The sequence below is a fragment of the Bombus huntii genome, chromosome 14, assembly GCF_024542735.1.
Source record: "Bombus huntii isolate Logan2020A chromosome 14, iyBomHunt1.1, whole genome shotgun sequence".
Classification (NCBI taxonomy): domain Eukaryota; kingdom Metazoa; phylum Arthropoda; class Insecta; order Hymenoptera; family Apidae; genus Bombus; species Bombus huntii.
The window spans coordinates 4,859,538-5,331,992 of NC_066251.1; the positions used below are offsets into that span (position 1 = coordinate 4,859,538).

Below are 472,455 nucleotides of genomic sequence, written 5' to 3' on the forward strand. Positions count from 1 at the left end.
TGTAACGCGCCTGCCCTGTGTTATATGATACTACTTGCGAGTTTCTACCACGTGTGGTTGGAAAGATGGCTAGCAAACGATTTTTCTTGTGGAAGTTTCCTATCCATTCGCCGCGTTTATCGTGTTTCTAATTCGTTTTAGGAAGGTAGATTTGCTTAGTACTGTGTCTGGCCCGAATAATCTGTTACTACTTACTAGTTTCCATCATGAATGGTTGGAAACATAACTAGTAAATACAAATAATTCTTCTATTCATGCTACTAATAGTTTTTTCTTCGTATCAGGATTTATGGCGCGTCTGACTAATGCCGCCTGTTACTACATACGCGTTTCTAGCATACGAAGCAGAAAATATGACTAATGAGACGATACAGGGACCAATGACTTACTTTGCTCGTTTCTTCCGTGATCTTTTATTTTAATTATCTTAGTCAATAACGACAATACGCGTGTCCCATTTCGAAAATTGTCGCACTATCATTACACTACATATATTTTATAAATTTTATATTCCACTACTATTATGTATTCTAGCTAATTCTCGAATAGTGAAGTATTTCTCCGTTATATTTCCAATACTTCAACTGTGGAATCTATATAAACAATTGAATTCTATATAATTGCTAGTCTAAAATATTATTCTCTTCGCTCGTCAAAATTCCCCAAGTGATTTTTCAAGTATTACAAATCGAGAGACGAAGGTTACTGAAGTTTCTTCGACAAGTTTCATCGACAATTGTTCAGGAAGGCACAGGAGCCTTTTTCGAAAGGGATTAATCCGTACGCAGGAATAACTATAAGAGAGAAGGTTTGTTTCACGCATAGCCCGAAGCGTTCGTTATATTATGTTTGCTACTGGTGTTTACAGCTGCTCGTAACCCGGATGACAATCTCGGATGAAGGGTGGCTCGACGATAAGACAGACGTGCACGCATATTTGTTTCCAGCCCGAGTGCTGGAAACGCTTCACGGAAATGGAGGATCGGATGACGGTTCTGTCGTGCTTTTTCGAGGCTTCGCATCGTTTTGACTAGCTAGCTGACAACATATCGAAATAGTAGGGTTTCGATCAATTGCTAACGTCAGAAACACGATGAAATAGGAAAATATAGAATATAAAAAACATAAAGAAAGCATTATAGTCGAATCGAAAATCGGAGATTTTGTTTAAAAATCAAATACGTTCCCCGCTTTCAAAATTATTACTTCAGGTAATAATTCTAAACGAATTAAGCTTAATTTGGTATGATAACTTTTCTTACCTGTGTTTCTCACTGTATAAATCTCGAACAGTGAATTAATTCTTTATTTATTATTGAAAGATGATTCAGTTTAAAAATGTAGTAGAAAATAAGTATCAAGCTCACTTTCGAACTTAAGAGAACTATCACAGAAATTTCTCAAGTATTGAAAAGCGTGTACAGAGTTAAAACTGTAATCGGTTATCGTGCAACTCCACCGCGATACTCGAGAAATGATCTAACGTCCATTGTGCAAAAACACAGAATGCTTCAACCCTTGGCGTACATATTCCAGCAAAGTTCCATAGTGTTCAAATTTTTTTCCATCCACAAAGTGTGACTACTTTCACGTCATAGTCTGACACAGCTCTCGAATCGTGAAGCAGCACGAAGTCGGACAAAGAGGGATCGAAGCCCGAAGACGAATCGATGAACGAGAGGAATGGGGGGATGGACCGAGGCAACAGCGTCGAAACTTCGCCAAAGACAATATAAAAGTTGGGAGGGTCGCGCGGGATTGGAAGTCGTAAATATCATCTGCTAAATAAAGCTTCATCCTCGAGTAGGATTCAAGCGGTGGTGAAAACCCCTTTGCACCGGCGGCGGGGGAGTTGGAGACAAAAGCTCGTAACGTTCGCTGACATTAAGGTATTGAAAGAAAGGGAGAAGCCCGTTGTGAACGGTGTCTCCGTTCACCCTTCTCAAACGATCAACGTCTCCGATCGTTTTGCTACCCAAGACGTTCCAGGCTGACGTCTTAACTATCCAACGAATAGGCAAATTTCAGTCTTTCGTTTGTTAATCGTTGCTACTACAAAACTTCATTCTTGAATTCGCGGCTATTCTGGATGCAACTAAACGACCTGAAAGTGACAATTTTATATAAAAATACTTTTAAAGATTTACTACCAACTGTTTCGTAGTTTCTCATTTGTAAACATATATTTATAGTAGATGTACTGGAATAGTAGTAGAAGAAATCAATTTTTTTTTCAATCTTCAAAAAGGGTTTTCTCAAACATTGAAAAGTACGGTCAGTGTATGTTGACTTATTAACTCTGTTGTTCTCAGAGTGCTGCGAATCGATACATAAATCCTCTGTCAAGATTGAGAGAGTAGATTGAAGAAATAACTTGTAGATCACCAAAATAAAAAAGATTCGCTGGAAGTTTAATTGTAATCCGTATGTTACAAAAATCCCTTTTCCCTGAAAAATTCAGGTTTTATTGGAAACGCACATAGAAGAGATTTGAAGAAAAATTTCTAACGGTAAGAAAAGAAGACCAAAAATTTGTTCAATGAAAAGTCACGTTTCTCTCTGAAAATCTCACGTCTCATCTGCAACACACGAGTGCTCCGTCAAAAATTAGAAACACGAACGTAAGGGGGTGGCATCGAAGAATCCATAGGCTGGTATCTCCCTCTTGGAAAGCTTTGCGCGAACCATTAAGCAGAATCGTTTGGCTAACCGAGACAAAAATCCGGCGGCGATATTTTTTTATTCTCCGCCCCCTCCGGCGAAGGCACGGTTGGATTCCGTGCGTGCCAGCACGGACAAAAGACAAACGCCGTCGCCGTCTTTCGTTTGTTTCAAGCGTCATTTGTTTGGCGGACCGGTGGAGATGGGCTGCTGTTGCTGGTCGACGTGCCCCTGCTTTCCCCGAAACGTTTTCCACCGAGAGAAGGGAAAGGATGCGGGAGATATGGGGTTGCATGGTTAGAAAGGCCACATTTGAATGCCACCGGAAAGGGGCTGAGCGCTCTTTCATCTCTGCTTTGTCGTGCCACCTACGCACGACCCGCGAACACTCCAGAGCCACGATGGGACCTCAAACTTTCGATCCAAAGGCCGGATCCGGGAAATGTTGCGCCGAGAAATTTTTATCGCCGAGAGAAAGTCAACGTTGTTCTACTATCGCGTTGACGGATGTATGACTTAGAGGAGCTTCTGTGGTGGATTTGTGGAAGGAATCGTTTTTGAAACAGCGTTTGTAAGGAAGAAAAAGAATTTTAAAAATATCTTGTATAGTAATGCAGCGATTGATAATATTGGTTAATTGATGAGTTACGCGGTTTAAGGTGCAGACTTGTCTTTTACAATTTTCAAATTTCATAATTCTACCCTTTAACAATCTTATAATTTCCTTCGATATTTCTCAGTAGTTTATAAATCAATTCAATAATGGAATTATTTTCTATAGGGAAACGATTTTTTTAGGAGGTAAGAAAATAACTACACGAAAGATATATTTACTGTTAACAGAAAAATACTTTTAGAGCAATTGGTGGATCAGTTCGAATAATAAGGCTGATTTTTCAAAAGTGCAGGAGATCTTAGAAAAGACGAATTAGATTCTCTATGGCGGTCAGAGAGGCAATTGCAAGAATTTTCAACCGAAGAGACGTCTGCAGAGGAATACAAGGTGAAATAATATTATAAACAATTCATGACTTTTTCGATACTTCAACGGAGAGATTCCAAGTTCAAGATGAACGAAAAAAGGAAGAGGGAAGGGCGGAGGAGAAGAAGAAGGCAAAAGAGCAATCGAAGCAGAGAGAGGGTTTCTTTCATCAGAAAATAATTAAGGTTTTCTATGGAGATGATGGATTCTGTGGACCTGCCGTTCGCTCAGTCAACGTCAGAGGTTGACAATAGGTTCAATGGATGGAGCGTTCCTTTATTTAAAGTAGCTTTGTGTCCTCGCCGACCTCTTCTTCCCCTCCGTCCAGCCGCCGTGCAGTCGAATCTGGATCGTCCATTCTGTCCCTTTCCCTCGAAGAATCGAATTTCTTTAAGGGGAAGTTAATGAAAAAACGGTGATGCGGCAGGGATGGATCTACTGAAAAATCCTCTCTATCTCGATCACAGCTCAGAAATCCTCCAACGTCTCAGAATATCTTCAAAATACAACTCTCTGCTTGGAAAACTCTGCTAATTAAGTAAATATGATATTTTATTTACCTCTCCTATTTTTTAAATTCTTTTTACTGTTGGATTTAATTTTTAATTAATTAGCAAATTGGTGTATAGGCAGTGAGTGGTAATTGCACATGCTTAGAGGGCGAAATCAATTTCTAGTTATTTTCCCCAATTTCATATTTACAAATCGTTGAAATTTATAATCGTCACGGCGATACATAAATTATTATGGCATTCCCTATTTCTCATACGAGAAGCATATATTGACAATAGGTAAATAATTATATCCAAGATGAAATAACTTTTCTAAAATCTTGCAACATATTTATCACAGCCCACCATCGTTTTCAATCCACAGCGAAAAAGAGTTAATGTACCATCCTTTCACATACCAAACATCCGCAAAGTTCGCCAACCTCTATTTATCGTCAAAGACTGAAATCAATTTCCAAAAGACAAGAAAAGTTCATCAGCATTCAACACGGTTATAGATCGATGGCGGGGTGTAGGGTGTCGGTGAAACGGAACGAAAACAAAGAAGATCGTTTAACGATATTGTCAGAGTAAGCCCCGGAGGGCCAGCCACGGTTCCTCCGAGACGAGCTTGAGGGGAACCAGCGCGGCGGATGTTGGGCGTTGGGTGCCGACTCGTTCGGGCTGGCTGGTATTATTCCGAGCCATTTGTCACTCGGCCAAGCCGACAACCCCTTTCGTTTCGCCGACACCCTCTCGCGAGACCCTCTCGCGCGTTTTTATAGCCGCGAATCGTCGCAATATGCCGACAAGGGGCTTAGCTCGCTTCGAGAGAACTCGAGGGCAGATTAAGGGGATGCAAACGCCTCTTTTTCCTGCTTTCTTTTCTCTTCTTCTCGCTCCTCTTCCTCGTCTAGTGTCTTACAGCGGATAGTCGAACGGATTAAGGTCGACTAAGACAGATCTCGCGACTGCGGGACAACGATTCCACAACTCCTCTTCGAGATTTGGTTCCTCCTTCAAATGGCCCCTTCTTCCAGGCAGTGGTAATTAATTCTATGGGGTAGAGAACGGAGGATGGAACATTCTACACGTCTTGAAACCCGTCGAAGAGACGGTGGAATTATTGGGCGATTTTTGGGGAATTTTTAAGAAGGTTATGGTAGGGTTTAACATATGAGAACTATATCGTTGCTTGGCATCGATAGCGTAGAACTTTCTTCTCGTTGTGCCAGTATCAATTCGAAGCAGCGATACGGGAAAGATATGAAGTTCATCTTCGCTGATTTCTATACTTCTCGATAGCTGAGAAGAAGTATTTTAATATTAAATAATTGAAGAAGACTTAGACAATGTTTAATCCGGTAGATTCGAAAAATTGTTCAAAATATTGCTCGTTCTAAAAAGAGTTTCCAGCTTTTGAGAAACTCCCGAAATAATAAAATTTTTATTTACGAACGAAAATCGCCAAATTCTTTAACAAAAGAATGTGCTAAATTGCTTGAAAAAAATACCTTAATTTTTCAACAAAAAAATGTAAAAAATCTCCAAATTCCTTAATGAGGAAAGTTCATGGTTCGAAGGAAATAGATAACAAGAAAAATCACGTCAGAAACTGGCACGAAGATGATAGAAGAAGATGAACGAATATCATGCGATGGTATTTCGTCGAGATTGAAAAAGAATCCGCGGCTCTCGTCGTGACAACTTACGGAACGGCCAGCGAGGCGTGCGCGAAATCGCGGATCTAATCTGCTAAAAGTCTGCTTAATTATGAACGGTAGAAACGGGGTGGAGGGCGACAAGGGGCGGCGGCCGAGAAAAGGGGCAAAGCGAGGGGGTGGGTGGTACGCTTCTGTTTTCGGACTTTTCCATTAGCCGAATGAATCGTTAGTCTTTTGTTGACTTTTATTGGGGAACGCTGGTCTGGCACGGTCGTGTCTGCGCGCGAGTCGCCTTGGTTTATCCGGACGATCCGCTTGATTCGCACTGTCTGCCTCCGATTAACCCGTGTCTGCTTTTCCTTCGGTTTTCGGTAGTAATCGTTCTGTTCTTCCTTTTGTCTGAATGAATTCTGTTTTGCCTTATATACGCTGTTCCGCGACTAGTTCGATTTTCTGCGCGATAGTTGCCGCTTGTTCATGTTTTTTTCTATCATAAAGATCTTTATTTTAATCAAGCTGTGCCTTGAAGCTATATTAAGGCGGTATTAGGTTGTAATCTGAAACCACCGAGTTCTAGGAAGATGCATTGTGTTTGAAAATTAGAAATTTCGAAAATTAGGAAATTAGAAAAAATTAGAAAATTTATTTCAAACGATCTACGAAGGAATATCAAGATTCGATAGGAAAAAGGGTCTGGAACAGGGACAAAAAGAAATTGGATATTTCGTATGTTACATCCTAATACTTTTACTAAAATGGTATCATCAGTCGCGAATATATTTATAATACTGTAAGCACAAATATATAAGAATTAAATAATCCAAGGTGTAAAGAGTTGAATAAAATGTGTACAGTAAAACTTTGTTCATATGAATTCTATGTACTTGAAATTTTAGTTAATACTCTAAAACTTGTGCTCGTTCGATTCATTTGTCTGGACACGAGCCTGATAAATATTGCGGAGAATCAGTGAATTCTATCGTATCAACTGCTTGTTGAAACCCTAAACCTGACAGGTACATGGAAATATTTTGAAACGTACCATACAACATTGGTGATCTAAATCTTGCTTTTTACTAAAATCTAACAGTATCGATCAGCAAGATGATTAAACGAACGCGATAAATGCAGTAGTACCAACAACTTGATCGAAAAACGATTTATCTTCTCAACAAGAACAATTCGTATAACCAACAGAAACTTCCGACAAATCCATCCTCCCAAAACTCTGCTGCATCTTGAACTCCTCGAAACTCATCTCTCTCTCTCTCTCTCGCTCTATAAAATCGTACAGCGAAAGCCACAAGCGCCGTTTCCACGTTTCGACGAGCGCGCCAACCCCAACAGCCTATCAAGAAATCAGTAGAATCGAAGGAGTCCCCATGGTAGCAAGGGGGACACGATAGCATTTTGCTGGACAAACGATGGCCTGATAGCGGAACCAGAAGGAAGGCTGCCGCCATCCAAAAGGGGGGTTTGGTCGATAATTCAAAGGGACCACGAGGTTTCGCGTGGAAAGTGGAAAAAGTCGAAGGCTTGACGCGAGATAGTCAAGGCATCGGCCTGTTCCGCTGGTTCGACTCCATCCGATCGACTGGAGGGTTAATTTTCTGGTCAGTTGGTCGCTTCTGGCTCTCCAGGGTTATAGCGGCGATCTCGAGGCCCGTAACAACCCCTACTTTACCCCCTACATAAATATCCGGAATTAGCCATTTCTCCTGACCTCTCTCTCTCTTTCTGCCTCCGTTTCGCCGGCGTTCACCCAGTCCAGGGTGCACACCCCTTGCCTCTGCTCGTTCTGTCTTCGTCTAACCGTCGGTCAGCCAGCCGAGCAGCCGGTTGTCGGGCGGAGTCTACGATCACTTGACCGATTAAGGACCGAACCGGAGGGCTTCGATTCGAGTAGTCGCTCCGTTACGCGGGGGTCGTGAGTGGATTGACGTAATTGAGGAGAAAACACGACGCGAGCCGTCATGTCACGGAATATTCGACCGAGCCACCCTTTCCACCGCGATTAATCAGACCAACCCGCCGACCGCCAAGTGTCTTTCACGATTTTTAAGGTAATCGCGGACTTTTTTGTTGCTTGAGAGCTTTGGCTCGTTGAGCTAGCAATAGGCTATGGAATTTTGGAAGCTGCGCCGATTACGAATACAATTAGGATGCCGCAATAAATAGAGATATTACGATGGACACGGTCTAATCTATCGCTTCGTCGATTTTCTCCCTTGCTGTCAATCTTCGTTATCACGATAGGAGGTAAATATTAACTCCTCCTGCACAACAATTTATCGACTAATAATGTTAATTATAATTGACAAGTTATAAGTTACAGGCCACGGATCCTGTTTGATAATGCTATCATTTCTTGAGCTCGATACTTTTAATCTTTATTATCGTTTCGCTTTAACTTGCATAACTATCCCTCAAATTTTTCATCATCCATTCGATACTATTACACAGAACATTTCATATTTGTAACATATGTATAGCGTATACGTGATATACAGGTAAAAAAAAATGTTGACGACGTTCCGTAGAAGACAGAACAGGTGATGGAACAGATGATAGAGCAAGTTTATTAATAGAAAAGTTTATTAATCAGCAAGCTGAGTAAAATTGGCATATCACGTAGCCATGGGGATTGTAGCTGTGAGTATTAAATAGATGTAAGTAAAGTTGGCTGGCGTAGATGCCGAATACATTTAAATACCAACTGCACCGCTCCATTACATGAAACAAAATTTCCATTCAAAACGAAAAAATATTTTATATAAATGTGACTTACGTAACTATAAAAAAATAATCTATATCAATCAATAATCTACGATTATTTATATTATTCATTTGTATTATATATCGTTAATCTATTATTTATGAAAATCTATAAAAGCTCGAGTCTGATTTATTCCTGGATTACAGAAGAAAGAAGAAAAGATGAGGAAAACGGATCTTTGAATGGAGAGGTGCTGTCAACTTCCGGTTCTTGATCCTTAAACCGGCGGCGTCGTTCAATGAGAGGGATTTCGCCGCGAATCAAGGACCAGAAGTGACTGGAGGGCCGTTGGATCTCCTCATCTCGTTTTTACTCACTCCGGATTAAACAAAAGCCAAAGCTCCTTAAACTGCGGTCTCGGCTAAGCTGGATACATGCGAGGGTCCTGTGGACTGGCGTTGCTCTTTTATCTGGATCGCGTGATCCTCTTTGCTCCTCATGAACTCCCCGACGTAACAACAACTCGATACGACTGAAAGCCCCGGGGACATTTATGTTTCGTTTATTTCACGAGCCGTGTGCCTCGAGCCACCCTCTACCTGCGTTTCCGCCTTCCAGTTATTCCAATTCCGTGTTCTAAGGTGTCTTTCCTTCGTTTGATTTCTCTGTCTTTGGTCCTTGTTACTCAGCAGCAGAATAGGTCAGGAAAGACTATAGAGGTAGATTTTATTTGAAAGTTCGAGTGACGTTTGAAACGAAGTAAAAATAAGCGATTTCTATGAACGAAGTTCGGACGAACTATTTGGAATTTTCGGAGGCAAAGATCAGTGTGTTTTAAATAGTTCGGCGCGTTGAAAAAATGTTTGAGTCTCGGTTATTTTGTTGAGATTCAGAATTCTCTAATTCTCAATCTTTTTTTTTTTGTCGTGAGGTATGAGAGTAAATGTGCGAAACTCTAACGAAGAATAGAATCTTAGAAACTGTAGAGATGAATTATATTCGAGACCGGAAAGAATATTTCGTGTTAAGTAGAGGCAAAAAAATCACATTGGTCAAGTTTAACCAAAGCATCTCGAGCATGTACCTCGAGTATTTTTGCTTCCTTGCAGGAATTTTGAAATTCCAGTTATTTTCCGAGTTTCGTGATTCTCCAATCTCCGGCCTTCCTTCGAAAAAGTCCTGTAAATAGAATCCTATAAAAAACTGTCCATAGGAATTCTAAAAAGAGGCGCATTCCAGCGACCATTTCCTTCTATTAAGAGCCAATTCTCGCACAAAGGAGCCAGCGAATCCCAACATCGGACCATTTCCATCGAGCCGCGTAACTGACTGGTCGCGAGCAACCGCTACATGGATTCTATTTATTATTTTACCGTCGCTGGGGGAAGGGGTGGAGGAACAATCGATACACCGGCTTGTATCGCGGATATCTCGATGCGGCGTAGGACAAGCGAAACGATGTCCACCGCGGTGGCCATCTAGCTGGTTAGTTCCGGAGGGTGGCGAAACGGCACCAGAAAGAAGGGTGACATTTTTCTCCTAATATGAATTCCACCGGTTCCGCGCTCGTGAATCACCCCGATATCTCTGTCTCTTAACGCCGCCTATGAATACAATATCGAATGGTAAGGAGAGGGTGACCCGACCGGATGGGATGAAGTCGGGAATCGACGATAAAAACGGGCAGCGACGAAACAGCTCTCGCTGCTTTCCTTCGTCCCCTTCGCCCGCTATTTCGATCGTGTCCAGTCACTGTCTTTCGCATACGTCTCTTTTTTTATTTTCCTTTTACGGATTTACGTGCTGGTCGGATAGGGATACGGTGATGATTCCAGTTGTTCAGAAAGTAAAAACGCTGGACGTGAGAGAAATTCGATTGTAAGGGTTCGTTTCTGATGTCATCGCGAGGATATCGAGGTCTTCATTTATTTAATTTATCGAGGATCAAGCATGTAAGTAAAAAAATAAAGCGACATTCTGTCCCGTGAGATATACAGTGGCTATAAAAAGTATTAACACGCCATTGTATCTATTGACGAGACCACTTACATGTTAATTAAGTTCAAGTAGATTAAATTTCGTATCATTCGATAGCACTCATATATTACAAAAATTTGACGCTAATGAAATATGGAATTCGATATGAAAAAAGAAACGGCTTATTGGAAAATAAGGGTGCCTGCCAATACTTTTTGGAGTCGCTGTATATATTCGACACTTGTATTATGGTTTCGCTAGAATTCTAATCAATTTTGAACTGTGACATATATACTATTGATCATAAATCGCAAGGCAAAATGAAATTGACACTTGTTAACCGCAATATTAAATTATACTGTGTTCTAAAGATTTTGTTACAGACTTACACGCTTTAGTAAGACTTACGTTTAAAATCAGCAAGTCAAATCCCACAATATATGGACAGGAGTGTCTACATACATTTTCGATTATCGCTATAAAGTATTTATTAAAGAATTTTAGTTAACTTGTTCTTTGATGGACAATGGAAAACTATAATTCTACTATATGAAAGGTACTAGCTTCATTGGTATAAGATTGATTTCATCGACGATCATCTTCAGTAAACGGATTCAATAATTCACGTACTTTACTTCTTCCAAGCCTTTGTCCTTTTATAAACAAATTCCGATATATACGTAATAAATTGTAAAAGTGACATTTAGAATAGATACTAATTTCGAGGGTCGTTGTTTTACAGGTCGAGATTGATTTTTTACGAGCGATGCACAAAGACCAAAGAAAGCGAAGGGACGGGTTACGCCGGACCCGTGTGGGAAAATCCAAGTCGAGGCAGCGGATCCTGGAACCCTCCCAACAAGACGAAAAGTTCTTCTTCTCCTGAGGCACACGGGATCGAGATCGGGATCGGGATCAGTTACGGAGAGGTCGAAGAAGGACTGATCCTGTATTTGAATACGAGACTCTCGGAGGACTACATGCATTTTAACTACCGTCCAGATGCCGCGGCTCTCACGCTGCCCCGTCGCCCAGCCATCGTCAAGTTTCTAAACTATCGTTACTTGGACCAAGGGTGGAGGGCTCGTAAATTCTAAAGACATTCGTCAGCTTCTCTACCTCTTTTCTCTTTCCATCGCTTCGAGATACCTTTGGAACGTAGTAATTGTTTAGTTTCAAAAACTTTATCACGTTGTGAGGCGATTAGGATGCATTGTGTCTGCATCCGATGTCACATGTAGGTAACAATCTTAAGGAGGTTTGGCCTCGTAACAGAGGAGAGAACGTGGAATATTACACGTGCTTTAAATCATCCTCGAGCTAAACATCTTTTCCTCTCATTCATTTTCTTAAATTTCAAAGTAACTGGCAGGATATCTTGAGTTTCAGAAAAACATGAAAAAATTCTTCTTTATATGTGCAATCTCTCGTTACAATCTTATCCTAGTCTTTCTTAAAGCGTTCGAACAATTTCTGTTTATTCAAAGAAGAGCGAGATCGATGCATAGAAATTCGAAGACCTGTCACGGAGAAAATCCTTCATCGGCGAGAGACATCCAATCTACGTGACTAATAATTTCAATTCTCTTTCCCGTCGCTCCCCAGCTAGTCTCAAAAATCCAAGTAAATTTCCACCCCGAATCCTTCTCCTTATATCTTAGTAACTTGAATAAACAAGTATAAGAAGCGTGACGAGCGCTTCACACTCTTTAAGCTTATCTATCAATATAATTATGAACACAAAGCATCGTAATAATATAACGAGAAAAAATCATTGTGATTTATTCCATTGTGATTGATACTTGACATGCGCCGTGATAACCGAAGAATGTATCCGATGAGAGCCGTGCCAAGCTACCACGAGTAGTAGATACTTTTCTCCAAGAGCAGTATAAAAGTGGTACCTAAAGAAAGGACACCTTTCTGATCGCTTGCGTCGCTACCTTTTCGCCATTCACCGCAGGTACTGTTCCACGAAGACAGTCAGCCAGGCGACCAAGCTCGCATCTTACATCCAGCATCTAGTTGGAACACGGAAGAGACAGACGTACACGTACATACGTAGTCGACGCGGAGTCGTAGGCGAGCCCTGTCGAGAGACAGCTCGGAGGAGGGTGAGACAGAGTCGTCGGAGGGTGGCTCGAAGGAGAAGGAATACGAGAGAGAGAGAGAGAGAGAGAGAAGGGAGGGAGAGAGAGAGAAAGAGTGAGAGAGAGAGAGAGAGGAAGAAAGAGAGGGAGAGAGAGAAAGAGAGAGAGTAGTCGGGGGTGGAATGTGGGGTGGGGATTGGTGTTGTAGCCGAGTGGGTACCACCAGAGGTGGGTCTGGTTGGCCGCGGCGTCGGCGGCGGCGGCGTCGGCTGTCTTGGACAAAATCAATACTGTGGCCACCCATCCCTCGCCACCCCTTCGCCTCATCCCTCCAGTCACCCCCCTCGACGCCTCTCCGGCCAAATCCACCCGGCAGCCCACCTAAGGTTGCGGAGTAAGTCGGAGGCGGAGGTGGAGGAGGCGGTGGAGGTGGAGGCAGAACTGGCGGACGGCAGGCTGGTGTGGGCTGGCTGCAGATGCCGCGTAATTACCACCCTCAAGACACGTGTGGCGCTCGCTCGCGCATCCCCCACCCCCGCAAGCACCGAGCCAGGGATCGCTGATGCCGAGAGGCTGCTGATGTCGGTGAATGCTGTTCTCGGATGCGAGGATCGCTCTTTATTAAAAGTATAACTTCCGATATCCTGCCCATCACCATTGATTGTGGCTTACTTTCTTTTCTTCCGTATTTCTTTCTTGCTTTTTCTTTGTTTGATTTTTCTTTCGGCAAGTTGGCTATCATCGGCGTTGATGCGAGCTGAACTTCGCTGACTGGAAACTCTTAGTTATCAAGGGGATTCTTGAGCGTTTGTGGGTTTACCGGGTTCTAGGCTCAACGAAATCGATCCTGTCTTATTGTTAGTTTCTTTTACTTCTTTTTGCCTCCTGCTTTTCCTTCACTTTTTTTTTTAGGGAGCCTGGAATATTGTTAGGGTCGAGAGGAGCTGACGCGAGGCGGCTTATTAAACGTGGGAAACTTGGATATTCGGTTATTAGTAGGTTTCTTAAGTTCAGGTTTAGTGCACTTTGGACCCATCAACATCGATCGTGGCTTAAGTTTCTGTTACTCGACTTTGCTTTTTGGTTTTTCTTCGTTCTTCTTTTAGAGCTTGAGTATCGTGGGGATCGACAAGAGTTGAAGTGATGTGTTGGGTATAAAAGGCTGTTATTAGTAGAATTCTGATGTTAGAATTTAATACGTTTATTCTTCTATGTTTTATGTTATGAGTATGGTACTGTTTGTCGCAACGCTGTATGAATTTTACCAAAATATGCAAACGAAATCTTCGAAATATTCTTATGAAATATTCTTATACCCTAATCTTAATTCTTATAAAGGTAGCAGATTACAGTCTACTGGTGGATCAATTTAGAATCATCTTGTATCCTACATTATTTAACGACAGTGTAGCTTGTTATATCACGTTGAGCATTTACTTAAATCATCATAAGATCGACATTATTGTTATTCCACTAATTAACATTTTAAATTACTCCATTGTATTCGAAGCAAGTGCACACATATTTTTCTTTAATTTTCATTTATTTAACATCCCTCGCGGGACACCTATTTTGTTCAACAATCGAAATTCAATTTTTTAACTAATCATGTGGTATCATACGTAGTTCCAAGTTTCAATGAGGCGAGATTTATCGAATGTGCTTGTTGCTCTCGTCCGTGGGTGAGAATCGTTTGATTTTCTTTCGAAGAAGCATGTGAAAATCGCCGGCACCAAGCATTCCCCGTTCTCCAGGCGCGCCCTAATAAATTAGCATTCTCGTTCTAACAAGGTCCAGACTTCATCCCTTAGGGGGCTACGCGGACGACTATCTACAACATACCACCCTTGCCGGACATAGCGAGCATAGCTCTTACCAGGCCCCTTCCACGATTCCGCAGCACGCCAGTCCGGAAACTACCCTTATTAATATTATAAGACAAACCAAAGGAGAGGGGAGAACTGGTCCGGGAACCTATCCGTTTGTAAATAACCGAAATGTTTGCACGTCGATCCATTTTCCTTGTGTACGTTCCGTGGAAAACGCGCTTTCCATAGAACATTTGCGAATTCCTTTCGAAAATTACCTGGGAACTATCATTGAGAAAATTAGGTAGACCAATTCCATTTTTTTGCAAGCTTTTTAATTTTGAAGCAATGTGATCATCGAATTACGATTATACGGGAAAATTGTATCTACTTCTCCAATGATTGCACCGTGCTATAATTATTCAAGTTATTATTAAATACGTAGACTGTGGACAATTACGTATGCATAGCAATTATTCAATTTGCATAATATACTATGTGACAGAGTCAAATTACAGAGTTACTTTTATCAAAAAGTAACCTAATACTTTCATAAACGCGTAATTCGCTTGATTTGAATGCTAATAAAAATATCAAAAGCCTGCTCGAACCATACGTATCGAATTCACTCTCGGCTCTTGTATTACCCAATTTGACGATACAAATTTAAGATTATTGCAACATACAAGATTAAGCATACGAACTATAACCAATACAGGTTAAGAAGTTAATAAATGCTACGAAAGAGACGGAAAATTTTGGAATATTTTAATGATCCTAATTCGATGACCAGGTGTCTGTCTGTAGGGTCTATATTGCCTAAATAAGAAATTAGTATTTTTCTTTAGAAAAAATCTAATTTCCACGAATATTTATTTATTGAAGCAGATGACACAAATGAGTATAAATTCCAAATCATTATTTTTTCTATACCTTCAATTATAATATACTCTGTTACACACTGCAACTTTTTCAAGTTACAACCCTTCCAGAGAACAACCCTTAGAGCGAAAAAACATCGTTGGTTCGGGGTGTTTTATTTGGTAGCTGGTCGTAAGAGGAAATTTATCGTTAGGCTGGACATTTTTAGTAGATATCGAGAATGGTATTTTCGTTCGAAGCGCAGTTACCGCTGACGAGCAGGAAGAAAGGCTTGTTCCTCGGTCGAGTCGAGTTACGTTCAAGCCTCTAAATCAAGCAAACAACCCTCTGAAAATGGGAGAGGCCGAGCAGTTACACAGCCGGCTGGTCATTTGCGGTCCCGGCAATGCCCAGGATTACGATGTCGCGATTCTTCCGACTCTCTGTCGCCTAACTTTTCATATTTATCCCCTCCAAATAAATTTTACGTCCAGCGTTCCGATAATCGCCATTATAAACATCCTAGCGTTGAGATATAAGAAAAGTTGCTGAAAGTAGCAGCTGATTTTTATAAAAGTCAAGTACCGAACTCAAACTATAACACAGCGATGAGATTTTAAGTAACAAGTTCCTTCGCTTCTCGATAGTGTATGCGTATTAAAGAATGTTATAAAGATCGTTTAAAGAATATAAATATAATATGCAGCTATAACAGTAAGATACCATCATGAAGATAACATCATTAATTCCTTAATTTCATTACATAAGTACACGATTAAGGTTCAAGTCTCAGGAAACAAATATTTTATTTCCATCGTCATTTTCCTGTATTTTACGATTTATCAGGTTGATTGATGTAACTTTCGGACGATTCGTATAAAGATATAACAATAATATATAAAATATAATATACTCGTATGTAGCAAGAATATAAATGTACATACGACTGAATTTTTTAATGACAGATATATTATATTTATACGGTGATCAGTTAAACGAATTGCTACTTCGTTGTATATACATTTCATATGATAGTAGTAACGCTTGACGCATTTTTTTAAAGAAACGCGAATGGATTTATTATTCAACCTAACAAATGCATTTACAAATTGTCTATTTCTGAATACATTCATCTACGAAAGATTTGTTGCGACAAATATGACGCAAGAGTTATTTACGTAATTGCCTGGAGGTGACGTACAGATACGCCATGCGAGAAATATGTATATGTATAGCAGATTCATGCGATCAATGTTTTAACTAGGATCGAGGCACCCGATTCGTGTTCGTTATATCGACTGAATTTAATCGAATGAATTTTAGATTCTCCGACCATTGCGTTTGACTAAAATTGCGCTAGGGTAAATTGTTTGACAGTCAGGCCTGAATTTCTAGCCATCGAATTTTAAAGCGTCGAGGTGGGTGGCTAGTTCGATTCACGAGTACTCGACCGCCGCGTGACGAAACTTTTAATCGAGCATACACACGAATATGTCTCCCTCGCTCCGTTGACTAGCGAGAGCTTCCTCTTTTCGTTCGCGTGTCCCGTTAAATCAGAAGCGGATTTCATAGTGACGATTTGTTATTTTCAAACTTGGGAAATCCTTCAGACTTGCATAAGTATCTAAACACTTTTTTCGATTTCTAGCAACAGCATATGGATATCAGACAGATATGTGAATTAGCGAGAAACTAATGGCTAAAAGCGATACTCATTGTCAGACTGCCGATATTCGTGCGAATTCAACTTTTTGTAATCACAGGTGAAAATATGGAAACCAAATAGAAATTTTTTTGATATTTTATATATCGTTCGATGTTACATGCATTCTGTGTATTTTTACACTTTCATATTCCTATAGAATCAACGAATATAAATTTTCACTGTACGATGAAAAATTAGCCGGTAGTCTAAGCTTGAATACGCTATTTATAAATATAATTCACTGATTTTTATTCAAATATTTTAAATGTTACTACTCCTATAACGTAACTTTTTATGAGTTTCAAAAATCCTTCTTATCTGGTCTGTATCTTCCATTCTGTATAGATGTGACAAAAACAGAAATTATCGTGACTTTTTACTATCAGCCAAAGATATTAGGCTGTCTTAATTTGTTTGTAGCAGAAGTTAGAATGTGTAGATCAGGATGTATCTCTCGTAGTTGGAGAATTAGAAGGTTTCGTGGAATAGGGAAAATTATATCGAAGAGGTTACACGGTGTTTCCTTAAAACGAAACCAGCGCACGTATTCGACTAATCATACCGCCATTTCCTTTAATATCCGCAGATGGCCACCCTACCGAACCGTACTGCGGCACTCTTGCGAGTCTTAGGGACTTCCGGTGAGATTATACCGTCGACGAGAGCCTCGCATCCGGCGTCTAAATGTTTCAACTCCCACGCTTTCAGAGTTTGAGACCTGGTCGACCAAACAAATTCGAAATGACGATCTAAAGTATTCTGGATCATTAATCATTGTAAATAAATTGTCTCTATTTATGAAACTTAAACTATTCTTGGCCTTTGAATTTCGTGCAACATTTGATGATTTTAGAAGTATTTTAACATTCACTTGTATGTTAAAGCATCGTCTATCTTCTTAAGTAAGCTCCTTGCAAACGAAGAAACTTTTTCGTTATGGAAAATTTAGAAATAAACGTTATTATTAGATAGTAGATTATACAAATTCATATTTCTCTAAATACAAGCAAACGATGGTACTTAAGCAAGTATGGGAATGTAATAATACAAAATGCAAGCATTCATTATTGATGGAAAGTAAAAAATATAGATAAGAAGAATATTTAATTCTATTAATTGTGATTCACGAGATTCTTAAACTATGGGAATACATAAATTCTTATATCTCAAATTTCCAAATGAAATCAATGAAATCAATAAATTCCTCGTCTTCGGGAAAATGTCCTGATGTATACATTTTCATATTTTATTATTCACAATTCACGAGACTTTTGTACGACGATATACAACATGTAACTCCTTTATATTCCAAGATTCGAGACGAAATAACAATCTCGAAGATTTTAATAAATTCCTCACTTCAGATTTTTCGTAAATACATAAGCATCCGCAGTCCAGCGATATTTTTTCTTCGATCCAAGGAGACCTCGTGTCATAAAAAAGAAATATCCCGGAACAATTACTCGAATATCGTCAACGTCAATTTTAGATCCGTCCCGTCGAAGGAACGCACAATTTTGTAACGAGAATAAAGCGTCCCTGCCGGATGCGGAATGAAACCATTTCGTCACGGACATTACTTCCTCCATTACCAGGCGGACTATTTCAGAGCAATAGGCTTTTTATTCGCTTAACACGATCCACGCACTAGAGTCCGGCATAGATATCGATAGTCCGAGCGCGGTTTAATGACGTGCGTGTGCTGCCAGAGATTTGGCCAATAAACGCCAGGATCGAAAGGGTGCTGCCTGGATTAAAATGAAAATGTCCACAAGGAAGATTCACCTTTTCGAAATAACTTCGTCCTTGTTTCGTTGTTAACACTTTTGTCGACCAATCGGGGAGATCTAACCCTTTTGAAATGTATGTTGCTACACGACCGATCGAGAGACTTCGCAACGAAAGGTTACATTTATCAAGTTCAAATGTACTAGAATTCATTTTTGGACAAAATATAATTTAATCTTAGGGTTACAGGTAAATATTATCCATCGATAAATAATAATTATACAGTGCATTATTATTGTATGGCTATAGTATTGAAAAATTGGTATATTTAAATATTGGACAACAAGAATGAAATGAGTTGTGACATAACTTTCTATTCCAGTCTTTTCTTTTAAAACCGAAAAATCTTCTCAAACTATTCAAAGCCAAAATGCTTTCTTGCCTTGGAACCTCCAAAAATCTACCTATCACGCGTAGATCCATAGTAATTCCGCTAGAGATCACTTTAGAACCGAGGCTGTTACTCTCCGACAAAAAAATCTTTCCAAATCGTCCAAAATAAAAAATCTTCTAACATAAAAGACTTAAAGGCGTTATCCATTGTGCACGAATCCACCGGTGAACACGCAAGAGTACCGCGACACAGAGGATAACTTTGCTGGTCGAGCGTGTGGGGTGGTCCGGGTCCGCGTAGCGGGATAAGGATTTATAGTTTAATATCTCGGCCGGCTGGGTCGTCGTCACATTTTCAAGCCCCGAGAGAAACTATACACGAAGCCACCCTCTCTCTCTCTCTCTTTGTTTCTCTGTCCTTTTGCCTCTTCGTCGCTCTGTCTCTCTGTCTCTCGGCAAGCCACCCCTTTTACGGATTCGCGCTCGTAGGCCCAGAGAGAAGACTCGCACACAATCGTGGCTCGCGTTTGTCCCTCTGCCCTTTCTAGTCGTGGCGAGGATTACCGAGTCAGGATTCCAAGGAAGATTTGTTTCGGTTTGATGGGGCCGTTTAGACGTGTAAACGCGCTCGTTAGATTGGAAAACGTGTGCACGAGGCATGACAGAGGAAAAAGAAACGGTTTCTTTCCTGAAGGGAGGAGGAAAGAAAAAAAGGAGAAACGAGCGGGAAAACGCGGTTTATTGGAAGCTCGCGGATATAAAGTGCCGTGGGCAGAATTCATGGACACTGGAGAAGCCGTGTCCTGGAACCGACAAATAAAACAGAAATCTAGCTGTTTAGCTTCCAGGAATCGAAGTTATTGGCGGGGGTGTAAGTTCTTGAAGATTTAGACGATCCGGGGGTAGAATATTTGGAGGAGTTTATTCGTTCATCGAGAAATTGTTTTCTCTGTTTTCTTATTTCTTAGTGAATTTTTCATACTCGACATGGAATTCTTTTATTGATATTAGTCCTGCAATGGCATTTTGTAGAGATATTTGTATAAATTGTGTTTGGGAATTATTTACCAATCTTATTTTTTTTTCTTTTATCTTTTTTTTCTAGTAGAAAGGAAAACTTCTTTCTTTCCAAACGAAAATGATTTCTCGATACCGAAACCTACAATTTAATCTTAGGACAAGAACTGGAATAAAACTGAACAGCCCTCAAATTTTTAGTCTTCGCGGTATAAGAAATATCAAATTACAAAGTTGGAAGATACCAAAGCATAAGACTCAATCGACAAAAGGTAAAAGATCGATCGACAAACGATCGGTAATCTGAATTCAGGAACGATGATTTCCAACACGTATGATCCTCGTGCTTGATTCTATCTTCGTCTAGGTCGCTCCTCAGGGACCTGGTGGCACCCTCGAGCAATTATTAATTAACGCTCCCCTCTCAAGGCATTAACGCGGCTAAGAGCAACCCCCTTTGCATCTCTGCCGCCTGTGTCGACCTCCTCCAACCCCTTGCTACTGGTTCAAAGCGTCGCCAAGTAACGATACACCTTGCCTATGGAACGACACGCTTCGAGGAGGTCAAACCTCCACCTCTTCGACGACTTTGTTCCACAAAGAGATGAACCGCGTTACCTAAGACGCGTGAACTTATTACCTGTCATCCGGGAAACCCTCGTCTTTCACCTGTTTTCAGCTTCTATCGATGGAAAAAGTAGCCAGGCTTTTTGAGACCCGGAAACGATTGACTCGCACTACTTCATTTTTTTTAAAAACTTCTTTAATTCGTATTCGATGCAGGTAAACATATCATTATACTCGATGCCGTTACACATAAAAGTGGATTTTTGTTTGTGGCAGAGGTATGATTGATTCATACTACTAAATTTTCTTCAAGGTGCTTCAGTTTCAATTTGATTGAAATCTAATATAATTATTTTTACTAATGCTAAGAGTTAGTTAGTTCGTGAATCAGATATAATTGATTCATATTATTGGATTATCTTCTAGTTCTTTCTGTAATTTAACCAAGATTGATTATTATTTGTGCCGGTTATTATTTTGCTCATCAAATGCATGTAACTCAGAAGATTGATTATTATTTATGTCAGCTGATATTTTGCTCTTGGATCAAGCAAGATTGATTAGTATTACCAATATTCTTTCCAACACTCTTCAGTAGCTTAATGAAGATTCCAATGAACTCGAACATAATTTTGAAGATTAATTTTCATTCGTGTCATTTGTTATTCTACTCATGGATCAGGCGTGACTGATTTGTACTACTGATTTCTCTTTAAATACCTTCAGTAACTTGCTGATCTTAATTCGCATCACGCTGTTAGTTTCCTCCTGAAATAGACACGACTGATTCATACTATTAAGTAAATCCAATATAAATAATTGTAAATACAACTTGCAAAAACTCACGTTTCATTCCTATCAAATGTTACTTTCCTAGATTAGACATTATTGATCTATAATACTGAATCATTTCCCAGGCTCATCACTTTTATATAACTATATAATTGTAAGATTCTAATTCGATAAAACGTAACTTTCAATGCGAATTTTCATTCCTGGTAGGTACTTCACTCGTGTAGCGAAAGCTATTGGACTCGTACTACCGAATTCTTCCAAAGAAAATCGCAACAGCACACTACCACCTTGATTTAACCAAACGTCACGTAAAGAATTTAGTTTCTGTTCGTACTATCTTCATTTTAATCCCTTTGGCTTCTCTTTAATCTCGTAATCAGGGATCAAGCTCACGCATGGTAGAAACTAAACGTCGTTTAAACGCAGTACACAGGCGGACGTTTGTCGAGAGAAAAGAGTAGCTTGGTTCCATAAGGATCACGAGTGCTGGTCAGGTAGTACTCGCGATGTACTTGGGGAATACGCGTGCTCCTAAATCAGGGTTGATATCCTCGAAACAATTGGACCCTCCGAGGATGGTGTCCGGCAGCAGGCACTGGCTTGGCCGGGTAGCACGGAAGAAGATTTAATTAAGCCGGGACCGATTTATCTCCCTGACAGCTAACCCCGTCCTTTCCACCCTGTCTTCCTCCTCTTTCGAATCCTCGGCCCCTGAAAGCCCACGACACGCTCTAGGTGGCTGGACCTAGCCGAAGGGCGAAACCCTTTCGCTCCACGTACTCGCTTAGGTGTTGCTTATATCGATACCATTCTACGTGCATTCGCCTTTGTCGATGGCTTCTAACTACATTTAGACGACAATCCAGCAATCTATAAATCGATATTTAATTCTTTTGGTGGAAGTCGGTGGTTGATTATGGGATTTTAGCAATGACGGCGTGAATCTGTTTCAGGAAACGGTGCTCGCTTACATTCTTTGTATCAAAGGTGTATTTAAATTCGAAATATTCTTAGAAGATAGCTCGAAGATATACAATTTAGTTCTTGTATTAGATATTGGTAGTTTCAAAGTAATGAAAGCGTAATTCTTTTTTCTAAGTTCTAACTATGCTTATTGTTAAACGACAATGAAAAGATCTGTAAATTGATATTTAAATGTCCTGTTAGCAATTGATAGTTTAGAGGGACGATTATGATTATAATAATCAGGGTGTCAGCCTTTCTTAAGACGCGGTGGTGATTTTCGAACTGAGAACACGTTTGTTTCGTCGTCAAAAATTAATTGCCAAGATCGCTCGTCCAAGATTTCTATTTTTACATTAATATGCAACAAGGTAGGCTATGGCAAATAGTTCTCATCAGTGAAATTAGAATCGTGTGACGAAAGCTTTTACAAGGGTTATAGTCCACCCTTTTTGCAAGTGCTCATACTACTAATTAGGGAGAATTTGTTCACGGCTTAAAGTACACGGCGCATAAAAGTTAAATAAGTTAATTTCACACGACTTTTATTATTTTTATAACGAATGAGGTTCGAGATACAATTACGTTCTCTTCAATATACCATTGTAATCAGATAATTAAGAAATAAAATTCTTTAAACTACTTTTTCTCTAAAAATAAAGAAAAAGAATAAAATGGGATTATCCAATACTATAATTCCTAAACATTTATCAAAATATTTTCTAATTAGCGTACTTAGCACTGAAGTTGGACTCGTAACACCTCTATCCCCTAATTAATTAATTATATAGAAGATACGAAGCGATGGATAATAGACTCGTCGGAGATATAACGTAGCCTAATCGTAGATTGGTAGGTGCAACAGTCTTCCTTGGTTCCCACATTCCGCGATACCTATTTTCCGTCGTGTCAAACTAACCGACAGGAAATCCCCGATGTTCGGGAATGTATACAGACGTTGCTCCGTGCATCGCAAACTATCGAGGGAGGCTAATTCACCCACAGAGATCTCAATAACGCGATTTCATGATAATACATCTCATCTCGCCACATTTCCATTCACCAATTCAACCGGCAATCTCTCTTTCTCTCTCCCTTTCTGTCTCTCTTTCTCTTCATCTACCGTTGATCTTGCTCTCGTGACTTCCGTTTATCGCCGTTCATCCTCGCTCGTACTTCATCTTTATTATTGTTCAATCACTTCGATACATGGAGTGAACAAAATTTTCGTTTGTCACTTTGATATTCATTTACATTATTAGCCAAAAGTTTACGGTCACAGTTTATGGGAGAAAAACTTACAAGCAATGTACAATAGTTAAGTGCTTTTTACCTTTAGTAGACTTGTTAAAGGTTTTAGAAAATCCATTTTGTAGATTTGGAACCTACACGGAGATTTGTTCCAAGTATTACAGCGGGATTTTACATTTTTAAATTTCCCACACACCAGTAAACACCTGTATCATACACCATTTTCTCTATTTCTTCCGCATGCATCTCTCAACAACCTCAAACCACCAAAATAGGAAAATCCCTTAACGTCCAATTGTCGCGTCTTAAAAACGTAATAAACCTACTTTGTTTTTCCATTATCAAAAACCTATGATACTTAAAAACATACATTCTTATAGCGGTACTATCATAAAACCTCCCTTAAGATCCACACTTGAGAACAGGTCAACGACTTACTTATATACCGTTTCTCCTTAAAAATTCTTAACATCCATTCATTTGCTATTCGTTTGAACCTATTTACTTTCTCGATTGCAGAAAGTCATATTTCTTATACCACTGCTATTACAACGTCTCTCAACATGCACATTTGAAAAGACTCAACAACGCACGTAAAGAATCACTAACTCATCGTGTCCCACAAAAATCAATTAAAAATCCTGTAGGATATGTATATCCATATATGCTGATAATCCTCGCAAGAAACTTGCAAGGTCCAGGGACCCTAGAGTTGTTTTCTATCTCGATCGCGGGTTGCACACAAGGTGCAGGCAAGGGTGGTAGAAAGGTGGCTAGATAGCGAGGAGTCGGGTCGGGGGGAGGGTTGGAAGACAAGGAGAGAGAGGCGAAGAGGAAGCGAGTCGAGGGTGGCTGTACGTCGATAGAGCGGCGCGCCACGGAGGCCAAGATACGACACCGCCGCCACCGCCGGCAGACCCGTAAAGGGGCGGGGGTTTTCACCCTTCTCCGTCTCGCCGATAGAAAGCTTCTCTTTCCGTTTGGTCGCCGAGTGGCGAGGCTTTCCACGAGGGGGTGAGTGAAGGAACGTTCCCGGGGGGTGAGAAACTCGGTCCTCTTTCCTTTCGAGGAAGCGCATCAGAGAAAGACGCTTCGCTCTCCCTTTCTTCTTCTCTCGTTCAAAGGGTGGTTGCTTCTTCTATTTGTAACTCGGCAGATGTTACACACCGGCAGAAAAACGCGTTGCCTAGGGAGGGCAAACGGAATTTTTAATCGGTGTCTAGGCTCTCCATTTTTCTCCCTCGTTTCTCGTCCTCGTTCCTGCTTCGAGAAGGTGCAATTGGGACTTTGTGTTTGGACTTTGCCAGCGATTAGGGTGGATGAGGGTGAATAACGAGGATTAGGGCGGTTTTAAGATTAGCAATCGCAGATTGATTTGCGAGGGTAAAAGCAGGGGTATATTCGGTATTTTAAAGATTCGAGGTTTTTTGACGCGTGTTTTATTGTAGTAACATTCTTGAAAATGCCATAGACAAAGAAAGAACTAAGATCGATACACTGAGACGACTGTTATAATCCTATATATAATTTTAAAATTAGTAATACAGTGACTACAGAACACATTGACTCGCCGTTGTACCTATTATATCATTTACGTACTAATTAATTAGCTCCAAGTATATTAATATATTATCACCTACCAATACTTTCATATTGCCACAAAAATTTGATACGATGAAAATAAAATACGTAGAATCCAATAAAAAAAAAAAAAAAAAGAAAGACACTTTATTGGATACCGTTTATAGCCATCGTATATAATCCTAAACTATTATATAAATTATTTAAAGTGATCGAAATAATTCGATATAGGTACAGTAAGCTGTGGTAGTGATCGAGTGGCTATAGGCTCGGCACTTTTCCAGCGGTGGCGCGCGTTCAGGTGCATAGTTGGCGCGCGCGAACAGGTGCACGCAGAATTACGCGTCCGGCCGCATATGTATATAGATGCACGCACGAGTCTATATGTATATATAGGTGTGTGTATATATATATATATAGGCGGCGTATGTCGCAGATGGAGTCGGGTAAGCTGGTGAGTATCGGTATTCGGTTAATTATGGTCCCCCATCGGAGCTGCATGAATTCTTGACGCGGGGGGTGTTGCAACACTCCGTGCCATGCGCGCCTGTCATATCGCCAGCAACATTGCTACCGACGTCACGCGTCCATAGGTACGACAGGATTGTATCGTAACACGATCAGCTTAATTTGCCCATCACACCTTCCGTTATGGAAAAACTCCCTTCCTATATCGGTATGTTACTGTTTGCCTCGTTGACTTGGTATAGGTTCCATTATAGGGTAGCTTTATCGTATCGGTGGTCGTGGAAAGCTATAGTCGATGTTCATGTATTAAAATTTTCGAAAAATGTCACTTTCGAGTTACTTTTCAACGTCGTTTGAGAAACAGTCTACTTTCTTAATGACACATATATGTAACTGGTCGCGGAAAAGTAAATTGGACATTCTGAGAAATATATTTTTAAGCAATGTCTTAATTCTTAAGCAATGTTTCAGATACATGCATGTATATCTTTAAATAGCACAAATATCTCATGCAGTATTTTATGCAAAATTTTAAATAATTTATTTGGGATTAAAGGATTTATATTTAACACCCCATGGAATAAATTATTCGTTATTTTCAAATGGAAATAAGAGATTTGCCAATATGCAGTATGAAACGTTTTTCACTAATACTATTACACAGCTACTACGATTATTATTGCTTCTCTTTCGAATAATGTTCAATAATAGTGCAAATAAAGCAAAGTGCAAATAAATCGAGGATGTCATAGTTCATATGAGAAGGTGAGAATTATTATACACGATGGAAACACACGCAGAAAGACGAAAGTTCGATCATGAGTTTATCAGCAATACTCAGAATATTCAGAAAAACATCCTCCGAAATTTGTCTTATTTTTTATGCGTTCTTCTTTACAATTTACATTTTTATCGACATTACGAATCTGCAGAAATAAAGCAGCAGAATAAAGCTTCCTTTTCACCAACGAATTTCAAAGTACACAAAGTAACTACGAAATGGAGGAATATCCAGACGAAAAGACTTAATAATTCGATCGAGTCTGGACGTCTGACTCGTGATATCCGAGGCTAGATACGAGATCGTCTGGCGAGGTGGTTTTCGTGAAAAATATCGCTCGTTTTACACGCGCTACACAGCGAGGCTACGTTAGAGTCGAGGGGGTGGGGGTTGTATTTAATTAAACCTCCAGGGGCTGAGCTGATCGAGCATCAATACCCAGTGGTTCTCTGACTTATTGAATCACCGGCGGATGTTGATTGTATAATCAGTTTGTTAAATTCTTCCCCTTCTGTTTACCCTTCCGATCCTTCATTTCGCGGCTTTTTCCTGCGAAAAATTTCTCATTCTCTTCTCCGATTGCAATTTCGAACTTCGCTTTCAATCCTTGTTCCTTTATTTTTTAGGAAAATCAAGTATCGAATACTTTTGATATCTGGATTTTGCACAAAATTGTAGGAAACATTTGATTTGTTTATATTGGAAAATCAGTCTAATGTAATTTGTATATTTCTCAAAGAATTTTGTTCAACTTCTGCACATTGTTTTGTATGTTTAATATATTCAATATTGAAATTGAAATGGATACTCCACGTATCTCGCTTTATGCTATTTATTATATGATGTATTTAAACAAATTATTTGCCAATACTCGCGTCGTGAAATACATTTACATAGTACGAGTTAATATCGATAAGAGATATAACTCATCTTACGAACAGTAGTTGGAATATTAATAACTGAATATTTCATTATAAAATATGTTCCATGTAGTGTTCCATGAAAAGATCAGAAACCACGTCAGATACGAAGATTACAGAGGAAGAACACAATAATTGATATTTTCTATATCTTAAAAATTATGTTAAAATTTAATATGTTGTTAATCATCCCCCTGTTCCCAAAATTATATTTATATTTGGTTATGGTGCTACATGCCTTTTCCTTCTTTTCAAAATGTTTAAAATATTGCACGTCAAAATACAAGAATATCAAATGTATTAAAACATTGCTTATATTAATAAGTACATCTTTGACCTTCACGAAACTTCGTCCATTCATTAGCAATTTTTAAGACCAAATTCTTAAACTTAACAGTTGTTTTGGTTTTTAATCGCGTTATGTTAAATTCCTCCTGTTTAATCGTAAAACAACATCAATACCAACGAACGAATAAAAACGGACTCATCGTGTGTTCACTTATGATCTTCATGGTTGTAACTCCATTCTCTGTGTTTGAAAAAATCGCGATTCGTGAAATATCGTATATGCAACTGCAGATGCTTTTGAACGGGATGAACAAATCTTGTTGCATCAACGTGTGCCGGAAACGGATACACATCGGTCGTAATTCGTGGCCGCACAAGTGCAGCGCAATTAATTTTCTCGCTGCAACTGCATCCGCAGTCTTTCCGCGTTTCGGTGGTTGCTCGGCGCAGGCCAACCTTTAATCTCAAAGCGTCGGTGCTGCCTCGTAGAATGAAACGTTCCTTCTTCCTAGAAATATTCCGCGAAACCGCCGAAATCTCCGCCTCGAAGCGGTCAGCCATTCTCCATCAGTGGAACAACCGAAGAATCACCTCGACGACCGGAATAATTTTGTTTCCCCGTCGTGAAATATTTTTCCATATTTGACATGAGATGCAAACAAAATTGGAAGCGAACAAAATTTTCGACGCACGAAGGAACATTGTGATTTCTCTTAAATTTTTGGAGGATTTTCGAAAATTAAATTTTATAGATTATACATTACGAAGTTCAGTAAGAGATATTGCAGGCTTTCAAATATACATAATAGAATGCATTGGAAAGAAATGTGCAGTAAATGATCTTTTAGAATTTTCTTTATAATACGCAGTATCGTAGGTTCGAAATTCGATAAGGGATCTTTTAGAATTTTATTTTTCAAGATATAGGCTAGCATGATGGAACGTTGAAAATAGTTACACGTATATTTTTTATTGAGCATAATTGAGAGAGTTGAAAATTATTGCATAGCAGTTAAAAATTTGTTATCGCTTCCTCCATCGTACCTATATCGAACATCTTATTAATTTTGTTACTATTGTAATACAAAATTAATGTTACAGCTATATCAGTAGAAATGTTCTCTAATTCCATAAATATTCGATAAACCTGGCAATCTTCTAAACCAGAAACTGGCATTCTTTAAATTGATTTCTGTATTTCTAACATTTAATTTAATACAACGACGAATAGATCAAAGACTTAAACTGCATTTGCAGCAAAAAAAATCCCGTCTTGCTCCTGGAGTAACTCTGAATAAGAAAAAAATCTGGAAAATCGGTTGGGGAGAATGTTGTTCACAGGGATTCCGATCAGACGAGAGGATTAGCATCGGGAATGAGAACCGAGAATCCCTGTCGGCGGGATGTACGGAGGTTTGCGAAGCCTTATTAGCGATTTAGGGTGATTCCAGCCCCTTGTAGTATCGGCTGCAGGAAGGCCAAGCCCCGCTACGCCACACCGGCGGGAATTAAAAATCGCTAAATTCGGTTACGCAGCCTTCGCTCTGGCTGTTTCGTTTCATCTTCGGTAGCTCCCCTGTGTTTCGGTCCGATCGCTCGGTGAATTTGATCGAATTAAAAGTTACCACTGGAAGGAGAAAGTACGAAAGCGACGCCTCCACCGGAATTCGAGGTGTCGAGAACGAGGCGTTTAACGAGTTTCAGGTGTCTTTTGTTAAAGACGATTTGAATTATATTTAGTAGTTATTTAGGACTAAAAATTTATTCTATCGAACGATTTACAGTTTGAAGCGCTTTTTGTGTATTTATTTTCTCAATAGGTTACTTTATTTGATTTTTATAAGTTGGCAGAAGGTGAAAATTCTCCTGTATTTTTCATACGAAATGTCCGACTTTTAACAACTAATATTTTATCAATTCCTAAACGTGTTATTACAAAGCTAAATATTGAAAGATATTGTAAATATCATAAAGATATACGAGAGAGAAAATTCTCAGCTCTAAAACGATACTTCTATAATGATACACGTATAAAGATAAATATATTTATTGGAAAGGAAGAAGATTTAGAAGGTTGATATAAAATCACGTTAGTATTTAATTATTTTCAATCATGATATCTCATACGAGATAGACTACAACGAAACTTTCTCACAGCCTTTTGTTGTTTTTTATAACGCCCAGCTCTTTTTAATTCTAATTTCGAACGCATGCCTGATACATCATCGACTTGTACTACTACTTTTCGGCGAAAATACTTCTTACCCAGATTATCATAATCATATTTTTTACTTTAACGAAACCGATTCAATTTTGTCTGTTCTTGTTATTCAATAGCTTCTAACGACAAGCCATGTCTGACATATTACTCACTTATACTACTACTAATCGCTATAAATTATTTTTTACCAAGATCATCGCAATTCTCTAAAAAGAAGGGATACAAGGAAGGGAAGGAAACTAGTAGAAGATTATAGAAATAGCGAGGATAGCCTTAATAACTTCAACTCCTAATCAATCTTGCAATCGCCTCCCCTCTCCGAGATATCAAAAAGTAATTCCAACTCTTGCTACGTAAATCAGCATATTCAAACAAATTAACGTTTAAAAAATGAGAAATATTTAAAAATTATTAACAAAAGTCACAGTAAAGAGTCGAGTAGCTCTTCAATCAACTTCGCGACTCTCAATCCCCAAGTTATTAAAAAATAATTCCAATTCTCCCTAAAATAAACTCGTCCCGTTCTTTCGCCCGGAAAATTCTCTCGTAACAAACGTTCGCACATCGATGGTCGATCCAGGACCGGAAAAAATCCGTGTCGGTGTCGATTCGAGATTATTTTTTGTCGGTGAACCGTCGCGGTCGGTCGGCGGGGCAGGTTTCTAGTTAGTCGAATCGACGCGCGTCCCGTAGGGGATGAAACGATATTATTTGGCTGTCGCGTGACCGCCGCGGGCGCGCCTCCCGCCTCGGCCACGTTAATTCCATGCATTTAAATTGTCATTAGCCGGCTTGCAGCCCGGGACGATAGCGCTTATGCAACCGTGACGCCCCCTGACCCTTCTTTCGAAATTCTTCAGGAACTTCAACGAAGATTCATCGGATAAGAGATGGACAATCCGTTTGTAGTTTGATTACGACACTAGCTGCTGATATTTTTTAAACTTTCGTGACGAATACTTTGCATGCTTTGATGCTATTTCTTACACTTACTATGGACGAAAGTTTGAAGTTATTGTACGTGTGTTCTACAGAATAGTCTAAGAATTTGGAAAGATGTTAACTTGGAATTTTGCTACTTCAGGAGAGTATTTTTTGCTACAGTTGGAAGATATTATTATTGTTATTTGCAACATTGATTTCGAATTATATAATTGTGATAAAATTAAGTAGCAATTCTTCTTAATTTCCTATAGTGATGTATTGTATTTGGTAAATCATTTTTGGAAAGACTGTGTGACGAGAGAAATATAACAGGCGAAAGATTATAAATTTTAGAAATTAGGAATCACGAGCGTTCGGTTTGCAAATTTTTTGGAAGCGATAGTGAATAAATTCTCAATTACCATTTTTCCTTTGATGCTACATGGAGGGACGTTTACAGGTACTGGATTGAGATTTTTGCAAATATAGAATCATTTCCAAATCTCTTCAATTTTTCTCTTTCCCATCTTATTCTTTCCCTTTGAACCGTATTTTTTCTGATCGATCTTTCTCAACCAAATTTCTTTCCGACGCTTCCGACCTTCCACGACCAGAAAGCTCGCAGGAATCGTCGCAAAGGCTCGTATAGAATCGCATGTAGAACCAAAACAGAGGAGACGCGGAGACACTGAACCACGGTCGCGTCACTGTAGTTGGAAATTTCGCGTGGCAGAATTATGGCCCTCCGAGGTGTCGCTCTCTAGAATCTGTCTCCACTCTCTCTCTCTCTCACTCTCTCTCTCTTCCTCTTTCCCCGGTCCACCGTTCCATTACGACAACGAAACAAAAAGAAATGGACACTCGCGTACACACGCTAACAAAGGCGCTGTAGGAAGCTTCGAAAAAAGAAAGAAAGAAAAAAAAGGGGGGAAGGAAAGAGAGGCAAAATGGGAGAGAAAGAAGGGGAAAGGAGAATCGGAGGATCGGTTTTAAAGAAGAGGAAGAGAGTCGAAGCTCGTAACTTCTTTTCCCAAGCTCGTTTAAAAGTGATAAATGCGCAGCTGGGAATATGACTGAGAAAAATAACACGGAGGAGTGCGTGCTGAAAACGCGGGGACGGAAAGTGGGTGTGAGGAGGATCGGAGTCGTCGATTGGGGCTCGAGGAATCGAAAAACTAATATCCGCCCCCGGAGGCCGTTTGTTTCGTATTGTTTCGGACGCTCGCCTCCCAGGCGGTTGTCTTCCAGTCGTGATTGAGTGTCGCCATTCTTCATGGGTTTCGCGCCCGAGCTTTCTATTCCTTTTTCTCCGTCGCATCGCGTAACGATGAGACCAGGCAAGGGTAAACATCGAGCAGGGCGCGAAAGGGCTCGGGAAAGGGTGCATCGACGATCCGCTTGGTTTTCGCTCGTGAGGTATAGGAGGTATAGGGAATGGTAGATGAGTAAAAAATGTACCTTAGATTTTGGAATCTGCAGAGTAGTTCAAACAGATTGAAGTTTAAACGTCTTTTTCGCGATTGGATACAAGGAAGTATAGGATTTTGTGCTCTAGAATGGAGATAAAAGTTGTCTTTGTAATTCAGGATTCAAATATTATTGTTGTCCGAAGAAATATAATCTAGGGTGGCCGGGATTAAATACTTTGAAATGTGGGCGAGCTGGAAAGTTTTGTCTCATAAATAAAATTTATAATAAGTATATGTATTATACTCTTATACTTTACATATATATACGCTATATACTATACGTATAATAATTATACATAAATAAAACTTACAAATAAGAAATGAACATGATCGATGCAATACTACAAACTAGCCAATCAGAATATCCAGAATATCTTGAACCACTATTAACCACTCTATCAAAAATTTGCAGACATCCATCTTGCGCGCGATTCAACAAATCTCCAAGTGGCGAAGTTGAGACGTATCCTGATACATGCATCCAGTGCAAACGTTAGATTCGGGGTCGCGTAATTCATTCCGCGGAGGGTAGTGATGAACGACGGTTGTGGGACAGCCGAGAGGACGAGGTTTATCGGTAGAGGGCGGCAAGGGTGAATCAGCCCTTAATAAGCCAAAGTGCACGCGAGTTGCGAGCAAAAGAGAAGCTTCTTCTGTCCTGCTTCTTGGTCATACATGGGGAGAAAGAAGATCGTATGGGAAGCTGCTCGCCTGACAGATTTATGATCGAGGCAGCTATTGTTTCAGAGTTTATCTTTTTGATACCCGAAGGAATTATGGGCCCTTTGGTGAGTTTGTCTTATGTGGAAGATTTTATTAGGTTGATTTATTAGATTAATACTAGAGTTAACAATATACTATATTTATTCCCAACTACGATACACTTTGTAGTTAAAAATTATTCCCAAACCGTTCTACATCAAAACTGTTGAGGTTATTCGATGTGTAAACAGAGGAAACTCGTGGATAAATTGTAAGACAGAAAATATATTTAAATAGAAGTGTAATTATAAGTAAGAATACAATTTGAGCTGGTCCAGATCCGCACGTTAGCTGTGTTACCCAATAACTGAAAACCCCGAAGCCAACGTAGCCTGTCTACTGTTTATGGTCTGACCTCGTCGCAGTCTTTTGTCTACACGCTGTCGATGGCTTCAGTGCTTGAAAAAATTAAAAAGATCAGATGTAGAGTTTTCTTAGAAGTGGTAACCACTTCAACAAAAACCACTAAAATAAAAGCCATCGCTAAACCACGTAACACGTTCTATTTAACATACCTAACTCTGGACTTCTTTATTTTTCGCAGAAACAATTCATCGCTCAGTCAATCGACAAAATATCGGCAAAATATTGCAACAATTATAAAGCTCCGCCAGAAACGATCGGGAAGACACTTGAGCTAAAATGTAACTGATGAGCAAACGTTAGAATCATCGATAGACAGGTGTACACAGGCGATAAGACGAGAATCGAGATAGAAGATGGCTATTTCTCTGATGAAGCGTTACGCTTAATCCAAGATTAAAAGCAGACCGTGATGCGCAGTAAAGTTTAATGCTAACGCCGGCCAGATCCTGGACTCTGGTAGTCTTGAAATCAAGGGATCAGCCTGTTTGTCGGGGACGGTCACTTATTAATGCGGGCGCAGGGCCAAAGTAATTCCCCGGCCAGGGTGTAGCTTACCGAGGACTTAGCCAATATTTCAATCCTCTCGCTAATACCTATCACATACTAAGAAACCTGTCTGCTGAACCTGCAGGAAGACGCGGCGACCAAACTTCGCTCTCCAAACGGGATCCTTGGTTTTCCAATGTCTTTCGAACCGATCTGTTGAATTTGATATCGATAAGCTTTATATCATAGCAATTGGAAGCATATATAAGCGTTTTAGGATTGCGATTAGTAGGATCGTTGCGCAAGTATTCATATGCAAAGTTTGAAGATACAAAAATGCATAGAGTACACGCAGTATATGGAAAGACGTGTAAGATACGCGAAGTAGAATATTGCAAATTTTATCTTTCGATTAATTATTCAATTGTAGACAAATCTGTATGTACTCAATTATATCGTTAACGTAAGCTTGACAAAAATATCTTCTACCTAAATTCTATTTTTTTATTTGTGCTCATAAAAACAAGAATTTGCATAAATATTCACGGTGATTAGATTACGATAGGAAATACACAACCGCGAAATCCAAAATCATCCCTCTGATTACAATTATTATCTCTCAACGTGCGTAAGCATCGATTGACTTGTCACACCATTAAAGATCTAATCTTCTCTACCTCCCCCATCTCCGCCACCCCCCTAAAAAAAAGAACAAGAAAAAGAAAGAAAGAAGGGAAAAGCAAGTTTACCATGAAGGCGATTCCTCGAAGATCTCCCTCGGCTAACATAATCGGCGATAATAGTCGGTCCGCTTCTAAAAACGGGAAAACTTTCCTACGCCATCATCCCCCGTCGGTTTCCAAGACGTCGGCCGGCTTCCCCCCGGGCGGAGAAGTTGGTTTACCACCCCCGGGGGTGGTTAGCGGGTCTAGTTAAGGGGCGTCTTAATTACCCACCGTAATGAACACCTTGTCGTAAAAACTTGCGCCGGTTTAATTATTTCAGAGCAGCCGCCTAGCTGGCTTGCCTTCCTGCCTGACTGCTTGCCCGATCTCCTTCCTCGTTTACCCTCGTTTTCGGTTAAACCCGCCCCCCATAACAGGCTAAACGGAACTGACAACGCCAGTCGAACGTTTCTTTCCCAATTACCAGGGGACGGCTTGCTACAGCCCCCTACTATTTTACTGATTTTTAGGAAGAGAGAAGTCTAGCGTGGAAATATTCGAATAGGGAGATTATTCTTGGACTGTTAATGTTCTGAGTTTGAATTATTAATAAATCGAGAGTTAATGCGAATAACGAGGGTGCAATTACACTTCATTCTGCGTTTAGTAATCTTTTGATAAAAAAAAATATGTTAAAGATAAACCGCCTTTTCCTACAGTTTGGACCATCTTTGAAAATGTTTGTAGAAAATATTTAAATCAGTGTCTTGAGTTTTAAGTATTAGCGAAATGGAAGTTAATTAGTGTTATCTTATTTTTGATTTATAAATCACTTGAAGAAGTGATTACGCTAAAAGTTAAAAATTAACGTCTTCTTTGGTGCTTTTCTACAATATAAAATTAGGAATAGAATCGAAAGAATGAGAGTAGAATTAATTATGGCACACGTTGTTTGAATAATCAATAAGATAAATAACTTTATATTCATATTAAATGAAAACGTAGAGTTTCCTAATAATAAAAGGTTAACAATTTCCTTTAATTTCTGTTATAAATTCTCAATTTTTCTTATGCAAAGATTCGTTTGTCAAATTTTCCACTAATCGGTATTTCGATAATGAATCGTTCTCGTAATCGATGTTCTGATAATCAAGATCCTGCTGCGCCTAACCCTTAACCCACGCAAATTTAGAGCGTCTTGCTCTGGACGCCAAGATTTTATTTTAAAGTAAACATGGAATTTCATAAAATCTATATATCATTATACAAATATATATAATTACGAGATATCTTGTAGTTGGTAATGAATGGATTAACCATTCTGATCACATTTTCCGCACGTTCCACTTTTCCCATTTCCAATTCTATCTATCTCATCCCTCCAACATAAAAGAGAAAAAGAAGGAAACTCGTGATACTTCCTCTAGAAATTTCTGTTATCCACAACAAAAAGAACTATAAGAGAAGAACAAGAAGAAAAAATCAGTGGAACCAACGGGAATCGAGCGGCAAGCTAACGTTTCGAATCTCCTGCACCTTGTTTCCTGCTTACGTGAAAGTCATCGAGCTCTGGTGCAGGCGAGGAGAACGCAATAAAGGCGCGTGCCCATCTACGACGCGGCGTCGAATCCAATTACACCCCCGCTGGATGGCAATACTTTTTAAGGGTGCGTCTGCAACGGGAGAACACGGAAAGGGCCCCGGGTACAGCCAGCTATTGCGGCGCACGGTTTGTCGTCTCTCGCTTCTATAAATTCGCGGGAATTAAACGAAAGAATGCGGTCTGCCTCGACGTACGAGCACACCCCCGTCCCACCGACGTTTAAACCCCCAACCCCTTAACCCTATCCTATCTTTCTCTATCTCGTTCACCGTTTCACGGTTACATTTTTCTCCCCCTTTCACCGCCCCTTTCCGCTTCGCGAAACCAAGCGGCTCATTTTTGGGGGCTCGTTGGATTTTTAATTAAGGCCGCGGCGGTGACTCCCACGCCAAGAATGCACGGTATCGTGCGAGGTATTTTTGGCCGAAAAACCACCCCTATTCCTACCTCCCTTTTCTCTGGTACGTCCGTGCTCGGAGAGAAGCCGTTAGGCCAACGTTATTTAATAACCACCCGTTCGATCGTTTCCGTAAGAGTCTTCTTTGCTTTCTTTTAACTGTACCGGGGGTGAATGATGGCTTCTGATGGTCAAATGGGGTGTCGGATGGTTTGGCAAGTTATTTCGAGAGGTTTCGTAAGAGTGGTTATAGAGATTGGGGAATATCAGAAATGTCGGGGGGTGTGTTTGAGAATAAAATGTTGAGACGATGTTGACTGTTAGTGGTCGACAAAGTGTATTTTCAAATGATTAACTTCAAATTTAATCGCTAACAAATCTACATTGACATACTTCTATGAATTCTGACACAAATGAATATACCTTACACGTTCTTCATCCTTCGAAGAATCGAACGAAATCGATTCATAGCACGCATTTATACTGTATACTTTATTTATAAATTTGTAATTTATAATTGCGACTGTACAGTGGCTATGTTATTGTATTCATCGTGACATTTACATATTAATTGATTCGATCCAAGCATATTTATTAAGTACTTCTATATGATTATAAAAATTGGAATTACAAATTACAAATTACAAATTACAATTACAAATAAAAATTGGAATTGGAAGTACAAAAACTTGAAATATAAAATCTGATAAAAAATGTTTCATTGGAAGATGAAGGTACGGGCAGATACTTTTCATATCCACTTCAAAAACATCTTCGTCGAAAGCAATCTAATCTATTCTCGAACAAAACGAAGTTTCGAGAAGAAACATTTGAATTTGGATAAAACGAAGCCTGAGTAGGCCAAAGAAAGGTAAAGGAAAAATGACAGATTAAGTACAATAGATAAAGAGAAATATACATGGCATAAAAGATTCTCGTTGGTCGCGTTCACTCGTAGAAAGACACGTGATTCTTAGAGTTCCAAGAAGCCTCTTGCGCGACCCAACCCCAACAGGAAACGCGGCCAAGAAGAATGCAAATTCCGACGACGGTAAACCTCGCAGGTCAGGAAGTAACGCGACGAATAAATCATCCAGGACACTCCAGCGTCCCTAAGAGGGAACCAGGTCCTCCGACACCCCGTGTTTATGTGCCAGAATCGACATATTTCAGATGCGACTTTAAATATTAAAGCGCAGGGGCCGCGAATATGCTTCTGCTCCTACTCCCGCCTTCTTCTTATATACGTTGGGATTCTTCTGGGGAAAGAGTCGCACAATTTCTCCGAAATTATCCTTCGTGTTTCGTCTACTTTCACGAGCCGCTGCTCTGTCAACTTTGTAAAATGTAAGGGAACATCCGAGTAATCGTTACTTTTCGAAATAAAGATTTTAAAAATAATTCTTAGGGAAAATCTCTCCATTAAATAGAGCGTGTGGAAGTTGTAGCAAAAGAAGGGAAGAAGTTGATAGAAAAATAGCTTGTGCAATGTATAAAACGGTAATCCTGATGATGCAGAAATAATTGCACAATTTACAATAATTGCAGAGATACCAGGGAAAGACAATAACACGGAAACAACGAAGCATGAAATGCACATGGAAGACAGGAAATTAGAATACGTTAACCCTTTGGAATTTTACATCGAATGTCGACAAACGATACGTGTAAGCTACTTTATTTGTGTCTGTCGATATCATCCTTCGCTGTTAACCTCTTGATAAGTTAAAAACCAAGAGACTTAAACATTGTCAAACTAATCAAATTCCCAAGGAAACATCAATCTGCCAATTTCGTTATTAACTCCTTAATAAAATAAAAGCCAAAAGTCTCTCGCATCTCCCTCTGGGCAATCAAATTCCTAAAGAAACATCAATCTAGTGATTCCGAGATTGTCCAAAATTCATCACGGAATCTATCAGAACCTCTTCTTCGGTTAATTAATCTCTGTTCTCGTCGCGTAACCTGGATCGATCCGGAAACGCAGCGAACGAAGCCGCCACTCTCTCGTTCTCTAATAAAGACAGAACAAGGAACTACCGAAACTTCTCCTCCGACGAATACACGCACGAATATACGCACGCACACGTTCGACGTTCTCTGTGTCTCTAATTAGAAAAGCTAGGGTTCGAGAGCAACGTCAAACAAAAGCTGGAAATTTCTCGGCACGAGAAAAAATAGAGAAGGAATATAGCTTCTTGAAGAATTAGGCTGTAAATCCACTCGGTAATGTACACACATGAGAGCGAGGGGTGGCTGAGAGCCACCCTCGCCGCGGCATCGACCCTCTTAAACGCGAATTTGATATTCGTAAATCTGCCGGCCGGTTTCCATAAATCAAAACCACCCTCTCACTGCGCGGCTATGGACTATGGATGAAAGCAAGGCCGTGAAACGGCGGAGAGAGGACGAACGAGGGGGTGCAGTCAACCCCCGGTTGAGCGGCAGACTCGAGAACATCCGGTCGACATCTTCTTTCTTAAAAATTGATTCCACGCTGCCGCTTTGATCCTCCTTGGGACACGCAGCCACTTCGAGCCGCACACGAGTGTTTCTCACCCTCCGCTAGAGAGAATATAGCTGTCGTTGTTGCTGTTGTTTGCATGTCGATCAGTTTACCGTGGTTGGATTGTTTCGATTTAAAGAAGTGGCCAGTTTGCAGGAGTTTGAACGTCGGCGGTGAAAGTTATTTTATTCAGATATTTAAGATTGATTTCTGTGGAACACATCTAGTTAGAAATCAATCCTTGAGGTAGAATATAATTGTCATTGTTGCTCGTGTATGGACGTCGATAAGTTTATTGTGGTTTGATTGCTTCGATTTATAGAAATTGTAATTTTGAAGGAATTTTGATGCCGATGGTAGAAGTTAATTTATATCTATATTCGAGATCAACGTCCAAGTAAAAGATAAATATAAACAGAATTGGCATTAGAGCGGCTGAATTATTGACTGTATAAATTTATGAAGTATTATTTTATTTTTATTGCATATTTAAGATAAACTTGAGAGAAATACGAAGAAAAAGATATTTGAATATTCCTAGTATTGTCCTTTTATTTCAAATAAATCTTGATTTCTCGTTATTGTTGTACATGTAAAAAAATGATATAATCAACATATGCTTGATTTTTTATATCAGCCAAATTTTTATCTCTCGATTTCATTTTATATAAAGCAAATTTCGAAACTTCTCGTACGAAAGTACAACGATTCCGTGAGAGTAATCGCACCCATAAGAGTAACAAATTCGCAGGAAACATAATCAACATACACGCGTCCCGTCGCTTTGGGGGTAGAGATACCCGTATTTCTCCGGGCAGACCGTCCAAGATAATTTTCGCTCTCCTCAGATGTTCACTTCAATCTTTCGGCGAATATTTGAAGAGGCCAGATCAAAGCTTGTCTGGTCAATTTCATCAACATTTGAATACGACCTCTTTCCGCTTCCTCTTGCTTCCTCTTGCATTCGCGTTTCTTCCTTTCTATCTTTTGCTGCCTGGCAAGGGAGGCAACGAAACAAGCCCCAGTCCTTTGCGTCTCTTTGCACGGGCTGCGAAAAGAGCCGAGAAACGAGGAACGAGAGAAAACGAGCCCAGCCAAGGCCAACAGACAGACGAAAGAAGAGAAACATATATATATTTCTCTATCTATCTATCTATCTATGTATATATATATACATATATATGTAGAAGAAGGATGAGAAGTTTTGAAAAGTGTTGAGTAAAATGAGAAGCGTTAGACGAACGCGCCCCGATAACGTGGAACTCGAACGTTCCCGAAAGACATCACCCGACTGATGCAATGCTCTTTTCGCCAGGCTTTCGCGGACTTCCAAACGGAGGATTCCCGTTGAACGAATTCTATTTTACGTATTGACGATCCTCTTCGCCCCGATTTTAGCAAGAGGAACGTCTTTCGTTTCGTTTCTTAGCCTTCTCCGATACGATTAGCGAATTGATTCGACACGATGGATTATTAATTTTCTATTGGCAAGTTGTTTTTTTTTCTTTCTTTGGAAATTTATATGTTTGGGGTGTACGATTTGTTTCGTGAAAAATATAGCGTTGATATAACAGATTAATAGAATTAAAGGAGATACATGGAATTCCGTATATTCGTTTTACAATGTATACTTAAATCACACTTCCAACTCTTATAGAGATAAGATTTTAGAAATAAGCAATTTTTGGAAACGTAAAAACGTGGAGTGTAATCTTCGTTGATTAATGTAACGTTGGTACGACAAATCAGTAGAACTGAGATGCATGCACTGTACATAGTTCTTTTAAAATAGGACGAAAATTTTTTTATTATACCATTACTGAATATTTTATGATTCTTCTGCGTCTACTAAAAAATTAAAAAAAAGACCCGAAATAGTGCAAACGCACGAAGATTAGGGTTACAGGATAGTCGTGGATGTAAATTACAACGCGTCTCGAAATACCTCCGAGATGAGCGGAAGAAAGAGGGTTAGCTAGGCGCGGCGCGATCAAAGCGTAATTTTAATTAGGCAGATTATACGGAAAGATAAAAATTATTAAAATTATTGCCTTAATGAAAGGGAACCTTCGGCTGGTTTACGGAGGGACGCGTAATTAAACGTCGGGGGTAGCTTCCCCCCTGGGCGAGGGTTGCTTTCGCTGCCAGCAGCACCACCAGCCGACTAATATAGCACGACCGCCGGTTAAAAAGCTTCGATATTTATGCGCGAGCTACTGTTTTGATTTCTCTATTCGTTCGATTGATCTTTTTCCATGCCCATTTGTTCATACTAATGCATAATAATGATTTCATTACGTAAGGATTATGTAAAGATGACTTCCGCATACCGCGCTTTTACCAATAAAAATTCTAAATCATGAAAATATTGTTATATATTTAGAATTTATTAATACTAATTACGAGATCAAATACGAAAAGACATTCATATAACCTTATAGATGAATTTTGTGCATTGTACGTTGACTAATAAAAGTTCTAGACCGTGAATATAATCTCGTATCTTTGTAATTAATTTTTCCAATTGTCCTAATTAATTGTGTATCGAGGAGACGATACTTATTAAAGACGTAAAAATTCAATTTTTCAAGTCAGCGTAAATGGAATGAATTCTAACATTAAAAAGAGTAAAACACGCAAGACCATTTCCTATCTCATTCTGTATCTCGCAATCCCTCTAACATCTTCCACAGATCCTCAACACTTATTCACGAAGGCTATTAACACGTTGGTTACGGTGGACACCAGTGACCCACATTTTACTAACCTTTTAGAATAATTAGAATGACACAAATTTCACGAACCAAACAACTTTTAACGACGTGAATAACCTACATAATTTTGTCAAAGAAAAATATATTTTTTGTAAAATTAACACTAACCATACCAGGCCCGGTCAAATGACCGGCTTCGAAATTTAATTCAAAATTGTCCATTCATTGTTATTTCTTTTCATCTAACTTTATATAAATCCTTACATTGTCTGATTAATCAATTTCTCAATTTTTGCTAATATAAGAATTTACATAAAGTTACATGTACAATGGATGTACAATTTTAAATTAAAGTTTCAAACCGGCCATTTGACCGGGCCTGGTAAACTTAGTGTTAAATATTTCGGCGCAGCAAACTATATTTCAATCCATTATGACTCCCAGAGGAAAACGTATAAAATTCGCGCCTATCAGCCACCATACCAACAAACAACATCTTGTCCCGTTTGAGTAACACTCTGATCAAGATTCTACAGGGATACGAATCAACGTGAAGCGAATTGACATCTTCGTCGACTTCTTGGTCTCGGATACCGCGGTCGAGGGGAGCCAATGGAAGGTCGATAAGAGAGCCGCCCTCTGCTGATGGCAGATCAGCCCTCAAACCGCAAGGTGCCACCACACCCCCAAAAACCAGCCCCGGCACCCCCGCGGCCAATGATCGGGCCTAGCCACCCCCAGGACCACAAACCAACCGCAAGACGATGCGCAGAACCGCCTCGTTCACGCACGTACCGCGCATTCCAACCGCAAAACAAAATGGTGCCTCGAAGGGTGTTAAGATTTTGCAGACGCGACCAACCTCGGCGAACCGAGATCCCATCCTTGGTTCTCCTTTGGGGGTGAGAGTTTCACCTGGGAATGTCGTGAAACCGTGCGAGTAGTTCCAGGAATTCTCCTCCAGGAATAGGGTGTTGAGAGTCTCGGATGAAGGGGTAGCACCGTGCTGTGAGAGAGCAAAGAAAAAGAAAGCTTGCTCGCTCGATAGAAAAGTAGAAGTTTGAAAAGTTACTGGATGATGGTCGAGGATCGTCGATGTTAAGGACGAAGTTTGGAGAAGGTCGTTGATATTGCGCGCGTAAAGGGATTAAGCAGATTTTTGGGATATAGTGCAAATGTCATTTTTAAAAAATGTCGTTCGAGGTTCGAGGTACGTAAGAGGTAAAAGTAGGGATTAGGGGTGGTTTTGTAAAAATGCAAATTTGGCGAAGGTAGATATTTGGCGATAGATTATCTGCAGAACAAATTTGCTTTAGCAAGGTTCTTACGCTGATTAAAAATGTATTAGCGGACGTGTGGTATCTACACGCGAGAGGTAAGTAGAAAAGGTAAATAAGTAGTCGGGCAAAGAGATTCCTTAAAGGGTTCTGTTAACTCTTCTGTATCTTGAATTCTCTAAAGTTTCCAATATTCACGATAATTCATGTAAAGTTGATAAAAATTGACAGGGTTCGTTCGTAAAATTACAAGCTCCAAAATTAGGCGATTTAAACTCAAACTATTACAACTTAACGTTACCACTAATCCAAAAAATACGCCGTAACTCCAAACTCGTACAGACTTGCAACGCCAAATCCACCTTTTATCAACCAGCAAACTATAAAATTCCCACGCAACAATCGAAGGTATCGCGAAGACACGGTAAAAGAACCAAGATCAGAAAGATGTACGCAGAAAGATTATAAAATACAAAACGAAATTAAAACCCAAGCTTCCTCTAATAATATAAAATGCAACCAAAAATTGCCCGAAGGAGCGATTTGTTTCAATCCAACGATATCGATATAACTAACCAAGAAAATTAAAAACAAGCAACCGAAAAATATCCTCTAACCCAAAACGACTCCGAAGCCATCCGTCTACACCTGCAACCTAAAATCCCACCTTTATCACCCAGCAGACTATAAAATTCCCGGTTACATACAACAGTAGTACCGGTGAGACACGTCGAAAGTGGTACGGAAGGGATAGAAAGAGGAAACGAGGAGAGCGAGGAGGCGTCGTCGGTTCTCGGATCGACTAGAATTTTTCTGGGTGAGTTCTCATGAGTCTTGGCACCTCGAAGAGGTGGGCGAACAAGAGAGAGAGAGAGAGAGAGTGAGAGAGTGAGAGAGTGAAAGAGTGAGAGAGAGAGGTGGTGGGTAGCAAGGCTGGGGTTCTGAGGTACCCCAGCGTGGCCGTTGCGGCAGCGGCTGGGGGATCCCGCGCACCCGCGGTGAGAGAACAGCCGAAAGGGGTGGCGGATGGGCTGGATGGCGAACCATGGGGGATGAGTGCCTCCAAGGAACCGGTGGGAGGGGGGATTTTGAAAGAGGGTCGCTGTGCTCTCGTCGACGGCTCCGAGAGAGCGAGCTGGAGACGACGAAGCCTCGCACGGCGGAGAAGAGCGGAGAGAGCATCGTGGAGGAGCTAGGGGCGCTAGGGGTGAACGGGAGTGGGTGAAAGTGAGGAGAAACCAGGCGGCGGATCAAGCAGCGGGGTGGGTTGCCTAGCTACCGGCGAGACCCGGCCAAGATACTCGCCGAGATCTCTCTCTGTACTGTTTTAGGTCCGTTCCGCCGCGTATTCCGTCCGTTGTCGTCTCTCTCTCTTTCTCTCTCCCTTTCTCTGTCTCTCCCTGACCCATGTTCTTCGTCAACTTTCACTCGGCCACGATGGCGGAACCGACCGAATATTCGATATCTATTCTGTTTCTTTTATTTTATTTGGCTTCGATGTCGTTCTTTTTTCTTTAGAACGAAGGAGGGGATGTTTGTGACTGGTGGAGACTGCACGGTGGCGATGGAGGAATTAATAGGATTTGTAAGGGTTAATGCATGGGAAGGGTAAAGAGGTGACTGAACATTGGATGACGTTTAAGGGGAAATATCGCGTCTATCGTTCGTTATTACGTACAGAGGATTTCGAAGTATATTTGTGCGATTTAAGATAATAATTTCGAAGTATATTTGTGGCATTTAAGATAACGAGTCCTTACATATTTCTATCGTCTTTCCGAAACAATTAATGAACTTCGTAAAGCTTAATGGATGGAAAGGTAAAGAGCTGATTGAACATTGTGGATGTTGTTTAAGAGAAAATGCAGCGTCCATCGTTTATTATTAGGGAAGTAAGATTTTTTGGAGCCGTTTGTGACACGAAGAATTTCGAATTTTATTCACGGGATTTAAAATGAGGAATTTTTGTTTCATATATCTGTAACCCTTCCAAAAAAATTAAATTACAGGTTTCCGTAGAATTTTTTAGAATATTTCGGCTCTTAGAACTTCGTTCATTTGACATGATAAGTCTCAGATATGTCTATCATATTTACGAAAAAAGTAATGCGATTAGTAAGGGTTAATACATGAGGTAACGACAGGTCGAAGCTGACGAGGGAAATTAATTTCTTTGCAGAGTAAGCAGGAAGTCTTTATACGGGCAAGGAGTCGCCGGTGTATTTGCATAGGCAATGGGAGATAAAAAATTGAACATCAATTCGAGAAGAGGGCGAAGAAATCACGACGGATGGGAGGAAAATAATTGGGAGCACTTTTGAAGCCGGTCAGGAGGGGAGCTCTTGAGTGTCTGGCCCTTCGCGAGATCTCGGGTACTTTACCTGCTCGTTTCGAATGCAAATTTCACGGGAAAATGCTGCTCTTATATTTCTTAACAACGGATCTTTCTTCCCTCGCACAATACTCCGATATCGATACATTCTAGCTTATAATTAGAATTATAGAAATAACTCAGAATTTATCTTCAACTTCATCAAAACTAAATATTGTAACCAGTCAATTATTTTCAGAGAAAAATCTAATAAATATTGAAAATTTATGCTACACATTTAAGAAGCTGGATCGTATAGGATGAAGACCTTCGATGACGTCGTTATTTTTATCGTTTTTTTTTCAATTTTTTTATAAAAACTTATTACTGAAAAAAATAAAAGAATTCAATTAGGAGAAATACTTTCTTGGTTCTTTTTCAAAACGCGATACCAGTGTCGCCCTCAAGCGAGTAAGATCGTAAAGACATTTAAGAAGACTCACCCTCTTTCTTCTGGCCACCCTTAAGAAAGTAGTCTCCACCCTCGTGGTAAGGCAGCTCGCGAAGGAGTCGGTAAAGAACAGCTTCGAACGACGCAAGAAGCACCTGAAAACGAATTTCTTTCGTTAGTAAAAACGTCTTTACACTTTCGTTTCAATTTTTCTACTGACACTACAGAAACTCTTTATTCAGTTTTAAGAAATACGAAACGGAACTATAAACATCTTAAAAGTGCATTTTATCCATCACGGTATTAATTAAAAAATGGTCAATGGAAAAGAGAAGCAAGGATAACTAGAAATTCTCGGGACAATATCCAAAGGAAGATACAAAAATTCTATATTTCAAATGGATTGGAAAGAAACTCGAAAGAATTGAAGAGCGCGAGTCGGTAAGAAAGGAAAAGAATAAGGCGACTTTCTTAAAGAAGTGGCGCCTCCTTTTAAGAAACCTGTAGTACCCTGTCGCACCACTAAGAACGATGGCGCGCTGTCCGAAGAAAACCCTTTTTTCTTGCTCACTAACCACCCTTTAACTCGCAAAAAATTTCTATCAAATAAAAAAAAGAAAGAAGAAGAACACCAGCTCAGAAAAGAAGAAATAGAACCGAACCAACATACTATAACATATAACGCTACGATAATCTAATTCGTATCTATTCTGAAAATAAAATTACAACGATTTAAAATACAACGCGGAGGCAAGCATTTTCCCTCAGGAGCAGCTCCCATTTTTTTCTCTCTCGGTTCACCCTCTTTCACAGGCAACTGGCAGGGGACGGAGGGGGTGGGCCGACAGTACGAAGAACAAAAGATGAGTTCACGGTCGGTTAATTTAATCTAAGCAAACATCATATAGATGGTACGTGAATGTGTTTCGCAGGCAGCGAGCGAAGGAGGGTGAAACTCGCCGGAGGAAGACAGAGGGTGAACAGGGGGCGGACGAAGCCAGACTCTCTGAATCTAGATACATACGTAAGTACAAGAGTATTCAAGACGGCACTGAGGAACGATGTTTAGCATGTAGATGAAGATCTCGGTAATCAAGGGTTGCAGCCCCGCGGGCGCACTTCGTCAAGTCTTACTTATTTCTGGCCGATCCGCGATCCGTCAGCTCGTTCCATCCCCTTCTGCCGACTCTTTGAGATATGTACGCGTTCGTGAGATTCAGTTTTGGAGCCACGTTCTACTAAAATTGATTACGTATAGTGACGAGTGCACAAGTTGGGGGATGTTTAACATTCGGGAATATCATTACATATATTCAGAAATATTCATTGTATTGCTTTGCTTCCAATGATATGTATATAGGTTGTATAGTAAAAAGAATCGTTGCTCTTGTGCTTCTATCAACCCTTTAAGATAGATAGGTGTTCGTGAAGAATATTTTTAGGGGACTGTTTCGATAAAATTGAAAATGTTTAGTCGTTAATTTAAACGACTGTGTTATAAGGAAAGCTTTGAAGTTTGAATCCAATGATTTTATCGAGGCAATTAATAAAAAGAAATTTTCCAACAAAATTTCTGATTATTTTTATTCTCTATTTGTTAAAATAAGAAGCATGTTAGAAATTTAATATCAGATAAATAAGTATTTCCATGTTTTATATTTTTAAAACATTATTCATTTCGGTCGACTTACTTTCCATCGAGAAAATGAATCATCTTTCTCTATGTGTAAATGTAAATCTAAAAAATCTTACGTTCGTGGTATTATCGTTTTGCTATGCTCCTTGATCTACGATATCAATTCATTGCTTCTGAGCTGTTCGTTTGTCTAATACAAAAGCTGTGGAATCAAATTCTCACCGGACGCACAAAACTAGAAATAATAAAAACAAAAGGAAATGTAGTAAAAGGGGCTGGTAGAAAATTCAAAGCGGTCCATTATCGAGTTACCGTTACTTGACCTCGCGATTTATCCAACGAGAAATAGAAGCAGAAAGAGGGAACGAGCGGTGGTGGTAACGAAGCCGGGACACCCCTTCTCGCGAATATCTCGGACCAAAGCCGTATCTCGTTCGAAATGATCGGGTCTCGTTGTCCGAAAATTCACCCCGTAATCGACGGACAAAAAGTAATTTCCCATCGAGACCGGGACAAAGGGTGATTTTGCATGGGGGGTTTCGGCTGGCGATAGCCACGGGGGTGGCAGTGACCGGTGCGTGTAACGACCACCCCCTTCCTCTGCAACCACCCCCAACCCCTTCGTTTCCCGCTTGCCAAGCCGAACGAACGCTTACGGTGAACGCCACGTGCACTCTATGCGTAGGAAAGGTGAGACAGAGAGGAACATGGACGAAAGGAGGATAAGAGTAATGCTTGCACTATGTACGAGTACACTGCGTTCGATCCACATTGTATGTGGGGCTCTGGGGCATTTTTCGTTCGTGTTTTTTCCCCTTCTGCGGTGGAGATTATAGATGGTTGCTGATTGGAAGCTGTTTCGTGATGTGATGGAAAAATTTTGAGGAGGAGATTGTAATTTCTGAACAACTTTTCACATTATCGTATATGATCCATGCAAGATATTGACCCCACGAGCGAGAGGTTAATTAAATGGTTCTAGCGCGGGGGAAGGTTTATTAGAATCTGTTGGTTTTTAGAAGAGTGATATGGAATTTTGTGGAGAAAATTATAATTTCCGAACAAGTATTTCCTGTTATACACGATTCATATAGGACGCTGTTAATGAATTTTGGCGGGGAGAGACGAAGGTTTACCAAAAGTTGTATTTTATGAAGTTGGATAGAGATATTCTTATAAATCTCTAGAAATTCATATATACATAAAACTTCGGGGAAATAGTACTTCTAAATAACGTAAAGAGTCTTCATGGATATTTATCTTGCAACGCTTTAACGAACGAAAAGCGAATTAAACGAGCGTTTCATATTATCATGCACGATCTATACAAGATACTGATCCCAACGTCAAGGTATTAATAAACGATCGACAGTACAAAGGAAATCCTCCGGTCGAGGATTTACAGTCTTCTTCCTCGACAAGAAAACAAAATCTCACATCCCAATATCGAGAACAGGAAGCAACCCTTCTCCAACCCCCTTTCGAAACAATAACCCCATCCAAAGATATACGTTGCTCCGATCGAACGTTTCTTTGTTTCATATATCGATTTACGACACCACGCGCGTTCTCCAAGAAGACAGAGAGGGTCCAAGAAAAATCACGGGTCACGGTGCGATGACACGCGTGAATTTACCGGGAATTGGTAATGCGGCTCGGCTGCAGCGCGATAAATCGGCATGGCCAACTGGTCGAGCCAACGAGCCGTGTCTCTCGCGCGACCAATCCTCTCTCTCTGTTTCTCTTTTTGCAAATGACAGAGAGAGAGAGAGAGAGAGAGAGAGAGAGGAGGATAGTGTAGAGTATAGAACAGTGGTTCTTAACACGTTGACTGCCAGGTGAATTTTTCATATTTTTTGTCGTGGGAGCCGCAATAAATTGAAATACGCTACGCTAGAACATTGAATTTTTGCAAAATATTATATTGTATATGCGCACCTTTTCCTGACAACGTTATCTATATCATTCAGATTGTGTTGTTAACAAATTGAAAATTTGTCAATTAACGTAAAATCTATCCTATTTTTATCAATCTAAAAAATTTAGTAACGTGTGTCATCGATGACTGGCGTGGCGGTTAATGCGCTATATTTTTCGTAGTCGCGGAACAGTTAAAAATTGTAAGGAAAATTTTCACTGCGCCAGAATCATTCAAGTCGTAAATGGACTGCAGATGCCTATGCAATTTTATATTTTTATGAACGAGACTAAAGAGATAGAAGATCGACAGAAATTTCTTTCATCCGCTAAATATCATAATAAATACTCTGCGCTCGATATTTTTATTATATACACGTACTGCGTACATTTAGATCTTTGCAACTTGAAATTTCCCGAAAATGCATAAGCACTCGCATAGTTGTAAAAACTAACGATACGAATATGCATAAACGTACTTGTTAATACGTATAGATTATAAATTACGTAAGAGCGAATTTGAGAGGAAGTAAAAAAGGATATTATATTCGTAAAGACTGTAAACTAGAACGATTCTTTTAGAGAATACTTTGTTTCGCGGTACACTTGTAACAAGTCTCTAAGGGACGCTATGTATTCTATGCAACACCGGTTAAGAACCACTGCAGCACTGGTATAGCTAGAAGAATGGATAGCGAGAGGGAAAAAGAGAGGAGAAGAGAAGGATGAAAAACGAGAGGATGAAGAGGGCTGTTGTAGACTATCCTCGACGTTCACCACACGCTATTCTTCATACTCCATTATCCGTGGTCCGCTCTACGCTGCTCCATTATGCCGGCACCGCGTATAAACGACGAGTTGTGCGTGCGACGACCAGCCACCCTACTGTCTGTCCAGGGGCTACCTTCGCGAAACACCGATAAACACCGCTCTTCTGTGGCTGGTTTGCGCGCGACACGCGGCAAAATCGCGCTCTTTTTAGCGGAATAAATTAGAGAGCGTTTCATGGGGCGGATAGAAGATGGGAAGATGACGGTAGAGGCGCGAAAGGTACTTTACTTGCTATTAATATTTCGTATACTACTTACAAAGTCTCCACTGGTGAATTTTCGATGGTATACTTTCACATAGTGTAATAGCATCGTACAATGAGTTACTAGGTTTAATAATAATGGATTATTAGATTAATTATTATCAACATTGTGAAGAGTGTATTACAGTGTGAAGATGAGAAGATAGAAGGATGATATAGGCGTAAGAGGAGATGATACTTTGGTCGCTTCGAATGACTCTATTTCTGATACTTTCAATGTCTCCACTGATTAGCTTCTGGCAGAAAGGTTTGCTTTTATGCCGGAATCACGTCGTTACGGCGCTTTATACTGTTATGTGCACAACAATGTAAATGTGCATAATGTTGTTATTTAACAGCATGATACTTTATCTAACGTAATATATGCATCGTGTATTCGAGTATACGAAGTATCAGTGTGAGCTACTCTTGTTTCACAAACGCATCAGTTTTATTATTCATACATCGTTTCATATTTATAATTTAATTACTATCTTTTTGTTTGAGTCGTTAGTACTTTAGAAATCGTACTATGAGACCATCGAAGTAGTCGATTTATTGCATTTTCACGGTAATTAGTTTGCCATTCCTCTATATATTCTACACATAGAGAAATTTCATAATGCCTTCCGACACAAAACGTACAAATAAAATTATGCCGAGCAATGAGACAGATCTGAGCAAATTTCAAAGGGTTAAAAAGTGGAGAAACTTTTTAAAGGTTAAGACTGTGAAAAATAATGAAAGGTAGGATACGAAGAATTAAATAAAATCCTCTGTTTCAAATTTTCTCTGAAAAATCAGTCAGCTGAGAGAGATGGTTTATAATCCGCGAACGAGTTAATTACAGGGATCGTTGATGCGAGGCAACCGAACCTCTGAAATACTAAATTCAAAACGCGTGTTCGTTAGCAGAGAGCCGCTCGGAGGCAGAAGGCAAAACCAACGGAGAATCTTCCTCCCGGGGACTACGTTTAATTAAATCTTTTGCCAATTTACATACACGCACAGCATCGTCCTGGTAGAGGATCCTTTGGAACTGTCGGCTTTAGGGAAGCTTTGTAGAGATTCGTATCGTTACCTGCGCCACCCTTTACCTGACACAACCACCATTACGAGCACCGATCTTATGTACTTTTTACCGTACCAACATCGTTGACCCTTGTTGCTCTGGCCACCACGGATCCCAGCTAAGCTTGTTTCATAATAATGGACAACAAAATTAGAAAGAGAAGGAAACTTTCTGATGTGATCCTTTAATAGATGAATTTTTTAATTAGTTCTTCTCTCTATCATTGATATTGTCGATTTATGTTAATAATAAAAGAAGATTGGGAATTGAAGACAATATATTAAACGTTGAATATACTTTTAGATAAGTTTATCATTTATTTAACAGATTTTCCTTTGGAACAACCTTAGCCTTCTTAATTTTTTACTTTTAATTGGAAAGCTAAGAGACGTTTATGATGTATTTTAGAAATGGTAAAACTGGTACTCTGAGATTCCAAGCTAATAAGGAAATGTTTAAATCTAGAATGGAACCTAATTAATTTTTATGCCAATAAAGGAAGTTCTACGTTTATAACAGGGGTAGGTTAATTTTTTCTCAAAATACTGCTGTGGAAAAGTTGATGAAATAAAAAGTTTTTCTCACTGGAACATTCATACCACTGATCCGAAAGACTCGAAATAATAATCCAGATCGTGTATTAGAAAATGTATAACATTGGTGCAAGAAATATTAATAAAAGGCACAAGTAAAATTATCACTTTAATTCTTATTAGAACACTTTATTAATAATTTTAGATTTCTGAATTCGTCGTTTGAATTTGGTGCAATAATTAACAGGAGAATTTTATTGGGTATTAGTAGACAATCCAAGTAAAATTAATTGCTATTGGTAAGCTGGTACTTTTACTTCGACAAACTCCAAACGACTGCTTTAAAATTTTAACACAGAAACATGTCAAGAATGCTAGAGAAAAATCTAAAAAAAGATTAACGTTAAATCTAAAGAAACTTCTGCAAACAAGAAACTACTATTAAAAGTTGTGTTAAATATTATCAGATCTAAATGTAAAAATTGTGTAAAGAAAATTTGGAAAAATTTTTTAAAGTATTAAAATAAAGCCATCCAGAAAATATCTTCAAAAGAACGAACAAAAAGTTTTGGAAGAGAACCAATATAAGTGGACCGGAAAAAACACCCACGTGGTCTATCGTATTTTGAAATACACTTTTATTTCGACTCGGTCAAAAACTACGATAACAATAGGTCAGTAGATATGTATATCTGAAATCATCGTTTTTTTTTCTTTTTTTCTTTTTTTTTTTTTGAGGGGATGGGGCAGAATGTAGACGTCGTCGGTTTTCAGAGAAAAAAAAACGAATAAATCGTTACCGACGTTTAATCGATTAATCGCGTCATAACATTTATCCAAACATTATAACGCGAGCTTTCGTTTACCTTTTCTTTTGCGTTCCATTTCATGGAGGGGAATTTCGATGTGAAAGCGAGGAGCTTCTTTCTCTTTCGTTGAATCGCGAGATTTTTCTCCTTCGTTCGCGTGATACAAATCGATATATTCTTATCCTCTTGACTCTCCGTCGATACTCGATTCTCGTTCGACATATCGCAATGAAATTTCTACGAGAATCGCGAATCGACGATATTGCACACGAGCCCGCAGTCAAATCGATCAAATCGCGTTATACTATGAAAACATAATCGAAAGGAATAAAAGTTACACTGGGTGTATTTGATAACTGGTCGAGTTATAGAAAATCTGCTTATCTTGAAGATGAAAGAAGATTTTAATCTTTGCACTGAGAATCTTATCTACGGTCAAACATCGACTTTAATCCGCTTGGTGTTAAAATTTTCACTGTAGAGATCGATAATGATATGTGTATATTAAGAATTTAAAGAAAATTAAAAAAATATTTTTTTCTTTGAAATACTGTCGGATTCATAGATAACACTTTTTACATTAATTATGCTATCAGCCCAAAATTATTCCAAAATCCGTGTCCTAATATTGTAACAAAAAAAAAAAAAAAAAAGAGGAGACAGTTATAAAAGAGGAAACAATTATAAAACCACGAAAACTCAGAAATTATTCGATTCAAAATTCGTAGACGTTACATTGCATATACTATTAATTAAAAATTCGTATCCCAATATCGCTGGAAAAAAAATAAAAAAACAATATGAACACTCTTACACAAAAATCGCATAATCTAAGATGGACCTAACCAAGCTAAAAAATTTGAAAAGTCATAGGCGAGATATCCAATTTCTCATCTGCGAGACAAGCAGAGTGCAGTATAATCCGGAGCTCGACCAAGCATCCGGCAGACACCCGGTACAAGTCGTCACACGTCGCGCAGTCCGTCGACAGTGATGAATGACTCGATGAAACGACAATGCTCTATCTATGTACAATGTTTCTATATACATCATCATCATCGTCACCATCACCGTGGGCCAACAGTAGCACGTTCACTCATCACACACTCGGTAAATTACAAATCAGCCCCTCTCTACAGATTTTCAATTCGTCGAGACATAACCAGCCAAACGAAAAAAGATAGCAAAACAGAACCAATCGAAAAATCAAAGAAGAAAAACCAAATTTCCTGACAATCGCTGCCAGGCAAATTTCTTCGTCATCCTCGAACATGCACCGGATTGTTCTCTCTTGTTTGATTTCCTTTTTTTTTTTTAATGCCCACTAATAGCTAGTTTCGTTCGCTTGTTCGAGACCAACACCTCGTCCATCTTCACCGATCACAGTTTGCTCATCTCAACGTTATCGTCCACGACAGTCGACGAGAGAAAAGTTCTAAAATCAGAATTATCACGGGAACGATTCGTCTGGCACTCAGTAAGGCCTCCAGACGTTGTTGTCCGGTCTGACTTCTTCCTGTCTGACGCTGCAACTGTCCGCCACTGCTCTCTGCTCGGGGCTCTCCGAATTCTGAAACTGATTCCCGTATAATTGGGAATAGAGGATGCTGGGCAGGACGCCGGGCGTTGGGAAGTAGTTGCCGTAATTTTGACCGAAGCCTTGTTCTTCGTGCACAGGACTCTCCGTGGTACTCGAGTCCGTCGATAAGGACCTGGGAGACACGTAGTCCTGGTACCTCTGACTCGGTGTCCCCGACATTAAGCTGCTCAGAGGGTCCAAGGGATCCGATTGACCCGTCGTCGTCGAATCTGGCACCACTGTTTTCGGGGGAAAAGAGAAATTCGCTTTTGTGGTTTAATTTTTAACGAGAGTGATGGTGAGAATAGAGAATCACAATGGGAATTTTCGAAGCAGACAGTTTAAAATAATTGGTGGATTTATTGTTGATGAAAGACTATGACGGTAATAATGAATTATTAATTAAGTATGAGATTTTAAAGCCTGGGACCGTTATCTTTGCAGGGAAAGAGAGATTGTCCTTTGTAGTTTAATTTTTTAGTTTGACGAGGATGATGGTGAGAACAGGTATAATTATTCATAAATAGAAAACACATAAATATATTATTAACACGAGATATTACTCCAAACTAGCTCGTACTAACTCCCGTAAGCCCTCAAACATCTCAATAATTCGTATTGCAATTACTAAAAATTAAATCAATCGTTATAACGAAATTAATAAAAATCTCTTAACAAAACCATCGTGATGAAACGCGTGTAACATTTTTCTTTAACTAAAAGACGTAAAATATAACTAATATTACTCCAAAGTATCCCATATATATCATAATAAACCCTAAAGGATCCCGAAAGACCCTACTGAAATTACCAGAAATTCAGTCAATTATGGGAACAGAAATAATACAAATTTCTTAACAAATTCAACATGATGATATACTTAGGACGTTCCCCTGTAAATGCATTTTTGTTTCACGCCGATCGAATGTTCGGTTCCCGAGATATCGTTGTTGGAAGCGCAAGATAATTTTTAATATCTCGCTACGTCTGTCCTTGTCGCACGCTCGGACCTCTCGCTCGCACCTCGTCACTGACCTATCACAAGCTCGCGTCACGTGCGCTGGTCAGTGCAGACACCGAGTCAGCAGCTTTTTTACTATTTACTATCGCGCGTACGCATTTCGAGGAAAAAATGTAGGTCATGGCAATGACTGGCCCATTCATCTTCCCCGCGTGTATTGCTTAAGCGGCTTTCGGGCCCTGTATCTCGGCAACCGATCGAAATATCGACTCAAAACAAAGTGCGTTCTATAGAGCATGGTTTTCACTGTCTCGGGGATGATAGTAGGTTTAATTTTTTGTGATACAGTTAGGCATATTAATCTTTATTTTGGGTTTAGAATCTACCACCTAATCGTTTTTCCATTTTCTTGCGACGAATGAATGTACGAAGATAAATCATTTGTTTTTTAAGAATTGAACGTCAATCATGTATATTAGCGTAATTGAGTTAACAAATTAATAAAAAGACATGTAGATCAGTTTCGTTTCCCACAGTCTCAATGATAACGATGACGTAATTCGACTATTTAAACCGATAGTCCATCTCTTTCTGATTTATCCTATAGGTATTTTGATTTTCAACTTGCGGAGACGCACGTTTGAGTTCTTTCAGACTGAATTTCGTCTATTCTGTTTGCAGTTGTTGGAAACGTTGATGACGTTATGGTGAAACTAATTCCATTGATTGTCGCTGATTGCGTAACGCTACAATATCGATTACAAATGCACTGTAGTGCGTACTGTAAACATCGGACGATCAACTATTAATACGATAGTTTGACAGGAAGTAAGCGTGCGTTTGGTTCACGTATGTTTGGACAACTATCCGTTGTAAATGAAATAAACCTATCAAATGCAAAGTATAACATATAACTAAAACGAGCTATGAAGATTTTCTCATTAATTTGTTGCAAAATATCCTTTGAAAAGTACCTGCTAGAATTCTTACTTTATACCTTGAATTACTAACTTCAATAGAAAGTCTTAATCAACCAGTTTAATTAGTACAGAATAACTCATCAAATAAATAATAGTTTGATCAGTATATCGTGCTATTGCTTCTAAAGAATCTTTAGCTGCAAGACAAATTGTATTGGCAGCTAGTCTCTTAGCTTCTTTCTATTCTCCAAGATCGAAAATCATTTAAAAGGTCTCATCGTACAATTAAAAAGATTCGAAAAATCACGATCAGTCAAATGAAATTATTTCGGAATGAAGACCTCTGGCAATGACTCGGGAAATGATACAAAGACTGAGAATATCATTTGTCCAAAGAATCTACTTTAAAAACACTGACTGTGATTCGTAAAAATTTAATCCAAAAATTACATTTATAAATAGAACCTCGTTTCTTCTAAAACGAACCGCCATGCTAATGCCTCTTAAACCTCCTAAAATCAAATTCAAAAATCGATTTAACGCGACGTTCCACGTTTTCCAAAGAAGCTATACTACAGTAATATCAATGAATTGAAAGGAATTCCCGTGCTGATAAAACGACGCATCAATGATGAATCAATTACGCGAGAGGAGGACGCAAAACATCTTCTGATGAGAGGGAGAGAGGGGGAGAAAGAGAGAACTGAAGACTTACGGGATGATACCGCTGAGAACGCATCCTGCTGTGCCGTGGATCCTGCACCGGTACCGGAAGTAACAGTGGATCCCGCTGTCGAATCGGGCGCCGTTGGCGTGTTCATAGACGCGGCGCCCGCGAAAGACGCCAACGACGAGGACGACGGGGGTGGTGGTGGAGGTGGCGGTGGCGGGGGTGGGAACGACGCTTGTGCCGCGCACGACGACAAAGGGCCGGGAAGATAACCAGCGTAGCCAGCCGTGCTTCCGTATCCCCATGAATTGCTTGCAGTCAGACCGAACTGGGACATGTCTGAGGAGATCATGCTCGTTCGTGTATCACAATTGCGATTTTTGATCCTTTTCGGCCATCTCGACTAACGCGTCCTTCGTTTATGATCGAGGCAAATCAAATGATTAGTTAATCCTTTCAACGCTAACGAAACCATCTAGGGCGACGAATATGCAAATAGGGACAAGTTCTTTTGACAATTTAATTCGAGCTATATCTTCGTTTAAATTTTTGTACGTTTTTGAACGTTCAACTCGAATGAAAAATGAAAACACCACGTATTTCTTGAGTGTCTATTACAGGTTTGTGAACGAACCGATAGTGTAATAATATTTATCTATAGAGAATATGTGTTTCACAGGAGAGATGGTGACAAAATGTTTGTGTTTATTGTGATTTAGTATTTTGTGTGTATATATAAAGAACATAATCTATTATTTCTAACGTATGTGATTAACGATGGATATACAAATTATATATGATAAATAATTTTAAGGACTTTGCATTTTTGTTTTTGTGTAATTTCAACATTGATGTAAGCAATATTCATAAACGACGTCGGACATCTGAGCAGTGAAAGGATTAACAATTATACTTTATGAAACATATTTCTTTTTACCAGAAATGAAATCGAGAGATAAAGTGAGAATAATTTTCCTTATGAGCATATTGAATTTTATGATCATGACGATTTTACGATAATATGATTTTACCAAGAATTCGACGAGTTTTATGTTAAAACACTTATTCTTATTGAATGTTTGTTGTTCAAAGTTTGAAGTTCTCAAAGGTCCAAGTTAAATGATCAAGAAACAAGCCGTAGTACTTTATACTAACACAAATAGAACTTGAATTGAAAAGGGGGGTACTTAGCACAGCAGGAAAACACATTGAAAGCAGCCAGCAAACGAGGAGCGCAAGCCAACAGAGGAGCATTTACGAACTTGTAAGAAGCGGTGCCATAATATAGTACACTTTCTCCAACTAGTCGTCCAAGCCCCGTTTCTCTCGAAAACATAACGCAAAGCTGATAAAAGAGCGAAGCACAAAGGCGAGCGAGGCTAAACTTAAATATCTTCCAAGCAAATCCATTTGCAGCGAATCAGGCAACAGGAAGCCAAAGAATCGCATCGATATAACGACGAAAAACGTAAAGCCAAATATCAATCGGACGATTCCGCGAGCTATTACTTTTGAAAAAATATTCATTTCCAACATCTTAACTTTGAAAATTCATTTTGGATATCTAAGCGTGCACATAATTATACCTGGACTTAATTAACTTCGCTGTAAATTAATATCTGTACTTACGCATACGTATTGGATGTTAGAGGACACAAAGAAACAGGAAATTTCATAAAGATAAATGTTATTACTTCAGAAATTGTGCAAAATATTTTACATTCTGTTGAATACACGATTCTGTTCTTTGTAGTAAATTTCCATGAAATTAAATTCCTTTTATTACAAAGCAATGAAAGTTACCGTGTGTGAATATTCTGTTTTATTGTATGTTCTCAATTACACGGTAAAATAAGCATAATAAGTAGTAAATAGAGATATTAATTTGTCCAGTTCCGATATAACAGTTAAGTGCAGGTACACCAAGCAAATATTTACAGTGAACAAGTTTAATGATTTTATTTTATTTATTGAAACTTTATGGAAGACGTTTAACCAGGGAATTATCTATCAGAATTAGCATAATTACTAAGAATCATACGCTTTATGTATAACGGAAAAAGCATCATAAAATCACTGGTATTGATGATGCACGAAAACCAAACTTATTTTTTAAACGTCTTAAAATATACACCTTTCAAATTCAAAAATTCTTGAAAATACTTCACATTTTATCAAATCCTCCTCAAACTCCTATTCTCTACATTAAATCTCCCAATTAAGAAACTAAATTTCCATTATTAGAAATTAATTTTCGACTTACTTTTTCCTTTCGTTAGAAATTAGTCTTCCACTCACTTTTTTCTTCTATCAGAAATAAATCCTCGACGTCAATTTTTACGCAACCATATCGGTGACACGGTATCATACTCTTCCCAGTTGTACCCCATTTACAAGACACCTTGTATAGGTAAATATCATAGTCTGAAAATTGACAAAGGCCGTGTAGCAAAGGTAAAAAATATAGAGGAAACGAAAGAGTGAAAACGCTCGAACGAGAGAAGATTATTCGTCGATCCGAATTAGTTTGCCGGGGAATATACACGGGGGATCGAAGCTTCTTTTGCGCCCCCTCGGGGTTGGATTTATTTTTGCGGCATATAGGCAGCATACCCGATAGATTTTCCAATGAGTTACGGGGTTGAAGGCGGAAAGCTCTGGAAGCGCGAGGGGTGCAGCCGGACAGAAAACGGTGGGATGGAGGGCGCGTTCGAGATCAAAGGGTTGGTCATCCCCCGCGCGTACCTCCGGCCAACTCAAATAACCGAGAGCTCGACCAGCGCCACTGGGCCGTCGTTGACGAGAGGCTAACCCTAAATAGCGCGAGCCAGCATGCTTTCACATCGTTCGTTCAATTTTCACCGGGCCAGGGGAGAAAGGAAGCTTCCTTTGGGGCTGATATCGCGACGTAAGGAGAAACCTTTGATTAACGCGACGCTAATTTCACAGTTTCGATTTAGCAGCAATTTTCTATCTCCTATCTTCATTTTCTTCGATTAGATCAAGATATTTAGGGATGGTGTCTTACGGTAATATTAGATTGATCAGAAAGTTGTTCATATATTTTGGAAGCAAAAGATTAATTATCGTTTCGATCGATATTTTTATTAACTAGTCATCGTCGTTGAATATATCAAATTTCATTTTATTGTAAATATAGGAAGATTTATTATTTGGCTTTTTGTAGGATTATTATTTAGTTAGAAAAGAAAAACTCTTGCAAATTTTCCTATCCATCAATTGTATATTCTGTAACACATCTAAGGTGCAGCCTATAATAGAACAATTTATCAATTGAATTCTTTATTGTTTATACTTTGACGATTAAAATGTGCATACGTTTCACATCAATTTATAAGTCGTAAATATACGAGCAAAATTTGTGGGCGGAATGATCAACCTACTTTATAATATACCTATTAATTACAAATTAACATTTCCTCTTAGAACAATGTTCTTTGAGCGATGATTATTGTCCTAACGTGTATTATAAAATGTTAGTGCACGATTGAGAAACATCAAAATCTTATTTCACCATCCTAAGATTGTGAATATTATAAACATGTATAGTAAATATTTGAAGAGCTCATAACAAAAACTACAGTTATTAATTTCAAAGACATGACTTATATTATCGTCAAATCAATAATATGATAAATGTACCATATCCTTCATTTATTGCTGAATGAAAATCTAGGTTCCATGTAACTTCATGATTTAATTAAACGCAACCCTTGAATCATATAATTACAAATATTGTTACAGCAATTTTGCAATACGAATATATGTCTGAAAAAAGACACTGAGATCTGATGTACTGAAATTAATAACACTGGAATATCCATGCTCTTTCTTGGACAAAGACAAACATAGTTAAGAGTAGTCTTTACAATTGACATAATGAAACATCAAGTTATATAGAAGATATGCTATGAGCTAGCAAAAAGTCTACGGAGCACTGAACGGCGTTAATCGACGAAAGTTACCAGCCAGCGGATGTCACAAAATTCGCGGCAAAGATGGAGGAGCAACGGGTGGATCGAGAAACGCCGACGCGAATTATCGATGTCCGATGTGGGGAAAAAAGTTAATAAAGGAAATACCCGGCATGCTTGATACTTTATCGAGGAATTTTGCCGCGTTATCGCTTTTGGATCCGAAGGCGACTCATTAAATCGACTCTCTATCTCTACCTTCGCCGAATATTTTCCACACGGGTTTCTTCCCGCGAGAAGATAATAAATTGCGCGGATAAATCCGCGAACATATGAAAATCTCTCGAACTTTGGTTGAAAAATTTCGCTTTATTTCCGCGAGACCATACCTGGTGGAACATGAGATTTTCTGAGAGAAAAGAAGGCAAGGGCGGAAAGGGGATGAAACTGTAAGCGCGATGTTTCACATAGAAATTCGCGAATCCGGTTGCAAACGTAGAGAGAACGCGGGGGTTACCAGGCCAAAACGACGAACCATCCTCGACGAGGCAGCCGCCGCTCCCGTGGCAACCCCTTTAATATAATATTTAATCTAGCTTTGAACAGGCTTGTGGTTTCCGCCTCTAGAGTCGAGAAGCTAGTTCTCGCAAGCCTAAACCTCTCTCTCTCTCTCTCTCTCTCTCTCTCTCTCTTTCTCCCTTCCTGTATTCGAGACCAGGAGGGCAGCGTCTGCTTGGAAATATTCCCAGCTTCCAGACAGTCGCTTCTTACGATATTGTCGATGAAATTTCATTTTTTAGATCTAATTTATGTTATGGAAGATCGAGAGAAGGGTTTTGTATTTTCTTAAAGATCTTTCGATTATTCTTAGAACGATTCAACTATTCTCACGATGACCATCCAATTACGACTATGCATTCTTTAATGAAGGATATTGCGAAGTCATAAATTAAAGTATTTACACACCCCTTTATCAATCAGAAGGGATGGAAAGTTAAATTTAGTTTGCAATCGTCATTCGTGAAACGATATGAAACTGCATCTGGGAAATTATTAATTTGGTTACTTAATTGTTAATTTAATAGCAAGAGAAATTTTAACAAAAATCTGAGAAACGGCGAAGGGCTACATTTACATAATAGCTTTTATGTAAAGCGATTTGCGAAATAGAAATACTGAAACGCGATGAAAGCTTCATATCGCAAGCGTCCTTCTATCAATCAAGTCTGCTCAATACCTAAATGAAAATACGCCTAGCGAAGCGATAATTAGTACCACAAATATCATGAGCATTAAATTCAAAGAAAATAGAACTGGAAGGTTAAGATCAAAGTTAGAATTAGATGACGCGACAGGGACGAAGGAGCAACATTCATCATGCAGATAAGCAGATCGAATACTTACTTTGACAGTTGGCTGGCATCGCGTGCCTGAAGGAGGACAACGGATCCCGTGGCTGCAATGGATTCGGCAGCGGCTGCAGGGGATTCGGCAAGGGTTGCAGAGGATCCACCAGTGGCGAGGCGAAAAACGGGCCGCCTCTTTGCGAGGCGAACGCGAACGCGTGGAACTGCTGCTGCTGCCCTAAAAGAGACAACACTGCGATCAACCGTGCGCCTGTCCACTGGACTTCCGGTAACCGCATCAATCCTTCTTCTCTTTCATGTTTTTTATTTAAAAGATATGAATCCCTCGTTAAAAACTGAACAAAATACCATTGAAACATTTATGAACCATAATGAATCTTCATCCTGAATAACTTTGACGAGGAACTAAAATTTCTGTTTCAATTACAATCTTTATTATATCGCTTCTATATTATTTACTCTTTACTACAGTTACTTATGAAGCTCTATGTGTCAGTGGAAGCAATTCGTTACATAGATATTTTGTTAGGGATAATGAACTAGACTTTATTTAATATTCAGATTCGGAAGTTATATTTTATAAAAGGATCTAATAAGGAATATTTCATTTATTTGATTTAAGGAATACTATTCATCATTGTTCAGATATGAAAGAAACTATTATACGTTTCTTCGTCGTTATGCGTATGCAAAAGATATGCAAGACAGTTAAAATAGAATAAAGCCTACGCTTCATAAATTCGTCGCCAAAGAACGCTTCACCTATCCTACGCACTCTTCAGAGGAAAGAAACCTCCTCCCTCCATCCTCAACTAAATTCATCAAATTTCACCGAACAGAACTACGCCTCAACTCGGAAATTTCTTCAGATCGCGCTTCAAAATTCTACCTTCGATCTGACCACCCCAAAATTCTCCCTCTCTCTCTCTCTCTCTCTCTCTCTCTCTCTCTCTCTCTTTCCTTCTCTGGGGAAACAGAGAGAACAGCTCTTCACTAATGCGTGCCCACTGTCCATACTCTCAAAAGTACCTCAATTCTCATTTATCGGCTTTTATTTCCCTAGGCAACCGGTGTTCTCTCTCCGATCATCTTGCACGAGCTAGGTACACGAGCTCACAGTTTCGAACGAGTAAAACCGAATACAGAGAAGAGGTGAACAGGTCGAGGAGACAGGTCGAGGCAGCGATTCATTTTATTTCCCGGGGACGGTGTCGCCAACCCAATTAAAGACGTCCCAACAGGCGAGAGAGTGTGCTATCTGACGAGGCTGCTGCTACTATGGTCAGGTTAGGTTAGGCCAGTCTGGCACCACACGTGGACCTGGCTTTCCTACGTGAACCGTCGAAATCTACGAACCAACACCGGCGCCACGGGAGAAGGCACCGGAGACCAAAGCCAGGAGGGAGCACAGAGTGAGAGAGGGAGAGAGATGGAACGAGGGACAGAGATCCCCACGTCGTCCTGATAATCCAATCGAAGCCCTAATTCTAACTCGGCAACCCGAAATTCCCGCCGGTTTGCTGAATAGGGTACGTTGCACGATCCCGGGGACACAATGGGGGCGCGACGGTGGAACAGGGGCCAGGGCTAACGAGATCTATCGTTAAACGACCGACACCATCCTTCGTACGCAGTGAAACTTCCAACACGAAGAAATTTGCCGACGACTTCCTTACGTCAAACGTTGGGCAGAATTGCAAGGATTTCGTAAATTGCAGAAGGTTCGAAGAATATGTGGGAATCAGATATACGCGAATTTTCATGCATTTATGGGAAATTTGAAGATGTAATGGTGCATAGAAATCAGGGAAACATAGTACATATAAAATGCTATAAAAACGGTCTTTTTTAATATTGTCATAGTATGACATTCTTCTAAATAACATTCTTGTCTATCTACCTCCATGGACACTGTCAAACCTGACCAAATTTTCTCGTGCCTTCTCGCATCATCCCCAAAGTGCATCATTATGAATTTAAGCAGAAACAAAGGACTGCAATCTCCAAGAAGCTCGACAAACCTCCTTTCATCATCCAACATCGAGCAGACCCGATCCAAAGACCCATTTCCAAGTGATTAATGATCGCAACAGATCTTTCCACGAGGACATCTCGTAAGCGAATTTTGCCAATTTACTTTCACAGACCTTGTCAAACCGGACTAAATTTTCTTACACCGTGTCCAAGATATCAGTATCGATTTAACCAGAAACAAAAGACCTCGACCTCCGTGAAGATCAACAAAGCTCGCTTCATCGGAGAATCAAGCAGACCTGATCCAAAGAGCCACTTCAAAGCATTCAGCGGCCGCAACAGATTTTTCCACGAGGATTTCGCAAGTGACTCGGACCTTCTCCAGACTCGTTACTATCGATTTCATCGGACACCCCTTTACGCGTTGCGACCGGCGACTGCCAGGGAATTTCTCGAGAGTTAGCAGCTGGCTGCGACAGCTTCTCATTTCGTTCCGTCGCCCCCGATCGACCCTCTCGACACGTCGGAGACGACACGGGGGCCGGCCATTTCGTGCTATTTTCTAACAAAAGCGGATCGCTCCGATGAAAGGTGTGTGCGCAACTCGGGATTTCGGGTTTCCAACTTCCGCCAGAGGCGACCTTCGCGCCACTGACAGACTCTATCTCCCTCGTTCTCGTACTCTCGATCAATTTCCTTGGCCCTGCATCCTCTTTCTGTGGCGGCCACCTTTGGCTATGGGACGAGGGTAGAATGTGTAATGAATTGCTTGTTTAATTAATTACGACCCTCGAGCGGCGCCCGCCTCGAGTTCGAACGAGCCGCCGCGTTCGTTCCGCCATCGGATCTGCCTCTTCCTTCTAGGACCCCGGATAGAATTCATAGGGCTGATATATTGCTGGTCGAGCGAAAGAAGGGTTCAATGATTCACGGCGAGGATACGAAATTTGTTTATAGCCCTTTCGAGGAGGGGGATGGAGAGTGAATCTTGTGTGGATATCGTACGAGTTTATCAGAAGACCGATCAACTTCAATTTTTATCGATTGCTTAATTTCGTTATACAGATAGGTGTTTAATATTCAATTTTGAAGAAAGAAATGATTTACTTTCATCGGTTCATCGATAATAAGAGGATGATACAAACATGATGATAACAAATTCTAAGGTAAATTTAAAATAGTGATTTTAAGTGAGATAAATTTTGACTTTTCTAGCATTTGCTTTTCTTGTTAAAAACCCGAATCTAATGTCGGAAACTGTTCATTGTAGCATTCATTCGTTGTAGGAATAGAATATCTTACTATTACGAGTCGATCAAATTAAATATTCTTAACTCTACAACTTCTTGGAAAAATCATTATCGAGGTTGGTACTATATATATTTCCGGTGTAGTAATGGTAATACTTCAGCTTTCAAAATCTGTTCATAGTTCCTATGAATTTTTACATTTTCATAACCAATAACATATCTACGGAGAAATATATCTTCTACATTCATTTACAACACAAAAGTTTCGATTTATTAGAACTGAGGAGAATCGAATGAGAGAAAGCGTCGAGTCTGCTTCTCCATGAAACTACAAAGAACTAATAATTCTTAATTTAGGGAACGAAACCAAAAAGAGTTAATACTCGTGTCTCTGAATTCGTTTCACCGGTGTCGGAGGATGTAGACGTAATAAAATTAGGGAGCGTGTCAAAGACGAGGAAGCGGTCGGTTTAAAGAAACGCCGATCGACCACCCACAACACGTAACCCTTTTATCTCGAGCCGCGTCCCTTCGACTAGATCCCTTTATTTCGGGGAAAACATTTTGTTTCTAGCAGATGCAACGCGCCGCTCATTTTATAGTATTCTCCATTACGGCCATCTACATTGCCATAAAGTTTCTAATAATCCAAATAAGATTTATGTATTTAAGTCGATGAACTACGAACCTTTGATAATCTTCGCGTGCACTTTGCGATACACGAATTTAAGGTATTTTATGACGATTTCGTGGGTGGTCCGAACAGGCAGACGGATGTGCATGATAAATATAAAACAATGTTACATCAGCTATTTTCGACGTGTAAAGAGTGCAAATGCTTGCAAGAATTGGCTTGGAGTATGATTTCTGAATTCGCTTTGTAGATACAAGAGAAATTTAGCACTTAATAGCGCTAGGAATCCTCTATACTCTATATACTGTCCATATTCTGTAGGAATGCTTCATTAGAAATGTTACTGTAAAATAGTTTCCACATAAAAGGAAAAGTACATGTAGATACATTGAAATAATCCTAACTATTGTTGTAATTGTAGCTGTGAAATAGAATTCCAAGGTTTTCCATAATATTCTTTTCATTAGGTACCGTGTTTCTTCCATCTAAAATCTACAATTTGATGAAATTAAAAAAAAATTGAAGTATTTACGACATTTCCATAAACTGTTGTTTGGCTCTTCGTGGGTTAAAGTAAAGACACGTTTCACAAGAAACAGCCAAAATAGTTTTATATTCTCCAACGAATGCGATGTACAATCGTACGGAACTAACGTCCCACTAAAAATCCTAAAAGAAAACAGAAAAGAAAGTTAGAAGGAAAAGAACAAAAAAAAAAAAGAAAAAAAGAAAAAATGCAAACACACAGGAAGAAGTTCCAAAAGCTCGTAAATCCTAATGAAACATCCATCGATAACCGACGATCCCCTCTCCTTTCACATCCCTTGCAACTTCGATAGCTCAATCTCGGTGGCTTGCGTCTGGGCGTAGATTTACAAACAGCGAAGGGGTCGGTAAATTTCGATTCTCTGACATAATACCGGTTCCATTCGGCGTATAAGGTTGGGCAAACGTTCCGAAGGAACGAGGAAGCTGACACACGTCGCCACGAAATAACCGACGGCTAGGGGTGGTAATTGTGCGTCTGGAAGGCAGCAAGCGCGTTGTATTCGAAGGAGGATGCGGCTGGTCGGCAGTTCCTCTTTCAACGAGACGGCAAACTTCGCAGGCGACGCACAATATCTCCGCGGCTAAACGCCGCAGCCCTTTATCAATGTTATGGCGGCCGGCCGCGGTTATAAATAATGGCAATTGCGCGAAACTTAGCCCGACGAGCGAACCGCACCGCCGCCTCCGGGCCATTTTCAACTTGCGGCTTTCGACGCCTCCCGTCGGAGCGAGTTACGCGACCTGCACCAAGTCTCAATTTTTTTTTCACGAGCTATAGCATGTCGCAACATTGCGAAGAGTTGAAAAAATTGTACAAAGTTTCGAGATAGCTGGTGGTAATAGGTTGAAAGTTTACGAGATCAGGAGAAATTTAGATTTGCACGAGACTGTGGATTTTGAAGATTAACACTGAAATTAAGAAAAATTTAGATGTTAACAAAACTGACACCCGTAAATGGTTAAACTTTGAAGAATCAGGCGAAGAGATTATTAAATTGTTGACTGATAGGTTTGAAAATGGCTGAATAAATTGCTAATAGCGAAAGTACGATTTGCTTTTGAATTAAAAATTATTTTAAGGATCGCGGATAGCTCGAAGTATCAAGAAATAATTTCCAATAAATCGATACAACTATTTCTCGTAAAAAAAAATCGATAGAACACCTCAATGTCCGATGTTAACACTAGTGGAGTGTAATTTAAATAATAAATAAGAACAGCAATGCTTACAGTGATACTCACTGGTCTTGGATCGCGGTTCTCGCGGCCCATCCACAGTTACTTTAATGGCCTTCGTGTACGTGGCAACTTGCGGTGGCGTCGTGGACACGGTGATGGTCAACGTGAAGCTCTTCCCTGAAACCACGAGATACAAAAATATTAGTTTTCGTCGCGTTATATTTTGTCGTCTTTTTTTTTATCGTTATAGATTGAAACAGAAGTTCGCAAACGTGGCTGGCCGACCGAAACTCTGGTAGTAACCAAATTAACCGTCGGTAATGTATCGAGGGCGTCGTCGACGGTGATGGTGACCAGCCAACACGATCGTCCTATTGGGGTGGTTGAGTCCAGTTATGTTAAAAAGCCTATTAGGGACCTAACGACGAAAAACAACCCTCTTTACTCTGCATAACTCGTGAAAGTTTAAGGGCAGCTGATGAATTTTTGCTCTGTATCTCTTTCACTTTCTCTTTGATTCAAGACATCGTTATCGCCAGATATGCACAAATTATTTTGTCGTATTTTACAAAGTAATGTTATTTAAAATTCATAATAACATTTATAACAATCTAACCTCTTCCGAATCTCTCATAATCTACCACAACACAATTCTCAAAAAGCTACAAACTTTCCAAACAATTCCATATTGAAGTTCTTTACTAAAAAAAGAAAAAAAAACAAATAGTATACAGAGTTGTTTTCTAATTTCTAAACAGAAACATGATAGTTTATCCCTGTTCCAAATAACTTGTTCTCTAAATTACAACGAGAGAATAGTAAATGAACCGGTTTGAAAATCGAACTTGGGTGGCGGGGAATTGCTCATCGAGAATCGTAGGACGTGGAAAGAAAGAAGGGGCGAAGTTATTGGGGGTGACCTTTAATGGTTCCACGGCGACTGGCACCAAGGGTGATACCTACGTGTGCAGGGTTGCCCGTGGAACCACTAACTTCAGTTGGGTGAAAAGGTTTGCCAGGGCTCGGCCATGGAGGATGCCGTGACTTGCAACAAACTGACGGGATTCCCCGCTCGAAAACGAGAAGCTCGCGTGGTGAACCACCGTGTGGCCACGCTCGACACTCGCCATTATTCCCCCGATACTTTCTCCCTTTCTTTCCTGCTTTCACCACGAGTAATAATCTTACAGTCGTCTAAAGAAAGAAGTTTCAACTAGTTGCAAAACGTTTCCTCGAATTCGCAGAACAAAAATTTTATGACTTAGAGTATGTAGTAGTCTGTTTGAAACATAATAAGTCTATATCTCTGTAAGTTGTTACGTGAGTTCTATCTACTGCATCTATTCTATCTAATTGTTACTGCCATTTTCAAGTTATGACTACGAATTAATATTATCGGTGAAATTTTACAAGTCACGAATCTGTCTTCATAAGTTACGAGTCAGAATTTATAAAATTTTATTCTTTTCTGGTTTAATTCGACGAGTTTCGAATCAGGTAATTGACGTAAAATCGTAAATTCATAGGAAAGAACTATGTAATCTCCACTCTCTAATCTAATTTCTAATTTGTAACTTGCCAAAAATATTGCCAATATTAATATTGTTAATAATCAATGAAATCATTGGTGACTGTTGTAAAGTCTTTTCATAGAAACTCCACTATTTTTCCAGACCTCTGTGAATCCTTTGCGATCTTCCCTAAAACCGCAGTTGTATGAAACAATAGCAAAGCAATTGCAGAATAATATAAAATTGAATTATTTCGTATCAAAATTTAATTTAATAGAAATACATGTAACAAGGAGATAATCACGTTATTGATTAGAAAAATTTACAATAATATGACTAAATTATGGATATCCTTTGAATGTAACTTACTAACGATAAGTATGAAATAATCACGACGAGAGATTGAATGTAATTCGAACCATAATTCTTCTCTATTTCTTTGTCGCCTCTCACTTCTCTTTGGAGGAATGTTTGTCATTTATAAAGGAATTAGATGCGATAGCGTGATAGGAGTTGTGTGAACTCGTATGGCGGATAACAGTGATTCACTTTTAGAATCGTGTAGAAGCGTCAGGAAGGGTGGGATAGAAAAAGCCACGCGATCAGCGATCCACTCGGGGTGAGAAACGATGAGGGCGAGAGAAAGAGTGAAAGAGGGTGCACGTGGAATTGCGGTGAACCTCTGCGTGTGCAACCACCGTGTTCTGCGTGGCACCACTTTTTTTTAACGCAACATTGTCCCCTCTTTAACGAGCGTTTTATCGAAACATCCCTTGCCTGATTCCAAAGATATCCCCTGTCATTTGCGATCTCATGTTCAATCAACGAATATCCCTTTCGAGCTCAACCTCTACATTGTAAAAGATTCTACATTCTAATTTCCCGAAGACTTCGTCTTTGGTTTCGGTAATGTATAATCCAATTAATCACCTAACACATAGAGGTGGGTGAAAGAGAATTTATAAAATAAGAAGCATAGAAAGACATGGTTTTACAAAATGAATTTATATTTAATAAGCACAACGAAAAAATATAATATATACTTCAGAATAGATGATTGTAATGTGTGATAGAAGTTTGTAGTACGATAAAAAATATTTAACACAAATATTATTATTAAATTTGTAGTATATCTGTAGAGAAAGGGATGAGGTATACATGACATTTAATCACCAATATGTTGAACATTTTACTTAATTGTTCTGTAATTCCATTAAACGTGATGACACCTGTAAGGTAACACCTGCATAGGTTAGCCAATGAAACCTCACTGGCGGGTAGAGGCAGTAATTAAAGGATAAATGTAGTGACTGGACTTTACAAACGAGACGATCGTCCTTTCAAACAAATTCTCGACCGATCCCTTGGAGAGCGCAAACGATTCTAATCGCCACCAAGTCCGTTGTGCCAATCGTTGGCCGAAAAGCGTCGTCTTTATCAAAAATCAAATCGCAACAGTGTTCGCGGTTTCTTCGCGATTCCTAAACAGTATCAATTTTGAACTTTCTTTTATTCGCTACTATATTTATTGATAGATACTCGTTTCTAGGAATCTGGCTAACTACAATAGAGAAATTGAGTTAACAGATTCAATTTAAACGAATTCTCTTGCTGGGCTTAAAATACACGATATTTTCTCAATCTCTCGTTGTTATATCAGGAGCTAACGGTGTCTCATAATATACAACAATTTTAGTCATTCTGTGCAAGCTTCAAGATTGAAGTTTTAAATATTGAAACTTGGATCACTCAAATAATTCTACCTTCTACTGTATGCTCAAATTATATATAGAAACTGGACTTTTTCTGAAATTTACGTATCAATTGCTAATGTGATGGAATGGAAGAAATTGCTCTAAACGAGTAAAGGATTGAATGTGATAAACATTAAAGAGTTAAACTGAACTGTTGCCGAGTGTGGATGAAGGTAAGTGAAAAAAAGGAGAATAGGCAGAAGTGTGTAGAGATCGATTTCCTGATAACGCTCGTTAACATACGATTCTCAGGGAAAATGTGAACCGTGCGTGTACACGGCTAGCAGAACGATGTAGATTGTTGCGGGTCCGTTGTCGAGCTAACTAATTAATTTCAATTTTCCCAAACGAATCGCAAATGTGCTATTGTACGCTGATAACGAATTGATTATGGTCAGGATGAACTGCCGTCAGCGAAAACCGGTCCACCTTTCCTTCAAAATCACCGTTTTGCTTCAAATACGACGAAATTACGAAATATATAAATATGCGAACATTGTATGCAAACTTTTGCGGAATATTATGTAATTGCATATAATTATTGGAATCGTATCATTTAAAACTTCTAACAGATGTTATTCTTTTGGTGAAACCGAGACACGTGAGCGAGCACTAACAGCGAAGTTTATTGAGTATCAAGCGTTCATTACACGTAATGATTCATACGTACTAGAATACCTCACAGTCAGATTATTAAGAAAATTATTAGCAATCAGAATTCTCTATTCGTATAAGATAATGATTAAAAGCGTACCGAAAAGTTACGTTAATAAAACTGTTTGTAATACGAGCTACATTTCATACGTATTACAGATGACAGTTCTACTATTCTCTTCCTAATTTTCCATTTTCTTAAAATAGTCTAGATTCGAAGAAACCAGAACACGTCGTGCCAGAATCTTGTAATATCGATGATAAGCTATAGCCCTGTTTCCGCACGTTCGTCTACAATGCCAGCTGTATCGCGGCAAGGTCTGGATCGTTTCCACCCCCTTCAACCCTAAGCTCTGTAACGAGATAGATCATTTGGGCGCTTATAGTTTCAGCCCTACGAGCAGACGGATACCCTTCAACTTTCTATTCCCGAATAAACCTATGTATCTAGCGACGGGGTCTCGTCAGATCTTGTACAAATTTACTTAATTTTAAACACCATAGAGTACGTGTCGTAATTTTTTGGACGATTTCTTCCAAGAAATTTATCCTCAGCGTTTTCACTTCATAATAATTTTCAATTCTTCTCGAAAGAGAACGAAACCTAAAATTTCTATCACACAGGCATACAAAGGAATATTCATGATTGTTAGAGGAAAGAATTCTGTTGACGTTTCCATTGCAAAATAGTTTTCGAACCTTCCGGAAACAGAATGAAAGCTAACCTTTCCGTCACATGCATACAGAGGAATGTTTTCGAGTTCGACAAACGGTAGGATCATTAGGGATTCGCTGGAGAGTTTGGCGCGCATCGGTTCTCCCAGGGAATATTCAAGGAGCCAGGGAGTCGCAGGAATCCTGACGAGAGACACTTCTCTTACATTCTTCATCCTAGCTTATGTTAATTCCGCGCTCGACGAAAACAATTGAGAGCTAATCCCAGACAAATGACTGGCGCGCTTCTGTGAGCTCGAGGGTGGATTCAACCCCCTCGTTGTCGGATAGAAAATTCGGGTATTTCATGGTTTCGAACGTCCTCCCTCTCCCCTATTTTCAACCCTAATTCAGCCTTTAAATCTATTCTACCATTCGTCTTGCGATTTCAATACAAAATAAACTATCTTAACTGCGACTGACAATAAGAGTATATTAGTCATTGACAGTTGAGACGTTGGAAAAGAATCATAGCAGTTAACTCTATCATTCATTCGTGAGAAAAATGTCTGCATATGAGAAGATGTCATCTGTTTTTATAATAATCGAACAACCCGTGGCTCTCAGCATTTACATGAAGGGAACGTTTTTAATAAAGCAAAGAAGAAGAATAAAAGATATTTTGCAACCTCAAACGTCCATGTAATCCGTGTAACACGTGTGCTAATTGAAAAGAATAAAATCTTTCGATAGAAAGAATCTGTCTCAATATCCAATATACCGCACAACCAAAAAGCAAAACACGAAAGATTTTCACAGAGATGTTCGAAGTAGGTCAAAGGAGTTACCTAATCAGCAGGCACGAAACAACCCTAATAACGTTAATTAAAATAAAGTGAAACCTCAATTAATATCGGCCGTCCCTGTTTCCAGGGGTGTCGGCTCTTTTCAAGCCCCTTCTCATCGTTTCCGCGCGAAACGAGCCTGTTCTCAGGGGGCGAGACTTCGACGAAGGAAAGTAAAGAGGAGGTTGCTCGGCGGTGGTGCGGACAAATAAAACCCATTACCCACCCCAAGACGACGTCGTCGTCTCCTCGAGTTCGGTTGGCACACCAATCAACGACTCGGCAACCCCTGCGAAACGTCCAATTTTCGAGGTCGTCGCGGCCGCTTACGAGAGGACTCTTTTCCTCGAGGAAAAACGAGGGTCGTCGCGAAGGCGTCCGCGACCTACCCTTACTACGCGGCCGAATTCTTTGAGCTTCCTTCCCGCCAAACCCCTCCTCCACAGTTTTCTTCCCGTAACGCAGCGTGTCAACGCGAAGATCAACAACTCCGTAGTTTAGTGAATGAAGAAGAAAGGGGCGGATTCGTTGCGAACTAATTTCACGAGTTACGTGGCTCTTCTTGCGAAGTCTGTTTGACTGTTGCAGAATATTCTCGCGAGAAGGGAAGTAAACTTTGAATTTGAATTTTAGAGGGAGGCTATATAGTGTTTGCAAGAGTATTTTATGCCTTTTTCTCGAAGATGTTGTTCGATTGGTGCATCAAATTCTCGTGGATGAATTCGTAGAAATATCTGGATTCAAATTTTCCACGGACAATCGCTAGGACTTATAGTTCTCGGTGTTTATTTTTGCAAAGACTGTTAATATTTATCGAATGATTTTGCTGCTTTTTTTAGAACACTTTGGCTATTGCATAGCGTTACCACGAACAACTATGGAAATATATTTTGGAAAAGGAAGATAGTGTGACTTGTAGTCTGGTACTTTTCTTTTAACGAGACTGTCGCATGAAAAGATTGTTTTCTTGATCGTTTGATGTATGACCTTTTAGTAGATAAATTTGTGAAAATATCTTCTGTATTCAAATTTTATGAGGAGGAAAAAGGTCGTTTGCATTTGACGCTTTGTCAAAGGTACAGATTTTTAAAAATTAGTTGGATAAAAGACTCACCTCTGCCGCTTCTCCCGACGAACCTAAGATCATTGAACTTGGCCACCTGGTTCTTCATCAGAGCGGTCGAGTTTCTCAGCTCAGCACAGCAGTTCTCGTCGTTACCAGCACGAACAGTGACCAAAGTGCCATCGCCGACCTCGCCTAGAGCCACCACCTTGAAGGCTACTGGAAGGGTCTTGTTGGACCTCCAGTGAGCTGGCAATACGCTGCAGACCAAGTGAGGGGACCCTGTAATGAAATTAAATATACCTAACCTCACAACTAAACCAGGAACATAACAATTTCAGACATCTATCGCCTCCCGTATATCAATATTAATTAATTTTCTGACTATGGTTAAACGACATGGACGAAGATATTTTTCGATTGAAAAGTTTCTCTATTATCTGTCTACTTGATAATTAACTTTATATGTAGTTATACATGCAGACTGTGATATATAACATTTCTTAACTTTTTGAATCTTGCCTTTCTGTCTCTTTTTCCTGAAAGCTTGAAACTCTGTCTTTCACACATAATTTGAATCTTTCTAACATTCACATAAACGTTTATTTTGTATCCTTTTTAGGATTAAGTGATACGAATCGTTAAGCATCAAACATTTTACATGTTACAATCTGTTAATAAGAGCACAGATACGGGCGAATTCTAACAAAATACTGCGGATGTTTATGTATTTATGGGAAATCTAAAGATGCAAAACCTACTAGTGTTCTATTATCTGTGCGACAGAACATTTATCTGGATCGTTAACGATCCGAATCATAAACAAGTCGATCATATAACAGAAAATTCCATAGCTATAATTTTTCGTTCACATGAGACTTTACACGTTCAACTAATTGTAAGTAGATCCAACCGATCGCAATCAGACACCAACTACAATTTCGGCTCAGTATGTAGACTCCATCTATATTTACACATTTTCCTAATGAATAACTTGTCTCTCTATCCACCTACATTTCTACTAAACTCAATTTTTATACAAAAGGGAGCCTGTTTTATATACTAAAACTAGAGTAAACAAAATAAGATACAGTGTAGGTTTCACTTTTCAAAAAAAAAAAAAAAATCATTCAACGCGTTTGATATATAGTAAAAGATTCTTGTGCAGAAAAATTTAGTTCGATAAAAATGCACGTAAATGAAGATACGGTGTGTGGTAAAGATTCCCATAAACCCGTAAAAATCCACAGTATACCGATCGTTTCTCGCGTATACCTGTCCGAACGAGTTCTCCAGGGTGCTCGCTGACGAAGTCACCGAGGGTTCTCTCGGCCAGGATGTCGCTGGTCATCTTGGTGTAAGCATCGGTCAAAGGAGAAACACCCGACTCCGGCGAGGCGGCAGCGCCAGGAGCCGAGGCTCCTGTCAACTGCATCCTGTCGCTGGTTCCGCCGCTCTCGCTGGGAGCACTCGCTGTTCCACAGCTGGACTCGTTGCTGGACCCCCTCACCGAGCCAGCGCCGCTTCCGGATACCGTGCTTCCGCCACCGCCGCCGTTGCAACGGCCGAATATATCCATAGGCAGTCAGAACGCCGGATGATACATCCTTCCATTCGGTTCACTGCTGGAACTTCTCGGCTCTTACGAGAATCCTCACCCGGTACACCTCTTCCTGGGTCAGGCTTCGCGACCTGACATGGCGCTGCCCGACGCTCGACGATTCTTTCTCCGATTACTTTGATACACCCTCTTCTCTCGAAGATTTTACTTTAACGGCGAGCTCAGAATAGCATTTGGCAATCTTGAAGAATTCTTTGTATATGTACTCGTGTTATTCTTTTTTCGAGTACTTCTGTACTTCTTTCGGAAATTTTGCTTCGATAATGACGTTGAAGAGTTTGTGGAAGATTATGGGAGATTTTGGGAGATTTTGGTAGTTTTTAGAAAGTTCGATGATCCTTGCGGATGAAAGCTTTTAAGTTAATTTTTAATGGCGTGAATCGAGGATCTTCTAAGTTGATTTCTTTGGATCTTGAGATTACTTGATTTGTTGGATCTTTGGAGCTTGTTAAATTTTGTTTCCAGCGGCCCACTCTTCAAGAAACACTATTTACAGGAAATTTTATCTTGCGGTAATGAAGACTCGCGCGTTGATTAATGCAAACATCAGAAGCATCTAAGAAAAATTTCGATCTCCTGGTTTCACCTGTAACCAAGAAAATTCAGGTCAAAGGTAGATAATGGAGATTTTTAGGGAAGAAAGACAATTGTCCCGTAGTCACTACATTCACGGGCTCGATTATTTTAAACAGAATAATTTATCTATGATGTGAATTTTGCCAGTTACTATTTTCACAGATTCTATAATGTTGAACGCAACAATTTACATATTTTAATAATCGCTACGAAGAATAACGTGAAAAGAATATTGAAAGGACATTAATTAATTTAAATACCAACTGACTAATATTTTTACATCGCAATATACTGCTCAAAGATCAAAGAGGATTTCCATAAAATTCTAGACGAGGATATAGAGAGAAGGAGATGTTAGAAAAGTTTTTAAGCGTTGGTCCATGTAATAAAATGAATTCAAAACAAACGGTTTAGAAATGTAGCAAAAAATACAGAAAAGAAGGTGCTTAGAGATTTCCTGCATTCCTAATGCCAAACACGAGAGACACATATTTTCAACTTTTTATAATTTAGTGAAGTTCTCCCCGCTATCTATGATCGTAATTAAGTAGCCCTAAAATTTAGAGTTTGTATAAACGAAATTCTACTGTATTAAAAATTGAGTTACGTGTGATAACATTTAAGTTCGGTTGTAGTATTATATTTAAGATATGAAACTTATAATACTATACTTGGCAACTCGTTCAAGTCTCTACCTCTACACCGTTCAAGAATAAAACATTTCCAAACCTCCCCAATCATTTTATTTGCATCCTCCAACATCCAAACCAAATTTCGTACAACATTTTACCATGGTCAAAGCCAAATGGCAGAGACTCGGAAAATAGCATAGCTTCGAAAAGGGCAAGATCGAGACCAGTTAGCGTGATCAAAAAAGCGTGGGAGAAAGGGTTGGTCCCAGGAGAGTCTCGAGGCAGAGGGTGTAGTGCCGTCGCCGGTGCGACCAACCCTTCCGCTTCTAATCCATTTAACGACGGCTAGCAAGGGCCTTTATCTCGCCTGGAGCCCTTCAATCGACTCGATCGAGCTTCGAATCGACGCGATACACCCTGAACCGATCGCGTCGCCGCTGATAAAACGCGAAACGAGAAGCTGGTACGGAAAAATGGTGAATAACAGACGCGGAACGAAGAGAGGGAAGAGAGGGAAGATAGGGTGGCGAGCGTGCCACGTACGAGAAAAAGAGACGAAACGAGTGGTTGACACGGACAGGAACGACTCGCACACTTTTCACGCGGGTCGGCCGGTGACGTCACCGTTCATTCAGTAATTTTTGCGCACGTCACCGGGGCTGACACACCGGATCCAGGTGGTTCCAGGAGGGGTTGGAGCGGGCTGGTGGTGGGGACGGAAAAAATAGGGGAAAAAGAACGCCCGCCGGTAGGCAACCCCCACACGCCACATGGATATCCAACCCCTACGCACGTAACAACCGCGTGTCAAAGTGCACGTGGCACGTTACCACGTTGTTCTGTCAGTGGCAGGCCAGGATAGCGCCGTCAGATACCGAGCAGGATTCGGTAATCGTTCAGACACTCCGGCGCCGCTCCTAATCAGCCACTTGTCATCGGAACGTGTCGCGGATCACCAGGCCATCGGGCACGATAACGAGCGATCGGCGCCTGATTATTCGCGGATTTCCACTCCTTAGCTGAACACACGAAGGCAACGCGTCTTCGCTTCGTACGTCGTAGGTAATTAGCTTAATTCGCTTTATCAATGCGGATTTTTTGGAGAAACTCGTATGCAAAATCTTTCGGTCGGACTAGAAATACGAAGTTGTTTCACAAACGTTTGAGACAAAAGTCTTCAGATCCAGTCTGATTAAAGCATTCGGTTTGAAGCAATTGAAGCAATCGGTTAGAGTTGTTAATGTGAATTCTCGAGAGAGACTTTCGTCGAAGATTCTCGGTGTTTGAGAGGATGGTGATTAGATCAATAAAGTATGGAGCTGTTTGACGAAAGTTTGAGACGGAGTCTTCTGTTTTAGGAGTCTACGGATGTAGATTAGAATAATTGTCATTGTCAAAGTTGATTTTTGAGGGGAACTGTTGTCGAAGAATACCAATGTTTGATAAGATGGCAATTAGATTAGAGGTATGCAATTGTTTGATAAGAGTTTGAAGGCTGAGGAATTCCGTGTGTAAATAATCAGACCAATGTACTTTGTTGATGTAGATCTTTGAAAGAAACGTTTGTACTTGTTCGAAGACTTCTTCAAAGAGTCTTTTGACTCGAAGATGACGATTAGAGATTATGATAGCACGATGCTAATGAAGATAGAGGGGAGAAGAATCTTACGACCCTCCTGAAAGAACGACACGGCGACGGATAAGATTCTCGCTTAACTTCGCATTCAAATCTCTTGCTGGGCTACTCTCGTGTTTCCACTTCCGGAGAAAATATTTCCATCGACTCTTGAAAGTATCACGGTAATATCATTCGCACTAATTGCGAAGCTTGTTATATTGCTAAGACGATTTTTGACGTTTCTTCTTAAATCCATGACACATCCGAGCATCGAGGAAGAAGAATCTTCCTTCGTGGAGAATTCGAAAGATGCTTCGAAAAAGCGAGAAGAAATTCTTGATTAAATTCTTCGGCATATTCATGGACCTAATCACCAAGTAATACAAGTTCCATTGAAAGAATCGCACTCACTGTCTGGCCGTGTTCACCGCAGCAACCGACGGACTATCACAATCTTCACCGCAACAAAACCTCACTCTCATGGACCCTTCGATTTCCACAGCAAAGCTTCCATCCACCACAATCTTCTCTACTGTCATCGGTCCAGCATAAACGAGATACAAGTTCACGACGTGTTATTGTCAACCTGCAATCTCTCTATCCACCAAACGATGTACACCAAACTCCCACCAAAGAAACCGATGTAATTCAGCACACTTCAACTCTAAACAATTTTCATCTTCAGAGCGTCTGAAAATCCGCAAAGTTTCCGAATGTTCGAAGAATATCTTGGAATGTTCCAGTGACACGAGGGATTCCGAGATAGCTGGCGGAGAATCCGAGAAGGCTGGCGTGTTTTGGTAGTCACAGTCGTCTCTGAAAATACCCGTCGGGGCCACTAACTATAATTTCGGCGGTTCGTGTGAGGCAACAGCCGTTGACGCACTGGTCCATGCCAACACACGCAGCATCCCTTTCCCCTTTCCTGGTTCCTCTCACACCCCGTGAGCAACCCCACTCCTTCCGCGAGCGTTCGTCTCCGTTCGTCGCACAAGCGTATCCTCTCTTTCTCTTCCACTGGCTCTTTTCGTCTCACATTCTCTGGCTGGCTTGGCCCTCTTTCTCTTTCTCCTCCGTTGCTCTTTATCGCTTTATCTCCCACCGGACCCCTAACCCTCTCTCTAACCTCTATCCTTCTCTTTCTCATACTCACGGCCCTCTCTTTCCCACCCCTTTCGTTTCGACCCTTTTGCGGTGTGGCTCGCGTGCGTCTGACGGACCGACGGACCGACGGCTCGCGGGGCGGAGCGGAGCTAAACCGAAGCGGGGACGACTTCGATCGATCGATCGATTCACCGGGTGAATCGGTCGGCGACTTTTTTCTTTCGCGTCGTGGCGTGCGCCAAAATTCGCGCCGACCGTCGTCTCGCCTCGTAACGAGCGTCGTTGCGTTTAATTAGTCGAAAGTTAATGAGGAGACGGACCGAGCGTCATCATCATTGTTCTCGGGTGTTTGCCAGAGAGTTTCCACCCTCTCCCTCCCCGCCGCTGTTTCTCCCTCGTCTCTCGTTTACCCGCCGATATGAGGTTGAGGGCCCCGCGATTTAATATCGAGAACACCCGCGTAACTGGACTCTCCAACCGGATTAGCGGGATCGTTGGTGTTTTTCAACGGCAACTCGAAACCCAAAGCCCAGTGGTTTCCCGGTTTCGCGGTTTTCGACGCTGCTAACTCAAATTTCTGACGTTCGGTGCACTCGCGCTCTGATCGCTCTGCATTTCAGACGTTAGGAGGTGTCCAGGATTGTTTTATTAGAAAAATAGATATCGTATGTCGATAGTAGGATGACGAGTTAAATCGTCAATCGTAAAGCAGAGAAGCAAATGCTTGAAATTTTTTAACGCTTTTCGTAAAACGTAAAAATTACTGTTTATCTGTAGTAAGATGAATTAAACAGTTAGTTAGAAAGTCGAAAAGCAAATAAAATTTTCCGACGCTTTTCGTAAATTATATAGAACCGAATGTACGTACTCTTGGTGGTAACTAACCGTAGGATAAAATCCAATAATCAACCGCAAAGAGGAAAGCGATCTAACAATTTTTGTAAAATACGAAATTGAGGGTGGAAATACTTGCTGTATTCCAAATAATCATAATGACTACTGTGATAAACTGTGAACATGCAGCATCCACACGAATAAAAGATTCTTCTTAATCCATTAATTTAGAAAACAAAAGTTTCACTATGGAAACTCGGGGGAATAAGAATTTACAGCGTAAGAAAGTCCCACTTGATAATATGATATAGGTATCGAAACTTAAAAAATAGAAGATATAAATATAGAATTGAGTAGTTTCAGTACCTAATCGAAAATTATACAGTGACTAGTAGATTAATTGAGTGCAAGTAAATTAAATTATGTATCATTTAGTAGTATAGGACTATAAAAATTCGATACTGTGAAGATGAAATATAAAACCTGATAAAAACAATGCTTCGTTGAAAAATAAGATAACCTGCAAATACTTTTTGTAGCCACTACATTATAAATTGTATTTTGCAATTTTTAATTATAAAAATTAAAGAACATTGGATGATGAGTATTCCAAGAATATAGAACACACGGTATCTGAAAATTTTTGATTTAGAATTTCTCGCAAAGTCACAGATGATTGGTTCTGTCTTGGCTCGTTATTATCAGAAGCTTCGTGGAAAATCGGCACGTCATCGAAATGTTGACACGTCACAGACGTTTCCTTGGAAGTGTTCTCTCGATTCTTTAGCTTGGTCGATCGAAAACAGCAGACACGACGGTATACACTGCACCGACATACGCTACAATGAAGCTTCACTTTCGAAAATCAAACAGAGAGAACCGCTGGGTCGGCGCATCCTCGCAGCTGCACTGTTTGTACGAACGTGCAAACAATGGAACTACCCATTTCCTGTGCGAATATATCCTGACGATAGCCAGCCGGTCGCGGACTTGCCGCCAGGCAAACACGTACGATTGACGCGCGCGGATCTCCGCTCGAAAGATCGATACTTCCCTCCTCGATCTTCGATGCTTCTTCCCCCACATCGTATCAATCGATGCCCCGCTACCCATCAGTTTTTCTCATTTGCTCGAACAATCGTCTATCTCTTCAAAAATAAACAGATATTCTGCATTTTGTGAAGAATAAGAAAAAATTTGGAACTACGCGTTTGCTCATGAAATCTCACTGAATGTTAAGATCTAGAGCCTCTTTCAAATATCTTTCAAATATCGTTCAAATATCTTAGAGCCTTTGCTCCTCAAATCTCAGTATCCAACTTCAATTCTCGCATTTTTTAAATTAAAGATTTTCTTGCTCTGCAAGTTCATACTCTTCAGAAGAGTTTTTGTATAAAAATTTTTGTTTTCCAAATTAGGAAATCAAGCGAAATCCTACTTCCTGCGCTTAGACTAAGAACCGAAGCTGCTGGATGAGTAATTAATAATTAGATAATTATAGAACCTTGCTATAAGGTAAGCTGGCTGTCAATTGTTTTATATCTTCTGTTTTTCAAATCCCAATATTCAATATTTCTAAATTAAAACATTTTATTTCTCAGAATGTCTACTGCAATAAAAATTATACCCTTAAAACACAGAACGAACTCTCCTACATTCGGAATTTTCATATCTCTGAATTTCTATAGCGAGGTGTATGTTTTCTATAATGTCAACGTATCGAAATATAATATCATTGATCTGAAACCGTGAAATGGGAGGAGAACGAATATAACCACCGTGGAGCATCGAAGCGCATTAGGCTGACGGAATCAGAACGAAAACGACGGAACGTTGCAGCCTGGCGCCATGGTAGCCCAACAGTCTGTCGCTTATTTGAATAACAGCAACGAGATTCGCGGAATGAATCGCGCGAACTGGCAGAGAAGTAGCGGTATTCAGCGGCGAACGATCGTCGACGAGACGGTGACAAACAGCGATACGGTGGAAACGTGGAAACCGGACGGCCGTCGTCGTATTGACAAACGACCTAACGCCCGTGTGGACCGTTGCGTTCGACGAGATTCGAATTATCTCTGTTGGAGCTTGTCAATGCAAATGCCATACCTACATTCAATTACCGCTCGTCACGCTTCGATCAGCGCGCGACCGGCCAACCACGGAATATTCCTGCTCGACTTCTTTTTACCATCGTCGATTTTCCCCTCGTTACTGTTTTCACGGGTCGTGATTCGATTATTTTGAACAAAACAATTTGTCTATGGCATTAATTCCAGTGGTGTATAATGTGGAACGAACGGTGAAAGATACCAAAGAAGAATATCGAATTGTTAGCGTGTCGAAGCAGCAAGGAGCGTTCGGTATTTTATTTTAGGAAAATTGAAATTCATCCACGGTGAAAGTAAGATCAAGATCTGTCTACTGTTCTTACTCTTGTTGGCGTTTTTATGGAGCTTGTTTATTTCGTTTGTTTACTTTAAATACAATAATTTTCGTATGGTGGTCAATTTTCAATAATGTACATGTGTAATTTGATGGTTGGAAAATATAAGAGGAGAATATTGAATTGTTAGTACACTGATGTGTTGGAAGTTTATTAAAATTTGGGAGAACTGAAATTTTTTCTTAATTTGGATGTCAAGTAACTATTATATATTTCCAGGATGTTAAAGAGGTGACTTATTTTAGAAGAATTAAAATTTCTCGAGAATTTAGATGCCATCTGACTAATATTTTGTCACATGTTACAATGATTAAGTATTGTGATTTAGTAGTTCAGTATTCAAGTTACTGAAATATGGCTACTTCATTCTCCTCTCTTTTTTTTTTTCTTTTAGATAATGTTGATCATGTTTTTCTTTTAATTAATAGTGTCTGTTTGTCATACTAAATGTTTTGCTTCTTTTCCTATATCTTTTTGTCAAAACACACGAACTTCAAAAGTGTCAGTCGTGTATAATCTAACAGCAACTAAACTAATTGAAAGATTTTCATGAAATTCTATAATGTATAATAATACGAGGAAGAAAGAATATTAGAAAGAGTTTTAGACGTCTGTTATAGCTTTCGAGACAAATGTGGAGATCTGTCAGTCAATTCAGATCGCTAGATTAGCGCAGCAGACCATGTGACAATAATGACAATAATTAATAGCTCCATTATCGATTAATGATAGTTTCTAGGGTTCGAATGAAGCACGTGCTCCATGTACTATTAACGAGGTACATATACTTCAAATCTCAAAAGTAGCAATATCCGAAAGGCGGCTTTCTTTCGCAAGTAATATCCAGAAATTTACATTCGAAAAGATATTTTGAAACTATTTCGATCTCGAACTTTGATCGATCTTTACGTGGAATTTACTGTTTCGTCAAAAGGAAAGATAGTTTTACAGTGTATGGATAGTTGGAAATATTGAGACAGAACGGTAGGAATCGAGAGTATGATAACGAGACTAATGGAAACGCAATCCGGAGCACGTGTCGTTAAAGGAAGCGAACGTGATCACGCAACGCGGCGGGATTCATCGAAAAACCGTGTTACGCGGAAATCGATGCTCGTAAAACGAGCACACGGTCGAACGACACATGGAAAACGAGCGGGTGAAACGCGACAAAAAGATCGAGCCCATTCGCGTGATCGCCGCGTCCGACCACCGACGCCCTATTCCCCTTGCAGTCAAGATTCTACACGCGGTAACTTTCCCACTTTTCCTACCGCAAATTCTTACATATTTCCATTAATTTACTTATTATTCTATTTTGAAAAATTATATATTTCAGAACATTTTTAATGTGATTTATAAATGTGATAAATATCTTTATAAAAATCAGAGTTCAAGTAAATAGTAAAAGACTTTTCATTAAAATTAAAGCATACCAATGTCATATTTTTACTCTATCAATTGTACTTGATTTCTGGACCGCTACAGCTTTCTACAGTATCTAAAAGACACTCGTTCTATGAATCACTAGTTCGATGAAAAATCAAAGAAATTCTTAAGATAAAGTAATTCTTACACGGTGACTACTGAACAGTGTTTCTATGTAGCAATTCAAAATTCGAATCACGAGCCACCTTTTATAAAAATTACAATTTATTTATGTCGTATTAGGTGGTTCATCCCATAACAAAGAATCCTATCTACTATCCTATAGTGATCAGAAGACGCTCGTTCCTTAAATCAATGAATCGACAGGAAAGAACGATTAACAACAAATTTTGAATATACGATATCTCCTCCCCAGGACAATTTCCAAAGAGTGTCTTTGAAAAATATCTCGCAAAACTTAATATTCATCGTAACAACAGCACATTCTACCTATAATACTACTGTTCAGAAGCCAAGCATTCTTAAGATCATTGCGTCAGAAGGAATCTACTGGTAGCAACACTTAATTAATTATTAATAATCCTTCCACTTATTAAATAGAGTGTTTCTGCATAACAATTAAAAATCCAAATAGCAATGCACGTTTCGCTAAAATTGACATACATGAACCAACATCCTAATACACGACTCACCCCATTCAACCAACAAATTCAACCTACAGAATCCTATAGCGATCAGAAGACACTGGTTCCTTAAATCACATCCACCATAATCTACATCTTCTTCTACCTTCTCACCAAGCCGGCCGTAGTCGAAATACGCACATCGGTCGAACAACAACAACAACAACGGCACGTGTCACGAGGCGGCGTAGTGCGTAGCGCGATCGGAAAAAGGAAAAAGTTACGGCGTACCATGCGTGGAGAGCGGCGCGCGTGCTTCGAAACCGGTTCGTCGGTACGCTCGATTGGACAACAATACACGAAGAACGGTACCGGGGCACGAGCAGAAGGAGCAACAACAGCACAGCACCAACAGCAACCGTGCCGCGTGAATACTACGCCGCCCCCTCCCTCGTTCGTCGCCTCTCTCGCCCCCAAAGAGGGGTTAGCCGCCTCGTCTCTATCCCGTAGAGGGTAGTTTCGCTCTAACGAGCACGACCGCCCCACTGGAACTGGAACTCTCTCCCCTCCGTCGACCGTGCGCGCCCCCTTCCCGCGAACAACCGCCCCTACCACGTGCCACGACCACCCCTACAACGACAAAGACGGGGGACGTACGCGGTGCGAGTAGGGGCAGCCACCGACGGAACATGTGTAACACGCAGCCTTGATTACACGCGGGCTTGTAAAAATTATTATTATGGCCGTGAGCGCGCGGCCGCGCATGCAAACCAACCCTATACACCCCCGCGCACGCCAAATTTTGTTGTTTCCTTTACCGACGCGGGGGTAGACGCACCGACGAGCTGACCTCGGATACTTTCACGCTAATGGGTTCAATGTCAGGCCGAATGAGCTGCAAACGTTTTTTCCATTTTGCCAGTTGTTAATGGTTTTTGTTTAGGCACGGTTTGGGAGGGGAGGGGGTAGATAGTTTTTTGACGAAGAGCGGCGCAGATCCGATTGTTTATTTGATTTAGAAAACGATACATAAGATTTTGAATATGAGGGATTTTGAAAACTGGAGATTTTGAGAAGAGGCTAGTAGAGCAGTTTGGATTGTTTGAATTGTTATTATTTTGGGAGGCGGAGATTTTAAGGAGATAACGTAGGTGGTGTGGTTTTCTTCGGTCTTTTCAGAATATGAATAGTTTTAGAGAATCATGCAATCGAAATCATTTTTTCGATTTTCAGGGTGCGAATAATATTAGAAATGGCTGAGGTTTTGAACGAGATATATCTTTCGAGGTGGAGATTTTGAAAAAAGAGTGGTGCAGTCTTTTCGACCTTGACATATGAATGATTTTGGGGAAAGTTTAGTGAAGTTTCAAATAAGATGTAGGGCGTAATTAGAACTTTTTTGATCGTGACACATGAATGATTTTAGGAAAAGATGAAGTATGATATATTTTTAGTGTTTACACATAGAGATTTTGAGAAGAGAATCGTGTAAGTGAACCCGTCTTTACGGTTCTGAAACATGAATAATTTCATGCTTGAAACAGGAGATATTTTTAAAAATGATGACGTGGAGATTTTAAAAAAGAAGGATGATATGCTTGTTCGTTGTTCAGAAAATAACATTTCAGACAGCACAACGGTAAGAGAAGTATTTTAACATGCTTACTCACCGTCACATGATGCTATACGATTTTATCTTCTGTCATGAAAAAAGAGTTCTATTAAGATCAGAATATGAATAAGGCGAGGTAAATTCTGGATGAATATTCAACACATTTTTTATATATCCTTTATCGATATATAAATTCTTCTTTCCTTGTCGAAAAAGGATGAACTCTTCCTCCTTGTCAATTACCATATCCTTCTCTTTACTCGATGCATTTCGTGTCAAATCAGAGTCAGTATCTTGCAACAATATATCATTGTCTGAAAATCACAAATAATGAAGAATGAAATTTGGATCTTTGTTTGAAATTTGAAGATGTTCTTAGCGCGTAGAACCGAAGATTCGCATAAGAGGATGGATTTTTGAAGAAATTTAGAAAATGTGTTTGTCACACGGTAAAACTGAATATTGATCGATTTTTATTTCTCATGCAAAAAAAGAAATGCTGATGGAAACAATGTATTTCGAAAGTGACACTAAAGGCAATCAACGTGGATCTGTGATTCGTTTGGCGAATACCGCGTTCCATGGAGACACAGAAACAGAAAGAGGGAGAAGGGGGAAACCGCGTTAATTCCTGCGCATTCAATGAAAGAAAAAATACCAGAATACCGTTCCGTGCCAGTAGCTCGATGCGGCTGGCGTTTGTCTGCTTCAGCAGCTCATCAGCCAACCCATTATCCGGATTATATTCCATACCAGAGAAATAAATAACGCGTGAACCGAATAATCGTTGCCATTCGAAAACCGAGATCTGTTACCCAACACGCTCTCGCCAATTTTTATCGTTGCTCTCATCAATTTCTCAGACATATCCCAGTAGCGAAAGCCAACTTTCATTTATAAGAAACGATCTATATCTTGAAATGCTATCGAATGAAAATTAAATAGTTGCTTTTCACGACTTTAGGACTTTATGACTTAATTAAATACAGTTCTTGTACGATACAAGTGCAGATACGCTAGAAGGTGACTGTACTTCCTAGTACTTTGAGTAAACAAAAACCAACATAAAATCAATCAAAATCAAGTCACTTTTTCACAAATGTGTTAATAAATTAATAGTCAGTGGAGTACACTTCTAGTAATAAATTTTGCATTTTTTAAATACAAAATCTATCTCTTTCTCTCTTTTCCAAAAAGTGTTAAAGCTGCCTCCTTACTGCTGCAAACTCTACAATTGCATAATACGATAATAAAACTCATTATCCAAAAACGTATTGGTAAAAGACTAAAGTCTTCGGAGAATTTTTTTGAATTTGAATTTCTGAAGAAGGCTAAACATGGACAAGGGTCGTTTTATCGTCGAATGACAACTAACTGACTCTATGAGAAAAACATTTGTCATGAGATCCACGACTTCATGATTTACTTAAATACGCTAATAGCCACCGCATAATATGATAAGTATTTTATTGAAAAGTATCGAAACGTATCGGTGAAGAATTAAAGGCGTTAAACGCAAACGTGGAGAAGGGTCGCCAAAGTTTCAGCAAAGAGAAACATTCACAGCGAGGAAGACAAATTTTTTGAGTTTATAGCGACAATTTGATTGGAGATGGAAAAAATGGTCTCTCCGGGACACGCGATCGTGGACGGTCGATTCACGGAGCCAGTTTGCGAGCGAAGAGTACAAGCGGCTTGCCTGGTTTCTGGTCGAAGTGGGGCTAACCGCAGAATCGGAGGCAAGATGGCAAAAGTAAGTCGAGAGTCGAGGGGCGGCGCTGTGGCCTGGCCAGCCCACCGGCGCATCCTCGTTCTTCTCACTCCGATTCCAACCTAAGATCTACCAAGAACCAACGTTTGCGAAAACATGAACCCGTATTTTTCCCGCCGTTACTAATTTTTTCCCTCCGTAATTCCTGGAAATGGAAAATTCACATCGACGTACCGAGAGGAATGAATAAATTAACGAAGAAGCCTTTGGAACGAGAATCAGCCAGCTAAGCAAACTTTCACAGGCATAGCCACCACTATTCTGGAATTAATTAAATCATGTTCTATCCACGGAAATTAAATTCAGTCTTCTTATGGAAAAAAATGTTGAAATATTAAATTCAAATACTTGGTCCATAATTTGGTCCTCTTTGTTTCTTGAAACAGCTTATTATTAATTTTTATGTGAGTTTTCCACACGCCTGATTATTTTCTCCGATTCATTTAATGGAAATTAATCAAATAAAACATTACGTTTATATACTTAAAAACCAGCAACCACTATTATTTCTATTATCGAATAAAATCTTCAATCTTTCAATAAATTTATAAAACGTCCAATTCATTTGAAAGAAAACTTCAATTCTCGAATAAATTTCAAAACTTCTGATTATTCCTTTTAATACACTTAGGAGAATCAATCGAGATGCAAGTTGATTTTAAGTTAAACCCGAATAATTAAAAATCTGCAATCTAATTTTCTTTAAAACCGGTTCAATTCTATAATTTTAAAAAGATTGTCAAAACTTCCAACTATTTTCTACGGTCCGCTTAAAAGAAAAAACAAACTAGGATAACTAAATATTTAACTAAATAATCGTTCAGATCCCAAATATTAAAACCCTATTTTAGATAACTGAAAATTCTAAGAACTAGTTTCGCCTTTTTATCCAAGCAACATTCGACAATTAAAATGAATTTCCAAAATCCCCAGTTCTTCCTCTCTCTGATCCTTCCTAACCCAATCCTCTACCTAAGTCAATCGACCAAAAATGAATGGAGCGCAACAGAACCCTCAGCATCGAAGAAAGTTTCGAAAGAGGGTAGCGTAAGGGATGGTCGTTGACTTCCAAATTGCGGCTGGCAACGAAATCCAAAAATCCTTTGGAACTACCGGTAAAAGGGCAGAATAAACATTTCCTGAACGGTTAGTAGCGACGTGGCGGGTGAGGGTGTACAGGCCGAGCGGGAGCTGCGGTTTTGGTGGGCGGAGGTTGCCTCCAGACTGTGAGGGTGCGACGAAAACGAACCATAGCCGTGTACCAGAAAGAGAAAACGAAAGAGACACGGATCTTCCCTGAACGACTAAAAGTAAACGCGAGATGGTCGTACGCAGGCACCGAGAATGGCGGTTGCTTCAAAGAAAATTCGAATCGTTAAAGACGTCTGGCTGTGTTTTTTACATCGCGTAAAGAGATCGCCCTTTGACGAATTATCGACCATGAAAAATTGATTCTGCGAAGAAGTTCCGTTACATAATTGTGTCCAGATTCGTTGTTAAACGTTAATCCGTCAATAACGAGATAGTTTAACTATCGAAGGTTGTGTCAATTCTGAAAAATGCGAACGTTTCACATTTACTAATTTTTGCATTAAGATAACTACAGTGGTTAGAAAGAGTATTGACGATGTCCTTAATTTATCTGAACGAAGCGTTTTTCATTTATCAAGTTCTATGTCTCATTTTTATTGTATCAAATTTTTGTATTTGTTTTAAAGTACTACTAAGTGAAACGAAATTTAATATATTTAGATTTAATTAGTATGTAAATTCAATTCTTGCCAACCACTGTAGCCACTGTAGGTATATCAACGATTGTATTTTTGTTTCCATTTTAATTATAACACAAGCCTAGAAAACATTTTCAGACGACTATCATTTTTATCATTACGAAATGAAATATTCGATGCTCGTGATCCAGTCTCAGTTACGCAAAGTTGTATAGCAAATAGCAACTATCAATAGCAAGTGGCTCGTGAATTTACATGAACCTAATCGAACTGCAAATCCGCAATCATCTACAATGCGATATGTTTTTGGCCGTATGATATATATGAACGTGCACATCCAAAATGTTCAATAGTAAAAATACGAAATTACAGAGAGAAACGCAGAAAACTATATCACTGGACACTTTACAATAGCTTAAGCAGATGTATACTTTTATAAAATACAGGAAAACAAAAAAGATGATTATTTAATGATAAAAGAATTTACCATTATCTATGTCAGCCCTTTCGCGATGAATGAATTTGTGGAACAAAATATTTGTTCCTCGAGAGATGAATATTAAACGCGTATTTATATACAATGAAATCCGCAAACGAATAAAAAGTGGAGTTGATCAATTTCGCTTCTGACAGATTCACTCGTTAATTGTCGAATAGGAAGATGTATATTTTCATAGTTGCTAGTAAATGTCAACTATGAACAACTTTTATAGCAATTTTTATGACCAGACTTACAACCGATATTCGAGAAGAATTAGTAACACACGATAAGTGGATTGGTGACGGGTAATTTTGCATAAATCGCACGCTTCTTTCCAACTCAGTTTTTCAAGCCATTGAAATTTTTAAGCACAGATGGCATAAATAAAACTATTTATATTTGAGCGCTCTTTCGTTCTGGCTTTTCACAGACAAAACGACAGGTATGTTCGCCGTTCTACTCAGAGATGGCGACACGGATGTACTTTTATAGCCCTTCGCGCGACCAGGGGCTGCGCAACCCCCTTTTTCGTCACGCGCCATTACGAGCCGGCGCGCGCGTATCCTCATAATAAACGAACAACGGCTTGATAATTACGCATCGACAACGGTCCCGTCGATGCAATTTTTAAACGTCGATCGTTAACCGATATTCTCCCGAGGATCAGCCAGTGGAACGTCAATTTGCGAGCGTCTTTTTTTCTCCGAAAAAAAATAAAAAATAAAAAAAAATATATATATATATCGACGAGCAATTTCGAGTTTCAATCCGGTATTTTATTTATCGCGCGACGAAACGTAAACGCGTATCTGCTGATTTAATTGCAATTCATTTATCAGTTGCCCCTGGTTCAATGATTTTTCGAGGCCAAAGGAATTTTCAATAAAATTCTGTCCGGCCAGTGGGAACACGACAAGAGAGGGGGGAGAACGAGACGACACACGCTGGCCATCGATATTAAAATGAAATGTTAATTAATTTTTTTAAAGTACGAGCTCCAGTTGCAATTATTGCGCGGAAATGAGGCCAAAATGAAATTGCTCCGTTCGTAAACATCACCCTGGAGACGGAGCCCGGTCCCGACACACCGCAGAGGGTGGAATTCTCCCAACGCATCGAGCAGCGAGAGTGTAAAAAAAAAAGGTGGCGTATTTTTAAACGTCGACGAATGACGGTTCGTCGTGGGCCACGGTGAACCGCGGACGTTAATCAGCCTCGAAAAATCCGTGAGCCCCGGACAAGGGGACGGCAAACATCCCGCAAAACCTTAACCACCCGAATGGTATTGTTTTAATGTAATTCCAGGGCCGGTTTGTCGCTCGGCTCATGCACGCATGTAACAGCGCGAACGACAAACCCGTCGACCAGCTAGCGCGTATCAGTTCAACGAAACGCAGAGGAAGGGAGGGAGGGAGGGAGGGAGGGAGGAAGGGCGGGAGAAAGAGAGTCGATCTAACCGATGTACAAGGGAAAGAGAGAAGGGGGTGAATAGTTGCGAAGGGATTGGAGGTGTACAGAGAGGTAAAGACAGAAAGAGAAGAATAGCGTGTATATACGCGAGAAGAGCGAAGGGGGTGGGTGGTGGATAAAGGTGGCCAGTAGCCGAATGGATCAGAGAAAGAAGCACATTTCAGGTGGAAAGAGAGAGTGTTGGAGGGTGAAAAGAGAGAAAACCGGGCGACCAGGCTGACGGGGGGAGGGGGTGAGAGTGACAGAGAGAGGGTGCAGTGTTTTGTTCGCGCGCGATGGACGCGTCGCCATAGCGACCGGCGGTTGTTTATTATTGCGTCCAGCGGTCGTGTGGGTGGAATGGAGGAGAGCGCGGGGTAGTTTACGCGACGAAGGGTCGCGGGGGGCAGGCTGAGGGGTAAAAAGGGTTAGCGGCGGGCGATGAGGGGAGGGGGAGCGAATGGGGAGGGATGGATAAGGGGTGACGAGAGGGATGGGTGAGGCCAGAAGGGAGGAAGGATGCGAGAGGAAAGGGGGGATGGCAACGTTGGTGTGCAACGAGGGAGTGGCGGCCGACCACACGAGGCCGAAAAACACACTCTCCGCCAAACCTACCCCCTATAACACCCCCGTACACCACCGCCTCCTCCCTGCCGGCGGTAATGAGAGTTCGATAAAGCGCCGTTACCAGTGCGTGACGTCAAGCGAATTCTCTCTTTTCCTCTCTCTTTCTTACCCCGTGTCTCTCCCGTTTCTTTTTTATATACTTCCGTTTCACTCGTACATACAGGTATTTTTTTGATTTTCACCTCGTTCTATCTCCCTCTTTCTCTCGTCATACTTTTCCCCTTTTTCTATTTTTCTTTTCGCTCTTTCTCCGTTTCCCGCGTTTCTGCTTCTCCGACTCTCTCTCTCTCTCTCTCTCTCCCCAGACTCTCTATCTTTCTCTCTCTCTCTCTCTTTGTTTTTCTTTTTTTTTGTGACTTGTCCGTTGCCTTTTTTCGGTCGCCGTTAGCAGCGGCGAAGTCGCGGTGTGTGACAAAAAACGAAGCCTCGGAAATTTCGTTGGCATGGACTAGTACGAGCCAGAGCAGCACGCTCGCGGCCAGAACATTTTTTCCCTGGCGATAAAAACGTCGCGGTGGCTTGATGGGTATCATATTTTTTTCGGGACGGGGCTACAATTTGCGCCGCCGGTAGTGTTGACGCGGCTCGAGCACTCTTCGCTACCATGATCGCGTTGGACGCTCTAATTGCTTTCTGATCTCCACCGTCCGTCGACTCCGCGCACGCCACCCACCCCTCGTTTCCTACACCAGTTTTCCATCCCTCCCTTGTTCCTCTCTTCCTCCTTCCCTCTCTCTCTCTCTCTCTCTCTCTCTCTTCGTCTCTCCCTCTCTCTCTTTTTTTCGTGAATTGTGAATTTGACCGAAGATCGAAGTAGCAACGAGGTCGATTGGAATTTACTGCTTCCTGTTCGATTAACTTTTCGCGGTTTCGTTCGACATCGTTCTTGTATAGCTTTTTCCTCTTTTTATGAACCGGTATACGGTTTTTTTTTTTAAACGCACCGGATTCTGCGAATTTATGCAAGGACTTGACAGATCGTGTAGTTTATCGAATAAAAGGGTTGAAGAGCGCGAACCAAATGATTACAAGGTACGTAGTTTGGTTCAAAAGTAACGAGATCACTGGACATATGTTATTGGACATACGAGCCTGTTATTAGACATATGAAAGCGTATATAGACATGTGAAAGCATTTACAAGGGATTTTATCGTATCGTCGGATGTTTAACTATCAAAAGTAATTATCCTACAACTAGTTTTCTTGAGAAACGTTTAAAGGTAGAAGTTTCTCCAATTGTTCGAAGCCACGATGGAAATCATGATCATTTGAAATGCAAATCATTCGCTTGGTCGTAGATTTTTAAAGATCTATAATTATGCGAAAATAACGATGAGTTTAAGATAATTTTTAATTTCGGTGGATAAGAAGAAGACCGACGAATAACAGGGAGTTTGCAATACTATTACAACGCTCTTTTCTACTAAAAATTCATTGATTGATAATGCAGTAATAATGCGCCAAACACCCAATTACTTATCTGGTGATCACTTTATATCAACAAAAGCAATTAAGTTGAACGTAATTTGATTATTTTAATGAGAATCATAGAACGTAGTAATTTATTTGTTCCCCGTCAAAGTTACTAATTTGAGTTATCCATGAAATAGCCTCATCACTTCCGGATCAGACTACGTATTTGCGCTTAAATTAGAAAACTCCATAAATTTCTTTTAACGCTAGAAAAACCACTCTCTAATATAAATGTGAATATATGCTCTATAAGAATAAATGTAATTAAAGCGATGTAATAAAAATAAAATAAATACAAATAATTATGTTTCGATATCAATAAAAATCTATATTAATTTCGTCAAAAGCTGCGTGATACTTTTAATTACTGAAATTAAAAGAAGGAAAGAAATCTGTCCCTTTGACAGATTTGATGTTTCTACCGCTAACCACAACAAAGCTTCGTTTTTTAGTTAATCTCGACAAAAACGTATTTATTCGATGGAGTCCCGGGATCGATCAAGAGTCTGGATTTCGAAGAGTGTTTAGAGACAGTGATCCACAAAGGGAGAATCAAACCGTGAATTAATCCCGAAGTTTGGCAACGCACCTGTTCGAATTACCGCGACCCCGACACTCGGCACTTCTGGGAAACTTCAGCGCCCTTTGTACGAGACAGACGTTTAAGACGTGCGCTAATTAAGAACGGCATCTCACTACGCAGCTGCCAGCCAACGCTGCCATTGCAGGGAATTATTAAACGGCCGCGAAGAAGCGACATAAGGTCGACGGCTAACCAGAAATATCCCGAACACCATCCCTGAAAAGTTATCAGTGTCGAGAGAAATATAGATTTATGTGAAAACGATACCAATTTGTAATAAACGGACTATAGATTTTTACGCTTTTATGGGAAGTCTGAAGATGCAAAAGTGTACAGAATGCGAAAAGTGTAAAGTACGATATTCGCTATAACATTTGTATGTAAAATAATTCTTCTACCTAGATTCCACTTTTTTAATTATCCCTATAAGAATATGGATTTGTATAAATAAACACACGATCTGGTGCTGAATTCTTCAGTGAATCGTCTTCTGGATTACGCCTAAATACATAGATTTTTCATTACCAAAGTTTGCCACTGTTTTTAGTTGTAATATTATTAAATCCAATAGAAACAGCCTCTATTTCTCTATTTTTACAGTTGTGGCACCCTTGGGCAACAGCTGCTGCGTCAATTCTAATATATGCAGATATCTCGTATTTATTTCTTCGTAAACGACATTTGTCGGCTCTACGTTGGTTACATTTACAATGGTCAACAATAAAGATATCAGAATAAAGGTCTTATCCGAATATCCGCAGAGATCCAGACACGGAGGACACGTCTGAGAAACCGGAAGCCTATCAGTACCTCGGAATCTGTACCGTCAGCTCCGCCTGAGTCGAAATCTTAGAAAACTCCTGAGAATCGATAGGATCTGATCACGTTAACGATAATAAATTATATCTACGTACTTCTTCAAGAACAATATAAATAAAAACTAACAATGAAATTAATACCAAAAACCGTTCGCAAATAATTTCCTGGACACGACACGGCAAACTATATTTTAGTAACGTCAGAGTAATTATTGATAAGATAAACAAAATCTACAAACATCTTCAAATCTAACGACATACAACAATGAAATTAATATCTAACAAAAATCAACGCGTTTACGAATAACCTGCTGCAAAAGTGTAGAAAACGATATTTTTCAGGATAACAGACAGAATCTAACCACTTCGAAGACGATAAATTATTTCTCCAAAGCTCTTCAAACTTCAACATACGTAACAACGAAACCAGTACCAAAAACCAAAACGTTTACGAATAATTTCCTGGACACGGTAGAGTGATCTAAATTGCTCGTCGACGAAACGGTATTTTAGAAGCGTCAGGATAATCGTTCATGTGGCCGTCCGCCGGGGTAAAAGGCCGGTTCCTCGCTACGTGTTAGGGGCATCCGCTCAGCTGCCGCGATAATTTACTCTTTTTTCGGCCACCGATTCGGCCCACCGGCGCTAATTTACATTTACGAGCGAGATCGGCTAATTGCCGGTTAACCGGTCGGTGGAGCGCGATACGACATACCTCGCCTGCAGTTTGTTGCTGCCTTCCGATACAACTGTCGCTGCCCGTGAGAACTGGCAGGAGGTTTCGTTGCGCCCGTACGCAACCCATCGCCGTCAATTACAGCCATTTTCTTTAAACGTCGCTCAATCGTTCCGTATCGTTCACGTTTCTGCCCTCTTTCTGGATATCTGAAAAAATAAAAAACAAAATTAGAAAATTTGACGAGAAAGTCGCTTAACTGTTGGTGTGCTGAATATTATGAATCGAGAATGAAGAGTACATTTTGTGAAATAAAAAATGTACAGTGAGGTAGTTTAGAAAGTTTCCTAGACATTAACGTCAAATTTTTTAAATCGTAAGTAACTTTAATTGACGAAGAAAATACCTTGCCGAGTGATTATCGATAGTTTCTCGCAAAAATTATTAGCGATTGATTTGAGGATTTGAAAATCCTAAAAATACAAAGAAATTTTAACTTTACTTTATATTCTCTGCCATTCACCAACGACGTGAATATCAGAAGCAACGCCAAACATTCTAGCGTCGGTATATCTTCATAAACACGCAGTACGACAAAAGATAAAGGCGGAGATGATCGAACCGTGAGAATAGTTCTTTTCTGAACAAGAATTTTCCGGCGGCGCGGCACGGTGTGGCTGTGCGATACTGTTAGATACGAGAAGACAAACAACCGTGTGATATGGAACCCGTAAAGACCACCAAAACGTAAACCGTGATACAGGCGCCAACGAACCAACTCGTCGCCGCAATGTGTTATCGTTGGTGAACGAGTCGCCCTGTCACAGCTATTCATCTCTAATTCCGTCGCGGCCTTCCCTCTCTGCCCGGCTGTACGGTTTGCCGCTTTAGCAAAATGAAACTTTAATTTCGGCCGAACTAGAACGAAAACAAAAAACCAATTATCCGCCTACGAATGATCCGCCGCTCGCGTATCCTATATTTATGGCCGTTGCCGCGGCTTGCTGGCGATTAATCGGTCGAACCGCATCATTTTTATTCATGTTTCATGCGACGCGTTGATTGCGGAGGCCGGAATTTAGTATTAATGGCCTCGATAGACAGTGCAGTGCGGATGATCGATAAAATTCATCCTTCGACACCCTAATTTAACCACATATCTTGTCACCTTTATAATTTTGTCGAATTTTTACACACGTACAACACGGACAGTTATAAAAGTTCAAAAATTGTATCGAAATTGAAATTTATACAGCGAAATGGTGAATCGAGTAAATTGAATAAATTAGAAATTTTGCTTACAGTCTTCTGGCGTTAGTTTGAATTGATAATTATTACTCTGTTTAAAGGATTTCTTTCATAATCACGAAATAAGCAGAAACTTAATAATAATTTAATTATCTGATGGGAGTATACATTTGGTACTTAAATATTTATCTATAGATCTATGAATCATTTTTCTAAATTGTTCGTCGATATTTATTTCTGGGAAAACAATTAAATAATTGAACATCAGGTATGCACCATTAGAGAAGAGGAAATTGTTTTTCATTATACTCTCTGTAGTGTGAATTTAAATACAAAAGCCAATAAATATCACACGAGTATTACTAAGTATTATATACGTATAATATAATACATATAATATATACAACTATATATTAAGTACACTTAAGTACTATTAGTACTACAAAATACAGGTATACTACCAAGCGACAACATTATGGACCGAAGGATTAAAAGTAAAAATTCTTCACGTTGTGCTCTTTTGCTCTACGCTTCTATAGAAGCTCCAAAGCTTTAATCCGAGCGAAATTGTAATTTTCCATTCGCGAAATTAATTACCATCGAGGCGCAAGAAACGCTGAAGTGACAAATGTAATTAAGGGCTCTTTCTCCGGCTGCGAAATTATGGCAGACTATCATTGATGGCTGCTGCGAGGGGATGATGAACGTGGATCGGCATTTTCCAGCGTCGAACAGCGTGCGCTCGGTCTCGTGTACACGTACACACCGTGCTCGGTTTGTACATTAAAGCGAGGTCCAACGCAGTACCTGTCACGGTCCTCTAGTATCCTTGTCTCACCGCTGGCCGCCATACCTCGTCCATCGTTTCCATCGTGGGTTCGCCGAGCGAACCACTCGGTTCGGTTTTTAGTTAATGCTCGCGCTCGTCACGTAGCCAACCACGTCGATGGACTTTAACCCATTATGGTCGCGTCTACATCGCGAGATATACTATTCGGATATTTAAGGGACGACTTGACGTGTTTTCGCGCCTGAAAAATTTGTTTGTCTTTTCCAGCATGAATCTCAATTCCATAAAATTTATTTTGTGAATTGTTCAACGAGAATTCGATGAAGGATTGCGATTGTTTTCGAAATTGGATCATGTGATTCACTGAGATTTCGACTACTTACGAGTAGATCGTAATTTTTCCGTATAAAGAAGCAGAGGAGGCGCGAGGTCTTTAAATGGATGAAATATTACAATTGATTTGAAAATTGGATAATATACGGAGTTAACAGAGGTTTACGTATTCTTACACTTTCCTCGAGTAAACTGTATCCCTCACGTATCTACGAAAGGATCTTTCAAACCGATAAGATGCAAGCAACGGTCGTGCAACTCAAGGCAATAAAATTTATGACTCAGGTCAACTAATTCATAGTTTTAGAATTTCCTTGGCCAATCTGTACAAATACTCGAGCACAAAGAAACAGAGGGAAAACGACGTTTTTAAATTAATACCAGGCCAACGTTACAAAACGTAAATTCCCACCAAGCCCCAAAATTGCTCAAACGCTCAAAATACCAAAGAAATGGAACACCGACATCTCCACAACGAACTGATCGTCAGTCATTACCGATAAACCACTCCCCTTCTCATCCCCGATTCATAACCGGCTAGGTCGAAAAATGGAAGAGAACCAATCTCGAAACGGGAGGAGAGACAGTTCGGGGGCGGGTAGAGCAAAAGAACAGGAAAAAACAGCAAACAGCGTGCACGACGTCGAACAAACAACGTCAGACAGGCTACGACGAAAATCGTGTCCCGCTGGCTGGCTATCGTGTGCGAGAGGGGTTGGTTCCTGGCTGGATGCAGAGGCCATCGAATACCAGGGGGACAGGGGGAAAGGAAGACAGAGAGAGAAAAAGAGAGATGGAGAGAGATAGAGTGAGAGGGGGGGGGGGGCAGAGAGAGAAAGAGAGTGGGTTAGGTTGATCGTCGGATCGCGGGATCCCGGTCGATCTAGCGGCGCTGGCCTTCTCTGGAGAGGCGGAAGTAGCCGTGAAAAATTTTCCCGTCGACGTGTGGTGGCCCGTGTACGAGGCCAACGGCGCGCATTTCGCGGTGTTCGGGGTGTCGGGGGTGGTTCACCAGAGAGTGTACCGCGGGTTGGGTCACGGATGGGATGAGTCGCGTCCACGATGTGTGCAAGCCGAGAGTGGAGTGTGTAGAGCCAGCAGCAGCGGCAGAGAGAGAGAGGGGTATGGGTGGTCGAGGCATGGGAGTTCGCGGGGGTTGAAGCGAGAGGGTTGGTCAGCTAGCTAGCAAGAGCGGGAAGGGGGTAGCCAGCGCACGAAAGGGGGTGAGGCAGTAGTGGTGGCAGTGGGTGGCCGAAGGTGAGGGTATTTGTTGGCGCGAGTGGCTAGCCAGTCGGATTACCACCGGGAGGGTGATTCGAGGGGGGCCCTTTGGATGGGTGAGGGGTGTGCGCGCGGCTCGCCGAGGGGTAGGAGGTTGCTATGGGTCCGCAATACACACAGTGGCACTCGACGAAAAATGTAGCCAGAGAGCGACCACCGCTGGAAAATTTACACGCATCACGAGGGCGAGACTGAATGGCGAGGGTTAAAAGAGCATCGCTAATGGCCACCGCGTCGGTTATTTTGTGGATTTTTATAATACGACCGACCAAGCCCGTGTCCTTTCTATCCGTCTTCGTTCGGCTAATTCCTGCTCTCTCGCTCCCTTTCGCCTCTGCGTCCCAGACCAACGCACCACCAGCCGATGGACACCAGTCGATTCCATCAGTTTTTCAATCCGGCTGATTTTCCTTCGCCGCCCTCTTTCTCGTCCTTCTCGTTCGTCCAACCGCGCGCGTCTCGTTCCACCGCCGCATTTGCGTGGATGAAATTGAGGGATAATGAAGGGGCGATTCGATTTTCTTCGCGAGTCGAGACCCGCACCCCCCCGATCGTGGAACGCTCTTTAACGACGAATAACGCGTTCATTGTTAAACACCGATACGGGAAATTAAACGCGAATAACTTTTGATATACGAGGAGGAGGTACTGGATATTTGCTGGAAATTTTTCATGTACGACTCAGGGGGCTAGAGGAATTTTTTGACGAGCCATTAAAAATTTACACGCGTTCCTTTTGTGAGCTGCTCGTTGCGCGAAATACTCCCATAACGAGTGAAAATTAATATTTCATTTTACAGCGAGCGAGATACGAGAATTACGAGACTTAATCGAAAGAAGGTGATAACCATTGGTGCAGCCTGGAACGCGAGAGAGAACAAAAATTTAGAAACTCGCTCCATTTTAGAATTCCCCTGTGTCACTCTCGTCGCGAGTTTTCCTGTTTATCAGTGGCTGAAATATTCCGCTCATTTCGCGCATCCTTTCGGAAGCATCAGCAATAAACGCTATTTCTCTTTCTCGTTGGAATTATTATTACTTCCTTAGCAACAAGTGTCTGAAATCTTCTACTATGGAAAGCTCGTATACGCGAATATAAAAGAACGTAAAATAAAATCAAAACGATATAAAGAAGAGGGCAAGAACGACAAACAAAATCACTCTTGAATTTATTTCAAATTCTAATCTAACGCTACAATTTTAACGCTATGACAAGGCAAAGTTCCGATCTTGTATAATGAGTGTAAGCTCGTGTGCAAGGTAAGGTAAAGCAATTAAACTTTGTCCTGTCTCGTCCACCTCAACTTTCCCCTAGATTCCAGGAGCATCCACAATGTACACCGATCCAAATTCTTCCTGCCTTTCAATAGTGCCGGGACTGGCTGAAATTCGGCGTGATCAAAGTTCGCCGAACGATCGAGAATCCATTTAACGGGTGGTCGAAGCGACCATGAATCCGCACACCTCCCGACATTTAGCAGGTGAAGCAGCAACACACGAGATCGCGTCTGTTCATCCTCTCGGAGATGACCAAAGAGAGAGTGAGAAGGTGCATACACTCCCGTAGAGCGTAACGCTAACCCAGTGAAATAGATAGTCTCTCCAGGCTGATATCGTGGCGGACACGAGCGAAGAGAGAAGAGACAGAGCGGACGAGGGTGCGCTGCCGCGTGTGTGGGAAGAGAGCAAGAGAGTACAAGTACAGGCTGGCAGAATCCATCCATATATCGCGGGGCCAACAAACCGACCGAATCTCGACAGGACGAATGGGTAGGCCGCGTTTTCACCGTTGCCACTCCGCACCAGTTTCCACCAGGCTGCAGTCGGCCTGTGCTACGTACGCTTCCCCCCAAAAGCGACGTGTGTGAGCGTGCACACGGGGTCTGTGTATGCGTAAAGAGAGAGAAAGAGAAAGTATGAGGGAGAGAGAGGGGCAGAGAGAGAGAGAGTAGTAGATGGGTATAGTTACCCGTAACGCGGCACACTGATCCGCCACACTGGCTACGACCAACGAAAGCTTCGCGTCCAAAGAGTGAAACGGGCAGCGAGCGTGGCAGCCAGGGAAGAAGAGAGAGACGGTGAGACGTGGCCAGATATAAAGAGATAAAGAGGAACGAGAGGGTACCCGGTCTGCTGGTCCGACCAAGAGAGAGGGAGAGAGAGATAGAGAAACGAGGGATGAAGAGGGCTAGAAAGAGAAGAGGTTACTCTGGCAGTGCAGCTCGGCACTCCGCAAATTTTCAACCGCCACCCACTCTCGACCACCCCGTCCTCATCCCTTGGTACTGACCACCTCCCACCAGCACACCCACACGGTTCGCCAACCCCCAACCCTTCCTCTATTCGAGCTCGTTTTTGCCGCGTCCACCGCCAGATCAATGGGGTTGCTAACACGGGTAGGTATATGTGTCCGTCCCCACCGCCCCTGGTCAGACCAGTACACCCCCCCCTCCCCCTGCTATCGCCGGTCCGCTCCCTCGCGCTGAAACCGTCGACCAACCCTCCGGGCACCAACTACCCTCTCGCGATGCCTCTCCGCGACTCTGTACAGGGTGATTATAAAGTTTCCACGGACCGATACTAAATGAATTGTCGAGGCGCTCGCGTGTTTCCGCGCTGTGTTTCCCACCTGCCAACTAGGGTGGCTTTCTTTCGGGTTACACGGGGATGCTGAGGGAAGACTGAGTGACGAAGAAGGAGGGACCCGTTTCAGGTAATTTCCAAGTCCCTAAGTCTCCAAGTTTCTAAGGTGATTTAAGGGATGATACCATAGTTGAATTTCTGATCTGATTTGTTACACTTTCAACCTTGTTGCGAACTCCTACGTCTAATTGGCAGTCTTATTTCAAACGGACAAATTTGGAATGTTTTAACGTGCAGTTGAGACAGAGAATCGTGCATAGATAGCTCTAAGAAATCTTAAGAAATCTGTTAGTAGTTACTACCAGATTTGAAAGGATGCAAAGAACGCAGCAGGCTGAGGAAATAACGCATATGATTAACTTTGATGTATAATTAATTTTGTGTGTAATATAATGATGAAGAATTTCCAATAACCGATTTAAATTTCCAATTTTCAGTACCTGATATAAGGAAGATACTTCCAGTAATAGGTGCCATTATCGATAATTGAAATTATTTCTCATAGGAAATAGACATTAATAATTGTCTTAAATGTTCCATAACGCCAAGAGTTTTCCGCGACTTTTTCTTTCGTTTATTTTTGAAGCTTGTCTACTGAAACTTTTCCACGGAATCACTAAAGAATAAAAATAACATTTCATAGTAATCCTCTATCACTCTTTTACACTATTTTAAAGAACAAAAGATTGACATCCACTCCACTAAATTACGTTATACCCCAGATTTTAACTCATTTCGCGTAAAAATACGTCTTTTTTTATATATAAAATTCGTATATTTTAAACTGCGGCTATTCATGCAAATTTATATTTTTACAAACAGGACTAAAAAATGCAACTTGTACAGATATTTGTTTCACTAATAAATTTGTTTCACTTACTGTACATTAGACTACGTGTAGTTTATGCATTTCTACGCCTTCAAATTTCCCATAAGCGCATGAAACCCACAATTCAAGAATTACACTGTAGAGAAATGACATCAATATCGCATAAACACAGAAAACTGATAACATGAAAACAACGTATTTTTACATAACCAGACCGAAATGTGTAACTTTGTCTATGTATTTTTTCATATTATATGCAATGCATTCTATGCATTTCTGTGTCTTTAAATACCCTATAAAGTGACTACAAAACATATTGGCTTATTGGCTTGTTTTCCAATTAAGCGTTCAGCATTTTTTCACAGATTCAACGTTTGATTTTTATAGTATCAAATTTTTACAGCCATACGAACATACTACTAAATGATACAAAGTGTAATACACTCGGACCTAATTAATTAGCGTGTAAATGCTACAGTAAACACGATGGTTTACCTATACTTTTTCTAACCACTGTAATTATATAAATATCTGTAATCAATATATATATGACTATAATATTAACACATCAATAAGAGTATAAAAAGGTGATCTATAGATGCATAAAAATCTACAGTCTAGAAACAATAATTTACAAAAATTATTAGAATATCAATATACTTGTATCCTATCGACGCAAAGATATAAAAGACGTATGTTTCTGTAACCAGTACGAAATGTGTTAACTAGTGTTTGAGAGAGGCGAGGAAAAACTGGATGGCCAGAGGACGCGTATATTTTCCGGTATAATTGCGGCAAGGATTTAATGACTTTTTTATCAGCCAACACCGCAGGGACGCGCGACTTGCAGGAAGCGTTTGCGGGGGCGGTTCGGGGTCGAAAGGGAGACCGATCGATAATTCTGTTTCGGTTACAGACAATTACGACTGATTCGACCGCTAATCAACGGCGAGACGGACCGCTGTCTGGCCAACGATCCGACAAATATCCTCAAAGTGATCCGACGACTCGACACGACGCGCGTTTTACCAAGCAACGCGCGCGTGCACTGTACACGCTACTGGCTACGATTTCTCGCGTAAATATCGATGCGAGTCGCGGCCAATAAACAAACGATGGCCGCAAAGTAAAATGAAATAAAATAATCCACTGCCTGGTGACTATTATTGCAACGTACGAACCGTCACGATTTACCACGCTGGAACCTGGTGATCAATGAAAACACTAATTACCGAGAACCAACTTCTTTTTTTGCTTTTTACTTTCGATTCTTCAATTATTGAAGAAGAATTGTTCGAATTTTAAAGAGGTAGAGAAACTGTTATTACTTCAATATTTTACATTCTAATATTTTACACCCACCTTTTTATCAATACCTTTTTTCTATTATACTATTTAAGGCGATTAGAGAATGCTTATTACGAGCGGGTCTATTACATTAAGCAAGGAAACAAAAGCAAAAGAGTCCGATAGGTTTAATGGGCTGATATGTTGTTCATACGATGCCATAATAAAAATTAATTTCGAGACAACCATTAAGAAAAATATACAAACGCAAATAATAGAAATAAAAATCGAAATGGCCTCTAATGGTTATGAGTATATTTTTTAAGTTGTTTGTTTGGGATTATGATAATATTTTCAGCATGATCCCTTCGTGATCGTATTTCCAGCGTCTGAAATTTTATCATATCTATTGGCTAAGTAGCTCCTTCCATGTTACTCTCAACATGTAAATTATATGCAAATTCATATCTCTTTGAACGTAAAATAAACATAGTTGGAAATGAATCATTTCTTTCCCTCTTTAAATATCGTAACAAGTACTTAGTTTGAATATTTCTTATACATCTGCGCGTTATATGCATTCCACAATATGTATCTCTATACATTTCAACTTCACACAATCACACGAACAACAATCTAATTGTCACTCAGAGGCTTGAATCGTGATAATGTATTCCACCTCGCCTTCAACCAAGCTCGGAGATCACCAACTTTCCAGTCAATATAACCTTAAAGCCCTCCCCGTCGTGGATCCAAGGACCAACTAAAATCCAGGAAGCAAAAAGAGGAGAGACAAACGCAGGCGAGGAACGTGAATCGGCTGGGGGTCGGCTTATTAAATTCCAGAAACTTAAACACCACCTGTTGAAGGGTGTTCAGGCTGGCTCGTCGTCGGTCCGAAAAAGTCACCCGGCAAGAGGGGGGGGGGCTGAACTCTCTCTCTTTCTCTCTCTTCAATCCCTTTTCCGCGATGAAACATTTTTCAAACAGGGCAGAATTTTCGAGAGGCGGAAAAAAGTTTCGCCGATTTGGCCGGTGGCCAGCCACTTGGAGGCCGGTGGTCGTAGCTCGGGAAAAAAAACCTCTCCAAACCAGACCGATTTCTCTATGGCCGACAGATTAGTCCGGTTGACCATTGCGCGTCGTGATCGCCGTTTCAATCGTCGTTCCGATTCACCGGCTCGTAAAACAATGCGCCGCTGATTACTCGATATAACTTCCGACGAGAAGGGGGCCCACCACGGGCTTTGCGAGAGAAAGGACGATGCAGCTGCAACACGCGCACCGTGGAGGCCAGGTCCAGGCATTCGCGATTCATACGCAATAGAATTACCGGTTTACGCGGCGGTGCTGTTGTACGAGAATGCCGATAGCTAGGGACGAGCCGTGACTACCAATTAGGACCCGCGACCCCTTGCCTGCGACTCTCTGTCTTTGCATGGAGCCAATGGATGCTGATAAATGAGATTTCGTATCTGGGAATTTTGTATAGAAATCAACGACTTTGTCATTTTCTGCACATATGGCAGATTGTGTATGTAGAAGATAACTTTACAAGCGAACTAAAATTGTAACGATAAAGTTACAAGCTACCGTTCTGTTATCGCTATAACCTCGCCTACGGCTCTCTGTCTTTGTACTGAGCCAATGGAAGCTAGTAAATGAGATTTCCTGTCTGGAAATTTTATGTAGATATCCAGAACTTTTTCACTTCTTCGATATAATAAGGGATATTTTCACGAGAAAGTTAAAACTATAACAGTTATTGCAAATAATAAGATTGGAAGAATTTCTTCGATTAGGGTAGCAAACTTAGGATGATCAAATATTGTCGACAGCAAAGGTGATTAATAATAGCGTCAAAGTATCTAAAATCATGAATTTATTTTAATACCTAAAGATGATGATATGTTTTCGGATATCTATTTTTCTTTAAAATCCAGTGTCATGCACGACCCAAAAATATTTGAAAAACTTTCCATTCCATGCATTCTAAAAATAATAATCAATAAAACCTCGCACGGTGCAACTTTCTCTATCGCAAACGCACATTCTCATATTACCTATCATATCCCAAAAAGTAATTTTTTACCCTCATCGTAGGTACGAGACTCATGGAAAAACGACACGTGAACGTATAGAACGGAAGAAAAGCCAGGACGCCAGGGGTCGAAAAGAAAGAAAAAGAAAAAGAGAAAAATGTGGAAAAAGACTTCCGCGGTGTTGCACTTGGACGATGATGTCCTCGAGAGGAGGTACGGATCGTTCTTTGTGTGATTCGTTCACCTGATTTAACGCGGACACTGGCTCACTAGGGGGAGTGATACCTGACAGATGTTTAGGGATTTCGAGTGCTCTCACTTCCGCGAGAACGAGCGCGACTTTGAAGTAGCCGTCGTATCGTTATTCCGAATTTCTAGATGCCTGTCAGATACTTCATCGTGAATTAAGAAAACACTGTACCACGTGGTTTTCTATCCTCAACAAATTTTCGCAATTTTTCCTACTTGCCTGCTTTTTCCTTTTTTTCCTTTTTTCTAGTCCCGTTATTCTCAAATTCCAGACGCCTGTCAGTACTTAGCCCGTAAATCAAAAAAACACTGTACCATGCGGTTTACGATCCCCAAAAAATTTTCTCGATTTTCCTGTTCGCTTGTCTGTTTGTTCATCTCTCTAGTGCTGTTATTCCTAATTTTTAAGTGCCTGCCAGTGACCATTGATCAATAAAACATCGTACCATGTGGTTCTCTATCCCCTAAAAATTTTCCCAAGTTTTCCTATTAGGTTGCTTTTCCGTTACTTTTTTTTTTTTTTTTTTGGTTGAAAAGAGGTTGATAAGTGTAACGTATTTTTGCAACGTACGAGTGCTGGATCTGCGGTCTCGCAGTCAGCTATTCTGTCTACAGTTTATGGTGAACATTACGGTCTTGTAGTCAGCTATTCTGCTTTCGGTTTCGTTCGAGTGAGACTGAGGTTGATTTAGAAATGCGAACTATATGGTTAATATTGACTCATATTGGATTTATACTTTGGTTATGTTTATGAGTTTGCAGCAGTTAAATGAAGGCGGAAGGAAAAATATTACCAGGTCGGGGTAGAGGTTTATGTCCTTTTCTATTTTATGTCTCTGGTTCGTAGTGAATTGTATCTATAAAAGTTTGTAGAATATCGGTAGTTAGAATAACGAGAAGTTGCTGTTGCAACCGGCAAAATATATTTAAAATAAATATAAATAATGTCGTTGAGACGGCCGTACAGTGTATAAGTCGCAAAATAAGATCGCTGTTAAATACTCGAAATGTTCGATAGATACTCGTAAATACTGCTCGATAACTCCAGATAACTGACTACATATCTTTAAAACATATCCTACTGGACAAATTGTAAACTATAAATAAATAAATAAAAAAAAATCTTTAAAACTACGTAGTGCAATAATTATTATTAGCATTACGCACGAAAAACAAGTGTTTTGAAGAAAATATAGTATCAAAATACGATATCCGTCACTCCTAAAAGAAATTACCTAAAATGTTCCAATAAAACTCGTTTTTCACTAACTTATCTCAAGTTTTGTGCCTTTAGATAGACAATTAAGATAATAGTCAACGGGTACAATAGTACAATAGTTTAGCGAGTACGCAGGACTGCAAAAAATATAGGTCATGATGCTCGTAAACTTCCGATCGCTAAATGAAATTCTCTACTAATTTGACAAAACATTCTTCAGCGAATAGACAAAAAAATTCATTATTTTCAATCGCTAAAAGATGCAACTTTCGAATGATTCCATTCGAATTTGCCATTTTCAATCCTCATACGATAAAATTCCCGAATCAGCAAACAGAGGAGATTCCTCGTTTTTAACCGCGTCATTCCGTCAGATGAAACTCTCGACCAATTGAACAAAAACTCATCGTTCTTAACTTCTATAAAATACTCGTAGAATCCGGCAATAATTAGACGAATAAATAAAAGCCCTCGACAGCGTTTAACGCCTCTACAACGTTTCCACCCTCACGGTTATACATCTTCCAGGAAACGTGTCTCCTCGTTCCACCCCTACACATACACGTGGCTCTGGTTCACCCTCGTAACGACAGATGGCTCACGCTGGTCAACCTTCGAGGGTTTCTCTCCCTTTGCTCCTCGAGAATCTACTTCGTTGCCTTGGGGTCGTACGCCAACCTCGTCTTAAACTTTCGCCAAACTATCTCCGAAGCCTCAAAGAGGCGGAATTAGTTTTCAGAGGGCTGTGTAAACGCGCCTACACCAATGTGTCTACCGAAGAAGAGGATCATGAACGTTTGGACAAACAGATTATCGTGCGCGTTTGCCAACTGCACCTGATCTCCTGAAGTTTCCTCGAGGATTATCGTTTTTCGAGTTACTAAATACTGTTATGTCGAACCCTTTCGTACAAACACTTTGTGTTCTCTATCAACAAAAGGAAAACGTAATAAGGCACATTTCTCATGTGCTACAGGCGAACAATTTTCATAGATCGTGTAATAGTAATTTTAGATTCTTCGAAAAGAATTAAAATAATCTTTTAAACGTTTAAACGGATATTTCATGGGTTACTTTGAAGGGCTATTAAGTTCGTGGGTAGCAACTTTATTTGAGGGTTGGTAAAATGCGAAAGGTCTACAATTGTAATGTTTGAACAATAACTTAATAAAAAAGTGATTGGGGGTTTGATTGAGGTTTGAGGCTTATTCCGAAGAATTACGAACGATAATAAGACAATGATAAGTTTTCTTCTAATTGTAGGTCTCGGTTTAAATTCAATAAAAATTGTCAACATTCCTCATCTATACAACATGAACGAATTTTATGCAATAGAAGTAGCTATTAGCATATATTTTATCGTGCGATTTATGGACTATATGAACATCAAGAAAAAAGCGTGTGTCACGTTAAACGATAGATCATATTCGTCACACATAATCAAAGATGACTATAATTTCTTTCTATACGCTATATTTGCCAAAATTCCTTCTCCGAGGTTAACATGCCAACGAGAGGAAATTTTTCAAAACTCGCAACGAACTTGACACGGTATAGGAAGGAAAAAGTTTGGAGGAGAGTATGCCGAGAAGAGAATTTTCGAGCGAATGGCCACGAGCGTGTTCTGGGGGCTCTGCCAGACGACACACACATCTGCTCCTCTTCTCTTTTTTCCTCCTTCCAGCCCGGATAATTCATCCCCGATAGATGATTCTTCCCCGGTGCACGACCTATACGATTAACACGTCAGAAAGCACAAAGACCGCGTCGAGGTATGTCATGGGAATAAATTTTTTTTGCCCAACGAGACACGGGGGTTGCCGCGTCTACCCCTCTGGTTATGTTTGCACACACAAACGTTTATCTGCGGGGCACCATGAAGCAGCCTGTGCACCACAGAGACGTGAACGATTTTCCTGCCACGAGACTAACGTTCGATAAATGTTTGCCACTCTCTGACAGTCTATCTTCTTCCTTCTCTCGCAATCGTTTCGGAGACTTCTTCGTTCTCGTAATCCCATCACGACTGTTTTTGTCATCCTTTTCACGTGATTCTTCCTCTTATCTTCTTTCAAGAGTAGCGTACAATGAGGCTAGTAGGTTGTACATGTTTGTCGAACAGTCAGAATTTTGTGCCGAGGTAAGAATCCATGGTACGGATTGGTCGTGTTTGCGTTCCGTGGCTTGTAGGGTGGAAGTTGATGCTTAAAGAATTAGAGAGGGTGAAGCCTTGTGTGGATTGTTTGCCGAGGGTACATTCGAATGGAAGAAGGAAAGGAGAGTTTGTTGAATGGAGAAAGATATTGAAGCAATGGTGATTTCGATTCTCCTACTACCAAACGTGGAAACTGTAAGATGATTATTCTGTAAGCTTCTGTCGTTTATTCGTACATTGCTGCTGCTAAATATGTGGACACCTTGGTCGTTTTATGATGACAATAAATCATAAAGATGTAAATGAAATAATGGCAAACTAAAAATCTCAACTGATGCTATCGAACATTGGTACCATATGGAATCTTCTTCTGGAATCAACGTATAGGTGTAAATATAAATTGTTTATTTGAAGTCTAATCGGTGGATATATTGAAATTAGATACACAATTTGTCAAAGTGTTGACTAATTTTACATGTTATTGCTATTAATTTGGAAGAATTTTCTCCATCTATATTATGTCTATAGTTAGACATTTGAACGAATAATGAACTCATTAGATAATAAAACTGCTCCATAATTTTTTATACTTACAAATAACAATTTTTTAATTAACTCTGGAAAGTAAGTGAGATTGTGTCATAAGTAAAAAACATCCTCGATCTTTCCGTTTGTATTTTTGAAACAATATTACATTTTGTCAAAAGTAAACGAGTGTCTACATAATTTTCAACAGTATATAGCGTAAGTATATCTTTCATGTACTGGTTCTGTTTAATGAATACGCGTGTTTAGATTTTATGTTAACAAAAAGCTTGAACGTTCTAAAAGATCGTTCGAGTAACGAAAGGTGAAAGGATAAAACAACAAAGAGAAAGGGATAGTTTCGTGTATCACGATGCTTGTTAAAGCATCGCTAGACAATCGATATTAGTCCAGAAGAGCCAGGCGTTAAATTATAAATCAAGCGAGTCTTCAGACTCAAGGTTCCTATAAAGGCTACGTAATACCATGAAATATGCATTGGTCTTAGAAGGTAGTTTCGATCCGTATAGGGAGACGAGCTTTAAAATGGAATTAACATTCGCGTACGCTCAAAAGTCCTCGCCTGAGAATCTACGCTAAAATCCATCGCTTCGAAATCAACTGTATTTAAACTCGCATCGATCGATCGGCAAAGGAACAAACGATCCATAAGATAATCGAACCTCGAATCACGATTTCCCGTATAAAGCTAATTTTACAGAATTTTCCGAAAGTCCACGCAATTTCCTCTGTTTTCATCCCTTAATAATGGAACTTAAAAAAAAAAGAGAAAAGAGAAGAAAAACAAAAGGGAAGAGGAAACAAGTACAATTTCCTCGTTCCATCATCGAACAGCGAGAGGATATTTTCCTTCTCCTCTCTTTTTTGTTCTTTCTCTCTTTTTTTTCAGTGAAATCCGCGACCGCTAATCCGTGTCTCATTAGTGTCTCTGGAACGGCGCATTTTGCGATTCTAATGATGGCCAGCCTGTTTGATTGAAGCGCAGCTACTCTAATAAAATAAATCATGCGTGGTGGAGAGGCGCGGCCACTGCTGCGAACAGTGCTGTTGGTTCAAATTAATCCCATTGTGCCTGGATTTGGTCGGTGCGCCAATTAAACGGATTATTATCGTCTCTACCGTCATTACTTTTTGCGAAAAACACCATTCGCCGCTCGAGGCCGCGCAAGTTCGATCGCGAATTTTTACCCATGCCCCCGATTTCATTCGCCCTTCCCTCCCTCTTCTCCGCCCCCTGTCCGCCCTTTTATCACCCCCTTTTTTTTCGGTGTCTTTCAAGCTGTGATTGCCTCCGGCCAAGCCCGTTTCACCCGAATGAATGTAATTAATTAATATTTGCTCCGATATTCAATTAATTCTATTGGTCGTGTCCCATTTTTTTCTTCTCTCTTTCACCGTTCGAGTCTATTAGCAGCACGACATGCCGATTTCATTGATATTTCTCTAGGCAAACTGGAAATTCCGCCAAAAAAAGGGAATTACCGAAAGTTACGAAATAAATTATCACGTAATTTTTTAATTTCTCTTCGAGGAAGCTTAATTAGTCATTTTCGAAATTTCGTCTCTCCCTTTTTCTAAATTACGGAATGAGATAGCAACGTATAAATGGAAGATACCGTTTTCGCAATTTGTAAAATATATACTGGTTGTTTCCGCATTAACATAGTCATAGGACAAAATGTCATACCTGAGAAAGTGTAATGAGTTTAAAGAGCTTATAGAATTTTAGGCAAAATATACCTGTAATGAAAGATAATTTCATAAAATAAATGAAATTCTGAGTAAATCTTGTACCTATTTATGCACTCGGTGATATACAAGTAATCGTGTACCACCCTTTTAGGAAACTCAATCTTCTCGTTACTACCGACATGTGCAATACATTGTTTCCATTATTTAATAATATATTATTGTATTTTTGTTTCTGGTCGTTTCAACAAAATACTTACAATGAGAAAAATGACAATCGCTAATGTATTGGGACGAACGGTGTCACTTGAAAGAAAGACTAATTGCACGTAAAATAAAGCTTTAGAAGGGAAAGAAAAGTGCTTAACTTTAGAGATGGAGTAATCCTGTCATTTATACAAAAGAATCTACAAAGCGATATTTGAAAGAACAAAAGAAGAAAGAATGTAATGTAAGAAAAGATCTAATTTTATAGACGGGATACCTACATCTTTTTACAATATTACAATTGTTAAGCAATATCAAGAAAAGGAAAGGTCGACGTACGATTTTTACCGAATCATCCCCTACAGCGATCCTTTCGAATTCAGGAATCACCGGTGGCCCAAAGGGGAATGTGCCACGAATTCTACAGACACGTTCAGGAAATACAGGAGCGGCCGTTAGCCAAGATGGCTACCGGAAATTGCTTGGTGACCTTACTTAGGACTTAGCAGTAGAACTTAAAGGGGTGACGGGCCGACGAAGGGTTACTACATCGTCGGAAGCGATGGAAGGAAGGACCATTAATGAGGTAATAGTGTCGGAGATTCCAAGGCTGTCTCATCCGAGTTTGATGAGCCGCGTCCCGAATTACATTGTCTTCGACGGTCATTTCGTTATGGGGTGGCTCCTAAACGTTCGCCAGAAGTGCGAACAACGTTTACTCGCTAGTTTATGTCGCTGTTTCGTAATTTAGAAACGCAGAGAGCTGCGCGCTGGAGAGTGGACATTAATGATATTGCTTATTATTATTCTTAGGATGTACATATACTTAAAGCAAAAATAACATACCTACATCAGACAGTACAGGATAGAAATCGAAGGTTTCTAATATCTTGACTCTAAATTCCTTTCTCGAGCTAATCGAAGTTCAACCCTCCATCAATTACGGATTACCACCCCTTCAATTAACAGACATCCACAGAGACGATACCTATCGCATAGCCTCGGATGTCGCTTTATTAAGAAACAACGAATGCTCGTGAACGTCGATGGTCGTGATCCAAGGTTCGACGGTGTCCAATCATCACGCGTGTCAAACTAAAATTGTTCAATTACGATTTGTCACGTAGCGCCGATTTTCCACACGCATCGTTCTCCCGTTTTGCCCCGTGTCCCTCGACCAGGCCTGCGTGGGGTTTGTAACAATGCTACGTAAGGGGCTGCAAGTAATAATAGCTCGGGGCATCGATCATAGGACATGCACGCACGTATCGAGATCTCAAAAACACGCGTCACTTCCTGAGAGCTGACCCATCGAAATTTTTACTTGCACGTGGAAAGCAAAAGTAGGGGGAATTTTTTAAAAGAAGATGTTAACTCGTCGATCGAGTAAGATAAGTTAAGTAGAAATTTGGAGCTTAACCTCTTGAATATAGTTATTGTGAAGTTTATTCTGGACCGATCTTCCATTCTAAGAAGGACACTCGAGGACCTTAGTTATCATCTCCATACAAATTGCTGAGAATCATAGCTATCTACCCCGAAAATTCCAACTATTATTCCTAAACTATAATCCTAATCTTAAATCAATCTTGCGTTCTTAAAATGATGATCGTATCACCACGTGTGAACCTTTGAAAGAGCTGCGACCCAACCCAATACCAAAATTACTATTCCGAAACTATATGTACACAATCCTGATTCTAAAACAATTTTCCACTCTAAAAGGAAATAACTGATAACCTTACCACCACATACAAACCCCTAAGGAAGCTCTAATTGAATTCCACAGGAATCGAGCTAACCAGCTTCCAATATCCAAACTATAATTCCGATACTTTGCATGTATAATCCCAATTTTTAATTCTCACCCATTTTTCGCTTTAAATACAAACAATTAACATTAGTAATAACCAATACTAACGCCAACCAATACTCTCAACAAATGACGGATAAACTTACCGCCTCGTGCAAACCCCTAAGAAAGATCCAACCCGTTCTTACCTGAACGTCATACCCTGCTACAACCATCTCCGATACCAGTATCCAAACTATTACATCGAAACTTGGAAGCAACCCCAAAGAAACATCCGGATGGAGTAAACTTTGAATCGAAGCTGTACATATGGGTGTGAAACGGGGTAGTAGGTACAAGCCCCGTCCCTCGCCGTACCCTGGCGGGTTTAGATTTAGTGTAGGTGTACGCGCGTGCACCCCGTGCGCGACCATCAGCAAGCGGGAAGGGAGGAGAGGGTGGACGAGCGAGGGGTGCGTCCCGAACACGTGACGCCTGATTCATACACAGACTGCTACGGAATCAATTTGTAATCTTGACTCGAATTAAGGACGACAGAGGGGTGATCGGCGTTGAGAGGGGGTTGCCGGTCGGTTCACAAGGGTAGAGGGGGAGGGGGAGGGAGAGGTGGAGGCGTTACAGGGACACGTTTATTGGGAAGCGAGACTGGCATTTGGTCCGAGAATGTGGCACGGCTACACTGGAATCTGAACTGCCTCGTGCTGAGAGCATTATAGTTTGGTTGTAGGTTATTAGGTGCGTTGGCTAATAGGCATCGATATCGGGTATTAATGGCAGGTAACCAGACGGTAATAATGGGTATCAAAGGACGGTGTTTTAGCGCGATACAGGGAATAGTAATAGCGGCTTTTACCTTATTATTTAATCAATCCCGGGGTCGTACATACGCGACGCGAGTTTTTGACGCGCAAGCTTCATTCACCATGGATCTCCCGTCGATTTTAACACTTTACTGTGGAATTTGGCAGCCGCGGTAGGAATTGTGGTTTCGATGGATTCGATGAAGATGAGTCGGGTATTCGGAATAAAGTTTAGTTTGACACAAGTTAATAAATATAATATAATAAGACTCTACATTATTGATAGAGGATATGTTCGAAAATAGATGTTACCAATATCATAACAAATATTAAGGGCAACAGTTGCTAATACTCGTAGCGTACCAATTTTTAATTTTCTTCCATCTAATATCGTATAATATTGCAACGTTTTTCATCTGCCGCGACATCACAGTTTACACTTGTTGACTTTCGAACCTAACATGATTATGTAACATGAAGAAATCGTAACTCAAGTAATATCGTAAAGAGAAATAGAATAGACTTTTAAGGAATATCTTAGAAAGAAGATCACAAAATCCTAAAATATAAGGTTGTAACACAAAGATCTATTTACCTTATGAGGTAATATATGTATATATAAGGATGTATTTACAGTACAACCCAAAGTTAAAATATTGAATATTTAACAATTTTCCCGAACTACTGCCAAAGCCGAATAACATTCAAATCATGAAAATTTCCTAAACAGAAATCTCACCGTCTAGGAAGAGTCTCCGCGCCGCAAGCAAGCAATCAGAATGAAGAAAAGGGATGGCACGCGAGACGAGGGCACACCAGTTCCCTTTATCGGCCGACAAACTTAGCGACACCAACCTCTCCTCTCCTTTCCTCTCCTCTCCTCTTCTCTTTTGCAAGCTGGGCGAGATTCGCGAAAGAGACGAGGCGGGCGAAACAAAAGGGGCGTAGTGGGTGGAGGCGTGGGGTGGCATGTGTGAGGGCAGAAAACGATCGGGGCAACGAGAGCGGAAACAAAAGCGACACGGGGCGATACGCAGTATGGCGACGCTTCCGGCTCGCTCACCACACACAATGCACACTCCCGTGTTAACTTCTGTGCCCCGTGTGCTTGTCTCTTCCCCCACAAGCCATCACCCCTTTTCGTGCATCGTTCTCCAAGCTGTAGCAACGTCGAAACGCACAACTCCCATCTCCCTCCATTTCTAATCCTTTCTCTCTCTTCCTGTATCCGAAACTCTGCGATTCACCTTATATCGCAAACCAGGGGCGACGATACGTTTAATTGCACCCCCACACGATCGAGAACGAGCAACAAGTTCCACCAGATTTTGAACGATGCGATCGTGAAATTCTTTTGCTGCGTTTTCAACAGCGATGGTTGATTTCCTTTTTTATCATTGAAAATGTTTTATTCGTTTTTATTATTTTTTTACAATCGTCCCTATGGCTGCAATTCTAACTGGTTATCAACGATTCGATTAAGATCATAGTTAGAATGTCTTATCTAGAACCTATTTACGTTCAAACTACATTAAAGTGTTTGAACTATCCCGTGCTTTCACTTTTTAACCATGCTGTTATCCCGGGGCTGTATGACGTCAATTGAAAATTATGTTTCAATGGATATTATCAAGCTGCAGATAGGATTTAAATATTGATTTTGGTATTCGATAATAATCTTTGTGTATTTCACATTTTTCATGGATAAAAGATATCCGACAATAAGTGAGAATAACAATAAGTTTCTTCATTTTTAAATTATTATCCTCGCGTTAGTAACAGGAACTTGCTGTTTTCTAATTCAGGATTCTCATAAAATTGCTGGCTGTACATTAAGATTAGTTAACATCAAATCAGTACAAAAAGATCCAAATAAAAATGTACCCATTTCATTCAGTGTCCACACATTCTAAAGGTACCATCCGTAAACTTTCCATCAATCGATGTTCTTTTGATTAGGATTTTCCGATCAAGCAGAGAAACAGGATCGAAAGAATTACAGAACCTCTAGATCTATAATAAATTCAAGCATAAAAATTGGCGAAATGTCGCTGAATACGATAGTAGCTTGGCAAGTGGTGAGCTGCACAATTTAACTTTAAAGGAAGCTTAACAACCCAACGCCGGTCGCTTTATCCAAGGGAACACGAGGAATTAAAACACACGGTATAACCAAGTTTTCACACGCGGTTGAAAACAGAGATGTCTACAAAACAGAGGCAGCACCGGTGTGCCGCTGCTCAAAGTAACATTTAAATTCAAACCGGTTGCTGACAGTCGTAATCCAGTCTTTTAACTCTCTTCTACGCCGCTTTGTACAATCCAACGCGATTCCAAGTTAATCAAACTGCGAGTACTACTTCATGAAATATATATCTATATCTATATATACACCGAATAACGGATGCTGGTACTCATTGGACGTGAAACGAGGCGTCGAAGAGCAGATCAAACGACGTCCCTTTCGGCATTGGCCGTGCATCTTTTCATGCTCCTATCTTTTTTTTCCATATTCGTCTAACCGTGGTGCCGCCTGATGCCATGCATGCAAGTCATTGTCTTTGTCCAAGCCCAGGCACTAGGCTTTATTAAAAAAGGCTGCTGCCTTTTGCTGGTCACTGGCGAGGAAACGGACGCCCAGCGCGTGCTGGCGCGTTTTAAGAAATTAGTCCTCTCGGCCCGGCTCGTTACGCCAAATGCCTCTCGCATCGTTGTATTTTCTTCTCCGGAGCACTTTTTTTGTCTACTATTAATTAATTGCAACTCCTGTTGCTGTCGATGCGCCGGTTTTTGCAGACACGCATTGTTCGAAGAAGAGCTCCGCGCCTTCTTTTCGACGTATTAGGAACGCGACTTTGAACGAATGCTTCTGGGGAATGAAAGATAGGTAGAGAGCAATTTGTAGAGAGTAATTTGTAACGAGAGAAATGCCTGTGGCATTAGGGCAAAATATCAACTCTTTCTGCTTGCAAGAGATTCTATTCGAGAAACGTTAATCTTATAAAGGACTTGTGTAGAGGATGGTTGATCGTGAGATTTATTAGACGAGATTGCTCATTATGGAAACCGTTAAGTATATTTAAAATGGTAAATAAATAAGTACAGATAATGTTCGCAAAGACGCCCGTACTATCGGATTCGCTAAGAAAGTGTGTAAGTCGCAAAATAAGATCGCTGATAACTCGTTGATAACTCGTAGATACTCGTAGATACTAATCCGCCGACTAACTGATAACTGATAGATAACTCGGTAGATACTTGTAGATACTGACTTCCTTACTATTTAGTTTATTTATACGGGCTGGTGGAGAGTCGGAAAATTCAAATTCCTCTTTGTTCCACGCTTGCACGTGGCGGTGACATTGTTTTGCCCAGAGTTTATTTATTACTACGTTATGTGTATCGTAACGATATTGCTACTTCAAAACAAAACAACAACATGATTTGAATTGTTCTCTAGCTCATGTGCCGCTACAATCCCTCTCACGTATGCGTGAATTTATTAATGTACATTTACATTTTGAAATTTTATAACATTTCTAAATTAGTTACCGTTCGAAGGACTCTTTTCCTAGAATGGAATATTCCCATGAATTTCTCACAAAGTTGATATTCAAAATGTTACTGATTCGAACTATGCCCATATATGAATCCAATGAGTCCAAGGAATGAATTTTAAATAGAGATTTCCTACTTAGTAATTTCCTTTGTGAGACAAGCTGCCTTGGTACTGAAAAGATCGTACTCTCACAGCTCGAAGTACAGAGGATTAAAATGCTGCAAAATATTTTTTTGAAATCAACTCTCATGGAGGACCTACGTATTTATATATTATTGATACAACAATTTTTTATCACGAATATTCCGACTAAATCCGGGAGACCGAGGAGAAAATAGAAACCATCGGTGTAAGCTTTCGAATCTTTCAATCGTCGCAGATGCAACGGAAAAAACGACACGACCGAAGAGAGGGTGGAAAAAAAATGGGGTTAATCTCATACTAATCCCCACTGGTAGGTGTAAAAGCTGTAAGAAAATTGTTTGTTGCTCAAGGACAGACAGTAAGTACGTGAAAGCAGCGAAAATCGAAATCGTGCCTTTCCACGCACTTTTACCTAAATATTGCCTGGAGAAACCTTTAAGGAGCTAGTCGGTTGTAACGATCAACAGTAAAAGCTTCGAAACTGGGCCTTTATGGATCGTAACCTCTATTTCGCCAGAGGAACTACCGATGGGTATGCTCTTTCTTCATAGAAAGTAATAATTCTAGGCATCGATTTTTGGCTGGAATTTACGGTACGAAGATAACATTGGTAGATATTGTTGCTTTGTCTACTGTTGGGAAACACTAAAACAGAACGCTGAACTTTAACGTTCAATCCCCGTTTGCCTGTCTCTAAAATTATTGACGTTTCGTTATATACAAAACTCTAAAAAATGTCGCATCTGAGCCTTACTAATGATATTAACGAACAGAAAACATTACTAGCTTTAAACTTCCATTTTATAATTTTTCAATTTTATACAGGATAATCAAATTACTCGCAAATTAAAACTACTTGTCACAATTGCTATTGTGATGAAACGTTACTATTATATAAGAGAATTTATAAATACCGATAATTATGATAATAATACTAGTTTAATTATACCAAGAGAGCTCTAAAAGAATCACGATCATCGAGCCTGAAATGAAAATTCTTTTCTGAATTTAATCAAAATTAAATTCTTTTGCCGAATCCATTATAGAGTATATCGTCGGAAAAAATGTTCGAGGAGGGGGTTATCAAACACCCTGGATCACAAGATAGAGCCGAAAATCGAAAATAAAAAGAGGGAAGGATAGGAGACGGGCGGAGAAATCGCGCGATCCGGAAATTTAATCCGGCCTCGTTAAACTCTTCCTCTTTGGTGCAGCGTGCGGAGGCGAAAAAGGGGTGGCAAGAGGCTGCGAGTGCAATTTCGTTGTAAATCTCGCAGGAAAGCCTCCGTGAACGACACGCTGACCCAGAAAGTCAAAGAGTCGGGATTCCGTGAAGATCGATTCGAATTTCGTGCATAGCCAACGTCTGTCCTTTACGGCCTGTCCTTTTCGAGTTTCCGCTAAAAGGGCTGAATTGGTGCGCCTCTTTGACGCGAAAATCGGTGAAATGAACCTCAACACCCTAATAAATCTTTTGCAACCGCCATCTTTCCGTCTTTCTCCTGTTTCTAGGCTCCGTTAGCGCATTCGTCGATCCCTACAAGGACCTCGCATGAATCTCTGTCCAAATATTGAGGTCCATTTGCTGTCAATTCTTATAACATAGTAAATTATGCGAACCACTCATGCAACTGTGCCTCCGTGTAAGAGTCGCACAAAATTCCTGACGATTTCATCTTTTTGCATTCTACTTAATTGCAACTTTTAGAAATCTTATTACGTAGCAGCGTTATTGGAAATTCATTTCTCTCTTTGTCATATTTGTTATAAAAGCAATGTGGAGGAGAAGCGATAGATTCCATATGCAAAGAATATACGAGAAGAACATAGCAAGTTCATTTATATTAACTGCTTGATTTCGAACAACTTATTGGATTCAAATATAAGTTTCTTGAAAATGACTGACGAATCGAAGCAACTAGTGGGATCATTTTTTGTCATGTTCAACAGGATGCAAGACTACGTGTTTAATTCCACGACCGATTAAAAAGACTGTTTTGGTAACGTGATATTGATTATTGAATGCTGAAATTGGTTATGGCAGATTAAGCGAAATTCTTATATCCCGGGGTAGGAAACATTATCTTAAGAGGGGAAAAAAATAAATAGAAGAGATCAATAGGACTAATAACGGTAAGAAAATTTATTAAATTTAAACATGAGAATTGTTTTTTTTTTGCTGAAAAAGAGATTGGTTTTGTTGTTGAAAAAGCCAGAAGGGTGTACCAGTTGATTTTCATTTTTGTCCAAATATTATAAGAAACAATATTCTACCCATCACAAAAATCTGATATACTTAATGAAGTTGTCCAAGATTAAATTGACGCATTGTTGAACAAATCGGAAAGCGCAGTCCTCATGCTAATCACAAGATTATGCGGATTTAACTGTGATAAACGGTAAAATCCCGATAAGAAAGCATCGATAAGAAAACCTGAATATCAAAACCTTAATACTAAAGCCTCGTAAAATAAACGTACGAGATGGAATAATTATACCCATTATCATTCTATTCTCCGATTAACTGAATAAGGGTCTCGGGTATTTATATCCCTTGACAGCATTAAACACTCTATATAATTCAATTTCATCGAACAATACCAGAGAAAATTCTTCGTTCTTCGCAACAGTCATCCTCGAGGTCAAGAAACGTGTGCAACGTGGAGGACCATGGAGGGATGGTACGAACACGTGCGCGTGAAAATTCACATCATCCCGTAAGCGTGGCAGGAGTTGGCCGGCCAAGGTAGACGGTAGCAAGAAGACCGAGCGAGAAAGCAAAGAGAAAAGGATACACTAGACTGAGGAAGACAGAGCAAGAGTTAGAACCAAAATGGTACTACGAGGGTGACAGAGAAGGAAGATGAAGCGGGTAGTAGAAAGCGGAACGTGCCGATGGAAGAGAGAAAGGGATAGGTAGGCAGAGAGGGTAGGATAGAGAGGGACGCGTGACGAGAGTGGGACGATGAGTACGGTAAGGAAGAGCGGAGGCACAAGCCACCCTTGGCGAGAGAGGCAGCAGGCTAGCAGCCCCTTTCGCAAGGCACCCCCTAAGCCTGGTTAGGGGCGAAGGCGGCGAGCCGCGGAGGCCACAACACGACCGCCGTCCTCATTGGTCGACGCGCTTGGCCTGGGTGGGGCTCCGGAAAAATTGGAGGGGAGAAAAATCCCCTCTAAATAGCTGCGGCTGCGGCCGCGAAAAACTAGAATCCGCTCAGCCGGCATCGAGTGCGCGTCGGTTTAGCGTCAAACTTTTTCCTCGGTCCGTCGTATCATTTTTCTTCGATTGCGATCCAAAGTGTATGTCGTTCTACGAGGGACTCTTTAAAAATATTAGTTGAATTGCGCGTAACAATAACAGAGATATTCTCTTCTTTGTTAAATCGTTGCTGTTTATGGACTATTATCGTGCTCGAGTGAGATACTCAACAGTGATTTGGACACAGTGTGTTAAGGAGATACTTGGTGTTATCGAGGATTTTAGCGTTAATGACCTCTTTCTTTTCTGGAGTATTTTGTCGCCATCAACGTCTACAACTTCAGTAAAAAATGCATCTGCCGGAGGGACCGTTAGGGATGGACAACTTCAACGCTATTCATGAGACACTACAGGCTTGTCACGGAGATCTGGTGAGGACCGGAAGTCCGGCCATCCTTTGCAGCGCGTTGCCATCGCACTGGAGGTCGAATAAGTCGCTACCGGTGGCTTTCAAGGTCGTTGCCCTCGACGAGGTCAGCGACGGCACTCTAGTCACTATCAGAGCTGGCAACGATGAGAATTGCTGCGGTGAATTGAGAAATTGCACGGCTGTCATGAAAAACCAAGTCGCCAAGTTCAATGATCTCAGATTCGTTGGTCGTAGCGGAAGAGGTTAGCGTCCCATGGATTATAGCTCTACTTTAATTTTCTAATTTATTTTGAAAAATATTCTTGAAGAAATTATATCATTTTGGAACCTGGGAAAAACTATACTCGAATAATTTTTTACTAATTGCAGGAAAGTCGTTTTCGCTGACGATACAAATCAGCACGGTACCCTTCCAAGTCGCCACCTATACGAAGGCGATCAAAGTCACCGTGGATGGGCCTAGGGAACCACGATCCAAATCGAGTAAGCTCACCGCGGTAGTTTTTCACAAACTACGATTTCTTCGACTCTAATTTTCTTTGCCAGATGTAAGATTACTAAAAGTTTTCATTTTCCTTATTTCCTTTTGTATATTTTTCCGATTCCAAACTCGAATCTTCAGAGATTTTCTTTCCCTTTTTCCTGCAAACTCTCGCTTAAAGGCCGAATAGATTCACCATAACAATTTCTCTTGTTCGCAGCTTTGATTTCTTCGACTTAAAACTTCGATTCTCTAAATGTGTAATTCGTTAAATACGAGATCGTCGGAGGATTGTGAAACATGAATGTTAAACACGAAATCTTTGAAGGATTTGTTTCTTCTTTACTGCAACTTCTTATCCATCGAGTTCAATGAGTTGGCCATAATAATTTCTTTGCTATAAGACATTGGTCTTTTTAATTTTTTTTTTTCGTTTTTTTTTTTTTTCAGACTTCGGGTCAAAAGCTTTGATTCGCCAATCCCACCCACTAGCCGTATGTATTAGGATATCCTGAAAGAATCCATAGTCTCCTTTTTCCTCTTCCTGGAAGTTTCTCCACAAATAATCCAGAAGTCTCTTTTCCGAATTTGATTTCTGTTATCCTGGATATAAAAAAAAAAAAAAAAAAAAAAAAAAGAAAAATATCCAACTCGGGAAGGTGGAAGGAAAGATTCCGCATGGAGAACGATCGCGTGGCCGGTATAGAACCCGCAAACGGGTGTCGAGATCCTCGTAGGCGTTTAATAATCCGGTGGACCTCAAACCGCGGGCCGCGCGCGGCGGTCGCAGAGACTCGCAGCCTCTACCAGACCCGTTTGCACGTGCACGTGCATAAGGTTGGCTGTGCGCGCGCGCACACGCACACGTATACGCGGCCAAACGCGTGAAAATCGTATCTGTGTACCAAACGGAGGTTGGCATCGGTTCAAGCCGCGATGATCGCGGCTCAGTCGGCATCCTTTTAACATCCTCGCTTATTTTCCTCAGACAAACTTGAGTCCGGATTGGCTTGTAAAACGCTAACTACTGTACCGTTGTTCTGTGTTTATTGGAGGCGGCGTGCAGGTCGAGGTAAAAGAGCCGAACGAAGCCACGGGAGGTAGGGAAACGACGACGTGGACGCGTTGACTGCAAAGGAACCGCGTTTATGCGTTTGTTTATCGCGCCGCATATGGCGGTAGCATGTGGCTCGTAACAAGCCAGCGTAACGCGCCGATCTTGTAAACAGAGATCGCTAACTTGGCTCCGGAGAGCATCGTTAATCTGAGTTTTACGACATTTCGACTGGTCTCCATCCCTCCGAAACTCCTCTTCTTTTTTTCTACCTCTGCCATCACATCGCTTTGTCAGTTCGGTAAGACTCGTTAAGATTTGTCAAAAAACTTGATGCAAGTGGACTTTGCTTGAATCTCGTTCAGATTAGCCGAGTTAATTGAATTCAGGGGACTTGAAGTAAGTGACTTGGTTTCAATTTTGTGCAGATTAGTCAAGATACATAATTACATTCGAACGGCTTGAAGCAAGTAACTTGATTTAAACTATGTTCAGATTAATCAATTTAGATGAATTCAAAAGGTTTGAAGCAAACAAGTCGACGGAAGTTTCTTTCAAGTTGGTTAAGTTACTTCGATCCATGTAAACATATCGATCACGCGAATCTGTTGAAATACTATGCAGAATATAAAGAACGACGTGCGGAAGAAATGCAGATTCGGATCAACGGCAGTGGTTTAAATCTCACGTTTGAAGCTGTAGATATATACCGTGTTATTAATCAAAATGGTCGCATCTATTACTTAGATAGTTAAATAGAAAATACACTTACGTATCGCGTGTTGAGTAGACCGAGTCAAATATCCTTCTAGCATATGCAATTAAAATCATAAATTCGCGATCTTTCTAAATTTGCATGAACTTTCAAAACATTTAGGAAAACTCGCATTTCTTTTTCCCTATATATTCTTCAATTGGATTTCTGGTTAATTTCTTTAAATTAGATTAGATAGACTTTCGTTCTTTTCAGATTTACATGATAAAAGAAGGATTTTGAAGAAACGCGAGGTAGGATATAATTAAATACCAGGATCGATAGGGAGAAAAGTTCGTCAAGGTTACAACATAGCTGATACAGAGTGCGTTTTGGGGAACCTTGATCGTTGGATGGTTATTTATAGAGTCGAAGGAATCGCGTCGAAGGCACGCATCTTTAGTTTATTTTCGAAAGCTTCGATCGTGCTAAGGAATATGTTTCTTGGATATTTGCAGATTATCAGTACGGGCATGGATTTCCTGGACTTGGATTGCTGAATCCTTGGGTAGATGTTGCGTATTTGGGACATGCGTGGCATTTGCCCCATCCCGCGTTCGTCAAAGGTGAGCTTTCATTTTATAATTGCCTTCCTGCTTGTATTTCCCAGTATTTCGTCAGTATTTCCATTAAACAACATTCAAACGCGATAATAATTTCCTCAATCCTTACACACCCAGTATTTTCGTATCTTTCACCGATTGCTCGTCAATTCTTCGGATAACATCAAGAACTAACTACCGAATTCTCCTTCTTCGAGTTTATGCAAAGATTTTATCGTCACTTCAAATAGATTAGATAAAGATTAGATTACACAAAAATGTCTTCATCGATAACAGGTGTAAAACGGTTCTTATCAGCTTTTGCATCAAAATGCTATATATCGCCACAAAACGCATGCGCTTCAAGAACCATCATCTTGTGATGAAAAGTACTAGCCACGCAGAACGTTTCTAATCGCTACCATCAGAGCCCTTCATCCTCGTCTGAGTCGCAATCAATCAAAGGGCAACAATGCACACAACCAAAGAATCGCTCCGACTCCGACTAGTAAAAAAAGCCTCGAAAGCGGACACGCGTTCAGACGAAAGCGAGTTCGTGTTATCGATTTCGCCAGAGTCCGCGACGCCTGCCGATGATTCATACTCGTGGCTGGACCGAGGGTGGGTTCCCTTTTCCCACAACGGACCCCTTCGACCCCCATGCATCCACGCAATAACAATACGACTTAGTTCTCTTCGCCCACCAAACTCCTCTCCTTCTTCATAGTACATCAGCTTCTCTAAAAATCACGACTAATCGTCGCCCTTTTCCTTTCTCATCTTTCATTTTTCCTCAGGCTCCGCTCCAGTCCCATCGATGCATTTATTTTCAGCGACTTGGTCCTCTTCAACTATCGATTCTATTCTTTATACCAGTTCCTCTAAAATTCCATATATTTCTGTCTCTTTAAAACCCACGACTAGCCCTCACTTTTTCCTTTTCTGTGTCTCTATAAAAATGATTCCGACATACCATCAATGAATTTGGTTCCGCTGACTTGGTTCTCTTTGTCAAAAAACTTTCTTCTAAAGATTTCTTCTTTCTAAAACTTACAGCTAATCGTCACTTCTTCTATTCTGGTTTTCCCTCGGGATCCATACTAACCGACTCTCTTCTTTAACTCGCTAATCATTAGTTGAGTTTCTCTGAAGATCGCGACTAATCACGATCTCATTCGCTTCATTCTCATTCACATTTTTCTTTAAATCGCCATGTCAGTTTCCCTAAAAATCATAACTAATCACCTCTTTTCTTTTTACGCATTTCTTTAGGAAGTATTCCGATGCCAACAACGGATCTGTTTCCACCAACCTTCCCGCCCACCGTTTTACCGTCTTATCCGTTCGACCACGTAAAATATCCGACAGAGTACGCGACGCTGCCGCCAAAAACAACTAGCAGTACGGCCGTATCAGCGACCATACCAAACAGTCCGTCTAGAACGCCACCGAAAAGTCCGAGCGAGTCCGGAAGCGAATCAGCAGCCGAAGAAATACGCAGTGCGTTCGTGCCAATCAGATTGAACACTTTGCCGCCAGCAACGTCCGTCGTCACCGCATCTTCATCGCCTTCGGAAAGGGTCCCATCGAAAAAGGCCATCGAGGGTACGAAAAACGAGCTCAAGGCGCCAACAGCTCTGATCTCGCGGTCGTTGTCGCCAAAGAGGAGCCCATCTCCGACCAAGATCTCCTCGCCGGCCGTGACCAAACCAGTATGGAGGCCTTACTAGGGCGAAAAAAGGACGGAAGCTCGGTGAAACGAGAATAAAAATTTCCGATGGAAGGCTAGTGATTACTTAGGTCGATTACGTCGTCGGTGGATGTACTGTCTCTTCTGTGGAAAGGGAATGCGTCCGATGTTAATCCAGGCTCTCGACGAAGTGCTTTTTCTACCCGATCGTTCATATAGTGTCTGTGAGTTATTTAGTTTTATTTCCCTTCACTTAAATTTATCTCGATTTATTCATTCTCGTTTCGGTGAAATTGGCAATGACGAAGATATAACGACGATTCAACATTTGATTTAGTGTTCAGTTGTACGGGGTCGATTTAAAGGATCAAGAGATGCTTGTGAGATTGACATTAATTAGAGAGATGGAATATTAATCCGATATCAGTACTTTATATTTTTTCATAGTTTCGGTGATAAAGAAGACATTATTGTGTCCCACTGTGAATAATAAAAGGACTTATAATTCGGATTATTGTACAAATGGATTGTATATACGTGTAGATAGTACGTGGACAATAATTGTAGAGAAGAGGATATTATTACATATGTACAGTTTAATTTCGTGTGAATAAGAGTTGTGTGAACAGGAATCGTGTGAATGGGAATCACGTATGCGAGCGAGAAAAGATTATTCAGAGAGATAAAAAGACAGAGATACCAATATTATTTATAAGCCAGAGATCTAATTTAATGTAAACAGATGTTATTACATAAAACGCGACAAGTCAAATAAAACCTACAACGGATGTGACAATTCCAAACTAACTTGTTCTTTTCATCCAGATGCTATTCTCCGAGTGTGTTCTCGACATCATTAATTTTCTCAAAAATATCTATAAGATCTCTTGCAGTCGTCATTTCGAAATTAAATCATCTTATGTTCCACTGTGAGCAATCGAAATTAATAATAATAATAAAATAAAAATTATTCTCCCAAAATAAAGATTATTCAACCATAAACTAAGATATATTTATTCGTTTCTGAAATCTTCGAACAATTCGGGACACAGTGAAAATGAAGTAGTGAATCACTGAAGTCACTAAATCGACGAACGATAAAGGTTAATTACGATAATTAAACGAGAAACTTGACAGCTCTGCCATTACTAATATTTCATTTTCTCTGTTCAGGAACGACATATCTTTTTTTATTAGAACTATCTTTGTATCTAACCTTCTTATCAATACTTTCTTGGACAAATTGTTTGTCGAAAATTAGCGAATAGCTACATTAAACAGCTGTTACTGTGATACGATATTTTTTTTACTTCTGCCCACAGAAACATGAAATTCCATAAAAGTCTGTATACTTGCGTAAAAGAAGAAACGAACAAAATTTATGCAACAACCTAATAACTAACAGAACACAACTTAATAACAAAGACTATCACTAGACTCGAGCATGAATTATATTCATACTTTTGTGAACATAATTTTCAAAAATTGATTCAAGATAGAGACTCGTTTCGCCCATTAAAAATTATAACGAGTATATTATACTTTCGATATTTTACATATCTTTCCATATTGTGTGTATTTTTGCGCCATTGTAAATACACAAAGATCCGCGGTCTACCTATCACACACACTGAACACAACAAGCATAATACGAAAGACGAGCAAAAACCGAGGTGCCCCTGTAGAAAACGATCTGCCCTAAATACTCGTCTTGCAGTGATCGTGGCTGAGCCGTGAAACTGTGTTTCGTAGAGCAGCAAGGGGAATCCATATTCTTTTTGCCGCGATTTAAATCTGAATAGCCGTTCCGGCGTGGTCGTTCAAGGTTCCTGCGTGTGCACGTATGGGTTCCCATACGGCGTGCACAAGGGTAGAGAATGGTTTATATCGAGGGGAGTGCGTGAGATCTGTATTAGTAGCGATAGGCCAACAGAACGACAGTGTCTCTCATCCTCAGATTCGATGTCGATCGAGAGGCGTTTTCCAGCGAGAACACGAGAGCGTTGACTCTCGATGGTGCTCGGAGAAAAACCGGCAGAGTCAAAGAGCAACGAAACTTTTTTGCCACACACATTTTTTCACTCTGGCTCTTGTGGCTGTCAAACAGAGAGAGAAAGAGAGAGAGAAAGAGTAATCGTTCAACGTGGAAAAAAAGGCGGTGTCGTGAAATTTGGGGCACCGGTAATTTCCGTGCGGCGAACGCCACGGCGAATACTTCAAATTCGACGTTTCCACCGGATATCGCGTTACGATAGGCGAAGCCTCCATTGCCGCCACTATGTCACTGTGAAACATAACCTAGGACAAGGGAGATTCTATGTGCCCGTCCCTTTTTTTTCTCTTTTTATATTTCACTTTTTCCTCTTCTTTCTTTTGTTCCTCGTTTTCATTTTTTAGTTTTTTTCGGGTCTGGCATGTGTTGTTTTCGTTTTATGGCTCGATCGTTGCCCGGATACGTTTGTCAGGCCGGTGCATGAAAGTCGAGGACAGTTAATCTCGGTGACACGGTATGTATAACTCAATCCTCGCCGGGGGAATATAATTCTTGACGCGTGTCCCTCCCCTGAAGAAAACCATCGGAATTCCCTGTGAAAAGCGACCGACCGAGTTATCGACTCTGATAACGAATGCCTCGGGAAAATGGGATGAATATTAAAAAGCGAAGGGAGTGTGCCCGATTCGGTGGATTCCGAACGCGGGCTTGTCGTTTTCGGAGATCGATGTTTGCGGGGAGACTAGTCCGAATCATCTCGATAGCATCCAAACATTTTTTTTTTCCTATTATTTTATCGTGCTCTAACGTTCACTATCAAAGCAGATTTTCAGGGTTTATGTTTTACCGAGACAGAAAAAGACATGTCGTTTGTTAGTTAAAGATGTTTGTCTGGCAAAGTGGAAATTGTCTTTTTTAAATACATCTAATCGTGGTCGTTTGTGATAGTGTGTTCGTGAAAGTGAGTTGTTCGCGAAAGTGAATTGTTCGTAAGTCATAGTCATCGACATATTTTATTGTACGTTTATGAAAAAATTAAAAAATGACAAACAGAGACGAAAGGTTTGAGCAATCTTATTATTTCAAACTATACATTACGTTTAGCCTGTAGATATTTATACAAATTCATATTTTTATGAACGCAAGTAAAGGAATTTGTTTCGAAATTATTGCTAATATTGCATTAAATACTTTGGATACTTGATATATTTTTACATGCTAATTACACTCTAATTACACGGTATAATCATGTTCATATTCTTACTATCTTGTTTTCTAAAATAGTGGAATTTTATCTAACCCTTGAAGTACGGATACATTTTCATAAATCGTTTATTCACACCTAAATATACACACACATACAAGTATCTATTTTTACAGGAGAGAGCAGTACCCATAGTTAACATTGTGCCTCAGCCGTGTTGCATAATATTCCGTAATGTAAACGGGTAACCCATTTTCACTACCGGATTCTGTTTTCTAACATCCTGGCTATGAAAGGGAGTGTCAACAACTACCTTAATATTTCTGATCGCTATTTTTTCCACCTAATCTAAAAATCTACAATTTCATAAAACATAAACAAGTTCAAACGTTCACAACATTATGATAAACTCTTGTTTTGCCCTGGGTTAAGTAAATGATGAGTTAAATAAAAATAGCCTTTTTATAAAATGCACAGAGATTTTTATAGCCGACTGTACATTGTCGGTCGAGCGAATCGAAACGAACGAGTAAATAGAAAAAAAATATGTTTTGGTAGAAGATAGTCTGCCTTTGGAAAATCGAATAGGATTAGTCGGAGGAAAATGAGAACCGCGTTAACACCCTGTCGCCGTAGGGTTGTTCGTTGACGAGTAGACAACAGAACCAAGCAACCATGAAGGGTCGCCGCATGAACCGAGCCAAACCGATCGGAGGCAATCCGTGCGCGCGCGAGACCAGTCGGTGCTAACTAATGTTTGCTCAAAGAATCGCGACGAATAATTGAGTCAGCAGCAGAAGAGAGGAAAAAAATCAGCGCCCGAATCACCGGCGGAATAATCGACTTTCATCGGGACGGACTTCCTCGCCTCGCGATTTTTCAACCCCAGCCCTCTGAAATGGACGATGTTTGACGAGCCCCTTGGATACGAGCTCTTCCTAATGGATCAGCGGAATATACGGACGTCGAGGAAATCATAGAATTGTCGTCAAAGTACGCACAGTTGTTTTAAAATGGGAAATATCGGGATTGAAAGTAGGGTTTCGGTTCGTTGCGCCCGATGAAAAGAACTCTTCTCTAATTTTCGTCTGCATTAGTGCACTTGGAGCGTGGTGATCTTGAATCTTTATGCAAATTTATATCTTTATCGATATGATTGAGAAGATAGAATCTATACTGAGATTTGTTTCGTCTGCTAAATGCCATAACGAGCGTTACACGCACGTTTCGCATGCGGAGTTGGATCACAGTAAAATTGGTAGAACGTTTATGAAATAGTCTGTATTTAGCGACTCAATTAACAACCATAAGCCACTGGACATAATTGATACACTTGGATCGAAATAAATGGATAGACGCCAGATTATCATCTTTTTCGCAAAACTTGAAGATCTGTTTGGTCGATAATGCTTCGCAAGAAACGACGATTTAAGAGACTGCGTAGGACGATAGTGATTACGCGAATTGGCGGCGAAAGTGTATCACAAGGGTATACGAGAACATATATCGTTACGATAAGTATTCAAATAGATCTGGTGATTCTATTGAAGAATAAGCATATGTACTAAAGTTGCAAGTAAAGAAAACTTATTGAAAAACGTAAGAAAAAGTATTGTTATTATTTTAAACTTCCGTTAAAAATACTCAACTTTCTCCAATTTTGAAATAAATCTAATAATTGTCTTAAAACTCTTTAACGTAATTCACGTACGTTTTATTTCGATACATGTTTTATACTTCGGTATGCAGTAGTACTAGCGTGAAAACAAAAAGAGAAACGTAAACAATTGTTTCCATCGTACGCTGAAGTTATCTGTCTCGTATCCTGTCTTCGATAATTCCTTTTCGAAACACGCATTCCACTCCCACCGACCCTCCAACCACTTCACCCTGCAATCAAATACCAGAAACTCTTATCATACTTTCCATGGCAGTCGAAAATTCGCTTCTTAACTCTGCCAACACTCTGTTCGGTGCTGACATTATCCAGCGCAGCGAGAGAACCCTTTAGAGCAGCGTAATCTACGCAAAGCGGCGTGCAGACGTAAACGCCGTCACTCTCTCTCTCTCTCTCCTCCTCTCTTTCTCTCTCTCTGAGCATCGAGGAGGCTCTTTCGCATGCGTGGCGGCTGCGGTCGCCGCGTTGTTGGCTGGCTTCACCGGTTGAATCGGAGGACGAAGGTGCGGGAAGATACGGGGGCAGGGTGGTTACTAATTGTCCGAGCCCTTCACCCCCTGAGAGCCCCCTCATCAACGCTGATTGCCTAACTCTAGGACCCTCGAGCTCTGTCCTCACGATCCTGCTGCCGCGTCACCGGGAGGAGGATCCTCTGGCATGTTGACACGATCAAATCGTTCGAATACTTTGTACCTTGTTCCACCTTTCCTTTCATCGGACCAAGAATTTTTGGCGCCAGACGAAGAACTTGGACTTTTCTAGAAATCATAGTTGGTTCTATTCTGATTTTTGAAAGTTTCAGATCCTGTTCAGTCGTCAATTATTAGCAATAGGTGAGAAACCTGGATTTGTATAGCAATTTTGGCCTTCTGTTCTTTGATGAATTCTCTCTATGAGAATTTCTAGATCCTGTTCCTACGCTGAAATTTACCTTTCCTTAATGTTTAACGTCGTTTTTTAACGAGGAAGAAATTAAAGTTGGGAGATACCTGAAGGTTCATAAATCGCTAAACAGTTACATACTTTAATGGCGGAATTATCAACGATTACATATCATGTAATAATATATAAGATGAATCGTGTAGCAGCATGTCGACTAACTAGTCATGACTGCCTTGTCTATCTCATAATTAACTAAATGACTAATATCTAGCAAAAGTCTGCCTTCGCGTAAGTACGTACATCCTTACAGCAGATCGTATCCACCATGAAACCACGACATAACCGTCTACGACAATTCCAATCTCATTCCATTGTCGATTCCAACATTCCAAGACACAAGCAAGCCTCATTAGAAACCTACTCGACTCGATCTTCGCCGAAAGTCGCTCATTAAGAATCCCGTCAACCTATCAAATAGCCTAACCAGAAGAAGAAAGGGAAGAGCAAAGGGACCAGCCCCTCCACGAACCATTGAATCGTTTATTCGAAACGCTTGAAAACTACTACGGGAGCCTGGTCCAGCTGTAGAAAGGCGGTACTAATTGCCTCCATCTTCCGTTTCCGCGAAACGTGTCGAGGATTGCACGAGGTCCTTGGACGGGGGACGAGTCTCCTCGAAGGAGACCGCGGGAATAATAAGCCTGTCTCTTGTGAAGGGTATCGTCCTGGTTCCTTGACGACCATCGGCGAACGAGAAGAAACTAAACAGAGGAAGGAGAGGCGCCAACCAACATCTCGAGGCGGTTCGCGTCTTTCAAGATAAAGGCGGACACGCGCGCGAGACCTTAGGAGACGCCTAACGAGCTGTTTTGCATGGCAATGCTTCGACCCGGTTGTTATCGGTTATCGATCCGTCAGGAAGCAACGCAGCCAACGGCACGCTGCCATGGATTAAAGAGAACCTGCGCCCGGGCTGCGTGCACGTTCGTGCACTCGTTTCGTGTGCACACAGGGACAGAGACAGAGAGGGAATGAGAAAGGACAACGAGAGCAGGAGAGAACGGAAGTGACAGAGAGAGAGAGAGAGAGAGCGGAGGGGGAGGGAGAGGAGGAGAGAGAATGACTGTGGCTGCAAGCATATTTCCACGCCATACAGTTGTTTGACCGATTGCCACCGGGGAACCGCTGAAAAGACGCATCGTTTCGCGGAAACCACCGATTTTCTCCCGGCCACTCCTAAATCAGCAACAACCACCAGTCCGCCGAGCGACGATCGATGATTGAGCGCGAGGAGTCCGTGGTTTCTGTCTTCTAAATTCGATCTTCTCATAGTTTGAATTTCCTAGACGCTTATAAATTTTCTGAATAGTCAAGGTGTAGGATGATAATAAATCAGACCTTCGGATCGACGTATCGTTCACCGTTTGGAAGTTTGTAGAAGGAATGTAGGTTGATTTGATTCGTAGCGTGATAGGATCAAGCTAATCGGAGGCTTAGAAATCTTCTAACCGATTAACGGGCACTGATAACGAATTTGGCTTGGTTTCAGTTCATTCGGAATGGTTTCAGTTCAGGCGGAAGGAACGTAGGTTTGATTTCTTCTTAACGTAATGCGTCGCTCTCTCTTCTCCCTTTTACAGAATTCAAAGAAATGGATGTACGCTTCTTACTCATAAGTATTAGGACAGTTGCAGAAACTAAGACAGTGTATGATCAGTAAAGTACGAGAAAAATCATAGATAATGAGGAGCAACAATGATGTTCTATTGCATTATGAACAGTTCACTCCCTATGAGTCGAAGTAAATGAACTTTTACCATATTTCGAAACGGGGTAAAGTGTCGGAAAAGTCAACCTAGTAAAAGAGTGAAATCAGTCGGGAGAGCACGGCGATAGAAGCATAGTCCGTCGAGCTCACCGAGTAGAAGGTGGTAACGAGCATCTCTGACTGCGAGGCACAAGTCACTGGACATGCAGGCGGGCGAGCAGGCAGGCGAGCAGCCAGGCAGGCGGGTGGGCACGCGCGACTGCATTAACGGGGCCAGTGTCACAAGATCAAACAAGATAATTAATCTCGTTAGTCCCGAATCAACCTGCGCTCTCTATTATCGGATTACCATACCAGTTGCCCGGCAATTTGTCAACGCGCTGCGTTCCTCTACGATTTCCTCGACGGCTCCTCGACGGTTCCTCATCTCCATTGATAAAGTACATTTTTGTCGGATTAGACCATAGCTGTGCGCCTTTACACGTTAGTCTCTACCTGTCTTTCAACAATTGAGCAGATTGCATGAGAAAACGAGATACGATTTTGTGGATATTTTGAAGAAAACGCAATTAGCTTCAGCCGGTTGTAAAAAGCAATAAACACTAGAAATCTTGGTTATAAAACCACACTCAGGAAGTTTTATTTTCAGCTTATTTGCACACAAATTCCAAAGTTGTCAAACGCGTTTCAGGTCTGACACGTTGACTAATTTCCCATCAATAAAGGAAAGGTCCGTAACAGGGTATGTTATTTATGATGACAATCATCGATTTTATAGCTATTTCCTACACCAACATACAGGTCTTATACGTATTCGGTTTCTTAATGACGGGAAAGACTAGTAGACCGTGAGTAATCCAAAAACAGAAAAAGGTGCGAGGTAACAACTATAGTCGTCGCAACGTAAAAGCCGGTCTGAACTTTTATGATTTCGTTTTATGTTTATACACGAATTGCCCTTACTACAATTTCCTTTCCTATTCTCAAAGGAACCCGAAAACCTCGAAAACCCCTGAACCATGTGTTTGTGAAATAAACTTACCATTATTCCACCAATGTTATAACTTTCCTTTCAAAACTCATATTTGTAATCTAAATATTGCTCTCTTTTGTAATCTGCGATTATAAAGTTAGCTAATTTACAGCCTACATTTCACTTCTTGTCTCTATCTATCGATTCTTCTACCCCGCTTCTTTATTTGTTTTTCTGATTTCTAGCATATAATTCGGCTAGATTACGGTCACCCGCAATCTGAACGTAGCCTTCCTCGAATTATAACGGCCGAACCACTATATAGACTTAGTGATGTCACTGAACGTGCTATCCCTCCCTCTTTTAAACGATAACTAAGCATACACAATTGCTATAATTTACCTTAGCCTAGCGTCTGTGACACGCATCCCTAATTTCCTGAATAGTGCGTATAATTAACCCCTTCCTTGTCTACTAAATATATCATCCTAATCCATCCTATTATTTCGTACAATTTCTTAAAATGATTAGCTTTCTTTGAGATATATCCTGCATAAGTAGGATTTAGATACAAGTTGCGAATGAATAGGATTACATCTAAACTCTACTTATTTGAAAACTATAATTACAGAGAAATATAAAATTCGTTGATTAGTTTCTTGATACCTCGTTGAGACAATTACAATCTACGATCCTCCTGGAATTATCATGGCCGTCAAAGCGAAACGGGGATGAAAACGCGAAACCGGTTACCCGTTCGAGGTATGGTCGCATCTCAGAAAAATAGCTAATCGAATGGTGGACGGTATGAGGAAACGTTGAAATCTCGATAAATCAATGGGTCGAGGTAAGTTTGATCCAGCTGACCGTCCAAGGTTTGATTCTTTTTGAAAGCACGCCGCCTACTACCCAGAGGGCAAAACGGAACTCATCAGGCCGAGAGGAAGTGGACACGTCGGAACAATTTCCTTACACCGTCTCTACTCCCTTCCGCCACCCTTCACTCCCCTCCTCACCATAGACCTTTCCGTCGTCACCCTATCCTCCCAGTCGCTACTGAAATTTTGACCCCTCAGCGATTGACCAATTTGCCAAATCGATTCACTGTCGAAATGAACCTACGTAATATCTCCAGGGCGACTCTGTCCCTCACGCTCCTTTACATAACGTGCCTACCCTATATACACCCTCTCGAGTTAGCCTCTCGACCGATACTTCAAGCATTGGATCGTGTTTGGTCAAGAAGCGTTACCAAACCTCTGTCTTTTACAGGATATGGACCGTTGGGAGGATTTCGTGGAGGTTTGGCGATGTTTCGGATTTCACGTGTCTTTTAACGTTGTTACGATCGGTAACGTTACGTTGGTGTCATAATGTCTTGAGAGTTCCTTGTATTTCTAAACATCTTAGTTACTTTTATCGATAGTAACGTTTGTTTCAGGATGAAGTTAGTTTGTTAAAAAACCATAATAGATAATAGAAATTATAGATTTATAAGATAGTCATAACTGGAATAGAGAATTCAGTTCTTTGTAACGATTATTCAAAAGAGAGAATCTAAAAAGCGAATAATTGCCTTTAATCTTTCAAGTTCATATCTTACGACGAAGTGTGATAAAAAATCCGTATCCTTTTCGAATTTAAAAAGAATTCTATAAGATCGATTATTCTGTGCCGATATATTTTCGTATATCACTGCGTACAAGTTAGGTTAGGGTCCACGTGCTTTCTAAGAAACAAACAGTACCTTATTCTGGATGTTCGATATATTTTTATATATCGAGTTTCTGCATCTTTGTAGCCCCCATAGATATGTAAACAACTGCTACATCTAACAATAAATAATATTTATATTAGTCTAATACATTCGTGTTAATTATTCTAAATGAAAAACACCAGGAAAGGAAAGATCGAGGTTAAAAACCAAACACCTTCGAACTCAAAGAATAAGTTCTCTCGAAAAATAAAGCAAAGTCCTAAAGAAACAAAGAGCGGTCCTTTCCAAGATCGAGCGGAAACGCTTCGAACGAGTAGAAACATTAAAGCGGTACAAGTTCACTGGAAGAGAATGAAAATAAAAACCAGGATGTCATCTCCCCCTGACCTCTCCCTTGGCACTTCACCCTTTAATAACATCAACCAGGTGATCCATCGACGTTCAAAGCAGCGAACGAAGGAGTCCCGGGGAAAAAGAAAATCGGCGAGAGAGCTAATAGAGACGCGATCACTGGAAAGGGAGACTTTCGTCTAGAACGTGCAAAAGCAGCCGGCATTTTTAATGTCGCGCAAGAGGGTACTTAGTAGCTATCCTCTCGGAGGCAGTAACCCTCCCCCTCCCCCCTTGTGTCTACCCACCCTCTAGATATTACCCTTTGGAATAGCAGCAAAAATTATGGACAGCCGATAGGCCAGCAGCCGCTGCAGGGGTGCGTCTCATCCATTTAGGTCCATCACACATGACTGGATGGGGTGAGACTTACCCCGCAGAGGTTCTCACGTAGATTATAACCTCCTCACACTCCATACTTCGGTGCAAGAGTCGGGCAAGCACGTGCGTACATAGACACGAATTTTCTGTTTGCCATGTAACGCGAGAAACTTGGGGCGATCGAAAGACAAAGATTCAAACATGAAGATTATTGGAAAAGAAGGCGGTAAGTATGTACCTTCCTGTTGACTTTTTCAATTAGTCATGTTGTGCTCTTTCTTTCTTCGCCATATTCGATACAATTGTAATTAAAAAAAAAGAGATACGTATTAAAAGATATACATAAACATGCGTGATTTCTTGTTTTAATCCTACGCTACAACTCCTTCTCGTTCGCTAAGATGTAATCAAGATAGAAATATAAAACGTCCAAGGATAGCAGTAAGGTTAACGCCACTTATTGCTTGTTTCAGTATCGCGAATAAAACTTCAGTTTTCTTTGGCTTTTTCAAGAAACGGTAGACAGATATTAACTGAGAAGGGCAGAACGAGTATGAGATACAGTATAAAAATGAATACAAGAAAGGAGAACAAGACTGTGATTACGATCTTATTTTTCTTATCGCAACGGATAACAAACAAAATAACGATCACAGTCGCCTTATCCCCCTATTCGTCGACTTAAAGGGCTAAGGAAGTCTGATTTAAAGAAAGAAATCACTTATTATCTCTGGAAGTTACGCGTGACCATACCAATCGCGAAGATCGTTTCGAAATCTTGTAAGTTGATGGTCGTTCCTTTGGAGGGCAGATTTATCGATTACTCCCGGTCCAGTGGTCCCCTTTCGTTGAATGTGCCACGGCTAACCCCAGTACGTGTGTGTACAGCACGCGAAATTTACGACGGCAAACATCCGTAATATCCCTGGCTCGATCAACTCCAGAAGAAAAGATTCTCCAACGAGGTACACTTTACAACCCAGTATCGATCCCAGTATCTCTCCCTCGTTCTACTAATTCGTTCCAAATTTCAATCAAAACAACCCCTCTATGAACGTTACGCGTTCTGTGTTCCACCAGTGTTAAAAAAAAGCGAACAGTAAAAGGAGTAGAGCAAGGGGGAGGGGGCGGCTCGATCAGCGATTCCATTTGCTAGTGCAAATCCGCCGGCACGAGGAATACATTAACCGCGAGTACAAACACGCAGTTCGCGAGCGGAAAAAGGAGCAAACAGGAGGGAAGAAATAAAACGCAGAAAAGAGGAGGGGAAGAACGAGAGGAAAAACAAATCTTTTTCCATTAACATCATTTACTGTACGCGAACCACGCGCGGCTAGTCGCGTTGGTACGTGCTATACACGCGCCACTACAAACTATATGAGTATGTACGTGTGTATGTACAATCCTGTTCATAAGTATTGACACATCGAACGAAACGTGACAAGCAATATCGTGATATAAAATATCAAGGAAACGATTAATCAATCAGAATGTCGTATTCACGCAGGATTACAACGGTCGACATGTATACAGTTACTGCGAGAGGTACTTGTACGGCACTGCATTTATATACTATTAATTAAATTTATAATAAATCCCGTATCAGTTAATGATGCTTCCATGTGATTACAAAAATCATTGGAAACTAAGCGTATAGTACTCTCTTGCAACTACAGTACGTACAACAGAACAAAAGCTTGTTAAATCCATTTGGAAGGATTAAAGCGACATAATAAATTCTAAAAATTATGTGTTGTATCAGTTTCCTAATTTAGAGGATCTCTTTAAAAAATGATGCGTATTATATAACCTCGATGAACGACAATGTATACATTAATCATTGATTTATTAGGTTGACACAGAGATCCTATAATACGATAGATCCTCCGATATTTCAATAAACGAACTTTAGCATTAATACTCCGTCAAATCCTGTAAGAAACAAATCTAATAAAACCAAATACACCGCGAATCTTCCGCATCGAGAAATTCCGATAGGAACAACCCCTTACAGGCCACTGGCACGCGATTCCCTTTAAAATAGAAAGTTGGAGGATCGAAAGACCGGTCGACGTAAGTCGTTGGGTTGGTCTCAAGGTCCATATTAGCCCATAATGCCTGCAGGAAGGGTAGCACGAGCAGCGCGGTTGGAGTAGATTTCGAAGCGAGAATAGGGCACGGATGGATACCTCTCGCGGTATTAACGTCTACAGAATGGATCAGGAGTTGGAAGCAGGGCGGAAGAGGGAGGGGTGACCGAAAGGAGAACGCGGGGAGTAGAGTTCGGTTGATTTTGAGGGGTTGCTACGGGGGTTGTCGTGGCGTACCCCTGCGGGCTCCCGCTCTCGGCTCCTAGAGGCCAGGGTGGTTTACCCCCGACGACCGTAATACGGCTGTACGAAGGGTGAGAGTGCAGCAAGCGAGAGTGTTGGCGTATACACGTGCGCTCGCGCACACATACACGCGTACATCCCAGTACATAAGTATTAGGACGCTTACAGAGGCTGGCCAAAGTATTTGAACGCTTACCATTTGAAAACTTTTGCGTACACATTGTATATTTTATGCATAACATTTTGAAATCTCAATGGGATTGTAATGAGACACGATTGTAATTATTATACCGGTTATTATATTCTACATATTGAATATATCAAAGTCTTCAAGAATTACAGGTCGTCACATCTGAAACATGTAATAATTTCTTCAATTTCGAATAATTCGTCATTTCCTAATCACTACTTTCATGAATTTTAAATCCCTAAATTTTAATTCTTTGCGAAACAAAGTAGGAACCTCGATGAATTTGATCAACCTTGTCACCTGTACCCTCGAATGACACTTTTTATAAATCTCTCGTGTTAAACGTAATATAAACTCCATCTCATCAGAGAGGATCCCTTAAAAAAAAAAAAAAAAAAAAAAAAGGAAAAGAAAAGGAAGAAAGACGGGATAAAGCTCGAAATTTCATTCACCGGAAAAAGGGACAAAAGGAGGCACAGAGAGGGAGCGTGTGTGTCTCTCTCGATCAAATTCGAAAGTGGCAATATATAGGTACACAGGTGTCGCAATATCCCGGATCGGTTCGATCGGTTCTCTCCTTTAAGAAGAGCGCAATTCACCGACAGCTCGGACATCCCCAAAAGGGATTGCAAATACGGTGGCGGTGACAGAGGGTGCCCTTTGCATTCAGGATGCAGCGGCAAGTTAAGACTAAAGTTTGAAACACAATCAAGGGCCCCTATAAAGGGCATCCAGCAACGGGGCCAGCAATAATGCATGCGGCGTGCATTTTACCCTTGGTAGCTAGATGGGGTTCTTTGTACTAAGGGCTGTGCCAGAGGCTGGCTTGGATATATATGGAGGAGAGCTAACACCATTATCTAATACTCCTGGGTGCCCATATGTGGTGCTCCAGCTACGAGCCACCGTACCATTCTCGAAAACCTCTGGCCACGGTCATCGTGCGATTTCCACCCCATGTTCCTCAAACTCTCCACACGCGCGCGCGCACACACGCATAAAACGCACGACCCTTCTTTCGCCCTCTCCACCCGTCCCTGTTTCTTTTATTATCACCCCATACCCGAATCTCCCGCTATTTACCTTGCCTATGGCCTAATTATGGATAACAAGCTGCGCTGCAGCGGATTCTTTGTCGTTGTTCCGACATCGATATTCCAGAGAGATAACGCGTGTCACGTTTCATTCCCTGTTTTGACGGCCGATGAAAATAACGATTAGACGTAGGATTTTTTTACGACTTTCAATTTTGTCGATTGCCGCGCACCGCCCCGAAAACTCTCGTATTTTTGTCCGTTTTTCACCGCCGAATTTTCCGATATTTCGCGATCGAACGACGCACAATTAATGCCACGCATCGCACGGAGAGGCAAAAAAACAGGGAGGAAATGAAAAAAAAGCACCTCAGCAACGAAATACCGGAGCACAGCACTCTCCGGTTCACTCTCGCTAACAAGCATCGCGGCCAACGAGCTGTTTATAATGTCCAATTTCTCGACATTCATTCCGATCGCGGGAGCGTAATTGCACCGCGCCGATGCAACATCGAATCGACCCCCGCGTCTTCTATTTTTTACCGCATCGATCCGCGAACCCCCAATTACATCTCTAGCTGGCAATAAATTGTATTATCTCCTCTGGAAAATACGATCGAGGTATCTGATGTCTTTATTCGCGACCGCGAGCGAGTGGTCCCTCTTTCGTCGCAAAGCAATAAAAGACGCCTAATCGATTGCATTACGTCGGACGTGGTTTTGTTTGCACGACACTTTGCGGCGAACAAAGAATACATAATCAATGTGCACCGTTTTGAATTTGCAAATTCCTTTGCTTCTTTCTACAACAGGTCTGCGAATGCTGCTAATAAACCATAAAGCGTTTCGGTAATTGATATGGCAAAACCTTTAAGCTTTTAAGCCTTTAAAGTCAGGTTACCTGCTTATAGATACCAAATAGGTGGTAATTATTATGCATTGTATACAATAGCACTTATCCCATAAACATACAATAAATATAAAAAATACAATACAACTTATGGTATAAAAGGCAAGGAAAATATAAGTCTAAAATACTGCTTTTCATACAAGTTTACAACATTAAAGTTGAAATATCTTTGAAATGAATTATTTTTCCAACTAAATACTTGGAACGCTTTTGTAGAGAATTAAATGGTGTATAAGAAAGTGTGTTTCTTTTTTGTCAGACCATCGCAAGTGCCTTAAAATGTAACGATTGCATGTAAAAATGGGTATCCAGGTAGGCTATCCTAAATCTATTAACCTGCCTGTGTATCCTAATTGCGGACAATTTAAATATTTAGGAACTCCATTTATGATCCGTATTGTCATAGTGGAAATTTCAGACACTCTCAGACATACCACTAATCAATAACAATAGATTTACCGCATTTGACTACAGATAATGTGTATCCTCGAAAGTACCGCTTTCTGTTCTTCCATTCCTGCTTCTCTGACAAAAAAATTAATCAGACAGAAAAAGAGCAGGAATAATTATACATTTAAAATGTCTTCTATATTATAACTTTATTATTATTACGTAGAATATGCCGATGTTTGAACGGAAATTACATAATGGAAAGACTAAGGAAGACCATAGTGTCGTCGTTAGGATCCCAGTCACTATCCAAGGTTTATGTTCCTTCGCGAAAATTTAAACAATTGCAAGAGTTAAAATGAGTGATATTCAATGGAACGATAATGTTTCTTTGTGTCATGTAGTTTAATTTGTGTCGGGATAATTATTGGGAATATTTATGATGTCTGGGGCTTTCAGAATATGTACAAGATGTTCTATTTGAATTTCTTTGTTATTTCTATATTATTATCATTTTATTGATATATTTGTATAGAAATTTTATCTTAGTCGACGTATCTTTGATATTTTAAGACAAATTTCGTCCCTTTAAATGGGATTATACATGTCGCATTAAACCAACGTGTAAAAGCGTTAGCCTTTGGAACCAATTTAAAAATTCAACCAAACAGGCAATTCTTTACTCAACGTAACAAAAATATACGGTTGACCGAGATTGAAAGTAACAATTTGGATTCGAATGTCTAATTATTTTATTCAATAATGTATATGTATAGTGTCAACCGAAAGAACGTTTGTAAGACAGGAATAACGAAAAAAACACCGTAATCTGACAAAACAAAATTGCGTTTGACGAAAGTATCTAAAGAATAAGCAGAATATTCGCAGTAAATGTCTGTAAATGTTACCAATATAATAAAAAATGTATGGCCCGAGCAATAAGTTACTAATATTGCTAATATTGCTAATTCATTAACTCGTCAATTAAAACATTTTGTCATTTAGGTGCTAAAATTTTCTCTCAAATCGTATCTCCTAAATTATACATAGTACCTATGCATCACAGATATTTTTTACGCTCAAAACTCTCCGATTTCACTTGATTTTCGGGCCACAAGGCGGCACGGGCCACAAATAAAGGCACGCGTGGGGTACAAAGGACTAACTGCGTTTCGCTTCGATTGCCAATCATTCGTCACACTGTGGCAGTCGTCTATTGGCCGAACGAAATTCTCAAATCTTGGTGCACCGTACAAAATCGCGACGAGCAGAACGCTTTGCCACCCATGTCTAATTTCGTAGATCGGCCATCGGCCAGAATTTGGGTTTTAGATACCTGAATCGCCAACAAACGTGCATCCTGCGAAACAGGAGGAAGACATGTCGAAGAATCGGATTACGGGATTTCCTGTTTTCTAATACCGATCCATACGTTTCAGATCCTTTTCTCTTCTTCTTCTTTTTTGTAATCTCGATCGTAGATCTATCAAAAGACCACGCGTTCAAAGTTCTACGGGACGCAAAGATGATCCAAAGACTTTCGAATGGAAGAATTAGAAACTAATCTTGGCAGATTGTATGCTCGAAAATGGGGAAATTGAAAAATCACGCATCCAACTAAATATTTCTGTTAAATATTTTTTGTTCTAAGAAAGACTGCAAAGTATATAAATAACAAAGAACTATAATATATATACTATAATAAATAACAGAGCAATGTATATAATGCTCTACTATAATAACCTAAGACTAAAAAGAAGAGTACTCTCCTCTGTGTCCAAGAACTACATCCAAAAATTACACACGAAGGTTATCGTTTGAACGAATCAGAACCCTTCAAATTTGAACACGGTTCCAATCTCAAGAGCGAGACACACGACGAGATTATCCATCGAGTTGTCACCTCCAAGGCCACCGTTTACCGAGGACGGAACTTTCACAAGCTTTGACGGTGCGCGCGCGACAGAACCTTTTCGTCGTTGGTGAGCAGCGTCTCCGTCTAAATTATCCTTCTCGTTTGGTTTGGTCGGGCAGCCTCGGTGACCAGTGGTGGTCGCGGCAGCAGGCCACGCGCCATATAATTTCCAAACAGGCAAATAAAGAGATATATTTGGCCCGTAAAAGTTTACGGGAGCTTTCCAATGCGGCGAACAAGTCAGGGCGTACGACTCGTCATAAATTTTCGCACCAGTCACCGAAGCATCCCTTGCTGCCATAGGCAAGGACAGAGATACCGTTCGACCCTTATAAGTTGGACGAGCACAGACACATAGAATCGTCATAAAGTTCTTCCGAAAATTCCCGAGAGTTCCAACTCGACTCGGTGGCATACTCTCTTCGACCGCTGTGTTTTCTCCTTTATGATTTTCCAAGGGAGAACTCTCTCTTTGTGGCTCATAGGATGAACAAGTTTATAATACGAGGACGTCCGACTTTTTCTCTTTCTTCATCCGCCTGAAGTATATTTTCGCATTCTCTTCGTTACGAGAGATGGTTGAGTTGAGGGAACGAATGCCAGGCATAAATATTCGCGTCAATCTGCGCGACAATGGCGTGAAAGGAAGACCCAGTGACCTAAAAACCGGAGGGCTTTCCATGGACTTCCTGTCATCCTCCGGGTTTTCTGACCCACAGGATCGTAAAGGCACGCGAACAGCATTGACTCAATTGCGTTTCCTCTCCAGCACCTAACGGTCTCTCTCGAGTTCGGGTTTCGAATCAAGTTTACGAGGGTCTGAGGCGAGATAAAGGCGGGATGAAGGCGTAATTTCAAGCCTTCGCATACTGGATTATCGAGACCTTGTAAGACATTGCCGAGTAAGAGGGCTGTAAAGGGGCGCGATACTCGTTTTGGAAAATTCTGCTTTGTATTAGAGTAGGACAGGATTATTGCGATATTAACACGTTTGAGGAAGTGAAACAGTCTCTGTGATAATAATTTATTAATTATTATTATCGTATTAAAGTGTTACAAATTTCCGATTATAAACGATTCTTTTGTACTTGTTTATAGTTTTACGTGAACTGAGATAATCGGTTGATTCGAGAAATTTATTTGCCAAAATGTATCTGATTTGATGTCGAACTGTGTTATTGCAGAAGAATTGCTAATTTATAACTTGTAAAATTCTATTATATAATTAAAATGTTGGTTAGTGATAAATAAGTAATGTACTTACATAATTATGTAAACGATATTAACAAAGAAGCGCTTTTTATTACTTTTAGAAAATAACCCACTCATATTAACATCAAGATACACTATGAATGTGTCAAGCATCATTTTCATTTATAACGATTACCTACATTTATCTTCATTAAAATTCTAACAGTGATTCAATCATAAGTTTCTTAAATCTCTTCAAAGTAAAATTTCAAACAGATTTATATCGAGATTTATTCCAACTTAACTGTATTATGAGATCGAAGTACAGATTGATAAAGAAAAACATAACTATGGAAGAGTTTGCCTTGTGAACGTATTGGGTATCTATAAATTCCATTACATAAAATTCTAACAGTCATTTAACCGCAAGTTTCTGCCAAATCTCTTCGGTAAAGCAAGTAGAATTCCAGACACGCAGATTTATAACAAAATTCATCTTAATTTCGCTCTATTACAAGATTCAGATATAGATCGGTAAAAAAAAAAAAATACGACTTTGGTAGAGTTTAACAAATGAACACCTCGATCTTTTTCTCGCGACAGCTCGAGGAAGGCACGATACACCCCCGAACCTCGAACCTTTTGTACGGTTTCCACGAGAGGAAACAGAACAGAGGTCGGGAGAGGAGAAAACGCTCGGCCGGATCGACGCGTCCCGTGGGATTCCGCACTTTGCGCATCCCAGTTCGCTGAATGTCCCGGAAGAGATGCTCTCCCGTTCGCTATCGCTCGCACCAGGACGCTTGCATTCTACGGGGCGGTGCCATTGTCCTCCGGGACACCGTATAAGGTTACGAATGATTGTCACTCGGATTCCCGACGACGTGTTCTCAATAAGGATCGAACACGTCTCAATTACATGATCCTACCTGCCTTTACCTGTCGAACCATCCACTATACGTGAAAGAACGCTTCTACCAACCATGGTGTACCATTACTTTGAGCAATCCACAATCGTCTTTGAGATACTCGAAGAAAATTTTCATCGCACTACTGCTCCATTTGCTTCAAAATATATTATTTACAGTAAACTTGAAAAATGACAGAATTCATATTCCGTTAACTCAATAAGGGTTGCATTGACGCAACGTTTCAATTATAATTTCTTTTTGATCAATTTATATCGTGGAATTCAGTTTCGACATTGTAGGATTATATGGAAGAAAATTCCAAAATTTCGCTGAACGTTGTTCGTGTCGTTACAGTGAGATTTTGCTTATACGAACGAGATAACGAAGAGCCTCTATCATCAGTACGATGAAACTTCGTAATACGTACAAATATTTATTCTTATAACCAGTATATTAACGTACGAAATCACTTGATTTTATTCGGAATAAACTCACTTCTAATATTTAAGAAAGTATGCAACCCAGGAGATCTAACAATTTTTTTCGCCTGCAAGTACTTGACAAAGGAACAAGTTTCTTATAGAAAAATTAAAGCGACGTCCCAACTCTGTGCTCATACTCTTTTTATTAGACAAAACTATAAAATAGCCGATTGATACAACACTATCTCACTCCATATCTAGCAGAGCCTTGCTTACCTGCATCCAGTGCTATATCGTAGTTAATCTATTTTTATTTCAGTTCGCGCAAAAACTTTCTACTTTTTACTTTTCAATCACATTTGCCTCTGGTAGAAAATAACAAACTTCTATCGGATATGCAATTAGATGCAATGTTACATGGCACCACCATTCTATAATCTAATCATCATTCCACAATATTATTCTATAACCATAATCCTATATAATATAAAAAGAACATGGACGCAAGATTAAGATCCTGTAGCAAATACTTCAGGTCTGTCTATTAGCTTATAATCTTAATGTAAACAGTTAAGAGAATAGCTGTCTAGCAAATAAAACGATAACGAATTTTAGTAATTCGTTTTATAATAACAAAATTATAGTGAAATTGGACGAGGATTAGAATCAAGATGATGGAAAGTGCAGAGAATAGGAACTACCATACTTAACTATTGTTCCATGAAATACACGATCAAACTCAAGTAAACAGAACTCGGGAAAGGTTTTCCGTGACACCGATTTTAGTAAGGACGTTTTCTGGGTTGAGACTGACAAACGGTCAGTCGATTGTCATTGACATGATTGAGTTTTAAGTGTAATAAATACAGGCATAACCAGCTTCACGTCATGGCCAAGGTTAGGCATTTTGCTCGTCCTTCGAAACGCGTGGGAAAAGTAATGACTTTGTATCTCGTGTCTGTTGCTTTTCATCCTTCCCAACGTCGTCCCTAACAAGATGAAAGCTATTTTCGATATACTATTATAGAAGAAACACAAGAAAACAACCTTTCCACCCTTTATTACAAATTTCTTACAAAAAAACGTTCGCTTCATACGCAAGAGACGTACTTTTAAGTTACGTAAGCACTGATTTGAACGAGTTAGAAAACCAACTATAAATCACGAACTTGTTGAGGAAATATCGTACAAATCTCAAACGCGTACATTCGTTATATTTATTGAAAGACACCGACAAATTTTAATTTGCTGAAAATTTTACGTCGTACACGAATAAATACGAATGCGAATAAAGTAACTGAAGGATAAACGTGGCGAGGAGCGTTCAATTTAGTAGCAGCTAGCTAAACCACCAGCTACTAAAATACTAGCAGGTGTCTGAATACTCGTAGCATGGTAGGAGTGTACACATACAAAAACCTACTATATGCAAATTATTTATTAACGTACAACAATGCAGCTAATGAAAACCGCATCCGCAACTAACCACCTCTTCGCCATCCTCCGCCACTTCCAAAGCGAGTAACTCTAACAACTTAGCTACGAATCCAGACACGCGTTGAATCAACGCGTTGAGTCGCGCGAGATTCAGAAAAATCAGATACGCGTATTTTTCCCATCCTCTGTTCATGAATGAGTTCGAGGCAGGCGGTGAAAACCGCGCGCGGATGAATGGAGAATGCAAAGGCGTTTTCACGAGTATAGGGGCTGTATGGAGTGAAAATACGAGAGAAAGGGACACCGAGAGCAAGAGAGAGAGAGAGAGAGATAGAAAGTTAGCTGATCTCTCGGGGGCTGGCTGTTTGGTGACCCGACATAAATCACGGGAAATCTGCTTTATGCTCGCGAGGGCAAACAGAGAGCTGTGAGGAGAGGACTGGTCTCGCCTCCACGCGGCCAACTCACATCGACAATGCCGTGGACGTGTAAGTCAGCGCTGGCCAGATCGCATAATAAACACGTTTTCCACGCGCGGCGTGGGCCGCGATCAGGACCAGAGACCAGAGAGACGCAACGTCCTGGAAAAACGCAAACTCCCGGTAAATAAAGCCGTATTCTAGAGGCTAGGCTGCTCGACAAAACGGGGGATAAATGGACGTTCCACGCACCCCCGCGACCACCCTCTTGTTCCGCTTACTCGCGGCGCTGGACGCCACTCCTGGTAAAAAAAAAAAAAAAAACGAGAGAAACGAAAAAAAAACGAGGGTATGCTCGAAATCACCGCGTGTTCTACCTGTCTCTTCTGGGAAAGCGAGCATTCTTCCTTTATTCGCGAGCGCTGCTGCGTATTGCTTCCTCTTCTCCCTCTCTCCCTCTCTCGCTCTCGTTTTATTTGTTTTTCTTCTTTTTATGTGCTTCTGCATGTTTCTTGCGTATGCAGTCTAGAATTTTATTCGGTGCACATGATGATGATACGAGCGTAATAGGAAACGGAGACCAGAGCGGTGGAAAAAAATTGTTGCTCCACGGTTCGTTGTCTTTGATACGAGTGGGATGCAGCAGAGTTCTGGGGAAGACTGACGAGGTTTTCGGGGAATGAGGATGTTTTGGTGGAGAAGCGATTTCACCTGCTTCGAAATTTTGCTGAAAATTTCGGACATATTTTGTGTGTCATCTTCATTTGAAGATTGAAATACATTTCAACCATTATAGCTTTATAATCGATGACGAAAATGATCATCTTATACGTCGTTTTAAAACTGACCATCTTTTCTTTCATATAATACACGATTTGAGTTTTTCAACTTTTAAATTAAAATTAAGAATCAAACATTCTATGTCTCACGTTAAAACACGAAATAATGGGTATTGGTCAACAGTTTGCAAACTAGAAGGCACATCGATCACGAGATTCGCTATTGAGAAAACTTTTCAAACCTTCCTAAGAAAAGATTCCGTGCCAGTTTTCAGAATCGCGCTATGTGTGTCATCAAACAGATTCCCTAACGCGTTTCAAATGCTTAGCTGTCGGGGCAGCGATGCACGTGTATGCCACGGTTTTCATTCGCGCGTTAATCTTTTGCCTCGGAGTGAAAAGTTCCAAGGGGGCGTGTCGCGTTTGATTACACAGAAGTCGACAGCTTTCATGGGAAAGGAAGCGGAACCGAGTGCCGAGCTTTGTTGCGCGGCGTAAGCGCGTTCCTACAGCGGCGAAAAATGTCGAGGAGGGAAAACGGTGCCGACCAAATCTAAAAACCAGAACAAATTGCCGAAAGATTCGACTGAATGTCAGACCGACCTATCGTGGCCTGACCTGCTGACCATTGTTGGCTAAATTATTGCGTAAGAGTATCTCGTTCTGATCTCGGAATAACGTTTCGTACTGTTCTCGAGTGTACCGAGAACTTGATGTGGGAGGGCTATTCTTCGACGTGCATAACCAGTTTTCCAGGAAGATGTCCAATTTTCTTTTCAGTTGCAATAATGCTACGTATCCATCTTTATTTAGAGATAAGAAAAGTTGCGATGTAAACAGAGTGGTATACCAAAGACCGAATATAGAAAACTGTTCTTTCATGTTCGTAATTAGTTTCCGACGAAGGTGTTCAATTTCTTCTAATCGTAATATAGGAAAATGAAGTTTGTAATGTGTAATAGCACATCCGTAGGAATGTAAATTTGCGAGATTTGACTATTCACGCACTCTTGTTCGTGCATATCTGTGATTATGTAGTAGGAACTAGTGTATTATTGTATGTATATTATATTTTATACATCGTATATTAAGGTCCAGATATATTATTATTCGAAACTAAGCTTCAATTAATTCACGAAAGGAACGATTTCAAGATGCTTGAATTCGGGTAACTTTGCTAGTCTGAACAAAATTTCAAAAATTTACATATGTCTGCTTCCATGTGGGAGTAGGAAGTATACCTAATAGGTTGCTATACATATATACATTGGTTTTTGGTATGTTTTGGTATGTTTGTTTCGAGGTAAACAGGGGTCTTTAGTTTGTTGAAAAAGTAACACTTCTTCGCAACAAGTTATTTTCGTGTTAAACTTCATCCACCAGCGGAGTACCGCACTGCTGCCACAGGCTGGGCTATTCTGGTTTTCATATTTTTAGAATAGTACACAGTACGCTTGTGTCATCGCTGGTTGGATCGGCGAACGCATGGAAAACGCGGCGTCGAGCTAAGAAACCTCGAATTTGGAGCAATGTTGAATTCAATGCTGAATTTTCTGAATTTCTTCAAATTTCTCCCTATTAAACCGTTAAATTCTCTTCTCTATCGATTACTGGCGAATAAATAATTATTTGCACCTGCTGTAAGCATCAAAAGATCCATTAAAAGATGCATCACTTTAACCTAATAAATATAGGTATTGTATTACACCTGTCAAAAACCGATCCTCCGATTTTCAAAAATTCCATCACAATAGATCACGTTATGAATTTTTTCCCTTTCTTTTACGAAAAGTCAAAACAGAGGAAAGAAGAGAAGACGAGCCTAGTGCCGGAAAAGTTTCTGCGTCGGAAGCTGCGCCGGGAGGAAACCTCAGAGCCTGCGCGAAGAAAACCTCGTGCTTGCCAAACGATGGGTCGACACTTACAAATACAAATTTGACGAACAAAGGCAAAAGTGTTATCGGCACGATGAAATATCAGTTCTTCTGGCAGGCGACTTTCCTAAAAGCGGGAGAAGAAAAAAAAAAAACAAGGGATACGCCTTGGAGAAACGCCTCATTATGGGTGCCACCCCCCGCAGCTCGACCTCGAAACTCGTAGGAGGTCGTTCGTTCTGGAATTTGTCTCCTTGGATATATAGTCCGAGTTCGTTTCCTTTCCACAAAAATTACGGCCCTCCCGTCGAACATCCAGACTTTTAACTAACAGTCGCGCGCCGTCACGCAGATTCGTCACGTTGTTGACCAATTGCTTTATTGGTTCATTGTACCGAGTTTCAAAGACACAATGATGAATATCTGTTGCTCTTGGATTCTGCAGTGTTTTCAAGGATGACGGTAATGCAGCGACGATAGAATACAAGAATAATACAAATTTGCGAATGTTGTTGGTATCTAGTCATAGATGCTGCGTGTAATATACAAAACTATTGACGTTTACTGGATAGAAATCACACATTGCTGCTCGCTTCATTATTGTTTATTCCAATTTTTATAGAATATTTTTAATCATAAGAAATTGAATACTCTATGTCTGCAAAAAATACTTGAAACAGAACAACTTTTCAGACAACAGATTTCTGACACTATTTCATAGAGGAATAAATCTAGAGGATAAATAGAGAGGTAAAGATGATATTATTCATAAAATGTTGCTTGTATGAAAATACATGCTTATTATCATGATCAGAATAGTTTGAATAATAATTTATTTATTTCATATAACATTCGCGATAGCAAGCAACAAAAGTGAGTTGCGTTGTAAAATTCTTCATGAAGTAAGAATAACAAGTAGCATGGACTAATACCAGATCAAAGAGTCTAATCGTTACGAAATTCTTAACCATCAGTCATTCGCAATACAGAAATTCCTCGAGGTGGCTAGGAGTTTGGGTTTTGCGGGTATTTATGGAGTCAACAATACGCCCCTTCTGCTCCCTTTTTACCTATCCTACCAAACCTCAATTGTATTCTCTTAGGATTTTACTTCCTTGACCATGTGCCTTTGACACGGCTGCAGCTGTCGTTACCACTTTCCAAAGTGACTTTACGACGATTACAAAACGAGGATAGAAAAATTTATAACGTAACTTTTAAGAGAAAGAAAATGATTGTATGTTACCCATTTAAGTAAAATTTTAGGAAATTCTGAATTTTCAGTAGAAAATTATCTCCTTTATATCAATTTCGACAACTTGTAAGGATTAACTTAATTAGATTGCAATATATGAATTGTCCGATTCAAATTCCTCTTTTCAAACTATTATCTTTTTGTAGATCATCTTATGCGGTGGATTTCTTTTTAGCTTCGACCATCAAAGTGTTATAAATCAGTTCATTCATTAGCATAATCCGACTATAACATACCCAATGAGGTTACTGTGATTTACCTATGCGAATAAAGAAACATGAAAAGAGGAATAGAAGTGTAGCTAAGGTCCCTTTGGCTGACAAAGCCTATCAACCAGGTTCATCCATATATTTACTCGTTGAGACCGCGCCTCCTTTATCTCGATCGGTGCTTGCACGGTCATTGTCGCAAATTTCAACCATTTATTCGGCCCGTTCCGAGGACAATGAGAGGAAGCGAGGCAAGCATACAAGTCGCGCGACGGTACACGACAAAGTTTTCCCGATTTCGAGGCTAACAGAGATGATTCGTTCCGGTTGTAATGCGTTCATGGTGCCGTATCTGACTGTTCCGTGTCCGTCACGCTTCCATCCCGCGTTACACGACCCGTTGGACGTGCTAAGGAGACCTAAAGACTCGGTTTTGTGCAACAGGGCCCCCTGCAGCAGGGTCAAACTCTGCTCGACAAACCGTCATCCACGTTTTGTCGATCATCGCACGTAGCTTTTTTCGCCAAAGATTTTAGACTCGAGTTTCACTTTCCCTTCTTTTATTCTTTTTTTTTCTTTTTTTTCTTTTAGAACGTCACGCTAATTACGTCAATCACGCTGTGTTGCGTCGCTTATAGATGATAACAACAATAATATAACACAGTGGCGATAATACAGCAATAATACAATATAATCCCAAAATACAGTACGACGATGTCACTGACTGTTAACTGTCCGCGATCGACATGCTGACTGTAGCAGAAGTAACGAAGAGCTAACTCAAAGATGGGCAAGATCTGAGCTTCGGAAAAAATCTATTTGAAAATATTGAAAATACTTGCATTGCAGGAGATTTAAAAAAATTTAAAAATGTGTGTCTCCACAAAGCAATCGAGGCTACGCCTACATTCTTTTTTTCTTCTCCAGAATTGAATGATCAAAAGGAACCCTAAAATCACAAAGGTGGGTCGTTAACGCGATAGAATGATGTCATGAATATTATGATGGCGACAGGGAAAGGCTGAAAAGTCAATCGAGGAACGAAATGATTGCAGGGAGGACAAAAGAAAGAGACAGCCAGGTCGATACGGAGCGTAGAAAGTTTCGATCGGAGGATCGAGAGGATGGATAAAGTCGGCGGTGCCCTCTCCGCGTATAACCACGGATTGCCGGGGTTCTTTATGGGCAATCTATGGTGATGGAGATGATAGGCAAGCAGATATACGTAAACCTGATTCTAGAGGATCTTCCGCGACCCTACTGGAAGCGAGTACGCGGCTGGAAGCGCCGGGAGAACCGCCTCGATTCCCCAATAGTTTAACTTACGGCCGGATTTACTGGCGGAGATAGGAGAACCCTCGCGTATTGGCTGATAGACCCGCGACACCTACGCTCTCACGGATCCTCAGCGATCCTCAAACTTGCCCAGATTTTCCACGATCGTCCCTCATCCAGTTTTACTCCGTACGTGTGATTTAATCATGTACACACGTATAATAGCGAACGTATTGTATAAATAAATGTAGCTTAATTTTTAATTATTAACCCAAGTGAAAAATTGAATAGCTATGGTGCGCTTCCACGTACAAGAATTTTATTTTTTTTTTTTTTTATTATTTAATTTATACTTTACAATTTGTCCAGCTGGACATTTGGTAAATTTTTCTAACTTAATTGGTAAGTAACATGTGGATGGCTACCCCCAGTGAAACACCATCTTCGAAACAAGAATGTATCTTGGAATTATATATTATAGGATATATATAATAAACAACATAATGAATAATTCGATTGAATAATGTATCGACCAATTTTTAATGAATAACATAACGAGTAATTACAGCGAACGATATTATCACATATACTTAGTTAATTGACGAGCAAGCATTCCCTGTTTACAACTTCACTACTGAGAAAATTAATACGAGAAAAGGGAATGTTTCATTTTGCGATGTAATTATAGTAGAGCAACCACTTAATGGTAAGCAGAGACGAATTCTATGTTACGTGTTAACAATCGCAAAGAATAAAATTCTTCGTTTATCCCCTGTCAAGAGAATCAAACATTCGTTTAATCTCTAGTCCCTAACTGATTGAAACTAATCTTAACCGAATGTATGGAGTATATTATTAAAAAAGATCTCTACCAAACTTCTCTCACTGTCAGATATCTAATTGTAAACGTATGAAATGATTCTTAATATCCGAAAGCTCTACGTATGTAGAACCCGCAAATTGCTTAAAAAATACCAAAAGGCAAAAATGTAGATGCAGATAAATCAAAAGCACGAAACTCTTAAAAGCTTCCGCAGTTCCTGTTCCTTCTCTTTCACTTCGACGTCCAAATCGAAGAAGCCTGCTGCACGTTTTTGCAGCATTCTTCCACAACGAAAATAAAAGCATGCACGTATACTTCTCGGTTAGCATCAATTAAATTACAAGCCCGTCTTGCAGGTGAATCGGTGGTTTTAACTTGCCTCTAGCCGCGCAATTTCTGCGACGACCAGGAAAGAGATATATCTCTGTGGGAACGTGCTCGTACAGGACGCGTCGGATGCAGCGAACAGGAAGCACTTGGGACGCGCAGGAAGCACCCCTGCTTCAGCGATAGAAGCGAGCCGAAAGAGAATAGAGGCGAAGAGGAGCCGGGAAGAGAGGAGAGTACGTGTATACGTACATCGTTGAGAGAAAAAGAGAGAGGGAGGGAGAGGAGAAACGGGAGCGGAAAAACGGGAGAAAAAGAGCAAAGAGAGGGCGAAGGGATGAAGCTTGGTCTCATCTTGCCTCCACAAAGCGGCGCCGCATCAGATAGCATTTGTTTTAAATATATGGATCGGAGGGTGTGGGCGGTCGCGCGCGCTATGCCACCGAAGAAAAGAGAAAGGGGGAAAACCGTAGGATACGATACTCCGTGTGTATCCTACGCGAAAACCGGCCCACGCTTTTATCGCGGGCCAAGTGGGACGAAGAGAGAACGAACAACCCCGTTATACGACACAACTCGTTTTCTCGGTATTCCCTAGTTTCAGGAGCCAATACTCCACACACGGCCAAACCCTCTCCTCTTGGATACAGCAGAACGAGTCTCTTCTCCATCCCCAGCCTTCTCTCTAACCTCCCTGCGGCCAGATATCGGCTTCCCAATAAGCTAACCGGCGCGGAGCACTCGGTTACCAGCGGTATTCCTGTCCTGGTTTCCTTCCAGAATCGCCTCCAACCGTCCAACGCCATCCTTTGTCTGGCCTTACCCTTACACGACATTTTACGTATCAAGATTTTTGCGAGAAATTACAACACGGTTACTTGGACCAATGCGTTTCGCCTGCATTCTTCAGGTTGGTCGGTTTTGGAGAAAAAGGGTCGATGATTTCCGACGAGCAGACTGCGGATTTTTCTGCATTCGTAGGAAATTTCAAATTGCGAAAATGTACAGAGTGCAGATAATATTCAAAAATATACAAAATATCCATGGTATAGTACACTTATTGTAATATTCAGTGGATGAAATAAATTTCTAGTCAGACTCAGACTTCGGGTTTAGAAAAATACGAATTTACATAAAGATCTGCGCTCTACCGATGACACTGCGAATGTTTATGTAATTTGATGTGTCTGTGAATACAATTATAAAATCTATGTAGAGATTGAATTGAACATAGAAAATATTATAATGAATACTTTAGATATTTTGTATATTTTTTATGATTGATTCAGTCTGTTCATTTTTAAAGCTTTGAATTTTTCATAGATGCATATACATCAGTGGATTGCTGTTGAGCAGTGGATGACGAAATGGGTGCAGGCTTTACGAATAGTTTGGTAGAATTTTTTAACAGAGAGATGCACTACCTGCCATAAGTAATGGGATATTTATGCTCGTTGCAAAATTGTGAAAAGTTTTAATGTTTTGTATTACCATGTCTGTTACATACAATATTTGCGTTAGTATTAAATAATGTTAGTAATGTAGGATTGTAGGGTTAGTTAAGTATGGGATAAACATTTTGCGGATTTTAATTATTCCTAGTAGCAATATTACTATGTAATCTCAGCATTATCCCCATATAATTTATGGTGGATAATAAACCGTAGTTTTCCGAGATTTCCAAATATGAGTTTTACTTTCACACCAACGTTTGCTTTTGTTCTAATAGAGATGGAAAAGTACCACAAATTGAACGACGGCTTTTCCGACTCGGCGGTCGGAGAAGTACGGCGATTTGTAGACCATTTTCCTTCGCCCTCAAAAACTAAGATGAATTTTCCAAGTTTCCTCGGAAGCTATAAAATCTCTTAGGGGCTCGCAACTACTTATAGTGTACAATGGATGCAACAATGGACCCCGTTTTACACAGAGAGTCGACCACCTCCCGCGCCTCCCCAAGGGTCTTCCGGCATCCATCCATTATCGCATCATAGATGCCATGGGCAAATTACGAGATTTCTTCGAAAATGGTTACCGGCGGTAAAGATAGACCGATCTCGAGTACGCAAAACATAATCGATTGCGACGACATCAATGAATGATCCTAACCACGGGAAACCTTTCAATCTTCTTTGAGATTTCTCCGAAAGTTTGACAAATTGCTCTCGAAGCGAACAATGCGAATCAGAAATTGTATGCGAGTTACGAGATCCGAATAAGAAACTTTATAACAAAATCGTGAATCGTAAAATCGATAAAATTTTCTCAAGTTCGATTTCTTTCATCTTTGAGTTATTTCTTTGTACATCTGTGAGATCTATACAGATTGATTCTGGAATCTTTTCGAGATTGACGAATTAAGTTGGTATCTGAAACAAAGTCAAGTTTCTTTCATCTTCCAACTATCTATTTCCACGTCGAATCCTTCATATCCTTCATGTTGGTAATGTTCGGATGGTAATGTCATTCATATGTCCGAGAATTTCACCAATTACGCTCGAACTAAATTATGGATCTTAGAACCGATAAAATCCTCCAGAGTAAAATTTCTTCACCCTATGAATTATTTATTCCTAAAATCGTGTCCCTAATTCGTACCTTCAACTTGGTCATAAAAAATAACCATTTCGTACGAAGGGAATTTGCAACCAGTATTTCAATTCGAAATATCGAGCGATTCCGATATTTCGTCGACTGTACCGCACGCGCAGCCCGATCTATCATCAGCAAGAAGTTCGTTTCAGCAAAAAGGTTCCAACTTAATTTGCCGGTGTCTGAAAAAAATTCTAGCCGGCACAGATTTCGTGCGAGAAAGCATTCCTCCGTGCCCGATCGGCCGACAAAGAGGAGACGCGCGAGTCGCCACGATCGCGCGCGCTGGTATCAGACAGAAAAAAGAGTAACAGAGGTGAAAGAGAACGAGGGCGAGAGAGGGACAGAGCGGGCCAAGTGAGAAAACGAGAAAGAGAGGCACTTGTAGGGGTCAGAGGTCGCTCGAATTTCACACGTGGATTAACTCTACGTCGAGTGGAGTGTACTCCACCTCCTTGTCCAACTTCCTCTCGTTCCTTGCTCTCGTGCGCTCGTTTTCACCCCCGTGCGCCCGAGAGGCCTTGCTACACGAATTCCGAGATCCACCCTGTGCAGCCGCTAATGAACGTCCGCGCGGCCTGCGACATAACCCCTGACACCCCTTTCCACCCCCACACACCCCATCGATACGGTACACGGTACAAGGGAGTGCATGACAACGAGGCACCTGGACGATGAAGTCCAGAACGCCAGAACGTTGTGCAAAGGGGCGGTGAAAAGAGGGGGTGGGCGGAGGGCGGAGGGGGGTTGGTAGACGGATACTCCCGCGCGCGCTGCTGATCGTATTAAATCTCCTTCGACCTGAGCTTTTCACCCTCGTGCCTCTCTGCTAACTGCGTCCATCGATCTCGTAATTCGAGCTGACTTCAAATAAAACCGTCAGTCAAGTATTACCGCCTGGCTACCACCTCCCCCTACGGCGTCCAAGAAGATTGTTCGATAGGGGACGACGCGGTTCTGACACCGTGGAAAACACCGATACCCACCTATCGACCCGATCGTTCTTCGCTCCGACAGATTCGATTTCTAGGCTAATTGCTTCCCCATTCGAATCTCGACAGATCTGTCAGTGATTTTTTTTTTTTTTTAAGGGAGCGTTTGTAACACTTTGTGAAGCTATAGGAATGCATGATCAAAGAATTTACATAGAACTTGGATGCTTTCTAAAGTTGATCGTATGTTCGATTTTTGGCGTGTACGAGATTCTGCTTGAAGCAGTTGTTAAGTACTTGAATGATCGATATGTAGTTGCGAGCGTTTAAATGGGGAAATTAGAATTGTGTTATGATTATTTCTATTTCTTTATCATAGCATAGAGTTTAGAAATACGGTTTTTGTCCTTTGAAACACTAGAACGGCTCTTAAATTTTTATTTCAAATAATGCAATTACAGATTAAACTATGTCGCTGTATTAGCTTCCGATGCAACTAATTTTCTTTTTATAATCTCGCACATTCTTTTATCTACATGAAAGAATAAGCGGCAGCGATAAAAGAATATTAACCAAATTTATGCAACTCTCCTTGCTATCTATCCACAATGTTAGGAAAACAAAATTCAATAATGCAAATTGATTAAAAGGTCCAATTAACGCAACGTATATCCCTAATGGATTTGTATGAATTCCCTTGCAAAGAAAGACTGGAATACCCCAAAAAAAAGATAGAAAAACTGAGCTTCCAAGTACCAATCTCCGAATTCCTAAAACTGAGGATGCCAATAGAAAACGAGCGTTTCCACGATTGCGTAATATCGTTTTCTTTTCCTTTACTCTTCCCTCGAAAGCTAGTAGTACCAGGCCTGATCGCAAGCTTTTCCATTCTTCGTAAACTGAAATTTTACGAGTCGACCGATATTCGCAGTTGAGAGTGGTCAGGAAACTGGACTACCGTGCGGTGTTTCTCCGTTGGATTGCCTCTAAAGGTAGCAATCGTGTATAGAAAACCCTTACTGGAATCGGGAACGTCTCTTCTTTAAGCGGTACTTCGCTACTGTCGAATGTCTCTCAAACTGCAAACAGCCAATTCGCATTCTATTTGCATTCGGCTTGGTCCATTGTTCGTCGATAATGTTTTCGTTGTGACGTTACGAAGATAGGAAGTGTCCCTTTGCACAATGCTAACGCGCACAAACGTAATAGAATTTCGTCAGTGAAGGCGTAGCAGTATTCCTAACCGCCATAAAAGGGAAAATTGTGACCAGCATTGTTTTATGGTGATTTATTGGGGTTAGGTTTAATTGGTAGAGCAAAATCTTATTATTCTGTATATTTAGTTTGCAAATGTACGTAGAGCCAAGTACGGTAACTTTTATTGGCGTGATATATTCGATGAGTTACTATGGATCAATCGAATTTGCCAGTTTCAGGAGTCCTGGAGTAATTTTGTCGGAAAATTTGAATCATTGCAATTTTGGCATATAAAAACAATACAAATTATACAAATTAGAAACTGAGAAAAGGTACAATTTAGCCCAAAAATCCGAATAAAGGGGTAATTTGTACAACATGGAATTAACTAGCTACCCGCAATTTGGCTTTAGGAATCTCTCACGAGGTCAGGTCGTGAACTGCGTAAATAAATACAAGCGACGACGAGTATAGAGATTAAACTATATATTAAACTGACAACTTACGGAATTTGCAAACTGCTCTAGTATAAAATAAATAGAACATCTGACGTATAGTTTTCTTCTTCTCTTATCTGTTCAATCACTCCATAATTCTTCATACGCTAGCTCTTTCGAGATGAACATTTTTAAAGAATAATTAGAAATTATAATACACTATATTATATAAGCATACACCCTAACGAAAATCTTAATCATAATTTTTAAAATTGGATATACAATTCTACTTATAGGCCCGGTTGTATCAGAAAAACTGTAGTAATCCGATCATTTCTCTTCAAGTTATCAAGTTACCTTGTGACATTGTATAACTCGATACATAAGCGTTAAATATTTCGTTATAAATGTTAAAAAATATCCAAATATCTACAACTTTCCCAATATGCACCTCAAATTTCGATGTAAGAAGGATGCCAAGCATCATCTCTACATTCCTGAAGATGAAACAGGCCAACTGCAAGAAAGGTTTCTCAAGGTCTTAAAGAGGTGCAAACTGTGCTAATACTGGACCAATAAGGAGTTATTTCAAAACTTTCACACAGGGTACACAACCTTTCAAAATTATTAGTCACTGTAAATTATTTAGTTCTACGGACCTGATTGTTTGGAGTCGCTTGCAGCGGGAAGGGTTTAACAAATTGTAGGACACGTATAACGGATTCGCCAAAATTTGTAGTTAAGTGGCGTACAAATAGTTCAACCGCTGGTCCTTCCCACATTTTCGTCTTTACATTCACCCAACCAAGACGTATTTTACGAATTCTCCCTAAATCTTTTCAACAAAACATCTCGACAATTTTTCATTTCTCACGGACAAAATTCACAGTGAAAATGTGAAAAAATTCGTTCTCTCTATCGGTTCCTTCGACCGAAAAAATCTCCACGATTTCGTCAAAAATCCTCCAGGACAAAATTTTACAGTCTCTATCACGTACCATCGAAAAAAGCAAAGGTTTTTCTACGTGATAGAATGTGCCGTTTTTTTCATCTCTCCCTTCAGAATCTTATTCCTCAATCTGCAATTTTTACCGTTTCTTTTGCGAAAGTATTTGAAACAGGTAAAGTATTCGAACGTGGCAAAATAGCGGAAAGCCACGTTTTACGATAATGCAGCGGTGTTTTATGAATTTATGCCAAGTTTTACCCTTCTCTTCGTGTTTTTGACTTTTAAAAGTTATATAGCACTTACGGGATCTTCGGTGGCTCCCATCTCGCACGCTTTTTTTTTTACTGCTTCCTCGACAGCTTCTTTGCTGTTTCTCGCCCCGTTCCCGAAGTTTAGATTAACTTTAGTACAGCCGAAAGGCTTAGCGGTAAAAAGGTCAACTCGTTAGGATCTTTTGCGAAAGGGTGCACCTAAGTCACTTTTATGATTTTTAGGAGAAAGGGCTAAAAACTCGAGGTACCGTTTTTTTTTTCTTTTTTACTCTTCCTGCTTTTTCCACTTGGTGCATGTGGGTCACTCTGAGTGTCCGTTATGCCAACTTCCTACGTTTTTACCGCTTTGCACACTGTGTTTTCGATGATTCAGGTACCGGATGTTTTATCCTATCGTTTTAGGGTTATTGGTGATCGATCAGTCCCTTGCAAATAACTCGGAAAGGAACGTTGCTTTTTAGGACTTTGCAACGCGCACATTTTTTAAACAAAGCGGAGAAAGTTTGAGCTGGGGGAAGGATACAAGAAACTTGAAAAAATTGGAAAGAAGAAATTAACGATTGAAAAATGCTTGAAATATTTCCATTGGAGTGACGTGCGGGAAGCTGTGAAGTCGTTTGAGAAATTTATAATGAACGTAGAATCGAGGAAATATTACTCGAAGCGATAATATGCTAGATGTGGTCATCGTTTTTAGGAAAACAGTACATACTACGATACGCAAGATATCCTACCCTTATTCGTATTTCAATAGAAGATTTTCGAAATGTTCTAGCTGATACTAGAAGATTAGACGGAATCTCTGGGTATATCTGTTACATTTTATTACAGCAGAACTTACATGAAATGTTTTTTTCCTACCGAAATCTATTTACATAAATTACGGCTATAATTCGTATCATTTGTGACATTAAGTATCAAAAATATCATAAAACACAAACGTTCGAAGGAAATTTATTCTCTTAAATAAAACAATAAAATATCCCTGTACCTGTTAAAAATACAGCAAACGGTAACAGGCTCACGAAATAACGTTTTATACCAAAAAATAAAATCGCGAACAATTATAAGAAATAACGAGGGCAACAAGGAGATAACATAAAGGAGCCAGAGCCCTTGAAACTATAATGGAAAAACTCTCTTTATGGGCGAGTCGAAAAAAAAAGTCAGAAAGTTTTCTTAGACGGAAATGACCCAGTTTCGGTTAACTATGGTTGATTTTTATGCTCTTACAAGGTCGATGGTGTTGCAAAACGGCGAATGGCAGACATAGAAAACAGAACACAAAATACAAAAAAGCGGAATACCATTTCGTGTATTTTTAGATCAAGGGTCCACCAAACGGAGGTTTGTTTTTAATAAGGGTGCCGTATATTTTAATAGGCCTGGTCCTTTTTTTTTTTATTTCGTACTTCAGGAAATGTTTTACGCGTTTAGGTCTCTGACAGGCCCCATTCGCACTAATTTTTGACCAAAACAGGACAGTTTTTTGCCCTCGACGCCCTCAAATCTGAACCATTTTTTTAACGACCAGCCGTAAAGAAATAAACTCAAAAAAGTTCGTTTTTTGATTTACAAGTGAACTATTTTCTAAAGTAAATATCACTGTTACGAACATTTTCTCAACATTAGTCGTTTTGCTGCATGAGAAGTGCATGAAAATTTACTTGAGGTTCAAAAAGAGACGAAAAAATTCAGGTTACGATGATGGATATTTAAGGGACTCGTTTCTGGAGCGAATATATCATCTTTATCTGTGAAAACTGACGGGACAATAAAGGGCCTTGAGGAGATTTACAGCAATGCTAATCAAATAATCTCGTCTAATACGCGGTTTAGAATGCGCGACGTGTCCCGAGATGCCAGCTGCGAGATCACCCTTTCTCGACATCGGTTGATAAACGCATTTGGGCATTGGGAAACGATCATGAGTTCTTTTTATAAAGAATCGATATGCAAGGAAAGGAAAATTTACTAGCTAATACCACGAAGAAGTCTTCTATTAATCATTTTTCTCGACGTCGATCGCTCTGTTTCATTCCAAAATTATTAACCTTTCGAATGTTACACCCCATTATAAAAGATGAAATGAATGAAAAATGAATTACCAGATATCAATTATTTTATTCCACTTTAAAACTATCAAATCCTCGAGTACTTATCACGGGCTATTAAACGAAAGAAACATTGAATACTACCTAAATATTACAAGGAATTCTGTCACGCGTGATTTTCCTAACGTCGATTATTTTGCTTCATCTTAAAACTAACCGACTTAAATACTAATTGCCTTGCCTTAAATACTATCAAACCATCAAACACCAACTACATCATGCAACACTGCAAAATTCCTTCCTCAAAGCCTCCAGCGGAGCAACAACTAGTTTTTTATCTTGTCACTCAAACGGATATCAAAGACGGAGGTAAACAGGAACATAAAGCAGAAATCTGAGCAACGGAATCAATGAAGAGACCGTGGTTAGGTGGAAAGCGTCGAAATCCCGGCAGCCTCATATCATCCCCGCTAGAAAGGAAATACACCACAATGAACGTTTTAAAGTAAACCATGCGACGCACGCAACCTTTTCTGTCTCCCTCTCTTATACTCGCCATCCTGTTTCCTCTGTCAGTAACTCCTCTCTCCGGCCAAAGCCAGACCACCACCATCCAAATTCAAACATGCCGCCCCCTGGCCGCGCCCGCGTCGCTTCGCGTTCTTCTACACACGTAGAGGATTGCTCGCGCGCAATACACGCGCGGATCCGCCGGCTGGTCAACGCTCAGGACGACACTGCGTGCGTGAAAGGGCTCGTGGATGCACAAAGAGTGTGGCCAGCCGAGTAGCCGGTGTGTTGGTGACTTAATTCGGTGTGAATATATGCAAGGCCTCTCGGATCCCGATCCCTGCCACCATCGACGAGCACGTTCACGGCACACACGACCGACCCACCGGTAGCGATGGCCTCGACGAGCTTAGAATCACCTGGTTCGTTCTATCATTCTTTTTAACGCTCCAACTATCGGGGATAATTAATTACTTTTCGTAGAAATTTTACAAATTATACAACATTTCTAGGAATTCGAATTTGATTTTCGATGAAGTGTATATTACGAGTAAAGGTTTGTTTCTCGATTTTTCCATTATTTGCTGCTTTTAACGCTAAAATTACCCGACACAATTTATGATTTTTTATAGAAATTGCGCAGACTTACAACGGTACATTCTGCAAGATCCAAATGCTTTTTTGTAAAGTATGCAGGTTTACATACGGAAAGAAGTTTGCTATACCCTTCTATGGTTGGCTTTAACGTTGAAAATAGAAATTTTATGAATTTATGGCATTTTTACGCATCTATGCGATTTTCGGTAAAGCATATGGATACTAGTCATTGACGCTGCCCATTTTAACGCTAAAGCTGCTATTGGAATCGATTTCTAATTTTTCACAGAAATTTTATAAATTTCCAATAATCTATGTACTTTTGGGGATTTGAGTTTTGGTAAACTATAAGAATGGATACTTATCTTTTTATTACATTGTGAAATTTGTTTGCATCTTACATTGTAAACTCTGATAAATTCTATACTTTTAGTTTTACTCGCTAACAAATCCAGGGTTAGGTTAGGTATTAACGATTAGTACGTTTACGACAGTAAGGGTAAGAACTCTTTAATTATTAGGGAAGATCCTAAAGAAGACGAAGCAAAGATTTAACTAAAATTATGGTTTTGAAGTTTCTATAGAAATAACAACTTTTTTTATCAACAGCTATTTTAGTTCGCAATTAATAAATAGTTACCTCTATAAAATACTGAATTTTATAATGGAATATCGAAGAACAAAGCAAAATTCATACCACCGTAATTACCCAAACGTTAGTATCAAACATTCGAAATCCACTTTATTACTACTCAAATTGCAATCCCAAAAAGAAGTCTTGGACCCTGTTTAAAACCACAAAATTCACCTGGAATTCATCAGTCGATAAAAAATTCGTGCAGCCATTAATCAAAAGCAATTGCTGAAACAGATGGTGAAGCCTTCCAAATGCACATTTACCCTACTCAAACTGCAACCAAAAAAGGAAGCTGAAAGCCTCTGCTTGAACCCACAGAATCCATCGCTGATCAAAAATTCGTGTAGCGATTAATCAAAAATCGGTTGTTGGAACAACTATCGCAGATCCCGGGGTATATTTGCAAGATCAGCAAGAATTTTCCAATTAAAGTAACATTGAAAGCGAGCGGGTACGCTCGGGGATAAATTACTTGAGCGTGGAGAGAACTCGCTAAATTACTTGAACTCGCGATACAGAGAGGATCGAACGGCCATCACTAGCGACCGGTCGGCTAATTTCAATACCTCCGCTCTCAACCAAGCCATCCCCCTGTTTCCACCGGCGTTGCTTTCCGTGTACGTACCACCACGTAGCCCTGTTGCTGGTCTGCGTGACGCCGAGCCAACGTACAGACACGGGGGTGGACATTCGGCGTTGCGTGTCGGGGGGGAGGGAGTGGATTGTTTCGGTCCACGCGCGTGTGCGCGCGTACAACAGCGCGGATGTATTTGACGCTGGAATATTCCCGTCACCCGCTGTCAGGCGGCGCGAGGGGCACTACGCCGGGGAAAAAAAGAAGTTTTCTGCACAACAGGAAGCACGGTGTAGCGCGGATAAACGGATTTTTCGACTAACGACCAGAGATCACATCCTCCAATTAATGCGTCTCGACTTAACGCTCCGATACTTCTCGCCTACCTCGAGAAATTCTTTCCGACACCGTCCACTCAAACCCGCTGAATATCTCGCTAATTAACCGATCGACCGGCCGAGGGTTGCGTAGTTTTAGTATTGGGATTCGTTTGATCGATTTTTCAGTCTTAGGTGCGTGTCATTCTTGAACATTTTTTGGAACATTGGGTGTCTTGAGGGAGAAGAGTTTCAAAGAATAAGAATTGTTGTATGGTGTATGTACATTGTTTAAGAGAATTAGACGACGAAAAGATACGCTACTACGGATCGTGTCATTCGAACGATGCTGTGATGAATAGATCGTAGATTTTTGTGCATTTCTAAGAAATTTAAAGTTTGGAAACTAAATAAAGTGTGTGGCATTTCGTTAGTCGTGTTCAACTCACGCCGGGGTTACCAACTTGGAGGCTTATGTAGAGGGTAGTTGATCGTGAGATTTATAAAACGAGATTGCTCGTTGTTGAAACCGTCAAGTATATTTAAAATGATCAAATAAATAAGTACAGATAATGTTCGCAAAGACGCTCGTACTAACGGATTCGCTAAGACAGTGTATAAGTAGCAAAATAAGATCGCTGATAACTTGTCGATAACTGATCGATACTCGATAGATACTCGTAGATACTCCTTCGCGCGACTAACTGATAACTGCTAGATAACTGGTTGATAACTGAACTCTTTACGATCGCGTCCGTTTATTTATCCTAGTCGGGGGAGAATCGGAAAATTCAAATTCGTCTTCGTTCGACGGTTGCACGTAGCGGCGACATTGTTTTGTCCGAAGTCTATTTATTATTACATTACGTGTATCCTAACGATATTGATACTCCGAGGCAAAACAACCAGAAATAAAATTCTATGGATTTGATATGAACCTTCTTCACTTGTTATACATTTAGATATTTCTCCATTACAACTAAAAATCATCTTTGAAATCATCATTCTTTGGAAAAGATAGGGTTAAAGCAATCTGGGTTTGGAACACCGTATCCGGAATCGCGCCGTACGTATCATTTCTATATTTGAAAAATAAAGAAATACGAGTTTTGTAATGAACCAATTCATTAGCGAATCTGAATGATTTGTAATAACGGAAGAATTAATTGCGATAAGAATAATAATAAAAATCGTTATGCCGTAGAAAGGACACGAGTGAAGAACACCGTATCTGAAAACGCTCTCCACGAGAAGGCAGCAAGACAGGGAAGCAGTAACTTCTCAATTCGCCGGTGAAGTATTAGCAATTTTTTCCTTGCGGGACGCACGGGAGGCGCTGAGAAAATTAGGGTTGCTGCGTTGGTATGAGAGCTAGATCTGGCTGATGAAAGGGTGTAGCGGGGTGTGTAGCTGTGAGGGCAATCGTGAATCAAAATTAGCTGCTCTTGTAGAGGAGGGTAAGGGAAAAGAGTGAGAGAGAGAGAGGGAGAGAGAGAGAGTTGAGTGTCGAAGGTTCGCGAGAGGTCGAAGGGTGCTGGCGTAGAGTTTCCAGTTCATGGTAGAACGACCTCACCCCCTTTGACCCTGTTTCCACGTCGTCGCATTCCCGTCTTTCCTACGTCCAGCCTGAAATTACAGGCTGCAAGGCGCTGTAAATCCTGATGCATCGATAGGAAATGGATCTCCGTCTAGGAAACGATGCATAGAGCTTAATTACGTCCCTTTTCCCGTTTTTACAAGTTCACCTGTGCTTCTCATCGTCGCGCGAATTAGCCATCCTCGGGTTTGTCAGCCGTTAGGAAATACATCGGTCGAAAGAAGTAGAAGACAGTTCTATAAAATAACCAGCGTTCACATTGATTCGTAAAACGCTGTACATCATTAATAAATTGTGGATATTTATATATTTGCGGAAAAATGTGCAAAATATAAAAAACGTATATAATACGCAAACACATATGAAACATCCAGAGTCAAGTGCTCGTTACGATATTCAAAGAATGGAAAGAATCTCGGTTTAGATTCAATTTTTTCGATGATATGCATTAATCACAGGTAGACTACGGATTTTTGTGCGTTTATAGGAAATTGAAAAATAAGAAAATAATTCAGAAGATACGTAATGTACAAAGACATAATTAAAGAATGAATTTCCATAGATATTCATCACTTAATCATGCCCCACCTTATATTCTTCTAACTGACAAACAACAATCATCCCCTTCTGTCAATAATTTTCTACCACCTCGTCAAAGAAACACCAAAACGCAACAAACATCCCTTTCCTATTGAAACTCTACAAAACTGCCACCGATACCAGAGAAAGCAACAAACAAGCGAAGACCTTTTTCGTTAGTCAACCCGATAATTCCATTTTACCTTTCAGCCTGGATCTGGATTAAAGGAAACCCTGAAAACGGAAATAAAATCCTTTCGTAGCCGAGGTCGGTGCTGTTCGAACAATCACGCACAATCACGGCCGGCATTATAAAACTGTCCCCGGGGGAATTCTCGATGCTCGCTAGAGAGAGGGTAGGAAAAGAGTGTGGTCGATCGAGAGAGGGTTGGTTGGATATGGAGAGACTCTGTTGGAGATTTCGCCATCTCCAAGGGGTCCAAAATATCCCTACGTGAGTTCAACGTCACGCCGGGCCTCGTATGGCTATCGCGCGGAACTCGAAGGGGTGCAATGGCTTCGAGGGAAGTTGGAGAGCAAGGGGAGGACAAACTGGACGGCACGTATCTTTACGGGTCATAAAGGTTGGCCCTCGTTACGGAGGAAGCTGTACCACACCCGTGGCCACCAAGGCACCGCACCACGAACCCTCTTTGTCGCCTTTAACCCTCTCTCTTTATACTTACCCCTCCCCCCCTCTCTTCACCATCCCTGTTTCAACCAACACTCCTTCTCAAAAGTCCTAGGATACAGTCCATTTATTTTTAATAAACTTTTGATATTTCATATAAATTATGAACTTTAACGTTTGAATTATCAGAATGGTCAAAGTAAGAAATTCATACTTTTTCATAAATATTAGTCTTACAACGATTTACTTTTTTGGTTTTACAATGATATATTTTTTTATATTTGGTGATTTTTGTAAAATATATGAATAAAAGTTAGAGTTTCTTGCTGAATTATAAAGTTTTTCCTACTCCTTACGCTGCAATTTTATCGATACTATAGCTTTATGTTTTAGTTGTCGGTACTATTCATATTGACTTACATACATTTTTTAATAAACCTCCTAATATACTAGTAACATAAAAAATATTTCTGCACCATTATATTCATTATAGAATTTACAGCATACAGCATTTATATAACTAATTAATTAAGTTCCATATCATTCGGTAGTACTTTCATACGACTACAAAAATTTAATATTATATAAATTAAATGTAGAAAACTAGTAAAAAAGTGCTTCATTTGAAAATGAGGGTATGCACAAATATCTTCCTGTAGCTGTAAGCTTCGTTTGTTTTCAAAGTTAAATGAACTGTTACAAGATAATTCATCTTTTAATCTGTTACAGTTTTGGAGCAAATATAAAAACTGTCTTACGGCTTTTAAGAGAAGGTGTATCTTTGTCATCCTATGCTTCAACAGAAATCACCAGGGAAGATAATTTACCGATAGATTGACCTACGCAAATCGACAGTAAAGACAACGCGAGGTTCGAAACCAATATAAGGTTCGAAACCAATATAAGGTTCGAAACCAATATAAGCCTGGAAACCAATATAAGCTTGGAAACCAATATAAGCTTCGAAAAATGGAGATGTTGGATAAGTATGTTGATGCGCTTCTGTAAAGAACGATGCAACTCGAGCACCGTGTTTTAGAAACTGGACGCTCTGTATTTATACAGGCGACGCTCGTCTATTATCGGCTCGAGCATCGATGGCAGCTGGCTTCTACTCATCCATTTATCGCAAATTTTTTTAGAACGAAAGCATTCTGTTAGCCAAAGTCTCCGAGTGACTCTTCAAAGAACTAACTTTTATATCGTTTCTTAACAAAATGATTAAATTTCGAAATTTTATGTAATACGTTGATTACAGGTCTGAATATGTATTCATATATTTGCTGAGAGAGTTAAATGTACTGTAAAGGAAGATACAATTCCAAATTAACACCACAAATCCTGGACAAGTTGCTAAACTACACCTACGTATCTTAAATTACTGTTTCGATTTTCCAAATCCAAATTTCCAAATTGATACAAAAATTCTATTTTATATTACTAAAGGTTTATGTGCTAAAGGTAAAAAGAGAGTGAAAAAATAGAAAAAGAAAATATAAATTCAACTCGATTGTAAGAGGATCACGAAGGGTTAAGTTTCCCATAAGCATGCAAAATCTAATAACAGATACTTATATAATGTGCGAACTTCACTACTAATATTTAATAACCAAACTTTCATTCTCCCCTTAACGAGACAAGTAGAGTGGGTCTCATGGCCACACGGTAATGAAGATGTCACGCTACGGCTGTCTTTCTTGCGGCATGGGGCCTATTGGTCCCGTGGCAAACCACGGGGGGTGCGCGTAAACGATGTCACGGACGCCATTGTGCTCTCTGTGCAGAACTGATCCCCCGTGGAATCGAAAGAGAAACTCCGACCTTTCACCGAGTCGAGTTTAAATAGGCCGGATATATAATTGGGCCCCGGACCATTCACGAGATTTCATCCCGCGGTACCCCCCATAATGCCCATCGAGTGCTCGTACGATGGAAAAGAGGGAGAGGACAAAGACTCGCGTGACTGCTGCAATCTCTTGGCACCAGTCTTCGAGGATTCATAGAAGAGGTACTATCACTGTGGAGAATGCAAAAGTATTACGTTTTATCGAATCAAGATTACACTTTTTTCGAGATAATCGTTACAATTGTCTTGTAAAAAGAATCCTACAAAACTGTCGTCATTATAATTTTAATTATTCGTACAATTACATTATACGATTACATTCACATAAATTAAAATTATAATTGTAATTGTTGCAGATTTCTTTGCAATACTCATTTCGCGCTTGAATTTTTATAAAAGAGATATTATGGTAACTATCGGATCTTGTATAACGGATATATGTAAATGTGATTTATGAAAATTCATGTTTTTATGAATACAATTGAAGAGTTTGTCACCCGAATAAAAATTAATTTTACCTATTGAATGTTATGTTATGATGTGATCTGTTCAATTTCGAGTATTTTGTATATTTTTGTATATCATACGTATCCTCTTTAGTTTTCCAATCTCTAAATTTCCTACAAATGTTCGTGTGATTTGTCATAATTTTCACACCACACAAATTATTTTCATAGAAGTTCATGGTCACAAAATCATTGTGAAACTTTAAACACGTTAGGAAATAAAGAACATTTTAGTCATATTATGCAAACGCAAATTAGCAAATCTTATCAAACTGTATAATGTAATGATGCGCAATATTCGTCAACATAACAAAATATAATCTAATGCAATAACCAGCAAATGATATCTATAGGTATCACAATTATAATATTTACATATTTCAAGAGAATCCTTTCCTCCTATACTTTGCACCATCCCCTAAACCTAAAATTCAATCCAAAAGCTTCTCCTCCTAGAATGCACCATGAGAAACGTTAAACATATAGATCAGAACCTCAACCTACGGAGTGCCAAAATATTGAGAGGCACTCCGTCTAGTTTCTCCAGGACACGCACCAAGGAAGACGCAGAAAGGTCCGATGCGATAAACGGCTAACCTCATTTTTCATGTGGCCCATAAAAATCGTCTTCCATGTATTCCCCGATGAATGAGATCCCCCAAACCTTTCCAGTCGAACCTGGTCTCCGAATAAGAAGATCCCCGAGAAGAAGTTCGCCATTGGCGAGCGCAGAAGCGTGACATTATATTTATGTTGTCACCCTGCGTGTCAACGCCGTGGCTACCAGAGCCTAACTCGTGAGAGTGAGATGTGAAAGGGACCAAGGGTGAAGAAAAAAAAGCATAGATGGGGGGCCTGACACTGGGCCCTGTCTACAAACACCGCGTTCTGATCGCTACTCACTGCCAGGACAATGGACGATCCTTTCGCATTACCTGTTTACCAAACCCAGTCATCGTAAAACCATCGAATCGAATCACGAAGAAAGCGACCGCCGCGTTTCCAAACGTTTCTTTCTAGGTTTTTGGGGCGATGGCTTTTTTAACCGACACTGGACGATATTCTGAAAGATATTGCAGTTCGGCTTGTATCGATGATTTTACTTACTTTCAATGTATTAGAGATCGAGGCTTTCGCTATTTAAAGAATTTTGATTACCGAGTCGAATTCAAATCAATTGGTTGTCCGAAAAAGCTAGCTGAAACACTGGCGAAATTTTGGAACTCATTTTAAGGTCAGCAAGACGCGACTTCCATTGAATCAATTATAAAAATTCTATTTCCGATATATCGTTGAAACGAATGAAAATCGAATAAATCTTTATACTGGAATTAGGCTATTGGTAACAAGTGAAAAGGAATCGAAGAATGTATGTTAAGACTTGACTACACGAAGTAAGAATAGAAATATTTTATGGAAGAGGAGGTAGCGAAAATCGGAGTTAAAAGAAACATACTTTGATTTCGAATCATTGTACAGTCAAATAAATTGTTATTATAATATATATTAACTTCTCCCCTCACTTTTTCAGCAAATTAATCGAGAATAGTTAAAGTTAGTTAATGGCCAAGTTAATTGGTCCAAAGTCGAGATGCTGAACGACATAAGAGTCACAGGGGGGTCTCCTTTCGGCAAGACGCGCGTGCCTCTGTTGTCGCAACTGTCGTGAACAGTTGGCCATTCACTGTTCTCGAAAGTGTCTGCGAATCGTCAACGAGGGTCGCCGACAGCATCCGGTTTCTCGATTCGTTGCTGTTCGTTTGGGCTAACCGCTGCGGATACGTCTCACAGTCCTGGTCCTTTTTAACGTTTCGGCAGGTTTCGGTGATACCAAAGACTCCTTCGTCATCTGTTCACTAAAATATATTGTAACTCTGGTCACTTAATTTTTAACACGAAGAAATATCGCAGAATACCACGCTTTATGTAAGAGGAATCTCAATATTCTTTTAAGATCGACCAAAATTCCGTGGAACTGGACTAAAGAATATTGTAAGATATTGTTAGAAACTCGTTAAAAGCTGACATCGGTGATCTACTTTAACCATTATGTAATGTAAAATCAAGAATTTACAAAAAAAGATGCGCAGTTCAAATTGATCTAACCCCAAAGCATTCATTTAAAGAACAAACTATTCACCAATAAGAACGCGCGATTGCAAGGAAAATGAAAACTGTTTGCGAGTTCAAAGCATCACCGGCCGTATGTTCCAATCATGGAAAGAGAAGAAACAGCTGGAACGATGGATGAAGCACGATAAAGAGAAAAAAAGAAATAGTTACGGAGAGTTGTAACAAAGTCGAAGCAAGACTGGTGCAAGGCCAGGGACGCCCGTGCAACAATCAATAACTGTCGTTCGTAGCAGGCATAAGTCGTACGTGCTCGTGAACGTTATACAGACGAGTAACGCGTGCCAGTTTCCATCAGGAGTGACGGTAACAGCTGTTGCACGTCCATTTCGAAAGCTTTCTCCGTGGAAACTCCGGGGGAAATTGGCGGCGCTGATCGTCGCGTAAACACAACCTAAAAGCAGTAGATCACTCGATTCCTCTTCGTACTGGTTCTAAACACGATCCCGCGGATACGTACCGTCCAACAACTATATATATACGTATCTATGGTACGTGTAGAATACGTGTACGTACACGTGTACACACGTTCACACATGGACAGTTTGAAATAGAGCTGTCGATCGATTAGAACTTTTCCAGAGCATACGTGACACCCATAAAAAGCGTATCTCTTCATCCAAGGGAATTGAATTCATCCCGCCTTACTTCGTTTCGGTCAAAAGCCATTTGCATGTCTAGCTCTGGCGAAAAAATGCACACTGATTTCGTTCGAAAGATATGCTGATTTTGTTGATTCTGCCGATCAGAAAACACGATTATCTCGAGAATTGTTTGCTTGATCTTTTTTTCTTTTCTTTTTTTTTTCTTCCTTTTTTTTTTTTTTTTGTTTCTTAGAAAGTAGCTCGAAAGAGTAATAATGCGAGGAGACACGATGCTGTGTAACAAATGTCGAGAGTTCAGATGTTATCATGATTTCTTTCAAAGTAAGAGAAACAGAAGCAGACAGAAAGGGTTGGCCCCTTTTCAAGTTAAAAAACGAGTCGTGAAAAAATATTTATTGTCACTGGTAGCATTCCCAAATCATTTTGGTTTTTTCCTCTCGCCCTCCTCGCGCAATACCGCGTTCGAAGCTTCTCGAGCAAAGTCATTTTCATACATATGAAACGGAGAAATCAGTGTACGAATAGATTCAGATCTAGCAGAAAGAATCATAAATTTCATCGATTGTACAGCACGGCAACGTTTATAATTCTATTTCTCGAAGACCAAACAACATCCTCGCATTTTCAATATTTCGAAAATTGTTGCATAGAAAAATGGTGGATCTTGCAACGACCATTTGAGTGCAAACGATATTTCACTTGAATAAATTAGCAACCAATTATACGATAATTATACGATATTTTTGAACCTGGATAAGATGAAATACTCGAAATGAGAGACTCAAAATTCATTACATGAACAGTTCAAAATTCATCGCTTTTAATCCTGAATAAGATGAAAAAATTAAATTCATATCTTTTAATCCTGAAGACGTTGAAAGATCCAAAATCCATCGTTTGCGGTCCTAAACAAAATGACAAGCTTATGGTTCGTCATACAATACAGCATTACGGTTCTGAGCTTGAACGTAATAGAAATATCAAAACTGCCCTTTTCTAAAAACTCCATTCCAGTAGAGAGAAAGAGAGAGAAGTAGGAAGCGGTAAAAGGCAACATTTTATATTACAATTCACAGGCAAAAAAAAATAAGCAAAAAAATCTACACAGTCTGTTCTGACTTCGAACATAATGGAAGCTTCAAAATTCGCCCGGTAACAAAGGTAGAATACTACATTTTATTGCAATTCGAAGACAAGGAGAGAAGCTAGGAAAACTACATAGTCACGGATTCGCTGGTAAAAAAATTGGAATTGCCGTGTCGCGTGGTGGAGGTGTATTCGCGCGAACTTTCCCTTCGGAACGAACGCGAAAATTGATTCAAGTATACGGTGGCAGTGGATCGCGAGAGAGCCGGCACGCGCGCGGTGTCGTTTCATATTCGTCGAAGAGAGTGGCCACGGGGCTCGAGATTGCAGGAGAAAAAGGGGTCGAGGGAAAAGGGCGGTAAATTTTCATTAAAATACAAGGGAAACATTTCTACTCCGTTAGACGGTGAATTTGCATGAATTAGAATTTCAAGTGTCGCGCGCTGGAACCAAGGGGCGATTGCGGCGCTTTAGAAGAAAAAGGAAATCGACGTGTTCGTTGGCAACGTGCAAACGATACGAAAGAGAGTAAAAAACAAACAATCGAAAAAAAAGTACAAGAAGAACGAACGAAAAAAGATAGAATGAAAAAGCGAGAATAGCAAAAAAAAATGAAAAAGAAAGAGTAGCGAAAAAGAGAGACGGGGGGGGGGTAGCGCGGATATTATTTTTCAACTGGGTGATATACGACCCGAGCGACGATTTACGGAGTTACAGCGACGACGATTGCTTCGTTTTTACAGTCCGGAAAAAGACAACTCGTTCTTCTTTGTTTTTTTTTTTTGCTTGCCACTCTCCTTTCCTTCCTTCGCTGTTTTTTCTTGCTTCTTTCAATCTGTCTGCTTTTTCTCCACCATTTTTTTTTTGCTACGTACTACTCGTCGTCAGACAAGCAACGTGTTATTTCGCTACATCTTGGCTTCTTTTTCCGCGTATACACTTGCATACGCCTCTTCCTAGGAAGGCTTTTCATTTTTTCCCTTTTTTTGCGCGCTGTGGACTCGGAAAAAAAGATTCCGCAAGGAAGAAGAAAATACTAGAAGCTGCGAAGGGAAACGAACGTAGCCGCAGGACAATGGGCCTCGGTGTACCGACGATGCTTTTAATTTTTATGGGATTCTTCGGGTTAAAAAGGTGCGTATACGTCGGCGATTTTCCTTCTTCGCCGGCCAGCCACCGCTGCGGCTGTTTTATTAGGATCGTAAAGTCTCTGCGGCTGGAGAGAATTTTTTTCTCTTCTCGAAGAGCACCGGACGAGACCTTAGGATCGCCGACACGCGCGAAGGTAACGGAAAGTTCACGGAAAAACTCGTGGAAAAAGTCGCGGAAAAACTCACGGCTGAATGAAATTCACGCAAAAACTGTCATAATGAACTGTGATGTCGTGATTTCTTGCTGGACATCCTGCAAAACCAATAATTATCGATGCTTTGTGACCACAGACCGACCAAACTATCGATAAATTAGTAAGGCTTATCGTTTTCGTAGTAAAAAAATGAAGAGAAAGAGTTGGCAGTAGAAGGAGATTTTCTTATCCTGTAATGTGGATAACACGGGTTAATTCGTTGATTGAATTGCCAATTATGAACGCACGGTTAAGCTTCACTTATATGCATTCTACTTAATTGAACGAACGTTTACTTAAGGCCCGGTTATTATTAACGAACGAAACAAATCAACAAGGTACCAGGCTTTTACCTCTGCAATTATTAAAAAGTTGCAAGCGCATTACGATATTAATATTTATTTTCGCAGAAACAAAAATGTATTTTCATCACGTTGCATTAATTCCAAGCAACTACGTACAACATATTGAAATAAATATCGAAGATCGGTAGTTCTAGTGATAAACAACAAATTCTCTTGCATAACAAGTTTGATAATAAGATATTTTGTTAAAAAATTGCAAAATAGTAAAAAGAAAGTGCACGGCTCACAACATTATTCGCTGCTAAATTATTGTGCAAAGGGACCTAGTTAACAGATTAACCTGCTCTCTTCTCATCTGGACGTGGTTACAAAAATGCTAAAAAATTCGAAAAAGGGAGAAAACGAAACTGTGGAAACGCGTGTCGAACGATCGAAGAAGGATGATCCATCGAAAACGAAAAATTGCCCCGGAAAAAGTTCCTCTTTCGTTCTGGCGCGATTATCGAGTCCTTCGAAAGATCAGAGCGAGATCGAACGTTGAACAAGAGAGAAAGAGGAGGCCGTGTCGATATTGAAACGGTGGAAAACAGAGGAAACACAGACGGGCTGACCGATCGGCATGCTCTCCGGTATTTCGCTCTGGTTGCGAACCAATTGCTCTATGGTTTTGCGAGCCGAAAAAAATCGACTATTCATGCATAACACCGATAAAATCTGAAAGCTGCTAAAAGCGCGCGCGATCGCATCGCCCAATAATGTCGTTTCCCCAGCGGCAAAATACAGAGGCGCATTTAAGCCGACTTCACAGTTATTTGACGATCCGACAATATCAAAAGAAACTGAATCGCAGCGAATGCTTATACACGCGAAGATCTGCCAAATTCGAACAACTGTGCAAACTTTCTATAAATATACTCTTCGTAACCTATTATCGCTTGTAATAGATTCATGCTTGTAATAGATCATATGAAACATTTTGAAATTTTATTGGCATTGTTACGAGATCCCATTATCATGATAATATTGGTAAAGTTCAAGATAAATCCGAAGATATGTATGGGAATCACAAGATATTTAGTACAAGTATGTATATACGTGTATTGAGAAACAGAAACCACAGAAGAAATCACGAAAGTATTCAGTCAATTATCCATTATATTAATAAATCTCAATTTTCAATGGATTATATTTAATACTTATCATGTGCTTAAGACGACTTATACGACTCTGTATACTACTTTCTTACTAAATATATGCTTGCTATAAATATCTTGCAGTTTCTATACGCATTTTCAGATTAATTTCAAATTTGACCAATATAATCGCGACAGCGGCGTCCGCGTCTCACTATACTGATAATAAAATTTCGAAATGTTTTGCGTGATATATACAATATACACATAAACATTTTCTAAGGTAAATTTCTCAATACTTGTAAAATTCGAAATTTCATTAACAATAATTTGACTCGTAGTGTTTATTCTATTGTAGTTTTACTTTATGGTTCCTGTCCAGTATTCTTTAAGAATGACTTACTCCTTCAGAAAGATCGTTTCGGGAATTAGTTACCAGCAAACAGAAGCCAACTCAACCTGTCCAATTCGAGTCCCAAATAAAGAGAACATGACACTGCTCTAAAAAATGACAGAAAAAAATTCAAACACGTATCAATTAATTCACATCTTGAAAATTGGATATGAACAATGTACGATACGAAACATTCTGCTATGAAACACTCGCGGACAAATGCCTGGCTCAACATCTCTAATTTACAACCGCACCTTTAACATGAACCAACGATTGCAGCTGATACTTCACCCTAGTGAAAAACATCGGTAAGGACGAATGAAAAGAGACGGCGGAGAAGCTGAATTCGAAAAGAAGCTGCGGAAAAAAAGAACGAGGAGGGTAAATCTGCGTAATTACCCTCGATTTCAAGACCGTTGCGAAATTCAGTGGTTCCGGCCAGCCTCTGCGTTCACCGAGAGAGAAAAAGATACCCGAAGATAGGATCTGAAAGCTGCTGAAAGCGCGCGATCGTATCGGTCGGTAATGCGATCCCCCAGCGACATAATGGCGCAAAACCTGGCCCCCATTGTTAGCTTGGGGCTCAGCGACGCATTCCTTGGCCAGGATGTGCTCTCGATTTTCTCGGATATCGTATAATGTGGCTTATGCCCCCGGCGAGGGAAACAGAGGGAGGACAGGACAGGGAGATCCGGCGATTTAGTGTGCTCCTCTCTCCACAGAGAGGAAAAACTTCGCTCGCTAGTTGGAGTAGGTGTGTCTTTCAGCAAATCTATTATTGTTGTTGGGGACACTGGAGTGTACTAAACCGGACGTGGATCTCTGTTTTTTTATCCTGGTACAATCTGTGTGATATGGTACAGGATGGGATTTCTGGGGAGAGAGTTGTCTCATACTTGACTCGGAATATGAAGAATAACCATTATTGATAGGAATATTGCAACTGATGCAAACTGACGAATGTAGAACTATTTTATATGTCGGAATAAAAACTGATGAATTATTGTAATTAGGAAATAAGAATATTGAAACTCTGAAATATTGGTAGTTTGAGTGTTCGAAATTAGTTACCAGTGTATTTGATGGACCGGATAAAAGCCCTAGCGACATCGTAAAGTGGAACGAAAATTGCATAATTCAATGCAATTTCCATTGGTAGCACATCATTCAGAGATAAGATAATCAACTGCTATACCGACAGTAATTCTGATAGAAAACTGTATGCAGGGAAGTAAAAGATTTCTCATTTCAGTTCTTTCCTACATTATCGATAGGATTACAAGCATCAATGGTGTACTGACTAAGAACAGGATGCAAGTAACATTAAATGGCATTCCGTGTCTTATATTCTAAAATATCGACCTAGACAAAAATCACTGTCTTTTTTTACGTCCTGTACTATTTATAACAATTAAAAGTCCATTTGAGCCGTATATTTAGAGCATCATATTTATTTAAACAAAACTTTATTTAGTGATCAATTAAATAAACTTGTGGTCACTGACAAGATTTCAATGCCGACACTAAATGGGACCTAGCATTTCAGGTTCTGAAATACCGACCTGGCAAACAATTAGATTGTTTCTTACGCCATCTGTGATATGCTATAGCGGAGAATTGAAACAACCAACCCGATGACTGAAACTACAATCGCCATCGCAGCCAATCAGCTCGTATTATTTGCTATATAATTAATAATTGTATTACGTAAATAATGCGATTAGTAATTATATATGAAATAATGACGATTACCCGGGTCTCGCCGCATGGAGGTTGCTGCGAGTGGAGACCCTCCCTATCCACGATCCCATCCACCCTTCCTTTTACGCAAAAATTGACTAATTTTTCATTAAAAAGTTTAAGGAAATTCTTCTTCTGATGTGCGTTTGCAAAACTATCAAACCTCTGATCGTTGTGCAGAGGGAGCAACAAAAGGAATATTTCAAAAACCGACGCGAACAGCTAAATCTGACAGTAAATAATATAAAACTTGAATACTACTACTACTACTACTACTACTACTACTACTACTACTACTACTACTACTAATACTACTACCACTACTACTACCACTACTACTACCACTACTACTACCACTACTACTACCACTACTACCACCACTACTACTACTACCACTACTACTACTACTGCTATTACTAAATAGTACTTTAATTATGCATGTATTGAACCCAAAACTAATCGCAAGCACTGAAAGCATTAAAAGCAACTTAAAGGCATTGCAAGCAACTTGTAAGCATCCTATTTGCTAATTTCAAGAAAACCCCTACTTAATTGATAATCCAATTTAATCTGCCTAGTAAAAAGTCAAAGTTCTCATGAGTTCTAACTACACAAATATTTTAATATAACTGGGACTGGGAGAAGGGGTATTTTATGAAATACTTGTATCTTGAAATACTTCGTTCCTGTAGACATTTCTGAAACAAACTTGAATTTAAATCGATTAAAATAAAATAAAAAATTTTGTATAAGCTCTACCTATGAGGGTCTAATGCACTGCAATATTATAAAATTAATGAAACGTTAATAATTTTAAATCTAATCTTAAATGAAGGAAACATTTTAAAGGACACAAGAAAGCTAAAATGTATTACTCTCTTAGAAATTCATAATCAAAAGTGCAAAAGAAAATCGCGATATCATAATTCGCAACTCTAAAGCAAACGCGATTATCATTTTATCGCAACTTTAATTCAAACCGTAAACATTCTCTCGCGACATTAATAAAAAGGCACGTTATTATTTCGCAACTCTAATTCAATCCGTAATTAATCTCTCGCGACACTAATAAGAAAAACCGCGATCTACCGCGAAATGTGACGATGGACCGACATATACATCGGCCAAAAAAGAAAAGAAAGAACTACTACTACTACTACTACAAATACTAAAAGCGAGCATAGTGACAAAGTAGTAACGAGAATGACTTTCCATGCTCTGGATGATCCAGAGGATGGAAAGCCATTGGTAGTTGCCCTCTTGAACGGCAGTTTGCCGGGCCTCTTCGGTTCGTAGCCTCTTCTTTCTTCGGGCGCAATGCCCGCTGAAACTTAAATCTAGGCTCGAGTCTTTCTAATCGCAAAATAAAAAATAACTTATAAAGGTACAATAAAAAGATAAATCGCGGATGCTATTCCCAGCGCACATGGACGACCAACGATCATAGCGACCGCTGTCCGTTCGCATGTGCAAGCTCGAGCAATAAACGTTCGTTTCGGAACCCATTCGCGACCACGACCGCGATATTCGAAAAATCGATAGGCAAGGCTCAAGACAAATGGTATGCTCCATTCGTGATGTCAGCTTCACCGTCAATTTTTCAAATCAAATTTCCTGAAACAGGTTGGACACGCGAAAACGCGCCTACCCGACGAAAGACTGTGCCAACCTGCCCGGCCCTACCTACTTATAGTTAACACTCATACCAGAAAATATGCTACCTATCCTACCCGGAAACCTTTATTTAAACCTGAAAAAATGGCAAAACAAGCACACCAACACATTCACTCCACGGTTCTCACACATAACCCGGGCGCAAAGGCCTACACTAGAGAGACGCCCCGGGACGTCTCCGACACCCGAGTTTGGCATACAACTTTCACACTCTAAAGTACGTACCATTTCCCTGAAATCGACTGACGATGGCTAGCGACCATTGCGTAAAAATATTCCGTATATTTCAACTTTAATTATCCAAATATATTTAAATTTCAATTTTAATTAAATACCCATAATCGTATATAATCATGTATATGTATATCATCTAAAGAAATAATTTGACTGGAATAGGTTGTATTTTACTCAATGTAATTATCATTGTAGTTTAATACTGAGATTAGTAATATTAATATTTACATCCACTATACCTATTTACTAACAATGTTATTTCCAATGGTAATTGGATTCATATTTCCGAATCCATAACTATTTCAAGATTATAATAAATAGCAGAAACGACGCAATTCCACAGCCTAACCACACACACACACACAGTGGAAAATACATCGTGCACGATACGCTAACGCAACGTCAGTCGCTGAAAAAATTGTTAAGCTTATAGACTACTCATCATGCCCATTGCCTTCCTCCCACCCAAGAAGCACCTGGGCACGTGAGTGAGATTCTGACAATGAACATGGAAGGGGTTAAACCTGAAAATCCTATGCTAAAAATATGATTAGCCTATCTATTATATTTTCTGTCTAACGGGCTAATATTCTTTGATTTTGCAATCTAATTGCATTTCAAATTTTAATAATTCTATACTGCATTTTACTTTATTATTTTAATGAACAATTAAACTATTAAGCTAGAATGAAGGAAATTAATGAAGAATACAGATATTTATTAAATATAAACTAAGATTCAAAGCAAGTAATATTTATATCAATGAATAACAATGGATTCTAAATGAACTTTATTACTCAAAATATCCTCAGGCGATATCTTTATCAAAACACATCTTTGAAAACACAAAAAAACGTTCACAACTTGTTTTGATTCTGATATCAGCCTGCCGCGAAATGTTTTCTTGCACGTGAAATTTGATAACATCCGTCATAACGGACAGACAGAGTTATACTTTAACATATACTTTCATATTTCATATTCCGAATTTTACTGAAATTATACTGTGTATACTCAAATGATAAAACTGCTCTATACCATAATAAAGTAAAACATTAAAATAAACATAATTTATAGTCTTCATCAGCATTATAATAACTTTAATCATACTTGAATTTCCATACTAACGAAGTCTGAGGGCATCAGACTTCTTCACTACAAAATACTTTGATTTTATAAATAATTATAATGAATATATTGTGAAATTTTCAATCATATGCATATATATATACTAATTATATCTCATAACATTATATTACTTATACAAAATACTTTATATTGCAGTATGTAAATATCATACTTATATATATTATATATATTAGCATCAACATTTAAAAACGCGGTGTGCAAGAAAACCTATCCTAAACTAATAAATAAAATATAGACAAAAAATGTTACTACTCACGGGTATAAATACCCGCGGTCACTATGCTCGTCAAAAATTCTACGTATACAACCAATCACCCGTGTCGATTCGGATCATTCATCCTTCGACATGATTGAATGACCGGAGGAACACAAATACATGCGACTCACGATTAGATGTGAAGAATTTTGTCTTCGATGTTGTTCTGATCCAAGGGAGATCGTCATCAAGCCACCATCAAATTGGAATCCTCGAATTCAATGGAAGAAAACTGTAACAAAGCATAGAATATTTTAATTTACTAGTAATGACGGTGTTAATTACTTTAAAAGTTTGAAATGATAAACGACTAATTTCTACTAAATAAATATTTTTTCTAATAATATTCAATTTAGGAATGAAAAATTTACAAGTTTTCAAATTTTTAATCAAATTTTATCTTTTAATTAATAATAATTATCATGAAATATAAAAAATCGACTTAAATAAAATATAAAATAAGTAGTTACTTACATTTTTGGCTTTTGAAACACCACTAGGTATTTTCCAGGCAACAGGAAGAAGGAGAAGAAGTGGCATACCTTTAACAAAATATGAATTATTATAATTTATTTTTAGAAATACTTAAATTGTTGTTAAGTTGTAAAAAAAATTTCACAAATAAAATATGAAACTCTATGAAGACTTAACTTTAATAGCAAAAGAAATTAAAATTCTAATATAAAAATTTAAAACCAGATTTTAGTATTTAATTAATAATAATTACAGCGAAATACAAAGAATAAAAATAATAAAATACAATGTGCAAAGATTCTTACATGTATAAATTTAAAACACCACTACATCCTTCCCAAAGAAGAGGAAAAATGATGCAAGTTATGAAAAACCTGTAACAAAACATGTTAAATACTATAAGTTGCTCTTGAAAACGTACTTGTGATTGTTAGAAAACTTAAAACAATGCAAAATAAAACTCTATTCAAACATGAAATTTTAATAATAAAAAGATTTGAAATTCTAATATAGTTTAATTTTATATAAAAAATGGAATTTTAACACAATAATGACAGACTTAGAAATTGAGGCTCTACCAATTTCTGAACGATATCAAACATTTTTATTGTGTACTTCAATAGCAAAATTTTAAGATTTTAGTTCGATAAATAAATTAAAATGCAATGTACGAAAAACTTACATTCTTGAGCTCCAGGAAAGGCTTTATCCTCTTGCGAGACCTGCGACTCTACTACCGAAAACGAACGTGTAACAAAAAAAATAGAGTAATAGACTATTAACACGTCCGTTTAAGTCAAATGACAATTGGCGGACACACTGACTCTAATTTCGCGTCTGATTATTACAATTAAATTTAATGAAAGTTGTTATGTTCTAAGTCAATATTAAATGTGATTTAACGCAGCAAGCACTGACTCTACCAACCGCATTGCGCGCGGTTACAAAAATATTCTGAAAGAAAAACTTTATAAGAGGTAAGGGATAGGGAGTCGAGTGTTTGTTTACGAAAATACTGCTCTCTTAGAACTACGAATTAATCATTATTTATTTACAATAGGTAGAATCATATATCATATCAAGGAACGAAAATATACATAGAAATATCATACCAAGAATACGAAAGAAAATATATCGTTAGTTTATTTAAAATATTTTTCAAATTGAATGTCCGCCATTACAGCTTCAAATATTTTATGTATTACGTGACTTCCTTCTAATGCAACATGGCGCACTTCTTCTGACCGTTAAACAAAGCTGCGCAATATGAAAAAAACGCGATGCGCAGAACCTGTCCAAACTTGTCTCTGATAGCGTACTTTCTCGAATGTAATAGAAGTTATTAAAGATGACGAAATTAATAGTCAATATTATATTACAGACAATTTACGAATAATGAAACAAAATGAAAAAGTTATTTGAATTTCTTACTCAAATGAAACAAAATCGAGAAAATCTATGTCAAATTTATGTTAAATAATCTTTTCAATTTCTTCGGAAACATAATTTAATATATTCGAAAGAAAAAAGTAATTTCTTTAATCTTGCATTTTTCATCTTAGTATTCTTAATTAACCGTAAATTTAGAATTTGTTATATTAGATATTAATTATGTTAATATCACAAAATATTTATAATAAATGGAATTAATCGCATAGTGAATAAATATTACCAATTACTTAACTAAAAAGGGGAAACAAACATATAAATACGTTTGCCTTCCTTAAAATAAATGAAATATTACCTCATTTCAACGAAAAGTTATCAAATTTATCGTTAATCACCATGGCGTCCTTTTGACTTCCATCCCGTCCTTTCGAATTTCGCAGCATCACTCTAATAGTTTCAAGCTTCCTTCGGAATCAAACAATTGCAATCTGCGCAAAAAAAGAACAAAATATTAATACAAATGTATAAAAAAAGAAAATTACTTGTAAATGGAACAATAATCAAAGCCAAATTGTCTTTCGAAAACACATTAGACAAGCTACCGGCAAATGGGGCAACCAAAAAAAACGATAAAAAGAAAAGAAGGTAACTAAATAATAGATTATAATGAAGTATTAAAGAAAAATGTACAATTAAGTAAAAATAACGATAGCGTGAATTTAAACTTGGTAGAAAATGTCTATGAAAGTACCAAAGATATTTGTCGCGAAGTGACACGAATAAATGTACGTCTAATCTCTCTGATTGCCCATACTTAACTGACTCCAGCACCGCGATTTATCCCGCGAATTTCGGCTGGCAAGGAGTGGGGGAATTAAATAGCTAGTTAGATGCGTATGCACGAATAGGATTCGTCAAATTCCTGAAAAACCTATGTTCAAGGATATCTTTTCAGCAGTAAACATATTATGTCTCAAAAGAAAAGAAAAGAAAATAATATATTAGATTGAGATGCATAAAAACTGATTAGTAGATAGAAAGCTGAAGAAAGATAATTTTTCATTCAAAATAAAATTATATCTGGGCCGAAGGAACTGTGATTAACTTATACCTTGTACATACATATGTATACAGAAGAGCCTATATATACATATTTATTATTCTTTTATTCATATTTCATTCATTTAACAACTTTCATCAATTATACGTATGTTAATTATACTTGCTGTTATTATTCATAATTGTTCGACTCTGCTCCCAGTTCCTTCCAATTTTCAATATGACAGCGCGCAAAATGATGTAACTTCATATTTTAGTTCGTACAGCTGCCACTAGGGCGATGTTGGTGTAGGACCGTATCATATTCTAACAGTACCTGGATCCTATTTGGGTTTTCCTGTATTTCGATATCCGTTTATAAAGAAATAATATGCCACATCATTAAATTGTGTTAACATATTGTTGCTTTACTTCTAGTGGTTTTACCAATTTTGGTAGTTGTATTAAATATAATGCCTAATCTCACTGTTCCATTGTGGAGGGCATAGCAAAGCTGATTTCTTACAAAATTAATATTTGACAACATAAAACACGAAATTCTATAAAGTAACAGGTTTATTCTGCATTATAACTGTACTATTGGCATTCTTTGATGTGATTCGTATCACTGGAAGTGCTGAGACTGTGATATAATTTTACATTAAATCGGTAATGTTGTAAATGATATAAAAATATTAAGAAATTAACAGTTAGAGTTCTTGAATCATATATATGTATATATCACAAAACTACATAGGGTGTGAAATTTATTTGAAAGGCCTATTAACCATTATTAATAAGGATTTTCTGAATTCCGGATAATTTATATGTACAATTTACCCACTAAACTGCGCTTCTTATTATCGACGTAATTGATAAAAAACGAACCATCTATACCATCCGACACTATCATTGATCTCAACATGTCGATACGCAACGAATAAATCGAAGCTCTTCAACAAAATAACAAGTCTAGATCAAATTTCAATCCTAATCTAATCAGTCTATATTAACAAATAATTGTAATTCTTACTTTAAATAGTATTAAAATACTACAAATATGTATAATCGTTTTAGAGAATATCAAAGAATATTCCAAATCGTTAATTCCTTCCTCATACCAAACAAGAACTGTTTATGAACTCGAAATCTAGTTAATACATGCTGATTGTACTTAATACGCATACGATTCAGTTCCAAGTCAAGCCAAATTCGTTTAATGCACTGTCCGATGTTCTTAATTTACGCTTTCCAATCCCTTCGTCGAAACGAGTGGTAAAGCTCATGCTTTAAAGCTCGTTTCCCCAAACAGGATGAAGCGCAGGGTATGTCTCACATCTGTATTGTTATCCTTTTGATGTCCTCCTCAAAGCTGGACCGCACCAGGCTTACACTGCCGTTCTGGTAAGCGCAGGGAGGCACAAACGATTTTCTACGGTCTAGTTCCATCATGTACTGTCTTCTACGATTAAATTACTATACTTCGGTATAACATATTTGCATCTTCATTCATCAGCTATATTTCACTTTAGGAAGTTTATAGAAAAATTTTAACGTTTTTTAAATTCTACTTGTTTCCACATCGTGAAGTTTAGAATGAGAATATCTAAATGGAAGAATAATAGTAGTATCCTATTTTCTAGCATATATATCCCAAGTTTTAGTTTAAAACTCATAAGTTTCTTATGGAGGTCTAAACAAATCTTAGATCCAACTTATTTCCATTCTGTGGAGCTTATAATAAAGATATCGAAATAAAAAAATAATGGCATTCATATTTGTAGCTCATCTTATCCTGTATTTTAAAGCTTAGGAGGAATTTTTAACATTTCTTTGAATTCAATTCTTTTCCATTTCCGAGATTTGAGATGAACATATTTAAACTAAAAAATAATAGTAGTTTCTATTTTCTAGATAAGAGAAAAGTTAAAAAACCATTCATATATAAGGAATTCAACAAAAAAGTCTTGCAAGTTCGCTTTATGAGATATATTCGCTAGATGAGATATAACAGTTGATGAAAATGTTTCTATATATTACAAAAGCTGTCCATAAGATAGATTCTACTTTTTAACAAGATGAAGCAAAATTGTTGATGAAAATTCGGTTCGAAGGTACTTTCTGTAAGGCTGTTGTATATGATGGATGGTCGGAATACCAAACACAATTTACCGAAGACCGAGAATCAAGAGCCATCCCTGTATCCTCGGAATCTAGAATACAGTGGACACTAGAGAGAGGTAGTCGCACAGGGGGTTTATTAAGCTTATTAACGGACTATACAAGGGTGGATGTACATATCTACGTCGGTGGTCATGGAAAGTATGGCTAGCCAGAAGGGGTGCAAGGGTGGGAGATAATAGTACCTACGTGTGTGTGTCCTATCCTCTCATTCGTTTCATACGGCAGAAGTCGAGATTTCGGCTTGTCATACCTATAATTATCATTCCCCTTTGCGTTATTTCCTCTTCGTCTATTTAATTTCCACCTTCTCACTACCTTCCTCCAAATATCAAATTTAGTTCAATTTACGTTTAAATCGACTCACGAATTTGAACTAATTATACTGCAAAAGAGAATGTATGCCAGAAGAGTAACGATATTTAAAGCGGAAAATTCGAAAATTGAAATAAATTTTCCATTGTAGGTATAATACATACATTCATTATTACAAGGATACAGATATCTTTATTTTACACTCTTCGTATTCTTCTTAGAATTTTATGTGAAGTAATATGCAAGAGAATCACGAACACGATAACTATGAAAAAGAACAGCTGTCGGTGGAATTAAAAATATTACGATAATGATAATCATGCAGTCATTTGCCTTCTAAATCGACCACCCTCTTTCATAGGCCTGTTATATTCTTTGACTGCATCCCCTTCCTATAATCGCGTGGCCACCCTAGCGAGTATTATTAGCTGCACGCTTTGCAATTGGATTAACGGAAACGGAATTGCATCGACGGAAACGGAAACGGCATGAATTGTTCCACATAGTCACGAAGGCCTACCACTTTTGCTTGTTTCATCTAATCGAAATACTTGCCAGTACCATGAGACAATTATCGTCGGATCACGATAATATTAAACTTTATTAAATCCAACATTAACAGTATCTTCCTCCTCTTCGTAAAGTTTGTAAAAACGATTATGTATTTCCAAAGTTCTATCTGTTATTAGGTTTTTGTTCTTTAAAAAGAACGAAGTCAATGATTTTTATTGAAATTTCTGTTGCCTAGTTTACAATATAATATCCAACATAATATTCATTGTTGTAAATTGTTACTAGAATATTCTTTCAATACTTCTACAATCTAATTCAAGGTATTGGATATTTCTCTTGCGAAAAGGTTTTACAGAGGTATAAACAAATTACTAACTTACTTAAGTGAAGCTGCGAAAGCTACCTCTATTAATTTTGTTATCTGTAACTCAAACAATCTAAAGCATCTAAGATATGCTTTATGATGAAACAGTTTATTCATAAAATTTCCAACGGCTGATAGTTTTTCAAGCAATGTTAATCGATTTTTTGTGAACTTTATGTTTTAATGATTAAAATATGTATATATATATACGTATTCAATTAACTAGTATTTATGAGAATCTCCAAAATATAGTTGTAAATACACAAGTAAAATCAACCAGTCTAGTAGAATTAAAGCTGAATTTATTAGATTCTCCAAATGAAAGATGTATCGAATAAAATATACCTATATACCTAACACCTAGGAATAAAACAAACGATGGTACCTATTCAGACGATCCGAGAGTGCGTGAACGTAAGAACGAAGGGAGAACGGGTCGAAGGAGCTAAGGGTCGCAGATTTGGGTTTTACAGAAGAGAGGAAGAGAGGTCGTCTAATCGCGTCCCTAGTCCTGATTTAGGGCGGGATTTTAATTACGAAGGGTCAGTAAGTGCGGCTGTCCACTTGCCGTAAGTATTCCTCCCTTATTTATAGTTCATTAGCTCGGCTTTTACGCAAAAGGCAGATTAACTTACGTCCGGTTGTACGATCCCTTTTCTCAGACAAAATTTAACCCCGTAAAAAGATCTTTACACAATATTAATAAAATTCTCTTCACTATCTTTCATAATAAAATTTAAAGTTTCCTATCTAGTTAACAAGATTCTGTTGAATTTAGGAAACCTCTACTTACGATCTCTTTCTATCTATTTTCCATTGAAACGAAATTCCATAGTTAAAGGAAGCAAATTTTCGTGGACAAATCTTCGGAAGATTATTTCGACATGTACATGATTAATGAGTTCGAACATATCACATTAAGAATTCTTCGATTACCAAAGTTATCAGGGGAAAGCCCTTTTCACGAGACACTATTTTCTGAGAATCGAGTTGTCGATAAGTGTGTCTTACGAAGCCCTTCCGGTGGCGCTGGCCACCGGTATCGTTTCCAAGCGATGTCGCCATCCTGATAAAAAGCGTAAAAAATGTTTCTGCTTTCCCTCCGCCCATTAATCTGTTATCTCGCTTACCTCATAACGAGCTTTACAATCCGACGTTGCTTCGAAAATATCGCACAATTCCTATATTTCATTTAATTAATTAATTACTAATTCATAGGATAAGTAACAATCGCTATCTTTTACATATCTATAACCACACGATTCGTACAATTTTCTGTTAAAAGAAATCTACTAACTACAACACAATGCTACCAAAGAAAATTTATTTCAAAAGATCTCATCTTAATTGATCATTAATTCACAAGACAAATAACAATGTCTAATTATTCCATCTATTAAGCATTCCTAACCACGAATTGAATTACCACATTATTTATACATTTTCTTATTAAAAGAAGCAAACTACCCAATTAAAAGAAAAAATCTCAACTTACAGATTAGAAAAATCAAGTAAAAAACAATGGGATTACATCATGGTCGAACAACCATAAACACACGTGACAACTGCGATAGATCTGGCCGGCGTCTTTCGCGTAAGTAATTGCGGTTTCACGACACGCAGACCCGATTTTTGCGGTAGATCGGTGTGAACCGACAAAACCGATCGGCGAGGTGTCCCTTGTCCGCGCTTCTCACTTTTAAAGACAGAGAGATAAGAAAACGCAGGTAAAATCGGCTACGGGTCGAAGCACCGTGCCACTTCCGAGGGGTTAATTACATTCTTGCGAGCCCCGCACGAACGAGTGAAACCGCATTTTGCTTCCTCGATTGCACTTTAGCAGACCACAGTGCAATAAACGGTAGCGTTGCGGGAACACGCCGACCGGAGACCTTTAAAGCGCCTTACACCATCTTTTCGCGTATGTATTCCGGGAAAATTCTTTCCAACTTCAACGAAGTTACGTATCAAGTAATATCGGTGCGTCGTCGGGCTGGATCGTTTGACTTCACCGGTTAACTTCAAAGGGTCAACGGTTATTTGATTACAGCTTACCCGAGTATTTTGTGGCAGTTCGGCGTTCTTGCAACTGGAAATTGAAAAGGATTGGTCAGATTATAGGATGTTGAAACGACATGGGAGAAATTTAAGTACTTCATTGAACTGTAAAAGCTGTATACAAGACACATAGATAGTAATTTGATAGCTGATTTTCTTTAGAAGATGTAATAATAGAATCGTAAAGAATTTTCGAAATATGTAAAAGTTATCAAATTATTACTGTAATCTATTATGATACATTATTCTAGAACTACCATTGCTTTTCAAATTGGGGTACCTACCTACGGATGACGAATCTAAATTTCTAGACTTGAATTTACTAGAAAGAAAGAATTTACTAGAAATTTTGAAGAATTTTCAAGATATACAAAGATCATCAAACTATTAGCATGATTTTAAACAATTTAGGAGAACAACCAGTGATTTTCAAATTGAAGCAAGGAGGAATATCTGAAGAGAACTCGTCCAAACCTAAACCCTATCAATTATCATTACCAGCCAACTTATATGTCTAGTAATAATGTTTGGCATCTGTGTAGAAGGTACATATCTGACCAAAGATACAATTCTACAAAATTCCCGGTGGATTGAACCTTGCAATGGATATCAGAGGTAACAGCTTCCTACCTTGGTAGAGTAGAGACAGGTGGGGGGTCACCGAACAAAGTTCAAAAGAGAGTAAAAGAGACGACGGGGGAGAAAAGGAGGAGGTTGAAGGTGGCGGTGGTACGAAGGAACAAAATCCCGAGGGTGGGGCAAACGATCCACGATGCGGGAGAGTCCCACCCCCACCTGCTCCCGCGATCACAGGCTCCGCCTCCAGAAAGCCGCGTGACGTCACACAGACACTTGTTACGCCTTGCTGATACACTGGGTTGCCACTTGGATCTTGTAACCTGGAGAAGTCACTCTTTTCAACCCCTATGAGCGACTTTTGTCCAAGTTTCAAACTACAAAAATCAAGATTTTTTTATTATTCCGTTCGTTTTCGTCACTTGGGGTTTATACAATTCTACGATATATTGAAATAGGTATTAGAGATGTAACTCACTAACTTAGAAAAGCCACTTTTTTCCTATGATTAATTATCATCAGTTTTTAATGTATTCTCCAATTTATAAACATCAAAATATGTACTCTATTACTTCGTTTCCTTTCGCCAATGAGGTTTTATAGGGTTCTGTTTAATCTGGAAACATCGGAATAAAGGTTAGGTGGAAAGCAAGCCATGATGAAAAACATTTGAATTTCCCTCGCTTCCCAGAAAATTGAATAACTTTCCTGATAGTGCATGCGAATATTATCCTGTTATATACTAGGAATTATTAGAATCCCCGACTATTCGACTATCAATTATTTCAGAAAAGGATATGAGCGTTTAACGCCATTCAGCAAGATTACGAAATCGCAGGTGCTGAAAGCTTGGCCCGCTTTGAAAAAGAACATGATAACACACGGAGTTTTGATGATACTTCCTCCTTATCGGTATTAGAACTAACTAAAAGACTATGTAGAGAAATGACTAATTAGCATGAATTAGTTCGACCATGTCAAATATTACATCAACGACATCTATATGTTTTATATATATTGGTACTACATGATTGGTCGAATCGGGTTTTGATCAGTTGCAAAATCGGGCTCACTAGCATATGCAAATATATTTATAAATGGATACAATTATAGATAGCAACTACGATGACACATGGGATTTTCCGTAAATTTGCTGTAGCCATGAAACAGGTTGGATTTACCTTTCGCGATATCGAAATGGCCTTCAATGTATCTTTTCTCCTGTACAGCTAATTAATATACTGTATCTCTGGATTTTTACACATTTTAAGGAACCTAAAAGTGAACGAATGGATACTGTTTTCAATTCTTTATGATTCAACTTTACTTCAAACTAACCTAATTACTGCATTGTTAAACTGAATGTGGATACCGTGGATACTAGTAATGCTTAATATTCTATGATCATACCTAAATGGTTTATGCGAAAGGTTAAACGAATGATCACTTTGTAACGCCACCTTAACGTGCACTTTACGATTCAACTTCATTTCGAGCTAACCTAAAGCTCACAGTGATAACATTCAGCACTCTTTTATATTAAATGATTTCTGTAATTCTTTTCTCAAAGCTACAATTATAATTTGGAACACTTACTTGTGCTGACTAAACTGTGCCAACGCCACTGACGCTTTCGATAATCGCAAGCAGTTCCTATCGAACGGCCTATAGATCGAAATCCTAGTTCCTTAGTGCGTGGCACTACTTAACCTAATTTGCACGCTCTTATTCAATTTGATTAAATATACAAAATTAAATACACGTACTACGTTCAGCAATTACGTTGAATAACGTTATGTGCACATATATTAAAAAGTGATGGTGTTTTTAAATTTACCTTGGAATATACCATTATTCATGTCATCTTGCAACGAGTAAAAGTAAATCATTTGCTCCTAGAGAATCGAGCACTAATCGCATACTTCTATAACGAAACTAATTAACAGTTTGAGATATATTAAGATACTGAGTACATTAAAACTATTTGATCAAATGCAATCGATTACTAATTGATATGATCATTTGCCATGACTAACACAATTTCCCAGTAGTTGAACAATGCAACATATTCGCCGGAAGCTGGCGAAAAACTCTTCGCGTGAGAGAATAGACTGCGTATAAATAAGCCGAGAAATATGAAAACGCGAACACTGGCCAGAAAACGAGTGCACTCGATCAGAGGGCGGGCGATCTAACAGTGGGGATATGGAAGAGAGGAGGCGCGGTGGGAGGATGATGTCGACGGTGGGGAGCTTTGGAATTGCAAGGCTTAGGCCGTCCCGGGCCGCTTACGCGGAACACGCGGCTGAAGCCGCGCCGCCGGCATTACGTCGCGCACCGTCGACCGCGACTGACGTTCCTGTAATTGTGTTTCATTCCCAACCTCTATTTCGATGTACTGTGTTTTCTCGAATCTACAAACGAGCCTCGTCAACAATCGTGTCTGTACATAGTATCGAATCTTTGTCGCGAAACAAAAGTGAAAGCTTCTCATTTAAGCTGTCATTAGACCAACTGGTGTCAGAGGTTCGGAAACCTCGGCGTACCTCGCGTCCAGCAACCTGTAGGAGCCTCCAATCCGGGTAAAAACGTGTTACGTCATCAATAAGTGATCGTATAGTTTAATAATAAATCCTTGATAGATCGTGCATCGATCTCTGTAGTGACACCTCGCGGACTAAAAGTGCAATAGCGGGGAGAAACAGTTTCTGATTGGAGGTGTTACGTTGTTATTCGATAAATATTGTCATGGCGTTGGCGGGAAACGAGTAAGTTTAAGAGCTGTCGTTATGGAACTCGGAGAAATTTCGAGAACGCCGACAATACTTCGTACGTATTATAAGATACGATGAATGTGTCGGTAAGTATCCTGGATATCCATCGTGTGGACCAGAAGTGGAGAAGCAGCTGCTGGAGGAGGAGTTACTGGTAGCAGCCAGGAAGTAGATAGCAGGCTCCGGTGGAGTGCATAGATCGAGGAGGCAAGTGAAGTCACGACGTCTTGCCCGGAGGGTGCGTGCTTGGGCGACGAGGGGCGGCTACTGGCCGATGGGATGCATCTACCGGTGGGTTCCGTGGGCTGCGGGGAGAATTACGCCACCGTTGGATCCCACGAAGGCGCCGGCCCGTGCGGCCCCTCACTGGCGCCTCTCCAGGGGGTGAACACCAGGTACCAGCAGGCCGACGACGCCGACGCCGGGGGAGGAGGTGGCGAGATGAGCGAGGGTGCCGCCGTCGGCGAGCTGTGGTGGACCGAGAGACTCGTCGGCGAGGCACAGGCTGAACACCCTGGCGAATTAGTTCGAACAGGTTCGTAATATTTCTAACATTGAAATTAGTCTGTCTTTAATCGTTTATGGAAACTTTGTAAATTTATTACGGTATATTTGTAGTGACTGAAGTAATTTGTTTGTGAGGATGTATGGATGGATGTGAATATTCATATTGTTTGTAAACTAGGATTACTAGGTTAGTAAAATTGTCTGGTTCGTTTACATTACATTACATTTACATTAATATGTAATGTGTTTTTGAAGATTTAAATGATTTGTTTGTAAAGTATATGGATAAAGGTTTCTGTTGTTCCTTTCTTTCTGCACTTTTGAGTCCTTTGCGATACAAGTTTTGTAGTTTACTCGGTGAAAGGTACGTGTTCGTCGTCGGTGGTCACCAATGTGTAGGAGGTTGAATGATGAGATTACTAGTAGATAAAATCGTTAATGTATTTAAAATTGTCAGTACAAAGTCCTAGTCGCGAAACGGCGTGTATAAAATCGTTTGGTCGCAGTTTATAATAATCCGTTTGCGATCGCGTCCGTTTATTTATAGTAGTCGGGGGGAAATCGGAAGATTCAAACTTGTCTTTGTTTTACGGTTACATGTAGCGGAGTTTTCTATATGCAGTTTTCTATAAAATTTTCTATATGCAGTTGGTGAAATATCAGGTTAGTAAAAAATTATAATGTTTCTACGTAGATTCTTAGTCATATTAATCATATTTTAGAAGAAGACAAGAATAATGTTTGTACAAGTATACAATTAAATATGGCGGCCGAGAATAGAGTTAGATGAATTAAATTTAAGAACGTAAAAATCTTTATATAATCGTAAAATATCATTTTTCCCAAATATTAATTTAGAATATTCATTAGAAAAGTACGTAAAGTAATGCTTGTTACAAAAATTTAATTGCATCTGATGGAACAGAACCAATTCTATTCCGCCTGTCTCTACAGCAAAGACACTAATTGCTTTTATAATTTTTTGCAGGTTCTCCGTATTTTCTATGCAGTCAACTGCCAACTCACTGGCGGTCCAACAAGACGCTTCCGGTGGCGTTCAAAGTTGTCGCCCTGGGCGAAGTCGTCGATGGAACTCTAGTGACAGTGCGAGCGGGTAACGATGAGAACTGTTGCGCCGAACTAAGGAATTCCACTACCTTGATGAAGAACCAAGTCGCCAAGTTCAATGACTTGAGGTTCGTTGGGAGAAGCGGCAGGGGTGAGTCTCTTAAACAGTTCTCTCGGTTCTCATCCTTTTTTTCAAATACATACATGAGACATAACCTAACCTTTATCACGCCATTAGATTTCATAGTGATATAAAAATGAAATTAATATCTCGTATCTCTAAATGTAAACTGCTGACATTATAATGTTATACCTGAAATATCTAAACTAAAATCATGGATGTCTAAATGCAGACGTTTTTTAAGATTCTACATTAAAAAAACACAACGGTTAGATTTGAAGATATAGATCAATGATTGAAGATAAATGATCAAAGCTCGAAGCAACTGATTAAACGAGCCAATAGAGAGAGTTAGTTTTGAGGTTTCGAGTGTCATCGTCAGTGGCAGTTTGCTTTGTAAGTCGTTGAAAAAGCAGCCAGTAAATTATCTGCACGAGAGAGGCATGTACCGTGATTTCGAACCCCCTAAAAGCACGGTTATTGTAATCATCATCGTCATCAACTGGCCTCAACCCCGCTTGACTCGTCTCTCGCTTTTAAACCCTCCGCATCCGCGAGTTCCCTCGCATCCCGCTGCCCCCAGAGTCATTACTCGATGTCCGCCGGTAGCCCCGACCTAGCATCCGAAACAACTGGCCGTTAATCAGAAATCATCGTCCGTCGGCCAGAGAGAAAGAGGCTAAGTCTCGAAAATCAGGCAAATCCGATCAATGTTCCTACCTTGTTTCTGTAAAACACAAATATAAATTTCTATATTTTTTAGTTTTAAGTTTATTTATATTACTAATTTACTTTACACTTAGTTTCTTTAGTTAATATGCCTCAAAAGTTAATCGCAAGGCTTTCTGAAACGGATGTATTGGTTTATGACGCAAAACTTTCTATTTCAAAAGCAATATTAAGAAAGATTGTAATTAATATTATACAGTTATATGATAATGTTTATTTGCCGTACTGTTTTCTTTTACTTGTCAGACCTTTACACCTAACACTATTTCAGATTCCTTTAAGTATCTTATTTATATGAAGTGAATAATCTATCCAGAAACTTTTGCACATAACTTTAGATGTTGAATGTATTTTCTAATCATATAGTAGATTTATTATAAAATTTTTATATACATATTTCGCAAGCATGAAGAGAATTCCTTAAGAAGCGTTACTGTATCAATCGAAGCGTAGTTAATATTAAAAAAGTAAAACTAAAGCTTTCAACGCAATTTACTCAGTTAGTAATTTTATCTTCGGATCCCATTTTTGAAAAGCGCCTCGATTAAAGCAGGCAGAAACGAATAGTCTGAGAGTTAATTAGAAATGTTAAATATCTTCTTTACCGTTTGCACTTTACGTTAGTTAATTCGCTGTTTGGAAAACCGCAGTTGTTAAACTGCTTTAAAAGGTATAGATTAAGCTTCAATGCGGAAATTAAATCGTGTCAGCCGCGAACAAAGTTACACGTATCACGGGAACCGAGCTTTTAATAAATGATTGTCGAATGAATTGATCGTCCGGTAGCTTTTTAAATAATCCGTTTTTACGCCGATTAAGTCGCAGATTTCAGGGACGCGCGTGTACGTAGATCGGGCGACGATTATCTACGGACCAGCAGGTAAACTCATCGGGTTCTACAAATGCATTTTGCACCCCACGCACCGTACGATGCATTTATGAATTAACGAGCCGGACTGCTCGCGCTCGAGCTGTACGCCCGTCGATAGCATCATCTATGTTTCATTCGATTTCATCATGAAGTGCAGGGTCAGCGAGGTTCCATCCACCTCCTGACACCGGACACGCTATCCCCGAAATCAATTAGCGAAAGGGACACGTCCCTCGCCGGAATCCTTCGATCCCTTTGTCTAGTTTTTGGTATTTTTTTTCACTATCTCTCCTCGATAATCCGTAATACTCAATTTCGACGATTGACCAAACCACCCTCGTACCGGCCGCGACCGGCCAGTCTACCTACCCTCCTATCATCGAGGTTTTGTTTCCGCGACTTATTAATTTGATTGAATCCTACCGCACCGCTCCGATCTCCCCTCTCGATATTGCCGATTCGTCCAAGGAATTCGACGGAAAATTCGGAAGCGTCGAGCTTGAAATTTTCTCGTACATGAATATTAAGAATTCATCAAACCGAATCAAACGTGACCACCGTAGTCTGGCCAGACTAGATCGACTAATAATATATTCGAACAACAAAACGAAGTAACTACAACAAATCTTATCTAAAAGAAACATAAAATATACAAGATCAACGTTGTTGAAAGAGTTAAAGGAAGCAAGAGACTAGTAAGATGTTTGCAATTATCACCTTCCGTGAAGGCACGATATTTCTTCAGAGGATCGTAAACGAAAGGAAAGAGAGGTGGCTGGTAGCGCCGGATCAAAGAGAGGGGCTACAGAGGTTGAAACGGGCGTTCCATCATCGTCGGGACCGAGGCAGCCCCGTGCCTATAATTAGTAATATACCGCAGTCTATATCGACACGGCTGAAATTACCACCGATAGTAATTATTTGACAATTGCAGAGACATCCTGTTGCGAGACTCGGGACCTTCGTCCCCGTTCCACCGAACCCTTCGCTTTTCCATCCCAGCTCCTGGCTCTCCCACTTGGAGAGAGAGTAGCTACCTAGCCCTACGCGAGAGAGACCTCGTCTCTCTGCTCTCCCTTCCCCCTCCCTCCACCTCGGTGCCACGAGTATTAACGGACGGTTTCGAGTGGTTTCGGATGGTTGTGTGGGCGGTTTGGGATGGCGTTCATCTCATCCTCGGCACCGTTGGAAACGCACCGACACATCGAAGCGAGCCGGAGTCGCGCTGGATAACCGGCGATGTGGTGCACGTTATATAGGTGGCACATACGCGTGGCCCGGTTTTGTCTGTCGGTCTGTCCGTCCGTCGTTCGCGAATGCACAGCCTGGGTGTCCTGTCTCTGCAGATGACCGTTCCCATCATCGAGTATTAACCGCAGGTCCGGCCATCGGTGGGGGAAATCGGCCGTGCGGCATTATTAGCCCCAAATGCGATGGACTCGGACGATGGAGGGAAAGGGGCATTCGGGTGTCGTGCGCGGATTCCCTTCCTATCATCGCTTACGATATCGCTTCGGTCAGCTTCCGATACTTTTCACGCTTTTTTTTCACCCTTTTACATTCAACCCTCTTCTACTTTCTTATAATGGCATCCTTTTGCAACCATCTGGATTTTGTAAATTATACATTGAAATTAAATGGCGTTCTTCGAGCCCAAGGCGTATCCTTGAATACAAAATCGTAGGAACGTCGAAACTTTCTGTAGTGTCCAGCATAACAACGAGCGCTTTACTGTCTAGACAAATTTGCTACATTTACAACCGTCGAAAAAATTGTATTTCCTGTCCGATCCATCAACGACGAACGTTGTCATGCAGGCCGCGGTAAGAGCGAAAAGACAGACGTAACGGCGCGCGAATGCGATCGATGCGGCTAATCGATTTTAAAGCGAAAGCCAGAAAGAGGAACCGCGACACGCGCGATTTTTGGTGTTCTGAAACGAGCCACTTTGCGCTGGACCGAAACGATGACGATAACAAGGATGCAATGACGGGCGCGAGAGCGACAGCATCGCGGGCTCAGGGGTTGCAATGGGGGCAAAAGGGGTGGAGGGTGAGCGGCTGCACGCGGGGGAGAGGGCATGCTATAACTAGGATATAACGCCGTGCCTCTCTGCAGTCAGTTGCAGCTCCCGGGGGTGGCGGGGTTGGGGGTGTTTGATGCCGGTTATCATGTTGACAGACACAGCGAGGTGGACCAGGGTGCACCAAGGGGAGACAATTACAAATCGTTGACGTTTACGCCAACACAAACGACTATATGTCCGCGACACGTTAGATATCCTCTCTTTAACGCAAACGAAGGGCCTTCTTCGTATTTTCTCGGGTGTTTGTCGAATTTCATGGCCCAGATCTTCTTCCAGTTCCATTTAGATGTCGATGGTTTGGCAGATCGCAGAATTCTTTTCTTGAAACTTTGAATTTCTACGGAAGGAAAACATTGATGTTAAGTCATGTTCTTAATTTTTTACGCGAGAGTAACTCTAAATTTCAGTACGTTGTATGTCGATCCATCGCATGTCTTAAAAATTATCTCCTTATTTTTTATCAATAATAAAAGATTGAAAGCTATCAACAGTTACAGGTACCTTTGATCATGACAGCCGTGTTTCATGTATCCGTGTTCCAGTATCAATGAAATTTCCAAATGTTTTATATAACATACATGATATTACACGTGAACATTGGCTGTATTAATTGTTCAAATACGTTCGCGAGCCACTGTTTATCGTATTAAAATTTATATTTTTAGTCATAAAAATAATATTCAAATCGGAAAATGAACCAATAATGGGCTTCTTCTCTTATCACCTTTATTTTTTATCCCAGACTGAATTGCAACAAGACGATCAACACCTCCTTCCTATAAAGGCAATCTATTTTTAAGTGGACCGTGCCGACACAAAGTAACTCGAGAAGAACCACGGCTATAATCCAGTTGACTTTAGCATCCGAAAAAGACAAGGGGTTGTTTCGTTGGAACAGGCAGCGAATTACCAAATGCATATTAGCGTGCGATGGGCCGTTTAAGAAAGTGTAGTCAATCTCCGCGACGGACGTTTATGGAGAGGGAATTAATATACCGGACCTTCAACTTCGAGACCTTCGTCGGTGATATATGCACACTGGTGCTCCACCCCCGGAACGTCCTTTTCTCTCCCGCTTTAGAGTCTGCGCGCTCTAAGAAACTCGCGGTCTCTCGAAACCTAATGGACGTGGATGTAATTGCGGTACGAAATCGTAAAGTATTTAGATCGAGATTCGCTCGTGGCACCACTGACCACAGAATATAGGTCTGTCGCGAATTTGTTTGCAACTCGATAGGTAATAAATTCCTCTTCTAACTAGAAATGTTATTACTTCTTATTACAGAATGTATATTATACAAAATTTAATTCGTTAGAATACAAGAAATATTATTCGAACGTTTCAGTAAATTTACATTTCGATCGATAATTAATTGTTCTTCTAACTAGGCTTCTAACAAACTTCTAACAAAAAGATTCATTCAGTATCTTCTTGTCTATAAGATTTCTTTAACTGTGAAATTCGATTGGTGATAAATTTCTCTTCTAAACAGATATTTTATTGTTTCTTTTATATAAAGAATCATTCTCTTGTATTGAAAATGTCCTGTCTGCCATTTCGAAACCGAGGTTTTATTATTTTCCTTGTGCCATCTTTACTTTGCTCCGTTCAATTTAAAATATTTAGCTACAGCCTGTAAAACTGAACAGGATCCTAGCTACATATGCAATAACGATATATCTTTACGAAGGAGTAGTACTTAACTTGATACTTTATTTTTAACTAAGGGAGGTACATATATATATCGTTCTTTTATCATATTCGATTTTTCTGTTTTAGGAAAAAGTTTCAGCATCACGATTACTGTATCAACGACACCACCCCAAGTGGCTACGTATACGAGAGCCATCAAGGTGACCGTCGATGGACCCAGAGAACCGCGCTCCAAAACGAGTGAGTAGATCAAACACTTTCCATTCTCTGGTAGGCCGTGGATCGCGAGATCTATCCGCGGCCACCGGCTGCTACTATCCGTGGATTCCCTGAAAATGTACCGATAATTCAACGAAAGTCCCTATACGCGGTAATGGGAAGTCATTACCGAGCAGATGGTGCGCGATGATGCAGTGGTCGACGTGCGTACCGCGCGTATGCGTGTTTTGGGTTAGCTATTCACCAAGCTGTACTACATAGACAATGCTTTTACCAGCACACTGCTGCGTGAAAAGTAATCCACTTACCGTAATATACTATGAAAACCTCGAAAAATATCCGTTAATTATCGATGCTTGACCATGCTTAATAACGGTGTCGTATGATGCGTATTTGCGATACCGGCTTGATATACAAATAACTGAAACCATCGTTCAATACGCTGTATTCATAGCCTTTTTAGAATTTGGAAAGAAGAAGGGCTAGCTTGACATTTTTCCAGATATCCTTTATGAAACTTGTCTTAATCGAGCGAAGATTAATTCACGAGTTGATACATTTTTGTTTAGTTTGAGGGAATGCAGGGAACATTGGTACGTTTTAAGAAACACTATGAAATCCTCCAAAGGAAAATCATATGCCTCTTTAAGTTTGAAAAAAAGGAAGAAAATTACTGGGAAATCTTTGCAGATATTCTATAGGTATAAAAAATTACGTTAATCGAGCGAACATTAATTGAGAAGTTCCTGATGCGTTGCTCTCACTTTGACATCTGCAGAGCAGAGAAACGTACGTACACATATTGAATATTCGGAAACCACGGAGACAACTGGAACGGTGAAAAGCAGGAAAACAATGATTATTCCTGCAATTATTTGAAAATAATTTCGTTGAATCTGGAAATATTCAAACTTCAGCAGTTTTTGATTATCCATTATCGGTTTCACATAATGGTTCCACAAAATGTAAATTTATTTCCATAAATATTTTTCGATGATGCTCTCGTCGACGGGCGGAGGGAGAAAGAGAGAGAGAGAGAGAGAGAGAGAGAGAAATTCAAAAAATACAGAACGATTGTTCCAGCTTAAGCGAGTGCCACCAATTTCAGGCTTCCATCCGTAGAAAAAAATGCCTGTTATTTCGATATCAGATTAATAGCCGCTGCGGAGTCGACCACGAATACGGCAGCTTTTTGCGGACGTTTCGCATTTGTTGTATAAAGTATTGATAGGCGTAGGACGATGCGTGCCCGTCGGTCTCGCAGATTTTTTTTTCACCGCTGTTGTTTTTCGAAATGGTCCAGCGTGATTGATTTTTCTAACGTTTTTATAGCTCGCTCACGTTCTGCCGGTCAATCGATATAGCACTAAGCGTCGAAATCTATAATACTCGTGAAATTTTCTGTAGAGGCATACAATTTTCACAATCGAAGTTATTTAGGATATGACTTTCGTCAGATTCGAAGACAGGATAGAATTTTCAACTATTTATCTGTTAATATATAAAAACTGACAGTTCTCTGTACGCGCTCGACATGTTTGATCGCATGTATTTCGGCCGGGAAAAGTCAAAACAAGCAAATTGATGTTTTTTTTCGTTGTTTTAACGAGTAACCTATGGAAATCAACGGAATATCAAAAAATCATTTATGGAAACAAAAAACGTAAATTATACGTAGATATTCGAGCTTAATTTCTCAAATAGACTCTATCATAGATACTCTGTTTAATTTTTAAGACCAATTAGACAATTTAATATACGAGTTTTTCTCTAGTTTTTATAAATCCAAACTTCTTCAGTTTAAGAAGATAATCGACTTTTATGGCAAACAAACTGCTTCGATATCAGAAATCATCCACCGAAGACTAAAAAAATTAAATACCTACTTAAAGATCACCGATTTCTGCTGGAGCTTTTACAGATCCAAGTGGATGATTGGACAAAACAGAAACAATTTGACAATTCTGAAGCCATCAATCTCTTCTTTACTTCTCAGAGATCCAAGCTTCCTCAGCTGAAGCGCTTAAACGACTGTTTGAATAGCATCATCCAGAGAATAGACAGACGCGCGACGCGTGAAAACTATTCCAGACGGCAATCGCCGGTCGGACTCCGTGGCGGATGAAAGGAATCGGCTTCGAGACAGGACACGCATCACGACATATTGCATACACGAGTTTTGGGCAGCGATGGCGTGGCTCCTCCTGGCCCTGGCACGCACCAGGGACAATCTATGTAACAACCAGCGTACGAGCGCCGTCGGGCAAAACAACCGGCGCTTTCATTGTCCTCGCAACGATGCGAAGCGCGCCGCTCCGCAGACACCTGCCGGCTATCATTATTGCGTGGATAATCGTGAGCTTTTTGTTATCGAAAATCACCACCCCTGCCCGCCCCGTTTTTCGGCTTTGGTCCCTCTTTTTCCCGTCTCGCCTCGACCGGCTGTTTCGCTGGTAATCGTGCAATTTCTGTAATTCGCCGGCCCGTCAGCGCGTGTAAATACTGCAAACGCGGCTACCGTGGCCTGGAACGACACGTAACCGGATTAACGGACTTCCAAGGCTGCGACAGCCTGACCAGAACCGTTTGAACGCGTTAGGAACGCGTTTGAGAAAGGAAGTTGGCAAGAATTTTACCACCGTACTTCCTTAGGAGAAGATTAAAAATTTCCTCTCGTTCTATCTAAGAAATTTCTTAATGTATACGTTATTTTCAAAGAAACTACGAACGACGAACTGTGACAGCTTCATTCTAACAATCGTTCCGTTCTGAAAGTAATAATTCTTGTAAATCTGGAGCAAGGAAAGCAAATAGTCGTTAGTTACACAACCTTTGTATCTTCCCTAACAATTTCTATTCGAGTATCGATGCTTAGAGCTGTATTACTCTCCTATCGATATACCATACAGGCTAATGGTAAGAGAACTTACGTCGATGACAATGTAAAGTATCATTAGACTAGTTTCTCATTCTGATTCCTCCTCGACTGTGGAAAACGTTCAACCAATTTCTCGATCATGCCTGGAAACGAAAACGAATGGAAAAGGTAGCCATGAATCGGGTGGAACGACCGGAGAAAAGGGAACGAAACAAAGTGGCTACCGGGTAGCCGTCACCGTGGCCGAAAATCATCGAAACGTTCCCGGCAAAACAATATCGATGGATCGGCCGCTGTCAGTCAAAGGTTGAAATTGAATTTGCTTGTCCAGTAATTGCTCCGCGTTTGGAATTTCGATTAGACAGGAATACACGACGCGTTCGTCTCTCTCGAAATCATTTTCCCTTGCCCTCGTAAAAAAACCCTTTCCAAAGCTATACACGTTCGTTCCAAGCTTAAGTGTTGCAACCGTGATTCAAAATATCAAAAAATCCATTTGAATTCTTAAACAACTAGACTAAAACGTGGTTGCAGCGGTGTATTACAGCTTATAAATATCAAAATCGGTACGATCATGGATTGGAAAAGCACGTCTCGGGGAGATGGAGAATTTTAGAGCGAATCGGAAGCAGGTTCATCCAGATAGATCGAGAGAAATCGCGCGTTATCGAACGATATTACTCCCAGTAGCCGTTCATTGAAACTATAGAGAGATTGCAATTGAAAGACATTACCGGATGATTGGAAAGAATCCTTAGATCGAGATACTGGATCACTTGTCTCGATGAATTCCTTGTTTGTATCCACCGATTCGTCCAAGTATCGTCGTTGTTTGTATCTACCAATTCATTGACAGTAGGTTAGAATTCTCAAGCACAAAAAGAAATGAAAATCGTCATTAAAGTACAGTTAGCTTAGAAACAGTTTGATGATACCTATCTCTAGTGAATCAGCGATAAATGGTGTGTTTTGGTGTTCATTCGCGAATCATCAAGGTCCTACTCGATAAGTTTTGCATCTTTTCTAATAATTCCTTTCTAAATTGGTTCTTACATTTACATTATTACTGTGTCAATTTATCATAAAGCTCGCTAGTACGAAAATATAAATCGTACGAAGTACTGTCAGATCAGGTAAATAACGAAATTATTTCAAGTAACGGGGCTCGACTGCTCCGAGCTGATTGGCATCATTGAAGAGCAGAACCTTGCTTTGTCCTTCTTTCTGAGAAAAGGATATTTTTACCATAAATTTTCACGAAGGAGAAAAATCTAGCAAATAGAGAGAGAGAGAGAGAGAGAGAGAGAAGGAGAGAGAGTATCTTCGTACAAGAATGAAAAGGAAAAAAAGGAAATATTCGACTTCTCTAGAGTCTAGACTGACCTGTTTTCTATACCATGGAAGAATAGGAATTTTCTTTATCGTTCCTTCCAAGAAGAGGACCTTTTCTGCGATAAATTTTTACGAAGGAGGAAAATCTAGCAAATAGAGAGAAAAATAGTTTTGTACGAAAGCAACAGAGGAAAAAAGAGGAAAGATTCGTGTAAAATTCTCGAAATGCTGGCAGACCACGACGTGAAGGAGGACGTAAGACGAGCGGAGGGAGGGGTCCGTTATTAGAGAGGAGGAAAAAGCCGCGCTATTTCCGTCCTCTGGGGCTGCCACACTTTGATTAGATAAGCCCACCACTCGTGCTGCGGAGATTGGAATTATTGTTCTCTCTCCCTCCCTCTCTCTCTCTGTCTCTCTGCTTCACCATGTTCAACGAACAGGCGAAGGGGCAATCGGTGAAGGTGTTATATCACGATCGTTCTTGTTTATTGTAATTAACCGCCTTTCCGCTTCTAGATTCGGATAGCAGGTACGTTTTCAGATATCCCGAACAGGCACGACGCGATAGCGAAGTCAAGTCTTGATGATCTAACATTCGAAGAGATCCTTGGTGCTCTGATGTTGGATCGGTCGAAGAACAATCCTCGTTCAGGTGTGTTAGATCCCCTTACGTAGTTGTGAAAAGCGTGAAACTAATTAAATACCGTGACTCGTGTATCAATTCACTTCTTTCGTCCTTGTTTAGTATATTCGACGATCCTGATTCTAGTCGTTTCATTTTTTTCACTATTGTTGGCAGACATAGAAATCCGAATAAAAGTTGTGGAAATTTAATATTTATAAAACTTATTGTCGTAGCAAGTCGCTTCTTTGGCTCTTGATATATTTTACGATCGTTACGCTCTTCTCTTCATTCTTCTTTAATAGAAACATTATTTAATGGAAACATCGAAGAAAGCAAAAGAGATTGTAGGAAAAGAACCTTGAGGAAAGTAGTTATGAGAACTTAAGCAAATACATTTTGTCGTATCAAGACACTTTTTCCTGTAATATATTCGATAATCATATTCCTGATCTTATTTCTTTTTAATAGAAACATCAAACACTAGAAGACACAGCGAGAAATCGAAAAGAATCTCTTAGAGAAGAGTTCAGAGGGAAAATCTCTCGAAAGGTGTAATTGAAACCTCTGCCTCGTAGAAAGGACGAAAGCGCGCTGCCTTGCTCTCCTCCGTCGCAATCCGTGATCCATTCTGAATTATCCGCCGCCGTGCTACATCCCATTCTACTTTGCTCCTCTTGAATGGAAACACCTCGGCGAGCCATCCAAAAAGAGTGTCGGCCGGTACGTTTGGAGCATTACGAGCGTCCGGTACGTGAGAAGTCGTGGGATCCGGTCGAGGAGCTGAACACAGAGCTCCCTTGTTTCTCCTGGCCCGGCGATCGTGGTAGTCGGTAGCGAGGAATAATCTTGTAGGCATCGGTTGGCGCACCGGAGCTGACCATCTGGGCTCACCGACAATTTCGTGCAGTTTGCGGTCGAACTTTATTTGTCGTTCGCCCTCGTGGCCGAAGTTTCTCTCTTCCTCTCACAGCCGAGCGTGTTTTCTTTCCTCTTTCAACTACTATTCTCGTCTTCCTTTTCGTTCCTTCTCTCACTGGAAGAATAACAATTTGCGCCTCGCGAGCTCCCATTCTGGGCTTCCTCTTCTGATTCCGAGAGGAAAGGGGAACGTGCTCTACATCTCTCGATCGACGCCGATCCTCTGCAACCGTGTGCTCTTCGAGCGAAAAGTGGAACGAGAAGATCTTTTTTCAAGGAAACGTAAAGGAGAAAAATTATCCAGAGCTTCCTATAACGATCGATATTTCGCGAATAAAATGCCAGAGGTTATATAGCCTAGTGATTTTGCCACTGAATGTCCTGTTCAGTGATTACGTAAGCACTCGAGCCTATGCACGTGGCGCATAATGTGCATCGCCGTATAACGATACACACGGACTGCGTGCATATTGCGATCCGCCCCAATAGAGAATCGCCATGTTCGCTGTGTATACTATGCAGGCAACGCGATACTTGGCTCTGCCAGAGCTCCATCAATTCACCGGCGGTGGTTGGAATGTGCGAGGAATGCTATTGAAGTCGATCGAGACGCGAGCCACTCAAATTTCTTAATTATCCCTCTCTATTGGGCTAATTGCACAAACATATGTCTTCCTTGTCCCTCTTCGTCCAGGATGCTGAACATCCCTGCTTTGGATAGCAAGATTATCCAATCTTCCTTGCGTCTTTGCGCGCTTCTACAAATCTCTTTATGTTTACACTTTGAATTGTTAATTCAATTAATTGTTAATCGTACCTGATTCTATTGGCATCGTATTCTTATATTTCAATCTTTCTCTCGTTTCACTCAAAAGGAAGAATTTGCATAAATACTCGTTGATGCATGTGAAATGCGCAGTCGTTTTTGCAAGTAGAAATTTAATCGCACGTAATTTCCGTCAAACATTATATTTTTAAATGGGGAAATTACCATATGAGTGTTTACTAATTAGTTTAGTTATGGTGAGTTTATAAAAATGATCAGTTCTCCGGTCCAAAGTTTCTTGGAACGTAGCTGTTACAGTTTTCCTTCTACTTGAAATAGAACAAATACTTGAAATAGAGCAGAAAATGGTTTTAACTTTTCACATTTCACAAATAGTACATAAATTTATATCTCCAGCAACTTCACGGTAATTTTTCAAATTACATCTTCTTAACATTGAATGTATGTGACTTATAGCAGATTTTGGGAAACAACATTTTATATGCACCAACCCAAAATGTTTTAATCTTAGAATTAGAAAAATTCGCAAGTTTTGATCGAAAAAGACTGAAAGAATGCAATAAGATTAAAGTTGCCTTCGGTTTCGTTTAGGATATAAATAAATTCATTGACGCATAAAACGCTAAAATTGGAGTAGAACTGGAGAGAAACGTGTTATTTATCTTTCAGGGCAGACACACATTCCTGGATTGGCGCGAGTTCCCGCATTATCCCGAGTTCCTGGACTGGCACGAGGGACCTTCCCCGACGCACCAAGCCCGTTCACTCCCTACCTACGGGAACCAGAGCCGTACAGGAGGAATAAGCATCACGTCGGCAACAACGTCACCGCGAATTCGGTTAGTGGTGCCTGTACCAACCCCAACAACACCGATCCGACCGCATCGCCTGCTTCCAGTACACACCTCGGGGCTAATAGTGGCTCCTCGGCTCATCAAGATTGCTACAAGCACAGTCCTCAGCATGGTGGTGAGTCTCACACCTTTCACTATAGCTTTCGTGCCTCTTTGTCGACTTTAACGCTGTAACAGCAGGCTAATTTCCAACATATAGCGTTGTTCATAAGTTTTAGGACGTCTATGTGATGTTACGTTTATTGGAAGATTCTGATAGATTTTACTTTATTTGGTATCTTATATCGTAAGATGCGAATTTTGAAATATATATGTATATTACATACATGGAATTTGACTGCATAATGTGAATAAAATGACAAATTTCTGTTAAAATAATAGCAAAATAGAAACGATGAGAAATTTATACTTGGTGCCTCGATATAGCTGGTAGGGCAACTTTCAGGTCAATAATTAATAAAGTATGGTTTAGGTCGTGTCTGTTGGACAATTTAATATCCCAAAATATTTGAAGTGGGAAGGTAGAGCTAATAAATAAGTAAAGAGATACACAATATCGTGCACTAGGAATTAACACACACCTGACGCTAGTGTAACATAGTGTTAAGCTTTGAACACTCGTGAATTTCACGAATCATTCTGGTATTCTGGTAATAACGACTTGTTTTCTAAATTATAATTAGTTTAATCGAGGTACAGATATAAGACAGTTTCCTTCCCGATTTCTCGATACAGTGGATTACAAATATAGACGAAACGGATCGGTTAGAATCAGAATATCCAAGCTACGTGGCTAATTAATTATCAGAGCTACTTGCACAATTGTAGTGATATTTTTAATAAGATCTTACGAGTCACGTAAAACTCTTTCCAGCCATGCAACGAAATTCGTTAACTTGTGACTTGTGAATTTTCTTCAGTTTTCTTTCGCATTTTTTAGATTCTAACGCTAGTTCGATCGAGTGAGTGCGAGAAGATAGAGGCCGTGTCTTCCGGTCTGTTTGCTCCTTTCGTTTCGATAGCGGATACTCTTCGAGCATCATCATCTTTCGCTCACGACCAGCATCCTCGTGGCTCGTGGAGCGACTCGAAACTACGCACAAACCCCACCCAACCCCTTCTCCTCTATCAAAATGGGGAGGAGGAGAGGCGATGGCGAGGGATCAAGAGGAGGGGGGTCTGCCGTTTCGCGAGGTAATAGTTTCATACCTCGTTCCGGCTCTGCACCCTCTAATTCAACGTAATAACGACCTGTTCAACCTGCCGTTTCCATCTCTTCTCTCGCTGATCTCCGCCACGATTCACCGTTGGATCTCTCTACCACGAGGCAAAAGTGTCCTGTCCTCGCATTGTTACATTCTCGTTGTGCTCAGTAAACAGATTTATCCACCGTTTGATTCGTTTTTCCTCATCATTTATCATGAATCATAGTCTCTAGGTGGAAAAAATTCTCGAAAATTTCTGGAAATGGTTTAAATTGATCTGACAAGGTTAAGCGGTAACTTTTTAAGAAATATTTCGAGGCCAGTGAAGGTATCGAAAGAGTCGATAATTCAAGATGCAAAAAGGCGGGAAACTCGGCAGCCAGTTTATTTCTGCATGGCTCGTCTCGCATCAGCGGTCTCGACCTGATCAAAGTTAAGTAGACGCGCCCCTAGCTGGCAAGACCTCTTTGAAGCTACGTTGCGGTTTCTCTTTGCCCTAATCTCCTCCTCCTCTTCGACCTCCGCTACCTTCTCCGTCGATCGTGCTACCTTCCGGGCCAACTTTACTGCACCCGTGTCACCTTCCTGGATCGGCCACCATTGTAATTACCTCATCTGGGGAAGCCAACTTTCCCTCGCCATTCTTCTTTGGTTCATGCAAGACAGTGGTTTACATCTTTTCTTTAACCCACTGTTTGTGACCAAACCGTGTTATAACTGTGTGTTATATGAAGATTACAGGGGAAGTACAGGATAGGTCGCACTTCCTATCTTTCGCAGGGAAACGGTTTTAGGATTTAGCACTTTGTCAATTAATATCATATTATCGGACTTGTTTCTGTGTTTAGTTCTGGCACGAAACATGTAATTTTTTATCCTCTTAATAATTTTACAAATTTTACTCGTAATATCAAGACTACCGAATCTGACTACAAAAATTTGATACAATTAAAGAAACTCTTCGAAAAAGAACCCTTTGTTGAAAAATAAGAGTATGTGCTACGACTTCTTTTGCCAATGCTTTACAAGCAATAAAATCACGAAAAAGTTACTTTGGCGACCCCTCAAAAGGTTTGGAAGATAGTACATTTTTCGAGTCACGATCGGGATCGTTCGCCCGTAATGTAACTATTTATACGCCTATCATATGAATGGAAATCTCAGGCGAAATGCTTGCTTTACCAGTCGCTCATTCATCTCTCCTCTCTTGCTCTTCTCTTTCTTCACGCCTAATGAGCAGATGCAAGGGCCGGCACACGTACGAATGAGCTCAGAGTGCGAAATGAGCGTCGGTGGATGCAATTTTCTTCCTCCTCCTCATCGTCTCCTCCCATCGTAGCCGAGTCTCTCTGTTCTTCGGTGTTTTCGAGGCAGGCCACCGATTCAGTGATCCCCACTGAATTTACAGTCCGTACAACCTACAAGACAGGCCCGTGCACTCACGTACGACTCACGTGCACGTCTGCGTAATACCAGGGATCGATCGAGAAGCGATCGATCGATCGAGAGCTGGATCCATGTTGTTTTTGCCGTTCGCTGCTGGCACGAACTCCTCCTTTTGTTTCGGGCTCGGTTCGCTTGCGATGCCAGACGTTGTTGAATCGAACCTCTATTCCTCCCTCTTGCTCCCCATCTTCTTCGTAATCTTCTTCTTCTTCGCCATTTCGTCTCTCTTTCTGCACCGCCACCGGTCTCTCCTTCGCGTGATTGCTCTCTAAATCTCACCTACATGATCACTGTCGATCGTGACTCGGCCAGCTACGTTTACGGACTATGAATCAAACTGCCGTGCCTGACTAGACGAGGAAATTTTCAACGCTATTAGTAGACTGCGCGTATTTATGCAAATTTAGTTTTTTATGAACGCAGTTAAAGAGCCAGGGCCCAGGGAAAGATTCGTCCCATCCACTGAATATTACAACGAGGATAGCACTTTGGATATTTCGCATACTTTTGCAAGTATTATGCGCGTTCCATCCATGTTTGCGCATTTAAACTTTCTATAAATCAAAACACGCATTCTAGCTATTAGGTTAGATGAAATTTCTGTATTTGTTTTCGGCAAACGAGTAACGTGGTAATACATACTTTCTACTGTATGAAGTATCACAACGAGATGCAAACTATTTGTGGCTAAGAAGATTGTGGCTATTAGGATGGCACAAGGACAAGAGACATGTATCGCTGTCTACAAATATTGGAACACCTGTTAGTTTCATAGAAAATATGATAATTCATATGAATTACCATAGATTACCACCACAGAGAAGCGATTAATCGGTGAAATTTTTGTATGCAAGGTAACGATTAAAAATATAGAGAAAAAGTTTTCGGCGATTGTTTGCAAGGATTGTAGAAAAAGAGGGATTAACGATAGTATATTGACGACTATAGTAATTCGATTGGAACTTCATTGACAAGATTTTAGATAAATTAAGTAGGTAATCGAAACGAATGGAATCATTTATGTTTTTACCACTAAAATCATGGCAGTTGTTTCTCATCACAGTGTTAATTAAATTCCAGAATATAACACATACGATATGGGCATAAAAATTTCCTATGACAAGTATTGGAATACTTTCATGAGCCAGTGTTCCAATCAGAGTAGCATTCCGCTCGCCAACCTTCTTTCCAATCTCGAACACAGTACCCGTTTCTATTCGTCATAAACGCACCAGAAACAAGCTCATACAGCAACAATCTTGGCTAGAAGGTTTCTGCAGGTGAAGAAAAAAGGGAAGCGAGCGTTATTCCTGTCTCTTATAATATAACCGTGTCCGTTTCTCGTCTTCTTCCCTGGAGTCTCATCTCGAGTCGTGATCGGGGTAATAAGGCTCTGCCAGTGGCAAGCGGGCCGAGTACCTGAAGAGCTGGTGCAGAGAATCGAAGGAAGAAGGTTGCAAGTCCTCTTGCCTGTTGGTCGAAACGAGAGGGGCGAGAAGAGAAAATAAAGAGGACAGGAGAGACAAAGATGCTGTTGACGTAGTAGGGGTAAGGATGCTGATTATGGGGTGTCAAACAATCACGCTGATTGTATATTCTCCGCTCACTTCTTCTGTCTGCCTCGACGTTTACTCGTAGTCGCAACCCGAAAGCGGTGGATCTGTCTCGCTTGCTCGCTCGGCTGCTTTCTTCGAGACGTCGCGTCGTAGAAAACGTAGAAACGGGCAACAGCAAGGAATTACGTTAAATTATGTTAGACAATGTCTTCTACCGTTTAGTGTCGAAACTAGTCGAGATTCTTTTGAGGCAAGATGCATAAAAAAAGAGAGGAACAGTTTGTCGTCGCATCAAGTTATTTCACGAGTGCGCTCCTTAAAGATTAAAGTGATCCACTTTTTGCAAATTTCTTAACTTTACGATACGATAGATAATTAACTTTCGGATTTTTATTTCATTCGATGACTAGACAGAAGAGTTTCAGAATGAAATGATTGGAAAAAATGGTTAGAGTAATCTGATAGATTGCAACATATTGAAAATATGTAGGTGAAAAATCTACGATATTCTGCAAGGGGCAAATAACATTGGTTTAGTTATTACGTTGATTTAACATAATTAATTCAGCCCTCGCGATTAATGCCAATAATATTTCCTAAATATTCCATAAGGTGACAGAAACGTGTATTTAAATTACTCAAGATTAGATGCAGAGATAGTTTCGCTGTGGAATTTATCAGGCAGGAAACGTCACTCGCGATATTTTACATTTGTGACCTCTATTTTACTCAAAAACGCAATTCATACCCGGAAACTTCGATTATAAAGATTGCATAAATATATTTGTGTATCTATTTACCGGTAATTGGATAGAAAAGTTGAAGAAGCGAAGGGGAAACGAAGGAGGCAAAGATTTTCGAATCTCGCGATTCCCACGTGCCTCCACTCGTGGCAGAGAACACGGCTACCTCTCTGCTCGTTTCTCTGCCTTTTTCTCCACCTACTGATGATTGTCGTGTTTCTTACTCGTGAACGAAGATTTTGTCCGACGGGGCTTAATGGAAGGCTAGTGCGTGCTTGTACGGAATCATTATTCTTCCTTGGGATGGTTGGGAATTTTAGTTAAACGGTACTCTGCTGCTATAATAAGATAGAGAGAAAGAGAAGGAAGAGAGGCCTTTGTCGTTTAATGTCAAGCTGCGGCCGGATTCGCATAGAATTTCATCTGGAAAGTCAGTTGCCATTCTCTCGAACGCGGTACTTCTTTTTAATTCTCGCGGCTGGTATCACGTGTGGTTGATTAAATTTCTTCGTCACGTCAGCGCCTTCGAAGCGTCTGAGGTCTGCACGGGGAAAGGGTTACCTTTCTTAAAGGGGTGCGAGGCAGAGAAGTTGCCAGGCAATTAGGAAAGTGTCACACACACTCCTTTCGCGAGTCTCCCTCGCAACACGCCAACCCCTATCATGCTCTATCAGCAGGTTATTAACGTACAAGCTTAAACTTGCCGCGGGAACTCTAAAGGATCCGTGACACATTAGGAAACGTGCAATCAACACCCTCTTTAAGTACATCATTAACTATGAAAGTCGGCTTGCTCTTATTTTCACAATGATTCGAGAAAATATCGACGTCCTGGGTCTTATTTCTCAGAAAATATGTTTCCTGGTATATACAAATTTGTGGAGATTTTAATGCATCAAGCATTCTTGGCTTCAGTTTTCTAGCTTTTTAGAGACGAATTTTTCTTTCAACATTAATATAATCCCTTTTACGTATTGTGCACAGACATTCGTAAAGTTAAGATCTTTTTAGCTGTAATTAATATTGAAATACGTCGATGTATCGTTGCAGACTGTGAACTGCAGAATGTGAAATGTGGTTCGTTGGAGGTACTGGGTTCTGGGTTCCATTAGGTGAATTGCGTGAGAAAAATTATAGTAACTCAATAATCTTCTACAAGTTACTTTGGCACATATCGTACCATTAGCCTCGTAAGAGTTGAAAAAGTTCCTTCGTATACTTTGCACATATTTGTGGGAATTTTAACGCTCCTTTCGCTTACTATAAGTCAGGACGCGTGTAAGTAAGGAAACTTGGTCGCAAACGAGGCTTCGATGCTCACCGAAATGACGAACGCGACCGCAGAACTTAATTAAACTCGTAAATCCGTCGCCACCGTCGTCCCAGACAGCCACGACCGTTGTTGCGCCTTGCTACTTATTTCCCTGCTCGCAGTCGACCAATCACTGAACTCTATTTTGAATTCATGCAAACGCACCCTTCGTACGTTGCAACAGGACATCACACTTCCTGAATGGAATCTTCCCTTTCGTTAAGAAAAAATGATCCGTAGAATGAAAAGTTTCAACGAGTCTCTATTTCAAGTATCAAACAGCTTTAGGAAAGATTCAAGTACTTTTCGGTTTTCAGTGTCTCACAAAAGCTATTTCAACACTTAGCGTAGAAAACTTTGTATTACATATGAAACGTGTGAAAGAATTTAACTTGAAACCTGAAACTGGAACCTGAAAATGTGTACAGGTTACAAGACATTCACTGCAAACATACGGTTAGTAAAGAATTAGCATATAATACGAATACTGCTCTTAAACGCAGTATTATTATTATTATTGCTAAGGATGAATATGTGGCTCGTTAATACAGCGAATAGTCGAATACTTGTTCAAATACTTCAGCGATCTTTACAAAGTACGTGCTTGCGATAAGTATCTTAAAACCTCTACGTACATCTTCGAATTGGTTTCAAATTTTACCGATACACAGCCATAGTAGTCGTGCCTCATTACAGTGCTAATGAAATTTTTTAATGTTTCATGTAATACACGTAATATATGTTCATAAGAGCTTCCTGTAAATGTTGATATACTTTTGCGAGCCATTATAAGTACATTCAGGATCATGGAAGGAGAACTGGACGAGATCCTCGGCTTCCGCAAAATGGAATTTCAGAAATTCCTGGGCTGCGGTGCTCGGTGAACTTTATCGCCTGTCGGTTTATCGCGTATCCTGGTGACACGACATCCTTCGTGTCCGTCCAATCAGGCGCGCACTTGGCGGACGACTCAAGGAAACCCGTGGTGACCGCTAGGCCAAGACCGCGATAATAACCGGGACGAATGGAACGTTTCGTTTCCATGTATTCCCCCTTTCAAATGCTCAGGATCCAACCGAGGTGCTTTCCGGAGATAGCCGGAAGTAGGTTCCTCGTTGCCTCGTGATTCGATCGCGTTTGATCGCTCCATCCAGCAGATAAACATCCAGTAAACGACAAGCTGACTCAAATAAGCGACAGAGCGTAATCACTTTTTATTATTTGGTGTCTCTATTTTGTCTTTATTATCTAAGATCCTTGTTGTTCAAGATCGGAAGATCGCGTTTTCTATTTTTCTTTTTTTTTCTTGTTCTTTGTTAGAGAGAGTTGTTACAATTTATTTGATTGTGTAGAGAGAGAGAGAGAGAGAGAGAGAGAGAGAGTTGAGAATCTAGGATGAGATAGACGAGTTTTGGCACGAGGGCTACTCTTGGGAGGAGGGTGGATTGAATCGAACCCTTCGCCCCGAACGCATCCACGCTTTTCCCACGACGCTCTCTGCTCGTTCGACGTACACTGTCCCCGGCTGCTTACCACTGAAAAATTCGTTTGTGGGTATTTTAAGAATGTAGCTGATTTCTAGAGACATTTAGTGAAAATAGAATTTTTATAAAAGAAGAAATATCAGAAAATATACGGATATTACGTATGAATATGGATATATACGAAATATGAGAAGAATTTGTGTTTCGCAGCTCAAGAAAATTCAGCTCTGGAAGGCTCAAGTTTTACAGCAAAATTATTGCCGCATTGTTTTAATCCACTGTTAAACTATTAAATCGATAGAAAAGATAGCTTCCAAGAAACAATATTCTCTAAATAATGACACGCTTTGCAAACGAATTGCGAAAGTCAGCGTGGATAAAAATTTCTGAAGTGGATCGATTGGCTGGCTGATGGATGAACTGGCCGAAAATCGAGGCGTCCGGCAATCATCAGGATACTCGTTCGAATCGATCTGAGAGATGATCGAGGGACAATCTCGAGCAAATCGATCGAGGTCGATCCGCCGGCTCGAAACGTAGAAAGAATTGAGCCGGACGAGCGAAGCGAGAAAGCAGTTCACGATCCAGAGGATCCCGCTTCCCGAGATCGTCATCCTACCGAAACATCGGAGCAAAAACTCTCGAAAATCTTGGATATAAAAAGACGGCTAGGCTTGTTGCAATAATAAGCGCTTAGTCGACTGAAGAAACGGAAAACTGCACTTCCGACCACGTTCATCTCGCGTTTTACCATTAACAGTCATTTATTTGGAACAGTTTCTTTCATCATGAGATAAAAAGCATCGTGACTGCTCCAGGATTATCTCATTGAATCGAGTGTTTCGATTGTTTTTTGAGGAATTCTTGGTGCATCGCGTCCTAGAAGGAAATTGCAAATTTTCACACGCTGCACTTTTACAACTGTTATTTGTTTTGATATCGAGTTTTTTTAAGTACAGAAGTTTGAGCGCTCGAGACATTATTTTTAAAATACACCCTAGAATTTGACTATATATATATATTTTTTTTTTGAGGTATTCGATACTAATTATACCTTTACAATAAAATTGAGCTATTGGCAAGAGGTAGAGTTGAATAGTTTGATTTTCATATTTCACGCGTTATTTTCTAAATATTAGATAATATTAAATAGGAAAAAAAGATAATCAACATAATAATATACCGATTTTCCTCAGTTTCTGTTCTGCTTTCCAAACCACTCTCAGATTTTTCATTAATCGATGTTGCAGTAATCGATGTTCCAACAGTTAGTATTCTATTGTATATTTATTTTGATAAATCTAAAAATAACAAAACATTAGAAACAGAGGAGTGTCAGTGCTTAAAAAGGGAAGAGCTTTTGTACAGTAAGAGATCAGATACGCTCGCACGAAGCAGAAGCTTCTATTTAATAATGAGTTGCTCGCCTCATTCTCCATTCGTCTCGCGCTCCTCCCCGTTACTTGGCCAAACCGTAAATGATGTTGGCTTCTGCAAAAGGATTTAAAGGTCCCACCACGTTTCTCGTAATGTCCTGCCGTTCGCAGAAATCCTCACAACGAATTACCATACTATTTCCCAACCGGTCGCAGCTGTCTGGTATTCATTCTTGATTCTAATCACGACCTTGCCATCAAGTCTTTGATTCTGATCATTTTAAATAAAATGAAATTATATATATGTTATTATATATATGTTATTTAAAAAATTTATGATTTTATTACGCGAAAACATAGCTAAGAAAATTGTTTCGTTATGATTTTAACAAGATGATTCCTTTCTTCTTCTTGATGTTCTTGTTAGATCTCGTTGAAATCCAACCGCTTTTGTGACTAAGTCTCCGCTCTAAGACCACCCACGACACTTTCAAGACCGACTTTACATAGTCGACGCGATTTCGAAGCCCGGAAATTCCAGGGATGCTAATGTTGCCATTAATCTCGGTGACTTGCCCGACTCTCATGCAAAAATCTTAATCTCGCAGGGTCATCGCTAACAAACGCATATTTACGTTTGTTAACTTACAATAAAGCTTAGCAAGCGTATAAAATGGAGAAATAGTTAGCTGTAAATTCAACCAGTTACGTTACGGAAGGTTTTATAATATGGAACATACCATGCTATCTGTGTAGAATGGCTTTCAAGTTTTTCAAGTAATATTATATTAAATTATAGAATTCTTAAGTTTATTAAATAGATTTACGGTACATATGTAGAGTATAATGTCTAATATACTTTGTATTCACACGATTAAATAATTATTCGATTCGTTTATTTTTTAAATATGAAAAAGTACAGAATGTCCTGTATTTTGTAGGCATAAAACAAAGTTTTTCAAGTATCACGTTACTCAAACATGCCAATTTGTTTTATATTCCTCTTTCCACGAAGCTTTTCAACCAGGATCTAAATGAAATTAATTTGTCATCATATCTGCAATAATTCGAAAAATAAAACACGACGTTACGAGAAAAGCAAAGAGACGTACTTATAGAGAGAATTGAAAAGTGAAACGAATTTGAAGGAAAGAGGAAGGGAAAGAAAAGCACGAGATGAACCACCGAGATAGTGAACGGAAGTACCGGTAAGGTAGACGAATTAGGATCGAAAGGAAGCCCATACTGGCCAGCCTTCTTTTCGTTACACAAAATTCCTGTACTCGTAACATCTCAGGTACATTGGCTGGATCGTGTCCGGAGAGAGAAGGAGAGCAAGCAGAGGAGAAAAAAATAGGAGAAGGAGAAGACTAAGCAAGGCAAGAATAAGTCGAGAGAGAAGAAGAGGAAGAAGAGGTGGAGGCAGTTACGTGATCCACGCTCGAGAGGGCACGGATCTTCGTCCCGATCTCGAAAGATCCTCTCATTTTACCTGCAGACGATTTTGGTCGTCTATCAGTTCTCCGTCTTTTCTTCGTTTTTCCTCTCCTTCGTTAGATGTCGAACAATACGGGGCCAAATTGAATTACGCCGGCGGGCGTGAACTGTAACATCAGGGTGAGGATTCTTTAACGCTATCGAACCATACAGTCTTCGCCGCAAGGAACCTCCTGGCCATGAATTTTATTCATTTTCTTCGATACACAAGTATGTATGTACTTACATTGAGAGCAAAATCCATTAAGCCACGCTTTTTCTGAACAACGGTTTATATAGCATTAATTCATTCCAATAAAGCGTATCATAAAGCGGCGAAGGCGGGTCAATTCTGACTCGTGCAGTTTATTACATTTTAGGTTACCATACACGTTACTTAACGTATTAGCTCCATATCTTTTGCTCCTACATTACTTACCGCACGTTACTTTTTCTCAAATATTTCTGAGGGTTTCATGGTACTCTTTCGATTTATATTAAAAGATCTGTATGATTCTATCGTCAATGGTACAGTATTTCCCTTCAGATTATTCAGCGTTGGCTTCGTCCACTTTTCAATCTCAATGTCTCATATATAAGGTGATCTATTTGAAGTTTTGCATGCAATTATCTCCCGAACTACTCGTTATTCCAGCGACACTTAATTTCTCGCGCGAAGAACATCCTATAACAGTCAGAAATCTCATCTATGTGGTCGTACCTCTCAGATTTCAACGTATCCCTTGTAACTTTAAATGAATCTATCTGTTATCATTTAGCCGATTCTATGATGAATTCATCGACCTGTAACATGTTCGGCGTCTCGAACAAAAACATTAATCTTAATGTAATAATAATTATCTCGGCAAAGAACGAAATAGCGTAGAAACGAGTTCAGCAAACTGTCGATCGGAAATCCAGCACCGGCGTCGATTGATGTTTAACAAAGTTGGAAAACAGTTTTCTAAGAGCGTCGTTGGTTCCTGAAAAAGCGTATTCGAAGACAGACGATTCGTTTGAGCTCGCCACGACAAATGGTAACTAAGTGAAGTATCGGAGATGTCCAGAGGAGTCTTTACCTCGACCTGCTTTTTTTCCAGTCGAACCTTAATTGAACGCCAATCAACCATCCGATCGACCCGTGATCAATTGATTACCACCGATCGACGACGCTTTCGTTGAAATCTCGCGATCTCGCGTTCCCTTCGTAGCTTGCAGCAACATAAAAGGTAGATACTTTCTTGTTCCTTAGGGTAAATCTGTTTATTTTGCGCAAAAATGTAATATATGTGATGGAGATTTGGAAGGCTCCTTTCGGTTCTTCATGCGGCCAAATTGAATGGTGGCTCGAACCCGCAAAGTATTCTGCTTGCACGCGAACATCTTCTTTGAAATTTTTCAAGGTAATTGACGACTCTTATATTTTTGTGTCGTACAGGCCTTCGATATAACGTCGAACTAAAAATAATCTTGATTATTCAGAGTGTCTCAGGGTTTAACAATCAAATTCTATGGTTCCATAGTCAAAGAGGATATATTCTACATAGTAATTCAATAATATATTACGTGTATTGTATGAAACTTTTGAAAATTTTGTTTACTTTGTTGCAAGAGTAAAATTTGAAACCAGTTCGAAACTAAAATACATAAAAGTTTTAAAATATTTCATAAAACATTAATACGTATATAACATACCTAGCTGAGTGAAACATATACTTGGTGTTAGTAGCGACACCAATGAATATTATGGATTATTAATGAAATGAATTATCGTTTAAATACTTTATCGATCTCTGTCAAACTTTCACAAGATTTTCAATTATTATCAAATATCGATGCAATCATAATAGTCGCGTTTCACCGAAATGCGAAGGAAATTTCAGAAAGTTTTGCTTTCTTACTCCGCGCTCGTAAAAGTTTTAGCATACATAGTACATATACCCATAAAACGCTTTGAGAAAACGAGACGTAAATTACTTTATTTGGCGTTTAACATACAACTATAACGCGAGAAATAAAGCATCGACGCGAAGATCCAAAGAGGATGAGAAGAAGAAGAAGCTAGGAAATTCGCGTGTCTACCGATGATAATCGGTCGAAATGGAGTACGGGGCCCGTGAATTTCCGGGCACACCGGTGATGGGGCCTCTCCATTCATGCTCTTCATTCACCCTCGAAATTACGAGGCGCGTGTGGAAGAGGCTCGAATGAAAGTTGCGAAAGGCGTCTCCTGAAAGGCGACGGGACAAAGGGGAAAAACAGAAGGAGCGGCTGCGGAACGAAGAAAAAAGAGAAAAGGTGGAACAGAGTCCCGAGATCTTTTTCTCCGCAGTCGAACGCGCCGGAGACTCCTTGTGCCGCTATTGTTCGTTTTCAGGAGCAAATTGCGGCGATGCGTGCGTGCAAAACTCGCCTCTTCTGCGGCCGACGCCCTGTTAAACAGATTTTCTTCTTTCAGAACGATTGGAGGAGATGAATGGAGAGATGAATGGAAAATAACGAAGAACGGAGAGTACAGCGCGAAAACGCAAGCAGGATGAACGAAATTAGCAGTGGATGGGCATTGAAACCGTCGTCGAAAGCCGCCTACTTTTGAGAGATTGACGAACCGTGGATGGTCCTTCTGCAAATTGCCGGCAACTTCGCCATTCGTCTCGCGTTTCTTCCAGATTCGTTGTTACTTTCTCACGTTTCGTGTGTTGCAACTTCAATCGTCGTACATCGTGCGGGAATAATACCGAATATCGTTGTATCAATCGTGGATTCGTTATCCTTTTTTGCGGAACTTTCGGATTTCTACGCGTTTAAAGGATATTTAGAGATACAACGATACGCACCTAGGAATACACAGTAATACTCTTTTCGATAGGATTTTCTAAAAATTCTCTCTTCAAGTCAACAATCTTCGCGTGGTAAAACGAGGACTCTTCTTACACGTCATCTAAGACTGATCAGTCAGTATCCTTTTTATCAGCTTTCTTTTCTATTGTATCCAAAGATTGAATCTAATCTCGCGTCGCACAAATTGATCGATACGAGTCACTAATTTAACACGGTTTTCGATACTTCACTTTCAAGCAACATTTGGAACGAACAGCGTGAATTTCGTGAAATAAGTCGATTTTTACGTGGTAAATCTAGAAAAAAGTCATTGAGGTACATCGCATCATGCAGGACACACATACGATATACTATATCGATCTCTAGTTCTAAATTTGAAATTCATGATTCTTTTTTATAATAGATCGTGACACAAGACTATAGGCTGCATACATCGATCTGTAGTTCCGATTCTAAGTTGTAAGGTCAGAAGATTAGGAGAGGAATGGAAAGAATGATTTTCCTCGTAGATTATTGAGTTAGCAAGGACGTCAAATAACGATCGCGCTGGTAGTCGGTTGCTCGCGATCCCGAAGTCATCGAGGGGAAACACTATCCTCGGGACAGGATACCCGGTGTATAAGAAGAAATCGCTGATGGTAAGCGATACGCAAGGCAACAAGAGTTTCCTGGCCGCTCGTATGCGTAAGACTTCTCTCTCTCCTCTATGGACGTTATGCAGGGTTTACCAGTGTACACGCGGCCTCTTGATATGTGTCATACACATACGGTTAGCGTGTGTCGACATTCGTGTCGAGCAGGAATATCGAGACGACGCAATATCGACTTACGTTACACGACCAAACGAGCATCTATCTCGGTGGGAAACGAAGCCCCACGGCTTCGTCTGTTCGACGTTGTTCGTAACGTTCGTCCTCTTTTCGATTCCGAAACTTCTTCTCACAATGTGTCCACTGACTAAAGAATTCCAAGTTCTGACAAGGCAGCATTTATTTCCACTTGCAAGTTCTGGTATGAAAATATTCCCTGTTCGACCCCAAACCTTCTTTTCTACGCTGGCTAAAAACTCCCAGACTCCAGCAAGTTCGTATCTATTTGCAATTTAAAATTCCGCTTTCAAAATGTTCCATGTTCTAAATACGTTCGAAGCTTAAGTATTTTCAGGCTAAGACGTGGACGTTCATACTTCTGCACTTTGGTACTAGAGAGTTCGCTTGGTTGAAATTCTTGGCTCAGGCCAAAGGTTAGGGTGCACAAAGCAGCAGCCTAAAACGTGTCAAGGACAATTTCCTTGGATATTTTGTCTCCTGTCTCTGGTATTCTAGACTTTGAAACTCCAAAAGTGTCCCAACTTCTCTGGAAGGGTAAGGTAGAGTTATTCGAGTCAGCGAGGAGAAATTATATAAGAACTAATAAAGAAACGAACGATATAATTTTAGCAGCTTTTTGATTATAATCTCGTAGTGTCTTCAACGATGCTAGAGAGATTCAAATTACCGACGGTCGCTGTAAAAGCTATCTTAGGACGTAGCGTACCATTAGTCTAGAAATGGTTCAGATATTGGAGATTAGGCGACTAAAATAACCCTTACCATATCCTACTCTATGCAGCTTGTTAGTTACCAACAATGGAAACGATCCAAAGTATCTACTATCGTGTTGCCACTTTCTTTGTGGAATAGATGATCGGCAGACCACTCGATCGTTGAAAGAAGAAGAAGAAGAAGATGAAGCCGATCGAAGGAACGGGCTAGCGGTAGCATGAAGCTCGGTGTGGGGTGGAGAGTTAGGTGGGAGAGAAACCGAGAAACGACGAAATGACGGCGGTCGATGGACGGTTCGTTAAGTAGATGGCTGGTCGAGAGACTAAGCACCAAAACCACCTCACTGTGGTTTCACACCCGCAGAGCTACGGACAGAGATCCAGGGAAGGAGGAAGAGAGACACGAAGAGAAGGAAGTAGTAAACAACTCGGAGTTCCTTTGGTCAGGACTCGTGCGTTCCTTTGGTCAGGATCAACGCCGATGTTACACCTTATGATTTCTTCAAAGAGTCGTCTGCTTGTCGATCGAGCGCGGTGACCAACCCTGTAACGATATCGAGATCACCGATAAATGGAAATGGTCTATGGGAAAGTTCGATCCGCAAAGTTGTCCTTACTCAACATTGCAAATCTCTAGTGTCTGCGGTTGAAACGATGAAACTATGAAATCCCGAGTGTCGAGAATAACGCGATTTCATCTCATACCAATGATCTGTCTTCGCTTCTTAATCTATTATTCGTTGATCTACTTGATCTTGGAGAGGATGTTTCGGTGTACAACTGTATTTTTAGAAACAATGCAAATCGCTCGGGAACAGGAGCGAATAGGGAATGATGTTTCCAATGAAATGAATATTTCATTCGATGTTATGCTTGAAGAGGTTTTCAGACAACTTTGTTCTTTGTTCCTCTGATTTATGAAAACCTTCTCTTTGACGATTAATTTTATCTGCCAAGGTGGTTCAGTGTATGACTCAATTCTTGCAGGAGACCGACAATGTTGTGAATAAAAATGAATACAAGACGATTGGATATCACAGTTGATGTCTTTCTTGATCGAATCTCGAGACAAGTTCGATCTCCTTCTTTTCTTTTTTCCGTAATTCATAGAAACTGTTCATTTAGCGATTAATGGTACCGTGGTTCAGTGTGTAAATGAAATTTTTTCAAGAGATCGACAATGTGTGAATAAGGATGAATAGAGAATGATCAAATATCCACCTGATATCTTCCTTGGTCGGATCTCAAGGCAAGTTCGATCTCCTCTTTTTCATGATTCATAGAACTAGCCTGTTCCCTGAAGAGGCTCGAAATGGACTATTATCCAACAGATGGTCGACCCATGCTGGTGTGCTTTGTTTTGTTACCGTTGTTCCGGTAATTGCGGCAAATACACGGCCATTTTCGGTAATCACCCGCACGCCCCCATCCCCATGGTGCGCGGTCCCTTTTGAGAATTCCGAAACGACCTCGACCTTCTCTGGTCGGTAGGCGTAACGACAGTTTTGCTAGCGGATCTTCCACCCGCGACCTCGACCTGATCTTACGGCGTGGCGGTTCGAACGCCTTCCTCGAGAATCAAAGCGTAGCTGACAAGGAAATTCTTCGGTAAGGAAGTAGCTTAGCTTCCGAGATTTTTATAATATTTCATCAAACTCGTGTTTATCGCAATCCAGTAGAACGCTTTTTCTTTATTGGAATAAGATTATAGTCGATTCGAGATTACAATAGAACTCTGTTTGCGTAAAAGCCGTTTATCTGAACTTCATTTATCGAAGTGTATTTTTAGTTGCCAATTGTCCTCAGACAAGTTCGTAGAAATTAAATTCTGTCGCAATTGTTAAGAATATTTGGGAACACTGACACGTTCAGCTCCACTAGGAACATTCACAAATTCCAGCGTGTTAATTCTAATATGTCCCACGCGTTTCAAAATACGTCATATAAGTCGTATAATTTATAGACTGACAATATTCACAGTGTCGAAGCGATCAGCTCGAAAACGTGAGATTCGCTTAATCCTTCACGGAAGCCATAAACGTCGAGACTTCTCGATAAACGACACTCTAATGCAACAAAGTAAAATACAGGAAACGTTTTAAAGAGGCTGCTGCCATTGAGTTCAGCCTCGACAGGTTAAATAATTTGACTTGGAAGGCTCGCGGAGTGTAAAGGCCTGTCCGTAGGTTTACGAGGGAATTAGCAACCGTTAATTACAAAACCGCCGTCTGTTTCTTGCGCGGCCAGCAGCCCCTCATAATCCAACGCGGGACTACGAAGCGTGCAGTTCAAGTCAATGGCGAAACCCGTGATTTATCGCCTATTAAAATCGACGGTTTTCTAATCAATTCTCTCGGCGACTTCCCCGCCTTGACCCGAAAGGTTCTCCTGCTTTCCATTCGCACTGTAAAATATAAGTTTCTCGCCTATTGTCGACCGAGTAAGACGGATCGACAATCGATCGATTTGCCGCGGGAAATCGGAGTCAAATCTCTGTAAAATTCGACTTTATTCTGCAGCTACGCGATCTGCTCGGCCGAATCAGCCGTTTTCACTCAAATAGGAAAATCTTGTGGCATATCTGGTAGAGTGGAATACCTAATTTCGTAAGAACCGTATTTTTTTTACGTTTAGGTAAAACACAGTTTGCCAAGCTGACTGAACTGGTGAAATCTGACTCTGACTCGAAGATCTTTCCTTGTATTTACAATAATGCATAATAGGCGTGACTTCATCGTATTTTCATTTTTATTGGAAATCAGGTATAGTGGAAATTAACTATTTTCCGCTGGTTGCAAATTTGCTTAATATCTACTTTGACATATTTCTAACACTATAGTTGAATGAATATGTATATGCTTAATCTAAATTCTAAATTGCAACTTGTGACTTGTAAAATTTCGCTAATAATATTAATCCAATTGTAGGAAATGACTCTGTGAATAAAACGCAGGTTTCGAAAATCTTTGACAATATAAAATCCGGAGTTTTCGAAACTACTTTCTCGTAATAGTCCTTCTTGGAAGTGGCTGGGCGACGAACGCGCCCTTGAGAAAGCGTGTTTTGTCATCGGGCCGACGACTATCCGCCGAGAATCATCAATGCCCGGGCTTTCCACCGAGTCTTCCCGCTAGTGAACGACTCTCATATTATAGTCATCACGTATGCACCTCTGCAAACATGAGACAAACCTGCGAACACAAGTTCCTTGAACTCTTTGATTGACTTCCTAAACGTTTCCTCGTATCGTACGCGATACAATAACGTTTTATAATCTTTTCCTTCTTTTTTTTTTTTTTTTTTTTTTTAATAAAATAGAACGACCAATAGAAATGATCGAATCATTGAATAAATACTCGAAGGCCAACAGGAAGCAGACTATAGTGTTACAGATGTCGAATGAAAGCTGAAACGGCCAATTGAGAGGACGAATAAAAAAAAGGGGGGAGTGAAATATTGTGTGTCGATGTTGGTTCTTTTCGTGAAACTTTATTCTCGATCTCTGGAGAATACGTATTTCATAATCACAAGTCAGTCGCGTTCAGCTTCGACGGAATAATGGCGAGTAATAATTTTGCCGAATCATCGTTGACTCAGCGTGCGATATTTTCCTCTCTGTATTTCCGTAACTTTTACCGGTTGCTCGTCTCGTCATTACCGCGGAGGTAGGTACTTGGAAATTCATTGCACGTCCGACGGAAGTCGCATACTCTGCGATAAATATTTCAAGAGATGATAATTAATATCGGATAATTACTTGGTATAAATGACGTAGACCTTGTGATTCTTACGCTGGACCTACGAAAAGTCACGTATTTTTTAAATGTCCGATTAGTACGGATAGATGTTTTTGCATTTTTTGAGAAATTTAAATTGCAAAAATGAAGATAATATGAAAAGATGTGTATCTACGTGAAATATCCAGAGTATGGAGTGTTAAATTATAAATCGAGTAGCTAAGTTCATGAGTAATGTACTTGTCTTTTGTATGTTACATGAAAATGAAAAATTATCTATAATTAATCAGTAATCAGCGATGTTTCCTTCTTGAATTTTATAAAATTTCGATAGTAATAACCTCGATTGTTTTTCACAATTCAGTTCAGCAGCAAGTATATTTTAGATATTTGATATACTATTGCCTATTATTATATGTATTCTACGCATCTTTGCATTTTTAAATTTATTAAAATTGCAAGGCTGGTTATAATATTTAATGAACGAAATGAGTCCCTGCCTCTGCTCCCAAAGTTCCAATTCTTTAGTTGCATTCATGGAAATATATATTTGTATAAACATCCGTGACCAATTAACGTGTACTAGCAATCATTTAGACTTCCGGCATACTTCGACTCCGTGAGTCATTTCAATTAATCTGACGGAGTTACTCACTCAGAACACCGTTACAATTTTACAAACAGTGCGTAGAATCGAGTCAATCGCCTATGAGTCTTCTCCTTGGAATCTCGTCCTATGAGTTGAAAGTATCCAACGTTTGTACTCATTGTCGGTATACTGAGAAATATTATGCGAATTATTATGCGTTTATGGGAAATTTAAAGGTGCGAATATCCATAGATTGCATATGTATGATACATAAAGGTATATAGAGAAATATATAACTCTCAGATATTTATACATACATAAAATGCACATAATTGGCAAAAATATATAAAATATTCAAATATAATAGATATAACAAATTTACTCTTTCAATTATTCTTATAACGATATAAATTCGCGTAAATAACCACAGTATGATTATTAAAGAATTTTTCTAATGGATTGCAATGATTTTTGTTGCAGATACGAGTACGGCTGCTGCAGAGTGGACTTACCCATCTGCAGCATCTTCTTATCCAGCTCCACCAGTAAGCAGTGGTGGCTCGTTTTCGCCGATTCCTGGAGGAGCGTTTTCGTATCCAGGGGAAGCCCTTTCTCATCATCCCACGACGGAACCGGTACCATTACCCACTGGTTAGTACCAAAATATTTCTCAATCCTTTCAGTGTATAACACGAAAGCAAACCATCAGATATAGCGATTTTATAGTAATTTTAAATTTTATTTAAAATCGTAGATAAAGGAACAATTGTTTTTCAAATTGTTCGTTCTAAACATTTTCATTGCTTTATTACACTGTAAAAGGATTAAATACAAAACAGCGATTTGCATTCATATCTAAAGGAAAATTCTGATATTTAGCCATCTCTACGCTGTTGTGACGCAGAATATTTTCCAAGAAGGCGTTCTTCCTCTTCTGTGTGACGTAACTACTTGTTAACACCAGTAAAATACGAATAATTCGTATAATCTTGTTATTTTTGCCAGATTCTCACATACGTCGCTCATAATTGTTATCACAGCGAAATTGCTGACACCTGTTTGATCGCTCCAAACAGAACACCTTTAATCTCTTAACAAACACTTCTAGTTCTAGATATACATATACCTACACATCCACTCATTAATACAAAGACACTCAGGTACAGGAAAACTAGATAAACCTGAAACACCATAAGGAAATTATTAAACCTCCATATTTGAAACCTTAGATCGATATGAGTAAAGAACTCACATATTCAACAAATCTCATCAATTATACTTGCATAACGAATATTCATATTAATACGTTTTTGATAATATCTGCATTGCCTCTCTAACTATACCTTCTATTACATATTTCATTTTCTATTTATTATATTCTATATGTTACGTCATACATACTATGCACACACTAGCTACTAAGTCAGACTTAGATTTCATACCATTTAATTCAACGAGGGTCGCGCTAAAAAATAGTAGAAGTACCAATATCTATGGTTATTAATCCATTATTTTCCTCTAAAATTGTTGCAAATAGCATTCGCAACTGTTCTCTGGATCCGTGTATCTTAAATCTTTATCTCGTACAATACAAAATTCTAATTGATTAATTATTTCTCTAACGATCTGGATCAATTAACACGTTCAGTTCGAGATCACCGGTTGTCCTGATCTACAACCAGAAACGTCTATGCTTTTTTCTCGAAATATCTGAAATATCCTCTGTATAAAAACCACTCGACTAACTTACTCGTTTCAACCACGCTTCAACCTCAGCCACAGCCTCCAAGTATCCATTCCTTCAGCAGAAACTTACATATCTAACAACAACTGCACAGTCTGTCTCAAATCTTGCAGTTCTTCCGTCAGACAGTCAACAGGACACGTACACGCCGAATTGCGTCTCCATGTATCCAAGTCACGGAACCTCGTCGACCTCGTTGCCATTGGTACCCAGCAAGACCAGCGATCCAGACATCTTCGCGGGCGGTGGGACAGGCAGCGGAAGTCCAGGTTACCACTACGGTTCCTGGACCTCTGGACCAGCTACGCCGGTCCCGGTCGCCTCACACAATTACAATCCAAACTACCAAGGCTACTATAATAATCCAAGCCAAAATTACATCAGTCCAGCGCCAATGGTCCTTTATCCACAGTTGTACAGCACGGTGAACCAGAACCAGATTCATCTGCATCTGCATGGTGATTTGAGCGAGGAACAGGTCACAATCGCTGGCAGTAATCTGACGATCAGCAGCAACAGGCTGGAGATCGGAGTTATGGGCGAAGAGAACGAGCAAAGGAACGATGTATGGAGACCTTACTGAAGGGATTTGTAAACGAGTCTGTGACTTTAAATGTTATAAATGTGATATCGATGAAACGATAATGTTTGCAATAGAGAGTTGAGAGAAGGGTCGAGCGAAGGTGTTAGGAACTTGGTGATGTAGTGGTAGTGCTCGAGGAAATGGTCGATTTTTCGCGGTCATACCAAGTGTGATTGGTATCGACGGTGACTGAGAACTGGAACACGAATGTGTAGATACGCTGTCGTCGTGAGAAAGTCTCGAGGTGTTAGGAAAGGATCTCGACTCTAAGAGCGTCTCTAACTCGATCGTTTAGAAAAAGCATCGCTGGAGGAGCGCGTAGAGGGATCAGGGCTCGATACGCGGCTGTAAATTGAGCCAGCGCGTACGTGTATCCGCAAAGTGGGAAGATAGTCATGTAACATTGTAAATACAGATATTTTCCATGAAATAAAATCTTGCCTGAACAGGTTCCTGCATGCCCCCGTTCACTAGATCCACCACGAGGAAGCTTCGTATACGTAGGAACGAATATAGACATAGCATTAGTAAAGAGTCATCGAGAACATCGACGATTTTTCGTTCGTTGTTTCTCGTTCCTGTCATTAGCAGGAAAAATGTAACAAAGGTAGGATCAACGAATTAATCTTCTTCGCAATTCGAGTAGAAAAATCTTGAAACACACATCTGCCCACAGAGGTATGTGGTTCTCCCTTTTTTCAGAGGGCACAGAGGCCACGAGTAATCCTTTTTACGGGCGCGCTGCAAGCTCTATTTAATATTTAAAGCATACTGGAAATGACGAACGAATGGATAGTTGCGGTCTACGTCACTGTTCCATCCTCTCTCCCTTTACTTCCAACCCACCCTGTTTTCCACTCTTTTTTCCATCGGTTTTACGAGCCGACTAAAAAACATCATTCCTCGTTTGTACGATTTTCTACGAAGTAAAACAGAATATTTCAGCTCTGAATGTTCCTTGAGTTGAATTAAATATCTTCCTCGTGTAAGATGAAAATTAAGATTTAGCGATAAGATTTCTTTAAAACTGTGGTAATTGTGGATTGTGGTAAATAATCGAGTTTCGAGTCGATAATGCAAGTTTTTAGAAATTCTAAAACGAAGTTGTATTCTACAACAATTGGAAGGATTAGAAAGTTACTTGAGCGTCGAGTCCCAAGCGAAATTACTGTCTGAATGAAGAATTAATGGATTATCCAACGATTCTGCTGCCAAGCTATACGTAGAGAACAAATAGGATGTTTTCCTGATTACAATTAGTGGATAATGACCAGGTTCGAAGGAATTCACAACCATTTTCCTCTTTCCATTGAGTTTTCCAACATTTCCTTTGTTCGCTCCATTGGTTTCTATTTCGTATTTGCATTTCCACGTAAATAATTATCCCAATATTTTACAAGCTCGGACAATCGTCTCACAATTAATTCTATTGTATTCTTTGAATCACATTTGACGCAATTATGTTTTCTTACTTTTGTTGCATTTTCTAGGTTTTGACAAAAAATGTTCGGATGATTTTTATAAAAATTTTGTTAAAATATTGAAAATACTTTTTCTAAAGTAAAAGTGAGATTCATAAATAAAAATTCGAGGACTACAGCAGGTAAGTTATTAAAGATAATGTTTCCTTCGTTTCAAGGAACAAGATATAGAGTGACTACAAAAAGCATTCGTACACCGTTGTGTCTGTTATTGCATTTACGTACTAATTAATTAGGTCCAAGTACATTAGTGGTACTTTCGTACGACTACAAAAATTTAACACGTGCTATGAAAATGATATAGTAGAACCTAATAGAATATGTTTCATTGAAAAAAAAGGAAGTGTGCAAATACTATTTGTAGCCATTGCATAATACAAAATTCTAAATAAAAAGAATTGAAAAATTCCACGACACAGAATAATAATGGAAGGCGTAGTCTTTGGAGGAACAGAATCTATGCGTGAACTTTCACCAAAGAAACGTGACGTTCCTCTGCGTTCGTCATCTTCTTCAGAGGTTGCACGCTTTCCCGCTTCCTCTTCGCTGATGTTTACTACCTCGCCGAATGGGACAGGAATAAAAGCATGGAATAAGCCGAGGCGACCGTCGCTCATAAGCTTCCCTCTTTACGAGGATGACTTGACCGCAGACAAGACTCTCCCGCCCTTTCCTAAGCCCGTTAAAACGAACTAAAATGCACTTCGTCTCGCAGGAAATCGTCGACACCTTTGATACTTCTCGAAGTACATCCAGCTTCGAAGGGAAGGTAATCGTATGACTGTTCTTTCATCTATTAACTCAGTCGACACAAGTTTTGGAACTGGATGGAAATTACGAGTTTCTAGGGAGATTTTTATCGAAGTTTTTATGGAAGTTCACAAAGAAATTTTCCAAAATTTGTATAAGAGTTCTTTGAGTAAAGTTCTTGAACGTTTATACAAAAATTGTTCAAAATTTTAGTTAGAACGTAATATAATCATTTAATGTGCTAGTTCGTGCAGGACAGGGAAAGAAATTTTTTAACTCGAGGAAAACTGGATGCAGTTTCGTTTCATTTTATCTTCTATAAGTAACGTTCTGCAACCAATTACCCTCATTTCGAACGATAGATTCGGTAGTACAATTTTATTAACTTGAAATAATCGAACGTTTCACGCTCATACATCTCTTACTTGTCTATCGTGCTCAGGTTACGCTGATCTCGATTAAAAATACTATATGTGTCAATACTGTCCGCATTTCGTTCTTTTTCTCGCACAGAGAAAATTATTCGGCTTTGGGTAAATTTCATTTATCTCTTTTTCGTGTGTGTTGTTTTTTTAAAGAAGAAAAAACAAAAGAAGACAGGGTTCTACGTAGGCACGTTTTATTATCAATAAGTAACCCCTCCACATTCTTTTTTTTTTCATCATTTAAAGGATCTGACGCTCAACAATACTTACAACACCGATGGAATTATCTGAGGACAGAATTAGAAAATTCGAGGGGGCGATGGATCGATTTATATAACAATCGTCGATTCTTCTCTTCTCGTTTTTAACATACAAACGATATACAAAATATATGTATAATATATATCGAAGCGACAAACGAAACAAAAAATCATTTACTAGTCGTCGGCTAAATATCGTAACGGTAAAAATTAACAATAAAAATATCTAGCCCGTCTGGTTTAATCGTGTCGCCATGAACCAGCAGCAAGACTTACTATTTACAGGAAAATATAACGTCATTTTCATTTTCTTCTTCTTCTTATTTTTCGTCTCATTTCGCTACGATTGTTTTCAATTACGATGTATTGAAGAACTCTTTGGCAAAATCAGAAAGCTTTCTATCAATCTGAAACTCTTTCGTCATTTTGTTCACACGAAAAATAATATTTCTATCCTAGGCAATCTGTTTCTAACTTTCAAAATCAACGTCGATCTTTAACTCTTAACTCGCTAATTACGCTCTCGTCTTTTATACTAGTAACAGTAACTCTCTGATGTATCCAATTCATGGATGAATCAGAAAAAAACGGAATATAGTTGAGTGAGAAATATTTCAAAAAGTAAATCTAGAAAGAAACATGTAATGCACTTCCTTGTTCTTGGAAGTTCTAGATTTACTTTTAGATATATTAAGACAGAAGAATCACTTTGAGATTTTTTCACGAATTTCCTCCTTTTCCGTGAAAAAGAAAGAAAAGAAATCTTATAGTTCTTTTAAAAATAGCTAGTTTCTCTTAAAAAAGGAAGAAAAAAAAGAAGCTGGAAAAATTATAGAATTTCGTTAGAAATCGTTGGTGCCTCGTTAAAAAAAAGAAAAAAATGTCGTAGAATTCTGCTAAAAATGTCGAAAAATCCGTAGGTAAACTCCGTGGCAGCTGACGAAATGTATCGAACTGGTCGCGACGCGTGTGTTCGACCGATGGATGTAAAATCCCGGTACATCCGACTCTGCGACTGAACCGCAAACTACAGTTAAGCGCAAAGAGCATAAAATGAGAATCGAGAAGATGTGCGTGCAGAGTGGATCGTAAATAAAATCCTTGTCTCTCCGTGTCGACGCGTCTCAGCGGTAAACTAGAGATAGGCGAGGCTTCCACGATGAAAAGGGGACATCGTTTCTTTCCTTTGAAAAATGAATCGAAGTTACATTGTTTTCTTACGTATATGATGTTTCTGATTCGAACTGGAAATCGTTCAGTTCTTCGTGAAGTCGAGAATTTATATTCGTTTGCGAAGTAACCAAACGATCTTTTATCTTCTTTATCGTGGAACTTTGCAAAGAGATGACGTAGATGATGATCCCTTGACATGGAACCTCTTTCTCGTTTTTACTCCTTTTTCTATATCGTTCATCGTTTACATATGCATGACGTTTATATTATCGTTTATATATGCACGATGTAATCGATTACGCCGTACGAATTGAAAATCATTCGCTTCCTTGTGAAACTGAGAATTGGTATTTTTCCCGAAGTAATAAAATCGTCGTTGATCTTCTTGGTAATCGTGCAATTTTTCCTATCTCTTTTCTTTTTGAAGAGAATTATGGACGCAATGCTCCTATTTATACTACTCGAAGTTGCTTCAATTTTTCCTGAAGCTGAAAACTTGCGACTTCGTTACTCGCGTAACGAAGTGATCTTTGATCTTCACGAGAATCGTGGAATCCTTGTTATCTCTTCTTCCCTTCTTGATGAAAATTATGGATGAAGAAAGTATCTTTAAACCTTACTCCCTCGTCAAATTTCCGATCTCTTTCTCGAAGTCGATTAATGATCGTGACATGCGAAATGGTCCTTAAAACTTCAGCGAGAGGATGAATGTGGAAAATACAGCTTCTTAAAATAGAGTTAAAATCGTTCGCTCGGTTGTTCCTCTTGAAAAACATCCTGAAATACAACAATCTGTCGTCTTAAACTCGTAGATTGACTCTGGTCATCAGTCTATTAACGTTCTTCTTCGTCGTAAAGTGGAAGATTTAATACTTATTGAGAATGTATTGACTGAAACCAGTTACGCTCTTCGGACAGTCATGGATTCTTTGTAAACGCTGAGAAACAGTTTCAAACATCCTTTCAACGTTCGAATTTCATGCAGACACTCGATTAACATCCAGTGCCTTCGATTAGCACCAAAGAACTTCAGAATGAATTGTGAAAATACATCTGTTCCCAGATGTATTGAAGCTGTTCCTAATTGCTCGTCAACCCGTATAACACCGCGATTCGATGAAAAAGCGTGGACAGTCGTTGCTTGAGAACCTGGTCGACCGCGTACCGTGTCAACACTCTTACACCGCTGACGAAAACAGGAAGCAGCGGAATCAGTTGATCATCCTGTGAAAAATATTTTTAACATCACGCTTTTGATAAGATAAGGCGCCGATTCGAATAACAACAGGTTTAAAATCATAGATTTCAGGCATTTGTGATATCACAGAATTTTTATAATCGAGGCTTCCGGGCGTGAGTCGTGCAAAATACGCGGAAATCGATGTGGGAAATGTATTCTGATATTTCAGCAGCACTGAAGCTAGCCTCATCGGTAGACTGTGCATACAAATTCATATGCAAATTCATATTCCTACGAATATAATTAAAAAGTGAAATCCAGGTAGAGATTTATTTAGCTGTTGAATATTGTCGCAGGTGTTGTAACTATGCTTTGGACATTTTATACAGAGAATGTTTCCTTCATTTTATACGGAAGTATTTTTCTATAAGAAACTAATCTTAAAAATTAAAATAAATTATTCTAGCACTCGTGACAATTAAGTAAAATAAAAATTAAAAATATTACTTTATACTTTTTTAACGTTTATTTCGTTTATTATTTGAATTTTTTGTTCTCAATTATGAAATAATGATTTTACATAAAGACACATTTTTTATCGTTAAATATTCATGTTTCATTGAATGGAAATATCCTAAATATTTTATATATACTTATTAAATTTGATGTAAATGTGTATATATATTTTTTATATATTTTCAATGCGTCTTTGTACTTTGAAATATTTTATAAATACATAAGCGTTGTTCACGAATCGCACTTGAAATCCTCATTTATAAAAATTCGAAAAAGTTGAAAAAAACATTGACAACTTACAGACAAAGCCAGGGTCCAATCCAAAACTGTGCTCAGCATCTCTGCCCAAGCATTCCTGTGAGCTTCGCTATCCTTGCATACATTACTCTTCTTATGAAACGCAGATTCCTGACTTGCTATCTCTTCGGTCTCCGCGTTAGAATCACCGCCATCCTTTCTTAAAAACGGATTAGTTCTAAAGCCTCGTTTGCTTCTCTCGTAATCACGGAGCAACTCATCTATATTATCGAAAATTTTAGGTAAATCGTCCTCTTCCTTTTCTCCAATTTTCGAGGAAACGCGCGGAGACATCTCAAGATCGTTCGACGATTCAGACACCGTGGACCCAGCTGTTTTTCTCAGTTCCATCACCGATCTACATCGAATATTATTGGGATTGAACCTCACGAATTTCTCAGAGTCGTCGGTTTCAACTGGCTCGACGAACCTCAAAGAACTTTTCCGAGTCAACAGACAAGCATCGCTCCTTCTTCTCTCCAACTTTGATTTCCTGAACAAATCAGCTTCGTTGAACGTCAAGCCAGTGTTCGTGGATTTGATTTCCAACACAGAAGTCCCAAAAGAGTCGACAGACTCGGTTCTTCTTAAAGAATCAAACTTGTAATACAAATTATCTCTGGTATTAATGAATCGTGAAGGTGCTGGTGTAGTGGAATTGTATTTTCCATCTATGTATCCTTCGCTGGAAGTACCGCCAGATCTATCAGGGTACACAACCTTCTCTGTGACCGATCCTAATCTGGAAACTGGTCTAGAGTCATCGGTTTCCGGTTCAGACTGGGGACCAGAATCAGTAGAATACTCCACCGCTAGGTCAGACAGCCTAAAAGGTCTCGGATCGTCTTCACACTCTGGACCAAGTTCCTCCAGTCCACTTTCGTCGTCCAAATTTGGATTATAGTTCTCGATATCCTCCTGATCTTCTTGATATTCTTGATCCATTTGATCTTCCCCATCTTCTATATCGTCTGGACCTTCGGGCAATTCGATGGGAGCTGGAGTAGCCAGAACTCTGTCACTGATCGGTTCTTTTCCTGTGATCTCTGGAAAATCGTCCGGTTGAGCTATCAGCAAAAATATCTTCCTTTCAGAAAAGCCATCTACTCTCGTGTGTCTTCCATCTTCGTCCAAAACCACTTCCACGTAACTTTCGCAAAGTTCTTCGAATGTAGTCCGTAATTGTTTTAGATATTTCGAGAGTTTTCGAAGACTCGGTTCTTTGAGAGGTTCTCTGTCGCCTGAGTTCGAAGCGAGGATCATTTTCACGGTTTCTAGGCTAGCTTGCGTGTCTTCTATTTTGTGTAAACAGAGCTCGAATAACGTGACGATCTTGATTGTCCAAGCCACTCCAGCTTGACGATAGAGATTCGCTGGTTGAGGCAGATTAGCCACCTTTTGGACCAAGAATTTTAATCCAGGACGACAATCAAACTTTAAAGCGGTTGCGTAAGATAGATCCAAAGCTGAGAGGAAAATGTCTATGTGCTGATTGGTTAGACAAGACAGGAAACCTGGTATCACTGTTTTTGACGATGTCGATGCTGCTGATTGTGGTATGACGTTAGACAAACTGGAATCGAAGTGAACTTTGTAAATGTGTCTTAACTATGTTCAACACGTTCGCTTTTTAAAATTAAATTTAAAGTTAATTTGGATTCAATTCTAAGCTATAAAAGAAATCTCAGAATGTTATTGTTCGTGACAGAAGTATATTAATAACGATGAAACATTGATTATCGGAACTTGTAACGATATACGCTGTACGGATAATCGTTTATATTTCAAATTATTCAATGTGCTAATTTAATGATAATTATTACCACGTAACATTCATTGACACCTATTTTTTTAAAGAAATGTTCTTTTCTAAATTAATAATAATGTTTAATTTAAAAAATAAATTACTATTCGTATAGTGGTAATGTTATGATATTTGAAAATAGATATTCTTCAAATTTCTATCTTTGCCTTAATTTCCTTGCCATAAATTTTGAATAGCTGTCGTAAAATTTGATATGTAAATCTATAATCTTTCTCTGTGATAGCGAACGTGTTAAGAAGATTAATTAGAAAGATTCGTTGCTATTTATTTGAACGATACATACCTAGGGAAAGACGAGTCAGGACCTTGCAAAAGAATAATGGCGATGCAATGAAGAAGCATCTGATGGACCAAGAGGCCAACAATCAAGGCTCTGAGCTGAACTCTAACGATATAAAGATCGGGATTGAGTGTGGAAGCCACCGAGGGTGGATACAGAAGGAAAACGTAGGATCTGTCGTCAGATCTTCTCGAAGTATCTTCGGTGCGTTGTTCCTCCAGGAGGAACACCTGAAGGCACAAGATCTTTCTTCAATATGCCTACCTAACAGGATTGAATTTTCATCGCACGATTCTTCGTAGATCCTCGACACGAGTTTTCGTCTTTTGTCAAACGCAAATTTTTTTCTTCGTACGTTTAATTTAACTTTTATCTCTCGATCTTATCTTTTTAATTTCCCTTTCCTCTCGTTTTTCTTATGCGTATTCGATTCGAGAAGCTACAAAAGCAATCGTGCGTGATGTCTGAAAAACAGTTGCAGATGATGGTCGTGATTTTGTGACTAAAGATGATGTTCATGTTCATCGTGACGCGATGTTCACCGTATTTTCGTGAATAATCGAAAGATCATCGAGATACGGCGGGCTCTAACTCGAACCTAACGTGATTCGATTAATTCAGTCGGTCAGTAAACATGTGTGCATTCTACGAAAGCTGCAGCTTCTAGAATAGGTGTCGTATATCTCATCACGTACATATTATGTGACAGTGAAATTCTAGCCATGGACTCAAGCCATGGATTTTAATGGTGATACGCAAGACCGTGCCAAGTTAAATTTAAATGATATCTCGGCCAACGACGGGGTCCTTTATTCTAATAATTATTTATATCTTCTGTATCTGCAAGTGATACGTCTGTAAGTGCAAGTAGAAACTCACTACATGTGTATTAAATCTAATATAAGATGTTCCCGATGAAAAATCTATTCAAATAAAAATATTGGGCAAATTTTTCAGGAACCGTGGTGATCGAATGATTGTAATGAAAAGGACCTCGTCGAAGAGGTTCTGCAGCCTGACCTGTGCCTTCTACCAGCGAGTGCAAACGTCTAAACGAGATGATTGATGACCAATCGCGTCGTATCTGCGTCGACAGGCTTACTTCGATTCTTTCCCATCCTTTTCTCTGTTTTCCCATACGATTTTCATCGCGCAGGCCGATAAAGGAATAAGGGTGCAATACAAGAACGCATCAGAGCGAATGATAAAAGCATATCTGTATTTGACACATTCTGCATCGAACACATTCGAGCGGTACAAAAATACATTAAAACCACGAACGTATCGACAATACGCAGTCTCAAGTACAAAGATCTTTTTCTCATTATTTTTTCTCCCTCTCTCTCTCTCTCTTTCTCTCTCTCTCTCTCTGTCTAGTTTGGCATTTTTTTAACAAACATCTAATTGCATTGCACAATGGCATAGAATTCGGATAAAAACAGTTTAAAAGACATCTTCTTGTGTATTTATTTTAAAAGAACCGTTTAAGCAACGGTTTTGTATGGTTATTAATTCTACGCCACCGTATTGCCATCAGCCATTCAGATGACAGCATAAATACACGCAAAGCGCACGATTCACGAGGCACGTCGATGCAAAAAAATAGAAAAATCTGTGTGTCTAGAATAAACATTTAGGCTGAACCTCGTTTTAAAGCACACTGAATTTCTGACTTTTTTTTCTTTTACAACATATCATAGATTTTTCAAGTAGAACGAGCCACTAAGATGGCCATCTCTGAGTCTGGAAACCTAGTATTTTTGGATTTTACTCGACGAAAACTATCATACGTTATAAAAAAAAGAAAAAAGAAATAGATCACAAACTCGGTGTGCTCTAAAACAAAATCGTACACGAGATTTACGATCACAATGTCGCTTGAGGAGAAAAGTTTCTCGTAAGGAACTAGATAAGGCAGAAAAGCTGCGGTTGCAGTGAATCTCGAGTCGCGAAGAACGTGGCTCTCGAAAGCAGGCCTGTCGACGACGACCACGCGTCACGAGTATATTTCTCGTCTCGGTCAAAACCGCGATGAATCGTAATCGTCGCGAATCGAAAACTCTCTAAAATATTGTTTCTCATCGTTTCATCGGTCGACAGAAGAAGAATCGATGCGATTACATTCGTTTGTCTGTTTGCTCTTTCCTATCGTTTTTTTTTCTTTTTTTTTCCTTTAATTTTTTAAATATTTTCTCATTGATTTTTTTTTCTTAAAATCCATGACGTGAGTTACCGTGGGCGGCTAAAGCCAATGGGGACCCGTGTTCGACGTAGTGTTAGTGTAATCGAGGGGTGTCGTGTGCTGCCTACAACCAACGGAGTAGGAGGTAGTGTGCTGGTCGATCAGTGTCGTCTCAATGGTCATCGAATCCTGGAAAGGTGTCGTCGGCAGTGACGCCGCATTCTGTCTCTTGATCGCAGACAATACCTCGCGCAGCTGGCTCACCTGGGAGCAAGTCAGGTCAGGAGGGCACCACGTGTGACACTCTCTCGCAGACAATCTTTTTTTTTTCTCGACATATGCGTTTTTAACTTCTACGTTACACAGAAACACTCTCTCACTCATTCACCGAATAAGTAAATCACGAATAACCATCTACATGTTGACAAAAATAAACAGTCAATCGAAGGGTAACTGCAATAAGGAGACACCTCCACTCTCCAATAATTTGAGTAAACCAACGAAAACCAACTAAAAATCAAGCACCCAGGTCGCCCAACAAGTTTGCGTATTTCATTTCTATATTGTTTAGATGCTTTCAGCATCGGTTCCATTTCTAGTTTTTCTTAAATATCGATGGATAGTCGATCGTCGAATATTCAAGATTTTAGACACCTGCTGCATCCATCAAATTTCTATTTCATTTAACGGATCACAAATTTTGCTCTTGTTTATTTAAAATTGAATCTTTAAGATTGAAACTTTTTTAGAAATTTCTTAAATCCTTCTATGATGATAAAATATCTACAATGTAAAGGGAACAAATACTGTATATAGTAATTGTTATTGTATTTTCCTTATGAAACTCATGTGATTTACCACTCAAGTATCTCTTCCAGAGTGGGCTTAATCTTATAGCTCCGTCTTCTAAACTTATCGTTTTTCATCCTCCAAAAAGTACGAGAATATCTCATAAAGAGTATTGGCGAATCGTGACACAAACTTATTGGCCGATCTAATAGTTTTTCAAACTAGACTACTACATAACTTTTGTGCTCTTGTACTCTTCGATATGAAACCTTTCTTTCTCTTTCAACAGATACATTTCACATATAGGAGTTGCCTCCGTACCGCTGAAAGCCTTCGATTCACGAGAAAAGAAGGAAACACATCGAGTCATAAAGGTTCTCTATCTAACCATCATCGATCACCGCTTTGGCGATTATCGAACGAACACGTTCAGTTGACAACTCTTGGTAGCGATTGTGAGGACACAGAGAAGCACAACGAACGTCAAACAGCCAGAAAAGTGATAATATCTTCTTCCATATTGAAGAATATTTAAATAAAAAAGCGTAACGAATCAACTTACCTGAGCAGCGAGCTGTCGCAGCCTTTCCGATTCTTCGATGGTCGCATCTCGTCGCGCTGCAACCTTGACCTGTGCAACGTCACCGTAAAAGGACTCGGATCTCGGCGAGAAAGCCATGGTCAGCTGGTGCAACTCTTGCAGGGAATTTGAACAAGCGCGGTAACAGGCGACGCCGCAAACTTCCCATTGTTCTGGGGTGAGTAGCGGCCCGCTGCTCACTAGAACGTGCCTGCGCAGACATTGCAGACATCATCGCATTGAATCACAGAAGAATCCTAAAAATTAAACCTTCCAGGTATTTAGAAACTTAGTATAATTTTTAACACGAAAGATATTTCGCACAGGAACCCTCGACAGTCTTAACATGGCTGATTAATTATTTGATTTCATGTCATTGGAATTCGTGAGAAAAAATCTACAATTACTTTGTTTCGGTTATACATATATTTATATAACAGTTTATAAAGCGCGATATCTTCTAAAACAATCGCTCGAATAATTACTCGAAAGATCGGTAGCAAAAAGAAATTCATCCGCCTCAAATCACGCTACAAACTCCAATTAAAAAATTGATAAATTTTCTTCTGGGATGAAATATTCTTTATTAAAAAATCAACACGGCCACTGCGATGTCCGAATTCTTATCATCATATCATTTTCATATTTCCCGCTGTATCTCTTTTCTCATTCTTACGCCTACAATTGCACGAATTGATCACTGAGGATCACTTTGAGAAGAACGAGAATATCTTTGAATACAAAGATCGTGCCTAACAATTTTGTGTAACTCGACGAATTTGTAGGACTCGTACGAAACGGGAAAATAGATCGTACGCGTATGGTTAACTCGCGAAAGGGTTAATTTCTCCGCTCGCAAACAGCAGATATAGGTTGCTATCAAGAGTGGGTGACTCTAAGATTTCAGATCAGGATCCCGTTCGTCATTCAGTGCCAGGCTAGCTATCTGCCCGCGAACCTGTCCCGTTTTTAAACTCCGCGCACGCCTGTACATCGATACTTCGCGATCGACCCCGGCTAAGATTGAATTACACGCGTGTCGATGTGTGCCGTGCATTAATATGGAGAAAACGAACGACAAACGGATCCATCCGGCCCATAGTTAAAGCAAGATAGACGGAAGAGACGGGGGCTGTCTCTTGTATGCGTCCTCTTGTCGGATTTGTGTGAGTCGCTGACACGACGCTCCGGGGGTGTCGAGTGTCGGTGGCTACCTTATCCCACCGGACAGCCTGTCAAGCTTCGTTATCATCTTACACGCACGCTACGCCCGTAACGACGATATATCTAACCTCCGTCGATGGACATTCCAACGAACCTCCGCGTTATGATTCACCCTTTCTCTCTTCTGATCGATCCTCGTCCTCTTCGAACCTTCTCTCTTTTCCTTCGATTCTTTCAATCGTCATAGGAGATCTCGATCGATCTTCGTTCTTCTCCGAGCTCTTCCACCTTCCACTGGAGACTCTTTCAATTGACATGGGTGTAAGTTTGGTAGCAATGCGTACATTTAATCGTTTTCTTTTTTTTTTTCTTAACTTGGTAAAACAGATTAGTTCGCGATGATGATTAAAATGAGTTAGGTCTTGAATCTTCGATCTTTGAATTCTGATCCATCTTTTTGGAGCCTCGTTCGATCTTCCCAATTAGTGTACGAGCATCAGTGTATCAGTAACGGGTGATGGGAAACGGATCCTCGAAATGGATGAACGTTTGATAGATTTTCTGATTTAACGAAACAGGTCGATTCTTCGAGTTAGAAGAATGGTGAGAAGAATGGAGCGCCTTCTTTGCGACTCGGTGATCTTAATTCGATAGTGAGTCATCAAGCGTTGGAACGAATAGAGGACTTTGATCTCGATCCGAGTTAATATATTGTGCGTACATATGTCCCAGCTCGCAGAGGTTTCAAACTTTTAAACAATTCTTATAGGCCTAGGTTTCGATCAAAAGATACTTACCTAATACAGGCGCAACCTAGACGAGCTATACTCTCCGTGGGTTGGACCACGCATTCCGCCATTACTAGCAACAATTGCTTCAACATCAACGTCGTAGCTGATAAATAGGCGTTGTTTCTAAGTACCTCGGGTCCTAAAATCCATTTGCAAACGCAAATTATAAATTTATCTCGTCGAAATTGTCTCTTCTCTCTGCCTTAAGCATCGCGTGTTATTAACCCTGCTTCAATCCTCGAATTTTTCTATTTCAATCTTGCTTTTATTTCAATAAAGAAGACAAAAATTTAACGTGAAATTGAAACGAGAAATCTACAAATCTGCACATCAACGACAGCTTTTTTATTCTTTGAGACACTTCCAGATAACTCGAGATACTTTTTAATCAGAGCGAAATAAGATCGGCTAGAAAATGACCGAGAGAACGTAACAAGCTAGATGATATGTTAATTACCTTGTAAATGAGTTAAGTAATCAACAACCAAATCCGTAGTCAGTCCACAGCATTGTTTAAAATTAGGCGCGAAATTGTCCCATCCTCTGAAGATCTTCGACGTCCTCCTCAACCAGTTCTGCACCATAGGCAGAAGCAAGTGATTGACACAGTATAAACCAAACGTTGGCCCAGGAACATTCAACGTGTCTCTCAGTAAATGGAACAAGGTTTCCAACGCGTGAGGTTGATAACGTTTAGGGCAGATCATGGTAGCGCTTGCTAGGCCTTCGATCAAAATGTACCAGACTCTCAGAATGCCACTTGGCTTGTCCATACTTTGCAGAGTTGTAATTGTATGAACGTTATCCATTAATACGTCATGTGGCCTTTCAGGTATAGTCTCCTGCATCGATTCAGCGTGTTTATCGAATCTGATCAGCTCGGAATTGGGTATCGTAGGATCGACGTATTGAGGAATGGTCGAAACTTGGATTCTTTGAGCTGAATGGAAAATCGGACAAGCTGGCATGCCATACATCGATGCAAGAATATCGGAACAGCTGAGAAGATATTTCAGACTTTCGACACAGAGTCTCATTCTTCTGGATTCTGCAACGTCGATCTGATCTTGATCATCCTGGTGACCCTCTGTGTCACCGATTCCACGGACGTGCTTCAGGAGACATAGAATGCAATCTAACGCCGCATTGGCGAATACAAGCGTGTTGTCCGTGGATAGGAAGACCCTGAAGACCTCCAGGAGTGGCGCAGATTCGACAGAATCTGAATTACCAACTGAAGCTACGCGTAGCGCTCCGAAAAGAGGTCGCCAGCCTGATCGAATCTCGGTTCTGTTGGTCTCGACGAACTCACAGATGCAACTGACGATCTGGAAGGAATTTATAATTCTTTTGCGTCGATTTAAGCCTTCGCTGATTTAACAAAATGAGGGGGAATTAAGTACGGAGAATTTAGAAAACAGTTACGCTTCTTTATCGCGAAGAGCTTTTGGAATTTATATTGCTTTTGGATCGACTTAACGCTTTGGTAGTACATTAAAGTAATCAAGTATTGAAAATGAACTATTTAAGAAATAATTATTTTCTAATAAATTGCTTTCGCCGAATTTTTTGAATCTATAACGCTTTCGTTTTGATTCTGTAATAATGTAAAATAACGGAGAATTCAGTATATTTAGAAAATAATTACTTCTTTATTGTCAAAGACCCACCCTTTGCATCTCTGGTGTCAAATACAAAAAATATGTAATTTTCCCACTTTTTATAGAAGATGTATATTAATATTAGGTACGATGATCAGACTGTGGATTTTTATGCATTTGTGAGGAATTTAAAGATACTAAAATGCACATAGAATAGCAAAAATGTATGAAATATGCAAAATAGTGTAGTCATTATAATACTTAATAAATAAAACAAACCTGCTTAGGTTCCATCTCTTTAATGATGTTTATAAAAATATTAATTTGCATGAATATTCGCAGTCTAATGATGACATTTAGGATTTGAAATTTATAGCAATGTACTTGAATGTATATAATAATACTTTGTTGCTCTATATTGAGGTTTCTCTCGAGCTACACTCTGATAAGGTTAAAGACAAACAATGACTCACTTGATCCTGAACGTCACTGTCGCATAGTTCTAGGCACAATAGGTTCTCGAAAGGTTTGAAAAGAGCCTCGTTGAAATGGAAATGAGGCAATTCCACTTGCTCGTTCAGCAAAGCTGCCATCGAGTCGTGAATGCATTGTACTGCTTTTTTTGAAATGCCACGGTCCTTGTGACAAGCTGCCTCCATAAAGTGCGGCCCTAGGATACTCCAAACCTGAAATACGCATATCCAATTTAGAAACTTTGAAACGCATCTCGTTTATAAAATCTTGAACCTGCTGCGATTCCTGAATATTTTTTATTTTTTACTATTTCAATCTCGCTTTAGTTTCAACCTATAAAGACTTAACTTTTGATATCTCAACTTATTAGCCACCTCTTAAGTAGGATTTCTACAATCGCTAAACTAAAAGTCGAAGAAATTTTCTAGCAAATAGGAAAATACGATTCTGTCAAGAATGACACAAAAATACAGCTCTTAAAGGATGGACGAAGATTCTCTCACCCTCATTATATGAATCAGAGGTCTTCCACTCTTCACGCACTTCAACATAACTTCTCCTAATCGAGCCAAGAGCAGCACATTCATTTCGTTTTCTCTGGGTTTGCTTCTTCTCCACCAGAACCTCTTATTGTCTTTGAGACCATCCGTGGTTTTGAATAACTGAGCTTTACTAGCTCTGCAAAGAGCAGACAAGAATAGACATAACGCTTTAAGGTTCAACTTTAGCGCAGCATTTTCAAATAGCCTGTCGACTTGTTGGGATAAAACGCAGATAATTTTTGCGGCATAGTCGGCAGGAAGTATTCCATTAAATTGACTGTCCGCGTTCGATTCTTGGATTATTTCTGGGATTGTGTCTGTACTGGAGTTTTGTGTGTATGGACTGGATAGAAAACTATAGACATCGACACTAAAATAATAAACTGTCTTTTAGTAATGGAGAGTTTAATGGATTCATCGAGAATCAAACTTTTCTATACGCTTTACCAAGTTTCTTCCTCCTCGGTGATGTTGAAATTAAGTTTTAGCCTATCTTGGCTTCCCTTTGGATCTCCATTCGAACTATCTTTCTTGTCTTTCTTCTGCTGAGTCTTAGGCAGCGATGGATTCTGATTTTTTCCAAAGAAATCATGTTCCAATTTGCTCACGTACAAACAACACCTTTTTAAAGTATAAAGCTACTTAATCAGTTGCTGCCAATATTTAATAAATTAAAATTAACCAGTACTTTATAAATTCGATAAGTTGGATAGAAATTGGAAAATATTTCAATCGTTAGCGATGTCTTACGTGAAAACATGAGGCCAGCAATCGCTGCCATGACTTCCAAGTTCTAAACCCTTGCCCAGAAGTACGTCCATACTTAACGCGTGCGATGTGTGAATATTAGTTGCTCTGTTTTGTAATTTCAGGCGCAGAACATCCTTCGTCCTCGTGATTTTCGAAATAGACTGCTCTGTACAGGCTGCTTTCACCAGCAGAGCGAAGATGGAATCACAACGATTCTGCAGGCCTAATTAACGAGAAAATAAATTTGAATAAGAATAACTGGAAATGAAACTCGGAAGAAATAAAAACTGGAATCGCTATACGTATTGGCAACATTTGTATGTATATCCTCAGGTATTTAGAGTAATTTATTAAATAGTTTATTAAGAAATAATACTGACCAAGTACATTGCTCAAAATTGCAGCTTTATGAAGACCTTCCAACGACAAAATCACGGTATCTCTGATACCACGTCTATCACCGTCTCTGCTCAGTATTCCCTTGTTATTTTGTTCCTTAGGAGGATTCAATCCTGTCGTCAACACAGTCATCATACTTCCCCAACAACACGTCAATACTCTTCTCGAAAGCTTCGCTCCTGCTTCTGCTTCCGGTGTTGGTTCGCTTCGAGATAGCTGAGCTTTTTCCAATCGTATGTAGTCAGACAAAAGCTGTCCGCCTCTCTGGCTTCCAGGAATCCCATCAACATCTTACGAAAGTAAATGTATCTATTAGTTTTCAGGATTTACAGTCTTCGATCATCGAATCAAGGACACGTACCAAAATTTTATTTTTCTTCTCCAAACTTTAGTGTTATATCGCAAAGAGTAAATTGTCCTTGGTTGGAAAAAAGTTTGATACTTACCAAAACGATACTTGGTACAAAACATTGTTCCATATATATAAGAATTCGCGGAAAAAGCCGAGAAATTGTTATTTAGAAAGTCCTTAAATTATCATTACAAGATTCTTATTCGTTCTGTTAGAAATTTTGAACGGTCCTAATTCGATGGCCAGAGACTGGACAATCTCGTTTCAGATTATAGAAAATTGATTTACCAGTTAATACGTTTATCAGAGCACTGTTATCCGTGTAGTGCGGATTATAGCCACATTTCTCGAGTAAATTACACGCTAGAACTTGTTGGTAAAGTTCAGACAACCAAGTTGCCGAAAGATAGACTAGAACTCCAGATCCGTGTACTTCTTCCACAAATTGTTCCTGGAGAATGCGACAGGAGCTTTTGAGAAATTATCAAAGTTGCAGAAAAACATTTAAACGATGTGTCAGACGTCATTGATACCTCACTGATGGGGACCTGACGATTATCCTCGTGATAGTAATTAATCCTAATCAACTTCAAGTTCAACAATAATGCCGCATAGGTGGCCAAGTAAATTCCATCGGCGTTCATGATCGTAATCAAGGCACATGAATCTGTACTGGTGTCCGTCTGTTCCTGCATCTTTTGTTGTGCTGTAAAAACTCCTGTAAACGCAATGTCGTTTCATCTTTTGGTTTTGGAATTTATAAAGCTTATTTATGACGAAGCTTATAAGTAGCAATTAGAAGAATTATAAATAGCACATATAATAATAAGATTGTGGATGTTCATGCAAATTTATATTTTTACGAATAGAATTATTAGTAATAAGGGAATAGAATCTTCAAACGGAAATTTCTTTCATTCGTCATTAAATATTATAAGAATTTGTAACATTGCATATTGTACTTTGAATATTTCATATATTTTAATACATCGATGCATTTTGTGCGTCTTTATATCTTGAAATTTCTCATAAATGCGTAAACGTCCACAATTTACTAAAGACGAAAAGGAATATTAAAAAAACAACGTTAGATAAAATAAAGACTTATAAAAAATTATTGCGACATCCACTCTATTTTCTAGACTTAACACGGACAAATTTTCATTTATCACAGTCGCTACAAAATTCTATAAAGAATAGAAAATTTAGCCTAATGAAAACTCTCAAAGCAGTAACCAAATATTTCGCATCAAAATCTTAATAATTTTCTAAGGAAGCACAATTCAGAATTCAAGAATTACCAAAAAGTTGGGACATGGTCTCGGGAAGCAACAGACAATACATTATCCGTCAGTAAACACGATAAAATCAACATTATTCTGGGCAAGAATCAATTTCTCGTGTATACGATTATCGTACCTTGACAATATTCCGAAGCAAAGTTCTGCAGAGCTTCGTCGACTTCTATGTTGCTTCTGAGACTCAAAACCATAGGAATCAAGTCACTCTTCAATGTCCTGACGAATTTTCTAGCATTATGCCTTTCCATATCCACGTTGCATTCATCAGCCACCTGACGACCCACGTGAAGACACTTTGGTAATTTTTCTAATCTCAATCTCTCCCTTTCGTTCTCTATCGCGTAGTCGTTGTCTTCCAAGCTATTTTCTTCTTGAACCTCGTCAGATTCGTTCTGAGGACCTTCTGTGTCCGTGGAATCACCATCTTCCGATGGACCGTGCCCCGAGGAGTCAGAATCGGAGCCTATTCCCTTCTTCATGAGCTCCAATTGCTCTCTGAAAGCAAATCAAAGAGCTTTTCATGGACTTTCCTAATTACATTTTTTAACAATGCATCTACGAAGCACTTCATCAACCTATTCAATGTTAATTTAGTCCTTTGCACTTACGAAACGTAGTAACATCTGTCTGTTTAGTAATTCTATGAAGAAATTGTAATTCTATGTAAAATTGTGAAATTAATCGCATAATTGGAATTTATGAGGGAAAAATTTATGATTACTTGTTGGTTATCATTGAAGAACATTAGGTATTACCACTGAACGCATCTATTTAACGATATTTGTACTTTATAACGTTTCACAGAGTGATTATTTGACAGAGAATTTACGAAAAGGATAGTGATCCTTTAAATCGCACAGTGTTTCTTACAATATTTTACAGTAGTAAAATTCACCTGTATGTTTTCGGCAACCGTGCCATGCACTGATAAGTCAAAGGTCCTTTGTAGTCACAGGATTCCAAGTCTTCGTACAAGCTATTGATCGTGCACGTGTAGGTGTGATTAATAGCCTTCCCCTCGCATAATTCCTGAAGAGCGGAGAGCATTGCAACCACGCACGACACACTAGCGTGCAATGTACTTAAACCACCAGTTGTTGATTCTTCGATGGAATCCATTGCTCTATATTTTTAATTATTATCAAATTAATAAACTTCTGTTATTTTAGATGAAAGGCTTTAATATAGTGACTCACAATCTCATTAAGGCCATGTCGCTCTGAATATGACTAGATTTATCTTCTTCCACCAATAATGGACCGGCAAAGTCAACGATTCGACTAGGACTTCGTAAAAGCTCTTTCAAAGCCTTCAAAGATTCTAAGCGTTGCTGAGGTGGAGGATACAGTAACATTCTGTGAAATACTGATTCTAAAACTGGACGAAGGGGTCCCACGCAGCCCACTAATCGAACTAATTCTGTTCCAATGCTATAGGTACAAAAATTGTCAAATTTCACTTTCAAGTTACTTTAGACATCAAATTTTTTATGAATCATAATTAGATTTATATCATTAGATTAATCATAATTATATTTATACATTTATAGGAAGTTTAAAGATGTAAACATACAGTGAGTACATTTTTATTCTACTGTCCTTTGCAAATGAATTAAATAACTTACTTATCTTATTATTTTAAAGCTTTTGTTCTTTTGTCAAAAATCTTTAATATAATATGTATGTTTTTACATTCTTTAAATTATTTAATGATTCCTTGTGAAACAGATTTTGCAAATATTGAAACAACTAATGTATTCCAATATTAATGACATAATAAATATTCGAAATATTGTAATAGAAGCGTAATATTGTATAAATATCCGTCTAATAATGATATTAAATTTTATAACTATTGTATCTAAAATTATGTACCTATAAACAGTTTTAGCCTGGTGACTATCGAAGCTCAAAGAAGTGGCCAAGTATCCAGATCCTCTTCCAATTTCGTTCTCTTTTCCTTCCCTAGACGTGAACGTCTTGTCGACCCTCGGTGTACCTAGGAAAGCTATCAGTGCAGGACAGAATTTCTGCCAAAGGAAGGTGGTAAAATGTGCGTTCGTATGAATTTTCTGCGGCAAAGAGGATATCAAGGTATGCAGACATTCCAACAGAAATACCACGGTGTTTCCATTTCTTCCATTACTGTAATAAGGTTTCCTAAAATTGATGTGTATTCAAATAAAATTAATATTTTTTCCCTTACTTCTGAGCTTCGTCTAGTTTGCTGCAGATGTATTGAAGAATTGGCAGAGCTTCGTTGAAACAGGAGACACCTCTTTCCCATAAATTCTTATTCTTCTTTGCATTCTCGTCCATTTCTTGACATTCCTCGTCTGTGAAAAGTAAGATATTTTTACTAATTAGTAGCGAAGATTAATAGCATATTGAGTGGATCCTCATACATTTAAATTAAAAAATTTCAAATTATAAATATAAAAAATGATATAAAATATATAGAATATATAGAACAAAGTATGTATAGATATGGTGTAGTAATATCCAAGTATAAGATATACAAATATTCAAAGTATTTGAAATATTTAAATATCGAAGTTTGATTTATTTTAGCCACATTCGTAAAAATACAAATTCACATAAGTAAACATCCTATTAATGAATTCTACTAACGTTCAAGAAAAAATCCTCGAAAGTGTTTCAAAGGAAACAGCTTATCAATCACGGAATTCGCAAAGAACGTTTCACTAGTCACGCGAGCAGAGATTTATTGATCAAACTTTCGTTGAACTTCACTTTGGAGTATCTGACAAATTCCAGAAATAATCACAAGGACAATCACGAAACTCTAGAACGTACTACGGATAACAGCATTGAATGAAATTACCTAGGAATAGGCAAAAAGACCGTAACGTTTGACTGGTTGCAGCTTGAGCCGCGGTCCTCACCGCTTGATTCCCATTTTCGAAAGCCTCGCAGCAAGTAGTGAGAATGGCGATTATTAAACGACCGTTCATTGTCCAGTAAGAGGAACAGGCAACTTGTAACAGAACCTATACAGATTAATATGTCGTAGAATATTTCTTAATTAGCTTCGATGAATTTTAATTCTCGACCAGAATCGTGGCTGACCATCGCAACTTAATTTTAATTTCTATTTTGCACTTTAGTCGACAAAGATCATTGATTGCCATTATCACGTAGAGTGTAAAATAAAAAATAAAATTAGATGTCTTAAAATTCAGTAACGATACCAGTTGAGTGTTAGACCTGCTGCAGTCCTCGAGTTTTTATGTCTGAATGCCACGCTCCCGTTTTAATAAACAAAAATAGATTTAATGTTTCAACAAAATCTCTGGTTAAAAGATTGCAAAAGATTGGATCAATAGAATTATCTTATTTTTTTCCTCGGATTTAAGAAATTTATTACCGATAGTAAAATGCGTCAAAAATAACGCAAAGAAGGCAGCAGGGTTAAAAAAGGGTTAAATTTAGGCTCACTTTTAGCATGTCCGTCTGCGTGTCGTCAGATTGGGATAACATGGAACTCATTGCGTGCAACATTTGCGCGGGTAGCCAAAGAGAATCATCCTCTGGCTCGTACGGCGACTGGAATCTATCATCCCTTAACATTTTCTGAATTCAAAACGTTTATATTAATTACAGATTATTTATTTTGATTAGATTGCGAATATTTATGCAAATATGTATTTTATGAATGAAAGGAAGACATCTAAGTGGAGATTTATTTCACTCGCTAAATATTACGAGTAATATATTTGGAGTGTTTTATATTTTATTTCAATCTAAATTTTGTATAAATGCATAAAAACCCGCAGTCCAATTATGACGAAATTTGAATAAAATATTCTAATTGATTTTAGACATATATCCATCGTCTATTGGAAAACAGCACTGTGAAGTAACTATGTGTCTCGGATTAAAACGAAGAACAGTAAAGAAATATCATGTTACAGCTGGTCACTGATATCGTACCCTTTATCGCAGAGTTCCTTCCCGCGGGCGAATGCGTCATTTACATGTATACGATACTAAACTGGCACAATATGGACAAAAAGAGGAAAGGGGAATTCAATGAAATACTCACATGTAATCCCGACAGACCAAATGCAACGAATTTGCTCCTCTTCGTTTCTAGTGCTAGCTGAAAGGTATGTAGACATTTTGCTCGTAATTCGTGGGGTGGATCGCGTAGTAATCCCTGCTGTTTGTCCAGGAAATCTACACAAACATGTTAAATTAATTAAACAAATAAAGTAAAATATATCGTTTGTTTCAGAATCTTAGTTATCATAAATTGATAAAAAAGAGCTTTTTACCAATATAAGAATTATAATTGACAAGTCAATGGTGGATAAGGTACTGTAGGGCGAGTATAATTATCACAAGTATCGATCAGCTTTAAATTTATGGAGCAAGTGTGACCATCTTATCATAAGAAATATATAAAACGAATCTTTTAAATCGACTCACCATACGCTTCTTGCGCAGACTTCCGCAAATTTTGTAATTTTGCATTGCTTGATTCTCGGACGATCTGCAGCAGAAGATCCTCCATGTCACGGTGGACTAACACGCGACTGATCGATAACGGGAGTGCCAATGCACGCTTGGCTGTACGCGCGCATCCAGGGCCGTAGAAACTGCCTCGCACAAGGGAAATTCATTTTCTTTTTAGAAAATTAAATAACCTTCAAAATCCTCACCATGCAACACTAATTTAACAATATAAATACATAGTAAATTAATTTCGTTAATAACAAACCGCAGCTACTTACGCATAAATTTCTACCACTATTATTGACATATTCTACATTTAATATACATGCCGCACGTACATGAACACCTACCATAGTCATTTTATAACTTTATTAAGAGATTGAAATTAAAGTTGACATTCTCCTTGTAACCTTCTTTATCAGAAAATCGATTAAAGTCAAACTAATTTTTGACCGATCGACAGGCATTTTGAAATTTCCGATCGATGGCGCGCTGATAGTTCCATACAGTCACGTGACTGAATTTAGTCGGATCTTAAAGATGGCGACAGAAAGTGACAGGAAGCGTAAAAGCGGCGAAAAATTACGCCGTAAACCATTGAATTTGTACGAGTTAGCGGTGGATTTGATAGGTACAAGCCTCCTTGCGAAGGAAAAAGGCTAATTGGTGTGGTTTCCTGGTCAGCGTTATCATAAAATCATCTCGTGTGCCGTGACAGGTTTGGCATTTGGCTTTTTCCATTGGTGGCATGTGTCGACGCTGTTCGAAAATGACCGGCATTTCTCGCATCTGTCCGAAATCGAGAGAGAAATGTCCTTCCGCACGGAAATGGTACGAGATTCGAACGATTTCGAGAAACTGACAAATTATTCACGAAGATAACAGGTATGTTTTGTTCTTTTTCTGTTCAGGGGATGTATTACTCGTATTACAAGACTATCGCGGAATCGAAAACGTTCATGGATGGACTTAGAAAAATCAGTCATGATAATATCTCGGAATATGGAAACATTATTAATGCAGCTAGAAAGTATAGCTTGTTGCCAGAGGTATTATTCTCTATTCGGTATTCGACGATGAATCTATTTTTTGGTTAGGTTAACTTTGCTGCATCCTTCCAGTTATTTTCTTATCTAGACTCTCTTGTACAATAATTCTTGAATCATTTTATTGTACCAATATATAATTGGTTATCTAGTCTTGATTTACTTAATCTCTACTTTAATCTAACATATTTTTATAATCGTATGATATTAGTTCAATTGCGCAAGAGAGCTATAATCGTGTCTTTCTATGGTTAAAAAATATAAAATGTCTTATGCCATGGTTATGTTAAAGTTCATTTCAAAACATTAGATATCTTGTTGTTTATTGAAATATAAGCAAGATAGAAAAATAAAAATTTTAAGGTCGTAGCAGGGTTAAGAAGATCGACTTGTATAAAACATAATTGATAATTTACAGCTGGTAGCTGGATATCTTTATCATTGTGCCAAGAATCTGGGGATTATATCCATAGAGCAGTGTTGGCAAGTGAGATTCATGTTTGTTAGAACTGTATACAGAGTCAAATACTATAATAATACATAAAGAATATTTGGTACACAGACTCTGTATGCATTGAGAAATTCAATGTGTGTCACTTCCTACGGAAGAACTAGAAAAGAATCACTTTCAGATAGAAAGAGGAGAAGGTTTGCCACCAGTGACTAGTTGCGAGGGTCTTGGTGTTCCAGTTTATTTTTACTTACAAATCGTTTGGATTTTTACTATATTTACGGCAGCTGTACTGTTCTATTATGCTGCCTTCCTTGGTAACAGTTTGAGTAGTGGAATCATAGCAGTGCTTCTATTCTTTTATAATCATAACGAATGTACTCGTGTCCAATGGACTCCACCGCTGAGAGAAAGTTTCGCATACCCTGTATTACTCTCTCAAATGTATAGGTTGACTCTGATTATTAGAGAGGGCACTTTGCAAGATCCTCAGAAAGTGCCCAAAGATTTACTTCAGGTGTGTTGAGAAATATTAAACGCTCACAGGACTGACATATTCTGTATGAAGTAACAAACAATTTATTTCTTTCAGAAAATGGGTATAGCGACGGTAATTAGCTTATGTTGCTGGCAATTTTCACATTTTGTACTCACCACGCAGGTCGTTGCTCTATTGATATTAAAATGGATGAAAATAATTCCAAACGACCTTTACAGATGTATTTTTAAAGTTCATGGTTGGTCAATTTTATTAGCAACCGGAATCACAGATGGTTTCCCCTTGCTGTATTCTCTGTACTTCAATCTTTTACTCATCAGTAACGTTGTAAGCTTAACGGAGAAGCTGACTCATTTCATGGGCATAAAGCTCCAAACGATTCTCGAGATCGTTCTGACAATTATATGCACGCTGTACTTAGAATCGTTTTCCGCCTCGTTATCCGAGGACAACGCGCACGTGTTCGACTTACTCAAAGCGAAACTGACCAGTTACAAAGACTTCCACACGATGCTGTACACGTGCTCTCCCGAATTCGATTTCCTCCAATACAGAAGCTTCGAAGCGATTATAAAAACGTTGCTTCTGCCGTCTGCTATATTGGCTGGAATGCTGGCGGTCTATTTCTGGTACAGGAATTACAAAATCAAAGGATATCCTAAATGCATAGAGGCGGATATGGCTTACAACGGCCTGCAGACCGGAGCTTTTATCATCATGGCAGTTTTCATCATGAGACTCAAGCTGTTCATGAACCCCCATCTCTGTATAATAGCCGGCACTGTTTGCGCGAATAGATACTTGGAAAAGCTTGGTTTGAAGAACGAGATGACTAAGACTGCTCTTACTCTCCTATTGATATCCGCGATGTCTTATCATGGATTAGAGAGACTGCAGGAAGAACGAAGTATCATAGGTAATTATCAGGCCCTACGGAACAATTAACGATCGAGCAATGAAATAGTGTGTAAAAATGTATAAGAACATTATTAAAAAATATAAATAAAACAAGACTATTTTTTCAAATTACAAAAAATATGTTGATATAACAGATATATCGTAGAAACTCGTTAGGTACGGACAATATTCCTTTAATTGAAAAGAACATGGTTATCTATGATGCCTGAATTTCTTCAAATTGAATAACATTGTAAGATCTAGATAAAAGAGGATTTTTTGAAATTCGTTTTCATAATTACAACGTGAACTCAATAGAATTTAATAACGTAAACTGGTTAAAAAGAAATTACAACTAAACTGTGATTCTTGATGTTGTCGACTTTCGCAACTTTTACAGACTATTTCACTACTTAAATACGTATTTTATTTTCTAACGAAAAAAAGCGAAATACCCACTAAAAAAAGCTTCTTACCTGCACGTGGTAACTAGACTGCAATTTTTTTATGCAAATTTATATTTTCATGAGCACAATTAAATAGAACTTATATAGAAATTTATTTTACCTATTAAAAGTTATGACAAGAAAAAACATATATGAAATAACATATAGGAAATAAATAATGTAAATACAGATATAAATGCATAATAATCCGTAGTCTAGTAACAAATATATTTTCTTAACAAATAAAATCGTTCATATAGTTTGACAGAATAGTAACGATATATAAGTATAATTTTTATGAAAAGTAATAATTGTGAATTATCCGCGTGAGTCAAAATTGGCCCAGCCTCCGAAGGTTAATAAACAAGCTCTTTATTATCTAATCTTTCATCATATAAAAATATGATATATGTAATAAGGCGAGTACAGCGACATCGAGCAAGAGGAACTGTTCGAGTGGATCAAGAAGAACACGCCAGAACACGCTGTGTTCGCCGGCAAGATGTCTTTGATGGCAAACTTAATGCTCTCGACGGGAAGACCTATAGTCAATAACCCTTACTACGAGAGCAAAGAGATGAGGTGCATAAGCTTGCCATTCCCTGGATCGTTACATCTGCCTTGGTATTTATTATCACCGGTTTTATGTTCTAGAGATCGGACGATGAAAGTTTACGAGATCTTCAGCAGAAAAGATGTCACATCCGTGTACTTCACTCTGAGGAATCTTCACGTTGGATACGTCGTGTTGGAGGAATCGCTGTGCTTTGGTTTCGCAAACCTGTAATGAAATAACTTTGAAACTCAATGAAATTAATAAGCATGTTTTTTTAATGTTACAAATATCAATTTTGCGTTTCAGGCAAGCAGAGTGTCAGATGATCGATCTATGGGATCTAGTAGACAATGGAACCGCGAAGGCAGCTGGGAAACAACCCCTATGTCCAATCCTATATCGAGGAAACGCTTACCCCTTTAAAAGAGCCTTTGTAAATAATCGTTATGTTGTTTTGCAGCTCGATTATTCCTATTACGTCGAGCTGAAGCCGAAGACTTCCCTTAACTACAAATCCTAAAGGTGTTCAATCGACTGATCAAATGTGACAAATCGAAAATACCTCGCGAGACTGCAGAGAATATTTTTCCCAAGGGAGAGACAGTTATGTATGATATACATATATATTTTTCTTTTAAAAAATAATGACTCGTCGAAGTGAGCCAAAGCAACTTTGTTAAACAGTTAGAAGTAAAATACAAATAAAATGTTAACTACGTTCCTGTCAGCTCCGTGTCTTCGTTTTCCTGCGTCGTTCCTGTATCATCCCAAGTCTTCGCACATCTGAAAGGAGTCTGAGTCGAAGTTCTACCTTTACGTAAGACAAAAACTGTTCGTTTTATATAACTTTATTTTAACAACTACAGAACCGTGGTGAATAAACGCTGCGGTTCTCGTAACATGACGAAATCGTCTAAAATATAGTGGAATCTTTCTTCCTCTTTGTTTCTTTATTTTCTTCTTCTTCTTCTTTTAATGAAAGTTGGTCGAATTTCACGTGATAGTTATTAGCGCGAGAAACGGGCGAGCGTCAAATCGCGGGATCGCAAGAAGAATCGAACCGCGCCGCGAGGATAGCTCCGTTATAGTAACACACGGCACTGCACCTTCACTTCGCCGTGTAACAGATAGTATAGTCGGAACCCTGCCTTCGCTATACTACGTTGTGCTGCTGACCCAAATGAATCCTATGGCCAGTCAGTCCCGGTCCGGGCTTCTTCGCGGCAATATTGCTCGCTCGACAGCTGGTATCGTATAGACGCGCCCGTTCTTTACATACCACGTTTAACGACAGCTCAAACAATTTCACTTGTCATTCATGCGTGTCAATGGTCAGTCGTCGATCACGAGATAAAGATCGGCGATTTAATTGGAAATTTAATTTAACGGTCGGTGCCCATATTGCAGCGAAAATCTGATGGTCCAGTGAAATTTTAAGGGTACCCCAAACAGTGAAAGTTTCCAATCGATTGATATACGCGAAACAAATACGGTGACTGTTTCGGATAGTTTGTTTTTTGGAAAAATGTTCCGCAGTGTTCGTACTCCGCGTTGACATCAAGAGCCGACAATCGGTGTGCATAAACCGATTTGTTCGCGTTTTGGCGGGAATTATTCTTTCAAAAAATTATTACTCTCTTGCTCTTTTTTACAATTCTTTAAATTGGGCACTCGAGTATTTTTGTTCTAGTGTAAAGTTTAATCAGAGAAAGTGTGACAGAGAGAAGTATCATTTCCTGGATTAGAAGTGATCATCGAGCTGTAAATAATTTGTACGATCTTTGATATAATCGTAACACGCGGTACTTGGACCAGAACAGAGGAGGCTGAGGATGCCTGAGGCGGAAACAAAAACGTAGAAATCGCGTCGCACCGGCCACGAGGATCCGATTGATCGAGATCGCGCGCATCCGCAGGCTCTGAATAGCGATGCGGTTGCATTCCACGGCAACGATAGTTCCGCATAATCACTGACACTCTGCAGTGAGTACCAAATTATTTTCTCTTATTTTTATTTATTCTATATCTTCCTTTTCCGATATTTTTTTTCTTTCCTAGTTTTCGATTATTTCTGGCTAACAACGGAAATGATTTGTAAATTATCAAGGACATCTCCGCCTCGCGTCCTTGCGTCAGCTTATGGACGGTGCATTAATTCGCTCAATGAGCATAACAATGTAAATGCAGTCCTCAATCGGATACGCCGACCCTAGTACTATAATTTCGAAATTATGCTCGTTCCGCGATGAAATTCTAATTTGGTCGTATTCCGGAATTCTGATTCGCAGGATATTACTCCTTTAGCCTTTTATCTCGGTCTGATTTTAAATTGGTTGGCTCGTAGGGTTTGTAGTTTGGATTTGCGAAACTTTAAAAATAATCGCGTGTAGTTCGCAAAGAGTATAACAAGGAAGTAATCAGATATTCCTGTTAGCTCCTATTACGAGACAGAAACAAGTTTTTCTTACGGTACAGTCCCACGTAAATAGCGAATCAACCTCGTAAAATATTCATACGGACAATTTTTTCACTAATCTACTATTATTTACAATTAGAAGCCGTCAATTGAAGAGCTTTCTGGTAAAACGATGTCGTAATGGCGAATTGATTAAATTGCCTTGGAAATTTTAGTTCTAGCTTTTTAATATTAACTACGTTTTTCATAGTATTTTGACAATCCATTCATTAACGTGTATAGTAGAGCTGTCTTACACGATTGAATTAACTGTGTCAATAAATTCCCTCATATAACACATATACATAATTTACTCGTTATAGTTTACAAATATAAGTTTCAAGAACTACAAATCACCTGATCATCCAATTCTAATAAAATCTTATTCTATCAAATGTTAATTTTGTTTTCTAAACGAAGATTCTATGGTATACGATTTCTACCGTAGAATAGCTACTCTAAGGTAGTAAAATAATTTTATGTGCACGCTTAAACAGAAAAATAGGAGGGGAGATGATATATTTTTTTTAAAATCCTAAGGGTCTTTGATAACACACTCTCGTAAGTTATCCGCTATTTTTCAATTCTTTATATTTTCAGTTCAACTCAGCTATTATTTTCTTCTTCAACCACATTGTATTAAGTCCTCCTTTTCAAATTGGAAAGGTCTACAAAAACTGATTATCATAGTTTTCTCATTTCATTTCTAATTTGTAGGTTGTGACTTGTAAAATTTCGCTAATAATATTAACGGAATTGCACAAGAAGTATCCGAAGAAATTCGATAATGTGTGGAGAAGATTCCTAGTTCGCGAAATAGCCGTTTTTCCCTGACCTCGAAACAACGCGGAACATAGACAGTGCGGTTGCGTTTGGCCGAATGGAATTTGGCACGCACGTACTTGACGGTGGCTCGAGCTACAAAAAGTATCGATGCATCAAGGCACTCGAAGCCGTACAGAGGCCGTCCTGAATCTTCGGAGACGGCCAACGAAGTGGCCAAAGCCACGTTCGACCGATAATGTGATCGCCGATGCAAACCGGCCGCGCCTAATCTTTCTCGACGATACGACAGATCGGTTCTCGGTTACTTTCTCGCCGGTATTCGTAACCTACTTTTCGACCACGATGCAGTCACCCCATGTGCCGGTGCCAACAACTCGAATTAGAAGGGTTCTAATTCGCTAGAATTATCTTGGAGCTGATGTCGCAGTCTCTGAGCATTCAGCTTTGTCTGTTTATAATTTTGGAAGTTGATACGTGATCCTCGGATCTTCGTTTGTATTTTTGTGTTCCTTCTGGTAGGTAATTTTGAAGAGAGAACTCGATCGAGATAAAAACTTTTTGATGAGAAGTTGACTCGATAGATGCTGGAATGCATTCGATAGGCAGAGAAATATTTTTGAAACCAGGTTCACAATTCGCTAGAGTCATTTTCTCCAAATTTCTGTTTCTTCTTGCGATTCGCAAGAATTTATCGAGATGAAAACTTCTTCAGAAAGACAAACTTTCAGTCGGCGATTATACCGTACATTTTCATTTCTCTTTGCAAATTCCGAAGAGTTCGTCGAAATCAAGATTTCTTTAAAAACGCGGCGGCTCTTCATCGATGCATCAAATCATCCAATCGGCGGAGAAATTTTTCTGAGAACTAATTGTTTAATTCACTGGAATTATCTTTGAACGCATCGTTCGCAGCTGCATACTTTATCTGCTTGCGATTTTAGAAATTAGTACACGATCCTCCGATTCACCTGTATTTTTATTTTTCTTCGGAAAGTCCGAAGAGTTCATCGAAACCAAGATTCCTTTGAAAACAAGTCGACTCTTTGTCGATACATTAATTCATCCAATAGACAGAGAAATTCTCTGGGAACCAGTTTCCACCTGAACCACCAAATTCAGAAACGTACGCGTGTACGTACATGGATCAAGCCATACGTTTACCTCTTCTCGTCTTACCTGGCAAAACGAAATTCCTGTTGGGTGGATCGCGCATAACCATCGTGAGAAACGGTTTCAAGGTGGAGGCCAGAGTCCTTTTCAAGCCCCAGAAGAGACAGGGAGCATTCCTTACGCGAGATAAAGAAGCATAGAGGAACGGGAGACGCCGTGAAAGAGTGGGCGACAGAGTTTCACATGACCGAGTTAGAGCATCCAGTTTTGCCGGGGGCATGATACTCGTGACACTAAATATCGTTTTCACGTAGGCTGGTTGATTGCTCGACAGAGAAGACCTAATTGGCCAGAGGTCACAATCATGAAACGTAATTTCATCCTACTAGAGGTAATTGCGGGAATTGCCGTTCCCTTGGCTTCGCGAATGCTGCGTGTGATACTTCGAATTGAATCTCGAACGGCTACCGATAAATTGCGCTATTCAGGAACGTCTATTGGAGTTTCAGGAAGTTGAATTGGTCGACCAAGTTCTTCGATGACATTCGACGCGGGGGAAGATAAAGATGGATTGAAATGAAAGTTATTTTTGATTGCAAAGTTCAAGCTAATACTTTTCCGGAGAAGGTGAAACGAGCTTAGAATTATTATGTGCTTCGTGGGTGTCAGGAATTTAAAAAATATCAGGTTTAGAATTTTCGTACTTTAACAAAAGTTTTTCGTTTACGTAAAACCTATAAAAATAGAGGAAATTACTATCGATGTAATAGTAGTTTCGAATGAGTAACAGAATTAGCAGGAAATGCAGAGTGGTTTTGATGTAGATTGAATTACGATCAAGTCTTTAGTTGGTAGTCTAATTATTTTCTTAGAAGAAATGTACGTATACGTCTCCTGTAGTATATGCGAAAATTCAATTACTTTATTATATTAAATTCTTTTTGTACTGTCCATAGAATTTAAAAATACACTTCCTGTACTTTGGAATACTATGATTATACAATTATTTTCAACGATTATATGCTCGTTATTCTACATATAGAAATTATAGAAAGTATTTAAATATTCAGACATATCTTTCTATTTACCATAAAAAGCTGCACCAACTCGTATACCAAAGATATCTTTAGCTTGGAGGATATTGCTGCTAAAAATTTAATACGCGTTTATGGCATTCAAGTGTTAGCTATGTACTTCTACAAGCTATCCAGTGATGCCTTTCGCGACCAGGAGAAATTGACAGAGATCGCGTGATTCAGATTTATCGCACCTTTCGTAGCCAGGCTTTAAAATAACAGTAAAAAGCCTAACAAATGTCCACTCTTTAGAATGTTCTTCTTTCGCGTTTTGATATTTTATTAGAATAGTCATAGATCTCTGAAAAGAATTTTATTTCGTTGGTACCGGTTGACTCTCAGTTAGAATAGGGTCAGGCTTAGCAGATATTAACATCTTCCTCGATGATCTCATGTGGCTTCGTGACGACGAGCGTTTTTTCTGACCTTGCTCGATGCTACACACCTCCCAGCATTCCAGTCTAATCGAACGACACACCTCTCACCGCTGCTTCTCGTAGTCCATGGACCGGCATGCTGGTCATAAACGTGTTCCTCTATCCGTGTGTGCTGCGATCCACGTGATTAGGAAGCGGTGGCTTTTAAACTTGTATTGCCTCTTCGATGGATGTTTTCTTTTTTAACATTTCGAGAGGAACATTTGAAGTTTTCAGGAGGAATCCTAGGCTATAAACTGGTCTTGATGAACCTCGAGGTATTTTTTTAGGTGCTCTATCGTTTTAACGAAAGAATTCGAATCCTGAGCGCTTTGAACTTTCGTTTTTTTGTCTATTTTTTAAATCCTTTAAAAATTTAACTTTCTTCTACGGAAATGGAATTTTTTACGTTTTCTTTAGATAATCTATGGAAAATTTAATTTTCTACGAAAATAGAGTTGTAAGTTTTCCTTTAAAAGTTTAAAGTTCTTTAAAAGTTTAGCTTCCCTGAAAATAGAATTTTAGTCCTTTCACGCTTCATTGTACTTGCGTGCACGCAACACTGCACTTTAGTAATTCATTTATTAGCTAAACTATAGATCTATTTCTTTTCGGTAAAATTGATTCTCTTGAACAATAATTTATTAGCGAATAACTTGTTGATAATAATAAAAGTGAATAGAGTAACCATTAGTTGTTGGTTGTAATGTATAGCGTATAGACTTCTCGTTCAGAATTTTAATCAGTGAAATACAATAATCAAGTGATTTGTGATTCATAAATTTGTAGAATTTCACCAGTTTTAGTAGTAAACCTGTTACTATTATACGAGAAAGTTTTATTGTGAGACTACAGATATTTATTCAAATTTGTATATATGTGTTGTATTTTGCGAATACAGTCAAAGAAATGGGACATAAGTAATATTATAATAAAAATATACTTTGGATATTTTATATATTTTTGTATATTATATGTATTTTCATGATCTTGAATTCCATAACATTATAATGCATAAATGCCAAATGTTTTTATTATTTTTCTTAGTAACTGGAAATTTACGATTTGTAAGATTTCTGCCATAATATTAATATAATTCTATAACATAATCCAATTTTCAAATTGCAATGCACACCATGTCTTCTTTTTATACAGAACTATATTATTAACGAATAATAAAAGAACTTTATTGCAGACTAAAAAGGACACAGTTGTGAAAGGATGGAGAAAATAGAATAAGAAATACATGTTTCTTCTCTAAAAAAAAAAACTAAACGAAAATCTCGAGATATCTGTCCAAATTCCTGCGAAAGTAAATCCTTTTTATGGCATTACCATACAGACACGCGCGATTCTGCGGACTTTCTTCGGCGTAACCTACTTCCGGCAGAAACAGCAGGAAGAATGACGTTCACATCGAGCTAAAGAACCGAGTATAATGGAGACAAGATCTTCAGACTGGTTCCTTCGAACGACATTGTTATCAGTAGAAGGAAAATTAACCTGGTTTCCGTGACTTTTTCTACTTTGAATCTAATTTCACTTTGTCCAAGCGCCACTTAAAACGTTACAACCATCAAACTAATTAAAATTGCCGGTATCGGATTCTTTTTGTTTTTATTATTAAAAGTTACTTCTTTACAAGTTATTAGTAATAGAAATGCATTTTTTAAAATGGTCTTATAAAAAAGACGTAATTTTTCTTGCATAATTGTACTACATTATTATTGACGAAATTTTACAAGTAACAAGTTTCACGCACTAACAATAATAATAAATTTTGTTCTATAACGTTAACAGGTTTGATTCTAAACAAGTGTTTTTGTTAATATTGATATCCATTTTCATTAATAGAAAAGCATGATTACATAGAGATATTTATCATCGTTATATAACTTTAATTATAAATTAATCATATACAAGATATTTAGGCATACGTATGAAAGACGATCATTAAGTGCTGTGATATTAAAATATTACAACACTTAAATACTTTGAAAGAATGATTAAATATCTTCTATCAAGTTTGATACAAATATTTTTCTAAACTCCCCAGTAGCCAGATTTCCTTGAAATTTTCACCTCGCTAATTATTTTCTTCATTTACTTACGCAACTAACGCATTAAGATTATTGCATCGGTTCTCCTTAGCGATTTCTTACAAGGATAACCGAAATTTTCCGCCTTATAATATCGCACGTTGCATGAATATGATGTTAACAGTCTCGTAAATTTTCAATATGAAAAGGTAAGACCTACTCTACGAACATTTGAGACTCATAAGCTTACAAGAACCTTTCCAACCTTCCTCATGCTATTTTGAATACATAAGAATTTTGGAAGCATTCTTTGCTTCCAAATTTCTTACTTTCTTACTCCCGCTATTCCCTTGCTCCACTTTTTAGTGTACCAATTTTACTAACTATTCTCATATACTATTCAACATTCTTCTCTGTGCAACCTACAAAAGGCAAGAGGGAGGAGCGGAAATTTATTTGTTAGTTGCTACCCCTCCACTATAGACAAGATCCGTTCCCTTAAAGGCCTCTTTATTAATTGTCCGCGGCATAGTACGGGTATCTTGAAAGGTAAACGAATAAAAATTTATACAAATCTTTAGCATAAAAGATTGGGGTTAGGAGGAGAAGTAGAAGGAGGTGATAGCTAGCAAGACAAGTGATGGAAGGCTTGAGCAGTGGAAGGGGTGATAGTGGTCGTCAGTCGGAGAAACATTCATGTTTCCTTACTCCAGCTATTTCCTTCCTGCCATTTTCAGTGTACTAATGTACTAATATAGAGGAGAAGGTATTTAGCCGGTCACTCGGAGGTATAAGAGATGGAAGATACATATTTACAATTTTTGATCAACGAGATAAGGACCACGAGAAAGTAACCGAGGCTGTGGAAAGATTTCACGAGCCATTCGCTTCATATTCGCGTGTTTCGATTCGTTCCTCGCTGGGATTCTTTTCTTTCTTTTCTTGGAAACCTCCGCGATCCCGGTAAAGTCTTTCCGCCAAGAAATTGCCTCGAAGAGGCCTCAGCTTGACTGACAGCTCCAAAGTGAAATTTCCTCGTCGCGTAACAATCGTTGAAAATTTCTGACTTGGTGAAAACCCGGTAAAATTATGAAGTTTACGTGATATCGACGATAAAAAAGATAATAGCACGACTTGCGCAAAACTTGGGAATTTATGCAACTAATCGTTGAACACTTCATCGTTTTTAAAGAGAGAGTTACTCAACTTGGGAATATTGCTCTCCACGCTGTTTAAAATACTTTTAAAGTTATTTTTTACTGGTTCGTATCTTCAAATTGTTCGTACACTCCCTTAACACGTTGATTAGTTAATTAGTGAACGTGATTTTCAACGCGATGATCATCGATGATTTTCGTTACTGAATTGTTTAGGATTGATGGAAATAAGATAAATTTCATGGACTGAAAAATGTTCAGCGATGTGAACGATTTCGGTGGAAATGTCGAACGAATCCTTTAAAATTCGACTCGTTTCTAATAATAAATTAGACCACAGCCGCACGCGGAATAGAAAGTTGCAAAGCGGAGCCGAGTTGAGACGAGAGAAGAAGCAGAGTCCGTGGCTGAATACTTGGAACTTGAAACGAGGAAGAAAAATCATGATCTGCCCGGTGTCTCTTCACGTTATCCTTCTTTCATACCATCGTTGACATTTTACGTGAAACCAATCAAGAACTTCCTTCTTCTCGCGATAATAACTTCGTTGATTAACGATCATTCCCGCCATTCTTCCTCGAGCACGAGGATGTAATAATTCGACGCGTACGACGCTAATTGCGAGAGCTTTCATCGAGATTAAGGCATTGCCACTCTCACTGACGAGAACCTTACCTCTGAAACGAGCCGAGGAAACCAGCCTTTCCTTCCACCTGTAATTTCCCTTGCGTTTTCCTTTTTTCTTTTTTTTTTTTATTTCCTCTCTCTGTCTCTGTCTATCCGTCGATTCGTCATCTCTCAGCCAAATTCATGGAAGCTAACTGTTCTAGCCTCGTTTGCAGGGAAGATGAAACATGATATAATAGGATAATTAACAGGTTTTAAGCTAGTATTAAAAACTAGAGATATAAATATCATAGCACGAAAGAAAAATAGTATTGGTGTATGGCGTACCATTCAAAGCCGAGAAGAATCAAATAAATAAATGAAAAATAAAAGCGATTGTAAAGCGATTTTAAAATTCAATACACCGTCAAGTAAATTTTGTTTTATCTGATTTCAGGATTAAATACGTATTCTTGCTATCCATCTATTCCTGAATATTTGGAAAATACTGAGTATCGTGAAATTAGTTATGATGATTCTATTGGTTTCATGCAGGATACTTGTTGGATTGGAAAGCATCGAAATAATAGAAAATTGTTAGACGACCTAGATAGTTGGTTCTTCATCGATAAATTTGGTTTCCAAATTATTGAAAAGTGAGAGAATTGAGAGAAGTAGATGATGCGATCTTTAATCTTCCTCGACTGTTAAATTTATGTTTCCTGTGCCTTTTATGGCACTATTTTCGAATTTAAAATCACACAAATATCCGAGATCATCTCTCCACCTCTGGTAAACTGGGACAGATCCAGTGCATTTTAATGAATAGTTTGCTCGTTTCATTTTACCGGTTGTAAAGTTCGTTCCGTTTCGAGCCTCCTCCTGGGAGTAGAGATCGAGACGGACGATTAGCGCGAAATTACCTCGCGTGAAAGACTTAATTGGATGAATTGAAGTGATTCTTTTTTCGGCTCGTTCGATCTTCTTTCGCCTGGCAGAAGCCTCGTATAGAAAATTCTATACTTTCCCCGCGGATTAATGAAAAGTATCTTAACAGAGAATAGACGTTCCATCTCACTTTCCTTTCATCTTATTCGAATGTAAATTCTATATATGTACACATATCTTCGATTAAATATCCGTTTACGCATGTGCATATCTTGTCTACTAATTTATCGATAATATTAGTAAATTAAGAAATCACTAGTTGTTAGTAAAAATTTGAAAGTGCAAAAATGCAGAGAGTGTACATAAGATACGTAAGCACAAAAATATAAGTAACGCAATTCGTCCACTTGGGCCCCATGTCTTTAATTAAAGTGGCAGAGAAGAGAAAGTTTATAAAATGAAAAGTATGAAAAGTATAATACATGTAGAGATGGTATCTATAATTTTACAAATTAGATCTACATTTAATTAAAGAGCGAATAAATATAATAGTACTATGCAATAGGTAATTATCATCAATATGATAAAAGATTCTTGATACAAAAGGTTACTAAAATTTATAGTGTCAGTATCAATTCGGCTTTCTTTTATTCGCCACTGTATATTTATTATTCATATAATCAAATATCCGCAGTCTACTAACAGTTAATAAAAAGAAATAATTTTTCGCAGAAACTACAAGAAATTCAAACCTGAAAGGATTGAAAAGCCTCTTTTAAGTCTGGCAATAAATTCTATACTTTCCCCGTGGGTCAATGAAAAGAACCTTGACAGAGAGAATAGGCGTTCCACCTCACTTTCCTTTCATCTTATTAAAATGTGAATTATTTATATCTTCTGTTAAAAAGGCACGCTAATTTTTCTCTTTCCTTTTCGCATAGGTATTAAAAGAGACGTTGTCTTTTGATTTCAGAGATGCGAAGCGAGGTAGGAGAATGGCTGCCCACCTGTGTAGGTTCTCCGATATGCATCCTGCTGTTATCTTGGTCTCTTCTGATTTATCAGAACCAGCCATCCTCGGCGAAACGGAAGATCGACGTGTTCACGGTAGCCATTCTCTCGCAGAGTTTGGTTCACCAGCTTGGATTGCTGTTGTACGCCATTCTTACTCTCATTCGGCCAACTAATCACTTTGGAGGTAATGAAACAAGAAGTTACGCATCTGTTGCTCTATCATTATTGTAGGAAGAGAAAATGATAGGAGTGTCTGAAGAGAAAGCGATCGAAAGAGGCTTGAGAATAGACAGGGGCAATCTTATCCCTTAAATGCATTCTTTCTAAATATAATAAAAGCTTTGGAAACAGGTAATTGATGCGTTGGAAACTCGGCAAAATAATTCTAAAACTCGTTCTAATCTTTTAGTATTCTTTTGTGTAGGAAACTTTTATTTAGAAGCGTGGAGCAAAGGAATCTTTTTATTGAAATTATTACATTAGGAAACATTGCTTATACATTGTACGATTAATTGGACTGTAAATACTTACACAAAATAAATTAAATACACGAGTTATGTAAAAATGCACAACGAAAAAGTACAATTTGTATGATTTTTTTAACGTTGCCTGTGCTTTCTACACGATAAAACAATTTCGTAAGGTTTCATAATTACCAGTGTCACTCGAGCACCAGGGAAGGCGTTAGAATGAAGCGAAAATGAGATGGTAGTTAATTGGCTACGAGCAGTAGAAAGCAAATTAAATAAAGTAAGGGATTGAGGAGAAGGTGTAAATAGGATGAAGTAAAAATGAGAGAGGAGTTAAATATAACACGTGTAAGTAGGTACGTGTGGTAAAAGAGGAAGCATAAGTGAAAAGAGATAAGATTTAATGTAAACAGAATTTTCATTCCTTGACTCTTAAAGTTGAAATATTAATAAAGTACATAATTATTATTTTATTTCACAGAATTCTGCTCGACCCTAGTCTGGATGCTAAACTCATCTAGCATCCTTCAAGAACTGACACTGACCTCAATCGCAATTTTCACCGCGATAAGCATGGGCGACGAAGCATTAAATCTTACGAAAAATCATCTTAAGTATCATCTGGTCAGTTTAAGCGTGATCAGCGCTTGCGTTGGTGTCACTGGAGTCCTCAACTTCGAGCCAGATCTCTGCGTCTTCCTAGCGCAGGAGATCTCTCTGAAATATGGAATTTTCATGAATTCACTACGTTGTCTGTTGACAATGACGACTGTGATCAGCCTACTGATGGCTTTGATCAGGAACATCTGTCGTACACCGAAAGCCGAGTTGCTGAAATCAGTGTCAGATCTATCGGAAACGAGTTCGAAGAATTCTTCAGGAGCCTTCGAATGCCATCCTCAACATTGGGATCCTTCGAGTGGATCGTGCACCAGTGGATCCACTAACAGCAGAGCTTGTTTACGAAAGAAGAGGGTCCAGATAGACGAAGCTAGCGGAAGATCAACGATTTACAGCATTCTCTTCGTTTGCTATGTCTTCCAATATCTTCCAGTTTTGGTAAATATCATTTTGCTTTACATTTTATCTTCTTTTTTTCATTTGTGTAGACTCGGGTTAATTTCGCTGCGTATCTTTAGTTATTTTAAATCTAATTGTAACTTTTTTAACGTTAGAATATATGGTACACGTATTTTAAAAGTGACGCAACTCAAAAATGGATTTCAGAGAAGGCGAGGAACTATTTGAAAGCTTGCAAAAATATTATTTATTGAACGTTTATTATTATTGACAAGGAAAGCAGTTTTCTAAAATAAGAGTATGATTGAAATATAGAAATTCAAGAATTGCAATAGAGTTAGGAATTTACAAATTATAGAAAGTTCTGTCTGATTTGATAAGTGATATTTTTCAATTTATCTTTCTATCGACCGATTAGTAGCGTGAGTTGAATTATTGACTGTAATGGAAATGATTTCGCAATGGGCATGATTTGACTTATTTCCGATTATGTTATTTGTCACGCGCTATTAAAAAACTACTTGAGATTACACGAGCAAATCGTTGGTTTAATTCGCTCATTAAATCAGCCTGGTAAATTGGTATTCGATTATAGAGATCGTTTTATAATGATCTACTTGTTCGATGACATTTAAACATATCTTTAATTTCTAGTTATTATTGAATTTATTAACATGATTGAGCCAGGAACATTAAAATTATTAGATTATTTTAAATAGCAGGAATACTTCAAAAAATGTTTTCTTTATATTCAAATGGATTACAAAAAGGAAAGGGTACCCTTGAAAACCGGAACCTAGCTCGAATTCCCTTCCTCCGGAAGTGAATGAGTCTCCGGTATTATTCTCTTCCTCTCACACCGGAATTCCGTTCATCATTGAGAAAGTTAGCACTTCAGAAAGGGAGACAAATGACCGAGACTTTCCTTTCATATCGAATGCATGTATGAGTTTTTATTAAATTAGATACAAAATTATATTCCACGGCACTCGAAAGAAATAGGAGTTTATATTCTTGGCAATCGTAAAAAAGCGGAGTATTTAGTTTCCTTGAGAAGGAAATTCCAGCAATAAAAGTGCACGATACATAAGTACCGAAACATAAAAAGCGACAATGAGAGGAAGAACATTGGACTTTAAAACTATAAATTCTGGTAGTGGAAAAGCGATGCAAAGGCAGGGAAAAGGAGATAGTAATAATAAAAATCAGCGTTAATGGTGCAAGAAGAAGAATTTCAGCAGTAAAAAAGAGAATAGTGCAAGAAGACTAAGGAGGAATATTTCATAACGATAAAAAAATTTTAAGCAGAACAAGGTCACCAAGAAAAAGAGACAGTAAAAAGAATAATGTTAAGGATATTAAAGAAGTAGTCTCACTAGAATAAAAGAAACCATGTAAAATCATATCAATAAGGAAATTCCAGCATTAAAAAAGCTGCACAGGAACGCGAGGAGGAGCAACAGAAAAACTAGTATCATTACACACGACCGATAATGTACAAGTATATTCGAAAGTGTGAGCTTAATATGGATTACGACCTCGATATCAGACTCGATTATGATTCGTTGGATGGCAAGCTTGTCGCTAGAGAAACTTCTCCTGACCTTACTCATTAATATTTATAATCGCTCGTGTGACGTATCTCGTTGATTATTGCAGCGACCAACAGTGAATTAGGTTGCTTCGATCCACTCATTGAAATCTCCTCCTTTCCTCTCTGTCTCTTTCGTCCAGAAAAAAATCGTTTCATTCTATTTTTCATAAAAACCGACGAAAATTGTTTCGTTCTGTAAAAACCGATGGGATTTAAAAAATATATTTATAAGGTATAAAAAAATTTTTATATTAATTTCTCGTTAAAAATCTTCCATAATTTCATTTTCGAAGTCTGACTGCTACTAATAACGTTAATATGTTAATTCGTAACAATTTATTGCTGTCGACGAATATTTACGTTGTTCCGATTTTACTTTTCTCATTAACTTTTACGATCGTATCTCTCCGAATGATTTTATACAAATACTTGAACGTTGCAATGTAGTGCGTTACATAAACACATCCACGATATTTAGTGGCCAGTACATAAATGGGAAACGCTTACGCGTATACTAATTACTCAACTAATTATATTGTAAGTTTTACTTCTATTTCTTTCTGTGTAACAGCGTATTTAAAAATACATTTCTCGTACTTTTGAAGCACTATTATTTTCTTTTTGCTTTATATAATAAATTTCACGTTATGTTTTAAAGTTCATTGATCTTTATATTTACAATACAATAAGGTATTATTACAAACCTTTACAATAGAATTATATTACAATGTTTAATAAAATCTATATTTAATACAGATCGGCTTCTAAATCGATAGTTTCAATAATAACTACTGGTTTATTATCAGGAATTATTAATTAATAGTCATAAACCAAATTACATTAAATTTACCATGATCTATTAATGTACTCGTCACTGTAATCTATTATAAAATAAGTGTTACAAGTGTATTATTTCCATGTCAGAATTCATCACGCTCTCCAAAACGAACGTGAAAAGAATTCTAAGCGCATCGATCAGGAAATATTCGGTTTCACGATGACTAGGAAGCATAAGCGATTACCAGGCGACACTGGCACAGAATAAACTCAACTTTCAGACCTTCGGTCTTTTTACTCGCGTTGCACTTTCCTTTCAAACACCCCGCGCGAAGCAAATCGCTGTCAACCGAACCAACCTCGATCAACGAGAAAGCCAGAGATATATTCGCTCGAATTCTACGCGAGTCGAACACCGTGACTCTCCCGCGTTCTTCGTCGAACAATTAAAAGGCAAGCTACACTATTACTCATAAATATCCGGCCACTTTGGTCGATTCGTAGTAACAATAAAATTTTATCAGAGTGTACAAATTAACGATGAATTAATACTTATTATGTATTTATGGTATTTATTATGGCTTTAAATCTAGATTACCTGTTAGAATGATAGCAAAAATATGTTTTACTATTTACTATATACTCGTATGTATGTATATCTACTACTACATACATACAGCGATTCGCGAAAGTGTATTTGAGCACTGGAACAGTTTATCATTTCCAAGGATGTTATAAAAATTATCTAAAAAGATTTAAAGATACGAGATTTCTGTGAAATTTATTATGAAATACATATTTGTAGAGAAATAGGATAAATGAATTACTCTTTGATTATATCGATAGATTATATAGATAGATTATTTATATGAAATTAATAACATGTCCATGTACTCTTTTAAGGAAACGTGAATGAACTTATTATCCAAGCTATAGTCTTGTTACGGTGTTAATGATACTACAGAATGCTTCGTATAATATATACATGAACATATTAATGAATATATTAATGAACATACTAATGAATACACATATTCATAAAAGATTTCTACAAGTGTCGGAATATTTTTGTGCGTTACTGTAGCTATGCTGATTATAAAGGATAAATCGTTGTAATATGATTCGTTCGTGATCTTATAATTAAAGTGTATCTTGTCAAATGTAAGCAGGTATCTAGACTCTTGAGCGATAGCGTAAAATGCTTGGAAGGCTCGTTCAGGATTCAACGCGAATCGCCGTTGAAATTGATTGGAGAAACTCGCGTTGCTCATGGACAGAGACAAGATAATAGTTGCGAGATAAGAGGAAGAAGAGAGAGAGAAGTATACGACGCGCCCCTCATTGTGGAATCGCGCGAACCGGGGCGATTCGCTTGTGCAGCACGCGTGCAACGACGCTAGTTACGTGTTAAATATACGCCACAAGCCGAAAGTACGCCAACGAGTATTCTTCGAAAGATTCGGAGCAGAAAATCTGTTGCTCGAGATTGCGTGGGTATTGTAATTGTCGAGTAATGGAGGTTGAAGAGCAGGGGCGTGATCGAATTATAGGGAACGAGCTTTCGATCGTCTTTCTACCGAAGCTTTCTTTTTTATTTTGTGACAGAGAGAAATTGTAGAGAAACGGTTTAGAATATTTTACAAGAAATATGGTAAATGTTCGATATTGCGGCGAAGGAGGTTTATAAGGTTACTTTATTATAGTTTTATCGTAATTTTAGAAAACAGGATTCTATTTCACGAGAACAGCAAATATTCTAGATCATATGATCGTTATTGACATAGTGAAAAGCATCCTGTACAATATTACTAATACTCCGGAAATAATACGCAAATGCCAATTTCTTTTTTCTTAACCAATCAACTATGGAAGTTTTCAATCAAACTGTGGAACTATGGAAGAATCAACTATTTAGTTTTAAAAATCTCTCATTGGGTTAGGTCATGGGGTGCGTAAATAAACGCAAGCGACGACGAATACACTCGTCAAATGCAGTTAACTGGTTAATTGGGTTGCTTATAGTCGCATCAACTACTTTAACCATTAGCGACTATAGTAACTACTCAGTTAGCCAGTTTGTCAGTTTATCAAACAATTTATCTTTGTTATTGTTATGTTATAGCTTGCTAAAGTATTGTTGATTTTGAGACACGATGGTTTCTGTATGTCGAGCAGTATAGGAGAGGATATTCTACTGTAATTGTCTGGTCACAGTCGTTGGAGATGGATTTTTTGATAATATGTACAAGTCGGTGATCTTCGTGTGGCCTTTCTGAATCTAGACATAACCTGTTCTATTCTTGATAGCTTTAACATTAGAACGACTAATGTTGGAACGACGAGTTTTTGGTTTTTTGTTTCTTCAGTTACTGGGAACATGCAGATGATAATTATTAGATAGCAATATTAACTTGGGATTAATCCTGCTAATGAGAAACCAGTTTTCGATCGTCTTTCTGTTGAGGCTTTGCTTTTATCTTCTGATAAAGAGAAATTCTAGAAGAGATTTAGAATATTTCCTAAAAAAATATGATGAATTTTACATATTAGCTTCAGCGCTAGAACTAGAAGATAAATTCGTTGAAACGATGAGTTTTTGATTTATTTGTTTTGAGTTATTGGTTTTTCCAGCCAATGGAAACATACATATGATAATTATTAATTATCGAATTATCGTACAGGAACAACTAGATTCTTAAATGGTCCGATAGAAAGTCTGAACATAAGAACAATAAACCAAATAAGGATGTTCGTAACCCTGAAAGTATCATAAAAAGCAACGCGATTTATTTTCTTTATTTTCTTTCCTCTTCACAGAATCACGCGAAGGAAATCTTAGTTTCCCGGGTGAAATTCGAAATTCAATTATATCGTCCATGAAACGGTTTCACTGTGTTAATAGAACGATATTTCGAGGTTTCCCTTTCCACGGGAGAGTCGCTTTCGGTGCGCCCAACGCTACGCACGTTTCCCCTCTATCTAATTAAGGTATACTAGTTTCGATTTCATATCAGTTATTGCACGCGTAATAGCCGCGCAGAATTCAAATCGCTAGAGCCACTCTCTCGCCGCGTCGCCAAATTCAGTAATCTAAGAGAGCAAATTTATCGAGCGATATTTTCGATAGATTTTTCAAAATTATTTTATTTCCCTTTTATTATATTTACAAGGAAACAACGACACAAATGTGTACGTATATAATAACAAAAATGATTTAATGTAATAATAAATTTAGATTGACAAAAATTGAGAAATTGATTAACCGGATAATATGAGAATTTACATAGAGTTAGACGAACGAAAGAAATAGCAATGAATGTGCACAATTTGAAATTAAATTTTGAAACCGGTCATTTGTAATGATCTGGTAAGGCCCTTAAGCATTAAAATGTGTCTTAGAAGAATTTTACTGATTCGGAATAATTTTTGGAACGTTTTCGATATTTCTGTTATTTTTGTTTTATCCGTGTAATTTCATCAAATTAGCCAGTATGCACGAGTGACCACGTGCAATTCATATCGCACATATAATTCCATGTAAATCCAGTCTAGAATCGCGGCGCGATTTCCCAAGCGACTAGAAACCTTTTCTTACGTCGATCCTGTCATTAACTTCTGCACTGGCCGAGAGATACGAAATACGACTATGAACTTTCATTGTTGCGTAATCGGCCACGATTTCTTGCCGCTTTTTCCACAGCTGTTCGCGGTTATATTCTTGTCGAACGTACGAAGGGTCGTAGTCGTATATCTTGTTTTATCCAGTCGCGAACTATTCGACTCGAATGTTAACGCGGAACGAAGCTCGGTGAATATTCATGAGTCGCTCGACCATTCTCATTTTTGCAACGAGTGCTGCGTTTGTTAACGCGAGCTACGTATTTGGAACTGTTTGGTGGAAGGTTGGAAAACAGCGGACATCTGTCTTTCAGAGGATCTCAGCATCTTTAGAGAAGCTCTGTATTCTTTGCAGTTGCGTTTCAACATAAATAATAGATACAACGGAATTTTATTTATCCGATAGGAAAATAAGAAGTGGATATAAAAGTCAAAATGCGAAACGAGAAACGATGCAAGGATATTAAAACGTTAAGCTAGAATTATCTTTTGAAATGGCTATTTTTTATGTATTTCCTTTGCCGCGGTAAAAATGTTTATCATTATACACGATACGGGTTGATTCTCAGATTATTTGATAATTATACAACCTAGTCACGCGATCCAGAAAAATAAGAACGTTAGTCTGATTGTTTAGAATAATATATCACATTCCCGCTTATTTTTACTCCAATTGTATTTTCCTAATATCGAAAAATATTTCCACGCGGCTTGAATAAAACGCGAAGACCTTGTAAACTGTTGTCGGTGTGCATGATTTCTCGCTTCAGTTTTATATGGAATATTCTTCGAACGTTACAAATACTATCTGTTTGCTGAAACAAGAGCGAAATTGGAATATAAAAATTCAAGGATCGCAGTAGGTTTAGAATCTTGTTTCAACAAAGAGTTCCACTGCAACGCAACCCTGTTTCTCCTTCACGCGCTATTACGCGGAGAAGGTATCGAAGGTATACAAGGCATACTTATTTACGCGCCAGCCACGCAATGAAGAAAAAAAAAACGCGCTTCTGAAAGCGCGACCGAACGCAATTTTCACTGCGAGATTTCCCGCTCGCGGTTGGCTAAAATCGAAAGTAACACACCGGCCATATAAGGCGACGCGTTTCGACGTTTCCCTCGTTCCCTCTTTTTCCATCGCGCCCTTTTCTCGGTTTCTTGCTCTTTCCGCGGCTGCATTAGCATGGCCGCGAAATTACAGAAGCGTGCGCGTCGCTTGTTTATCGACGCGTCGAGGGCAGACGAGCCGAGTAATTAGCCGCGCGCGATTCCAATTGCATTCCACTGCATATTTCGCTCGGCGAAAGCCACGATGTAGCGTTCCTGACACGATTTCTTGGCGAAATCTCATCGATCGAGAGAATAAACTATCCCTTCGTGGCTTAGGAAAATCCTAGAGAAATCCTGGAAATATATTTCTCGCGATCGCACGACGAAATGGAAGTTTCAAAGAAGAATTTAAGTTTCTTAGATGAGATTCGTAGTAGGGGAAAATGCGACAGGGTGAAATATGTGTGTGGAGTGTTTTTCCTATTTTTCCAAACGATACTGGTATATATTATGGTTATACGCGAGAAGAAATGTTGTATAAATATAGATCGGTTGAAGCTTTATTTAAGAGTAAAAATATAACGTAAGACACTCGAGTGGATTTATGATAACAGTACATGAGCACGATCTCGATGTACGATGAGTACGATGAGAGCACGATATGAACACTTTCAAAGGTTTGAATATTTACGCTTATTCGTTTGCTGGAATAACCAGTGAAGGATACGAGTAAGAAAATTGTAGATTTTGAACAAAAGTCAGAAATAAAAGATCGCGTGTAGAAGAGAGAGGGGGATTGGAAGAAAAAGGAATGTAGGAGACACTGGAGAGAATGGACCGTGGTAATAACGTAGAACAATCTTCTTTCTCCTACCAGGTGATATCTATCAAGCCAGGTCTGCTAAGGGATTTCTGCACAACCCAGAATCTGGCGACTTGGTTGCCTCTGGTAAAGGACACCCTGCTGCCGGTGTTTCTGGCGCTGTTCGACAAAATGTTCTGTCGCTACGTGGCGAAGGTCTACACGAAACAGGATCACGCGAGGAGATTATCTCACGGTACGTGATTCTCTGTTCTAATATAAATTGAGTAAAGGTGAGATTTTCTGCAAGCTTATTGGATCACGATCATGCACGGATGTAACATTTTAATCGATTAGTCGTTTCTTTGATAAATTAAATTAATTTAATTGCTAGACGGGGGGCTTTTATGCATTTATGGGGGACTTGAATGTGTTAAAATGCACAGAATATACGATGCTACATCGTCGATCACAAATATTATTGATATCTAGCAGATATAAATTAAATACTTTTCATTGTCATTAGTTTCTAATTATTTTATTATAAATCTATTATTGCATTTGCATCGTATGCATCTCACAATGGAATACCAAATAAAGTGAAATTTGGAATTCAATAAATGTAACAAGTACGTGGGTATCCTAATGCTTGTAGCGTAACTGATAATATAGCGTTATAATGTTTAATAAGTAAAGCAATTATCTTTCTAATCCTTAATTATATAGATAAAAATATATAAATCTACGTAAACATCTGCAGTCCAATTATCATATTTTGTACGAGATCAGCGAGTGTTCCAATAGAATAGAATATCCGACTTATGGTACATCCGATGCTTACAAGAAATCTTGCATCAAGACACGATAGACCGATTTTACGATATTTTCTTGCGAGGATGGTATCGATTGCAGGATGAAAAATGCAACGTGTTGACCCAGAGTACACGCGTGGGAACGAGCTGCATCGAACGCGTAATCGTCAAGGAGAAATATCAGTTACGCGACAGCCCGTCATCTCGCAATCCTGGTAACCGCGTATCGCGCGGTTAATTTCTCTTTTACTAGCGCCATTTATTTGTTCTTCCCTCTTTTTTTTTTTTTTTTTTTGCCTCTCGTTTCCTATAAAATAATACTCCGAACGTTTCTCGATCGTCGATCGTCCCGATATTTCTGTCTGCGAAATGATTTATAGCCGGCCAACGTCGAGCCACGACGCTTGATTTCACTATGTGTTTCATTTTTGCGGCTCCGCTAATATAGATCGCGAGGTGAGCGAATTTTGCGCAACGACCACAACAGAAGAGAAATTGACGGCCCGTTTCTAGACGATTTCACGAAAAAATTTCTGTTACGCTTCCAGGCGGCATTGATGGGAAGTTTCGTCACTTCGAGCAGGACGCCGAGTATAAGCTGCAGTTGAACCTGAACCACGGACTCAAGTTCCCCTTGACTAACGGAAGCCTCTACGGCCGGTTGCACAATCATCAGAACAGAGGCGAGTGTACACTAATTTTTCGACACGCTTCCTTTGCTCCTTCTATTATTGCCTCTTCTCTCCTCCTTTCTCTCTCTCTCTCTCTCTCTCTCTCTTTCTCGTTGTTTTTAGCGGTAGCTAGCTTATGTAGGATTTCTTTAGTGCTGACATTTACGCTTGTTGCCCATTGACACGCTCTATGTCCGGCTATCGCGATTTATTATATGTTATAAAAACTACAGTTAATACGAAATATGGAAGTATGACACACATATGTTTATAAAAAGTGGGTACAAATGTTCGAATACTTTCGTGACCACAATGCACTTTATATGGTTCGTAGTATAATTTCAAAAGCAAAGAATATATTTTTTAATTATTGTTGAAACGAGGATACGGTTTGTGTATCAAACTAATCGCGATTAAATTAATTTACGAAGCGTTAAGAGTACAACTTTTAATTAGAACATTATTTCGATCCTTTTGGAATAAATACTTAGTCGATATAATTATCAAATTCTTTCCGGGCAGAATAATCTTTTCCGGATAAAAGTCGTTCGTTATTCGTTAAAATTCTGCTTTCTATTTATTCGAGTGTTTCATTATTATTTATTCGAATAATTTTAAAAGTATCGTATTATTATTACGAAATTAATAATTTCTTTTACGAATGATAACAAGGATAATTGTTGGTTAATTTTTAAAAAATTGTCTTTACGTGGATGTATTCGATCCGCACGCATCCGTAACAACACCAAATTCTAATACTCTGTCAGAGTACTCCACTTATGTAGTCACCTTATTTACATACATTTCCAAAATCATTTTCCGAAACGATTTAAAAAATTCATTCATTCCGATGAATATTCATTATTTCGAAGCAACTTCCACCAATGAATTCCACTCCTATTTATAGAAATGTGCGAAGGTTTCACAGCCATATTGATCTGGCGAACAATGCCGGTGCTGTTGCAACGCTGAATATTTATTAAAAATTCCTGAATCCTCCGACAATGGTTTCTTGCGCATTATCTGTACTTCGAAAAATCTTTAGAGAATCACGAATTCTCCGAAGGGGCCATTTTATTGGATACCAGGGACAAATAGCTGCCGATAGGCAACTATCTCTCGGAACATGCTCTGAATTTTTGATCGGGAACCATCGCACGACCCGGTTAACACGCGTTAGGAATTTCGTGGGACGATAATCCGTCGCCGATAGAAAGTGCCGTTTCCTCGCGAACGATAGCACAAATACCTTGAATTATGGGCCACTGTGCAAGTAGGAAATCGATATTCTCGGTCACGTTTTCTAGAATTTCTGACGGTACACTTTTCTCCTGCCCTTGAAAATCAATTCTCTCGTACTTTTTCAACCGAGTCTTTCGGAAGACAAACTAAGTAACTCCACCTTTTCTACTAATTTTATAATTTCGTTGCGTAAGCACACGAATATCCAGTTCTTAAGAACGATTTATTCGATGAAACGAATCCGTAAGCAGGTGACATAAATAATGGTAAACTAAATGATAAAGAATCATTATTTTTCTGTAATTTTCAATTTATGGAGTTGATTAATAGGCTCAGTGAGTAGGTCAGTCGTCGAATTCTTTTATCCTAACTCTATACTGATTTTAATTTAAGAATCAATAAAGGCCAATTAGTGAAATAATGCGTCAAGTCTTTCACACTTTCCCAATTTTTTAATTCTTCCATCCTGACTGTATAATGATCTTAATTGAAGAACCACCGAAGGCCAGACAACAAGATAATACGTAACACAGTTATATTAGAAGAATCAAAGTCAATCTATCTGAAATTGTCGTGTTTTCAATAATTTTCAATTTTATAATTACAGAAATTTATTTTCAAAGAGCGAGAAATTTTATTTCAAAGAGAGAGACGTTTATTTTCTAGTTAAGAGACTAATAATTGATAAAATAAAACTTTTCATGTAGCCCGCAAAGAATTCCTAAATAACAAAATTCGCCGACGAATGCCCTGGAAGGGTAAAAAAGAGACAATGGAAATGATGTTGCAGGCAAAACTGGTACGATAACGATGGGGATACAGCACTACCCAAGAATACAATCTCTCAACGAGGACAATAATTACGCTTCTCTCCCCGCAGAACTCTCTTCCTACGCCAGCTCGACCTTCGAGCCACGCCAAGAAGCAAACGTCGTGGAAACAACGAGAAAGAGCACCGTGGACCAGCAGAACAAACGTTCAAGACCAAATGAGATTTTCCAGGAGCTACCCGGCAGTCGTCGAAAAATTGGTAGTACCGACGTCTTTGGTCAGAATATGGAAAACCTAGTCCAGCTGGATGATCCTTGCAGCAAAAGGAAGTTTACGAAGAGTCTAGATGAGATTCGAGAAGAACCTCCGAGAAGGCACGCAAGGAGCGCGCTTGGCTTGGAAAATTTGATCATTGGCTTAGATAACAATCTGCAGGAAGAGCCACGTTGCCCTAGAATCGCTCTGAGGAGAAATCAGAGCTTCGATCATGCTAGATGCCAATCGTAAACATTATTGATTTCTTTGGAAATTGTATTATCGAGACTCTCTTGCACTGTTAAAGTAATATTATTAGCGAAAGTTTACAACTTACAAGTTACCAATATTAAACAATTCTTAAGCTCTAATGACAAGTTTAGTAATGGAATAAGCGTAGTTTCATAAGACTATTTACAAATGTTTAATGATTATATTAAAGATTGTTTGATATAAATATTAAAAGTTTGGAAAGCTTCCTAGAATTCTATTGGATAATTGGCCTAGTATTATTAGTAAAAGTTTGCGAAGTGCAAGCGACTGAATGAATCTATAAATAAATTTTATAAATTAATAAGATTATAAAATCACCTGTTGCCTATTTTGAAATATTGCAAAATCGTGCAGCAACTTGCAAATTATCAATTCGCTAATATTATCATTTTCTAAATTATCGTGCAAGAGGATCTGTATAAGAATAGCATGAATACTTTTTATGGAAAATGTTTCAGGTACCATCGACCGGCGCTGGACTCGAGGACGTACGACTTAAAGAAGCAAGATCAGAAGAAAGAACAGCAGAATACTCAGAGAGAGGAGACTCAGGAGGAAGGTGATGGTTATGAGACTTCCGATGATGAGAGCTGCGATCTGGAGAATGGAGATTTCGATACCATGAGCTCTTGCAGGAGTCGAAGCAGAAGCTGTTGCTCCGTTACCACAGTGGCCAACGACGATTTCGAATACTTTCAACGTAAGGGAACTAAGGTAACATTTCCAGCAGCACCCTTTCATACTTCCTAAAGCGTCTTACAATTTTCATAAAGGAACATTTGAGAAACTTACAAACTTGTATTCTATTTTTACATTTTTTTGGAAACATTATTCCTTTTTCTCTTTTTAATTTTTACCTCGTTTTATTTTCATTGATATAAGTTAGGAAATGAAATAGAAGAAACACATAATAATCTTTACAATTTAGATTTAGTATTTATATTGGTACAATAACTTTCTTCTTCTCAAAACGTAACTTTTAGTTTCAAAGAGTTTTGTTGTATATTTTGTTGGAGTGCAAAGGGTTGGATTCGAAGTCGTAGTTACCAAAGTCCATGTAACGTTTTCGCTGCAATTTACACATACGTCATTTGAACTGTTAATTTAATTAGTACATCTGCTTTAACAAAATTTCATAGCAAAAGTAACGAACAGTGTGTTAAAAGGAACATCATCGGTTAAACTCAAACTCAATTCAACACTTCTAATGGAAGAAAAGGTGCAATTCCTGAAGTGAAAACTATGCTCGTATATTATATTTTAGTAGCCGTAAAGGTGAAACTCGTACCGAATTCCCATGATTTTTTCCATCTCACACCACCGCCACAGCTTTCCATTTATCACGCCAAAGTCGGCAACGAAAATGTGCTGAAACAAATACAATACTATCGCTTGAAATAAAGCCATTTCTAATGGAAAAAATATGCAATTCCAAAAGCGAAGTAGCTGCTAGATTCTAGCAGCGCGCAATGAATTCGTTAAACGTACACCAGATTGCTATAGTCTTCTCCATTGCACATCACCACCAGCTTTCCATTTATCACGTGAAATTCCACGCAAACCACGTTGAATCATACTTCAAATGTGCCGAAACAAGCACTAGCTTAAAATAAACCTCATGATGAAATGTTTCTGATATAAGAAAAAAAATGTATACTCCTAAAAACAGAGTTCCTAACATTTTAATAGCGCAATGAACGCGTTAAATTTACATCAAATTGACACAGTCTTCTTCATCGCACATAATCACCAACTTTCCATTTATCATCTGAAATTCTAAGCAAATCACGCTTAAACATACTTGGCGACGAAAATTTGCCGACACCAACATTATCATTCAGACCTAAGATACAGCCATTTTTTACATTAAAAAATATACAATTCCAAAAGCGGAGCAACTTAACAACGAACGCATTAGACTTACACCAAACTGCCATAATCTTCTATATCGCACATTACCATCAAGTTTCCAATTATCACCTAGAAGTCTACACTAAACCTCGTTGAAAAATCCATCGCGAACAAACCAACAAAACTATCTCCATTTTACCCATGCACATTGTCGGTGAAAAGTGCGAGGACCATTGGAATTACTTCATCGAGAACATGATTGGCCTTTCATCGATTGCATAATGGAGGATCGTGAGAACGTGCTGTTTTGCAGGTGGAGCTGCTGCCCTCGAAGAGAGCCAGCGAGGTAAAGGTCAACATGCGATCTTTCACGCCGAGGATCATCGAGAACGGGACGGAAGAGAGGAGGAACAATCTGATAGACACGAAGCCGAGCATACAGTCGTATCATTTGAAGAAAACGAGAATAGGTCCTGGCTACTCGATGAACGATCTCGACAAGCTCACAGTCGATCGGAGGATGCCGAATCTTTCGATCGAGAGCTTGAAGAGCACCCTAAAAAATTCGGACGTCAGCTACCTGGACAATGGGGACATCTGCAGGCACGACATTGGCGGATCTGCACCTGACTTCAAGAAAATCTTCGTTACTGAATTTATATGAAAATTCTGGAGGACAGAATTTGTGGAAATTTCTTTGGAAAGAACGATCTGTGTTTTAGTGCACTCTAATTTTCTGACCCATTTTTCGTCTTTTTTCTTTTTTGTTTGTTTTTTTTTTTCTTGATAGAATTTGACTAGTAGAATTAAAAAGGATACCAATTTTAAATTTAGGGTGGCATCTTTAGCCTAAATTTAGGCCTGATTACATCATAATCAGGATAGTCTAATTGTTACGCTTGAAACTAACTTCATCAGGTCTATTATATAATACAAATACGCTATCGAAGCATACAGAAGTTAATGGAAAATTTACAGTGCCCTGAGGTGAAGTCAATGATTAAAAGCAATGATAGCATGATAGCCAATGATCTTAGTAAAGTAGGTTGGAGAAGATCTTGGATGAAGTAACAATAGAGTAAAAGACGAGCATAAGGAAGATTGTACAAAGTGTTCATTGTAATATAAGCCAATATTATAATTAATTTCTTTTAAGAAGCTAAGGTATATCTTGTACAAAACAATGGCGAGTCATTTCTGAAAAAATGCGTAAGACTTTGGCACGAGAGGAATGGAAAGACTGTACAAAGTATTCTTTCACAAAGAGACGTGTTCTTCTTTTAGAAAAATTAGGACTGATCTTGCATTAGAAATCTTATATATAGAATCGATTTTGTAAAATGTACAGAATTTTTCTTTATACAAGAAGATCGTTAAGGCTGTAGAAAAATTTGCTCTTTTACGAAAGCGAGGGTCGTGCCTAAGTAGAAATCGCGAGGTAATCTCCCGCAGTTCCTCTACGCCTAAGATCTAGAAAATTATATAACAACCACACGGAAGTAGCCGGATTGGAAAGTTTGCAAGAATGTAGCCAGCCCGGTTAAAGAAGATAATTAATCCAATTGTCAGTTTCTTGTTTTCTCGTTCGATAATTATTGGCTTTTCAAGGTTCGAATAAATACAATCAGGATGCGGAAGGACGCGTTTAAGTTTTTCCAACAGCTAATTACCGATATTTGAACGAGGATAGATCGAAGTTCGATTTAAAGATCGTATGAGAGTGTGTGCGCTATATAGAGATACAAATGGAAAGGAAAATTAATTAAATTGTGAGTTTCCTATTTTCTGCTCGATAACTATCGATTTTCCAAAGCTTAATATAAATAGAGTGCAAGAAGATTCCTTTAAACCTTCGCAGGTTTTCGTGTAATTGCCTGAATGATATTCCAACGACGATAGATTAAAACTCGATTAAAAAATCGTATGAAAGCGTGTACGCGATACGGGGAAACAAATGGAAAGGAAAATTCGAAAAAACTGATTTGAAACGGTGATTCTGCGTTTTAATAGAACGATACATTGCGGTGCGTCATCTGTCCATAAATCACGACCGGCCGACGTAATAACTTATGGGTCTGGAATCGAAATTGCAACGAGGCTGAGTTACGATCCGTATAGATACGAGACAATGTCTAAACAGAAATGGTGTAAAATATGTGTAAAATATGTGCTCCCGTTGTTCCCACAATCCCGTATCGGCCATTTACGTAACGCGAGATGTTTTTGAAAACAACATGTCCAACGCCTTCGATTATTGTATAAAGATCGTTTTGTATATATCTTGTACATTTTGTACGGTATTATTTAATTCATTAAATATACATATATGTGTACGTGGCAACACGTGTGTTCACAGGTGCGTTTGTCCCGTTTAATTCCCAGCTCGGGCCGATACAGAGAATAATTAACGATCATAACAGACATAACAGGGAATAAAGAATAACAATAAATTGACAAAAAATAACGAGAATAAAGAGAGAGTATCTCTTTTATCTTGATTACCTTTATCGATATAAAGAAAATCTTTCAAAGTTGAATGAAAATGAAGAATATTGTAATTCATGATTTTTTACCATGAAGTCATTGGCTTCAAGTTTTCAATATTCTAGATGTCTTCTTAGAAGGGACTAGATGTTTTGTCATAAACCAATCGATACATTTATTTTATTCTTTATAAGAAAATATTAAAGTATCTCGACCTAGTTTTGTTGACAACTCTTGAAATTTTATGATCCAATCAACTTTCTTCAAAGTTAGGATGTTCGTTAATAACAATAAAAAGACACAATTGGATCTGAATAATCCAAAAAAAGTTTAAGTTCGTAAAACTTGTCGTATAAAAAATAAAAGGAAAGAATTAAGAATTAAGAATTTATTTCTATGATAGAATTCTTATAAAAATAGGGAAAAAAGAAAAAAAAATTACGAAAGTTTACAAAATCACGATAGAGTCTCGATCTTCGAGTAGATAAATATCTTCCTCAGCTTTAACTAGTGATTAGAATCGTAGGCGATCGTGAAATCTTCTCACAGCAATCTGACTGCAATTACGTGGCACGTGTGTACCCAGTATAGTTGTTTTTCCTTGACTTGTTGCAGAGATTACACGTGTACGCCCTCGGATAGGTCCTAATCTTCGTTTAATTAACTAATTAACCTGTATACATACTGTCTTTTTATTACTCTAACGTTGACTAGCAATACACGGTTTGGCATCGTTAATCGTATCTCTAATTGTTCTCGCCAGTGGCGTAGAGATTGATTATCCATTCGAGGAAAAAGGAGATACGTGAGTATGTGTTGAAGCTGAGATCGCGTTATTGTCACGTTGCTACGTCGATTAATTGATTTTCGACATTTTGATATCGAAGAGAATCGAACGTATATCATTGTGTCAATTTGTCAGAGAAACGCTCGTCGATGCTCGCTGGTTCCATAGTCTCGATTAATTAGAGTATATAATCAGAGAACGATTAATTAGAGCATATCGTTATAAATACAAGGACTATGATAAAGCTTTGAAAGTAACACTTCTAACGAGCAATCAATTAACTTATCGCTGTCTAAACTATTCGAGTATTTTAAGAAATATCGCGATATATTATCCACAGAGCACGGATTTTCTATGCAATTTTATATTTTTACGAACATAGCTCACAATATATAGTATCGATATCTATGCATTTTGTACAAAGATGTATAAAATATCCAAAGTAAAGTATTCCGAATGAAAAGAAACTTTACTTTGGGCGCGTTCGTTTAATCGTGTTTTTATAAAAATCTAAATTTGCATAAACATCCGTAGTCTACCACGAAACTTATTGAGAAACAATCTGCGCAGAGATTCGTGTCACCTACTAAAAATTATATTCCGTATCTTTGATAAATCTTTTGCACATTGCACGCATTCTATGCTGTGTAATTGCCACGAACGTTTTATGACCCGCAGTGCAATTATCGATATCGTGTAATTAAATATTACAAGGCGACAAATCGTATCTTTACAATCCAAATTGTTCCACGCTACTGTATAAATATAAATCCGCACGCTTTGGTAAAAATTCATTGCAACGTAGATCTACGATATTGATCCTGAGATCAATGGCTCGCGTAGACGAGATCGTTTCCGCGAAAGATTGCCTCGATCATCGACTTCCGGTTGAACTTTCCTCCCCTGGACTCGACGATCGCCACTAGTTGCTGATATCGCTTCCAGGCGGTCACCGAGGCCGCTTCCCCTTCCGGCGTGTTCTTAATCTTGTGATATACGTCCGTACTCCTAACCGCAGCCTCGGAAGTCTGACAAATGCTTTCCGAATCCGGTATCATCTGAAATTTGAGAAAAAAACATTTTTAACTCGCAATTGCTATCGTCGGATCGTAAATCGCTCACAAGACTTCGACACGAGTCATTTAATTTTTAAAGTTGGCTTTTTTAGCTTCTAAATTTTATATTGTTACTAAAATAACCTTGGAAATGGAATGTATATAAAGATTTGCTTCGCTCACTATATATACTAATATAACAAGTATTCTAGATATTTTGTATATTTTTCTGAACTTTTGCACTTTTAGATTGTCTAGTAATTTCCTACAACCTAGCAATCTTGAAAATTCTTTTCCCTTAACAAAATTTCCTTAATTCGATATTTCATCCTGTTTCATTCAATTTCTGACTTGGAAAATCTATTTGATCGGATTATAATATACTGTTGTACTTAGATAAGGTGATTATAAAACATAAAATTGTTAAAGGTCGTAGCAATCAAAGCGTAGTTAAAGTATCTTTTCAAGAGTAAGCCAGATATCCAGACGCTTTTTATATATTACGATTACTCTCTTTTAAAAAGTATATACACTCGCTCGTTCGTCTTTTGTTCTCATTTAAGGTTTCATCTTTGAGAGAGTTACTTCTTACAAACCATTTTAAAAGCTCGTTGCTTTCATTTGCTAAATTGTGCAAGCTCTTAAGCTCGCCAGACATTATTCCATCGGCCGAAAGGGATCTAAATCACCGGGCCGTTCTTTTTACGTCTCAGCCCCAATTAAAATTCACTTTTATTCTGCAAACACGAGCTCAATTGTATTACAATCGTTCCAGTTAATCCTGGAAAATCCTCGCTATTCTCTTCTTAACGTTCTCGTTTCGTTATCCCTCTTTATTTCAACGAATACGCTAAAGTATTACCAATTACCATCTTTCACGGCGGACGATCCTCTCGAAACTCTCGACTTTCCTCGAATTCAAAGTCTCTCCCAGATTAGTTAAGTTACTTCGCCTGAATCCACGCAATTTAAATTCCAGCAACTTGCATTCCCCTTATTAGCTTAGAATTGTCATTCAAAATTGTTATTCATGCTGTATATTAATTTCTTTACTGAACATACGTTTACACGTTTGTAAGTGTATATTTGAACGTTTTCTAACTATACGTACATCTTTAAATTGGTTAAAAAATTCTAAGAGTATGATTATGACAGTCGTATTACACTATAATGCTAATAAAATTTCAAAAAGTTTTGCATGAGACGTATAATATATCCGAATATTCAGTTGATAAATGTTCGATAAATATTCAGTGATAAATGATGAAATACTTTGGCGAGCAACGCTGTAATTATTCCCTGAGTAACGTGATGTCACTACAATTTACGACTTAACTTGTATTCTCTTCAAGAAGATTATTCGACTACGAGTTGAATTCGTATAACTCATTCGGCTAATCTGAACCAGGCTTAAGGCAGCGATTAATTCCCTAACAAATTCTCCGCTATTATTCGGATCGCTTGGCTAATTATTAGCAATTTTCCTAGCTACTGTAATTTGCTCGACACACTGGAAAAGCGGTCGGTTTGATCACGCCTCTCGATCTCTCGTCGCTTGCTCAGGTTGACCGATGTTTGTAGGACGCCGTGTATACAGATGTAACACAAGCCTAAAGCCAGCCCCTCGAAATCAATACTCGGGATTACACTGTTACTAAGGATTCCCATCCCCCATCGCCAGATTCACCCCCGTGTGCCAGCCACTGGCGGGGTTCAATGGCCAAAATACGGGCCTTCGAACGTGTTACACTTTCGAAAACGAACATACACACACGCGCGCGCGCGCGCGCACTACCCTTCGATTGTCTTCGTTTCTCTCTTCTCTTTTCCCTTCCTTTCTTTTTGACCATTCAGAGTTTTCAGAACAACTCGACTCGATTGCGTGGAAAAGCGTTGAAAGCGAATTGCTTTATCTCGACGGTTGCAACTTTTAAAAAGCATTTCACTGTTCCTCGATTCGCTGACCGCTGGAACAGAGTAAGATGGACAGTCGAAAACAATGAAGCTTCGAGTAGCTCTTTTTATTACCCTTTTTATTGCAAATGAAAATGTAGTCGTTTCTTTCGCTGTCTTCTTTTAAACTTATTCGTTTTAGTCGCATCGTTGTAGCAGGACAGTTGCACAGTTAGAATTCTAGATTGAACTTTATAGTCCATAATTTTTGGAAAAGCGGTTTTAATGTTTAACGTTCGAGTTATGTTTCAGGCAAGTAACATTAACATTAAAATACGATGTAATAGTAAAAAATTTATCGAACGTTAATTTTTCTACGTATTACATACGTATTACATACGCCACTGTGCAAAGGTATGTGATCCCACGTTTAGTTCTAAGAGAACATAATTTAGTTACAATATTACGAATAATTGACCTGCAACGATTTTATCATTCGTTCTTATTACAATTGTATCTCGTGATACAAAGCTTTCTAAAGCTTCTTATAAATGTCACAAGAAGGCGTTGAATACTGCTTTTAATCATAACTTTCCTATTAAGACACATAGTTTAGCAACATTTATCTGTTGTTAATACAAACTGAGTTAAATATCCACAAACGACTATGTCATATTACACACTCAAGAAACAAATAAAATTCTCATTGTTGTCAAATAGAATACGTGCCTTTGCATAACAAAAGACAAAAAGTATGTTAATCTAAATATTATCAAGCACTATAGTGCTTAAATGTTAATAAGAATTTCTCTATTAACAACGTTATCTTCTTGCCAGGTTTGTCAAGATTGAAAAGAAACGAGAATAGTTTAACGTCCGGAAGGTTGCGATTTTATGGTAGAAATATCGTCAAAGTTTCTATTTGATCGTCAATAAGATGGAACAATAATTCTGATGAGCTTGTAGCCCAGGAATTGCTACTTTTATGACTGGAAAAAAGTTAGAATATCTTCCCCCTCTATTTACGCTGGAGAAGTTTTAAGCACGGGCTATAGGAAGTTTTGAAAGACTCTGGCAGCCACTTTAACTTTTTCCACTTCCGCTCTGAGCAACGATAAACATTTATCTTCTTCGAAAATTCGCGAACACGAGCGTTTTAACTTGGCTAACAGTCATGGAAGAACAGTTATTCGCCAAATTCCTAGAATATTGTCGACGAAACACACGAACGAGTTAAAATAGGACATTGAGTCTTCATTTATTACGTAAACTCTATTCCATTTTTATTTCGCTCCGCTTTATATTCGAGCATTTGGTCCCTCCTATATCTTTGATTGGTTGTATGAATGTAAATTGATTGAAATAATTAGAGAATTGAGCGTTATGGTTGTATATATTTGTTTAATGATTGTGTCAATTTACAGATACACGATTGTTTGCAAGTGCGTGATAAACTTTGATAATATCAGTTAATTTGACAAGATATACACGATATTCTTCTTTGGCTTTTACGACCATCTGCCTCGTAAATCATTGAGCAAAACGGAGCTGTTTACTAAATAGTATTCAGATTTAAGAATTATGAGATTTAATTTAAATCTATCGACGCTTTAAAAATACTTTTGCTTTGGACTTAAGAAATTTTGCAAGACCACGTAACCCAAAAGGTAACGGTATAAAATCAGTTTAATAACTACGAAAAGTATTTACATCTATACTTATTTTCAAATAGAACGTCTTTTATTTATCAAGTAATATCTATTATTACTTATGTACTTCATTTTCGCAGTACCAAACTTTTGTAGGCACGTATACGAAATTTAATAAGCTTGTAGCTAATTACTTGCTGCAATAAATGTTATAATATATACAGTGCAAATACTTTTTCTTGCCACTGTACAATTATAGGAAAGTAATTTGAAAAAACTTGTAAGACTAATTATTTATCGAGATTTCATAACAGAACGATAAAACCCTATTTCTCTCGTAGTCGATATTTCCAGTGTCGTTTCCCGACGCCTTCGTAGCACAGTCTTAAACTTTCGAGCAGCAATTAACAAGTTTAATTAGCGCTAATTGCGCTATCGAGAGTGAAAAACCTCGATAAACCGCCTAACGGCTAGCAATTAAGCTTTGAACTATACCGACTCTTGATGGAGGATCTCTGCACGTTGGAGCGTATTCTTATCTTTAATACCGACAGCAAAAACATCGATCGAATCGGCCGACCTAGCAGGAAATTAAACGTTCAGATTTAATTGAAGCCTCGCTGAAACAACTACCAATTATCCAACTTCTACGTTCACTTGAGTATAAGATATATTAACATGGAAACTGTCAAGTAACTATTAATTAAATTTCAGAGTTTGACTCAGAGTAAATAGCGGATCAGAGAGCGAAGCTCTGCATTGAATGGCGTCGTCGAGATTTCATCGAACTCACCTCGATTATATCGGCGTCCTGCGCTGCTGCTGCTGCTCTGTCTCGTCTTTCCTCTCGTGGATCCAGTTAGGGAACGGGTTAAGGTCGTTTCTCACGGTGATACTTGCTGCAATTTATCGTGGAAATCGGAGACGGTTGGATGGAACGCCGCGAAAGCGGATTCGGAGCACAGCACGGTCCAAGAGTAACTGAAGAAGGCCAACAAACGGCGACCATCAGCTGGTTTCCCGATTACTTTGCCCCCTCCGTAGCCCATGGGGAACCCACATGTGCCGGCCATATGGGGGGGAAAAAGTTAGTGGAGGGCTCGAGAGACAAACGTGGAGTCTACCTCTTTCGTTTGCACCCTCGGTTTCGAGCCCCCGCTTCCGGCCTCCACGCGCGTGCCAACAATTTTTTAAACTTGCAAAGATTTCCTCGGTGCCTCGTGTTACAGTGGAATTCATCACTTACCTGTCCATGGAGATGCAAACAATAGATGTATCGTGTTTCATAACCAGATTGCGAATGCCTATGCTAATTCATATTTTTATCAATGCGATTAAATGATATTTAAGTAGAAATTTGTTTTACGTATTAAATATTATACCGCGTTGCCGTAAATCTTTAGTAGGTATTAGCATTACATGTTTAATATTATTTGAAATTTCGCTCTAGATATTTTATGCATTTTTTCTTTAATAATTATAAAGTTTCACTTGAATTTTCAACTCTTACACAGGGTATAAGATAATAGAAAAAGTATATGATACGATACAATAATATTTGATTAAAGGTATGCAAAATCAATTAGTTACGCTTAGAATATAAAAGAACCACGCTTAAGTTATTTTTTTACATTTATAGTCTAATGACTTTGTAAAAGCCTAGTAATTGTTCTAATTACCGATTCGTCATTGATTCGTACATTTTATTACATTTACTGCAAAAATTGGTTAAAGTCACTTCTTACGAGCAATACCATGATAGAGGTCACATAAGTGGATTTAATCATTGCATTAATTAAAATTTAAGGATCAAGCAGGGAAATAACGAATAAGAATTACATAAACATTACTGGAAGGCATAAATGAATTACATATTACTTCATCAAGGTGCAAAGAATTTATTATAATGATAAATAACATATATAAAATCTCATTGGACAAATGAGAAAGGATATCATACGTTAATCGTGCTTGAAGATTCCAACTATTGCGCGCCTTGTCACTGAGTTGAGCCAAATGGCAATTAACGTCGATTTGCCGATAACTCGCTTGCATAAGTATATCTATGCGCATCTACGATGCAAACACAGGAACGACTAGGTTTACAGACAGTTTAATTAAAGGCTCCGATATCCAGTATAGCAAAGCAGCTCCAAATGGCAGTTTAAACAAACAGAAGTTATCCACACAGAAGGATATTCTGAATCGGACATCGACCCAGGTTCATCTCTAAATGCTATTACGTAACAAGCAAGCTAATCTTTTAATCAAGAATTACCATCAATCAAAACTCTGAAAGAGAATTACGTTTACCGACGAACGTGAGAGACGTTTGGACAAATTTTTTGTTCTCTATATACGGTGGTTACAAAAAAAGTATTTTTATTTAAAAAAGTATTTTATACTTTGTTGTATCTGTTATAAAATGTATATATTAATTAATTAGATTTAAATATATTAAATTTCGTGTCATTTAGTACTTCCATATGACTAGAGAAAATTGAAATGCTGTCAAAAATGGAATGTAATACCTGTTTAAAAAAGTCGCTTTCTTGGAGAACAAACGTATATGCTAATATTTTTTATAGCCACTGTAATATAATACAATTTGGACGATGGGATATGTTGCTTAATTCTATGGTTCCAGGGCAACTAGCGTCTATTCGAGACACGTACCGCGCATTAATTCCACGTGACAAGCATCCGCAAATGCAAAGCAGAATCAATGTATAATGAAAATTTGGATCATTAGATCAAAGTCATAGTCACGGTAGACAGTCATTTTCAAATTATAGTAACTTCTTTAGTGATCAAACAGAAATATATTTAAAAGTACTCTGATGGATATTTGACAAATATTTCTTTAATTTATAACTTGTCGTAAAATCACTATCTCATTTCCAAGATCTGGATCATCAAACATTCAAATATTAATTATCTCGTTTATGAAAAATTAGAAAAATATTCGAGGAATTCTATCGATATCTCATAAATATTTGCTTCATTTATAATACTACGTACTTTGTGCAGTTACAATTTTTCTATTACTGTCCAAGCGGTCCGCAAAGTGATATATTGCGACAAAAGGCAGTGAATTCGCGTGGAGAACGTGTCGGTTCAGCTCGATCTGTCTGCATTCCACGATGTCCACGATATTGTCATGGGGACTTCTGGCAAGCCATTGTGGAACGTCGGGGGAATCGAGTAAATTGGCTGAATTGCCACGTCCGAGAATCGTAACACGTCGATGCAGACACGAGATAAAATCACTCGAATTACAGCGTAGAATAGTTTGGACAGAGATGCTGCTGTTTCCATGCACAATATGCCCGGATCTTCCGGGATCTTTCAGCTATTTCTCAGTGAGAGAAACCGTCCAAATTAATTGTCTCGATTTTTTGAAGGCGAATCAAGTTGCTTCTGAAGCTTATTCCAACAGAGTTAAAATTTATATGTCCCTATATCTACAGGAATTTAATAGCGATCTTAACTCGCACCTCCATATTCATCTATATGAATTTATATTAGTCGTCTCAACCGATTTTATAGAAGCAGAATTTAACACTAAGGCCACTAATTTATAACACGTGCATCTAAATGTATATATTAACATAGACTATTATAAAAGTAAGTAATATGTTAAAAATAAATAGTTACACTTTCGTAATTTTCTCTTACAGAATTTCTTTCTCTTTCTTGTTTTAATTTGTAATCTTTCGTAGAAATGTTGTAGAGTTAAGAGACTACATTCTTGAGGATATGCACGATTTTTCTTTGCAAAACGTTTAAATAGATACACATGTTCTTTCGTGTATTTCCGTTTTGATTCCTCTGGTGCAAGTTTTAATACTTTGCTTGTAATCTCAAATAATTGAATGTTCTAGTATCGACGAATCGACATTTCAACGAAGGATAACATTAATCATCCGTCAGTAATCATCAATTAACATTAAACAACTGCATATTTGTAGCAATTATAAGAACAACAAATGCCAGATTCATAATTGCACCGAGTATGATAATTCCTACCAAGAAAGCAACTAAAAGTTTCTATACCCAGTAAAAATTCTCTGATTCGCTACTACAATCATTTTCCAGCTTAATATGCAGTTCAGGCATATTTCTGCAGGTCTTGAATGTAACGCGAAAGCTATTTCCCTCGCAGCTCGAGAAAAGAGGCAAAGCATGAAGATGTTAAAACACAAAATGCGATGCGTACGCCGGCAATAAAAGTCTCGCGGCCGTAACTACGAAAGTGAAAAGTTTTGTTCAACGACAGATGGTTCCAGCATGTGCAGCGAGTTGCAAGATATTAAAAAAAAAGTTGGACGTTCCCATTGGCGCGATAAAAACCCGGCATAAATTATCACGTGTGTCTCTGTACAAACTTCCATCCGTATATTGTATTATCTCTCTCTCTCTCTCTCTCTCTCTCTCTCTTTCGCTCTCTCTCTCTCTCTCTTTCCGTGTAGCATCCTCACGCTAAATTATTTCGTCTAAAATTTAATTATGGAAACTTGAGAAGTTAATTTATACCGACATACTTCTCATCGCGAGTGAGTAGAATTTCGGAACGAATGTTTGTAATAATTTAAACAAAATTACAGACGAAGGACGATACATCGATCAGTTGGGTCAGAAAATTGATTCCATTCGAAATCATCAAATCCCCCAGCTGCGCCTATTCTTTAATGGCCAATCGGCGCGTGCAACATAAAGGCACACGACACCACTCTTACAGCTGCCGGAAGTATACATCTGCTGCCAGCTTCTACTAACCGTGCCGTGAAGCTTGGCCCACCTTTCCACCGCAACGCGGCATTTTTCAACATTGTTTCCTGGTTACTTCGTTTATTTCTCGATATTATTATTCGAAATATTCATTGCCATAATAGTCTATAGACTGTGGATTCTTATCCACTTGTGGGGGATACACATAACATGTGAAAATACAGAAAACGTCCAAAGTACAGTACTCATTATGGTATTTAGCTTCTGCTTAGATTCTATCTTTCAAATTGTGTTTGTAGAAACATAAAATTGCATAGGTATCTGCGGTCTATGGACAGCGTTTTTCGGTGATCGATATTTTTTTGAAATTCATATTACATAAAAATAGATGGTCAGATTTTATTAAAAGTGTATCTTTATACAGTATGAAAAGTCGTAGGCTACTAGACTATTATAAATAAAAGGAAATCATCGCTGAAAAGAGAAAACACTATATATAAGCCATCAAAAGAAACGGTGTATATATTATTCAACAGCGTCTTTAAATATTTTTAAAATTCCACTGCTAATTTATGCCCAATATTTCCAGGAAAAGCGATAAGAAGATCACCATTGAAAATATCATGAAAGAAGAAAGGTGACTCCCCCTCTCACGTTTTGAAAAATCAGAAACATCTGCCAGGAAACAGTGATCTTTGATTAGAGCCTGGCTCGTGCCACACACCTAGATTTCTCAATCCTTGGCCGACGAAGCTCGAAACGTTCGGTGAAAGGCAACGAAAATTCCACACAAAGGATCTGCCAAGTTCCGTAACATTAAACGAAATAACTTGGAATTTAAAAAATCGGAAAAATTCAAGAAGCGAGGTAACGCATTCAATTACTCTGACTATCAGCGTGTCCGCTATCAAATATTGAACTAATTAACTTTATGTAGCCGAAGACACGCACGCTTCATCAAATGCGATACGAACAAGGAAACCAACTCGATATCGACAGTCCTGATACTGCAATTGGTCTTGGAAAGAATGTTGGTAACCGGTTCCAAGTTTAATTAGCACATTACAAGGGTAAATGCATCAGCAGATCTGCCTTCGATCTTTTAAACAAACTTCCTTACCAAGCTTCTGATGGAATTTACCTTTAGTTAACGACGAGGAGTTTATCGTTTGCTTCTTCGTGTTTCATAGCGATAGTATTTACCTTCTTTTTCCAGAAGCCACCAACATCTTCGTCCCTCCGTGGAAGATAAATGAACGCAATTGTGGAGACAACTGCTCGAGATGGGAGAAAAAATTTTCAAGTATGTGCTGCACCTGTAAAACAGTGTATACAATTCTTCAACATCTTAGGTTTATCAGCAGAAACAATTTATCTCTCGTTGCATTGGTCGGTTTGCACTCCCGAAAATCTTTTCTTGATTATTTCAATGTAAATTGATTGAAATAATTACAGGATTGTATATCGTAGCTGTTGTTCATACATTCTTGTACGATAGCCTTTGAAACTATTTTTCTTCTTATCTGTTCGAACATTTTTATAAAAAGTGTTAATTTCATATAAATGAATTGATACAAATTTATCAAATATACATAGTTGATCCAATAGAATCCTTTTATAATTTCAATCTTCTAATCGTTTCGACCAATGTAGTATGCAAAATTATTCAATGAATCCAAGTTTGTAGACTCCGTTTCACTTATTAACCCATGAAACTTTATGTTTTCATCTTTGCTTTCATTCAAATAATTTTACTCATCTGATAAAGTCAATTCCCTAATCGTTTCAACCAATGTGATATCCAGAACTATTAAAAGGATCCAAGCTTGTAGCATTTCGCTTATTAACTCATGGACTCTGACATTTCCATAATGTCTTTACCGTCGTTCAAATAATCGATCTAACAGAATCGATCCCCTAACTGTTTCAACCAACAAATAGTATCCAAGAATATTTAAAGAATTTAAACGTGCACACTCCGTTTCATTCATCAGCCCATGGAACTCTATATTTCCAGGTTCCAAGCATCTGCCACCAGCTACTTTACACCGCTGTCGATATAAAAAAAGATATTAAAAAAAAAACAAACGAAGGAATCCTGATCCCACGAATATTCGTGTCTCAAGTTTTCCAATCGACCTATTCCGGGGAATTCGGTGGCCGATCGGCAGAAACGAGTCTGCTCGCAACCCTTTCTCGTATTTTCACCCCCGCAGCTGACGAACACGGGGATACCACCTGACGGTTCAACCAGGAACAGCTGTTCGCTCCCCTCTCGACCACCCTCTGCCTTCTCGTTCACGGCCACACTGTAGCCAGTCGAAAAAATCGAAACGATTTCGTGTGGAAAAAAAGGCATCAGCCAGCTCGAACACCCGGCAGGATGTTCCCGGGGATGATTAGAGATCGTCGGAATTAAAAGGGGGCGAATTAAACTCGCGAGAATCGTAGGCCAACGGTCAGCACCCTTTTGGATAATTCGATTTTGGATTTTCGACTATAGCGAGATACGCTATAGAATGAATTATGCTATGCAATTGGTTCGTAAATCCTCGTTCATGGTATTATAGCGTTAGCTACAGCGTTTTACAATACACGCAGACACGTAGATTTATATTTATTTATAGATAATCGAATCGAATTAGTTGGTAAATGATCGTGCAGAAGGCGTTTCGAATTCGCGTCTCGGAGTAAAATTTATGAAACAGGCTATTCGAACATTGAATGTCAGATGAGTGGAAAAAGTGATGTTATCGGACTTCGTAAGTCTCGATAGAGATTGCCACGTTCGAACGATAGCAGAAAGTTTCAGAAGCAGTTGTTCGTAACTTTCAATGAAGATTGCAAAGTGGAATGGCAATTCCGAGAACTTGGACGTTGGATTTATTGTCCCCTCTGGGAATTTAAATCCTCTAGATACGTAAGTTTGCGTCTTCTCCAGGAAAATGAAGAAACACGTCCAATTATATTCCAAGGGAGAACTTAAAACTCTCGCAAAGCGTACAAGTAAGATTTATAAATTTTTGAAACAGAAATCGCCAGACGAAGATTTTCGAACGATAATAAAAAGTTTCGGAATAGCGATATCAAAAAATCGAACGTCGTCTGAGAATTTCAATCTTCGAGATACGAGATACGATGTCCTTCGAGAGAATCAAGAAACGTGTCCAATTAGCAGAGCTTAAACTCTTATCTTCGTATATATCCACCAGATCTTCCAATTTTCAACGAGAAATTACTAGATATGATCTTTCCTTGCCGCCCTACAAAATCAGTCTCGTTCGTGTGGCAACCGTTGCTGCTCGAAAATGCTACGAAGGTGGTCATCGATTAGAATCGGCGGGAGATTCGAATCGAGGCTAACGGTTTCTTTAATCGATCGCTAATTAAAATCTCGAATAAAGATAAATCAGCATCGGTAAATCTTTGATGGAGGAACGATTCAGTGTGAGAAAGAGCATAGATTCCCTTGGTAACAGCAGCTTGGACGTATTTTCGCCGAACGAACGTCGAAGACAACAAAAGTACCTCGACGGAGCAGATGCATGGCATGTGCTACGAACCGACACCAGATGCCCCATTGGCGTAGAGAGATCCCCAAGGCAAGCTGCCACGATAAACCTGCCCATGGGATCCTTTTCAACCTGGTCGCGTGCCAGATAGAGTCTTCCTATGGGTTCTTCTAGTGTCCACAGCCCACAGCCACCGTGATGCTTCCTGGATTTCTCTGTTCTCTTGGATCCCTTCAAAATCTCCATAGTGTACAATGTACACGTTCCTCGACTTCTTCGAGCTGGACAAGCTGAAAGGACGTTCTCTTCGTCTGTTCCTTTGTGGCAGATGAAAAGACAAATTATCTGGAAAATTGTTTTTCGACGACAAACGATCGTTGTTTACAATGTCATCTCTCAAGGTACTGTGCTTGAGAAAAGTATGATATTTCAATACTTACCGTGGAAACCTTTTGTGTACACCGACGGCCATAAGAATTAGGTCAGTTGATGATATTTGATACAAATACATATATGCCTTTCACTTTTATTTTCTACTTATTTTATTATGGATCTGTAATTTTATTCGCGCCACACATACACGTCTTGCCACGTAGAATACTACATGAAATAAAATTCGTTCAATTTTTCCGATAAATATAACGAATAAATGTTCTGATACTTATGGTCAGCAGTGTATGTATTAGACGTGCTATATAAAATATTTTGAGCTTTCGTTAGCACTGTAAAAAACAAACCGCGGATTTTTATGCGTTTATTGAAAATTTGAGCATACAAAGATGCCTAGAATACATATAATATGAAAAAATGAAGAAAACATTGAAACTCTTTTCGATATTCGATACAGCACCCTTTACGATATCTAGTAAATTAGACAACCTTCTACGTAAGTTCCATTTTGTAAATTATGTGTATAAAAATGCAAATTCGCATAAATATCCGCAGTCTAATAATGATGCATGATTAATCATCGTAGAATGGAGCTATGAAAAAAAGAGTTTAATTAACTTAGCGCTCGTTTATTTACTGGTCAATGTTATCTACAATGATTTATTGTAAAAGTAACAATAGTCGTATATAAGTTAAAACGATATATTACACATATGTACAAGTGGTGAGTCGATCCTGACTCGATCTCGTGGAAACGTGTTCATCGCGAATATTTAAAGGAAGTTGTCGTTCAGAGGAGGCACGCGATTTCATCTTCACGCTGCGTGATTCATTTTTCCAGCCATTTTTAAATAAGCTCGATTATTAAAGAAAAAAACAGATTCTTTAATATTCGCACAATGTTTCAAATTATCAAAGATAGGGAAAAATGTTCGATGAAAGTGAAAGTTGTTTAATTTCATAAAAGTAATTTAATTAAAGATCTGAATTTCTCTCTTAATTGCCATCTTTAATGGTTTCAATACTGTTATTACACATATTGCTAAATTCGTATTGGAATGTGCAACTAGCTATTAATAATTTTATTCTAAAAAATAGTAATTAAGAACATGGAAAACATTCAAGTATTTCATTAAATTCCCCATTATGGAATCAAACTACTTTTACATGAAATATTCGTTCGCAATTTTATTAGTTACAAAAATAATAATGCGTCCAGTCGTTCTCGATCTTTACGTTGAAAAATATAAATTATAAGTGGGCTTAAATTATAAGTAAACGTATATATAAAAAATTTAACTGTGCATGAGTCCATAGAATACACATAGTATTTAAAAACACATAAACTGCACGGTAAATACCTAAAAATACATAAAGAGTATAAATATTTGTTTCAATATTTAATAAGTGGAAAAGATCTCTTCTCTTCGATTTCATTTTTTAAATCATGTGTGTGAAAGTGTAAATCTGCACGAGTATTCTAGCAGTCTAGTTATAACGGATTGTAATAGATTGAAATCGAATTTTTCAATGAAACTGCGTACACGGTAATTATTTAATTATAGTCAAACATAGGCATCGTAAGGGTTAAAGCGTAAAAATAAACGAAATGGAACGTCGTCTCCACGAGATCGATGATCGTGGCAGAAAATTCTCTCTGGTTCTTCGAGCGAGTGATTCGTGATCAAAGGTTCGATCGTCGATCGAAAATCACTCGCCACAATTTATGCTCCGATTTACGACTTTTTCATCGATCCAATGTCGACGTTGAACAATTGTCCTCGTACACCAGGAACGATTCGTCGCTGACTTAATCATCTAGAAATATTCTATAAACCTATCTAATCGATGAACTGTCTTTTTAGAATTCGATATTAGCTAGCGTTAAATATTTTTGTCGCTCCATCGACGACACTGGATCCCCCAATCGTATACGAATTTTTAATCGGAATCGATCGAACATTGCATTGCACTGTTTTTCCTTTCCTTTCCTTTTTTTTTTTTTTTTTTTTTTTTGTAAGTTCTTGAGCATTTCTGGTTTGAAATTAGCGTGTAGAGTAAGCTTTACGAGTATAGCTTACGCAGATTTTTATGCGTTTATATGGAAACTGCACGGAGTGCACGTAATATAAAAAAATGTATAAAATGTCCAACGTATACTGCTTTCTATAATATTTGGCAGGCAAAACAATTTTCTACCGAGAGTTCTACTTTCTTTATGTTTATCTTCAAAAATATGAATTTGCATAAATATCCACCGTCTATTTATGGGGTCAAGATTTACGAGCCTGACTTAAACGGAGGCACTTGGTAAACTTTTGGAGAAAATGTTGAGAAAACGGGCACAAATGCGATGCAATATTCGAACGATCAAAAAACTTGATAATTTCGAATTATCACACGGTTACGGTAAAATAATCTACAAGTTTGTTCTAGGAGTATTTAGTTCTGATTTCAACGGACGTCTCTCCTCGCTTTTCAACCCTTCAAATGTGCAAAATCAGTCGATATCGATAAAACTGACGCACTAAACTGCAGATGTTCAAGCAAATTTGCATTGGGGAATAAAGCCAAAGGAATAGAACTTAGATAGTTTGATAAATATCATAATGGATATCACTTTATATTGTTTATATGATTTTGAACATTATGTACATATTTGAACACTAAGATTTCCCATATTTGTATAAATATCCGCGGTAATAAAAATAACGTAACACGATGACTATGTTGTTTAAGAAAACTGAAATGTGCAGGACACTATATGAAGTGTATCCGTTCACTACTCCGGAAAAAGACAAATATAAAAGAAAATCGTTTTTATCAAATCTAAAATTTCTTCAATCGACCTGGTCATTCGATCGATCGAATTATTTTCGTATCTTTAAAAATAATTGAACTCTTGAATATCTTGCTTAACATGATATTTCATTGTTTGCAATTTTGAAAGGTTAAAAAGTCGAAAGCGATACACGATAAAAATCTACAGGTTTCTCTTTGTCGACATTAATTAAGAAATTCTGCCCCATGGGATGTTCAGCCCTTTTTTTTTCTCTCGTTCATATCGATCCAGCGTATGAACCCCTTCGTATTGACATCGTTTATTGACATTCGTTTTCCGTGGAGTGAATCTAACGTCCAATGGATCGAAAGCGTGCGAGAAAAGAGAACTTTATTTCCTTAGCCTAACACGATAAGGGTACAATAAATAATATAAAAAAATAATTAAAAAAAATAATAGTAAAAAATGGAAAAGAAAAATAATCGATAATGCTAGTAAGGATGGCGATTATAATATTATTAACGACAATACATGAAAACCAGTACAAAATTGTGCTACTAAAGAAAAAAAAATGATAAAAAAGGTGGCTCGCTTTATGGTTGGACGAATTAATAAAAAAGAAAAGTATGCTGATTTGGTAATTGAATGCAAACACGTGAATCTGTACACGCCATTGGATGTTAAGTTCATCCTCCTTCTGCTGTATCATCGATGTAGGAACCTGAGGAATCGCAGATCTATCAATCCACGATCGTCTTTTAGCCAGAAACGGAATATATCAGTGACTGTACAATGCCTAGTAAAAAACGGAATCGTTTTGTCGCTGGAAGCCTTCGTCAAACGTGAATCTTAACTCTTTGAAGAGTGTAGTACTTAGTATTAATTAGCCTAGAGTTTTTAGAATTTTTGGTTGATTATTTATTAAATCGTGTAACAAGTTCATCTGTCTTCTGATGAATATTCTCAGGAATTTTATATAAACGTTGTCTATATTAGCTGGTTGATATATGACAAGTAATATAATATAAATATTGCTTATAATTCTATTATCTAACGATAGTAACGAAGGAAGAACAACGTTCTTGGATCTTCGTGAAATTATTCCTGTTTCCTTCTATTATTTCGATGCTCGGAAAATTTTGTTCGCGGCTAATCGTTAAATAACATCGAGAATGTGAGTAGATCAGTTATTAAATAACTACATGAACATGGTAAGTTGCTCGATTCAATTGCAAAGGATAAATCGGCGATTAAATAGCTCTTATATAAAAGTAATCTTACATAAAAGTTTGGTGCTCTGTGAAGGAAATGCGAAAGAACTTATTACACGATCTAACACTTAATTGTTAATTTTCAAGTGAGGAGAAAGGTCGTAGAAAGGGATTGACGAGCGGGCGTTCACTTTTGACGTGCGACAAAGCTATGAAGAAATCAGTCGCGCGACATTCTCACGGTAATTGCTCGACGAGAAAACTCGTCCTGAAAAAAAGTTGCCCGGAACGAAGCCACAGCCACATCCTCCAGAAAAATCTATGGAGAAGTTCGAATCTACTTGACGAGCACAGTGTCTCTCTCACGGTGCGCCGTATGAAAGCGTCGTTCACTTTACAAACACACGGTGAATGCATTTTATTCTGAATGGAAAGAGATTCTCCTTCTTCGTTTCGTCATGTTTCCTTCTTTTTATTGTGACAGGAACTTCTCTGCTCGAGCAAAATCGCCAAGGTGCGGACGATCACGAAGCTTCCACTCGAGATGATTGAAAAGTGAATGTGGGACACGAGGCTTCCAGTGTATAACCATTGAAATTCGCAGCTGAAGTCCAAACTTTAAGATATCTCAGAAGTCGAATATCAACGATTTAACCTTTTCTAGATTTTTCTTGAAAAGGTTTTCTTGAAAAGTGGATAAATACAGCCCTGTTCATAAGTGAGCCTCTTGAAAGCCAAACTGATCAACTCCTGCTTTTATTTAAATTATGTAAATCGAGTAATTTAAATTTCTCAATTTTATCACACAGATACGTGATTAGTATTTGAGTTTCGAAAAATAAACGACTTATTTCCATTAGTTATTTATTATATGATGATATAATAATAATATGACTTAAATGACAGCGATTGTAACATCATTACTTTTTCGTAGTTCTCATTTTATGGAGTTGATCAATGTATTAGGACACTTTATGGTTCGATATAAAATGCGATAGCTGATTCAAATTATCAAGGAAATTACTAATTGATCATGATTTTGTACTTGAGAATTTATAAGAAATATTCGTACAAAGTACAGAAAGACTCGTAATATTTTAAGGACATGTTTAACTCGTTATTAAGAAAAAAGTTATATGTAAAACGAACTTGAGATAATTTTGCACATTAGAAAAATATCTCATATGTCTACGTAGCTTCCAAACCAGATAACAATCTTCAAGGCTAATCGCTTTACTAATCACTTGTTAACAATCTCAACGTTTAATAATCTTCCAATTAATTTTCAAATTCACTCAGTAAGTGGCCTAATACTTCCCAACCGATAATGTACATAGTTATTAATCCTCTTATAAATTCCTTCACCCCGGACCCATAACTACACCTATTACCAAAGACTTCCTTAATTCCACAAGAATCTGACCACCTCCGATCATCCATCCCCACATTCATCTTTCAACCTTCGCTTCCGAACAGGAAATACCCCCTCGTTTTCCATTCTGTTCGGCTCGCGATTGCCCTCCATCACTGGAAGCGTTCCTATCGGTAAAAGCCAGACGGGCTTCCCTTTAAGAATAAACAAAACTGAAAAAAAAAGAAGTACCTCATCCGATAAAAATCAGAGTGACTCCTTTACGTAGTGTATCGAGCGAAGGCGCGTTCCCTTTGGAGTTCCAGATGATCCTTCATCGCCACGACTGTAGGATGATGAGGCGGCAGTCCCTCGTCCTCCACGAGATATCTGAGGGCTTCCGTAGCACAGGCGTCCCAGCCGGCATTCCAGGACGCTGGAACCTGCTCGACGTCGCTGTTGCCTTCATCTCTTTCCTGGTCCATCCTCAAACGGCCCTCCAAATATTGATAAGGCTCGAAGATCGCGTGTTGTTTGCCAAACGAATGAGACGAATCTTGTCTCTGACACTTATCGGCCACGCTGTCTCGATAACAGCTGCTTCCTTTCGGGTCTTCGACCTCATCAAGGCAACTGTGTTCCAGGTAACTCATCCCAATCAGCTCCATTCGATCCCTATCGAAGGGATCACCTCTGGCCAGGAGCCTGTTCGAAGTCTGTTTCTGATGAGATTGCTTCAATTCCTCAGCCAAAGAAGCGGCCAACTGATGCAACAGTCTGACGTTCTCGCGCTGGTCTTCCTCCTCGTCCTCGTCGAGATCGTCCAGTTCGACACCTTCGTCCTCGGAGGACGACACCAGGTCCTCGAGATCCTCGTCCACGCCCAGTAACGTCAGCAACCTCTCCGCGGCATCTGCGCAGAGACCCAGCAATGCATTTGCGTGCGTATGTATGTATAAAGGTTCGTACGGGGGCGAGTAGTGACGAAGTATGGGATTTTGAAAGTTTAGCAATCCAGTTTGCAGTTTGTCTTTCGAGAGTGGTTCGTGAAAGTATTACACTTGCAGAAACTTTCTTAGATTTTGAAGTTTCAGGATAGTTATTAGATGACGTGTTTGTGGTTCTTCGTTGTACTGCAATGTTTACGAAACGTTTGTTCGCAAGGAAGCGCAACCAGTCATTAAAAACGCGATCCCAAAGAATCACAAACACATCGTTTGCAGGAAAGGTTTACGAAGTTCTGTACGAATATGAGGTTCACAGAGGAAACATGTAATAGGTACAGCTTTGTTAATTTCCTGACTTTGGTCTTACGTTATGATTAAACGGAAAGATTTTAATTGATATGGTAATCTCGAAAGAAAACAGTCTGTTGGATTAAAAGGTGAGTCCGTTGAAAACGAAACTGATAAGTTTGGAGGATACCAAAGGTGTAATTATTATGACCAGCAATAACTTGAAAATTTTGAAGAGCATGAAATAAAAAGATAATTTGGAAATCCCAATTATCCCAATTGATCGACTGCTTCCCCGTAGAAGATAAGAAATTTGATTTATTGTGTCCTTTCCTGCAGTCGAATTAGCTGTGCCATCTATCGTGATCATATTGATAAAATTTCTAACCAATCTATAAATATATATGGGAACTACCGGTGAAGAAATTTCAATAAATCGAAATGAAACTTCAAAACGCTTTACGTAACACATATGATATACGGGTAAAAACTTTCTACGTTAAATGTTCGAATGCTTTCACGAGCGACTGTACGTCGTTCCTCTGGCAAATTCGCAAATTTCCACGAATTATCGTTCATACAGAGAAGAGAATTTTTCCCCAGTTCGCAAACGCTGATTTTAAAAAAGCAAGGGAAAAAAGGGGAAGGTAAAAAGAGAACGATCGCTTAAATGATTTATGCAAAACCAGAACAAACTTCCTGAGGGACAGTTAAACATTGGTGATGAGTAGACCGCGAACGTTTATGCAAATTAAATGTTTTCTCAACGCAGCTAAGGAAATAAAACTTAATCAGAGATTTGTTTCACTCGCTAAATGTTACAACGAGCAAGTATACTTAAGATATTTTATATGTCCTTTCACGTCATACGATTCTATTCATTTTTCGCAGTTTTAAGTTTCCCATAAATGCATAAAAATCCTTAGTTTACCGACGAATTTTTGTCAGGGATCGAGAGAGGGAGGGAGAGACAAATGAAGCAGAATACGTGAAAAGCCATAGAACTCGATTCTCGACTCGATAAAAGCGAGCCTCGCGAAAGAATCAAAGAGAATCGCCGACCGGAATTCGCCTCGAGTCTCGTGGCCCGGTTTCGCGTCTCGTTCCTGTGGGAATCCTCCACCATGAACCTCCCATGGGAACTACCTGTCGCTACACACCCCGTCATCCGTTCCTGCGAATCATCGAATTTCGCACGAGCCTCCTTTACTCTCTTCCCTTCTCTCTTATTCGTTGTAATAGTGCCCAACCATATTCTGTATATATACATATATATATACACACACACACACCCCTGTACGAGTACACCCTTCTGAGAACCCTCGACGAGACGTCAGGTAGGGCCAGTTCGTTACTCACCTATTCCTGGGAACGTGGATACCGTGGACATCCGGAATATGGTGTTCGATTAAACGATATTTCGGTATAGGATACCTTTTGGGAAACTGATGGGAGAGTTGGTAGATGTTTCGAGGAGAATGGGATGGTGAAAAAAATGAAATTAGGTTTCACGGTGGATATTTAATATGAGATTCTTGACTCTTAAGAAATCACGTTCAAACGAATTCTAAAACAGATGCGTTTGTACAGGTGAATAGTCGATTGTTAGGTTTAAGTTGAAAATTAAATAATTTGTGAATCTAAATCGATATTTTAAAGCACTCTTAGGAATAAGTATCGTGCGTGATTAAACAATCATGGGAATTTGTGGGAGAATCGGTGTTTGGAGGAGGACGAGGTGGTAAAAAGGAGATCAAATCTGATTATGAGCATCGGGTAGGGAGTATCGAATGTTTGAAAAGTCACGTTTAGGAGTGTGTAACGATAGAGTATAAATAAAATTTTATTTAAATTAGATATAAATATTTACGCAGAGTTCGTAGAATTAAAAAGATAGCCTACCAAGTGTATTATATCTGAATAAGGGAGATTAAATAAGTTGGGAATTATTACTTTCCACGGGATGAGAAGCGAGAGGATTGAACAAGAAAGTCTGTTCTTGTTATGAATTATGTAACAACGTGTTGGGGTTGGGAGGATAGTTGGAAAGCAGAATTTGCGTTCGTTTAGGGAAATGGTGTTTGTATGGATATATCGTATTTTCCTGCACGGTAAAGGATGTTGCTTTTGATAAACGAGAGGGTGGAGGGAATATCCTTGGCGAATGTTGGAAATTGCACTTGTACCATTTCCAGCAAAACATAATCAAATCTGATAAACAAAATTGATCGAATCACAGAAACCAAGGATTTTAATAATCTACTTGAACTAGAATTTGCTGTCCTTTAATTTAAAAATTGAATGAAAGTTTTATTATTATTGAATAAAATACACAATGAAAGGTAATTAATTAAATTCAGATTCGGTAAACATGCTGAAATTAAGTTATGGGGCTGTAACAACGTATAAGTACAATAAGAACAAAATGTAGACAATAACTACAAAAAGTTATATCACTTTACTACTAAAAAATGTAATGATAAAAATTTAAAATTAAAATTATATTTTTATATATGTAAATAATACTTTTAATTATAATTTAGACGAACATTAATTAGGCAAGTCGAGACAACGGCCAAACGGGTCCCGATTAAAATCTCGATTCGCGTACGTAGATTAACAAGAAAATTATTTGAGAGGAACCAGTTGAGATCATGTCTCACTAACCAAACGATTTTTTCTCGATACGTAAATCGTTCCCTTTTTTTCTTTTGCTTTTTTAAAAAGCCTCGAACGTTAGTCGCTCTCTTCTTTTTTCCTTTCATACGATCGACACCAGTGCGGAGTCTGGACCAGTCAGAAACGAGTTCATTGTTTTTTTCCCACCGGACGACAAACCCCCGGGACGTGGACGCCGGACGTTCCCACAGGGATAGCCAGATTTAAATGTCTCCTTTCTATGGTCTCTGAGACGAGGAAAAGTTGTATGGATTGAGTTAGGTTAGTCAGAGATTTAAAGGGCTTGAAGGGTAAACAACGTGTCCATGTCCCACGGATATGATCTATACTGTTTAAAACAATTACAGGATCACCTCCTTGAACGGTTCTATTACCAACTGAGTCTATCAAACGTTCTATTGTTGAACAGGCGAACAAGAACTATTCTATAGATTCGGTAAATCGATACGTTTCAGGCAAATCAAATTACATCACCATTGAAACAATTCAACTTTCACGTGATATATTTTTCACTGAAATCGTTATTACACTGCGAATATTTGGAATTTATACTTTTGTTTTATCTATTGGATATTATCATAAGGGTTATGTGCATTCTTTCACCTTTAAATTTCTCGTAAACGATACATAAAAATTCCTTTGACGCTTCCATACATACAGAAACAATCAAATTCAAAATTTCCCTGAGTACTATCGAACATTTAAAAAATGACTGTAATTGACTTTGAAACTGATGAGTTGTTCCCTCTAGTTGTTTGAACTCTATTGATTCAAGTCAAGGGACATTAAAATAGAAAGATCAATTAGATTTTCATGAATAAACACTCCCCAAATCACCCCACATAATAAAAATATAAAAGTTACCTCGAGTTATAAATATAGCAAACTTGAATAATAATAGGAACGATCTCCCTTTTCGAGAATAAGGAAGGTATACCATAGATAAAAGTTTCATAAGGTCCATGTAAAATGTTCTTCCACTCATCGTTAGGAAGTCAAGAAGACGGATGATGATAGCCTGATGGGAAAGAAGAATAAGCCCGGACGTCTTCTGTCAACTTATGACACCCCTTAAAGATTCTTCGACTATTGAAGATTACGTAAAGACCGTTGGAACAAATTCTCCTAGGGTGAGAGAAAACGTTCTTCTGGAAAGATTAGCGGTTCCATTGGGAAAAGCAAGAAGTAGAGATGGGTTGAAAGTTGATTTTTCGATTGATAAAACTTCAATTTTCCTGCTCGTTCGTAAAATGAAATTAAGATCAGAGAATGAACAAGAATGTGCTCTTAAAGTCTTAAGATCGTAGCAATTAAAACGATCAACCCAGCAAATGTAAACGCAAACTCAATCGTATTGTCTCTGTTATTAAAATAAAGACAAATTCATATCGTGGCAATACTCTGGAAAATCAATCGCGCGAATCGAATTTAATGTTATTTATCGTTTAGAGGGATTCGAATGACGAAAATGGAACGGAGGTTCGATTTTCCCGCGTTCTTTTCGGTTTCACGGACTTTTCATCTTTCAAAATCAAAAAAACTTTCATCGCAAACAAATTTCGACGCGGATTACAAATAAGCGAGAGAGAAAGAGAGAAACGAAATTTATAGATCGTAAATCGCAGCGAATTCGATCCGTACGGCTCTTTCTATTATTCAGCCACCTCTTGGAACAGAAATTGCTCGGCTGCCGGAATTTTCGTCGGAAGATTGAAACGCCTACGGTTGTAAGCGGCCGAAGTAACTCGCCGAAGCGAGCCACCATTAGCATATAAAATTCATATTTCAAAAAGGGGTCAGTAGATTCGTACGCCCGTAAGCGGAAAGTTATTTTCCCCGTGTATAGCGCACGAACAGGCATCCCACCGCTTTGTGATTAATGGTAACGACCGGCAAAACTTTAATGAATCTTATAAATGGACTTTGAAACAGTCGAAAAGAGAGAGAAAGATGATGTCGTTATCTGGTGTCCTGATGTTGTCCCGGAAACTGGGAGCCGTTTTAACTCTCGATACCGAGATGGTAACGAGACCAAGAAGCCCGATCGAGCCAGTTGAAAATTTATTTCAGACGGTTAAGGGGCAACGATTAATGGCGGAGATGTGTTAGAATCAGGTCGATCGATTCTGTGTTGCAGGCTATCGAGATCTTGATAAATTAATATACGGTGGCCTTGGTGTATAATAATCTTGATTCGGATTAGTCAAGTTGTTTAGGTTCGACTAGCTGAATGAAAAATAGAATATTAATAATTCTAGTGAAGTATATGAATTAGACGATAGATTAAACTTTCAAATAAAATCAGAATATGTTTTGTTTTTACAGAACGTAAATTTTATGAAATAACGTTTTACGAAATGACGTCCTAGATTCAGATTAATCAAATTGCGATTATTTGATTAATTTCAGTAAAACAGATGAGCTTCGATAATTCTAACGAAGCGTAAGAACTTGATAATGGATCGATGTTTCTTTTCCGGTAATCTGAATTTCAATTTATCAAACTCAACTCACCTAAACGAGTCGAAAATTTTATTTTTGAGAGAAGCTCTATTAATCTTACTCTACTTATCGAAATTAGTTATAAAAAATTCATTTCTTTCTCTTTTTTATATTATCAAATGTATATGGAAATAGCAAGCCGTCCACGGGACACACGGGGAAAGATCATCGAAATTCCCAGGCAGATTGATGATAGGGGAAAAATTGTTGGCAGAAAAGGCACGACCCTTCCCCATGGCCCTTGGAATAAAAATTTTCTAGGATTTCTGCGCATCCTACGAAAGCAGGTACGGTTCGAAAAGGGATCGAGAAACATTTCTGTCTCGCGTGAGACTGCTGGAGAGCAACAAATTTCCCATATTCCTGGGGAAACTCGATTACCTTTGTTCTTTGACAAAAGAGCCGAGACGACGAACAGTGAGCTCACGAACAGCAAACCTACAGACGCATCGATAAGTTATTTACGCGACAAGACGAAGCCCAGAGGAACGAAATTCACGAGGACGTTCGTAAATTGGCAGAGAATCGAGAATCGTATAAATAAATTTGATTTGATAGAGTTGATGTGGAAGATGATTGCTAATAATCATTTTGTGCTGAAGGAAGCGACGCAAAAATAATTTTGGACTGGTTATATCACATGGAAAGTAAAAGTTCCTCTCGAGATCGAGCTTTCGAAGATTGCCAGACGAAGTTTTCTTTTTATCAATTTCTTTTATCAACGGTAGAAACATATCTGCCTTGATCAATTTAGAGATCAGTTTTAACTAAAACTAAAATTAATTCGTGGAATATAGTAATTTTTAATTAGATCATGCCTTGTTAAGGTACAATTTTTTGTATATGCAAAACAGGGCATAAAAGAAGCTTGTCGCGGTAGGTTGAAATGAGAAGCTTGAAATAATTACCGTTTGAGCCAATTAAAGACGATTGGAAGAAACCAAGGAAGAAATTTCGATCGCAATCCCTGTCGACCCTACAAATTATCGATCGAAGACGATGGACCGGAGAGACCGGTAGAAGCAATTAAAAGCAACCAGAAAGAATTAAAAAAAAAAACAAGTTTTTGGTAGCTCGTCGTGAAACCAAACGAAGTTGGAACTAGTGATGAGAATGACACCATATATATTGATACTCAACCAATTTATCAGTATTAAAACACTTGCAGAAAATTAAATAAGTTTGCAAAATCATTGGGGTCTTCTTAAAATCTTTACGACGTATATCATACTATATAGTGACCCATCAAAAATTCAAATATTCTTTGTTACAAATAACAATTTTAGAAATAATCAAATTAATTTTGGTATCTCTATTAGATATTCTACTAAATTCTCCATCGTATTTTTTATTCGTTTAAAATTGTCTCAATGAAGTTTAATTCTTACGTAATACCTTTTTGTGAACTCAAATAATCCTACCATAGGGTTATTCAAGTCATTCGCTCGATTTTGATTATTTTCTCTTGCCGGACGTATGATATACGACCCTTTCTCATTCTTTCGTTATTACATCTAAGACTAACGGTGTGTCTCGAAATACGCAACGAGTGCAATGTTGAAAATCGAATTTTAAGACGTTGAAGCCTAGCACGTTCAGTTGCGAAAGGATTTCCACGATTCCTATCTTCAGGACTAACATTGGGAATAGTTCTTTTCATATGGTTTTACTTGAAAAATTTTCAGAACACTCGTTACGTCGTTGAGAAATACTTTTTAAAAGCTGACGTCGATACATGTACCAGATCGAATACGTTTAGCGATATTCAAGCAGCTCTATTTTGCTATGTCAATCCGGTATCAGTTCCGACGATATGTAGTCGCGATCGATACGATCGTGGATCGTTTCGGGAAGATCGCGTGACCGAATGTTCCACGTTGCCTCGAGGAATCCACCAGCCACCATTCGAAAGTGAAAGACAGGCCGAGCAGGAGGACCGGGTAATTAGGAGCGATTACCGAACGCGTTTAAGTGGACAGCTCAAATCGCGGAAGGGGAACAGGCGAGGTTGCTTGATTATAAAGTGGTAAACCAAAGGTATACTTTGTCGTAAAGTCATCGCGCGAGAACCAAGGACGTAATTACACGAATCCTGGGATCCGGACAATTTCGCCTGGTCGAAATAATCGCGCGAGAAAATCTCTTCTTCGCCAAAAAGGGAATCGCCTCGTTCCTTTTTCCTTCGCCCCTTAACCGTTCGACTCGAGGACTTTGACTCTTTCTGACCGAGAACACGGAAGCTTGGCTCCACTTTTGACAATCTCGATGTTATTGCATCTTCTGCGTCCCTTCTGACCGGTCCAGGACGGATTCCTTTGAGTTTCTTTCTTTGTAAAATTGTGGAAGATTGCCATTCTCGTTCGAGCAACCTCGTTTCTAGCGAGCTTTAGAATAGTTTCATCACCTTTCTTGGGATTTGTTTTATGGCTGAAATTGTTGGAGTTAATAGTAATTAACTGGTATTAAAAAACCGTGACTGACACATAGGTCGAGCTTCGTTGAGTCCCCCAATGAAATGGGATTTTTATATGGAAAAGTTAAGACATTGAAATCATGTATGAAAGAGAAGATTCTCAATTTTGAGAAGATATATGTAAAATAGGATTTGTAAAAGGATAGAAATATTTGTAGACAATGAAAAATTTCCACGATTGATGAACTATACGCAATATGTCGGAAGAAGAACAAGGATTATATGTTTTTGAATTGTTGCAATTTATAGCCGCTGTTTTGAAGTAGTCGTTACAAAGATATTCAAAAATATATTTCCAAAAATCATTTATCGATCGATCCTAATGTTGCATATATTTATGTTGAAGAGATATTACTGTGATGACTTTTAAATTTTGTAAATTGAAGAAGAATTTACTTACAAGCCGAGGGGTTGGAAAGATTCCTCGATCTTTCATCCCTCGACCGACACTAACGGAAGTAATTAACCATAAACGTCACATTTTTTTCTTACATCACTTGTCCTCTTTCTAACCATTCTCGTCTCCTGGAAGAAACACATCCGATCAAGGGTCTGACACGAAACGTTTTAACGACACGCTTACAAGGCGCTACCTGGAAGTGATTTTCTCTATGACTAAGCCAGCACAAAGTGAAAGACCGTGACAAACAGTTTTCTCTTGCGGCTGTAAATAATTATTCTGTCTCGGGAATATTAGGGTGAAAATATTCCCCTTTTGTGCGGGATAGCACAGTAATTGCGTTTCTACCAATTTTCCCCGCAGCTGAACGTTTATTTAGCTTAACAATTTTCGAGAGCCACCCCTTACGCCCGCGAGCACCCATCCACCCTCTTCCTCCAGCCTATCCACCGCACAGGTCTCGGCGTTATTCCGCCTCGTTACACGCGAACCTACTCTCTTAATGCCGTTTTCTCTACCCCGCTATTCTACGACAATCTAATTAACGAGCAAATAAACTGCACGAATGCACTGGTTTCACCGGGACGGAAAGGGGGTGTAAAACAAGAGGGTAGTTAGGAATAGAAATGGAAACGAGGATATTCGAAGGAGCATTTGAATTGCAAGGAACTTGTTTGCAAGCTTTATGAATGCCTCGAGGGATAATAACGTTAGCTGAAGTGAAGAGAACTCTCGAACGAAACATACACAAGCTCATACAGGTATTTGAACAATAGAAGGCACCTTTTATGAATATATTATGCGCGTTGTATGAAACATTTTGAAACTTCAATCGTTGAGTGATATAAAGGAGATAAAACAATAGAATGTAGTGTAGCTTTATACAATGGTACAAGATAAGGTTCGTAAAATAAGAAGACAATAGAGAGACACGATAATTTTACAAAATGAATTTATATTTGATAAAAGCAATGTATATATATGTATGATACATAGAATGTTATCGATATGGCAGAGAATTTTCAGTACGGAAGCTACCAAAATTCATGTTTTATCATTTTAAAATTTCTTTTATCCGTCACTGTATTTAGTCGAAGGAGTTTTTAAGGGTGCTTCAGGATTTCATTTCAAGGAAACAAAGATGCAATTTGGGATTTCAGGTATGAAATGAAAAGTTTATTCACAACTTACCTAGAGTTGTGAATATTCCGAAATCAACCGTTTACTTGAAGGAAATGGGAACTATTAATGAACCAGAGCAATAGACGTCGTGATCCTCATCAACTATACAATTTGCTATACTTGGACAATTTATTATAAGTTTATTTTATGAAAGATCATTATTATCAGAGTGGCTTTTCAGTCGTTGCTAATTAATTGGATTGTTAGTGCCACGATTGTTGGAGGAAAATTCAGATTCGTGTACATTTTACTCAATTGCACCCCTAATTGCGACCCCTTGGAAAGCTTCCCTATTTAAACGAAAACATCCTGTTCATTGAACCGCGGTCTCTTCTTTATCTATAGGGAAGAGAGAGGAGGAGAGGGAAACGTGGGGTGAAGAATGAAAGTTTAATTACCTCGAATTGTCAGGGATGAATCCGCTACGTCGGTTGCCAGATCAACGAGCTCTTCCAACTCCCCTCCGTCACCCTCGTAGTCCATCATCGTCTCCTGAAATCAAAAGTTTCTTTTTACGGTTCGTCGATTCCATTCTATTTATCATCTAAATTTTCAATGCTAGACCTAAAAATCCTTTCAGGATTGACTTTAACGTTCAATGATATACTTTAACGAATACAATTTAACAAATGAAACCACCAAGCAAGTATTAGAACGAGTACTATACTTTGGGTGCTTTATATGTAGACTTTTATAGAGACCACAAAATGTACTTGTACGGTATTGTATTTCTAATTACATCCATATACTAATTAAGTCCAAACACATTAAGTTTCATGCGACTTGATAGTACACTTTCATGTGATAACAAAAATTTAATGTATTTAAATATTTCTGGAATCACTGTATATACTACGTGCATTCTGTGCATTTTTACAATTTTAAATTTCGTATAAATCCATGAACATTCTAATCTACCAATGTTCACGTACGTTATCTAAAAGAAACGAAGGAAAAATAAATAGATAACTAGGAAAAAGTAATTTCTCTTTGAGTCCTTAATAAAAATTCGCTTCTGAATAGCTTAAAATAATCAACTATAACATTCCACTTCGTAAAATAAATATTTCACGTTCAAAACGCGATAATATAGGAAGAATTTAACGTTATACGCAAAAGTGTTAAACTCGGACGAGACTGCTGTTTAATACGGGCATAAAATAAATGATGCGATGAACCGTCCCCGAGGGAATGCAACAGAGACGTGATACGCACGAAAATTGACCACGTTTGTACCAAACCAAGAAAAAAAGGACATCCTGGTTATGAAAGGGAAGAAGACAGTTGCAAAAAACAAGTAATATCCGTCAGGGGGTTTAACGAGATTGCGCGCGGTTGTCGGCGCTTCCTGTCTTCCAGAACGTTGATAATTTTTAAAAATTGAAACGTGCAAAAGCGCAGAGAAACCGGTCGACCGGTGTGGCGGTCTCGTTAATGTAGTACTTCGTAATCGACGGCCGTACGTTGTCACTATCGCCGCGGAAATAACGCTTATTTAGAAGAAAATTCCACGATGCCGATTGACTCGGCGGTAAACGCTTAATTATCCACTCCATTTACCATAAAATCCCTCGCTCTGCATCAAGAGCCGCCAATACGTGGCAGCATCCGTTCGTTAGGCGGCACAAGTTAAACGTAGCGTCGTGAAATCTTTTAAGCTGACCAAAAACGCAAAAAGAGAGGGTACGAAGAGAGAGAAAGCCGAATAAAACCAAATAGACCGCCTGCAAGAACAAGACTAACCGAGCGACGACATTCTGAGGGAAATTGTCGTGTTACTTTTATAAAGGTACGAGCACATCTGTGGATGGATTAAACGGAACGGATCTAGTCACGACATTTGAAACGCTTTCAACAGCTTCCAGTATGTTCACAATCGTATGTACCATAAACGTTTGAACACACGATGCACATTTGCCACGACTTCTCAGAGCTAGATCCTAGGTGAGAAGTTAGATTAGAAAAACGATCGATGGATCAGAATTTTCGGATTGGTGCAAAATAATGATCGAAATAAAAGTTTGCAAGAGTTATACAAAAATAATGAAGACAATTATGCGTTGACCCCATAATATCCTATTAGGGCCTCTAATATATATGTCGATTTCTTTGGGTATTCGTCTGAATAACATTGATGGATACAAGTAACTATGAACATAGGTAGAAAATAGACAGATAAATAGGTATATATAGATTATACTGGACTCAATCTATTTGTTGCATAAATAGAAGACAAAATTTAATTTAATTACACAAAATTGATGGACCTATTATACCATTGAATATGTAAATTCTTTATAATATAGAATTTCAAACGAGGCAGTAGTTCTTAAAAATATCAATAATTTTTTAACATTTGTTCAGTTCTATATAATTTTTTTATTTTATATACAGGTAATAAAAATAGCAATTAGTGTGTACGTTCGAAACGTGTTGACCCAGTCCAATATATTTTCCGGAAGGTACTTTGCTGTGGTGATTAAAGGTAGTCATATTGTGCTAGCAAAATTGGCGAGGGTTATCGGTAGAAAGGAAAAATCACTTGGTGCCAACGATGCAACATAGTAACCCACTACCGTTGACTACTTTCTCCTTTATTGTCCGGTTTCTGTGGGTCACTGGGTATGAACGCGTTTTCCCAGATACGCGCACCCTCGTTGTGCTCGCAATAAATTTCCCGAATTTAGGGTCCAAGGTCAGCCATAAACTGGTCACTGGGTAACTGAAAAATAGGTTCCTGAAGATTTCTAAGGACAAAAACGAAAAGAAATAAAACTTGAACCGTTCGACCATAGTCCTATTTAGAAATTGTCGAATATTCATTTTCAAGCAATTCCAAGCTTTTCAATATTTTTTTTCTTTTTTTTTTTTTTTTTTTTGGTGGACATTCGAATCACAGTCTCTGATCACTGAATTAAACCCACGAGGAAAGTTTTCAATTTTCTGTTAGGTTGTCTGTATATAAAACGATCGATGTTTAATTATTTCAACTTCACTGAATCTTAAACACAATGAAAGGAAATTCATATATGTAGGTATTGAATCAATATCACATACGAAAGAGAAAATTCTCAGCTGTAAAATAATGTCTGATGATATACGTGCAACGATTAAAAAACATTTATTGAAAAAAGGAAAGAAAGATTGGAAAATTCAGATTATAGAATCGAACATTTTATTATATGCAAAATTATGTAGACATTAATGGACCAACTCTAATGCTCGACGAACTGAATAATTTGCTGTCTAAGGTATGCAGTAAAACATACGGTATCGTAATGTTGGAATGTTTCATATTTCTCGTGCGGGAGCGTTATCTCGTTATTGCAGAAAACGAATTACGATAATTTAAGACACTCACGGAAATGGTCGATATACGTCGTTAGATCGTTAAGATCGAAGAAGTATAAACATGACTGTGATTACGTAATACATGCACGAACTGACTACCGATGTAATAAGGAGAAATCAGCATTAATCATTACAGTACATAAGTACAACTGATTTTATCACGTTGTTTGGATTACATTTGGAAGAAACGAATTCTTCCATTTTTGTATAATTAATGTAATTTATTTGAACGAATTAATACATTCGGGAAAAGATGTGACTGAGTTCAATTTTAATTAACGTTCGTTCAATTTCGACCAAATTAATTTCAACGAGCAAGGCATTCGTATGTAAAGTAATATTACAACAGCAAAGTATTAAAGTTTTCGTAAATTGATAATAAAAATTCTTAACCTTTGCGGTTATAAGGCGGATTTTACTCGACAAGACGCACTTAAATTTATGAAATAACGAAAAGGGTTAAAGCTTAGAAGCGTATCTTCAACATTGAAGAAGACGCGAAGAATTTGCAAGATAATTATCCAAGAAGCAGATAAAGGGGTGGTTCCACGCGAAGCATCGTGAAGGGGATCGTTTACGAGGTTCAAAGGCAGCGCAAAAAATTTGATGATGCTCGTCATCGTCTTTTACCAACGAGGTAAAAGATCGTGCACGAAGACCGTGGAATCTCGAGGTGCATGCATTTTAATCGATCCGAGCACGTGATTTTAGGACGTCAAATTACCTGCACCGTATATAAATCTCCATATGCAAATGTGTCGGTTTTTAATCACACAGATGAACCCTATCGGACTACAAGCGATACAAAGTATTTCTCGAACACGAAAATGAAACGAAAGAAAATGATTCTTCGCGTACGAAAGAAAAGAGGTAAAGGGGGAAAAAAGGAGAAACCCATCAAGAAATACAAAAGGAATACAAAGATACTTTTCGAGAAAGAGGACAAATCATTCTTCACGTAGAAAAATGAAAAGAAGAGAGGTAAAAGAAAGCATCCCTTCGAATTACCAGGGATACGCAAATGTTTTTGGAAAAGGAGAATGAAAATAATTCTTCGCGTAGAAGAAGAGGAAATAAAAAGAGGAAAAGAAGGATCCGATCAAACTGCGAGGAGCGCAAGGCTCTTTCTCGAAAACGACAATAAAAATAAGCGATTCGTCGCGTAGAGAAAAGAGATAAAAAGGGGTAAAATCTGATTTGCGTGAAAAGCGTATGCAGCACGTTGCCCGACCAGGAAACGCGATTTCGTCTCCTATAAAGTAGCTTCGAATATGTAAATCCTGGCGATGCGGGAACAACTTCCACGGTCCGTTCAGGCTGCAATTAAAGAGGATTGCTCAATTTATGCGCGATTAAACGCGGACGAGAATCGGATCGATCGTACGCTCTGATACACGTACACACACATACACACCTACTAAAGCCTCTGGTTCATTGTAATTTCAAAAAAGAGAAGTCCCTTTGAGAATGCTCGGGGCCGAAGGGAAATAAGATAAAAAAAAAATGTGGAAAAAGGACGACGGAAGAATATTTTCATCCACCAGCTTCGAACGAAGGGGAGATTATTCGCGGAACGAGGGTAATAAACGCCGATCAAGCAGACCGTGGATGAAATAGAAAATAGACGAGTAACGCCCGTGGAGGCGTTTATAAAGCAAAACTAGCAAACTTTTGTTTGCGATGGAAACTCGAAGAAATTTATTTTCTTCACTCTCACCACGTTTCGTCTCTCTTTATTACACGAAGGTAACAGAACAGTTCTTTGCAATCTCGCAAAGCTCCTTCGCTTTAGTCGCGGCTCTTTGTTAAGAACACAGTTTCTTCGTTTAATTTCAACTGAGTTTAGAGGCAGCTTTGCGGCAAGACCGTGTTAGCAGCTCGGAAGATTAATAGCACATCCGCAATATTGATTCGCAGAGTAAATAAAGCTCCTCTGCAAACTCTGACCCGGTTTTCACTTCAGAGTCGTAGTTAATTGTGGCCTTGACACGGGCAGAGATGCAGCTACATCAGAAATGCGATTTTAAGGAACAAAGAATACTATTGGAGAGGATACGATCCAGATTCTTCAACTTATTACCACGAATCGACCAAACTATTCCGATTCTTGCGAACGATAATATAACCAGTGGCTCGTGATCTATTTTTAGAAAGGCAGGCAATTTGCATTACTCTGAACTATATTCCATCTCGAGACAAAATGTAGAACGAACCACTTAACTCGATAGAATCTGGAAATCTTGGAAAGTATCTGATTCGATAAAAACACGAATCACGTGAAAGTTAGGTTTAAATAGCATGCTGCCCGTTACGTAATTTACTAAATATAGTATTTGCGAACGAATCTCGTAGGAAACTTTCGCCCGATTATTGCTGCGATTATTACTACGATCGCGCGCGAGAATAAATTGAAATCATGCACCGCGAAATATGTAAGATCGTCGATAAGCACGCGAAAGAAGGCACGTCGCGGTGGTCGAATGTTTTCAAGAGCAACGTTGAAAACTCTCTGCCATATTTCACGCGATAAACCGGCACGTTTCCGCGATGAAACAACGAGACAACAAAAGGGTGAAGAGTAACAAACCGGGGCTCGTTAAATAAAAATCTGAAACGAGGTAGAAAACGAACGCACGGAAAGATAGATTAGCATAGTGAAAAAAGGCTAATAAGCTAACAAGCCGTTGTAGTCGTTCGCTTTTTGCGATACTCCATTAGTCACGAGCGTCGATTGATCTTTTCTACATGAGCAAACAGCAATCTCGCGTGTACCTGTAGTTTTTCTCAATTCCTTAATTGTAGACTCAGTTAATTCCTTAATTAAAGATTCCATTTGAATAACGTCGATAAGTCACAGTCTTCATTTTTTTATGAAGAAGCAGTTTTAATCTTCGGCGTGTTAATATCGTGTTATTAAAATTGTCCTCTTACAAAAATATCGTTTAAGACTCATCGTTAAAACTTCGTCAGATTTGCATCTAACAGGTTCTTTTAAGCAAGTTCTTTTTCTACGTATGTTATATTGAATTATCCCTTTTTTTTTTTTGTTATAAAGCGAAAAGAAGCAACAAAACTATGCTTGTTACGTTTCTTCGCATGATTTCCAATTTTTTATCAATATCAAGATTGTCGACAATTCAAAATTATCTTTTATGTATTGTAGTCATATTGAACGTTTAAAAAGTTAATCAATGGATTAATATTAAATTATCTTTTACAAAACGTTGTGAATTTATCGTCTAATTTTGAAAGATTTTACATCTTCGAACTTATCCTATCATTTCCCTATTTCGTACTGAAATACTTCTCTTTAGTCATCTAGTGATATTAAAATTAAAAATCGACAAAAATATATATCGTAAACGTAAATGTCTTTATCGTAAATTTTTCCCTATTATCTTCGATAGTAATTTCGTTGGTGTTGCAAAAGCAGATATCCAGGACCACTTTCATGGAACACGTCAAAACATTCAATCTCCGTTTCCACTCTGCTCGTTACGCAGCATGGTTAATTTATCCGTGAAACGTTAATCACAAATTAGCCTCGTTATGGCCAACAACCCCTCGACAGACTTATCAATTTTAAACGCGCATAAATGCCCGATAAACGCGACTAATTTGTCCATAAAATGCTGGCGCAAATTACTTCCGGCCACCTCTCCGCCCGTCATCGATCTAAATTACAAATACAAAAGGAATTTTAATAACGCTCCGGTCGTTCACTCGACGAGCATTAATATAAATTAAACAAATTAACTCGCGTTAATACAACGTGAAATTGGATTGATACTTTCTCCATTGACGTGAATAAATTGAAAAATTCCTGATAAATATCGCTGGAAAGTTCCAGGTTAGCCAGTTAATAAATTAGCGAGTCGGCAACCCTTAACTCTTTATCTTTATTACATTAACGTAACACAATGATTTTATAACTGCAGCGAACTCTTGTTTGCCTTCTTTTACTCTCCTATTTCGATTCTACGTTCTGTTAGAAACTCAAATTATTGAGAAACTCAAATTATATATTTGGACGCTGAATTTTATGAAATTTCCTATACATAATAATCTTTACGATAAAGTACAAAGTCTGTTAATTTTCAGCTTTGCGTTTGATATTTCGTAAAGATCGATGAGATCTATATTTAACGCAAGGAAATATCTCGAGTATTCTTTTAAAATTCTCTATGATTCGTTATAGGAATTAAGTTTCCACTATTGTCAGATCACTGTAGTGCTAATGATTTAATCGATTAGTCGTAAAAAAGCAACAGTTAATTAGGTTCTTTTTATTGAAAATATTCTCTCCTCATTAAAAGTCGATAATAAATATCAAGTTCTAGAAAATAACTATTCGCACATAGGTCTGTAAGTTTAAACTGTGTGATAAAAAACCAGATAGTCTTCGTGCAATAGACATGTAGTCTAGAATACAATAAATTATTATTATGTTATATTATTATATGTTAAAATGGTGAAAATAAGAAAATATATATTATACATATATATTAATTATAATAATTCTATTTATCTGTTTCGCAATTTTCGAATGGCGATTTAAGGCTTCGATCGTTGAAGGGTTAGCGAGCGCGCGGGTGTGTGATTTTGATTTTTTATTCACGCGTTTCCGTATCGTTTAATTCTTGTAACTACAATGCTGCCAGGTCGGTGCACTGTCTGCTATCGAAAACCGATATTTTTGCTGGCAAGGTAGCGGAACGATAAGCCGGAAGAGGGGGTGGAAAAATATTGACATGATACAATAAACGATCCTATCGGCGACCACTGTATTTCCTCTTGTTGAATTATCGAATTTTATTCCCTCTGTGCGCTCGTGCTTATATTTGTGCTTACATGCGTGTCTGTATATACAAAGTTCGTCAGAAAAGTAATGAGATCGGTCCTCTAAAAATATTTGTACGTAGAGTGGCTCGTCAAAGTATTTAGACGCCCAACATAGAACATTTTTGTGAATTTTATTATGTATGCTTTACGAGATACTGTGAAATTTCATTAACACAATTATATAACGTTACTCGACTACCATTGATCAAATTTGAAACTAATCTGGAAATATATACAGAAATCACAGAACATCTATCTCCAACGTGAATATACTATAATAAAAGATTATTAGATTCGTGCATGTTAAACGTTAAATCTAATTAAGAAATGTTTAAACGAGTTCGTTAGGAAATTCAACGGAGTTCGCACAGATTCGAAAATCTGATTCTCGTGGAATCATTTATAGAATGCATGGAATTGGAGAAATAATAAGAAGCGCAGTGGGAAATCTAATAACACCAATGCGAATTTTTATCTTATCATTCATGAGATTTTTTATTATAGAATATATGGATTTTTCATGAAGTACGTACTATATATAGAATCATAGAGATTTAATGTAATATTCAATAAGTTCTTAATAACGTTTCAAGCTTATCTCATCTTCTCAACTGTCCTCACGCTTACGAACACCGATATGCGGGAATCATAATTAAAAGGAATACAAGACGGAAGTAGGAAACGGTCTTCGGCGATGTAGAGAAAAAATACAAATTCATGCGGATTGCGGACTTTGTAAGGCTAATTAAAAAAAGACGTGGAAAATACGTGTACGCGATAATACGAAGACGTGCTGAATTAATCGTTGGATGACTGGATGAAAATATAAATTCATAGAACACTAGGGAAAAAAAGAAAATGAGGAGATAAAGGCAGGAATTACTGGCTACCATCGGTGTTATTCTAAAGGATTTCCTGCAGAGATAGGAAATTACGAACAGGGACGAAAATTCCTCTTAACACGTTGTCCGCCACCGGTGGTCATCGATAACCCAAGTTAAATTATACAGACCGATGAAGATAAAATAAACGCCTTAGACTTCAAAATTACTAGCAATGTGAACGACACAGATTTCACACAACGGGATAGAAGCGAAGCACGCGCTTCCAGGAACTTAGATTTTAGACAATGTCGAGAGGAAAAAGCAGAGAATGCAATACGACATCTTGAAAAAGCTGAACGTTATGACATTAGTATTTTATTTTATTTATTATTACTTATTAATTCTACTGTCTTTCGGCTTTGAATGGTCTCCAGCTTCCACTTTACCGTAGTACATCATCTTTACGCCATACACCGGTACTATTTTTCTTCTGTACTTCAGATGGCCGTTATGGCGCAGTATTTGTAATATATTTCAATCTATTGCAGCTGCCAGAGTGCAAAAATATATAATAATATATAACAATAAAATTGGCACGATAGCCAACGTGTTAAACGATGAAATACGAATGCGCGCGTAAAATGGAACAGAACGTCGTAACGCAACGTAGAATCGCTATTTGGGACTGATAATCGACTAATTGATGGAAATAAAGGCACGAAACGTGTTTCCCTTATAGTCGTATAATTCGCTTATAACGTTTTTATGCGTTGCCCGTTTTATTGAAACGCAGTTATCGGCAGGTAGCAATATCGAATATCGATACTCTTACGCGGCGCGGATGTGCAAGGTGGCCATAAAAAGGCGAACAAAACGCGGAGGTTCGGCTCGTAAACGATATATTCATACATCGTAAATATGATACCGATACGGGCCGTCCGCGTTTTGCATGTTATAAATCGATTTTACACCGAGAACCGATAAAACGGGACGCTTAACAGGATCGTTGTTGTATCTCGAATAATGTACTCTTCACGGTAAGAGAGAAAGTTCACAAAGAGAGAGAGAGAGAGTGAGAGAGAGGGAGAGCAAGAGAAAATGTTAGGGGTTGGTGAAAGAGGCAGAGAAATCCATTCGACAAATAGCCGGCTTTATACGGCAGCAATTTAAAAAAAAAAAAAAAAAAAGAGAAAGAAGAAGAGAAGGGCATTTATCGTAAAAATTTGCAGGCTTGTTGTACATCGAGCAAACTGAAACTCTGGTCGAATGGAGGTTTTATTTGACCTCGATTAAATTTAAAGGATACCTCAAATTTAGGAATTTGGTTTGCTTAACTTTTTGTGGTTCGAGCAACCTTTGACATTCCAACGCAATTTGTTCTCGATAAAATAAGGCGTATTTTTAAATTTTTGTAAGTAATTACATATGTACTTAGAAGCCGGGTCTTACATATCAAAATTATGGCATTAGAATGGTCAAAGTAACAAATTCATAGTTTTTCGTAGAATTGTCTGAAAAAATTAGAAAAAATTCATAGAGGTGACTACACGTACAATACTTTTCTTCTCGCGTTATGTATCTTTCCTAGATATTTTTTTCTTAAATCATCTTTCGTCTACATCAGGATATTTTTGATACAAATTTTATGCCTTTGAAATTTCGCTTATTATAACAAGGTTCACTTAACATTAAATAATTCTTATCGAACTGTACGAAAAACATTGCTAAAAAAATTACAATTAAATTATACGTGCTGCAATTTTTGAAATGGTCTCTTTGTATTTAAGAAAGAGCAAATGGAATTAAAAGCGGTGAAAGATAGCCGTAGTACTCGGATTGAATTCACGAGACAATTCCATGATGGAACAGGGAGCAAAGTTCAAAGGGATACTCACGCCGTGTAAAAAGGTGGAAAGTTTTCGATCGCGAAATAAGATTCCATTTGAAATTTAGATTCCACGTCGTATCCAGGGAACCGTTAACGATTCTTAGAAAGAGAAAAGGCGAAGAGGAACGTCGCTAGACTTCCTTGAAATTGTAAAATATTTTACAAATTGTAACGAACCTGGACGGCTTACGCAATTGATTCTAACTTGACAATTTCGAAAATCATACTGATTGACGATAGAGGTTGGACAATACACCCTATTGTTTGCAAGTGTTTGATCGTTTTAGTGGATTTACAATAACAATATATTATGTGAATTATATGTATCAATTATATATAAATTTTATCAAAATGTACGAATTAATAACAAATTAGTAATTAAAGACAGTTTATTTTATTTTCTTACAGAGTTAGTGGATCATAAATTTCAGTTGTTCCTAATTTGTAATTCTAATTTGTAATTGTCTCGATTTATTGATATTACTAGATAGTAAATTATTGTACAAAAGATCACAACTGAAGTGTCTTTTAAAGCATCGTAAAAGAATGAAACGGGATTGAAATTCCAAACGAAATTGATTTTCAAAGCCAATGGAAATCAATTCATCCAATAGCTACATTTCCACCATGAGAGCGAATGAAACGCTGGTAGAGAAACATTATTGCCCAGAGCCAGGCGCATTTAGACAATTTCTATCCCGATATCGGAAAAGAACGGTCCCGTAGCAAAGGAGACACTGGGAAAATTCGAATCGATCCAACAGTCAGAGGCATTGTGACTTTGGTTAAACTTTCAACTACGTGGAAAACCGCAATCTAACCAAAGATCGACATCGTGTATATATAGGGTGGACCAGGAATCGTGGTACAATCGACGAGAGGGCGATTCTACGTGAAAAAATGTCGAAAATATAGAATAAAATTTGCTCGTTCGAAACGGTTCATTCTCGAGAAAATGGAATTTAAAAATTTGTTTTTTTTTCATACCTAGAACTCACAGCAGAAGAACATCGTGCGCGTAATCATATAAACTCGAAACATTATCACCCGTTTCATGTTTCACAGGGGCACAATTTTAAAATGCAATATCTTATCAATCGATGTTATACTACCAATTTACCTCTTCCTATTTGATCTTGGTATTAAACGTTGTATATCCTGGTATTTCTGAACATTTCAAAAATATTTTTGTCGTAACATTACGACAATTTGTTATAAAATCTCATAAATGCAGCAGCTGTTTCTGGAATTATGTTTTTTTATCTTTGCATCTAGCCTTCTTTCCAGTTACGTAAATATAATTAAAGTACTTCTTTCTGGCTTAGAACAACTTCCATCGAACAACGTCGAAATTACAAAATTAACAAATACTTACAACACGTATATTCGCCAATATTTTAGCCCATAATCTTCGTACACTGATCCTGATACGTGAATTCGATTTCGTCGAAAACGAAGCACCGTGTGAATTTTTATTTCACCTTTTTGCGTATTTTTTTCACATAGAGAAAGATTGTACTGCGATTACTGGGACACTCTGTATAACTATATCTAGCCGGAAGAGAGAAGTTCAAAGAGCAGAGTGCGCGGCGGAAAGTAATATCTGGCAGCGCGAACTTACGCCGCAACGGGCGTGTAATCGCGCTTTATATCTTATCAGGATTCTGATGCGACGGTGAATTATGTAATTGCAACGCTTTTTCCCTTCCGCCGTCGCGGGCAAGCTCTTTTTGAACGTTGAAAACGTTCACGACGAAGAAAATGTTTCTCCCCCCCCCCTTTGACGGTCGCTCAAGGCTTGATTGAAGAAAAATTGTGGATAAAAAGTTCCCCGTTGGAAATTGCAGAATGGTGGACCAACCGCGACGACGTCGACGAGGAGGACGACGACGAGGAAGAAAATACACGTCGACCTGACTATCTTTTTTTTTTCCCTCCCTCTCTCTCTCTCTCCCTTTTCCACCCCTCGACGAAAGGGTGAGTTTGGAGAAGATTGGAAGCTCTGAATGTTTCCAGGCGAAATGAGGTTTTAATTAGCGCGACCCCGTATCACGATGTTGCTCGAGGTAATCCAAAGATCCAACGAAAAGAAGAAAAGAATATCATCGCTCGCTCTGGGATTTAAATTTCCTTGCGATTTTGTCCCGTGTAATTTAACCGGGCGCAATTGTTTCGTACGAAGCGAGATAGGATAATCCCGGCATTAATTCCGCGAAAAAGTCTTCCCGCGAGCGAACGACGAAGAGGCTGAAATTTATCTCGTACACGGAGGGGGCTTATTTTCGGTAAAATGGAACAAAAAGGAATGCATTAGTTCTACTTGTTTGGCCTTAAATTAAATTTGCGCAGAAATCTATAAAGACGTAGACGGCTCGTGTGCGTAAGTATCGAGACACCGACAGGTTTCATACGAGATGCGTGTCTAATTTGTTCATTGCCGAAGGAACGATTAATCGAAGAGGAAAAGCTTGTAGAAGCTATTGGACTATTGGAAGAATTAATAATATAATCAGTTACAGTAATTAATCGAAAGACGCGGTGGATGTAGACAGGAAAAATTTATTAGTTATTATATCTATTGAAAAATGACAACATTTTGACTACAAATTGCTGGAAATTGATAAAGAAACGTTGCTCGTTCGTTCCGCTAGATTGTTTAGATCGTAACGCGATTAAAGCGTAGTTAGTTAAGTTAATTGAATTGCTAATTAGGACGATGAGGCGTTTTTGGACTTTGTCACTCGCGACAACACTTGCATAATTTCTTACGTCAAATCGCGTTTGTTTGGTAACAATTGCCAACGGCGAGGAATAAGGTTTAAGTAAAAATAACAGATTCATAAAGTCTCAACTTGTCCTTGTACATCTTCGAATATGATAATGAAGCGATCATGAACAACGACGAGTCTCCCATACATTCTTTAAAGAATCGATGGTAATTCGACGATGAAATTGGAAAATTCGGCCAAGTGAAGTTAATTTGGCTTCTGAAAAGCTCAACCGAGACCTCGTCTCCATTCTTTTCCCTAATCAAAACCACCGTAGCAACGTTAATCATCTCGTAGCATCCGCGTCTCGGAAATAACTGGCAGCGAATTATTTAGCAATTCGTAGCACTCTAACAGGCCCGCGTGATTCCCATCGACTTTAATTAAAATTTCGTCTGGAGTAACGAGCTTCGCCACACTGTGAATCGCAGCACGGGACAAGTTTCGTACAGAAGTGGAACGTTTTGGGAGCGGACAGAACGCGTTTCGAGCGACGGTGAACAGGAGAGAATTTCGAGGGAAACAGTTCTCTTGGCGGAGAGGAAGAGGGAGAGAAAGAGAGAGAGAGAGAGAGAGAGCGAATAGCTTCGGGCAGAGGACGATTATTAAACGCACGAAATTACTGTTAATACAGTCGACGCGAATGCATCGACTTTAATTGGTATGCGCCGAGTACCATTAACGTTTTAATTAGCGGCGGACAAGCCCGATACACGTCGACCGACATTTCCTTTCGGCGTTAGCGATCGATGCAGTCGCATTACCCGCTAAACGTTAACATTCTATTTATGGAACAAACGCGATTTTCTACCCTTAACATGCAACTATTGCGTTATCGAGCAAACAGTCTTGAAAACCGTTCCCAATGTAAAATTGTAAAATTTTGTTCGCGATACAGGACCATTCGCACGAAAGTACGCAGATAGTACAAATAACGAAGAACCACGATCTCTAAGAAAATAACTAAATTGGAACGAGGATTGCTTGTAGGGAACGCTGTAAGGGTAGAAATGAAAGAATTTAAAAGCAATTTCCATTTGTAAATAATTACTAATAATGTTGAAAGATGATGTGCCATGGAATATAAGATTTTGTAACAATTCTTACTTGAAGCATTATAAAATATTCTTTTGAAAAAGAAACGAGAAAAATATATTTTTCGTCCTTTATACGAGTTATTTAGGAACAAACAGGACTGCTATTTATTACAGCGCTCGCAAATTTAAATGAATGGTATATTCAATTTTCTCTACAATTAAGAGGTGGCACACGCAGGCTTTTCTACGGATATTATTTATTTTATCGATGAATTTCGACTATACTAGCGCAAAAATTGAAAATTTTATGACGCGCGTAGATTACTGTACGCATAAAGTTTTATAGTAATGGAAACGAATTAAATTTCGAAAATAATTTTAGGTTGAGGAAGTTTTTTTCCCGGCTCCTATAAAACATTCGATGTTTGATATTTGCAGTGTTACAGCCTACAAGTCCTCGGCTATAAATTAAATTTAAACGAAGATCTTAAATGAAGAGTTTCCTTCAATATTTTCCCCAGTAAACTACTTTGGATATTTTATACATATATTTCCATACTATTTATTCGTATATTTATTCTGTACCCGTTTGTAGCTTTATTATTCTTTACACACACGTACAATGAGGGTCAGAAACGCGTATACACGCTCAGACAGCACCACATTTATTCAACGATCTTTTGTATATGTGACATAAATTGAAAATTGAAAAGTCCGTAGTCTACGTAACAACTTCCAGAAGGGCAACGTTACAGTACACGAAAATAAAGAAACTCGGGTTCGTGTTTAAAGTGCACCTTATTTGGCGAAATATTTCCTGTCGTCGTCCAAAGTGGCCTCCTTTTTTTTCTGTGTTTGCATACTGTTGCATTATTCGCAGGTTCGTTGAGTACTCATGAATAATGATTCGACCGAAACGTTAGAGGGAAGAAATTATTTTTTGTGCCGTCAGGGAACAGCGACTCGAGCATTCACAAAATACCTTTAAGCGAACGTAGGCGTTCGAAATACGAAACTAAACTTCCTACTTTGCAACTTAACTTGTCCCAATTTTGAAGGAAATCTAACAACTGTCAGAGGAGCAGGTAGTACGAAAAAGTATATAAAGCATCCGTAGTACAGTGCTTTCCACAATGCTTGTAACTGTAGGTAAAACAATTTTCCACCAAGCTTCTGCTTCTTTTCATTACATTCCGAGATATACGAATTTGCATAAGAATCTGTCCATTACGCGTTGCTTAATCTCTGCACCGGGACTAGATTGTTTTTCTCGATTCGCCTTATCTTTCCACATTCTCCGATTGTTACTCGTGCGAGAATTGTTACTCGGTTTTCAATGGAAGCGATTGTAAACGTTCTACAGGATATTCTATGAGAAGCAAGATTGTGTTACATCGTGATTTGCTACAGCAGAAGGATTTTGTGGGAAAAAGGAAAGTTACTCGCGTCGTCGCGTTCAAACGTTTTTTCCTTGAATGACGAGTTTTCAGCTGGGTTTTCGTCGGGAAAAAGGGAAGCTGTTTACTGCAACGTTAGAAGTTTTTTAATTGATCCAGTGCTTTCTCGCGTGGCGAGCCACGCTGGAAAGAAGTCGCCGCGAGGTTGAACTTTTTAATTAGTCGCGAGTTTTAAAAATAACGTCGCTTCTCGAACCCACTTTCTTTTTTTTCTACGAAACAAGCTGAAAGGAATTAACGGTACACGGTTTTCGTGAAGCAAACGAGAACCGTTTTGCTCCCGTATTTTTCGTCCATTCGATCGCGAATAAAGACCACGTACGAAGAATATGCTAAATCCATTAACGTTGATTTTCTGATTTCGATGCCGCTTAACGAGTACACAGAACAATTTTAACGTGACGAAATAGAAGATGAAGAGACTCAATTAGGTTGGACGTACGTATGTCTTTTTAAGAACGGCTAATAGAACGAAGAAATTTTGCCGAAGCCCAATGTCGTAATTATTAATTATTAAGAAATATTTTATTGTTACGATGAAAATAGCTTGGAAATTTTATTTAGCTTCAAAGCCAAATAAAGAGACAGTTTTGCTGGTGTAGGAAAATATGAAACGCAACTTATCGTACGTAACTTGTCTTACAGTCTTCATACACATTTTTATGTTGCTTTCAAATTTCACCAATACGATCATGACAGTTGAAACCCGTTACTAGACCGGGGATTTTTATGCATTCATGCAAAATCCATTTGCAACCGAAGTTGCAAAACCGTACAAGACGCCTGCAGTAAACAAAGATATATAAAATATTCAAAGTAGAGTAATAATAAAAGTATTGGTCATGGGTTTTAACGCGTGAAACGAATCTTTAAGCTGCGTCCATAAAAATATAAATTTTCATAAAAATCCACGGCGTACTCGTTACGGTGCTAATGAAACTTCCAAATATTTCCTGCAACACACGTAACATATTCCCAAACTCGTTGAAATACCTTCGTGAGCCACTGTATATCCGGCAATCTGGCCAAAGGAAAATTTGTTCCATCTTCGACGAAGTAGAGTCGAGAAAATTGAGAGCAAATTCTATTCCCCTGGGTGGAAGGACGACGAGAAAGAGTCCAATAAAATGCGCATATAAGGGAAGCTATAGAAAACGGGGACGAGTGTCTGAACATAAAACGAATGCAAATTTACATACGTATGGTGAGGAAGACACGAGAGAACATAACCGATAATGGCACTGGATTCATGATCCCGCGGATACATAGCAAATTTCATGGCACGATGCAGCGAGAAATTAAATCAAATTTCGACTAACTATAGACAAGCTGTAGACGGACGAGCTATATACAAATGCCGTAATTTACTCTGACATTTATTCGCTAGAACGGGAATTTTTATGCGTTCAAGGAAAATCAAAAGACGCAGAAATATACATAATACGCGGGAAAATATAGATAAAATATCCGATATTCTTTATATTTTATAAGTTCTTTCAGCTGTATTCATAAAAGTATGGATCTGCAATGATAATCCGCTATTCATCATACATTATACAAAACGGTGTATGTATATTAATCTTCTAATATTCCTTCACAGATGAAGGATTTCTCTTTTATTAGATTTCTGAGAAATCGTAAGTCGAATGTACATAATTATTCGTAATTATTCGACACGATAGAGATTTTACATTTTATTTCATTTTGTAGCGAAACAATGAACGTTGGTTTTACCTTAAAGTGATTTTTAAAATGCTTGATATCATTCAAGTGTACACGTCACATTTTATTTGACATATCAATACAAATTTAAAAAGCCATTGTTTGTTAATTTGTGTTTGCAACAGTGCACGAAAATGTGCTTAGAAACTATTGGCGTCTTAAGCTGGTGTTCTTCGGACCATTTTTCCATCGCACTTTTCTATCGCTAGATAATTTCTTAAATTTTAGGAAAATACGAAAGAACACTTATTCGTTAAATGTTAAAATTGCTTTTCTCTCTTGAAACTGAAGAAAGATTGAGACATAAAAAATTCGAGAACCACCAGGTCAGAGTTAAATTTCAATTATTGAAGGGACATTCATCGACTATTCGTTCTTTTCTTTTCTTCTTCTATCCACAATGAATTATCCTCGGAGAGAAAAAGAAACAACCAAGGAAATGTTCGCAGAATTTCGTGGAAACCGTCACGAATAGAGACGCGAATAAAGAAAAAAGAAGTTACGAATTTTCGTGTAAAATGCAAATAAGCGTTCTCGAGGTTTCCACGATGCGGCATTAAACTCCGGATAAAGTAGAAGCACCAGTACAAACGAAATTCTGAAGCGTACAGGCCGAGCTGGAACGCGTTTCCTTTCCGGGACCCCATAAACGGGCCACTACACGGTGCACAAGGTGTTTCTAAATCGTCGCGTTACGTCCACACATTCTCGCGCGAACGTCCCGCGATCTTGGATCATTTTACCTTCTATTTTATATCCAAGACCTCTCGATCGTTATATACAATTTATGTAAGGAACCTTATCTTCTTTTCAACCTTTTCACTCGGGACAAAATCATTTAGTGGCCCGCATACGGATCGAAAGATAGAAATTGATTGGATTAGCGATGTCAAAGAATGATATCGAGTCAAGCCCTCATGATAATTTAAATAAAACGAGTAACAGCCAAAAAACGAACGAACAATGTGTACGCTGTGATCCCACATTTTATTTAGAAATTCGGTACAATTGAAATTAGAAATCCTATGTCTTGAAAAATTGACAAGTATACGTGTATTTGATTAATTCCGAATAGGAATGGACCGTTGATGGAAGATTATTCTACATGCGGAGATAAGTGGAAAATGTAGAATAAGATCTTTTTATGTCGGGCTTCGTTCTTGAGGAAATGGAATTTGAAAATTTGTCAAATAGCACGTATCCGGCTAATTCTCGTTCAAAGCGACTAGTTTGGACCCGGTTAAACATGTTCAAACTTTATCTTCTGCGTAACGAAGCTTTAAACGAAAAACTATGCTCGAAATTTCATTCAGAATTCCATGTATAACTTTATCCGGAAATTTGTAAAATGCACGTGTGCCAGGCTAATTCTCGGTTAAACACGTTGTTTTCTCGAAAACAAGACCTCAAACGAAAAAGCTTCGTTCCACATACCCGATTTGTCGTCGCATGTAGAACAATCTCCTTGTCAATTTTCCATTCCTGTCCAGTGGGATTAGACAAATGCACGTCCGTTCGGTAACTTTTCAAACTCGATTTTCCGGGAATTGAAACCTCCGAGGCAATTTTGTTATTCCTGATTGTGCTCTTATTTCGTGCCATAGAATCCCTCTAATTTCAATCAGCACAGCACGAGTTGAGGACCATGTTATATACACGAGGGAACCGAAAACGAAACAAGACTGATTTATCAGCTATTACATACCTCGGACAAGGAGTCCTCCATCATATCGCTGGTATCTCTCATGACTCCCAATGGAAACTAGCACCGACAACAATCACTCAACGCCCACGTTTTATCCGTTTCCTCCTCCGGGCCTGTATCTTTCACTGTCTCTGTTATACGTTCCTCTCTTCCTCCTTCTTCTCCTCCACTCTTTCTAATATTCTCAAACTTCTCTAACCGACGAACAAGCAACGAAAAGACCCGCTGTTTCTGACTTAATTTGTAGGAAAAAAAAAGAAAAAAAAGAAAAAGAGGAACACGATCGGTCACAGGAGAGTCTCCAAAAAACGCTCTTGTCACGAGCACATTGTGCCGATCGTGTTTTCGGAGCGTGTTCGTTTAAAACGCACGTATAACTTGGTCGTTGGATCGATCGTATCGCAACGTGTCACTTTCCTCCCTCTTTCTCCACTACCTCTCCCTCTCTGTATTGCCCTCTATATGCTCCTCCGTGTTCACCCACTCCGTTTCCCTCTAACGTGTTCTTCTCCCGCGGCAGACACGCACAGCTTCCGTTTTCCAAGTCGATTCGACCGGGCTCTACTTGGAGTTAGACGACGAACGAACGGGTCCCGGCGTCGTTGATCTTTTCGAAAAAAAAAAAAAAGGGGGTCGACGATCCGAGCGTGGCGAGCTTGACGAGCTCACGAGTGGATCGCGAGTCGACCCATCGGTGAACGCGGCTTTCGAAACACTGGCGAACGCTGTCAGGTAAAGCAAGGGAGCAGGTCGACGGACAGCCACCAGGCAGACCTGCCTCCATGACACTGGTCCCGTCTCCCTCTACCCTCGCTCGATCTCTCCCTTGCACCGACTGCTGCTTGCAGCTGCCTTTCCTCCCCTCCGACCAACCATCCCCTCCTTTTCGCTCTCTTCTCTCACTCTCTCCTCTCTCTCTCTCTCTCTTCTCTCTCTTCTCTCTCTCTTCTTCGATGAAACCCTCTTCGTCTTTTCTCTCTTCTCGGCCCCTCCTCCGCGTTATTCCTCAAATTCACCCTCTGCGTTCCCCTTCAACTAAAGATTCTCTCGCTCATTCTCATTCTTACACGGGAGTCTTAATACTATCTTTTTCTATATTCCCCTCTACTCGGTCGTCCAGCTTACATTTTCCTACCACTTGCCAGATACTGGTTCCGTTTCTCTCTGGTTGATAAGTAGATACATAGCTACTGGCTCCACTCCTCCTTTCTTTGGATACTCGCGCGATCCCCTCTTTGCTCCAAACCGAGCCTAGGAGGAACTCAGCCACCGATGAATCGCGACACGATGCAAGCAAATGGCTCGATCTGACCGCGGATTTCAAACTGACAACGTGTTCTGGCTGAGCCGCGGGATGGGATTGGTTGGCGAGCAGAATGGATGATGGTTAGCTGAAGGTAAATGATCGGAGGGTTGCTCGGGCTCGAGCAACTTGGGGAACATTTCCAAGTTGCGAGATTCAGTTTGTTGTATTGTTCTTGTTCGTGGAAGATTGGTTTACGTATTACGATAGGATAGGATATTCGCGCGTTAGAATGGGATATTGATCAGGTTCGTAAATTGGGAAAATGGAACAAAGCAACGAAGCTACAAGTATTAGTTTCTTGACGTTTATCTCGTGAATTACTGTTACGCGAATCGTATATTGGAATAACCTTGAAATTGATTTTTATGTAATGTACAAGTGAATTATTAACACGTGTATGAACTGGCGTGATGCTATGAGTTAAATGTAGGAAGCTAATGTTTTCCAGATGTCTGGAAATCGTGTTTGAAAACGAGAAAGACTGGACTCTGAAGAAACTGTGTCACAGTAAGAGGAGAACGTGGAACGCGAATTTCGAGCGAAAAAAGAGAGTTCTCGCGGCACTACAAAGCTGTTCACGCGTGCTGGCGGAGGGCGATGCAGACGAACAGCTGCTATTTCACCTGTTCGATATATTATTTAAATGCTTCACCTGCCGCGATGTCCAGATACCGCGAGATAAGCGAGCGGACGTTTCCTGCTTTCACGACGATACCACGATATCGCGACCTCTTCGTCGTCGCTTTTTCATTAAAAGCTTTTTAGCAAATGCCTCGTTGAAATCGAACGAAATTGATCGATCTGTCGTAATTCGATTTTCTGCCGCTTTGAAAGATAGAGGGTGAGCGGCGAGACACCGGGTACTGACTAATTTTAGCTTTTAAATATTCTTTGAGCATTTAATAGTCATAATCGTTATTATTATTCTATTTTTATATATTTTTTATTAATATCGTTATTATTATTTAAAGATTTATTATCCTTTAGGGATTATCGCTCGTAAATATTAAGTATCGTTCGAGTTATAGATGATAATTTATATATAATTTAGCTTAATTAGTAATGAAATTCGATAAAATTAAAAATTCCGAAATTAAGTAATTTAATCTTAAGTCGTTATGATTCCCAGAGTTGCTTCACTACCGTGATTGCCAAGAATGCTGGACATTTTGAATCGTTTTATCATTAATTCTCTCCCTTAATGTGCTTAACGTTTCTTTCGTAACATGAAAAAGAAGTAGATTAAAGTTATCTGTTATCGTTCTCAAGTAATTAAATTTCCTTATCAGTTAGTACCTTGCTAGCTATCCTGTGTATTATCGAAGGAATGAAGCGAACGAACAAGCGAGATTATGAAATAGCATTTTTATTAAATTTACATTTATATTGCACAAGTTCATTTTAGATTAAATGCACTTTACGATACTGTGATATTAATATCAGTTTGGGAAATATGATTCTAGAAAGTCTTTGAATCTTCCTTACCTATTGTTTTGCTAAGAAAATGAATATTTACCGAGCTAACTAAGAACTATTTCCATCTAAAAAGATCACTCGACGATCTCGTCCGGTTAATATAGGGCTGATCTTCTTCATATATTTAGACAATACTACCCAGTCCAAGTAACCGACTTCGTGATTTCTACCACAGGTTTCGAATGGGACGAATCCATCCCCACCTTGGACTAAGAAGGTTGGAAGTACAATTCTGTACCACTGATCTAACACCAGCTCTTCGTACCTTGGTACCTCGCAAGCTCTACATCTGGAAGAATACGCGAATTACGAAGATTTATCGATGTTATCGGTGAAAATGTAAGTACTCACCTTATTTTGACATCCTCCACCTTCCTGGAATTTCCTTTTATTTTATAAACCACTTTTAGCCCTGACCATATTAAAATATCTTCTTCCATTTCTAGGATCTGAAATGGTTAAATTAAATATACAACGTCACGGTATATATTAATAAAATATTTATCAGATATCTATATATAAGTTAGTTGGCTTTGAGGAGGACACAGGGAAAGCAAAAGAGAACGAGAGCCTAGCGCATGGCAGCACTTGTTACACGTCGGTAGAAACGGTGCTCGTTGATAGGAGCTGGAACGTAAAAGTATGTAAACATAAAAACGTAAAAGTTGATTACGCTTTCTGTAAAAAGTAAATTCATTCGTTTCGTACAATCTTCTCTAAAATAAGCTACAGCTTTCTAATAATGAACACACACAGGGTGAAGCACGTAATTGGAAGGACTTTTCGGTGAAATTATATATTTATATAGTTATAATAGAATTCCATTTAGAAAATTTAGCAAAAGATTACATACGTACGTATATTAACAATTTATTGTATTATAATTTCAGAAACGATTTGCGATTACGGCTTCGTAAATGGACACTTCACGTGTCTACATACAAAACAAATTAATTAAGTGAAATTATACTTTCTCGAAACCATTCGACTTTTATTCCAAATATTTTTCGCCGAATTAATTGCTGTGTAATTGAAGCAGTTCCAGTTACGGCACATGCTCCGGCCGATATTAAGTTTCTTTAAATTAATGTGAATTAAGATAAAATGTTATACCTGCAGAATGCAGCTGCCTTTTAATTCGAGGATGTCCCAAGTGTTCTCGAAAGGTTGAGCCATTATCAGATCGGCAAACGTGATATCTTGACCTATGGAGTCTATAGGAGCACGTATTCCTCCAGGATTGTAAACACCAACTGCAGCGTATGTCCACACAGTTTTATTCTCTGCTCTCTCCACATACTACGATCATTTAGCAAACACATTTCATTAGAAAATCCGTGTATAGACATCGCTTTAATTTGCCTCAAAATAATTCTTTAATCGTTAATTCCAGGGGACAGACGAAATATTTGTGACATACAGCATCGACCATGGCGTCTGTGATCAAATTTCCAAGGTTGCATTCGTTTCTGCGACATTTATTGTCGAGGAAAACTCTCGTTCGAGCAATCTTCGTTCCTGCCTTCTCATCTACCCTTACTTTCCATGGTGCCAAAGCCTTCAGCATCTCAGGATCTGGAGAAACATTTTGATAAGTGATCATCTAACTACGTTTCACGAAAGAACACATTCTCAATTAATAAAATATTAATTTTGATTAATACCTAACAAATTAAAAAAAGATCGATTCTTCCAGTCAGAAAAATATAAATAAAGTACAAGTTAAGAGGTAATTGTTTAAAATTTCATCAATATTACAAGATTCCTTCATTTTCATTTACTTGATTGATACAAAAAAGTAACTATCCCCTAAATGTTTGGTATAATGTGTACATATAATAAAAGCAGAGATTTATTCTTACCTTCCTCGATAGAGTAATCAAGGAGAATCGGATTTCCGTCCCAATCAACCACCTCGCCATCCGCATCGAACCACACCGTCAAGTTCCCCAGGTACCTGGCACAAACAGGAAACCACTTCCTCATTTTCTAGAAGAGAAGTAGACGAAACAACAGGCAGTTTCTTTTTTTATCGAGAACAAATTACCAACTTTGTGAAAGCAGCTGCCTGAACGATCAACACTGTTCTGTTGGTCTCCTCTTGAACCACCACCACGGGATATTCATCCTCTGGCTCGTCGATGAAAGGGGCTGGTCCTAAATGATAAGTATTTTATCGACACAAGCGTTTAACAATTAATAGAAATAAGATCTTCCAGCAAATGATCGCTATGGTCTGATAAAATATACACATAATATGCTAATAATAATAATATACTATAACTATACTAATAGTAATACTATTTAAAAATTTGTTCACGGGATAATCACAGTAGTCTAAGTAAAATGACGATAATAATAGTAATAAAATAATATTCTAAAAAAGTAGTCAATAGTAAAATAACGATAATAATAGTAATAAAATAATATTTTAAAAACCACTCTAATTTAATTTAGCACTCTAATTTAAAACCACTATTTTATTTTTTAAAAACCACTAATAAAAAAATAAAGGAATATAAATATTCTTATTTATTTTTGAGGGTAGAACGAAGATGATCGTTAGATCGTAATATATGAATTCTCTGATTAAGTGTTTGATATTTTCCTTCCTGATCGATCATACGAAGAAGTATATCATTTACCTACGATATGATTCGTATAAAATTCAAAATGATTCAACTTATAATATTTTGTTTCGCGTATCTTCTGTTTGAAATACCGTTGCAAGGTTTTCAGTAAATTATTCTCTTTGCGGTGGTACAATGAGTCATCTTTCTTTACGAGTTTATATTCGATTATTTTAGAGGCAGAGCTGGCCATGGCCATCGTCGAAGGTTGTATGACTGCTAACTATATACAAACTTTCAGTACTGTTCTATTTGAACATTTGGGACGATGAATACTGCAGGATAATAGAAAATGTTAATCAATACGTTTAATTAATATTCCAAATACAGGATAACTATCACGTATTTTAAAAAATACTTGAAAAGTTCGAGAATATCTAGATTTTATTTTTAGAAGAGTCTTAAAAGGAAATTGAAGAGAAACGAAGAAAAAAAAGCTGATCTAGAAAAACTATATAAAATTCAAGACAACAATGGCAAGAGTGTATCAGTTCCAATAATACAGTATTTCGATCAACAACTTGTTTTAACAAAAAGCAAAAGTATATTTATCTTAATCGAGATAAACAGAATACTATCGAATACTTGCAAATGTAGTGATTACCTGAATAAAGAAACGTATGAGAATGTCCACCAACGATAAGGTCGATCAGAGGACACTTGGCTGCCATTATTCTGTCCACATCCAATCCACAATGGCTTAAAACGATAATAATGTCGATCCCTCGGGACTTCAATCTCCGTGCCTCGTCATTCACCGATTCCACCTCATCCAGAAACTTTAATTTCCCGGTAATGGAAATTGTCTGGTAATTTGTAAGTTTCAATTAAGGACCAGAGTAACGTCGAATCACTCTTCCGGTTAAACCTTCGTCAACGTAATCTTCTCCCGTTTTCTGTCTCGTGCAATTATCTCCGTGCTTCTTGGAATCCGTTTAAACGTATTGATGATTAAAATATAGTTTAATAGTGACTTTTATGACCATTTTTATCTCATTCATATATAAGGCCATAAGAGAAACAAGATAAATTAAGAATACACTGATGGTTTGTCTCGTTGAATGTGAAATAAGTTTCAGCTATTAAATTATTCAACTATTCAAATACAATACATCATATTCGATTATGTTACACTAATCGAATAAAATATTTAGAAGATAATCATTTAACGAACATATTATTTTATCAGATCTCGTTTTGAAGATGTCGTTTGTATTAGTTTATCTAAATAAGCAAACAATTTTTCTTCCAGTTATTTCGTTACTTAATTATCAAACTTTTGTTTATCCTATTTAACATAAAATAAAAATCGAAATGATCTGCCAGTTAACCCAAAACAATCTTTCTTTTTCGTTTCTGTTAAATCTCCTTCCGGAATATTTTCAAAAACGAAATCTAGATATTCTTGAATTTTTAAATACCTTTTTAAAATACATAGCGTTATCCTCTGTTTGGAATTTCGATTAAATTTTAGTATTATTAGTTTAGTATCGTTAAACGATAAAATACTTGGAATTATTATTTTCTATATTGATCTTAAACAAAATATCTTCAGTTAATTAGTCAATATTGGGAGATGACGAGACCTTAATGTTGCAAGTGCATTCTATCCTTTAAAAAAAACTCATGATTCGCTCGATTACGTCGACGAAGGATTAATCAAACGTGAAATTAAAATTCGATACGAACGTCCGTGGTCGATATAATAACGCCGATGACTCCGATCTTCGTGCCATTCCTTTCAATGATTGTGCTGTTCTTATAGAGCCCCTAAAAATATTGCAGCAACATTCATGCTTCAGATTTGAAATTTCAATGGAAACCTTAGTTATAGTATAATGTACTAACCTGCATTGTTGGCTCTTCACTTGCATCGATATTGGTGACTACTACTGGTGCCTTGACCATTTTTAAAAACGGAACCACTCCCTCGATATCATCGTCAAATTCATGGTTTCCTATTGTCTGAAAATTTAATCGTCTTATAATCTTTTCTTCTAATAATTCTAAGTACGAACTCTATCTACAATTTATTTTATTATTTTATTAAATGATTTAATCTACGAAATCTAAATAAACTGAGATAACATTGATTATCGATTATTATCGGTACGATTTAAGAATGTCATGTTTACATATCAGATTTTGTATTATCAAATAAAGAGATATAAGTTATCAACATTTATGTAGTTATTACCACTATTTTATTATTATCTGTAAGTTACCATTTGCCAATTCCGCAATTATTACAATCAATCGACCTTCTTTTACAACAAAACTATAATCTTCCATGATCGTCAGAAATTTACTGACTCGGTCGCGTAGATCCTCGCACTCAATATCTGGATCAATTTAATTAACAGACTGTTACGCGATCACGAGCGAAACCATGTTTTCCCGTGGCTTCATCGACCAAATTTGACACGATAAATTCAGCTCCATCGGTTTCAAACATTAAATTTCGTTTAACGACGAGAACGAGCCACGTTCGAATGATCGATTGTTAACTTTTTGACCCAATTAAACCAATCGACCGATCAACAGCGGAAAGAAACCCCTTTTCCTATTCTTTTTTATCAGTTTATCGTCTCTCCAGTTTAGTTCCACTTTTACATCGTTCTTCGAAAGACTCTATCTCCATCGTTTCTAACTCCATCTCTGTCATTTATTTCCTGGGACGATTATCATTTTGTTATTTTAGTTGTCTTTAATTATCACGATGCGCCTCAAGTTTCGTTTCGAATTAATAGAAAAAAATAAAATGTTTTTTCCTTATCACATATTTAAAATCTCTTCTCTCGTGCTGATAATTGGCGATAGTTCAGCCTCAACATACTTGTTTTCGCGTGATTATTTCATGAGGCCGTCTTACCATAACATCGTGCGGTAACATGTTCATGAAGGTGGCAGTCGCGTTCCAACGGTGAACGTTGTACCACAGTGTCCCTTGATAGTGATCGCCAGCGTTCAAGAAAATTGGATTCGGCCTTTCATTCATTAAACGATTCACTGCCGTGGAGACTCTTGAGATTCCACCGACGCAATCCTTCTCCTCGCCTTCGTGACACGCTTCGGATCGAGGGCCTGTTTGCTCGAATCTAGAAAATATTTTCCTTCGTGAATAAGTTTGAGCGATACAGTGGTTCGCGAAAGATGATGTCAACAGATAGAAATAATATTCTAATAGTTACCACAGGAAGCTTTAACACGTATATTGCGTAAAACATTTTGAAATTTTATTAGCATTGTAATGAGACTCGACTGTCATCGTTATATCGATAAAATATCAGAACAATATGTACGTAAAAGTTACAAAATATTTCATGTCATGATTTATTTATTATCTTTGACAGTCAACCATTCATCGTATTAGTAAATCGCTATATTCAGGACTATGCTTGAAACTAGTTATACGCTTAAAATGAATATTCAGCCTGTGTACTAATCTTTTACCGTATGTACTTTTGCAACGACTATTTTGTTACTTTTGTACACGTTTTCAGACTGATACAAATTTTATGAACGTAGACAATATCGTCTCGTTATAGTGGCAATGAAATTTCGTAATGTTTCATACAATGCGTACAATATGGTGATAACGGTTCTCCATGGTGAGTGTTCAGATACTTTCGCGATGCTATAATTGAATTCCGAAAAAACAAATACAGTACAAATGTACAAATCGAGTACAAATATTACTCGAACAGAATGGAAACTCGCGTCGAGGGTGGATATTGAGCAAGTCGAAGCTCGTTAATAGAAAAACGAACGCGATAAAAAAGAGTTGTCATGATCAGTCCGAATCATCGCGTCCCTGGCCTTGAGATTTCACTTGCTGAGACCTCGGAAATCAAGCAGCTCACGCTTTTAGAATTCCGTTTCCATTGTTGAACGACCAGTCGATTATGTAACCGATTTTCATTCCCCTTTTCTACGTAGTGTCTCTCCTTTAATGCGAATCGTCATTCGATCATAAAATTGTTAATTACGGCAGTTATCGATGTTATTTATGCATCGTGTATTAACCATCGACGTGTTTACGATCGATCAATATGATCAATTCAACAAATCATTTTGTATTGAAAACATCACTCGATGCGAATTATCGTGAATCATTGTTTGTGGAAGTGTAATAAAATTTCATGTCGTGTTTGTAGATATGGATGTCTATGTTTTGATTTAAAAATGCAGAGAATGCATACAGTGTACAAAAATAGAACGTGAAATATACGGAATATAATATTCGTTATAATATTAATTTCTCTGTTCAAGGCTAATCACTAATATCATTAGCATACTTTGCAAATACTATTACTATATAAATGATATATCAGTAATATATTACATATCTTTAAGTATAAGTTTTTTTTTTTATTAATTTAATATTTCACATTCACAATTTGTCCAATTTGGACATTTGGTAGAATTTCTTAGTTGTTTGATTATCATGTGGGTGGCTATCCCCAATGGGGTACCTTTAAGTATAAGTTGTAACTTGTAAATTGATTAATTAGTTAATTTGTACTAACTTAATCCTAGCAGGTCTGAGAAAGATTAGGCTTCCTTGTCAATACTTAATACGCTATTTCCTCTGCATCCTAACAGTACAAACAATTATCGCGAATAATAAACTTAGTATGTGTACAACAGCAACATTAACATAAAACGTTTCCATTGACCCAGATTTTTCGATTCTCGCAACGTCATTCGCGTTCTCATTGAATTACCATTCACTGAATATATAATATACATTCTGCCGTTCGGCTTTTTTGTAGTAACTATATATATGGATTTTGTAAAACAATCAGAAATCAAGGTTGAATCAGTAATTAGAAGAAACGCGCACTACCTTCCTGCGGAATCGTCAGATTATTAAATCGAAATTATTTCTTAAAAGACATAGAAACAACGCATCTTACCATTTACTACATATTCTACTATACAAACTTGCTGTTTAAATATGACGATTTTAACAAACAAATTTAAAAACAGTTTGCCATTTTATTAATTTCTTTCGATGGTTTTCTGGCAGATATCCCAGAGATAGCTTCACGAAAAACGTTTCGTTATTTTTTTACTCAAGTTCCTTCAAGCTCTCCTGCAGTATTCAATCTTCTCGAAAGAATTTTATAAAATAGCCAGAAAATGAAATCACCGAAGTTTAATTCGTTTTACAATTAAAACGCGTGTTATGAAAGACAAGCATGCGGCTTACCTCGCGTGGAAATCATTTAGGTGTATCACCGACAACTCGAATAAATCCGATCGTCCCGGATAATACAGTCCCCTTCCGGTGAATCCGTAACATATCTGAAGCAGAAACGGTAACAGCAAAAACGGAAGCATCGTGGATTGAATTCGTGCATCGGGAACGTCGCGGCTCTCCTCCAGGAATTACGTCTCTGGAATCTTCTTCACCGCATCCAAGTCGCTTCCCTCGAGTTTCTCTACGAGAACGAAATAACGTGTCCTGCATTCATAGTTGGAAACTAGTTCGTACCACGGTTTAGACGATATTAGGCACTACGACGAAGGCTCTCGCGATCACTGCTCGAGCTTTCAAGTTTGCACATTGAAACGTGAAACTTCGTCGAGTCTTATTCGACGACTTTTAAGAGAAAGGAGAATCTGAAAGGAATATGTTCGAACGTAACGTTAACCAAGATTAGTCTGGACCGTCGATCTATGCGATCTTCTTACGAACAAAGATCAAAGAATACATATTCAATCTTTCTAAACGATATGAATAGTTGTTGTTGTTGCATAGTGTTTGGATTGACTTTTTACGATAGAAATTGTATGTATCTTGTCTTAAGCTTGTCTTTAGATTTCTTTTAACGCTTCGCGGACTGGAGACGCGAATTCACGTATTACGTATAAAAATGTTAACTACTGTTAAATAAGACAATAAAAAGAAGCAATGGACGCTATAAACAAAGCGTTATGAATGTGTTTTTTACATTACATGCTTGAATAATACGAAACCATTATCAATATATCAGATGTAATATTGTTTGGTCGGTTCGTTCGGATTTTTAAGGAATTTAATAAAATAATAAATTTTCCTTAGCACCTCTCCGTCGGGGAAATTGTTTTCAAGCATACCACACTGAAAAACATTACTAGAAACATCTCTAAATATGTTCGTTGATTTTTAATAAAATATTACACGTGTTAAATGCTGCTCGAAAAGTTCGTTATAAAATCGACATAAAAAATCATATTGGAAAGGTTTTCGCCGAAAAACCTGAGCCCTTCTGGAAGGATGGAATATTAGAGTTACGTGAAAGATGAAGAAAGCTTATGGAACGAAATGGCATAAATGTATATCGAATAGAAATGTAAATCGCAACGAACTTTCCGAGCGATCTTTGGAATCTTTTCGGTCACTGTGCAGAAATACGCGGCAATTCGGACTATGTGCTTGTCAGAGCATACGATACTCAAAATGTCAAGCTGTTTGCAGGTTCTTCTTGGCGTGTATTGCATTGTCAAAGCTAATAGGAGGATGAATACGTATCGTTGATACAGATAGTCTAAGTAGATAGCCTAAGTAAACCAGCAAAGAGGAACACTAAATGAGATTATCGGTCTACTATATCTATTTCATTTAATTCTTCTGTTAGATGGCTACCTGTGTGTAAAGTGTGTAAAGTAAAGGTTTGTAGATACATACAATGTCAAAACAAATATTTCTTGAAATACATAAATAAAAGCTACAGGCTTGATTATTGGTCACGCGTGTCTTTCGGAAGTTAATTGAATGATAAATTGAAAAATAATGATTAGAGAAAAACAACGATGTTGGCTTCGTTGTAAACCTCGAGCGATTAGATCGCTGTGTGTCGTTAATAACCCTTCAAAGGTAACCGTTAAAATAATTGAAAATGATACCTGTTTCATGAAATCTAAGGACGTAGAAAAAGCGGTGGCGATCAATTTGACTTCTGAAAAAATTAAACGTCGATAAAATGGACAAACAGCCTATTCTTTCAATCCCTTCAGATCCTCGGAAACAATAATCGTCCTTTATGTGTAATTAGGTTAAAGCAATCGCGATATCATTATCGCGTTGTTTCGTAACAGTACAGTGAATTTATCATTCGCCGCTGACAGAACTAATTTGGCATTAATTAATTCGCTGGGAGGGACGATTGACGGAATGATTAATGGTCTAATTCATCGTGACATCGTATGTAAAGTGTCTGAGAAAACTGAGCCAAGCCGTGGCGTTAAAATGACAGAAAATAGAAACGGACCTGATTAGGAAAAATTAAATAACTTCGAACGATACATCACGTGGTGCGGTTAACTTCTCCAAAAGTGAAGGCTCGTCGAAGATTTTAAGGTCACTTACGTTTTTTTTAAATGATATTTATATGAAAACCATTTCAAAAGATATTTATATTTAAAATGATAGTCTAAAAAATATTTCGATGTTGATTTCATCAAATTGAGCAAGACAAGCAATTGATGCAAGACAAGGGAAACATGAGCATAAAAGCACTGTATCGTTTCTCCTTGTCTTTTATACGATAAGTGTCACAAGTTAAGATTAAGATATCCTTTAAACTAATTTTTCGACTCGAATGTACCTCGATGCTTTTCTGTAGAGAATTAAAAAATGCATCGAATAGTGTATAAAAAAAATGTGTAGTTCCATATAAAAAAGTAGAGGTGGCTTTGAAATTTTTAAAACGTCTCCACTTTCGGACGAAACAATTGCGCCATTTACTCGAACCATTTAACTTTTCCTAATGCTTTTTCCTATCTTTCACCGTTTGAACGCTGTGGCTTGGCCCAATTGTGCGTGACACTCTGCATATTTGTAGGCAGCGTATTATTCTTCTTTCTTTTCCTACATTCCACGAATTTCAACAATTAATTTCTACCTTGAAACGTATAGACTACTTGGCCATGAAACGTTTAGATTACTAAACAGCAACGTGACTTGATGACTTATCTGTGAGATGTAATGATAGCTTATAAAGACTGTTACGCTATCTGTACAAGATACTAAATATTAGGTTGCTGCAGAAGTATATTTTACAAATTCAATTTACGTTCATCCATTTAGATATATTTTTATCATACTTTTTTATACCGTTTTGCAATGCTTAAGAAAAGCTTAAAGTCGGTTATCAGATTTATGATTGTAAAATTCAATGTTTTGAATATCCGATCGATAAACCGTGGATCTAAACAAATGTAGAACTAAACAAAAGTAAAACTAATGTAACCAAACAAACAACGCCTAAATAGAAATTTCTTATCTGCATTCTGCGTTTTTTCATGTTTGAAAATTTTCCATAAATGCATAAACATCTACAGTGTAAGATATTTCACTGTTATCTTCTGTCAGCTCTAGAGAATTAGATAACAATTCCATATTTAATACTGATAACTTGCTCATGCCAAGTATCCCAAATTGAACTTGTTATTCAATTACTTTGAAGCGAAATTGACATAAACATCACTAACATGAATATCATCGATCGAATAAAGCATCAGTTCATTGTTATTTCAGCCGCTCACAAGCCGTACTGATTAACTCCATAAATTACGAAGCGAAGGAAATTGTTTTTAAAGTTACAATTTTTTAATACCTGCGGATTCACGCTAATTTATGTATATTTTCTTGCAATAAATAAACCCGTGGAAGCAAACAGCTCGTTTCCTCGCCAAGTCCAATATCAATCACGTGTCCAAACATGTAATGAAATCGAGAAACTTACGAAAAGCGGAGTTGATCAGTTTGCCTTCCGAGAGACTCGTTTCGTACTTTTTCTCGGAGTTTTAATAAAGTACTTATGAACTTGTGTTTATACGACATCCGTTTCCTAGTTTTACTCGTAGAACACGCTATATAGCTTCGTTTTACGAAAACCACACACTCCAAGGACACACTCTGTATACAAACGAAACGACGGACAAACTGTATGCGACAACCTAATATTAAGCACGAGTATGAATTTCATCGTACGCGAATGTTGTAATTTGTGGCTGAACCAGCGGGCAACGATAGAAAAAAAAATCCAGATGACAAAACAGCGAGAACAGAGTTACGAAAGGGAGCGCGAAATAATTGTCACAATCCGCGGATGAGAATCGCGGAGAATCTAATTTCTCGGCGGAAATGTCGCAATTTGCCGCGTAATCGGTCGATTTGCCAAAACGCGGCCATAATTAGCCGCAAAACGCGTCGTGATTAATCGCAAATTTAACAATCACGCAACACACCTGTCGGTCGTGAACGCTCGTCCTCAACTGTCTAGCTGACGAAAGGAACCACGTTTGCATTCCTTCCACGACCAGACAAATTCACTATCAGGATAATACAATGCTGGTTATACAACAAACACGATAAAAAATTCCGTCGGGAGAAGGCAGATTGTCTCTTTTGTTGCTCGGAACGTTCGTACCGGTGTAAACACGGAAATTTTTCGGAAACTTTTACTTAAGATCGCTAATATTGTTCTTGGCGATTAAAACTCTGAAGTTGAGATCTTTGCGTGATACGTCAACGTATATATAGACTAGGGTGTCTCTTTACTTCAAGGTTCTTTTTTCTTATCAATCAATAGAATCAGTATGAGGTAGGTTAATTAAATTGCAATTGGATTTTCTTGTTTAACGAATCACGTGGAATGCGTTGAGAGACACACATTATTTGTCTCGGGATCCTGGATGACAATCTTATTCGTAGGTGCTTAGCATATTGCCGTATCGTTTCGTCGAGATAAATACGCTTAGTGACATTGTTTAGTGACGATCGTTAACGTCTCTGTCGATTAAATATCATCAGAACGTCAAAAATACGTGTGTTGGATATATAAGTAAGATTCGAATAATATTTTTTAATTAGAGTGGCTATAAAGAGGATTTGCGCGTACCATTATCGTCCAGTAAAACGTTCCTTTAACAAATTCTACGTTTCATTTTCGTAGTATCAAATTTTTATAATATACGTGAAAGTACCACTAGTTGACACAAAATTTGATTATACTTGGTATAAGCTAATTAATTACGTAAATTTCGTAATATGTACAGCGACATGCAGATTCTTTTTGTATCCACTGTGTATTAATCTTGAAATACTCTAATTTCTCAGAATCCTCTTGCATGGTAAGCTATTACTTAATAACATTGGTAAATTTACAAGTTACAAGTTATGGCTTGTAAAATTCTATTGTATAAACAATTTTTACCATTTTATACGTTAGAAATTAATCTCCGATATCATTAATACGTTTCACGACAGTTCATAGTAAGATGATTGACTTACAGCCGACTAATGACAAATTGTATAATAAAATGAATGAAATATGTGTAATAAAATGTATCCCATAAACATCTTTCATCGCGCGTCAAACATACTTATTCTGAAACTCTATTGTCAGAACTGTTACTGATGATAGAATATTACTGCAAAATGATATATCAACACTGATAATTTTTAACCTGTAAAACAACTTGTAATAATATCGTATACTTGCAAAAAGGATGCAGGAAGTATAAGTAACAAAGAGCTTCTCTAGAAAATGGGTAAAACAAAAGCCAGTAAGTGATACAGTGTACCTACTGTAGCGTTCCGAGATTAACATCATCCTAAAACTAAGAAACACAAAACATGCTGGAACTTTATCCTACAATTAACAACGAAGTATATCAAAGAAGAATTAAGAATATAAATTTTGAAGCGGCTGTTGCACGCGAAGATCAAGGTTACACGATTACATTCTTGCCTCGATTGAAGTCTGGCCAACGATTCCACGAAGGCTTCGTCCAAGGTAGATTAACTAGTTTAGGGCAAAAAGAGGCTGACTTATATGGATAAATGCGGATAAAAGGAGAAGGGCTGCAGGTAAAAGAATTTCAAACTAAGGGACCCTCGAACAATTGGCAGGCTCTCTTACCTTAGGAATCCTTTTTATCTGGCTCGGTTTGCTCTTGTTCTTCGTACGAGCAGTATCCCAGGAATTGAAATCACTCGTGACAGAAAGCGAACTGTCTAACAACCCGATTCTTCGTCGATCATCTCGCCGAATGGAGGCGAACGACGCCTCTTTCAATCGTTAAACGATGCAAAGTTAATTAACGCTAGAAAAAATCGAAATGAGAAATGTCAGCCTTTCTCGTCCTCGCAGTTACACGTATCGTCAAAGTATTCGGACACTAGTAGCAACTTCCTACGAGTTATATGTGTCATCTGAAAGATTTGAGAGAGGAAAATACGGCATGATATAATGTGGCCATCATCGAAATTGATAAGGTTTAATCGACAAGATATTTGTCGAAAACGTACGCTTCGTAAGAGATAAAAAATTATTTGATCGGTCAATTAGCCATTATATTAACGATTACCGTGTAAACGTGTTTTAATTACGGTGCTCTTGAAGTATAGGCTTGAGTCTATTACGTCAATGCGTTTTTACGTGGTTACTAATGTACTCTTTATCGTGTGTTTCCTTACTCATGTAGAAACTGGTTGCTAAGTTATTCGTACGATTTTTTTTGCGACTTCGATAGAAAAGATAACTCCGTGTATAAAACAGATGGCGAAACGACCTCGATAATTTATATCCATGGAAAATCTCCCGATACATCAGACAATAGATTTCAAAACTCGGCCCAATTAAACAACTAACGAACTTTGTAATATTTCGCTAAAACCCTTGCAAAATCGCTCGCTATTGCGTTTCCCCTTATCGTGATTTCAATCGATTTCTTGCTTCAGTAATATATGTATACGTAATATCTCAAGTGACTTAAACAAACCAACAATTTTTAATAAATATGTTGAGAAAGAAATTAAATTATATTGAAACAGAATATATTAAGGAAGAAGAAATTCAATTATTTAAGAAGTTTTTGATCGATATGTACGTTTGAGAAACGCTATGTATATCACAAATTCAAAAGTACTGCAACATTTGCTTGTTTTGCAAACAGATGTACTTAGTTTAACATTCATTACTACGCATATATTACGTCCGTTTAATAACATGCTTAAGTAATGCTGCTGATACAACTGGCATTTCAGATATTCCGATAAGATGACTAAACACATAAAACAAAGGCGGTTCCAGAGCAAACATCGTTATTTAGAACGAAGACACTTTCGATGAGAAAGAAATACAGGTGGTATTTTAATAAAGATGAATGTGTTGATCATACAGTCGCGAATAAATCAATTTGCAATGATCTTATTCTTCGTAATCGCCTTAGCTACATAAAATATGATATTATAGCAATTAAGTTGAATCTTGAAGAACAATATACAACAATGAAACCGATGTAATTATTGCAAAACCTTGTGTAAATGTTAGATAACTTGACAACGTTTGTCATTTCAAATTTTGTAATTTTATAAATTTTTAATCGAATCAAGAAAATTCTTTCGTGTTAACAATTACCTTAATGCGCGCATCGATATTTTAATGACAAATGTATGCTTAATATCAAACGTTAACAATTCAGATTTATATTCTGCTATTTCCATAAAAACGTAATAAACGTTGGTTCGATTATTAATTTACGATTAATTCCTCAGGTAAAACTCGCATAACGTTATGGACGATAATGTACACTGGCAAATTCAATCAACAGAAATTCGATTAAAAGTAATGTAAAATCCGTATTTTCGCGTATTCCTCATGCAAATATATATGTACGTATAATGTATATCAATGCAAGAACGCAAAGCTTTTTACAGTCCCGCTTTACTATCGATAAGAACGCTATCAGCAGGCTTCACAATCGTCAACGTTATCGTTACTATTGTATATTTACTTGTTATTTTTTCTATTATTTCTTCGTTACGCCCAAGCAACCGACGAGGTCATTTCCTTTGAACGTCACACTTCCAATTCATCGATTTTCCTATCATACTCAACTGTCATTTTCGAGATAGTCGTATTGATGAAATATGTGCATATACCCTAATCGAAGTTAGCAAATAGCAAGATCATACAGGAAAAACATGATGCCTCCATACCTGGTGACTTGTTTATCACTTTTATATGATTATGTTACGTGGTTAACCAATTTGACGACCGAGAAAAAGTATCTTAATGCGACATACAATTGAAAAATAATCTGACAGATTCAAACGTACCAAATTGAGCAATCAGTTTATTCTCGTATTAACTTTCATGATAAAATTTATAATTTATAATCTTTAAATAACTTTCATAACGTTATATGCAATACGATACGATGAATATCTCGTTTAAAGAAATTGAAATACATCGAACAAAAATTATGCAAACATACACGGGCGGCATTTACGAAGATCGGAATATTTATGGAAAAAAATTCTTCTGCCATATACAGCTACAAGATACTGATAAAAATTATTTAGTACGATGAATATTTCGTTTTGAAAAATTATAGTGGATCGAACAAAAGTGAAAGATGCTGGAATATTGCTTTCCTGAGGGAAGACCAGCACGCGCAAAGATGCGCTTATTCTTACGAATCTTTTAATTGTTTCTTTACAAAAGACGAGAATTGCGACTCGTCGCATCTTCAGCCGCGATCTTCAACTATCCTCTGTTCGCCTCTAAGAGACAAAGTGAGAAGAGACGAAGTCAAAAGAGAAGAAACGTCGCTAGTCGATGCCGCGCATCCTGGCGCGATGACAAAATCGTTCTATATTCGAGTTCTGACCATGTCGCTTAATAAAGCCGCGTCTGTGATCGAGTAACGATCCGCAAGGCGAATCTTCTACCGGAAAATGAGTGCATCGTCATCCTCGTGTACCGTAATTCGCGATAAGGTGCTATTGATGCGCTTGTTTGATCACAAAGTGGCATTACGTAAACACAGAGAAGTTCTCCTTGACTCTTCGATATAATTTCGAATTTCTATTAAAATGGTAAAATTTCGAAACAGATGAATGCAAGCTGTTCGAGTTCCTGTTTAACGTTGTCGAAGTGACAGGAAATGTGAAGAAATACGAAAGAAAGACAGAAAATGATCCGAAGCGTGACGACTCTGTGTGAAATCTATTGACAAATCATTTGGATTTTCGTTGCCTCGAGATTTGTTAAATTTGATGAACAATCAGATAATGAGATAAAACGACTGTTATTTCTCATTTAAGCCGTACGATGAAAGAAGATGGTGTCAGAAGCTATTATTCCTTTCAAAATTAAGTAACAATGAAAAAATAGTATAGAACAGAGATATTATTCTATATCTATAGAGATGATAACACGAACAGTGGGAGGGATATATCTTTAATAGAGTGGAAAATTTTTAATACTCGACATAAAAATACGCGAATTAGTGATATTATCGCAGATTTACTCTACAGCCAGAAATATTTTCGCGATCGTATCGAACGACGTGACGCTTTATCATGGGTAAGATCGTACGCATACGACAATTAAGTTGAGAATAATCGGAGCAATTTTTATAAAGGCCATATGCCAACAGAATAGATACGCTCGAACGCTGGTCAATTTATTTCATCTTCTATTTTTATTCCATATATATTTCCATTACATTTATACGTTATGCATTGTGCATAGTTTATGATCACGTTGTGTTCACGAGGTAAAGTCAAATGTGAACGTATATATTTAGCTCTGAAAAGGGATAAAATCAAGACGATCTCGACTACCTCTAATCGATCAAACAAACTCGTTTGCGAGTCTGCCATTGAACTTTAAAAGCACCAACTGACCAGCTTGCCAAAAACTACAGCGCTGAACTCACACAATCGATCGTTCGTTCGAAAGGAAGGTACTAAGAAATTATGTAGTATATATATGTCGGAGATGAAAAGACATCGGGGCCTTCCTTTAGAATTCCTTTAGAATTTTTGGGGAAATCCCCAATACTTTAGTCTAGACTATTTATTATAGCTGTACTTAAATAATAAAACTTAGAAGTAATTGTTATGATTCAATCCGGTTGTGTTTACCCGAGATTTATGACAGTGGGCTTGGGCACGAGGTGACAAAACTGGTCGCTGAACGTAGCCACGGTCACGGGATGAACGTTTTTACCTAACAGAGAAGTGCCAATATTATGGGACACTCGTTGTATTAACAATGAAACCCCGGGCAGGAACAATGTCGCCGCTACGTGAAACTGCCTAGCAACGGCGGCTGGAATTTTGTTGGTATACCTGGCCAATATATAACAAAACGAACGCGATCGTAAGGAGAGGAAAGTTCTCATCAGTCTTTTATTCTTGCGATCACCTTGTCGTCACAGCAAATGTTACTTTGTGTTCCAAAATATATTCTACGTTTAACAAAGAGTTACCCCGTTGACCGTGGATTAGTTATTGAACCTAAGAACATTGTCATTAACATCTCGAGTGTCTAATCGTCACGGTTATTTGTCAAACCGTGTAAAAGTCATATTTATATCAGTAAATATAATCTCTATCGTACAACAACGATGGCTAATCCGAATGAAGATTCGTTACGCACCCCTAAACCTAACGATAACCCGACATATATATTTGGACAATTTTCAAAGTTTCACAAAAACAGCACGAAAACTATTATGCTAACGATTTTTATATTTTCCAGCTCTAGCAAACAAATTTTAACAGATTGTTTTTAAATTAAATAATGTCATACGCAATATTCGTATTCAGTATTCAAAACGTTAAAGCTTTATGGTATCTATCGATGAATAATGTATCGGCAATTTGTGAATTCTCTTCGTAGAATAACAACCATCATTACCATTCTCAGTCTCTAAACTTCTAACTGCTCTAACTTCTAACTTCTAGCTGCCTACGAGAATTGGAAAGTTAGCCTGTTAATCAAGAAGATCAAGCTAATTAGATCGCCACTCTCTTGGCCATAATAATACCCTTATCTAATTTCACATTTTTAAGAGTCAGGATCGATCCAACCGAAATTAATTTCTCCCTATCAAATTTGAGTTCCGTGATTCTAAGAATCTTTCGCCGAAAGACAACCGCGCGCAATTTACAGGTGAAAATTAAAAACTGCCAAGATACAAGAAAAATTCAAATTTCACGCACATTCGTCGTTTATCGTTCACCGTTCGCCGCACGTCAAACAGATTTTTCCAAAAGCTGCCTTCCCGTCTTCTCCGCGTCGAGGATGAACCACGTGTACTCGGCAGAATTTACCACCGTCTCAACCAGTTTGCTCTGAAATCCACGAGCCAGAGGAGCAATTCGTGGATGGATCGGGGGACAAACGGAGGCGGCTCGAGGTTTTCGGTCGGCGATCGTGTTCAGTCGACGTCGGTCGCTCGGCAAAATCGGTTCGTTGGCGGAAACGCAACTTCATCGCCGTCGTGCACTCGACGTCGTGCTCGAGTCAGTCGTGTGATCGTTGTGTAACCAGCGGCCAACTTTCATCGCACAGAGGAGATCCATCGGTGAGTGATTGGCATCAGGATCTCTCCTCGTTATGAGGAGTGAGATATTTTTAGTTCGACAGTCGAATACATTCGAATAAGCGCGCTCCGGATGCCTGATCGTTCCTCGATAGATCATTCTTCTTTAAATCCCTTCTATCGAGTACAGTATACGACAAAATCGTATTACGTGTTCGAAAGGGGTGAAAATTTGGAAATTTGTTGAACAATCGAGTGATTGATGGACATCGAGTGATTTGTGAAGATTTATTATTGTCACAGCCACGTCGTAAGACGTAGTACGTCTTCGGATCCTTTTAAAATTTCGTTCAAGTGACTCGTGATTAATGCCTATCGATCATGTGGCTCGACGCGATACGATTGGTGCGGTATTTTTATTATCTTTAGTTAAAATATCTAACTAGCATGTTTTTTTTACTTTTCAAGGTACAAAGAGCGGCTTAATAAAATCTTTGTGTACTTACCGTAGGAATCTTTAATAAACAGATTAGCATTTGTCAGGATTAGATTATCGATTAGATCTTTGTCTCAATCGATATGATTGGCTTCAGATTTTTATCTTTCGTGATTACTGAAAACATTCAATGTTTTCTAACAGAATTAACGTGGAATTGTATCTAGGCAGAGATACGTTTACGTACACATATTTATTTTTATAATCTTGTATATATAATACATTTAGATAGATCTAGTATTATATGAACAGCACACGAAAGGAGCATTACAAGTACATTTTTATTAATTTCTTAATTTCGAACAATATATTTTTTTTATAATTCAGAAATATAAGTTTCCCGAAAATAACTAATAAATCTATGAAATTTTATAAACAATCGGGTGAAGAATCATTTTTTAAATGTTCCTGTATCGTGTATTGATAGGACGTAAAAGTACACATTAAATTCTACAATCAATTGAGATGACAATTTTGGGAACATAGAATTGATTTTTAAATTAAAAAATTGCTTATTTCTTGTTTGCGTGATCTTTGTATGTATAGTTAGAAACGAGCCCCTTCGATCGCCACATTCACTTTGTTGCGAATTCTCAACTAAATAGCGATCGGTCAGGTTCAACCGATCGATTGATATCGCGAACCTTGAATGAGATTAACGCTCGAGGTGAAGGTAAATTAAATATATCGAGTATTAGTATGGTTTGGCAATTAATTTGCACTTTTAGTATATAGGAACAATACGACGCTCTGATGAAGATTATCGTAGGATGTCGTTGCTCCTCCCAACAAAAGCTCCGTTTCGTCCTTATATCCTGATTTTCCGTCCCCGGGTTTTCCATGGTTTAATTGTACCCTCGTCTTTTAGCCCCTTAACACGTTTTCAAAGAAATCTCCATCAGCAGTACCAAGCGTTCTCTGCTGGGTGCTCCTATCAATATTTTAGTAATGCGAGTCGCTCAAGTGGTGGTCTCAAGAATGATTTCTCGTTTCTTTTGTTTCCATTCCTCTCCGCTTTCTACAAAATCAGTTTGAATCTTGGCCGAGCAACGAACGGTATAACTTAAAATCTCTGTCCTAATTCGTTACAATGTCGAAAAGAAAAATTGAAAACTTCTTTCTTAGTTTTACATTCTAAATAATTTCTTTAATAAACCATTTTCGTATTACTTTTATAACAATTCAACAGTTTCATTATTATGGAATATCTTTTCAAATACCTACGACGATCCTCCGCAAGTAGTCAAATAAGCGACACCCGAATATGGGTTACGCAGTCCCACCAGAAACTTTGCTGACAACCGAATACGGGTGTCGTGGCAGTCAACGTGTTAATGAGGTGCGCATCGTAAAGTTTACAGCTTGGGGAGGTAGGCAATTCGAATTTTCTCGAAAAAGGCAGATGTGTTGTCCGAGTCATAAACTGACCGCGACTCCAAATCCCGAACACATCTAACAATGATAAAGAACACCCTTTATCACTTGTCATGAGGCATCACACACGTCTTTATTACGCTTGAATATTTTAAGATCTTTAATCTAATAGTATGCTTTTTGTCGTAGACGCTTGTCGAAGTTCTTATCAACCGTGGTTTTAATGGCTCGTTGTTAGTTTAAGTTGTCTCGCGATTCGGCAAAGTATAACGCTTTATATTTTAGATTCGCGAAACTTCTACATTTGAAAATTTAATGATAGATTCTATTCGATGATCCGACGAGAAGATAAACATAGTCACATGTAGCTATGCTATCCAGTTTTTTAATCTGTAGCAATTAAATGAAATAACAGAGCCTTCGTTTGTTCGAATGGAAATCAGTTCTCATTGAACGGAACTCGATGAGGAAATAGAAAACGCAAAGTAGATAGACATCTGCCGTATTTAAATCGTATCGACTGATACGAAGGCCATTTCATTCAGAAGTTACGTTCGTTAAATTAATACAAACCGGGTATAGTTGATCCATTTTTTTCCAATATGAGGAAGTACAGCGTATCAATTAGACGTGAAACAAAACGAAGCCGCGTAGTTGATTTGTCATTGTCATTTTTCTAATGCAACGCCAAATAACTCGTTATGTAACCGTATTTATCGCAAGTGCCACCTTTCTAAGTCCTAAATGTTAAACGCTCATAGTTAATTGAGGTCAATCGTTTCCTCGTATACATTTGTAGGAAATACATTTTACATGTGCGTTTAGAGGGAATTTGAAAATGCGGAATTGCATAAAATGCAGATGATAAATGCGCAGAACGTATGTAAAATATTCAACATGTGGTACTTTGTACAGTGCTTGGTAGATAGAGCAATTTTCTACACAGTCTGTACTTTTTTACCTATTAGTATTTTCGAACGTATGAATTTGCATAAAAATCTAACAATCTAGTAATAGCAGTCGTACCAAAGCGTGCAAATTAACGATGAATTAATAATTAGAAGCAACAGTCGCTACCTACAGGCTACAGTGCCAAATTGCGTTTTCCTCTTACCTTTTACTTTACTTTTGAAATTGTCAAATTTGTTGTTTCAGTATCACCGGTTGTATTATATTTAGTAAAAAATTAAGAAACTTATTTAGTGTTTAATTATATAGTGTATGTATTTATAATTATATAATTATATATGTGTAGTTATATGGCGTAATGTATGTAAAAATGATATAGTATATTAATTGTATAATAATTATATAACATAAATACCCAATAATCGTTTTAGAAAGAGAGGAAGAGAGGAGAGAGGAGAGATAATTTATTGTAATTCCAGCCTCATACAATATTCCTTATCAGCACTCCACACCATATCTCTGAAAGTCATTTTAGTCTTAGACCTTCTTAAATCTGATGTACAATTCAGAAATTGAAGAATTTGAAGATAAACAACTTGTTGGCCGAATTCTACAAGGTTTTACAATAACAAACATCTTATTCTACCTTATTCTTTCTTATAAGTTTCTTATTTTACCTTAGATAATGCTGATGTATTTTATACAGCCTTCTCCCTTTGTTTCTTAGAAAGCAGCAATCAAATATTTTCATATTAATAGAATTTATAAAATGTGTCTCGGTTAGAAAATTGCATACTATGAGAATTTTAAAAAGCCAGCACAACTAAGGATATTTTTAAAAATATTCGTGAAATACAGGACGTGTTCTAAGCGTGAGAAAATATCGAAGACTCATTTTTAGAAGAAAATTGTTCAGTAAAAAATTCAATGGTAGTAGGCAAATAGAATCAGCGTTGAATGTTTGACTCAAAACTTCGAGAGAAAAATAGGGAAAAATAGGGAAAGATCATAGAAACCGATGATTGAAATTGACGATTAGAAATAAACGTCAATAGGTTTTAATTCTTTTCGCTGTAAGTTATTGATCAAAAACCGACGTTACTTATAGGATGGCCTAATACTATTACACGTAGCTGCGATAATTGTAGAGGATAAAATCATTGCAGATTGATTTGCCCGTAATTCTGTAATCAAAATGCATCATGTCGGAAATATACCAATACCCGAATACTTTTGAGCGGTGGTGTATATTACGCATAATGCGTGTGAGTGGAATTTTTGCTTACTCGCGACAAAAAATCTCGGCATGCGTGAAATAGAAGTATAAATAATAAATACATGCCGACGAGGTACCTCAAAAAATGTCAGGTATCGTTAAACAATTTCTGGATCCGATAAAGCAATCAATACCTGCTTTGTCAGCGGCACAACTTGCAGCACAGACGGCTAGAAAATTTCTATCGAGCTTCGTCTAAATTCTGTATCGCAAAATTAAAAGTAGGCAAATTAGCTCTTCTGCGATCTTCGAATTTTTTTCTCTCGATCTCGCTTTCGCCTCGGCGAGAAAAAGAAATTGTCAATGTTTTAAGAAATCATTATCGTACGATTATCGAAACGGTTCTTTCGTATTTCTCTCGAACTCGAAGATCTTCGAATATGCAAGAATTTAACGAAAATGCTACGCTTTTTCTAAGGTAGAAAAATATGCATCGGTTGAAAACAATTCAGTCAGAAGACAAATAACAGAATTCGATAGTAAAGCATTCACACGGATAACCGGAATACACGTAATTGATTATCGAAAGGATATTTAAGCTATTTGTCGTTGTGCAAGGAATGTTGTGCAAGGAAATTATATTCACCCGTATCGTGGATGACAGTATGCAATTATTGCCTCATCGTTCATCTCGGTAAACTACTTTTTTAAGTCCTTTACCTTCTTTTCGCGACTTTCCTCCCAAGTACCCTCGATCCAGCTGATTCATCATTAACACTTTCACGCTCGATAAAACACGCGATATAGTTCGACGAGTTATTAATTATTCGTTATTATTAATTAAAAACTAATATTAATTAATTCGCTAAACCATACATGAATCTGTCTTCGATAAAACTGGCCGCAAATTATAATACGTACGCTATGTCCTCGTTACAAAACCATCCTAAAAATTGTGTCTCCACTATCAACGATTAGGCTCTAAGATTTTTTGCGTTTATGATAAAACTATAAGTGCGCAAAATAATATTTCCGAGGAACACATGATGGATGATTTATAACAGTCCTCAGGAGATGTAAGTTCGTTAAGATAGTGGAGATTGTTTCTCGTTACGTGAGTATTCTGCGCGGTATTCAACGAGAAGTAATTTAACGACAAAACCTCGTTTACAATAAAAATTAACGAGCTAGACGATAGCGGATAGTCACGATGCATCTTTTTCTTTTCTTCGTTTAATAGAAAATCCAGACAAAGGATCCTGGCGACTTCCTCGAAAACGAGAAACCTAATGATCCAGAAAATGAATGGATTGTCTTAAAACGAAACGGCTGATCGTTAAAACGAAGGAGAAAAACGGGACAGATAATAGAAAAGAAAGGAATATTAGTCAGCGATGAAACTACGAATCGGACAAGGTCGCAATTGGTGAACCAATTTGTCCCCTTCCTCTCCATTCTTTCTGGCTGATAGCCACCACGATACCCAAGTCGCTTGCCTTATTACATTTAAAACAACCGGTTAACGGAACAGTGTGAAATTGGACGAGAATGCAGCCGAAGCGTGAACAGCCGTGTGACAAAATGCTCGTCGCTTGGATCATGATTACGACCGTTCTGGCGTTCTCCAGTGAAGTCCTCGGCAACCCTATGCCTACGGAACCCCAGGAATCTGAGGGACTCACCCTTCGAATCGTTCACACCAATGATATGCATTCGAGGTAACTGGTTTTTATATCCTTCTTCCGCTTCTCTTTCCTTTTTATTTTTTTTTTTTTTTTTTTTTTTTATTTTTTTACTTTTTACAAAAGGAGAATTCGAGAGGAAAGATATCTTTGATTTTCTAAAGAATATATGGATATCATAAAAGGATACGTTTCGTATCTTTACAGGAGGAAGAAATATAGAAAAAGAAATGCGTACGTATATTCTGAATTTGTTCAAATTAATAGTTAGCCTGATTATTCATTTTTGTCACAATTTCTTACTTTTCCCTCTTTCTTTATTTTCGTTATTTAAAAAAAAAAAAAAAAAATGAACGAGTAAAGATAAGAAACATCTACAGTCGCGAATTGTCTAATAGTAATAATCGTCGGAAATTATTCGCTTTCGTCACAACGTTTCCCTGTTATCAGATTTATCTTTGTAAAAATCGTTCTATAAAAAAAAAAGGAATAAGATAAGAGATTGATTTTATCGCGATTAGTCGACTTTTATATTGATTCGAACAGCGGAGACTCTGTAGTTTTCGCAATTAAAAGAAATAAGATAAAAAATAGATGTTGCGAAAAGTTTTCAAGATGCACAGACATCGACTAGCATTCTTATCGCCGTATTTCTCCATTGTTTCACTTCGATCATCCCATATTATGTTCGTCCACCTTCTAAAAATTTCCAGACGTAGAAATACGAATAAGATGCGCATTTGCGTAAATATCCCCAGTCTAACAGTCAGTTTGTTTCTCGCGGATCGTCGCTATTTATTGCGTTTAGTAAGTTTTTCAATACGCTCCATCGCAAATTATTTCGGCTAAATATTCAAATAGTCAAAATATCGGCACTACGCGATCGCAACGCATCGACGCTAATTACGAACAACGTAACGATAACTAATACTCCACGTGCGATTTAAACGTTAGTTTTCACGTTAATTATCCAGCGAAATACCTTCACGTATTGAAGGCCACACGAAAGAAAATCAGTTTGTTTTCGCGATGATTTTCTAATTTCGATGATACTCAATATCTAGAAAGTAATGTGTTTTCGTATACTTGGTATTATATTCCACTGTTTATCACACCACTAATAACGAGTCGAGTAGCCTGTTTTCAAACGCAGATTACTTATAAATTATTCATAACTGAATCTAGCCAATTACAAAACAAATTAGACTATCAGCTTGAATCAGATACATCCTCTTAACTCAAACAATTAACCTGTTAATTTGTCAATTAGCCTAAAAAAATTGCCCGATTAATGTTCACAGATTCGAGCAAACATCAAGATTATCAAGCGTTTGCTCGAAGAAAGAAGCAGAGGAGAAGAAATGCTATGGTGGATTCGCGAGAATAGCTACCCTGGTTCGACAAGCCAGAAACTCGTCGGTCCCATGTCTCTTCCTCAACGCTGGCGATACTTATCAAGGATCTATGTGGTTCAGCGTGTACAAGTGGGAAATTGTAGCCAAATTCTTGAATCTCCTAGCTCCAAATGTCACGGTAGAGTATCTCGTGTGAAAATACTTCCGTACTATCCATCCATGCCGTCGATCTTTTATCGTTCTGTATTTTTTTCTGTCACGAAATTACAGAGTTTAGGAAACCACGAGTTCGACGAAAGCGTGGAAGGTTTAATACCTTTCATCCAGAACGCCTCGTTCCCCATAGTCACTTCCAACCTGGACTTAAGCAAACAACCAGATCTGGCAGCCACAAAGTTAAAAAACAGTACAGTTCTAACCGTAAATGGAGTAAAAATCGGCATAATCGGTTATCTAACACCAGATACCAAAATAATTGCCAGAACGGAAAACGTGATTTTCTTAGACGAAGTGGAGAGCATTCGTAGAGAAGCAAAACAATTAAAAAGCAAGGGTGTGAACATATTGATCGCTGTGGGACATTCTGGATTTGAGATGGACAAAAAGATTGGTCGAGAAGTGGAAGATATCGATATAGTGATCGGTGGACACACGAATACTTTCCTTTATAATGGCATACAACCGGATTTGGAGGTACCAGAAGGTTTATATCCAACAGAAGTAATACAGAAAAGTGGACGAAAGGTTTATGTGGTTCAAGCTTACGCCTATACTAAGTATCTTGGCAATCTTACGGTGACCTTCGATGATAAGGGAGAAGTGACTTATATTAATGGCAATCCTATTCTTGTAGATAGCAGTATTGAACAGGTGAGCGTTAAATTTGTATATATATATAACAGAAATAATTGTCATCTACATTATTTGATATCAAAGTCGGATCTTCTTTTGATGTGCAATTATATAAATCCATATCTTGTAATGAAATTGACAACATTATCGATGCAAATATATATACATGGCATATAACATAGGCATATAAGGTTTATAACAATAAAAAGGCAGCTCTAATATTTTAATTATATTTATTGGAAGAAGAAGGCAGGTTTCATATTCAAAAAAACAAAAGTTTATTATTATCAATTTAACCAATGGTTGACTAATTAGTTGATATTTCAAAAAGTAATTTGATTTTGATTGACATTGAATTGATTCTTGTTAGTTTTCTCAAATTATTGAAAAATAGATTTATAGCTCCTTAATGCAGCAGTACCTTTATACACACGTCCCGATAAACTGTACAAGGATAACGATAAGAAAGAATTAGAGATCAATGCCATCTATTGAGTGTTTGAACTTAGTCCGAAAATCGAGAAATGTTAACAGGAACATAGAATACTCGAGGAAGTCGTTAATTTTCTAGTGTGATGTCACAGACAAGATTCGCACTATTATATGAGAAAGATAGAAAATAGAAGTTACCAATTCGATTTAGATATGCTCCTAATATATTAGCCCTGTCCATAACAGAATATTATAGACAAGAAAAGTTCATCGCTAAACTGTTCTAAATTCCATTGCATCATATATAGAATGCAATAGTTTTTTATAAAATTTTGTTAACCCTACTATTATTGTTGCCATATGCTATAACTTCTTTGAGAGATATTGTTAGCAATTTTTTGTTAGCAATTATTAAAATAAAAGGTTATTTTTTAAGTTATATTTGAATATTAAATAGATGTATCATCTCTACAATGTGATTCTAAAAGTGTAGAAATTATACTTAGAAATCAAGTAATTGGTTCATTTTCAATACCGATTTGATTTTAATCATCTCTACTACTCCCAGTTTTCGACCTCAGAAATTTTATTTTTCTTTAACCAGGCTATAGGAAATATGTATTAGAAGTATGTAACCAGAGGAGATGATTTATATTCTCTGTCTCTCCCAAAACATTTACTTTCCTTGTTCCTGACTTCATTTGAAGGATTTCTATGCTCCTATTAACATATCATGACTTTCAAAATGTACTTTTATAATAATGATTAGACTATGGATTTTTATGCAAATTCATATTCTTGAGAATATGATTAAAAGAGTAGAATCTCCTTATAGATCTATCTCCTTATAGATCTTACAAATCCACAGATTAATAATAATTATTGCTTGTTATTATTGAAAAGTCATGTTATAAAATAAAGTCATGTCAATTAAATAGAACCAGTAACATCAAACTAGAAATTATATTAATTATATAATTGTTTGTTTTGTTTCGTAATAGGCGAAAGATATTTTAAACGAATTAGAACAGATGAGAGATGCTATCGATAATATTAGCTTAAAAATACTCGGAAAGACACAAGTCCTCCTCGAAGGAGATAGTAAAGTTTGTAGACTAAGAGAGTGTAACCTGGGCAATTTAATCACAGATAGCATGATTGATTACAATGTTGGTGAATATGCAGACCAATCCAGTTGGACGGATGCTGCAATAGCTATTCATAATAGTGGCAGTATCAGAAGTTCTATCACAAGAGGCAATGAAGATAAAGTCACCATGGGTGATGTTCTTAACGTGCTACCCTTTCATAACACTATCCTAAAAGCTTCAATGACTGGAGAATTGTTATTGTCTGTATTAGAATGGAGCGTTTACAATCTAGACAAGGATAATACTGCTAATCTCTTTGGAGCATTTTTGCAAGTTTCAGGACTTCAAGTATGTGATTATATATACATAGCATTCTAGCTATTACTACAAACCAATAATTCAATATTGTTAAACAGTAATTAATCATATTACTTTATTTAAATGACTACAGGTGGTCTATGATTTAACTCAACCAAAAAATTCAAGAGTAATTTCAGTAGAAGTATTGTGTGCATCCTGCAATGTTCCAACATATAACAAACTTGAAAAAAATCGAACTTATAATGTACTTCTGACTGACTTCTTGCAAAGCGGTGGTGATGGATATTCTATGCTAAAGGATCTCAAAACCACATCTCTTGGTACATTTATATAAGTTTTGTTAAATATAATTTTTTAAATGAGTTACTTATCGTTTAACAGGCTGTTTAATAAGCAATGTAACAATGCACTTTCTTTTGTAGGTGTCACTACATCAAATACATTAATGATGTATTTAGAAAAACATAGTCCTGTACATCCTGCTGTTGAATGGAGAATTACTTACTTCAATAATTATTTCCAAACAGTTTGTACCACTTGCAGTGGTACAAATAGTATATACCACTCAATAGGGTTAACAATTTTATTACCAATATTCAGCTGGTTGCTAGCAAGATAGATCCTAATACATAGGATACATTTTGAGGAATTGACATTCAGTATTTTGAAAGTTCATAATTTATACCAATTTTTTATGCACCTTTTACCTTCTTCACTACCTCAAATATATGCTATAAACTGTACCCTTTGAAGCTCAGTAAGAACATCACTGCAGTATCTATATAATTGTTCAGTTCCAATGAACATACTTTAATCATTATTTTAGTTACTATCCAACCTTATCTGCAATTGAACATTATAACATTTGTATGGTTTTACAGGTATTGTATTTTCTCGATCTCTGTCAATTTGTACTTAATAAAAATAATATAATACATATTTTATATGTCAATATATAAAATGTTATTGACATCAAATACACATTGACGTCGTATTCATAGCACATATATTTTTAATATATACAAATATATAATATAAATATATATTATTATAAATAAATATTATTAAATATTAAAACATGTATAGAAATATTCGATGTAAAGAAGAGACAAATAGTTTAAAACACACATTTATTTTTCATACACATTTTTACACATTATTTTACACATTATTTTTATACAAAACATATTAAAATTTTGTTTTGTATAAATTTTATCATATAAGACTTTACTTACAGTTCAGGGATTTCAAATCGATTTCCATTTAAATCGTAGACACGCTTCAAAGTTTCTACTACATTATTCATTTCTGTACTTGGCATTGGCACCAATTCATATAGTACTTCAATCATTTTTAACAAATCATCAACGATATGTTTATCCGATATATTTCCTTCTGTTGCAATATCAACATATCTATTAAATTTTCTTAACACATGTCTAATCCTGTTCTTATCTTCCTCCTTCTTAACTAAATTCTATAAAATAATAAATCGCGGAGGTAAATAATAGTACAAAGTAATACTTTAAAATATTCGTAATTAACTAATAACTTACTCTGAAAGATTTTAGATTATAGTATAGTGGCCAATCCTCTTGACATGGTAGACAATTACACTTAAAATAATACTGCTTCAAAAGTTTTTTTTGTCTCACAGCTTTTGGTGTAATAGCATAATGTTGGGTATAAATATCATATAACTTAAAAAGAAGAATAAAAAATTTGTGAACGGCAAAACATTAGTATCACAATGTACCATTTATGTATCACTTAAATATACAGGATGGTTGGCAACTGGTGGTACAAGCGAAAAGGGGGTGATTCTACGCGGAAAAAGAAGTCGAAAATATAGAATAAAAATTTTTCTTTTTAATTTTTTCATCGAGACAACGATCTACAGTGAGATCCATTATAACGAGACGTGATAAAATGCACGCGTACCGAGCGAAAATTCAAAGTCGATTTTCTCGAAAACAAAGCCTCAAACGAAAAATTTTTATTCTACATTTTCGACTTCTTTTTTCGCGTAGAATCACCCCCTTTCCGCTTGTACCACCAGTTACCAACCACCCTGTATATACCTGTTCACCTTCTTCAATAGGATATATAGCATAGATAATAACATATTTAGATCTTGAATGCCTTAAGATATTTGGATTACAACTGTGATTAATTAAGCTGGAGAATGGCATGGCTGCAGCACCACGTTCAACTGCCTCTAATCCACATTCCTCAGAGAACTACAAATAGTCATTTACATTAATTATCTATTATGTCCTAATGTCATCTACCGAAAATCGGCACGAACTTCCCGACCAACCCAATATTAATAATTTATGACAAAAAAAAGTAATTGCACTAAAGCAATATGAAAATCACATACACTATGAATATTACTAGGAATCATTTGCTGATGTCTCAAAATAAGACTGCCAACAAATGTAACATCAACATTTTTTATTAACACAGATAAATCTTTGCTTAATGGATTTCCAAACATATTAGTACATGTTGCTACAAAATATAAAATAAAGCTTGCATCTAAAGATCTTCTAAAGAGATCTTGTACTGAACGTTTTTCAGTATTAGTCACAAGACCTAATAAACTCCTATATTTATCACTAGGAAAAGTTCCATCTTTAGAAAAACCTTTTGTTCGAGAAGCTGAAAAGAATGTAAGAAAATACAAAATTAACACTCATATTAATTTCATCATGGTAATGTGTATAGCTATTTACCAACACAACTATCAACTTCTTTTAACTCCTTCCTTAGTTCTTGTATATTTGTAGCTTCTCTCACAGCCTGAATTGCAAGTCTTAAACTAAACAGATCTAATTTGACAAAATTCATCTTTAACATAGAGGGAAATACTGTGCATTCAACATCATGATACTTTTTCCATTCCATAGCCTTACATTCCTCTGAACAATACATAGCATATGTACAGTGCTCACAAGGTATATTGGCCCAAGACACCTCCAAACAATTTGAGCAATGTGTATGTATATTATCAGGTGTTAATATTAATGAGTATGGCTTTTCTACTGCAATTACTTCACCAGGTCTTATTTTACGAGTAGCTACAATATGTCTACCATATTCTTCATTATACTTTATAGTTACTGCATCAGAAGCACAAGGAACTTCAATATTACGAGTTTTTATCTTAGGAAGCGGTGGTTGTTTTATGATATTCTGTTTCTTCAACTTTTGAGATGCTAAATTGTGTTTTGTATTATTTAGTTTTTCACTTAATCTTTTTCGGTTGATATCATCTGAAGACATCTTTTCCAACCAATATTGTGCTTCTTTTATGGCATCTTCCATACGAGGATGTTTCAGAGCATTTAAACACTCAACTTTTCTTACACAAAGCTTAGCACGTAAATTATCTGGATATGTGAGTGCTAGTGCTCTATCTATGTCTTGAATACATAACTCACATTTATGTAACTTCATTAGAACAGCAGATCTGTTGGCATATGCCAAAGCAAGTTGTTCAGATGGATAAGGAGCATAAGCTATGCTTTTTGTATATAATTTTAATGCGTCCACACATGTATAATTTTTCAATGGTGTTGAAACAAATAGTTTATTACCTTGTTCTCTCAATTTCTCAGATTCCTTTGCATCTTTTATATCACCACAAGCTTGTGGAATTATATTATATTCTAGCATAACATTAAGAGTAAATACTATACGTTCTTCATCTGTACATAATGTTTTGTATTTATTAATCAGATCTTGATGTTTATTTGCAGCAATTAATTTTGTATTTAATGTATGTAATACTTTCTCCATCTCTTTCTTTTTTATTGAATAACGTTATCATAAAAATACATATGTATGCATATGTAGATTAAAAAATAACTATGGCTAGTATTGAACGGCAAGACGCAAATACCCGTTATTGTCACAAATTAATGTACCTGCTACATAAAAATATTTAGATACAATATTGTATACAGGATATTTTTACGGCAATATTAATGAACATCGCTACTGCTCGACTACGTAACAATAAGCTATTTTTACCTCACGAAATCAGAGTCACCGTAATTTTACGTTAACTGACTGCGGCTCAGGACCATATCTAACCAATTCTTAAGAAAAATAGAGTTTCAGGAAATCTTAAGTGTTCCTCATTAAGTGCAAGTATAATACCTTAGTACAAAATATGGAATTGATATTTTATTAAAACAGACATATTCGGTTTTACTGAATGAAATTACTTCCAAAAACTAATGGGAATAGCAACAGTCAATGAACTGAAGGCAAAACTTCGGTCAAATAACGCGGCACTATTGCAGGTTCAGGGATAATTACGGAGATATTACAATTAGTACCAAAAGGATTCATTAATTTTAACAAAATATTCATAAAAATATATCCATCATTTTGTCCCTATAATCTATTGAGTATTATATTATTAGACTACGCTTAAACTACTAATTTGAAAGTACAAAATTACACAGAATACGCATGAAAATATATATAAAGTATTCAAAGTATAATGCTTTCTATAATATTTGGTAGGTAAAATTTTCTACCGAGGCTCTACCTTTTTAATTATATTTTCAAAAAAATGAATTTGCGTAAAAATCTGCAATCTATATATTATCAATAGTGAAATAACTACGGTTCTTTAAGTAATACATATCTTAGCAAGACAGTTGAAATGATTCAGTAATGACATGATAAAGCATTATTTGCGAACTATATATGTATGTTTCCCATTCTTCTTTTTGGCTAATGATATGAAACATAATTTCCTAACATAGCAGCTTTATCTTATGATCATGGTACGTACAAGGTTTTCTTTAATTGAAGAATTATTTCTATTTTATCTCCATCATTTTACAACATAATATTTTAGAAAATAAACTGGTTATAGTTATCGGTTGATTCTGACAAATTATGTTCATAAACCATTTGTTTAAAATATAATATTACGAATGTATAAGAAAAATAAGAGTACATCAAAACAACGTATAAAAAGTATTTATATTATTCGATTTTTCAAATATTTAGAAATGACAAATAAACATAATAAATAAAAGAAATTGATAAAAGTACTATTTGTACCATGTTAAGTAATTCTACGTAATCACGATCGAATTGAATAAAAAGCATCAAGTATTCAAGCTTTTTTGTCTTTATGCAATAAATTATTTCGAGATATTAAAATGTTGGTACTACTGCGATTACTTAATTTTCACTACTATTAAGTTAGTCGATACAGTTGAAGCAAATTAACAAAAATTTACAGTTATATGTATTATTACTTATTTTTATATTATTATAATAAGTAAAGACAATGTAAGAGATGTAATCTGGAAGTCGTCCAAAGCCGAAAAGCACGGACTAAAATAAATTAATAATAATAATAATAATATATTATTATAAATGACGTAATAAACAATATAAGTAGTTAATACTAATAATTTAAAATATTGAAGATAAAGTTTGAACAAATAAATATTATTTCAACCAGACCGTGTATTTATCTATCTTCATCCTGCTAGGAATTTTTTTTAAGAGGGTATCACTGATGATAATAATTCTTACCTTCGGTTAATATCTCATTCATAGCATTATGCTACACCAGTTTCCGTTCTGCAATCATGGGTTGCTATGAAAGTATTGTTCTCGAGAAAAGATAGTTTTGTTGAGATATTAATTATTTTTCGTCTAAACGCCGACATTAAAATTTCCTTCTCGTTTCTCGAAGGTAAAAACTCATACTTCTAGAACCGTATGATTTATGAAAAAAAATAGTGACATCGATAATCAATAACAAGTTGAATAAAATGGAAACATACCGATTATAAAACAGCTTTATGACGCCTCTTTCTTTTCCGTATGACGTCTTTTTCTTCACTTTCTTTCTTGTTTTAATAGAAATACGTTCTTGAAGGTTAATACAAGCTTATCTTTTTTCAATGAATTTTAAGACGAAAAAATTTTTATCTTGATATTTTTACACGTACGTATGACATTTACGTCGACGTAATAGAGTTTATATACAGTCTTGTATTTTTGTTAATTATTCATTTTTATCGTAAACTGAAATTATTTATGTAACATTTTAAACAACCTATCGTAGTCTGTGAATATTTATAAACTGTAATAATAATAACAATTAGATATATGTAAAATATCTTGTATAGTCTTCATAAATTAGTGGATAATTATTAATATTACTAATGACATTATTTAACTTTAAGTTAAATTTACTAATTTCACTTTATAGTATATATACTTAATTCATATATAATATATTATAGATGGAATTATTTTTTATACAAGTATATTAATGTTAACTTTCTTGAATTTATATATGATTTAATATATTTCAGGGTAGTTCCTTTTAATAAATGGACAAATATATTAATCTATAATGGAAGGCCCATTAGAAGTAAAAGATTCGACCGCAGGTGCAGAAGAACCTATTAAATCAGAAGCACCTGTACAGAATCCAGATAGCAGTGATCGGAGTGATGGTGCAGTGTCACCTCCACCAAATTGTAGCATTTGTTTGGGCAAATTAGTGAATACCTCATTCACTGATAGTTGCCTTCATCAATTTTGTTTTACTTGTTTACTTCAGTGGTCTAAAATAAAGACAGAATGTCCATTATGTAAGCAGACATTCAAATCCATCATACACAATGTTAGGTCAGAAGAAGATTATGACCAGTATCATGTACCTAGAGAATTTGCCACTTTTGACCTTAATTTTGAATTGGGTCATGCTATGGATGTTGGCACTCATCGTTTTCATTATAGGTATCATATAAATCTTAATCTAAGATTAATATTTAATATTAAATATATAACAATGTCATAAACGAATAAATTAAATCATTGTAGAACAACTATGACAGGACATCACAGGCGCCCACATGAAATAGTGCTTAATCCAGAACAGGTTGCAAGAAGAGAACAATTACCAAGCATAGCACCACAAGTTCCAATAGGAGAGCGCTTACGTAGACGTGTAAATCCAGCCGATTATCGTCGCACCATTTATAGGCTCGGAATTTGGGCTACTGCATTACCAGATGTATTTGGCCGCTTTCGCGAATGTAGTGCCGATTTTTATCGGTAAGTATTAGTACTTGGTACTATTTATACATTATTTGCATGAAAAATCAATATAACGTTTTCTTATTCTGTCTAAGGAGAGAACCGAGAGAATTAAACCGACTTATACCATGGTTAAATAGAGAATTGCAAGTATTACTTAATAACAATTCTTCACTTGTTGCATATGTATTAAGTATCATATTGGATGCTCTTAGTCACTATGATATCAGAAGCCCAGAATTTCGAGAGTTAGTACGCCCTCATTTCAGCACATATACAGATCACTTTGTACATGAATTACTTAATTATGCGCGAACTAATTTCGATTTAGTTGGCTATGATCAATCTGTAACTTATTTACCTCAAGGTATGTGATATAATTCCATTACTTATTTGTATATCATACGTGATACCTTACACCCTTTCTTTCTAAAATTAATAATATTCATTATAGGATTGTCAAATGAATATGTATCACATATTTTGTCACCTGCATCTAGCAGTACTAGCACTAGTTCTGATGATTCAGATGTCCGAGTTCTAGATGAAGCAATCGACCTTAGAATGAACACAGATATGCCTAGTGTAGGACCGCATACAATTAATATGCCTGGTAAAACTCTCATTTGTCTTTTTTTTGTTTCACATTGTTATTTTACATGAAATTAAAATGTAAAGTATTTTTTTAATTAGGTCCAAGTACCGTAGCACAAACGTTCCAATTGGAAATCCCATACAATGTACCAGATGTATTGACTATTTCCTCTGATTCCTCCACATCAGATAATGATTGCGAAGTGATTGGTTATGTGAAACCTCGTCATGAAAGAACTCCAGAAATCATAGAATTACTTTCATCCGATCCTGAAGAAATAAACATTTCTCACATATCAAATGATAACGCTCAGTAAGTAAAAATATTTTATTTCAGAACACTTGACATCAATCGAAATCATAGCTATGTTATTTTAATATCATTATTAGAGTTCCAGCACCTGCTTCATATGAAGATATTGTCCAACCTAGTACATCTCACAGTATTAAGAACCGAGCATTGGCATCATCATCTAACGAAAGTAATTCTGATTCAGACAGCGATTACAATTTCCGAAGAAGCAGAAAATATCAAAGTCGTACTAGAAAACATACGAAAAGAAGTACAACTAGTAAAAGGTGCAAGCGACCTATAGAAGCAAGAGTTCGTAATCGAACGAGTAGGAATTTATCCAGTTCAGGTGAAAGTGAGGCTAGAAAAAAGGCATCGAAGAGGAATACTCAACGGACATCGAAAAGAAAATTAAGTAGTAGTAGTAGTGACAGCAGTTCTCACGAAATCGAATCAAAACCTTTGGATGAAAAAAAATCGAGAACTTTACAATATTCTACGAAAGGCACTGTACGGGTTCGTAAAGATTTAATTAAGAAAGAAACTCGATATTCGGATGATGAATCATTCAGTAGTAATAGTACTGATTCAGACGAAGTTGTGAATAATGTGAAATCTCGTACACTGCGAAAATCTAAAAGGAAATACGTCACTAGTTCAAGTGATTTTGATACGAATAGAAGTGAGAAGATAATTAGAACAAGAGGTAAAACCAGACAAGTATCAGATACAAAAGAAGCTCACCGAAAAGAGTCAAGATACAAGAGTGATCGACAATCTGAGTCTAGAAGTAGCAGTGTATCTTCTTATACATCCCAGAAAGAAAAAAGAGATAGTTCTAGAAGACGGGAATCTCAACGAGATATGAGTGATAATGACAGCTCTTGGACAACCAGAGACGTGTTAAGAAAAGATCGTGAATTTAAGTCCAAGACAAGAGAAGTAATTCTAAGTAGTTCAGATTCCGATGGAGATTTTAGGTCGCACAGTCAATGCAGTAATTATTCAAGTAAATCTTATACACGTAAAAAAAAATCGAAGCATAAAGATAGGCATAAAAGTAAAAAGAGGAAACGATCTAGCAGTAGAACACATAGTTCATCAAATCGATCACGACTAACTCGACGACATCCAGCTTGAAATTGAAATACAATATTGAAACATTCCGATTCGAAAAATGATTTAATTAGAAAAAGAAATAAACGTGTGCAACTCCTACAAAATTTGCAAGGGGTTACAAAAGATCTCAGGGTAACACCAAATCAAAATCGATGAAAATAACGATGCATTTGATTGTTAATTGGCTTGGATTCAGAAAGATATCACTGAATTTAATTAAAACCATTTAACGATTACCTATTTAATTGAAAGTTACTAATGAATATTTTTAAACTATCATGTGCACGTAAAATACAACAACGATAAAACATGATGAATTCACGTTAATTTTGAATATAATCATTTGTTCATCATCATCAATATGGTTATAAGGGTGCAGAGACGTTTAACATTTTTAAATGAAAACATACTGCATTATATGAAATATTATTTTATTTCTCTATATTTTTAATGAAAATGGCTTCCACATGTGTTGTAAAATATATGGAAATTGTGTATAAAGTACTGACGTAAAATTACAGGCTTTATTTATAATTTTTTCTATTGTATAAATTGTTTACATAAAAGATGCGACCAAACTTAATGTGTTAAAATTTATGTTAAATTTTGAGCAATATATGGAAAAGAAAATATTCTGCATAAATACGTACGAACATATATATATATATATATATATATTATTATAAATGACGTAATAAATATATATATATGTATATATGTGTGTGTATATATATATCACTGTTACTTTCATAAAGGTACAACAGTCCTTATTATATTTCCCTATGACTTTAATTCCCAAAGAATGTTTGTAAATATATTTGTATGTTATAAGCTAATAATTTAATTAAAACTTTACACAGATATAATTTTTTGTAAAGTACGTAGATTTAGAAGTGCTATATGTAAAATTATACATGTCATGTATGAATCATAAAGTAATTAGTTTATAACAGATAATATTGTTTCCTCTTTTTTTTTTTAAAGTAATGTTCTGAGGTATAAAATGTGAGAGAATGAAAATAATACTTTTAAATTATTCAAAAAACTGTATTTTCCTTACATTTTCTCAAAACATAACACATTTTCTTTACATTAATCAAATTTTGATTTATGTAAAATGCACTCCTTGCGCGTTAAACGCATGTAAAAGGCTAAAAATTTTAATATAAAATTAATCTTACAGTTATGATTATTAAAATAATTCATATAACATTTGTATACCTGATAAAATCATCTATATCCATAGTTCTTGCACGTTTATTTTCTGCATCTGCTATTTGTAAAATATCATTTATCATTTCCTTGATATTAAATCCCTCTGGAATTTCCTACATATCATAAAACAAGAAGTTTTGTAACATTTAAACTAATATTCTTATAATACTTATTGTAATACCTATCTTTGATTACCTTGTTATTCAAACTACAATGAAGCTTGTAATTTTTCTCCAACATTGTTAAGACTGTAGTTTGCTTAAATGCTGCTGAGAGAGTTTTATTTTTTCTGACAAATGCAATTCGTGTTAAACCATCCCATTCTTGGTAATTAATTGGAGGTGGTGGATTACGTGGTTCTATTCTAACTACATTTGACTCTACTTTTGGTGGTGGTCTAAAATTGTTTTTCCCTACTTTCATAAGCAAGTCCACTCGTGCTAACAACTGAGTATTTATACTTAAACGACAATATAATTTATCTCCTGGTTTAGCTACTAAACGTTCAGCAAACTCTCTTTGAAACATAAGTACGGCACATCTGCAGAAAATAATGTGCTAAGTCCATTTCTGCTTGTATTCCCTGTATGTTAAAAATTTATAATTTCTCAAATATCAATAAATAAATTTTTAAACAAACTGAACATACCTGAACAGTGGCCTATGTAAAAGTAATTTGAATACTAAAGGTGATGATATTTGATATGGTATATTGGCAACGCATAAATCAAAAAATGGTAAGTCTGTTTTCAAGACATCGCCTATCATAATTTGTAATTTTGACTGATAAATTGTACCTTGCACACGTTTCTGTAACTCAGCTACCATTCGAACATCCAATTCACATGCTATTACTTTTTTAGCTTTGTCCAGTAATTTTACTGTCATATTACCAGTACCTGGACCTATTTCTAATACAACATCTGTTGGTCTAACTGCCGCTTTTTCAACCATACTTTGAATAACAAGCGGATTTTTTAGAATATGTTGTCCAATATTCGTATTGAATAAAATTCCTGGAAAATTAATGTATCATTAAAAATTAATCACTTCACAAGAAAAATACATATTATAGATATATCATACCCTGTTTTGCGACTTCTTTATGGGTACGAGTTGTTTTTTGCGTACGTACTTTCGGCATTTTATTTATACTATATATTTCAAACTATATGCAAGTTATTATAAAAAAATTAATCATATAAAATTCACCACATGTCAATAATAAACACTGAACGAGGAAAACCACATTCTTAATTAAAATAGATTGTGATATGAAAGGAATAACTCATTTCCCTATACGGAGGTTTTCAACTCCCTCTTGTGTGATGTAGTAAAATTAGAATTACGTGTACTACTGAATGTTTCTTATCAAATTTCTTTGATTATTTAGTATCAAATATTATGAATTGTATAATTTGAGGATATGTAAAAGAAATGCATTTGTCTGTTAAAGGTGCATATCGATTAATTATTGATTAAAAAAGCCTAATTTTCTAACAAAGTGGCCAAACTGCTAATGAACGTAGAGAAAAGCGTTTACCTATCTTCTGCATTAACATGGACGTAAATCTGTCATTTTGATAATTATATAGTTAAGGTTATAAGCAACGAATTATTGCAATATTATTTAAGTTTTATCAAGCATGTTTATTTAATGAAGCTTGATAATAATTATCAGTGAACACATGTAATCATTGACTTTCTTATTGCGTGAAATATTCACTCTAATGATACGACGTAAATTTAAGTTTGACGGGTGGTCTATCCTTTTGCAGGAATAAAATTTTGCAATGCAAAGGCTTAATCTTGGGATTCTAAATTGGTGACGTTATGGAGCTAAAAGTATGGGTAGAAGGAATACAGCGTATTGTATGTGGTGTTACAGAAACCACTACATGTCAGGTTAGCAATGTTTATTTAAATATCACAATTGTGTTGGATGATGCAATATTTATAATTTTAAACACTGAATTCTATACTTTAATAATTTAATAGAAGCATAGTCTGTATAATAAAATGTAACTTTTAGGATGTAGTATATGCTCTTGCCCATGCAACGGGCCAAACAGGTAGATTTACTTTAATAGAAAGGTGGAGAACTAACGAGCGTCTTTTAGCTCCATATGAGAATCCTTTAAAGGTATTAATGCATTCAATTTTTAAATAATTAATTTATAACTTATATGGGTTTGTATAATAATATAATTCTTTTTAATAAGATTCTGATGAAATGGGGAGAATATTCTTCAGAAGTCCAATTGATATTAAGACGTTCTACCCCAGAAAATAATAAGGCTTCTAGTTCATTAGGAACTCGTTTAAACCATGGTACACGATCAAATGGTGTGATGAGTTCTGCCTCAGAACATAATAGTGCACAAGATGATGCTAAAAATACCACAACCCCAAATTCCGAATTTGATGACTTACAAGGATGTCTTGATAGAAATCGTGACATCAGAAAATCATTAACGTTTGGAGGATTACATGGACATGTTATGGAAAATAATACAGAAGTAAATAATATTTAAGTTATTTGTGCATTCTCATAACTAATTGTGTATAATATCTTTTCATATTTTACATTTATATTTTAGATTCCGATGGAAAATGTTGCCATAGTTCAACCTACGTTGCATTTAAAAAATAAGGAATTGAATATAAGAAAAAATATGCAAAAACCAGCTCAGTCTCCTACCCGTGCTAGTAGCAGTGAAAGTAACACACATTTATCACAAAAGAAAGTGCGTGAAGTTCCCCCATATAGGGATCCTCCAGGTCCAGCTTCACCACCTTTAAGAACTTTACCCCCATACAGAGATCCTCCACCACCTAATTTAAATAGTCCTGGAAGATCACAGTTTCAATCTAGTACAAATATTGGAAGTCCTCATGTTCATAAAGAAGATCAACCATCTTCCAGTAATTCTGTCAAACTAAAGAGAAATCTTATTCAGGTTCTACAGACAAGATATTTTTTAAATATATACACAAATATAGATAGCTAGTTCAATACATTGGTATACATAGATATAGATAGCTAGATCAATATGTTGGTGTAGACATAATATCATGATAACAATAATATAGTTACTGCAATTAATGCTGTTATTCTTTCTTGTATGCTTAGGAATTTCAAGAAACAAAAGGACAAGCTCAATCTGTAAACCAATTATCTGGTCAAACTCAAAATATGGTTACAGTTGCTTACACTCAACGCTATGTTGAACTTATTAGACTAGTCAATAAACAACGTGATACTATTAATGCACAGCAAGCGGATCTTACTAAAGTACGAATTACGTAATTATATATTTAGTTATATTTTTAATAATTCAATCGTGACAAAATTTGTAAACATATATTTCATAATTTATCTTCAGTTTGATGCTGAAATATTGTATTGGGAAACTAAAAATAGAGAACAAATGCATCAGATGGATTTCATTTCTCAGGAAGTAAATCGCATGGAAACTACAGGACGTCTTATTGAAGAACAGGTATTTCATACAATATGACAATACTTTGTATAATTATCATGATTGTAATAGTGTTTGTTTTTATTATTTTATTTTTATTTTATTTTATTATTGCTTAGTCCGTTCCTTTCGGCTTTGGATGAGCTTTCGGTTTTACATCTCTTTTACCTATTCCGCTTCTTATATATCTACCTCCCCTTTTATCCACTCTATTATATTGCACTCCCTTAATTATTCTGTCTCTAAAACTATGGCAACTTTTGAGCTTTTGCCTCCTTGCTGTACTTCCTTATTGTCATTCCTCCTCGTCTTGTATTGCCCTTCTCTTCTCTATTATTGCTTTTAGTTCTGTTAGTCCTTCTCCAGTCTCATTTAGTATTTTTTCCGTGTCCTTTGGTCCTTCCGTTATTTCGCATTCTTCTATTACATGTCTCAGGTCTTCTTCTTTCCTTCTACATAATCTGCATCTTTTTTCTCCCTCTTCTTTCCAGTATCCCTTGCTTTGGTCTCGTTTCCACATCTGAATCTTGCTAATATTTTTCTGTCCTTTCATTTCATCCTCCCTTCTAAATATTTTGGTAACTCTTCTTGTAATAGTGTTTGTTTTTATAGTTAAAAGAACTAGCACATGTCGAAGAAGAAAGTGAAATAGTTAGACAACAAGAAAAGACATTAAAATCAGAAATTACTTTACTGAGATCAAAACTTGCGAATTGTGAAACAGAATTACTTCAGTGCAAAAATAAAATTAGGTAAAAGATTATAAGCTTAACTTTTTTGATATAGCACAAAGTTAATTGTGTTCTTTTGCATTGCAGATTAGTTATGGAAGAACTTGCTATAGAACAACATAATATAAGTCGTGAAACAGATGAAAGACAAATAATGGAACGTAAAATCATTACTGAAGTCGAACATCTTCAAAATGAAGTAGAACAAGCTAAACGTTCTGCTGAATTAGCTTCCCAATGTGCGGAAACATTAAAATTGGAAGTAGTAAGTTTAGAGTCAGCAATTGTTGAGAAAAAATTACAAGTAGAACGATTAGTAGCGGATATGAAAGAAGCTAATTTACAAAGTCTTGCTGTTGCTTGTCAAGATGAACAAGTCAAATCATTATTTGAAGGTATTTGTGAGTTAAATTAAAATATAACTGAAAATGTTAATTAATCTATCGATTTCTACATATAGGTACCCATAAACCTGGTAGTACGCGTAAAATGATAGGTTCACCAAGACAATTGGAGACTGCGGTACCTACGAGTAAAAATCCACATGGTGTTTGGGTATAAACATATATTATTCGATATACTTTAAGATATCGAACGTAATATTTTTTATTTTTAATACAGTAAACAATTAAATATTTCATGTAGGGTTACATGTGCAGTTTGCACCTCTAGTAAAATCAATGTAAGTGAACAAGATATTTTACTTTCGTACTGTTTATGTATACACTAATTATTTTTATCTACTGGCCATATAATTTTGAACAAGCTTAAGTAATAAGTATAAGTCATATTAATAGTCTTAAACATTATTTGTATATATCCAAGACAAAAGAAAAAATATTGGACAATACATTTATCCAAAGTGTCACAATTATAAATCATGCGACCTGCTTGCATGATATAATTTAAGTAAATGTACTTATAAATTGTTGCAAATTTCATGGAATTATTACTTGAGATAAGATTATATATTTTCTATAATCAAAATGATTCTGTGAATTAATAGCATTTACATATTGGTGCACTATACAATATTAATTTAATTTGCACTTAAAATATTAATGTAGTACACATATGTTGTGTATCTTGTACATATCCTTGAAAGCATGTGATAATGAAATCTGAAATATTCTACCCTATCTTCTGTTGAAGTAAGCTAATTTACTTCAACTTTATTTCTAAACATTTAAGAATCTACTATTCAAATCTCATTTCAAAATTGAGTTCATTCTATTTTATCAACCAAACTTAACCTTATATAAAAAATCTGATTGTGTTTGATTGTGTTTGATTGTATGTGATTGTAATTTTAAATGAAAAATTCACTTCATTTTACATGATAACAGTCTTCGTTGATTTATATGTGCATATAAATTATATTATTAGTGCATATCATAGCATCTTCACACTGCCATTATTAGTAATGATCTTTTAAATATGATACTATGATTAAGTTTACTTCGTATGTAATTTCACTTTTACAAAATCTACATACTCTTGGAGTATGTAATTATTTCATTGTCGATAATACTTATCTGTTTTTTACAATGTGTCTACCAAAGTGTGTTAATTTTTTATTAGAAATAAACATATATTGTATAATAAAATATACAAATAAAAGATAAAATTTAATTAAAAGTTGAAATGGAATTGTTTATTACTCCATTTAGATCTATTGATCTAATTTTACAAAAATACATCTAATGTATATACCCTAATTATAGGGTCGTAAGAAGAGTAAAACAATAGCTCACAGTTTCGCGCGCTTTTTAATTCGTTACTTCATAGCGTCATAGAAGCAATATGTACCGGGATCATTTAATCCTTTGTTTAGAATTATACACATATACATAAGTAAAAGAAAAAAATTACTGATAATTAATCAAGTAAATGTTCGAAATGTGTTTATACTTTTAATATAATATTTAATAATCATTTATTACGTCTTCAATTAAGTGGAATTCAAATAACAACACTTGTTTTCTACATTCTTCAAGCAAATATGAGTCTCTGGGTAGATAAATATCGCCCAACAGTACTTGGAAAATTGGATTATCATAAAGAACAAGCAGAATATTTAAAAAACATGGTAATATTGCCTTAAAATATAATTAAAGTATGTTCAGTAAATAGTAAGTTAGAAAATAGGTTATACTGGAAGTTATATGACGTTATTTATTTTATTTGTAATATCATTAAATATAAATGAATTCAAATGACTTATACTATAATTTTAGATACAAAAAGGAGATTTTCCACATTTATTAGTTTATGGACCATCAGGGGCAGGAAAAAAGACCCGTATAATGTGTATCATAAGAGAATTATATGGAAGTGGTGTTGACAGATTAAGAATGGAAACTATGACATTTGAAGTAAGGTATATTTTTATATATTTAGTTTGATTCTGAAAATGATAACTTTATGATTTCAGACACCTTCCAAGAAGAAGCTAGAGATAACAACAATAAGTAGCAACTATCACATTGAAGTAAACCCAAGCGATGTTGGTATACATGATAGGATAGTAGTAATGGACTTGGTAAAAACAACAGCTCAAACTCATCAAATAGATCCCAGTGGACAAAAAGAATTTAAAGGTAAATTTTCAAGTTTTATTTAACAATTGATCATTATTTAATTTTATGCATTTTTTAATAACCATAATTTTTTATTAGTGGTATTACTGACTAATGTGGATCAACTTACAAAAGAGGCACAACATGCTCTTCGAAGAACAATGGAGAAATATGTCACTACATGTAGGCTAATACTTTGTGCAAATTCAACATCTCGTGTTCTGCCAGCTATCAGATCACGATGTTTAGGGATTAGAGTTCCAGCACCATCAATATCAGATATAAAAGATATTTTGCATTCAATTTGTAAACGCGAAGGTTTAACTTTACCAGATGAACTGGCTACAAGATTGGCTGAATGTAGTGGCAGAAATCTCCGACGAGCGATATTAATGCTTGAAGCTTGTAAAGTTGAGCAGTAAGTATATTCATCCATCAATAAATTTGTTTTGATACATTTAACTAAAACAGTATATCACTTTATTCACTTTTTATTTTTAGATATCCATTTACTGCAGACCAAAGTATTACAGAACCAGATTGGCAAGTGTATATTCGTAATACAGCAAATATGATGGTCAGTGAACAGAATCCAAAGAAGCTTCTTACAATAAGAAACAGGCTCTATGAATTATTAACACATGCTATACCATGTGATTTAATATTTAAGGGTCTTTTACAAGAATGTATAAAAAATTGTGATCTTCAGCTAAAAATTGAAATTGCAACAGTTGCAGCAGAATATGAACATAGAATGCACAGAGGATCAAAACCAATTTTCCATTTAGAAGCATTTGTCGCACGATTTATGGCAATTTACAAAAAATTTATCGATTCATCTCTTGAAGGTTTTGTGTGATATATTTATTCACATATTTGCATATATTAAAATATAATTTTTAAATCAGTTCATACATTCGTAAATTATTTTGTATTTACTATTATAAATTAATTACTAATAATGTCTACTTTTGGTTTTTGTCATAAATTAGATATAATTTCGAAAGTACAAGATGGAACACATTAATCTAACAGTACAATTAATTTTCGATAGAAATTACATCACAATGTGACAATATAATTATTTAAATTTACATTGCAGCAAGGGCAATAGCAGAAATTGTTGATAGTGCAATTACCGCATAACCAGTACAATACACTTCCTTAATTGAAAGAAACATTCCTAAATCCCAAGCCTATAAACAAGATTTTATTAGTAACAAAAAATATTAATTAAAAACATATATAAATCCAATAGTTTTTAAGAAACTTTAACTACCAAATGACGAAATCCATTAAATACATGATACGTAGCAGGTAAAGCAAGCAAAGTTTTTCCCGTGAAAAGAACAGGTGCAGACAAACCTAAATTTGTAATGATTTCTATGAGGCAAGGAATACCACCTGGGATAAGTAATGTTCCTGCAATTACAACAAAAATTATTTGTTTACAGATTTTTATTTCTAGCTTTATTCTGCAGAGATAAATAATAATTTTACCTATACCAAGCAGCATGGCATAACTTGATAATATCATGCCTGTTGTACGATGTGTAATTGAAAGAAAAGCTGTTAATTGAATTTGGTAAATGGACAAATGTGGTGACATGGGTCTCTTAAGGCGCATGTTTTTCTCATCATGAGTTTCGCAAATTGTACTTCCCGTGAACAGTGGTTTAGATATGGCAACATTTCGTGAGCTAGAAAATTACTTTCATAATTTCATTTATAAAAAGCATAAATGACATTTAAATAGAGCGAAGGTTACACATTATATAATAAGTTACCTGGAGGTATATACATTCCGGAAAGTACAAGAATTGATGCTTCGCCGGCAAAGCAATCTAAACAAAAACAATTTTTAACATTAGTCTTATTAAATACAACAAAATTTGTTAAAAAAGTTCAGCGACAGTTCACTACCTCATATAACACAGCGCCATGTTCATGTGACTATATTCGTAATTCTAAATTCTAAACGTACATACATAGATGTTGAAGTATAGAACAGAGATATAAATTATGTGTCTTTTTATAGTATTTATTCTGACTATTTGGCTTAGACAAAATTGCGTAATATAAGTAATTCGATTAGATAAAAGTTAAAAGAATTATCTCATATTGGGACATATGATTTCTATAGTCTGTCTAACAAGACGAGATAGTAAACGTAAACAAAATTTGATTGCTGCGATTATAACTATTGCTGACTAGTGTTAGTCTAGTCAGCAATTATAGATTATATATGTCTTTCATACCGATATTATTTTTTACTTATTACTAAGTAAATTATTTTATTGATGAGACAGTAGAGAAGACTAGAAAATTTAATATTTTATCTATTGCAATAAACGAAAATATTCTTCGTCATCGTCACTTGAAAATAAGGCTTCATAGGGGACAAATCATATGCATATAGTATAGCCACCTTATGGTTTGTAAGTATGTAAGCTTTCTGTGATATCGTCCTTTACTGTGAATCCCGGCTCGTGCCTAGCATTTCTCAAAGATCGTTATTGCATTTTTGATCTCGAAGTACAATATATTTGTTAGAAATTATTAATTTTTAGGTCATCGTGAGAAAATATAGACATAATTGCAGTAAATAATATTATACAATAAAATGAACGAATTTAAATTGCCTAAAGCTCCTAATGGTATAGGAATTGCCGCTTCATGCCTTGCAGCGGTCGGTATGACGGGTTATGGCTTTTGGAAATCTATGTATACAGGTTTGGTTTACGTAATTTACTAAAGAAAGAAGAAAAAATGAATATTTATATATTATAAGTAATATAAACAAATTATTATCGATATGTATATATATATATAATTTGATAAAAAAGCTAATGAAAAAAATAAAATTCAAAGCAAAAAACATTTGCTTTTAAACATTTGTAGTTATATGATTATGTCTTATTTCAGTGGAAGCTGGTCATAGAGCAATTATATTCTCTCGTTTGGGAGGAATTCAACAAGATATATTAACCGAAGGTCTTCATTTTCGTATTCCATGGTTTCATTGGCCAATTATTTACGACATTAGAAGTAGGCCTAGGAAATTATCTTCCCCTACAGGCTCCAAAGATTTACAAATGGTCAATATTTCTCTTCGTGTGCTGTCTCGTCCTGATGCAACTATGTTACCAGCAATGTATCGTCATTTAGGTCTTGATTATGATGAAAAGGTTGGTGTAAAATATCAAAATATTTTCATATTAAAATTTCAATAAAATTGTTATTGAAATATAATCGTTTGTGTTTTAGGTTTTGCCAAGTATTTGTAATGAAGTATTAAAATCAGTTGTAGCAAAGTTTAATGCATCTCAGCTAATTACGCAGAGACAACAGGTTTCAAATTTAGTAAGAAAAGAATTAACTGAACGTGCTAAAGATTTTAATATTGTCTTAGATGATGTGTCAATAACTGAATTAAGTTTTGGTAAAGAATATACAGCTGCTGTAGAATCTAAGCAAGTTGCTCAACAGGAGGCGCAAAGAGCTGCGTTCTTTGTAGAAAAAGCAAAACAGGAGAAACAACAAAAAATTGTTCAAGCAGAGGGTGAAGCAGAAGCTGCCAAAATGATATCCTTTAAAAAACAATATAAATAATTATAATGTTGCATATATTCTTTCTGAATGGAAATATCCTTAACTCCAGTGTACCTTGGCTTGGCTCTTAGTCAAAACCCAGGTTATTTAAAATTACGAAAAATCCGTGCAGCACAAAACATTTCTCGCACGGTAATTATAGAAAAATTCTGTTTTTTGTAATGAATTATCGAAAAATTATATGATAAACGTAATTTTTGTTTTAGATTGCTAATTCTCCCAATCGTTTGTATCTTAGTGGTAATGGCTTGATGCTAAATATTCAAGATCCATCATTTGATGATTCATCAGACAAACTGAAAAGTAAGAAATAAAGACGGCAAAATATTTTTTCATACCTATCATATGTAATATGATCTTCAACGTTATATATGTAGATAACAAAAGAAATTATTAAAAAGATTCATTAGATGATTGTAGATATAAAAATTCCACTGCACCTATTTCTTGTTATTTGTTTTAATATCCTGTGGTAAGGTGATGCTCGCTCGCAAATCTCGAGCTCCTGTTTTTTCAGGTAATAAAAGACTGGGCTTGGGAAACTGGAATGATGCTATGCAAAGTGCTGTGAAAACTTTAAAATCTGAGCAACAAGCAACAGTGAAAACCAATGAAAGGCCATTAATTAAAGATTCTGTACCAATATCTCCAGAAGAACAAGTATCTATTTTATTGGATTCTGCAGACGGTGGAGCAAAAATGATTGTTTCTTGAATTCGAACTTTTAATTCTATATTTAAAAAGAGATTGCGATGCGAGCTCATCTTCTCTAACATATTCCTCACCTAAATCTTGTTAATGTCATAGACTAGATAAAGATCTTTTTGTTTTACATTAAGGAATTTATATTTTAATAATCTTTTAACAAGACGTCTTTACAAATTATCGACATAAGAAAATAAAGTTAATTTACAGTTTGTCCCCTTATCCTTCTTTTATTCTTAGAAATACAAATCATTTGGCACTCGACAATCATGATCTTCGTCTGGACATTTATAATAAAAATTTTATGATATAATATTCTAATTAATCATTTATTTAAAAACGTGAATGTTGAATGAACAACATTTCGGAATTATATAATATCTTTGTATCTTTGTTACTTAAAACTTATCTTTAAAAAATGGTAAATTTCGGAACGCATTTGGGAGGTGCACTTCCGGCAAATTTTTTAATAAGTATATATGTATTTATTTTATTATTGTATTATTGCTTAGTCTGTACCTTTCGGTTTTGAACGAACTTTCGATTTTACATCTCTTATACCTGTTTCGCTTCTTATATGTCTATCTCCCCTCTTATCCACTCTATTATATTGCACTCCCTTAATTATTCTATCTCTAAAAGCTAAAATTAAAAACTAAAAATTAACAATTAATGACTAAAAACTGTTGCAACTTTGGGCTTTTGCCTCCTTGCTGTGCTTCCTTCCTGTCGTTCCTTCCCGTCTTGTATTGCCCTTCTCCTCTCTGTTATTGCTTTTATTTCTGTTAAACCTTCTCCAGTATCATTTAGTGTTTTTCCTATGTCCTTTAGTCTTCTCGTTATTTCACATTCTTCTATTACATGTCTCAGGTCTTCTTCTTTCCTTCTACATAATCTGCATCTTTTTTCTCCCTCTTCTTTCCAGTATCCCTTGCTTTGGTCTCGTTTCCACATCTGAATCTTGCTAATATTTTTCTGTCCTTTCATTTCATCCTCCCTTCTAAGTATTTTGGTAACTCTTCTTTGGCGATATTTCTGTAATGTATGTTATATTTGGATTCCCTTTCTCTTCTGCTTCTCTCTTTCTTCTTTCTTCTAAAATTTGGTCTGCTGTCATCCTTTTGCTCTTCTCTTGCTTCTATCTGCGTTCCTCCATTTCTCACCTCTTCTAGTCCCTTTTTTCTCTTTCTTGCTCTTTTCCCTTCTTGGTCATTTCCTCAGTTTCTCTCTCTTTCCTTTATACACTCCATTACTAGTTTATGATTCTTGCTGCTCTTTTTAATGCTTTATCTTTGATTTCTATTAGCTTGCATATATATGTATTTAATGTAGTCAATGTAGATAACCTCTACTCGTATGTGATAAGAAAAGTATTGCCAATTTGTCATTAATTACGTGCTATTTTCAAGTTTGAATAAAATAAAGGTGCGTATTTTCAATTTAATAAATTTCAGGTTGTAATTTTAAGCAAACGTTTATTTTTACTCTTTCTGTATCTATTCTATTTTTTCTTTATATAATATACTTAACCATATATTTTGTTAAACTAATATGGTATTGCATTACATTTGTAGATGAAAGAAGATAAACGTGCTAATCTAACTACAGAGAGGTAAGATAAATTATTATTTTTAAAAGACAGTTATTTCAAAATTATGTTTTTGAGTTTCTCTATTTTTCTTTCTTAAGCGATGAGCTTTCTAAGAAGGCTCTTAAGAAACAGCAAAGAGAAGCAGAAAAAGCAGCAAAGAAAGCTGAACGTAAAGCTCAGATTGTAAGTTAAATCATTACATATTTTAATAAAAAAAAAATTATTTTCTAAAGTTTGATGTATAGGCTTTCAACAAAGCATTTTTGATTTATATATATAGCAAGCACAACAAGATGCAGTTCAAGAAGAGGATATATCAGTTGGGAAATATGGAGAAATAGGATTAATACAGAGTAAAGAAAAACACACAGAAAGGAAATTTACTGATGTTAAAAATTTGAATCCCAATTTAGAAAATCAGACTATATGGTTAAGGGGACGTTTACATACTAGTCGTGCTAAAGGTATATCATTTAAAAATAAAGCAAGAACATTTAATATTTATGTAATCAAATTAAATATTTCTCCCTTATAGGTAAACAGTGTTTTATCGTTCTAAGACAGCAATCTTATACAATACAAGGTTTAGTTGCAGTCAATGAAAAAGTCAGCAAACAAATGATTAAATTTATATCCAAGTAAGTGGTGTAAATGAGTTAATAAAAATTAATGTTACTTTTTATTTTACAAAATTATTTTGTAGCATTACCAAAGAATCTATCGTGGATGTAGAAGCAGTTGTAAAATGTGTTCCTTCCAAAATTGAGTCATGTACTCAAAAAGATGTTGAAGTTCACATTGAAAAAGTTTTTGTAATAAGTGTTGCAAAACCACAATTGCCTTTACAAATTGAAGATGCTTCAAGACCTGTAGGGGAAGCCGATGATAATGCTTTGAACATAAAAGTGAATCAAGATACTAGATTAGATAATAGAGTCTTGGATCTAAGGACTCCTGCTAATCAGGCTATATATAGAATAGAAGCAGGTGTCTGTAAATTATTCAGAGATATACTTACAAGTAAAGTAGGTTGTCAGAAAAGTAATAAATTTTACAAAATCATAAACAGCATATAGAATTTTATTCACACATTTTTGTTTATAGGGATTTGTTGAAATTCATACACCAAAAATTATATCTGCTGCAAGTGAAGGTGGTGCAAATGTATTCACAGTATCATATTTTAAAGGAAATGCTTATTTAGCACAGTCTCCACAACTTTACAAACAAATGGCAATAGCTGCTGACTTTGATAAAGTTTTTACAACAGGAGCAGGTAATGTTTAATTTAAAAAATTTAATTCTTTCATTTCGTTTTTTGGAAATATGTTATTATGTATGGGAATTTCTTAGTTTTTAGAGCTGAAGATTCAAATACTCATAGACATTTGACAGAATTCGTCGGTCTCGATTTAGAAATGGCATTTAAATACCATTATCATGAAGTAGTTGATACTATTGGACAGTTATTTGTAGAGATGTTTAAAGGTCTCCGTGACAAGTTAGTAAAGTTGATTAAAAGATGTAAAATACTTTTTCTGTAATTGTAAAATACTAATCTTATATTTAATTTCAGTTACGCTGCTGAAATCGAGGCTGTACGTCAGCAGTATAATGTCGAACCATTTAAATTTTTAGATCCACCTTTGAAATTAGAATTTAAGGATGCTATTGAATTATTATCGGAAGCTGGTGTAACTTTGGGCGAAGAAGATGATTTATCTACGCCGGATGAAAAATTGTTAGGCAAACTTGTTAAAGCAAAAGTGGGTTTTTCTTTAAAATAGTATTTGTAGATATGAATCTACTTTTCTCAATATTGTCTTACTTCTAGTACGATACGGATTTTTACATCTTGGATAATTATCCATTGGCAGTAAGACCGTTTTATACCATGCCAGATCCAAATAATCCAGTAAGCTCTTAGAATACCCATTTTTAGAATAATGTGTTACAATAATACATTAAATATGTTACATTTATTATAGAAAGCATCAAATTCTTATGACATGTTCATGCGCGGTGAAGAAATTATGTCTGGTGCGCAACGTATTCATGATCCTGAACTTCTTACAGAACGTGCAAAGCATCATGAAATTGGTAGGAATATTTTATATTTTTATATGTTTGCAGTAATAATGTAACATATTTTTTTTTAATTGTAGACATAGAAAAGATAAGATCATATATTGATGCATTTAAATATGGTTGCCCTCCTCATGCTGGTGGTGGTATTGGATTGGAGCGTGTTGTTATGTTATATCTTGGCTTAGACAACATTAGAAAAGTCTCGATGTTCCCTCGTGATCCTAAACGTATTACGCCATAAAATTTCAACTTTAAAATAATTCGTGTAGGACATATATATTAATGTATAATGAATACATTTGTATCATTTGTAATTACTATATCATTGAAAAAAAACAATAAACAGACATTTTGAGTACGTTTTCAGTTAGGTATAATGTCTATAGTGATTTATAATATATCGTATATGTAAATTGTAATAATAATAAAAAAAAGTATTGCAATTTTCGCAATATACTGTGATCAGTTAGTCATTATTTTTTTAAAACTCGTCTTATTTTCCTTTTTATGTCATTTTTTAAATAAACTGTCTATGAACATTCACAGGTGTTATACATATGTCACATGCAAATTATGATATATCTTGCGTCCTAATTACAATTCGGGGCCGAAATTGGTCATAAGTCATAGTGCAAGGGTGCGTACTATGTTAGTATTCATGCATGTATATATGTATATGGTATAGTATATGTATAATAGTGTATGCTCCACGAAGGCAGTTCCAAGAAATGGAGGGGATAGCAGCGGTCATAATGCACATCTTCCATCACACATAACTTGAAGTAATGCTGTATGTTGATGAAGTGTTTTCAAATGCAAACAAGTTGAAGTTCGTATCAAAGAAGGTTAAAATAATAATTTATAGTCTTTAAGAAAATATTCCTTTTATTGTCGTACTCATTAAATATAATAATAGCTGTGTTACCAAGATCTGAAATGGCAACAAACAAATCATTGTTTATGAACGGCTTCAAAGAAGATTGCGAACAATTAATTACTCGTTTTGAACGTGCAGATAACATTAGATTTGAAACTTTTTGCGATATCTGGAAAGCAATGAAGTTTTCACTGGTCTTTGCGTAAGTTGAGATTAAATCTCACTAAATTTAATTGTTATGGTTAATTTTGCCATAATCTTATTTCGAATATGCATTTGGAATCATTGAAGTAAATAATAAATTGTTTAAAATTGCATAAATCTTTTCTCTATATTTCTAGGGGCCGTCCATCCTTTTTGGAGCTATTAGAATTTTGCGAAGAAGCATTACATATATGTAAACAATTTATTCTTCTACCTCCTCGTTTTAAAGAACGTATTGGAGGATTATATCTTTTATATGGAATATACTTCAAAATGCCAATAGATCAATTTAGAATTAAAATTAAACTAGATGATTGGAAAAGTATTCTGGAACTTCATGCAGAAATAAAAGAAGCAGAACATTTAGATGCTAATTATATATTGTGTAAACTAATTGAAAGTAATGCATTTCATTTCTGTCTTTTTGATTCAGAGGTAAATTTGATGAAAACTCTTAAATATATATAAATAGTGCTTGTGAATTATATGTATATATCGTATATAATTTTGTATTTCTAGTATGGTATGGAAAAACCATATATTGTAAAGAATTCACAGTGTTTTAATCCATATTCTATATTGCCAACACTAAAAGATTTAAGTGACAAGAATCAAATATTGTCAAAAATTAATGAACTTAGTAAAGCTTATGAACAGAAGAAAGAAGCATCAAAATTAATAAATCTATCAGATGCTAGTTTAAAATTATTTAATTCAAATATAGCACAGGATATCATTAATGATATTCAAGAATTTGAAGAACAGAGAAGGGATCAACAGAAAAATACAATTGATTTTGAAAAACCATCTTGTTCTACTTTAAAAGGACAATCTTCAAATGAACATACAAAATTTCAATCGTATGTACATTTGCACAAATAATACACTTATTGTATATTTATTAAATTGTATTGTATCATGTTTCAATATTCTAGAAGAGGGCCTGTCAAACGCAAAATGCGACCATTAATTGATGGTATTGAACCTGAAAGTGAATCTGAAGAAGGTGAAGCATTAGAAAGTGATGATTCATATTCGGAGTTACCAATAGATTCATAACAGCAAAGAAAAAGATATGAAGTATACATCTTTCATACGTAAGTGTATTATTTTATAATAGTATGAAATACAGTACGCGCATGTTCATAATTTATGTAAAAGCCATAACGACTAAATGATATTTGATAATTGTGTTTTATTGGGAAGTATACAAAATAAGTACAAGGAACAAGTTAGTGGAAATATCAATCATTCTAAATTTTAAGAAAACTTTTTGTAGAATATATTGTACTCTACCTTACTGTAACTGTGTTTTGCACAGACTTTAAGTAAAGACAATTCAATTAAATGGCTAAACGTCTTTAAAATGGATTAAATTTCTAAACTTAAAAACTGAGTAAAATGTATTATAGATTTCGTGAAGAAGTTACTTTATCAGAGATTAATTTTCAAAGATGTAACTTTTCATTTTCATGTAGCTTTATGTATATTTACGGCATTAAAATTAAATCTATATACTGAATGTAAGTGTTATTATTGCCGCCAATAAACATTTCTAAAGCTTACGATAATAAGTTCATGTCAAATTTTCTTAATAAACTTTCAATTGATTGTTATCATCGAATCCAGCACTGTGACCTGCGTTTCGTACAATAAAACTAGTTCCATCATAATGCATACGTCGCTCACCACGACGCACAAAAAGATGGGAAGTTTGACCAAGAGATGCCGTACAATGTAAAAATGGTGTTGTTAATGAAGCTGTTCCATTACTAGGCGATGTTCGTAATTGGTATTTGTTACTATTTCGTGCAATCCTAATAAATAAAAATTTATGTGCTTATTGACTGTTGCACTATTGTATAAATGACTTTTTCTTACAATTTTCATGGATAAAATTACCTGACAAGACCATCAGGTGTTTGTGAAACTCTAACATTATTAATGATCCAATTTTCTACACCCTCATTAGTTAACCAGTATTGAGCAGCACTTAAAGCTGCTGCAGCTTCTTGTAAGCATGCTGCACCATGTCGAGAACGAGAGTAAAAAACACTAAGAGAAAAGTCCTAAAAGTTAAACATTTCCTTTTAGTACAGTTATACAGTTTATACAATGATATCTGTTTTTCATACCTGACCCATATCTGAAAATGAATCCGTAGTTGTTCTTGTCCCTGCCGTATCAACTAAATAAACTAGAGCACACTGCTCTGAAGTAAAGCTCACCCCTTTATACCACATCTTCGCATATCTGATGAAGGATAATAATACTTGTTAATGATACTTTAATAATGTTATAGATACCACTGACTTGTTATTGCCATGGGCGTCATGGGCCAGGATTTCAACTCTTGATCCATATTGATATATTCTTCCATTTGGATGGAGTAATGCAGCAGCCGCTCCAGAACCGCTCAACGATAGTACAATATTATTCTACGCTGACGATAAATGCAATTCAGATAATAATCATGTAGGTATTAGAGATTGCTTTCCGTTTGTGTTACTGCTTTACTATGAATTTGTATTATGTTGTTTTTACATAGATGGCTTAATTATGGTATTCAGATTTGCTTGAAACAGGAATTGTGTTATAAAAATTATTGTGTTATAGAAAAAAGAAGATACCTTAAAATTAATTACTCTAACTGCACGATCGATCGTCATATCAACCCGAATTCTGTTGTGAAGTCTCAATGAAATTGTACCATGCGGTGTAGCTACAATAGCAGCATCGGTATCATGTTCTCTCCAGTTTTCTGCGTAGAGACACGTCTCTTCATAATATGGTGCAATGGTTTTAGAATTTCGTTGTTGTCGCCAAAGTGCTGTTGAATTAGAAAATGCAGTTGTACCGGCTAATCCACCCCATTGCTCCGACGGTGGTGCTTCAAAGTACTTGGGAAATTCACTGTATCGCTAAAGAAGAAAGATAAATTATTTTAAAGAATGAAGATCACCTTTAATAATTAGTAACCATGTTAATTATTATGTAAAGTACCTGGAAATTAGTTTCATCTGTCTGTGCATGATAACTATGCGCTGTATAGACAGATCTAGGTCGCATCGGTGCCGCCGAGGTAGTTTGATTTTGAATTGTTGGTATGGAACATGGTTGTTGATTCATCACTTGTGCTCCAGCTTGGACATTACACTTTTGGATCTCCTTTCGAAATTCGCCGCAAGGAGTTGACATAGCTTTTGCCTTTAATTAATAAGATATAATAAAAATCATCTAAATATTAATTAATAAAAAATGAAAGAAAGATAGACGTTCTTCAACTCCACTAACCATTTTTATAAATGTTATATTGAGAAACAAATCTTTTTATTGTATTGTAATATATTATATATATTATATTTATCGTTCGTATTATATATATCGAAAGAAGTTAACGGGAATGAACTCGATCAACAAATAATTTAAGAATTGAAGATTGAAAAATAATAGATCAAAGAGTTTAAAAAAAGACCTTGGAATTGGCTGTAGCGTTTTTTGGCTTCTTGCGACGGGATTTCCGGGGTTTCGACACCGCCGTTTGACTACCTTCGTTTAAGCGATCCACGGCTGAAGCGGTTTTTGTATCTACAGGTCCAGGTCCTTTCAGTGAAATCACGTCTTCGACGTTTCTGATGATTCTTAACTTCACGAAGACGCTTGCATACGTAACTTTGATTTTAAAGGTTTCTACTTAGCGATTAAGAATTTTCGGATCGCGCTGAGGGAAATCAATCCTCGTAGATGCCTATAAAAACTTGTTCAGAGGATAACGCGGTTGGAAGATATTTCGGTAAAACGAATGAATATCCTGGTTGATTATGTCGTTGCCTTGACAATAAAAAATGACAAGAGACTGATGTAGTAGACAAATTCCACTAAAATGAGAGTAGGCAAGGTTTCTCGGATTCAAATGCAATGATTTCTTTAACATTTGTTATATCCTCGCATTAATGTATTTTTCGTTTTCCTACATATGTTGATATAATAATACTACAATGAACAAAATTTCAAAAGTATAATTTTTCGATCGGTACTTCTTTTATAATGAGCATATCATTTTAATTTATCTTCTTCAGTCTTTGAACTTTCATTTTCTTTGAAAATGTATTTAAACTTTAAAGGAATATTCTGATTAATATTTCTCTTTTCTTGTTTCGTTTTCTCAAACATTAGCATTTTGAAAAGTCATTTTTAACGTTCGTAAAATATTAACACCAAGAAATAGTCATTAACTACGATTAAGGTGAAGGTGACAATTGCTAATCAAGAATTACATAAGTATCTACTATCACTAATTATTATCAATTGTACAATACAATTGTCAATTATTAACATTATCCCCATACTTTTCTAATAAATTTGACAATGATGTTTTTTTTTTCGCATGTTTGAGTATCGATTCTATTATGTACAAAATGTTTTTTAAAATATTTTCTTATAGCCAGCAGTGTTTAACGGTTACCATAATGACATTATTACATTTGCATTTCATTAAAAACGAGTTAGTATCGGTTTCGAGTATTGGATTTGTAAGATCAAATCCACAGCACCCGAGAACTACATCTTTTATTCAAACGCTTCGATGCAATTCATACAATAGAATAATATATTCTAATATTTTTAAACTGTTCTAATTTCATACTGTTCACTTTCAAGAATATATTACAATATATTTTTATTAGTACATGTTCTTTATAAAACATGAAATTCAAGAATAAGATAGTATAACATGACAATAGAAATTATTGCAAGTCAATGTGCTTATTGCGTAACAACGCATAGTTTTCTTTGTACTTCCTTCAAATGTATATATTATTTGTACAAAATTCAAACGACATTAAAAATTCGCTGACTAAACTTCATTAAAGTAAATTAGTGAAAACAGTACTTCGTATTCGCAATTTCACCAAAAATATTTAGTTTGTTAAAAAATAATTGTAGGATTTTCTTTTAACATATTACTAATTTATGCCCTCTTTTTAGGTTTCACGAAGTGATAACGATACGTGAAGTATCTGAAGTACGCGCGGGGAATATTCTACACTTATATAGTATAGTTAATATGAATGAAATAAATGTTGGATATTTGAGTATACAACATAGACTTTTTGGAAGTAACATTATACCGTATAATACCAGTTTTCACTTGGTGGGGACAAAGGATTCATTTGCTGATACTTGTTTAAGCACCAATATGTTTTCGTTCTGTTTATAGAATAGCTCGCGGAAGTTCAGGTGTCAATAGAAATCTTAGAAAAAAAATTATAATTTGATAATGATTGTTTTTAAACTCTTTCTTTTCCTGAGTGTTATCTGCTTAACTTTAGGTAATCTTTTTTTGTACATATGCGAATCACATTTCGTAAATTTCCAAATATCGCGTATCAAATTGTGAACGAATATGTGTTTGTCTTTAAACGTGACAAAAAACATGAAAAATATTGCAATTTATCGATATTTCTGCAATTGTGACTATTTCTAATGTTTGAGTGTTTAGTTTCAGAATGTCCTTGAAATAATAATTTAAAGTATCATATGTTCTTATCTTCTAGAATTGCCTACACTAGTTGAAAATGTTGAGACAAGTAATGATGAAGATAATAAAGATATTGAAAGTGATACCCTTCGACTAGTAACAGTGGTAAATATAAAAAAATCAAATGAAAAAGAACATTTCTGTTTTTCTTCCATATTTGAGCTAAATTTGTTTGCAATTTGATTAATGTTATCACATAATCCATAACAAAGATATGGAATTTCTAACTATGGCAATAAACTTTCAGGTAATGAGGCATGGAGACAGAGCACCACAAGACACTTATCCAAATGATCCTTATATCAATAATTCCATGGAGCCTTATGGTTGGGGTCAATTAACAAATGTAATGCTTTATACGATTTCTATTACTATATCAACATTTTTATTATCAACATAAGTAATCTTCTATAGGAAGGAAGAAGAAATCAATACAATCAAGGTGTTTTCTTAAGGAAACAGTACAATAATTTTTTGGGTCCAACTTATAGCCCTAACATATTTTACTTGCAATCCACTGCTGTTGACCGTACAAAAATGTCTGCCATGTTAGAAGCAGCAGCTTTGTGGAAACCAACTGAGAAACAGTCTTTTAAACATGATTTAGCTTGGCAACCTGTTACCTTATTTTACCAACCACGTTCGGAAGATAGGGTACACATTTTATTTAAATATTTAAATAATTATATATTTTATATAATTTTATATTTTTAGTTAATGTTAATATGGGATACATGTCCAAAATATACTAAATTACGACATACAATTACGAACTTGTCAGAAGTTCAACGAATTCAAGATGAAAATAAACAATTCTACAAAGAATTGACGAATTTAACAGGTATGGTGATTTCAACTCCCGGTGATGTGAGTTCACTTTACGGAACTTTAACAGCAGAGGTTTGTATTGATTTTCTAACAAAAATGGGAAATTATACATTATAAAAATTGCATTAATAACGCAAATTGATTGCTTTAGAAACATATGAATTTGACTCTTCCCGAGTGGACTAAAGATTATTATCCTGATAAACTAATACCGCTTACATTATACGATTTTCAACTTAATGTGTATAATGATGATCTTAAGAAACTTAAAGGAGGACCTTTTCTAAAAAAGATTGTTAGCGATATGTTAGCGAAAAAAAATAATATTTTAAAACCTGAAGAAAGAAAAATGTTTATGTATGTTGGTCATGACAGTACTATTGTAACTTTAATGGATCTTATGCATGTATGGAACAATCAAATGCCACATTATAATATTATGGTAATGATTGAGTTGCATGAAAAAAACGGTGGATGGAATGTTCAGGTAAATTATAGCATAAAAAATCTTAAATGTAAAAGTCATTTTTATTACTGGTTTACATTCTATCCTTTTTAGATGTTTTTAAAAAATAGCACTGAACATAAACTATATCCTCTGAATGTTCCTGGGTGTACAACAGTATGTCCTCTTGAACAGTTAGTACAGATTTTAAAACCAATGATTCCAGATAATTGGGATGAAGAGTGTAAAGTCGATGGAGACTATACTCCTCCACCTGCCCCGCTTCCTTGACTATAGTTATTTGGTAAATAAGAAAATAAATTAATTTAACAACACTAAATAAATGAAAACATGTATATTTTTAAAATTATCTAAGAGTACAATACATGTAAAATAAATATATTCATTTTTTTGAAACGATAGTTGAAGACACTTATTTTTTAATTGTAATCCTAAAATATACATATTAGCAACTTTTTAATTTACATAAACTGATTTGTAATAATAATAAAAATTATTTTCCTAAAATGTATGTATTTATATTTTTATCTATTTTACTTTTCTGTTACATATATACTTTGTCCATATTCTACTTATTTTCTATGAGAAAATATGTACTTGCGTATAAGAAATAAACGTACATGATAGTTGTAAACAAGTACTTACAAATAAATTTTTTTTTCTTTTTAGGCAAATATTTTCTCTTCTCGACGTTTTTTTGTAACCACTGTTCCAGGTTTATGTTGAGCATCTGGATGATTTAGTAATTCAGGTGGACAAGTAGATATAGGACTTGCAAGAATAGTTTGCTTCAGATCGTAGAACAGATGACTATCGTCTTTGGTACAGAATGAAATGGCAAGACCAGCTTTTCCAGCACGTCCAGTTCTACCAATACGATGCGTGTAGTCTACAAACACGTGAAAAGTAACATATATTCCTGTCCACACAATTCGATTTCTTTTAATAATATATATTTACCTTCTATAGTCTTAGCCATATCATAATTAATGACCATAGACACATCTTTAATATCAATACCACGGCCTGCCACATCAGTGGCAACCAAAATATCTTTACTACCACTTTTCAGAGAAGCAAGTGCATATTCTCTTTGTTCTTGTCCTTTACCACCATGAAGAGTGCAAGCATTATACTGAAAAATGAAATAAAATATTGCACCACATGTCGAGTTTTACAATACAAATAGGATATGTTCTTGCTGAATTTAGGATATTATATAATATTTAAAACTCAAACGTACGCCCAGTTTCTCTAAACCTCTTGCAAGAACATCAGCTCCCTTCTTTTGATTAACGAATATGATGACTGGTGGTTCAACTCCTCTGCTAAGTATTTCCATTAATTTCTTACGCTTATCAGCTTCACCCATTATATGCACAATTTGTTCTGTTCTTTCCGTCGGTTTTCCTACGCTGCCGATGTATACAACAGCAGGTCGCCTTAAATACGTTCTAGCTAATCGTTCTACTGCAGGTGGCATTGTTGCTGTAAACATAACAGTCTAGAAAGACAATAAATTTGTTCATTATATATATTTGGATTTAGATAAAATGTAATATTAAATATTATTTCTTACTTGTCTATATTTTTTCTTTGTATTGTAATTAGCTAAAAGTTTTTCTTCGTTTTCAGCATCCTCGTTGTCTGGTTTTAGATTTGTAACTGGCATATATTCCAGAATTTTTTGGACATCTAAAAATTGATGATTGTGATAATTAATATTTACTTACCTTATGCACAAGATGAATTAGTAGTTTGAAGAACATACCTGGCTCAAAACCCATATCTATCATTCTATCAGCTTCATCCAATACAATATAAGTACACTGGTTTAAAACTAAGTATCGGTTTTCTAATACATCAATTAATCGTCCTGGTGTGGCTATAACAATCTGTAATAATAGAAGTTAATTTAAGATGTAGGAAATGGTTTTTTACATTATAAATATATAAAAATAGTACCTCGCATCCCATTCTCAACCTGAATCCTTGTTCTTCTCTTGAGAGACCACCTACAACTACAACTGTTCTTATACCCAATGGTTGTCCAAATTTATTAGTCTCTTCTTCAATTTGTTGAGCCAACTCCCTGGTAAAATGTAATTTATAGAGTATTTACTGGTAAATTAAAAGGATTAAAAATATAGATAATAAACATACCGAGTTGGTGCTAAAATTATGCTGTAAGGACCTTGATCTGCTTCTTCTAATCTTTCAATTTTTGGTAAACTAGTAATCCATAGTAGTAATGGAATTAAAAATGCTAGTGTTTTTCCAGATCCAGTTTCAGCAACTCCAATAATATCGCGATTCTGAAGTCCTATGGGAATAGCTTGTCTCTGTATAGGTGTTAAATCTTTATATCCCACTTTATCAATGATATCAAGAATTTCTTTTGGAAATCCTGATTCTTTCCATGATCTAATTGGATCAGGTATACGTCCTCCTTTTATTGTAATATTATAATCCTCTCTGAATATACGCCAATCTCTTTCTGTCATTTCATGAAGAGCTTTCTCTGACCAATGTCTGTCATCCCACTTTTGCTTCTCTTCTTTTCTCTTTACTTTCTTTAATCGCATTCTAGAAAAGAAGAACATATAAATTCATGAAAAAATTGTATATTTTTACATAAATAAATTGTACTTTTAGGAAAAGATACATACTTTTCCTGTTCCTTTTCAGCTTCTGTTCTTCGTTTTTCTAGTAATTCTCCATAAAATTTACTTTGATCTCGTTTTTGTGCTTTAATATCTATTCCAGCAAAGTTTCCTCTACCAAAAAATTGTACCTGATGCCTTTCCTTGTATATATTGTTATAGTCAACAGATGTGTCTTCTGAGGTATCCCAGTCAAATACAAATTTTCTGTCATTTAATCTTCTAACACGTCGTTTTTTCTTCACTAATCCTAAATAACGTTCCTTAATAGCTTCTACTTCTTTCTCTTTATCCTTGTCTTTAATTTCATCCTCTCTTGTACGCTGACCATCTCTACGTCTATTTGAAAAGTTGTAATGAAATATAAATTGTTATTTTATGAATTTAATTTATGTAAATAAATATTATATATATATATATATATATATATATATATATACCTGTCTCTCTCATCCCACTCCTTATCTTTCCCAACATTTTCGCTATGAAAAGATTTACGTATATCCTCCTGTTGTTTTCTTATTGCTTCAACTTCTTCTTGTCGTTTTTGTAATGCTAAAGCAGTACGTTCTTCTTTAGTTAGAAACTTTGGTTTAGCACGTGCTTCTTCTTCTGCCTTTTTCTTAGCTAATAATTCTTCTAAACTTAATGGTTCTTTCTTTGGAGGAAGCTTTGATTTTTCATCAGTTTCCTCCTCCTCTTTCTTTGGTTCAGTTTTGTTCTCTTTCTTACTTTCGTCTTCTATGACAAATATAGGACTTGGTTTACGCTTTTTGTCATCCTTTGATTTGTCTTTAAATTCTCGCCTTTCTCTTGATCTATCTCTATCTTTTTCACGTGATCTATCCCTTTCTCTTGATCTTTCACGCGATCTTGAACGTTTCCTATCTTTTTTCCGATCCTTTGATCTACTTCTTGAACGTCTTCTATCTCGACGTTCTCGCTCTCTTTCACGTTCGCGATCGCGTTCACGTGATCGACTTCGTCTTACAGCTTTTTTATCATGGGCCATTGAAAATTCTACAAATTAATTGTGTTTGAATTGATTAATTGGAATAATATCCACAAGTGATTAATGAACTACTTTGAGAGGTTATACAGCTAAAGCCATAAATATTCGTTATCTTTTTAATAATAAATAGATAACAAAATAAACATTATATATCGTTATATTAATAATTACTCTCTATAATGGCATTTTTTATAAATATTTATAATAAACATATAATACTTGGACTATTATCAAATGTATTATCACTTATTGTCAAATGTCACAATAAAGTATACGTGACATAATCAGATTGTATGAAGTTGTTAAATATACTTTTAAACTATAAAATATAAATAAAAGCAGAATAAATTTCTCTTACTAAATGAAAGATAACAACTTTTCTCTTTGAATCAAATAAATTTGCACACAAGAACTACACTTGTACAGCTGTATACAATTTACAAATTCACAGGTATAACGACTATGGTTAACTTTTCAATGCAAGCGACATAATTTCATAGTTTTCATTAGAGAGGAATTTTCTCCTCTATTCTTGTCTAACAAAATATTAATCTTTAATTTACGTAATTTTCTATCTAGTGTAAACAATTTTTGATACAATAGATGTAAGTTATTGTATATTTAAACAAAGGAAGTAATTATTTTATTAAATTAGAATTAGTGCCATTGTTTAAAATTTATGGAATATGAAATGAAGACAAGTACGAATAAAAAACTTGTTCTTCAAATTTCGAACATTTGAATAATAATAATTATTTTTAAATGATCGAATGCAATTTCAAATATTTCGCGTTAAAAAATTATTGCGAAAGATATTCCAAAAGTTATTATGAAATCTTTTTACTTAGATTCAGATATAAAGGCTTATGTCCAAGTCATTTTTGCTTTAATATTAAATTACTAGAAAAATGATTATACAATAAAATGTCTTGAATTTTTACCGCCCAATTATGAGTGGGTTATTTTGTAATGATTGGACAGCGTGATGTAAGATTCAAGCCAATGGAAGCAAAGCATCGAGCGAGCCACGGGAAGGCTCAATAAAGGGCGCTAGTGTACGTCAAGTGTCACAGCCGTTGCTTGTCTCCTCAGTATTGTAATTTAAATCGGTGATTTAATTAAGAATAACGTATTTTTTTTCTAGAATTTGTGAAACGTTAAGCAATAATGACCGACAAGAAAGGTAACTATATATCGTAATCGTGTAATACGACTAGCAATATGTGTTATACACGTTAAGAATATCTCGTGTTTTCAAGTCGAGAATACCACTTGTCACTCGTACGACGACGAGTTTTTTTTATGTTAGCAATGCTATCCGACACCTGTGAAGAATGGTGCACGTTTAAATTCGATCGAGACTCGTATCATTATTACACATATAAAGTCTCGTTTTAATGCGATGAGAGAAACTTGAATTTCTGTCCAGTGACAGATAAATCAATACCGCATTGTGTGTGGGAAATACAAAATGGCTTCCAAAGTTCGTCTTGAATAATTTTCACGATGACTCTTTATTAAAAATCGTATGCTATCTAAAACGATATAATTTCATTCGAATGTTATCAATATTATTAGTTTCGTATCACATGTAACTTTATCTCTATGTTACATTTCACAAACTACTGTATGTATTCAAGAATTTAGTATACATGAACGAATAAAGTACGCTTTATGCGTTCAAGACAAATTTTATCGAGTTCAAAAATATCATTACTATTAAATTTTATCATGTATTATGGCGTTCTTACTGAAAATAAAAATTTTAAATTTTATCGAACTCTAAATAGAAGAATACAAATATTTGTCATATTTCACAAAAGTTGTGTTAAGCTTTTTATTAGAAATTATATTTTTTGGTAATTGGAACTTAAAAGCATTAGTAACATTGTCATGGCAAAGAAAGAATAATATTTTTTTTTATGGTACACATCTACATTAATATTGTAATTTATAATTTAATTTTCCCTAAATAATTCAGTTTCTATTGATGCTTTAAGAAAAGAAGGTGAAAAATAAAGTTAGATTGTGTAATATTATACAACAGACTTCTGGAAGCCATTTACATTTTTTTTATTTTGTAGTGCTTATAGATATACTAAGGTTAATAACGGATAATTTTGTTCTGACACAATTATATTATTTTTCTAATTTATAGTTAAGATACATGAATGATATAATTTTGATGAATTAAGATTCGTTATACCTTAAAAAACATTTTATGTATTTAAGAGAGTTATCAAGCATTAATTTCAAATTATAATTTTTTCACATCTATGAGATGTCTTAATTTTAATTGATATATCATAAAATAGATTCCATAGAGGAGCGTTTGAAGTTATCTTTTTCCATAACCTCCAAAAATGTATCAGTATATATAGATTGTCTATAATGCTCAGTAGAAGCTTTTATAAAGAAGCTGTTTAATAACTCGTACGAGTGAGGTATGTAATTTAATATTACTACTGGCTTTCCAAGTCTTTTACGTGCTGATGGAAATATTTAATTGACGTACAGCTTGGACCATGACTACATGATTTTATAGTAATCTACTATTGTACTTAATTAACAGCTCGGACACTTATGTGATTATTCCTAATTCAGTCCGCTCTGTTCCTAAGGCAAATGTATGATTACAGAGCAATAGCGTTTAAGGGATGTGTAAAAGTTTAGTCTGTAAGTAGATCAGTATTACACCGTTAATGATTACGACGAGAAATTGAGGATTATACTGGTGCAAATCTGCGAGCATATTACCGTGACGGTATAGCCGCTAAAAAACCGAAGGATAGCGCCTACAGTTGTGGCTGTCAATATGTTTGCAGCGGACCATTACAAAGACGATTTGATCCCAGTCAGTAGGTGGAGCTTCGGAGACCGGCGTTCGCGCAGCCTAAGCCACGTATCTAACCTCACCTTACTCTATATATTACCTAACTCACTACGTGTTTATATACCAACATATATTACGTATACACACACACATACACACACATATATATATATTCTACCAAATATATATATGAAGATATAAACGCACCGTGCGCCTCCTGATTCAAAAAGTGAAAAGAAAGCGAACAAAAATATTCAACATCGAATCACCCTTATTTTCCCGCCTTCGATGTTTCAAGCGATCAAATTTTGTCTCCAACCTCTTCCAATATTCCTCTTATCGTTAATTTTTTTATTAGCTAACCGTAATACCAAGAGATCGTGGAATGCCTGGTTTGTAAAACTATAAAAGGAAATAATGTGAAAAATATATATTTTATAAATATCGTGAAAAAAATTGTAGGAATGCCACGTGAGTTAAAATCAATCCCTAATAGACTAATACCAGTTTCCTCATTTTTCCAGGCCTACGTTGGTTATTAATCCACGATCATCAGGTATTAAAAGGATCGAAAAATCCGTTCCATGTGTTAAGAGATTGCTTGTACCGCACGCTTGTACATAGTTGAACAACGATACGTACTCTTCCGACCGCGTAAAAAGTTGTATCGCAGGCGTTTTGAGCGAAACTGTCATCTCGCGATATTAGAAAATGAGTACCCTCGTAAACAGAGATCGCTTAGGATCATCAATGGTATTTGTAAGTCTTTTTGTGAATGAGTTTAAACACATGATCAGAGAGTTATACTTTTTGAATTGGAGACGTCGGCTGCTATATATCCAAATCAATATGAACGTAAGATATTGATATGGGTGTACAAATATTTCGTAATGAAATCGTGGTATTGGCTGATTGCTTATTTTTCTCTTTTTCTATTTTTTTCTTTTTTTTTTATTTTCTTTGTTTCAATACTCACTGTATCTCTTGTGGCTTTTATTAAAGAGAGAATTAAAGTTTCTTACAGTATATATACAATATTTGGTTTTGTTTCTTTTTTTGGGTAAATTAAGAATGCAAAAAAGTAAACAAATTCTCTTATAAATGATGCGTCGCAAGATTTCACAGTGAGTCAACGGGGTGGACACGAATGCTGTATTTAAGCTCAGCGTATTTATAATATTTTTACTCAATAGAAACTTGGTAGCTCACTTTTAACAATAGTGCATGTTGCTTTGATTCCGGCTACAAGTTTCTCAAGATGAAAAGAAACACTAAAAATAAGTACATATTTGTTAAAATATTTGATAATTATCGTTTTCTATTCTTTTAATAATATGTTGAAATAAATCAGAAGTTAATTAATGATATGAAAGATGAAACTTGTGGTCAGTTTTGCACGTACTTACTTGTAGTTGATATACAAGGGAAAAATATACTTTCTTCAACAATAGTAGCGCATTAGTTTATTTCCGTTTAATTGGAAAGAAACAAATAAAAGAAAGAAAAATGTATAGCGTGTATACATTCATATATGTAACTTATAAATAAATATTGCCTCTCTCGGTAATAACTTTAAAAGTAAAAAAGGAAGAAACGTAATAAAATCATGATCAAATTATAAAAGGAAGAAAAGTTGATAAAAATGACATGAAAATAAAAACATGCTTCGTCGACTAAAAATAACAAACAAAACGATGAAGCGTGTTTCATAGATATCTTTTAGATGAATGTAATATGTAACGAAAAATATTTCAAGAGCGAAATTATGTTTGTTTGCCTCCTTACCTACTTTGTGTGCAAATATATACATATATACATAGCTTTGATCATTTTTTACATATTTGTATTTTAGTTTGCATGCTTGGAATGCGTTGCTAGAAAGACGCGTGACGTGTGAGCTTCTTCGATGACTGACATTTTATTCCTTCATTCATATCCGATCAAAAAACGATCGAGAAAAGAAAGAATATAAATATATCTTATTTAATTTTTTTTCGTATAGAAGTTGCTCGCACGTTTTAACGTAATGCATGTTCATAACATGTTGTAGATTTTTTCATAATTCTATCTTTTATGTTTGCCTTCGCTCGTTGCCTTCTTAACTTTCTAATGGTCGATGTGTTTCCTTTTTTGCAGATATAAGCTTTTCTTACGAATAAACTGTAACATTTTGTTCTGGAAAAAGATAGAAAATGGTTAAGAAGGAATCGAACGAATTATTTTCGTCGGTTTTTAATCGTGTAGTTGAGGAATTTTATAAATGGTCTTTTAGACACGACACAGAGACGTTCCTATTCCTGTCGTGAACAAACCATCGAATTCATTAACATCTCTAAAAATTGCTTTTCTTCCTTCAACGAAAGTTCTGGGAAATTATTAAGAAATTGGTCCAGTCGGATTGTTGCTACAAGGTCATAGGAATCTCTCGAGCGTTTTTGAGTTGCATGTGCATGTTTGGCAGAATATATCATGTATACTGTTAATAGTGAGCTTAAATATGAGATAGTATTCAACGATATTCATCGAGAGTTGTGAATATAAGGATGTCTCTACCTTCTTAAACCCAGCGGTCTAGACATGTTCGATAAAAAGTCGATTAAATTTATATCGAGACTAGAAACCAAGGGAAGAATAGCAGATGAATAGATATCACCTGATGATAAAGCTTGTAACATTGTTCTTCTACAGGAATGTTCTTGAAATTACAGCAAGTGGAACAAAATATCAAAATACTGAGCAAAATATAGAAATATTTTTAAACGATCTTAAATACACGTTGTTTTAACAGAAACATGGAAAAATGAGATTAATAAAATTAGATCACGTTATATATTGAAAATAATCTTAGTTTAGTGCATTATTATGTTCTTTTATAAAAATAACCAATTAATAGAGATTGAATAACAATAATTAAGCTATTATTATTGATATAATTTTCAATAATTTCAATATAATTATTATTTCTCAAAGAATATTTGCTTTTGAAGATTCTTCTAAATATTATGTGAGTACAGTGAAAGTGAAATCTTCGATCATTCCTCGGTCGCTGGGTTCTCTGAGGCACAAAAACTGTTCCACCGAAGCATTTCGATGAATAAAATCGTCTAGTTTAAAAAAAGAATGAAATAGATGAATCGCGATTATAACGAAACAAAACGGGCAGGTTTCGCCCAGTTTCTCGCGTGAGCGGGTAAAACGCGATAGACCATTTGGTTCTGATGGCAAATTAGGTCGAATATGCTCATTGGGACAAATTAGGTTACGAAAGTAATAACAGAGAGCAGGAGATGAGAGGGAATGCGTGCGTGTACGAGAGAAAGGCGGGTCGAATAAAGAGCAGAAAGAAAGGGGATGAAAAAGTGGGAGAGGCAGAAAGAGGGAAAAGAGAAAGAAAGGAATTAGGAGAATATAAAGCAAAAAAAAAAAAAAAGAAGAAAAGAAAGAAAAAAAAGAAAGAACACTGTTCAAGTTACCCAGTAAACTCGTACTAGCATATTAATATTATAATCAATTGTTATTGGATTCGATGATTGTTTGCACCGTGGCACTGACACATAAATTTATTATTCGATTGAAGGCTGATCTAAGTAATGGATATAACGAGCCTCATCTTTTACAAATGGGAAAATGCACAAGCTATATGAATGCTTCTAGTTACGCGGAGGATGAAGGAAACGGTATCATCCTACACATAGGCTTGTATAAAGTGCAATATAACATAATTTGAGGAGAGCGCTCGTTTCCATGCGTTGGACCAGTGTTCAATTATCATGGACAATTTGGTGTGGGCTGACGTCTATGTTAGAGTACAACATGTCCATCCACTGCTACTGGGCTTGAGCTATTTATCATACGCGTTCTAGATCTATGTTAACGTTCAGAATTTGTTGCATTAACAAGAAATTTCGAATGACAAATGAACGATTGCTACGCCAAATGAAGCATATATGCGTTCCATTCGTCTTTTTAATATGGAAATAATTATTGCTTTAAAAGAAAGAAATAAAAGAATAACATATTTCTTGTGTGTGCTTTGCGTATGTTAAATGGCTATGGAACAGGGCATAATTTAGTCTCTACTTTTAAAAAAACATGAAAATTGGGCGTTCTCGTGTTTGCTTACGAGAATGAGAGTTGAACCTGGCCGATGACGAAAATCTGCTCGTGGCAATGTTTACGCGAACAGCGCCCAATTAATAATATATATTACGCAATTATAAAGAACTTTTAATCATGTTTGATCTTTATTTATGGATATTTGCAGAAATTTGTGGTTTGCTGAATCTTGTCACAACTTTTTGAATGTGTGGAACTTGATATACATATACATATATATATGTACATATTACGGACATATATATATATGTATACCTTTTTCATCGTACCACTGTACTCATTGTATAAATTACACATTCACCGCCCGAAAGCAATGACGATTTCTTAGTTAATTCGAATGAAAATTCAATTTAATTGGACTACTTTGCCGTTACTTAAAAAAAAAAAACGAGAAGAGAAAAAGAAATTCTGTCTCACTTAATCGATTTTTAATTACTGGGCTTGTTTTTTAACATCACTTTTTGGAACAATCCATTTACCCTATTTATTCCTGGCTTTATTTTAGCTCTGTTTTTTGTCATTTATTTCCTTTTTTGATCTAGTCGAACCAGAATGTTTCATAACTGTGTTCAAACATGTTTGCGAATTTGTCGAGAACTTTATATCTTTATTTTTAAATTTTATGACACTTTTCAATATCAGGAAAACTAATCGAAGAAATTAGGGTTTTCCCCCTGCATATTTTCCTATGAGATACGAGACAGATACTGAAAAGTAACATTTTTCTATCGGAATCATCTGATGCATTTAACTCCTCAAACACTTAATATCAGTTCATGAATATTCAGAGGTTCGACTATTTAGACGAATGTATTTGGCTTTTACCTTGATTGCGTAACGCTATTTGCTTTGAGATCGGTTTCGTATATCTTAGTTTAGAAGTAAAGGTAGGTCGATTAACGCGAGTTTTCATTTGAGAATAGTTTCTCATTTTATTCTTGTTATTCTTCTTCTTTCTTTTTCTTAATTTTTTTTTAATTCTTGACTGACTGCCTGACGATTCTTTTGACTGTCGAACATTACATATCACACCCGTAGTGGCTGTATTGTTAGACTTGTTTGTATAACTTTTCTGTGTATTATGTTTCAAGAAGGTGAAAAGAATTCGACGAAGAACCTTCCCGTTCTTCTCTTATTTTTCTTTTTTTTTCAACGCGGTTCTTTGTTTCTTTAAAAAGAAAAAGAACAAACAGAAAATAAAGAACATTGTCCGAGACTTTTTTTCATTTTAATTATACTAGTGACAAGATGTACCACAGATTGCTCCATGTCAAATTCCAAACATATATATATATATATATATATATATATATATATATATATATATATATATATATATATATATATACGTGCTGTTGTTTATTTATTCACAGTTAAGGTACCAGAAGTATAGTTTGCTAAGCTATTCTCAAGTGTCTCGCTTTCAACTACGCTTCTTTCGAGAATCCCCGAAATTCAAATTTTCTACTACCCTCTGTGTTTTTGTGCGTCACTGAGATTATTCAAGATATTATGTAAAAAGGGAAGCACTGATGGATGATGGATTTTCGAAAGAGCCGTAAATGTTTTTACTACGAAGCCTGTCTTGTACCACTGAAGTTTACGCGGACATGCATTATTAGTTTCCTCGTTGATTTCCTTTTTTTCTTGACACGTTTCGATTGCAACGTTTGCTCTCCACTTGTATGAATATATAAGACTATGAAAACTGCTGTAAACTCTAAAGGTAACAAGAAGGCAACGATACCGTTTTTTCGGTTATTTCTTTTCACCATTATTTAGTGACTAACATTGTTTGAGCTTTGAATAGTACCTTGATAAAAACGGTGTATGTCATGTGTAAGATATACTTGGGTGTGGGAGTACCACTTTTGGAATCAAGACGTATTTGACGCATTCCATACATTGGAATTAAATTTTTAATCAAAGATGGAAAAAGAATATTTTATTAGTAATAATGTACAATAGAAAAAGATTAGCGTCAAAAACGTTTCGATGCTGAGGATACGAGTTACACGATCAATAGGAGATAGAAGAGGAACTTATGAAGTATATAGTGTGGAAGGATTGAAAGTGAATGAAGAGTTCCGATGTTTCCTATTGTTTGATAATTCATGTTCTCTCTTATCCTTTCTGGCAGTGGTACCACGTACCGTTGGCTTAGATCGAACCTACGGCCAACAAACTGAACGGACTTGCATTTTCCATTGCATGTGTTACAGCATACCCGGTGACACCTCATCCACCAACAGGTTTTGTCCCTGCGCCGGCACAGCCTGCTACCTACGGTAGTACACGTAAGAGAATCATCTCTGTGTTTCGATGTGTCGATTCCGTCAGGTTTTAGTGATCCGATTACATGCGAATTTTACAATATAGTTGCAGGTGCCGCACCGTATGGAGTATTTCCTAATCAACCACAACTTTATGCAGCGCAAGGACCACCGCCGCCAACGTATGATCAAACTCTTACTCATCCGATGGTGAGGACTTTGTTGCGTTCATTTAAGAAAAATGTGTTGATACATTAGAAATTTTCTTCAGAACTTTGTAATTAATTTGTATAGATGTATCAACCAATGTATGGTCAAGGATACCCAGGATACTTAGCGGGTTATCCTGCATATGGACCATTGCAATATTATCCACCATTAGCTGCAGCTGCAGCATATTACCCTGCAGCAGCAATGCAGCCTCCAGTTAGGCCCCCTACACTTGTGATGCCTGTAAGTAATTAAAATTTATTGCATATTCTTTGTTATTATATATATGAGCATACTAATTTGTTAAACTCTTTTGAAGAATGGATTCGATGCTACTAATCGATTTGATAGTATCTCACAACCTGTCTTGCCACCACCCCCAACAGTTCCAAATGCCGCCCAACTAGCTGCAATGGCGAGTCACAGCGTAGCTATATCGCAAAAGAAAAATTTCCTAGGAGGGGGAACAGAAGGCGGTTACACCTTTTGGTAAACCATTAAACCTTTTGTGAAACACTAAGTCTAACAAAGGCATTGTTGTCGAGATGATCCATGTAGGCAAATCTGATTTATGTTAGAATTCTACTATTTTCACATTGGGAGCAGCTATTAATTAGTATATCTTGTGCGTAGACCGATCGCAAAAATAGCACTTTCTAATTCGCTAATATTCTAAAAGTGCTTAGTATATTTTCTGTTAGCTCGTTAGTTTTTTCTTGTCACAGATTTATATGTGACGTATAGTTATCAGTGCACAATGCGATTTTCAAATTTTAGCTATCGGTCAGCGCATACATCATACTATGAGATTTAAGAGAAACATTAAGAAGGGAAGACTCGTGCGGCACCAGTTATATGATTGAGAAAAAAACAGCTATTTGAAATAACTCGAAAAAAACCAAAAGCACATTTTGTAAACTAAAGATGCGTAAAAGTGAAATTGTAGGTCTTTGATGATATTTCGTTATCTCTTGATGGTAACGATCAAATGATAAATGATTCCTCGACGTACTTAAACTAAAATTTAAGAAAATGATGGTTATTTAAAAATACAAGATATTATTTTTAATTACTCGATTGTCACGCGACATTAAGTTGTATTAATATAACAGAATCCGTACATTTAATATTACGAATGCTATAAACTTCTTTTTGAAAACGGAAAATTTCAATTATGTGATCTAAAAAAAGTTTTACCTTTTCGTATTTAACGCAGTTAACGATACATTTCAAAACGCACGAGATGTTCCATTTTTATTTTATAAAAGTGATGTTAAACGCGAGCGAGAGTAGGGAACACGGTGTTGTTCTTCTTTTTAGAGTTAACGGGTGAATACATGTACCAGTGGATGCGAGTTGTCTTATTCGCCTACAGGGATCGATATTCAAAGTGTGTTCTAAGCCTTTTTTAAGCGCGACTTGGTTTTCTGCAAGGCAAACCGAAGAGCAAAGGGGTTGCTCGCGTTATTTCTGTTACTTTCTAGACGACTATATTTTTTTTCGATATTTTTTTCCTTTGGAGCTTTTAATGCTCCAATGAAGTTTCTTTTCCAACGTGAAAAAAGATCATCATAGCCCCAACGTTTAGGAAAAAAAGAACATGTTCGTGATAGGAGCCTGAGGAATGCGTGAGAGTCATTCGTAGTTGATGAGGTTATTTGTTGCGCATTATACTTGTAATTTAGCGAACAATTAGTAGTACATAGGAAACTTTTATTATTCTTTTTTTGTTTTTGATAAAAATTTTAGTGAGGGCAGTAGGGAAAGAAATGTTTGAAATGGTTCCTTTTTCACGTCATTAAAATCATTATGTAATTTTGACGCATTTTATGATTATAAAATATGTATAAGCGATGTTCAAGGCTCAAGTGCCAAACGACAAAGTTCAAAATTATAAAATATACCGAAGATTCTCACGTATTCAATCGACTTCAAAGATACTTACCTACTCTACCTAAAAGTACGCACTCTCTTCTTTAAAATCAGTAGTCTTTCTTCCTAGTTGTTTGATGTTTCTTTTTTAAATGCAGATTAGCTAGGTCGGCTAACAAAGTTATTATTTAATTGAAATGAAAGGCTTGCCCGCGGCGTTCGAATTTCTATAAGCGGGTTAAAATTGTGCTTTGATTGAAACAGTTACCATGTAGTAACTGGAATTCCCCAATAAACGTTACTTTGTCTTTTCAATAAGCACCCGTGTAACTATTCGAACTGGTCGATAATATAATATTCAAAAAATAGCATATAAGTACGTCCTCTCCGTAAGCATTGTAAACATAGTAACATTGCCCAAGTTTTCTTTGTTCCTATCAAGTTGCACAGTAACTATATGGGAACTGAATTCGACCAAAGCTCACGAAGGAAACAAATAGTTGACTCAATTTCAAAGTACAAATTGAATATCCATGTAAGTAGAGGGAAAGTTCGTAACGACGGGGTCAAGCCTTATGTCAGCCATATTAGGCGATGTTGCGGTAATGATACGGTAAGCAACGCAGCGAGTTCGTAACGCCTATAATTTAATATACAGTGCAGAATGTTGTTAACAACTACATACTATTTTCTGAGAAACTTGAGATCTATTTCAAAGAACGAAGAGACAGAAATCCTGGAAATTATGAAAAAAGAATAACTAGTTGCACACAGCTACGAAAACGACTGTTTTGCTCCGCGATCATAGGCATATAGTACGGTGAACCTGCTGATAGGATACTTGAAATGTTCCATTCTGCAGGTGCACAATTAAACACGATATTAATTAAGCAATGAAGATCGAAGAAACTAATTTACAATCGGTGATAGCTTAGGATAGGACCAAGAAACGCAGTTCTATTTAGAAGTTTTCGAATAGGTGTTCCGGCAAACTTGACCAGTACTCTAATATGTTTCGCATTGGGCTTTAATGAGGATGGGTATTTTCAAATACTTATCTGTGATGTAAACAAAAGTGACTTTTTGCTCTTTAATTGAGATTAAAATAAGTTACAATTTAATTAACGGTGAATCAAAGTGATTTCTATTCTGCTTTGAGAATTCTATTAGTTAAATTTTTATGAATCAAGTTTATTGTATGGAAGAAATTATGTATCGGTTTCAAAAACAAAATTCATCCAACGTTTTCAATTTTTGCACCGTTAAAAAACGCAGGAACTTCCTAAAAAAATTAACTACTGTTCTTTGTATTTTGTGATATCTGATTACCTCAAAATCTAAAGCAGAATATGTAGGTACTTGTCTTGTTTTGTACCATCGTCGAATTTAATTCAGTTTCTACGAAAAGAAAAGAAGAAAAAGAGGATAATGCGCGAACGATTGGAATTCAAATTTTCATAAGGGCGAAACGCACTGGCCAAATTTGTTGCCACAGCGCCATAACTTACATTCACCTTGTACCTTCAATTCTTTTTCTACCAGATGTACCTACAGTTATTCACATATGACCAGCGTTTAATAAAGAAGCGCGTAATCTCAATCTTATTAAAAGAAAAAAAAATCTAGTCCGAAGAGTCTGATTGATTGGGATACAAAATGTTACATAGACTTTTTTTCTCAATCCGTGCGACGCCAGGTGCGAAATAAATACCGCAGCATTCACTTATACCTCGAGACATCTGAGAAAATTGACATTTTCCAAAACTAAAAAAAACACTCATGCCATTCCATTTGACGACATTGAGTCATAATCGACACATGTACGAGTCGCATTTAGGAATTTGAGACGCGTATTAAAAAAAAAAGAAAAAAATAAAAAAAAAGACAAAAAAAAAGGTGATAAGCGAGAAGTTGTGTCGTTACTTGAAATGTAATCACTCTCGTCGAATTTTTGCGAGTTTGCATATCAGCAAAGGGCTGTTTATTGCAAAAAATGGGGCACTTCGCTCATACCTTACATTGCACAAGAAGTGCACTGAGCCACCTTAATCTTTGCAGCTATGATAAGAATTGAATGTTACAATGATCCTTTCAGAAAGAGAAAAACGGAAGAAAATGAATACTAAGCCCAATGGCTAATTTTATAGGAACTTGTACACGTGAAGAAACAATTGAATTATGTTGTGTTGATATTTATATTTAAATTATTATTATTTAAACAATTTATTCGCAGATTACCTACAGTTTAGAACAAAATTTACGCAACATATTTTGACCAATTATTTTGTATTTTGAGCGAGAGTGGTGGAAAGGTTTTATATCATGAAAAAAGTGTGCAATAAGCGTAATGTCTATTGTAACAATAAAGAAATGATATTAATTGCAACACAGAATTTGTTATTACGTTGAACAAAATAGAAAGGCTGGGAGGGAGAGGGAGAGAGAGTGAAAGCGAGTGAGAGAAAAGAATAAAAAGAGAAATGAAAATGTACCACTGCAATCATCAAGTGTATTAATTAATAAATACAATAATCATAAAATTCATTATGTTCACTATTTTCTTGTGTATAAAATATTGTTTACACATAGTTGTCTTTTATATCTAAATGCAATTAAAATGCACATTATTGAAACATTTTTATAAAGTAGTACTAAAAATTGTATTTATACATAATAAGAAAAAATTCTATGCAATATACACAAAATATTGGCAGTTTAGTATCTAACAACTTTATTATCTCTAGATTGCAATTCATTAGTTTTATTTATCTTACTGTTGATATTTCTTCTCAGATAAAACATTTTTCATTGTTTTTTGTAAGGTAGGTAATGTTTCACAATAATTATCTACACATTTTGTTACACACTTATCAAATATCTCACTATATTTTTCCAAATCACGCTGTGATGGATTTGGACCTGCCGCATCTTTTATTCTATCATTACAATCCATAACACACCTTTGTAATCGATTCTAAAAAATAATATTCATTAAATATTCTGTTGATTTGCAGACTTTTCATTTAGAGAAAAAAGACGATAAAACGTACTTGAACTCTTTCCAGTTCTTCTCTAGCATATTCTTGAGCTTGATCCAGTGAATTATTGCAATTTTTTACACAGTTCTGTACTCGTTGTATACTATAGGTCTCATTATCACAACAAATTGCAGCACATCTATATGCATCAGCCTAAAATTGAATACCAAATTCTCTTTATAGTCTACTAATTTATTCTTCCCATCATTCTTTATAAATTCTTCATATATACTTCATATTAATATATACATAATTTCTTTTAACAATAAAAGCTTCCAAATGCGCGTGTTTCACGATATAACCTAAAAATACTACAAATTCAAAGCACCTTCATTTTTCTCATTGATTTATCAATTTCTTCGACTATTTTGCTAGTATGTTCTTCGATTCGTTTCTGTTGTTCTTCAACCATTTTGTACTTATTTTCCTAAAAACTCATTAATATCAAAATAAACTAAACTTAATTTAACCGGCTTCCTATGAAACTACACGCCACATGATCCAGTGAATAGAATACAAGTCAGATTGCTAATAGCGCATGTGTAGTTACATAATACAAATCGAATGTTTATTAAACGAATAATTTCCCCCAATCATATTGTAACTTAAAGGAAAAAGGGAAACCTATATTTCTTTAAGAACAAGGCTTAAAGAAAGAATAGAACAATCTGATAGTGAAGCACGATCGAGCAACTCCTGTGATGAATGGAAATAAGACTCTGTGAGCTAGTGAATGACAAATGTTTCTCAATTTGTTCGGTAAGCAGTATGGCGGTTCAAGTCAAGAATTTGAATTGCGTATATGTAATACAGTTGTATAAATGTACATATGGGTAGGATACACACGACCGTGGCGTATAACTATGTAATGTTCCATAATTTATTGTACAAGCTTTGCGACTGTGTTCTATGAATAAAAATAAGGCTAAAATGTTATGTAACAAAAACTCCATAAATGTTTCATTAAAAAGTTGTAACAAAGAATTATATCGATTATATCAAATATTATATCAACATTATATATTTATTATAACTTTTTAACGAAGCATCTATGGACTTTTTGATACATTTTGAGTTTGAGTTGAGTTGAGTTGAGTTGAGGGTTGAGATATCTTTTATTAATGTTACAGCGAAAGATGGTGTTCTCAAAAGCATTTTACTTTTATATTGCTACTTCGTTTACTTCCAATTCCACTGCCTTCGCCTCTCCATATTTCATTTTGGTCTCATTTTTACCTGTTTTTACTTATAGAATTAAATAGAACATACTGGCAAAGTTTGTACGTTAACTGCGGGGCATTTTATGTGTTGTTCTCACTTTTAGATTGCAATGCTCTATGGCTATCAGTTGATTTGTAAAATACATCTTATGACGTTAAGAGCCTTACCACGGGAGTGTTAGACCTATGTATGTGATCGTGCAATGAAGGTGCGCTAGAAACATGCGCAGAGATAGGATTTTGTGTATGCGCATACGCCGTTAGTACGGGGCACGGTCCATACGAATCAGAGACCATTCCGGTCGCTCTTCTTCACTTGGCCGGTTAAAATGTTGAACGTCGTATCGAAAGCAGCTGCTGGCGCCTTAAGGGCCGTCAAACCCACTCTTCTTCAAAATGAAGTTGCTAGAATCTCCGGGGCATTATCAGTAAATAGTGAGTACAAAAAGAATTATCTCCTAAGTTTCATTAATATTCATTTTTATTCAGATCAAACCACTGTGCTTCATGGAATTGTATTTTACTTGTTATTGATGATACTCGTTATTCATTATTACTTCACGTAGTTTGTTATTCCATCTTCATGCTTATACGGAAAGTAATTCTTCTTTGCTCGATTGACACCTAAATATTGAAAAAGAAAAGTGTTGTATTGATTATATAATACATATTATTTGATCAAACTGTAGTGGTAACTCTACTGTGCAACATGGCGGCATTAAGGTCATCGATTAATTTTTGACGATATCAAGATAATTTGTTAGTTCGATTGCGATTATTATTAATATTGTCACTTAAACCTTATTCGAATTCAAGCTGATGCATTTTATTATTTTGTATCATAAAAAATCCTTCTTGTCTTTTTGACTGCTTTCGGCAGTCATGTCTCGTGGATTAGAGAGAATCTTCGTGTCTTGATACGTTGTTTTAAATAGTTACATGTAAACAGTCAATAGTACTTACTATAAGATTTAGATCTGAAAGAAATAATGAAGAATATAAAACAGTTCGGTTTTCTATGAAGCACTCACATGTAGTTTGTATTATGTAACTTACCTTCATAAGGATTATCTAATATTATTTAAATTTTTGGTAAAGATTACCTCATTTATGATTTTTTTGTATCATTGTCTAATTTATAAAATATTATTATAAAATTTTAAAAATTTCATATAAGCAATATTCAATTATATGCAAAGCAAATATTAAAAGAAATAATTTTTTATAATTAGGCAGAGATTATGCAAAAGCTGCAGGATCTAAGGCTGGTGCACAAGGAAAAGTTGTTGCTGTCATTGGTGCAGTTGTTGATGTACAATTTGATGATGATCTTCCTCCAATTCTTAATGCCTTGGAAGTCCAAAATCGTACCCCCAGGCTGGTACTTGAAGTAGCTCAGCATTTGGGAGAAAACACAGTGCGCACTATTGCTATGGATGGTAATTTCATGTTGTAATTCTATAATTTAGAAAAGAAGTAATTTAGTAAAAGAATATTTCATATAAATAGTTTTTACTTTTACTGAAACACAATTATATGTATGTAGGTACTGAAGGTCTGGTTCGTGGACAAACTGTCCTGGATTCTGGATATCCAATTCGTATTCCAGTTGGTGCTGAGACACTGGGTCGCATTATTAATGTTATTGGTGAACCAATTGATGAACGTGGACCTATTCCTACTGACAAACTTGCTGCTATCCACGCAGACGCTCCTGAATTTGTAGAAATGTCTGTCGAACAGGAGATTTTAGTAACTGGAATAAAAGTCGTAGATCTTCTTGCTCCTTATGCTAAGGGAGGAAAAATTGGTAAAATTCATATTTTATCATTCAAATTTTGATTTACTTTATAATACATAATTGTTACTGGTTTTTATTGCTAATTGAATAGGTTTGTTTGGCGGTGCCGGGGTCGGGAAAACTGTATTGATTATGGAACTGATTAATAATGTAGCAAAGGCCCATGGCGGTTATTCTGTGTTTGCTGGTGTAGGTGAACGAACCCGTGAAGGCAATGACTTGTATCATGAAATGATTGAATCTGGTGTCATTTCATTGAAAGATAAAACCTCCAAAGTAGCTCTGGTATATGGTCAAATGAACGAACCGCCAGGCGCTCGTGCTCGTGTTGCTTTAACTGGTTTAACCGTTGCCGAATACTTCCGAGATCAAGAAGGACAGGATGTATTATTGTTCATTGATAACATCTTCCGGTTTACTCAAGCTGGTTCTGAAGTATGTATTATAATTTGAATATTATTATTATTATTATTAAAATCGTTCTCTTTTATAGGTGTCGGCCTTGTTAGGTCGTATTCCATCCGCTGTAGGTTATCAGCCAACATTGGCAACTGATATGGGTAGCATGCAGGAGCGTATTACGACAACAAGAAAAGGATCTATCACATCTGTACAGGCTATTTATGTACCTGCTGATGATTTGACAGATCCTGCTCCAGCAACCACTTTTGCTCACTTGGACGCTACGACTGTATTGTCTCGAGCTATTGCCGAATTGGGTAAGTATATGTATTTATAACCGCTTACTTTCATAACTGATAAAAATAAATTATATAAAAATTTATAATTTTTTCAATACTATAGGTATCTATCCTGCTGTCGATCCACTCGACTCTACTTCTCGTATCATGGACCCTAACATTATCGGTGCTGAACATTATAGTGTTGCTCGCGGTGTGCAAAAAATCTTACAAGATTATAAATCACTTCAAGATATTATTGCCATCTTAGGTATGGATGAATTATCGGAAGAAGATAAACTGACTGTAGCGCGTGCTCGTAAGATCCAAAGGTTCTTGTCTCAACCATTCCAGGTATGTACATACATTATAGTTTATAATATTAATCTTCCATAATGTATTGTTTCTGTTAACTGATCATTTGTGTGTAGGTTGCTGAAGTGTTCACTGGTCATCCCGGCAAATTAGTACCGCTAGAAGAAACTATTAAAGGATTCAAGAAAATCCTTGGTGGAGAGTATGATCATTTACCAGAAGTCGCGTTCTACATGGTCGGACCGATTGAAGAAGTAGTAGCAAAAGCAGAATCGTTGGCAAAATAATAAACTTGATTCACAGTCATCATAATCATGTCATTAAGAAATAATTAAAACGATCTTCTAATAATAGAGGCTTGTTTTTTTTTATTTACAAATATTGGATTTCATCCAAAAGTATTGGGATCTTTGAACATTACAAAAAGGGGATTAGAAGATTGTTTTTCGCCCAAAAATACATAAAAAGTATAGAAACTTGTCGAGAACATCATGAACATAATCGTAAATATTATATAAATTTTATAATTTTGTTCCGGATGTTTTCATTACAGATGAAATCGATATTGTTATTTAACATTTACTTTAACATTATAGGATATGTTAGGAATTAATAAAAGTTTTACAAAAATATACAGATAAATGTACAATTTAACAATTTTCCGTTTTTGTAAAGCATTTTTCTTCCAATTAGGGAGGGGAAATTAGTTTACTTCCAAACACAGAAAGAAGTATAATTTGTTTAGTTTAATTATGGAAATAATTTACATTTTATAAATAATTATTGCTCTTTAAGAGTAATTATTATTATGTTTCAGTATCAGATTTAATCATTGGTTTTTTTATTCGATAAGTGTCCCTTAAAATCTGAAATATAAAATTATTTAGTATAGAGCAACATTTAATTACATGAGTATGTATACATGAATGAAATTGTAATTACCTTCCATTGTTCCATGTTTAGATACATCACGTTTTGAATGTTAGACCTCTTTCCTGCCATTACTTCAGTTGTCATGTCTCTAGAGCAGGGTTGAACAACAAGTATTCCAGATTCATCTGTTGACAAAGTAGAATTTAATAAATAGAAATCATAGTTTGTAATTGTCAAAACTAATATTACCTTTTGCTACTATTACCCTTCCATCTCGGACAAGAAAGGACATTTGTAAAATATTTTGAATAGTTTTTCCAAAATCATTTGGATGTAAAATTAATTTAAAAAAATCAAGAGGTTTGGAGTAGGTTTTATAATATTTAGAGATGATTTTGTTCATTTTTACAGTTTGTTCTGCACTTTCTTCTTCTTTTTCAACTGCCACTACTTTATCTGGTTTTTTTATTTGTGCTTGAGCTTCTCTAACTGTTGGTTTTCTTTTGTTAATTTCCTTCTTTTCTAATGGTACCAAAGTACCTAGAAATATGAAAGATAAAAATACAATATCTTCTTCATATTAGTCATACAAATTGTAACAATAAAATTTGATAAAAACCTAGTAATGTGGTATAATGTGGTGTTCTTTTAAAACATTTTGTAACTCGTGATTCTAGAAATGACCAATCTGGTGTTTCTGATGTAATATCAGAACATTTCTTCATATATTCCACCTAAATTAATAAATAACTTATTTAGGAACAATAGTTGTTAACAAGAAAAGTACTTATTGATGCAACATGTACCAATTTTTCAGCAAATTCCGCTTGATTATATGAACATACAAATTTTGTCAAAGATCTTGTACATTGTTTTAAAATGTTAGAAGATATGCTCATCATTTCTGAATCCATTAATACCTCTTCTTGATTATGCACTAAAAAATAACATATAAAATGATAAGAAAATATTTGAAGAAATCAAAATAAATCAAATGAAGAACAATACGCTTAAGAATTATATACCTTTTTCTTCTAAAGTTGTTTCAGAGTTTATATTATCTGTCTCTTCCATACATAATTCCAAAGTGTGTATAGTATCAGCATTAACTGCATCTTCTAAAAAATTTACATTGCGTATAATATTTAATTTTTTTTATAATGCATATTATTAAAAATCATACGTAAAGATTGTGCTCTAGTTATAATCCTCCTTAGAATCTCTTTGCGTTGTTGTGGTGATCGTGTAGACGACGTGCTATCGTTATAATTGTTACTATTTCTGGACATTTTGAGTTATTTTCTATTGAAAGACAATATATTTGCAGAACACAATGAGTAATTAACAAGGAGAAACAGTGTTTTCGTTATTTTTGTATACAATAACAATCTCCAAACCCAACACTAATTGACATTGATCTTTCATCATAGTGAAATAAACTGTACTAATATTTGGTAATATAGAAACTAGCTCCACTAGAAAAGAGCCACTGTATTTGTATTAGTATGTTGTATGATTATCGTTTTACAGAATTATTTATTGAAAATGTATTTTTGAACATTTTTAATTCCTCTAATGATTTTTTCATGATGTAAATTAATGTAAAGTACTAGGAACGAAACTAGGAAAAAGAAAGTTTATGATATATAACTGTATACGAAGAAAAGATTTGACATTTCGTGGTTACGAACATTAGTAAGCTTCTTTATAATCAAAAAATTAAAGAAACGGGCATGGAAAATACCTCGAATAAGGTATTACTTATAATTCTTTATTAATAAAATGCTGTGGAGATTATTGATTGTGTAAAATTATATTTTATAGGAAGAACAGAATAATCAGAATGATTCAGACTCTGAGGTAGATGAGGTAGAACCTAGACTCAAATACGTCAGAGTACGAAATGATTTAGAACATATATTACAAAATGATGCAGCTAGTTGCATTGCAGTACATCCTAAGGTGTGAAATATAATTAATACTACTTGTAAAAATTATATGATAAAAATAATGTTATGTTATGAAGGTTAAGCATAGTAGAATGTATACATTATATAGTCGAAATTCTAAATCTTGGTTAATTTTTTGCATGACATACTACTATCGCTACATTAATGCTTATTACAGTAATTTAATCTTTGTTTAGTTCCTATGTCTGGGTTCACACTGGGGTATGATACATCTTTTAGATCATCAAGGAAATAATATACAGTCTAAAAGTTTACAAGCACATACAGTTGCTGTCAATCAGATTTCTATAGACCATAATGGAGATTTCATTGCATCCTGTAGTGATGATGGAAAAGTTTTTATATATGGTCTTTACAGCACAGAGAATAATCATAATATGAGCATGGGTAGATTAGTTAAAAGTATAGCTATAGATCCAAATTATTATAAAAGTTGTAGCGGAAGAAGATTTATTACAGGTGGTTATTTTGTTTTATATATTTAATTCTTAAATACATTTAAAAATTAGCTTCTCAGAGATGAAAATTATTTCTAGGGGATGATAAATTGGTTTTGTATGAAAAAACATTTTTATCCAGAATGAAACTAACTGTATTGTGCGATGCGGAAGGAGGAGTAAGATCAATTGCATGGATTGGACATTTTGTGGCTTGGGCATCTGATACTGGTGTCAGAATCTATGATTTAAATGCCAAATGTTCATTAGGTCTCATTAAGTGGACTAGATCTACTGAGTAAGTAGGAAAATGGTATGCAAAATTTTTATATGTTATTGAGGCTAAATTAATTCTTAATCATATTCTATACAGTGCATTGCCAGAACATTACAGATGTAATCTTCGATGGTCAGATGATAGAACATTATTAATTGGTTGGGTTGACATAGTGCGAATTTGTCAAATTAGAAAGAGGTCGATACAGGAAATGGTTAATAGAGACCTACCGGAATTTGTGGTAGATCCAGGTATACATTTTATATGTAATAAAAAAGATATTATTAATTATATAAGAAATGGTAGATAATAATGATAAAACTTCAATTTTAGTTTCAACTTTCCAAGTGGATTTTTATATTTCCGGTATTGCACCTTTAGAAAATCAGTTAGTATTACTAGGTTGCTTGAAAGAATTGGATGAAGATGGAAAGAGTCAGAGGCCCACATTACATGTTGTTGAACCAAAGTATCATGATTTTACTCTTGTGTGTGCAAATTCGCTTACACTTCGTGGTTATAAAGAATACAGTTGTAATGATTATCATTTAGACTGTTTGAAAGAGGAAAACAGGTATTTAGTTCAATTCTACTAAATTTATTATATCAAAACTAATCTTATTTTTATATGATTATTTTTAGGTTTTTTATTGTCAGTCCAAAAGATATTGTTGTAGCTAGTTTATATGATGCGGATGACAGAATTGAGTGGCTATTGAGTCATGGAAAATTTGAACAAGCATTAGAGGCAGTAACATTAGATAATGGCAAAGATTGTAAGAAGTACACTTTTGTTTATGTTGGCCGTATATACTTAGATCATTTGTTAGCTTGTGGAAAATATGATGAAGCAGGAAAACTCTGCTCTAAAATTTTAGGAAAGGATAAAAAATTGTGGGAGGAAGAAGTTAGTATCATTTTTTCCTTTACAATGTCCCAGTTTCATTCATAGTTCCATTGAGTAATACTATTTCATTGCAGGTATATAAATTTGCAAGAGTTCACCAACTGAGGTCTATTTCTTCTTATCTTCCAAGAGGCGATGTCACGTTAGATCCATTGATTTACGAAATGGTTCTTTATGAATATTTGAAAATGGATCCTGATGGATTTCTTCAACTAGTCAAAGAATGGTCTCCTAAATTATATAAAGTTGCAGCTGTTGTAAATGGTGTTTTGGAACATCTTATCGTTGATAATCAACGACAAAATGTACTGTTAGAAGCTTTAGCTATTCTATATATTCATGATGAAAAATACGACAAAGCGTTAGCCATGTATTTAAAATTGAGACATAAAGATGTATTTCAGCTTATTAAAAAATACCATCTGTATAATACCGTTTACGACATGATAGAAGGTTTAATGGATTTAGATGCGGAACGTGCTATACAATTTTTTTTAGAAAAGGATGCAGTACCATCTGATATCGTTGTACAAAAATTGCAGCATAATCACCGATATTTATACTTGGTAAGATATAAAAAAACAGATGTGAAATAAATATAATAATTTCTCTTTCATAATAACTATATTTCAAAGATGACTTATAACAGTATTTAGATGAATTAAATAAAAAAGATACAGAAGATAAATATCATGGATTGTTAGTCCAGCTTTATGCTAATTATTCAAGAGATAAATTGTTACCTCTTCTACGCCGTTCTAATAATTATCCAATACAACAAGCACTAGATATCTGTAGTCAGCGAAAATTTTATCCAGAAATGGTATATCTACTTGGTAGAATTGGAAACACTTCTGAAGCTTTAGCACTTATGACTAGAGAATTAAACGATATGCAGAGTGCGATCGCATTTTGTCAAGAACACGATGACGAGGAACTGTGGAATGATTTGATTATTTATTCTTTGGATAAGCCCAGTAAGTAATAATGAAGTGCTAATATTTTTAATATTTCATAAAATTATTATTAAATAATAAAATTATATTTCTTTAATGAGACTAAATTAATTTGTTTCTTTCAGAGGCTATTACATTTTTGTTGCAAAAAATAGGCACATATGTTGATCCTAGACTTATGGTACAAAGAATAGAACCGTCTTTAGAAATTCCTGGTTTAAAGAAAGCTTTAGTTAAGATGATGTGTGACTACAATCTCCAAGTGTCAGTACAAGAAGGATGTAGAAAAATGTTATCCAATGATTATTTCAATTTACATGAAAGGCTAGTTAAATGTTATCAAAAAGGGATATTTATAGATGGTTAGTATTAAATAATTGTAATTCTAAAACGATTGCAAAAATTTCATTTATGTTAATGATTATGGTCACATTCTTTAGATGACCAAATGTGTGGAGCTTGCCATAGGAAAATAATTGTAAGAGGTATCTATTAAAATAATATGAATTATTCAAATATATTATTAGTATTACTTTAATTTCAATATATTATTCATTACAGAACCAAGGAATTTAGTTGTATTTTATTGTAAACATTCGTTTCATGAAGATTGTCTACCAAATTTCGAGGTAGTGGTAAGTATTTTACTTTTAGTAAATAATTTAAGTAATTTAGAAAGTTTCTCAATTTTTTTATGTTTCAATCTTATTTTTTAGGAAAATTGTGTTATATGTAACTCGCAAAAAGATATATCTCCTAGCAGAAAATGATACAGGTAAACTTTAATGTTAATAGAAAATATTCTTCATAAATTCAAATATAATCTGTAACTATGTGTTTTATTATTTTAGCTTTTGTAATATTTGATCAATAGTAGCACATTTAGTACATATTTTGAATACTTTAAGACATCCAGGACATATCGAATAAGACTGAAAATTAAAGAATTATATGATTGTTTTATAAATATAATACCGATATAAAATTGTATTATAAATACATATAAAATTTACTTTATGATCTCCACAAACTTGAATAATAGCTTGACATTGATCACAAGTTCTCTTTAATTGCGGTAAGATATCAGGCATAGAATTTATTGGAGTAGATACATCAAATTTTTCTTGATTATCAGGTACAGTATTATTTGAATCTTCCGAGCAGATAGATTTTGTAAAGCCGTCAGAACTCTGAAATTAATTGTTTATTTTAATAATGAGCTTGTCTTCGTTATATAATTCAAAGTATTTGCCTTCATCTCATGACATTCCTCTGTAAAAGATGTGGAAGAAAATTTCTTCAATGTGGTATAATCTATATAAAATCCACAGATACCGCAAAATGTATCCAACTTTTTTTCTGCTAGCTGTGATGTTACACTACTATCATAATCTTCTTTCAATGTACTGGTCTCCCAGGTCATTGGATTCTTTGCAAACGCTTTAAAATGTTGTATTGTAAAGTCTATCACGTTTTCAGGTTTTACTGTGGAGACCAGTAATTTATAAATAATATTAATACATTATCGTAAAATATTGTGCATTTGACCTGTTTGAGAAGTATTGGTACAATGTTTCCCCAGTTGAAAAGATGATTACCAACTAATAGTGTTTGAACGTAATCTGCGATCAATTGCTTTACTTCTGGATGGTCAGCTAGATATTCTGTTTGTTCAGCAATTTTGGAAAACTATTGATGGTGTAAAATATGCATTTTATTTTGATATTGATTATTCCACAGGAAAAATACTTAATATTTTACTATCTTACTTTCATATCTAAATATTTAGAAAACATTTCAATATCTTCTATCCAGCATTCTCTGAGAGGCGTTTCCATTCTTATTGTTTTACTTCGGACATCTGGATCAGTTAATGGATTAATTTTTAATACATATGGCACATCCAACCAATTATGTCGGAGTATTCTTGCTTTCGGAGTTAAATAAGTTCTTATAGTATGAATAGTTCCATCTTCTTTGCATATTTTACGTTCGATCGTATAAACATCTAAATAATGTCCATCTAATTCCATACGTTCAGCAGGAATACATATCTAATAGAGAAAGTATTTCGTTATTTATTTTAAATTCATCGGTACTCGTTCATATTCTCTTACATAGTTGGATTCAGCAAGATCTCCATCAATGGAAATGCTTTCAAAAGTTAATGTTCCCTCATAATTTATAAGCGCCAAATATCGCATAAGTAATATATTTACTCCTTCACTTATTAGATTGCTGTTAGTGCAAAAGGATAAATCTTTAGTTTCAGTAGATTTATCACACAGACAAGTGCGTGTCAATTTTACAGAGTAACAATTCTCTTCAATGCCTATAAAAATTGTTTTTTCATGCAGTCCATCTTCGTATACGAATCTGCAATATTATATAACATTAATATTATTATAGAAACACAGGTTTATTAAAATTAACCAACTCTGTCCTTTTTTCTTCTAGGCAGTGGAATTTCGACGTTGCCGAACTAATAATTTTTGACCCACCGAAATGACCATCAATAGACATCGAAGATTGCACATGCACTAAAAATTCCCGAGCCTTGGGCCCGATGGATTCTACCAAAATACAATAACCGCCTATTGGTTCCGTCTCCTTCATAGGTTCATTTTTTAAAGAAATTATTAAGGTCTCCCGGAAACATAAATCTGCTTGATTTACATCGTCTGAAGTACAAAAAGAAAGAAGCTGAGTATTTAGAACAGCATAATATTTTTTTCAAAAAAGAATTTACAGTCTAATAGTGAAAACGACATAGCTTATAAGTATCAAAAAAATTACATTCCAAATACAATTCATTTCACCAGCAGCGAATAAATTTACCAACTTGTACATTAGATATTATTCTATATTATATTTTATTATGTACCGTTTTTTATGGACGTTTATTTGTTTTATTTATGGAATATCTTTATTCGTTGTTGGAGAAATTTAGTTAGAGCGAATTATTTTAATAGGATATGGGGTGCAAACATTTTATTATTGTGAAAAATTTTTAACGGGTTCATTATTAATATTTACTTGTTTTGTTCAAAATTGATCGATCGTAAATTCATAATTTATTGTACATACTAACGTATAGATTACGATTTCAGAATGAAATTATTTTACAATAAAACGTAGGGACATTATGATTTATGCTTTAATATGTACAGTAAGAAATTTGTCAAATTGTTACGATATATAATATTCTGTATTTTGTACAACAAGGTGCCATCATTGTATAAAATAATTTTGGTGTGTGTTCTGTGGTATTAAGAGATTTTATGAGTACACGATTTATCCATAATGTCACAGCTATACCTAAGATATTTTATCTAGGTCTCCATGTAAATATTGTGTCTAAGTTGCAGTGTAGAACAATAATAATGTGTAAAGTATAATTAATATATAAATTTTTTACGTCGCTTAAAAAGTTGTACGTGTCTGCGATAATTTGTCTACTTGTCTATTTATTAAAAGGAGGAAAAAGAAAATGGATTTACCAATTGAAAATTCAGGGATCCAATCTCGAATATCAAATAGTTTACATAAAATTTCTTCTGTATTCGACATGTTAACTTTTCAATTTCTTTTATTGAAAAAAAAAAGGGACAGAAGCAAGCTATTATCTTTTGTTTACATTTGGATTTGAAAGTAACTTCTCTATAAAGATATATTAAAGTTGTAGAAATCATATTATATCATTGCACTACGCGTTACTTTATTAAAAGGATTATGAAATGAAGATTAAACGAGGAGTACCAAAGAGATTGTTAGACATTCATATCTGTGAACTACCGAAAACATCCGACAGTAATTTACCTAAATTACCGCCAAATGCAAGATTTTATACCCGCTGGAAACGAAGCTTTCAGAAAATTTTTCTTGTTTCTGTGGATCATCCGTTAACACGAAATTTCTTACGCAGTCTAGCTGCGATTGCTTTTGAAAAGAGAAGACATGGACGTTCTTTAACATGGTGGGTAATACATCCCTGTAGTGACTTAAGGTAATTTCAATTTTTCAAACAGTTTTCTTAAAATTGTGATGAAATTCAATCGTAACGTGTATTTATATTTATGTAGATATTATTGGGACCTTCTAATGACATTTATATACCTGTACATGTTCATTATGGTACCATACATTTTGGCGTTTCAGAGAGTAGCTAAAAGTTCTAGTCCAGAAAGTTGGGATCCAGTGCATCCTGCATACATTACCTGCATATTTGATATTGTACTTAATTTTATAACAGGTTTCAAATCACAAGATGGTCATGAAATTTTTCTAGATCCAGTTTTAATAATCCGGTAATCCATTAAGATTCTCTTTTTATTATAATTAACGAAATACTAAAACTATTGTTTTTATATAGGCATTACGTGAAAGGATATTTTTTTATCGATTTTATATCGTCGGTTCCATACATTTGGTTTTATAAAGATCGTATTTTACCTCCTGGGCCCAATTCAAATTCTATTTTACTAATTCCTGAAATTTTGCCGCTTATAAAAATTGCACGTATTTATACATTGCGTTTTTACGTGCGACAAATTATTGCAGTAAGAAATAGTCATAAGAGTGAACAAAACTTTGCAGAGACAAAAAATATATATATATATATGTGTGTGTATTATCTAATTATTATGTTGATACATAAAGAGAAATATCTTTCAGAATTTTCCAATTTCTCACGCTGAAGAGAAATCCATCTGGTTAGCGTTTTTGGTACTGTTAATATTTCATTGGTGTAGCTGTATAACACACATCTTTCCATTTATTATTGCACATATAACTGGCGTTACTAAAGAGGTATAAATTCATTTTTAGTTTATGCTTACTTTAACTCTTCAATGACTGATTTATTGTAGAATTACAATCTATTGCAGAATTCAGATATGTTTTTGTTTACTACCGGATTGTACAAGAAATCCGACTTTGATATTTATCTGACCTATTATCACATAGGTATGAGCAATTTCTTTGCATCAAGTTTCATAGAGTTCCATTCCTTGGGTAAATCCGATACAATAATACGTTGTATCTTATTGTTGTTTGGAAAAGGATGTACAATATATTTTATGGGTAATCCTTTTTTTTTTGACATAATTAATTTTTAATTATGCATTGAGAACAAATGTCTAATCGTTTTTCATATTATAACAGTCATAGTTTTACAATTAGTTCAATCAGCTGCAGAACCAGAATTAAAATATCAACGAATTATGCATCAAGTGAAAGAATATATTCACGAAAAGAAACTTCCAGAGAATCTTAAGAAAAAGCTTATTGCTTATTATGAGTATCGTTTTCAGGGCAGTTATTTTAAAGAGAATGCTATATCTCGAACTTTATCAAGTTAATATACATACATATAGCTTGTATTATAATTTGTATATAGCTTGTATTTCATTTGCTATTTGCATTTTCATATTTAGATCATTTGAATCAAGAAATCATGATCCACGGTAGCCGCGGATTAGTAGATATAGCGACCATTTTACATTCTTTACCACGCGGCATTATTGGAAATTTAATGGGTAAGATATAGAAAAAATATGTACATATGTATGTTTTTTTATTTGTGTGTTTATTTTGAAAGTTGTTTGGTTTTCTTTTTGATTATAATAATCTTTATAGGAATTTTAAAACCGGTTATTTATCTCAACGAAGATATCATATATAAAAGTAAAACTGACGGTGACTGTATGTTCTTTATAGTCAGTGGAACCGTTGCTCTTATTACATTCAATGGAAAAGAAGTATATAAAATTCAGTATTGACATAGATTATGAAAAGTCGTTTTTCTTCCATATGACAGATACAACTATTAATTTTTTTTGTAAGATATGTCACGAGAAGGATGGAGGCTATTTCGGTGAAGCAGCTTTAATATATCCCGATCGAAGAAGATTAGAAAGTGCAATTGCGTTAGAAGTATGTGAATTACTGCGCTTAGATCGCCGTGATTTCAAACGTATGTTTACTGTAACATCAACTTTTTATAAGAGATTGGAAAAGGTTGCTAAGGAAAGATATGAATTAATTACTAAATTAGGTATTAGTAGTAAAGATGTTAGTTTGGAACCAAATACGCCAAAACAAAGCAATGAAACTAGTCAGGAGAAAGAAGATATAAAAATTTAGGTTAATAATTAAGATAATAATATTGAGAGGAAATGACAATAAAGAAAATTGAAATATTAGATTAATCGTTTAAATATTTATACATTTTTGCTGTTTATTGTATTACATTTCATGTCATTTCAATATTAAAAAGAAATAAATGATGTAACGTTATCGCGAATTTACAAGTTGCATTTGCCCATATATTATACACAGTGTAGGGTACAACCTACTTCTTGTACATATGTCGAGTGTCAGTGTCAGTCGCAACTCGCATTCAGTTATATGCGTTCGACTTATCAGCTTTTTCCAGTTTTGCAAGTCGCGAAATTTTGGTACTTTAGCAGAAGTTACGCGATGTAATTAATTTAATTGTAATATTAAAACATATAGGTTATAATAAGTAAATTGTTTCTTAATTTTTATTTTTAATTAATTCATTCCGAATAATTGTAAAATAAGTAATTACAATTATCTGTCACTATCAGGTTATACTGTTGGTATTAATTTGTTGTACTTTACTTAATAATATCTGATTTTGTAATGATTATGTCTGATTATGTAATGCCGAAATGAAATCAATATTATTGAAATTAAACTTGTAATAAAATATTACGAGGTTAAATCTAAGAATTTGACGTGTTGTACACGTGGCCAAACACGTGTGTTATTTTACTTAATTGTTATTGTTAGCAATGTTATTTTAAATTATGTTGTTGTAATTTTAATATTTTAATTTCGTATTTTATTTAGAGCAACAAACATGGTCGAATTAAAATGGGAGGAGAAGTATGAATTCATCACCAGAAATTTAGCTGAGTGGCTTGGTGATGAGAAACTTAAAAGTATTCTCAAACAACGAGATTTGAAGCTTTATTGGGGTACTGCTACAACTGGTAAACCTCATATTGGCTACTTTACACCAATATCTAAAATAGCAGATTTCTTAAAATCTGGTGCAGAGGTTACTGTATTATTTGCTGATCTTCATGCGTATTTGGATAACATGAAAGCACCATGGGAACTTTTAGAACTTCGTACTCAATATTATGAAATAATAATCAAAGCTATGCTTAGGTCTATAGATGTACCTTTGGAAAAGTTGAAGTTTGTTAAGGGAACAGATTATCAGTTATCTAAGTAAGTAATCATATATAATTTGCTATGATCATGCTATATTAATCATTTTTTATTAATCAAATATATTGTAGGGAATATACATTAGATGTGTATCGTTTAAGTTCTGTTGTAACTGAGCATGATGCAAAAAAAGCAGGTGCTGAAGTAGTTAAACAAGTTGCAAACCCTTTGCTCTCTGGATTGTTGTATCCAGGTTTGCAAGCTTTAGATGAACATTATTTAGAAGTTGATGCTCAATTTGGTGGGTTAGATCAAAGAAAGATCTTCACCTTCTCAGAAAAGTATTTGCCATTGCTTGGATATGAAAAACGTATCCATTTAATGAATCCAATGAGTATGTATGCAATATAAAACCATTAAATATAACAACTTTAAGATTACTGTATACAGTATATGAAATTGTATTTTAGTCCCTGGCTTAGCAGGATCAAAAATGTCTTCTTCTGAAGAAGATTCAAAGATTGATTTGTTGGATAATGCTGCAGCTATTAAAAAGAAATTAAAAAAAGCATTTTGTGAACCTGGTAATGTGAATGACAATGGAGTTCTTTCATTTGCTAAACATGTAATATACCCTTTATTAAAAGAAGGAGAAACCTTTAATATACAAAGGACAGCTGAATTTGGTTTGTGTTACTTTTATTATTCTAGGAATTTTTAGTAAATTTATTGTAATATAAATTTTATTATTTTTAGGTGGAGATATATCATTTGATACATTTGAGGATCTAGAGAATGCCTTTGCTAAAGAAGAAATACATCCTGGAGATTTGAAAAGTGCGGTTGAGGTTTATATTAATAGACTTTTAGATCCAATTAGGAAAGAATTTGAAGCAGATCCAAAATTAAAAAGTTTGTTGAGTAAAGCATATCCTCCACAAAAACCAAGTAATACTTTTTATATGAAATATGAACATTAAGCAAATTATAAATTTATATAATATTATAATATTTATATCAAACATCTAGAGGTGGTAGAGGAATTAACACCAGCTCGGTTAGACATCAGAGTTGGAAAAATAGTTGAAGTATCAAAACATCCTGATGCTGATTCACTTTATATAGAAAAAATTGATATTGGAGAAGCTAGTGGACCTCGTACAATAATCAGTGGACTTGTAAATTATGTACCCATAGAAGAGATGCAAGACAGAATGGTAGTTATCCTTGCAAACTTGAAACCAGCAAATTTAAGAGGTGTCCAATCTCATGGAATGGTTTTATGTGCTTCTGTGTATGTTTCAGTTAAATCAATAAATTTCTTTTATTACATAAGTAATTTCTCTAAACATAATTTAATATGTAGGGATGAACCAGTAAGGCGAGTTGAACCATTGAGACCTCCACTTGATAGTAAACCAGGTGAAAAAGTCATTGTTGATGGATACGAAGATGGATCGCCAGACGATGTACTTAATCCAAAGAAAAAAGTATGGGAAAAATTACAGGTACGTTTATTATTTTTTATTTAATAAAGTAAAAAGGATTATATATTTTTAAATTACCAGAATTTAATTCTTTATACAGGTTGATCTTGTAGTAAATGGTAGTGGAGAGGCATCTTGGAGTGGAAACGTTTTACTTACTGCCAGTGGTGGAAAACTTACAGCTGACAGTCTTAAAAATGTAGCGATTAAATAATAATACTTCAGATGTCTAGGTATACATGCATTTTTATTTTCTACTTGTGCAAAAATAGATTGAATCTCGATTTGATCGAGAAGTGCTTTATATTTAAAACTGCCATTTTTACTTCGTTTAACTGTTTGCATTACTATTTTATATTTTTGAAATGTAAGTATACAATACAAAAATAGATAAAAAGTGCATCCGTGTAAGGGATTTGATATATTAGATGCTGCTCATTATATCCTTGTTATATTTCTCAATAAAATATATAAGGCATATCGAAATTAAAGTAGATTGATTTCTAAATTTACTTATGTAGTAGTTGATGAAATATTCGGTATTGTATCTCTGTCATTATAATTCGTTCGTACACAAGGAGATCGTGGTCTTAGATCATGGAAATTCTGTGCCCTTAATTGTGAAACATTGCACGATTTCGATTTTCGTTCTTTCTTCTTGTAGATTAACCAAGATGTAGCTGGGCACAATGCTAATTCCTTTCTTAGTGAACTACTACTACAACCATATAATAAAGGATTTATTGCTGCATTAAGCAGTATTAAATATCTACTAATATACCTATAAAAATTTATACGTATATTATACGCTACACTGAAGGAATATTTTATTAATGAAATGGTTTTGAAATAATTACCATAATGGGTACATAGATTCTGCTTGTCCTGTTTTAGGCGTTTCTTCCAATAACTGTGCCCTTTGAATTATTAACACAGTAAATGGTACACGGCATACAATGAATGCTAGAACTATTAATGCCAGTACTCGTGCTACTCTTCTTTTATATTTTACTACAATAGGATACTTACTTCTCAGAGCTTGTGATTCATAGCGATCTAACTAGAAATAGAAAATAAAATATGGAGTTTTATCTATATTTTTATATTACATGTAAGGAAGATTAAATATTTATTATTTAAATACTTTTATAAGAATGGCTGAGTAACATATTGCCATAATAGCCAATGGTGCCCAAACGCTTAAACTGGCAAAGATATGCCAATAGGGGTAGACAAGCACAGTGTCTTCAGTACAATACGTTTCTAAATAATTTTTCCATTGTCTTTCGTAGTAATGTCGAAAATAGATTAAAGGGATAGCAACAGATATTCCACAAATCCAAGTAGAGAAAAGTAAAATATGCATCATCCTTCAATAAAGAAATATAAAAATGTATACAATTTCTCGTATAAGTTTTTGATATTATTAGTACTTTGTTTTATCACCTTCTTGATAATTTTCCCGAGCAATTAAGAACAATAGCCGAAACGCGATCATAACTGATTGCACTCAAGTTAAAAACTGCAACTAATGTTAAAGCATGCACTAATGCCCCATCCGTTCGACAGCCAATATCTCCCAAAATATAATTTTGGAACAGATCAATGCAAAGAAACATCCACGGACAAATCAAACACGTACCAAAATCTGCGATACACATGTTCACAATCAAGAGATTTGTTGTAGTGCGTAATGATCTTTTTTTGAGCACCACATAAATTAATCCACCATTAGCTAAGGACCCAATGATGATAATTGGTAAAACACTGATGATTTTTCCGATTAATTCCAATGTAGGTCGTATTTCCCAAATTTCTGAAGGAAACGTATGCTTACTAGTGTCGACATTTTCCCACTAAGAATTTATATATTTATCAATTACACTGATAGTGAATATAATAACAGGATGATTTTTTAAACACAAAATCATACTTCCGACTTGGTAGTTATAAACTCGTAGATATTCTTCATATGATAATTCCACTGTATGTCTAATATGCAAGTCTTATTCAACAGATGTAAAAAATCCATGTCCTTTAATATACTAAGGTATAAGAACTATATGAATTCTAATAAGGTACTGAGGGTTTAATCATAATCCCAAGAGCTTAATCTAAATGCAACAGATGGTACATTAACATTAAGAGCAAGCTTGTTTATTTAGCTCTTTAGTAAGATCCAAAATATGTCATGTTGGTTCAAACTAATTTCCGATAAATTCTAATGTTTAAAAGAATATTTTCTTTTTATGAAAAATAATGACTATTTATCGCCTGATCCATATTTCGATTTATAATCGTATTTTATTTGCTTGCGAAGATGTACATATAAGTACACGCGAATTTTATATAAATATCTCTATAATGATGTGTGATAGATTTTTTATGTATATAAATTAGTTCATCTTTTTGCTTATTTACAAGCATATAAATTTGGCACACTTAAATAAAGATATCTCGTACAACATTTTATGTAATTGCATAACAATATATAATATAATGAAGAACATTGTATTATATATTTCTTATTATACTTTCTATTATATAGTTTGTACTTGATAGATTATTTTCTAGTCAGTCATATCTAGAATTATCTAGATAAACGTTACGATTCTTAACTTCTTTATAGAAAAAATACATAAAAGTAGGCTAGTACGATTTAATTGTGCAAATAATTCTACTTAATTTTCGATAGTAAAAGAATAAAAGTAATTGAAATTATTAATCTTTACATAAGATATTTTTACAAATACATTTATATTTCTTGTTACAAATTTTAACATCATTGGAACTTAAATTAATTCTAAAATTAATCTTTGATCTTCTCTTTCCCTTTCTCTTATCAGATTTTTATTTTATAGTTAAAATAAAGTAATATTTTTTAACCTTTTTATTATATGTTTTCTTATATAGCTAATAAATAACAACGAAAATAAAAATTAAGAAAGATCTGAAGTATTGAACACAACTAATAATGGAACTGAATTGTTAAAATATATCAAATTAAATATAGATTTTTTTTGCTTTAATATATTAAACAGGCATAATAAAACTAGTCTCTCATACAATCGTTATTCGTATTTAACAAGTTCTATCCACACAACACTATCAAGGATATACAAATTCATAGTATGTTATTTACAAAGGAATACTACCATATTTAGTCACAGCAGCAGTTCATATTAGAATGTCATTTGTTCATAAAAATTAAAATTTTATAATATTCAATGCATGAATACAAATTTTTCGGATATTCTTTGAACACTACAGAAAATAGGTATTTATCCGTCATTATCCTTTTTTTGCTATATTGAACAATGTTAAACTACAATTTTTGTAACGAACATCTGACTAGCTTTTGTAGTCTCATTCTGTGTCATCTGCTTCTGATGATTGCGCAACGGGTAACGGTGACGGAATAACTAGTTCATCATCCTCAACCTCTTCTTCTGCAAGTAAAAAATCTTCTCCTTCGTGAATTTCTTCTTCTCTTACCGGCTCCGGTGGAGCTATCACATCTTGACCATGTTGTTTCAAATGATCTTTCAATGCAAATGCTCTACCATAGGATGCACCACAAATATAACAACTGAATTTTAGATTATTGTCTTTTTTGTGAGTTTGTATATGAGCACGCGCGGCGTACAAGGAAGCAAATGGGCGGGAACACTCAGTACATCGAAATGGTTTAGTGTGGCTGTTTTTGTGTCCTGCTAATTGAACACGTGTTTTGAAAGTTTTTGGGCAATAAGGGCACGTGTAAGCACGTTCTTCCCCGTGTGTAAGTAAATGATGATTATACACAGAAGAAGCTTTAAATCTTTTACCACAATGTTGGCATCCATATGGTCTGACACCAGTGTGAGTTCTCATGTGTAAAGTCAGACAATAAGAAACACGAAAAGTTTTACCGCAAACCTAAGAAATAATAAAGTATTTGTATAGTACTATAATAGAAATCACAATATCTTAATTATATTACTTATACTATGCTTACTTCACACGCGTGTGGCTTTTCTCCGGTATGAATACGTTCGTGTTTCACTTTCTCGTGAGGTCTCGTAAATCTTCGACCACAATGTTGACACTGATAAGGCTTTTGACTTTCTGCGGGTTCGGCAGTTGTAGCTGTTTCAGTAGTAGGTGGTGTTGGCGAATGTGGTTGACTTAGTTCTGTATGTACTGCGGCATGCATTGCTAAGCTATCAGCAGAATCGAATTTTCTATTGCATACAGTACAAGTTACAGAGTCACCAGAATGTAATGCCATGTGTGCTTCTTTGTATGATTCCGCTAACGTTTTACCTATGAACAATTAACAGTTGACTAAATGCAAATGTGTTTTAAGATGAAAAAACCAATTACATTCTTAAACTAAATATTCAAAATATTACCACACTCGGGACACGTAAATGTTGCACTAGGTGTTCCTTCAGGTGCATCAACATGCCTTGCTCTGACCGGCGCGTGCATTCGAGAATGCAAGCGCAAGCTTTTGTGCGAACAAAATTCTGTACCACAAGTTTCGCATATGAAAGTTTTTTGATTTGGATCAGGTTCACCTTCGTGTACCTTTGCATGTAGTTGTAATGCTTTCGGTGTCGCGAAAGTTTGGTCACAACTATCGCAACGATTATTGCCGTGAAGACATGCATGCACTCGGAAGTTTCCTAATTTGGAGAACTGCTGAAGGCACTGATTACATCTGTACATTCTCATTGGTGTTGCAGCTAATCTTTTTTCTCGTACCTATAATCAATATATATATATATATACCAAAGAATATAAACATTTTTTTATAATATAAAAAGAAATAGATGTTTGTCATACTTTCACTCCTTCTACATTGGAAAAGAACTTTTCAATCATTGGTGCTTTAGTAGATTGAAGTGATGTTTGTGCTGGAGTTCTATCCCAGAATCTTTCTATTTGTACTACTTTTCTTGTATATAATCTTCCTTCACTGTCTACGCACTCTTCTGTACGCAGAGTATTCATACTCTGTCTTTGTCTAGTATTGATTACATTTCCTGATTCTGAATGTAAGGTGTTAGTTGCAGGTACTGTAGGTATATCATCTAACTGATCAGCTATTTCAAGTAATACTTCTTGTCCATCATGAAATTGTTTTATATGTTCCACAACAGAATTAAAGCTCATATCACAACTAGTACAACTATAAACTGCTTCTGGTTCTATCTATAATAATGAAATATTCTCTCTATTATACAATTTATTTATTTGTATACATGCTAATAAATAACGCCTTCCTTGTTTATACCTCACAAAGTTCTTGTTTAACATGTAGAAGCCCATCTTCATCTAATTCACCTACATCATTTATATGATCCATATTTATCAGAGCGCCAGTTTCTCCATCTAAAAGTTCTGACCCATCAGGTAAAATAGTAATTACATTTTTATTTCTGTTTTTATCATCTGTCTCTGAAGTGGTTGAAATTGTTACTAGTTGATCCTGGGATAAAGATTTCTCTTCTGCTTTGCTTGTGATATTAGGAACTTTTTCTGTAATCTTAAATTCCAGAGAATTTTGCTCCATTTGTGTCTCTTCAGTTTCCATCTTTTCTACGACTTTAATATCTCCTGATATTTTTATTAGAAACAATAATCAAATAAATATAATTAACATAGATTAAATTAAAATTTCTACACACCATTTTCATCAACTTGTATAGTTTGAGGTCCTCCAACTATCATAATTCCACTATCATTTACAGTTGCTAGAAAACTTTGATCTATTCCTTCGACATTTGTGTCCTAAAATTAAAATTATTAAGCAAACACTAAAATACATATAGTTATAAAAAACGTTTTACTTGGTGCCAACCATTAGCACTTCTGTGTCTGGATGAGATTCTTGTTGAGTTTCTTCTTTAGGCTCGTACTTTGATTCAGATGATGCCTCTGATTCAACGCTTTGTCCACATCGATCCAAATGTTGAATGAGTGCCATTACTGAGTCAGATCGCTGCGAACAACTAGGACAGTATAGGTTGTCCGTCATGCTTAATAAATGGTACTTTAATGACTGTGGATTGTTAAATGTTTCACCACAGCACATCGGGCAAATGAGATTCAACGAGCCCATTATTTTTATCGTTTTACTGCCGACTTCGTAGAGGGTCTTTGTTGACCTTAACCTGGCCCTCTACTCCTTTTACAAACTTAACTGGTTCTTTTTTCGTTCGCCTATCCCTATCCTTAATTAAAAAATAAAGCCGGCTTCTCGTTAAGAACCTAACCTGACGATGAATCACAAAAATCAGTAAAATCTCTTAATTGTGTCCAGATACAGAATAATGTCATGATGTTTCTTCAGGAGACTTGATTTCTCATAGGATGTTTACTCAAGTATGATCAATTATATTACATAAAAATAAACAGCATCTCTTTCTTATAATAACAGCGATAACAAAACTCATTAGAGACGAACTTCAGCGCAAACAAATGCCGCACACAACAATCATGAAGTTAGGGATGTGATAAGTGAATCGCGAAGTCGGCCATTACATGCGAGTTTCGGTATAGAACTATCGAAGTCAAATTCAAGCTTTATCATATACAACATAATAATTGTCTTACTGTAACACGAATTATCATAATATCGTTGTATTTCCTATTTTGAGAATGTCAGACCATTTGCAATTGTAGACATACGTTAGAACAATTGAAAACTGTTGGTAATAAATTAGATGTTCAATTGACAAAAGGCGCGCGGTGTGTTCAAGTTCCGTTTGAACTTCATAATTACGAAACTTCCTGTAGCTTATTTTGTAATTTCTATTACCACTAAAAATTAAGTTTTGCAATATTTTCATTATAGTATATAAATTGATCGTAATCTATATTACTCATGTGCAAAATGCAAAATTTGTAGCATAGATAATTTTATGAATACTGGAGGATTGTAAAAGAATTGTTAATTACGTGTTTTTTTTAAATAACATACATTTTACTTATTTATCGAAGTATATTTACATTCTTTTAACATTTATACCGCATAGAATACCATGCGAATTAATAATAAGATCTTATGTTTGTATCTTATGACATAATTTCTTGTATGGAATATAAGATAGTCCCTTTTTATATTCTAATCAGCATGCTCGTGTTGAGCATTACTTTCACGCCATGTATTTTGAATTAATTCTACAAACTGTTGCCACCACCTGCTTTGAGATGTGAAGTATAAAGCACATGCAGTAATGAAGATCCATGAAAGGACTAGACAATAATCCGTCCCATTAGAAGGTGTACTAGAAACAGGGCCAGAAAAATCCAAAGATGTAACATATAATGATCCATTTGGTTGTAAATTAGTTATTTGTGTTATAAATCTTGCAAAAGCTTCCAATGTATAAACAGTGTAATTAAATTTTGCTACAGGTTTTCCATTGTGAACAAGCATTAATGTTGGGACTCCAACAATTCCGTATTGAGCATTAAAACTAAAAACATGGAAAACGCAAAATGTTTATAGACTTCTTTTAATCATATAAATAAATTGTTTTACTTTATTGTACTTATTACTTTTGGTATTTAATTGCGTCTAATGCCACTGCCTTAATATGTGGAAATGAACGTGGTAATGCATTAAAGTGCGGTGCAGCTTGACTACTGAATATACTCCATCTAGCATAAAATAATACTATCACACAAGTTCCTGGTAAAAGTCTGCCTTCTTTATCATTTCTACTTTTGTTTGATGGTCCAGGTTCTAAGATTAATAATTTCATTAATCTGGTTGCGTTAACAATCTGAAATAGTTAATGCTTGTAATTTATTCCCTTCCATTTTAAATTTAACATTCTCAAATATTTTATTATGTTACTTCTACTGGTCCATAGACTTTATCCGTTAGGCAATTGACTTTAGTCACATTAGCAGTTGAATTGTTTATTGTCACGTTCGCTTCGATAATTTTATTCTCTTCTTCATATTTGATGTTTCCTGTATCAGGTTCAGGTTCTCCATCAGAATTTTTGAACGAAATTACTTCTAGCATCTCGCATTTGTCCATTCGTGCGAAAACACCTATCACATGAACTAAGCAGATAGGGAAGATTGAAATTGTATTATGATAGAAAATGAAATAAAATATATGAATATCTCACCTAAAATTATAATAAGTAAACACAAATTCCTTTGAGAAAAATACATTTTATGTACATAACCTAGAAAACTGTTCGTGTGTTTCTGTTAGGAATTTGAAGGTGATTCAATTCACAAGTAACTTGAACGTTTTCCTATAAACACATGATATCTAACGAATGTTCGTAATTGCAGCATAATTCGCACTATCACACACGTAATAAGCAAGTTGATGCATCATGTTTATTTCCAAAGAAATAGAGGGATAGCGTGATAGACTGTTTGAGGTCGCATCGATCGCGTATCCTTCAATTTCAATTAATCTATAATTCGGCCGATTAATTTCACTATAATCACTTGAAGTGTGAAACATGAAATACAATCCGAAATTATTTTTATACTCTTGTATTAATGTAAGTTTGATATCTATAATCAGAATACGATATTAGACAATATCAAATCGTAGATTTAAAAAATTGCAAGTTCAATTTTTAAAGAATTTGAGTAACATTTCAATTTAATTATATGTATATGTTAATATTTTTATTTATTATTATTATTATTATTATTATTAACATATGAATTTGTTTATATTATATTAAAGCGTGTAAATGCTTATTTATTTAAAGATTACCATGCCATAATTACCGATTCATTTGTGAATTATGAAATCGTTAATTTACAGAATAAATCTCACGCGATGCTGCGATCAAGCTCGTTGCTTTCGAGTGTATTCCACGCACCAGCGGAAGAAGAAAGAAAGAAAGACTTAAGAGTAGGAGTTGCCTCGCGTATCTAGCCACTTTCATTGTTATTCGATCTGCCTTACACCAAAGGTGCAAGCTGAGTACTCCCATCTCCTGAAGGAATAATCAGAAAATTTGTACGAAATTTTTCGTCATTTAATATCGAGTTTTCAGTAAGTACATACGTATATGTATAAATTTTAATTCATACTTTTCACTACTTTGACATGCACTATTTTAGCTGCTACTTTTCGCTGGTAATAATCAAAGTATATACTTTCTTTCTTTTTTTGCTTTATATTAGAGAGAAAATCTTTGCACTTTCCCTTACACTTTACTTTACTCTTACTCGATGTCATTTGATATTTATCGGTATATAATTTTTACAGAAATAATTAATAATTATTGTTAATTAATACGATAATATTATATATAATATTATATATTAATTACAGATAATAAAAATTACATTTGTCGTTGTATACTTTAACAATTTTATCTGATATAAAGAATTTATCTGAGAACAAATCTGAATGAAAATAATTGTCCAAGTTTGTTCTATTTTTTTTGTACTGAATCTTTCTCTCTCTTTTTCTGGAACTGATCATTCATATAGATAATTAGAATTTACATTAATAATATTCTCTAAAGTGGATTCTTCAAAGTTTTGTCAGAGAAATATACGGCTTATGGCACAGGAACTAAGGTAGAAAAGATGATACTACGAAGATATGAATACTCCTTGGCAAAAAAATTGCAAAATCGACATTAGAGTGCCGGTTAACGGAGCGCGAAAGCACCAGCAGATGAAATCAACATCGAATCGCGCATTAGCATACAAAAATAGTGGTGCTGGCCTTATTCACCTTGCCAACCAAGATTCATACGTTCCGTCTAAACAATAAGATTTCGTACTTGAGATCCCGTAAAAAGGTTGCGTGTACCCGAATGAAACACTACGCCTACGTACACTACAGCGTTTCAGTATCGGTCAATTAGGAAATTGAGAAACTCGTGTTGCATCTGTGCTGGGAAATCGTATTGTTTTTCGTGTTATAACATCGTCCACCATTTAACAACTTGCAAGACTGAAGCCAACGTGTTTTGTACGAAACGCTAAATAGCATTGATTTCGTATAAGATTTCTCAATTGGAACTTGGCAAAAGTGAACATTGCATTTTTATGGATTAGAAATATCGCAAATATTGCTTTATTTTGTAGTAATTTTAAAAATTGGACATTACACAGAAGCGTTTGATAGTATTAAATTTGTGTAAGATTTTTCAGTTGCAAGTTTTGTGAAACTTGTATTTTCACGAATTGATAACATTTTACAAAATTTCGTAGATTTTTTTTTTATTTTATGGTACTTCTTTTTAACTAGATATTAAGGAAAAGATTAGAATATATTCTAGCGTTTTGGAATATCAGTGCGACTAATTCGATAGTTACTCGGAAGAATTAATAATAATCGGTGAATACAATAGAGGCAGTTCGCGTCCAAATTGTGCTTCCTGGTTTCACTCGATTGTCGCTGAAATAGACGGAAGGAAGACGCATTCATGCTCTGTTTCAGCGGCTCGAATTCACTGAGTTTCTACAGGATATACCTACTGAGATATTTTAATGATGCCACCACACGTAGATTCGCCTTCTTGCCTTTTTATGAGCCTTGAAAGTGTCATTGCAGTTGTCTTTATCACAGAAACATAGAAAGGACAATGACCTGGCTACTTTTCTCCTCGTTTAAATGCTAGATTCTTATCAATTTTTCCCTTGAGTATTTTATGTTGTGGCAATCTGCAGATCTTTTTCTTCTTATTGCTATTTACGGCTGCAGTCTTATCATGTTGAAATTGAAACGTATGCAGTGACATTTATGTGATTATGTGTAATTGCATAAATGTTCAAAATTATTTTATAACCATGCTACTTCACTTCTTCTGTTGTTTACAGAGATGGTGTCAGCCTTTAAGGTATCAGTGATCTTGCTACTGGCATATTCATCGATCAGTTCTGCTCGTTCGAACATCGGCAATTGGGAAGCCTGCGGTGGAAGATTGGAACGTGCCCTAGATGCACTTCACAAAGACTCGAGCAGAAGGAAAGGACTTGAAGAGGAGGAAGCGGGAATGTTTTATCAACAAGAACTCCGTTCTGTACCACTTGAGATGTCAGTCTCCCGGATTGCTGTTAAAGTAATATTTATTACGTGAATTGCACTCAAATTTACATCAAAGATAGGAGTTTAAAACAAGTCTCGGATGGAAGATCGAATTTTTTCTTTAATAAATTATACACACAGAATAGTTGTCCGTTGAGATTTGTCAAAAGCTTTAAGCGGGAAACTTATATTTAAACTTGATTATTAAAAAAGAATTCTAAACGTTAATTCCTTTTTAACATAGTTCTCTGCTGTTTAGCTGCCACAAGGTGCTAGAAACACCGGAAATCCATGGGCCAGGGTCGAAAAATGTATTTACGAGCCTGGCAACAATTCTCTGCAGACTCGGGTGATGTTTAATGATTTATCCGTCTCTGGGATAGTTTCGTTAATGCCGCGGGATCATCAGCCACCTATACCGGCTGAATCTTGTACGATGACTCTAAGATTGAGACGAGCAGGTGTTGACTTTTTAACAAGTCCAATCGCTCGTGGTAGAGGACAGATGCGCATAAGAACGGAGTCCAGCTTCTTAGAGCCCAGATTTGCTTCTATCTACGCTTACGGTTGTCGCCCTACGCGTTTAGACAAGCAAATTAAAAGACAAGACAAGTGGCCTCCATTTTATCCACCTCGAGACGAGGTAATTCGTTTATTTCGCTTCTAATAAGTAGACTGCGGATATTGATGTATTTATGGGAAACTTAAAGGTGCAAAAATATAGAGATTACATATAACACGTAACAACATATTGTTGCTTAGGTTCCATTTCTTTAATCTTTTTCGTAAAACTATGACTTTGCGTAAATATCTGTAGTCTATAGTAGCTCAAAAAGACACGCGAACACTTATAGAAATCTTTTCTGAATATATTATTTATGTTATAGGAAAAAGTTTGAAATTTCATTAGCAACAAACTTTACCAATATAATCATAAAAGTGGTGGTGCCTCGTTTCACAGATATAATGAGAGAATGAAATTTTATAATATATTAAAAATATACATACAATATATCCATAAAAGTTTTCTATGATACAGTGGCTACAAAAATTATGGGTACATTCTTTTATTTTCCACTGGAGCGTTTTTATCAAGTTCTACATTTCATCTTCGTAATATCCAAGTCCTGTATTTATACGAAAGTACTACCAAATGATACAGAATTTAATATACTCTGGGCCTATTAATTAACCCTTTAGCATATAAATGCTATAATAAATACAATGATATGTAAATACTTTTTATAGCCATTGTAAGTGCTCAGGTATTGATAAGTTATCCTCTAACTGACTTTTAATTTCTGCTGTATCAAGAATAAAACATTTAATCTTCTGCAGTATGGACTTCTGCCCCTAACATTGCACGATGATTACGAAGCAGCGGAACCACGTCAATTGGTGGGTGTTTCAAAAGAAGTAGATATCGTTATACCAAACGAAACTCGTCAGTCTCGTATCGTAAGCGCACCTCTTACGAAATTAGGAATATGGAGAAAAAACATTTGGCTGACTAAATCTCTGCCAAGAGAAAAGCGAGCCCTGGTCGAATCTGACGTTGTCGTAAGTTCCTCGAGCGTTCGCCGCTTTCCAGGATCTTTCGAAAGTGGTCAGGAAGCCAGCAGTCATCCCATAAAGATATTACGATCTACGGAGACAATTACTCCTGAAGATTTTGCAACAGCATTGACCAGTAAACGGTCAAAAACCAACGAAACTGGCAATTGCACCGAACAACATCAAACGAGGCAAAGCAACTTGAACAATATAACGAAGATTCTTCCGAAAAATTTAGACGACAACAACGAATCAAAGGCGAACGTTAAAAGAGAAGATAGCTATCACATAAGTGAGAACGACGCGCCGAAAGAAACCAGACATTTGTATATCGATGAAACGTTGGATAATATTTTCCCAATTGACTTAGAAAACGATAGCAGAAATTGGCAGTCGAAAGAACACGTCGCCAGAGAAATGGAAGATGTGTTTTTACGCGGTGCCAGCCAGGCTTTGACCAGATACATAGAGAAACAGCTACATCCTGCTATTAAAGAGACACTTATGATTTCCATGGGATATACTATCAGTTACGGATAACACGTTCTTTCTTTGATCGATTAGTACCAATTTGTTGTAAATTCAATTTTTAGGAAATTTGTATAGGTATTGTAGGAATACGAGGAAAAAATCAGTATCGTCGTTGTAATAACGTTAATTTCTAGTCTTTAATACTGATGTCTAGAAAAGTGAAATGATAAATATTTTATTAAAAAACTCTTTGTTTTTAAATAAATCAAGTTGGAACGTTCGCTTTTTATGGTTAATACATGCATTTAGGATCAATTGCAAATGACAAATTATCGTAACTGTCCTTGATCCTTATTGGTCCTTCGTTTCTTTCTCTACGATTCTGGAAGTTAATTTAAATCTCAATTTCGTAACGAGACATATTATTAACCAGAATATAAAAATGGATAAAGCATTTGTCGCTTTGTAGTTTAATTTCGTTTTGTTCGATAGAACCTATTTTATCTAATAATAAATTGGTAGTTGCCTATATAAATATTGCATAAATTTATAGTTTAATTAATCTGATAAATATTGTGATTTATTTCAATTATTAATAATACAGAGAAAATGGGCCTGAAAAATGAACTAAATTAAACAAATTTCCTTAATTAATTGAAACTAGATTTAAGAATAGGTCGATTTATTACTTTACTACTGCATATCAGCTTTTCAAGGCAAATCTTAATATTTTCGAATACGATATATGTCATAGCATATCTTTTACATAATAAAAATAAGAAACACTATATTATATTTTATGTTATTACTGTACATTATTACTCTTCTTAATGATTTCCTTCTCGATGCGATATATGTTGTAGGTAGTACATATCTTAGCATTTTTTATTTCTTTTTTCTTTGTAGACCTTTGTTAATATTATATAAATATCCATATTGCAAAAAAGTTAAGACTAATTATTAATTATATTGGCATAACCAATCGGCAATCTGTTTCTATCGGCACTCCTATTGTTTGCTTTGTCGTACACTATTACCCTCCTTATCTGCGATCAAGGCATGTGCTGCCATGTATTATATAGCGAAGGAACTGAAAGGTAGATGACACCCCATGGCTTGTTCAACCCATGTTTCAGATCAAGTAGGTTAAGTTCTGTCTACAGATATGCCACGTCCCGCCATTTATTACATATCGAAAGAATTATAACTTAGGTCGTTTTTGGATAGATGGTATCATATGGTTTATCCAACACACAGATCATGTAGCTCCATTTTTGTGTTCGGACATACCACATTTTGCCATCTATCCATAAATGCTCCAAGTTTCAGTTCCTTCACTACCTAACAGTTGGCTGTACATGACGAACGCAGACAGGAAGGGGATAGCGTGCGACAAGAACAAACGATAGGAGTGGCGATAGAAAGACACCGTCACAGTATTCGATAAAGACAGAGGGTAGGATTGATAATAGATGCAGAGGGGCTGATGTGTCACATGACAAATATAGACGATACGACTATAATTAAGATGGAAGACGGAGGCTGTTTGCTTAATTTATATAGATTTTTGTGAATGTTTCTGAAAATTTGTCCTATTTCTAAATATTTTGTGTTAGTTATAAACATTTACTTGTTTATTCCCACTTTGAATGTTCATTTACATTTAATATGTAAACAAAAATATATTTCGAAATTTTTGTACGTTCCCTTTTTCTAATTTGTGAAGATAGCGAGGATGAGGGCTTAGAGTGACGACAGTTAAGGGCGAATGATAAAACAGGAGGATCCTCTTTGTGATATTGATTTCTTCAATGAAATTGTGAGAATATACAGTAATTTACATCAAATTTAGTTTTATAATATAATGTAACATATTACCCATAAGCTATGCTATATTAAATGGTATAATACTTTTAAATGTATATAATATTGTAGATGTATTGTTTATATGGTTTATAATGACGCGTATATTATGTATGTGACAAAATATTATATACACGTAGGCAATGTAATAGAAATAATATAATATAAAATTTACATTTATTTTACTTAAAACTATGTCATGCTTGAATGCAGTGTTCACGGATTGAAAGAACTCATAGGATCCTGTCGTTTCTTGAATTTTCCAATGATTCTTGTGATTTTCCAATATTTTACGGCCGAAGTGGAAGGTTTGGTGCCTTAGTGTATGCATTTATAGACAGTGTAACCTCCAGACAGGTACTTGTTTTAAAATGAACAAGTGACATTCGAGCCTAATAGGATCTAGGATAACAGAATCGGTGAAACGATTAGTCAAAGAAACGATTAGTCGTGCTCAATCCAATTAACCATTCACAATCGAATCGTAAATTATAATCTGTATAAAATATAATTTGTAAGTTGTTTACAAAATATTGTTAATATCCGGTGTAAAGAACGCGCGTTTGCCGACGCGTTTGCGCGCCCAATTTTTGGACCGGTGCAGACGAGCGGTTTGCGTTAATTCGTCAATAGTTTTTACACGAAATTACCTTTCCGATCAGTTGTATCATAATACAGTTGGAATACAATAGAGTACTTCACGCGTAAAATGTCTTGTCCTATACACCCTATTTGTAATGTCATAAGAACCGCTACTATACTAAATCGATAACGTCGCATGCGATTCGAAAATATTATAAGGGTAGAATGACCTCCAAAACGAAAATGCATTGAATGTCACGTCTATTTTGTACCTCGTCTGTGGCACTAGTGTGGACAAGGACAGATAGAGAAATTAGTTCGCCTTTTCACCGCTATGTTACGATAATATTTCATAAATCTCACAATAATTTCATGAAAACGAGATTACCATAACGATGAAAAAAGATATCGTGATATCACTAAAAATATATTTTTCTCAAATGCATAATCATTATCGGACATCGTTCGTCAAACTGTATTTGAATAATCGCAATCTGTCGTGATATACATAATGAGGATCGAATGATTCTCTTATTATTACTGTATATGAATCTTTCAGAAGTCAGATTGATCAACTCTGTATTTTGTTGATTTCCTATTTCCATTACATAAGTAATCAATGTTTAATTCTCAAAAAATAAATATTCAAACAATACTCAAAATACTACAATACTAACAATATTCAAAATATCATACTCGTTGTAATACTTAGCGAATGAAACAAATCTCTACTTAGATTACACTTCATTAGTTGTTTTAGTAGACTAATCGTTACTTTTCTGTGCCTTTCCACTTATACAGTTGATCAATGTGGTTTCTGAAGGGCTCATATATCAATGTGTATGTAGGTCCCCGCAGAAGTGTAGAAAACGAATGATGGCGGTGCTGAGGGGTGAGAACGTCGAGGTGCTGCTTTCGCCCATATAGATCTAGCCTACAAATGTATACAGTATTTGACTCTGGTCATGGGTTAAGATTTCATTTAACTAGTTACAGAAAATCTCAAGTATCGTTTTTCTTGATAGAAGACAAATGAGATACGAATACCCACACATATTTTTTACATATTTGTTTATTTTACATATATGTCTAAAACCAAAGGCATGGAATCAGTTTAAGGAACTAGTGGGGATAGCGATGGCCAGTTAACAAAGCAAAATCCCGGCCAGTTAACGCAGCACTATTTTATTGCCATATGCAACCCTAGCTGTTACTTATAAGTGAAGATGAATATGGTACTCATCTTTGCTCATGGGCAGAAGATATTACTCTGAAGTTCTGGGACACGCGAAAAATGCCGTTTATTACAAGTTTTGCTATTTACAACTTTTACAGTATCTTACATCATTTATCGTGTCTCACGATTACCGCGTGTTTGAAAATGTTAGAATTTTGCAGATGATAACGAAACTTGTAATTATTTATTATTTACAGGTTGTAAATTTCGAGCGATTATTATGAATTATTATTCAGAGAGTTAAAATTCTCTGTTCTTATATACATATCTATTTTAGTATGTATTACGTGCAAAGAAAGTTTTCAAGTGTTTCCAATGTGTAAATAAGATTTTGAACTATACGTAGACAATTTTTTCAAATTTTCAAATATATATCTTATAGAAACAATAAAATTATTTGAAAATTTGTAGGAGAAAGGGTCAAATATCCATTGTGAGTGCATGCACGTATGTGCATCACTACTCCTGCACACTTACGTCATAGTTACCTTGTGTGCAGGCCGGTGCACCCTTACCACGTAGCAGCGCGTGCAGCAGCAGCAGCAGCAGCAGCAGCCCGTCCTCTTTTCTACGTGTACGTATCATCCTTAGTGGAGGGGGTGAGATTGGTGCCATTTCAGTGACGTCAGAGTCGATCGTCAGGCGCAAACTGGGGGTTTGCGCCCACCATACTACGTCAGAATGACGAGCCGATAAACTACCTATCAGGTTTTTCTGCGGCGGGCGGGCCAACGGTCTTAGGGTAAACATTCCTTCTTTTTATTATTTCAAGTAGTTGCACGTTGTATTTCATTTGATTTTATTAAATAGTGATTTAATTTTGATAGTGAAGTAACCGTAAAGAAAGAAAAAAATGAAGGAGGGTGCTGAGGTGGTGGTCGGTGAAGCACGTTCTGGATTCTGGTTTCCAGGTGGCCACCGTTGGTTTGGCCGACGATGGCGAACTCGGCGGGGACGACGGTCGACGGCATCGACGTCGGCGAGAATGACGGTACGACAGGTGTGACCGGTGGCGGGCCTAGGAATCCTCTCATCTGCGGTGTCTGTCATGACTATTACAACGAGCCTTGTCTGCTGTCCTGCTTTCACACCTTTTGTGCCCGCTGCATCCGTGGCCCTCATCTTGAGGGAAAAGTCTCCTGTCCCATCTGCGGGTAGATAACAACGACTGTTATTGCATGGCGTCCTTAGGGTGGGTGACGATCCCAGGTCTGGGTTAGGTTCGGCTACTATGTGCATGTTATTACATTTCCTATTAGTTCTACTGTCTCTGTGTAAATTTTGTGTCTTAACATAGTGACAAAATTTGTTATGTCTTTGTCAGTTCCTTCTCCACGATGATCTTTTGCTTCATACACTTTTGTTTCAATAATCTTGGGTTTAAAGAATGAAATTTCCTAATTGTTTTGATGTTTGTGGCATAGAATGTATGGGTGCGATAAGTTTTGCTTAACTTCATTGAGATATATATGAAATAAAACCCATATAGCTAAAGTTATTTTTATTGTTTGTATAAGTTGTAAATTATGTTTGTTTTGCAAGTACTTGTTTAGACATATTTCTTTATTGTAAAGTGTATGTGTTTCTGATTTATCGTTCAGAATGGAATTCTATAGATTCATCTTATTGTAATTGTTTATTCTGTTGTAATGGTTCTTTGAAATCCTTTTCTCTTCATATATGACTTCTCTGAGAATTTTTCTATAGTTTATGATAATATTCTTTTGCAAGAGTTGAAGTATTTTTCATATTATTCTTTACACTTTCTATTGCCTGTTACCACAAATTTACAATACATTACTGCTCATAGGCAACAGACACAGTTGAAAGATGGAGCACAACAGCCACCGTCTGATCAGCTAATACGTCAGCTAGTTGAGTTGGCAAACTCTGAGAATCCACCTTGTGCCAACTGTGATAAACGGGACAAGTCTACTATGTTTTTTTGTACAACATGTGGTAAGTAGCAAACAATAATAAATGTAACCCCAATCATCCTACTATCTTATCCTTGAAACTTAGAACTATTTTTGAATATAGGACAAGCTTTGTGTACACACTGCAGGGAGAATACCCATCGCGCGAAGATGTTCTCTACACACGAGGTGTTACATATGAGCAAATGCACCAAGGATACACAACGTCGTTGCCCGACCCACGGAGAACAATACATAATGTATAGTCAAAGTGCCAAGTGCATGCTCTGCGCTACTTGTTTTCGCGATACCCCTGCGGATGCGAGGCTTCACTGCGTTGATATTGAAAGTGCCTGGCAACAGGCTTCGAAAAAGATGGAACGAGCTGTTAATTCCATTTGTGAGCTGCAAGCTGGCGTGCGAGACGGAGTGTTGGCTTTAAAATCACAATTGGATGAACTACGACATAGTTTGGATTCCGAAAAAAGGACATTGAATTCTTTCTGTCAGGGAATGCAGGAAGCCATAACGAAGACGCATGGAAGTACTCTGACAGAATTGCAGCGACAGTTTGAAACGAAGGAAAGGATGGTTCGAAGCCAATTGCTTTCATTAGGTAGTGCACTTCCTGTGCTGCAGATGCATTTAATGCTATGCACTGCCTTTACTAGCGGCGCGACGAAATATCAATTTCTCGAGCTAGCCCATCCGATGTTGGAACGACTAAGTCGAGTCGCACAATTAGGATATCCATCGAGGCCGCCTCTATTGACTGCACATCTGAAGACTAATTATAAGAATGAATTTGCTCGCGCACTGCAACCGTACGTCGGTCAATCCCAGAAGGAATCATTATATGACCAAACTCACACGACGGCTCAACAGGATCCGCCAGTGATTCAGGTACTTAGATACATTTAGCCTGGCCACCTCTCGATTACGAATTCCATCTTTACGTTCATATTACAAGTTTCTTTTTCATTGCATTTCTCGCGCACACTTCTGTGTAAGTATTTTTGTTTACAGGATTTTACTCGATATATGATGTGGCTTGTACTTAATCGTATGGTGGTAGTTAGTAGCCAGATTAGAATACAGTCATTCTTGTAGCAAATTGACTGTTCTCGGCAGACGTGAAAACGTTTCGTTTCTTGTTAGTTTCTTAGCCGATGATGTGGTAGTCAGTATCAGACAGTTTATTCAGACCCGTATATATCTATATACATGTCTGACGTTCTGGGAAGAAATGGCTCAGAGTTTACGTGAGATATTTCTTTTCCAAGCAGAGCAGCAAGTCTGCTCAGAGGATTCCAACCAAGAGCGGGACCGACGGTGGACCGTTTTCCAGCCACTGTCGAACATTTGATAGTCAGCTGAAGGAATTGAATCAGCAATTGCTCACTGTGAAGGAACGTTTAGAAGAATTACATCGTGATGTGGCAGTTCTGAGAAGAGCTAACACACCTCCGTTGGGCATACGTTACGAACAGGTGGCGAGGGATTGTCGGGTACTAGAGCAACAATTAGAGCATTATCAGATGGAACTAGAACGTCTTAGAAACGTGTTCGATACACTTTGGGATGAACAGTTATGTAGAATTCACATAGAAAAAGAAATATTCCATTCTCAGGTATTATTTAGATTTTATTATTGGCAAAGCTTGAACGTCTTGCAGATACGTTGATTAATGAATTCCTTTGTTCATTCAGATGAACGATATCCTATCGTTAAGAAGTCAGGTAAAACAATTGCAGAATCTTGCTCAACAATTAGAACCATATATAAAATCTTTCGCAACCGGAGTTAGTGCTGGTGAAGTAAGCATGATAGCCTCTGATGCAGCCAGTAATCAGCATTTGCAGGCGTTACTGGATCACTTGGCACGTTTACAAATGCAGGAACCACCGCAACCGCAAACCCAAGCCCCGACCAAGGATCATCGACATTCGCGTACTACTGCAACTAGTGCAGATAACGCGCTTTACATGAAAGGTATCTACTCTTAATTTCAATATACTGCAATTTCAAGATTATCACGTGATCCACGTGAATTTTTCATTTAGAAACGAAGGAGGTACCAACACGTTGCCGTACTCCTTCTGCTGATGTCGAAGCTATCTTGGATTCGAGTGGAAACATTATTGTCTATGGAACAGCCAAATCAACGGACTCAAAAAAAGGAATGCTTTGCCAATTGATCGAAAAAGCTAGAAGTAAAGAAGATCGTAAGAAATCGCCGGGAAGAGAGGAAAGTCGTGATCGCAGTCAGAGCCGACGACCGAGGAAGTCTCCCGACAGTACGAAGCCTAAAACACCGCCTGGTCACTGGTCTGCCAGCAAAGTACGATCTTTGTATCGATCTCTGAAGGGTGGCAGTGGAGATAATTCTGCCGAGGGACTCGATCAACCAGAAAGGTGCACGGATTCCCAGCAACCACAGTCGCATACGACTGGTAAGAATAGATCTGTGAGGATTGTATGCACGAGTAAATAATGTTGCTAGAAAGAATTTGATGCTATAAATTTGACGATAGTTCAGAGGATTATGTAGATAGCATTTATGATCGATGTAAATAAAATCCTGATGAATGTACACGAGAATTATTGTACTATCGCGCCCAATTCAGGAACGAGTGCGGCAAAGTATCGCTTTCATTCAAAGTTATGCCGGCTAATTAATTAAGGTATAAGTTGATGCACAGAGTGGCTCGCTTCGGAGCAAACGTACTGACAAGTGATGCGGTTATTACATACTGTTCCACTTAAAACAATGTAATGGGTATTAATGGATGATGGACGATATTTCCATCTTTCTCCCAAGTTATACAGTTCGAGTATTCTTTTCATTCGGTGCACATCATGAAAATTTTAATTAAACCAATGTCTATGTAAATGCACGGTTCAATTCAATTCATCATTCAATTACCTATCTCTCATGCCAAATTCTTCAAATTCTTCTACATAATAGAACAAACATTTCACATCAAACATCGTTTAAAAACCATATATCTTAGCTACATTGTTTCTTTTAATTTTACAACATCGGTTCTCCGAAACATTAATATAACTAATTTCTCAAAGAAGGATGCATGAAGCGACATATTTGATTTTATCATCCTAGTTCATTCATTTAAATCATTCACATACTTCTAGCAGGGGAAGAAGGAGAATATCAACGAATTTCGGAGGCGTCTAGCACGGGAGAGGTGAAGAAGCGAGTTCAGGCTCAGGTACACGCGGTTCCCGACGAGCAATCGATTCCTGCAGGCAAGGGAACCAAAGTGTATCCAGCTAGTGACTCGGAGGATGTGTTCTACGCGGATGAGAAGGCCTCGACGGAGGTGAGGAGACGTCGACGTGCGAGCTGTGACAGCCTAAGTACCACCGGCTCGGGAAGCAGGCGATCGAGTATTGTCGATGGGACGGTAGGTCAATCCGCGCAGGATCCCAGGAAAACAATGGTTCTTTTGATCGGGCCTACACCGAAGTCGTCGTCTCTGGTGCAGAAGCAGCGTTCCTGGGAAACATTTCCTCGGCCAAAAAGCAAACGCAGTGTAACGGCCAGCGAGGGGGGAGCCTCATCTCTTAGCCAGCTGAAGAAAACGGACAGTTTCGAGGGGCACGAGGAAACCGTGAGAACACTGGTGGCGGCCGTGCAGGAGACAAGGTCACACCTGCTTCATCGTCATGTGCATCATCATCGTCATCATCGAAAGAGCAAGACAAATTAAAATGATTCAAAGGAAGCCACGGTGAAGGTTTCAAAGAAGCTTTCTTTCAAGAGGTATCCGGCCCGGATGGCCAAAGTGCGGAAGTAGATGTTAAGTAGAAAGAAAATTATATCGAAATAAAAGTATTTACTAGGCTGTTCTGAGTAGTTAGGCTGCGTTTGGCTATCCGGGAAGGAATCGATACCCTCCAAAATAATGCCTAGCATACATCGGGGAAAGTATTATAGAAGGACTGTACTTTTTCAACCGATAACATATTGTTATTGGTAGAAAAAAAATAATACATTGTTACGCAAAATGGTACTACGAGGATTTTTTTCCAAGTATTTTGAGCGTTTTATTAGAGGTATTATAATAAACATAAAGGGCATTTCGTGTGATGTATATAATACCACAGACGAAGATGATCTTACGAATTAGGAATCGTTTATCGCTATAAACTGCTATTGATTAAAGCACCTTCGACAAGTGCATGTTTTTACTTTTACGAGACATTGTAAATTTTTCGAATATTTTATTTCTCGGTCTGGACCAAGAAGTGTTTTCAACGTTTATATAATCATCTTATATAATTGATCGAGTAATTTCTACTCCCATGTATGTCTAGTCAGAGTTGTTTCAGGGTCAACCAGCCTTCAACGTAGAGCAGTCTTCAATTTTTTATCGAACAGCGTTTTGATTGCACTTTGAAGCGCCGAAGGTCATAATATTGCTGCCAATAGTCAAATAATACGTAAAAAAAGTATACATATTACATATACGTATATAAAAGAGAAAAAAGAAATTAATAAATGATACTCTTACTGTTGATGCAATCCTTACATGGTGCATAAACATTCAGAGGCTCAAAATAGGATTATAGGAATACGTCGATAAACTATATGTGGGTATTATGATTTAATTACTACTACTACTTACTACTACTACTACTACTGCTACTACTATTACTACTATTACTACTATTACTACTATTACTACTACTACCACTACTACCACTACTCCTACTCCTACTATGAAAAAGTATAAGAAGGAAATAAGCAAGAAAGAGGAGAAGAAGAAGAAGGAGAGTGGAAATGAAGGAAATAATTTCCCATACTGCTCAAATCATGTGTTTTCTTTAATTTGAAATTAGAATTGGATTAAGAAGAATGGATTTTGTAAAGTGAACAATTGAAATTGAATCGTGAAAAAAAAGGAAGAATTAGAATTTATATATAACAAATTCAAATTTTATATATAACAAATACAATGTACACTCAATCCCTATAATTGAACGACGAATGAATCATCGATTGTGCATGGAAAATCGAAGTGATTGCATTTTGTCCTGATAAGAAAAGACAGCCTAATTACAACTGTACTTGTAATTTGCCAAACACACGAGGATCCATCGTCTGCAATTGTACTTCAATTATATAGGAGTATAATTGCGATAAATGTTTTTACAATTACATACACGTGTCAAATATTGAAGTGATTGTTTCATTAGAAATACACAATACTCAGCTTCCACGAAAAACGAAGGTTCCTCGTGAAAGTTAAATACAATCGTTAAAAAATTAAGAAGATATCACGGTCTTCGTACAGATCATGAGTTATTATAGTAAGTGTACACGATTAATTATGTATGAAAAATATCGAATTGCTGATAATATAGAGAAATACACAAGTTATGAAGTATAAAAATCGTTTAATTATCGATAGATATTTCCATTATTCGATGCAGACAATTTACTAACATGATTTTACGTATTCTTTTATTTTTTTTTCCTACTAGAGTTCAAGTCCTACAATTTTGTATGTGCAGTTTATATTACTATAACAAGCTATTTATACAATTATTTTTTGTAGAACTGGTGCAACACGTTTTTCCAACACAGTTTGCTTTATATTTCTAAATTTTAATAAGATTTAAGAAAAAGATATGGGGTATAATAAAAGATATCAAAATGAAGACGTTATACTCGTTATATTCGATAAAATCTATCTGTTTTATACATATGGTATTATAACATTAGTATTTAGATTGTAATCTGAATTATGTCATTTTTATCTTAATAAAGTATATAACGCACAATTTATTAGCTATGATAGTATATAGAAGTAAATTTACATTTTTCATTTCTTTTTTAATTATCAAAGTTTCTCTATCAAATACTTATTCTATTTTTCATACATCTACTTAAATTTAAGAATAAATACATGATGATGATTCTTGCATTATCCATCTCCTAATTTCAAAATTTTTAATATCAAAATTATATTTACAGGACAGGTGAAGTTTAGGAAAATCAGTTACAAATAAATTAATTTGAAATGAAATGTCATATTTATTATTATTTTATTATATTCCCTTGTATTTTTTCCAAACTATTAATATTGGTTACAGTTGGCAAAAGCTTTTCCTCTAGTCCTATTTGTGTTTTTTGATCGTTAAATTCACAATTAGTTTTTTTTGTTTTTGCTTCTAAATTAATTAGTTTCAAAATAACGTCTTTTTCAGCTGAATTTAACATTGTATTAAATGCTTTTTGAAAGCAATCTACCAAACGTATTAGTCCACATGAGGTAACGTTTTTACTGACATTTAATGTTGAATTAAATGGATTATGAATATAAAGAGGCGAGAAATCATTTTTCGGTTTGTATCTTCCATCTCTTATACAAATTGCTTGCGTTTTAAAATCGAAAATACTATAATATTCAAAAAAATTAAATAAAAGATTGTGCAAATCTTCATCATTGGTACGCTTTATGGATTTTTTCCAACTTTCAATCCAATTAAAATTAGGATCTGCTGCTTTGCTGTCACTCTTACTGAGTTCTGTAAACAGAGAAATAAAAAGTACAATACAATAAATGAATATAAAGAATTTTTTTAATGTTCATACTTACCTATAAAGCACTTTATGGTGTTCACAGATGGTAATATATCTTTCGTTTGTAAATAAAATATAATTAACAAAGTAAGGGAAAAATTTGTTATCCAGTGACCTGGCTGTTCCTTTGTCAAATTTATAACTCTTGCCCACTTACGAATGGTGCAAACAAGTGGCTTAATGCGCCAATCCAATTGTCCATATATATATAACAACTCGGACATGTGTAATGCAATCCTGTACAAATAATTTCAAAAACTATTGTAATACCCCAAAAAGATGAAAAATATATATATATTTTTATATAATAAATATTTATTACATACAGGTTTGTGCTACTAAGATCACATTTCATATTTGTATATAAGTTACAAAATTTAATTATAGGAACCCGAGCTTCAAGAATCTTTCTTATATTACTGATTCCAGGAATACACATTTTCATTACTGTACCTACTGCTTCTAAGAATTCTTTTTGTTCATTTCTTTCTACAAGAGGGATATTTTGTGTCATAAACAAGAACTTCCTCCCGTTCTGAAAACAAAGCAATTTTTTTATCAAAGGTATACAAAACTGGTAACATAATTATACAGGGTGGTTGGTAACTGGTGGTACAAGCGGAAAGGGGGTGATTCTACGCGAAAAAAGAAGTCGAAAATATAGAATAAAAATTTTGCGTTTGAGGCTTAGTTTTCGAGAAAATCGACTTTGAATTTTCGCTCGGTACGCGTACGGTACGTTATAACGGATTTCACTGTAGATCATTGTCTCGATGGAAAAATTAAAAAAAAATTTTTATTCTATATTTTCAACTTCTTTTTTTGCGTAAAATCACCCCCTTTCCGCTTGTACCACCAGTTACCAACTACCCTGTATATACGTCAAAATATTTCTTCATACTTACAATTTTTTTATTACTACTCACAATAGTTTTACATAGTAAATCAAGATCACATCCTATTTGACCAAATCCATTAACAGAGGATCCAAATGGTACCACACATATATTGGAAAATAACCTAGATAAGTAATATGAAATCTCATTAGCAGTATAAAATCTCAGTCTTATGTCTAGATCTGTAATTTTTAAACAATTGTATAGGGCTATCATTTGATCTGACACCTAAAACATTAAAACATTTTCTATTATTATATGTAGTTTATAATCATAAAATTAAATTTATAGTTTAATATGTTAATACATTACAGAATCTACTTGTCCCAGTAATTTGTTAATTTTATTTGGCATTGGAGCTTTAAAGTTGGAATATATACTAATATCATTTTCTGATTTATTTGGATAGATTTTATTCCATGGTTTAAATGAAAATAATGGTGTCACACTTTGAGCACATTCTACATCTGTTTTAAAGACAGCTATATTTCTGAGGTATTGCACATCTTCAATTGATTGTAATTCCATTAATACAAAAATCTATAAATAATTATGCTACATTGAAATTATATATAAAGTTTATTAAATTGTATATTATAATGTTTAAATAAAGATCTATGAAATAAAAATTTCAGATGTCTACACTTACGTTATTATTCACTGTGTAATAAGGAAAAATGTTTACAATATTTACATAATATTTACAAAACCTTTCAAAATCACTAATATGTTTCATATCAGATAGCCTTACTAAAATACATTTTTTTGCTTCATTCTGCCTGAATTTAAGCATTTGATCAAATGGTTCATAATTTGTATGTTTATCTGCACCTACAAAATATATTTCTCACTTCATACTGCTTTAAATACTGATATTTACTGAACAATATACATATAACAATGCTGATAACACTTGTTATGTTAGTTAACTAAAGGAGATTAGTTATATTATATGTGTTAAGTTATTTATAGTCTTTTATTAAATATTAGATATTTATCAATTATATTATATTATACAAATGAATGTTAAGGCTTCAATTAGTAAGATAATCTTTAATAAATGAAATAAGAAACGAATAAAACAATAACTAAATTATAATGAAGGAAAAGAACCAATTGATATAGAGTTGAAGGCATATTTAAGAAAAAAAAAACAGGAGAGAAAATAATACGATCATTGAAAGTTATGATCTTGCGAGTAAGGTTATGACACTAGAAATACAATTTTTTATAAAATTATCTTTCTGAAAGCATACCAACTTGATTGGAATATCTCATAACATTGTGTTCCGTTACAAATCTCTTTATATTTGTCTTACATTTACAATATAATGTATTTAATACAAAGCCAAAATTACGATGAACTAACGCCATTTTTAGGCTCTATATTAGCGCAAAATCGTTGCCAAACACGTGGTGATTATTCCATTGACTAACAAGAACAAGATAGATGTGATATTAAATGGGACTTCGTGTCTCAGTTTCTGAAATACCAATTTGGAGAAAAATCAGTGTTTCTTATGTCTTCTGCGATTTGCTACGGTGAACATAGGAATTAATATTTAACTCATCATCGAAAACGAGGAACCCAATATATCCATGCATATATACATATATGTATATAAACAAGAATTTAACAAGCTTAGAGCCCCGTGCACACGTGCATATGTGAGGCTGTAAGAAATGCCTATTATAAGTCAATTAAAAATGAATATCATCAATATATTCGATGGATTTAGCTTTTTCAAACCACACGCAACGTCCCACACCACGCAAACCACACGTCAATCTGTCAATGACTATGTTATGTATGCAGCCGGTAACTTATCATGTGCATAGTAAATGAGAAAACAATATAGACTGTCCAGATCACACCATAAGAAGGAGATAGCTACACAAAGTGACCCATTTTACGTTTCTAAATACATTTTCAAAAAACGTTCGTAAGCCAGGATTATTTCATTTGTGCGCATCTTTGAATTTTGAATTCGAACGTATAATGATAATCGAATGTAGGTAAGGATGAGAAAGTATAGATATGCGAGGATAAGGAAGATAGACTGGCAAACTGGAGATCTCATATGAAATTATGTATACACATACAATATACATATCATGTACAATTTTAATTTTGATTATTATTAATGATTTATTATAATTGATTGTTCTAAAACTGTTCTTTAACGTATGCAAAAATATTAGTGCTGTTAATTCAACTTGACTATTTTGTTATATTATTACGACTAATTTTTTTCAATTACGTCATACAATCATGCATACTAGATATACTGTTTCTTTAGCATGAGCCAAATCTGACATAAAGATTACGATCTGATATCGAATAAAAGGAATTCGCAACAGACTTGGGAATGTCATCAAAAATTTATTGAACAGGGTTATATGTACCGATAGAATACGTAATATGTAGCTTTGTTTTTTATTCAAACTGTATATAAAAAAAGATAACCATAAATCTGTCTACTTTATAAAGCTTTTGAGTATAAGTACCATACTAACATTTTTTTAGGATAAATACTATGGTGCTACTTTTGAACTCCAAACTTTCAGTAAATCTACAGATGCTTCAAATACACGTTCTAAAAATTTATGCAAATCTTACGAAGAAAAGATTAATGAATCTTATGTAAAATTAAATATTGATTCCAAAAATGTTTGATATTAAGTGAATAATTTCCTCGCTAAGGTTTCAGAATAAGTATATAACACTAATAGAGAAGGCAGCAAGTTTAAAAGAACTTAAATTCAAGGAGATAAACTCAAGCAATCAGTTGTGATCAATTATGCAATTGCGATTCCCTGACTTGCTCATTCAGTTGCTTTTCTCACGCCAAGATAAACCGCCTTACAGACAATCGGCTTGACAGTTTGCCATTGGCGAGATCGATTGCCAAGATTTCTAAAAAAAAAAATCACTTTCACCCCGCTTGCGTTTCTAGCTGAGTCTGTCTGTACTTTTTCTTGTTTTTATGTGAAATACTGCACCAACGTGCAATGATTCTTTCATTGGCCTCTCGAATCCTATTGAACTCCTCTTAACTCAATAAACAGCTTCTCTTGGCACGAGTGTAATGAGAAGCAAGGCCATTCGCAGAAACTGTAACCAGTTTCGATATTTTCGCATCTCTATCTAATATCTACGCGGTTAATAAGAATCATATATCCGTAGAAATAATATGACGATCACACGAAGGATATGACCAAGAAAAACATGACAAGTATAGTTTTATTGATTTTCTGATTCCAATGTCATTTTATGATTAAACAGAAAACTCTTAAGATAATATGATCGAAAATGCAGATAACCTTCCAAATCTAAAGATGTAAATCTTTCAAAGATAAGAGTCTCGAGCTTTTTAAAAATAGTTGATAGATCGGCCAAATTTTGAGAGAGCCAAAGGTTTTAATTATTTAAGACAAATGATATTTTAATATCTTCAATGTTGTAATATCGTGACGAGCAATATTTTGCAAATTTTTATCAAAGAACATACGTTTAGTGCCAAATTTTGAAACTACTTTCCTGTAGAAATATAGGAAAATAAAGAAATAGGAAAAATAGGAATAGGTAGCTTATCGTGTTCTTCCTCTGTAGTTCTTGTCGTTTCTTCAGTTAAATTACCATAGATCCTTCCTTCGACGAAAGTAAACGTTTGTCATCATGGAAATATTGATGAGTGTTCATGGAAGAAATTCACACGAAAAATACCTATCGTTTGCATCCGCGAATCTCAATTAATTCCAAGAACTTTGTTATGTCACGAACGCTGCACATCGACGATTCCCAAATAGATAAATCGTTTTATATTCGTTCGTAGGCAGTTTTCGCCATTTACGAGACAGACTTTCTCGTTACGATTTCTGAGCGACGAGTGGCGATTCAATTACGACAAGCATTTCATGGTACGTGTTTTTAGCCACCTAGCAGAAAGAGATCGGAGAAGAAATAGGTTAATTGTCTTCAAAATACGCGGCCAGTCATTACGCTCTTCTGGACAAGACTAAATAAATTGGGTGTTGCTAGAGCGATTCGTTTCTCCGCTCTTCTCCGTTATTATTCACACTTTTTCTACGTTTTCGCCGAAAACAGCACGCTGGCATTAACGCCCGTCCCGATACGATCGCCAACATCCTAAACGAGAGAAATTCCAACTGGTAATTTATACCCTCTTCCTTAATGAAAGTTCGGTCTATTCTCTTTTCATCTGGAATAAGAGATTGCGGAGCACAGTTATACGAATTTCTCTAAGCATTGGTTCATCTGCTGGAATCCTTTTTTCTTCCTCTTCCATTTGCCCGCTAAATTTCGATGGTCACGCAACGGATCAATTCTAAGATCATTTTTCATCGTATGCTTTTTATTAAAATTAAGGGTTTCATCGAACCACCACATGAATCTCATAGACTGAAATAACCTGTGAATCCGATTCGAAATCTCATCTCGGGGCATTAGTGGCAAGAGCAAACGATAATTACGCAATTTGCGTGTCGAGGAAAGTAAGTACATAGGTAGCTGGTATCGTGGATCGACTCATAAGACGCAACAGCAAGAATTCTCCTTGCGGCTAAGATCTTACTTTCAGTTGTTCGATGACAGAACGTAAGGCGTCCCGTGTAGCTCTTCGTTTGCACGCAACATTGAAAATTCCAACGGATCTTTACGACTTCGTTTCGATCGTTTTCGTACCCGTTGCACTCGTAAAATTTCTTCTATCTCTCACGAAAGTTATTCGAAAGTGCACAACGCGACGCGTCCCAAGGGGCAGAAAACTTTAACCTAAAAATCGTGAAAGTTTTCTCGCGAAATCGGCGCGATTCGTCAGGTTGGTAACGAGATCCACGTTGCCGAATAGATTCGCTTCTTCGTCGAGTTACGATTCAAACCAACTTTTCTTTTTTATCGCGGCACGTACAGGGACCCGTTTAACTCGATCGTTCCGCAGTTTTTTCACCCGCGATCACTGACGCGGAGGATTCATCGTGTGACGAATAGAAAGAGTGCCGAGCACAGAGACAAGAAAGTAGCCGTCTTCTTCTTGCCTTCTCGTATCCATTACACATCCGAGAGGTGGGTGGATCACGATGGAAAGCGAATCGAACGCGATGAACGCGTTTTTTGCTCGGATAGATCGGTATCCACGTATTAGTGAAATTTGCTCGCCGTGGGCTACCCTCGAGAACAAAAAAGTCATGGAGAACCAGTGTTGGTAATTACGATATTAATCGACTGTGACCAAATGGTCGAGAGCACCTCCTCTTCGGTAGAAGTAGATTAAACTTTCTTTCCACGCGATAATCCATTTCCAATTTTTCTGGATACTTTCCATCGGTCACGGAACTTGATCGATTTACAGTAATGAGTGAATATTGTTAAGATATATGGAATAACGGCGAAATAAGAAACTAATGTCCATACAACAAATTTTTAGTACACACATACGCAATAATACAATTAAATTTATCAACCATTCATCGATAACGAATATTTTTATTATTATATGAAAGAACTAAATTATTTATCTTCTTCGGATATAACTTCTACGAAATATAAATTGATCATCTGAAATCTTATCGATGGTATGTTAAAGTTAAGTATGCAACTAATTAATATTAAATATTATTGTTAGAGTCACGATAACCTTTGGATTAATTTGGAAGGATCTCTGGAACGACCCGAGGATAACGAACTCCTTAAATAATAAAACTGTCGAAGTACATTTTATCGTGCTATAAGGATAAATCATTTTTGCTCCTGCTATTTATAATTTTGCATTCTGTTAATTCTGAAACAATATTCTGCAATTCTGCATTCTGAAATTGCATTCTGAAACAATATTGCATTCTGTTAAAAGAGCAAGCAAGTGTCCACAAGTTCACATGCTCCTGACTTACTAGTACTATATATCCAGATGTCCCTGATTTATTAGAAAATCTCAAAGTGGCCTTAGATCGACATTCCTATCTCCTTCGTCGAATTCGATTCGATTCCAGAAAGGATAGGTTCTTCTTACGGCATGTGTCGCGATTGATCAGCCACTGACTCACTTCCCGATCGTTCGAACGGCTTCTAACTTCTTTCGTTGTGGCAATCGGCGCGGTCGTGAGACCATAAACGATCATCTTAGATGCTTCATCCGTTTCAATGTTTCCTTGAAACATCGATCGACGTGTATGTGGGTCGATCGTGAGAGATTCGTAACTCTTAACGTTGACGATCTAATCGTCATTGGTTTAAGTATATATGGCCTGAGATCTTCATATTTCTGTTAATCCTTTTGACCCAATACTCGAAGTATCGTATCTAAAACTATTCGACAGACGTATGTAATGCAGTCTCCTATTCACAACTAGAATGTGCAGGTATTACAAACTAATTTTTATCCATCACGAATATTTTTCTATATATATGATTCTATATTATTTTCTATATAATGTGCGATAAAATTCGATCGTCTACACACGAGCCATTCAGAATTCACATTGATCGATTCCATAAGCTGAAAAGCACAAAGAACGATGATGTTACAAATATTTTTTTTACCATTGAATTCCTCTAAATGTACTAAACATTTTCATTCTTAATCTCCCATTGTTTATATCGTTCTCATGCAATAAGTAAACTTATGAACGTAAATAATTTGTTCTATGAGAAACAAAACCAAGAAAGAAATGAACAGAAAGTGGAGATGACCAATTTAGCTTCCGAGGGACTAAATAATATTGAACCTTAATCGTTTCCTTTCTGAAAAATTAGAACCAATCATTCTGAGCCGATCAGTTTGCCTTTGAAATGGCTCAAACACGCAGGCACTGTGCTTTTCGTGTTTCACTCGACCGTCGAAACACGTCACGTTCGTCTATGGATCGCGATTTGGGTCTACGCGAGCAAGATACATACCGTCGCGAATGGCTTAACGACAAGCGCAAACTGAACCGCGTACTTTCTCCTAATATCCCTAATTTCATGGTCGCGATTCTAAGCGTATAATAGCGAACGATTGAACGTATCGTCATCGATCTCCATCGGAAAATAGTTGCGCAGAGTGAAAGCATCGCCGATCGGTAAACAGCGATCGATCGAAATTAATCTTCATGGGACCTCATTAGCGTGACAATCGATCTACCTATGACGTATATATAGGAGTCGAAGAATTCAGAATTAAGAATCTGTCCGCACAGATAAATCGTCGTTTAT

At 37.1% G+C, this 472,455-nt stretch overlaps 35 protein-coding genes and 4 long non-coding RNA genes across 99 annotated transcripts; 20 read left to right on the forward strand and 19 right to left on the reverse strand.

Annotated features, from left to right (window-relative positions):
* Positions 1-52,703: 52,703 nt before the first annotated feature.
* Positions 52,704-96,654, reverse strand: LOC126873491 (protein lozenge-like). Of its 9 annotated transcripts, none has more exons than XM_050634383.1 (7): positions 96,498-96,654; positions 75,673-76,604; positions 74,449-74,679; positions 67,968-68,093; positions 62,368-62,562; positions 57,074-57,367; positions 52,704-54,716 (listed from the first exon to the last, which is right to left on the reverse strand). In XM_050634383.1, the coding sequence occupies exons 2-7, from the start codon at positions 75,974-75,976 to the stop codon at positions 54,373-54,375; spliced, it is 1,494 nt and encodes a 497-aa protein (XP_050490340.1). In that variant the 5' UTR covers positions 75,977-76,604; positions 96,498-96,654; the 3' UTR covers positions 52,704-54,372. The 9 variants fall into 9 exon arrangements, with proteins under 9 accessions (XP_050490340.1, XP_050490339.1, XP_050490338.1 ...); XM_050634382.1 differs by lacking the exon at positions 96,498-96,654 and adding an exon at positions 85,529-85,756; XM_050634381.1 differs by lacking the exon at positions 96,498-96,654 and adding an exon at positions 85,334-85,756.
* Positions 96,655-122,489: 25,835 nt separating this feature from the next.
* On the forward strand, positions 122,490-128,507 carry LOC126873590 (segmentation protein Runt-like). The gene is made up of 4 exons (XM_050634633.1): positions 122,490-123,163; positions 123,291-123,404; positions 125,669-125,776; positions 127,025-128,507. Exons 1-4 carry the CDS (start codon positions 122,842-122,844, stop codon positions 127,480-127,482), a joined length of 1,002 nt encoding a protein of 333 aa, XP_050490590.1. The 5' UTR covers positions 122,490-122,841; the 3' UTR covers positions 127,483-128,507.
* A 36,110-nt stretch (positions 128,508-164,617) lies between these two features.
* LOC126873591 (uncharacterized) lies at positions 164,618-172,621 on the forward strand. Its single transcript, XR_007692463.1, has 3 exons — positions 164,618-165,427; positions 168,335-168,422; positions 169,517-172,621. It is a non-coding gene; the product is annotated as an uncharacterized LOC126873591 (long non-coding RNA).
* An 11,024-nt stretch (positions 172,622-183,645) lies between these two features.
* Positions 183,646-185,875, reverse strand: LOC126873533 (uncharacterized). The gene is made up of 3 exons (XR_007692447.1): positions 185,120-185,875; positions 184,815-184,882; positions 183,646-184,572 (listed from the first exon to the last, which is right to left on the reverse strand). It is a non-coding gene; the product is annotated as an uncharacterized LOC126873533 (long non-coding RNA).
* A 5,494-nt stretch (positions 185,876-191,369) lies between these two features.
* Positions 191,370-194,531, reverse strand: LOC126873479 (uncharacterized). 2 transcript variants are annotated; one of them, XR_007692418.1, is made up of 4 exons: positions 194,430-194,531; positions 193,731-193,864; positions 193,303-193,625; positions 191,370-192,703 (listed from the first exon to the last, which is right to left on the reverse strand). It is a non-coding gene; the product is annotated as an uncharacterized LOC126873479 (long non-coding RNA). The 2 variants fall into 2 exon arrangements; XR_007692419.1 differs by having other exon boundaries at positions 193,727-193,864.
* Positions 194,532-195,086: 555 nt separating this feature from the next.
* On the forward strand, positions 195,087-232,882 carry LOC126872982 (protein lozenge-like). Its single transcript, XM_050633322.1, has 6 exons — positions 195,087-196,557; positions 197,518-197,748; positions 203,185-203,298; positions 210,487-210,786; positions 230,460-230,630; positions 231,837-232,882. Exons 1-6 carry the CDS (start codon positions 196,302-196,304, stop codon positions 232,304-232,306), a joined length of 1,542 nt encoding a protein of 513 aa, XP_050489279.1. The 5' UTR covers positions 195,087-196,301; the 3' UTR covers positions 232,307-232,882.
* Positions 232,883-234,900: 2,018 nt separating this feature from the next.
* Positions 234,901-256,212, reverse strand: LOC126872965 (brefeldin A-inhibited guanine nucleotide-exchange protein 3). 3 transcript variants are annotated; one of them, XM_050633271.1, is made up of 22 exons: positions 255,870-256,212; positions 255,484-255,617; positions 254,877-255,011; positions 254,263-254,428; positions 253,624-253,753; positions 253,293-253,562; positions 252,615-252,848; positions 252,314-252,541; positions 251,537-251,913; positions 250,651-250,835; positions 250,406-250,568; positions 249,747-250,055; positions 249,367-249,589; positions 249,064-249,237; positions 248,578-248,986; positions 248,074-248,286; positions 246,457-247,327; positions 246,006-246,138; positions 244,027-244,255; positions 240,497-240,723; positions 238,392-239,961; positions 234,901-237,619 (listed from the first exon to the last, which is right to left on the reverse strand). In XM_050633271.1, exons 1-22 carry the CDS (start codon positions 255,952-255,954, stop codon positions 237,476-237,478), a joined length of 6,609 nt encoding a protein of 2,202 aa, XP_050489228.1. In that variant the 5' UTR covers positions 255,955-256,212; the 3' UTR covers positions 234,901-237,475. The 3 variants fall into 3 exon arrangements, with proteins under 3 accessions (XP_050489228.1, XP_050489227.1, XP_050489226.1); XM_050633270.1 differs by having other exon boundaries at positions 250,651-250,823; positions 253,293-253,577; XM_050633269.1 differs by having other exon boundaries at positions 253,293-253,577.
* A 131-nt stretch (positions 256,213-256,343) lies between these two features.
* Positions 256,344-260,518, forward strand: LOC126872973 (C-mannosyltransferase dpy-19). Its single transcript, XM_050633293.1, has 9 exons — positions 256,344-256,527; positions 256,615-256,727; positions 256,808-256,945; positions 257,361-257,429; positions 257,575-257,910; positions 257,986-258,808; positions 259,655-259,817; positions 259,890-260,018; positions 260,098-260,518. The coding sequence occupies exons 1-9, from the start codon at positions 256,437-256,439 to the stop codon at positions 260,309-260,311; spliced, it is 2,076 nt and encodes a 691-aa protein (XP_050489250.1). The 5' UTR covers positions 256,344-256,436; the 3' UTR covers positions 260,312-260,518.
* A 472-nt stretch (positions 260,519-260,990) lies between these two features.
* On the forward strand, positions 260,991-288,885 carry LOC126872972 (uncharacterized). Of its 3 annotated transcripts, none has more exons than XM_050633290.1 (8): positions 260,991-261,774; positions 271,298-271,522; positions 272,290-272,867; positions 280,745-280,925; positions 282,030-282,164; positions 284,185-284,668; positions 285,152-285,393; positions 286,858-288,885. In XM_050633290.1, exons 2-8 carry the CDS (start codon positions 271,300-271,302, stop codon positions 287,172-287,174), a joined length of 2,160 nt encoding a protein of 719 aa, XP_050489247.1. In that variant the 5' UTR covers positions 260,991-261,774; positions 271,298-271,299; the 3' UTR covers positions 287,175-288,885. The 3 variants fall into 3 exon arrangements, with proteins under 3 accessions (XP_050489247.1, XP_050489246.1, XP_050489248.1); XM_050633289.1 differs by having other exon boundaries at positions 260,992-261,774; positions 285,152-285,407; XM_050633291.1 differs by having other exon boundaries at positions 260,993-261,774; positions 284,275-284,668; positions 285,152-285,407.
* Positions 288,886-290,811: 1,926 nt separating this feature from the next.
* LOC126872991 (uncharacterized) lies at positions 290,812-339,293 on the reverse strand. 2 transcript variants are annotated; one of them, XM_050633347.1, is made up of 4 exons: positions 338,455-339,291; positions 319,259-319,352; positions 308,642-309,302; positions 290,812-290,873 (listed from the first exon to the last, which is right to left on the reverse strand). In XM_050633347.1, the coding sequence occupies exons 1-3, from the start codon at positions 338,494-338,496 to the stop codon at positions 308,671-308,673; spliced, it is 768 nt and encodes a 255-aa protein (XP_050489304.1). In that variant the 5' UTR covers positions 338,497-339,291; the 3' UTR covers positions 290,812-290,873; positions 308,642-308,670. The 2 variants fall into 2 exon arrangements, with proteins under 2 accessions (XP_050489304.1, XP_050489303.1); XM_050633346.1 differs by lacking the exon at positions 290,812-290,873 and adding an exon at positions 307,826-308,604 and having other exon boundaries at positions 308,675-309,302; positions 338,455-339,293.
* Positions 295,207-305,841, forward strand: LOC126872998 (uncharacterized). The gene is made up of 2 exons (XR_007692274.1): positions 295,207-300,173; positions 300,360-305,841. It is a non-coding gene; the product is annotated as an uncharacterized LOC126872998 (long non-coding RNA).
* A 1,817-nt stretch (positions 339,294-341,110) lies between the features above and the next one.
* Positions 341,111-360,023, reverse strand: LOC126872979 (apyrase). Of its 4 annotated transcripts, none has more exons than XM_050633314.1 (12): positions 359,882-360,023; positions 349,082-349,313; positions 346,739-346,964; positions 345,715-345,831; positions 345,556-345,636; positions 344,471-344,672; positions 343,288-343,393; positions 343,099-343,193; positions 342,657-342,811; positions 342,350-342,535; positions 341,588-341,685; positions 341,111-341,525 (listed from the first exon to the last, which is right to left on the reverse strand). In XM_050633314.1, the coding sequence occupies exons 2-12, from the start codon at positions 349,210-349,212 to the stop codon at positions 341,285-341,287; spliced, it is 1,638 nt and encodes a 545-aa protein (XP_050489271.1). In that variant the 5' UTR covers positions 349,213-349,313; positions 359,882-360,023; the 3' UTR covers positions 341,111-341,284. The 4 variants fall into 4 exon arrangements, with proteins under 4 accessions (XP_050489271.1, XP_050489272.1, XP_050489273.1 ...); XM_050633315.1 differs by lacking the exon at positions 359,882-360,023 and adding an exon at positions 353,107-353,267; XM_050633316.1 differs by lacking the exons at positions 349,082-349,313; positions 359,882-360,023 and adding an exon at positions 347,058-347,621.
* LOC126872975 (protein 5NUC-like) lies at positions 357,554-370,871 on the forward strand. Of its 4 annotated transcripts, none has more exons than XM_050633299.1 (7): positions 357,554-358,617; positions 365,440-365,917; positions 367,183-367,414; positions 367,507-368,106; positions 369,522-369,959; positions 370,063-370,252; positions 370,355-370,871. In XM_050633299.1, exons 2-7 carry the CDS (start codon positions 365,748-365,750, stop codon positions 370,549-370,551), a joined length of 1,827 nt encoding a protein of 608 aa, XP_050489256.1. In that variant the 5' UTR covers positions 357,554-358,617; positions 365,440-365,747; the 3' UTR covers positions 370,552-370,871. The 4 variants fall into 4 exon arrangements, with proteins under 4 accessions (XP_050489256.1, XP_050489255.1, XP_050489257.1 ...); XM_050633298.1 differs by lacking the exon at positions 357,554-358,617 and adding an exon at positions 360,084-360,246; XM_050633300.1 differs by lacking the exon at positions 357,554-358,617 and adding an exon at positions 364,671-364,893.
* Positions 370,872-371,045: 174 nt separating this feature from the next.
* On the reverse strand, positions 371,046-375,174 carry LOC126872974 (SET and MYND domain-containing protein 4-like). 4 transcript variants are annotated; one of them, XM_050633296.1, is made up of 6 exons: positions 373,971-375,174; positions 372,671-373,867; positions 372,316-372,596; positions 372,022-372,172; positions 371,489-371,589; positions 371,046-371,409 (listed from the first exon to the last, which is right to left on the reverse strand). In XM_050633296.1, the coding sequence occupies exons 2-6, from the start codon at positions 373,734-373,736 to the stop codon at positions 371,164-371,166; spliced, it is 1,845 nt and encodes a 614-aa protein (XP_050489253.1). In that variant the 5' UTR covers positions 373,737-373,867; positions 373,971-375,174; the 3' UTR covers positions 371,046-371,163. The 4 variants fall into 4 exon arrangements, with proteins under 4 accessions (XP_050489253.1, XP_050489252.1, XP_050489251.1 ...); XM_050633295.1 differs by having other exon boundaries at positions 371,489-371,632; positions 372,014-372,172; positions 372,671-373,864; positions 373,971-375,171; XM_050633294.1 differs by having other exon boundaries at positions 371,489-371,632; positions 372,014-372,172; positions 373,971-375,170.
* Positions 375,175-375,472: 298 nt separating this feature from the next.
* On the forward strand, positions 375,473-380,211 carry LOC126872970 (E3 ubiquitin-protein ligase Topors). Of its 3 annotated transcripts, none has more exons than XM_050633284.1 (7): positions 375,473-375,666; positions 376,295-376,724; positions 376,809-377,042; positions 377,120-377,391; positions 377,479-377,637; positions 377,718-377,931; positions 378,009-380,211. In XM_050633284.1, exons 2-7 carry the CDS (start codon positions 376,336-376,338, stop codon positions 379,048-379,050), a joined length of 2,310 nt encoding a protein of 769 aa, XP_050489241.1. In that variant the 5' UTR covers positions 375,473-375,666; positions 376,295-376,335; the 3' UTR covers positions 379,051-380,211. The 3 variants fall into 3 exon arrangements, with proteins under 3 accessions (XP_050489241.1, XP_050489243.1, XP_050489242.1); XM_050633286.1 differs by lacking the exon at positions 375,473-375,666 and adding an exon at positions 375,771-375,795; XM_050633285.1 differs by lacking the exon at positions 375,473-375,666 and adding an exon at positions 375,787-375,921.
* On the reverse strand, positions 380,056-381,542 carry LOC126872987 (probable dimethyladenosine transferase). Its single transcript, XM_050633337.1, has 5 exons — positions 381,331-381,542; positions 380,894-381,260; positions 380,440-380,785; positions 380,251-380,357; positions 380,056-380,180 (listed from the first exon to the last, which is right to left on the reverse strand). The coding sequence occupies exons 1-5, from the start codon at positions 381,386-381,388 to the stop codon at positions 380,138-380,140; spliced, it is 921 nt and encodes a 306-aa protein (XP_050489294.1). The 5' UTR covers positions 381,389-381,542; the 3' UTR covers positions 380,056-380,137.
* Positions 381,543-381,564: 22 nt separating this feature from the next.
* Positions 381,565-386,102, forward strand: LOC126872976 (ras association domain-containing protein 8). 5 transcript variants are annotated; one of them, XM_050633305.1, is made up of 10 exons: positions 381,565-381,700; positions 382,023-382,149; positions 382,277-382,387; positions 382,467-382,763; positions 382,845-383,204; positions 383,378-383,539; positions 383,631-383,747; positions 384,339-384,478; positions 384,545-384,852; positions 384,918-386,102. In XM_050633305.1, exons 2-10 carry the CDS (start codon positions 382,078-382,080, stop codon positions 385,016-385,018), a joined length of 1,668 nt encoding a protein of 555 aa, XP_050489262.1. In that variant the 5' UTR covers positions 381,565-381,700; positions 382,023-382,077; the 3' UTR covers positions 385,019-386,102. The 5 variants fall into 5 exon arrangements, with proteins under 5 accessions (XP_050489262.1, XP_050489260.1, XP_050489264.1 ...); XM_050633303.1 differs by having other exon boundaries at positions 381,599-381,934; XM_050633307.1 differs by having other exon boundaries at positions 381,599-381,934; positions 382,845-382,991.
* Positions 386,103-386,246: 144 nt separating this feature from the next.
* On the forward strand, positions 386,247-388,199 carry LOC126872985 (replication factor C subunit 3). The gene is made up of 5 exons (XM_050633334.1): positions 386,247-386,546; positions 386,695-386,832; positions 386,892-387,057; positions 387,136-387,454; positions 387,538-388,199. The coding sequence occupies exons 1-5, from the start codon at positions 386,460-386,462 to the stop codon at positions 387,893-387,895; spliced, it is 1,068 nt and encodes a 355-aa protein (XP_050489291.1). The 5' UTR covers positions 386,247-386,459; the 3' UTR covers positions 387,896-388,199.
* Positions 387,879-389,123, reverse strand: LOC126872993 (succinate dehydrogenase cytochrome b560 subunit, mitochondrial-like). The gene is made up of 5 exons (XM_050633350.1): positions 388,960-389,123; positions 388,824-388,880; positions 388,537-388,736; positions 388,316-388,458; positions 387,879-388,232 (listed from the first exon to the last, which is right to left on the reverse strand). Exons 1-5 carry the CDS (start codon positions 388,983-388,985, stop codon positions 388,128-388,130), a joined length of 531 nt encoding a protein of 176 aa, XP_050489307.1. The 5' UTR covers positions 388,986-389,123; the 3' UTR covers positions 387,879-388,127.
* A 159-nt stretch (positions 389,124-389,282) lies between these two features.
* On the forward strand, positions 389,283-393,260 carry LOC126872986 (prohibitin-2). 3 transcript variants are annotated; one of them, XR_007692273.1, is made up of 8 exons: positions 389,489-389,768; positions 389,962-390,224; positions 390,304-390,621; positions 390,703-390,780; positions 390,855-390,951; positions 392,928-392,965; positions 393,043-393,127; positions 393,225-393,260. XR_007692273.1 is itself a non-coding variant. In XM_050633336.1 (7 exons), exons 2-7 carry the CDS (start codon positions 389,660-389,662, stop codon positions 391,360-391,362), a joined length of 1,062 nt encoding a protein of 353 aa, XP_050489293.1. In that variant the 5' UTR covers positions 389,283-389,478; positions 389,607-389,659; the 3' UTR covers positions 391,363-391,575. The 3 variants fall into 3 exon arrangements, 2 of the variants coding, with proteins under 2 accessions (XP_050489293.1, XP_050489292.1); XM_050633336.1 differs by lacking the exons at positions 392,928-392,965; positions 393,043-393,127; positions 393,225-393,260 and adding exons at positions 389,283-389,478; positions 391,166-391,575 and having other exon boundaries at positions 389,607-389,768; XM_050633335.1 differs by lacking the exons at positions 392,928-392,965; positions 393,043-393,127; positions 393,225-393,260 and adding exons at positions 389,283-389,474; positions 391,166-391,575 and having other exon boundaries at positions 389,607-389,768.
* LOC126872980 (aspartate--tRNA ligase, cytoplasmic) lies at positions 391,713-395,494 on the forward strand. 2 transcript variants are annotated; one of them, XM_050633319.1, is made up of 12 exons: positions 391,713-392,395; positions 392,928-392,965; positions 393,043-393,127; positions 393,225-393,408; positions 393,480-393,582; positions 393,648-393,969; positions 394,049-394,220; positions 394,298-394,445; positions 394,521-394,710; positions 394,779-394,859; positions 394,933-395,044; positions 395,110-395,494. In XM_050633319.1, the coding sequence occupies exons 2-12, from the start codon at positions 392,928-392,930 to the stop codon at positions 395,271-395,273; spliced, it is 1,599 nt and encodes a 532-aa protein (XP_050489276.1). In that variant the 5' UTR covers positions 391,713-392,395; the 3' UTR covers positions 395,274-395,494. The 2 variants fall into 2 exon arrangements, with proteins under 2 accessions (XP_050489276.1, XP_050489275.1); XM_050633318.1 differs by lacking the exon at positions 391,713-392,395 and adding an exon at positions 392,402-392,778.
* A 257-nt stretch (positions 395,495-395,751) lies between these two features.
* On the forward strand, positions 395,752-398,588 carry LOC126872989 (snRNA-activating protein complex subunit 1). Of its 6 annotated transcripts, none has more exons than XM_050633341.1 (6): positions 395,752-395,877; positions 395,949-396,111; positions 396,251-396,548; positions 396,633-396,973; positions 397,049-397,210; positions 398,416-398,588. In XM_050633341.1, exons 2-5 carry the CDS (start codon positions 395,969-395,971, stop codon positions 397,170-397,172), a joined length of 906 nt encoding a protein of 301 aa, XP_050489298.1. In that variant the 5' UTR covers positions 395,752-395,877; positions 395,949-395,968; the 3' UTR covers positions 397,173-397,210; positions 398,416-398,588. The 6 variants fall into 6 exon arrangements, with proteins under 6 accessions (XP_050489298.1, XP_050489299.1, XP_050489296.1 ...); XM_050633342.1 differs by having other exon boundaries at positions 395,752-395,861; XM_050633339.1 differs by having other exon boundaries at positions 395,752-396,111.
* Positions 397,686-399,807, reverse strand: LOC126872996 (uncharacterized; the record flags this gene model as incomplete). Its single annotated transcript, XM_050633357.1, has 7 exons — positions 397,686-397,930; positions 398,016-398,182; positions 398,249-398,366; positions 398,427-398,551; positions 398,744-399,034; positions 399,117-399,320; positions 399,589-399,807. Coding segments are annotated over 7 exons (1,350 nt in total), but the record flags the coding sequence as incomplete, so codon positions are not given.
* Positions 398,442-403,914, forward strand: LOC126872984 (prostatic acid phosphatase-like). Of its 7 annotated transcripts, none has more exons than XM_050633328.1 (9): positions 398,444-398,588; positions 401,100-401,443; positions 401,669-401,757; positions 401,900-401,998; positions 402,067-402,306; positions 402,367-402,552; positions 402,632-402,967; positions 403,040-403,229; positions 403,662-403,914. In XM_050633328.1, the coding sequence occupies exons 2-8, from the start codon at positions 401,392-401,394 to the stop codon at positions 403,214-403,216; spliced, it is 1,179 nt and encodes a 392-aa protein (XP_050489285.1). In that variant the 5' UTR covers positions 398,444-398,588; positions 401,100-401,391; the 3' UTR covers positions 403,217-403,229; positions 403,662-403,914. The 7 variants fall into 7 exon arrangements, with proteins under 7 accessions (XP_050489286.1, XP_050489285.1, XP_050489290.1 ...); XM_050633333.1 differs by having other exon boundaries at positions 401,100-401,136; XM_050633332.1 differs by lacking the exon at positions 398,444-398,588 and adding an exon at positions 398,595-399,906 and having other exon boundaries at positions 401,100-401,136.
* On the reverse strand, positions 402,990-407,136 carry LOC126872969 (probable ATP-dependent RNA helicase DDX23). Of its 2 annotated transcripts, XM_050633282.1 has the most exons (11): positions 406,980-407,136; positions 406,050-406,629; positions 405,616-405,948; positions 405,110-405,532; positions 404,912-405,038; positions 404,718-404,841; positions 404,526-404,641; positions 404,190-404,450; positions 403,907-404,081; positions 403,592-403,835; positions 402,990-403,216 (listed from the first exon to the last, which is right to left on the reverse strand). In XM_050633282.1, exons 2-10 carry the CDS (start codon positions 406,619-406,621, stop codon positions 403,612-403,614), a joined length of 2,355 nt encoding a protein of 784 aa, XP_050489239.1. In that variant the 5' UTR covers positions 406,622-406,629; positions 406,980-407,136; the 3' UTR covers positions 402,990-403,216; positions 403,592-403,611. The 2 variants fall into 2 exon arrangements, with proteins under 2 accessions (XP_050489239.1, XP_050489238.1); XM_050633281.1 differs by having other exon boundaries at positions 406,050-407,101.
* Positions 407,137-407,638: 502 nt separating this feature from the next.
* LOC126872994 (DAZ-associated protein 2-like) lies at positions 407,639-420,318 on the forward strand. Of its 4 annotated transcripts, XM_050633352.1 has the most exons (6): positions 407,640-407,804; positions 415,793-415,867; positions 415,950-416,053; positions 416,138-416,296; positions 416,373-416,542; positions 417,374-420,318. In XM_050633352.1, coding segments are annotated over exons 1-6 (525 nt in total). In that variant the 5' UTR covers positions 407,640-407,788; the 3' UTR covers positions 417,375-420,318. The 4 variants fall into 4 exon arrangements, with proteins under 4 accessions (XP_050489311.1, XP_050489309.1, XP_050489308.1 ...); XM_050633354.1 differs by having other exon boundaries at positions 407,639-407,804; positions 415,793-415,858; positions 416,373-420,318; XM_050633351.1 differs by having other exon boundaries at positions 416,373-420,318.
* A 96-nt stretch (positions 420,319-420,414) lies between these two features.
* Positions 420,415-421,722, reverse strand: LOC126872995 (protein FAM136A-like). Its single transcript, XM_050633356.1, has 3 exons — positions 421,292-421,722; positions 420,976-421,116; positions 420,415-420,899 (listed from the first exon to the last, which is right to left on the reverse strand). The coding sequence occupies exons 1-3, from the start codon at positions 421,373-421,375 to the stop codon at positions 420,696-420,698; spliced, it is 429 nt and encodes a 142-aa protein (XP_050489313.1). The 5' UTR covers positions 421,376-421,722; the 3' UTR covers positions 420,415-420,695.
* A 665-nt stretch (positions 421,723-422,387) lies between these two features.
* Positions 422,388-425,611, forward strand: LOC126872981 (ATP synthase subunit beta, mitochondrial). The gene is made up of 7 exons (XM_050633320.1): positions 422,388-422,618; positions 423,416-423,622; positions 423,730-423,993; positions 424,076-424,419; positions 424,478-424,703; positions 424,789-425,018; positions 425,096-425,611. The coding sequence occupies exons 1-7, from the start codon at positions 422,513-422,515 to the stop codon at positions 425,264-425,266; spliced, it is 1,548 nt and encodes a 515-aa protein (XP_050489277.1). The 5' UTR covers positions 422,388-422,512; the 3' UTR covers positions 425,267-425,611.
* A 95-nt stretch (positions 425,612-425,706) lies between these two features.
* LOC126872988 (EP300-interacting inhibitor of differentiation 3) lies at positions 425,707-427,182 on the reverse strand. The gene is made up of 7 exons (XM_050633338.1): positions 427,036-427,182; positions 426,878-426,970; positions 426,659-426,789; positions 426,472-426,586; positions 426,102-426,392; positions 425,922-426,037; positions 425,707-425,845 (listed from the first exon to the last, which is right to left on the reverse strand). Exons 1-7 carry the CDS (start codon positions 427,139-427,141, stop codon positions 425,786-425,788), a joined length of 912 nt encoding a protein of 303 aa, XP_050489295.1. The 5' UTR covers positions 427,142-427,182; the 3' UTR covers positions 425,707-425,785.
* A 275-nt stretch (positions 427,183-427,457) lies between these two features.
* LOC126872968 (vacuolar protein sorting-associated protein 41 homolog) lies at positions 427,458-433,829 on the forward strand. 3 transcript variants are annotated; one of them, XR_007692272.1, is made up of 15 exons: positions 427,458-427,606; positions 427,677-427,814; positions 427,999-428,281; positions 428,359-428,557; positions 428,633-428,787; positions 428,870-429,110; positions 429,179-429,443; positions 429,518-430,009; positions 430,093-430,420; positions 430,525-430,761; positions 430,840-430,884; positions 430,961-431,034; positions 431,116-431,174; positions 431,251-431,474; positions 432,857-433,829. XR_007692272.1 is itself a non-coding variant. In XM_050633279.1 (14 exons), the coding sequence occupies exons 1-13, from the start codon at positions 427,586-427,588 to the stop codon at positions 431,167-431,169; spliced, it is 2,532 nt and encodes an 843-aa protein (XP_050489236.1). In that variant the 5' UTR covers positions 427,458-427,585; the 3' UTR covers positions 431,170-431,174; positions 432,857-433,829. The 3 variants fall into 3 exon arrangements, 2 of the variants coding, with proteins under 2 accessions (XP_050489236.1, XP_050489237.1); XM_050633279.1 differs by lacking the exon at positions 431,251-431,474; XM_050633280.1 differs by lacking the exons at positions 427,458-427,606; positions 431,251-431,474 and having other exon boundaries at positions 427,675-427,814; positions 428,042-428,281.
* LOC126873403 (uncharacterized) lies at positions 431,242-431,822 on the reverse strand. Its single transcript, XM_050634245.1, has 3 exons — positions 431,606-431,822; positions 431,413-431,552; positions 431,242-431,331 (listed from the first exon to the last, which is right to left on the reverse strand). Exons 1-3 carry the CDS (start codon positions 431,820-431,822, stop codon positions 431,242-431,244), a joined length of 447 nt encoding a protein of 148 aa, XP_050490202.1.
* Positions 431,483-433,969, reverse strand: LOC126873404 (ciliogenesis-associated TTC17-interacting protein-like). Its single transcript, XM_050634246.1, has 5 exons — positions 433,900-433,969; positions 432,837-433,080; positions 432,480-432,775; positions 432,169-432,422; positions 431,483-432,088 (listed from the first exon to the last, which is right to left on the reverse strand). Exons 1-5 carry the CDS (start codon positions 433,967-433,969, stop codon positions 431,882-431,884), a joined length of 1,071 nt encoding a protein of 356 aa, XP_050490203.1. The 3' UTR covers positions 431,483-431,881.
* Positions 433,970-434,135: 166 nt separating this feature from the next.
* Positions 434,136-439,325, forward strand: LOC126872978 (tyrosine--tRNA ligase, cytoplasmic). Of its 2 annotated transcripts, XM_050633313.1 has the most exons (16): positions 434,136-434,405; positions 434,482-434,706; positions 434,772-434,958; positions 435,074-435,208; positions 435,286-435,481; positions 435,563-435,754; positions 435,835-435,936; positions 436,037-436,158; positions 436,244-436,331; positions 437,257-437,662; positions 437,734-437,996; positions 438,073-438,288; positions 438,359-438,550; positions 438,632-438,896; positions 438,969-439,110; positions 439,190-439,325. In XM_050633313.1, exons 1-16 carry the CDS (start codon positions 434,137-434,139, stop codon positions 439,301-439,303), a joined length of 3,114 nt encoding a protein of 1,037 aa, XP_050489270.1. In that variant the 5' UTR covers position 434,136; the 3' UTR covers positions 439,304-439,325. The 2 variants fall into 2 exon arrangements, with proteins under 2 accessions (XP_050489270.1, XP_050489269.1); XM_050633312.1 differs by lacking the exons at positions 434,136-434,405; positions 434,482-434,706; positions 434,772-434,958; ... (4 more) ...; positions 436,037-436,158; positions 436,244-436,331 and adding an exon at positions 436,606-436,881 and having other exon boundaries at positions 437,276-437,662.
* A 271-nt stretch (positions 439,326-439,596) lies between these two features.
* Positions 439,597-441,687, reverse strand: LOC126872997 (tachykinin-like peptides receptor 86C). The gene is made up of 5 exons (XM_050633358.1): positions 441,023-441,687; positions 440,536-440,945; positions 440,234-440,459; positions 439,947-440,149; positions 439,597-439,870 (listed from the first exon to the last, which is right to left on the reverse strand). Exons 1-5 carry the CDS (start codon positions 441,119-441,121, stop codon positions 439,603-439,605), a joined length of 1,206 nt encoding a protein of 401 aa, XP_050489315.1. The 5' UTR covers positions 441,122-441,687; the 3' UTR covers positions 439,597-439,602.
* A 140-nt stretch (positions 441,688-441,827) lies between these two features.
* Positions 441,828-445,648, reverse strand: LOC126872971 (zinc finger protein 135-like). Of its 2 annotated transcripts, none has more exons than XM_050633288.1 (7): positions 444,938-445,648; positions 444,765-444,867; positions 444,371-444,681; positions 443,920-444,288; positions 443,484-443,838; positions 443,087-443,394; positions 441,828-443,007 (listed from the first exon to the last, which is right to left on the reverse strand). In XM_050633288.1, the coding sequence occupies exons 1-7, from the start codon at positions 445,196-445,198 to the stop codon at positions 442,456-442,458; spliced, it is 2,259 nt and encodes a 752-aa protein (XP_050489245.1). In that variant the 5' UTR covers positions 445,199-445,648; the 3' UTR covers positions 441,828-442,455. The 2 variants fall into 2 exon arrangements, with proteins under 2 accessions (XP_050489245.1, XP_050489244.1); XM_050633287.1 differs by having other exon boundaries at positions 444,371-444,693.
* A 392-nt stretch (positions 445,649-446,040) lies between these two features.
* LOC126872992 (thioredoxin domain-containing protein 15) lies at positions 446,041-447,488 on the reverse strand. 2 transcript variants are annotated; one of them, XM_050633349.1, is made up of 4 exons: positions 447,225-447,488; positions 446,942-447,144; positions 446,641-446,867; positions 446,041-446,558 (listed from the first exon to the last, which is right to left on the reverse strand). In XM_050633349.1, exons 1-4 carry the CDS (start codon positions 447,268-447,270, stop codon positions 446,204-446,206), a joined length of 831 nt encoding a protein of 276 aa, XP_050489306.1. In that variant the 5' UTR covers positions 447,271-447,488; the 3' UTR covers positions 446,041-446,203. The 2 variants fall into 2 exon arrangements, with proteins under 2 accessions (XP_050489306.1, XP_050489305.1); XM_050633348.1 differs by having other exon boundaries at positions 446,942-447,156; positions 447,225-447,487.
* LOC126872983 (uncharacterized) lies at positions 447,475-452,433 on the forward strand. Of its 2 annotated transcripts, XM_050633323.1 has the most exons (5): positions 447,475-447,614; positions 447,887-448,120; positions 449,905-450,146; positions 450,372-450,755; positions 451,451-452,433. In XM_050633323.1, the coding sequence occupies exons 3-5, from the start codon at positions 449,907-449,909 to the stop codon at positions 452,204-452,206; spliced, it is 1,380 nt and encodes a 459-aa protein (XP_050489280.1). In that variant the 5' UTR covers positions 447,475-447,614; positions 447,887-448,120; positions 449,905-449,906; the 3' UTR covers positions 452,207-452,433. The 2 variants fall into 2 exon arrangements, with proteins under 2 accessions (XP_050489280.1, XP_050489281.1); XM_050633324.1 differs by lacking the exon at positions 447,475-447,614 and having other exon boundaries at positions 447,660-448,120.
* A 1,248-nt stretch (positions 452,434-453,681) lies between these two features.
* Positions 453,682-463,271, forward strand: LOC126872966 (RING finger protein 207-like). 6 transcript variants are annotated; one of them, XM_050633276.1, is made up of 10 exons: positions 453,684-453,956; positions 456,319-456,561; positions 456,731-456,973; positions 457,630-457,778; positions 457,860-458,638; positions 459,022-459,366; positions 459,446-459,728; positions 459,800-460,189; positions 460,890-461,161; positions 461,243-463,271. In XM_050633276.1, exons 3-10 carry the CDS (start codon positions 456,756-456,758, stop codon positions 461,465-461,467), a joined length of 2,661 nt encoding a protein of 886 aa, XP_050489233.1. In that variant the 5' UTR covers positions 453,684-453,956; positions 456,319-456,561; positions 456,731-456,755; the 3' UTR covers positions 461,468-463,271. The 6 variants fall into 6 exon arrangements, with proteins under 6 accessions (XP_050489232.1, XP_050489231.1, XP_050489229.1 ...); XM_050633275.1 differs by having other exon boundaries at positions 453,682-453,956; positions 460,893-463,271; XM_050633274.1 differs by having other exon boundaries at positions 453,683-453,956; positions 456,647-456,973; positions 460,890-463,271.
* A 502-nt stretch (positions 463,272-463,773) lies between these two features.
* Positions 463,774-467,007, reverse strand: LOC126872977 (poly(A) RNA polymerase, mitochondrial). Of its 3 annotated transcripts, none has more exons than XM_050633308.1 (7): positions 466,499-467,007; positions 465,892-466,073; positions 465,555-465,782; positions 465,252-465,470; positions 464,673-464,881; positions 464,363-464,583; positions 463,774-464,291 (listed from the first exon to the last, which is right to left on the reverse strand). In XM_050633308.1, the coding sequence occupies exons 1-7, from the start codon at positions 466,614-466,616 to the stop codon at positions 463,804-463,806; spliced, it is 1,665 nt and encodes a 554-aa protein (XP_050489265.1). In that variant the 5' UTR covers positions 466,617-467,007; the 3' UTR covers positions 463,774-463,803. The 3 variants fall into 3 exon arrangements, with proteins under 3 accessions (XP_050489265.1, XP_050489266.1, XP_050489267.1); XM_050633309.1 differs by having other exon boundaries at positions 466,503-467,006; XM_050633310.1 differs by lacking the exon at positions 466,499-467,007 and having other exon boundaries at positions 465,555-465,797; positions 465,892-465,979.
* Between the last annotated feature and the right edge of the window lie 5,448 nt (positions 467,008-472,455).

Coding starts and splice junctions, on each gene's coding strand:
- LOC126873491 (XM_050634383.1), bottom strand. CDS start 75,976: ATGGATATATTCGGCCGTTGCAACGGCGGCGGTGGCGGAAGCACGGTA. Junction 68,094..74,448: donor CGTCGGGAGAAGCGGCAGAG/GTGAGTCTTTTA, acceptor TCGTGGTTTCAG/GGAAGAGCTTCACGTTGACC. Junction 54,717..57,073: donor GTTCTCAGCGGTATCATCCC/GTAAGTCTTCAG, acceptor CCCCGAAAACAG/TGGTGCCAGATTCGACGACG.
- LOC126873590 (XM_050634633.1), top strand. CDS start 122,842: ATGCATCTGCCGGAGGGACCGTTAGGGATGGACAACTTCAACGCTATT. Junction 123,405..125,668: donor GGAACCACGATCCAAATCGA/GTAAGCTCACCG, acceptor GGATATTTGCAG/ATTATCAGTACGGGCATGGA. Junction 125,777..127,024: donor CCATCCCGCGTTCGTCAAAG/GTGAGCTTTCAT, acceptor GCATTTCTTTAG/GAAGTATTCCGATGCCAACA.
- LOC126872982 (XM_050633322.1), top strand. CDS start 196,302: ATGCATCTACCGGTGGGTTCCGTGGGCTGCGGGGAGAATTACGCCACC. Junction 203,299..210,486: donor AGAACCGCGCTCCAAAACGA/GTGAGTAGATCA, acceptor TTTATCTTTCAG/GGCAGACACACATTCCTGGA. Junction 230,631..231,836: donor ACCGGTACCATTACCCACTG/GTTAGTACCAAA, acceptor CAAATCTTGCAG/TTCTTCCGTCAGACAGTCAA.
- LOC126872965 (XM_050633269.1), bottom strand. CDS start 255,954: ATGGAGGATCTTCTGCTGCAGATCGTCCGAGAATCAAGCAATGCAAAA. Junction 250,569..250,650: donor GTCAGGTCCCCATCAGTGAG/GTATCAATGACG, acceptor CGCATTCTCCAG/GAACAATTTGTGGAAGAAGT. Junction 239,962..240,496: donor CCTGACTCGTCTTTCCCTAG/GTATGTATCGTT, acceptor CTTCGATTCCAG/TTTGTCTAACGTCATACCAC.
- LOC126872973 (XM_050633293.1), top strand. CDS start 256,437: ATGGCGACAGAAAGTGACAGGAAGCGTAAAAGCGGCGAAAAATTACGC. Junction 257,911..257,985: donor TGCCCAAAGATTTACTTCAG/GTGTGTTGAGAA, acceptor TATTTCTTTCAG/AAAATGGGTATAGCGACGGT. Junction 258,809..259,654: donor GGAAGAACGAAGTATCATAG/GTAATTATCAGG, acceptor ATATGTAATAAG/GCGAGTACAGCGACATCGAG.
- LOC126872972 (XM_050633289.1), top strand. CDS start 271,300: ATGCGAAGCGAGGTAGGAGAATGGCTGCCCACCTGTGTAGGTTCTCCG. Junction 282,165..284,184: donor GCACAATCATCAGAACAGAG/GCGAGTGTACAC, acceptor ATGATGTTGCAG/GCAAAACTGGTACGATAACG. Junction 284,669..285,151: donor GATCATGCTAGATGCCAATC/GTAAACATTATT, acceptor AAAATGTTTCAG/GTACCATCGACCGGCGCTGG.
- LOC126872991 (XM_050633346.1), bottom strand. CDS start 338,496: ATGAGAGATACCAGCGATATGATGGAGGACTCCTTGTCCGAG. Junction 319,353..338,454: donor TGGAGGACTCCTTGTCCGAG/GTATGTAATAGC, acceptor TTTTGATTTCAG/GAGACGATGATGGACTACGA. Junction 309,303..319,258: donor TTCATCCCTGACAATTCGAG/GTAATTAAACTT, acceptor GTCTCTGCGCAG/ATGCCGCGGAGAGGTTGCTG.
- LOC126872979 (XM_050633314.1), bottom strand. CDS start 349,212: ATGCTTCCGTTTTTGCTGTTACCGTTTCTGCTTCAGATATGTTACGGA. Junction 343,194..343,287: donor CAGGCAGCTGCTTTCACAAA/GTTGGTAATTTG, acceptor TGTTTGTGCCAG/GTACCTGGGGAACTTGACGG. Junction 342,536..342,656: donor CAGACGCCATGGTCGATGCT/GTATGTCACAAA, acceptor AAATGATCGTAG/TATGTGGAGAGAGCAGAGAA.
- LOC126872975 (XM_050633299.1), top strand. CDS start 365,748: ATGCAGCCGAAGCGTGAACAGCCGTGTGACAAAATGCTCGTCGCTTGG. Junction 367,415..367,506: donor TCCTAGCTCCAAATGTCACG/GTAGAGTATCTC, acceptor ACGAAATTACAG/AGTTTAGGAAACCACGAGTT. Junction 368,107..369,521: donor TAGATAGCAGTATTGAACAG/GTGAGCGTTAAA, acceptor GTTTCGTAATAG/GCGAAAGATATTTTAAACGA.
- LOC126872974 (XM_050633295.1), bottom strand. CDS start 373,736: ATGGAGAAAGTATTACATACATTAAATACAAAATTAATTGCTGCAAAT. Junction 372,173..372,315: donor TTCCTAGTAATATTCATAGT/GTATGTGATTTT, acceptor GACTATTTGTAG/TTCTCTGAGGAATGTGGATT. Junction 371,410..371,488: donor ATAATCTAAAATCTTTCAGA/GTAAGTTATTAG, acceptor ATTATTTTATAG/AATTTAGTTAAGAAGGAGGA.
- LOC126872970 (XM_050633284.1), top strand. CDS start 376,336: ATGGAAGGCCCATTAGAAGTAAAAGATTCGACCGCAGGTGCAGAAGAA. Junction 377,392..377,478: donor TGTAACTTATTTACCTCAAG/GTATGTGATATA, acceptor TATTCATTATAG/GATTGTCAAATGAATATGTA. Junction 377,638..377,717: donor GCATACAATTAATATGCCTG/GTAAAACTCTCA, acceptor TTTTTTAATTAG/GTCCAAGTACCGTAGCACAA.
- LOC126872987 (XM_050633337.1), bottom strand. CDS start 381,388: ATGCCGAAAGTACGTACGCAAAAAACAACTCGTACCCATAAAGAAGTC. Junction 380,786..380,893: donor TTACATAGGCCACTGTTCAG/GTATGTTCAGTT, acceptor TATTTTCTGCAG/ATGTGCCGTACTTATGTTTC. Junction 380,358..380,439: donor ATTGTAGTTTGAATAACAAG/GTAATCAAAGAT, acceptor TATGATATGTAG/GAAATTCCAGAGGGATTTAA.
- LOC126872976 (XM_050633305.1), top strand. CDS start 382,078: ATGGAGCTAAAAGTATGGGTAGAAGGAATACAGCGTATTGTATGTGGT. Junction 382,150..382,276: donor CAGAAACCACTACATGTCAG/GTTAGCAATGTT, acceptor TGTAACTTTTAG/GATGTAGTATATGCTCTTGC. Junction 382,764..382,844: donor TTATGGAAAATAATACAGAA/GTAAATAATATT, acceptor TTTATATTTTAG/ATTCCGATGGAAAATGTTGC.
- LOC126872985 (XM_050633334.1), top strand. CDS start 386,460: ATGAGTCTCTGGGTAGATAAATATCGCCCAACAGTACTTGGAAAATTG. Junction 386,833..386,891: donor TGGAAACTATGACATTTGAA/GTAAGGTATATT, acceptor TTATGATTTCAG/ACACCTTCCAAGAAGAAGCT. Junction 387,455..387,537: donor GAAGCTTGTAAAGTTGAGCA/GTAAGTATATTC, acceptor TTTTATTTTTAG/ATATCCATTTACTGCAGACC.
- LOC126872993 (XM_050633350.1), bottom strand. CDS start 388,985: ATGAACATGGCGCTGTGTTATATGAG. Junction 388,881..388,959: donor ATGGCGCTGTGTTATATGAG/GTAGTGAACTGT, acceptor GTTTTTGTTTAG/ATTGCTTTGCCGGCGAAGCA. Junction 388,459..388,536: donor TGCCATGCTGCTTGGTATAG/GTAAAATTATTA, acceptor TTGTAATTGCAG/GAACATTACTTATCCCAGGT.
- LOC126872986 (XM_050633336.1), top strand. CDS start 389,660: ATGAACGAATTTAAATTGCCTAAAGCTCCTAATGGTATAGGAATTGCC. Junction 389,769..389,961: donor TTGGAAATCTATGTATACAG/GTTTGGTTTACG, acceptor GTCTTATTTCAG/TGGAAGCTGGTCATAGAGCA. Junction 390,622..390,702: donor AAGCAGAAGCTGCCAAAATG/ATATCCTTTAAA, acceptor ACTCCAGTGTAC/CTTGGCTTGGCTCTTAGTCA.
- LOC126872980 (XM_050633319.1), top strand. CDS start 392,928: ATGAAAGAAGATAAACGTGCTAATCTAACTACAGAGAG. Junction 394,221..394,297: donor AGTTTTTACAACAGGAGCAG/GTAATGTTTAAT, acceptor GGAATTTCTTAG/TTTTTAGAGCTGAAGATTCA. Junction 394,446..394,520: donor TTTAAAGGTCTCCGTGACAA/GTTAGTAAAGTT, acceptor ATTTAATTTCAG/TTACGCTGCTGAAATCGAGG.
- LOC126872989 (XM_050633339.1), top strand. CDS start 395,969: ATGGCAACAAACAAATCATTGTTTATGAACGGCTTCAAAGAAGATTGC. Junction 396,112..396,250: donor AAGTTTTCACTGGTCTTTGC/GTAAGTTGAGAT, acceptor CTATATTTCTAG/GGGCCGTCCATCCTTTTTGG. Junction 396,549..396,632: donor TCTGTCTTTTTGATTCAGAG/GTAAATTTGATG, acceptor TTGTATTTCTAG/TATGGTATGGAAAAACCATA.
- LOC126872984 (XM_050633328.1), top strand. CDS start 401,392: ATGATTGTTTTTAAACTCTTTCTTTTCCTGAGTGTTATCTGCTTAACT. Junction 401,444..401,668: donor TGTTATCTGCTTAACTTTAG/GTAATCTTTTTT, acceptor CTTATCTTCTAG/AATTGCCTACACTAGTTGAA. Junction 402,307..402,366: donor AACCACGTTCGGAAGATAGG/GTACACATTTTA, acceptor TTATATTTTTAG/TTAATGTTAATATGGGATAC.
- LOC126872969 (XM_050633282.1), bottom strand. CDS start 406,621: ATGGCCCATGATAAAAAAGCTGTAAGACGAAGTCGATCACGTGAACGC. Junction 405,039..405,109: donor ATAATTTTAGCACCAACTCG/GTATGTTTATTA, acceptor ACATTTTACCAG/GGAGTTGGCTCAACAAATTG. Junction 404,642..404,717: donor AGATATGGGTTTTGAGCCAG/GTATGTTCTTCA, acceptor ATCAATTTTTAG/ATGTCCAAAAAATTCTGGAA.
- LOC126872994 (XM_050633351.1), top strand. Junction 416,054..416,137: donor AAACTCTTACTCATCCGATG/GTGAGGACTTTG, acceptor TAATTTGTATAG/ATGTATCAACCAATGTATGG. Junction 416,297..416,372: donor CCCCTACACTTGTGATGCCT/GTAAGTAATTAA, acceptor ACTCTTTTGAAG/AATGGATTCGATGCTACTAA.
- LOC126872995 (XM_050633356.1), bottom strand. CDS start 421,375: ATGGTTGAAGAACAACAGAAACGAATCGAAGAACATACTAGCAAAATA. Junction 421,117..421,291: donor AATCAATGAGAAAAATGAAG/GTGCTTTGAATT, acceptor ATTCAATTTTAG/GCTGATGCATATAGATGTGC. Junction 420,900..420,975: donor AAGAACTGGAAAGAGTTCAA/GTACGTTTTATC, acceptor ATTATTTTTTAG/AATCGATTACAAAGGTGTGT.
- LOC126872981 (XM_050633320.1), top strand. CDS start 422,513: ATGTTGAACGTCGTATCGAAAGCAGCTGCTGGCGCCTTAAGGGCCGTC. Junction 422,619..423,415: donor CGGGGCATTATCAGTAAATA/GTGAGTACAAAA, acceptor TTTTATAATTAG/GCAGAGATTATGCAAAAGCT. Junction 424,420..424,477: donor TTACTCAAGCTGGTTCTGAA/GTATGTATTATA, acceptor TCTCTTTTATAG/GTGTCGGCCTTGTTAGGTCG.
- LOC126872988 (XM_050633338.1), bottom strand. CDS start 427,141: ATGTCCAGAAATAGTAACAATTATAACGATAGCACGTCGTCTACACGA. Junction 426,393..426,471: donor ACATTATACCACATTACTAG/GTTTTTATCAAA, acceptor TCATATTTCTAG/GTACTTTGGTACCATTAGAA. Junction 426,038..426,101: donor AAGGGTAATAGTAGCAAAAG/GTAATATTAGTT, acceptor CTTTGTCAACAG/ATGAATCTGGAATACTTGTT.
- LOC126872968 (XM_050633279.1), top strand. CDS start 427,586: ATGGAAAATACCTCGAATAAG. Junction 429,444..429,517: donor AAAAATTGTGGGAGGAAGAA/GTTAGTATCATT, acceptor ATTTCATTGCAG/GTATATAAATTTGCAAGAGT. Junction 430,762..430,839: donor AAAAGGGATATTTATAGATG/GTTAGTATTAAA, acceptor CACATTCTTTAG/ATGACCAAATGTGTGGAGCT.
- LOC126873403 (XM_050634245.1), bottom strand. CDS start 431,822: ATGACCTGGGAGACCAGTACATTGAAAGAAGATTATGATAGTAGTGTA. Junction 431,553..431,605: donor GACAAGCTCATTATTAAAAT/AAACAATTAATT, acceptor TCTGCTCGGAAG/ATTCAAATAATACTGTACCT. Junction 431,332..431,412: donor AAGTTTGTGGAGATCATAAA/GTAAATTTTATA, acceptor TTTAATTTTCAG/TCTTATTCGATATGTCCTGG.
- LOC126873404 (XM_050634246.1), bottom strand. CDS start 433,969: ATGTCGAATACAGAAGAAATTTTATGTAAACTATTTGATATTCGAGAT. Junction 433,081..433,899: donor GATCCCTGAATTTTCAATTG/GTAAATCCATTT, acceptor TTTGTACTTCAG/ACGATGTAAATCAAGCAGAT. Junction 432,776..432,836: donor CTAGAAGAAAAAAGGACAGA/GTTGGTTAATTT, acceptor ATAATATTGCAG/ATTCGTATACGAAGATGGAC.
- LOC126872978 (XM_050633313.1), top strand. CDS start 434,137: ATGAAGATTAAACGAGGAGTACCAAAGAGATTGTTAGACATTCATATC. Junction 437,663..437,733: donor ACAGATTATCAGTTATCTAA/GTAAGTAATCAT, acceptor AATATATTGTAG/GGAATATACATTAGATGTGT. Junction 438,289..438,358: donor ACAAAGGACAGCTGAATTTG/GTTTGTGTTACT, acceptor TATTATTTTTAG/GTGGAGATATATCATTTGAT.
- LOC126872997 (XM_050633358.1), bottom strand. CDS start 441,121: ATGGATTTTTTACATCTGTTGAATAAGACTTGCATATTAGACATACAG. Junction 440,946..441,022: donor TTATAACTACCAAGTCGGAA/GTATGATTTTGT, acceptor ATAAATTCTTAG/TGGGAAAATGTCGACACTAG. Junction 440,150..440,233: donor ACTCAGCCATTCTTATAAAA/GTATTTAAATAA, acceptor TTCTATTTCTAG/TTAGATCGCTATGAATCACA.
- LOC126872971 (XM_050633287.1), bottom strand. CDS start 445,198: ATGGGCTCGTTGAATCTCATTTGCCCGATGTGCTGTGGTGAAACATTT. Junction 444,289..444,370: donor TTAAACAAGAACTTTGTGAG/GTATAAACAAGG, acceptor TCATTATTATAG/ATAGAACCAGAAGCAGTTTA. Junction 443,008..443,086: donor AAAAGCCACACGCGTGTGAA/GTAAGCATAGTA, acceptor ATTATTTCTTAG/GTTTGCGGTAAAACTTTTCG.
- LOC126872992 (XM_050633348.1), bottom strand. CDS start 447,270: ATGTATTTTTCTCAAAGGAATTTGTGTTTACTTATTATAATTTTAG. Junction 446,868..446,941: donor AAGTCTATGGACCAGTAGAA/GTAACATAATAA, acceptor TAACTATTTCAG/ATTGTTAACGCAACCAGATT. Junction 446,559..446,640: donor GACGCAATTAAATACCAAAA/GTAATAAGTACA, acceptor CCATGTTTTTAG/TTTTAATGCTCAATACGGAA.
- LOC126872983 (XM_050633323.1), top strand. CDS start 449,907: ATGGTGTCAGCCTTTAAGGTATCAGTGATCTTGCTACTGGCATATTCA. Junction 450,147..450,371: donor TCTCCCGGATTGCTGTTAAA/GTAATATTTATT, acceptor TCTGCTGTTTAG/CTGCCACAAGGTGCTAGAAA. Junction 450,756..451,450: donor TTTATCCACCTCGAGACGAG/GTAATTCGTTTA, acceptor AATCTTCTGCAG/TATGGACTTCTGCCCCTAAC.
- LOC126872966 (XM_050633274.1), top strand. CDS start 456,756: ATGGCGAACTCGGCGGGGACGACGGTCGACGGCATCGACGTCGGCGAG. Junction 456,974..457,629: donor GTCTCCTGTCCCATCTGCGG/GTAGATAACAAC, acceptor TACTGCTCATAG/GCAACAGACACAGTTGAAAG. Junction 458,639..459,021: donor AGGATCCGCCAGTGATTCAG/GTACTTAGATAC, acceptor TTTTCCAAGCAG/AGCAGCAAGTCTGCTCAGAG.
- LOC126872977 (XM_050633308.1), bottom strand. CDS start 466,616: ATGGCGTTAGTTCATCGTAATTTTGGCTTTGTATTAAATACATTATAT. Junction 465,471..465,554: donor TACTGGGACAAGTAGATTCT/GTAATGTATTAA, acceptor TTAATGTTTTAG/GTGTCAGATCAAATGATAGC. Junction 464,292..464,362: donor CACCATAAAGTGCTTTATAG/GTAAGTATGAAC, acceptor CTCTGTTTACAG/AACTCAGTAAGAGTGACAGC.